At 40.1% G+C, this 484,069-nt stretch overlaps 22 protein-coding genes, 1 long non-coding RNA gene and 2 other non-coding genes across 30 annotated transcripts; 10 read left to right on the top strand and 15 right to left on the bottom strand.

The window, feature by feature from the left end:
* Nucleotides 1–20,777: 20,777 nt before the first annotated feature.
* On the bottom strand, nt 20,778–60,463 carry LOC135082419 (cholesterol transporter ABCA5-like). Its single transcript, XM_063977214.1, has 37 exons — nt 60,370–60,463; nt 59,994–60,202; nt 59,190–59,291; nt 58,516–58,695; nt 57,109–57,281; nt 55,135–55,369; nt 53,590–53,816; nt 52,988–53,066; nt 52,531–52,638; nt 51,426–51,569; nt 50,483–50,633; nt 47,030–47,171; nt 46,309–46,539; nt 45,735–45,849; nt 44,940–45,089; nt 44,297–44,464; nt 43,626–43,701; nt 43,068–43,244; nt 42,066–42,238; nt 41,047–41,142; nt 39,365–39,521; nt 38,120–38,474; nt 35,175–35,361; nt 34,628–34,744; nt 34,015–34,234; nt 33,412–33,499; nt 32,640–32,808; nt 31,087–31,239; nt 28,684–28,899; nt 27,212–27,372; nt 26,468–26,675; nt 25,189–25,280; nt 25,028–25,115; nt 24,434–24,515; nt 22,290–22,416; nt 21,520–21,686; nt 20,778–20,996 (listed from the first exon to the last, which is right to left on the bottom strand). Exons 1-37 carry the CDS (start codon nt 60,461–60,463, stop codon nt 20,881–20,883), a joined length of 5,733 nt encoding a protein of 1,910 aa, XP_063833284.1. The 3' UTR covers nt 20,778–20,880.
* A 39,123-nt stretch (nt 60,464–99,586) lies between these two features.
* Nucleotides 99,587–105,952, bottom strand: LOC135082049 (collagenase-like). Its single transcript, XM_063976800.1, has 8 exons — nt 105,886–105,952; nt 105,064–105,106; nt 104,268–104,424; nt 103,520–103,689; nt 102,470–102,571; nt 101,402–101,547; nt 100,415–100,523; nt 99,587–99,903 (listed from the first exon to the last, which is right to left on the bottom strand). Exons 1-8 carry the CDS (start codon nt 105,928–105,930, stop codon nt 99,647–99,649), a joined length of 1,029 nt encoding a protein of 342 aa, XP_063832870.1. The 5' UTR covers nt 105,931–105,952; the 3' UTR covers nt 99,587–99,646.
* A 3,787-nt stretch (nt 105,953–109,739) lies between these two features.
* Nucleotides 109,740–114,192, bottom strand: LOC135082047 (mucin-2-like). Its single transcript, XM_063976799.1, has 3 exons — nt 114,092–114,192; nt 113,179–113,218; nt 109,740–112,118 (listed from the first exon to the last, which is right to left on the bottom strand). The coding sequence occupies exons 1-3, from the start codon at nt 114,137–114,139 to the stop codon at nt 110,143–110,145; spliced, it is 2,064 nt and encodes a 687-aa protein (XP_063832869.1). The 5' UTR covers nt 114,140–114,192; the 3' UTR covers nt 109,740–110,142.
* Nucleotides 114,193–120,362: 6,170 nt separating this feature from the next.
* LOC135082046 (leucine-rich repeat-containing protein 47-like) lies at nt 120,363–128,955 on the bottom strand. Its single transcript, XM_063976798.1, has 6 exons — nt 128,190–128,955; nt 127,507–127,941; nt 126,958–127,117; nt 126,347–126,449; nt 125,040–125,195; nt 120,363–123,833 (listed from the first exon to the last, which is right to left on the bottom strand). Exons 1-6 carry the CDS (start codon nt 128,809–128,811, stop codon nt 123,723–123,725), a joined length of 1,587 nt encoding a protein of 528 aa, XP_063832868.1. The 5' UTR covers nt 128,812–128,955; the 3' UTR covers nt 120,363–123,722.
* Nucleotides 128,956–129,117: 162 nt separating this feature from the next.
* LOC135082066 (DNA repair and recombination protein RAD54-like) lies at nt 129,118–131,653 on the top strand. Its single transcript, XM_063976818.1, has one exon. It carries the CDS (start codon nt 129,226–129,228, stop codon nt 131,524–131,526), a length of 2,301 nt encoding a protein of 766 aa, XP_063832888.1. The 5' UTR covers nt 129,118–129,225; the 3' UTR covers nt 131,527–131,653.
* A 3-nt stretch (nt 131,654–131,656) lies between these two features.
* On the bottom strand, nt 131,657–146,144 carry LOC135082418 (protein adenylyltransferase SelO-like). Its single transcript, XM_063977213.1, has 9 exons — nt 145,928–146,144; nt 144,828–145,003; nt 144,429–144,528; nt 141,792–141,952; nt 140,971–141,092; nt 140,182–140,311; nt 138,911–139,031; nt 135,962–136,074; nt 131,657–135,302 (listed from the first exon to the last, which is right to left on the bottom strand). The coding sequence occupies exons 1-9, from the start codon at nt 146,142–146,144 to the stop codon at nt 135,180–135,182; spliced, it is 1,263 nt and encodes a 420-aa protein (XP_063833283.1). The 3' UTR covers nt 131,657–135,179.
* A 1,429-nt stretch (nt 146,145–147,573) lies between these two features.
* LOC135081996 (protein adenylyltransferase SelO-like) lies at nt 147,574–149,119 on the bottom strand. The gene is made up of 3 exons (XM_063976747.1): nt 148,774–149,119; nt 148,314–148,477; nt 147,574–147,709 (listed from the first exon to the last, which is right to left on the bottom strand). Exons 1-3 carry the CDS (start codon nt 148,987–148,989, stop codon nt 147,589–147,591), a joined length of 501 nt encoding a protein of 166 aa, XP_063832817.1. The 5' UTR covers nt 148,990–149,119; the 3' UTR covers nt 147,574–147,588.
* A 1,783-nt stretch (nt 149,120–150,902) lies between these two features.
* LOC135082566 (protein adenylyltransferase SelO-like) lies at nt 150,903–155,265 on the bottom strand. Of its 2 annotated transcripts, none has more exons than XM_063977366.1 (12): nt 155,105–155,265; nt 154,832–154,995; nt 154,506–154,586; nt 154,262–154,425; nt 153,650–153,822; nt 153,365–153,464; nt 153,132–153,292; nt 152,929–153,050; nt 152,718–152,847; nt 152,029–152,170; nt 151,361–151,494; nt 150,903–151,056 (listed from the first exon to the last, which is right to left on the bottom strand). In XM_063977366.1, the coding sequence occupies exons 1-12, from the start codon at nt 155,246–155,248 to the stop codon at nt 150,934–150,936; spliced, it is 1,638 nt and encodes a 545-aa protein (XP_063833436.1). In that variant the 5' UTR covers nt 155,249–155,265; the 3' UTR covers nt 150,903–150,933. The 2 variants fall into 2 exon arrangements, with proteins under 2 accessions (XP_063833436.1, XP_063833437.1); XM_063977367.1 differs by having other exon boundaries at nt 152,044–152,170.
* Nucleotides 155,266–155,649: 384 nt separating this feature from the next.
* On the top strand, nt 155,650–207,944 carry LOC135082082 (bolA-like protein 2). The gene is made up of 3 exons (XM_063976843.1): nt 155,650–155,913; nt 205,404–205,498; nt 207,819–207,944. Exons 1-3 carry the CDS (start codon nt 155,851–155,853, stop codon nt 207,910–207,912), a joined length of 252 nt encoding a protein of 83 aa, XP_063832913.1. The 5' UTR covers nt 155,650–155,850; the 3' UTR covers nt 207,913–207,944.
* LOC135082070 (dolichyl pyrophosphate Man9GlcNAc2 alpha-1,3-glucosyltransferase) lies at nt 155,922–157,708 on the top strand. The gene has a single exon (XM_063976824.1). It carries the CDS (start codon nt 156,025–156,027, stop codon nt 157,621–157,623), a length of 1,599 nt encoding a protein of 532 aa, XP_063832894.1. The 5' UTR covers nt 155,922–156,024; the 3' UTR covers nt 157,624–157,708.
* A 32-nt stretch (nt 207,945–207,976) lies between the features above and the next one.
* Nucleotides 207,977–224,613, top strand: LOC135082071 (mevalonate kinase). Its single transcript, XM_063976825.1, has 6 exons — nt 207,977–208,117; nt 211,332–211,863; nt 218,433–218,662; nt 219,925–219,990; nt 220,567–220,694; nt 221,129–224,613. Exons 1-6 carry the CDS (start codon nt 207,977–207,979, stop codon nt 221,259–221,261), a joined length of 1,230 nt encoding a protein of 409 aa, XP_063832895.1. The 3' UTR covers nt 221,262–224,613.
* An 8,196-nt stretch (nt 224,614–232,809) lies between these two features.
* LOC135082083 (two pore channel protein 1-like) lies at nt 232,810–276,642 on the bottom strand. The gene is made up of 18 exons (XM_063976845.1): nt 276,527–276,642; nt 259,197–259,336; nt 258,634–258,798; nt 257,576–257,701; nt 257,085–257,265; nt 256,587–256,719; nt 255,758–255,857; nt 254,876–255,056; nt 253,814–254,026; nt 252,653–252,772; nt 251,152–251,320; nt 250,312–250,482; nt 249,425–249,620; nt 239,158–239,263; nt 238,687–238,793; nt 236,316–236,424; nt 235,722–235,833; nt 232,810–234,477 (listed from the first exon to the last, which is right to left on the bottom strand). Exons 1-17 carry the CDS (start codon nt 276,627–276,629, stop codon nt 235,724–235,726), a joined length of 2,430 nt encoding a protein of 809 aa, XP_063832915.1. The 5' UTR covers nt 276,630–276,642; the 3' UTR covers nt 232,810–234,477; nt 235,722–235,723.
* On the top strand, nt 245,970–248,225 carry LOC135082086 (uncharacterized). The gene is made up of 2 exons (XR_010259336.1): nt 245,970–246,239; nt 247,475–248,225. It is a non-coding gene; the product is annotated as an uncharacterized LOC135082086 (long non-coding RNA).
* A 361-nt stretch (nt 276,643–277,003) lies between the features above and the next one.
* LOC135081960 (THAP domain-containing protein 5-like) lies at nt 277,004–281,276 on the bottom strand. Its single transcript, XM_063976708.1, has 6 exons — nt 280,535–281,276; nt 280,056–280,300; nt 279,781–279,834; nt 279,220–279,372; nt 278,662–278,748; nt 277,004–278,542 (listed from the first exon to the last, which is right to left on the bottom strand). Exons 1-6 carry the CDS (start codon nt 280,633–280,635, stop codon nt 278,469–278,471), a joined length of 714 nt encoding a protein of 237 aa, XP_063832778.1. The 5' UTR covers nt 280,636–281,276; the 3' UTR covers nt 277,004–278,468.
* Nucleotides 281,277–282,319: 1,043 nt separating this feature from the next.
* On the top strand, nt 282,320–287,883 carry LOC135082035 (large ribosomal subunit protein eL6). Its single transcript, XM_063976785.1, has 6 exons — nt 282,320–282,423; nt 282,811–282,964; nt 283,952–284,103; nt 285,140–285,311; nt 286,850–287,035; nt 287,697–287,883. The coding sequence occupies exons 2-6, from the start codon at nt 282,818–282,820 to the stop codon at nt 287,856–287,858; spliced, it is 819 nt and encodes a 272-aa protein (XP_063832855.1). The 5' UTR covers nt 282,320–282,423; nt 282,811–282,817; the 3' UTR covers nt 287,859–287,883.
* A 459-nt stretch (nt 287,884–288,342) lies between these two features.
* LOC135082417 (SANT and BTB domain regulator of class switch recombination) lies at nt 288,343–299,630 on the bottom strand. Its single transcript, XM_063977212.1, has 17 exons — nt 298,985–299,630; nt 298,816–298,907; nt 298,534–298,681; nt 298,365–298,455; nt 297,880–298,039; nt 297,246–297,359; nt 296,399–296,505; nt 295,829–295,993; nt 295,350–295,451; nt 294,686–294,827; nt 293,830–293,961; nt 293,191–293,338; nt 292,436–292,567; nt 291,225–291,379; nt 289,917–290,068; nt 289,257–289,414; nt 288,343–288,607 (listed from the first exon to the last, which is right to left on the bottom strand). Exons 1-17 carry the CDS (start codon nt 299,391–299,393, stop codon nt 288,501–288,503), a joined length of 2,514 nt encoding a protein of 837 aa, XP_063833282.1. The 5' UTR covers nt 299,394–299,630; the 3' UTR covers nt 288,343–288,500.
* On the bottom strand, nt 298,073–298,144 carry Trnae-cuc (transfer RNA glutamic acid (anticodon CUC)). The gene has a single exon. It is a non-coding gene; the product is annotated as a tRNA-Glu (tRNA).
* A 229-nt stretch (nt 299,631–299,859) lies between the features above and the next one.
* On the top strand, nt 299,860–313,249 carry LOC135082034 (TBC1 domain family member 22B). Its single transcript, XM_063976784.1, has 5 exons — nt 299,860–300,516; nt 302,612–302,830; nt 305,251–305,517; nt 306,827–307,088; nt 307,667–313,249. Exons 1-5 carry the CDS (start codon nt 299,950–299,952, stop codon nt 307,807–307,809), a joined length of 1,458 nt encoding a protein of 485 aa, XP_063832854.1. The 5' UTR covers nt 299,860–299,949; the 3' UTR covers nt 307,810–313,249.
* Nucleotides 313,250–328,682: 15,433 nt separating this feature from the next.
* Nucleotides 328,683–336,191, top strand: LOC135082548 (uncharacterized). Its single transcript, XM_063977348.1, has 2 exons — nt 328,683–328,827; nt 334,432–336,191. Exons 1-2 carry the CDS (start codon nt 328,811–328,813, stop codon nt 334,961–334,963), a joined length of 549 nt encoding a protein of 182 aa, XP_063833418.1. The 5' UTR covers nt 328,683–328,810; the 3' UTR covers nt 334,964–336,191.
* Nucleotides 336,192–343,309: 7,118 nt separating this feature from the next.
* On the bottom strand, nt 343,310–355,191 carry LOC135082416 (uncharacterized). The gene is made up of 11 exons (XM_063977211.1): nt 355,109–355,191; nt 353,411–354,472; nt 351,610–351,784; nt 350,480–350,855; nt 349,012–349,055; nt 347,974–348,100; nt 346,080–346,316; nt 345,866–345,982; nt 345,652–345,768; nt 345,438–345,554; nt 343,310–345,340 (listed from the first exon to the last, which is right to left on the bottom strand). The coding sequence occupies exons 2-11, from the start codon at nt 353,580–353,582 to the stop codon at nt 343,355–343,357; spliced, it is 3,468 nt and encodes a 1,155-aa protein (XP_063833281.1). The 5' UTR covers nt 353,583–354,472; nt 355,109–355,191; the 3' UTR covers nt 343,310–343,354.
* LOC135082415 (neurofilament heavy polypeptide-like) lies at nt 354,310–369,174 on the bottom strand. The gene is made up of 12 exons (XM_063977209.1): nt 368,894–369,174; nt 366,983–367,119; nt 360,665–360,755; nt 359,935–360,092; nt 358,301–358,463; nt 355,994–356,146; nt 355,813–355,953; nt 355,632–355,772; nt 355,429–355,533; nt 355,109–355,249; nt 354,951–355,049; nt 354,310–354,472 (listed from the first exon to the last, which is right to left on the bottom strand). Exons 1-12 carry the CDS (start codon nt 368,926–368,928, stop codon nt 354,310–354,312), a joined length of 1,527 nt encoding a protein of 508 aa, XP_063833279.1. The 5' UTR covers nt 368,929–369,174.
* Nucleotides 369,175–373,636: 4,462 nt separating this feature from the next.
* On the bottom strand, nt 373,637–388,909 carry LOC135082017 (arginine/serine-rich coiled-coil protein 2). Of its 5 annotated transcripts, none has more exons than XM_063976760.1 (11): nt 388,688–388,909; nt 388,206–388,277; nt 385,777–385,867; nt 385,024–385,261; nt 383,752–383,895; nt 382,157–382,234; nt 377,984–378,070; nt 377,637–377,728; nt 376,564–376,700; nt 375,432–375,579; nt 373,637–374,990 (listed from the first exon to the last, which is right to left on the bottom strand). In XM_063976760.1, the coding sequence occupies exons 1-11, from the start codon at nt 388,754–388,756 to the stop codon at nt 374,836–374,838; spliced, it is 1,311 nt and encodes a 436-aa protein (XP_063832830.1). In that variant the 5' UTR covers nt 388,757–388,909; the 3' UTR covers nt 373,637–374,835. The 5 variants fall into 5 exon arrangements, with proteins under 5 accessions (XP_063832830.1, XP_063832833.1, XP_063832832.1 ...); XM_063976763.1 differs by having other exon boundaries at nt 375,432–375,573; XM_063976762.1 differs by having other exon boundaries at nt 377,637–377,725.
* Nucleotides 388,910–389,325: 416 nt separating this feature from the next.
* On the top strand, nt 389,326–473,305 carry LOC135082414 (protein strawberry notch homolog 1-like). Its single transcript, XM_063977208.1, has 32 exons — nt 389,326–389,501; nt 392,829–392,931; nt 396,422–396,535; nt 397,302–397,403; nt 402,001–402,167; nt 403,622–403,700; nt 414,329–414,538; nt 416,562–416,737; nt 417,375–417,539; nt 418,146–418,387; nt 426,134–426,287; nt 427,111–427,245; nt 427,965–428,110; nt 432,914–433,062; nt 434,150–434,326; nt 437,158–437,355; nt 437,548–437,697; nt 437,890–438,039; nt 438,232–438,381; nt 438,574–438,723; nt 438,916–439,065; nt 439,816–439,976; nt 445,227–445,417; nt 461,711–461,787; nt 462,071–462,259; nt 464,304–464,476; nt 464,881–464,992; nt 465,835–465,977; nt 467,625–467,803; nt 469,815–469,989; nt 470,753–471,308; nt 472,146–473,305. The coding sequence occupies exons 1-32, from the start codon at nt 389,499–389,501 to the stop codon at nt 472,247–472,249; spliced, it is 5,130 nt and encodes a 1,709-aa protein (XP_063833278.1). The 5' UTR covers nt 389,326–389,498; the 3' UTR covers nt 472,250–473,305.
* Trnat-ggu (transfer RNA threonine (anticodon GGU)) lies at nt 427,348–427,420 on the bottom strand. Its single transcript has one exon. It is a non-coding gene; the product is annotated as a tRNA-Thr (tRNA).
* A 3,497-nt stretch (nt 473,306–476,802) lies between the features above and the next one.
* Nucleotides 476,803–482,387, top strand: LOC135082016 (uncharacterized). Its single transcript, XM_063976759.1, has 3 exons — nt 476,803–476,956; nt 477,511–477,636; nt 480,107–482,387. Exons 1-3 carry the CDS (start codon nt 476,915–476,917, stop codon nt 480,260–480,262), a joined length of 324 nt encoding a protein of 107 aa, XP_063832829.1. The 5' UTR covers nt 476,803–476,914; the 3' UTR covers nt 480,263–482,387.
* Nucleotides 482,388–484,069: the final 1,682 nt, after the last annotated feature.

Genomic DNA, 484,069 nt, shown 5'->3' with positions numbered 1-484,069 from the left:
GCTTGGGGTAAAAAATAGTCACACCGTTGATGGACATTGGTAATGCGAAGTGTCCTTAATTTAACCATTAAGTGATAAGCAATAAACATACTGAGTAATAAAATTATTTTAGGTAATTTATGGACACAAATATTTGACCGCCTTTATGCAACCGCTAGTGTAAAGGATTAGCCACACTGCATGCGGTCACGACAAAGTGAACATCCCGCATCATGTATCAACAACATTGTCTCTACACATTTTGTATTGATGCGATCTGACTGTGCGCGCACGATCAAAGAACGAAAACCGTACCGCTGTCGCGCTGACAGATTGTCAAGCCCAGAAGGCCTAAAATGCGCGCCGTAATAACTTTTATCGACGTCAAAATGTTGTATGGAGAAAATCGATAAAATGGCGTGATAACCGCTTATCGCGGCGCGCATCTTAAGCCTACTGACCGATGTTTGTTCATACATGATGCGTGCTGCGTTCACTTTGACCTGACCGCAGACGGCAGATCGCATCCATTGTGGCAAATCCTTCAATGTGTATAGTCGTCAGCACATCAGTCTACAATTTTGTTGCAAAATCGCACCTATCGCAATTATATTAAGGTGCTGTTTGGCTTGATGTGCTGTCGTCTGTATTTTATAGATAAGAGTATTGTACTCCTCCAGGATTTTACTAAATTATAGATATTATAGATCAATCTCGTCATATGTGCATTATTTTAAAGGAACACTAAACTTAGAAATATTAGATTAGAAAATTAGAAGCTTTATCTAGAGTCTAGAGGCTGTGATCTAATAATTCCACTGAAATTTTAATTTGTATTGTCCTCTAGTAGACATGAGCGCTTTTAGATAATGTGACATTCGCTATAGACTTCGCTTCGATAAAGTCGGAAGCACAAATCTTCTGTTTGGTGAATGAAATGGCGACTGAACCGAAATCGAAATCGAATCTGACATTGTCTATAAGCACTGTCGATAATGTACTTCGCCCTGGAGCGAGCGAAGCTACAATTTTAGCGTCAAAAAGTAGTCGTAGCCAGAAAATTATTTAGACAAAATGTATTGTCTACACTCTACGCTGCGCTTGATGACGTGTGAGCGATTGTCGCAAGTGGCGAAGGCTAATGTCATTCCCATTATAGATTGTTTTACGAAATCGATTCGTTAACTAATGTTATATTATTGTCTATTCCCTCTGGTTATGTTGTTTAGTATTATAGAAATAGTGTAGTTTTTAAAGTGCCATGAAACTACCCGCCAATATGAAATTTATAAACGACAGAGACAGCAAGAGGTCTTGTCCTTGTTACACTTGTAATAATTTCAGTGACCTCAAATAAATTATTTATTTATTATTGTTAAATCTTTATAATGTTACCCGAAAATAAATAATGATAATAAATAAAAGGAGAGTTTTATTTTAAGTTTGTTTCCCTATGTCTATTAATTATTTTTTTACATTTTCATTTACCTAATCTTATGTTTTGCCAGTAGGTATCTAAAAATATCTTTTCAATTTAAACATAATTAAATAAAATAAATACAAAAGAATATAAAAATTCTTACAAAATATTCGAAACAAAAGATGAGTTAGGTCCTTTAATGATATTTTATTTATTATCGTAATCTGTGAATCACTTATCAAAAAAGATTCCTATCTCTTCATTTACAATGGCGTTTAATTACTCTAAAAATACCTAATTGGCGTTGTGAATCCGAATGAAGGAAAGGGAATGAACAACACAATGAAATTGAAAGGCTCTTAATGACAAGCTGCAACAAATCCGTAATTTGAGTAATTGTTTTAGCGGTAGGTAAACAACCTGGCTCAAAATTACGGTCAAGGTTTAGAGTATATGACAGGTAGGTTCAGTAGGTTCGTCTAGATCTCCTCTAGAGATGAAAGGTGAGTCTTATCACAATAGCAGTAGCACAGTAACCGCTGCATTCGCCGAATTCTCGACATAATATACTGGCCCGAGAAAATCTCCAACGTAAGCTATTAGAACGCTGCCACGAAATTCCGATCGACCAGCAGATCAAGCGCCGCAAGTGGAACTGATCGGCAACACTCTCCGAAGGGATCCCGATCACATCCCCAAGCAGGCTCTGAATTGGAACCCCTAACGCAAACGTGGTCGCCCCAAGCAAACTTGGCGGCGCACTGTGGCATACGAGGCGAAGAAGATCGTCAAGAACAGTATGTAGCTAACAGCTCACTCACGGGATTTACTTATCTTTCCCGGGTTTGGTATAATTGCTCTACATTCTGGCTGTATCATAGTGGGGGTGGCGGAACGAGAGGTGAGAATTAATCCCGCTAGTGTTCATTCATCGAGAATCCATTGGCATTGGCTAGCCCCTGTGGCTATGTGCTGTTTGTTTTATTTCATCATCATCATCATTTCAGCCATAGGACGTCCACTGCTAAATATAGGCCTCCCCCGATGATTTCCTTAGCGGCCTGCTAGCTTTGTTATCTTGTTTTATTTCCCTTTGTCAAATGAAAAGTTCCTACGTTTAAACCTAAGGCCTCCCACAACGATTTACACGAGTGGTCCTGCGCTACCCGCATCCAGGTGCTTACCGCAACCTTCACTAGATTCCGGTTTCCATTCCGTGTTTGTTACATTTCTGCCTCAACTGTTACCTTTTCTAGTCATAGAGCTATTGGGTGACTAGGTAGGTAGGTAGGTATAGCGGGTAGGGGATGATTAGGTGGGTAGACTCACTGTGGTGCAGATCTGTTATGTTAGGTATATGAACACTTCGTTCATGCAATCACGACTCGAATGATACGGATTTTACTGGATATTGAATTTATTGATAAATAAATTCAAAATGAATGAATAACATTTCAAAGTAAATAAACTGGAACGCTATGTTTAGTTGTAGGCCTGAGGAAATAGTGTAGGTGGTAGTGCCTACCTAACTATTAACACTTGTTTTTAACTGAACTTGATTTTAATTCGGAAGGCATTTTGTTGTACGACTTTGATAAATTAAGATTAATTATTGGGGAAATGTAAAATGTTCATTTTGTCGACCTTCAAGTTACTTCCATCTTTCACGTGACACTTTTGACAAAATATTTAAAAACGCGTTATCACACTTTGATTACCGTATTTACCGTTACAAATTGACTTCTGTGATATGTAAAACGACCTTTACTTAGGCTGAGTTGCACCACCTAACTTTGACCGTAACTATAACGTAGTACCTACTTATTATTATTCTGTGCTATAACGACAACCGGCATTTTTTGTATGGAATTTGACAGATTTTTGACGTTTGTCAAAGTTAAAGTAAGATGGTGCAACTCAGCCTTAGTCTAAAATTAAAAAAGCAAGTATCTATACCGTGAAGTAGTAACTGCCCCCCTAGACAAAACGCACTTTTTGATCGAATCGAAAATCGAATCCGTCAAAACTCCATACAAAAAAGGGACTTTTCGACCACTTTTCGACTGGTTTGCGATTATAATTTGCACTTTGTCTAGACCCACTGAAGTAGGTAAATGGTAATTTTGGCAAAGACAAATTGGCCGCAAAATGAGGTAACACCTGCGTAATACTAGTGGATTAGAAATTACAATGGAGCGTAAAAATAGGCGTAAAATATTTCAATATTTGCTGGGCAGCTGGAAATTTACCCCACAGGACTTACTAACCTTTTCTTGGGATTTGCCATTTTTATGTGACGCCTTCGCCCTCTGATCAATTTTCAACTTTAGGTTTGCCATTCATCTCTTTCTTTACATTTATTTTCTATCGCCTCATGACGCTCTTGGGATAGTACCGCGATGACTTACAGTTTGGGAAGCTTTATTTGCCACTCCTGCTTTATTAGGTACAGATTAGAGAGCCCTTTGGCGCCTATAAGTGACAGTCGGAATGTATTTAATATGCATTCGTATTACTGAAGATTATTGTGAAATGTTAACGACATTTTAATGGAAGAATGTTTTTAAATCGGAGTAGTTATGTCTGTGCTAATCCGTGGTTTAATTTGACTCGGCATTTATCTTGATCGCTTTATTAATGACGATTTGTTTAAATAAATCCATCACAATCATGTGACAAAAATAGTCAAGTGAAAGAATCATAGTCCTCCAAACTCTACATGGTCCTAAGGGCTCATCCCTTACAAGTACCGGTAGAGACAGATCACCCGCTCTAGATTGTGAGAAAGAGACGGGACTATTCCCACCTCTCGTTCCCACCACTGCAACTCCTGTATAGCCAGGCTCTACAGCTTGACCGCTATAAAAACTTAACCAATGAAGGTCAAGCTTGTCCCGGGGGATAGTCAGACTGTCATTGGACCCGCAACGAAATTAATCAGAAGAACATAGGAGGAGTTCGAAATTAAGGTTCGACTTCTCTCCATTGCAAAGTGGGTGACAGGTAACAAATAAAGGTTTCAAACCTTTGTGATTGTCAGAAAGAGAGATTGACCAACATGAATGTAATTTCGAAGATTACGTAGAGTTGGACTCTCTCGAATACTCTCGACTCTCGTTAGATTCTGGATTCGATTTCCAGTAGGATGGAAATATTTTTTAATTTAATTTTATGTAAATACGCGTAAATCTACCATTTATTTATTCAAATTTATAATTATTATTTTATTAGTTGTGCTTAATTTGTGTTAGAAGCGGGTTCACATATTAAAATGTCAATTTATAAAATAACAAATAAGGATATTAAAATCCGGTTCACATAGTTACCGGTTTAAAGTGGCACAGGCCGGGATAGAACTTGCGGCCCCACTGTTTTTACTACTAACCATTTACCTACGCTCTTACCTGCGAGTTCTTAGTGCTTCTTATTAGTATTTACACAAAATTTAGTTCATAGTGTGTGTTGTGAATGAGATGCCTGCCTGCGTCATATATTTTTTTAATTTATTTATTATCTGATAAATCTAATACATAATGTTTAAATGTAAACCAACTGTCTTTTGTCTGGATTTTGTTCCTAGCGATAAAACCGCAAAAACGTAAAATTTTGTGCTATTTATTTGTTAGTTTTTTATGATGTGTGGACATTTTAATAATTCTAGAATGAGGCAGACAAGTAAAGCATTAAAAGTAGTACCTATTGTTAAGGTGACTGCAATTTCTGCATTAGTAGTATTCTTTTTAGGGGGTAGACAATGGGGTAGCCGGTAGACGAACTAAAATTCAAATTAGGTGAGAATTGATTACACAGATCGGTTAATTAACCCTCAGAAAAGAGGTAGGTATTATTTTTCACAGATTCCTACTTAATTTGAAACTCTATTGACTTTTAACTTTAGCTAATTCATCAGCAGCGAGCTTTACATCGGAAATCGGAATAAAGTAATGCAATTATACAGACAAGATACAATTTAATACAAAGAAAACGAATAATTTTGTATTTAATACTAAGAAAATGAATAATTTTATAAATTAACAACTTACGTTACGACACTTATTTCCTTTTTCTTTCACTGCACAAATCAACACTATTGTGTAAAAACTTTACGTATAAAATGCACGAAGTTGCAAAAAAATTAACTTTAAAAACCGATGACACTACAATTCGGACCGTTAAAGTAGTAGCTAGTTGCGTTCCGAAAACTGCCAAAACAGTTATTTTATAACGTCAAAAATTTAATAGGTTTCTCGTAGTAAATTCCGATCGACGCGGAAACTGCGTCTGTTCTGCGCGTGCGCCGCGGTACAATGCCCGAGTTCCGAACCGGCCGCGTCTATGTTGAGAACGCAGTCGCAAAGCCACTGAGATATCGTGATTAATTATGGCATGCTTAATTTTATCTACATTTAAAGGTGTCTAGGAATAAATTAATTTTGGTGCTAGTCACTTTGTGGTAATTTTCTGTTACACTGAATAAACTAGATTTTCCGCGACTTTGTCTTTAATATGGCACATTTACTTTAAACTAACTACATAAGTAGCTGTCAAGTAAATAAATTCATTGTAAATTATATACTTATTTTAGTTAGAAGATAGAGGGACAGACTCTTTATTTGCACACCACAAAAAACTAACAAATAAAAGGAGTAGTTCGTAACCTCAGATCATCTTTCTATGATCTGAGTTCGTAACAGTAATTTAGGCGGTCTTGAACTTATCCCTAGGAAGCGATCTCTTCCAGACAACACGGGGAGAGCACAGTTAATATTAAGTTCCTAGTCTCTATGAGTTAAGTTTCTGTCATAATAAAAGTAGATTTTTCCGCTACTTTAAGATAGTTAATGCATATACATGGTGTTAGGTAAATGGGTATATGAGCCGACACTAGACCATGTTAACATATGCATAAATGGTATGGTGAAGTCAGAAAATTGATATCATCATTTTAATTATTTTAATTTTCATACAAATCTGATTTTATTAATTTTATTCTATATGAAAATTAAAAAATTAAAATGATGATATCAAATTTCTGACTTCACCATACCATTTATATGCATATGTTTACATGGGCTAGTGTCGGCTCATATACCCATTTACCTAACACCCTGTATATTAGCTGACAACTTAATATTAGATATTTCTAGTCCCTGCAAGTTTCTATTAAAACAGTTTCATAAAAAGTACGTAAATTGAATGGTGTTAATACCCCATTATGCTTTTCTAAGTGCCGTTGCAGTAACCAGCGATCAGCAAACTATAGGTAGGTCAAATATTTAACCTGCAGTTAAAATAGAACTAGCGCTGCAGCTTGGTTCTAAGCGTTGCACAACTGACATTTCTCTATTATCTTTGAACTAAATATAGTTAATCTTACTGGTTAACTAGTTTCTAAGAGCGGGTTTGCGCGTAGTTATGTATGTAGGTACATTTATGTTTGTACTAGCGGCCGCCCGCGACTTCGTACGCGTGGATCCCGTTATACCCCCTTAGGGGTGGAGTTTCGTAAAATCCTTTCTTAGCGGATGCCTACGTCATAACATCTACCTGCATGCCAAATTTCAGCCCGATCCGTCCAGTGGTTTGGGCTGTGCGTGATTGATCACTATGTCAGTCAGTCAATCAGTCACCTTTGAGTTATATATATTTAGATGTATGTACGTACATTTATGTATGTATGTAAGTATGCCAAGAGGAGATAATGTAGAGCCAAGCTTCTAACTTTACGCGCCCTATTCACAAACGATGCTTGCGAAGTGAAGCAACAAATCGAACGCACAGCGTTGAATAGAGCTCTGTGATTGGTTCTTGTGTCACCCTGTGCGTCCACGCGCACTGTGAGACCTCATAGTAACGTTTGTGAATACTTAGGGGCGTAACGCTTCAAACCTTACTTCAAAAACTCTACACCTTTCAAAATATTATAGCTTGGCTAGTAAAAGTCTTCCTATTTTTTATAATGTTATTGTATTAGAAATCCCGTTTTTGTTATAGTATACTACGTCTTGATTCTTAACGGTTAATCAATTTTAATTTATACAAATACATTCAAAAACATTTAAAATACAGGTGCAATTTTACGATTCATATTCAAATAAACTTTGCATAATAAAGTATAGAGAATTTGGCATTTGAATTAATTTGAAATACCTTATGAATGCCAAATGTTTTTATCAGTTTGGAATAGCTATAGTCCATTGGTTCCCAAAGTGAGGGGCGCGCGGGCCATCTGTGTACTTAAGTATAAAAAACCGCTGAGAGAATGCATTCCAGACTACTCGATACGACCAATACCTAAATAAACTTGACTGTAGGGGATTTTTTATGGTCGAAAAGGGGCGTGTCTCAAATAAGTAGGGAACCAATGCTATATAAGTAGTCAAACTAGTTAAGCTAGTACAATAATGCGGATATTTTTTTTTATCCACAACGAGGAAGCTCTTGGCCTGTATCACACCTGATGGTAAGTGACGATCAGGCCGAAGGTGGAAGCGAGCTTCACCCGGAATCCTCAACCACGGAGGACAACATAACAATTAGAAGAACATAGGAGTCCGAAGTTAAGGTTCGACTTCCCTCCAGTGCAAAGCAGATGACAGCCTAGGTGACAAAACAAAATCAAAATTATCTTTATTTGTATAGGTATAGACTAATTAAATTAGTACTTCATCATCATCATTTCAGCCATAGGACGTCCACTGCTGAACATAGGCCTCCCCCAATGCTTTTTTCATGTTGATCGATTGGTAGCGGCCTGCGTCCAGCGCTTCTCTGCTACCTTTACGATGTCATCAGTTCACCTTGTGGGTGAACGTCTCATGCTGCGTTTTCCGGTACTCGGCCTCCATTCCAGAACCTTGCTGCCCCATTTATTAGTACTTACAAATCGTCAAATGCTCTTAAGGAGCCTAAACATGTCTCATTCTTTTTTTGCCCTACCAAAGGTTAGGTAACCTCTTGTAAATTAAGGTTATCCTTCTGCGGTAGATACTAAATGACCTGATGGCTGAAGATGTTAGGTGATGCCTAGTAAGCCCTTAATTGCTTTAAAAAGTGCCTACAAACTTTTTCATCAGACATTTCTACTTCTACTCTACTTAAAGCGAGGCAAAGAAAATTATCATGTAAAATGGTCAAGTTTAACTTTTAATATGTACCTACTTATGTTTATGTTTTTAAAGTCATTGCCAGGTCAAGAACCTAAACAAGTCCAGCCTAGTCAGGCTATTTTTAGACTGGACGTAAATTGATCTATCCTAGTCAAGTTCAAGTTATTTACTACTTTATGGAATGGTAGGTTATTATAGGCCATTGTAGAGCTTAAAATTTATATTCTCTTAAGGAGGTATTTACTCGTATTTGAATTAGTGAAAAAATAGTAGCTTTCTTCTTAATAACTTGTCAATTAAGTACCTTTACTGTTTTAAATTATAGGTACCCACCTAGTTGAAGAAGTTCTAGATATTAGCACGTTACTACCTTGTTTAATATGCCACGCAATTTTGTATACCCATTCTTATAAGATACATCATACAAGAATGCGTGGTAAATTCAGTGAACTGCTCCTGAATCAAATGTACCTACTACTGCTTTTTCTATTTATTTATATTAACCGGCAGACAGTGGTGACTGAGTTTGTTGCGCGGCGCTTCTTCTCAGCACTTGCCAAATGTTGGTCTCGAAGCGCTGGTAGGGTAAAAAGATTATGAGACATGTAGAGGCTCCTTAAGAGCAAAATGACGATTTGTAAGAACTATTTATTAGTCTAAACAAATAAAGAAATTTTGACTTTGACTTTGACTTTGAAGAATTTAGTGAATAAATTAAACAGGGCTCAAGGGGGGATATCCCATTCCACGGAAAAAGTATAAAAAGTGTGCCAATTATTAACATTTGTTGAAACTCATTTTATCATGCAACAACTTATTAAATTCTAAAAAGTTTACACTTGAATATAAATATAGGCACCTACCTAAAGTACGTGTTTAATCTCGTGGTAGAGTCAACAATCTATAATATTCAGTTTATTGCGTAGGCATGTTGAAATATGACAATTAAATTACCTAAAAAGCCTTGATTTTTGGGCCAAGGTGTCACATGTTATCAATCGAATTAACTATAGCAAGCAATTTTAATTTCGGCAAAATTAAGAACAAATTAAGTAAGTACACCTTCATTTGTCAGACATTAAGAAACTATTGTTTGTATTTTTATTTCGTTAAGGTTCGTCCACCACACGTTTTTCTGTACAGGGCGAGACTGTTTTTTTTCTTAAACCAGAGCCCTGAGCATCAATAACTATCGTTCTCGTATGGTAATCGTTTTTGTTGAAAGAAAAATTAAAAATGCTGATACAGTTGTGGAATACGATCAGTAATCAGTATGTTACGAGAGTTATTCGTGCTCAGGGTACAGAGCAACGCATCGTGTGGCCGCATCCTAAAGATCAGTTTATCTGTGGTAGCAGTAACAGCTGATGCAAGTCAAAACATAATTAGTGACGTCACGATAGGAGAAAAACATAGTTATCAGTGAGTACACACACCTTGACTAATTTACGTCTTAGATAATAATAATGTTTCCAGGCTGCTGGTTTAATTATCTTTAAAAGACTAGTAGTTTAGGCTAGAACAGGCATACTTAGTGGAGGTCACGTACCGTAAAACGCAGCATGGGACGTCAACTCATAAGGACGACGACCTCATGAGGGTAGCAGGAGGGCGCTGGAAGCGGGCGGCTATCAACTGGGCGATGTAGAAATCATTAAGGGCTTGCGGGAGGCTTATGTTCAGCAGTGGACGTCCTAAGCTGTAGCTGAAATGATGATAGTAAGACACGGGTCTTAGCGCGACGTTTATTAATAAGTTACATTATGTACGAGTATAGTTCCAAAATACTGAACTGTCCTACGCATGACATTGACAGTGGGGCGCCACCGTCAATACCGGATCGCTGGTTCCGATTTTTGCCATGTTGGAAACCATATAGTTGAACGATGGTAGCGCCCCCCCGTCATTGAGTTTGGTGGGACAGTTCAGCGTGGGTCATCTATACCTATTACCAACTCACGGCTTGACGTTTCGGCTGCGATGCTGCAGCCGTGGTCACAAGCAGACTGGCGGCTCGCGGCGTCGTCCGTTAAGACCCGTGTCTTACTATTTTCCAGCCAGACTTCTCAGGTGCGGTTTCCATCAAAGTGGAGAATAAAATAAAGGGGATGTTTGAATAACCAATCACCGAACCGAAGCTGAATGGAGATGTGGACATATAACAAAATCTGATTGGTTATTAAAACACACATCTCTTCTTCTCTCCGTTTTGATGGAAACCTGAAATGTTTAGCTCTTTTCAGGACCTTCTATAACCTACTAGGGGCACTTTTAAGGATCACGGGGGACCCTTATCATCTGGAAAAAGTTATTTTGAGCAGACGGGGGCCCTCTCGATCGCGGGGCCCTGGGCACGTGCCCAAAGTGCCCAGTGGGAAAGAGGGACCTGGCTCTTTTCATCATCATCATCATTTCAGCCATAGGACGTCCACTGCTGAACATAGGCCTCCCCTAATGCTTTCCACGTTGATCGATTGGTAGCGGCCTGCATCCAGCGCTTCCCTGCTGCCTTTACGATGTCGTCTGTCCACTTTGTAGGTGGACGTCCCACGCTGCGTTTTCCGGTACGCGGCCTCCATTCCAGAACCTTGCTGCCCCATCGGCCGTCAGTTCTGCGTACTATATGCACTGCCCATTGCCACTTCAGCTTGCTAATCCGCCTGGCTCTTTTACGTCATGTTATCTTTACCTCACCGCTCTACACTACAGCACTATGCCACTAATAATGCCTCTAATAGTCACCAGATAGCCATCAAATCCTCTTCAGAGTTCAATGATTCACGCGAAGACTCTAACAATCATATTTTCATTCACAAAATAGGTTTTCCCACAGATTTGTTAGCATTCCACCGATTGCTTGCTCAATTGCATGATAAGGAATGTGCGCGTGCGCAATTATTATAAGTTATAACACTGCAGTAGGCTGGATGTTTTAAATATTTAATTTTAAATCGCTTCTTTCTCACTTTATGTCGTGTCCATACTTTGGATAATTGACTGGTAAAGGTGACTGATTTTCTTCCGCCATCTCCATTTTCTTCCGCCATCTCTTCGCACCAGCCCATACGTTGTCCCGCAGCTTAGCTTGCCCTACCACCACTTCCCAAATATAGCTTGCCAAGCTATATTTGGGACGTACGTACGTACAACTTGGAATGGGCCTAAGTACTGAATAAATGATTTGATTTGATATGAGTGATCTTTCATCATTATCAACACATCACCGTCAGGTAATTTAAAAGTAATAAAAAAGTCGTGTTATTATTTATACATCTCACTGCTTCGGGACAATACAATACATAAGTGGGTCAGGAGAAGAAGCAGCGCAGGAAACTATCAGCGCTTTTTTCAGGTTTTTTTTACAATAGTTTTTATAATTAATATGACGTGTTACCTTTTTTGGATGATGTGCTGGTCCTTTGAAGCAGATGAAAGCACCACGAACGATCACAAAATACACTCGTGCACATAAATGACACATTTTTAACACACATAATACTTTAAGTATAATATTATGTAAATTAATGTGAGAATGGGCGCAGTTGCATGCCCTGTGGTCACGGGTGAACTGAAATAAATGAGGGTGTTTATTGACAGAAAAATCTACCTACCCTCATTCTGTCTTATATTTTTGCCTCCTCCCGCCGTATTGTCAATGCATGAACCCGTGGGTAGTAGTTAGTAGTGGTGAACTGTCAAGACTGACAGCTGTCACGCTAGGCAAGCTCCTTTTCCGCCTTCTATTTGACAGTGGCTTAACTTTGGCTTCTGTTTAAGTATTTAACATCTTTAGAATCAACATCCGTAAGTTAGTTAAAACATGACAAGATAAAAAGAAAATTAATCTTGATTGACGTTTTTTTCAATGCAATACCTAAGTTTTGTGTATTTTAAAGTGAAATGACCTCTCCAAGGGTACGGAGGTCGAGTATATTTTTGGTCAACTATTAATATTTGTCGTGTATTGAAATGTTCTATACCCTTGATCGACTTCCGTTTTGACAGGTAGTAAAGTGACATTGGTGTAGTTCCGGTAAATAAGCATGTATGTTGAACCTGTTACAATAATTCTACGTGCCAATGTAAGAATTTCTTAATAACTAATACAGTTTAAGTAAAAAAGTGTATTTTTAATAGTCCACGACAATACTACCACAAGTTAAACACTAACGCAGTTGTAAAAGGCGCAATTTTACAATAGTAAGTGTGTTAATGTAGGTACTTAAGAGAGATTAAAAATGTACTTGCTTTGTTATTTGACAATGTAAATTTTTTTTGAAATGATCAGTTTAATATTATGTCGATAGAATTTCACCAGATTTCACCCTAAAATTCATGGTTCCGGAGTTTGGTTCACGCAAAATTTTTGATAATTTGAAGGGATAGTTCACAAAAACACATTTCTTGTGTCGGATGATTTAATCTGTACTAAATTAATTGACTAAAAATTTAACTAACAAATCAAAGGACCGGCCCGTGGCAGTATCTATGTAAATAAATATATAAACCATCTTTATGTATAAGTATTTTTATTTCCGCATCTTCAGGCGACGGCACACGCTACATATTACATCTTAAATCGTTGTAATAGATGTTATTTTGCAATGAAAATGTGTAGTGTAATGTGCTGTCGCCTGTACAATTAATTTAATATGACAATTGAAGCAAAGCAAAAGCATTTACAGTCTGCTTAACGATTTGTATGCGAAAATAAAAACACAGATTCACGTTGTCTCTGGATGTCTTCCTATCAATAGCTACTTCAGTTAAAAGTTAAAGTTATTTAAATAAGTTTTCATGCCAATCTGTAGTTATGAATCAAAGGAAATATAGAGATTACTATATTTTGGTACTTAGAGCTCATTTTTGAACGAATCTTTGCGTGGTAAGTGAAAAAATACATTCTGCATTACGTCAGTCGCTTAAATGGATCAAAATTTTAGCCTTTGGCGAGCTACTGATAGTAAGATCCCCAGGTATACCAACGCCATACAAAAAATATCTCATACAAATTAAGCGTAAACACTGAAGTCTTACGATACTTACAAAATTGACAGTACAAAATCCATTACTTTTCTAGACATTCGCTAAACCCACGGATATGACAAAATTATAGTTTACTTATTGTAATACATGTCAACGGTTACAAAATATTGTTGAATACTTATTTCAGAAGTGAGTAGGTATTTATACAGAGCGGATATCACCTCCAAACTACATTGAATACTGAAGAATTTCAAAACTATTTCAGAACAAGGAAGAAAGAAGAAAATAAACTAATTTTTGATGAGTTATGAACTTAATACTTTGTAATATTTAAACTATGATTTAGAAAAAAAAAACACTTATCTCAATAAGTTCTTGTCACAGATTTGAACAAAATTATATGAAAGTAAGTATTATTTAAGGCCGGTAGATCTATTCTCATAAATAAAACACTGGATACTCATCTTTCACATTATATTGCCTTATTTTGGATACAATTAATCACTTAGCACAAAAAGCGCGCGGAGTCGTCTCCGCGCGTCCCTCTATTCTCACGTTTGATGCTAGCGTGACATTGACGTATCGTCAATGTCACTATGACAGCATCTCATTGGCCACAACGATACCGTTATTTTAACGTTTTAGATTTTTCATAATTAACAGTATGTATGATGTATGTCTTCAAAATCTAAAAAATAACTAATTTAGTCAACTTTTAAAGTAATAAATTATAGCATAAATTACATATTAAACCATAAGTAAAAGTTCTTAAAAATTAAAATACTTTTTTTAACAACTAACGATTTTGTCTTTTAAAATTTGTTTTTTTATTACTCAATTAGATACGTAATTTATTTTTATACATGTTTTTAACAGAATAAAAGTGGTTACTACGCGTCAGAAATGTTATCCACTCTGTATAATTTTCACATCAAATAAATAGTGGAATTAGAGAGAATGATCTGCGCAAGACGGTATCTCGACACAAACATTTGCATAGACGGTAGCACACTTTGTAAGGAGGCATCCATAATTATAAAATAACATTTACAAGTTTGTAAATCACTATCATGATCATAATTTAGTGATGACCTCATAAGGGTTATATTTCACTGGGACACCATGGCGGCGCAACCAGTCGCCGCTACCAACAAAATGTATACAGCTCTATAGAGAGTTACTCACTTGGTGTCCGTTTGGTTGCGCAAAGCTGTATACATTTTGTTGGTAGCGGCGACTGGTTGCGCCGCCATGGTGTCCCGGTGAAATATAGCCCTAGAGGAAGCAGAAAAGGCGCTGAATGCAGACCGCTGCCAACCAGTCATCATGGATTCATGGAAGTCATTGGGGGAGGCCTATTTTTTTTTATTTTTATTTTTTTATGCATAACAAGGCAGTTTACCTATATTCAGCAGTGGACGTCCTACGGTTGAAATGATGATGAATGATGAATTTAGCCTCCACAGCAGGACTAACCTCTCTAATTTACTAGAGGAGGATTTGGCTTACACGTCCACACTGGTCAGACGGGTTGGGGAGGCCTGACGTTCGAATATTTGTCCCTCCTCTACGACATCCATGGGAAGAGTGGGGGAGGTACTGTTCTACTCTGCTAGAACCACACGACTTGTCTATTTTAACTCAGAGTTTATTAATTTAGATAGAGAGCGGTAGATTGGCGCAAAAAGTTACTCTCCTCTGACTCTACCATTCTTTTTTTGAATTATGCGTTACTTTGATTGTGCTTTGATTAGCATAGCTTAGATTAGTGGATTTGTTTGTATTTAGCCCTTAAATTGGCACTCATTGAACCCTTGCTTCAAAAATGGTCAAATTTGGGATTTAGGTATTGTTTTGATAGATTAAGAAAAAAATATTTACTTTTTGAAAAAAAATCAATTAGTATAGAAGTTATGACATGTCACTCAAAACGGACATTGCCAATTATTTAGCATTACAACCATGTCACTTAGGGCGGACATTGCCAGTTTAGAAAAACAAACGTAAAACAACTTTTCTTAATAACAATACAGGAATCCCCGATAATCAGCCTCTGGCTAATCCAGCGCCTTCTGCAATCCATCCGGATTATTTACTGTTGATTTTACATACATTTATCAAAAATACCCAGACATATAAAAAGAGAAACTGACTGCCTGATATATCAACATAAATCCCAAACCGGTGGGTATAAAAACACAAAGTTTGGCATGTAGGTTCCTTGTTAGGGTCTAAGGGTGTTATCAGAAAGGATTTTTCCAAAATTACCCCCTAAGGGGGTGAAATGGGGGTCCAAAGTTTGTAGGGCGAAACAAAATTAGTAACACTATTTAATTCGAAACTTCACAGGAGTACTCCTATCGATAAATGGATAAACACGTGTTTCAGGTTATTTCAGAATTCAACCCCTAAAAGGGGGAAATGGGGTAAAAATGTCTAAAAATCAACATGAGTATTTATTACTGATACATGGCATTGTCCGTTTTAAGTGACATAACATTTGTAAACTTGAAATGAATGAAAAAAAATCAATATTTTTTTACAGTTTTGGCAATAATCGTCAGTTTTATTCGTAAATATTCTAAAAACAATCAATAAAGTACAATAACAAGTGTAATACCCACAGTATTGCCACATTTATCAACAGCGAAAACTTAAACTTGCTGTTGCAGTTTTTCAACTGTCTTGATTTTTAAAATTCGCGGCTTTTTATTGAACTACAGCCCCGTGGTTCACATAAAATATTATGCTTTTTATAGAATATCCCTTGAAAGTCGATAAATTGCTTTAATTTAGATTCTGTAGGCAATTATTTGACATGTCCTTTAAAACGGACAAAAACCATTTAAGGGTTAGGTACAGGATGATCTACTAAGATTGTCAAGTAAGGATGTCATATTTAGAATAACCTTGTTAGGTTTCAGTTTTAAACTAATCAACAAGTCGATAACACTCATTCTTTTCATCAATAGATTGTGAAATTCGCAAAAAAATAGAGATTTTCCCAATATGATTTAGTTATAAATAGTGGGTTTTTATTCTTAGTATTAAGATTTGGTAGAAGAATCTGTACTTCAGTAAATGGGTTAGTAATGAATTTAGCACGATTTGAGCTGTACAAAGTAACAAAAATGAAAATATGTCGAAACAAAGAAATATAGTCAAGGTTATTCGTGCATATTTCATTTCCTGAATTCGTGATGTTAATATTTAACGCGATTTGTTAAGAACTGCTGAAGATTTTATTTCATGATCTCAGGTAGAAGAAAGTTTAGAGCCCTTTAACTTCTTTTAGATATTTATTTTTCAAGTTCTATTATGACCTAGATAGACAAGGTTGGAAAAAATTATGTTCTTTATTTACAGGGCTAACATTTAAATGCAATTGTATTTCTGTAGGTAATGCAAGTACGTTAAAATGTTGTACATTACAGTTGTAATATGAATAGAGCCTTAGTTCTTTTGACAACATTTTATTTTGCTATATTTTCTTTGGAATAACATGATAGGCTAATTGAAATTAACTAAAAGATAAGTTAATTTGAACATTTAGTTAACATAATAGGTATGTTTTGTAGTAATTACAATAGTGGTTCGATATATTTCTTTATTATTAGACTTTTTTGTGATTCCGGGTTGTAAGGCCACAAAATAAGAAACATTTCCATATCAATGACATAAAATTAAGCAGAAAGATAGTATTGACGTCAAATGATGAACATAGAAACAGTGGATTATTAAAAAAATAATAAGTTATTCGTTATTTTGAGTCGAGACACTGGTCATGCGATGATCAAAGAATAATAAAACAACAGACCCCCCAGACCTTATAAGTGATAGGATATTTTACCTACTTAACATAATGATAATTTTTATAATTGCTTCAGTTTAAACTGCTGCCATCTATAGGTAAGGCGTTGTCAACTGTCATTTTGTGTCACTTAAATTTAAATAATGATGGTTTATTGTTCTTTTTGACACCCGACACTGTGTCAACTGAATCGCGTGGAACGGGGCGTTGAAGGCATAATGTGATTTTCGTATTTGTGTAATAGTATAAAATAATCATCATCATCGCCAGGTATTTAGAGTCCGTTGCAGGAGCACGACCCTCTCTAATATACTGAGTGTTCCGACGCTAATTCTATTATTATTTTGCTAATTATTGAGCATCTTTATGCAAATAAACAGTTATAGAAAATGTTTTAGGCTAACGTTTTGAATTTTCGCAGACTCATCATAGATTAAAGAAAGAAACAGATGTGAAAGTTAAATCATGAGGTTATAAATGAAAGACATTATGCCTAAAACACTCGGTTTTGACAATGGATCATAGACAAATTAGTCTATCCTTAAATTAAGACTACGATTTAGACAAATCTCAACAATGTCGCGGTATTTTACACATAGTTAGTTATTCGCTTTAAAATATACAACAGATATGAACGTGTAAAATTTCTAAAATTAAATTAATTATGAGAATGGACTTTCAGATGTGTGTTTTGAGTTGAAAGTATATTCAATTGTTAGTTTTATCAAGGAATGTATTTTAAGATACTTTTTCTAAACAAGGCGAGATTCAAAGAAACGAAATTAATTATTGTGTTAATAACACTACCTATTTGTTTGAAATAAATAATATAAACCCTTCATTAGAGTCTAATTTCAGTTATCAAACATATTTTACCCCAACCCGATCATAGAATAATGAATACTATGTCGTACAGAAGAATCACACCTTTCTCCTTAACTTTCAATCCTCATTTCGGTTAAAATACATTTTCTCCCAAGAAGCAAGTTGCAATTTAGCTTAGCAAGAATTATTTAATCAGTTTGCGAATTAAAATCACCATAGCCTGCTCACACAAGCGATAGTGAGCTGTATGACACCTTGCGAAAACCTATTTTACTACGACCGCCATGTTGTCTGAGACACTTTTGACAGGTCCTTGTCAACACCTGGAAGTCCTGCCCCATAAAAGGTACATAACTGACTAGCTAGTTCAATCACAAATTCGCTAAAACAAATCTTAAATTATAATTATACTTATTTGCAAAGATGTCTGGTGCAGTTACTTTCAACTCGAATATTAATAAAAACAATAAAAATATAAAATTACAGCTTAAAATAGAAAATATTACAAATAAAATGTTCGTCATTAGCCTTCATGACTAGTTGTATTCTTAGACTAGTTATAATAAAAAGCGACTAGTTACTAGTATAAGCATTTTCTAGTTGAAACTGACTGCACTGAGCTGAAGCACCGTTAGACCGAATGCGTTAACTTAATTTTAATTACATTTACTCTGCGTTTGTGGAGGATTAAAAAAAAAATAGGACGTTAAAAAATAATACAAATCGATTACTTACCTATCTTTTGTCATACACAGCATAATATTATCAGAGGGCCGAGTGTGAGTTTACATCAAATGTCCTCAAGTCACTAGTGAGCGCGTTAAAAAATATCCGTCATACATTTAATATAATTTTTTTACGGGCTCACTTGTGACGATGTTTGATGTAAACTCACACTAAGCCCTCAGAATAACTATAACATATTACCAAGAAGTAGCTTGTTATTGGAATTATAAGGTTTTAGTATTTACCCTGAAAATACAAAAAAAATAACACTAATTTTCTCCGTAATATTGAAGATAAAGGTGACTACTTCTACGTTTTTTATCACGTTTGACTTATTTTTAAGACTGTTTGAGCATAATAAACTCAGTAATCCTTTATTTTCGTATAATAAAACTAGTATTGAGGTTATCTGAAAAAGTTAATTATGTTTTTTCTATCAGGACTTCTGATTAACTGGAAAAAATTTTTTCACCGTGAAGTGAAAACTTTACATATTGGCGAAAGTGTAAAGAAAATTGAGACGTTCTTTTTTTATTAAACTACTTTGAAAATATCTAATTCCATGCTTCAAACGCAGAGTAAACACACCAGATCTCCGAAACGTGTACAAAATCGGCTATTTATATGACTAAACAATAAAAAAACACACTGTCCACACGACCTAGCGCTACGACACCTACATAATATTCTCTCTTGTCGGAACCTTACAAAAAAGCTTACAAAAACTCAACGAAATAAACTACATATACATATAATATATCAGAAGCGATTCATTTATTTTACAAGTATTTTTTTGAAAGCACAAATTGTATAAAACGAATTTGTTTGACTCGGCGATTGGAGTCCATTTTAATACTTATAAATACTAACATTTAAGCCGCCATTTTGACGACAATTTTAGGTTAAATAACAATTAATAACTATTATCCTTCTAGATATGTTAATTGGTATTGCATAAAGCCACATAGTTTATTACTTCAAAGGCAATTGAAGAGACTTTACACATCTCATGGTTACAATCTAAAACATCGATTATTAGTTTCTCTATTTCGTTTATAGAACTTTAACACTATAAAATATGTCTTTTATTCTTAAATTATTAATATTGCTCACGAGAGAGGTAAGATATAAGTTTCCTATAAGCATTCTATCCAGGCGAAGTACGAAATTAAAATATGTATATTTCACAACAAGTTTGGTATGCATCCGCCGAGCCAGACATTTCGTTCGACTTACCACGTTGAGGGTAGGTGAACTCTGGGTCTCGTAGTCATTACTTAACCTAAAGCACGTTATTCTCATAGACTACTAAAGCCCGGTCTGTGAGCACGAAGAATTTTGTCCAATGACCCCAAGCTACCCATCCTTATCGCTCGCGCGTAATTATATTGCTCGCGACTATGCGACGGGCACCCTCAGTGAGTGTGCGAGCGCGACAGCAACATAATTACGCGCGAGCGATAAGGATGGGTAGTTTGGGGTCATTGGACAAAATTCTACGTGCTCACAGACCAGACTACTACACAGTTGTACCTGCAATAGACGGACTTATTACATTTTAACTCCTAAACAGAACAAAAAAATCAAAATTTTAATACCGAATAGTTTGACTTTGGTATGGACGGCTTGAACCGTTTAGTCCGGACCGTAACGCCATGCCGAATAACGCCTAATCGATAAAATTGTTTATCGATGCTACAATTCATCAATAAGTAACGTTTTTCGGGTTGGGTTTTCAAAGTTAGGTTTTCAAGTTAGGTTTTCGAGAGTTAGGTTATGTTAGGTTATCGAGTTAGGTTAGGTTTTCGAGTTAGGTTTCGGCATAACGTTATACAGTCTTTAGTCCGTGCTATAGCAACACAAACGTCTTAATAGCGTAGTCCAACAATTTTTAACCAAGCATGTTCCCATGCTGTTTCTTAGTCAAAAAGCAAAGCCTTAACAACGTTTGATAAAAAACATTGACTACCGCACTTGACAATGCCCAGGGTTGACCTATCTTCATCAACAGCTTACATCTAGTGTTAATGCTCTTGGTCCGAAGACTCGACGTTTTGTTCGGTTTGCGCGAACTTGAGGAATACCTGCTCTAGCGTTGTCTGGCTGAAGCTGTACTCTACTATGTTCAGCTTCTCTTTAGCTGTGAATAAAAAGAATTAATAATAAAAACACTTTTTCAGCACCACGTTGGGCGCCAATTTTTTACTTGGCGCCCAACGTGGTAATGTTTTAGTTATCAAAGAAACTCAGATTCTCAGTAATTAACATTAAAAAATACTTAAAACGCAACATTGTTTTCTCTAAATTAGTAACTCACAATTTGAAAATAGTTAAATTATTTTTTACAAGATGTAAAAATGATAATTCAAGGCAACGGTTTTGAAGCACTTTGCCTATGTTTTTCTAAATGAGTTATCTAATAACTCTAACTAAAACTTAAGGTCATATTAAATTGTAAGGTCAACAAAAGTGGCGCCCAACGTGTCAAGCAAACTTGGCGGCGTACTGTAGCAGACGAGGCGAAGAAAATCGGCAAGACCTGGAGCGAGATCAAACGCGAAGCTCTAACCGATCGCGATGGAGGTGTGAACTGTTGTGGACGCTCTCTGCCTTATCTAGGGGACATAGAACCTTAAGTTAAGTAAGTCAACGTGTAAACTCACCATCCTCGATCTGCTGGAAACACCTGGCGAGGCTGGAGACCGAGGACTGAGGGACCGAGAAGACCAGCCGCTCGGCGAAGTTCTCCTCCAGGATCGCCGATGGGAAGATCTGGCTCACTAACGCTATAGCTGCCTCTGCACTGAGCCCTCCGCCGCTTGACTCGGTCCTAATTCAACAAAGAGATTGATGAGACTTTTTTCCACATAAAATTGCTTATGCACGGAACTCCAGGGACATAAACCAGTATCACGACTGCGCACACCTATATTAATCTGCTACAGTCATCAAGATGTATTGTTTTAGTTACTTTCGAACAATTTTGAATATCTTTGAAAACATTGGCGCCCAACATGGGAGTCCCCATATTAAAAGATTCGTGTGGGTATTTTAACAACTTTAAGCCCCTAAACATACAAAATGTGAAGGTATTTAAATGCGTCACAAAACACTTCTTCTTTTGCCTCGCCTTATCCCGTTTCCCAATCATACGCCTCCATTTATTTCTATTTCGAACGTCTTCTTTATGGAGTCTCAATACTTTCACGAGCTTTTGGGCATTCGTTATCCAGGTGGTACAAAAACACTGTTTTGCAAATTTGGTATTCATACAGAGATTAAAAATCGCACTCAATGATCCACTCTACGAGTGTACAAGAAAGGCTGCAATGCGGGAGGAATGGTGACTGATTGTGAAGCTTGGCGCCATACCAGGTGTGACGACCACGACCACTCTGCCAAAAGTGTGGCGACGAAGAAGAAATATTGATACCTGTGGTGCTGTTGCCTCGCCGGGGGCGGAGTGCCGGCCACGAGCGGCGTGTGTATGCTGACGTCCACCGCCTCGGCCTCCGCCTCCGCCTCTGTCTCGGGGCACACCGATCCGCCGCCGGAGCCCCCTGACAAAGGAATACATACTCGTAAATAAAGGCTAGCCTGTCTTGGGGAAAACCAAACTGACCCGCCACCGGTAGTTAATAATAAGTTAATATTGAAGGGAAAAAAAAAAGAAAAAAAATATTAAACGAATAAAAAAAAAAATTAAATAAAATTAAAAAAAAAATACATATACATATAACACTAAAAACAAAAAAAAAATATAAAAAACAAAAATGTATAAAAAAAACATTGTATACAGGGTGTTAGGTAAATGGGTATATGAGCCGGCACTAGCCCATGTTAACATGGTCATATAAATGGTATGGTGAAGTCAGAAAATTGATATTTTCATTTTAATTATTTTAATTTTCATACAAATCGGATTTTATAAAATTTATTTTGTATGAAAATTTAAAAAATCAAATTATGATATCAAATTTCTGACTTCACCATACCATTTATATGACCATGTTAACATGGGCTAGTGTCGGCTCATATACCCATTTACCTAACACCCTGTATAACTATCATCATCATCATCATCATTTTTGTAAATATTATTGACTCACGTATTTTTACAGTTTGCTCGTACAAAATAGCGAGAAACTATTCCACTCTCTCTCAAAAAAAAAAAAAAAACTATTTAAGAAAGTCAACATCTACATTTATCTCTAATTATCTGGTAATAAACTACCAGACTAAAAAAAAAAAAGACCCGCCACCGGAGCCCCTTGATCGGACAAATCAGAGAACGAAATCAATGTCTTGGCAGCTATTGGGTCACGATGATACTGAGTGGGTGACATTTTTTATCAACAATTTTATTTGTAGATATTGTATCTTTTTTATCGACAAATTAAGTATTTTCATTCGGTCAACCAGGGACTAATGCTGGATTTCTATATTCAATCCGAATCCAAATTATACGGATTTGGATTGTCAACTGTCAAATTTTAATATGTTTTTGGCCAAAATAACTGCGGTTTTTGATGTTTTTACATTTTTATATTGTTTATAAGACTATTTAAACAATATTAAAATGTACATGCATCGAAAATTTTGGAAATATAATCTAAAACTGAATTCAATTTGACAGTTGTAATCCGGATTTGGACAAGGATTGAATATGGGAATCGGGCGTAAGTAGGTATGTTAGGCCACAGTGTTCAATCCATTTCCGCTTTTGTTCTCGCTCTCATCAAATGTTCTTTGCGATTGAACGATATGATATGACCGGCAATGGTTAGTTAACGCTGTGGCCGATAGTACATCATCAATAGTATAATGAGGTACACATGGTTGACATCTGGTTCGTTGTTCATTAGGTAAATATCTGTGTCACTAGCAATGTTATTTTATCTTTGCTAAGTGAAGTAGTGATAAAATAACGTGCATAGTTGACAAAAGAATTTATGTTATTACAATCTTATTTACAAAAAAAAAAGTATTTAAGTATGTTTATATCCGTTGTCTAGTACCCATAGTACAAGCTTTGCTTAGTTTGGGACTAGAAGCGTAGTGTAAAATGTCCAAGGATATTTATTATTATTATTATTTATTAATTTCAATAGGATAATAGTGCGATATTTAACATAATAAAGAAATAACAATGAAATTATGGCCCGGTTTCCACCAAGACGGAGCGGAGCAGGGAAGTGTTGTGAATAACCAATCAGATTTTAGAAACCATATAGTTGAACGATGGTAGCGCCCCCCTGTCATTGAGTTTGGTGGTACAGTTCAGCGTGGGACATCTATTAGATCGCCATCGCCGATGCGACCACGGCGCGATCATAGGGAAATGACAGTCATAGTGAACTGTCATGGGTCGCGCAACCTGTCATTGGCCTTTAATCGCGCCGGCGATGGCGATCTGCACGCGTTAGTGTGGTTGAAGCTTCACACATCCCTCTCCTCTCCGCTCCGTTTTGGTGGAAATAGCTAGCCAGCTTGACCGCACATCTCCTCTCATCTCCGCTCTGCTCTGCCTTGGTGGAAACCGGGCCTAAAATTGTATTATAAGTAAGTTATTCTTACCCTCATCAGCTTCCCCTAACGAGGGAGAATTCTCTGTCGACCGGAGCGGCGACGGAGACATCGATAGCTCGGGCTCCATCATCTGTACAAATAATTTCATTATTTTAATAATTATTATCACAGTATCTTTACTACGATATACGATAAAGAGTAAGAAGTAAAGAAGAGTGTATTATAAATGTAACAAAATTCCGAATAAGGTCATAGCACACTTATCAACCCGGAAAGGGCTCAACACTGTATCGCCTTTCACTTTGCTGTTAACCGCGAGGCGAGGCGTTTACGTTACGGTGCGGATAAACGTGTGCTGAGTTTCATACAAAGAATATTGAACGCCTCGAGTGATACGGTTACGATCCGTTTCCGGGTTGATAAGTGTGCTTCGTCCTTAACAAGATATTTGCGTGTAGAAAAAAAAAATAGTAGTAAACATTTTTTTGAAATAAATTTTTGGTTCAAGAAGTATTCATGATCATCATCATCATCATTTCAGCCATAGGACGTCTACTGCTGAACATAGGCCTCCCTCAATGATTTCCACAATGGTGTGTTATCAGAGTTAGTGTTAGGATTTATAATTTACAAATGTCATACCACTTTCTGATTACTCTGCCCGATCTTCATTTCTAACGTGTAGCCAGCGCCATACAAATTCTTCAAGTGTTGTGTCGAACCAATACATCTAAAAACCAAAAACCCAATTTAGGATTTTCCTAGTAATTATCATTAAATAAGTGTTTGGAAGGGTTCCTTACCTAAGACCACCTTTAACCATAATCCCAACTCTAGAACATAAAGCATCAGCCTCTTCCATGGAATGTGTCGTCAGAATAGCACCTTTCTTACCCTGAAAGAAGAAAATTAGGTAAATGATGAGTGACGAATGTTAAATTCGAACTTTGGCTGTAGGTTGTGGGTAGTAGTGTGCATATTCTTTTCAGAGCGCCGGGAGTCCCACACACCAACCCTATCACCCGGCAGTGGTGACGGTACGCAAAGCAATTCCTCCACGACAAAAAAAAGCCTGGGAGCTAGCTAGGGATGGTGTGCCACAGGTTGTCGAGCGACTGCTCTATGACCACAGCATAATATAATGTCTATGCTGTGGTCCTAAGGTGCACATTAGCATGCTGCCCGGTTCCACGCCTGTGGTGGCTCATGGAGCCGCTGCCAAGCCACTGTCTTCTCTATACTGTGAGCACTACTGCGAGAGTCAATGCTCGTCGAGCTTTGCCGACCGATTGTCACCTTAAAGGCTGGCAACGCACCTGTAACGCCCCTGGGACTGCGGTTGTCTATGGGCGACGTTAATTCCTTACCATCAGGTGATCCGTTTGTTCGTTTGCCTCCTGTCACATAAAAAAAACCTTTGTTCTGTGGGTGCAAAGTATTGCTAAGGTACCTGGAAGCTGGCCAGGATGGTGTCCCACAGGAACCGGTTGCTGCGTAAGTCTATGCCTCTGGAGGCTCTTTGAGGGACTGCCAAGCAACTGCCACCTCGATGCTGTGGGCGCTAAGGTTTACATTCGCTTGCTGCATCCATGCCAGTCGAAGCGTTGCCAAGCCAGTTTCGTCTCTATTTTGTAGGAGCTAAGGTATCTGGAAGCTGTCCAGGATGGTGTCCCACAGGAACCGCTTGCTGCGCGGGTCCATATCCATTGAAGGCTCATGGAGCGACTGCCAAGCGACTGTTACCTCTTTGCTGTGGGCGCAAAGGTGCTAATTTCCTTGCTGAGTGGGCTCAGGCCAGCCCTGTCGCGCTGACAAGCGACTGCCACCTCTATGGTCTAGATATTATAGTGCAGATTTGCTTGTACTTTACCTGGAAGCTGGCCAGGATGGTGTCCCACAGGAACCGCTTGCTGCGCGGGTCCATGCCGGTGGATACTGTCGAGCGACTGCTGAGCGACTATCGCTTCTATGCTTTAGGCGATAAGGTGCACATTATTTTGCTGCATGGGTCCAAGTAGGGCGAAGGCTCGTCTAACGACTGATGAGCAACTATCACCTCTATACCCTGGGCAGTAGGGTTACCTGGAAGCTGGCCAGGATGGTGTCCCACAGGAACCGCTTGCTGCGCGGGTCCATGCCTGTGGACGGCTCGTCGAGCAGCACGACGCGCGGCGTGCCCACCATGGCGAGCGCGAACGACAGCTTGCGGCGCGTGCCGCCCGAGCATTCGTCCGCGTTCTTGCTCGCGTGCTCCATTATTTGCAAGCCGTTTAGGTACGCGTCCACTATCCTGCAATTGGATTTGTTTTAGTTGACAATGACTAAATTCCGCAATTTTTTTAAGTAGCTTATATCAAGTTAATCACCTGCACTGTTTTTTGTGCTTTACTAGGTAGCACTGTTTCGTCGTACAAAGGGTGGTCATATTACAATACAGTCGTTTCAATCTATCATAGCCTGTCTACTTTACTTACAATACGTTTTTCATAGAGCTGAAATTATCGAAGAACTAAATTGCATCAAGAAAACTTTGTCGTGGAATTTTGTAAGACTGTAATCTATCATATTGGATAGGGTCGTGTTCCTGCAGTGTATGAAATGACAGTGATAAAAAAACGAATTGTGGGAATTTGTAGGTACTTCTTCCTGGCTGGGCATGGCATGGCTTACCTGGCTTACCTCGGATAGCGGCGTAACGCTCCATGTGCTCGCGGATGGTGACGTTCTTCCAAAGCGCGTCGTGCTGTTGACAGTAGCCTAACATCTAGGACGTAGATGCCTCTAGGCTACCGATATCAGATCTGGGTATGGCATGGCATGGCTTACCTGGGCGTGTCGCTCTTGCTGACGCCTCGGATAGCGGCGTAGCACTCGATGTGCTCGCGAATGGTGACGTTCTTCCACAGCGCGTCGTGCTGCGGACAGTAGCCTAGCATCTGGAACGTCGACGCCTGCGGGCTGTCGATGCTCTCGCCGCCTAGCATCACCTGCAAGGAGACAATCGTATTTAAAGCGAGCCAAATGAAGAGGGAAGACGCATCTTAAATAGAGAGGTACAAAGTCAGACATGTGTCTGTCATCGTAGCGATCAAACTGATAGCACCCATTTTTTCTTTGGGAGTTAAAATAAGCTGGGCCTAAGCCCACAAGATGTAGAATATATTTAATATCGCCCCCCAATAGATACTGCACTACCTAATAGATGCAGCATTTCATGACAAACTATAAAATAGCGGCGATATTCACAATAGTACGATACCAGTCTCAGTAATACTAAAAGACGTAGTACACTAATTGAGAATGTTACTAGGTATGCAAAATCACTTGAAACCTATGTTACAGTTAAGCTTTTACATTTACAAATACATTAGTTTTTATTTCATTCAAAAATACCCAGTAGTTATGATTTTATAGGCATTCAAAGTTCGCTTAAATATTGAGTCCCGCCGACGGTCACGTGACCCCGTGTGACGTACATTCACAGCGTCCGCTCACTAGAAAACGGATATAAACATACTTAAATAATTTTTTTTTGTAAATACAAACTTATTATACATATTAACACCCAGACCCATCACAGAAATTAAAATTGAACCAAACCCAAACTTGATGCGATTGTATCGTTTTATTGCGAATTACCTTCCAGCTCCATCATTAGACCCCGATTACTATATAGAATTAAAATACTCATCAATACAAAACGAACGAGCCCAAACTCGATGCATTTAAGTCGTTTTATTATAGAGTTCCTATGGCCACCTTCCAGCTCCATCATCAGATCAGCTCCATGTCATCATAATATTGCATGGTCATCCAAATCACATGTGTTTGCGAAATTTCAGCTTAATCGGTTGCCTGGAAGTGGGTCTTAATTCAGTTTGCAAGATTCCACCCATACAAATATGAGCCAGTCGTTGTAATATGACGTCACGCGCATAAAATGGCGGGCCGGCCGCCGCCCGCACTTTTAAAATTCAATATCTTGGAAACTAATTAACGTATCGAAATAATTCTTTCACGTGTATTTTTTATTTTTAACAGAGAATACAGAAAGCTAAAAAACAAAATTAGTGAACATTCTTCATCAACCCGGAAAGAGATCGTAACCGTATCAACTTGAGGTGGTCAATATTTTTTATAAGAAACTCCATACTGCAACGCACACCTCGCCCGCGCAAAAGGCGATGACAGCTCGCATAAAGCGATAAGGTAACTTTCGGAGTTGATAAGTCTGTTATGACCTTAAGACTCCATTGAATTATCAATTAGAATACCCACTCAACAAAAACAAAACTCACAGTGCCGCAAGTGGGCCGCTCCTCAGCCGTGATGATCTTCATAGTGGTGGTCTTCCCCGCGCCGTTGTGTCCCAGCAGGCCGAAGACTTCGCCCCCGTGTACAGCCAGACTCAAGCGAGCCAGGCCTGCCCGCCGAGCCCTGGCGCGAGGCTCATCGCCACCGCCACCGCAGCAGCTGGTGCCCGTGCCGCGGACTTTGTACTCTTTGCGCAGATTCTACGGAATAACAAACGTGTTTACTAAATAATTTGTAGCTTAAAATATGCAATAAAACGCCTTATGGCTTCACTAACACCCCTATACTATGTTTACTTAGAATTTAATTAGTTGAAGATTGTGGGAAACATTTTCCTGTATTAACTTATCTAGACGATATCATCATGCGTTTACATGCACTATAAGCTATTTCGTTTATTGTCGATTTATGGATTTTTTCACATAATAGTATAACCAAAACGTTTATTTTGCTGACACAGTCAACATCACAGTATCATCAGTCATAAGATAATAATATAATAAGGTCATTATAATAAGGTCAAAAGAAGGCCATCGGCAAAATTATCCAGGAGGTGTTGCAGTAGCAAAAAGATCCCCATCTCAGCTTGTGTCGTGTCATCGTGTGCTACTATTTATCTAGACCAGGGTTTCCCAATTTTTTTTGCCAAGGAACCCTAATTTATTATACTTTTCCTAGCGGAACCCCCGTACTACTCCGCCCGCACGCCCTGCCCCTCCCTTGTGCGTAAACAAGTCGGTGCGCGCGAACAACGTCGGTCACGAAACGTGGGATAATATTTTTTACGGAACCCTTGCGGCCTATCCACGGAACCCCAGGGTTCCGCGGACCACCTTTCGGGAACCGCTGATCTAGACGACATTCATAATAATGAGAGTCTGAAATTTTCTATGATTTATTATAGTCAACTCACATGCACAACAAGCACCGGCGCGTTGGCGCTAGGCTGCTGCATGACGGCGGCCACGCGCCGGCGCTCGCGGCGCACTACTGCTGCGTTTGTTTATCTATAGTGTGGTCCGTGAGCACGTAGAATTTTGTCCAATGACCCCAAGCTACCCATCCTTATCGCTCGCGCGTAATTATGTTGCTATCGCGCTCGCACACTCACTGCGGGCGCCCGTCGCACAGTCGCGACAGCAATATAATTACGCGCGAGCGATAAGGATGGGTAGCTAGGGGTTATTGGACCAAATTCTACGTGTTCACGGACCGGGCTTTAGACGACATCACTATCCACTCACATGCACAACAAGCACGGGCGCGTTGGCGCTCGGCTGCTGAATGACGGCGGCCACGCGCCGGCGCTCGCGGCGCACTACTGCTGCGTTTGTTTATCTAGACGACATCGCTATCCACTCACATGCACAACAAGGACCGGCGCGTTGGCGCTCGGCTGCTGCATGACGGCAGCCGCCCGTGTCTGTCTCCAGGTCCCCCGGGCTCTCGCTACTGCTGCGTTTGTTTATCTAGACGACATCACTATCCACTCACATGCACAACAAGCTGGGCTGCTGCATGACGGCGGCCACGCGCCGGCGCTCGCGGCGCACTACTGCTGCGTTTGTTTGTTTATCTAGACCCGGGTTTTCCATTTTTTTTTTGCCAAGGAACCCTAATTGATTATACTTTTCCTAGCGGAACCCCCGTACTACTCCGCCCGCACGCCCTATCCCTCCCTTGTGCGTAAACAAGTCGGTGCGAAGGAACATCGTCGGTCACGAAACGTGGGATAATATTTTTTACGGAACCCTTGCGGCCTTTCCGAGGAAACCCTGGGGTTCCGCGGAAAGGCCGGACCACCATTCGGGAACCGCTGATCTAGACGACATCGCTATCCACTCACATGCACAACAAGCACCGGCGCGTTGGCGGTGGGCTGCACTGCTGCATGACCCAATTGTTTAAATAGTTTGTTGCATAAATATGAATTCAACGATATCCCTTTTGGCTTCACCAATACCCCTTCATCAGTTTACAATCAAATACATAAATACAAAGGACTTGGTAAAATCAGTGATCATTTAATTTATCTAGACGACATCGCTATCCACTCACATGCACAACAAGCACGGGCGCGTTGGCACTCGGCTGCTGCATGACGGCGGCCACGCGCCGGCGCTCGCGGCGCACTACTGCTGCGTTTGTTTATCTATAGTCTGGTCCGTGAGCACGTAGAATTTTGTCCAATGACCCCAAGCTACTCATCCTTATCGCTCGCGCGTAATTATGTTGCTATCGCGTTCGCACACTCACTGCAGGCGCCCGTCGCACAGTCGCGACAGCAATATAATTACGCGCGAGCGATAAGGATGGGTAGCTAGGGGTCATTGGACAAAATTCTACGTGCTCACGGACCGGGCTTTAGACGGCATCACGCCACTCACATGCACAACAAGGACCGGCGCGTTGGCGGTGGGCTGCTGCATGACGGCGGCCACGCGCCGGCGCTCGCGGCGCACGTCCTCGTCCTCGCCCGCCTCGCAGCCGCCCATGTCTGTTTCCAGGTCTACCGGGCTCTCGCTGCTGCTGCGTTTGCGCTGAGGACAACAGTTAGGCCCTTTTCACACGTCCCGGTTGCCGGCTAACCGGCGCCGGGTATCCGGTGGTGAAGTGTATGGGCATGGCACGTAGCTTTCACATGTTCCGGCGTAATTAATCCGGCATGCCCATACACTTCACCACCGGGTACCCGGCGCCGGTTAGCCAGCAACCGGAACATGTGAAAAGGGCCTTACAGTTAACAGTTTAGTCTTATTCTTACTGTGTTCTGGCAGATAAAAAGCATTATATCAATTAACTAGTTTATCAATAGGGATTTTCCTGGGTATAAAATCAAGAGTCTGAATTAATCCGACGGTTCACTTATCAAAAAATATTCGACACGTATTTTTCACTTTTTCAAACTAATGACAATTAAAAGAGATAAAGCACGTCAAAGTTTTAAAAAGAGGCCGGTGACGTTAAGGGATGCTTAAAAGTATAGCACTTTGTGACGTCACGCGGAACTTCAATGCATTATAACTTCGTAATTACTGGTTTGATCGACAAATAGAAATAATAAGTGTGACTAAAACTTATGTTTTAGGCAACTAGCCTATTACTAGTTACTATTTTTTTTATTTTTTCGTTGAAATTCTCACTTTATTGGCAACACTACTGTCTAGCTCAACGTGAAACATAATTGTAACATCCAAAAAGGAAATCTTTATAAAATGTAAATGAGTCTTCTGTTGCCATTCTTCTTCTATCAGTACCGGATAGCTTACCTTACACAGCCTGCCTCCTGACTTCCACCGGTCAGCAGCCAGCAGTACAGCACCGCTGACCGGTATGTGGAACAGCATGGCTGCTATCAGCACCCACACTTCACCCGAGAAGTAGCTGACCACAACGTGGTACACAGCAAAGATTCCTACTGTTTTTTTATGCAGGACAAGACATTCGACTGCAATCGTACCTGGTGTTAAGTAAGATGCAGTCTAGGATGGTAGGTACATATCTGCCCTGTAAGTTTTTATTCACTCTCGCCTTGAAAAGGCCCGGATTATAGTGTTCAGGAGAGACAGCAGCAGGCAGCGAATTCCAGTCCCTAGCTCATCATCATCATCTCAGCCATAGGACGTCCACTGCTGAACATAGGCCTCCCCCAATGCTTTCCATGTTGCCCGGTTGGTAGCGGCCTGCGTCCAGCGCCTTCCTGCTACCTTAAGATGTCGTCGGCCCACCTTGTGGGTGGACGTCCCACGCTGCGTTTTCCGGTACGCGGCCTCCACTCCAGAACCTTGCTGCCCCATTGGCCGTCAGCTCTGCGTACTATGTGCCCTGCCCATTGCCACTTCAGCTTGCTAATCCGTTGGGCTATGTCAGCGACTTTAGTTCGTTTACGGAGTCAGTCCCTAGCTGTTCGCATTATAAAAGACTGTTACTTGACACGTACCTTACACAGCCTGCCGCCTGACTTCCACCGGTCAGCCGCTAGCAGCACAGCACCGCTGACCGGTACGTGGAACAGCATGGCTGCTATCAGCACCCACACTTCTGCTGTGAAGTAGCTGGACAGCGCTGGCGTGGTACATAACCCACGTAGGTTGCACGTCAGGTATACTCTAGGGGTAGTTAATAATTTTAGAATAGTAAAATAGAAAGAATACCTAGTAGTCTTCATCTGAATATAATTATGTAGATCAGGTCCTGACTCAGTTAAGCTTTAAACCTACAATTTCATTGCGGGCCATTGGATCCGCAGTTAAACTGTCATAGTGTCATTGGACAGTTTAACTTTCTCCCGCAACAAACTTTATAAACTTCACTGGTTGGGTTTTTATTGGCGGTGAAGCTGAAGATCCTGGCTATACAGAAGTTGCAGTGTTGGGAAAGAGAGGTGGGATTAGTGCCGTTTAAAGATTAAATTGTAAAATTTTGTAAAAAGCTTTAAGGATACAATGAATCAATAGTTAAGAATCTTTTTATAGTCTAGGTAGATCATTCAGAGACGAAGGTTTACTTGTTAATGGTCTTTATGTTTATTTACAACCAAATAATATCATTAGTGTTGTGGTTCAGCAATATAATGCCAATGGTGTTGATTTGATCACACATTTTAATGCACTGGATTTTTATTTAATATCACTATTTTGAGGTAGATAGAATAAGATGGAATACTCTATTAGAAGAATAATAATTTTCCAAATAAGATAAAATACACTTACCTATCAACGTAATAGATGATTGCATAAGGTATGTACATAACATCCAAGAAACTAAACACTAAATGAAGATAGAACGCTATATCGCTACCTGTAACAAGAGTAAAAGTCATTAAAACATAAATGTCTTTTTATTGGTATTCATGAGACAGTAACATTTACTAGTCCTTAAATAACTGACTATAAATCGTTCGAACGAAGACGCGCCCCACCACTCTTCCTTTAATGTTAGAGTGTTATCGGTACACGCTAAATTATCCATGAGTGCACACGCACACTACAATAATGCCGCTTGGATTGCTCGGATCAAAATACCCGCACCCCCGCTTCCCTCGACCAAACATTAGTGGGGCGCTCTTCGTGGGTGGAACAATCTAAAGCCTGGTCCGTGAGCACGTAGAATTTTGTCCAATGACCCCAAGCTACCCATCCTTATCGCTCGCGCGGAATTATATTGCTGTCGCGACTGTGCGACGGGCGCCCGCAGTGAGTGTGCGAGCGCGACAGCAACATAATTACGCCCGAGCGATAAGTATGGGTAGCTTGGGGTCATTGGACAAAATTCTACGTGCTCACGGACCAGGCTTTAAAACCTAACAAACTTACCCCATTTAAAAGTATCCATAACAGCGACCAGTATAAACGGTATGACGCCGACCCACGTGGTAATGTTCGGCATGATGCTCTGAGCGGAGTCCATCTTGTCGAACACGTACGAGAGACATGTGTTGAACAAGATGGCCGACGGGCTGTAGAGAATAAGTAGGAAGCACAGCATCATGATGGCGGAGCCGTTGGTTAGGCTCGGGATGTCGTTGAGGATCACCTGGTTGAAGGAAAGATAATGTGAACTAACCACGATTAGTGGAAATTTTATTGCATGCGAAATTGTAGGTACAAATGGTAGACATGATGCCAGTAGGCATTCTTTGCCAGCTTTTCGTTTCATGTGCCATTAGCAGTAGACACTGTCTTATTTAGCTTTACAATAGGTAACTAATTAATAATAGAGCAAACACATTAATATGATCTAAAAGGGTCATGAATATTAAATTTTGGCTAAAGTCCATACTCAATAATAGTTTTGACTGTAAAAATCAGTCAAAAGTGGTCTTAACTATGAGCATCGGTCAATACCACTTTCGCTTGATTTTCGCATTTTAAAGTGGTTTTGACTGGATATGAGTTTTGAGTTAATTTTGCATGTATGTGAACTTACTAGAACTAGTACTCCTGCGCTTGTGATGATCATGATAAAGATCAGGATCGTGAAGTAAGTGAGAAAGTACATGCTCATCGATAGCCCGTTCACCCGCAACTGATTCTTGGCTTTTATCTGAAAAGAAAGTAGATTTTTATACATTGTCTTCACATAGGTACTATTACTTTTCCTATGAGATAGACATTGTCTAGATCTTTTTCAGTCAAATGTTGGTCCACTGTTGAACGCTTTCCCCCAAAAGAGCGCTACAAAGCACACTCCTGCTTTTTTCATCCAGCTGCAGCCAGTTATCTTCGTCAGTCCAATGGTTGAGCGACAATAGAAAAATAGTTGAATCTGATTATCGATTCGAGAATTTAGCAAGAACGCTAGTTTCACTCCTGTGTACTGCATAATGTGGTGAACGCACTCCTAACAAAGCGGTATATTAAGTTTAGCTGGAAGGATTAACGGGAAAATCAGCAATATAAAACGCTTTGGGCAGTTTGGGAGTAACGAAAACGAAACAAAAGAGTTATCCTAAAGGATAGTCTACTGAACTCACCTCCCTATCATAAACGATATCCACAGCCAACGTAACCGGCACCAGAGCGAAGATCATGCCCATAAAGATGGCGCACACCACGTTGCCCACGTTGAACTCTTCCTGCTGTTCCGTCTGTTGGAACGGGTGGGCCAGCACCTCGATCGGCTTGAAGCTTTCGAGGAGACCTGAGGCGGACATTAAAACCCTGGAAATGGGGCATAGAGATTAGGTGGTGGTTTTCTTCAAAGACTATGCTAAATGACAGTACTTAAGGGAATAAACAATAATTTTATAATAATAAATTAACTTAAAATTACTTAAAAACTAAAATTTAAAAATTACTAATGCAGTACTTAAGTAAGTACGAGTATGTAAAATTTGAGTTTTTGAAAAAAGGACGTTTTTTTTTATGTGACAGGAGGCAAACGAGCAGACGGATCACCTGATGGTAAGTGATTACCGTCGCCCATAGACACCCGCAGACCCAGGGGCGTTACAGGTGCGTTGCCGGCCTTTAAGGTAAAGATACGCTCTCCTCTTGAAAGCTTGCAGGTCGTATCCGGGTCATTCTACGATAGGGTAGGTGACAAGAAAAAAAAAGTAAAATCCACTTTTTTTATTATTTATGGTATCAACAATATTTGTCTAACATAAAGAATCTTATAAAAAATAACGACAGAGATCAAACTTAATTATTAAATTTTAAAATGAACAATTTTAAAATAATGAGATAGACAGAAGTGACCTTAAAGTCGACAAATGTGACACTTTGTGTTGTAGGTCTTAAGAATTATAAAAATTAAAACAAAATCAACTCGTAATATATAGCAATTAACGTTAAAAACTAGTTCTCAGTCTCAAATAATTCAAGGTAATCAAAAGTTTAAAATTAAAAAAATAAGAAAAAATGTCGTCAGAAAATAAATCATTTCTGTCGACGAATCAAAACATAGCCTCATCACTAGACGATGACATTAAACGAATGCGCTTTTGTTTTTCCGAATTAGGAAGATTGTCAAATTCTTCAAACTGAGTCTCAGAAATGTTTTATATAAATAAAAAAAAATGTTGCATGCAATACTTTATGCATGGCAATATTAACAAAGCGATCACAACAAATGCGTTTCGTTCTACCGATTTTGTAATAAAATTTATAAAAATGTAATAATATAGCACAAAAGAAATCACAAACTACTGTTTTTTATTTTGGCATCACTAATGTTTCATGTTATAAAAAGTAATTGCATTTGCAATTGCTCATTACTAACAATCATAATAATATTATTATTGAATAATTTTCAGAGGAGAACGAAACGTTCTTGATAGAATTGGCCAAATATCGAGCCCGAAAGCCGTAATAATATGCATAACTGACAGAAAAAAGTTAAATAATCATGTTTTTGTCTGATAGCGCTATTTTAAAATTCTTTAATAATTTAGACGGAAACACGGATAATGGTAACTGCCATGATGTAACAGACAGATACCTACATATCACGCACACAATAAAACACCCTTCTGTTTGAGTCAGGAATTGAAAACCATAATAAAAGCATCAATATATCATTTCTGTCGACAAAACTATAGACAAGTGTGACATAGACAGAAATGACAATTTCAAGTAATTTGTAAATTGTGGCTTTAATTTTGAGGTCAGATTGTAAATAATCTGGGCACAGTAAATAATCCCACATTTGAACAAGGGCATGTGATAAAAACATCTCTAATAAGTAACATATTTTAATTATATGTCTTTTAGAAGTGACATTTCAACTTTGAGATGATGTAGAACCACTCTTAAAATATAATTTACTGGTGCAATACTCTCTTTGCAGAAAAAAATGTCTCTGTACAATAACAAGTGGGTTGAGGTGTTGTCATAAAATATAAATTAATGTTCCCACCATTAAATTTTCTTCATCTTTTGGTAGAAACTTCAACAGTCGACAGGTGTGTCAAAAATCTTATAACAGTTGTAGAATCGTCGGTAATTTCTTATTTTCAGATCGAAATTTATTGATATTTAATAGATATAGTCTTGAGTATGTCTGATTTCCTAATCACGACTTATTACCCGATTTTAATGAACGGGTTTTTTTTTGCAGGTATGCAAACATGAAAAGCCGTGTTCATAACAGTCGACAGAGCGTGATATGTCACATACTGTCGGCAGAAAAAATTTAATAAAACAAATGTCTTTTATGTTTTTTCACATATTTTTTGAAGCTACTAAGTACACTTTTGCTTATAGAAGTTCATAACTAAACGAAGACAAATTATTTTACAAGTAATTTCACCTGAACAAAAAAACGGCCTCTTCGTAGAATGACCCATCCGTTCCGGAAACACCGCAGACGAAAGTCCATTCCACAGTTTGGTTGTAGCACACTTATTCAACCCGGAAAGGGATCGTAACCGTATCAACTTGAGGCGGTCAGTATTCTTTGTATGAAACTCCATACTGCGGTGAAGTTCACCGCTCCGTAACGTAAACGCCTCGCCTCGCAGTTAACAGCACGCGAAAGGCGATGACAGCTTGCGAAAGACGATACGGTTTTGATCCCTTTCCGAGTTGATAAATCTGCTATGACCTTAACAGGGCTTTTAGGATGGCTACAATAATTAGCTACCAAGTACCATTATTTTAAAAGTCATTGAATTATTCAGATTGTTCTCAATGAGGGCTATCGTTTTAGCGCTCACCAGTTAGCGCCACTGTAGAGTAAGGTCCTGTCACTTGCTAGTAGCGAAGACAGTGGCGCCAACTGGTGAGCGCTAAAGTGGTGAGGACTATCGTATTTGCACTCATCAAGATGGCGCCACTGTAGAGTAAGGTCCTGTCAATCGCCAGGGGTGCCAACTGTTAAGTATAAAAACGATAGCCCTCATTGGGACACAATAGGCACAATACAACCACAAAATACCAATCTAGTTCTACGGAGTTATGTATCAGAATCACTTACCTATAAATACTATTGTCCAACAAATTGATAATGATAGGCAGACTGTGCGTATACGTGCTATTGTAGTAGGCCATTGCTTTCCCAAAACCTGGCACCAAGCTTCCTTTCAGATTGAATGCTCCAAAGTTCTCCATATCTAGAAGACTCGAGAAATTTCCATCAAAGTCGATGATCGGATGAGCTCCAAGCATTTCGAGGGAATCCCTCAAGTCGGATACTTCTTTGAAGTCGTTCGTTTCACTGAATATTGCAATTGGGGTCTTGTTGAAATAGGCGTTGGGATCCAATTTGAGCGGCTGCATCCGAAAAAATACAATCTGTCTTGACTTCATGTAGAGACCGAGAGCGCAGGATACTGGAATAAAAAGAATAGGTAAATAAATAATTTATACTTTTTATGATCTTTGAAAACAGTGTCTACGACAAAGACGATTTGGTTATTTACATAATAACCACTCTTTTTAAGGTCAACTGACCAATAACTACAATAAATTTATTATAGCCAGCCAACAGCACTATCAATAGTCTATTTTCAACCGACTTAAAAAAAGGAGGAGGTTCTCAATTCGACCCGTATGTTTTTTTTCTATGTTTGTTACGCGATAACTCCGCCAATTATGAACCGATTTGAACAAATCTTTTTTCGGCGTATAGGTAATACCTCAAGGGTGGTCCCATTTAAATTTAATAATAGAAAAAACAACCCCCAAGGGTGGAAAATTGGGGATGAACTTTTTTATACGCAATATCTCCGCCGATTATAAATCAATTTGAACGATTCATTTTTTGTTGAATAGGTATTATCAAAAGGGTGGTTTCATGCGAATTTGAAGAAAATATTTCACCCCCAAGGGTGGAAAATTGGGGATGAACTTTTTTATACGCAATATCTCCGCCGATTATGAACCAATTTGAACGATTATTTTTTTTGTTGAATAGGTATTATCAAAAGGGTGGTTTCATGCGAATTTGAAAAAAATATTTCTCCCCCCAGGGTAGAACTTTTTTTTTTTAATTTTTAGTCTTTTTTTGTGTTCACGCATTTGAAGTCGGTTTTATTTTTTTTTTAAAGTTAATTATATTAGTCTATGATGGTTTAAAAATTGTTGGCGCCCAACGTGGTGTCGGCATAGAAGGGTGCTTAGCAGACAGTGCCAACAATATAATTATTTAAGTAATTAGTTTTAGGCGTAAACAAAATATTGGCGCCCAACGTGGTGTTATTCAACAAAATATTAAACTTACTTATAGGCATGAAGATCATAACATACAGCTTGTAGGGGTCCCGTATCATCCGGACGGTCCTGATGTAGACCAGCGCACAGAATGTTCGCCAACATGACGGATTTGTTTTGACCAGTTCTCCTAGAGCGTCCACTGATACTGGCGCTTCGGGGGTCACCTGAGGAAATAAAGATTTTGGTTTTATCTTTTTCGAATTATATTACATTTTATGTATTTCGATCTTCATAAGCAGTCAATAAGAGCGGAGGTTGCGTGATTTTTTCTGATACTTTTTGAGTAAAACGCAAGAACGCTTAAATCACCCCACATCATTTACACACTTGCGGTGTAGTAATTAATATACATAGTTTAGCAAAGAAGCCGACTGAGGCCAACGACCGCTGACACGTGCCGAGAGCCGGCGATCCCTGCCGCCCGCTCTCCTCGCCCCGTATCGACCGGGAGCAGCGCGGGAGCGCAACAACAACACGTCCCAGCCGTTCAATGTGCCCAAACGTATTGCAGCGTGTGTTGTGTGTACGCGAGTTATTACAATTTTAATATATTATAATCTGAGGATGCAATTATAGTGACCTACCTATATCTTGACGTGCTCCACCCCACATGTATAGCAAGCGAAGTCGTCTTCTGCTCCTGGATAAGGGGCTCCAAGGGTTTCTAATGGAATTCTAGAATTCAAAGATGATGACGAACCTGAGTAGTGGAGTGAATTGCATGACTGGCCCGTGACGTAAGCAGCGGCGTGGCCGTTCTGCTTCTGGATAAAGGGAATTCTAGAATCTGAGGGTTCAACGATGATGACGAACCTGTACCTTGACATGGTCCACCCCATGTGAGGTGGCCGTCTGCTCCTTATAGTTCAGTTCCTGGATAAAGGGCTCCCCTAAGACTTCTAATGGAATTCTAGAATCTGAGGGTTCAACGATGATGACGAACCTGTATGTTGTGGAATGCAACACATGACTAGCGAGCGAAGTCGTCTTCTGATCCTGGATAAAGGGCTACTCCAAAGATTTCTAATGGAATTCTAAAATCTGAGGATTCAAAGATGATGACGAACCTGAGTAGTAAAGTGAATTGCGTGATTGGCAAGTGACGTAACCAGCGGCGAGGCCTTTTGCTTCTGGATAAAGGGAATTCTATAATCTGAGGGTTTAACGATGATGACGAACCTGTATCTTGACATGGTCCACCCCATGTGAGGTGGCCTTCTGCTCCTTGTCGTTCAGTTCCTGGATAAAGGGCTCCCCCTAGGATTTCTAATGGAAATCTAGAATCTGAGGTTTCAACGATGATGACGAACCTGTACCTTGACGTGCTCCACTCCATGTGTAGTGGAATGCAACACATGTATAGCAAGCGACGTCGTCTTCTGCTCCTGGATAAAGGGCTCCCCACAAGGGTTTCTAATGGAATTCTAGAATCTGAGGATTCAAAGAAGATATAACGAACCTGAGTAGTGGAGTGAATTGCATGACTGGCACGTGACATAAGCAGCGGCGTGACCTTCTGCTTCTGGATAAAGGGAATTCTAGAATCTGAGGGTTCAACGATGATGACGAACCTGAGTAGTAAAGTGAATTGCGTGACTGGCAAGTGACGTAAGCAGCGGCGTGGCCTTCTGCTTCTGGATAAAGGGAATTCTAGAATCTGAGGGTTCAACGATGATGACCAACCTGTACCTTGACGTGCTCCACCCCATGCGTTGTGGAATGCAGAGCATGGGAAGCCGGTGGTGTGGGCAGTGACGTCGTTTTCTGTTCCTTGTCGTTCAGCTCCTGGAAAATATTCTGTGTTCACGGAAGACCACAAGCTGAACGTTAGAACTGTGCAGGTTATTGTACATGAAGGTATTAAAGGTGCTATGATATGGGTAAATATTTAATCAATAAATTAATATGGATAAATATTAGTAATTGTTAATGCTTATTAAATTGGGAAGCAAATATTAGCCATTGTGAAAAATACTTATGGAAAATGGCAGCGGCTAATGTAAGCAATTTGAGTATAAATTGAGACCATTATTATTTCCAATACTTTTAATTTTGGCAGAGCAATTCCACTACGTGACATCTTCATAAATTTCATTAAGTAAGTTCTTCTTCTTCTTTGGTTTATGGCGATGAACCATTAGTAAGTTAATTCTATTAGCAAGTTTGCCAGATTTGATTGAAATATTATCAGTTCATGTGACATTTCTCTATTCTTCAAAATACTTTTGACTGTAACACTCAGTGGAACTGCTCAGTAGGTAGAACCTTAAAATCAGATGCTATATCAAGCTTACACCTGTATTCACAAACATTAGAGGTGTCAAAGTGCGCGTGAACGCACAGGGTCCCAAAAATTTCATAGACGATACTTGAGTGGCAGAGTGATGTTGCTGCTTCACTTAAGCAAGCGCGGTTTGTGAATACAGGTGTTATGCCCGTTTTCACCATCACTCCCTAATTTTTAAGTGACCCCTATGGTAACACATAATAGGATTTTTTTTCCATAGGGGCACTCAAAAATTAGACATTGATGGTGACAATGGGCATAATGCCCGTTTTCACCAACAATGCCTAATTTTTGAACACATAACAGGAATTTTGTTTTCATAGAGGTAACTTAAAAATTGGGGATTGATGGTGAAAACAGGCATTAATCTCTTACTGAGTGATACTTCATCGATCATTCTTGCATTATAAAAGACCCTCACCTGATAGCTCAAGGTCTTGCTCTGCAGAGACAGACTCCTGGAGAGCGCCCGCGCTCTCACCAGCTTCACTGAAGACACGCCTTCCACCGTTTCTGTTTCTTCTGCGTTCTCTCCTTCTAGACTTAGGAATACTTCTTCCAGGGTTGTCATTGAAACGCCGTAGCTGGTTATACCTTTAATAATAATAACACAATAGCATTAAATCATCATCAACAGCCCTTTACAATCCACTGCTGGAGGGTTATAAATATATAAATATAAATACCTGAAGCATAATTTTTAGGCAATGAGATCTAATGTTACTTTTTACTTCCAAATTCTTTAAAGATGACCCACACTAAACTGTCCCACCCGTTACATTGACAGGGGGCGCTACCATCGTTTTTCCAACATAAATCGGAACGGGTGGCGCCCCGCTACAATGTAACGGGTGGGACAGTTCAATGTGTTGGGTCTATATTTTTGTAAAACTGTCAAGGGTCTACATATGCCACTTCTGAAGGGCTACTAGAAATGCTGTTTACGTAGTTTCGGCTTTATCTGTCACCGTTTCTCATGCTGGCATCTCGCTTTGCGTGAGAGGGATAGCAAATTCGAAACTACGGATAAAGGTTTTTCAGAGTAACCCCGCTGGTGTTCCAAATTTTGTCTTAAAATTTTAAAGAGAAGTCTATTGCCCGTATTCACAAACATTACTATGAGGTCTCACAGTGGGCGTGGACTCACAGGGTGACACACGAACCAATCGCAGAGCTCTATTCAACGCTGTGCTTTCGATTTGCAGCTTCACTTAAGCAAGCATCGTTTGTGGATACGGGCGCAAAAGATAGTGAATTATTTGGAGGACAGGTAAGTGGTAACTTTACATCCTAAATAGCATTAAAAACTTTCTTATATTACAGAAACTTGCCTTAGTAAAAATGCGTGATTCAGATGAATTATTAAGAGATCCATCAGTTTAACCAGCAACTAACTAGTAAAAGGAAATCATAAATCACTCACCAAGCCGATTAGTCTTCTCCTTAATCTCATGCTCAATAGCATGGAACAATGGAGGGAACAGGTGTACAGCGTAATGTGGCAGAATGTAAGACAACTCCCGCCCATGCCTTCTAGCTTTTTCTGCTCGGGGCACGTGACCTCGCACCAGGCGAGTGATTTGGTGCTCTCTACATGCACCTGGACAATAAACAATGATAAAATGTTAAATAAATGGATAGTTAAATTTTGGCGCCCAACGTGGTGCAGAATAATGTCTATTATAAACAGAAAGTGTGTGATATATTTAGGAAATTGCTGATGATATTAAATCAGAAAACTACATAAATAAACAAATAGTTTCTTTTATTACATTACAGAAAGTTGGCACCCAACATGGTGGAAAATGGGATTTTTATTCTATTTATCTAAGACTATAACAGATCTAGAATAAAATTATCAACTTGATGGTCGTTTTGTTCTAGTTAGTTTGCTCTATTGCAAAAACACTTATACTGAAAATATTTATTGGCGCCCAACATGTAGCGAATTTGATATTAGGTAAAAGGAAGTAGCTCTTACCGTCTAATACTAGCGTTAAATGGTATCCAATGCCAAACTTATTCTTCAAAAATAGCGATGTGCCCGCACACCGCACCTGAAAAAGAAAGATTATCATAGGTACAGTTTTAATAACACTATCTTTAAACACTATACAAAATGACATGCTTATTAAAATTCAAAGCTGGTCTCGATAATTCTTAGTTTTGTCTGAGATGTTTGACATCTAGACATTTCTCAGCACATTTTGAATAAGGTCTATATAATATTCTAGCTCCAAGATATCATCCATCTACAGCACAAACTGCAGGATCCATAATTTTCCAGTTCAAAGGCAGCCATTGAATAAGGTTAGTCCAATAAATAAAAGGTGATGCCTACTGATAATCTCTTCATTCTTATCGTCACCATCATCTTCATTAGACTCCACTGCAGGAAGACGACCCTCTCCAATCATAAATAAATAATAAATAAATATCCTTGGACATTTAACACTGCGCTTCTAGTCCCAAACTAAGCAAAGCTTGTACTATGGGTACTAGACAACGGATATAAACATACTTAAAAATACTTTTTTTTTGTAAATACATACTTATTATACATAGAAAACACCCAGTCCAATACAAACAAATATGTTCATGAACACAAATGTTTGTACTGTGGCCAAAGAGTAACATTCGATAGTTCCTTACCCTTCCCTTACTGATGACTGCCTTCCGATCCCCCAGTATATCGGCTTCGTCCATAAAGTGCGTGGTCAGAAGCAGCACTTTTCCTCTCTTTGCTCGCTGCAGGATGCGCCACGTCTGTCTTCTGGATACTGGGTCTACTCCTGCCGTTGGTTCGTCCAGGATTATTATCTGGAAGAAAATGTGTCAGGTATAAAATCGCCAAGATAAGAAAATTAATGAGGGTCAGATGACACACGAATCGTTATAGTTAGCATTGGAAGGAATTTTAAACTTCCTTCTGATGTTGAGGAATCATGTACCTACCAATTCCTCAACATCAGATTGTATGGGTCGAAAGTTGATAGTTCGATTTTTATCATATCGAACACGTTGTGCCGGTAATTCAGTTGTGCGATACTTTATTCCATCGATGCTTTATTTGTACGTACGTATCACCAGTTCAAAATTATTACCATGTAGCATTTGATGTAATAAGTAACTCTCTATGACAACTTTAGCAATCTAGTCATTTAACTTCAAAAGAGTGAGAAAGAATGGCATCACTTCATGAACATAAATTAAACCGATGCTACATGGTGACGTCTACCTACATACTTATGGATTTTCAATATTGAAAGATTTTAGTGAAGATAGTAATTTATACCTTTGGGTCCCCAATGAAAGCGATGGCTATACTAAGCTTCCTCTTCTGTCCGCCGGAGAGATGCTTGGCGAACACTCCTGCCTGGTCCAGCAGGCCGACGTCAGATAGTGCCTTGTGGATTTCATCTGGACGCCTTTTTCTTGGGATTCCCTATAATTTGAAAGGTCTTGAAACTCATCTTTTTTTAAATGTAAGACATGGTATTTGACCGCAATCGCGCCCTGGTGTTAAGTGAGATGCAGTCTAAGATGGTACATATCTGTCCTGTAAGTGCCTATTCACTATCGCCTTGAAAAGGCCCGGATTATAGTGTTCCAGTCCCTAACTGTTCGCATTATAAAAGAGTTATCAAGACGCTAAGTGCGAACTGGTGGAATGTCGACAATGTAGGGATGGTACGCTAACCTGCGTCTGGTTCCCCGGTGATGGAATTAGATCTTATGCTAAAAAGAGATTTTTCACTTGACAAAATTGTTCGCTTGTTAGGTTATTGCTCCAACTGGTGCTAAATACGGAAACCTGTTGAAATCATGAAGAAGATCCTATACTGTAAGTCTTTGGTTTGACGATCTGGTGAAGGTCGCTGGAAGAAGCTGGATGCGTAGAGCGCAAGACCGGTCGTTATGGATATCCTTGGGGAAGGCCTTTTTCCAGCAGTGGTCCTTTGGCTGAAACGAACGAATGGAGTCTTTTCTTCTCATATCATCTCTTGTGATCTTGTCTCTAATACTAAGTACGTTAAGAAGTACAATATTAAAGAAAGATGAGAGAACGAGAGGAAAACTTCTTACTAACTTTGACTGCTGAGAAGAATTGGAGGTGTTCCTTGACTGACAGTAGGTCGAAGAGAACGTCCTGCTGCGGGCACACGCCTATCATCTGCCGGATCTCGTGCATGTCGTTTGGATCCCTAAAATAATACAAATATTCTTCTAAATCACACTTCATATACAGGGTTTCAATAAAGGAAGAATCAAAAAAGGTGATGTCAAGTTTGAAAAGTTCATGAGTTGCTTTAGAGGAAATAGAAGATGCGATGCAGTCACAAAAAGAAAACGTATACAACAAATGGAGTGAAGTTTAAAGTTTTTATGCTCGGAAGAAACTGTGACGAGCAATGGACTTCATTATTGCACTAGACCCAAAAAATTAAAAACATCAAAATCTCCAAGGTTTGGGCTTGTCGTTTTCATGGTGAGATTGTTTGAGGAATATTGTTTTTCGGCGCCCTTTTAGTCACATCATTGGCTTTGCTATTTACTGTCTACAGCAACGTTCATCTGGCTCTTCCCTCCACTGGTAATCCAGAACTACCATTCCCCTCCATAATCCGGCTGAAACATTACAAATATCCAAATTCTCAACTCACCTAACATCCAGCCCATAAACATACGCCGTCCCATTAGTGGGTGCCGTCAGTCCAGTCAGGATATTGAACAGCGTGGACTTGCCCGCGCCGTTGTGACCCAGCACAGCCGTGATCTGTCCCTCATAGATGCTCAGGTCGATGCCATCTATGGCCTTGATCTCTGGTCTTCGGCAGTGCCGGAAGCTTTTCTGGAGACCCACTATCCGGATGGCTTCTTTGTCTTGGAGTTCCCTGTAAGAGATGGTGTAACTTGGAAGTTCTAAAGGGTACTGGAAATTAAGGCTAATAAGGCCAATGTTTTCACACTGAATAGTCTAGTTTATCTAGCATTGTTAAGTAGGTGAGCAGGCTGTTTTGCGGTGCGTTTTGTCAAGACATGTGTTGCTATACAGCATCACTTTTTCTTTCAACCTTTTGGAGTTCATAAGAATGATAGCGGCTAATGAAACGGAAAGTTAAGATCCCGAAAGAATAGATTCTAGCGATATGTTTGGAAACACAGCATGCATCGAACTGATTTTAAAGGGAATCAGAATTAGGTGAAGATTGTGTTCTTCATAAATCCCATTTCTTCCGATGCCCGACTTTCTAGGTCGGTTGTATAATATCTCTGTGCTCTCGCACAGTAACAGAATTCTTCAGTCTGAACTTTTTGGAGTCCTCAAATTAAATCTTTTCTTCTTGGATCTGGAAAAATCTCGCTAGAGGATGTCTAGCTTACCTGGGCACTGGTTCGATATCCTTGTTGTGAGCCGTATCGCCGTTGGAGTGGAAGTGGACGGCGGAGACGCGGCCGCGCCGGCTGCCCATCCAGTATGACGGCATCAGGCAGAACCACGGCTTCTGCTTGATGCCGTACTCGCCTGCGGATGGTAAGATTTTAGCCTACTAGACAAAGTAGCTTAGCTTATTCCGCTGTACATATAAATTAAGACTAGAACAGTGGTAGTAGGTTCTGACCCTTTTTCCAAAACTTTATCCAGCGGCAAAAGAATTGTCTGCCTCAAGGAAAGTTGTACGTTTTTCTTAAAGGTAACGTTGTATTTGCCAAAAAACATAGACATTTGATGATGGCGGAGAAAAAGTGAGCGCGTGAGCACCTTCGATTTCGCATGATATCCACACTGGGGCCAGTGATGACTCCTCCCTAAAACGGATCAAATAGATCAATCACTGGAGATGACAACATCGAGCCAGTATACAAAGAGGTTTTCCCATGTCACGCCCATTCTTTCCAAGTCCAGGACTAGAGCCTTGAATCACTTACTTGCGATGACGGCATCCAGCCAGGTTCATGATGAGATTACCCTCGAGGACTAAAGGCCCGCATCCAAGACTAGAGTCCTAGGATGTGTCTAGTTAATAACTGCTTCCTATGACGATCACTCACTCGGGATGACGGCGTCCAACCAGTAGGCGAAGAGGCCGTAGAGCACCGTGTCCACCGCCATCATGATGAGGCTGCCGCCGAAGGGCACGCCGGGTCCGCTCCACAGGTTGTCCCACGTCACGCCCACGCCGGCCATGTCCAGGACTAGAGCCCAGGAAGAGTCTACACTAGAGCCAGATGCTGGATCACTCACTGGAGATGACAGCATTGAGCCCGTAAGGAAGTTTTCCCACGACCCGCCCACTCTATGCTCACACTTTACAATAGAGCCAGTAGATCCCTATGATGATCGATCACTCACCCGGGATGACATCGTTGAGCCCGTACGCGAAGAGATTGTCCTACGTCACGCTCACTCCGTCCAAGTCCAGAACTAGAGTCCAGGAGGTGTTTACTCTAGAGTATGATCCTGCACGTCACGCCCACGCCAGCCATGTCCAGGACTAGAGCCCAGGAGGTACCTATACTAGGGACAGTAACGGGACTAATCCCACCAGTACAGCTCCTGTATAGCCAGGATCTACGGCTTGGCCTCCAATGAAACCCAACCAATGAAAGATGAGTACTCCCAGGGGATAACTAGTCTTGTTATGTCCAGTACCAGAGCCCAAGAGGTGTCTACACTAGAGCCAGTAAAGGCTCCTCTCCATATGATGATCACTCACTCGAGATCGCGGCATCCAGCCAGTAACAAAGAAGCTGTCACGCCTGCTATGTCCAGGACCAGAGCCCAGAAGGTGTCTAGACTACATTTACTAATGACTGCTTCCTATGACGCTAGGTCACTCACTCGGGATGACGGCATCTACGGCATCCAGCCAGTAGGCGACGAGGACCGTGTCCACCGCCATCATGATGAGGCTGCCGCCGAAGGGCACGCCGGGCCCGCTCCACAGGTTGTCCCACGTCTTATTATATCCAGGACTAGTGTCCAAGGGTGACTACACTAGACTGCACTCCCTGTGATGCTAGATCCCTCACTCGGAATGACAGATTCCAGCTAGTATGCAAAGAGGCTTTCGCACGTCCTGCTATGTCCAGGACTAGAGCCCAGGAAGAGTCTACACTAGAGCCAGATGCTGGATCAGTCACTGGAGATGACAGCATTGAGCCCGTAAGGAGGTTGTCCCACGTCACGCCCACTCCATACTCACACTTTACGATAGAGCCAGTACAGACTCCTCTCCCTATGATGATCGATCACTCACCCGGGATGACATCGTTGACCGTACGCGAAGAAGTTGTCCTACGTCACGCTTACTCTGTCCAAGTCCAGAACTAGAGTCCAGGTGGTGTTTACTCTAGAGTATGATGCTGGATCACTCACTCGGGATGACGGCATCCAACCAGTAGGCGAAGAGGCCGTAGAGCACCGTGTCCACCGCCATCATGATGAGGCTGCCGCCGAAGGGCACGCCGGGCCCGCTCCACAGGTTGTCCCACGTCACGCCCACGCTGGCCATGTCCAGGACTAGAGCCCAGGAGGTACCAACACTAGGGACAGTAACGGGACTAATCTCACCAGGACAGCTTCTGTATAGCCAGGTTCTACAGCTTGGCCTCCAATGATATCCAGCCAGTGAAGGTTGAGTAGTCCCGGGGGATAGCTAACTATCTTGGTACCTGCAACGAAGGACACTCTGGGCCCACTCCCACTTAACTCAATATCCAGGAGTAGAGTCCAGGAGGTGTCTACACTAGAGACAGTAATGACTCCTACCCATGATACTGGATCACTCACTGGAGACGCTAGCATCGAGACAGTATGCGAAGAGGTTGTTCCACGTCACTCCCATGTCCGCCATATCCAGAACTATAGCCTAAGAAGTGTCTAGACTAGAGCCAGTAAAGACTCCTCTCCCTATGATGATCACTCACTTGGAATGACGGCGTCCAGCCAATAGGCGAAGAGGCCGTAGAGCACCGTGTCCACCGCCATCATGATGAGGCTGCCGCCGAAGGGCACGCCGGGCCCGCTCCACAGGTTGTCCCACGTCACGCCCACGCCGGCCATGTCCAGGACTAGAGCCCCAGGTGTCTACACTAGGGCCAGTATGACTCCTCCCTAGAATGCTGGATCACTCACTGGAGATGACAGTATTCAGCCCGTAAGGAGGTTTTCCCACGACTCGCCCTCTCCATCCAAGTCCAGAACTAGAACCCCAGGTGTCTAGACTAGAGGCAGTAATAACTTCCTATGATGCTCAAAGACTCACTAGGGATGACGGCGTCGAGCCAGTACGTGAAGAGGTTGTCCCACGTCACGCCTACTCTATGCTCACACTTTACAATAGAGCCAGTAGATCCCTATGATGATCGATCACTCACCCGGGATGACATCGTTGAGCCCGTACGCGAAGAGATTGTCCTACGTCACGCTCACTCCGTCCAAGTCCAGAACTAGAGTCCAGGAGGTGTTTACTCTAGAGTATGATCCTGCACGTCACGCCCACGCCAGCCATGTCCAGGACTAGAGCCCAGGAGGTCCTACACTAGGGACAGTAACGGGACTAATCCCACCAGTACAGCCTCCAATGAAACCCAACCAATGAAAGATGAGTACTCCCAGGGGATAACTAGTCTTGTTATGTCCAGTACCAGAGCCCAAGAGGTGTCTACACTAGAGCCAGTAAAGACTCTCCCTATGATGATCACTCACTCGAGATCGCGGCATCCAGCCAGTAACTTAAAAGCTGTCACGCCTGCTATCTCCAGGACCAGAGCCCAGAAAGTGTCTAGACTACATTTTCTAATGACTGCTTCCTATGACGCTAGGTCACTCACTAGGGATGACGGCGTCCAGCCAGTACGCAAATAGGCCGTAGAGCACCGTGTCGACCGCCATCATGATGAGGCTGCCGCCGAAGGGCACGCCGGGCCCGCTCCACAGGTTGTCCCACGTCACGCCCACGCCTGCCATGTCCAGGACCAGAGCCTGGAACAACACATTAATCAAATTACCCAGAATGAAAAAAAAAAAAATTGTCTGGAGTGGACTGATTAAATACATATTAGGTACTTGCACATCGTCAATATTGCTCTTAAAAAGCCTTTAGGGTCACCAGAGCTGGCTTTAATATTATGATGCAGGGTGTGCGTGCAGTGACTTGAACTCATCTCAATCGACCTCATCAAAGTGCAGCTACTTTAAACAAAGAGTTGATCGATCATGTCTAGAACTGGACGTTAGATAAAAGGACTTGAACAAATTCAAATTAGTTATTAATATTCAGAAGGGAGACCATTCTATGTTTTTTATTCGCATATTTCTTCCTTAGTCGTCTCGGAAGAGTAAAGGTGTTTCTATTCTACTCTGATGGAACTACATGGGACAGATATACCTACTATATTTATTTTATGTAATCTTATGTATTTATTATCAAAAATGTGATTTTTTTGCACCGCCTTACTCTTTCTGCATGACCCGTGGTTGACTGGCAGAGAATGCCATCCGGCATTAAGTCCGCCACAGTGCATTGTTAGTTTGTGTGCTGAAGTTTAAATAAATAAATATAAAATATACAGACATCAGGCCTCCCTAACTCTGATCACCGTGAAGAGTGTAGGTCAAGTCATCCATTTGCCTCTAGTAAATTAGAGAGGGTCGTGCTCCTGCAGTGGAGTCCAAATGACCTAATTAAGATGATAACGACGATGAATATGAAAGTGATGTTGAGGACGAAAATAAGAAGATGATGATGATAATGACGATGAAGATAAACCTTACCTTATCCATAGCCAGCGCGTAACAGCTGGAGCTGATGAGGGAGACGAACCAGAAGGCGAGCGAGTCGGCGTTGGACACGAACACCTGGATGAAGTAGAGCCCGCTCATCAGGTTCACGGCGAAGCTGCCCAGGATACCGGCCGTCTGGAGGTCAAGTAGTTAAATAAACACGTGTTTACGACTATAGGTCCAGCGCTTAAGAGCGTTTTCACATTTAGGCGATTTAGCAGCGCGACAAACGCGCGACCGACGCGCGACCGACGCGCTGCCGAATATTTCATACTATGTGACAGCGGATGCATGCCTTCACATTATAAAAACGCCGCTGACGCGCTGCAGTCGCGCTACTAACGCCCTAATTTGAAAGCGCTCCTCTGAGTCAGTGCATGAGGTTTGCAAGTGGTACGGGAGGGTATTTTTGTGACTTAACGTCACAAACGTCAGCGAGACTTCAGGTCTCCTTCAGCCCCCCTAGACAAAACGCACTTTTTGATCGAATGGAAATCGAAACCGTCAAAACTCCATACAAAAAAGGGGCTTTTCGACCACTTTTCGACTGGTTTGCGATTATAATTTGCACTTTGTCTAGACCCATAGATTTGTATGCTCTGTCACGTCATAATATGTCAATGTCACCCCTCCTATGCCTGCGCTCCCATACTTACCTCGGGAATTGACTCACAATTTTATGAGAGCTTTGTAAATATTCATAATTTGTTGAAAGTTTGTTAGAAGGTTACATTTTTCCAACTTCCTTTTGAGGTAAAGCGAATAGTTAATTAAAAAAAGTAAAATACACCTAATTTAAAAAAAAGCAAACTAAGGTTTATTGAAAGGTTTGGTATGTAGCCAATTAATTCATAACCGTTTTACGATATATTAAAAATTGAGTACGTACCAAGTTGTAGGACTTCATTTGTCCAAAAAACGTTGTAATTTAAGAATTTTTATAACAATGTATTATCACCACAGTTCTTCGTCCTACAAAATTTATCTTACATGGGACTATTCGGTCAAGTTTGTCCCGGGAAAGTCGTATCGTATCTTACAGCTAAAAACTTAAGCTAATAAAAGTATCTTAATTAAGTAAAAGTAAGTTACTCACTCTAGCTCGGTCGAAAAACGGTGTCAACATAAACGCGAAGGTGATGATGGTGAACCCAAAAAGCAACATCAGCAGGAAAATGAGGATGTACGAAGAATGCTGGAACACCTGCAAAATATATTCAAATTATTTGCATAGACCACTCATTAAGAGAAACCTTGAATACATCGTAATAATTAATTATTTAACAACATGGAACTCGTGTAAGAAAGGAAAGGTCGAAATAAAATAGCATCGCAAAATTTGTTTTTTAAAAGATTAATTTTACCGGCCAGTCACAAAATGCAGTCAAACTTTTTTCAGTAACTATCGCAAATACCTAACTTCTCGAAAAAAACTCGTAAACTAACCTGAAAAGAGGTTCCATGTTTAATATTTCTGAATACTTTTTTAAAAACATGGAACCTCTTTTCTCATTTTTCCTCTGTGTAATAGAACTTTTTGAAAGAATTCATACCTTCAAAGTAAAAAGCAGGACAGTACTGACGATGGAGAGTATTGTTACAAACACAGCGTAGATCAGGAACCAAGCACCCCTGAAAAAAAATCGCAAGTGAATAACTGCCCACTTTTTTTTTTTGTGAAAGCGTTTCAATTGCAAGGAAAACATCAATGATAGACAAAGGCCCCATGGACTTCACTATGAGTGTGATCCTGTGCTGTCTGCACAAAAGTCCTTCCCATCGCCGGTCGACTGAGTTGGAGACCTTGGTGAATTTAATAACGTGTGATAACTTGGATTTTATTTTAGGCCTTCTTAAACACGGAAACTTTTTTTTACGTAAAAAAAGGAGAGGTGTAACATTGATCTCTACCATAACTTCCTTAATAATGCCCCATAATCGTACCTATCTATTAGTTCAATCATCAACCATAAAATCACAACACAATCTGAAAAGAGCAAAGACTATTGGCGAAAATACACTGCGCGAAATTGATCGAGACGTATAGTGTAAACACGCACTTCGGTTAGTTTAACCGTGCGTCGCCCATACTTCGGTGTGCAGGCTGACGCTTCGTCTCGCATAGTGTACTTGCGCCATATCTAAACCCACTCACCAGTAAACCGAGTCCTTCAGCCCCATGATCCTCATCCCCTCCCTGATCTTCTTCTCTTTCTCGCCCACCACAAACATCAGCAGATACGTGATGAATTGCGACAGCGTCATGACCATGTACATCGGCATGATGACGCGGAAGATGACCAGCCAGTCGCCAGTGTGCTGACGTTTCGGGAACTGGCGGAGGTCCACGCGTGGGGGTGGGATTGAGGAGTCTGTGTCTGTCTGGAAGTGGAAGAAGATGAGTTGTACTTCACTTTTATTACTGTGAAATGAAACGATTGAGTATTGCATCAGAGCGCTTTCACATTTAGGTGACTTTAGCAGCGTGACAAACGCGCAACAGACGCGCTGTGGATAATTTCTTACTATATGACAGCGGATGCCTGCCTTCACATTATAAAAACGCCGCTGCCGCACTGCTGTCGCGCTTCTCACGCCCTAATGTGAAAGCGCTCTTATCGTACAGCCCAGTCAATTTACGTTGTGGACTACCCGCAGTTTATTTGTACACTAAAACATTACCCTCCTTTTTGGGTAGTCGGGTAAAAAGTAGATATGTTAATCTACTGTGGTAGTGAAGGCTTTGTCCGGAATCCCACAGTTCCTTCCCACTTAAGGCGAATGATGGAGCACCGGGGTCTTTTAGTGGATATGCCTTGTCCTTCTGACTTGGTGAGCCCCACATAACCTACCCTGTCCCCGTAGGGTAGGTATGCAATTCAATGCATTTTTCCCCGAAAAAAAAAAAAGAAAAAAAAGGGTGTCAGCTAAGTACGTGAGTGTCCATTTATTTCATCCAAGCTTTTTGCTGCTTTTAGGTCAGGCATGTTTATCATTCATTAACCAAAGTACATGTAAACTGACAGGCGGATATCAATTACCAGAGTACCTAGATAAATAAGATATTGTTGCTAAACTAGCCGACAAAATGATAAAAAGCTTTTTAGCCTAAAATGCTAACGGTAATCCGATTCACCACTAAGTATTTTATGCCTGGTTGAGTTCCAATATTTAGTTCAACAATCAAAAGCATGCAGATATTCTTGAGTCATCAGCTTTAACAATCAACTGCCGGGCATATTTAGACATGCCCTAATGCGCGCCATTTGAACCTGTCTTCGGATTTTGCGTCCAGTTTTTAGGTAGGTACTAGTGACTCAACCTAACTGGAGGGCGCCCTTCACTACACCAGAGTAGTGTCTCATTGCCATTTCCAAATTATCTTCCGCAGGTCTCCATGTTTCTGGACAAAACCAAAACAAAATCCCAGTTTTTTTTTAAAGGGACGCGCGCTGGTAGCTTGAAGATCTTTTCCAGCTTCACCGGGCAGAGTGGCGAGTACAGAAGGTACTCTAGCCGTTTGGCGATCGTCGATGCGCGTACCGACGAGGCCGAGTGTGGGCTTCGCTGCGAAGCCCAGGCTCGTCCGCGTCGGTCGTCGCAGACAGACGTTCGCGAACGGGCCGTAAACGAAGTTCGCGATCGGGCCGTAAATATAAAATAAAAAGAGCTTTGCAAGTGTCCACGATTTGTAACTAACCTTGATCTTAACATAATCAATCAGCGTCTGCAGCGCGAGGAACCCTGAGTAGTAATACTCGAGCACAGGACACGTGTCCTCCCTGTGCTCCGAGAGAGGGATGAGCTGCCCCCCTCGAGACCAGTCGGAGGACCAGTCCTTGGCGCCGGACCGCTCTCGGCATTTCGCAGGGGAGGTGTAGAGGGTGCGGGTTGACGGCGTCCCAGCGTGGGACGGGTTGGTGCGGATGGTGTATCTGTGAAGAAAAAACATACCAAATAGAATACTTTTTAATTCAAATTCTTTATTAGAAATTAGACCCTTTTCAGGGAACTTTCTACGAGTTCGTTCGTTCGAGTCCGAAATACGTCCACTGCTGGACAAAGGCCTCCCCCAAGGATTTCCACAAAGATCGGTCCTGCGCCGCTCGCATCCAGGCACCTCTCGCGATCTTCACCAGATCGTCGGTCAACCTAGTGGGAGGCCTGCCCACGACGAGTTCGAGTTTCTACGAGTACCACTACAATTTCGCTCCTGGCGCGATGGCGTCGAGAAGTGGCGGAAGAACCTGACTCACCTCTGTCAAAATTAAAATCAAAATCAAAATTATTTATTTGCATAAAACATGGTACATTTCAGTTATTATCTTGCTACGAGAACAACATGTTTCATCGACATAGCGATATGCAAACATTTAGTCGTCATGCAGTTTTAATATTAAATTATTAGTAGTCATTATTAATATTACATGATCTACCTCCAATAGAATTTAAATGTCAAAAATATTTATTACAATGCAATTACAATATCAATTAAAACAATTAGGTAATTCAGGTAAGGATTAAAATTTAGGATGTCAGCCTTATAAGGTAAGGTTTGTAGGTAAATAAGTTTTACCTAGGTAAGAAAGTAATTGATCGTTATTATTTTGTCATCGACCATGTTGATTTGTCATAGAACTTAACATAAATCGGTCTGCAAAACTTATAAAACAGTATTTGTAAGTTTCTTAACAAAGACTTTCTTTGAAAACAAGAAGATTGTTGAAAACTTCAGAAGTTTTAAACTTCTGAGGCATGGCCTTTATTATTTACCAGCAGAGCTGACAATGCTGCTCATTTGACTAAACTTGGGCTCTCCTATTCACGTTTTAGTGCCATCCAAAGTTCTAACCTTACATAATCTAGTACCTAAGTAGGTTAGTATTCGGTCCAGTTTTCAACAATCAGTTCATTGTTTAAATGGCACGGATCGAACCCTGAACTTTTCTTGGCCTTCCACGAATAATAGCCATGAGGACAATATCCCACTTATTCGGGTGCCCTTGTCCCAACATGAATGGCCTTTCTAAATTTAGATATACATTAATACGCATCTCGAAAGAGCCGTCATTGGATGAGGTCGCCACTTCCTCCTTAATTTTGTTTTCTTGGCTGTTGAGCTGCAGTGTTAATTGTTTTGTTGACTTGATACAAGTCCTTAGGTCCCCTTGTCTTATTTTTAGAAGCATTTGTGATTGGCGGAAGACTAATGGTCACAGGTTCTTTGGAAATATCCAAAATATTATAAAAATTACTGAACTATCGTAACTTTGTGTTAGATTTTATTAAACGTAACTTACAGGTGCGATCTCTCTCGCCTCCATTATAAATTGTCTACAAGGACAAAGCTGAATTATGTTGGCGGCGTTCTCATATTGTATGCCCTTAATGTGCGAGGGATTTGCCGCGATGATCGGCTACGAAAGCCATTTTCGGGCGTACCAGCGTCGCCGAGACAGTTAGGAGTCGAAGTCGTCGCTATGGCCGAAATTGGTGGGATAAATCATCACAAAGACAACTAAATAATTGAATTAACATTATTGTAATGGTAAAATGCCCTCTAGGTTCCCACTACGGAGTAAACTTGAAAGTTGACAACACATCAGACTGTAATTTTTGCAAGATCCACATACGAATCTGTAGTGTATTATTTATTATGGAGACTATTTCTTACCTCAGAGGCTCTTCAAATGATCGAGGGTCGGTATGGAAGATGACAGCGATGGGGAAGTGCTTCGCATTGTTGTGGTATGCGTCGTTCAGCTCCGTCGTGTTGTTGTACTTGATCCAGTTAATCATGTGCTGCTCGGATTCCAGGAGTACCGCGTTTATGTCGTCGAGGAAACCCTGGGAATTAGGCGAGGAGTTAGATAATGGAATTAGTAAAACTTTTCTACTGTAGGCTCTAGGTTGTAAACTTTGGAGAACTTAAGGCTTAGAATCTTGCACAGCATCAAATTGCCAACCTACGCAGTTGGCTACCTGAAAATTGGAGCTTTTCTTAAGAAACCTGATATAAGAATCTGGGTGTATTATGTAGGTATTTACTGAATAAAGATGCTCTATCATAGCTATGTCATCATAATCTAATCTAGGTTTATAACAGATGAGATTCGGTTAGTTAAATACCGTCTCAATTTCAAATAAATAAACAAATATTCGGAAGGAATCAATCATAGCCAGTGGCCAAGTCATTCTTCAAACAAGTAATTTAGGTAACAATATAATAATTAACTTTTTTAAAAAAATAAAACCGACTTCAAATGCGTGAACACAAAAAAAAACTAAAAATTAAAAATATTGCGTATAAAAAAGTTCATCCCCAATTTTCCACCCTTGGGGGTGAAATATTTTCTTCAAATTCGCATGAAACCACCCTTTTGATAATACCTATTCAACAAAAAAATAATCGTTCAAATTGATTTATAATCGGCGGAGATATTGCGTATAAAAAAGTTCATCCCCAATTTTCCACCCTTGGGAGTTGTTTTTTCTATTATTAAATTTAAATGGGACCACCCTTGAGGTATTACCTATACGCCGAAAAAAGATTTGTTCAAATCGGTTCGTAATTGGCGGAGTTATCGCGTAACAAACATAGAAAAAAAAAAAAAAAAAAAACATACGGGTCGAATTGAGAACCTCCTCCTTTTTTTGAAGTCGGTTGAAAAGCGCTCATCCTTCACAGGTCACTCAACATGAAAGGAGAGGGCCTTATCATATTTGGAATCGGTTGGACGTTTCTTCTTCATTCAAGGTTAATTATGGTCGACTCAAGAGAATTTAATTTTAATTGTACCTGTTTCATGAGAGATTGAGTGAGAAAGCTACATAGACTAAAACGCCATAGTCCAAACCGACCAGGGCATTGTCATCTGATCTCATTCTTATGGTACTTGCTTCCTCTGCGAGAGCTGTTGGAGATTGTATAGAGAAAGCTACGTTTACACTAAAAAAAACATCTGGCAAGTCCAGAATCGGCAGCGACACCATTGGGCATTGTCACCTCTGATGATACTTGCTTCCTTCATTCAAGATTCAAGTTAGAAAGTTACATAAATGAAAAAACCACAGTCCATACCATAGTCCCATTGTCGTTGTACCAGTCAGCGACCACGGCCACCGAGTGGTTCTCCGGGAAGGCGTCGTGGTGGATGCGCAGCAGGCGGCCCGGCTTGCGCACCTCGGGGAAGTTAGGGTTCGGCACCAGCATCTTCAGGAAGATCAGCACCCCCAGGGAATAGAGCGGGACTAGCACCTCCTGGTGACAGAAAAGGTTAAGGTTATTAGCTGATGGTACCATTAGGTGATTTTTGTGCTCGTTTGCCTCCTGTCCCTTATAAAAAAACGAACTTCATGAACATTCTTCGCTATTACATTGATTATTCAGGACAGCCTATGGTCGGCTGACCCTGTAAGAAGAGTAGAAGAGCATCACGCTAGTCACTAACTTAAGACATCAGGTAAGAGACAGAAAACGCTGGCGTCTTCCTCGTGCCTTAGTTTTTGTGGAGTAAATTCCTGACGATCCTTTTCACAGACCCTAGTTTTACCTTACCGCAGTGTTATAAGACAGCGCGTCACTGACGCTACTGCGACTTGCCGCATACTGGCAAGTAGGCCGCAAGAAAGGGATGCCATTGGTTTGATCGCGCATCTGTCTGACACAGTAAAAAGGCAGCGGTTCGGACGCGGTCTCGGCTCAGTCTCTTGCCTCTGTCACGGCTGCCACCCTTAGAGACTTCTCAAACTCACCGCGAGCGTCTTCCTGGTGTCCCGCTTCTTCAGCAGCAGGTTCCTGACGGCGGTGGCCCAGAGTTGCGGCCAGAAGCGCGCGGGTGGCCGCGTGCCAGACTGCTACCTATCGCCAGGCAGTCCGCTGAGCACGACGTCTTAAGAGACACAGATCACGCCTCGTTCTCAAGGTAGTTAAATCACAACTCACCCCTGCAAACTGTAGGATAACGCGACGTCGCGTCGCGCCACAAGCACAAAAGCAAGGGACGCCATTGGTTTGATCGCGCATGTCAATGAATTAGGACACCAGTTAAAGGCAGCAGTTTGCAGTAAAGGTCGCTGCCTCCATTTTCCAGTCTTAGTTTCTTGTCTCTGTCACAGCACGCGAATTGCCGCCTTTAGAGACTCCTATTACTCACCGCAAGCGTCATCCTGGTGCCCTGCTTCTTCTTTCAAAGACCCAGGCTTGGTCTTAAGAGTCTTCTGTGAGTCATAACTTACTCCAAGCGTCATCCTCAAATCCCGCTTCTTCTTTCACAAACCCAGGGTTGGCTTTAAGTGACTCTTCTAAGCCGACTGCAAGCTTCCTACTCGTCTCTCGCTTCTTCTTCTACAGACCCAGCCTTGATCTTAAGAGACTCCTCCTCGCCAACACTTACCGCGAGCGTCTTTCTGGTGTACTGTTCCTCCATTGACATATCCAGGTGATCCTAAGAGACTCCTCCTCACCTGAACTCAAGCAAGCGTCTTCCTTGTATCCTCTAGCTCCCTTTTTCCGAGCTCAAGCTTAATCTTAAGAGACTCCTCCTCATCAAAACTCACCGCGAGCGTCTTCCTGGTGTCCCGCTTCTTCAGCAGCAGGTTCCTGACGACGGTGGCCCAGAGCTGCGGCCAGAAGCGCGCGGGCGGCCGCGTGCCCATCGCGCTGCGCAGCCTGCTACCTATCGCCAGGCAGTCCGCCGAGCATGACGTTTTAAGAGACACAGATCGCGTCTCGTTCTCATGAGAGTTATATGAATCACAACTCACTCCTGCAAACTGTTTTAGGAGAAAACGACGTCGCGTCGTGCCACAAGCACACAAGCAAGGGACGGTTAAGGACCAGTTAAAGGCATCAGTTCGCTGCCTCCATTTTCCAGTCTATTTCTTGTCTCTGTCACAGCGCGAACCGCCGCCTTTAGAGACTCCTATGACTCACCACAAGCGTCTTCCTCGTTTCCCACTTCTTTCAAAGACTCAGGCGTGGTCTTAAGAGACTCTTCTAGGTCACCACTTACCGACAGCGTTTTCATCGTGTCCCGCTTCTTCTTTCAAATACCCACGCTTGGTCTTAAGAGTCTTCTCTGCTTCTTACCACAAGCGTCATCCTCAAGTCCCGCTTCTTCTTTCACAAACCCAGGCTTGGCTTTATGAGAGTCTTCTAAGCCACGACCGACTGCAAGCTTCCTCCTCGTCTCTCGCTTCTTCTTCTACAGACCCAGCCTTGATCTTAAGAGACTCCTCCTCGCCAACACTTACCGCGAGCGTCTTTCTGGTGTACTGTTCCTCCATTGACATATCCAGGTGATCCTAAGAGACTCCTCCTCGCCTGAACTCAAGCAAGCGTCTTCCTCGTGTCTCGCTCCGTCAAGATACTCCTCTGAGTCAAGACTTACCGCAGTTTTCTCGTCTCTCGCTTCTTCTTCTACAGACCCAGGCTTGATCTTAAAAGAGACTTTTCTTTGTCAGGACTTACCTCAAGCGTCTTCATCGTGTCTCGCTCCGTCTTTGACAGACCAGGCTTGATCCTAAGCGACTCTGCCTCATCAACACTCACCGCCAGCGTCTTCCTGGTGTCCCGCTTCTTCAGCAGCAGGTTCCTGACGACGGTGGCCCAGAGCTGCGGCCAGAAGCGCGCGGGCGGCCGCGTACCCATCGCGCCGCGCAGCCTGCTACCTATCGCTAAACAGTCCGCCGAGCACGACTTCTCCGGACATTTTCTGGAAAGAGAGAGGATTTATAAGTACCAGACAATCTTTGTCTACTATCCGTTCGCGATAAGTTTGCCGCTGGCGATATGACGTCACTCGAAGGAATGCGTCTATAACTATAGCAAACTATATTGAAAGTATTTTTTATAAATTAGCATTGATAAAAATTGTGCATTTGCGTAAAATAAGACACTCAATTGCGTTTAATCACTAACTAATTGCGATTAATCGCGGTTGAGGGAGGTGACGCGCATTCCACAGACCGGCAAACTTAGCGCGAACGGGTAGTATGTAAATATTTTAGATAGAACTCTCCATAACAGTGTTTCTTAACCTGTGGTCTGAAGACCCCTGGGGGTCCGCGATCATACAGGGTGTCCCAAAAATAGGCACGTCACACTGACACTGGAGGTAGCTGAGTCTAAGACGCATCGAACAAGCTTAATATGTCTATAGAAAAGTCTTATAAGTTTTAAGATATGACCAATTTTTTTTATTCATGTACCTACATATAAAAGTTTGATGAGTTTTGAAATATGACTCATATTAGTTATTTTTAAAAATGGACTTAATATACTTGTTAAATGCGTCTTAAGCTCATTTACCTCTGGTGTAAAACGGTCCGCAGATTTATCTATGGACCATTTAACAATCGTAATTAAATGCCACCTAAAGTCTCGTAATCAAAATTATTGCTGATGTTTTATTAAGGGGGTTCTTAAAAATGTACTTGATTTCCTAAGGGGTCCGTGGACAAAAAAGGTTAAGAAACGCTGTAAATACGCTTCTTCTCACTACTCAATGAAGACTGCGGTATGAAACTCTATAGAAGAATTTTATCAATTTGTTTGAGTTGAAATTAACGAACCGATCCATAATTCGACTTAAAATACCTAGTTTTCTAAACTTAATGGTTTAATAAATTGTTAATGAACTTAATGGGCTGTTTGTAATTTATCGTTTTGTAACGGATGCTGAAAAAAAATAAATCAATAAACAAAGGATATTGTGGATTTTTCGAAAACAACATCCGATATTAAAAATATTGGGATAAAATGCACGCACTTAACATTTAATTGTTGCAATTTATGTTATAATTAACCCCGAATATAATAATATGTAGGTATCATACGAGTACCTTACCTGTTTTCACCATCAATCCCTATTTTTTAAGTGACCGCTATCAAAACAAAATTCCTGTTATGTGTTTACCATATGGGTCACTTAAAAAATAGGGATTGGTGGTGAAAATGGGCATAATACAATAAATCTTCTATATACTAAATCGAATTGTTCCAATGAATGTGGGCAAAAATAAATATTTTTAAATTCAACTTTCAGAATTATGGATACCAAAGGCATATCAATTGGGTCCCTTTGCCCCTATAGGTACCTACGGACGGATCCCTAAAAAGACGAACGAACCGAAACAATCACGAAATTGAATCTGTCACGTATCGAACCTTTCCTATTTCTGCCCGACAAAAGAAAACCACAAAAATATCGACAGAAAATTACCCTCAAAACTTCATGGTCAAACTGCAGTGGATGGCAATCATTGGCGTAACAAAACTTTGCAGCTGGCATGACGTCATCCCCGTAAATAGGTGGGACATAAATTATGGGTTTCCCCATATTGATTGGAGCCACCCTAAGTGACAACGTGACGGGCCCCCTCGGTGCCTTGGCCATTCGATATATGCAGTACCCTACAGGGCTACCTGCCAAAGATTTGGACCAAGGATTTCATTAGTTGGGCCAATAAATCACCACTAAACCCATTGACATACTTTTTCAGAGCCGATTCCAATAAAAGCCATGATCAAATTATTTTTTATAATACTTTTTGTGTTTTCTAATGCAGAATCTCCCATTTTTTTGTGAAACACAAAGGAATTACGTCACTATTTGGCCAACTAAATTGACTATCAATTTCAAAGCAAGTTTATAATTGAGCTTTATGTGCTAAAACTCCATTAAAACCAGACTAGAATACTTAAATTCTTTGAGGTGCGCCTTGAATTGGTTACGTTTTAGTTGCCATTAGTGAGACCTACGTTTTTTCTCTCTTGGTAGTTTTTGCTTGTTCAAAATTGAATAAGTACCTATACATTACCTGTACCTGTAAAAGTGCTTTTTAAAAGCCTATTTGCAAAAATAAATGAGTTTTATAAGTTTTATTTATACCTTTACTACAACCAACATGCACAGAGATATAAAAGGTCGTGACAGGACAACCCTATAGCTACCCTACCGCGCCACTTCCGGTCCAAATTACACGCTGCACCCAAAGAGGGCGCCACTGCTAGGGGATACTATATTTGAATAATTGATTTGTAAAAAACGCACCTGATTTACATTGAAGCCCAAAGTGAGACGCATTTGAAATCGTTGCAAGTTACAACGTTTGTTTAGGTCTCTATGACCTCCATTTCGACAAAGCATATTTGACACTATAGCATCTTTTTAGTTTTAATAGTTGCTATTTTAAGGGCATATTTCCGAAATAATGTTTCTAGGAGAAAGTAACCTTAAATCTATACGTATTCTTAATGCAAATGCCAAATGGGAGTGGATAAACGGCCGCCTTAATGCAAAATTTACCTACACGATCACGAGACTATTCCCACGTCTCGTTCCCACCGCTGCAACTCCTGTAGAGTTTGACCGCCAATAAAAACCCTACCAGTAAAGGTCAAGTTTGTCCCGGGGGAACCTTAAACTGTCATATCTACCTAGGAATTAACATAATTATGAAACTTCATAATGATACATAATAATAGGTAGGGTTACATATAAATCCAAACGGCTGGACCGCGGGCAATACAACAATTTAGTATTTTGCGAGATTTATACTTACGAGTATGCTGAAGTAATCCCTCTGTAAAACTAATAATGATGTTCGTAGTTCTATAAAACTGCGCATCATGTCACTCAGCGTCAGTCACTCGCAGGGACGTGACCGGCGTGATAACCGCAATATTATAATGTACATAATTAATCCAGAATTAATTACTTTTGCCCAATTAGGGCGCAACGCTTTCGGTCTTACGGAGAAAATGAATGTCACTTCTTATTATCTTGTATTGCCAGATAAGTAATGCTGAATGGCGGCGGAAGAATGGAAGAAAAACATTGAAATATAATGTATTTATTGTAGTGTGTGCAAGCCTCCCACTAGGTGTACCAACGATCTGGTGAATGTCGCGGAAGGTGTCTGGATGCGGGCGGCGCAGGACCGGTCTTTGTGGAAATCCTTGGGGGAGGCCTTTGTCCAGCAGTGGACATCATTCGGCTGAAACGAACGAACGATAATATAATTTATTTAGCTTTTGAATTTGAACGTGTATTGAGTCAAAGGACTTATTACTTAGGCTGGGTTGCACCATCTTACTTTAACTTAAACAAACTTCAAATATCTGTCAAACTCTCTAATCTCTGAAGAATCGATGAAAAACCAATAAAAGTGGGTTGAGTTGAGTTTTCTGATGATTTCTTGTGTCTCTAGGTACATTAGATATTGACCTTGGGAAACGTGGCTGTTTTGTCGCAAAAATCTTGAACAAGGAGAAACTAGGAAACCCATCTATTTCTCAATCTATTACTTTACAGATACCTAATAGTTTAGGTATTGAAAACGTATTTTCGATCATAGGACGTGAGCTGTAGATTTTTTAAGAAAGATTTCTGTGACAAACCGAAACCGTGAAGAATATTTAAAATAATTTCCCTAGAAAACTAGAACATGCGACACGATGTTCGCAGTAGCACAGTGTCATCTGCCTAATTTAAGATCGCTTGCACCAGCTGCGGAAGCCATTAGGTCTACGCATAAAGGATAAATTATTCTGCATAGGATTCGCGCCAAAACCGACGCCATGTTTTGTAGGGATAAGACTATCGATATTTAGATGGTAAACTTTATTTATTTAAAATACTTAAGAACATAAATAAAATAAACAATATTAATAACTACTTAACTAAATAAACTAAAGCTAAATAAAATAAATGGTACACAAAGTACAAATAAGAATCCTTAATCTTACTTCCTTGACCCCACAATTCCTTGTTCCACAATGTTTTAAACTATATTTATATGATTTAGGATCTAAAAACAATGTCTGATTTGCACTAGTTCCTTTTAAGGGCTAACAGGCTTTATCAGTAGGTACCATAAAAGTATTTCAATCTTTTACAAAACAAATGAACCAAAAGATGATTATATCATGAGCATTCTTTTTCAACCGACTTCTTTTGAATTATAATCCGCATCGACTGTTTTGTACCTAACGTTTGGATGGATTGAAGCGATCGCGAAATGTAATATTGTCAAAGTTTTTAAAACAGTAGCTTTATCGATACTTGCCGTCGAAACTATATCGATATGCGTTGACCGTGACCGCGCGGTCGCCGCCGTGTCTGCACCATAGCACAACCATAGGGATATTCTAGGCCATAGACAAATCTTCTAGGATATGTTTTGCATTCAAAGAAAAGTTTAAGGAAATCTATGTTAATACATAGAACCAGAACAGAATGAAAAAAACCGAATATTGTATTTCCAAATACTTATGTCTTCTGCTTCCACAAAAAACATTCAAAGAAGCTCTTTTTACTACCCTTTTTACATTTTAATACTTAATGTAAACAAAAGCCAGAAGTAAACCCGAATACAAAGCCTCTCCCCAATAATTTATTAGCATTTCATTAAATTACTGCTGAACAAAGACAACAGGAAACCATAGACGTTCCGCCATCATTAGCAAAATGGCGGAACTGTCAGAAAAGGGCGGGAAGGGGCGCGGCGCCGCACGCGTAGACAATTTGTTTTTATTATTATTTATGATCAATAAATTCTGTGACAAGCTTTAGTGGTAAAAGAAAATAATAAGTTATAGGTAGCTGGTGTAATAAGTTACACAAAAAATCGGAAACTACTGAGAGGGTCGAGTATGAGTGAGCGCATTAAAAAAATGTATGAAAATTTTAGTTTCCGCTAGGGGCGCTGTACAATCCGTCATTGTCATTTTTTACGCGCTCCTCACTAGTGACGACGTTTGATGTTAACTCACACTCAGCCCTCTGTACAACAGTCTCTATGTTAATAAAAAATACATACATTCAAACATATAACCTCCTCCTTTTTTGAAGTCGGTTAAAAATAAGCTGGCATGTTAAAGTCCTATTACGCATATATTTTTAATTTTCTCAGAAAAAAGTATAGTACCTAATTAGTTCTGTGTGAGTCATTTTACTAAGGTGTAGACTTATTTACCTAAGCTTGGCTCTACATGAGACCTGATAATTTTTTCACAGTGCGAGGCATACGGTTCGTCTTGGTAGGCGAGAAGTATAATATGTTTCAAATCAAATCAAATATTTTATTTAGTACTTGGGCAGGGCATATAGTACGCAGAACTGACGGCCGATGGGGCAGCAGGGTTCTGGAGTGGAGGCCGCGTACCGGAAAACGGAGCGTGGGACACGTGCACAAGGTGGAACGACGACATCGTAAAAGTAGCAGGACGCGCTGTACGCTGGCCGCTACCAACCGGGCAATATGGAAAGCATTGGGGGTGGCCTATGTTCAGCAATGGACACCCTATGACTGAGATGATGATGATGATGATGTTTCAGTACTTAGGCTCTTTCCAGGGCGCTGATAAACGTCCCAAATATAGCTTGCCCTACCACCACTTCGGGACAACATATGGGCACATATGGGCTGCTGAGGAGAACTTTTTTTTATGCATAACAAGGCAGGTATTTGACCACAGTCGCACCTGATGTTAAGTGGGATGCAGTCTATGATGGTACATATCTGCCCTGTAAGTGCCTATTCACTCTCCAAAAGGCCCGGATTATAGTCTTCGGGAAAGACAGCAGCAGGCAACGAATTCAAGTGGCGGAAGAAACTCAGTCACCTTTGTCAGCTTTGAAAATAACAGTAACTACGTATACATATTTATCATGTACAATGTTATGAGGAAGAATATTAAATATAAGCCACTCCTATCTAAATGATGTCGATCTATTTAGGATCCGTTATTTATAGCGATGACAATATTAATTGTCATTCCACTGCATCTTGTTACGTCATCTTTGTTTAAATAATTAACTTGACAGCATTTCCTAGTACTATTTATTGATTGCAATGGTTTAGAAATAGCATCATACAATTGGTATCAGTGTTGGAAAAAAACATCGATTAAATTATTTTAAAGCATCACTTTTTAATGTCATGTTTCTAGATCATTGTATTTTAACATTCGTTACACACTGGCACCGTCTCATCTTCCGCAAACCTCGTCTGGGGCTGGTACTGCCGCTGCATCAGCGGAATCCCTCAAGCGACGCAAATATGTAGGTCTTAGTAGTACCTACATGTTTGAGCCATTTGGGGTCGAGACGCTAGGTCCGTGGGGACCAAGTGCTCATCGCCTGTACAGGGAATTAGCCAAGCGGCTGATTGACTGTACAGGTGATAGAAGAGCTGGCGCATTTCTTGGCCAACGAATCAGTTTGGCCATTCAGCGTGGAAATGCAGCCAGCATTCTGGGCACCATGTCACGTTGTTTGGACAGCGATTTGGGACATATTTTTTATTTGTAAATATTTGTAAATATTTAGTCTATGTAGGTTAATTATTTGTATTATTCTTAATCTCTTAATTCTATACTTTTCTGACTGAGTAATAATTTTAGTCTAATTAGTTACAGAGTTATATTGGGGTAAAGTAATTAACATAGGTAAGTAACAACTCAACATTATAAAAAATCCCCTCCCCGTTACTGTCTCAGTATGTTTTATATTTATTTCAATGAACTTTGACGCCGGATTCACAAACATTATATGAGATCTCATAGTGCGCATGAACGCACAGGGTGACATATGAACCAACCACAGAACTATTTAACGCTGTGCGTTCGATTTTCAGCTTCACTTATGCAAGCATCGTTGGTGAATATCAATGATCGAACGTCTAGATAAATGCATGTAAAACAATAAAAAGCTTAGTACGAGCTCTGTGAACAAAATAATGGCGCCCAATTACGTTCTTCCCTGACAAAGCTTTCGCAAACTAAGCTCAAAGCACAACTTTAAAGCTTTATGCAAATCGCAGCCTTTTGAAGTCACGGCGAACTAAGTTGTAGTGACGCGCACGGATATTTCCGATAACTAGTTTTGTGAACTTCCTAAAACCTATTCAAAGATTTTGAGACTCTCAAAATGTGCATAGATAAGGCAAAAGTTTATTAGGAAATGATAACTTATTAATTTATATAAGTACTTAACCTATTTTTTTACGAAAAATTTCAAATTCTTTACGAGTATGTAAGCCCTTTTCAGGACACGTACACGTCTGAAATATATCTTGCCTCATCATTACTCTGGACTGGGCTGGTGCTGAAAAGAAGTGTCAGAAAAAACTCCTGTGTACTACTGTATACCATGTCCCGTCGGTCGATAGCTATAAATCGCTACTTTTTGCTCCGGTTGGCGGCTTAAATTGTATTTATCGATAACATTGTACCGATGAAAGAACACCCCTACAGCTGAGAGCCCTGACGTACTAGGCGTGGGTCGATACCGCGCCTGATAACGTTGTCAACCGATCGAATTTCGGTCTGGGTTGAAGACCTTCAAGGAAAGGTAGATCTACGATAACAAACGACTTATTAAACGTTGAATCACAGAATAATAATTCAAGTGTGGTCATGTATGTAGGCTTTTATAAAAGACTAAATTTTGGTCAATCCACAAAGGTTTTGTGGTTTAGTTTGTGAATAAATGATTCTCTCAAAAAGCCTTGTCGAGTTTTGATAATATGAAGACAACAGATTCAAAGTTGCAATAATATGAACTTTAATAATAATGTGCTTACATAGATTACACGTTTCAGGATTGCAGCTATATTATTTTCTTCCTAACATAATCAATGTAATAAAGTTGTAAAAAAAGAAAACCATAAAGGAAAAGAAGAAGATGTAGAAAAAAAGGAAAACATCTCTCGCGATTTTATCGTTGCTGCCATGCTTCGTACAACAATTATTTTTTTATTAATCATACGAATATTTAATACATGTTAGTCAACCATATACCCCATGACGAAGCCTTCAAAATCACCACAAAATTCTTGGTAAAGTCTACAGGAGCGAAGGTACGGCCTTGACTTTCGGCGTCCTTACGCTCTGCACGCTAGGCGCCAAGTGCCAAGTCTAAGGACATTGTCTTTATTAAATCGATACATTGCTACGTTGCCACAACTAATAATTAAACTAATCAGAATTTTGATATTGCACTAACTTATATTACTGGCACTGGCAATGTCATAATTACAAATACGACGTTGTTAATATTACTCAATTATTCCCCAATAATTATTTCCAATAACAATTTAATCAAATGAGCTTTCCCATGACAAATAATGGAATTGGTTTCTCATCATCATTATCATCATCATCATTATCAAAATAAAAATCTAGGTTTATATGACTAAAAGAATTTAATTTCTCATGTAGGTTATGTGAAAATTCGTTTTGCTTTTAGTACGACACAAAGTCAGTGCTTAGTGCTGGATTTTATCGAAGGACAGTAAGACTGTAACAGACCGACATGTAAGGTATAGTCGACGGCACTTCGGGCTATCCATTTTTATTTCAAAATTGCCTGTATTACAATTACATAAGAGGCTATAGGCTGTTGTCGTCTGTAACTATCTAAAATATAAAACACATAAATCTACTCGAACGTAGTAAATCTTTTGTAAGTAGGTACTATATGTAGGACGTGATACGATAAGCTTCCTAAACCCATACGGCTTCGGCAGGTGTTAGTTCACCTTTGATAGACTAGCCTAAATATAGGCACTAATCGTAAGCCAATTATTTTAAAGCTATTAAAAATGGCGGCGCTTCAGACAAAATACCGCTTTAGTACCAATAAACGGCAATTATTGCACATTAAAGTTGAAATAGTTATACTAAAATTCTAGGAAAATTGGGTTTTTCATGATTGAACTTATTTCTTTTTAAACACACATGCAATTAACAGTATAAGAATAAAGTTCATAACGATTAATTCGATTATGATTTATTATCAACTAGCTTTCCGCCCGCGGCTTCGCCCGCGTGGAATTTTGTCTGTCACAGAAAAACTTTATCGCGCGCGTCCCTGTTTCAAAAACCGGGATAAAAACTATCCTATGTTCTTTCCCGGGACTCAAACTATCTCTATGCCAAATTTCATCAAAATCGGTTGCGAGGTTTAAGCGGGAAAGCGTAACAGACAGACAGACAGACAGACAGACAGACAGACAGAGTTACTTTCGCATTTATAATATTAGTTGGGATTAAAATGAGGTTAAATATAAATAAACAAAGATTATTGACCCAAAACGTAACATTGACTTAATCATAACATGCGTATTGGACTCGTGTATTCCGTACCGCTTTTTCAGTCATCATCATCAGTCCGATTGTGCTAAAAATTACATAATTTTTTGAAAAAAAAACTGACTCTAGGTCATCGTTATAAATGTATTTTTTGATTCCCTTGTAAGTCTTTCTTTCTCGAACACTACAATCTGGGCTTTTTCAAGGCGAGAGTGAATAAGGCACTTACAGGGCAGATATGTACCATCTTAGACTCCATCTCACTTAATATCAGGTACGATTGCGGACTGCGACCAAATACCTGCCTTACTCTGCATAAAAAACATAACAAAGGTATACCAATCATCAAAATTATAGCAACCCTAGTAGATATAGCAATAAACGGTCTGACATGTCTCAACCGGTCGGTTCAACGACACATTCCTTTAATCAATCTATTAATAGCCTATACCTAGAACCCATCTAGATCTTTAATCACATTCAGTCTACACCGAGAAGGTTAATAACACCGACTAATTGCGGCCTCAGTCCATTAGCCAGGCAAACAAGTGCGTTGATTAGTTACCGAACTGTGCCGGCAGAGGGCGCGGGCAGGGCTGACAACAAACAAAAACAACAAGACAATTTACAGCAAAAAATATAGGGGGTTATGTTGAAAAGCTATGTTGGGACGGAGTGCTCTTTGACTTTTGGTTAAGAGAATATAATTTTGTCTGTTTGGCCCAAAGCAAAGGTGACTGAAATTGGACGAGAATGCCATAATGGCATTAATTTCACCTTTTGTACCTTATTTTCATGTGCACAATAAAGTTTATGTGTAAACAAATAGAAATAAATTTTATAATCAATCTTACATTCCATAAGATAAAATATAATAGTACTCAACCTCCTTTTTACACAAAAACTCAAGAGATTTGAATTTTCGTAGCGTGACAGTTTCACAGAACACTACGAGACCATAGATTACGCTACAACTGGACTACGATACAAACCGTAGTAGACTACGCTACGAAACGTAGACTACGCTACGACCGTAGACTACGCTACGACCGTAAATCACGCTAGGACTAGACTACGCTACCACCGTAGATCAGGCTACGACTACGCTACGAACCGTAGATCACGCTACGATTAGACTACGCTACGACCGTAGATCACACTACGACTAGACTACGCTACCACCGCGGCACCGTAAATCACGCTACGACTACCTACACTACGCTACGAACCGTAGACTACGCTACGACTAGACTACGATACGACTACACTGTGCTACGAACCGTTGACTACATAATACTACGACTGTAGAAGCTCCAAGCTACGATTTACTACACGATGCACTACTGCTACGATCGGAAGCTACCTGTATTTCGTAGTCTTCATCCTTTCTACAACAAATTCCTTAGCAAATAACGACAACACCTTTTTTTAGCGTTATTTTACAGACAAAAGTAATAATCTTTTGTCTTACACCGCACTAACAATCTTAATTTTTGTATCTTTTATTGTCTCTCACATATTTTACTGCCTACACCTCTTCTTTAATTACTTTTCACAATATTCCTGAAATGTATAGCGCAAGGCACACATCAATGCCAACTACAAAACAAACCAAAACGACTGAAAGCCCAAACAAAGGCTTACATTTCTCCAATAATTGTATACAATTAGTCCTTCTATTCTCGAATAGCTCAAGCTCTTGTGACGTCAATCCGCACGGTAAGCGTCCCCGGCCTGCATTAGGCCTGGCTTCCACCAATGCGGAGCAGAGCGGAGCGGAGAAGTGTTTTAAATAACCAATCACATTGAATTATTTCCACTTTTTCTCACTTAACGTTAAGAAAGAGCGGGGCCTCCTAACTCAGGTATTATACAAGGAGACCCCAGCCACTTGAAACATAATGTAAACTTTAAAGATACTGAATAAATATTTTTTTCATTTTTCACTTCTTATACCTTCATTTTTCCTCCTCTACGCGCCGCGCCGCTGCCGCTGTCAAATTCTATAGAAAAATTCGTTCGCCCAACACTTCTCCGCTCCGCTCCGCCTTGTCTACCATAGCGGAGACGAGACGAGAAGAGAGGAGAGGGGCAGCGAAGCTGGCCGGTTATTTCCACCAAAGTGGAGCGCAGAGGAAACGAGATGAGAGGAGAGGAGAAGTGAGTTGTGCGTATCTGTCAGCTGTCAGTCTATTGGGGTCTACGAACCCTATGACGCGAGAAAGCGGCGAGAGACGCCCGCTCAGCTCAAAATAATCCGCCCGTCACCTCCGCTCCGCTCCGCTTGACCACCGCGCGCCACCACGGTTGTTAAATTCTATACAAAAATGAGTCCATCTAACACATCACTCGATCCAAATCCACTAAAGCTGAGCGGTGAGTTGATGTGGAAATAACGAAATCTGATTGGTTATTCAAACACATCTCTCGTCTCCGCTCCACTACGCATTGGTGGAAACCACTCCGCTCTACACCTCACCGCCTTTGTTAAATTCTATAGCAATATTTGACGATATGACACTTCTCCGCCCTGCACCGTTCCGCTCCGGCTTCGTGAAAACCGGGCCTTAATCCTAAATAGCCTCTTTTGTGACCGTATTCCAAAAATTAGTCGGCCATTGTGTTCTGAGCGTATACATTTGATGGCGACTATAAAGGAATTATTTATTGCAAATTATGCGCGAGGTTCACGTTACATTCCTCTGGCATTCCGTGCCAAAATGGAAACTAGGCTAGGGTGCCGGGTTTCCTCGTACCTACTTAAAGTAAGTAGGTACGTAGCTTTAGACGTAGTATAGCCTGACCAGGAACATAAAAACCCTGGCATAGAGGCGCATCAATTGCATTTGATAGTGCAACACTGAGTACAGTCGTACCTGTGTTAAATTAATAGACTAACTTTATGTATCAGGATTCATGATTACGGGCTAATTTAATATTTTCATAAATTAACGAAAACATATTATTACAGGTAACCTGGTTTAAATAAATTAAATGAAACCATCAATCGAGCTAGTAGGATTTATTTTATTATTCATCAATAATCAAATTCAGAACTTGAATATTCAACTGCAATGTCTGCTCATGAACGCTTCAAACTCGGTACTTCTTTCCCAATTCCATAAAATTCAACACTTAGAAAGTGACAAAAAACATTAAAATAGGTAGTTGAAACAAACCACAGCTAATTTTCATAGTGGACTGTACTATACGATAAACATGTCAGTCAATTTGACAACCTTTGTTGGAAACATTATTCAATGAAAATATTGTCCGAACCCTTGGTATTTCTCTTCGACAAATACTTTAACACATTGTGAACCACTATTCTTTCACGACTATAAAAAGATTTTAGCAATTTCATGCACAAAATCAATTGCGCACATTTAAAATAAAGTTTGTTTACACTTTGACAGCAATAGACTGACATGCAAGGTGACATGTCAATGAAGTTTTTAGTTATTGTTGCCATTAAAAGAAATTAGTACCATTAGATTTCCGCAACATGGCGAGGGTTTTTATGTTCCTGGTCAGGCTATACATTATAACTCAATGCTTTAGAAGATGGTTCATATGTGGCTCTTGTTGAAGTTTCAATCAAGTGACAACTTAAATTGTTTACTGTCAATTAGTCAGTTTGATATTGTGTGTATAAGTTTGTGGAATAGCACGTTTCCAATATTATTAAATGTCATACACTTTTTATTAAAACTGGCACTGGCAAGATGACATTTATAGCCTGACTGGCCCCCCTACACAAAACGCAAATTTTGATCGAATCGAAAATCGAATCCGTCAAAACTCCATACAAAAAAGGGGCTTTTCGACCACTTTTCGACTGGTTTGCGATTATAATTTACACTTTGTCTAGACCCACAGGAACATAAAAACCCTGGCACAGAGGCGCGTCAATTGCATTTGATAGTGCAACACTGAGTACAGTCGTACCTGAGTTAAATTAATAGGCTAACTTTATGTATCAGGATTCAGGATTACGGGCTAATTTGATATTTTCATAAATTAACGAAAAAATATTATTATAAGTAACCTGGTTTAAATAAATTAAATGAAACCATCAATCGAGCTAGTAGGATTTATTTTATTATTCATCAATAATCAAATTCAGAACTTGAATATTCAACTGCAATGTCTGCTCATGAACGCTTCAAACTCGGTACTTCTTTCCTAATTCCATAAAATTCAACACTTAGAAAGTGAAAAAAACCTTTAAAATAGGTAGTTGAAACAAACCACAGCTAATTTTCATAGTGGACTGTAATATACGATAAACATGTCAGTCAATTTGATAACCTTTGTCGAAAACATTATTCAATGAAAATATTGTCCGAACCCTTAGTATTTCTCTTCGACAAATACTTTAACACATTGTGAACCACTTTTCTTTCACGACTATAAAAAGATTTTAGCAATTTAATTCACAAAACCAATTGCGCACATTTAAAATAAAGCTTGTTTACACTTTGACAGCAATAGACTGACATGCAAGATGACATATCAATGAAGTTTTCAGTTACTGTTGCCATTAAAAGAAATTAGTACCATTAGTTTTCCGCAACATGGCGAGGGTTTTTATGTTCCTGGTCGGGCTATACTTATCTAACTCCCAACAAAAAATTGCCAATTTTTTGTAACGGAGAATTTGATCTCTTGAAACCAATATCTCGAGAAATGTCTTACAGATGTTACGACCCGTAATTGACACCGAATACGTCGCCCGAAGGAAAAATACTCGTATAATAAGCATTCGATACTGCCACTTCGCTTGCATTAATTTAATAATGTCTTTGCTTGCACCAACGCTTGACAAAAAATGATTTGATTTGATTTACAACTTTGTGAGTTAGAAAAGTACTGGTGAAGGTCGCGGTAATAACCTGGATACGGGCAGCGCAACGCCGGTCGCTGTGGAAATACTTTATCTGGCAGTGGACGTCATTTGGCTGACGAAGAAAGAACTGTAGATCCTGGCTACACAGGAGTTGCAGTGGTGGGAACGAGAGGTGGGAATAGTCCCGTTTGACGAACGAACAAAGGTTGAAAAAGGCTTTAAATAAGACAATGCAGACAACAAATTGATAATGGGAAGACTGCGATCGATTAGAGAGGTCAAATCTGTCTAAATGGTATTCCTAATTTAATGTCTGGACTCTTTCTGATTGCTTTTAAGGGACAAAAAATGTCTAAGTCAATATAAGTAACAATGTCAAAGAATAGTTAATTGTCTTCCAAAAAGTCCCAATTTCCCCTGGTTGTAAATGGTAGTAGTTAATTGAACGTAATATGAGTGGTGGCAACCCTATGTAAGTATAAAGGTAGGGCGGGCTCCCTCGCCCATCCGTAAGTTGTGCATTAAGTTCCCTGTGAAAGTGTTCAGTATAGGTACAGTCAATACAGTACGTCTTATAGGTACAGTCAATACAGTATAGGTACAGTATCAATAGCACAGCAGACTGCACTCTTTGTCGAGAAATAAATACATTTTTAGCAATAAAATAATGTAGGTTGACAGTAACCTATCTGCCTAGCTTTTGCCTACGGCTATACCCGCGTTCTGAACTTGTTTCATCAAATTCTGTCCAATAATAACATCCATCCATCCTCCCATACTTTGACATTTAGTTTCACATTTATTTTTTTCACGTTACGAGTTACGGTTTAGATTAATATTCTGTTTGAAATATGTTCCTAACAACTTATTTTGTGAACCATAAATAAATGAATTAGTAAAAGTAGGATAGACTAAAGCCTGGTCCGTGAGCACGTAGAATTTTGTCCAATGACCCCAAGCTACCCATCCTTATCGCGATGAGGATGGGTAGCTTGGGGTCATTGGACAAAATTCTACGTGCTCACGGACCAGGCTTTAGTAAGAAGATAGTAGGAAGTGGGACATACACCGCACGCCCATGCTTGGCCTATTCATCATCGAGCGCCCCCAATAACCTTTGCGTTAACCAGTGAGACAGCAAAAGCTTGCCACTGAGCTTTTGAGATAAGCTGCTTGCGGATGCAAATCAGTCACGTACCCCGCATAGGGTTAGTAGAGTAAGCTCTATTATACTCGTACGTATCTAATAGATCGTTCTTCTCGCTCGTTTTTATAAGGAGATGAGAGGATGTTAAAAATTAGGATGGTGGTGGTGACAAAAACACGGCTACGCTGCTGTATGGTTTAAAGACGAAATGATGTTGGTTGAATTTCAAAATTGGTCATTAATTCAAGATATTCGTCATCAGTTTTTTGTACTTAAACAAATAAGTAATACACGTATAAATGTAGCATCTTCTATAATGTATTTTTCGAGCAGTTCTCCTGCTGGAAAAGTTCACCCACATTGTAAATGGTAGTCTTATCTTATTTAATGTACAGTTTAGTACTAGGTACAAAGTTTTATTCAATTTAGACTATGATACACAGGGGTATGTTCGTAAATGAGCTACATACATTTAATTCCGCTCTAAATAGAAAAAAAATCTTTGTTTTTTTTCCAATAATTGAGCAACGATCTGGAGATGGTCGCGGTAAGCTTAGGCACCTGAATGCAGGCAGTGCAGGACCGATCGTTGTGGAAATCCTTAAAGGCCTCTGTTCAGTGGGATCTTTTGGCTTTAATAATGATGTTTTTGTAATATATTTAACCTGATTCCAAGTGAATACCAGTTGTTTGCTAGTTATTCCACGCCTCCGCAGCGTCGCGAGACACACCGGCGTCGGGCCGACCGCTGGCGGCGGGCCAGCGTGGGCACACGCGGGTTAAGGACGACCGACGGATTTAAGGACGTACCACACTTATAAACCCGAAAAGGTATCGTAACGTATCAACTCGAGGCGGTCAGTATTCTTTGTATGGCTGGTTTTAGTGTCACGCGGACCGTCCATCTGTATAAACTTCTAGGGAGCGTTTTAGAGTAATGCGGTCCGAAAGAACCGCTCCGCTCCCTAGCAGTTCATACAAATCGGCTGTACGGAGCGATCCGCACTGACAGTCCGCGTGACACTAAAACCAGCCTATGAAACTCCACACTGCAACGCACACTTATCCGCACCGTAACATAAACGCCTCGCCTCGCAGTTGACAGCGCGCGAAGGCGATGACAGCTCAGGAAAGGTGATACAGTGTTGATCCCTTTCCGAGTTGATAAGTCTGCTATGAGCTTGCAACGGGGCGTCTTAGCTAGCTCAGTCTGACACCCCGCTGTTTAGTACTAAGTCCCAGTTCGCCTTCTGCGATGAGGGATGTGTACCTATCCAGGATGCCTACAGGGATATTTGACCAAGGAAACGCACAATCAATAACACAATGGCACTTTATAATCTAGGTTCCACAATAGTTTACTTATTCTAGTTTCACTGACTCTAAATCGCTATCGTTTAATAATGAGCAAGTTTACAAGTACTTTACAAGTTATATCACAATTTACTAATTACAACAAGAGGAATAACGACGCGCCCGGTTCGCGTCCCGTTAGCTAGCTTTCGTATCCGCGAGAGGGGCGGCGCCCTGTGCGAGGTTTATCGAGTGTTAGTCTGGATACTTATAACTAGGGGGGTAGGATGTGGTCCGATTAGCTCGAGCCAGAGACCGAAGCCTCAATAGTGAGCGCGACCACTGGGGAAAGGCGTTGGACCTACGGGGCGAGGGGGCGTGAAGTTCAGGAAGGGTGGCAGCAGGATTGCTACCGCAGGTTCGGGATGAGTATCTCATGCACTACTCGGTAAGGACGAGAACCGGTTGGCTATCAACGATAGAACGTCTCGACACGACGCTTTATGGCAAGCCGCGGATTAATGACGAGGTATCGGATCAAGCCAAAGTCGAACAGTTAGGGTTAGTAAGGAACAATGTGGATAGCTATTCGCTAGGGACTCTTTGCAATGCAGCCGAGGGAACGATAGACGCGCGCGCGAACGTCTGGCTATTACAATGGCTCCCGAGCGAATGCTAGGCGCCCGCGGTCGCCGCCGTCTCTTATATTAGCTCGGTCCGTGCGGCGTGCGGCCGCGCAGCCGTAGGGTTGTCAAAATCTCTGCGCTCGGTGCTAGGGCTGTCGATGCGTCGCGGGGCGCGTCACATCCTCCCTTGTTTTGGAGATTTTTACCTGGAAAAATCACAAGTCTGGTACATAAAGGTTCTTCAAGAACAACTAAAATTCATGTCAATAATAAGTTATTTTTGGGTAACTTCATAACGAGTAAAAATTAAAATATAAAACATGACTGAACTTGTGCTTGATCATTAGCCCAATAATAACTCCTTATTTAAAACATGACGGGACATTTATGTACTTATAATAATATTAGCTAACTTGGTCTTGAAACAATGTTATTAAGATACCCTTAATTTTTTTTTTGCTTACAATGAACTAATTAAACGCTAATTTTAGCTAACTTAGTTTTGAAACAATGTTATTAAGATACCCTTAATTTTTTTTGCCTACAATGAACTAATTAAATGCTAATTTTAGCTAACTTAGTTTTGAAACAATGTTATTGAGATACCTTTAATTTTATTTTGCTTACAATGAACTAATTAAACGTTAATTTTAGTTAACTTAGTTTTGAAACAATGTTTTTAAGATACCTGTAATTTTTTTTTTTTGTTTGCAATGAACTAATTAAACGCTAATTTTAGTTAACTTAGTTTTGAAACAATGTTATTAAGATACCTTATACCTTTTGTTTACAATTTACCAATGAACTAATTAAACGAGTCTGTTGTTTACTTTGTTATTACGAGTATTCGATTATTACTTAAAATATTTATTTAATACAATAATAGTATGCATGGCACTTGTTATTATTATTTCTAGTTTACTAGTTTAATTATTTAAATTACCATACTCAGAATAGGCATCTGGTTAATGTTAATAATCTTTACAATTATTAAAAGTTATATAAGACAATGGCAGTTAAGGGGTTAAGTTTTAATTACAATATTACTTCTTAATGTAAATGGAATGCAGCCTGGCGCGGCGCGCAAACATTAGGCAGGTAAAATCTAGTTATGAGTCATCTAGTAAGCGAGTTCTGTTGATCGCCCGTGGCGTATAGAAAAAATGCGTTTCACTGATAATATGCAAATGAGTTCGCTCGGTGAATCGTTCTTACAATGTTTGTTTACTACGAGTATTTAAAAGTTATCGAGAAACTGGTGTGGTAGTACTATTGACGCGTAGCAAACCGGTTTGTTATTTATGTGAGTTTAGGTTGTGAGTTACGAGTAATTAATAATGAGGTTTGCGTCAATAGTTATTTAACGAGATTAAATAGAACAATTGAACGATTCAAATTATACAGGGTTATTATCTAATGATAATTAATACTTATAGTTTATGTGATATTTAACGAGATTAAATTCAAGAACTGAATGATCTAGATTATACAGGGTTGCTATGTAATGTTAATTGATACTTTTACGTTATTGACTTGTTTTTAATATTGATGAATTTACTTTAACGAGAACTGACTAGACAATTACTAAGTATTTTGTATCTATCTATTAGAAACCTGACTTAGGTATAAAGTTAAGCTACGAGTAAAAGTTACTGGCCTTGTTCAGCTGGATCTGGATTTGGCGGTGCTCGCCTCGTCATGCCGCGCCTCTTCTTTCTCCCCGGCCGCCTCCTGGTCTGGTCCTCAGCTCGGGTCGGCTCCTCTCCAGGGCCGGACTCGCGCCAGTCCAGGTCTTGTGGGTAGTCGACGGTGTCGACATCGAGGATTTCGGTCCAGTCTGTGGACCGGTTTGATGATTTGGGTAGTGGTCTACTCGGGTCTGTAGACACTGCGCCCCAGGGTTTGCGTGCGTTGCTAACTTGGCAGGTTTTGCAGTTCTTGACGTACGTTGACACATCTCTGTACATACCGGGCCAATAATATCTCTGTGATATTTTGTTCAGTGTTTTTGCTGTTCCCAGATGGCCTGCGGTTGATGTATCGTGGTTTTCTTTCAGGATCTGGTCTTTTTCATTATTGTTTATGCATAATTTCCAGTCTGGTGATGTTTCTGTTCTTAGTCCGTATGCGTGATTTATTATTTTCCTGTATAATCTCCTGTTTGACATTTTATAATCTTTGTTTCCGTTTTTCTGTAGTTCATGAATTTTCTTTTGGATCCAGTCTTTTTTTATTTCTTGTGTTAAGCGTGTTACGTGTTTATTTATTACTTCTTGATTTTTAGGGTTCCGTGAATAGTCTTTTTTCTTGATTGGTTTTTCGTGTGCGAGTTTGATCTTGTGTTTTTTCTTACTTGTCGGTGTTTCGGCCATTTCGTATGTAGGTACGATGTTGGCTTCTGTGTTTTTTCTTGACGTTGTTCCCACTTGTTCCCCTTGCTTGGTGCTATCTTTGGGCCATTTTATTTTGGCTCCTATTTTATCCAATATGTCCATGCCAATCAGTATGCTCGTGATTTGTGGATGATATAACACTTGGTGGTTTATTGTTTTTCCCTTTATATTTATTTCCAAGTCTAGTGCTTCTTTTATTCGAGTTGTGTGCCCATCTGTCATGCTAGCTGTTATGCTTACTGTTTTCGGTTTCAGGTTTCTTTTTACGAATTTCTTGTACACTTGCTCGTTGATGTATGATCTTGTGGCGCCGGTGTCTACGAGTGCTTGATGTTTTTCGCCTAGTATCGATATATCTACGAAGGGACGGTTGTCTTTAATTTGCGGACTTGTGTTTATTGTCATGGACTGTGTGTACTCACTTGTTTTCTTACAACACTGTTTACTCATTTTGCCGATCTTGCCACAACCGTTACAAAATAGTATTTTCTTACTTCTGCAATCTTTCATCGGGTGTCCTTGTTTTCCACAGCTCCAGCAGCAAGTATTTGTGTTGTAATTGTGTATGTATGATGCTGTCTCCTTATGTCCTTGATTTGTGCTTGTTTCGTGGTAGTTATTTCGTGGTTCTCGTTCTGTGAAGCTAGTTTGACGTTCTGCTGTGACATTTTCATAGTCGTTTGCCAGTTGAATTAATTTGCTTATCGAGTCGACTTCTGATCTCTTGATATAGTACTTGTATTTTGCGTTCATGTTTTCGTAGATTCTATTTATTTCTTCTTCCTTTGACATTTTCGCGTATCTGCGCATGAGTGTTTGTATTTCAATGAGGTAGTCTGTGAATTTTTGGCGGTGATGTTGCCTATAATTCACTATTTTAGCTAACAGGTCACTGTCACGGCTCAGAAATGTCAATGTGAAGAGTTCTATGAATTCGTTCCATGTAGTGAACGAGTTTTTATTATTTCTATACCACAGTACGGCCTTTCCTTTCAGGAATCTGGGGAGCACTTTGAGCACTTTATCTGGCTTGACCTCGCCCGATGACATGAGTTCGTCCAGTTGCTCTAGGAACTCCACTGGGTCGTTGTATGTGTCAAAACTTAGGTTCCATCTGGCCGTTATGCTTTCAGTCTGATCTACGGTGTACGACATGTTTGGTTCTTGCTGCATCTCTGTGTCTTCAAAATCGGTTTCTGACTCACTGTTAGACTGTTCTTCGGAGGATTTACTGGCGGACTGGACTGGTTGATGGGACTGCTTGGTTCTGAGTACTTCTGTGAGGTTCTGTCTCAGTTCTTGTACGGTTCTGTTCTCCGTTTTTATGTTTCTTCTTTTGCACTCGTTCTCAAGTTCTGTCTTCTTGAGTTTGTATATCCAAGATGTCGGTTCTGACATGTGTGATTATCAATTTGGTGCGAAGTTTTGCTTTCCTTGTGGTCTTTCGCTTCTCTAGCGATCTGGTGGTCCCTGTAGGTTCCGTGGGTTATTTAGTTGGGCGCCATTGCAACGGGGCGTCTTAGCTAGCTCAGTCTGACACCCCGCTGTTTAGTACTAAGTCCCAGTTCGCCTTCTGCGATGAGGGATGTGTACCTATCCAGGATGCCTACAGGGATATTTGACCAAGGAAACGCACAATCAATAACACAATGGCACTTTATAATCTAGGTTCCACAATAGTTTACTTATTCTAGTTTCACTGACTCTAAATCGCTATCGTTTAATAATGAGCAAGTTTACAAGTACTTTACAAGTTATATCACAATTTACTAATTACAACAAGAGGAATAACGACGCGCCCGGTTCGCGTCCCGTTAGCTAGCTTTCGTATCCGCGAGAGGGGCGGCGCCCTGTGCGAGGTTTATCGAGTGTTAGTCTGGATACTTATAACTAGGGGGGTAGGATGTGGTCCGATTAGCTCGAGCCAGAGACCGAAGCCTCAATAGTGAGCGCGACCACTGGGGAAAGGCGTTGGACCTACGGGGCGAGGGGGCGTGAAGTTCAGGAAGGGTGGCAGCAGGATTGCTACCGCAGGTTCGGGATGAGTATCTCATGCACTACTCGGTAAGGACGAGAACCGGTTGGCTATCAACGATAGAACGTCTCGACACGACGCTTTATGGCAAGCCGCGGATTAATGACGAGGTATCGGATCAAGCCAAAGTCGAACAGTTAGGGTTAGTAAGGAACAATGTGGATAGCTATTCGCTAGGGACTCTTTGCAATGCAGCCGAGGGAACGATAGACGCGCGCGCGAACGTCTGGCTATTACAATGGCTCCCGAGCGAATGCTAGGCCAGGGTTGCCAACTCTACGTATTTTTACGTAGATCTACGTATTTTAAGCCTTCCTTGCAAACCTACGAACTTTAGTCCCAGAATCTACGTATTTTCTATCAAATTTGCAAAATAGGCTGAATGGGCATCGTTTCCTTTACTTTCGCGAAAAAGTTCATACTCGTTAGTTAGTACTAACATAAGAAACAGGCTTCACACTGATACGCTCACAGGATTACTTTACACGAAAAGTGGTTTAAAAAAGAACCGCGAGTCTTCGCAGGAACACATTATGCATTTTAACAAATATTATGTATAAATTTAATTTGTCTGAAAACATTTCTGAAAATGATACACAATATAAGTGTACTTTACTACTTTTAGGGTAATATAAATTGTCGTTTTATTACTTTTACCTACCCCTACTCTCTTCATTTCACTCAGAAAAAAAAGTACGTAGATCTACGTATTTTCTATATGGAAATTGTACCATTTCTACGTAATTTTCTAATCTGACCTACGACTTTTTCAAAATCCGAGTTGGCAACACTGTGCTAGGCGCCCGCGGTCGCCGCCGTCTCTTATATTAGCTCGGTCCGTGCGGCGTGCGGCCGCGCAGCCGTAGGGTTGTCAAAATCTCTGCGCTCGGTGCTAGGGCTGTCGATGCGTCGCGGGGCGCGTCACAAGCTTTAGGGTCCCGTACACGTGGAGGTAGGAATTTCTTGTATTTGTATAGAGAAGAGTTTTGCAAACGAAACTAATGGTAGATTTGCCAAGAAAATCTAATTACAACTAATACGCTGACGCGCGTCAGATGTACATAATTACATTTTGTGTAGAAAATTTTTGATACTTATGAAACGATGTCTAGGCAAAATCTAGGTAATTTTGACCATTTCTCAGGTTCGATTCCCAGGGGATGTAAGTGTCGTTTATAAACATTATAAACGTAAGTAAAAAGAGTTTAACACGCTCACTGCGTTATGAGGTCTAAAAAGCCACATGCAGAACTTATCGCAGGTGCGGCAGTCATAATCGCGTTCTCTCACTCTGTGCGGGGGGCGACTATTTTAACATTTCTATGAGTACAACAGAGACAAATATATCAAATTGCTTCTCTTACGAAGCCTAGCATAATGACGTAGACAATATTGTATGAGGTCGATTAGGTCCCATACGCACTGAATAGAAATTAATCACGTTCAGTGCGCCGTGAGGTCTGAACTGCCTCAAAAATTGCAGGCCTCATAACCGCACAAGGTGAGGCGCGGGCGCCGCGCATTTAGAGTAGTGATGTGATAAGTTTCGATACGGACGCACGCTGTTAGCCGGTGACACATTAATACTGACTTTTTAACTAAAAATGGCATTTGTATACACTTAACGCACGTATTTATTTCAGGTATTCCTAGTGGCAGATAATAATAGTAATAATAATAAATATTTTTGGACATTTTACAATGCGCTTCTAGTCCCAAACTAAGCAAAGCTTGTACTATGGCTACTAGACAACGGATATAAACATACTTAAATACTTTTTTTTTGTAAATACATACATATTATTATACATAGAAAACACCCAGTCCAATACAAACAAATATGTTCATGCACACAAATACTGTCCGGGAATCGAACTCGCAACCTCCGGAATAGTAAGTCCGTTTCGAACCACTACACCAAACGGCCGACAATGATGTGCTGAACATTCGCTTAAAAAAGGTGGTCAACGAAAGCGCTGCGTAGGTTGCTACGACAGATTAAGACTAACACTAAATAGCACTCAGGCTGCAAAAAAAAAACTAAATTTTTTTTAACTTTTTGTGTTCTGTGTGACAAATCCTACTGTTTGCCCTGTTTTAATGAAAAACACTTTAATTAAAAACAAATATTATAATTTTATGGTAACTGAAATTTTGTTTTATTCCCATCCCTAGTCGAGACACAAATTGGACTTTCTTTCAGTGCGAAATGAGGCAGAAAAGATGTCATATATATTTTTTTAATTTATTCAATACCAAAATGTCATAACTGCGGGCGAAGCTAGTTTAAGGTTCAACATCTATTTAAGTTTATAATAGAAAAGTTTCAAGCCAATATTGTCTTTTCTGAGCTATATTTAAAGTATTTTTAGAAACAATATTTTGTGAGGCAGAAAAGGTCTCATACGCACTGTAAAGAAGTTCAATATTGACTCGAAAAGACCTCATACGCACTGGCTGAAAGTCTACGAAAAATGGTTTCGCAGTGAGCGTGTTAAAAAACTATAGTCTAAAGTAGACAAGAATTCTTCTATACTTTAGAAAGTAGTCATAATAACTTTTGTGAACACACGTTCTACTATCCAAAGCAAGATACAACAGAATTCATTGAATTATTAAACGTACAAGGACTAAATTCAAAAATCTAGCCTAATATCATTCGGTGAATTCGATTCCAACCTTAGGCAGTTCGATTTTTCAAGATACCTAATTTAGCCTAATATTATGTACGAAATACGTATAGTTCTTGTATATAATTATTATGTACAGTCGCCAGCATCTCATATTTTACATTTTGTTGCAAACTCGCAGCTATTCTAATTACATAAGGTTCTACCTATTGACCCAAATAAAATACACGACAACGCAAAGTGCGGGCGAAACATGGCGCACCATAAATTGTCTACGTTGTCCCGCTAAATAAATGGCATGGAAAATGTATGAAGGAAGTGCAACGACAGTACTCATATATTAAACTTTAGATAAATTTTCAATGAATAAATCTTGACATCACGTGTAAAGTAACGTTATGGCAACGTGTAATGACACGTGTACACGCTTCGCTCAAATAAAGTTATAAAATGTCCTATTGAAAAAGCTGCTGTTTGGTATAAAATTATGTCACATCGCGGGCGTATGTTTGCTACTTAAAATATGTAACTTCAAATTACGTTAGCAAAATGTGCACGTAAAATACAATTTATTTCATTAAAATATGAGCGTTAGTCGAATAAACTTGCGTTCTTGTAGCACATTTATTCCTCTCTCTCGCTCGTAATCGCAAGCAATCTCTCTTTTCAACAAAGCTTATCTAAACCTTACCTAGGAGTTACATAATCAAGTTAGATTTATAAAATAAAAATGCGCATAATAATATGTCACTTTAAAAGTTCTCAGTTATTTTTTTTTCTTGGGAATGACCATTATGTCATTGCTGTAGTTCGAAGTTTTGCCATGCCAAGGGCGAATTGGAAAACAACGCGAGGTGTGGCCGCAGCCTTAATCGATCTGACAGCTGTAACTCTAGTCATTTGCATTTTGTGTTGTACCCAATATTTCGCTCCCAAATCTTTTGTTACGCGAGCTTTGAATGAAAAACAAGAAGGATTTTTTTATCCCAGACCTAATACAAAAGAAGAAAAAGAAGATGGAAATGGACACTGACTTATTTATTTGGATTTTTGCATGTTGCGAAGGCTTCGTCCTTCGTAGCAATATTCGTAGTCTTCGTAGCGTACCTGTTTCGTAGCAAGGCAGTATTTATTTTTGGCATTATGGATGATCCCTAAATATTGTTTTAGATGTTTTCTTACCGATTGCTTTGTAACCATACTTCAGTAGAATATATGATCAATAGCATATCTGACTATATATTTTTATTGCAAAACAGGCACTAAATAAGTACAATTACACAAAATACTACAGTGTAAGCTTGATAAGCCTTGGCAGTGTTTAAACACTGTAGCATTTAAGCTTAAGCTTGATAAGCCTTGGACTGTGTAAAGGTGATATCACGCTGCATTGATGATACGACGCCGGATTACAGTAAAGTAACTTGAGAATTTGAAAATACCACCAGCATTACCTGTAAGATTTCTATTCATTCACAAGAATAGCACCAAGCTTCTTGTTGAATGTCAGTCAAATGTAGCCAAGTCTAGACGAGACAGCCTGCGAGACAGTCTAGTTTGTAGGCTCGTAAAGTATAAGATATTCTATTTTATGAGGGTCACCTTTGCGCAAAGATGTACAAAAACATCTGCTTTAAGAAATAAACTAAAGTTTTAGGGCCTACTAATATATTAACTGCTTAAAAATATGTTTTATTAAGTAATATCGTCACATGTTAGAAACTTACAGCCTATAGCCTACAGCCTATACGAGATTAGGATGGCTCTCAAACAGCTAAAGAACAACAAGGCACCGGGTGATGACGGAATAACATCGGAGCTTCTGAATGCGGGTGGAACACCGATACTGAAAGTCCTTCAGAGACTCTTTAACTCCGTCCTACTCCAGGGAACTACGCCAGAGGCATGGAACAGAAGCGTGGTGGTGCTCTTCTTCAAGAAAGGTGATAAGACCTTGCTGAAGAATTACAGACCCATCTCGCTTCTGAGTCATGTCTACAAACTGTTTTCGAGAGTCATCACGAACCGTCTCGCGCGTAGGTTCGATGACTTCCAGCCTCCCGAACAAGCCGGATTCCGAAAAGGTTATAGTACCATAGACCACATCCATACGCTGCGGCAGGTTATACAGAAGACTGAGGAGTATAACTTGCCACTATGCTTGGCGTTCGTGGACTATGAGAAGGCCTTCGATTCGATTGAGACTTGGGCAGTGTTACAATCTCTCCAGCGGTGCCGTATTGACTATCGGTATATCGAGGTGCTGAAGTGCTTGTACAAAAACGCCACCATGTCGGTCCGAGTACAGGAGCAGAGCACGGGGGCGATTCCACTGCAGCGAGGCGTTAGGCAGGGAGATGTTATATCTCCGAAACTGTTCACCGCTGCATTGGACGACGCTTTCAAACTCCTGGAATGGAAAGGATTCGGCATAAACATTAATGGCGAGTACATCACTCACCTTCGGTTTGCCGACGATATTGTAGTCATGGCAGAATCGTTGGAAGATCTTGGCACAATGCTCGAAGACCTTAATCGAGTTTCCCAACAGGTAGGCCTGAGGATGAACATGGACAAAACGAAGCTTATGTCGAATGTCCATGTTACGCCCTACCCAGTTTCAGTTGGGAGCTCAATTCTCGAGATTGTCGACAAGTATGTCTACCTCGGACAAACGATCCAGCTAGGTAGGTCCAATTTCGAGAAGGAGGTCAATCGTCGAATCCAACTCGGCTGGGCAGCGTTCGGGAAACTACGCAACATCTTTTCGTCCAAAATACCTCAATGCCTGAAGACTAGAGTGTATAACCAATGTGTGTTACCAGTGATAACTTATGGCTCGGAAACGTGGCCTCTCACTATAGGCCTTATACAGAAGCTCAAAGTTGCACAGCGTGCTATGGAGAGGGCTATGCTTGGTGTTTCTTTGCGAGATCGAATCAGAGGTGGAATTGTGTAAAGCAATCGTTATCATTTGACAGTTCATAACGTACGATTATTCTGTCAAACGCTTTGTTTAACTGACTTTATCGTACGTTATGAACTGTCAAATGAATACGATTGCTTTACACAATTCCACCTCAGAAATGAGGAGATCCGTAAACGAACCAAAGTCGCTGACATAGCCCGACGGATTAGCAAGCTGAAGTGGCAATGGGCAGGGCACATAGTACGCAGAACTGACGGCCGATGGGGCAGAAAGGTTCTGGAATGGAGGCCGCGTACCGGAAAACGCAGAGTGGGACGTCCACCTACAAGGTGGACCGACGACATCGTAAAGGTAGCAGGGAAGCGCTGGACGCAGACCGCTGCCAATCGATCAACATGGAAAGCATTGGGGGAGGCCTATGTTCAGCAGTGGACGTCCTATGGCTGAAATGATGATGATGATGAATGATGTTAGAAACTTAATAGACCTAATTAGGTTCTTGCTTATTTCAACTTTTAACTAATTAAGTTTCTGCCAGAGACTTTGCAAGGTCTTCTTTTACGACGATAAAAACGGTTTAGAAAGAAAGAAAAAGAAAATATATTTATTTGACACATTAAAAACAGCAAATCACAGAACTTAACAGTATTGTATAAATTAATTTGAAAATGTTTACCAGTTTGGACGTAAGTAAACGAAAAGAAGCTGATTTACTTTCGCGTTTACAATAACAAAATGATTCAGATATCATCACTTTTGCTAAATCTAGAAATCCTTTCTTTGTCATTGACTCTTTCCTTCCTTTGCAAATAAAAAGAGACAAGGAGTAAATAAAAATATTCAACTTTGTGTCTACACTCATTTTGGCATCAGAAACGTTTGTTTGTTACAACCGATAGTACCTACCTAGTCATGCAAATCAAAAGAGATCGTGTATTTTTGCGTGACAGCAGTCATCCAGTCATACATTTTCAAGAAATATTGAATGATTTCAAAATGACTGTGAGATATGTGAATGATATCTTCACACTTATTCATAGGGTTTCAGGAAATAACTTCTGAATGATGAATCTTTTTAAATAATTGTGAGTTATGTGAATGATATCTCCACGCTTTTTTTTACATTTTTCCTGTTATTCATCTGTCTTAGAAATATCAGCGCTGTGACCTTTTAATGGTTTTCGTTAGTTAATTTTTTTTCAATTTTTGTTCCCTGTGGTAAATTAATGTATACCTAACTTGATATCTTCCGTCACTTAAAATTCTATTCTTATCAACCGGATATAGTTCCGTAGCAAGCTATTAAATACACTCGACATCAAATAAATCGCACCTCCCGCGACAAGCATTTTCAAACGTATGCTTCCCCACTTCCCACCAATATTGGCACCATTTGAAAGCCTAGTTCTAACCTTCATTTCATAAAAGGAAAAGTTTTTACCCCAAAAATGTGTCTTTAGAAGGATCCAGAGTCACTTCTTCAAAAAATAGGTAGTTACGCTAGAGCCAACTTTTATGGCTATAAAACTGTTAAGTTGGGATTAATCGCTATCCATCTGTTAAGGAGGACACGTGAGATCATTATTTGGTTTTATAACCATAAAAATTGGTCTAATTGATCCCATAGGTGGGCCCAAAGTGAGGTATTTTTTCAAGTCACATTTATGGTATATGTTAATCATTTATTAAGAAATTAAATGTGTTTTTCTTTAAGGGTATTTATTGGGCTTTCAAATAACACCAATATTGTTGGGGCACCATGATTGTGTCAGAAGAAAAGCGTTAAAGTTCGCGTCGCGGAAGGTGCGGTTTATTTGATGTTGAGTATATTTGTTGCGTATTTAAATTACTTAAAAAGCACTAAGCAAAGAGATTTTTCCCTTTAATAATATTAAGCTTTCATTTAATCTAGTGTTTCATAATGATAATTAAGCTCTACAATTATATTACCTAACTTTCAAAACATTATAGCCATATCTTATTAAAACAATACGAAACTACCCCAATTATAAGTTTCCAGTTTTGGGCGTCTTGTTTCATTACATCAGAGCGCCAAGGAGTCTAAACTGGATTGAAGAACGGACTAATATCTCCCATTGGGGCAATTAAGTTTAAATACAAACATAGAATATGTTAATCGAATGGGAAACTAACATTTCTTAGTTGGTCAAAACAGCCAATTCTTGGAACATCTTCATCATCATTTCAGTCAGCCACAGAACGTCTACTGCTGAAGATAAGTCTTGTCAATGATCTCCAGATTGACCGGTTGGCAGCGGCATTCATTCTTGTATGATACAATGCATGTTTACTGTGACATTATGCGTATGTATCAGGTGTTCCTGATAATAGAGTCGAAAGAAACAAATTGAGTGAAAAATTACATATAGTAAACCCTGTTTCAACTCACGAGTTCATGGGTTGTCACCACCGTATTAGTTATTCATGCCAAAGGAAGGAATGACAATAATAATAATATCAATGTCATTATGACTGGTCCACTTCAGTTTCAGTGTCAGATAACATTTTAGTTACCAAACCTATCTGCAAGTCTTATGCCTATAGTCAGAGGAAGACGTGTTGCACAGTCATAGGTGGAAGAAACAAAAATACTGTCAACCTACGCTACAGTCTTAATAAAGATCGTCGTCATAATGGTCACAGTACGCTGCGCACGCGTCGCATCATCTCATCAGCTGTTACTACAGTGTCTGGCGTGGGGCCAGCTGTGTGGTGACGTCACACGCTACGATTCACACGTCACCGCTGTTCGTAAGCCGTACATAGACCAAACATATTTTCTAGACTTGGTATTTTAGAACTGGCGACTTATTTATTTATTTCAGTGACTGTATTGTCACTCTGTCTTGCAAAAATCATGGATAAGGAGATTGCAGCTAGTTGTCAATCGTTGCATGCTCACGCTACGTGCATATCCACGGTCTTGACACGAAAAAGCGATTAGCGTCTGGCTAGCATGGGAGTGTGGCCAAATCCCCCATTAGCCTTTGATAAATTAAAGAGGGTCCTTCTCCTGTACTACTCATAGAACTAATTTTATTTTTGCAAGTAGGCTTTTAAAAAGCACTTTTACACGTCCCAGTATTAATCCTACCACTGCTTTGGAACAATAAATGGGCCAGTGCTGAGAAGAAGCAGCACAAGAAACTCAGTCACTACTAGTAAAGACTACTTAAATGAGACCTAGTGATGGTAATAACATACATACATTTTATAAAATAAAATAAATTAAAAAGAGAGTCTTTATCCTGCAGTGGAGACTAAATGACCTAACAATGGTGATAACATACGAATTTATTATTATGTACAATAACTTTGTGCACTTAGCCCAATTATTAACCCAATTTGTAATGCAAAGAAATTTTTCGCCACTTGCTTTTGGCTTCGTGAGTCATGCAACTGGGGCAAAACGTCGATTTAATAATAAATTAAGTGTGCTCATGTCGGTTTACCTTTTCTAGGTATAACCTGAAGCCACACGGTGTATTTTAGCTTTAAACTATATAAGGTACCCGTAGTTTTCTTACTGACCACATACATAGCTGGGCATTAACTCGTTAATCCGTTAATCGTTAATTAACGAAGTTAACATTTCTATTAACGGATTAACTTTTAAGTTAACTTAAAAAAATGTTAACGGACTCGTTAACTTCCGTTAAATTATCCTAAGTCCGTTAATCGTTAATCCAGTACCTACTATTTACCAAAAAAATACAGCAGGCACGCTGAAAAACGCTAGAAAAACGCGTTCTGACAAGTACGTTCGGGCATCCAGAATTCCAGAACCCAAAACAAGTTTTTGTAACCAGATCACTAACGACACTTGTTAGTATGTGTGGGACAACTCTTGCAACTGAATTTAAGACCAGTTTTCCTGAACCGATTGAGCTGAAATTTGGTATACTTATGTAAGTACGATGACAATGCAATGTTATGGTACCATTGAGCTGGTCTGATGATGGAGTCATGAGGTGGCCATAGGAACTCCTAAATGAAACGGCGGCATCGCATCGAATTTGGGTTCGTTGGATTTGTCTTTTCGAGCACTTTAGTACTAGATGATGTCCAGGGTCCTGATGATGGAGTCAGGAGGTGGCCATAGGAATTCCTAAACGAAACGGTGGAAACTTATCGAGTTTCGGTTTGCTGGATTTGTCTTTTCGAGCACTTTGGTGCTAAATTGTATTGTAATTGAACCAAGGCTCTGAGATTGAGATACTTATCTACTACTAAAAAGTGAATAAAATTAAATAATTAAAAAACTTTTTTAAAAACAAGCTTTTATTCTGAAATGCAGTTGTACTTAAAACGAAAAAAATAATTGTACTTATGCAAGGTTCAAATAATTTCGAAAGCTTGTAGCGCAAACATAAAAGAGGAACAAATTTCATGCGCAATACAAGCTTTCGAAATTATTTGAACCTTGCATACAATTATTTTTTTCGTTTTATCATCACGTGTTAACGGATTAACGATTAACGTTAACTTGCGTTAAATCTTGCGAAATGTAACGTTTTAACGTTTAACGAAGTTAATTTTTTTATTAACGGTTTAACGATTAACGAAGTTAACTATTTGATTAACGGTGCCCAGCTATGACCACATATTATCCTGGGCAGCACGGGAGCGGTGCCTTACAACCACTGCCATACAAACCGTCTCACCTGATGGAAGGTTACGTGGTTTAAGAAGAAGCATGCTTGCTCAGTAAATATCTATTCAGTTGAGTCTTAAATGCAGTTTAAATAGATGACGACAGCAATGGGAAGGAGATTTCCTTGATTTTACAACGCAGAAGAAAATCTTACAAATATTTTTCCGTCGACGTTTCACGCCAAAACCGATGTTACAATTTCAGTGACTTACTTAGGTAATGGAAATAGAGAAAGGCATATGGTATGAAAAGTAGTTTGGCGTAACAATAATTTTACATTATAAGGTGATGAATTACACATTGAGCTACTTAATTATCTGTGACAGACCTAAACCCACATACATGAAGTCAATTTATAAGCTAGGTATCTAAATATATTAACTCAAAGGTGACTGACTGACTAACATAGTGATCTATCAACGCACAGTCCAAACAACTGGACGGATCAGGCTGAAATTTGGCATGCAGGTAGACGTTATGACGTAGGCATCCGCTAAGAATGGATTTTACGAAACTCCACTCCTAAGTGGGTAAAACGGGATCCACGCGTACGAAGTCGCGGGCGGCCGCTAGTATAACACTAAAGGTGTTTTAATATCAAGGTTAGCTATAATTACCTGTATATGGTTTCAAAGACAAGACGCAATTTAAAATAATATTATGTAAAACCTCTAGACAATAAATATTCAACAAAATCTCAAAAGGCGGGAATTGCCGGAGCTTTCAAAGCTGCGAATGTCAATTAGAAGCTCATCCCAGGTTTAGCATAAACATTACGTAGGCAATTAGGTGGACAGGCCCTGCCTAGGGATGGCAAGGGCAAAAAATAGAGTACTCTTTTGAAAAAAAGAAAGAAAGAAACAATTATTGCTATGGACATCACATAAAGGACAAAAAAGGTAAATAAAAAAAAGACAGAGAACACAAAACATAACAATGGAAGAGAATGTGAACTGAGCAGTGCCACCCTGTCGGACCGCGATGCCCGATCGCAATGGGACCCCACTCAGCATATGCCGTGGCCCACGGTGGGGGAGGCCACGACGCTGGTTTTCAGTGTGCCCCACGCCGAGTGGGAGTCACGGACACTAACCTATACCTTTTCATAAATAATTCCTAGAATTAACTCATAAAACGTTAAAAACTGTGTTACCTTTGTTTTTCTGCGATACCTACCGATTTTCATTTAATTTAAAATCAAGAATTAGTCTTTCAAGTGACGTCAAACGTGGGTTCTTACATATCCAAAGAAATTCATGTTTAATCGTAAAACTGCTCTATTAACAGACACTAGAGTAACTTCGCATGTCATTAGTTTGTTTATTTAAAATCTTCATACACACACACACAAAAACGGTACAAAAAGGCAATTCTCTACCAGCTAACCTTAGTTTAAACATGTTTGCTTGATAATTAATGAATGTAATTAGATTTAGAGTGACGTTATTTACGTGAATAAGTCTTATTTACTTCTCGTACCTAAATTATTATATAAAATGTAAATCAACCGTGTAATATCTCTATTTTATTATCTTTTACGAGACATTAACGACATAAAACATTAAACTCCCATTTCCTTGCCAAATTATTTTAATTATTAACCAGTGATAAATGTATTGATATCATCAAATCACCTAACGTTTAAATAACTGTGTAAATTAAATTTTAATTTAATATCGTTAAACCTACATGATTTTTATACGCATAAAGCGACGGATTAACATATACAAAGTACTTTTTATAAACTATCAAGATTCATTAATTCCTCTAAAATTCTGTAGAGCGATAGAAATCTATGACGTCACATATTAAAAAACATAGTTGACACTTTGACATTTAGGCTGGAATGCACCATCTTACTTTAACTTTAACAAACATCAAAAGTCTGTCAAACTCTATACAAAAAACACCGGTTATGGTTATAATAACTGTAAAGTAAGATGGTGCAACCCAGCCATAAATAATTTTATGTTTTACAAATAACCAATTAAAATATACCTACCTTCTTAAAATATCACAAAATTCTAATTACATAGTCAATAAAAACAGTGCGTGCTTAATTAGACGCATTTGCGTAACTAGCTTTCTCTTTGTCTATCCTTCGAATATGCAATAGATGTAGAAGTTAGGTATTAAAATAAGTGGTTATCCGGTACAATATGATGCAATTCAGCGCTTCAATAATATTGCAAGCGATTCTCAATCTTGGTTCCGTTTATTTACAATACAGAGTCGAAAATTACTAATAACAGTCTCATACTGGTGTTCTAGAAGTTTCTAGCAGTAAATGTAGCTTAGGATTTCAGAAGTTGTGACTTGTGACCCAGATATTGAACGTAGTGACCCGACAATACTACAGGGTGATGTTCCCTCGCCACAGTCACAGTACCAAATTTTTTTTATAAATATTCAAAAGAGGCAACGACGTCACGGGAGCTAAGTGACTGGCTGGGTGATAGGACCTTTTCAAAATCGGAACGCATTTTTAGGTTGATTCATAGATTTTTCCAGCCGGCCAGAAGTTTTTCTTTAAAATATTTTTACAACAATTTAACTTCATTCCTGAAGCTTCTTTTGTTATTATTAGAAGCATTTTTGACGATTAATTAATTTTTTCGTTGCTCGTATGGATTTTTGTCACCAAAAAGGTTAATAAATATCGGAACTCTTTCTTTGTAGCCATCGCCGAAACAAAAAACAATTCAACATTTTGAAATAAGAACACTGTTGCGGCTGATTTATTTTTTACCAACCAGGGTGTAACGTAAAATTCGTTGCCAAAAAGGCTAAAATACTAACGTTAGCTGTTCTGTGCTGGCCGGCGAATCGCGTCCATCCCGACATCTCACCACCCCATCGGGTACACTCATGCAACACCACTGTAGCTCACTGCACACGAAAAAAACCCGAAAACGGACACTATGCACTATAACATTTTAGTTGCAACACAAATATTTACAAAGAACAGTGTACGGAAGCGGTATGTAGGTATATTCCGGGTATTTCAAGATGCGAGGCGCGCTCTCGGAGCGATCGCCATGTTGGTTTGGGGGGCGATTCGCGCGCGCGCCAAATATGACACGGTGTTGCCAGGAAAATGTTTTTACCCTTTGGCTTGGTAAAATTTAGGGTGGGTTTTTAAATCTGTGTAATTTTTTTACAATTTTTAAAGAAAAATATTCTGAATATTAAAAGTAGTAGTACAAGTAAACTGCCGCCTAGTTGTATCGCATAGGCAGACTACTACATCAGACGTTGCGGGCGCGATCCCCTACAATCTAGCATTTTGTGTGCATGAATTTATTTTTTAGCCTGTTTTTAAAATGTAACTTTTTATCTTTTGTTAACTGGCACTCATATTAAGTTTTGCGTAGTTTGGGATAGGATTTTGAGCACAAAATGTCGAAGAATATTTATTTATCTGTAATTCCTTTAATAATCGATTAGTCATTTAAAAGCAACTGAGAGAACTGTGCATTTTCATGCGATACTGTTGATTTTCATAAATGAATAAATATTAAAGTATAATGTAAAAAAATAAGAATGTTAAAATAACTAATATTACTACAAGAATATGAGACTCTACCTACTTAATATTATTTTATGAAACGCAAAACGAAGATGATTTTTTCTTATTGCACTACATTTCTAAGACCGCCCGTAAGTACCGTAGCACATTTACCTATGTTAAAACTATTTCTACTAACCTATCCCACTCACAAAATATTACCCCAAAAACAAAATAAATGGTAATCCAATCCGCCACCTGGCCACCCCACAACGCATGCGCGGTTTCCCGCCACTGCAATACGACGTCGTATAAAACATGCGCCTATTTTTATTTCTTTGCGCCTTTGAGTGACGTCTATTACGTCTCTTGGTAAATAACTACAAATTCGACCTATTTGGACGCACTTTTTGCTTTGTCTGTCTGTCTCTGTGTACTGGGACTTATAATTTAGGTACTAGTGCTACTAGGGGATGTTTTAAGGTATTGTCTTCAAATCTTCTTAGCACTGGCCTATTTATTGTCCTGAAGCAGTGGTAGGGTTAATATTGGGACGTGTAAAAGTGCTTTTTATAAGCCTATTTGCAAAAATAAATGAGTTTTATGAGTTTTTTTTTAAATAAAAGATAAGTGGTGTAATCTACATTTAGTCCAGTCAATGAATGCCTTAACGACGGTGTAGAGAGAAATCCCTGGAACACAATTTCTGACCTCGGGACTTTATTTAGACTAGTTATGAGGTGAACATAGTAAAAGTCCCCGCCCTTAGCCCTTGAGCCGGCGGGGAGAGGGGGGTTTAAAGGTACCACTTTTCGGTTTTCCGCTTAATCCTCGAAAACTATGCGTCCTAGTGACATGGCTACTATGAACCAAAAAAAGCTTATTCAATTTGCTACAGGTGAGATAGTCAAGTTTTTCTATATCTTGTATAGTTTTCGCGGCATCTGCTCTAGAAGGTCTATAATATTGGAAATTTTAATTTTGTCTTACATGTTCCCATCAGGAGAAAATCGACTAAATAAACATTAAGCAAACATTATAGACATGCAGGAGCATGTTAAGCCTAGTTCCAGGGAGGGGACTGCATCGTGCGTATATTTAGACGAACTAATTGGAGCCACTTTTGACTCCTCATCACTCAAAAATCACTGTGCATTAACACTTCAAATTAGGCTCATGTGTTGAGACTTGCAAGATAAACATCAGCTTCAAATTTCATAAATATACCTCAAACGGTTATTTAGGTATTGACGTTCAAAAATCGACATTTAGGACACTAAATCTATCTATCACCTGTGAAATGTTAAAATTTACTGGTTTTTTATTTGTTCCTTTGTATTTACACAACTACCTATCTGGATGCCAAATTTGAACCTTCAAGGTCATCTGAAAGTGGTTAGAATTTGGGCTTATAGGTCAGCCATGTAGATTTTTAGACGTCAATACCTAAAGAACCGTTTGAGGTATATTTATAAAATTTGAAGCTGATGTTTATCTTGCAAGTCTCAATATATGAGCCAAATTTGAAGTGTTAATGCACAGTACTTTTTGAGTGATGAGGAGTCAAAAGTGGCTCCAATTGGTTCGTCTAAATATACGCACGGTGCAGTCCACTCCCTGAAACTAGGCTTAACATGCTCCCGCATGTCTAGAATATTAGCTAAATGTTGATTTAGTCGATTTTCTCCTGATGGAAACATGTAAGACAAAAATAAAATTTCCAATGTTACAGACCTTCTAGAGCAGATGCCGCGAAAACTATACAAGATATAGAAAAACTTGACTATCTCACCTGTAGCAAATTGAATAAGCTTTTTTTGGTTCATAGTAGTCATGTCACTAGGACGCATAGTTTTCGAGGATTAAGCGAAAAACCGAAAAGTGGTACCTTTAAAGCCCCCTCTCCCCGCCGGCTCAAGGGCTAAGGGCGGGGACTTTTGCTATGTTCACCTCCTAACTAGTCTAAATAAAGTCCGGAAGTCAAAAATTGTGTTCCACGGATTTCCATCTATAATGCTTTATTGACTGGACTAATTACAAAAGCCAGTTGTGTTTTAATTATTTGCTGTTATGGATAAAAGTTATTAGGTTGATCGTCAGTTAATTAATTGTGACGTGTCAATCTGTAGTTAGCTTGACATTTTAATTGATTTTGTGTAAAAATGATGATTTAAAAAATGGCTTATATTAATTAAATCATTTTCCATGTTTTGTTTATAAACTAATATGTTTAGCACTTAAATAAGGTTGCATTATTTAAGCAAAATTAATAAAACAATTTTATGACTTCACATAACATCTTTAACCTTCTCGAGTCGAAATCGAAAAGTTGTCTATAGCCACCTGGCCCTAAGACCTCTAAATCCGGCCCTGGGCCAAAAATAAACCCAAATAATCTTATCATTAAATAAAAATGACGTCCAGGATGGATTAACAGCTCTGCCTAATATTTGATAGCGATTGCAGTTATCAATTAATCGTCTTATTTCACAAACGGGGTTATTTACAAGATTAACTTGATTAATTAAAATTCATGCGTAAATTCTAATCATTAGCTTATTAACAGGTTAGCTAGAAATTTCGAAGACGTATTTCTCTCTTGAATATAAAATTCAAACTTCTTGACCCGATAGACTTCAGTTGTCCAGCAGTGGACGTCATTTGGCTGAAACAAACGATCGAACGAAACTGCCCCCTTAGACAAAACGCACTTTTTGATCGAATCGAAAATCGAATCCGTCAAAACTCCATACAAAAAAGGGACTTTTCGACCACTTTTCGACTGGTTTGCGATTATAATTTGCACTTTGTCTAGACCCACTGATATTTCCATAATGTCAATTTGAACAGTGTTCAACGCGCGTTTAACTTTTTGTATTTAGCCCTACATTTCATATAGGAAGGTGAATAGGAGGTAAATCAATCTTTCAATAAACTTATAAAGAATCCTAATAGAAATGAGAAATGTTGTTAACAGTTTATTCATGAAAATTAATCGAAATTAAAATCCTTACAAAAACTTTCTCTACTTGTCTTCCTCGCTCGTGCTCTCCGAGCTTCCATTAGAGCTTTCGCTGGAGCTTTCGCTGGAGCTTTCGCTGGAGCTTTCGTTGGAGTTTTCGTTGGAGCTTTCGTTGGAGTCTTCGTTGGAGCTTTCGGTAGAGTTTTCGTTGGAGCCTTCGCTGGAGCCTTCACCGCTGCCAGCCTCTTCGGGGTCCCAGTCGAAGTTGATGCCGGTCAGCTGGTAGTACCAGTCGTGGTAGTAACCGGCGCGAATGAAACCTGGGAAGGGTTTCTTAGTTTGTTATAACGTCATTACCAAGAGGCTCAGATTAATAAAGCCCAAGGGGTAATCGAATTGATGTGAAATTACGATATTAAACACAATAGGTAGACATCTACGAGTAATTATATTGATGCAAAAAACTGTAATGCAAGTCAATGTTAAGACTCAAGATTTTGTAGTTCAAAAATAAATTTTGTTTTTAAATGGCAAAAAAATGTGGTACGAATATGAAATAAATAGTGTAATAAATAGATTTACATAAATTTTAAAATGTTACAAGTCACGTCCTGGTATTCACGATAATCTAATCTCTCTCCCTTTTGCTGAACTATGTTCATATATATGTATTCATAAGTAGGTAAGTATCATACAATTGAACTTGGTTCCCATTTTATGTTTTGGTGGGATTTATGACTAGCAGAAGCGCAATAGGGACTTTAATTCTGTGTCAGACCGAAATTTAAACACGAGCAAAAGGTAGTGAGTAGCAGTCGAGTCATAACTTACCAGCCGGAAAGTCAGTGTGGCAGCCAGTAGCGGAGACGAAGGAGGTGACACCTACAACTGACAGCTGGCCGTCCACATCAACCACCGTCAGGGGACCGCCGCTGTCACCCTGCGCACACGCAAGTGGTGATAAAACAACAATATACCTACTTAGGCTGGGTTGCACCATCTTACTTTAAATATAACAAACATCTGTCAAACTTGATACAACAAGCACCAGCTGTCGTTATAGATACGGTTAAAGTTAGGTGGTGCAACTCAGCCTTAATAATTATAATGAAGATGGACCTAAGATACGGGACTGTTTCCACATCTCTGTGTAGCCAGGATCTACTGCTTGACCGCTAATAAAACCCAACCGATGAAGGTCAAGTTTGTCCCGAGGGAAAGCTAAACTGTCATTGGACCCGTAACGAAATTAATTAAAAGAATAAAGGAAGGGGTTGAAGTTAAAGGTCAACTTTTCTCCAGTGTAAAGCGGATAACAGGTAAGATAGCCAGTTCCTCTGTGATTGAGGATTTCGGATGAAGCTTGCTGCACTCTTAGCCTGATTATCACTTTCCATCAGGTGAATCCAGGCCAAGAACTTCTCTTCTTCTTCTTGTCGTGTCGACAACAAACCTACACAGCATCAGCCCAAAACTCCGCTACAAGAGTGGCGTTCTCAGTAGCCTTCTCTGATGTGGGTAAAAATACATCATTCCACATACTCTTGAATTTACTTGAGGCAAATGGAGGATTTAGCGTCGCATCGGCAACGTTTGGGAGGCCATTTGGGGCAGAATTGGTATAATTCTACTCCTATCTTAGATGTATAATATCAAAACATTATTAAATAGTGTACTATATTATGAGCAACTATATTTCATAGGTACTTATAATGAACGTTAAGATTATAAAAATTAAATTATTTTAAAGAGTTCGCGACCTAATGATGTCAGTCTTTATTGCTATACAAAATATGTTACAACGGGTTGGTGAGGTACCTGGCAAGTGGATTGGCTGGACACGTTATACGCGCTGGCGCAAATGGTAGAGTCTTGGATGATGGTGCTGAAGCCGTAGCGCACGCGACAGTAGGAGTTCTCCACGCCTAGCAGGTACACCCAGTTGAGGTTCTCGGGAGACGTGGCTGCAGGTTACAGGGAAAGAATTACAAAAGGCACCGTTCATAAAGTACTAAAAAGAGGAAGGCGTTGAATAACTTAAAAGCCACGCTGGTTCGAATCTCACCGCCACTCAACTTTTGTAGTGAGCTCACTCGTAACACAAGTATATTTAGCCTACATTTTAAAATAAACAACAAAAAATAAAACATTCGATATTTTTACACAAAGAAAAATACAAATAAATAATCAACGCCAATTTATTTTGCTACACAAATTGTTTATCTCAAAGCTTCGTTTGGCATTATCATTTTTTTACGACTGCCTTGCTCTGCATAAAAAAACTTACCGTTACTGATAGATTCGCGGGAATGTAATTAAAGTTACAGATTTTATCTTTGCGGACATCTACAGCTGAATTACAGAGCGAAGTGAAGTGCAGCACTAAAAAGAGCAGCTAACGCTGTCTAAAGCCTGGTCCGTGAGCACGTAGAATTTTGTCCAATGACCCCAAGCTACCCATCTTTATCGCTCGCGCGTAATTAATTATGTTGCTGTTGCGCTCGCACACTCACTGCGGGCGCCCGTCACACAGTCGCGACAGCAATATAATTACAGTACCTATATAATAATCTACTGTGATAATTACGCGCGAGCGATAAGGATGGGTAGCTTGGGGTCATTGGACAAAATTCTATGTGCTCACGGACCAGGCTTTAGTGGTCAAGCTACAGCCATATTGTTTTTACAGATTTCGTTGGTTTGCTAATTGGTTGGTTAGTACGGGCACATTACCAATGAGTTACTGTACGGGTTTTGTTTATGTGCGCTGTCCCCATTTCGCTGCGGACTAAATACAAGGCACAACTGTATGGTGTGGTCAAGCTATGGGTGCAGCTGTTGGTGTGGTCAAGCTGTATGTACCTGGTATCTTAAACAGTCACTCACCTTGAGTCCAGAGCAGCCCCCAGCCACTGGCAGTCAACTGCACGCGGTCGTAGCTCTTGTCCTTGTCGGCTGAGCGCTGGATCCTCACGGGCTTGATGAGGTCTGCGGAAGATAGTCAAGGTTATATCCAATAGCATAAATAAAACAGTTACAAGTATGTAACCACATAATTCATTGCTTCACGTGATTACATATACATAAGCCCTAGCAGTACTCGTAGTGAGTAGGAGAGGTAGACCATCATCGGCTGCTGATTATTACAGATACAGATTTTTAATTTTATTTGCATCACCATAATTTTTCTCTATAAGGCCTATAGTGAGGAAAATGCAACGTGGAACGTCCACCCAAGGTTGAGCGACCCTTTTACATTACCTACTAACCGTTCAATATGGAAAGCAGTGGACGTCCTGTGACTGAAATGGTCTATAACACACCTATAATGACCATATTGTTAAATAAAGTAAATAAGGCTTAAAGCTAAACAGATCATTATTTATTTAAGACTGACGGGCACATCAAATAGAAGAGAGAAGGATCTACTAATAAATTGGTCAAGTCCAAAGGTAAAATTGGGGGGGAGGCCGGGGAATGGTCTTGGTGGTAATTGCTGACGTAGTGAGGTCAGCATTGCCTACAAAATGCCAAGAAACCATCTGCTGTGTTAAGTAGTGAAACACCGATGTAGCAGAACCCCGGCCAGTCCGCGTCATCCACGTCCTCGTCGTCCACCCTGGGACCTGCTGCAGCCACGCTCTGCGTGCCCACTACCTAGACTTGCAGCTGAGCTGAGGATGCAGGGCGAAAGGCGAGTATTCTGCGCCTGAAAACAGAATCCCATCACTAGGGAGGATACCCGGAAAAAACCATCCAGAAGCTCTGAGGTGGCAGCCCCACCACTGGACTAGGGTACAGCAGGTTAATCACCCACTTGCCCGAAAATACTCGATTAACGAAACGAACACATCAGAAAACCGGACCGATCTTGGGACATAGGACCATAAGTCAAGTCAAGTCAAAGGTGAAATTGAATGATGTTGATGTTCTCACCAGTATACTCGACAGGCCTCCTCAGCTTGATGACGCCGATGTCATTGGGCTGCACCACACCGGGGAAGGCCTCGTTGTAGCTGGGATGGTTGTAGTACTCCGTGGACTCCTGGATGAGAGCCGGGCGAGTCAGGTTGACGGTGCCGAAGCGGAGGACCAGGGAGACGCGGCTGGAGGTATACAGAAAGATGTCATTGCGAACGAGTGTAAGCCTAACTGGTTCAGGTCTCATTCCAACGCTATGACAATAATACTACTTCGTTCTGAGTCCAATTTTCAGTAGGGAGACACAGCGTAAAACTCATAGCAGACTGCACTCAGGAGGATTTAATGAATGCTGCTGACAACGCCACTCTTGTAGCGGAGTTTTGGGCTAACACTGTGTACGTTTGTTGTCGACACGATAAGAAGAAGAAGATAGCAGACTTATCAACTCGGAAAGGGATCAACAACGTACGTATCGCCTTCCGGGAGCTATCATCGCCTTTCGCGAGCTGTCATCCCCTTTCGCGAGCTGTCATCGCCTTTCGCGCGCTGTCAATTGCGAGGCGAGCCGTTTATGTTCGGTGCGGTTAAGTATCAAAACCAGTGTGCTTCAAATTCGCACCATTGAAGCCATTAGACAGAATAATAATAAGTATGCTTTGCAGTATGGAGTTTCATACAAAGAACTGACTGCCTCGAGTTGATACGGTTACGATCCCTTTCCGGGTTGATAAATGTGCGACGTTTTTTCAAGCCCACTTACGCAGCAGTGCAGTGAGCAGCAGTCAGCGCCCACTCGTGGTGGATGAGGGAGGCTCCGCACGAGGATACACCCCCACCGGGGTTCACCATCCTCAGGGAGATCTGGTGAGGGATCTGGCCCTCTTGTGCCTCCCATCCTGAGACGATGCGGGCAGCGCCTGGAGGGAAAAGCAATAGTTTATTTATTTTTCTACACATTCGATCGATCGATATCGCCGGCGCTATCAAAGGCCAATGACAAGTCGAGCGACCAATGACAGTTCACGCGACCTGTCGTTTCCCTATGATCGCACCGTGATCGCGCCGGCGATGGCGATCTGCACGCGTTGGTGTGGTTGAAGCATTACACTATCATTACAGGTGAGACCTAATGCGATAGCACAACTTTAAGTTTTAACCGCTTCTGTGGTTTAGTGGTCCCATTATGCTTCCAGATGTTCTGGGTTCGATTCCCAGAGGGTGCAAATTTTCCTGCTCGGTTTGGATGGTGGTAACGCTTATTCTGTCTAAGAGCTCTTAAGTCTGGCTATATTGCATATTAGCCACCACCATCTTACTTTTAAATAAGTCTGTCGCCACAACAATAAAACTGAAAATATTGGAGACAAGACAGCCAGTTTCTCTACTCAGTTGAAGATTAAGAGTGAAGCTCGCTTCCGCCTTTCAGACTGATCATCGTTTTTTAAGTCAATCATATTATGAGATGCAGGCCAAGAGCTCTTTCATCGTGGATGTCTTTTGGGTATTAAGTTTTAACCAGGATTTTATGAATAAGATGATACATTCTTAAAACTTACCTCGTGCAACCTCAGGGAAGGTCAGCTCATCTCCGGCAAATGCCTGCAAAGTACAAAAAAACAATAGAAGGTAGACCAATAACTACTTATAGCAGGCATTAAAGTAGGTATATACCCTACAAATGTTGCTTGTTCTACCCGCCAATTAGATTTTGTCTCGTTTGTGAACTCCCAATTTAAATCGTCAAATGATTTCTTATCTACGAATGTAATTCATAAAATTATTAATCTACACAGCACGTGATTTTATTTAGATAACGTAGTTTATAATTTGATGATTAGGTAAGTGTATTTATGAAACTTCGTATTCAATTCTATTAAAGGTAGAGTCAATTCTGGGAACATTCCACACTGGAGTTTCAGTTACATTCCATAATTATTGGAGTGTTGGTTACATTCCATACTGGAGTGTTGGTTACATTCCACACTGGAGTTCATACACTTTATTTCTTTCCGTTAATAATCTACGGCAACGCTCTCCTTGAACCACCCCAAGAATATTTATGACATAGGTATTCCGAAATCGCAAAATAACATTTGTCACAGATATAGGATAGGCATTCTTACAAAAAATGCAGCACGAAGTAACTCTATCATGAATGTTACTTTGTCTAAGGCTGAGTTGCACTACTTAACTTAACCGTAACTTTAACAATAACCGGTGTTCTTTGTACGGTTTTCGACAGATTTTTGACATTTGTTAAAGCTAAAGTAAAATGGTGCAACCCAATCTAAGCGTTCAATTAGATGTAACTTTAACGAATCGAAATCTTTTAACGAGTGTTACATTATCCTACAGGCACAAGTTTTAAAATAAATTACCGGAGCTCCAGCCACTGCCAACACTAACACAATATATCCCCACATGGTGACGAAAGCAAGCTGTAAATGGATGCCCTGCTCGCTTTTATACTGGTGATAATTGTAATTAAACTGATTAACTGATAACGCAAAGGATTATCCTAATTTTCACTGGCACAAAATACCAATACTTACCTACCTAAGTACGTAGATGCGGCGTTCAAGGCCTGCGTAAAAAATAATTTGGAATTTTGTGATAAAATTATGTTTATTAGTTGAGGAACCGTTTTCTACCGGTCCGGCGTCAACGGTTCGAATGGAAATCGAATCATGCGCGCTCTTGAGCACGTAAATTAGTTGGGTTTTTATTGGCGGTCAAGCTGTAGATCCTGGCTACACAGGAGTTGAGTTGAACAAACATCAGGTCTGAAAAATTTAGGAAGTATAGGCGAAATCCTCCATTTGGTTCTGTAAAATTGTAGTTGTATTCCTGCAGTGGAGAGTAAATGACCTGATGAATGATGATGATAATAATGAAAGTTCTTTTTCTTTAGTTACTATTTCCAAAGGTAGTTCTTTTTTGAGTCATTTTATTTATTTATTTGAACACCAACAAGGTTACATTTTTGTATATATATCATTTTTTGCCATGAAAATAATAGGTAACAAGCTGTAGGCACTAAGTAAATAAATGTAAGCTAAATATAGCTTTAAGCAGACAGCTGTGAAGATCCGCAAAACTTATTATTATGCATGACGAGGATAAATAAATCTAATCAAGCAACGATAAACTCTGTAAAAACCAGTGGACTATCTGTTTGTACCGATAATAACTTGGCCTAAAGTTGTGACAAATGTCTTAAGTAGGAAGCAATCGCTCATAACCTTAAGCCCGCCACACACGGATATCTTGAAGCAGCTAATATTAATAGCTTCAAGCTGCGACTGCATAGCAAACTACAGTATTCTACGTACACACAAACACGGAACCGCTTGAGCAGTTGTGTCAGCACAGAAATTTCGTCATGTGGTCAAGTAGTCACCAGGAATACAATGACTACTCGAGCTGGCGACTACTTTAGGGTAGTTATAGCGCTCCTTTATTGGTTGGGTTTTATGGCGGTCAAGCTGTAGATCCTGGCTACACAGCAGTTACAGTGGTGGGAACGAGAGGTGGGAATAATCCCGTTTTGGCGCAGTTACCTCCGCCCGCGCTCTTCATTCGAAGTCGCGCGCGCCAACTGCTCCAGCAGTTATTTATCAATGGCAGCTTCAAGCTGTTAACTATGACTACCGACTGCAAGAGCGGTCCGTGGATGGCGAGCATAAGCCCGTGTCAACGACCAAGCCATAACGCAACGTTTTCCATTGCTTGCCACTGGTCGGAAACCAAAAATGGAGTAGTACAAGATAGAGACAAAATGGAAATACAGCCCAGTATGAGTTGGGTAAGGTTCGTAGTTTGCAAAGCTTTTGGATTTATGGGTGCCAGCCGACGGGACCCTATTACTCAGACTATGATCCATCCATTCGTCTGTCTCTATTTTTGAAACCGTACTTTAGTAGCTGGAGGACTATGACAACATTTAATAAAAGTAAAAAAAGTGAATATTGTTATTGACATTTTGTCCAGCACATAATTATCCAAACGCCACCTAGTTAAATAATGTATTGTTCTTCATTCTTCTTAGAAAATAAAAATGCATATTTTTTCCTTGCGCAATGTAAGTACCTACTTAACTACATATTTAGGAAATGCAGCCAGAATAATCTCCTAATCAGCTCGTCCAGGATTGAACTACGCCTAGTATTTTAACTTAAAGGACAGTGCCAATCCATGTATGGAAGTTGGACCAAGTGCTGCCCAGAATGAAACCATAGTGCATTTTGTTCCTCAGGCCAATACTAATTTGTAAACCTAAGCGCACTGAAATCTATCCCTGGAGTTAAGAGAAAAAAAGAGTTTTGTTTTGAATTATTTACATACAAAACATCATCGATGTACACGTACTACGCATAAGATTTCGCGTTTGTGGCATTAAATAACACTCGATATGTTGAACTTAACCATACTGCATCCGTACACCTTACTTTAGTACGACTTCGACATTCTTTATAAGCGATCAAGCGCTGTTGCAGTAGTTTGGTTACTTGACAGAAATTAATTATTTCCAAAATGGAGCAAGAAGTTTTAGCTTAAAATAACTTTAATAATCGATTGTAATACACCAATAAATTGAGTTTTTGCAAGGATGGAGAACTAAAACTTCTTGCTTCATTTTGGAAATAATGAATTTCTGTCAACTTACCAAACAATTAAATCAGCTCTAGATCGTTTATAAAGAATGTCTAAATCGCATTAAAGTAACGTGTACGGATGCAGTATGGTTAAGTTCAATATAGCGAGTGTTATTTAATGCCATAATCGCGAAATCTTACGCGTAGTACGTATACATCGATGATATTTTGTATGTAAATAATTCAAAACAAAACTCTTTTTATCTCTCAACTCCAGGGACAGATTTCACTGCGCTTCGGTTTACACAATAGTATAGGCCTGAGGAACAAAATGCACTATGGGTTGATTCTGGGCAACACTTGGTCCAGACCCTGGCACTGTCCTTTCGACACCGATCTTACTTTTTTGGAAATCGTCCATAGCCGTCGCTTTTTCTGGTAAATAAATGGAAAAACGTCCAATTAGGCGATTGAACTGAACACATTTGTTATCAATAATACCTATCTGACGTCAAATAATCACATTATCGTGGGATATTTGATAATGAAATTGATAAATCAAATCAGTAGCGTGTTAGATGTAACCGGTTGTGACGCTACATAACGTTGTTTAAGATTTTATTTTGTTTTTATTCTTTCTTGGCTCATTCTAAACGAATTTTAAAAAAAAGACAAGATACGATTCTCTACCTATTATTAAGATTACGACGATTTGACACAAAAATTTGATCTCCTTCTTCTTGTGGGGACAAGTCAGGTCCCCACACCTTTTTTGTCCACGGAGTTACTAGTCGATGTATGGGTTTTTTTTTTTGCCAGTGGTCCGTTCAATCGATCCATCGATTTATAGGGTCAGCTTGTCTATCTATCTTCTATCTATATGTATAAATAAAAATGAATTGATGTTCGTTAGTCTGATTAAGAGTAGGCGCACACCGTTGATTTTTCGTCGGCCGATAAGTAGTTTAGTAGGGCTGCTGATCAGTATGGTCATGTATGGGAGTGCGCACACTACGCCGATTCGATTTGGCCGATTCTTCATACAAATTAAAATCGGGCACAACTATCGGCCAACTAAAAATCAACGGTGTGCGCCTACTCTAAAACTCGAGAACAGCTAGGCCGATTGAGCTGATTTTGGTTTTAAAATGTTTGTCGTAGTCCAGGGTAGGTCTAAACGGTGAGCAAATACGCGCGCGATATTGTTTTTCTGTGACAGACAAAATTACACGCGGGCGAAGCCGCGGGCGGAAAGCTAGTTTTAAATATAATTTTGTGATAAATATTATTGGCAGGTAACTAATAGCTCATAAGATAGGCCCCCTTAATTAATGTTTATTGTCTTTGCATATCTTTTTCATAAAGGTTACTAAACCTTTGTTTGTCACCTGTCATCCGCTTTGCAACGGAGGGAAGTCGAACCTTAACTTCGAACTCCTCCTATGTTCTTCTGATTAATTTCGTTGCGGGTCCAATGACAGTTTAACTTTCACCCGGGACAAACTTGACCTTCACTGGTTGGGTTTTTATTGGCGGTCAAGCTGTAGATCCTGTATACACAGGAGTTGGGTGGGAAAGAGAGGTGGGGATAGTCCCGTAGTTTTAAATAGACGAGAAAAACATCTGTTTGTATTGCATTTTTATTCATAACAATGAAAAGATGATTTCTAATATGAACAATGCTAGATGGTGCACTCTTACACAAGCATTAAGTCTTACAAGTCTATAAATCCTTGAAGAAATACATACTAAGAGTAGACTAGTAGTAGTGTAGAGTAAGTATAACACTAAATTGTTCCTTAATATACGTATTTTATATCTTCACTCTTGTTTGTACCAATGCCAATGTGAGCGAGAAACATTGGGTGTAACAACAATTTTATTTATTTATGAATAGAACGGTAGTATGGTAGTACAAATTACACTATTCAAATAAGACGTAAGAAAGTTGTAGTTATAGTTAAGCTGTATTTATCCCATCTCGCATAATGATATCTATTTTTAATGATTATGTAACATGGTGAAGTTAGATCGTCTTGATCATTGGCGTAGTTCCAAAATAATTTTAATTGTCTTCCACACTGGAGTGTTGGTTTCATTTAACACTGGAGTTTGTGTGACATTCCACACTGGGGTGTTAGTGACATTCCACACTGGGGTGTTAGTGACATTCCACACTGGGGTTTCAGTTACATTCCACACTGGGGTGTTGGTGACATTCCATACCGGGGTGTTGGTGACATTCCATACCGGCGTGTTTGTGACATTCCATATTGGTGTTTCTGTTACATTCCAAACTGGGGTGTTGGTTACATTCCACACTGGGGTGTTAGTGACGTTCCATACTGGTGTTTCAGTTACATTCCAAACTGGGGTGTTGGTGACATTCCACACTGGGGTGTTGGTGACATTCCATACCGGTGTGTTGGTGACGTTCCATACTGGTGTTTCAGTTACATTCCATACTGGGGTGTTGGTGACATTCCATACTGGTGTTTCAGTTACATTCCAAACTGGGGTGTTGGTGACATTCCATACCGGTGTGTTGGTGACGTTCCATACTGGAGATTCAGTGACATTCCACACTGGGGTGTTGGTGACATTCCATACCGGTGTATTGGTGACATTCCATACTGGTGTTTCAGTTACATTCCAAACTGGAGTGTTGGTGACATTCCACACTGGGGTGTTAGTTACATTCCATACCGGTGTGTTGGTGACGTTCCATACTGGTGTTTCAGTTACATTCCATACCGGTGTGTTGGTGACGTTCCATACTGGTGTTTCAGTTACATTCCACACTGGGGTGTTAGTGACATTCCATATTGGTGTTTCTGTTACATTCCAAACTGGGGTGTTGGTGACATTCCATATCGGTGTGTTGGTGACGTTCCATACTGGTGTTTCAGTTACATTCCAAACTGGGGTGTTGGTTACATTCCACACTGGGGTGTTAGTGACGTTCCATACTGGTGTTTCAGTTACATTCCACACTGGGGTGTTAGTGACATTCCATACTGGTGTTTCAGTTACATTCCAAACTGGGGTGTTGGTGACATTCCATATCGGTGTGTTGGTGACGTTCCACACTGGGGATTCAGTTACATTCCAAACTGGAGTGTTGGTTACATTCCACACTGGGGTGTTTGTTACATTCCACACTGGGGTTTGTGTGACATTCCAGACTGGGGTGTTGGTGACATTCCATACCGGTGTGTTGGTGACGTTCCATACTGGGGATTCAGTTACATTCCATACTGGGGTGTTAGTGACATTCCATACCGGTGTGTTGGTGACGTTCCATACTGGTGTTTCAGTTACATTCCAAACTGGGGTGTTGGTTACATTCCACACTGGGGTGTTAGTGACGTTCCATACTGGTGTTTCAGTTACATTCCAAACTGGGGTGTTGGTGACATTCCACACTGGGGTGTTGGTGACATTCCATACCGGTGTGTTGGTGACGTTCCATACTGGTGTTTCAGTTACATTCCACACTGGGGTGTTGGTGACATTCCATACTGGTGTTTCAGTTACATTCCAAAATGGGGTGTTGGTGACATTCCATACCGGTGTGTTGGTGACGTTCCATACTGGAGATTCAGTGACATTCCACACTGGGGTGTTGGTGACATTCCATACCGGTGTGTTGGTGACATTCCATACTGGTGTTTCAGTTACATTCCACACTGGGGTGTTGGTGACATTCCACACTGGGGTGTTGGTGACATTCCACACTGGGGTGTTGGTGACGTTCCATACTGGTGTTTCAGTTACATTCCACACTGGGGTGTTGGTGACATTCCATACTGGTGTTTCAGTTACATTCCAAACTGGAGTGTTGGTTACATTCCACACTGGGGTTTGTGTGACATTCCAGACTGTGGTATTCCAAGTAGGCACGGGGGTTGTGGTAGTCGCGTTCCATTCTGGAGTATTAGTTGCATTCCAGGACCCGGTGACATTCCTGACAGCATTATCCTTGGTGTCCCATTTTGACCCGACGTGGTTAAGTGCTGGAATATACAAAATTATTATTTTGATTTTGAAACATAGGTATCGTTTCAGTTCCTTTATGCAAGAATAGAATAGAATAGAATGTAAGACTGGGGTGTTGCGGCGCTTCTTCTCAGCACTTGCCAAATGTTGGTCTCGAAGCGCTGGTAGGGTAAAAAGATTATGAGACATGTAGAGGCTCCTTAAGAGCAAAATGACGATTTGTAAGAACTGTTTATTAGTCTAAACAAATAAAGAAATTTTGACTTTGACTTTGAATTTATTTATTGCTTTTTCTGTGTACAGTTTGCAGTTGTTGTTTGGGCATAAAATTCGTTACAACAGATTGCTCATACTGAGCATGCAATATGTATTAAATTGTACGGACGACGCCACATCAAGATAACATTATTTCGACGTAGTACTGGTGACTGCAAGAAATTATTGAATCGAATGTTTTTTTCCCGCTCCTCGTGGTAATTTAAATATACGTGTTACGAGGGGGTTCACCATAATAGTCCAGCGGCGTCGGGGTTCGAACCCGCGTACCTCTGGAATGAGGGTTATCGCTCACCAGTTAGCGCCACTGTAGAGTAAGGTCCTGTCACTTGCTAGTAGCGAAGACAGTGGCACCAACTGGTGAGCGCTAAAGTGATAGGAAGACTATCGCATTTGCACTCATCAAGATGGCGCTACTGTAGAGTAAGGTCCTGTCAATCGCCAGGGGTGCCAACTGTTAAGTATAAAAACGATAGCCCTCATTGACACCGACACTATTGGGCTAGACTAACTTTAATATGTTAGGTATTATATTATAGGTGTCGGCCGTTTGGTGTAGTGGTTGCCGAGAGGTCCCGGGTTCGATTCCCGGCCGGGCAGAAATTGAAATGATGAATTTTAATTTCTGTGATGGGTCTGGGTGTTACTATGTAGGTATAATATGTATGTATTTACAAAAAAAAAGTATTTAAGTATGTTTATATCCGTTGTCTAGTGCCCATAGTACAAGCTTTGCTTAGTTTGGGACTAGAAGCGTAGTGTAAAATATTTATTTATTTATAGGTTTTAAAAAAACCTTACCTTTGTCTATCTTGGACAATATGCTCACGTCAGCCAAAACCTGGAATTCAAATGAAGGTTCACATAACAATGCACTTTAAATTAAATATACCTTCTCAAGTATATTTATAAAACTACTTTCGAGCAATAGATTGTTATTTCTTGTTATCTGATTTGTTAACTGTAACTCGTACGATTATTTTATGATTAAACAGGTAATTTCCCTGAACTAACTGGAGTTGTCTAGATTTAGAATAGCAGGAAAATAAACACTTGAAGAGCAGTGAGTTTTCTTTTATTTTAAATGTATTATGATTATTAAAAAAACATTTATTTTAAAATGCACTTTTACTCTATTTCGACACAAATATGCGGGCCAGTGCTGAGAAGGAGTAGTGCTAGTGCTTTTTCAGTATTAATAGGTGCCTATTAAAATTATCATGACATTATCTCATACATAAGAAATATTGCTGTAATATTTAGATAAGGAATTTTTTAAAGTTGCGGCACCTTTCAGTTTGTACTAGTAAATTAAATTACCTAGTTCATTTCACATCTGTTGTAATTTCAATGGGAATTGCTAAATATTAATTACAGGGAAATACTTTTCTGGCCACAAAATAATAATGTCTTTTCAATACCTTCCCCAACGTTTCAAGTGCAATTTCAAATTTTCATTTGTATCGTGGTAATTGATAAATTTACGTCACGATTTGTATGAAAAAATACCTATTCAACTTTCCTATCACTTAGAACAAACTTTTTTAAGTTCCTATTTTTGATACTTCAGGAGAAATATAACATTTTTTACTGTCACGTTTCGTTACTTTAGTGAAACTTAGGATCAAGTTTCACTATTATAAATATATCTACTTAAACTATAAGTAGGACAAAGGGACCAACAATTAAAATAGTATTAAGAAGTAATATTTACCGCTGTCACAGCCAGGAGCAAGCAAACTAAAGTGGTTGTTCCCCCCATTATGGTGTTTGCGACAAGTGGTGTAATGAATGGACAACCAAACGGTTTATATATTGAAAGGAGACAGCTATACAGTGATAGTGGAGATTACAATTACGGATTATATTATCAATTAATAAGTAGTTAATATAACGGCGCCAATGTAGATGGGTTCTGGACATAGAGCTTAAAAATGGTTTAAAATAAAATGTAATATCTTCCACCCTTCCCAGCACCAGTCGATGTGTTCGCCCGAAATAATATTTGGGACGTGTCGAAGTGCCCTGAAATTAAAATTATTTATTATTACAATACTTTGAATTTATTTATATTAACCGGCAGACAGTGGTGAACTGGTGACTGAGTTTGTTGCGGCGCTTCTTCTCAGCACTTGCCAAATGTTGGTCTCGAAGCGCTGGTAGGGTAAAAAGATTATGAGACATGTAGAGGCTCCTTAAGGCCGGGTAGCAGAGAAAATGGCGAAAATGAGGTTTTCATTTTTCATTTTTGAGGTATACTAAACAGTAAAATTAAAGGCTAAGATTTTTATTGGGCATAGTTGAGGATATTTTCTAGGGCTATTAACGGATGGAAACACGATTTGATGAAGTTGACTCGATAGAATATATTCCCAAAGTTACCTCTATTCGTTTTCTATTTATGGATTTATTTTTAAAATAAGCGATTTGAGATTCTAAATCTTTTACTAAACTTAAGTTCAGAAATAACTTGAGGGCTTTTAACGGATGAAATTTTTATATTGCGTCTTATTTAGTTACTATGTTAAAAAATGTGGAAAAAATCGTCCATGACGGCTTGGACAATCTCAATCAGTCGCGCGGTGGCGCTTACGGAGGACGGACGCGTGTCAGTTTTTTGGCCGTGACAGTTCGCGATTTGTCAATATTTTTGACAATGATGACTTTGATGAGTCACAGTATAATAATATCAGTGTTACTGGAAAAGCTTAAATTTTTGATAATTAAGAATTATCAATTTTGTCTACCTATTGAAATTTAAATCGTTCGCATCCTTTTAAACGAAGACTCTACTCATGATACATAGTACATTCCTCAAATATGAGACAAAACCAATGAGTTAAAATTACATTTTAATAGTACCTACATACAATCGTCTTACACTCTTTAGAAGAGCACACTGACACAAATAAATAATAAAAAATACTATCTAAGGTCTGTAGCTAAAGGTCTAAGCTGCAAGATGGAAGAATCTTCTACCCAAAAAGATGGCAGATGCAGCAGATGTCAACGGATTTAAAACTGGTGTTGATGTGACTCCTTGTAGACTTGAGTGTCTAGAGCGTCCCTTCCTCCACCATGCGTAAGAATTTTCACAAAAATACTGTCTAAGGTCTGTAGCTAAAGGTCTACGCTGCAAGATGGAAGAATCTTCTACCCAAAAAGATGGCAGATGCAGCAGATGTCAACGGATTTAAAACTGGTGTTGATGTGACTCCTTGTAGACTTGAGTGTCTAGAGCGTCCCTTCCTCCACCATGCGTAAGAATGTTTCAAAAATACTGTCTAAGGTCTGTAGCTAAAGGTCTAAGCTGCAAGATAAAAGAATCTTCTAGCCAATAACTTTAAAACTATAATTTGAACGAATTTTGCTATTAGTGGACAAAAGACAATGCCGGAAATTGGCGTCTTTTTTTTTTCGCGCGGCCACCGACCAAACCATGTTTTTTGGATACAAAATAGTGTAATAAACCAAACTTACTATGACATGTATGTATACCTCTAAACTCAGTCTGAACTGAGTTACGAGCATTAGAAGTTTGATGATTTACATACTAGATTTGCTTTTTGCGCGCAAGTTTTGTAAGAAATTGCAACAAAATAGTGACATTGTATGTGTAAACAAACAATACCATCCATTAAAGGCTCCAGACATCAGTGTGGAGTAGAATCAGCGCAATAAGAAAATATCGCAATATTTTGTTGCAATTTCTTACAAAACTTGCGCGCAAAAAGCAAATCTTAGTATGTAAATCATCAAACTTCTAATGCTCGTAACTCAGTTCAGACTGAGTTTAAAGGTATACATGTCATAGTAAGTTTGGTTTATTACACTATTTTGTAATCAAAAAACAGAGTTTGGTCGATGGCCGCGCGAAAAAAACAAGACGCCACCTTCCATACAAAATCTGGCATTGCCATTTCTGCTCACGATGGACTAATTATCTGCTATACTCTCGACTCTCTAAAGCACAACATTTATAAAAATTTTGCTGCGGTAATGCACTCCAGGTAACAGTGTGTGATGCTCATTGCTCATAGTGATTTTCGATACAGAGCCCCGTACATACGTTATACATAAATTATGGAAAGAAAACACCCAGACCAATACAAACAAATATGTATGCAATTTTAGTATGATATTTTTATTTATTAATAAACAAAAAGACTGAACAAAATTGATGCGTGTACTGATTAATGTAATTAACCACATGCAAATCTTTGTGAATTGCAACAACTATAATTTATTATCCAAGCTCTAAATAATCGCTACTACGAGTAACTGATCATAAAATGTTTTTCCAATCGCTCAAGCTCCCGAGGATCTACCGATAGGTCGGGTGACGTAATCTTGAAATTATTTTAGCTGGCGCGGAACTTCCGGAAGGTCGGGTGACGCCACGCCTCTTTGAACCGTGTTTACTTTGGCAGTTATATTGTATATTTATTCGATTCTAAAATATATTCCCAAAAATTTTGAAAGTTGTTTTAATTTGTATCACTTGGATATGATTTGTATTAGAAAGTGCTGTGAGTGTGACGCTTGAACGGAAGGAAGTCAACCTAACCTAACCAACTGCGTATTATTTTCTAAACTGCGTATTTCTATACTGTGTAGCCGCGAGAGCTCTTTGGCGCGCTGTCTTCGGCGAAGTATTGCGCGCGCAGATTTTGACAGCGCGAAATACCTACTTTAGCAGAAATACCAAGCCTTAAGTGCAAAATATTTGACGATTTGTAAGTAGGTACTATTTATTAGCGTATACAAATGAAGACATTTTGACTTTTGACTTTGAAAAATTTGAGATCGAGAATCTCATTTAAAAGATAGGTAGGTAGGTACTTACAATACTGAAAAGTCACTCGGCACCATGAAGCAAACTGAAGTGGCAGAAGACATGGTCGCTCACCTGCTAAAAGGAACGACTCGAAGATTGTAGGGCTTTCGTTTTGATGTCGAGTGCTGTATTTAGATGAAATGATGATGACGTCGTTTACAATCAGAATTTTTTTTGTTGCTAAAGCACCCAATGCCCACCGCTTCTGTAAAAACTCAGTTATACATACAAATATAGCTTACAGACAACAATTTTGATCAATCGTAGTTTAGGCCGGCAGGATTCAGCCACACGATGATTGAAACAGTGCTGTAAGATATCATGAAAACATAAACCGGCAGACAGTGATGACTGAGTTTGTTGCGGCGCTTCTTCTCAGCACTTGCCAAATGTTTGTCTCGAAGCGCTGGTAGGGCAAAAAAAGAATGAGACATGTATAGGCTGCTTATAAGCATTTGACGATTTGTAAGTACTAATTTAATTAGTCTACACAAATAAAGATAATTTTGATTTTTACTTGCGGTTGGCGTTCCAATTTCCAGCGGGCCCCTAATTTACTAATTAAAAATCAAGATAAAAAAAGCGTACAATAATGGTGACATCAAACACACAGATCAATATCTCATCGTTATTGTTTATTAAACAGCTGAGCTATGAATGAAATCACCAGGATGTATAACGGCAATAACGACGTGTTCGGAATTACCTAGATAAGAGCTGGGGAGGAGCCAGGAGGGACATAAACCCCCACTTTTAGGAGGTGGGAGGCTCTTCAGTATTACTTGGGATTATTGCAATGTTGTCTGAGGAAAAGGGCGAAATATTTAACCCATTCATTGCCGCCGATACTAATATTTTTGTGGTGCTTTTGCTCAAAAGTTGGGGGTGAATTCGCGTCCAAAATATTGATGTAGTAGGTATAAGGGACAGGTTGCCAAAATTTTTATTTATGACTAGCGGCCGCCCGCGACTTCGTACGCGTGGATCCCGTTTTACCCCCTTCATCTATCTTACGCGGTTTAGATTTTTTCATACAAATGTTTTTTCCCGCTAACTCCCGTTCCCGTTGGAATTTCGCAATATCCTGTTGTAACTAAGCTTTAAGTTTACTAAGGGACCTGCATGCCAAATTTTAAGCGTCTAACTTAAGCGGTTTAGATTTTTCATACAAAAGGATTTTCCCGGTAATTCCTGTTCCTGTGGGAATTTCGGGAATAATTCCTTTCACGTCTACGGTACCTAAGCTACGTCCCTTAAAAATTTCAAGTGCCTACGTTTAGCCGTTTAGGCTGTGCGTGGGTATGTCAGTGAGTCAGTCATACAAAAGGAATTTCCCGCTAATTCCAGTTCCCGTGGGAATTTTGCAATATCCTGTTGTAACTAAGCTTTAAGTTTACTAAGGTACCTGCATGCCAAATTTTAAGCGTCTAACTTACGCGGTTTAGATTTTTTCATACAAATGTTTTTTCCCGCTAACTCCCGTTCCCGTGAGAATTTTGCTATATCCTGTTGTAACTAAGCTTTAAATTTACTAAGGTACCTGCATGCCAAATTTTAAGCGTCTATCTTACGTGGCTTAGATTTTTTCATACAAATATTTTTTCTCGCTAATTCCCGTTCCTGTAGGAATTTTGCAATATCCTGTTATAACTAAGCTTTAAGTTTACTAAGGTACCTGCTTGCCAAATTTCAAGCGTCTAACTTAAGCGGTTTAGATTTTTCATACAAAAGGATTTTCCCGCTAATGCCCGTTCCCATGGGAATTCCTAAGTATCCTATAACCTGCCCAGGAGTATGAAGAATAATTGTACCAAGTTTCGTTAAAATCCGTAGAGTAGTTTTTGTTTCTATAAGGAACATACAGACAGACAGACAGACAGACAGACAGACAGACAGACAGACAAAAATTTTACTGATTGCATTTTTGGCATCAGTATCGATCACTAATCACCCCCTGATAGTTATTTTGAAAATATATTTCATGTACAGAATTGACCTCTCTACAGATTTATTATAAGTATAGATTTACTGATTTCAAAGTTCAGTTGAAAATCTGAACACGTTTTTTGCTGTCTCCAAAAATATTTGAGAATTCAGCCACAAAAAACGTATGAAGGAAAGATTGAAAGACAGAATTTAATTTATTTCTATAGGATCATGATAGGATTATTCTACTGCAAAGGATTCTTAAGTTTTGGAAGTCATTGGGGGAGGCCTATGTTCAGCAGTGGATTTTCATGGATTTATTGGACTGGGGAACTTGGATAGAATGGTGTAGATAAGGGTGGTGGTAGCAAAGGGTGTGGAACTGTGGTCACAACATACGTAGCATTGACTTTCACACACGGCCTTATCTCACAACTACATTGAAAATCTGCAATGTTGTGAAATAAGCGAGGTTAGATAATTGATAAAAATTAATCCATAAAGCGGAATCATAGTAGTCAAATAATTAATGAATGGTGACGGCATCCCGTCCAAAATCATTGATAAATCTATATCACGATAAGATATTAAATATTAGATCATACAATTAAAATGTAACCATTGTTTTCATCGTGGAAGATAAAATAGTACGCGACAGACGTCGTTTTGGTTTATATTGTTGTGAAATTAAAAAATGTAGGTAAGTATTGAATTTTACAATATTGTTATAAGCTGTAAATACCCTTAAGTTCTTGGGTATCTTACCAGCATTAGGTAGTCATGCCAGTTAAGTTGTTTTTTGTCCAATCAATTTGTTTACCAAATTTTTCTCATATGCATTTACACATTACATCAAATCATTTGTTTTACACAATTTCATGTATTGAAATGTAATATTGGTATCATAAAAGACAATTTTATCAAGAATTAACAAGAAGTTGCAGCCAGCATTCTGGGCACCATGTCGCGTTGTTTGGACAGCGATTTGGGACATATTTTTTATTTTTAAATATTTAGTCTAGGTTCATTACGAGTATTTGTATTACGAGTATGTAATTATATCATTGTTATGTAAAAAAAAACAAGATGTTTAAACAAGTAAAAGTTGATATTCTACACTTCCTTTTACTAGTAATATTAAAATTAGTCTTAGTTTTTACTTAAACTTGTTTTATACGAAACCATTATATTCTAAAGTGGACATAGAATAAAACAAAAGAAATTGTGTATCACAAAATACTTTAATCAAAAACAAGCAACAAAAACTTCCTCTTACAAATAAAAATGATAATTTTATTGATGTGTCACATCATGGTGCTTGCATCACAGAGTACAATTTCAAAGTAAAAAGCTTACAAAATACACGATACGTTTTGGTACACTGGTGATTGTGAGCTTTAAGCTCAAAGAATTTTATTTTAATTAGAAATATTCGTTCGCGATAACGACCAGGTGGACCGACGACCTCATAAAGGTAGCAGGAAGGCGCTGGATGCAGGCCGCTACCAACCGGTCATTATGGAAATCATTGGGTAAGGCCTATGTAAGTACTGGACGTCCTGTGGCTGAAATGATGATGATGGATGATTCGTCCGCGGTAGAAATGGCACACGTTTGATTAAGGGACTGATGACAGGCTAGATGACAAAATTTAAATCTTTTGTCCGTCAGACAGATGGTAAAAGTGTCCCATATTTTTAACCCTCGCTGTACGAGGTGGGGTGTGACACACCCCAGTCCTTTAAAAATAGCCACAATTTTAAAAATTTGCAAGTGCTGAATTTGAAATTCTCAGTAGCTGGAATTATGACACTGCTGCTTCGATCAGCGTTGCAAAATCAGTCCAGCGGTGACTACCAACTGAGTTACGTGCCTTTAAAGTGCGTGTGGGTGTCACACACCCCACCTGGTACGGGACGTTGTTAAAAAGTTAAAAAAAAAATCTAACAGTTTTGGTGTAATTTATATATTTTTAGCTTTGTCAATTGAATAAAATTCAATACAAATATTATTTTTCGTGATTTTTACGGTATCTGAAATTTTCAAGCACTTTTAGTCAAATGAGATGACTTTTAGTGCGAATCTGGAAGTTTAGTACTGAGATCCGAAGATGTATGTGAACATACACTTATGGGCTACAATTTATACTTTGTGATACAATTTAGGGGCTACTGAAATGGAATAACATATTTTATAAATAAATAAAATTGTTACACTCCCATTTTATGCATTGAGCATACTCAATTTCTTTCATCAGAATTGTGGTAAATTGAAAACCGATGATCAAAACAAATTTATACCCTTCCAGTTTTTAATTTACTTTTAAATTATAAGTAAATACTTGTACTTTGTTAAATAAAAACGGTTGTCATAATTAAAGGCACTAATTAAAAATTATACATAGGAAACTGATTCCTAAATTACAAGAACAATGGAAATGGTGTCTTTTTGTTTTTTTATGATAAAAATGTTATAATACATATTTTCAGCTCAGAGCATTTCTTAAACCTAATTAGCATACGTAAATAATCAATATTAAATATTAAATTCCACCTAAAAAAATGTTGAATGAAAATTTTATCACTTTGTATATTGGGGTGTGTCATACCCCACCTGGTACGGGACGTAACTTTTAGTCACCTCGTACACGGAGGGTTAATTAACTGTCGTCAGGAGGGCTAAATAGAATTTCTATTCCATTACCGAGGCATCACCCGATTGTGAAAAATTGCGCAAAAAAAATTGTATCAGCGAAAACTATGAATTGACGTATTGAATGTTTGTTATTTTCTTACAAAATAATTTGCAAACTACCGCGAACGTGTTAATTTGTAACCTATTTGAAGTGGTTTATTCTAAATATAATTTAAGGCACACAAAAGACAATATAAAGTAAGTTTTAAAAGTAATTCCTGAATTCCTTTATTGAATAAAGGTCGGAATGTCACTTCTGAACTAAATGGCTTGGCCAAGATAGAACCCAATGGCGCAGTTACACCACGGCTTTGGTATGCGATATAGCGCTTCGTCTCGGTAATTTTCCGCAGTGTACTTGCGCCATAAGGTTTAAAGTTAAATAAAAAAGACTTTCCCAAACTTAAACTGTGATTTGTTGATTCATTTTTTTGGCATGACATCCTGTATCATTTGAAGATTTCTTTATTTTCCAGAACATTATAAATATACTAGAAAGTAATAAACTAATACTCAAACGTCATGTGCAACCGATATGAAAGTACGTATAAATAAGGCATTATGTTAACGAGTTTTATAAAAAGTTGTTATTTTTAATGAAATTCACAAGACGGGGCCGGTTTTGGCAACGTTAAAGGACATATTTTACACTGGTATTAAGGTGTATTCACATTGACTGGCAGCGTGCGTGGGGCGTTTGCGCTACTTATAAAGTAAAGATGATTTTCAAATACCCACTTCATAGTTCGTCCAACGCTACATGGCTATATGGATATTCCTTTACTGGGGCGTTACCAATGGCCCGAAATTTTATACACTAGCTAAACATTGAATACAATAGTAATGAAGTTTTACTCCAGAGTATCAAACGAATGGTTATTAATTTATACATAAATGATTTCTTTTAATCTCTGAACCGCGTATGTTCCGAGTTTACCATACGAATTTTGTCAGCGTATACAATTTCGCGAACTTATTTTTCCATACCCAAATTGTTAGTACACAGAATCCATTTCAGCATACCTTTAAATACTGAGTTGAGGCAGTTAGTTGGCCTTACTGCTACCTAGACAAAGTAAGACTCATGACAAACATTTCCATCACTAGTTGGCGCCACTGTAAAGTCCTGTCAATCGCTAGTGGCTAAGACAGTGGCGCCAACTACTGGTGAGCGTTGAAGCGATAGGACTATCGCATTTCGTCGTTTAAGTTCTATCACCGCGTAAGTAATTTTTAGCAACTTTTCAGGATTGGACGAAACGACGCGTCTTTCGATTCTCTAGCGGATGGCATCAACATGCCAAAACCGCCAAAAATTACTTACGTGGTGATAAAACTTAAGCGACGATTTGCATCCACCAGGATGGCGCTACTGTAGAATAAAGTTAGCCAGTCGCCAGTAATACCAACTGTTTATAAACGATAAATCTTATTAAATCTGTGGAATCAGGAGGGTCAATCCGAAAAACGTTATCCAAAGTTTCGAATGTCGCCATCCCTCTCACGTAAAGCGAAATACCAACATGAGCGACGGTGACAGATAGACGGAACTACGTAAATAGCATTTCACACCCGTATTCACAAACAATGCTTGCTGAAGTGAAGCAGCAACGCTATGGGAAGTCGAACGCACAGCGTTGAAAGAACTCTGTGATTGGTTCGAGTGTGTCAATCGGCCACTCAAGTCTATGAATAGGTTTTGGGACCCTGTGCGTCCACGTGCACTGTGAAAAATTTAAGTAATGTTTGTGTTAGAGTAAGCTTGCTGTCAATGAATTTTACTTTGTCCAGGGGACTGACTTATTACATCGCTGGTGCTTGGTCGTTTTTTTAAACAAGATCACGTCGCAAGAGACTGGACTAAAGTAATAGTAGGTAATGGTAATGATTACTTCTTTGGCAGCCGATAGACCTTCACGTCGGTGGAGTCCTCGAAGCCGCAGTCTGTGCGGGAGGGGTAGACGCTCTTCAGGTTGCCTTCTAGGTCCACTATCTTGACCTGTAAGAGAAAATAGTTTTAAACATTTGCATGGGTTTTTGAGTCTTATTTTATTGGAGGAAAGATCAAATTATGATGGTATAGTTTTTAGACATTGTACAACTATATTTTCCCCAGATTTGAACTACCTACTACATGCTAACTGTTTTTGCTTTTAAATCGACTGGCATAACACCAGCTAAGACTAAGAGCCTTCGTGATCACAGTAAGTAAGCTTTCCATAGGATAAACAAATCAAAGCCTTAACTTTAGTGTAGTTTCTGCAGACTTTTTGTCGGCCGATGGTTAGCTGTTAGTCAGTATGAATATGTATGGAAGTGCGCACATTACACCGATTTGGTATCAGCTGATTCTTGATATAATTTGGAAACCGACCAAACTATCGACCGGCTTAAAGTTTGTAGTCCACCCCACTAAGATAGCCCGTTTTAGTTGATGGAGAAGCCACGATAGCCGAACGGTGAAGGGGTCGGACTGGCCGACTCGTGATCCAGGGAACGCGGGTTCGGTCCCCGCTGCCGCTCGACTATTGTGGTGAGCTCACTCGAGATCGTGATACAAGCATATTTAGCTTAGCGCGAGGGGCTGACGGGACTATTAGCACTAATAATCTTTTTTTTTAATAAAAAAAACTGCTGCCTTCAGGAACAGTTTGCAAGAACTTGCTGTCACTGCTATTACCATGGCCTTGCTAGCTGGCGGAGAATGCTGCGCTAAGGTCGCCTCACCTGCTGCACAGTGAGCGTGTGGTAGCCGGACTCCTGGCTGTCCAGCGAGCCGTGTGCTGTCACTGCTACCAGCATGGCCTAGCTAGCTGGCGGAGAATGCTGCAGTAAGGTTGCCTCTCACCTGCTGTACAGTGAGCGTGTGGTAGCCGGACTCCTGGCTGTCCAGCGAGCCCTGTGCTGTCACTGCTACCAGCATGGCCTTGCTAGCTGGCGGAGAATGCTGCGCTAAGGTTGCCTCACCTGCTGGACAGTGAGCGTGTGGTAGCCGGACTCCTGGCTGTCCAGCGAGCCGTGTGCTGTCACTTCTACCAGCATGGCCTCGCTAGCTGGCGGAGAATGCTGCGCTAAGGTCGCCTCACCTGCTGCACAGTGAGCGTGTGATAACCGGACTCCTGGCTGTCCAGCGAGCCGTGTGCTGTCACTGCTACCAGCATGGCCTCGCTAGCTGGCGGAGAATGCTGCGCTAAGGTTGCCTCACCTGCTGCACAGTGAGCGTGTGGTAGCCGGACTCCTGGCTGTCTCCTATCCCCAGCAGCAAAGCTTCTTGTAGAAACTTGTTGAGGACGCTGCGGCACGCGCCCAGCGAGCCATGTGCTGTCACTTCTACTAGCATAGCCTTGCTTTCGTGCGACATCTGTGGGTTAACAATAAATACATATTTTAGCTCACATTTCATATGTCGCCTGCGTCTTGGTCATGCGTGCACCCCTGTCCACCTTGCGAAAATGCGCATTAAAGATAGCTCCATCTGCGAGTGCGGCCTGGATAAAGGAACAACCAACCACATCTTTTTTAACTGTCCCAAAATTGGATCCTCACTGTTCGATTTTCTCCCTAAAACTTTCCCCCGTCCCTCTAACATTAAATGCGTACTTAACACCAATAACTCCCCTATTTTAAATTCCCTTGTTAAATTCATCAATGTTAACAAAATTAATTTTAACTACTTTAATTTTAGGTACTTTTAACTTGTCTTGGCCTTGCGAAATTCAATCCAAATCTCCCGTGACTTTCTTTTATTTATTTTTTGTGTCACAAATAGCCTCTCCCAACAGTCCCAACCCTTTCCCTTATCCCAATCCATGCTGTACAAAATTTTTGTGTTTTGTTTGTTTTGTGATGTCTTTTTGTGATTGTGTGTGATGTCTTTTTTGTTTTAGGTACGATAAGTCCGCTTAGTTTTGCAGTTGAATTATTATCTATTTTTTTTTTATTCATAACATTGTGTAAAAGCTGCGCACGTGACATTGGCGGAACAGTGTGCCCCCAGTGGCGAAAAAACACAAGTCCATCGCCATCAACAAATGAAGAAGAAGAAGGCACATAACTCGTAGAGATGATAGCTGTTGGGGCAGATAACTTCTCGAGTGGCGAACTGGTAACCACAGGCCGAAAGACGTAGCGTGGGCAGGCCCTTCCTAGGTGAACCAACGATCTGGTGAAGGTCGCTGGAAGAACCTGAATGCGTGCACCGCAGGACCGGCCGTTATGGAAATCCTTGGGAGAGGCCTTTGTCCAGCAGAGCAGAGCTTAGTCCAGCAGTTGTCTTCCGTTTCGTTCGCATGTTTGTTATTATCGCGGCGCGAACCGTCGCTTTAAGCAATACACATATTTTTATTACTTTCAAATGATGTCGTGCCCTGAGTGCCCAAGCAACTGCACTCAGGAGGATTTGATGAGCGCTACTGACAACGCCACTCTTGTGGCGGAGTTTTGGGCTGACACTGTCTAGGTTTGTAGTCGACACGAAAAGAAGAAGTTTCAAATTGTTAATTTTCATTTTACCTTGGTAACTTCAGAGTTGGTGATTGGCGGGAAGCTGATGACGCGGCCGCTTGCATCCTCCAGACAGGGGTACTTGGGCTTGCCTTCCAGGAGGTACAAGTACCTGGACAATAAACGTATTACATTACACTCCGCCATTTTGAAAGCTAAATTGCCAACTAAGCGACAGCGCACACTGAGCAACGATCGCGGCGACTAGACGCCGCTAGATAAGGGTCGACTCACACAGTGCTGCGAATTGCAGATTGTAAAATCAAAATTATCTTTATTTGTGGAGACTAATTAAATTAGTACATACTTACAAATCGTCAAATGCTCTTAAGGATACATGTCTCATTCTTTTTTTGCCCTACCAGTGCTTCAAGACAAACATTTGGCAAGTGCTGAGAAGAAGACTGAAGCTGAAGCGCCCATTTACAGACAACAGCAGATAAAAGTACACCATCATTATCCAAAAAAACAAGGCATATAGAAAAAAAAGGAAAGACTCTTTTTAAAAGCCTACTTGCAGACAATAAATAACTTTTTATGTTGCCTTCACAAGGTGACTATCAATGCCTACACAATATTTTATGTTCAACCTATATTATTTTTGTTTTAATCATACTTACTTGTGGATCCCAGAGTACACATTTCTCTTCTTCTCCTTCCTTAGGGCGTCGGCCTCAGCCGTAAGCTGTTGGAACAGCTGCTCCCCGGTGTAGGGCTTCAGCCGGGACAGCGGAGTCAGGGATAAAGCGGAGGGTGCTTTGGCAGTGTACAGTAGATCTCCTGTAGACAATTAAGTATTTGTCTCATTTCTAACCCCCTTACAGTTACACAGGTTTGGAACAATGGTTAAAAATGACATAGTTATCCATAGTAAATGTCACTTTAAACAAGTATTCAATACATTGTAATTTTTATGTAAAGGAGTCAATACGTAAAGTATTTTTTTGTACTTATAGTGTATGTTAAAAGATTTTGTCGATTGTTGTGAACAATGCAACAATGCAGTTGTAATCTAAAAGTGAAATTAAATAATTTTGAAATTAAATAATGTGAGTTTAATTTTGAATTACCCGCATAGAAATCAAGTAACTTGTATCTACAAAAGGGAGACTGTTTTTTTAATTGTCTGTCTAAAAAAATACTGTACACTTTGTGGTAAAGTAACATACCTGGAGCAATTTTGTTCAGGTCATGAGTAGCAATGGTGGCCACGTTTCTCTTATCACAGATTGTGTCATGAAGCTTCGTTTGCATTTGAATGAACTTCTTAAACGATGCCTCCGTGAAGTGCAAATCGTTAACGATACAGCACACAATATATGGACGGACACCGCTAACTTCAGATTCAACAATCTTAACTTTGAGAGTGTCGTCTTCAACGTGTAAGATTTTCATCGAATGGCATAGATCGCAGACGTTGTCGTCCGGTGGAGGTTCGTCCTGCTTTTTGGCTTTCTTGCCTTTGCCCTTGCCCTGTGCTGGCTGAGATTGGTCCAGTTTGGGGCAGTGGTCGCGGATGTAATCCAGGACTTGCTTGGTGCGGCATTGGTCGACTAGTTTCATCAGTCTTTTGTCGGATAGCTTGTTTCCTTTTAGATTTAGTTCTGAAAACGTATCAAATTCTCATTAGAATCCAATTGGAAAAAAAATGCAATTCATGTATATAAAGGCAAGTGCCAAGTATGGTATAATCACATTGGTTAGAAGATGCAAACACATACAATATTATGAAATCAATAAAGTCATGTATATTGCACAACAATTACAATATCAAGATAAAAAAGCTATGTAAATACAAATCTTTCAATACATGTGTTAGGTTATAAATAAATTGATTTCAAATTCATTTTACCTTTCAATTTAGACATGGTAGCTACTTCTCCAGGAATAACCTTGAGTTGATTTTCTCCGATATCAAAATTCTTCAGAGATGGCAGATTACGAGCCACATAGCTTGGCAGACTCTCAATAGCATTGCTTTTGAGTTTCAAATCCGTGAGGTGGGGCAAGTTAGCGTTCTCTATATCCAAGAAAGCAGTCAGTTTGTTGTTGGATATGTCCACCATAATCAAATTGGGAAAATCCCCTAATTTAGGCATACTATCGATCTGATTCGAACTAAAATTTATACTTGTCAACTCTTTCATCTTATTCAACGACTCAGGAATGCTCGTAATCTGGTTTCTTGACAAATCTAGCACTTTTAACTTCGACAGCGAGGTTATGTTTTCATTGAAAACCGCTAACTGGTTTCCGAATAAAAGTAATGACTGCAAGTTTGTAAGCAGCTTTATTTCATCAGGAATCGATGACAAGCACGTATCGCTGATGTTCAGCAGGTTCAAGCTCGTCAATAGAAACAAATTCTTGTCCAAACCACCTTCAGAAATCCGTTTGGAGACGTTGGAGCCCGCCAATTTGATTTCATGTCTGTTTTCCGACTTTGCTGTCGATACCTCCGGCCACGCACTCATTTTGATCAATAATCATACAAAGCACTTGAAAATGTAAATAAATTGCGACGCTAGCATGAGTAAACGTTAAAAACTTTACAGCCAGCCACGATGGATCCAAAAAAGAAACAAGAAAAATGTAGCAAAAGCAAAATCTGTCAACTTATTTTTTAAAACCGGTTGCCACAGATTACTAACTACAATACTTTTACTAATCGTATAGTATCGTATGGTATCGTATCGTCAAACAGTACTTTTGATACGGACGGAATACCGGTAAACAAAGCAAGTTTCGACATGTCAAAATTGTCAAAAATAGCTGTCAATTCAATGTCAGTTAGCGAGTGGTTTTGTTTGTTTGGTCCATTTTGTGCCGAAGATTTTTGAATTGTAAATAAACTTTAGACCTTTATGTTGTGATCGTAATCTTTTAAAATGAGGCGCAGCCTTGCGCCGAGCCAGACTGGCTCAGGGGACCACGTCTTCAAAAGTCCTTTGCTGAATTCGGCTAAACGCAAAAGGCGGGAATGCACAAAAATCCCACTTACGCAGAAAACTGCTTCTCAATCTATGTCTACTTCGGAGCACGAAAATTTGATCAAGCAGATCCTGAGTAAGCCTTTCAAGGTACCCATTCCAAACTACGTCTCTTCGTACTGTAGCAAAAGTCTTGGTTTAAAACGCAGTCAAGTGCGACGTGCCCTTCATGATCCCGACGAGCCTAATGCGCTGGTTTTGTTCCGGCCGCCGTATATTCCTGAACACGAAAAGATGAAAATGAACCCTAAGGACATTCAAGTAGCTGTTGTCGTCGACCCCGTCCTTGGAAACATACTAAGACCCCATCAGAGGGAAGGGGTAACATTTATGTACAACTGTGTTACCGGGAAACAGATTGAGAACGCTTATGGGTGCATCATGGCTGATGAAATGGGTTTGGGCAAGACATTACAGTGCATAACTTTGCTGTGGACATTATTGAGGCAAGGGCCAGAGTGCAAGCCAACAATATGCAAAGCAATTATTGTTTGCCCAAGCAGTCTGGTCAAGAACTGGTACAATGAGATCCACAAATGGCTGGGACAGAGGATCAATGCCTTGCCCATGGATGGTGGGTCAAAAGCAGAGATAACACTGAAATTGCAACAATTTATGAACACATACTCAGCCACAAGAGTGGCCACACCAGTTTTGATAATCTCATATGAAACTTTCAGGATATACTCAAACATATTGCACTCATCTGAAGTTGGTTTGGTCCTCTGTGATGAGGGCCACAGATTGAAGAACAGTGAGAATCAAACATACCAAGCTCTAATGGGTTTGAAGGCCAAACGGAGAATCCTAATTTCAGGAACTCCAATTCAGAATGATTTGACTGAGTACTTCAGTCTGGTACACTTTGTCAATGAAGGCATACTTGGCACTGCCCAAGAATTCAAAAAGAGGTATGAAAACCCTATCCTGAAGGGTCAAGATGCTTTGGCAAGTGAACAAGAGAGAGAAAGAGCCCAAGAATGCCTTCAAACTCTCACTGGCATTGTCAATAAATGCATGATTCGAAGGACAAGCAGCTTGCTCACAAAATACTTGCCGGTCAAGTTTGAACAGGTCATTTGCGTCAAAATGACTCCACTTCAGACACAACTGTACAAGAATTTCATCAATTCAGATGCTATTCGTAACAAATTTACTGGCACTGGAGACAAAAACACACTCAGTGCTCTATCCAGTATAACAACTTTGAAGAAACTTTGCAACCACCCTGATTTGGTTTACGATAAAATCGTAGAACGGTCTGAAGGATTTGAGAAGGCACTGGACTTGCTACCTAGTCACTATGACATCAAAGATGTTAAGCCTGAATATTCTGGAAAACTGATGATCCTGGACTGCATACTGGCTAACCTGAAAACTAACACGGATGACAAGATAGTTCTGGTCTCTAACTACACTCAAACGCTGGACTTGTTTGAGAAACTGTGCAGGAAACGTTGTTACCAATATGTGAGGCTAGATGGTTCCATGACTATTAAAAAGCGAGCCAAAGTTGTAGAGAGCTTCAATAATAAAGATTCTAAAGAATGGATATTCATGCTGAGTTCCAAGGCTGGTGGATGTGGTCTGAATCTCATTGGGGCGAATCGCCTCATCATGTTTGACCCTGACTGGAACCCGGCAAATGACGACCAAGCCATGGCGAGAGTCTGGCGCGACGGCCAAAAGAAACCGTGCTACATCTACCGGTTACTGGCAACAGGAACTATTGAAGAAAAGATCTTCCAGAGGCAAGCACACAAGAAAGCACTCAGCGACACAGTGGTAGACCAAAACGAAGAGTCTTTGCGACATTTCACATCGGATGACTTGAAAGACCTTTTCCGGTTGGAGGAAAACACTCTTTCAGACACACACAGCAAATTCAAATGTCGCAGATGCGTGAATAATATACAAGTTACGCTTCCGCCTGCAAATTCTGATTGCACTTCGGACTTGTCGAATTGGTACCACTGTGCCGACAAGAAAAGCTTAGCAGACTTGGTTTTGAAGCAATGCTGGGATTTGGCCAAAACAATATCATTTGTTTTTCACCATCGTTCAGCAGAGACTGAGGCTGCAACCGAAGAAAGCCCGGAAGAAGACAAAGAGAATGTTCAAGTGAAGAAAAAACGCAAGATTGAAATCGATGAGGACTACTCAGAACCAGATGATAGTGCTGATGAAGATTATGAATAACTATACTTATTTTATATTGTGTTAAGAGAGAAATTAAGTTCAATTTTTATTGTAAATATTTAACTGAAACATTGTGGTAAAATGTAAATGATTATTGTTTTTGTTTGTAAATAAAAAACAGATTATTACACAATATAAATATTATATTTTCTTAAACAACGTTTTGTGCTTAAAATTAAGGTAACAAAATGCTTGAAGCTAAAAACTATCCTAATTCATTTCATGAAAATCTGCTATTGTCAAAGAATATTTTTTTATTCAATTTAACACCGAATATAATCAGCAAAATCGTAGGGTAAACCGTATAGCTATTGCCCACTTAAAGATTTCAAACACATTGAGATGAAAAATTAAAGAAAGTATTTTAATTATCGACCATTTATGACTTTTTTCTTATAAGTCAATAAACTGTTAAACAGAATATTAACAGTTTTTAGTTAAAACTTACGTTACTTAGAAAATATGGAAATAAATTTAAAATCCTCCAAAAAGTACAGTCATTGCCCATTACGTACACTAATTGCCCACATCTAAGCACAGTAATTGCCCAGTATCTTAAAACAAAATAATCAATTTTAAAATGACAAAATAGGCTTTAAATAAACAAAACAAAACATTAAACTTAAATTCTAGTAGTACAGTCTTCAAAATTTCAAAATAAATTGCGTTTGGCCTTATTAACATATTATCAAATATTTCTTGAGCTAATGTTGATGAGTCAGAATCGGTAGAGACAGAATCATCTACTTCAAAACATAGATGACGCAAAAATTTGAATTTTATATGTATTTATTTTTTATCTTCTTTGATATCAGTTCAAGTGGTTGCTCAGAATGTTCAATTAGCTGTTGGTTATTCTTCCCTAAAGTTGTATCTATTTCCTTACAATTAACATTTTCACTAGTATATTTAACCTAGGATTTTCATTTTTTGTATTTGCGTTTGAATTTTTATCAATTTTTTCAAGCCAAACCATATTTTTCAGCAATTTATCTTGTAGATAAATTGTTGGTTATATCTGGTACAGCTTCAATCGCTTTGTGCAAATTTTCTATGCTATATTGAACTTTTGGAGTCTTTGGCACACTGAAAATGAAACATTAAAAGCCATTTCAATATTTATGCCTGTAAATTGCAAAACAAGTCTAGCAATGAGCAACTTAAACACTGATACTGCATGGTGGCAACACTCTAATAATAATTGCCTTGGGCAATAACTATACATTAACATATGGCAATAACTGAAATGATGGTGGGCAATAACTAAAAATATACAGATTTACGTGCAGTGATTACCCACCGTTAAAATTACCGTTACAAATCAAATTTTATCAATTATTTTCATTGATTATGGAGAAAACACTTATAATTTCATCATGACTATACAACATTAGTTGAATATTAAATAACTTGCAAAAAAAAATTAACCTCTAAGCAAGTAATTCCTTAGTAAAATTGTTAAAGTCTTTACCTGTTTGAGTAACATTTTCACCCGTCTTGACAAAATCCGCCATAACTGTTTTTTTTTAGTGTTTCCTATTGTAAATTTTAAATCTACTGTACATTGATCTCGGAGCCATCTACTCAGTAAATTCAAATCTAACTAGAGTGATTCAAAGTCAGCACCTGACAATATTATTCTTAAAGCGGGCAATCACTATAGGTGTACCAGAATCTCATGGCAAATGGGGAAAATAAACTTTGTTGAGTGCAATACTGGGGAAATTGGATTAAACGATCTTGATACTTTTTATTTTTTTATTTATGACTTTAATATTAATGAACATGAAGTACGAATGGCTACCTATATATTTTATATCTTATCTGTATACTTATAACTTATCACTTCATTCAGAACTAGAAAACGATTCTAAGAACTCCACTTGCATTTCTTGTTCTTCAATAGATGATCAAGTTAAAGAGGTTTATTATACAGGGTGGAAAATGCCACCTGGAGGGAAAGTACTCTTAATACTGCAGATAGAAAATTTTACTGAAAGAAAACATTCCTTAATTTTTGAAAAAAAAAAAGAGAACTGCATTCAAAGATTTTCGATTTTTTTTCGAAAATTCACTACTAACTATACCATACAATTTTATGTAACATTATCAAAATAATTTAAGATTTCATGGTTTTCCTTTCATTTGATTTATCAAGTTTGTTAGAGAGATTTCATCCTTATACTTAACCCGATCGATGTAATAAAAATACAGGATGTAATTCCACCCTGTATAATATAAATCGCTCTTTCAGCATTTCAATTACTCAAACTAGCTTGATGAAATCTTTTTCAATTTTCTTTACATGCTCATAACTTTTTCACTATTCCTCTGCACCAATGTATGAAAATAAAACACCTGAAAACCCCGATAAAGCAGCTATTAGGTAAGAATAATTTAAAAATAAACATAACCCACCCTCCTTCTGACGCAGTTAGGTAATAAACTAAATGTATCAAAACATTTCACTCCAACTTACTGTCAACTCAACGACGCGCTTTAAAATCAAAGATTGAGTTTGAATTATGCCCTATTTTACAATACACATTGAAAACAATATAATTTGCTTGAGCTTTTTCGACTTTTTCACAAAAATAACAAATAGGCATGAAGGGATTACAAAATTTCTGCAGCGGCTGACAGATGTCTTGATTTACTTTGACAGGTGACAGTAAAGCCATAGACAATGGCCATATGAAAAACACACTTTTCCAATATTTTTGTTTGCCATGAGATTCTGGTACACCTTTACCAGTGGGCAATCACTCTCTGGTTTACCCTATATGTCTCGAGAAGTTAAACTCCTTAATCATGAGACATTAAGAACGCAAGTAGTTATCTATAAACTATGGAATGACTAGTAAATATGGTAAACTGTGTTAAGGAGAACCTGAAATAGTTTGTTATGTTCGTCACCATAAAAATATTAACTCCGTCAGTTACATAGTTAAATTCAATCTAACCTAACCTAACCATTTACAGTATATCTCGGATATTATGTATTTACAAATACTAAAGCCCGGTCTGTGAGCATGTAGAATTTTGTCCAATGACCCCAAGCTACCCATCCTTATCGCGCGTAATTATATTGCTGTCGCGACTGTGCGACGCGCGCCCGCAGTGAGTGTGCGAGCGCGACAGCAACATAATTACGCGCGAGCAATAAGGATAGGTTGCTTGGGGTCATTGGACAAAATTCTACGTGCTCTCAGACCAGACAGAACCTGATTTCCGAAATTGATTGAATTTGAATAAAAATCTGACGGGATTCACAATTTTACGGGGACAGCATAGGTCTATCAAGTAACCAAGTCAATGCCTGAGGAATAGGAGCGGGAGGGGTTGATTTATAATATGTACATATGACGTGACAGAGCATACAAGTCTGAAGCACAACTGTAGGCTTATGATGTGCGCCGTGATAAGTTTTTATCGCGCCATTTTATCGATTCGCTATAAGCCCATGCATTAGTCTTCTAAAATCATCGATAAAATTTTGTCACGGCGCACATCCTAGACCGGCTGAAGTCTCGCTGACGTCTAGCATCATAAAAACAGCCGTGCCGCTCTCATACCTCAGGCATCGACTCTGTAGACCTACAATTCAATACAATCTAATGTTTTGTACTCGATAGAAGCTTAAGCTAATTATTTTAGCTGGAGCAGTTAATTTTCAGGCCGTAGGACCAGGTGGGTGGTAGCGAGGAGTAGCCACGGTTGTCCGCTTCCTCGTTCTCTTCATACGGGTTCTCGAAGATCTTCAGTAGGAACCGCACCTGGGAAACAAGTTACACTTGTGTTATTCCGCAGTTTACTTACAGATGACGGCAAAGTAAATACTGGCATTTTTCTTATACATGGTAATAGGGGCGATTTTGCATTGCATAAATGTACCCAATAGAACGAGACGGCATGTTGTAGATGAATATAGCGGTTCTAGCACAGACCAACTGCACTAACTTTATTGCGTTGTAGAATCCCACACTCTGTTTAAATGTATTTCCCGAGTGATCCTTCTGTTATGTGACCATTAGTACTGATTACGAAATGGACTTTGGACCGTATGTATTGAGAATAAGGATCAAAATCGAATGCAATAATATTGAAATTTAAATTTAGTCGGACAGTTGATCAGTGTGGGCATGTATAGGAGTGCGCACACTACGCCGATTCGATTTTGCCGATTCTTCATACAATTTAAAAAAAAAAACATACGGGTCGAATTGAGAACCTCCTCCTTTTTTGAAGTCGGTTGAAAATCGGGCACAACTATCGGTCAACTAAAAATCAACGGTGTGCGCCTACTCTAAGGATACCTTCTCAAAGACATTCTTCAGTGTCAGCGATGGCCCGAGATTTTGAACTGCATGTCTTCAGCATAAGGTTCAAAACACAGAATCAAACTAAAATATTTATGTGATAGTTAAAGGTTTACCTTCTCAAAGTCGTTCTTCTCGGCATCAGCGATGGCTTCTTGCAACATCCAGTTGCGCGGCACGTACGCCGGGTTGACGGCTAACATGCGCTTACGGCGGACCTCTTCGGCCACTAAAATCATAATTTATTCATTAATATACAAATCTCAGACGTACCTATTCTATTCTATTGGAAATATCTATACAGGGTGTTTGGCGGAAGATTAGACAAACTTTGTGGGTGTATAGGTAAGGTCATTTTAAGAATACAAGTTCGCCCATTTGACCCTATAACTATAAGGTCATTTTAACTATAACCATAGCTGGGCACCGTTAATCAAATAGTTAACTTCGTTAATCGTTAAACCGTTAATAAAAAAATTAACTTCGTTAAACGTTAAAACGTTACATTTAGCATGATTTAACGCAAGTTAACGTTAATCGTTAATCCGTTAACACATTATAATAAAACGAAAAAAATAATTGTATGCAAGGTTCAAATAATTTCGAAAGCTTGTATCGCGCATGGAATTTATCGTTTGTTAGTCGTATACCTCGAAATCAAAAAATCCTTGTAGCTTTTCACCTATTCGCATTTCGCCGCGATATCAAAATTTCTGAATAGATTTTTATTCTTGTAGTATAATTTTTGATCGCTAATTACAATTGTCTAAAAAATTCATAGTAGATTTACTTTCCTGCCTGTGTCGGCTTAATAAATGGGCTATTGATAATACATGCTACATCAAAATTTGCTACTATTGTAAAAATCTGTTAAAAATATATGCTAGTAACAAAATATACTTACTATAGCCCGACCAGTGGGTCTAGACAAAGTGCAAATTATAATCGCAAACCAGTCGAAAAGTGGTCGAAAAGCCCCTTTTTTGTATGGAGTTTTGACGGATTCGATTTTCGATTCGATCAAAAAGTGCGTTTTGTCTAGGAACATAAAAACCCTCGCCATGTTGCGGAAAACTAATGGTACTAATTTCTTTTAATGGCAACAGTAACTGAAAACTTCATTAACATGTCACCTTGCAAGTCAGTCTATTGCTGTCAAAGTGTAAACAAACTTTATTTTAAATGTGTGCATTAAATTGCTAAAATATTTTTATAGTCGTGAAAGAAAAGTGGTTCACAATGTGTTAAAGTATTTGTCGAAGAGAAATACTAAGGGTTCGGACAATATTTTCATTGAATAATGTTTCCGACAAAGGTTGTCAAATTGACTGACATGTTTATCGTATAGTACAGTCCACTATGAAAATTAGCTGTGGTTTGTTTCAACTACCTATTTTAAAGTTTTTTGTCACTTTCTAAGTGTTGAATTTTATGGAATTGGGAAGAAGTACCGAGTTTGAAGCGTTCATGACCAGACATTGCAATTCAATATTCAAGTTCTGAATTTGATTATTGATGAATAATAAAATAAATCCTACCAGCTCGATTGATGGTTTCATTTAATTTATTTAAACCAGGTTACCTATAATAATATTGTTTCGTTAATTTATGAAAATATCAAATTAGCCCGTAATCCTGAATCCTGATTATTCCTGATACACAAAGTTAGCCTATTAATTTAACACAGGTACGACTGTACTCAGTGTTGCACTATCAAATGCAATTGACGCGCCTCTATGCCAGGGTTTTTATGTTCCTGGTCAGGCTATACCGATATTACACGCTACAACAAAAAACGCTATCACGGTGAAATGCGAATAGGTTAAAAGCTACAAGGATTTTTTGATTTCGAGGTATACGACTAACAAACGGAATTTATTCCTCTTTTTAGCCAGACAGTTTTGACAGTTCCAACTCCTTGCCAGACAGTTTTTTTAGGATAGCTGCCAAAGCCACGATGACCCAAACTTCATAATCCACCAACATTCTAACCTATATTGGTCTGCAGGTCTCCAGCTTCCTCATTGGCCCTAGAGCAATTCCAAGTATACCATAAATAAAAGCCTAATAAAGTCATCAAACGTCTCAGTCATTAATTTAGAGCCACTAGAACTTCATAACTATGAGTTGTTTTTTGTGTGTAAGCTGAGGACACGTGTCCCCAGCTGACACATCTGTATCTTCGTAAATATTTAAGCTACATCAATGTTTTATATCTCAAAAATTAAAGTCGAATAAAAACGTCACACATCATTTTACCGAAGTCAGCTTGTGTGTGTGCTTGACTCTTGAGACACGCTAAATTAAACCATATTGTTAATGACATTGAGCATACATTTTTTAAATACCTTCGCAAAGTAAACCTTCTGTACGTAGTACTAATTATTGTTCTGTGATATAAGCTTGTAAATAAATAAATAAAATAGCATTTTTTATATCGTTTCTTTCTGGTTACAAAAACTGTTGTTTTGGGTTCTGGAAGTTCTGGAAGCCCGAACGTACTTGTCAGAACGCGTTTTTCTAGTGTTTTTCAGCGTGCCTGCTGTATCTTTTTGGTAAATAGTACGTACTGGATTAACGATTAACGGACTTAGGATAATTTAACGGAAGTTAACGAGTCCGTTAACATTTTTTAAAGTTAACTTAAAAGTTAATCCGTTAATAGAAATGTTAACTTCGTTAATTAACGATTAACGGATTAACGAGTTAATGCCCAGCTATGACTATAACTTGTATTCTTAAAATGACCTTACCTATACACCCACGAAGCTTGTCTAACCTTCCGCCAAACACCCTGTACACCCAAATAGTACATAGATTTAATATCGAATGTATCAATTTATGAGTATTTTGAGCCTCTTTTTACTTAAAATCGATTTAGATACTGTGTGTTGTGTTACGAGTGAGTTAACCACAATCGAGTTGACCAGTCGGACTCCTTCACCGTTTAGCTATCGTGGTTTAAAAAATACGCAGCTTCGCCAGAGTTACGGAGAAAAAGAAAGGGTGCAATTAAATTCAGAAAGGCTACAAGTTGGAATGTCACAAAATATGTAAGTACTTGCCATTCTCAAGCTTCACCCGTGCTTTGTATTTCTCCACCCACGCCGGCCACGGTTTGGCTTCGGACAGCTTATTTAGAGACCAGTGGGGTGATGACGTGTTGACCAGATCGCTAGGGTCCACCTACAAAACATTTGTAGTTTAGATAACAAAGACTATAGTGGGAACTATATTCCCACTGCCATATTCAGTGTTAATACTCAGGCCTGTTCATCTCCGCGAGTTTGGATATTTAATCGACAGGACACTCACGAGCGAGCATTGACGCACGCACGTGTATTCTTCACTCATTTGCATTGTAAAGACAATAAACTATGTATGATGGAAAGTATATCAATACATTACACAGATTTGGTATCGGCCGATTCTTCATACTGAAAATCGAACCAACTATCGGCCAACTTCTTCTTCTTGTCGTGTCGACAACAAACCTACACAGCGTCAGCCCAAAATTCCGCCACAAGAATGGCGTCGTCGTAGCCTTCATTAAATTTTTCTTGTTGCGCGTGCAGTTGTTTGGGCACGTAGGGCACGACATCATGTGCTTCGTCGACTGGGGAACAAAACCACACTTGCACTCCAAGTTCAAGCCAAACCAGGCCTGTTCATCTCCGCGAGTTTACATCGAAAACAAAACACGCACGATGACCCACCCACCTACAGGATACTATTCCACAAGGCCTCACATACGAGCGAACATTGACTCACGCACGCGTATTCTTTGTGTATGACGGAAGAAAATAAAGAAAATGGTGTACTAAATACTGTGCAGTATTTAACTGCCTAAATAATAATAAAAACACAGAATGTACTTTTTAAGGTTGCCTCAAGACACTGAGAGGTAAACAAGTAGTTAATATTATTCATGATAATTCATGCTAAATCATGTATTTCCTCCGCCATTTTCCGCAGTTTGGCACCTCACGTCACATCATTTTACCGAAGTCAGCCCTATAGCTTCGGCGCAGTGCCGATCACTGACGTTTGTCAACAAAATGGTGCTTGACTCATGAGACAGGCTAAATTCACCATATTGTTAATGACATTGAGCATACATTTTTTTAAATACCTTCGCGAAGTAAAACTTCTGTACGTAGTACTTATTATTATTCTGTGGCCAAACCAAGAATCCCCACCTGAACAGATTGTCCTTACTACGGCCGATCGGCCAACTAAAAGTCGGTGGTCTGCGACTAGGCTTAGTTGATCCCTTTCCGGGTTAATAAGTCTGCTATGACTCCTAACCTGATGATTATGATGATGATGAGCCTACCTTAGCCAGCTGCCGGAAGGTGGCCGTGTAGTCAGCCGTGGCTGTCTGCATGACCTCAAGCAGATCCTGCACGAGGATGTCGTCTCCCTCTTTGACTTCTTCGAGGCCCAACTTGTGGATGAATGTTTCTCTGTTGCGAAAGAAAATATGCTAAGTTTAGGCTGGATGTTTTATTTAGACTAATGCTCAAAGAAAACTAATTGGCCGACTGAATGCCTTATAGCAGCGGTCGGCAACCTTTTGGCAGGCTTGCCACAAGTTGGCAAAATAAAGTAAAAGCGGGCAGCTCTTGTGATACTAACCCTAGAGGCGCGGTTACATTAATTAATGCATGTATTTTAATACATATTTATACTTTATTTACAAAACATTCACGGGCCAAAACCGACTGCTGCCTTACAGCATTCTCTACCAGTCAACCACGAGATGAGTCAATGGCGGCTTGAGTTTAAATTACAATAAAAATGACTAGAATATTCATCAATTTCTTTTGTATAATAATTCTCCTGCCAATATCTTGTGGGAGTGTGACCTTCGAAAATATGGACGTTTTATATCATCAATTTTTATACAAAGGAGGAGCTAAAAGCGATCTTTGCTCAGCAATGGACCACAGCAGGTGTACCTAAGGTTGTCAAACTTACAAAACCTGATAAAATGTAATAATGTACGAACTTATTTAAGCAGCTAGGAAACTCTTTAATTGGCTTAGATTTAATGCTCATCAAACTAACATGAATATTGTAAAACAGCTGTTGAGTTTCTGAATAAATAAATAAATAAACTTACAAAACCTTTCGCTTGATGTAATCCTCCAGAGTCCCCCTGATGTCCTTAAACTTTTCTTTCTGCTCGTCAGTCAGCAGGGGTTCAACGCACTCTGCGAATTTCTCCAGGTTCCACAGCATTATCTGAAAACGATTGTTCGATCATTGTTTAGAAATACTTGTACTTGACATGAAGGTAGTGGAAAGGTGTGGGATTTTTGTCACGTCAAGTGAACGACACTTCGGAAACGCTGTATCTACGGAAGAATGTACGATAGAGGCTAGAATCGCCCGTCTTACGTTTATGTCTTATTTGTTTATCACAAATTCCTTGCTGCTATACTTGCAAACAATAGGGATGTTTCCTGGGTCAAAAGCAAGAGTTTTAATTAGTCCGTCAGTTAACTTATCAAAAAATACTCTACACGTATTTTTCACTTTTTCAAACTAATGAAAATTTAAAGAGATAAAGCGCGCCAAAGTTCATAAGAAGAGGCCCGTGACGTCAATGCGTGCATAAAAGTGCCGCACGTTGTGACGTCGTGCGGAACTTCAACGCACCATAACTATGTAATTATTTGTTAGATTGACAAATAAAAATATATGTGTCCAATATTTTTTGATATTAAACATGACGGAGTAAAAAATTTTTTTTAGGAAACTAGCCTATTAGTTCTTATGATCGCTCGGAACAAATAGTGATTCGCTTCCACCTTGATCTTGATCATCACTTTCAGAGATGCAGGCCAAGAACTTCCTCGTTGTGTATCAAAACTAAATCAACATTGCGAATTCGGCTTGAGAAATCTCAAATAAATTCAGGAGTTAGTCCGGCAGACTTACCTCAGGTTGGTTCTTGTAACAGTATCGCCCCAAATCATCTGTAGTATTAGGAATCATCCGCGGGTAGTAGTAGTCCATGAATCCGTAGGGCCCGTAGTCCAGAGTAAGCCCGAGCAAGCTCACGTTATCTGTGTTCAACACGCCGTGAGCGAAGCCGAAGCCTGAAACCGAAAATAATAATCCCATTTACAATATTTTACAGATCGTTTACATCGTTTCATCCACGAAGACGCGCCCCACCATTCTTCCGCGAATGTTTGAGTGTTATCGGTACACGCTAAAGTATCCATGAGATCACACGCACAAATAATGACGCTCGGATTGCTCGGATCAAACTCCCCGCACCCCGCGCGACCAAGACCAAAAATTGGGGGGGGTGCGTCTTTGTGGATGAAACGATCTATACAAGCTTTAAAACTTGCAATGTTGATCAATGGCAATGCCAGATTTTGTATGGAAGGTGGCGTCTTTTATTTTTCGCGCGGCCATCGACCAAACTTTGTTTTTTGATTACAAAATAGTGTAATAAACCAAACTTACTATGGCATGTATACCTCTAAACTCAGTCTGAACTGAGTTACGAGCATTAGAAGTTTAATGATTTTCATACTAGATTTGCTTTTTGCGCGCAAGTTTTGTAAGAAATTGCAACAAAATATTGCGCTATTTTTTTATTGCGCTGATTCTGCTGCATACTGATGTCTGGAGCCTTTAAAGGATGGTATTGTTTGTTTACACATACAATGTCATTATTTTGTTGCAATTTCTTACAAAACTTGCGCGCAAACAGCAAATCTAGTATGAAAATCATCAAACTTCTGATGCTCGTAACTCAGTTCAGACTGAGTTCAGAGGTATACATGTCATAGTAAGTTTGGTTTATATTACACTATTTTGTAATAAAAAAAACAAGGTTTGATCGATGGCCGCGCGAAAAAAAAAGACGCCAATTTCCGGCATTGTCTTTTTAGGCCCGGTTTCCACCAAGAAACGGAGCGGAAAAGTGTCGAGCGGACAATTTTTCTATAGAATTTGACAGCGGCGCGGCGCGGAGTGGTACTGTGCAGAGCGGAGAGATCCGCTTCGCCTTTGTGGAAACTAGGCCTTAGACTGGGTTGCAGCATCTTACTTTAACTATAAAAACGTTTAGGTATGTCAAACTCCATACAGTACCGGTAATGGTTACAGTTACGGTTAAAGCAAGCTGACAACCGATTGAGCCGAATAGTACAAGCTTAGCTTAGTTTGGGAATAAATGGCGCGGTGTAAAATGTCCAAGGTTATTCATTTATAAGGATACTAGCTGACCCGGCGAACTTTGTTCCGCCTTAATGGCAATAAATAAGCAGACTTTTTTTAAATTTCGAACGGGATAAAAAGTATCCTATGTCCTTCTCCTGGCTCTAAACTACCTCCCTGACAATTTTCAGCTAAATCGGTTCAGCCGTTCTTGAGTTATAAGTGGAGTAACTAACACGACTTTCTTTTATATACAGTGTGAGTCACGTTAAAGTGTACATATGAAAATAAATAAAACTAGACCTGTTTTTATCGACAAAAAAGAGGTCAAAAATTTTTTGAGATTTTTTTTAAATTTTTTATAGAATTTTTTTTCTTCCAATTACTTAATGTAAAGAAAACGTAATAACTTTTAAACTAAGCGGTATATCCTAATAAAATAAAAACAGTAATAATGCTAAATAACAGGCGATACTAAAAAAATACATAAAATACACAAAAAAGGCCAAAAAATAATAAAAAATTATACTTTTTGAAAAAAATCTGCTTAAAAATTCGTGTTTTTTTGGTTATTTGATAAATTTCTCCAAAAAATGCCCCTATAACTGGTGGTTTTTATTACTTTGTATTATTCTCTATCGTATTACCTTCGTAAAACCAAAAATCGCATGTCTCTATCCCCATCACAACGTTTGCAATGATCGTTTGAACTAAGCCTCTCCGGGCGCGCCATTCAACGCTTCGTTAACAACAAAACTGAAAATGGCTCTAGATTTGTAATTTTGATAAAGACAAGTTAGATTTCAAATAAAAACAAAAGATTTCGAAGTAAAATAAGCATTTTAGTTAAAATTAAAATTGTCTCTACCTGTAGCGGAGAATAATGTTGTGGCAGGCCTTTGTTCAAACGATCATAGCAAATGTTGTGATAGGGATAGAGACATGCGATTTTTAGTTTTACAAAGATAATACGATAGAAAATAATACAAAGTAATAAAAACCACCAGTTATAGGGGCATTTTTTAGAGAAATTTATCAAATAACCAAAAAAACACGAATTTTTAAGCAGATTTTTTTCAAAAATTATCATTTTTTATTATTTGTTGGCCTTTCTTGTGTATTTTATGTATTTTTTTAGTATTGCCTGTTATTTAGCATTATTATTGTTTTTATTTTATCAGGATATACCGCTTAGTTTAAAAGTTATTACGTTTTCTTTACAATAAGTAATTGGAAGAAAAAAAATTCTATAAAAAATTTAAAAAAAATCTCAAAAAATTTTTGACCTCTTTTTTGTCGATAAAAATAGGTCTAGTTTCATCTATTTTCATATGTACACTTTAACGTGACTCACACTGTATATAGATTATATACAACTTGTCAGACTTGCGTACTAACCTTGCCACTTGGCCACCAAGTCCAAGTTCCTGTGCGCCACTTCAGTAAACCACTTCAAGTACTTGTCTTCATCGGTGGAGTCTATTTCGGGGAAGTAATGCTGGAAGTGACAAAAGTTTAATTTTATTTATTTATTTAGGGATAGTACACAACACAATTAACTATACACATAGCATGTAGAAGGTACCAGGCGGGGGCCACACGGGCCACGATGGCCGCGCGTGGCCTGTGAGACCTCGCTCCTGCAAGTACCTGTATGACGTGGTCCACGAGTCTCGTCATAAGCTGCGGCTCGCGTCTCTTGAGCAGGATCTCCAGAGAGCCAATCCTGTACCAGGCGGGGGCCACACGGGCCACGATGGCCGCGTGTGGCCTGTGAGGCCTCGCTCCTGCAAGTACCTGTATGACGTGGTCCACGAGTCTCGTCATCAGCTGCGGCTCGCGCCTCTTGAGCAGGATCTCCAGCGATCCAATTCTGTACCAAGCGGGAGCCACACGGGCCACGATGGCTGCGCGTTCCTGCCGCGCATGGCCCATGTAGGACTTGTCGCGCCAGACCTTGTGGTCGTCGCTCACTGTGGAATAAAAATATTTTAAGGTCGATTGGTTGGCCTACAAGCCTGTAGCGGCCAGGACAAGCAGCTCGTTAATTGAGCTGGTCTAGAAAATAACCCCTTCGGCCGTATATGATACCAGAGTTTGGTAACCAGTAACCTCTGATCACGCAGAATGGCCTATTCAGTAACTATTTCAACACAATTTTTACACTGAACAGCTTAGAAGTCTAAAAGAAAAAGTATAGAAGTTACAGTTATAGACACTACCATCTTCTTCATAGAGAAGCGAAGCACCGCGCGACCGGCCCCGAAGCGAGAGTATGGGGTCTTACAGACCCCTGCAGTAGTCTACAGTCTTACCCACAAGCGCCGCAGCCCTGGTGGTTGATATACCAAGGTGATGGCACGCTTCCAGAGCTATCATCTCCCTGATGAAGAAGCGGAGCACCGCGCGGCCGTCACCGAAGCGAGAGTACGGGGTCTCACAGACCCCTTGAAGTCTTGAAGCCTTACCTACAAGCGCCGCAGCCCTGGTGGTTTGTATGCCAAGGCGATGGCACGCTTCCAGAGCTATCATCTCACTGATGGATGAGCGGAGCACCGCGCGGCCCTCACCGAAGCGAGAGTACGGGGTCTCACAGACCCCTTGAAGTCTTTATTTATTTATTTAATTAGGACAACCAACAAGACAGACACAAATTCAAGCAAAGGGGTTTACATACATAATTTTGTCTTAGGACTAGGTGCTATCTTAATTACAGGCTGCCACGGCATGCCTTGAAGCCTTACCTACAAGCGCCGCGGCCCTGGTAGTTGGTATGCCAAGGTGATGGCACGCTTCCGAAGCTATCCTCTCCCTGATGGATGAGCGGAGCACCGCGCGACCGTCCCCGAAGCGAGAGTATGTGGTCTCATAGACCCCTTGAAGTCTTGAAGCCTTACCTACAAGCGCCGCAGCCCTAGTAGTTGGTATACCAAGGTGATGGCACGCTTCCGAAGCTATCATCTCCCTGATGGAGGAGCGGAGCACCGCGCGACCGTCCCCGAAGCGTGAGTATGTGGTCTCATAGACCCCTTGAAGTCTTGAAGCCTTACCTACAAGCGCCGCAGCCCTGGTGGTTGGTATGCCAAGGTGATGGCACGCTTCCGAAGCTATCATCTCCCTGATGGATGAGCGGAGCACCGCGCGACCGTCCCCGAAGCGAGAGTACGGGGTCTCACAGACCCCTTGAAGTCTTGAAGCCTTACCTACAAGCGCCGCAGCACTACTACCAAGGTGATGGCACGCTTCCGAAGCTATCATCTCCCTGATGGATGAGCGGAGCACCGCGCGACCATCCCCGAAGCGAGAGTACGGGGTCTCACAGACCCCTTGAAGTCTTGAAGCCTTACCTACAAGCGCCGCAGCACTACTACCAAGGTGATGGCACGCTTCCGAAGCTATCATCTCCCTAATGGATGAGCGGAGCACCGCGCGGCCCTCACCGAAGCGAGAGTACGGGGTCTCACAGACCTCTTGAAGTCTTGAAGCCTTACCTACAAGCGCCGCAGCCCTAGTAGTTGGTATGCCAAGGTGATGGCACGCTTCCGAAGCTATCATCTCCCTGATGGATGAGCGGAGCACCGCGCGACCATCCCCGAAGCGAGAGTATGTGGTCTCACAGACCCCTTGAAGTCTTGAAGCCTTACCTACAAGCGCTGCAGCCCTGGTAGTTGGTATGCCAAGGTGATGGCACGCTTCCAGAGCTATCATCTCCCTGATGAAGAAGCGGAGCACCGCGCGGCCCTCACCGAAGCGAGCGGGGTCTCACAGACCCCTTGAAGTCTTGAAGCCTTACCTACAAGCGCCGCGGCCCTGGTGGTTGGTATGCCAAGGTGATGGCACGCTTCCGAAGCTATCATCTCCCTGATGGAGGAGCGGAGCACCGCGCGACCGTCGCCGAAGCGAGAGTACGAAGTCTCACAGACCCCTTGAAGTCTTGAAGCCTTACCTACAAGCGCCGCAGCCCTAGTAGTTGGTATACCAAGGTGATGGCACGCTTCCAGAGCTATCATCTCCCTGATGAAGAAGCGGAGCACCGCGCGGCCCTCACCGAAGCGAGCGGGGTCTCACAGACCCCTTGAAGTCTTGAAGCCTTACCTACAAGCGCCGCGGCCCTGGTGGTTGGTATACCGAGGTGATGGCAGGCTTCCGAAGCTATCATCTCCCTGATGGATGAGCGGAGCACCGCGCGACCGTCCCCGAAGCGAGAGTACGGGGTCTCACCCGACCCCTTAAGCTGGGGTTGCCAGGACTCGCCCTTGCTGTGAAAAGATTGGAAGACAACTTTTAGGCATTTTACAGAGTGTTCTGGTAGTTTTAGTGTAGGCGCACAATAGGCGACACGCGACAGCGACTAGATGGTTTTTAAGAAAGTGTCTAACCATATTATTATTTTGTCGGCCGTTTGGTGTAGTGGTTCGAAACAGACTACTATTCCGGAGGTAGCGGGTTCGATTTCCGCACAGTACAAACATTTGTGTGCATGAACATATTTGTTTGTATTGGACTGGGTGTTTTTTATGTATAATATATGTATGTATTTACAAAAATGTATTATTATTTATTTCTTTAGAATCACAAAACTACCATGTAATACTTGCCGGTTGACGTACTCCCCAAGAATGTGTGCTCTTCCATCCCCGAGCTGATCGGCCCAGAAGCCAAACTGGTGACCTCCATATCTGGATAAAGAATTGAGAGATTATATTCAGGTTTTTGAAATTATATTTATCAATTTAATGTGAAAGTTTATTGAACATTTAAAATAATCAAAAATGTTTATGATATGAATTCTGAAAGTGAAGTATAAGCGCTCCTGCACACGACGCCGCCACCGCGCTGCCGCCGCGCCGCCGCCGCGCCGCCGCCACGCCCCTATAATGATCATACGCACCGAGTAAAGCCCGCCGCCGCGTCGCCACCGCGCCATCAAAGCATAATTTCGCCGGCGGCGCGGCGGCGGGCTTCACGCGGCGCGTATAAACAGTGCAAAGGCGCGGCGGCGGCGTCGTGTGCAGGAGCGCTCATGGGTTTTAGTCCTACCTTCCTTAGGTAGTTGATTTCTTCAAGTGAAACATAATATCATACATCATTCGCTTTGCATAATAAAGCTGGTATAGGTCAGCTGGTAGAGAATGACTTATGGCATTAAGCTCGCCTTTTTGTTACGGAACATTGTTATGTATGTGCAATAAAGTTTTTAAATAAATAAATAAAAAAAATCATTTTTTCACCTAATTGCAAGTCGCAAATTTTGCAAAAAATACTTAAGTTATTAATAGTCACCTGTGACAGACAGTCAGTCCTCCATCAGGCAGATACCTTCCAGCAATGAAGTCGATGAACTCCTCCGTCTCTGAGCAGGCCGGGTCCAGATCGAGGATGTTGGTGAGACAGTCCTCCGACGCACACACTAAGTGAAGCTTCCCTGTTAAAGGTTCGGTGGGCACCTGCATACAAGTTGGCTGTTATTGTTTTGTAATTTGTTAGGTAGTGTTGTTTTCTGTCTAAAATCCTTTTTATTTACATTTTCATTGCTGTATTCTGTGCGTCAATTTAGCTACAACATTCATAATTTAATCATAATAGTTGAGCTGTAAATACCAATTTGTTCATTACTTCAGAACTCATTAGTTCTAGACTCTCTACTGGTAAGATTCACCTTAAATCACACACTGATTGTATGGAAAAAAGATGAGGAAAAAGAGTCTTGAAAATTTATTACCTACAAAAATTTACAACATACCTTGGAAAAGACTGCATTTTTCACAGCCACAGGCTCATTGTAGACTGGATTTTCGTCTATCGGCAGTTCGGCATACACGGGAGATTCTTTAAACCTGAATTCCTTAAAATTCATCAGCTTCTGATGATTGAGAATTGGGAAATTACTCCCCACCATTATGGGTATGTGTGGATGCTCAGCTAGTAAGACAGCGGCTAAGCAAAACGACCGATTCATGAGGAGCTTAGATTTATCAATTATGAATCAAATTAATTGTGCGTCAGTCGGTGAGTCAGCATTTATTTTTGTAAACAAAATACTTAGCAAAGAACAACCAACCAACCAACACAAAATGACAAAAACATCAATAGAAGAATGACAGATGTGGATTGAGATAATAAATAGGGATGTCCGATCCAAACCCGAACCGATTCTTATGTGGATTGATATAGTGGAATATACGATACGATACGATCCACTCGATATTTGAATCGATCATTAGCATTCGTTTCTGGTGGATCGATTCACATGCACGGAAGACCTGCGCCTAAAAATTTTCAAGTGCAAAGCGACTAGACGAAGAACGAAAATCAGAGCCCCGATTACGGTAATTTTTAACATCAACAATCCAGACACGCTTCTCGATTCTGCGATACGATTGGTCGTTCAACAGCGTACGTCAGCTGTTTTGACCAATCGTATCGCAGAATCAGAAACGCGTCTGGATTGTAGACGTTAAAAGTTACCGTAATCGGGGCTCAGTGGGTCAAGACAAAGTGCACATTATAAACCAAACTGTGACGTAAACGAAGCGCTACTGGACCTTTAAGTAAAAGCTGGCAGAATGCTAATTTTACTCAAACGCAAGTCAAACGTTTCAGGAACATTTGCTGTGTTTAGTAATTTTAGTTTAAAAAATTAGGTATTCGGACTTTTAATTTTTTTTTATGAAAAGTGCATAATCCTTTATTTGCGCGTGAACTTACCGATACCGAATTGCTCATCAGCTGGAATGAAAATGGAGCATGACTGGAGTGTAGACTGGAGATGAAACGAAAATGAATCGGAAACATTAGAAATTAGCGCAATCGAGGCCCTGATTTACAATCGGACCATTGCCATCCCTGAATATTCAATATTTACAAGGTACCCGACTCGAACATCCCTAGAACTATTAGAACAAGACGTTGTTTGTTGATGTGATTGCTGTCACCTGTGGCTGTCACTTGCTGTCACTGTCTCATTGACAGTATTTGATCCAGTTCCGGTCCGAATAAAGCGCGGGCAGTTTGAGAAGCAAATGCCAAAGAATACAGAATGGAGTGGTATACTAATTAATATAACGGAGTTATAGCCTGACCAGGAACATAAAAACCCTGGCATAGAGGCGCGTCAATTGCATTTGATAGTGCAACACTGGGTACAGTCGTACCTGTATTAAATTAATAGGCTAACTTTATGTATCAGGATTCAGGATTATGGGCTAATTTAATATTTTCATAAATTAACAAAAAAATATTATATTATAGGTAAACTGGTTTAAATAAATTAAATGAAACCATCAATCGAGCAAGTAGGATTTTATTATTATTCATCAATAATCAAATTCTGAACTTGAATATTCAACTACAATGTCTGCTCATGAACGCTTCAAACTCGGTACTTCTTTCCCAATTCCATAAAATTCAACACTTACAAAGTGACAAAAAACTTTAAAATAGGTAGTTGAAACAAACCACAGCTAATTTTCATAGTTGACTGTACTATACGATAAACATGTCAGTCAATTTGACAACCTTTGTCGGAAACATTATTCAATGAAAATATTGTCCGAACCCTTAGTATTTCTCTTCGACAAATACTTTAACACATTGTAAACCACTTTTCTTTCACGACTATAAAAAGATTTTAGCAATTTAATTCACAAAACAATTGCGCACATTTAAAATAAAGTTTGTTTACACTTTGACAACAATAGACTGACATGCAAGGTGACATGTCAATGAAGTTTTCAGTTACTGTTGCCATTAAAAGAAATTAGTACCATTAATTTTCCGCAACATGGCGAGGGTTTTTATGTTCCTGGTCAGGCTATAAATCCATTTATTTAATACATGACATTACTCGCATTGCAATGAAACACGAAAAAATAAATAGCTAAAGCATTTATTATAGTTAAAATTAGGTTGAACAACTAATTTTTAAGGCGTACGCCCACTGGGGTGGTTGCGCAGAGAAACCACGCCTCTCAGCTTCTGGTTGCACTTCATAAGGGCGACGTAGAACATCGAGAAGAAAACGAACCTAAAAAGAATAAAGAATTTAAGAAACTGTAACCTTGGCACAAAAATGAACTAAATGACTGACATAGCCCGATGGATTAACAAGCTGAAGTGGCAATGGGCAGGGCACATAGTACGCTCACGGCTGATAGAGCAGCAAGGTTCTGGAGTGGAGCTCACGTACCGGAAACCCACAAGGTGGACCGGCGACCTCATAAAAGTAGCAGGAAGGCGATGGATGCAGGCCAGTATGGAAATCATTGGTGGAGGCCTATGTTCAGCAATGGGCGTCCTGTGGCTGAAATGATGATGATGATGGCACAAACTTTTTGATAGTCATCTCTTTCGGCGTCGACGATAGCTTCCTGAAGTAGCCAGTTCCGGGGAATGTATACCGGATTCACGCTCAGCATTCGGCGGCGACGTTCGTCTTCAAACAGGCCTGCTGAACTTGCGTCCACTAAGCGACAAAAGGCATAAATAATTTTTACTCTTAAAAACTGCAAGAAGACTAAAATAGCAACAGAAGCGAACTTAAAACATTTGCAATTACAACTCGGTCAAGTTAACTGCGCACCTGGCTGCCATGACGACACCATGATAATTTTCGGGGTACCATGTTAGCACCCGGTAGATAAAACGATATAGTGACGTCAAAATCGACAAAACGCCGCGATAGCAGTTTATTACGGTGCGCATCTTAGCCCAGTGCCAGTACCCCGATTACGCTAATTTTTACGATTGGTTGCGATACGATTGGTCAAAACAGTTGACGTCAGCTGTTTTGACCAATCGTATCACAGAATCGAAGAAGCGCATCTATATTGGAGACGTTAAAAATTAGCGTAATCGGGACCCTGCTGGTATCCATGGACGGGGTGAACGCGGGGAGGTGAAAGCATGAGTGCGAGGGAGAATCACATTCCAGCCAGGTACGCAGCTAACTTGATCGGGTAGTACCGAAATCCGTAGCCGTTTAGAAATATCTTCTTACATAATTTGAAATTACCGGCTTCTTTATCCAACCTCTCGCGGTACTGGTCCAGCCAGCAGCCCCACGACGCGTGCGAGGACAGTCGCTTCAGAGACCACTTCTCGTCAAGCTTCACTTCGCTCACCATTTCACAGGGTTCCAACTGACAATCATATAAAAAGTATTATTATTTATGACTATGTTACGGTCAAAGTGATAAATGTGAAAATTATGAATAATCGCCGGTTATTATGAATAATTACCACATGATTTGGTAAATGTGATTAATATGAGGTCATTTATGTGTGTGTAAAACTAAATAGGCGGCTTAGGCTTATTATGTTATAGGCGTCATGGAAAAGTAATATTATGCAAAATACATTCCAAACTCATTATGCCAAATTATATTAATATATGATATCAAAACGTTCAAAAGTTTGGCTGTACACGAGCACGTACACAAGATGTTATTCTCTTTTATGAAATTTGTTAGTACTAAGGTTGAATTATTAAATAATCAGATAATCACTGTTAAATGTGATTAATTTATCACTTTTACCGCGACTGTCGGTAATTATTCATAATAACCGGTTATTATTAATAATTTTCAATTTATCACATTAACCGTAACAACTATATTAAAAAAAAAAGACACGGAAAACATTGGGGAGGCCTATGACAATAATCTTAGACAAGACTTAGGTAAGTACTTCAGCAAGCTGTCTGAACGTGCAAGTGAAATCAGCTCCAGTCTGCTGCATCATGTCCAGAAGCTTCTCCACTAGCTGCTCATCGCCCCAACGCTCTTCCTTCAAGCCGATCTTCATCAAGAAAGTCTCTCTAAAATGGGAAAAACTTATGTAGATAATATTGTCATCATGGATTCAGACGATGCCAGTCAATTTATAGTCCAGAGCTTACAAGATCTTATTCTTGCAATAGGTATCCAAAGTCTTCAGGATGTGCGACATGTGGACTTGTTGAGATGATGTCAGGAGGGGTTTCAAAGCGTTTGCTAGCTGCCCGATATTCCAAACCACCACCTAAATAAACAGCATTAAAATCTTAATGAGTTTGAATTTAGGAACAGTTCCTGGTTATGTCGCAGAAGTACAGAAACTTACGTCAGGTTGTTTGGCCAAAGCATACCGCCCTTCTCCATCGGAACAGTTGGCCACAAAGCCTCCGTCGTACGAGTCTACAAACCCAAATGGTCCATAATCCAAAGTAAGCCCTAGAAGGCTCATGTTATCCGTATTCAAAAGACCGTGGGTGAAGCCGAAACCTGAAAACAGCATAATCTTACGTATTTCTAAACTTTCAGAAGGTGATCAAGGAATTTGATGATAATAGATACCTTGCCATTTTGCCACAAGGTCTAAAGTTCGATGAGCTATTTCAGAAAACAATCTGATGAAGCGATTCTCATCAGTCAAGTGGATATCAGGGAAGTACTCCTGAAATGAAACAACCAATCGTTCATCTGCTCTTCTAAGCTAACCCACTTGAACACATCTTACAACCCGGTCGAGTTAACTGCGCACCTGGCAGTCGTGACGTCACATCGACGCTCTGGTACGCTCGCATTCCAGCGAGGTGCGCAGTTAGAGTTTGATCGGGTTGTAAAAATCATGCATCTCACTTTGATGATGAAATCCGAGAGTTGTCTCAACACGGCAACTTCCCCAGTTTTAGACAGTATCTCCAGGGACCCGAAGCGGAACCATGACGGTGATAAGCGGAGAAGAACAGCAGCTCTTTCTCTTCGAGGGTTGCCGGTGTAGAAAACGTCTCTGACTACCGTCTCGTCGCTCACTGGAAAACCGCAGTTTTTAGTTAAACTTACTTAACAAAAGTTATAGTCATACTTACAGCTTCATTACGGTTTATAGTAGCCGTCGAACATTTAACCGCCCTTGACTTAATTTACCAATAATATTATGTTCAACCGAGTTACGTGAAATGGCGCAATATTATCAACATGGCAGTCGGTTCACAACATGTCAAGGTCAAAATATTTGTATCATTCTGTTACACAATACATTAAAAAACTGTTGAATAAAAAAGTTAACGAGATGTTTATGTACTACAACCCGTTCGAGTTAACTGCGCACCCGGCGGCCGTGACGTCACATCGACGCTCTGGTAGAATACGGATGGGGCGAACGCAGGATGGTGTGCGGGTAAATGGGAGTGAGAGTCGCATTCCAGCGAGGTGCGCAGTAAGCTTCAACTGATCGTGTTGTAGTCTAACCAACAAGTCCAGCAGCCCTAGTGGTGGGTATCCCCAGAAAGTGGCAGGCTTCAGCTGCTATCATGGCTCTGACCATAGAGCGGAGCACAGCGCGGCCATCGTGCACCCTCGCGTAGGGAGTCTGCCCTGACCCTTTGAGCTGGATCTGCCATCTGTCGCCATGTCTACGTACAAATTGCTTCAATAAGTAGGTAAATACTTGGGAGCAAGAAGCGGTAGAAAATTCATAAAGATACTGAATTACCTGTTCACATACTCTCCAAGAATATGAGCTCTACCATCACCAAGTTGACCTACCCACAAGCCATACTGGTGACCACCATACCTGAAACCACACTCGAAAAAACTTAGTACAACCTTTTCCTGAAGGTAATGTCTGATGGGCTGTAGACTGCAACCGCAGGCGACACTGCGGCTAGCGGCTGCGGTTGACCGCATTTCTTAGACTTTAATAGAAACAGTGGTGGCTCGCAGTTTGCGGTCTGCAGTCCATCTTGGACTTGTACTTATGTATAAGTAAGGGATAATCAGGTACAATTCTGCTGTTCTTAGAATGTGGAGAAAGTTTACCGATGTGCCACAGGCAGAGCTCCATAGGGCAGCTTGCGGCCAGCTATGAATTCAGCAAACTCCTCGCGAGTCGTTATTTCGGGATCCATGTCCAGGATAGAGTTGAGAGCATCTTCCGAGTAACACACTAAACGAATATTCCTCTCCAAGGGACGAGGAGTCACCTAAATAAAAGAGTAACATAGTAGGTAGTGTAGAGCTGAGTGAATGCTTGGTTTCTATGTGCGTGAGGATGATGCAGCATCAGCTAAGTACTTAGGTGATGAGGTTTACCTCGGAAAACACAACATTCTTGATGTTTGACTTGATTTGATCATGATTCTCATCAATGGGCAGCAAAATGTATTTCGGGTACTGACTGAACCTCCATTCTGTTAGATTTCTCTTCAGAGTGGTTGCTTCCCCTTCCATTTTCATGTTTCCTATCGGTAAGAAAATGAAAATTTTTTGAAAATCTGAAACATCCGGGTTTTTAAAATAGAGTCAAGTCAGTGAGTGACAAAGTGAGTGACGTTCAAGTGACGTGTGTGAGGTGAGACAATGTGTGAGACTTGTTTTAAACTAACAAAACGTCTTTTTATCTTTGTGATTTCCACGCTATAAAAAATTAAGAATTAAATGTACGTTTTTTGTCCAAATACCTATTATTCAATATTTTTATTTTTTGTGAAAATAGAAGCGACTATGGCGTGAGTTGGGCGTGAGTTTATGTAACCCGGTCAAGGTCACGATAACCCTGCCTCAGAAAAATTGCTTTGAAATTGTATTGAATTTCGCCCGAATAGATATCTCTTAATTTGGTCGGATAATACATGGAGGAACGCATCCGACTTGAAGTTCTTCAGGATTGCGGCCGCAAGTCAAGTTCACTTTCGAGAGTGGTCCACTTTCTCATTTTCTCACTTTCGAAAAAAACCAAGTTCCCAACGTGAAGAGGAACTAGTTTTCGGAAATCGGAGTGTGTGGTGCAGTAGTTTTGTGGACTGTGCACGTGTATGAATGGATTTTAATTGACGAATATGGTGTATACGGAAGGATATCTCAAAGAAAAGCTGATCAAGGATTTGGACGCCGTTCACGTCGTAAGTATCTGTCAAAATTTTGTATTGACCACCGCATGCCGCGTCATAATAAATTCATTTTGTGAATGAACACAAGTGAAAATCGTAATTTAGTGTGTTCGTACTGGCGTAATGACACGACGAGCGGACCCGGATAGGTTCAATGTCACAAAAGATGCGCTGCTGGCCGGTGTTTTCTTCGCCCTACTTGTGCGTTGGTGTGTCGCCGCGTACCCCTATTCTGGGTACAAGAAACCCCCGATGTACGGGGACTATGAAGCGCAGAGACATTGGCAGGAGATCACGGTACATACTCCTGTCATACAATGGTACCACAACACGACGCAGAACGACCTTGAGTACTGGGGTCTAGACTACCCCCCTTTGACGGCATACCACAGCTTCCTGATGGGTCTCGTCGCGGACTGGTGGGACCCCGAATCCGTGCGCCTTTTCGCATCGAGAGGTTATGAAAGTGAATCCCACAAAATGTTCATGAGATGGACAGTTTTCCTCAGTGATATGTACTTTTTCGTGACCGCTGTGCTCTGTTTATGTATTGACTTGGAACGTGTGAGGTTCAGAGACGCTCATATACCTGTGTTCAAGAGGACTGACCTGTCTACTGTACTAATGTTATTGTACCCAGGCATGATACTGATAGACCACGGACATTTTCAGTACAACTGTGTGTCGCTTGGCCTGTTTCTGTGGGCTACTTTCTTTATTGTTGCCATTGAGAATGATGTTTTAGCAACTATGATTTTCTGTCTTGCCCTAAACTATAAACAAATGGAATTGTATCATGCTCTGCCATTTTTTGTTTATTTACTCAGAAAATGTTTTATTGGAATGCCTCCTAAGGGCAAATTAGCTCATTTTCTTTGTAATTTCAACAAATTAGCTATAGCTGTATTTACAACTTTTGTAATTGTCTGGTATCCCCTTTCTGGTTCGTGGCAAAATATTCTCCAAGTCTTGCACAGACTATTTCCATTGAAACGAGGAGTGTTTGAGGATAAGGTCTCAAACGTGTGGTGCTTTGTTAATGTATTTATAAAATTAAAGACGTTTTATACCAATGAGACTATGGCACAGATGTGCCTTTCGATGACAGCAGTGGCATCGCTTCCTTCTTGCGCTGACATGTTTTTCAGAATAAACAGAAAGAAGTTTGTTTTATGCCTTATCAATGTTTCGTTAGCATTTTTCCTATTTTCGTTTCAAGTTCATGAAAAGTCTATATTGTTAGTTGCCATTCCGGTTGCATTGCACCTACCTGATGACCCATTCATGAGTTTTTGGTTCTTGCTAGTCTCTAATTTCAGTATGCTGCCATTGTTGATCAAAGATGGCTTGATAATTCCTTTTGTTGGGCTTAATGTTATTTACATTAGTTTCTTTACTATCTGCCTGAGGCTAGCTCGGCTGAACGCTGGGGTTTTCTCCTTCATGAATGCCAGTTTGGTGTACCAGACAATTTCCCAGAAAAGGGAGAGCTCAGTTTTTATGAAGCTCCTTAGCACTGCCTTCTTCTTTTCTCTCCTGGGTATGTTCTGGCTGACCATTGGCTCAGTCTGTGTTGAGCCGCCACCACAATACCCAGACCTGTTCCCATTGTTAGTTTCTATGTACTCATGCTGCCATTATGTTATGTTTTTCATATATTTCAACTACCAACAAATATCGATACCATTTTTTTTGCCAAAGCCTAAAGTAAAATTGAACTAGTCTGTACGAACAAAGTAGAATTTGCATTTTAGATTGTAACATTTCTACATTCCTAATAAATTGTATTTTTAGATTTTAAACCAAATTGTTTTCTTTAACCACTGAATGAGAAGAAAAATCAGGATAAATGGTAGGTATAGGTGTAAACCTCAGGAATGTGCATTACAGGAATATTAGTAGGTAACAAAATTAAATTAGTCATTCATAAACTAAAATATACATATTGTTGTGGGATAGAAACTGGGTTAGTAATGCTGTAGTAGGTAATTATTGTTTATAGTAAATTATATTTTTAGAACTTTACTCATAAACAATGTAGTGGGTATTTGAAACTTTAAATTTTAGTGGGCTTTCTCTGTTTGAGAGTTTAAAAAACTTATTCCAAGGAGTTAAGCTAGGCTGCTTTTAAGCTCTTCAATAGTTTCAAAACTGATACTGAAACTACAATAGGTATGACATTTATTTTCAATATTTTGAGATTCTATACGTTATGTAAGAGACAACAGAATCGTCAGCATAACGATAAAGTCGCTTATCAGTCATCTAAAAACTGTTTCCTTCACCTTTTGTAACCAGATAAAGATATGTCAGTATGCTGCACACGTCAGTACGACTATTTTCTGTACAATAGGTAGGTACAGTCAGCGTCAAATATTTCGTAACACCCGAAGTGGACAATAAGAGTAGGCGCACACCGTTGATTTTTAGTTGGTCGATAGTTGTGCCCGATTTTAAATTGTATTGTATGAAGAATCGGCTAAATCGAATCGGCGTAGTGTGCGCACTCCCATACATGCCCATACTGATCAACTGCCCGACTAAACTATCGGCCGACGAAATATTAACGGTGTGCGCCTACTCTAAGTTGACAAAACAACCGTAACAAAGATGTGTTGCGAACTTTATGGCCACTTTAGGTGTCACGAACTATTTGACGCTGACTGTACAGTCGACAGCACATCAGACTATACATTTTATTGCAAAGTAGCACTTATTACAACTACGTAAGATCCCGCAGTGTTTTAAGGATTCGCCACACTGGATGCGGTCTGCGGTCAGGTCAAAGTGAACGCAGCCTGCAATCTCTTTGATGCGATCTGAAAGTGCGGGTCCAAGCAAAGTACGTGTAAAGTAACAGGTGCGGGCTGTGTTCATTTGACTTGACCGTAGACAGCAGAGAGCAGTGTGACAAATGCTTTCAAGTCAGCACACAGAGGCGGGAAGGCGATCCGATAGCGATCCAGCGCGAAGCAGTGAATGCGAATCGCGCTGGGAGGCGTCCACTTTCTATTTGATTTTACTACAAACTACAAAAAAATATCGTCCCGGACTCCCGGATTGCGACCTCTTTCCCGCGTTTCCCGCCTCTGTGTGCGCTGACCTTTAGACGTGCGACTGTACATTGTAGCCATCAGAAAACAAACTGATTGGGAGTAGAGCACTCGAACTCGTGCTGTGCGGGACACGTGAACGTGCGCAGGAGTCGCGTGATAGTCTAGAGATGATGCAAACTTATTATTGCAATAAGATCGAGTGAAGGACCGTAAGATACTTTTATTGAACAGTAAACATCGTAAAATAACGTACATGCAGGCCATTTTAAGGGTTCCCAGCTTCCCAGCCCCACCAATGCAACTCCTGTGTTGCTAGGATTTACAGTTTAACGTAGTGTAACTGCCAATAATCCATCTAGTAAGAGTTATATCCCAGGGTAGAGCGATTTGTGTAATAAACGTAATAAATTGCCCTTCTGACCCACCGCACTACCAAACCACACTACCAGTAGTGTCGTGGGGAATATTTTTTCCCTTCTACACTACCAAGCCAGTAGTGTCGTGGGTAATTTTTAAGGGCCATACATCTTCATTCCCATCGACACTACTACCATAACTAAATGTACAATTTGTAAAAAAATTACAAATTTTGAAAGCCCTTTTAGGTAATATTTTTTTTTTCAGTAAATTCCGTCAAACTGCAAATTTGTACCGAGGTTAGGGTTGCATATAAACATAATTTATTACAAAACAATCCAAAATTTTACAAATTTTACATTTAGTTATGGTAGTAGTGTCGATGGGAATTATTTTATTATTTATTTAATTTAATTACAAGGTTAGGCTTATAATCTAACATTTCTTATATCACTAAACATAAAAATGTTTGTTGTGACATTGCACATTCATCGCAATAGCTTATAAGTACCTATAAAAATTAATATTATAGGAAGGCGGTAGGTATCAATAAATTTGCCAGCTGGAGGTGAGTCGCACGACGCGATACTACGTCGACTCGGGTCGAGCGTTCCGCTAGTTATTTTTTTGCAACGTACCTACAGGGTGTCTTCATGTTTATGTAATACAAGTTGTACTTGTTCCAAAGAAATATATTTTATTTTTATTTTATTTTAGTTAGTAAACTAGTATGACTCTGTGTAAGATGTGTAATAAGTGCATAGTTTGGTCAGAGGAAAGTTTTGTTATAGTTTTAGTAATTTATATTAAGGTAGTTAAGGGTAAGTTTTATCATTGTGTTATGTTATTTGTAATTCAATTAATATTTATAGATTAGGTAGATTAATGGAGTTACAGAGAGTTGGAGAATGAAGATGTGTTACCCACGACACTACTGGCTTGGTAGTTCCCCACACTACTGGTAGTGTGGTGGGTCAGAAGGGATAAATTGTATAGAAATACGCATGAAAGAGGTCACAACGATCTGCAGGGCACTCTTGAGTAAGTGAGTGAGCAGCACATGTTATTTCAGTCTGAAAAATGCTAACAAGATACAGAATGACTAAGGAAAATTGATAATGTACCTACGAATATATCCGGCTTCCCTTCGGCATAATATCTTGATAGGCGCACTTTAACCAAAAATACCTAAAATGGTAGATAAGTTTAGAGATAATCTGGTAGATGGTGATCGAGATATAAGCTGTATCCGCGTACCTTGATACCATACAACTTACGCATTACCTGTACAAACGTGGAAATGGAATATCCAATCAGCAGCACTTTTAAATATCTTTAGTAAATTTTCTAGCATGCTGACATCATCGAAATAAATTAAGTATTACACGTCATGTCTTTGGAATAATATTACGAGTATCTAGATTACATTGGCATGGCTCAAAAGTTAATCTGTCTTTAACTATGCTCACGTGACATTAGGTACCAAACGAGGATACACATCGCCATAAGAGTGAAAAAGAAGTGGATAGACAGAAATCTAAAAAGGGAAAATAGCAAGTCAAAGGTGCGTCCCTGCGATGTGGAAGTCATTGGGGGAGGCTTATGTTCAGCAGTGGACGTCCTGTGGCTGAAATGATGATGATGATGAAGTCAATCGTCGCTTTTGCCTTGCCATGCCGTGTTTAGCTTGATGTCCCAAAAAGGTTCTTGTTTTGAACTTGTATTACATTTTGAATTTTTATAATACAGGGCTTGCTTCATGCTTCATTTCGCAAAACAGTACTTGTTAAATTAAAACAGGTGATGTACACGTATTAATTAGTTTTTAATAAGTACCAAAATCAATTAACATCCTCAAGTTCCAAATAAATCAGTAAGGTTTGACAATCGTAGTCGACGGTTTCACCGGTTGCATAATTTCACGCATGACTTCGCGGCGCGTGCGCACTGCATGCGTAGGAAGATGCATAGAGGGGCGTGGCTAGTTACTAAGGAGGGGAAGGGGAGGGTTTTGATAGGAGAGGTTAGAATAAACCAGGGCCGTCTCGCCCGTCTCCGACTGATGATGACGGATGACAATATAGAGGTTTAATGCCGTTTTCACCATTAATCCCTAATTTTTAAGTGACCCCTCATAAAAGGAATTTTGTTTTCATAGGGGTCACTTAAAATTAGGGATTGATGGTGAAAACGGGAATAGGAAAACTGTAATGGAGGATACTCGAACCTTCGTACTCCTGTGTTCTGATTAATTTCGTTGCGGGCCCAATGACAGTTTAACTTTTCCTCACGATAAACTGGACCTTCACTGGTTGGGTTTTTATTGGCGGTCAAGCTGTAGATCCTGGCTACACAGGAGTTGCAGCGTTGGGAATAGTCCCTGCTATAGCTGGTCCACTGGAAATCCTGTTAAATGAGAGACCTAAAATGGACAAGCTTAGTGCAAAAAGGTTCTATCAGACAGGTCTATTCCAACTTTCCAACCTCTCGTTTTCACTGCTACGGCTACTGTATAGGATCAACTCAACAATACCAATAAAATCCAACTAGTGTAGGCCAGGTTTGCTCCGGGAAAAAGTTATACCGAACCGGGGGTGGGTAATGGGTTACGTGAGTCTTGCAGTGACTAGGCCCACTTAGGTTGGTCCACGGGCCAAGTCGCTGGTTTGAATTTTAAATAGTTTATCTTCCAGTGACTGGGCCCACCTCTAAGATTCTAGAGTAGATTTTTGTTGATTTGGTGTTTAAATTATTAATAAAACATTGAAGGTGGCCAGTCACTGGAAGAAAAACTATTTAAAAATGCAGCGACTTGGCCCGTGGACCAAGCTAAAAGTGGGCCAAGTCACTGGAAGACTCGATTACGTCAGTTCAGTATCATTCAGAGAAAGGGGAAACAAACATAATTATGATAGTACTAGCTTTCCGCCCGCGGCTTCGCCCGCGTGGAATTTTGTCTGTCACAGAAAAACTTTATCGCGCGCGTCCCTGTTTCAAAAACCGGGATAAAAACTATCCTATGTTCTTTCCCGGGACTCAAACTATCTCTATGCCAAATTTCATCAAAATCGGTTGCGAGGTTTAAGCGGGAAAGCGTAACAGACAGACAGACAGACAGACAGACAGACAGACAGAGTTACTTTCACATTTATAATATTAGTTGGGATTAGTTGGGATATTTGGGCAACTTGAAACTAATCCATGTTGAAAGTTACAATAGCTGAAATGAGTAACATTTTTTTTTACAAAAAAGCAATTAATTAAGCATTTATTATCGCAATTTGCAGGTAGAAAACCTAATTAAGTGTTTCTTATCTCTAGTTGAATATTCAAGACGTGATGAGTTTTCATTAATTTATTTTATTGATATTTCACGACTTCGTTTTTTATTTTTCTTTGTTAATAAAATTGTAACGGTTGAAAAGTCATAAAATTATCTGCATTATAGTAGTTATTGTATTCAAAAGTATTGTTTTAAACTCTATCAGTCATAGAATAGATAGGGAACCAGTCGAAGTAAGTTACTTTCATATTTAACATTTTTGTCATAATTTCTGATAATTATAATGTGTTACAGTCAAAACTCATAATCTGTCAAAACCACTTGACTGCAAAAATCAGTCAAAAGTGGTTTTAACTGATGCTCCTGGTCAATATCACTTTTGACTGCAACAAAATCTTCAATAGTGGTTTCGCCTGATTTGAAATTTTACCAATCAGTAAAAAATTCGTGGTTTTGACCGATTATGAGTTTTGACTGTAACATATTCATTGACTCCCATTACCAAAGACACTAGGTTAATTAAGGGAAATTGCTAATGATACTGATCTCCAAAATACGTAATCAAAGTAATTTTAACGATTCGAATGGGAAGTCTATTTGTCTGTAATTATTTAATAAGGGTTTGGCAAGCATGTGATGTGCGTAGGTAATTATTAAACCAGCAGGTACTTCAAGTTCGAATTAACGAATAAATGATGAAACAGAACGTAAAAATAAACTAAAAATCATTCTTAGTCTGGGTTGCACCATCTTACTTTAACTTAACAAACGTCAAGAGTGTCAAACTCCATACAAAATGCACCGGTTATCGTTATAGTTAAGGTTAAAGTAAGGTGCTGCAACTCAGCCTTAAAAAAATATAAGTTAGCTTACAGTCATATGCAATGCGATAAAAATAAAGAGATTGTTAACTCTAGTGACAATGACTGAACGATACAAAGAGAAAAGAATTGTAGACTACAATTTTGCAACTGTTGGCTCTAGGCACCTAACCTCTGAAAAATTAAAATGCAATTTACAAGTTGTTTTTGCTGGTAGAGAGGCGCTTCTTTAGCGTGATAATATGTTGGAAGTTTTACGGTTCCGTAGGCACTTTTTCGTAATGATGTTATTTTCTACAAATGCCAGGGCAAAAAGGCCTTATAAGCCCTTATAACGGGACTATTCCCACCTCTCGTTCCCACCGCTGCAACTCCTGTGTAGCCAGAATCTACATCTTGACCGCCAATAAAAACCCAACCAGTGAAGGTCAAGTCCCATGTAATAAATAAAAAGGTCTTCTGAAAGTTAATGATCATCATCTAATTCGCAAAACCCGGATTTCGCAATACTTAGTTTCAACTGAATGAATTAGTCAAACCACGTGAGTTTTTGGCACCAGTGATGCGTGTGACGCTTTTTCGTTGTTTTTTGAAATCGCCTAATATTTGGAGTCCATCCAGGTCCAGCATCATTATACGGCTCTCACTGACTTTGACCTAGGTCATTAAGAGTCAGATAAATACGGATCATTCTTAGATTTTTCATTGATAACCTATGATAACATCGATGATGGTTTTCCTTGTAGCAAAATGGATGTAGGTTTTATTTGAGACTAGCTTTCCGCCCGCGGCTTCGCCCGCGTGGAATTTTGTCTGTCACAGAAAAACTTTATCGCGCGCGTCCCTGTTTCAAAAACCGGGATAAAAACTATCCTATGTTCTTTCCCGGGACTCAAACTATCTCTATGCCAAATTTCATCAAAATCGGTTGCGAGGTTTAAGAGCCATTTCACAAAAATATTCCGCGCGAATTTAGGTAAAAGCTGTCAACGCAACGTCAAAAGAGTAAAAAGAACGCTGAAATGGACAAAAAAATCTTGAGCCGTGACCGTATTAAGACTTGATTTAAGTTATTAATTTTAAGGTAGAATGAGGTATTCAAACTTGATAAATTAATTTAAATTTTTAATAGAGTTTATTAAGTCTTTTATATTTCGATTCATAATGAAACACGAATAGGTATAATATGTAAAATATATATTAAGTACAAAATAAAGACAGTCACATAGTGAAAAAAAAATCTGCCCCCTTACAGCTCCATCATCGGACCCTGGATACGAAGTATTCGTCAAGGCGAATCACACAAGCCCAAACTCCATAGGGTTCTATTGTTTTGTTACGGAGGTGGCCATTGCATCTCCTCCAGATCCATTATCAGACAGAGCTAAGAAATAAATAAATAAATATTATTATAAGTAAACAAATAACTAAAATAATTCATCTTACTTCTTACTAGTCTTACTAATATTATTAATACGAAAGTTTGTGTGGATGTCTGGATGTTTGTTAACTTTCACGCAAAAACTACTGAACAGATTTTGATGAAACTTTACAGTACAGTACAGCAGTACTAGGCAGTCTGTGTTCAACTATCACTTGGGTCGGACGTTCCTATCGCAAGACCTTTGGTTCACTCAGTTCGGATACGACTCTAGTGCTGTGTGTAATTATTTTCGTGAATACACTGAGTTTATTAATTTCTACGATAGTCCAGTCATTATAGTAAGTTCACCTCGGAATTCGAGATTCCCAGCTGTAATTCTGTAAATAGTTGTATATTGACACCCTAAAAGTCTCAAAACCTACATAATATGGTAGGGTGTAAGCAACTATTAAATTTCAACGGTCACAAAAATCGTTTTTTTGCGCTTTTTTTGGAAATATCTCATTTCCTATGGGTTTTTTTGGGGTGATTAATGATCGATACTGATGCCAAAAATGCAATCAGTAAAATTTTTGTCTGTCTGTCTGTCCGTCTGTATGTTCCTTATAGAAACAAAAACTACTAGACGGATTTTAACGAAACTTGGTACAATTATTCTTCATACTCCTGGGCAGGTTATAGTATACTTAGGAATTTCCACGGGAACAGGAATTAGCGGGAAAATCCTTTTGTATGAAAAATCTAAACCGCTTAAGTTGACCTGAAGTGATGCAGTGACCGCGCGCTCTCCGCCCTCTATCTCGAAAACGGTTCACCGTATAAAAATATTTTTTAAACAAAATTTGTAGAGAATTTTGTATTCTACAATATTGATAATAAATACAAATAGCAAAAAACCCATAGGAAATGAGATATTTCTAAAAAAAGTGCAAAAAACCGATTTTTGTGACCGTTGAAATTTAATAGTTGCTTACACCCTACCATATGTAGGTTTTGAGACAACTTTTAGGGTGTCAATATACAACTATTTACAGACTTACAGCTGGGTATCTCGAATTCCGAGATTCTTACCTAATATCAGCTTAAATGACTGGACTACGAGTGGATTTCATTTTGCCTGAGACCTACGCCATGAACCCTGAACCAGAAGACCCTGTCGCCAGCGACAGCGACACTCATCCATCCCTAGCGTCGACCGGAATAACAATGTATAGGCTATAATTTATGACGATCTGTGACAAACTAAATTTCAAGCGGGTGAAGCCGCGGCAATACTACATATTTCATACTAGCTTTTTGCCCGCGACTTCTTCTGCGATGAAGTGGAAAATGGTTCTAATAGAATTAAAATATTCTAAGAAAATTAATTTTGTTAAGTGATTATATTTTTTGATATAAAATCTACAAATTATTATGTTTAAATATTTGAATACTTTCAAAATTATGAGATCTTACTAAAATAAAATTAAAACACTACACCTGCCGCAGATTTCTTTGTAAACAATGTTTTTTTGTTTTTCCTTCAGGTGCTAAAATCACCAGGCTATTGTGTGCGCATACTCTGGAGTATTCCACATACAACTGGTCGTCGGAGAAGCATAGATTTCCATTAAGTCTACTCCCGCTACCATATGGAACTCCGCTAAAACTCGTGAGGGCGCCAACACTTGCTTTTGTATCGAAAATCAGTATGAGCAGCTGCGCACGCGGTTGCCCGTTGCAGGCTTTATGCAACCACACTATTTTAAACCGTGGTCCCTAAGCATGAGATGGGAAACTGCACTCTCTTGAATTCTCTTGAATTTGATGGTGTTAGGGGAATCCTAGGAATGAATACAGACTTTCCAATGGAATCTCCTCTTCAATATTGCGAAATTGCGAGTTGCAATGCAATGCTACGTTTTCACTTGTTATTTTATTGTAATCTGACCTTGATTTTTCAAACACGTGTCAAAATAAAAAAAAAAAAATAAAAAGTACTAAGGAATATTTCATTGATATCAACTTAGAAACAAGCACAGAGCACAGAAACTAAAGGGAAATGTGACAAGGGACAAATTGGAACATATTGCTTGTGAAAGCAATGATGACAGTAGCGACTTCATTATGTAAACAGTGTATATTGCTTGCATAGTACTAAAGATTATTCGCACGTTGAATACTGATACCGCAGTGGATAATGAGCACATAATTTGATTTCTTTGTGTGTGTGAATTTCTAATACGACACTGAGTTTCGAACTCAGCGCATTACTTAGCATTTCTCTATATTTCTATGGAACCAAGTTGTCTCCAAAATAACATTCCACACCTTTTTAACCTAGTCAGGTAATAATTTTAATAAAATACGAAGCACGTCATCTATCAATAGGATATATGTATATTTTAGAAGTTAATAAATTATGCATAAAATATAAACACTTTAGAAGTTTAGTTAAATCGTAGAATTTCTGAAAAACAAGTACTAAAATCGTACTGAAAAAAAAGTATTAATATGTTATCTAATTTATTCATTAAACGTCGAATTTTATCAAAGATTTTGGACTTAAGTTTTTGAAAATATTTTATAGCCTACATAGAAAAAAATTTGGATTCTAAATCGTGAAAGAATTTTTTTTCGGAGCCTATTGCCTCCAAACAAACAATTAAATCTTTCCTCTTTTATTAGTATAGATTTAACAACAAAGCTTCCCTCTCGAAACAAAACGCTTCTTTTTCTTCTTCACGAAACAAGACTCAAAGCGGATAAATAAATAAACAAATCTTTGGGCAATTTTACAGCGCCATCTAGTCCAAAAGTAAGCAACCAATATGCTTGTGTTAAGGGTGCTAGCATAATGGATATACTTTTTTATAATTTATTTATTAAATTAAATACATGGTACCTACATATTATACATAGTTACACCCAGATCCGTCAAAGAAATTAAAATTCATCATTTCAATTTCTGCTCGGCCGGCCAACTCGAAACAGCCTCTCGGCATAGTATCAAATGTATTTGGTCGCCGTACAAATCACCGCTTTACGACACGAACGCACGTAAACGTCACGGCGGGAAAAATGACACAGGTCCTGCCTTGACGGGCGCTCGCGCCATACTAATCGATGTCGGCTTGCGCATTGTAATTTATACTGATATTCACATCAATATTTTGACAAAGTGGTTACTAATATTTAAACAATAACTGTAGAAATCAATTCTACAATGAATATTCTTTATTTTGGGATACTTTTATTGCAGTTATTGCTGTGTTTTTAAACCAAAAACCACGATCAAAATGTGACGTTAATCTTCAAATTTGCCAAATTATTTTTAGATTTTACTCAATAATAGTAATTAAATTCAAGAATCTATTTCATTAATGGACTACAAGAATATATGTCCGATGATTACTATATATTTTTAAGCTTATTATATGAGCATAAATAATAGATACAGGACTTTGAAAATGAGTCTGCGGCAATTTTTCCGTAAAATGGTTGTGGGAGATGGGGCACTGTGAATTAAGCAAAAGAGTTTTAGTAAATCCGTTTCATTAATGGTCAACACTAAGGATTGACCTATCTTTCGCAGTTATTAAATAATCTCTGGGTGTTGCTTAAGATAGTAATTCATGCTTTCAAAATCTTAGAAATTCGCACGAAAATGTAAAATGGCTCTTAAGCGGGAAAGCGTAACAGACAGACAGACAGACAGAGTTACTTTCGCATTTATAATATTAGTTGGGATTGGGATTAATTTTATAGCACTGAATGTTTTCTCAGTACCTACTAGTAATGCTCAGGTCCAAAGTTCGTTTTCCAGCTGTAATACTTACAGGGATTAGAATTTAAATTATGTAAATAATGAACTGGAATCAATGTTTTTAGGTGCTTCAAACTCTCAGATTCCTACAGCCGGGCAGCCTTCAGTATGACGTATGAAGGAAGATATACATATACTACTGAAACCTATCACCTAGTTATTCAGTAGGTAACGGAAGATAATATTCCGTTTTCCTGTTCCTTAAAACAAAGGAGCTTTCCTAGAACATAGACACAGTATGCAGATGTAGCAAACTAAACAATGTAGTGCCATTTCGGGTCATTGCGTCATAGATACTAAGAAATATCGCCAGTTTCAGTGACAGGGGTTTTTCCAAGCGTTAAGATCTGGTTACTCATAATAATAAAGACGTCACGGGTACACATGGCCTATTCAACAAAAATAGGACTAGAGATGATCAAGCATCGATAAAATTATTATCGATGGTAGATGTCTCTGCTATGAAATAACACTCTTATTTATCTTATCTATCAACATCTTATTATTACAATAATATTAGTGATTTGCGGGTGGCCGTTCATTCGGCTCTCATTTCTTTATTTTTCATCCCAAAATTGTTGAAGGATAATGATTAAAGTTCACAGTAAGTAATGTAAACTCACGTATAATTTTGATTAAATTGAGATTTAACAAGCAAACTAAGTCGAAGGCGTCCAAAGTCCATTAGTATTTTCTACGTTAAAGCCATTTATATGTCAACCTTATTATTTTTAATAAAATTATTATTCATTAATCTAATTAAAATAAACAGCCTGTACCCATCACACAAGCTAAAATGTTAACCCAAACAAATTTTAAACTGTATCTCTTCGTCTGAAGATAAACTTATTTGCATCACCAATGACTTTGAACACAGCTTGAGGCTTGAGTTTTCCTGTAACAGAATTGGATTTATTGATCCCGTTCCTGAAACTTTATGAGATCGGTTTTCCCGATTGATTCAAATGATCAGGTCTGATTCAGGACTCAAATTGGCTAGGCCATTAATTTGTACAATTAGATGGGTTTCCATTCTTATTTTCAGTACTGAGTCACATAACACGTATGATTTCACAATCAGTAACGAGTATTACAAACAAGACTGGAATCTATGTTCTGTATTAATTACTTTACTTAACCTAACATAAAGCAAAAAATCCTAATAAAACAAGTTTCTTGGATTCTTCAACCCCTTTTCGTTTCAGCCAAATGACGCCCACCGCTGGACAAAGGCCTCCCCCACCCAAGGCTTTCCACTATGAACGGTCCTGCGCTGCCTGCATCCAGGCTCTTCCCGCGACCTTTACCAGTTCGTCGGTCCACCTAGTAGTAGGCATGCCCATTGCCCAGGCCACCCCTTTTACTTGAATTTTATTCCATTTTAGCGTGAAATGCTCATCCTGTCAAAATCTCATGAGATGCCTGACAATGACGGACAGCTTACATATTTACCTTCAAAAATGGTCCTGTTGGCATCTTTTGACATGGAATAGGTAATCAAGTTAAGATTCTATTTAAAATTGACTAAAGTAATTAAAATAACAATTAGAATCCAAGATTGCTTTAGTTGTTCAGTTCTAATTTATATAGTATTGTTTGCAAGTAATAAAAATAAATATAATTTTATCTTACAACTTATTGCACGTGTCGTTAATTATCACGTTAAGAACACGACAAATCAATTATGAAAATTAATAATTTGTTATTTCTAATTAAAATGTTGTCTAGAAAATACTAGCTACTATTTTTTGCTGCTGCAGATGCTGACGGGAACAAAATCACTATAAGTACTAGGCAAGGTATCTTCTTATTCGTTTCGCCTTTGGCAGAGCGGTCGTGGTCACGTTGATGCGTTGTTCACAATCGGTTGTTGAGGCGGATACAACACTCCGCACGATCTCCCGCCATCTCTCTGTTGGCAGACTGTCTGGTGCAGTCACAAACGCCGTCTCCCACTGCCAAGGAAAAGTCGAAGAAACCCTCGTGGCAAGTCACCTATGCGCTGGACCGACCAAGGCAAGGTACATAGTATAGATCTAGGCAATAGCTCAAAATTTAAACTAAGATTCAATGCCACTCAGTGGCCTCTAACTCTACAAGACCAAAACTTAGTTGACTTATGCCCGTTTTCACCATCAATCCCAAATTTTTAAGTGACGCCTAAGAAAAAAATCCTGTTATATGTGTCACATTCAGTTAAAAATTAGGGATTGATGACCAATTTGAAAGTAGCCTACAAGTCTCACAGCGGCGCTGCCATACAAAAATATTCTATCAATGATGTCACCCCCAAACGAACGCGAAACCATCCATCAGACAGTCATCGTGCTGTCAAAGGACCAAAATTCCTTGTAGTTTTCCAACGCGCAGCCATTTAGGCGTCGTCGTCACGCATGCGCGCCGTGCATTCGAAATTAAACCATTGTTGCAAGAACTGGAACAATAGGACGAGTCGGATTTATTCTAAGTATCGGCACATTTAGGCTAATGACAATCGGCTGTTATCGTTCGAGGAAGCCTTAAGTATGTGTTGGAAATTATTTAACAGTTAAGTCAGTTTTTGGGCTTTTACTGTCCGTACTACATTGAGATCTGTAGGCCTAGGATTAGCTTTTATCGAATTTACCTGATAAGCCCATACGTTTGTCGTCTAAAATCGTCGATAAGATTTTATCACGGAGCGCATCTTAGCCGAGCTGGCAGGGTCTTCTATGATGAATTGTCCGAAATTCAACAGTTCCTCCTTCCCACTTATGACGAATGACGGAGTACCGGGGTCTTTTTAGTGGGTATGCCTTGTCCTTCTGACTTGGTGTCCTGTTCCAATTGCAATTTAATGCATTTTTTCCCAGACAAAAAAGTCATCTATGATGATTGTTCTCATCACAATAATATTACCCAAATGCCGCTGATATCGTAATCCAGTTGGTTTCTTTACTTACATAAAAATACATCACAACTGCCTCCTTTAAAATGACGCAGTAAAACTAAGAGATTGGTGTTATGGTCGCATTAAAGTCGTCAATTAACCTTGGCAAAATTACTATGCAGGTAGTGGCTAATATTTCATAATACGACGCGAATATCTCAAGACTGACCGGAACAATCTAAATTACATATTCTAATTATTGAAAATATCAATGAATCTAACTGGCAGAAGTTAATAAATGAATGGACATGGCGCACGATTTTTGTTGAAGATGCCAAAATAAACTACAAAAAATTAGAATGAATACTGTATTTTTACTTTTTTGATATCTTTAAAAATGACTGAAATATTCAAGCTCAAAGTGCGCTCTTCCGCTAGGAGCGATTTTCCGCGCGGATTTTGAAAATGTGACGTAGTAACATGAAAAGCTGCATGTAAGATATTATCTGTGTACAATGGTTAGAATGGTTAGTAGGGGAGCCGAAGCGGGGATTTCGGGACTTACTAAAGAGTGGCAGACTAACATACAAGGAAATACTTTGTACCTGGTTGAGTACCTCTAAGTATGAATTTTTGATATAAAACGGCATTAGTTCTTATGCCTCTCACCCAAAAAATACCTCAATTAAGCCCAAATTTGAGACCGCAGCCAATGATGACGATGGAAACTATCCTAGATGGAGGACACATGAAATTGAACTTCTGCTTCTTCATTGATAAAGATCATTTACCATAACCTTATCATTTTGTATTCCATTTTCAAGTCTTTTTTTTTTGGAAAACGTGGGATTTTTTAAATCTCAGGTATTTTGAACGCACATCTGAACGATGTCTGGTTTTAATTTCTTCAGTTCCTAGATGGAGGACACATGAAATTGAACTTCTGCTTCTTCATTGATAAAGATCATTTACCATAACCTTATCATTTTGTATTCCATTTTCAAGTCTTTTTTTTTTGGAAAACGTGGGATTTTTTAAATCTCAGGTATTTTGAACGCACATCTGAACGATGTCTGGTTTTAATTTCTTCAGTTACTCCGTGACCATGGCGCTTGCAACAGTGCCGAAATATTGGAAACTCAAAACTAAGGTACATGGTAGCAATCCCATCAGTAATAATAATAGGAAAATGTCTTGAAAAATAAGTAAATCGTATATTACTTTATGTAACTAATTTTATTATGTATCGTACATATAACTATATATATAATATACATATAACGTACATAAACGATTCCAAGGATTCCACTTTTCTTCAATATGATCAAGATAAAGAGGTATTTATTATAAATTGCTCTTCCAGCATTTCAATTATTCTATCTTACCTGATGAAATCTTTTTCAATTTTATTTACATGGTCATAACATTTTCACCATTCCTCTGCACCAATTTGTGAGGTACACCTGAAACCCCCGATAAAGCAGCTATTATAAGAATAATATTAAAAAAACCCTCCTTCTGACGCAGTTAGGTAATAAACTAAATGTATCAAATTTCACTCCAACTTATTGTCAACTCAACGACGCGCTTTAAAATCAAAGATTGACTTTGAATTATGCCTTATTTTACAATACACATTGAAAACAATATGACTTGCTTGAGCTTTTTTGACTTTTTCACAAAAATAACAAATAGGCATGAAGAGATTACAAAATTTCTGCAGCGACTGACAGTTCACTTGATTTACTTTGACAGGTGACAATAAAGCCATAGACATTTGCCATTATGAAAGACACACTTTTCCAATATTTTTGTTTGCCATGAGATTCTGGTACACCTATACCTATCATTTAATGAAAAGATAAACTAATTTTTTTTAGCACAACGAAAATTATCTGCTTTGGCGCGTAGCAATGCAACGTGACAACTGCAGTTCGGACTTCTTTATGCGTCCACTACACATACAATAAAATTCGAACTATAGCACATTTTTTCTTTTTAATTCTAATTCAGTAAAAAATTTTTTTGAAACCTTCATTCAAAATTCAAAAGTTATTATCATATGGCAGAACTTACGACCAGACTATGTACATTGAATAAAATATTTTTCTTTTTATCATCAAGCTTAGCAGCCTAATAAGTTACTATGACACTCGAGTTAATTCACATTCAGCACCATAGCCTCCCCTTCTACAAGGCCCTCTACAAATGGCAAAACGTCACTTAACCCTTTTAGCACCAGTTCTTTTGTTTTTGAGAAGATGTACCCAAATTTTTATATCAATTAAATTATAGTCCAGTCGTTTGGTACAAATTAACGTGGTTACCTGGAAAGTGTTCCGGGAGTTTTGAAAATTGGTGATTAAAATAGATTTCGCTATGCTCTCTGTTAGTCTGTTAGTTAAGTGTGATTGCCGCGCTCGTTGCGAAATTGGAAAAATGCTGCCTTAGAGAAGATTTTTGATAGTTACATTCTTTCCTATTTCGTCGTTACAGCCAAATGACGTCCACTGCTGGACAAAGGCGAGAGGCCTTTGGGTTTTCCATAGGTTTTTCATAATGAACAGTCCTGCGCTGCCCGCATTCAGGTTCTTCCCGCGACCTTTACCAGATCGTCGGTCCACCTAGTAGGAGGCCTGCCCACGCTACGTCTTCCAGCCCGTGCCGTGGTCGCCACTCAAGAAATTTTCTGCCCCAATGGCCATCGTCTCTACGAGCTATGTGTCCTGCCCACTGCCACTTGATTTTAGCAATTCTGCGTGCTACACTCGACATCAAATAAATCGCACCTCCCGCGACAAGCATTTTCAAACGTATGCAACCCCACTTCCCACCAATATTGGCACCATTTAAAAGCCTATTTCTAACCTTCATTTCATTAAAGGAAAGGTTTTTGCCCCAAAAATGTGTCTTTAGAAGGATCCAGAGTCACTTCTTCAAAAAATAGGTAGTTACGCTAAAGTCAACTTTTATGGCTATAAAACTGTTAAGTTGTGATTAATCGCTATCCATCTGTTAAAAAGGACACGTGAGATCATTATTTGGTTTTATAACCATAAAAATTGGTCTAATTGATCCCATAGGTGGGCCCAAAGTGAGGTATTTTTTCAAGTCACATTTATGGTATAATATGTTAATCATTTATTAAGAAATTAAATGTGTTTTTCTTTAAGGAAATTTATTGGGCTTTCAAATAACACCAATATTGTTGGGGCACTATGATTGTATCAGAAGAAAATCGTTAAAGTTCGCGTCGCGGAAGGTGCGGTTTATTTGATGTTGAGTATATGTCGGTCACTTTGGTTCTCCTGCGGATCTCCTCATTTCTGATTCGATCACGCAGGGAAACCCCGAGCATAGCCCGCTCCATCCACCATCCGCGAAATTTAGTGTCACAGATCGGCATAAATTATAGCCTATTTATGTTAATCTGGGTTACAAACAATAATATTGTACCTACAGTTTCAACAAAATCCGTTGAGTACTTTTTGCGTGAAGAGTAACAAACCTGAGACACAGGAATCTTCCTAGTTCAGGTATCAACCCACCAACATTCTTACTTTTTGTTTTTCCTGGTTGTTTGTTATCATAATATTATATGTTATGTAGGTGAGAAATAAACATTACTTTACTTTATTTTAAACTTCCAGACATCCAAACTTTCGCATTTATAATATTAGTAGGATACAATTATGTAATGTAGAAACAAACAAGACAAAAAAAAATGTATACTTCAGCAACGCGAATTTTTTTATACTTCAGCATATTTAGGACACCCGGCAGCGTGTCCTACCATGATCAAAGAAAAAAGAACTCGCAATTTAGCAGGTACATTAAACGAGGTCACAAAATTCGGAAAGAACATAGCGAAATCTATTTATTCACCAATTTTCAAAAATTCCGGAAAACTTTCCAAGTAAAATTAAAAAATAACTGGACTATTTACTCGTTATTGAGCACAGAGACACAAACTTGGTTATTTTTCCAGAAAATTTATATTTAAGTGCATAAATGTAAAAATGGCTTCATAGTGCACAAAATTGGCAATAGGTGGCATAATAATGATTACTTTTTAAGCGCCTAGTTTGAAATGTGATTGAATGATGACAACTAACAACAGTTGTCAGTTAGGTAAAATTTTATTTTAGTTGGAAAAAGACAAAAAGTGGTAAATGGGTTAACGTGCGGGGGCTGCAAAATCATGTTGTGACGTCACGCGCGAATATTGGAAATTTTTGAAAATTTTAAAAAGTCCGTAAACTTCTCGAGGCTCTATCTTCGGTAATACTGGATAGATTGAGGTGAAATAAAAACTAGTGTAATGTGTGTGATCTAAACTTTAAATTAAGTCATAATTTAACTTAATATTACAACTTATGCGTGTTGTCCATTATCGGTGTTATATTTGCTTATAATCGAAATTGAATTGTAAATCGAAATCCAACAGCCGGCAGGAAAGTTCTCGAGTGGCGACCACGGGCAGGAAGACGTCGCTTGGGCAGGCCTCCTACTAGGTGGACCGACGATCTGGTAAAGGTCGCGGGAAGAGCCTGGATGCGGGCAGCGCAGGACCGTTCATTGTGGAAAACCTTGGGGGAGGCCTTTGTCCAGCAGTGGACTTCATTTGGCTGAAACGAACGAATCGAAATCCCGTCACGGGATGATCCTGGTGCGTCCAGCACAGTACCAGTTGTAGTGGTAATCGTTACAAGTAGTAGGTACAATACAGGTAAAATGTATGACGTTTGTTTTGTGCGAGGGTGACACTGACACTAGAACATTAAGGCTGGGTGGGTTGCACCATCTTACTTTAACTTTGACAAACGTAAAAAATCTGTCAAACTCCATACAAAACACACCGGTTATGGTCATAGTTACTGTTAAAGTTAGGTGGTGCAACTCAGCCTAAATAGAGCGGCTCGTTGTTTTGTTACAAAGTAAATGCTCTAAAAGTCTACTAGTGACTAGACTAGACTCTAGTCTATACTCACCTTAACGAGTTTGACAGATTGTATGACTTTGAGGTTCGTTATTTGAAATTACTGTACCGTCTTTTGTTTAGTACAAACTAGCTGACCCGGCGAACTTTGTTCCGCCTTAATGGCAATAAATAAGCAGACTTTTTTTTTATTTCGAACGGGATAAAAAGTATCCTATGTCCTTCTCCTGGCTCTAAACTACCTCCCTGACAATTTTCAGCTAAATCGGTTCAGCCGTTCTTGAGTTATAAGTGGAGTAACTAACACGACTTTCTTTTATATATGTCGCAGGCAAATTGTATGATTCCGCATTTTACAAACGGCGTCGTCAGTTCACAAACGCTCGCTGCTCTATGAAATGCCGAAGGCAAAATGTAAATTGCCTGGGCACTTTATAATATGCCAAAACATTTGATAGCCAATTCAATTGCTGTTTACAAAATGCCGCGGCAAATTGAAGTATTTAGTTCTTTTTCTTACCACGCGAGGCGCTGCTAATCAAAACAAGAAAAATGGCGTCGAGTCGTGGTGTTGTGATACAGAAAACAGTGCAAATTCTACGTATTCAAAGGACTTTTCACAAAAAAAGACATTTATTATACTTAGTGAATTAAAAATATTTTACGATTCACAAATAGGAGCAGTGAAAAAGCTATGGAAAAATGAAATAGTTTTTGAGGTTATCCGGTACGTAAAAAACGCTAAGGTGACAATGGAATCTGGTGCTCGGACTGGTGGAGGACTGCTGCGGAATATTATTGGTTTAAAAATATATTGTGTTGTCTTCTAGACTTCTTCTAGGTAGGTATAATTAAAATGTAAGACTTAATTAAAGGACTGACTATCGAAACTTATTTTATGTCATAGTTTTATGTACCTACCTATAGGTACGTCAATAGTTTAAATTAGTTTAGTGTTGTTTTTATTACGAAAATATTTTAATTACTTTAGGAGTAGCTAGTATTTTAGGTTTGTCTTACCTGAATAGATACCTACCTGATTTCTGAAATTAAGTCTGATTTGTCCAACATGTGTTTTATGATGGTCACCCTATTGCAACAATCATAGTCGAAATTTTATCAATTGAACGAGTCGCCAATTTGCCTTCGGCATTTCATAGAACAGCGAGCGTTTGTAAACTGACGACGCCGTTTGTAAAATGCGGAATCATACAATTTGCCTGCGACATATACAACGTGTCCCAAAATTCAAAGATATGCTGGCGCCGCAGGGTGGACATAGTCATGACTACTTTAGGAAAAATAAGAAAAAAAATCTATCTCAATTATTTTTTAAGTTACACAATAAATTATGAAATTCGTCGAAAATTGACACCCCTTATGATATTTTACATTACAACGACCACAATTTTTCAAAAACTTCTGTTTTTTTGTTTGTATCGGCAACTTAAGTAGTGCTGCTGTCCACCCCAATTCTTAAAACCCTCAGAATCCTTGCAGTTTTTACACAAAAGTTTATCAAAATATGATATTTCCTTAAAATTTTGAACGTTTTTTACTTTCACTCCACTTTGACTCGTCGTTTTGTAAAAAAATAGTATGAACACTACTGCGGCAAGTTTTTTATAAAGTTGACGCAACTATCCAAGATTACAAAATGGTATAATACTCTAAGAAAACTAGTCGCAAAAAAGATATGCGTACCATTTTTACAAGCACTTCGCTTGTTAGTTAGTATGGGATAAATGTTGCAATTAAATTTAAAACCAGTTCTCCTCAACCAATTGAGCTGGGTATACTTAAATATGTAAGTACGATGACATTGCAATATTATGGTATCATTGAGCTGGATGGAGTCTGGAGGTGGCCATAGGAACTTCTAAACGAAACGGCGGAATCGCATCTAGTTTGGGTTCGTTGGATATCTTTTCGAGCACTTTAGTGCTAGATGATGTCCAGGGTCCTGATGATGAAGTCAAGAGGTGGCCAGGAGCTGGCCAAAGGAACTCCTAATCGAAATGGCGGAAGATTATCGAGTTTGGGTTCGTTGGATTTGACTTCCCGAGCACTTGGACCATGAGATTGAGAAACAACTAAAAAGTGTAAAATAAAGTTATAATAAAAAAAAAACTTTTTTAAAAACAAGCATTAATGCGAAATTTTACGAAAGAATTTAACGATAAAAATAATTGTATGCAAGGTTCAAATAATTTCGAAAGTTTGTAGCGCAAACAGAAAAAAAGAGGAATAAATTTCATGCGCGATTATAACTTTATTTTAAACTTTTTAGTTGTTTCTCAATCTCATGGCCCAAGTGCCCGAGAAGACAAATCCAACGAACCCAAACTCGATAAGCTTCCACTATTTCGTTTAGGAGTTCCTATGGCCAGCTCCTGGCCACCTCTTGACTTCATCATCAGGACCCTGGACATCAACTAGCACTAAAGTGCTCGAAAAGATATCCAACGAACCCAAACTAGATGCGATTCCGCCGTTTCGTTAAGAAGTTCCTATGGTCACCTCCAGACTCCATCCAGCTCAATGATACCATAATATTGCAATGTCATCGTACTTACATAAGTATACCAAATTTCAGCTCAATTGGTTGAGGAGAACTGGTTTTAAATTTAGTTGCAAGATTTATCCCATACTACTAACAAGCGAAGTGCTTGTAAAAATGGTACACATATCTTTTTTGCGACTAGTTTTCTTAGAGTATTATACCATTTTGGAATCTTGAATAGTTGCGTCAACTTTATAATGAACTTGCCGCAGTAGTGTTCATACTGTTTTTTTACAAAACGACGAGTCAAAGTGGAGTGAAAGTAAAAATCGTTCAAAATTTTAAGGAAATATCATATTTTGATTAACTTTTGTGTAAAAACTGCAAGGATTCTGGGGGTTTTAAGAATTGGAGTGGACAGCAGCACTACTTAAGTTGCCAATACAAACAAAAAAACAGAAGTATTTGAAAAATTGTGGTCGTGGTAATGTAAAATATCATAAGGGGTGTCAATTTTCGACGAATTTCATAATTTATTGTGTAACTTAAAAAATAATTGAGATAGATTTTTTTTCTTATTTTTCCTAAAGTAGTCATAACTATGTCCATCCTGCGGCGCCGGCATATCCTTGAATTTTGGGACACGTTGTATATAGATTGTATTTCCGTTACAACTCTGATTAGATGCGCCTGCACCGATTACCATGGAGACGATGACCTTGAGGGTTGGGAAACCAGATTTTGCACAATAACTTGACCTTGGAGAAGTGTTTCTATGTGTAATTATGTTTTTTTACTTCTGCAAAGTTTCAAAAGTCACTTATCTTTAGTATTAAAAATAATTCTAATAGTTTTGTTACGTTTTCATACCAAAATTGTTAAACCTATTTTGATTAAGCACTTATGAGGACAGATTGGACTTAGGAAGACATAGATAGTCTGACTTTTATAGATAAGAACTTTGGATGTAGAGACTTAGAAATTCCAAGTTTTTGAATGGAACTGGATTTTTTTACTGAAAGTTTCTTTTTTTTGGACACGACTGTGTTTTTAAAGCCACACAACTAATTTATGCTTTGCAATGTAGTCAAAGTTGTAATTTACGTACTACATGCACCTAATGGAATTACTCATGACCATTTTGGCGCCATTTAATTATATCTTATTAAAAATAAACAAAACAGCTGTTGCATTTCGGGTTGCCGTCGAAGTCGACCAATAAATAAACAACTTTTGCATGCCACTCGCAACTTTCTTATTGGCTTGGAAAATAAACCAACCGACCTCGGTTCTTCCAGTCGGCCATATTTGGAAATGTCTGAATCATGGTAAACTACCAAAAGGTCTCAGGTTCAGAACTTTACTTGAGAGAGGAGAGGAGTTATTTTGATATTAAGGACGGTCTGTCATTTAAAAATCTTTAATGATTCGCAGTGGCGGCGTAGCATGGGTTGGGACCCGGGGCGACCTCCCCTTCCCCTCATAAGTCCATAAGTATACACATAATATAGCGGAGGCTAAGGCACCCCAGAATGCTTTGGTGCCCCCAGGATTTTTGGGTAACCAATTTGAAGTTGAAAGATGTCAGTACTAAGTATGAAAACAATCGCAAGTATCGTATCAATCTATACTTCTATACTGTCTATCTATACAATTTTTTTTTATCCACTCTGTATGTCTGTCTTGCTTTCACGCCTAAACCGCTCAACCGATTTTGATTAAATTTGGCATAGAGATAACTTGAGTCCCGGGAAAGGACATAGGATAGTCTTTTTGGATCAGGGGCGCGCGCGATAACGTTTTTCTGTGACAGACAAAATTCCAGCGAAGCCGCGGGCGGAAAGCTAGTAGGTACAAAATGTTTATAGACCGACAAAGTTGTCATACATGACGCATCCGGTGTGGCAAATCCTTAAATATTAAAATATAAAAAAAGAAACTGCTTTCTGCGAATTGGAGTTAGACTAAACGCGTGTGTTGACGAACTCTGACCCTAAAAGTTAAACTAGTGTTTGCAATACCTATTCGAAACAATAGAGCACACTTTTTTTAAAAAAGCAATACACGTAGATTGCGCTCAATGGGGGCGGTTTTCCACCAAAGTGAAGGCTAGACGAGTGACACAGCGGGCAGGTTATTTCCACCAAAATGGGGCGAAGATGCGGAGAAGACTCTTTCCCGTTCCACTGCTCTCCTGTGAAATGTGAAAGCGCTTTCTGAAAGCCTTTTTATTAATTATTTTTTATTTTATTGGGCTAAACAGTGACAAAAGAAACCTTTAACTATCTCGTCTCCTCTCGCCTCGTATCCGCGTTGGTGGAAAACAAGCTTTAATACATTGCCGACAATATTGACGGCAGATTGACGTGCAAAGTGCAAGTGTCTTGACATTCGTTACCGTACAAGTGGCAACACCGTCGCAAGGACGCCGACGAGTGTTGCCGCTAATAAACTGGCTTGAATGAAAATGCGTTGCACTTGAGATGTTATTGTTGAAAATATACGTCTCCCGTGACTTTGTCCGTTTTGTACCAATATTAGCAACATGTGTTGTTATTCCACACCTGAACAAACCTGATATGAAATGAAATACACTCGACGTCAAATAAATCGCACCTCCCGCTACAAGCATTTTCAAACGTATGCATCCCCACTTCCCACCAATATTGGTACCATTTAAAAGCCTAGTTCTAACCTTCATTTCATTAAAGGAAAGGTTTTTACCCCAAAAATGTGTCCTTAGAAGAATCCAGAGTCACTTCTTCAAAAAATAGGTAGTTACGCTAGAGCCAACTTTTATGGCTATAAAACTGTTAAGTTGGGTTTAATTGCTATCCATCTGTTAAAGAGGACACGTGAAATCATTATTTGGTTTTATAACCATAAAAATTGGCCTAATTGATCCCATAGGTGGGCCCAAAGTGAGGTATTTTTTCAAGTCACATTTATGGTATATGTTAATCATTTATTAAGAAATTAAATGTGTTTTTCTTTAAGGATATTTATTGGCCTTTCAAATAACACCAATATTGTTGGGGTACCATGATTGTGTCAGAAGAAAATCGTTAAAGTTCGCGTCGCGGAAGGTGCGGTTTATTTGATGTTGAGTATAGTTTATTCAGTACATAGGCTCTTTCCAGGGCACTTATACACGTCCCAAATATAGCTTGCCCTACCACCACTTCGGGACAACAAGGGCTGGTGCTGAGAAGAAGTGGCTGAAAAAACTCAGTCACCTTTGTCAGCCTCTGATTGTGAGAGGGGATGAATTCTTTACGTGTATCATCAGCCAAACCATAGTAAACACCAGTAAAGACCTTTCGGTTTTATTCAACACATCCATCGCTATTAGAAGGTATCACATAATTATCATGTTATAGAATGCTGTTTGTTTTCCTAACAACAAAATAAAAAATACTATTAAAATTAACCACAGAATAAGTACTAAACGGACCTATAAAACGAACGCGCTATGGGAATCTGCATTGACAAACCAGCAAACCTTGAAAACATAAATTTTATAATAACTATTACTCAACATTCTTAGAACATTTCAAATAATATTGGCGTTATTGTAAATAGCGTAACCACACACCGAGTCATGATTTTTAACATTAGTGAATACAAATGACTAATTGATTTCTTAACCAACAGGCCGCTTCTTGTTCTAGCACGTGCTAATACCAACCACAATGTTCTCACGGTAGATGATTTTTATTTATTTACTAGCGGCCGCCCGCGACTTCGTACGCGTGGATCCCGTTTTACCTCCTTAAGGGTTGAATTTTGCAAAATCCCGTCTTAGTGAGCACCTACGTTCTAAGAGGAACCCCCCCATGCAAAATTTGAGACTCCACTTGTAGTTTCTGAGATTTCGTGGTGAGTGACCCAAGTAGCAACAGATTATCTTCATAAGGCATTGAAGATATCTTGAAGACTAATAGCCTAATTCCAGCCGTTGTCTTGGCCAAGACAATAGTCGCACTCAAGAAATCTTGAAGTTATGCCCCAAGACAATGGTAAGCAAAAAAGGGCACAATCCTTTGGAGATCACTGAGACAGAGTTAAGACAACGCTTAAGGCAGACTTAAACCCTAATTAAGAGTGTAGTTTTAAGAATTTCTAAACTAGTACTATAATATATCTTATAGTATGACTGTAGACAAGGAAATAGAGTTGAAGATATCTTGAATACTTATTTAAGACTGATAATTATTTTTACAGCTAAGGTTTATTTAACTTCATGTAGAACTATGTAAGACACTTTTTATTAAAGAGGAACTTAATTTAGAAAACAATGTGATCTTTAACACTATATCAACTTTAGATAAAGGTTAATGAAAATGGCGATGAAATTATTTTAATAACTAATTTATATTATGTCTAGAAAAGACCTAAAATGTCATTTTTGCATTAGAAATATAAAACGCAGTGTGGTTTCTCGTGTAAAATCAATGGATAATGTTATAAAACAAGAGGGCCTTGAAAAAAACCTAATAAGATCAATAAAATATTACGAAATTGTATTGTATAAAGAAAACTTTGAGGTTATAAAATAATATTTTATTTTATGCAAACGTTCTTAGACATTTATACAACTAGAAAAAGTGTAACAAAGACGTACTTTAATTTAAATGTCCTCTTGTTATGATATTATTGGTTAATTTCTGATTAATTTTTTGTTACACATAGCTCATAATGGCGGTAATTCTAATTTGTCTAAATGTAGCAAGAATACAGAAGATTTTGAATTTGTAAGTTTAGTGAAGAAAGAGTTGAGTCAAGTTGTACTTTACATAGTATTAGTTTAGAAACATTAGATTTAACTTACACTTAAAATTCACTTGATGAAGCGTTACTTAAGTGCATGTGGTATCAAGTAGATCTTTAGTTTTATTTAGTTAAAACTAGATAGTTTTCATTCTGTAATAGTCTTGCTAAATTATTGGTGCTGCTATACATTAGAGAACAATTCATTTACTAACTTATTTATTAATTACATGATTTTTCCCTCGACTTTGTCCGTGTGGAAGTCGAAAATGGTTGTAATAGGACTAATTGGTTTTTACGTTTCTAGTTTTGTTATAATAACATAAAGGGGAAAGTTCGGTATATTATACTGGCGGATAAATTGCACCACCCTCATATTTCGTAAAGTATTCTTTGAACTCTGTAATTGCAACACAACAATTCATTGAATATCAGCCATATGATTTTTGCCGTGTTAATGAACACATGACGTATTTTATTGTGAAAAGTTTTTATTTAATTGTTTTTATGGAACTTTTAACAATTTGTTATTGTGTGTAAATTTAACACACAGTGTTTCTAATAATTTATATAAATTATTAGAAACATTTTTTGGTAATTATTATTATATTAAGATTTTTTTAAAGTACCTACTGTCACCTAGTTAGTTAAATTGTATAATATCATGTTGTACCCAACTTTACCATACAATTTAGAAAATATTTTAGACAATATTCTACAATATTTTAATCATATTTTGAGTTGAGAGATAATAGCATAATTTAGTTCGCGAGCGACCGCACGCATTTTGTATCAAAAATTAATACAGTAAGCTGCGCATGCAGTTGGCCGCGGCGGGCGTGCATTACTTTGAATTAATAGGCGTGATCCTGTTTTATCGAAATCGTCCCGTTAAGTGTATTTTTTCTCAAAATGTAATAATTCTAGTAAAAAAGTAATTAACTTAATCTTCAGAAAACTATTTCTAGGACAATGGTCTTTAAAAAGTCCTAAGTAAATCTACGAATACTTTATTTACTTTTCAACACTTAAATAATACTTCATCTATACTATTTAGTATTAAGTGAGCATACAAAAAATCTTAATTTAGTAAAATAAGTTTTTTTTTAACTTAAGCTAAGAATAACTTAAGACCAAATTATCTAAAGAATACCTAACTTGGTTTTGGGTATTCTTAATTTGCTTAAGTAGCGCTCGATGAAGAATATAAAGTCTTAAAGAAAAAAATCTCTATTCTAAGTTTATTTGGTTTTAGCTTAAGTGTAAATTTAGATAGAGTTAAGACAAGTAAGATTTTGCCCTTAATACCAATTGCTACTTGGGTGAGTCAGTCAATGAGTGACCTTTCGCTTTTATAGATATAGATTTATTTTTCCTTTCTTTCTAAAACTTCTGTCATACACAAGGTGTTACTGTAGAATTACAAACGTGTGTGTAGTATTATTTATGACTAAATGTAGCAGTGTGCGGTTTTATTACGGGGATGACTGTCAAAAAAGGTAGTTAACACCATGAGTCAATTACAATGAGCTGTCGAAATACAATTCTGTGTTTCTGAGTTACGCTACTTCTCAGCATCAGCCGATATGTTGTCCTTTCTTAAAGGTTATTAAATGAAACCTTTGTTTGTCACCTGTCATCCGCTTTGTAGGATGGAAGTCGAACCTTAATTTCGAACTCCTATGTTCTTCTGATAAATTTCGTTGCGGGTTCAATGACAGTTTAACTTAAAGGCCGGCAAGGCACCTGTAACGCCCCTGGGTCTGCGGGTGTCTATGGGCGACGGTAATCACTTACCATCAGGTGATCCGTCTGCTCGTTTGCCTCATGTCACATAAAAAAAAAAAACTTTCCCCCGGGACAAACTTGACCTTCACTGGTTGGGTTTTTATGGCGGTCAAGCTGTAGATCCTGGCTACACAGGAGTTGCAGCGGTGGAAACGAGAGGTGGGAATAGTCTCGTATGTTGTCCCGAAGTGGTGTTATACTTGCAGGGCAAGCTATATTTGGGAATTTATGTATTTGGCATACATACTAATGTAGGGCCTTTAACCTTAGGTCAAATGACTTGAATTTATAATCACCAAATTATTATCATAATCAGCCGATTAATATAAAATATGTAGAAATGTACGCACCATGTTACCAAAATAAATAAAATCAACTATCATAATTATTAGCAAGACACCTCTAGCACGAAAAACTTTTAACGTATTCGAAACGCCATCAAAAGATTTAGTATGGAAACAGCGCTCCTTGTGAACGTGACGTAAAGTGAACTTAGTATGACAAATGGTAGCACGAAACTTATTTTGACAATTGAGATTGTCACGTTACCGTTGAATACGAAGGCTGTGGGCTGAGTGTGAGTTTAAAAAATGTATGAAAATTTTAGTTTTTGAACGTTTCCCGCTTGGGGCGCTGTACAATCCGTCATACATTTAATGTCATTTTTTGACGCACTAGTGAGCGCGTTTGATGAAAACTCACACTCAGCCCTCTGGTATGGAATTTTGTGGAATACGCAAACGTTTCGAAGACGCAAGTTTTTCGTGCTAGAGCTACTGTGCTGTTGAAATTACAAACCGGATATCTGAGCATCTCGTGTATTTCAAGTTTAAAAATATACGAATTCTTTGTTAATTATTCTAAAATAGATTCTTCTATGGGATTTCTTGATGGTATGCCCACCTGCGGTGGTATTGTGTAATTTTTAAATCACTTTGTCACTAACCGGCCAAGTATTCATAATTTAAACTGTGATACTCGTAACTGATAATTATGCTGATAGTTTATTCCACTACAGAGCTAGCATACTTACTTTTATAATCTTTCTACAGTTAAATAAATTTTGTTATTAATACAATTCCAATTAGTGTAATATTTTTAAGCCAGCTGAGCATTAAAAAAAAACTACATCAATTTGAGAACCTCTTTTGAAGTTTGTTAAAAAGTAGTTTTGGCATTGAGCGCTCGCGCATGATGTTTGTTGATGGAGTTGCGAAAACAGATACTTCAACTGATGTTAACAATGAAATACCTTTGCTAATTTGATTTTGTAACTTTAACAGTTAATTTTTGGGAAAGGTTTTTCGAAAAACCTTGCGTTTGGTAGCACCTTTGATGTCTTGGTTTACTCCGATTATTAGTCAGTGTTTTTTTATGCATAACAAGGCAGGTATTTGACCGCAATCGCACCTGATGTTAAGTGAGATGCAGTCTAGGATGGTACATATCTGCCTATTCACTCTCGCCTTCTTCTTCTTTTCGTGTCGACAACAAACCTACACAGTGTCAGCCTAAAACTCCGCCACAAGAGTGGCGTTATCAGTAGCACTCATAAAATCCTCCTGAGTGGAGTTGCTTGGGCACTCAGGGCATGACATCAGGTGCTTCATCGACTGGGGAACAAAACCGCACCTGCACTCCATGTTTAAGCCATCCAAGAATCCCCACCTGACCAGATAGTCCTACTCTCTCTTTAAAAACTTTTTAACTCGCGCCTTAAAAAGGCCCAGATTATAGTCTTCGGGAAAGACAGTTAGTTGGTTGTTTGTAGTATATATCATTTTTAAAGGAATCTTTCTTTATAGATTTGTTCGTCATTTGTCATTCACTCTAGGCAAACTGAACTGAATAATGGAGGAAAAAGTAAGGCTTCCTGCCTTACTCCATATTTTAATTGCGGTTTGTAACAATGTTTTGATTTCCTCTACTAACCATTATGCAACCATTGAGTTATGATTGTTTAAATATCTTGAATTCACAAGTGTAAAACACGCATACAGGCACCAAATTTTGCTTTAGTGTATTGTTGGCTAAAAAAATGTCTCTCTTAGATTTTGTACTCGTAGAAAGGTCGTCAATATGACCTCTGTAAAAACATAAAACACGTGTTTCTTCAGAAGTCATGTGAATCAGTTTTTGGAGAACCAGCAATGTGCTCCGTCCTCTGCGATAGCAACTTACGATCAAATGGCACTCATGTTTCTTAGGCCGAGTTGCAACATCTAACTTTAACCGTTACTACAACGATAACCGGTGTATTTTGTATGGAGTTTGACAGATTTTTGATGTTTGTTAAAATAAGATGGTGCAACCCAGCCTTAAAGACACAATTATGATAAAAAACAAACTAATTAATTAGGATGTAGGTGTAGCAAAGCATCAGGAAATGTGTCTAGCCAAATACATAAATTCGACACGCTCTATCTATTCTATATCTGTTGATATATTTATAGTTTTATATTGCAAAAATTATGCCGTATTGACGACTGTTGAAGGTTTTTCCGTAACAACTAGAATGATTTACATGAGGATGTTTGATTTTTGTATGTAAACGACCGAGCGACAAGCGTACACTTTGGAATGGGCGTAGACTGGGGCATAACAATTGTAGGTGAAGTAGGTTCAAACTAAACTATGCCTTAACTAAAAGAAAACCGGGTTACTCCTAAATTTCATCAATAGGATTCCAGGACGAAGCACACTTATCAACCCGGAAACGGATCGTAACCGTATCAACTCGAGGCGGTCAGTATTCTTTGTATGAAACTCCGTACTGCAACGCACACTTATCCGCATCGTAACGATACTTGCAGTCCTAGACCAATCTATGAATCCATTCTTTCAAGAAAAAGGAACCCGCTTTGCCTCCCTGTGTCTTTTTTTATCCCCAATGGGGAAGCTCTTAGCCTGTATCTCACCTGATGGTAAGTGATGATCAGGCCGAAGGTGGAAGCGAGCTTCACCCGGAATCCTCAACCACAGAGGAACTGGCTATCTTACCTCTAACTGCCGGAACACAATTTAACTATGAACTAGATCCAGCTCATATACACATAGTCGTAGCTGCGCTGGTGAAATAAACTGCACTGAATTTATGATAACATCAATACCAGTATACCTTGTCTCGCTAGGTGAATAAATAGTATTAGAAGACCCCACTGTCTTCAATTCTATTGTGCTAGAAGTCATGTAACCAGCTAGACCGCATTGTCTCATTTTCCTTTTATATTAATACCAAATTAATATCACATCTGCTGACCAGTTGTTCCGGATTTTTCCAGATATTTTTGGCATCATCGGATTCAAGATCCGCCTAAAATAATATTTTTTGTTGAACTTTGACCATAATATTGAAATTATTGGCAGAAAACATGGAAAGCATTGGGGGAGGCCTTGGTTTTTACAGCGCTTCTTCTCAGCACTTGCCTTTGCGTTTCGAAGTCCCATTGTAGGGCAAAAAATCAAACGCTTATGTTATCATAACAGACATTGGAAAAAATGACATAATAAGTCCAGCTTAAGAAAAATAAACCGTTTAGATCAGACTGTTGATCGTGCATGAGACGGATACAAAATTCTTTTTTATTATTCACAAATTAAGGAAAATATGGTAAGAAGTGGTGCTAAAATTGAAACGTTACTTGCTATTCCACTGAAGGGACGATGCCGTCATTCTGCAACGCCTTCTGCATTGTAATGCACCACTTGCATAGATAGGTAGGAGTCCACATAAACAGATGTTTTATTTAAGTACGGATGGTTATGCATTTTTGTTGTAAATTGTAACAATATTTTAGAAGCCACAGTTTCGCTTTATGTGTCGCTGTCTCTACTTGACGCGACTTACAATGCAAATTGGTTACCTAAAATATTCATCTAACATAACTTTTGAGCATTTACTAACTAAAGTATTCATATAAAATAAAATGAATGTCTTTGTTGCCATTATATGCGTTTTTCAGTCAAAATATTGTCTGGTTTTTCCCACATTCGATTCTCAGTCTCCTATAATTTATGGCAATGCGTTTATGATGTCACAAAGTGTCTTAGGGGTCATCCATAAAGTACGTCACACGTAAAGAGGGGGGGAGGGGGTTGACAAAGTGTGACATGGTGTGACAAGGGGTGGGAGGGGTCCTAAGTTTCGTGACATCACATTTCAATTGTTTCAAATGTTTGATGTAATGTTGATTTCATAAAAAGAAAAATACTTAATTTAAATGGAAATAAAACTAATTTCGGAACTGCTGTTAATTTAATAATTTTTCGATGTGAAATTGCAAAACATGTTACGTCACACTAGGGAGGGGGGGGTCTCAGAAATGTGACCACCTGTGACAAGGACGGAGGGGGGGTCAAAAAATCATGAAATTCGTGTGACGTACTTTATGGATGGCCCCTTATTGTTCATACTTTAAACCTTTTAAATATCTATTTGAGTTTAAATATTTCCAGCTATGTTTCTCAACCCAGTGATTGAGTTAACTTTTGTCACCTCCACATTATTTGCTTAACTGTTGCTTGAATGTTTGTTTCTTAGTTAAATAATGTGTATAAAAGGCCATAATTATATTCCAACAATCGTTTAAGCCGAAAGACGTCCACTGCTGGACAAAGGCCTCCTCCGAAACGAACGAACGAACGAATCGTTTAAGCTAGCAACTTGAGAGATTCCCATTAAGATAAGAAATTTTGAGTATTTGGTGAGTCTGAGAAAAGTTAATTAGTATTATCAGTAACATAGTCAAATTCTGTTGAACAATTTATTAAATCTTTAGATACTTATCTCCTTTGTTCTACACTGGTACGTGTCTCTGGTTGCTTACGTATTCGACAGTGTGGTAGTTCAGTGTAATCAGTGTTTAATGTTTATTAAAATTCTTTATTACTAATTTGCCTTTCCTTTCCCAGTTCCACATTTAGCAGAAAATTACTCAAGTTTTTGTCACTATTTTAAAACAATGCTTTATTCGGTCTCTTATAATTCGGGCCTAGAAGTGAAAAGTGAAAATCCAAGTCTTTAATGTAGTTAAATTTATGGGACGTGAAAATAATAATATCTCTAAACAAGATGGCTGTCCCGTACCTCACTGTTGTCAAGTGTGTTGGGAAACTAGACAAGAAGGACGCAGCCGCAATCGTTTCGACAGACCATGTTGACATGTCTACATTAGTGCTTGGGATGAAATAGAACAATGGTTTTGGATATTTCCTCTGGCTTGATTGCGAGATTGTTTCCGTAGAGTTAATGTTGATCACTGGATCTCTAGGAATGATCAACCTAATTCAAAACTTCGCGATACTAGCAGAAATTAAGTTATAACAGACAACATTTAGGCTAATGGTGTGTGCTAATAAACATTTATAAGTCTTCCGTTCCCAATGAAAAGATGCTACTGACACAATATCATCAATGACCCCACCACGTAGATTCAAAAATACAAATAAAAATATCTTCAGCATACATTTCTAAGTAAAAAAGTTGTTGCACCGCTGATCTTGACAGTTCAAAGAGAGCGAAACAGCATGCCATTGGATTACAGATAAGATAGCCGTGAAACTTTCGGTAACTGGCTTAAAATATTTCAAGGATCGAAAATGTAAAGTCTGTCTTTTTAACTAATGTAGGTTATCAGTTCTTATCACTTTATATTGTTTTAGAATCTCTACGTAGATAGAGCTGCTTCAGTTATGTAGAGTTTTATCTTTTCAACCAAAATCATTGCCAATGTCTGCTATTATATCTACGACTCTACCCCTAATAAGTCCAATGAAACAGAGTAATGCAGTTGAATAAATGAAATGCTATTTGTGCATCGTGATTGCTATTCTTGCGCTACAAATGTGACGTTGAGAGGAAAATCGGAATCCATCAATATTTACATCAAGCATGCTTGCATTAGTAACTTTCCTGGACCGCCACTTTTAGATCTTCATCATTTACTCGAGCGGCAATGCATTTCTTCGAAAGCCATTGTAATTGTAATAAAGCGATGACTAATGAAGTGACATAGGCCAAATTTCTTCTACGACGTCGCGTCGTCGTGATGATGTAAGTACACGTAAAACAACAATGAACATAGCCATCTTCCGTTTGTATTTCCAAAGCGAATGTCCGCGTCGGAGTCAGTTGGCGCGCTTGCCCTCGTCCGAGCCAGCCGCCATTTCGATCGCGCCACAGATAATAAATATCTCGCGGATATATTCAAACTTTTTGAAACAAAAAAGTTTTTGCTAATAAAAACGTGTTTAACTCAGTGACTGTGTGTGCAGTGTACGGTTTTGTTTTTATTAGTACAAACATTTTCAACTCCATATCAGGTTAGTTTTTGCACTTTTAGTTTTTACTGCTAATGTTTTTGTGATAACAATGCATTCACACATTGTTCTTGAAATGAAATAGAAATTGTTATCTTTCTTGGGATTGTGTTTGATATTTTTCTTAGATACTTAATGTAGGCACATTTTTATCACAGATCAATCATCTTTCAATTATTATTCAACTCTACTAATACAATACAACTTTCAGTTTCATTTGACCCCAGACCGTATTATGGTTTTCGCGTACAAACTTTCTTTCACTTTCTCTCAAATTTTTCATCGTCCCAAATTGTATAACCATGAGTTCGCTATCATACCTGATAGATATGTAGGTCGTAGTAACCGTTAGGGGGCGTCCATAAATTACGTGAGACAATTTTGGCCATTTTTCAACCCCCCCACCCCCCTTGGTGAGATTTGGTGAGATTTTGCCTGACCCCCTCCCCCACCCCCCTAATCTCACGTGATATTTAATAAAATGCCTATTTTGCAATATCTATGCTTCGATTCTATTAGATTTATATGAAAAAATCAGTAACCCAGTGTCGTCGTGCCACGCGCAGTGCAGGGTTCCGTAGCTTCCCGTCGTTTAGTAAGACAAGCAATTGCTTCAACCTAGGACCAGTTTTTTGATTCATAGTTAAAATAACTAATTGTTAAATTTTGCTACTAATGGTTAAATATTAATAAAATGTAAACTAATAGTTAAAAAATGTACTAAAAGTAAAGTTAAACTTTGTTATAAAAACATTTTTTTCTGTTATTTAACCACCTGTCATTTGACATCTGTCAAATTTGACTATTGGTTACTTTAACTACGAATACATCATATTTTCATACGTATGTAATGTCATTTTTTAGGGTTCCGTAGTCCTGACAAGGAACCCTTATAGTTTCGATATGTCTGTCTGTCTGTCCGAGGTTTCGCTTGGGAACTATTGGCACTGGGGAGCTGTAATTTTGTGAAGGTATGTATTTGTGATATATTAATCACGCCGACAAAACGGTAAAATAAAATTTTGAAAAAAATTTATTCTAGGGAGCTCCCCTGCATGTAAAATGGGGATAAACTTTTTCAAGGAAAACTATAACGGTTAAAAAAGATACATTACTTAGTTTAAAAGTAATAGTCATTTGACTCATGTATTATAAATTTCTTAACCAGTAAAAAATCCTTAGAAGAAAATATGAAAAGTGACTATAAATGAAGTAATGGCTTGCTTCTGAAATATATTGTGGTAACGACAGACAACTACGGGACCCTACACTGCGCGTGACACGACACGCACTTGGCCAATTTTTTACGCAATAGCGATGCCGATGACGTTTTTTTTTTAATTTCGACATTTATTCTGCATCTTTAGTGTTCACAAATGCAGATGGAGGCATTTTTAGTTTAATTTGATTTGACGGTTTAGAATAAATTGTCATTTCATCATAAAAAAAATCATTTTTTTTACTTCAATAACCCAGTTTTCTGGCAATTTTACTCTATTTCTTGCGGGAAAAATTACGTGATATTTTCCGAGACCCCCCCTCTCCCCCACGTGAGATTTAGTGAGGTTTTCGTTGACCCCCTCCCCCCCCTAAAAGTCTCACGTAATTTATGGACGCCCCCTTACAATAGTATAAAAACTTGAATCGGCAGACTTGTTTCTAAAATAGGCATGTGCGGTTGTAGTACTCGCTTGAGTTACGTAGTACGGCTCAATGAGTGCTTCTGAAAGGACATTGTCAGAAACCGCCTAAAAAACCGCCCAAAAACATTAACCCATCATAATTATTTTCTATTTTTTTTAATACATTAAGCACCCTTTCATTCTAATGGACACTTAAGCATTGAAAAATTAAATAAATAAGTCTTTTAACGTTTATTCTATAATACTATTACAACTTCCGGACGTTTTGGTGCGTGGCATGGTCTAAAACCTATCAAGTTCCATAATTTTTGCCGATAAAATCTGTACGAGGCATTACCGTACTTTATTGCTGGGAGTCCATGTATAGTGATGTTCCTGCGGCCATCATAGACAATAAAATATCGATTTTGAAAATAAAATAAATCGATTAAACTGCTTTGAAGACTAGATTTGCGTTAAAAGCTAAAAAGATATTGACAGTTTGACACTATTACAAGAAGATATCTAAAGTGTCCAACTGGTCGAAGGTCGTAAATAAAATAAAAATAATTAGGACCATAAACTGATATTCATGGTATCATAACTGTAAAAGTGTCAGAATCCGATGTTGAATCCAATGCCAGTTGAAGTGTGAGAAACATATATATTTTTTTTTTATGTGACAGGAGGCAAATGAGCAGACGGATCACCTGATATCAACCTAGTATAGTTGCCAGTCTCTCATAATCTATGCCAATGAGGGTTTTCGCGATTGAAAAATCCGCCAGATGGCAATACGTAGACGTGAGGTCCAAATGCTGCATGATTGGTTATTTTTGACATGACATTGACAGATATCCACCAATCATGCAGCATTTGGACCTCGCGTCTACGTATTGCCATCTCGCGGATTTTTCAATCGCGAAAACCCTCATTCATAGCACATGTATAATAATAGACCAAATGAACTTTTATAGATTGTGAAAGAGAAGATAAAGATTTTATTATTTTATTAAAATCTTGCCACGAGGTAGTTTTTCAGTAGAAACCAGGATTGGATAATCGCTACAGGCAAGTATCAGAACATTTTATAAATATTTTTAATCGATTATATCCATGTGAATCGTTTTAATAAATTGTCATTTTACTTTTTCAATTAAAACTTTTTCAATCCCTAGTCTTGTCAAACTGTCATAATGTCAACAAATTATAAATGTCACGTCAGTTGACTCAATTTCAGTCTTCTGTGCGTTTATTGTATTTTTATTTCAATGAAATAGTGCTAAAGGGTTAGTACTAAAACTGAAAGCCTTTTTTCAGAAAGAAAACCAATGTGGTGCCCTTATTATTCATGCTGTTTGAAAGTTACAAGTCAGTGATACAGAGTTGCCGACATTATAACTCCGTAGTGATACCATACCAAAGAAGAAGTTTTCCTAAACACTTGTGTTGTTTTTATATGTGATCGAATAAAAAGGATTAATTCTACTGCTCAAATGGAATAACTTATCCCAAGAGACCGAATATAAAAAAAACCTCTCCATAGAAATTATCACCATCACGAGGATGTGAATTTTTTTGAGAATTTGATATTGGTCCTGTAAGAAAAGTAGTTGTATTTCAGTAGTAGAATCAACCCTTCTTGTTTCATCAGCAAGAGTAACTATAAAAACGCCCTGTAGGTAGGTATTATTAAGCTGAAGAGTTTGTTTAGTGTCAAAGACTGTCACACAGTGTAACTTAAATTGGCATATTATGATAATGAACATAAAAACTTAAATAAATATTTATGTTAATATTTTTTCTATTTATTTATTTTCCCAAAGCTTCACAGTGACAGCTGAAACAGCAATACTGTTAACAAAACAGTAAAACTAAACTTGGAACAAACTGTTACAAATATGAGGGGTTTAATATTTTACAAATTAAAATAAAACCGCATGTTGCTTTACTTTCTCGTATAGGTAATAAATGTAATTAATGGCTAGATTATTAATGTTACTTTGTTACCCTCAATAGTGAGGAAATCTTATAAAATGGTAACCCTGATTTTTATTGTCATTCAAGTGCTCTTTCTTCGCATAGGCTTCTGTGATTTGGCCAAGGGCCACACACATTGCGATAACATTATGCGACATTGATTTGACAGCAGCGGAGTGAAGTCTTGCGACTATGCAAAATGATACCCTGTAATCGTAGCGCATACAGACATAGACGGGGCGGGGCACATAGCTCGTAGAGCTGATGGCCGCTGGGGCAGGAAAGTTCTTGAGTGGCGACCACGATCCGAAAGACGTAGCGTGGGCAGGCCTCCCACTAGGTGGACCGACGATCTGGTGAAGGTCGCGGGAGGTGCCTGTATGCGAGCGGTGCAGGATCGGTCTTCGTGGAAATCCTTGGGGGAGGCCTTTGTCCAGCAGTGGACGTCTTTTCGGCTGAAACGAACGAACGAACGATACGTATTACCACTATTTACCAGACATTACTATTTATTGCATACTCGCCGGATTACACGTAGGAGCACGCGCGTAACAGCTTCGGCCTTGCATTATTATAAGATCTTGTTCCGCCCTTTTACGAACTTCCTCCGTGAGGATATCCCCGCCGAATTCTATGATGAACCTATCAAAAGTCATATTCTGCAATGTCAACCCACCACAAGGTGGACCGACGACCTGATAAAGGTAGCGGGAAGGCGCTGGATGCAGGCCGCTACCAACCGTGCGATGTGGAAGTCATTGGGGGAGGCCTATGTTCAGTAGTGGACGTCCTGTGGCTGAAATGATGATGATGATGAAGAAATGAATGAAAATGACAAATCTTCGAACGTGTATAATACCGTGCCAAAGTAATCATATAATTTTGGCACCTTAATAACTATTGCCGTTTTTGTTGTAAAGATCATGCAGCGCTACTTGCGGATATTATTGGAAAGAAAACTATGTGGGCTCTAGATCTGAAGCCGCTTTAACGAACACGAAGTGCTCATACAATGCGGCGTATTTTCTTCCAGTCTTTAGTCAGGACTTTAGTCGAATTAAAACCCCGGTTGAACGTGATATAGCCGCACTAGAATACGATGCTTTTTTGCATAATCGCAAGACTTCGTTCCGGTGTCGACCGAATGTTATCATGATGTATGTGGCCCAGGGGTTACCGTAGCCGCTAAGGTTTGAAACTTCTTGCTTAAAATATTGTAGTCTTTGGCATAGACTACGATGGTAGTCATGGAGATAGGAGTTTGTTATCTCGTGTCAGATGTAAATGGTGAAAAGAAAACTCATGATTCGTGGTATTTTTTATGTAATATGTAGGTATTTTATAAAAGTGGAACCCCGAGTGATCTCCAAAACCCATTCTATTATTATATACGATTCGGCTTCGATATCTATAATACAATAGGAGTTTATTTCATGTGTCAGATGACAAGGGTGGAAACAACCTACGATTCATGTTGTTTATTTACGTGCAATATGTGGGCATATTGTAAAAGTGGAATGCCGAGTTGTATTTCTAAAACTTGTTCTATTATTTTATACTATTTGGCTGCGACTCGGCGTGACGACAATACAAAACATTTTTCGCGAATCGGTGTTCATACATTCACACAATACATTAGACGCCATGTTGTCATAAACGACATATTATAAAATCGCTGTGATTTAATATTCTTAATCATTAATTTTATGGCAAGTGTCCATCAGGAATCATTGTTCTTACACACAGAATCGTATTATTTCGCTTTCGGGTAGTAATATGTCAAAATTGTTGGTTCTTTAGGCGAACAATGTATGGAGAACGAACATTGTCCTTTCTAAAAGAGACACCTGATTAATTTTGGGTAATTAAGGTTATGTTAAGTATTAATTTATTGACTAGCTGATCCGGCAGACTTCATACAGCCTATGTCCATTCATCAGAAATAATGGTAAAAGAATTTTTAAAATCAATCCGGTAGTTTCGGAGCCTATTCAATACAAACAAAATTAAACAAATCTATCTTCTTAATAAAATTTGTGTAAGTAGGTAAAAGTACACCAACAGAAAAACAAAGACATTAGCAGCATACATTAACAGGGTTTTAGGTGCATTATCTTAATTTGTCTCTATTTTCGAAAACATAGTTCGCCTAGTACCTATTTCTTTTGTTTATGTTTATCTAGGTAAACCGTTGCAGGGAATACCTAATAATGAAGCAGATTGTGGTATTTTATCAATTATGTTATTATTACATACTAGATGTGGAGACACGAACTACATATTTTAGTTCTGATCATCTCAATCTTTACCAAATCCACCACTGTTTCAATGTTTACCAATAATACCAATAGAGCAAAATATTCGAAGAACCTTATCAAGGGGGCGACTTCAGTCCACTGCTGGATCTTTCTCAAAACTAAAAATAGTTGTCGTCGAGTCGATAACTCATGTCTAAAATAGTTTTCATTATCGATGTATGGAAAAGGGCATCTTGTCTTACGATAAAAAACTACCAAAAAGATTTCGGAACTTCTTTGGAAATTAATCCCTTGGCTTTTATGTTGCCACTTTAAAAAAAAATCGTGTAAGAAGGTCTTATGTCGAAGAAAAACATGAAGTACCTACGACCTTTTTGGAAATTAACCCTGACCTTTCTACGTTAAAAAACTACCAAAAAGATTTAGGAAGTATGGAAATTAATCCTTTGGCTTTTTTGATGCCATTTTCAAAAAGCGTGGAAGGTCTTGTCCTACGTTAACAGACGAAGAAAAACATGAAGTGCGACCTTTTTGAAAATTAATCCTGACCTTTTTAATGTCATTATCAAAAGATAATGTCGCTGCAAGTCTTTTAAGGCAAAATCGTGTTTCGGAACACGGAAAGAAGTTACTTGAAAGGATCCTATCTGTGTGCCCTTTGTAGTATTTCAATGCCGTTAAAATAAAGTTAAAAGGAAGTGCAATACTTAAACGGAATTTGTAATTAAAGTAAAATCAAGAATCCTTCCGTAGGCTGAGTAGCTGCTTGGATTAAAACAAGTTTAGTATTGTAATAAAGACTGCGTATTTTTTTTAGTGCCACAGTTGGATTACGTATTTTATTGCATGGGTATAAAAATACATACAGTCGAACATAGAGCCTCCTCCTTTTTTGAAGTCGGTTGAACTTGGAAAAACCCAGAATAGGCTAGATGACAAAATTTCAATTATTTGCCCGTCAGACAGATAATTAGAAAACATTAGACTCATATTTTTTATTTTCTTTCATTATTAAATAATAACATCGAGTTGAAATGGCGCGTTACGTCACGCATGCGACATTTCAACTCAATATAATACTGTAATTATTCGATTATGAAAAAAAATATATAGGTATGTATCCAATTTTTTTTATTATCTGTCTGACGGACTAAAGAGAATTTCAATTTCATTACCCAGTCATCATCCCTATTGTCTCAGATGGGAATTGAATCTTCAACCATTCTTACAGACTGCTTTGACCACAGAGCCTTTTGTATGATAGGTTGAATGATTTACATAATAATTTATTTTAGCCCTTGAGTATTGGAAATAGCGGTTCACCTTGCGTGCGCGTGCGTCGCCTTGGATGCGTTTGGTAGTAAATCTTCTGTAGTTCACTGACTTGTACAACCTTCGAATTATAATGTACAACTCTGAAAGTCATGAAACGTTGTACCATAAAAGCTGATTTTTATGTAGTATTTGGGCAATGATGAGAAGTTGTTTCCTCATTAGCCAGTCAATTTTGCCAGTTCCAACTTCTTGCCTGACAAACTTTTGAGGGTAATTTTTCTAATTTTTCAGAGGGCTGCCAAAGCCACGATGACCCAAACTTCATGATGCACCAACATTCTAACCTGTGCAACTATATTGGGTTTGGGACAAACTTTCAGCTCTTATAAAATGACGTAGGACTGGCGTTCACTAGCTCTTAGGCTGGGTTGCACCATCTTACGTCAAAAATCTGTTAAACTCCATACAAAAAGCACCGGTTATCGTCATAGTTACGGTTAAAGTTAGGTGGTACAACTCAGCCTTAGTCTAGTAGAGTCATAGGTATTTGTCTAATTTTAACTTGGACTTGGACCATTGACTATCCCGCTAAGAACAGGTAAACACTTACTTATCTTTGTTTCGGAGCCTCTTATCAGTTCTTCCCATATTTGTTTGTCTCGAAGCACTACAACACTGGGAAGGTTCAAAAGATAAGAGCGTAGCGTAAAAGTCCCCTTACATTTTTTGACGGGCAAAAATACCATGTGTTATTTCTATGTGGGCTGATTTTACGATCCTCAGATATCTTTTAACTGAATAATAAATCTTTCCAAAATAAGAGGCTGACCTCACACTTTACATTCAGTAGCAATCTCAGGATAAATAATACTTAAAATCTTGGTTCTTCAATCCATTAGTGCAATTATAATTCAGTGAATTAAGTCTGTGTGAACAAGATTAAATTAAAATTTTCTGATTGCATCCGATTTATTTGTAATTAATTACAATTTCGACAGCACAAACAAATAAAATAATTAATCTAATGTTATTTACTTAATTAAACGTGCTGTTAACAACAAAATTGAATGCGCGTACGCACAAACAAATTACTGTACAAGTTTGTTAACTATGTAACGTGTTTCGGATTCGGAATTAATTGAACTAAAGTTATTATTAAAATGGAAACGCCAAATTGTGTCCGGTGAACTGACGATCGATTTCTTTGCGTCACGGGATGCTTGTTTTGTTGCTGAACCATTACGTCATGGTAATGAAATATAGGTTCTCATTAGTGATATGACGTCAGTAAAAAATATAATTATTTTTATTTTGTTGCCCATTGGAATCCCACGGGAGCCAAATATTAGTGAGGCAACACGAACATCATACTTGAACTATGGGCGTTTTCGAAATATTTGGACATACTGAAAACTATGTAGTGTCGTGGTCATCATTCATTACTGTAGGTCTGTCTCTCTCAGGTCAGCTAGAAACGATGCTGTGATGCTGAGTGTTGTCTTATTCCTTAACTTATTGTCCTTTCTTTTCTTCTTTTCGTCCTTTTTGGTGATGATTTATCATTCTTTTAGCATAATAATACATGGTTTATTAATTATTATTTATCAGTACATCCGTTACTAAGTCATCATTCATTGTTAAGTCTATTAGTTTGATTTCCGGAACTACTCACACCTCTCATTCCCTGTGACTCCTGTGTTGCCAGGCTGTACAGCTCATATATGCAAAACTTATAATACACTAGCTGTTGCCCGCGGCTTCATCCGCGTGAAATTCAGTTAGTCACAGATCGTCGTAAATTATAGCCTATATTATTATGTTAGGGGTGGCCAACTTGATTAGACATAAGATCTACTGTTTACTAACGAAACCCTGGGTTATCTACCACTTACATACTTCTTGAAATCTTAAATGAAACAGCATAGTTTAGTACACAATCATGTAGTATTTATTTTTTGCCTTGCCACGATCGACTGGACTAATAGTCGCGATCGACCGGTTGGCCACCTCTGCTCCCAAGTAACATTTTACTCCATTTAAGAGTTCACATTTAGTTCCAATGTGTACTTAAAGCATTAGTACAGTTCACTCGTGATGTATAAGCTGTATTATTGCAATTAATTACACCTATACCTGTTTAAGGGACTTATAGGAGTGTAGACTAGTGTAGAGTTATACTTTTATACGATTGTTGGTGTTATAATACTCTAACAACTATCCTTTAGTCAGCCATCTGACTAAGAGCATTATAGGAGGGTAGAGATACGGCAACCGCTGTTTAACGGCCTACTTGTACGATGTTATAGAGCTAGCATTTTAATAGAACACACGTGGTCATTTATAAAGCCAAAGGCTGTTATGTTTACTTGTTTTAGACTGTTATACAGCTAGTAGCTGTAGTAGGACTTGTTTGTGATAATTAAAATAACCTTTTTTTACTATCTGTACAAAAGTGTTTCAATGGTTCGCATGTACACTGTAGGCTGTTAAAAGGACTATATGTGTTGTCCATTAACATGAATAGCAGTTTATTTGTCCACAAGTACTACTCTTATTTGCTTTAAGCTGAACACGAATGTGAATGTGATATTCTATTACACATTTCCCCAAGCCTGTTTTTAGTTGTTCATGGTGGTTCTGTACATGATGCAGAGGAAAATATTATGCCTGAACCTGAAATTTCCCTTCAAAATATACCAGATATCAGAGTGTGATGATTGCAGTTCTTGTGATAGTGAATACCATTTTGATTTGGACAATTATTTAACCTTTCGCAAAAAAAAATAAGAACATGGGCTATTGAAAATCGTATTCCTCATTCCGCTTTGAATAAATTATCAAGCATAATAAACGAATTTAAACCGGGAACACTACCGTCTGATGCTTTAGGTATTCATACTTGACTATTAGTACCTGGGCTAGGCGATTTAACGGACATTAATAATTTTTATTGCGGATCTCTAAAATTTCAGTATTTGAAAGAATTAAAGATACACAATTGACCTGAACTAGGTACATCTTAAAGCTGTACATAAGTTCACATTAGAATAAATTTATAGACATTAGCGCTGTAGTGGTACAAATGTGGAACTTCATATAGATAACAGCATTCTAACAGAACACATGTGAACCTAATATACGCTCACCGCATTAAATTGGAGTTATAACAGTTCACATAGCCGTATTTCATTTCCACCATTTTGTTCTACATAACCTAAAATATTTACCAAATAAATCTCCAAAATTAATGCAGATTTATCACAAAATTCGCAGATAGAGCGATTGAGTTTTGGTTTCATGTTATAATTAATTACCGTAATATAATTATAATGCCAATCCAATATCAAAAACTGAAAATTGTAGATTTCCTCTCAGCCAGTTTTAAATATTTTAAAATGAATATCGCGTTTTTACAGAGGCGCGTAAATATTTTAGCTGTAAATATGTATACATTTCACGATAAAGTTGCATTCCCAATGGCATTAACATTATTAAGTATTTAAAACCCGTGTTATTATTTGCATAAAAGATTATCCGCCCGAGTTGTTTCCCTCTTGGCACTCACGTACAAATACCAAATTAATATTAAAATGTGGAAATAATTTAAGACACACGTGAACTTTAGGTAGCATTGGAGTACTTTTGTCGGACTTTATAACTTTGAAAGCTGTGCATTTAGCCACTTGTTACTCTTTATTGTCCTCACGTACGTTGTATGGTTCACACTGCGTCCCATATAGTGCCGTAAGTCAGCCTTAAGTACGATGTTACTACTTAAACTGCTATTATAATGCTATTATACTGCTAATGTACAGCCATAGTGAACTTAAAGCTGTCTAATTTGTGCCCAAACTGGTTCTATAAAAGCATTATAGCAAGCTATACAGCTCGTATACAGCTGACATACACAGCTTGTGGAGTACATGTGAACGACTATTGAACTCTTAAATGGAGTAAAATGTTACTTGGGCTATATGATATTCTGGGATATAAACAATAATACTGTAAAGTTTCATCAAAATCCGTTCAGTAGTTTTTGCGTGAAAGAGTAACAAACATCCGGACATCCAAACTTTCGCCTTTATAATATTAGTAGGATCTCTAAACGACATCTAACAAGATTACTCATGTTACGGCACAATTCACAATGGCCGACTCGATATCTGGAGCGGCAGACAATCGTCCATGACTTTGATCGATTGTGCCCGAATTGGATCGAATTGACAACAATGGATAGGGCTGGCTCCTTCTTCCAAGAGACCTTCGAACTCCTCCTATGTTCTTCCAGAGTAAATACAAATGAGTAGGTCATCTTCATAGAAACGCACCGAGCGCGGTTTGTATGTGAGCGCGCCAATACGTATGCGGCGCGCACGCACACACTGACAAAATTTAGCGTGGATTAGCGATGAGTTGCCCCGAATTTTGTCAGTGTGTGCGTGCGCGCGGCATACGTTTCGTTAAAAACAAAATACTTGATAGATGTGAAGTGTGTTTGAAATTATTAGAATCGCTACAGGAATTAGAAAAACTGTTGTTTTAAAATCAGGTGAATCATTATATTTAATGAAACTCTTTTTAAAAGGAAATTGAAGTCGGTTATAAATAAAATAGTTTAATTAAACAGGCGTGTGCCAACCCTGAGTTGTAGCCGCGCGACCGCTCTCATGGATGCGCGCGCGCCGATCTGGGTCGCGCCCGCGATATGCGATTTTACCCAATTACGGGGGTGATTTTATTAACCGACTGCAAAAAGGAGGAGGTTCTCAATTTTGTTGTATTTTTATGCAGACGATAGCACTTCGAGCTATTGTAGCATCTTACGTCGATGATGTAATTTTGTTGCAATAAAAATGTAATGTAATGTGCTGTTGACTGTACATTTTTTATATTTGTTACCTTAAAACTCCGTTATTTTTATTAAACATATCAAAAGAATAAATAATCAACTTATTACGACGTTTTTAATATACCTAATTAATATTGAATATTTTTGGTACGTTGCTATTAAAAGAAATTAATGTTTAACATAGCTATGAACATTTTGGTGACAAATAAAAACAATAAGGCTGGGTTGCACCATCTTACTTAAGCTTTGACAAACGTCAAAAATCTGTCAAACTCCATACAAAAAACACCGGTTAACGTTTAAAGTTTCGGTCAAAGTTAGTTGGTGCAACTCAGCCTAAGTAAAGTGATTCATTGAGCAGTTATGTTAATAGTCAAGTGTTTTACTTGCTATTGTTGCTAAGTTGTATTATGTAGATATGATATCGCACTTATTTACAACCAAATAAGATGCCACAATATAAAGTTTAACGAGCCGTACATACAGCAATGTAGATCGATCATAATATTAACAGTGGCATATACTCGTAATTTTTGGTAGAGTATCCATAGAATTGGACCAAATAACATAAATTGGCCAATGAGATTCAAAGATTGATCCAAAATCACGGCTGAGTGAGTAATCTCTAAATTAGAAATTAACTCTACCGCGCATGTTGAAAAGAGCGAGAAATGCCAGAACCAAATGTACCGAAAATTTTGCATCCAACTTGCGTGGGTACGTACTTGAATCAGAATCTATGGTACGTACTTGAAGATGTTACAAACAAGTTAAAAGAGTGCACTTGGTTTCTACGTTTGCTTCAATACATGCAAAATGATCCTTCATTGGTTTCTTGCTCCACAATTTGACGCTGCGTGCGCGTGCGCCGGTGTGCAAGCGTGCGTGACTATAGTTTGGCCCATTGAAACATGTGGTACGTATTACCGGGCTAGTTAGTACTCATGAAAGACTGTTAAACCGCCAAAGATTTCAGCCAGTAGACCCCTAGACAAGAGGCAAAACGTGACAATTGCGAAATCGAAGCGAAATAACTTTATACAGAAAAACGCCGGAGCGCTTGGATTTGCCACTTGTCTAGACTCTAGGGGGGCTGGAATGGCCCTTACTGATTTTATAAACTGTCAAATGTATCTTAACCGTGCCAGTTTTAATATTTTTATTATGCCCTTGCATGTCTCGATCATATAAAGATCTCCACAGGAACATCGTGATTTGTGATTGATTGATGATTAAACTTTTCCATAAAGTTAACTCGTTGATCCTGTGCAGCGGGTCATGCTGATTCAAGCTTATGAATTCACCAATGACAAACATGAAGGTTCTGGTATGTTACAAATAACCCAGTAAAATTGCACCAATTTCAAGTACATAATTAACTTTACAAGTGTTTGATTATTTCCTCAGAAATAGATTCATTTTTGTCATTGGTGAATTTACCCTATCATAAGCTTGAATCAGCATGACCGGCTGCTCGTTGGTGTGGTTGAAGCTTTAGTTTTTCTTCTATACTTTACATTATTTTATAAATAGCCTGTATACCAAACTTATGGTCATAATCTCTTAAAGAAAAGCAGTTCTCTTAGAAGATTGGTGTCTCAATTTGGTCATTTCTTTGTCCACAGGAGGTGACAGATGAGAGCGACGGGTGTGGCGCCAAGTTCTCAGTGCTCGTTGTGTCAGACAAGTTCCAGGGGAAGCCGCTTCTTGCCCGACACAGGTACACCATACCCCATTTCTACAGGATGGAATTTTGTAATGCCACCTGAAGGGAAGTTACTGTAGATAGAAAATTTTAGTGAATGAAAAATTTTTAATCAAATAAGTAAAACATTCCTTTATTATTTTTAAAGAAAGAGAACCCACCCTTCTGTGGTGGCATTACAAAATTCCACCCTGTATGTACCCTTCAATGTCGCACACATAGCTGGAAACCGGGATAGGTTAGTTACTTTAGGTAGGCTTTTCTCGTTTACTCGTAGCTTGTTTATTCCCATTTGCCCCCTTCAGAGTCGCCTCCACTGGGGGCTACTGGGAATTAATTTATTTTAAAAAACCAACTAATAACATACATTTACATACATATTTTGTCTTAGGACTAGGTGCTATCTTAATTTAAAAAATAATTATGAGACGTCATCGCGACATTCTTTCAAATAATGACGCTAACGTGTCGGCGTCTTCGGCGTCAATGTGTAGAATCCTACCTTCTCCACGTCGCGTGCTAGTACACACGTCACTCGTACGTCAAACGTCAGTGTGACATTTCTGTGTTTAGTTCTAATCAATAAATTAACATTTGATTTGTCACTTTCTCCGATTCTCATTAATACCTAATTCCTATTCGTCCACGAACTCAATTAACTGACTCAACTATGCCTTAATACGAATAAAATATCGTGTGTCATCATCATCCACATCATCATCATCATCATCATCATGAGGGCATTTAGTCTCCATTGGAACACATGTTCAAAACATCAGATGTACTTTCTGAGGACGTACTTTCTTTCTGCATATTTTCTTACTTTTAAGAGTGAAATTAATTCAATTGAATCTCATTATCTAGAGAATTTTAACTAATTTAAGCCTATTTATTAGATTTATAATTTTCAAATTAGTTTGAGATGCGACTCTAAACGCTAAAAATTTAATAACTATTTATTATAGTTTCCTTCTTTTGTCTGGGTATCTTTATCAATTATGACAATAATGTCTTTTGTACTGCGTTTAGAGCCTATGAGCTACTAGGCACGTACGCGTAGACCTCTACATCTTTGTCTTGAGATATATTGAATAATCTAGTTTTACGACGAAGTCTTTAATTACTGGTTTACGGCTTATATCATTTTAAGGACATTGAAAATATCATTATAGAAATTACAGATATTACGTAAAAATAGCTGATCAGATTTTGACCAAATCTGTACTGTAGGCCTAGGATGCGCGCTGCGATAAGCGGTTATCACGCCATTTTATAGATTTTGTCCATAATTTTTGACGTCGATAAAGTAGGTATATCTGATGATGACGTAAGACATCAAAAAAATCTACCGTTTTCTTTGATTGTATGTAAAACTTTGCAGTGCATGTTTTATTCATGTTCCTCTTATGCATACGTCTATGAGAAAATTGCAAAAAACGACCCCATAAATTAATAAATTGTCAACAGGCTCATTTAAATAGTCTTTTGGGATCATCTCAACATAAAAGGTAATATTTACATCACTATTGAGCGAAGATTTTATCTGTTTAGGGTAAACCTATTGTATTTGTTACCGATATAGGCGCGAGCGCAGGATTGCGCACTTTGATCATCTTGAGTAGAGTTACTTAAGATTTTAAAACAACCTTACATTATCCCTATTACAAACACGGTTAGCTTTTATTTTTATTTGCATTCGCCGTAATATTTGTCTCGGGTCTGACGCAGAATGTGCACTTCGCTAAATGCGCACTTTTCCATACAAATATAGAAACAAACTCTTCAGCCCTTACATTTGTATAAAAAAGTACGCATTTTGCGAAGTGCCAATTCTGCGTCGGACCCAATGTCTCAAAGTGTTGACATTGCTCAGAATATAGAGAAAATAATATAAGGACTCCTTGCCTTTTTACTTTTTTACGTCCTATAAGTTCTCAAATGCCGAAATTAATTTCTTTCCACGTGATCAGACTTGGTAAATCTTAAACAAAATTTAAACGTTATATTCTTTTGTTTTTATTTCAATTCATTACAAACTGTTAAAGTGAATGAAGTCGTAAGTACAGTCAATGTACGACATCACATAAGCTCAAACGCTGACGCCTTGAGGACTTGTAATAGGTTCTATTTTCTAAGAAAAAATGTATAATTGTCTGATATTTTGACGATTGTATGCAAATCGTAATTTTCCACATAAACGTTCGAACCAAAAAGAGCATACAGCCAAAAATCGCGTATGTCGAACCGATTACACGGAACAGACTCGCGCTTGACGGTTCCATTTCCATACGTTACCATAACAATGCCATGGAGTAATATAAATATTCTCTTCCAGACTGGTGAACTCAGTGCTTCAGGAAGAACTGAAAACCATCCACGCGTTCACACAGAAAACCCTGACGGTCGAGCAATGGAAGTCGCAGTCGTAAAATTGTAGAAACCATTATAAAATGATATAGTATCTCCGTAGTTTTTCTTCAATCCTATACCAAAATGTTCAACGGGATGGATAATTTGTATACCGTGAGTGTGTCGGCGCCGGGGAAGGTGATCCTGCATGGGGAGCATGCCGTGGTCTATGGGAAGACAGCCATAGCCGTTAGTTTGGGCATGAGGAGTTCCATCGTGATCAAGGTAAGGTTTTTCATTTATTTGCTAACACAGGACACTCACTCTTAACAATGGTGGGATGGGAAGGCTTTGGTGGTACTCTAATGTATTATTTTTTTTCGTGTTACTGTTTTCTTTTTTGGAATAAGACACAAAAATAACTTTTTGATGTTATACAAATATGGGACACACCCTACCATACCCTTTTCTTTCTATACATACCTGTTTTCTGTGGGCAAAATCTTTAAAAAGGTTTGGGTTTTAATGTAATTATTTTTTGTATAGAATATTAATTTGATTCTTGAACTCTCTCCCTACACTGACAAGTATACTTATTCTCGTAAAAGAATTTTATTTAGGAAAGGAAAATAACAGTTTAATTTAAAGAATTGACTTCATATGAAAGTAAATAAAACGTATGACGTACTGATGACGGCACATTACCGTAAACATTGCATCTTATGTAAGTTGTACAATAGGTAAGTAATAGATTAGGTACTCTGGTATTATTTACAAAAAATATAGTCCGAGGTGCTGTCGACTATACTACATGTACACGATAAGTAATTGCTGTTGTATTTGGGCAAATATTACTAGTAGAACCACTCATTGACAAATCGTACGAGCGCCTAATGGGTTAGGGCGTTTACAGTCGGGCTGGAAAGAAGAAGAATAGAATAAAATCTTTATTTAAGCAAGAAAGATTTACAAAAGTTGCACATTTTCAGTTGTGTCTATAGAAAACTTCAAACTGACTGCACAACCGTCTTGGAGTCTGTGTGGAGTTCTTTCTGGACATAGCAGGTTAGCTGCACAGTTTTAATTGGTGCAACTGCAGTCTACTTTGTCCAGCAGTGGACATCATTTGGCTGAAACGAATGAATTGCAGTGAAGTATACTGTCTTTAGAACTACTCTGGGGTAGAGCGAGAGGAGCGGTCGCTCAAAACGCAGGAGAGAGATAGAATATAGAAGCCCTAAATTTTTAACATTGAGGTTCCGAAAGAAAATTCTTGATTTCATCACGTTCAGATTCAATTCAGTTAATAAGTACTTAAGCCCTTTCCAGGGCACTTGTACACGTCCCAAATATAGCTTGCCATTCCATCACTTCGGGACTACATATGGGCTAGTGGTGCTGAGAAGTGGCGGAAGAAACTCGGTCACCTTTGTCAGCCTCTTTTGGCTAAGGGCTTGGGGCTCAAAGTTGGTTTGGTCGTTAATGCATAGAACGGCATTCAATCTGCATTTTCGCGGCTGTCGTTTGTAAGAAGCCTTAGTAGACTAGCAAACGCAACGCTTGCTTGTGCAGTGCGTGTGCGCCGGTGAGCGTGACATTATCGGAAATGCATTTGCACTCGTCGTAAGCCAACATTCATATTGATGTTGGAGGTTTTGCTGCTTGGGCTATTTAAATATGTATTGAACCTTTTACCACTATTCCAAATATTTAAAATCCCAATTATTAAGTAGCAACAAGATACTGGCAGCGTCGAAGCACCATAATCTTATTTATCATCGAAGTGGAAAAAAAACCGAGCAAGTGGTGGCAAATGGCACTAAGTTTTCCCAGTGGCCACCACAGCACTGCACTACTTAGTTCCATAATTAAAATGTTGTTTACAATATATCAAGCAAATTTTTAATTTGGTTAGTCATCGATATAGGTTCGTGTTTAGAGATGGTTAGTGGGTAAAAACCCATTTCACCCGATTGGGTTAAAACTGGGTGATTTGGGTAAAAACCCGGTTTTTACCCATTATCACCCATTCTGGTGGGTGAAAACAAAAATAGCGTTTTTTTAAAGTGAGAAGTTCTAAATCGGTTCAACGATTCTTGAAATAACACCATTTTATAAAATAATTGGTCACATCATCATAACGTGATCAATTTTACGATTTGGCCACGATATAAATGCATATTAGTGTTAAATTTGACTTATTACTTATTAATCAATAAACTTAAATAAGAAAAATTCAATAAAAATAAAGAAAAGATACCAATTGAAATAATTATAAAATTATTTGTTTTCACCCGGTGTAAACACCCACGGGTGGAATGAAACGGGTTTTTGTTGGGTTTTTACCCTCATGTGGGTTTTTACCCGTTTGGAAACCCATCTCTAGATACGCGATATCCAATTACAATAGCAGGTACAAGCCAAGCTCTGTTGTTTGGGTGTAATTAAATTGGTGTGGCTATTGCAACCATTTATTTATACACAGTCAAATAATATTTAACTGGGCCCTCCATATTATGTAACTTTCTTAACAGGAAAATCATCGTGTGACAAAACAAAGTTTTTATGGCTTTTAACTATCAGTTAACAATGAAACAATACCTAACACATTGCACTCAAACTGGATATGTACTTAAATTATACAGGGTGTTAGGTAAATGGGTATATGAGCCGACACTAGCCCATGTTAACATGGGCATATAAATGGTATGGTGAAGTCAGAAAATTGATATCTTCATTTTAATTATTTTAATTTCCATACAAATCGGAATTTATAAAATTTATTTTGTATGAAAATTAAAAAAAATAAAATTATGATATCAAATTTCTGACTTCACCATACCATTTATATGCCCATGTTAACATGGGCTAGTGTCGGCTCATATACCCATTTACCTAACACCCTGTATAAGTCACTGTTTAACATGCCAGCACGCCATGCACAGGCTTGCATTTTAAAACGTCGGGCCTATAATAGATCGTCTGTCAAACCAAAATCCGCACTGTGAATGTAAAGTTGTTGGGCATTATTTACAACACTCACACTTTCATCATTTCAATTTAAATAATAGGTAGGTATATTACTGAAGAACATTGTTCTTAAGTATTCGATGTTTAAAATGCCATATTTTTTAAACGATGCCTACACAACACTTATAAGAAACTAATTACAAATTTAAAGTAATATTGTTTACAAGATTACAAAAAAAGTGTATATTTGCATTTGCATGACTCTTTTAACTACCGTAGGTACCTTTTATTTTCTGAACGGATTTTCATTGTTAACTTATTTCTAGAATAATGTATCCAATTTTTACTAAAGATTTCTCCACATTTTCTAAAAATTTAACTGCTGAGAATTCATCCACATTCCTTAAAAATCATTACGAAAATTAAAAAAACAATGGGGGCTTTTGGGAACGAATTTCCCAAAATCCCCACCCAAAAATTCCTTTACCGTTTTTTCCATAAAAAATACTAATTTGCAATAAATTTTCAGGAGATCAACACAGTGAAGGACCCCGCCGTGTACATCCACATGCCAAGCGTGGACCTCCAAGAGGTGATCCCACTAGCCCCCACCGTGAAGGCTCTCTTCTGCCCGCGTCTCCTCCCAGGCATCACTGGGAAGTTCTCTTGGCGGCTACCAGACAAACTCGACCATGACCTCCACTTAAAAAGAGTCGAAGAATTCCTCCACATCATCAAGCCTAACTTCGACACCCTTCCGAGCAACCAAAAGAACTCCTTACGAAGCTTTTTATACATGTTTTCTGGAATATTCGGAAGCACGAACATGCCCGTGAAGTCCATGGACATTTCCATGGGCTCTGAGCTGACAATTGGTGCAGGAACTGGTAGTTCGGCGTCCTTTGCTGTCTGCCTGGCGGGTGCCCTCATACAGCTCCTCAAACTGAAGAGTTCCACCAACTACGACGCGTTCTATGATGAGGACTTCACGATGACTGAGAAGGAGACCATTTCGGAGTGGGCTTATAACTGTGAGAAGATCATGCATGAGACGCCTTCTGGTGAGTTTCCTTTATTTGTTATCGTAGTTTTAGAGTAGGCGCACACCGTTGATTTTTAGTTGGCCGATATTAGTTGTGCCCTATTTTAATTTGTATGAAGAATCGGCCAAATCGAATCGGCGTAGTGTGCGCACTCCCATACATGCCCATACTGATCAACTGCCCGACTAAACTATCGGCCGACGAAAAATCAACGGTGTGCGCCTACTCTTAACGTTACACTCGTATTCACAAACGATGCTTGCTTAAGTGAAGCAGCAAGGCCATGCGAAGTGAACGCACGGCGTTGAATAGAGCTCTGTGGTTGGTTCGTGTGTGTCACTCCGCCACTCAAGTATTGTCTATGAATAGGTTTGTGGGACCCTGTGCGTCCACGCGCCCTGTGAGACCTCATAGTAATGTTTGTGAATACGCCTGTATACCTAGACTACTTGATAAGTAGGTAGAAGTTGTCTAATCTAATCGGGACTATTCCCACCTCTCGTTTCCACCGCTGCAACTCCTGTGTAGCCGGGATCTACAGCTTGACCGCCAATAAAAACCCAACCAGTGAGGGTCAAGTTTGTCCCGGGGAAAGTTAAAAATCTTACAGAATGTATTTCTGTAAGATTTTCCGAACATTCTAAAATGTAATTAAGACAGATAGGCATAGCTGATAAGGGTTTCGTGTATTTCAATGGCAGATCAAGCTGTACACCGTGGCACCTTATGTACTTGAAATAAATGCGAATTTCCTTCAAAAATTTAGTCTGTACATATTTACAGTGCTATGTTTTTTTGCTTTAAGCAAACATTTGCCATATTTGTCGTAAAGTGCTAACAGGCCAATGCCAATAATGTATCGTATGCCGAATATATTAACTTGTTAGTTAAAATATTAGTTCAATGTCTATAATGTTTACAAGAGCTTTTAAAAATGAACTTCATACATATTTCGTTTTCTCAGCACTGGCCCATTTATTGCCCCAAAGCACAGCCCAAAGCAGTGGTAGGGTCAATACTTACTGGAACATGTAAAAGTGCTTTTTAAAAGCCTGCATTCAAAAATAAAATGAGTTTTCATGCCAGTATTTTATCATAATAATGTTGTATGTGATGGTAGCACACCCTGACATAATTATCCTCTTATGTAACAACCATTAAATTAATTGAGTTTGCGACTTCATGACGTCATAGTCCCCATACTATATCTATGGGAGAGTAGATAGTCCCATGTACCTAATACAGGCGTAGGTATTAACCCCCTTTAACCCCCCAAGTCCCGTCGCGAACTGAAACAATACAAATCTTTAACTGTGTGAAAAAATGCACTTAGTAGGTGTAGGTATATGCATCATTGTGTTGTGTACAGTATGTAAACAGTTATAAAGAAGTTTTTATGCTGCTTTTTAATTTCTTGTGACAAAGATCAATAACATTTTAAAACTTCTCTAAAATGACGAAATTCTGATTGAAACTCTACATTTGGTAGCGGATTCGAATCCCTCGGGTAGGGAATGTTACTATGTAATATCTTTTAATATTACCTTACCTTTAATATTAGAAAGTATAATATACTATAATGTCTTTTAATATTACCTACTACAACGAAACCACGTGAAACGTGCGACGTCCACCTACAAAGTGGACCGACGACCTAATAAAGGAAGGCGCTGGATGCAAGCCGCTACCAACCGGGCGATGTTGAAATCATTGGGGGAGGCCTATGTTCAGCACTGGCTGAAATGATGATGATGATGAGACCAGAAACTATGATGTATGTAGTTTCTAAAATGTAATTATGTATTTATTAAGCACATAACCAATACATAAATAATTTACGCATACGAATTCGAACGGGCATTGAAGCCGCGGCGCAGCCTTGACACGAATGCAGCAGAGGTCAATTTCATTTACTCGGCGGTTGTATACAAAATAATGACATGCTGTCTGTCTGTGCCGTCAAAGACAGCGGTTCTCAATCTTTGTTAGGGTCATTTCCCACTGGTCCCAAATGTTCACACGGCAAATCAAACGGATCGGTTTCTTGCGGGACACTGCAAACGTCATGTTCGTGTGAAGGTTAATATTATAACATGTATTTATTACTAAAGGGAATCCAGCAAAAAACTGGATGTCTCAATGGGGTCAAGCCCATGGGCCCTTTCCTGCGGCAGTCCAGTAATGTAGCATCCCACGGCGCGGTGTTCACTTGGCAAATCAAAACGGATAGGTTTTTTTGCGGGAGGCTGATACTCGATAATGTCAATCATGTCTAGAAAGTGCCTATTCACCCTTGCCTTAGGCTGGGTTGCACCATCTTACTTTAGCTTCAACAAACGTCAAATATCTGTCAAACTCCATACAAAAAGTTACGGTTAAAGTAAGTTCAAATTCAAAACGTTTATTGCATGCCACATTACGATTTATAGTGGTGTTACAAAATAGAAGTTGGTGCTTCTCAGCCTTAGTGTATTTTTTTTTCTCTATAGCGAATTAAAATAAGGTAAATAATATTAGCTACACTTTTAGCACTACTATGCGTATTTTAGACAGAAATAATAATCTAAATAAATAAAGATGAGGCTCTAACTAACTAAATGCAAAAGATGACCTTCGCTGCACCAATTTGGCAATATTTGTAAATCTGTCTATAATGAGAAATGTTCATATGAAAGAAAAATTGAATAATCATCAGGAAAAACAATAAAAACTTTTTCCTATTCAACAACTCATCGGCAGAACTGTGTCATCTATGTAATTAAGTATGAATTAATACATATTTGTTGATGTAGGAAACCTTATAAAACGACTATTTTAAGTTATCTTGCAATTGACAAAGTGAAAGGTTCCGAATTTAAAGGAGAAATATTATTTTAGTTGAGACAATAAATAAATGTTAACACTAATATCCCAGGCATTTGTGACTGGTGAATTTTTTAAAAATATTTTTTTCCTAGTGCTTATAATCATATTTTTGTCGGTTTCTTTTTTTGTTAACAATTTTACTGTTTATGTTTTGGATAATAAAAGTTGTGACACTTGCATCAATAAATTTTAAAAAAATCAGAGAAATAAAAAAATTTTGTAAAAGTAACTCAAAAACGTACAAATGTAAACTTTATAGGATTCGTTCTATTATTATTTAGCCTACATCTATATTCCTAATATACTCATATACGAGCAGTATTGGCATGTAATACTCTATAATAAAACTCGTAAATATTATTGTGTTTACTAATGAGGCACTTGCACGCACTTTGTCGGCATTTTGTTATTTCGAATATATAAGTTTTAATTACATAATCCAATAATTAATTGTTTTCTGTACTTGAATATGCTTTATTAGTATTACTACACTCTACGTGACATAATAACCTGAGCCTCTAAAAAAATATCTGAATCGATTATAAATAATGGTCGATGATAATAAATATTTTATGTAAATGATCATTTTAAATAATCTTTATATAATTAATATATACTGATTTTTTTTCATTAGATCTTGGATAGTTATTTAAAATGTATACAGACAGACTGGCACAATTATTTCGTATTTTAAATGCCTAAGTATAATTTTTGTTAATTGCTATTATATTTCAATTTGATTGTTTATGATGACTTAAGACTCATTACCAAACTTGTAGGTTTCCATCCCTAAATTCTTACCGATTGCTAACACATGTATCGATTAAAAGGTATTAGGTCCAGTCATTGGCCAGTAATAGGTTTACACTACTTACAGTTAGTTGTAGTGTTGTTTTTATCGATAACACTAAACCTGTCGATATATTAATTATAGCCTGACCAGGAACATAAAAACCCTGGCATAGAGGCGCTTCAATTGCATTTGATAGTGCAACACTGAGTACAGTCGTACATGTGTTAAATTAATAGGCTAAATTTATGTATCAGGATTCAGGATTACGGGCTAATTTGATATTTTTATAAATTAACGAAAAATATTATTAAAGGTAACCTGGTTTAAATAAATTAAATGAAACCATCAATCGAGCTAGTAGGATTTATTGTATTATTCATCAATAATCAAATTCAGAACTTGAATATTCAACTGCAATGTCTGCTCATGAACGCTTCAAACTCGGTACTTCTTTCCCAATTCCATAAAATTCAAAACTTAGAAAGTGACAAAAAACTTTAAAATAGGTAGTTGAAACAGACTACAGCTAATTTTCATAGTGGACTGTACTATACGATAAACATGTCAGTCAATTTGACAACCTTTGTCGGAAACATTATTCAATGAAAATATTGTCCGAACCCTTAATATTTCTCTTCGACAAATACATTAACACATCGTGAACCACTTTTCTTTCACGACTATAAAAATATTTTAGCAATTTAATTCACAAAATCAATTGCAAACATTTAAAATAAAGTTTGTTTACACTTTGACAACAATAGACTGACATGCAAGGTGACATGTAAATGAAGTTTTCAGTTACTGTTGCCATTAAAAGAAATTAGTACCATTAGTTTTCCGCAACATGGCGAGGGTTTTTATGTTCCTGGTCAGGCTATAATAGCAGTAATGCATGATAGTCGGCAATACCATTAACGTGTTATAGCTGTTTTATTTTATAATAATTGAATAGTAAAATAAAAAAGTCGAATACTTTCTTTAATAAATAGTTACTTAATTGAGTTTGCAAAGTCATGTCCGAGATTCCTGTTCCTATTCGAAATCAATGCGAGAATTGTGTTTTGATTGTCCATAAAAATATGAATTGGAGGTACAAAAGTTCCACAGGGCAGGTCCCACACGTTGCTCCCAATGTTGGTCCCAACGTCCTTCTTCCAATGTGTGGATGTAAAAAATATCTTGTCCCAACGTTGGTGCCAACTACCAATACTACGAGTATTTTCTAGATCCACACGTAGGACAAGTGGTGTTTTGGGACCAACGTAACCAACGCAACGTTGGAACCAAACGTGTGGAATGCTCATGAAACGAATAGGTGATACAAACAAACACAAATAATATCAGCATGGAGAAGCAATTATATCGACATGTTACCAATTTTCAAGGTCTCAAAATATCGACACTCGCGCAGCACTATTAACGATAACCAACCGGTGACATAACGCCATGGGTTATGCAACGTAACATTGAACCAGTCGTAACCGAAACACGTAGGCTTTGCTAAGCATTGTTTGTTGAACTACGTAATGTGCTAGCAAATATTTTTATGGCGCAGCCCTTGCCCGTGGTTCCGCATGCGTAGGTTTTGAACGTGTTATGTTTGTCCATCTCTAACAAATGTAATCGTATAGTCACTAAGGCTGAAGGTACGAGTGAACAGGCATCTTCTGGGGGCGTAGTGTGAGTTTACGTCAAAGGCATTCGATGTCGACTGCGTAAAAAAGTGACATTCAGTGTATAGTTCCAAAATACTGAACTGTCCTATGCATGACATTGACAGAGGGGCGCCACCGTCAATACCGGATCGCTGGTTCAGATTTTTTCCATGTTTGAAACCATATTAGTTGAACGATGGTAGCGCCCCCCTGTCATTGAGTTTGGTGGGACAGTTCAGCGTGGGTCGTCTATATGACGCGATGACGGATTGTACAGCGCCCCTATCGGAAACTTTCAAGAACTAAAATCTTCATATATTTTTTTAACGCGCTTACTAGTGAGGAGTTTTGATGTAAACTCACACTCAGCTCTCAGGCGGCTTAGTGTGAGTTTCATCCGTCATACATTTAATGTCGTTTTTTTACGCGCTCACTAGTGAGGACTTTTAATGTAAACTCACACTCAGCTCTCTGGGGGCTTAGTGTGAGTTTCATCCGTCATACATTTAATGTCGTTTTTTTACGCGCTCACTAGTGAGGACTTTTAATGTAAACTCACACTCAGCTCTCAGGGGGCTTAGTGTGAGTTTCATCCGTCATACATTTAATGTCATTTTTTACGCGCTCACTAGTGACGACGTTTGATGTAAACTCACACTAAGCCCTATGGACATTGGTAAAATTATTAAGAGCAAGTAAACTAGGTAAATAGTAAACGGACTGCTAATTCTAAAACTGCGTGAACTGGCCCTGTTAGTGAATTTCAATATCTGACTTTTTGTCAGATCATTATGGATGGTCTTTTAACCAAAAATTGATAAATTCTGAAACTGGTTCAAGGTTTACCGTTGGACGCTCGACCTTTTGCTCCAGCAAGAGACACTTGAAAGTCTTGACATGTGGTTTCGCAGAAAAATAATGTGTCAAGTCCAAGTTTCAACAATAATGCTTCAACCACACCAACGCGTGCAGATCGCCATCGCCGACGCGATCAAGGCGCGATCAAAGGCCAATGACAGATCGCGTGAACTGTCATAGGTCGCGCGACCTGTCATTGGCCTTTGATCGCGCCGGCGATGGTGATATGCAGGCGTTGGTGTGGATGAAGCTTAACTACGCCATGACAGCTCATAATCGGTAGTGCCCTCAAAAAGTTACTAAACATAAGACAAAAGTAGAAGTAGGCATTGAATTCGGCGTTTGTCGGAATATTTTATGTGTAATAAGTTTGAAACAAATAAGAGGCTCATAATAATCACCTTGAATTCCAGGGATCGACAACGCAATATGCACCTTCGGCTCCCTCGTCTCCTTCAAGAAGGGCACCAAGCCCAGGGCCATCGACGCGCGGCTCAACCTTCGGATACTGCTCGTGGACACCAGGGTGACCCGGGAGACGCGTACCCTGGTCATGAAGGTCGCTTCAGTCCGCCAGAGGAACATGGCCGCGGTTGATCACATCCTGGAGGCGTGTGACCACGTCGCTAACACTGCCACACAGGTAGAAATCTTCTTCTGTCTTTTTCGATATGTAAGGGTCTGTTTTCTAAGTTCTTAGGCTCCTGTCCTAGGTCCTCAACGCAGTAGAAGGTTATGCAGCAAACGTAGGAAACTTCTTCGATGGGAAAGGATCAGTGGGCTGAGTGTGAGTGAGCGCGTTTAAAAAAAGGTATGAAAATTTTAGTTTTTGAACGTTTCCCGCTAGGGGCGCTGTACAAGCCGTCATACATTTAATGTAATTTTTTGACGTAAACTCACCTCAGTTATCTTAGTTCTTGGGCTCTTTTCTTAGATCCTGAGTTAGAACAGTAGATTATGCTGCAATAGGAACTTGTCCATACTGTCCTGGACACCCGGGTGACCCGGGAGACGCGCACCCTGGTGATGACATCCCTAACACTGCTACACAGCACTGGTAGGCATCTTGTTCTCTTCTCCCAAGAGTTGGAGATGGTTCTCTATGTTCTTGCGCTCTTTTCTTAGGTCCTGAAGTTCTGAGTTATTCAGCAAAGGGGAATCATGTCCGCGTCTCTAACACAGCGGCGTAGGTAGAAATCTTCTTACACCTTCTCCCGAGTTGGGGACGAGGGCTCGAAAAGTGCTCACCTTCCTTTCTTAGGTTCTGAGCTAGTATCCTAGGAGATGAGTTTCATAATTCATACATGACTATAGGCGGACACAAAGAGCACTTATTTTTAATTAATTTAATAACCTATACATTAAGTTATTACTTACTACGAGTATATTAAAATCATGCAACATCAGAATACAATAAATTGAACTTCTAATTATTAATATTAATTCATAAAAAGAAAAGTGTTCGTTGTGTTGTAATTAATTAGGTTAATTATTTCATCCTAATACAATTTACTACTTATTTAAAATAGGTATACTTATTCATTATGTTAATATCCTTTTTTTAAATTCCTATTATGTATAATAATAAAAATACTAGATTCTATCAAGCTCATTAAAGCTTGATTTATGATAAAACTAGCGGCCGCCCGCGACTTCGTACGCGTGGATCCCGTTTTACCCCCTTAGGGGTGGAGTTTCGTAAAATCCTTTCTTAGCGGATGCCTACGTCATAACATCTACCTGCATGCCAAATTTCAGCCCGATCCGTCCAGTGGTTTGGGCTGTGCGTTGATAGATCACTATGTTAGTCAGTCACTTTTGAGTTATTGTATATTTAAAAATATTTGTGCAATGATTCAAATAAGATGAACATTTCTCTTGACTAATATCTCCTGTTTGTTTCAGGTTTTGGTTAAACTCACTAGTGGCAAATGCGAGATAGACTCGGAGGCTGAATACCAACATTTAGCAGTAAGTTGTATTTACTTTTTGTTAAAGTTTCATTTTAACTTGAAAAGTCTGGGAAGTCCTATCTTCCCCCGACAAGCTTCCTCGTAAAGGGGGAATATGGGAAATTTGTGTCATCTTCCTCCGATTGTGACTGGAGAAGATGGGAAGAAAATGTTGCATAGAAGACAACTGGCAACCTTAAAAAGTGCCTAAGCACAGAAATGTAAAACAATCATAACTCGAAAACTATCAAAAATCGCGGAACATACATGGGGGTGATTCGGATATCCCTAGTGATGCTCTACCTTTGATAGAAAGAACGAAAGAAAGAAACATTTATTGCCATGGACATCACAGAAGACAAAAGATGTAAATAATAGAAAAAAAAGCAAATAAGACATAGGTGACATAAAACATACAATGAAAGTGAAAGTAAACTGAGCAGTGCCACCCTGTCGCACAGCGATGACCATCGCAATGGGACCCCACTCAGCATATGCCTTTGGGCTTCGGCTTGACACTACTTTTTGGGACACCCTGTATAGCACACGATCGCTTGTTTACAATCAGTCCCAATTCACGATGATATGTTTCCAGGAGCTCTGGGACATGAACCACTGGTTGCTGGGCGCGCTGGGCGTGTCGCACCCCGCGCTCGAGACCATCCGGGCGGCGGCGCGCGCGCGCGGCCTCGCCTGCAAGCTCACCGGCGCTGGCGGCGGCGGGTAAGATAAGACTATATTTACTTAGAAGTAACAATGCGTGAAAGTTTACAGGACTTCTTCTTAATTACGCAAGCCACAATATAATCTTCAAAAGCAAAAATCCGAAAAGCAGCGTAGGACATCCACCTACAAGGTGCATCGACGACCTTATAAAGGTAGCAGGGAGGCGCTGGATGCAAGCCGCTACCAACCGGTCATTATAAAAATCATTGAAGGAGGCCTATGTTCAGCAGTGGACGTTCTATGGCTGAAATGATGATGATATAATATTATCGACAATGTATGCCCTTATTGTCTCAAAACTGCGGGGGGTGAATGCATGCTACGAACGTGCATTTAGAAGTGCCCGCCCGCAAGTTTTAGCGTAAGTCCTTAATTTAATAATTCTCTGGCGCATATTTTATGCATTAATATTTCTTTTCTTTTCATTCCAGCTACGCAATGGTGCTTATCCCACCGTCCACTCCTCGTACCACCGTGGACTCGCTCTCAGGGCAGCTGCTAGAACTCGGCTTCCGCGTCACCGAGACACGTCTAGGCGGCGCCGGCGTCTCGCTAGAGATGTGACCCGCGCCCCCACACAAACGCCTGAAGGACTCCTAGCGGGGACGGATGGGAATTCACCCGGGGGCAAATGAAACTCTACGGGGAATTTAATAAAAAATTATGGAACATATGGGACTCTAAAACCTAGAGCGTTAAGATTTAGTGGTGTACTGAATCGTGCTTTACCAAAGACAGCTATAGATAATTATGCTGTTAAAAATTCTGGGAAGATATTTCTGAGTATCTCTGAAATAAACTAAACCAATGAGCGTTACGCCAAAAAGCTCGCGGTACAAAGGATGTCACGGAAACACTGCACCCTGTTTTAATGGTGTATGTGTATTAAAATGGGATATGTCTTGAAAGTTGTATGAATATCCAATGGATGTGAAAAAAAATACTGAAAATGAATGCAATGTCCACCTGAATTCGGACATTAAGACTGAGAGTGAAAGTGTCAATGTGTTATAAAGTTATAAATATTTGTGATAAAAACCGTTCTGTTTTGGAACTCGTTAAGTTGGTGAAGGTGAAAATTTTAAGTGAAAAAAGTGTTTCAAAGTACATAACTGGACTGGTGTTCGAAATGAAATCGTATTACAATTTATTGTTCATAGTAAAATGTTTATATTTAATTTAATACTTTCCAACATTTGTGTGTAAATGAAGCTTTCTTTTTAAAAGCTGTATAAGTGTTGTTGACAAATCCCGATTTGTTTTGTATGACACAAAGTTGTGTAGCAAATACATAATTATGTATGTATAGGTGTTGAAGCTCTATCATTGTTAAATGTTATTATAATTATGTAGTATTAATTATTGCCATGTGACTGTACAGTCAGGTACAAAATTATGTTATTTGAATCAGACATTTTATTAGTATCCTATTTTTTGGATACGAATACATCTTTTTGCACCTGACTGTACGACAAAAACCACTGTTTGCTTTCGAATTGAGCTAAATGTTTGGCTTTGCTATTGTCCCCACGGGTATAAATATTGACCAGGGGAATATGGGAATTCCCATAATCCCCCTACTTTTACAATTCTTAAGTATTTATGTATGTGAACGTGTTTTATTTGAAAACGGCTCTAAATAAATTGATTCTAATAAATTGCTACATTGAGCCTTGAATAAAGTATTAAATTATGAAATTGTATCAACATTTTGTTTTTAAGAAAGGACAGAAATCCTATTTGAGTGAAGTAGAGATTTGCGTATTAATTTTTAAAACTCGTTGCAGAGAAACGGGGAAAATCGGGCACGGTGACTAACACACAGTATAATTCGCTTTATTATCTCTCTCTGCCTCGCTGCCTCACTCCGTATCAATGGTCAGGCAAATCCTCCTATGACGTTCGTTTCATCCGAAAAACGTCCACTGCTGGACAAAGGATGACTTACTTCCACCCTAACTTTATTCTATTGATAAACGTCTAGCTAAATATAATTTTATGTACGTTAGTTATAATTTTAGAGAGTACATATGCGATTGTTTTTTGTTTATATTATTTATTTATTAGTATAATGTTTCTTTCGGTTCAAAATGGCGTCGATTTTATGAGTGTTTTTTGATTTTCTATTACATTGATAAAATATTGTTGATACCGTTGCTCTTTATAAAGTTATTAACGAATTGTGTATATTGAAGATGAAATAATCATGTTTATAATCTTCTTGACTTCGAAATCGTGAAAACTCAGTATGCCTGGCACATATTTATACAATTTACCAAAAATTGAAGCCCTTTTGAACCATCTATACATACGGGTCGTAATGAAATGCTTGTATGAATAACTGATGAAGTGCGAACTCCAAATAGTGAATAAAAAGACGTGCTATCCTTGTCTAACTGATAGTGTGCGAAGGGGATCATTCCACGCGTTGAGAATGAGAATTGAGAAATGTTTTAGAATTTAAGTAAGTTCGAATCTTGGTTCTACTCGTACTTTGATATGATATTCATCAAACCTCGTATTTAATGTTGAACTAAATGATTTGGTTTTTAATTGTATTTTCAATAGAAGATCATTATTGTGTACAATTTTATTTGCATGTATTATACTTTTTAATGCAAACATTGCTAAAAAGGTTTTTCTTCATATCTATATATATAAAAATGAAACCCGTTTCGCGTTGTCACGGCATCACGTGTGAACGGCTGAACCGATTTCGATAATTCTTTTTTTTAAATGTTTGTGGAAGTCCAAGGATGGTTCTTACGGAAAAAAATATTAAGAAAATCTCTACGCTAAGGCGGTACGAAGTTCGCCGGGTCAGCTAGTTATTTTATAAATTCAATGGATTTTTTAATAAAATGTGTTCATTTTGAGCATTTATCTTATCGAAATCAATAAATATTTATTGTAGTGTTATTTAAACACTGCATATTAAATGGATTTCAATAAGCAATCGGTAAAAATAGCGTTTTACAGCAAAAATATAAACAGAAAGTGAGAAAGTGGATTCATGCCAATATTTATTAACTACAAATAAAAATCCAGACTTTTAACAAACAAATTAATTATACTTATTTCAATCAATTTATTCAATTTTTAATTTATGTAGACCATTTTGCATTATTAATAAATATAAAATTAACTTGTGCGGACTGTAGTACAAGTAAATGATCTGTTTGATCTTGTATTTCCCTGTTTAATTCTATCGTTAGTTGTTAAAACCATTCCAAATGCCCTGCATGCGATTGTAATTCCATAGCCTTTATTATGAAACGACGAATACAAATCTACACAGTATACGCAAATGTAGTTGAAACGGAAGGATCACTCCTCAAATACATTTAAAGAAATGTTACTCTGCGTTATAAAATGCAAATATGTTAGCTAGTGCTAATATCCTGCCGATATTCATTCAAATGTGGTGATAAACATCGAACTCATAAAATATTTTTGTGTGAAGATAAAATAAGAAAATTCCCATATTCCCCCCTTCGGGTGTAGATGAGAAATGACCACAAATCAATATTACACTGAGCTTAAGTTTGAATCTAATTTTTAGTGTCGTTTTATAATACGGGCCTATAAGTAACCGCGGTATCGAATATTAAAAGTACCTCTGCAGGACAACTCCCTTATTCTGATTCTCGGATATGTCCATCTCTCTCGCTCAAACGAGATACTGACATGTGCGACTGCGACAGAGAACAGCGATTTAGCGGGTTGTACAATTTGTTGTGTAAAAACGAAACTGATTTTAAACGCCTAGCTCTAAGTAGATAATTGAGTTTATATGTATTTATGCAATTTCCGCGCTCAAAACTAGGATAATGGGTGCTAATCGATTGTAGAATTTGTTAAATTATGAAAGACTACTTGAGGTAACAATAAAACTGAATAAATGTTCTATTTTGAATGTAACTTGTTTCCTTTGGAAGATAACCACTGCTCCCAACCTTCGATGTTATAGTCTGGTCTGCGAGCACGTAGAATTTTGTCCAATGACCCCAAGCTACCCATCCTTATCGCTCGCGCGTAATTATGTTGCTGTCGCGCTCGCACACTCACTGCGGGCGCCCGTCGCACAGTCGCGACAGCAACATAATTACGCGCGAGCGATAAGGATGGGTAGCTTGGGGTCATTGGACAAAATTCTACGTGCTCACGGACCAGACTATAGCTAAAGAGACTGACTGAATTTGAAAGCGTTTTAGTCGTGCCCGCGATGTAACACATTTTTTATACTGAACCGTTTTTCTAGTAACATACTTAATTAAAATCCTTTGACTGAATACTTCTGTAATCAAAACCCAATTAATATAAATAATGAAGAATATAATGAGTGGAGTAGGTAATGATAACAAATAAAAGCAAGTTCTTAATAAAAAGTGCATTTATTACACAAATAAGTTATTATAATAACACGTTATTATTTTACTAACTTGCGTATCAACAACGTGACCGAGTGAAAATAAATTATTATAAAATGTCAAATCAAAAATTAATACTGTTTAATACGATTAATCGTTACTACATTAAATAATTTGATTTAAATAAAATATTTCTACACAACCATGGAAGACAACACAAAATAAAGCATTTTCTTAAAGTTTTAAACTTGATAAAATGGAAAATATACTAACGTTAATAAATGAAAATTGCAAAATTATTACATTTTTAACAAGTTGGAAAATGAAATATTAATTACAGCTATTAATTAGGGTACAAGTTAACATCATAATAAAAAAAATTAAATGTGTAACACAGTATTGCGTTTAATAACAATGATTAACTCATTTCACAAACTCGAATGTATAAATTCTCTTACTTTTTACCTATAAATATTAAAACTTAAAATAGTCTCTAAAAAGCCGCACGCAAAATAAGCTGCCAAATAAATTGATATAAAATCTAAATAATTTATTTTAATATTAATTCTTATTTATTATGAATACTTTTGGATCACGGAACTATAGACAAATTGAATCACATCTATGCCTAGTCTATAATGGAGGCAGAAACCTCAATTTATTTTACCCTAGTGTCCTTTTATATCTATCCAATTTTACATACCTACAAGCGTAAGCACCATCGAATACCTAAATGATTGAGAAATGTAAAATTTACTTCATAAATGAATGGTTTTCTAAATGAAATTGGAGCATATGCATTTTCATTTATTTATATCTAAGATTCGTTTTTATTTAAGTGGCTATGAGAGGCAGACTTGAGCTGAATAGCGCCACCTATGGATTTTAATTTATATGTTTTAAATAAAGTAGGTAAACCAATTAAGGACAATATTAAATGCCTAATTCTAACATATATTTGTTTTCTTTTTGACTACGAACGACTACTCGTGCGACTGCGTACCTCGCTGGAATGCGACTCTTCCTTCCACTTACCCGCACAGCTGGCGTTCGCCCGTACCAGAGCGTCGATGTGACGTCACAGTCAGGTGCGCAGTTTACTCGATCGCGTTGTAACATAAATGGGTACCTAGCCTACATACTTCGCAGAAGTGGCCTATTAAAGCCTGGTCTGTGAGCACGTAGAATTTTGTCCAATGACCCCAAGCTACCCATCCTTATCGCTCGCGCGTAATTATGTTGCTGTCGCACTCGCACACTCACTGCGGGCGCCCGTCGCACAGTCGCGACAGCAATATAATTACGCGCGAGCGATAAGGTTGGGTAGCTTGGGGTCATTGGACAAAATTCTACGTGCTCGCGGACCAAGCTTTAGATGAAACTTAAAATCCGATGATGGCGCTAGTAACTTAGCTCTTGTCAGCCTCTTTTTCAAACAATGACAGTGACGGTAGATTAACATTTCTATCGTAATGACAAAAAGGTCTTATGAAAACTCAAAAGCTTTACAAAACCTCTAAAAATATCAAAAAATCATTATCATGGAGAAACAATTTTTTCAAAAATAAAAGGGATGATTAATTTTTGAGTCGCACATTACATAACATTCTAAATGGTCCATGAACTATCACATTGACTACTTTATTTCCTAGGGATAAACTTAAAAAGAACGATATAGTTAATGACAAAATTAAAATATATTTGCCGTAAAATTCGAATATCTAACTTCACAAAAGAAGTCAATTAACCGTGGCGCTAGTGTAATTTTTAAAATCTGTCTATTTTTATTTCACACATAATTATTTTAATATTGACGAGACTTCATGAAATATACTACATTCAGATTTGTTTCATAAGCTACATAGTTTAAATATCTTATGGTATTAATATCGGTACCTGTTTTTGATCTAATATACCTCTAAACATAATAAAACATACATAATATTTATAACTCATGACGTAATGACGTCTAGTTACGTGACATGACCAATCAGACACTTGTCACCCCTCCCACTACCGTTTAGTACAATCACTGGCATCAAATAAATTTGAACCTTAGACTAAAGACAGAAAGTTCAAGAACCATTGGAGGTGGTGAGTTTCATTGAACTATGTATTGGTCAGTGTTGTTCAGTCCACCAAAACAATTTGTTTTATTATTTTTGTTCTTAGTGATAATCTCATAATCACCTTCTTATTCGAAAAATGTCTTATCACTACAAGCTTTTCTATAAGCGATTTAGAATATTAGTTGCACATTATTGTAATTCAATAGACATAATATTTACTGGGAAAGTAGGTTTACATACATTCAGATGTTAAATTATATTAAGAGTCTCTTACACATTATAATAATCAAATCTGTTTCGAGGAAACTACCTATTTGTGGAGCAGTATTTTTTGATTAGTTTTTCTCTTTTTTTTTCTTCTGTTAAGCTAAATATTATATCATATTTTATTTCACGTTTTGTTATGAACATTTCGTTTCATATTTATTTTAAAATCTACTAATCGGTCATAAGCCGCATTAGAGAATTAATTATTTTGATAATGAATAATACAAAATAATGAATGGTATATTCTTCATCTAAAAACCCTTTGGTCTTAGATTAATAAAACCTAGATAGATAGTCAGTGCACGAAAGGTGAGGCAGTTTTTAGGGAGCCGGCACGGCTTACCCGTAAACGTCACATGAACTGTCAAAGTGAAAAATTGGTAAGGGTAAATCCGCGAAACAGTAAAAAACATATGTTCCGATCGATAAAAAAAAAACTGTTGTAGTTCTGGTAAATTAAACTTCTGAATAACGATTCATACAAGTTTCCACATAAGGCGCCATGATCCATATTGATTAAATACTTCAAGTTATTTCGATAATCAAGAAAACACGCACTAAACGTCATTACCATCACAGTAAAAATACTGACCTTTGCCGTTGTCTTTTAATTTTTTTTACTTTACCTATACACAGACCAGATTTTGATTATAAATTTAAAATGTACATATTTACCGTGACAAAATAACAAAATTATATTGAAATCGTATTAGCCAATAAAATGGAATCATGAATTGAAATATTGTCACGAGAAATCGTCATAGCCATCGCGGCAGCATCAAAGGTTCTTTAATGTGGCCGCGACGCGACTTATCCCCGCTTGTGTCCGCGCGTCCCACTCTTCAATTCGTTGCTCGTAACAGAACAGAATGCACGTAAAATTTACGCAGCTCCGAGACTTTTTAAACTCCGAAAACGAGAGACACTCGCAGTTTGTCATCGGCTCGCGTCATTCCCATTTTGTGCGATTTGGTAAGTTTTATATATCGATATTTTTCAAATAATTAGCACTTTGTAGCATGTGATTACAATAAAAAAATGGCGATATTGAGGTGTCCCAATAGTGGTGACAATTATTTTTATATAATTTTAAAATCGTTTTCGTCATTACCATTAACATCATTACCATATCATTTAGGCTTATGGTGATGACACTTTGTATATGGTAATGATGACTATGAATGGTTTCCTAAAAGAACAATGGGACAAAACGTCCCCAGAACTGTAGCACTTTAATACCTACCTTATAATATGATAGTACCTACATGATAATACTATAATTTTATTATAATATGACAGCTCAAGTGTGACATGCATGTCTCAGAAAAAAGTTATATCTAAAATAAGAATCCATAAGCAACCCTGAAAAATTACATACAAAATCACTTTTGACCGACTTCAATGGGTATCACGACAGCTTGACCCCGGGACAATTCGACTCCTGTGACAACTCGACCCCTGCGACAACTCAAACCCTGCGACAACTTGATTTTTTTCAACACTCAACACTTTTGACTTACTTCAAATGGTTTCACGACTGCTGGACCATACGACAGCTGAACCCTACGACCACTCGAACCCTCCGACAACTTGACCCCTGCGACAACTCGATTAAATTACTTTTGACCTACTTCAAACGGTATCACGACTGCTTGAGCGTTAAGAAAACTCGACCTGGACACCTCGATCCTTGCGACAAGTCGATCTCTATTACAACTCGACCCCTGTGACAAGTCGAACACTGCGACACGTCAACCCCTGCGACTACTCTGAGCATTTATTCTAGATTCTGTTCAGGCATTGATTGATGGAGCTAAATGGTTTACAATAAGTATCATAGTTGTCATCGGGGTCGAACTGTCGTAGGTTCCCTACGACAGTTCGACAACTGGACCCCTGTGACAACTCGACCCCTGCGATAACAAGATTAAATTAATTTTAACCTACTTTAAACGAAGCTCGACCCTACAAAAACTTGACCCGGACAACTCGACCCCTACGACAAGTCCAAAATATTCAACTATGATACTTATTGTAAACCATTTAGCTCCATCAATCAATGCCTGAACTGTATCTACAATAAATGCTCAGAGTAGTCGCAGGGGTTGACGTGTCACAGTGTTCGACTTGTCACAGGGTCACAAGTACAAGTTGTCGTAGGGTTAAGCAGTCGTAGGGTCCAGCCACTAGCGGCGTAAGGGGGGGGCGGTCCGCCCCGGGTGCCACTCATCAGGGGGTGACAAAAGTCACGCAGATTAGTACTCACTGGCGCTAGTATAACGAGGATATGCCATGATTGGGGGGGGGGGGGGGGGGTGTTGCGATTAGTATCATATAGCTCATTCGAACTAACACCTTTCATTCATTCAATCGGTAACCCAAAAGAGGGGGTGCACCAGACCATTTTGGGGTGTCTTACCTCCCCACTATATGTATACCCAACTTACTTACATTAAGGACTTATGACGGGGGATGCTGAGCTGTGCTATGCCCCGGGTGCCAACCCATGCTACGCCGCCACTGTCCAGCAGTCGTGAAACCATTATTTTGAAGTAAGTTAAAAGTGTTGAGTGTTGAAAAAAATCAAGTTGTCGCAGGGTTTGAGTTGTAGCAGGGGTCGAGTTGTCACAGGGGTCGAATTGTCCCGGGGTCAAGCTGTCGTGCCCTTTGAAGTTGGTCAAAAGTGATTTTGTATGTATTTTTTCAGGGTTGCTTATGAATTTTTATTTTTGATATAACTTTTCTGAGACATGTCACACTTGAGCTGTCATATAATAAAATTATAGTATTCAATTCAATTTATTCATTTAAAGATAACAATGATCCACATGGTTAGTAAATGGGTGCCTTATACAACTATGTTAGTAATTTACTTATTATAACATACCACTGGGATTCCATAAGGAAATGTCGGATAATAGGAGAGTCGTACCTCTCCGCCACGGTCTTCAGGATACTGTTGGGGCTCGCCCGTATCCTACTGAGCAACGAGGCAGTCTTCTTGCATAGGACAGCAAAGAAGCCGTCAGTATGCGACTGAGCAAACATTTCCGAAGCACTGCAGAAGCGAGGCAAGCCCAACAGCACCCTGAAACCGTTGTTATATTGGACCCGAAGGACGCTAAGCGATTTCTGCGAGTACGTGGTCCACAGGTTTCCCGTGTATGGACTCTGACAGTATGCTTTAAACAGAGTGATCTTGACATGGTCATTACATCGGGCAAACCTGCGAGCCAACATATTACACCTTACTGCCAGCGCCCTTCGTTCCCTCTCGATATCAACATGATCTTTAAGGTCATCAGTAACGTAGTGTCCGAGATATTTAAATTTAGTGACTCTGTTTAACTTTACCCCATTCAGCAAGAGGTCGGGTACCACGTTTGGACATTTACTGGCGGCCTTAAATACCATGTATTCGCTCTTCTTCACATTATACAAATAAGCCATGGCATTTAGCATACGCTTCACACACACCCACCATCTTTCTGAGAGCCCCCATTGTTGGCGCCAGCAGTACCATAAATCATCAGCGTAGCTTATGTTGTTGATACAAACACCATCTACCCAGCATCCGATACGCATACTGCTAAGGGCAACAATGAGGTCATTTACGTATAGGTTGAAAAGCCTGGGAGACGTCAGCCCACCCTGTCTCACCCCGCACTGCAACCCATACTCCTCAGAAAAAACGTTAGCCCATCTTACGCTGTTAATCTGGTTAGCATACTAATAATGGAATATTTGTGATACTTCTGACGGGACGCCCTGCCTCCTCATCTTATCCCAAAGGATGTCATAAGACACAAGATCGAACGCCTTGGAGAGGTCGAGGAAGCATGCGTAAATGGAAAGTCCCCTGATCCGTGTAGTACCTGACAGTGTGCTTAAGACTAAGGATGGCGCTCTCGGTCGACAGTCCAGGCTTAAACCCGAATTGAGCATTATGTGATTTTAAATATTTATCTAGTAGAGAGTCAAGCACACTGTCAAGGACCTTTGCCGTGATTGTAGCTAGAGAGATCGGTCGGGTATTAGCATGGTCTATCATACAAGGTAGGTATTAAAGTGCTACAGTTCTGGGGACGTTTTGTCCCATTGTTCTTTAAGCTTTGTTTTTAAATGAAAAGGTTTTTTATTAGTTTACGAAAAGACGTTTTTTTATTCATTTCTTGTATGTTGACTATTGTGTAAGTCTAAGTAAGAGTACCTAGGCATATTTTTCAATCAAAATCCTCATTGGTGTAAATATATATTTTTTCTGATTCTGAATAATATTAGGAACGTAAAAAAAATTTAACTAATGTCCGTATTGTTCCAAATTCAATAAATTCATTAAAATATTGAATACATTTATTTTTATTTCCAACCCATTCTTTAATAGGTACGTGCTTAGCTAGGAAAATAACATAGATAAAATTGGTGTTTAGCTAAACAATTAAATTTTAGTTTTTAAGTAATTTTAATTTAATGTATTACTATAAAATTATATTTCGTCATCACCATTAACATAAGATCATTACCATTTTAATAAAATCATTACCATTAGGAAAACGTCATTACCATTTTGTGAAAAAATATTTGGACGCTTGTTACTTCTAAAATCACGATTGAATCTAAGGGCCTCACACTGATCTAAAAAGCTTATTGCTTAACCTTTCAGTTTAAGCTAGTTTGCACGCATCCCTGTTAAGTTTTTCAAAAAACGTAAAATAAATCCCGCGGAATAAAATCGGCGGATCTACCCGTAAACACGTCTGACGAATTTTAATTAATTAAAACGGTTTGTGCTGTGAAAGGGTGTCTAAAATACATCAGAAAAACAAAAGAAAGTGACCAGTGTTACATTTCATAAGCATGGACCTATAAAAAAAGTCGGACGGATTCTCATCAACAAAATACTGTGACATTAGGATATACCAGCTCGCCTGTACGTACAGGCCGGCACGCACACATACATACCCTGATACACCACTTCGAGTGCAAACTTCACACAGTTGACACATTTACGCGGCGAAAAAAAAACACAAATACGACATGTCTTGCGTGGTGAAATTGTGTAAAAACCGTTCTGATCGAACGAACAAAAATCTAGGAATCACATTTCACAGGTAAACTTATAATCTAATCACTTATTTCCCCGATTTTATAAACATTAAAATATTAAAATCAAACGTCAATCACTCGACAAATTAATACGTCAAAGGCCAGTGTTCTCAGTTATTTACGTGGGAAAATTACCCGAAAAGTGGGAAATCTATAATTTTAAGACTTTTTAGGTGTTTATTACGCATACTATTGAAATAAATGTGTTTTAATGGGATATATTTTCGTAGGCAGATTTGATCCTTCCCAAGGGCGTGGAACTGCGAAATTCAAATTTTCTTATATTTTTGCAAGTCCGTGTCAGGTTGTATGTTAAAATCTATCAGAGATAATAATATTGATGATACATAAGATTATGATTACGTAGGTACACAAGATTGATAATTTGTAACTGCGTGAATCGTACCTGACACTGACTTGCAAACAAAGTAAGAAAATTTGAAAATTTCGCGTCTACCTCAACGTATTCATCTTTCATCCTTTTCAAATGGCACGATATAATTCCGTCTACATTTCCAAGTAACATATCTGCCCATCTATGTTTTTCTTAAGATAAATGGGTAAAATGTTTTACTAACATGGTATCCCTAAATTCACTCACACAATAGACAAACGCCAAAATTTTGCGTCACAGTTTTGTTGTAGCGCGAGTTCCGTCCGCCTTTTTTTATAGGTCCATGTTCATAAGTAAGTACTACGATTCGACGCGTATTTTGCTTGAATTTGGCTTTCAAAAATTAAATACGGGAATGATACCAGTAACAAGAAAATTTATTTCCCAATTGTTCGCCGTACAAATACACTTCCTTTTTTATGAAATCGAGACTTTTAAGTCGATTTATCTTATTGTTATTAGGTAGGTACTTTGAATTCAATAAATAAGTAAGTACATGATGCGTTTTGTTTTTGTTAATTATAAAATTATTAAAAACGTATTAAAAATTTCCCTACTTTCGGGAAAATCGCCTTCACTGTCTACACTCCCCAACAAAATTGACACTAATGACATAAGATTTTTGCCTCACTCTTGACGAAGCGTTTGTATCAGTTTGTATGAAGACTATCCATCTAGGTTTTATTAATCTAAGCCTTTGGTACACAACAACCAAGACTTAAATAACATAACGCTTAACTCACTAATAAAGGTTAAATAAATATTAAAAATAATAATTTAATATTTTACACGCAATTGGTCAAACATTGATTTCATATCACAGGTGTTGGTATTTCGCATTATTCTTCATACATTCATGCACTCTTCATATTGTTTTTATTAAGAATTTACAAGATTTAAGTTATTTTAACTGTATTAAATATTTGCAGGTCAATTAGAAATTGTTACGAGTTAATTTCAACTTTTTTAGTGTACTTTTTTGCAATATGGCTGCTATGTCATTCATGAAACTTACATCTAAAATCCACATTTCCAGTCAGAGGGTCTAACACAGTTAATAAACTAACGATCATTGGTATACATCCAGATTTAAGTTAGTCCTAAACAAAACAAAAATCCAATCAGTAATTTCAAGTCCAACAAAGATTCGGACAAGAACTCCCAAAAATAATAGACTGAGCTAGTGAACGGCGTTGTTGTGTAAAGTTGTTTCCACATCAGCCAGATACATTTAACAGTTCCAACTCCTTGCCAGACAGTTTTTTTAAGATAGCTGCCAAAGCCACGATGACCCAAACTTCATGATTCACCAACTGGGAGCATACGCTGACAAACTCAGCTTTTATAAAATGACGTAGGTCTGGCGTTCACCAGCTCTTAGTCTATAAACCTCTACTGGCCCTAAAGACCTTGACACATTCGTACAGAATGACACTTGTACAGTTCTGTGTCGATTCGATTATCGACTAAAGAAGTTGCGCAGGCGCGCGCACAGAGCTAGCGCGCGGAGTCACAGCGCCTCCAAAGTGTCCCATATGAGGAGCGCCCGCTGCCGCAGCGCCGCTAGTATCCACCTAGATTGAAACTTGGTTTAATATCGATAAACATCGACAATATAATCATCATCAACTTATTTAGTCACCACTGCAAGACTCATCCTGTCTATAAATTACTTTACCAGAAGCAAATGGAAGATTTGGCCTGCAAATGTTGATGATATCTACTTAAGTACTTAACTATTAAAAAGTTCTAGATTAATCGACTGAAATGACTGATTGCTTGAATTGTGTGGACCAAATTCTCCATTTTCCTCTGGTAAATTAGAGGCCTGCAGTGGAGACGAATTAAATGACTTCATAATAATGAATGATTAATGGATTAATAAACTGATAAACTGATACTACCAGCATCCGGGATTTTCAAAGTTTATTTAATTACTGCAGTGGAGTAGTCAGTAGAGACTAAATGACCTAATAAACCTAGTGAATAATGTTGGGTTCCAACACTACGTTCGTTCGGTCTTGTGGCCGTCTGTACAAACAGACCAGAGCCCCGATTACGGTAACTTTTAACGTCAACAATCCAGACACGCTTCTCGATTCTGCGATACCATTGGTCATTCAACAGCGTACGTCAGCTGTTTTGACCAATCGTATCGCAGAATCAGAAACGCGTCTGGATTGTAGACGTTATAAAAGTTACCGTAATCGGGGCTCAGAGCCCCGATTACGGTAATTTTTAACGTCCTACAATCCAGACACGCTTCTCGATTCTGCGATACGATTGGTCGTTCAACAGCGTACGTCAGCTGTTTTGACCAATCGTATCGCAGAATCAGAAGCGCGTCTGGATTGGAAACGTTAAAAGTTACCGTAATCGGGGCACAGAGTAAATACAAATGAGTAGGTCATCTTCATAGAAACGCACCGAGCGCGGTTTGTATGTGAGCGCGCCAATACGTATGCGGCGCGCACGCACACACTGACAAAATTCGGGGCAACTCACCGCTAATCCACGCTAAATTTTGTCAGTGTGTGCGTGCGCGCCGCATACGTATTGGCGCGCTCACATACAAACCGCGCTCGGGCGTTTCTATGAAGATGACCTACTCATTTGTATTTACTCTGGTCTGTATTTGCGAGCCATCGCGCCTGTAGCAGCTTTGACTCCAGCCTTGCCGGATGTGGTTTCCATTTGTGCTGTATTTAATTTAAACTGTGCAGACCTGGCAATAAAGTGAATTTACGCAACACAGCCTTTCAATCATCATCAAGTCCGCTGCCCTACAAATAATATTTATTCCATTATATCCTCCTACCTCTACAACTGGTACCCGCCGCGGACGGCGACGCGCTGTTCGTTGCCCGCGCCCACCAGCGGCGGCGCCAGCGGGTCCTCGCTCGACGTCAGCGTCGTGGACGGCGGCACCCCTGGCCATAGACAAGGTAAAGGTTTTTTGTTTTGGCGGGAAAGTGAAGGTTATGCTTTTGGCGGGAAAGAGAAACGTCACTTTGACAGTCATGTTCCATTTTTAAAAAACGGTAGTTGGTACTTCACGAAGACGCGCCCCACCAATTTATGGTCGAGGGTAGCGCGGGGTGCGGGGATTTTGAGATGTGTTTGGCAGTTTCTAGTGTTTAGTCGAATATTAAATGTGAAAATTGTTCATTCAGTATAATCAAATGTTAACGAATGTGCATGTGTGTAAACAGAAGAACCAAACAACATAACTTCAAGTTATATCAAGAAGTCCGCGGGAAATCAAGGTAGAGTGCCTCTTCCTTTTACGAAGACCACATCTTACAAAGACTTCTTTAAGTACTCTATGACTTGGGTAAGGAAAAACACTTTTTAGTCATTATAATAACGGTAAAAACGGGCGATAAATAGTAAGATATATCTCGCCACTTACCCTCATTTTCGTCCTCCTCGGCGAGCCACTTCTGTATGTCGGCCTGGTACATCCTCCGCTGCAGGACCTCTTTCGTCCGCGGCCGCGACCCGATAAACGTTACCTCCGACTGGACAAAACATATTATTTATTAAAGGTACGTCTTGCACTCACGTCATATCCGACTCTTGCCCCGACACCTGCTGCAGTATAGGTAATGTTGAGGTGGATACAGATGATCTGCTCAAACTATTAAAGTCCTTAGATTTAACCAAAGGTGCAGGACCTGATGAAATACCACCCATCTTTATAGTAAAATTAGCTAAAAGTATGGTTGTACCGATTTCTATATTATTTAAGCGTTCATTGCTTGAAGGTATTGTTCCGAACATCTGGAAATCTGCTTTCATTACTCCTATCCACAAAAAGGGCAATAGAGGCGATGTTAAAAACTATCGACCCATATCGAAACTATGCATTTTCTCGAAGGTTTTTGAGCGAGTTGTATACCAGCAACTTTACTCCTCTCTAGCGCCGTCATTTATACCACAACAACATGGTTTTCTTAAACGTCGATCCACAGTTTCGAACCTTCTGCTATCCAACGATTTCATAACGTCATCTATGGACTCTGGTGGCCAGGTCGATGCTATCTTTACGGACTACAGTAAGGCTTTCGATCGAATTGATCACGTGATGCTTCTACAGAAACTGCAGTTGGCCGGCGTTCACGGTAACCTACTTAGATGGTTCGAGTCATATATTGAGAATAGGTCTCAGATAGTTGTTTTGAACGGGTACAAATCTAAATGGATGTCTGTCCCATCCGGTGTGCCCCAGGGTTCACTTCTTGGCCCCCTCTTATTTATTATATTTGTGAACGATATAGGTAAGTGTTTCCAAAACTCTGAATTTCTATTATTCGCGGACGACATGAAAATACTTAAAAAAATTGTCAATTTAAATGATTCGATGTTACTACAACATGATTTAGTTCGTTTTCAAAACTACTGCATTCATAACAAGCTGGATCTGAATGTATCCAAGTGCCAAGCTATTACTTTTACTCGAAAAGCTAATCCAACCAAATTTAATTACACTTTTAATAACCATAGTCTAGCTCATGTCGACCATATAAGGGACCTGGGAGTGATCCATGACTCGAAACTGCTGTTCGATGGTCATGTGGATTATATAGTTAAGAAGGCCTCAAAGGCTCTTGGTTTTATTATGAGATCATGTGCACGCTTTTCCAATCTAAAACCTATAAAATTTTTATACTGTTCCTACGTTCGTAGCATCCTCGAGTATGCGTCTCAGGTCTGGAATCCCCAGTACAAAGTATACTGTAACCGAATTGAGTCCATCCAAAGAAGGTTTTTAAGATACTTGCAGTTCAAATCTAAGAAGCGCGATGTAGACTATTATGTGCGCTGCAGGAGGCACCACTTTATTCCTCTTGAGTTGCGTAGGACGGCTGCGGATATCACTTACTTAATGAACATATGTAACGGCCGTGTTGATAATTCCCAACTTTTAAGTAATGTCCGCCTACGAGTCCCCAACAAACAGAATCGAAAGCGCCCCTGCTTGCACCTGCCGTTGACTCGCACGAACTACCGTCGGAACTCGTTCTTCTGTAGGGTGGCAAATAGGTTCAATGAGATAGTTAGCGCTCACCCGCATGTAGACCTATTTTGTACCAACCCTACTGCTGTAAGAAAACTGATTGCAGGTGATTTCACGCGTCAGACTCGTCGACCTGACATATAGTCAAATTTCTTCGAACTTCTTTCTATCCATTTTTTTTTTTCTCTTTGCTTCTACGTATAATTAAAATTTGTTAAATTTTATACCCCTTGGTTATATAGAGGTGAAAACTATAGGCTTTGACCAACTACACTGTATCTATGCAATTTATATATTTGTAAGCTGTTTGTTTTCTGAATAAAATAAAATAAATAAATAAATAAAGGTAGGTAATTTCCACGTCCAAGTGGCTTGGTAATATAGCCATGTAAAAATAATCATCTACTTTGCTGGATGATGCAAATTATGGAGGGGTCTATTACTTCGTTTCAGCCGAATGACGTCCACTGCTGGACAAAGGCCTCCTCCAAGGTTTTCCACAATTAACGGTCCTGTGCTGCCCGCATCCAGGCTCTTCACGCGACCTTCACCAGATCGTCGGTCCATCTAGTAGGAGGCCTGCCCACGCTACGTCTTCCGCATCTACAAGTCGTCAGAATTGTAATTTCGAAATGCCTTCACCGGACGTTTTCTTTTATGAAGTTACCTCGCTTCGTGAAGAGATTTCTAAATTAAATTACAACTGTTATATATTGCCACTTGTCTAGGGGGGCTGTATATACGAGAGAGTTTGAAGCCTCACCCCAGGCGGTAAGTACGGCCTCAGCTCTTCAGCCAAGTCTCCGCTGGCACCCAGTCTTTGCGCCTCCTCCCAGCTCGTGTGCACCTCCTCGTGGAGTAACTTCTCCTCTGGAATTAATTTCAACAGTATTAAGATTAACATATCCGGTTAATCAATAAAGGTAACGATTTATATATTAACTTTTCAAAATTGTTCACGGACTTTTATGTCAGACCGACACCGTGCCGCCGCAAAATACACGCTCTGACTTGAAGTAGTTGGTCATTGGTCTCTACTGCAAAGACTGCAGGAGTCGACCTTCTCTTTACCAGAGCCAATGAAGGATTAAATTTGGCCTACACTACCTACATGTATGAGGCCTGTTGTGAAGTAAAATATTTCCCCCTAAATTGACATTTGGTATGACTGTCTTTCTCGATAAGGCCCTAAATTTTGTTATCGGCTCCCAGATAAAGGAGTGATGGTACTCACCGTCCCTCTTGGTAGTACTGCGCTTGTACTGGATGCGGAAGCGGAAAGCCTCCAGCACGCTCGCCACCACGATCGTCAGCACCACCATCGTGAACAGGTAGAACACCTGCAACATAACACATACACAGTCAGAAAGTTATTGCGAAGATTCCACCTACACCCACTTTTTTTTCGTCATGAAATTGCATCAGTGGGTATGCCCAGGGTAACCAGTGGGTTATGTGAGGCTCTCTGAAACCTGACGGTGTCCTCCCAAAGTCTTTGGGACGGAACTGCGAGTTATTGTCCGAGCTAGGCGGCCTAGACATTCTTTTGCGGCTTTCCACCTACACCCACTTAGTTGTACTCTCGTAGAGCTGATGGCCGTTGGGGCAGAAAAGTTCTCGAGTGGCAACCACGGGCCTGAAGATGTGGTGTAAGCAGGCCTTCCACTAGGTGGACCGACGATCTAGTGAAGAACGCGGGAAGAACCTTGATTCTAGCAGCGCAGAATCGTTTGTTATGGAAATCCTTGGGGAGACTTTTGTCCAGCAGTGGACGTCATTTGGCTGAAACGAACGAACGAACCAAGCATTTGGCCACCCTCATCTAAGTGAAATACCCACTCCTAACACAAGCATTACTTATTAATCTAAACGGGAATATTCTTTTAAAAAAAATACAACAATTTTTTCCTATAATGTTCTAAACTTGGCTTTGAACAACCTTTTTAAAGGCTCGTACTGTAGCATCCTGTCTCATCATCATTTGTTCAAGTGTCTCTTTTACCAGAGACAAATTGAGAAATAGAGCAGACATGTCACTGACCATAAAATAGATCCTGCTGAACTGGCCAGCGATGGTAGCGTAAGCATTCATGAGTATGAACCAGTTGTTGACCACCGTCAGCTCGAAGAGAGTCACGCCGCTCGTGACGATGTTCTCGAAGTTGTTCAGGTAGTAGTACCCGAGTTCGTTATTTTTCAAAAAGCGCCTCTTTCTTTCCAGACGGCGCCCCCTAAGACTATCGGCCGGGGCTCGCGCCCTGTTTTGCCCCACCCTAGATTCGTGCCTGGCCACCAACTCCAGTGGAGACGGAATGGCTTTATGACGATGAAAAATTTCAAATCGGTCGGCATGCTAAGGTGGACACAACTAGGCCATTCTGGGGTGATACGACCCACTCTGGTCCATTGAAGTAATATTACTACGTATAGAACAGACATCGCGAACAAAATATGTGCAGTGCGGGGTGCGGGGCGGGAATTTGACGGACAGCTGTCAGTCAAATCCATGACTATCAAGTTTCATAATTTATGGCGATAAAATCTGCACCAGAAAATGTCGTACTTCATTGCTAGGATTGCGCGAATAGTGACGTTCCTGCGGTCGCCTCATCATAGACATTTTGAATCGATTGTGAAAATAAACAAATCGATTAAATTGTGTTATTTATAATTTTCATGGTGCTCAATAGCAAAAATGTTCAGCTACTTACATTATTTTCTTTTATTATATTGTGCGTTTCCTGTAATGTAATCTAAGCGCCCCTCCCTTAGACTAATATTTAGCCCTCCTAGACAAGTGACAAAACGTGGCAGTTGAAACGAAATCACTTCGCTCTGCCGTTTTTTGGTGTTAGTTACTTCACTCTGTGATGCGATTTTAAAATTACAACTGGCGATTCCGAATTCACAACTGAGGGGATTGTGGCTAATCGTGTTACTTGTGCTACAAGTGCGTATGGGCTTCATACTGATGCTTAAGCCTTTAATAATTTTTCTTCCCGATTAAAATCTAATGTAATCGATAATCGCCTTGAGAATCGTTGACTGGTATTTTCTAATTCGATAAAAAAATGACCCATCTCTAGTTTAAAACTGTCATCCAACAGCGCACGAAATATTATGAGTTATAGATAATGATACCATTACAGAGGCGACACTTCGTTTACGTTTAGTTTCTGCCTATTGAATTGGATACTGTAAGGAATCATCGTCATCATCATTTTAGCTACTGGACGTCCACTTCTGAACAAAGGCCTCCTCCAATGATTTTCACGTCGCCCAGTTGATAGTGGCCTGCACACAGCGTCTTCCTGCTATCTTTAGTCAGTCCATCTTGATATTTTAGAAAAATTCCCACTCGTCACGGTAGTGACAAAGCTAGGGATGACCCACGCCTCCACTCCGGAACCTTTCTGACGTTCAGTTATTTTATTGTCACTATTGATAACTATTGAGCTCCTCAGCGGTTGAGTACTCGTATAATAGCTGTACCTCAATTCTATACAAAGTGAGGTAGAAGTTACGGGACTATTCCCACCTCTCCTTTCCACCACTACATCTCCTGTGTAGCTAGCACCTAGATTAGTTGATTTAAAGCCAAGGTATTATATCAGTTTTTAGGTAATGACTTAGTGCATCTAAAAATAGAAAAAAGGTAAGTTCACTTTCTAATTTTTTTTGTAACATTGAAAAATCCTATATTACTATTATGGAAGCAATAAACATATTGAGTATTGAAATATAAAAAGAAGCATCATTTTTTTTTAACGTTCAAGTTCGTTCGTTCGTTCGTTCGTCATCAATCCATCCGGACTCAGAAATAAAAAAATTAAAATAGCTGTAATTTTTAAATAGTAGGGATAAAATGTTTTATCAGTAGATTTGTCGATAAAATTGATCATATTACTGCGCCCTAACGGGTCGGACACTGGTGACCAGACACACTGTATAATTATTATAATTTTAGCCTATCTCGTGAGCTAGGTGTCAATAATTAGGATGATTTACTAACTAACCAGTCGCATACGAACAACAGCAGTGAGATTCGAACAAGTTTGATCCATGATGCCGCACGACTATTGTGTGAGCCCACTCGTAACCCAAGCTTATTTAGCTTAACACGAGGGGCTGGACGGGACTATTAGTAATTTTTGCAATACAAATTGATAATAAAATAATCGTTAAAAAAATATTTTTATTGCTTTATTTAACCTTCCTTTCGTATAGTAATTTATGAGTCAGTGTCAAGTCTGCGATTTTTAATCTTTGAAATTTTCTTAAAATGGCTGCCGCCGCGGTGACGCCTTTTAATTGACAAATTAAAATTAAATTAGTGTTTTAAAGTGCATAAATGTACAACATAATGGTAAAAAGTCATTCCTTGATTTTTACTTAATATGTTTCTGGAGTTATTTGAACAGTATTTTCGTGTATAGGATGGTATATTTTCAAAAAACAAAACTGCACCCAAGCGTGTTGTCACAGCAACCGCTGGGCACATACTAATTGAAGATCGGTCCACGGACCTGTTTTTTTTTTTTTTTTTTTTTATTATGGCTATGCTATGCCTCTTGCCAGTGTCGAGTTAAAAACGGGGAAACGGGAATTAAAAGGAAAAATGCCTACTTTCGGAATTTGGAAAGGAATTAATGATCAGGAAAATGAGGAATATACAGGAGATATTTATACAGTGTGAGTCACGTTAAAGTGTACATATGAAAATAGATGAAACTAGACCTATTTTGTACGACAAAAAAGAGGTCAAAAAATTATTGAGATTTTTTTTAAATTTTTTATAGATTTTTTTTTCTTCCAATTACTTATTGTAAAGAAAACGTAATAACTTTTAAACTAAGCGGAATATCCTGATAAAATAAAAACAGTAATAATGCTAAATAACAGGCAATACTAAAAAAATACACAAAATACACAAAAAAGGCCAACAAATAATAAAAAATGATACTTTTTGAAAAAAATCTGCTTAAAAATTCGTGTTTTTTTGGTCATTTGTTAAATTTCTCAAAAAAATGCCCCTATAACCGGTGGTTTTTATTACTTTGTATTATTCTCTATCGTATTACCTTCGTAAAACCAAAAATCGCATGTCTCTATCCCTATCACAACGTTTGCAATGATCGTTTGAACTAAGCCTCTCCGGGCGCGCCATTCAACGCTTCGTTAACAACAAAACTGAAAATGGCTCTAGATTTGTAATTTTGATAAAGACAAGTTAGATTTCAAATAAAAACAAAAGATTTCGAAGTAAAATAAACATTTTAGTTAAAATTAAAATTGTCTCTACCTGTAGCGGAGAATAATGTTGTGGCAGGCCTTTGTTCAAACGATCATAGCAAATGTTGTGATAGGGATAGAGGCATGCGATTTTTGGTTTTACGAAGGTAATACGATAGAGAATAATACAAAGTAATAAAAACCACCGGTTATAGGGGCATTTTTTTGAGAAATTTAACAAATGACCAAAAAAACACGAATTTTTAAGCAGATTTTTTTCAAAAAGTATCATTTTTTATTATTTGTTGGCATTTTCTGGGTATTTTATGTATTTTTTTAGTATCGCCTGTTATTTAGCATTATTACTGTTTTTATTTTATCAGGATATACCTCTTAGTTTAAAAGTTATTACGTTTTCTTTACGAGAAGTAATTGGAAGAAAAAAAAATCTATAAAAAATTAAAAAAAAATCTCAAAAAATTTTTGACCTCTTTTTTGTCGATAAAAACAGGTCTAGTTTCATCTATTTTCATATGTACACTTTAACGTGACTCACACTGTATAATATACATACGTTTATACAAAAATCAAAGCTTTATATTATTTACAGTTATAAACTTGGCTATACAATTATATACAACAGGATCTTTATGGAAAAGGAGAGACATTATAGAAGACGGGAAAGGAATGTGTAAGGAAGAGAGTTCCCGAAGGAAAGCAGAGCGGTCAAAACTAGGACAGGAGAAGAAAATATGGTTGATAGTGCCTGAATCGGTGCCACACTCACAAGAATCATCATTAATGATATGGAGTCTTGCGAGGTGAGAGGGTGTACACGTGTGACCCAACCTCATGCGTATGATAGATGAAGAAACTCTCTTATCAAATTTCAACTTGAAAAACCAAGGCTTTGTAGGTATTTGTGGCTGAAGAAGTGAAAAAAGAAAGCCTTTTGATTTGCAACTAATTTCCCAATCCGATTGCCAGGAAGAGTTTAAAGAAAGTTTGGGCAATGCTAGGAGATCATGACAATAACTCTGATAGGGAAACAAATCTCCACAGGAGACCGCCTCATTGGCAAGACGATCTGCAATTTCGTTACCTCTTATCCCACAGTGACTAGGAATCCAGGCGAAACAAACATTCAGGCCAAGTGAAATACATTCATAAAATAACTTTCTAATGTCATATATTACAGGGTACTGGTTTCTGGATTTAAAAGGAAATTGATTTAAAGCTTGAAGTGCGCTCATGGAATCCGTAAAAATGACAACATTTTTAAGTCTATATAATTTTGCATATTCTATTGCTCTGAAAAGGCCAAAGCATTCCCCCGTAAAGACGGAGGATTCTGGAGGTAATTTGACTTTTTGGACAATTTTATACTGCGAGTGGAAAACCCCGACTCCAGTAATTTCTGTGCAAGAATGTTTAGATGCGTCTGTATATATGTGATGAAAACCATTATAATCTGTGTCTAAAATTTCATTAAATTTGGATACAATGTTTAGATCTTGCTTATCAATTGGGAGAAAACAAATATTTATAGGGACTAAGAGAGATTCAATACTGCAATGAAACAATGGTAAGTGTTTTGAACGGAATATGGGAGAGGACAGAGACATTAATTTATTGTAGCTGTGCAAAAGACAAGGAATAGTTTTATGTTTCCAATAGTCTGAAATGGGAACTTTTTCTGATAAGCAGTGAAGTTTTGGGAAAAGTTGATGATTTGAGAAATTGAATGTACGAAAGAGGAATTTATCACACAGAAACTGCCGTCTAAATTTGAGAGGAGGATCACAACATTCAACTTGAAGCGCATTTACTGGACTACTTTTCATGGCACCTGTTACAATTCTGAGAGCTTTTGACTGTATCAGATCTAATTTTTTAAAAGCAGATTTATTGCCTGGCTCGAGAAGAAACATGCCGTAGTCCAGAACACTTCTGATGAGAGCATTGTATATAAGCTTCATTGAAAAAGGATGAGCTCCCCACCAAACTCCAGATAAACATCTGAGAATATTTATTCTTTTTTCACACTTTTCTGCAATATACTCGCAGTGTTGATTTCCAGTCAGTTTTGAGTCTAGAATTACTCCCAGAAATTTGTGATGAGGTTTTACAGGAATCAAATCATTATCATAAGAAATTTGGACAGGAGGTGGATTTCTCAATCTTGAAAAAATTACTGTGGCACTTTTATTAGCAGATAAGTTTAATCCATTATTATCAAGCCAGGATTTTAAATTAGATAGTGAAGAAGTAAGAGCTGACGCAGCAACTTCTATTTTCTTATCAATATTATAAAACAGCAAGTCATCAGCATATTGTAAAACTTTTGTATTATTATTGGAAATTGATGATGCCAAATCGTGAGTGTAAGCGTTATATAACAAAGGGCTAAGAACAGAGCCTTGTGGAAGTCCTTTCCAACAAGTGCGACTAAACGTGGAGCCATCCTGTGAAAGTTCTAGACACCTTTCATATAAGATGTTAATGATAAAGTTACTAAGCATTGTGGGAACTTTTAAGGCGTAGAGTTTTTTAAGCAATATTGGGATTATCACGTTATCATAAGCGGAATTTATATCTAAAAAAGTTGCAACAACTGACTGGTTATCAGAGAATGCAAGCCTAATATCGGTGATAAATAAACTAATATTGTCCATAGTACTTTTTCCCTTTCTGAATCCAAACTGGTTAACAGCCAGTAAATCATTACTCTCAAAAAACCATTCAAGCCGATTCTTTACCAGATGTTCAGCTAATTTCAATAATACTGAGGACAGAACTATTGGACGGTATGAAGATGGGTCAGATGGGGACTTATTTGGTTTAAGAACTGGCAACACTTTTTGGGACTTCCATGACAGAGGGACACTATTACCTGTCAACGCAATAGAATTGATAATTTGTAAATAATAGGAGAGAACATGATCATTTAAATTATGAAAGAAGGAGTACGGAATACCATCTACACCTGGAGACGAATCAGTTACATTTTGGATGATTCCCTTGAGTTCAAACAGTGTAAATGGCTGTTCAATAACAGACACAGCGACTGGCGATGGAGTTATAGTTAGTTTTTCAGGGACCCATGGAGGAGCCAGTTTATCAACAAATGGACAAGCAATTTCTAACGGGTTAAATGGGTGGGAAGAATCTGTCATTGCAGATTTAAATCGACGAATGTTTTGCCATACTATCGAAGATGGCGTTTCAGGGGAAATTGATAAGCAAAACTTTCTCCAGCTCTCAAACTTTTTCTTTTTAAAAAGTTCTCGAGTTTCTTCAATAACTTTACCCAATTCTGAATAATTTTCATTTGTCATATTTGCTTTATAGTTGCGCTCAGCAGCCTTTCTTTTTTTGATGGCCTCTGTACAGTCACTGTCCCACCATGGTTGTGGGGGAAGCTTACGATTAGGTACTTTTAACGGAAAAGCTCTGTTCGCAGATTCAACTAATATATTGGTAAAGGACAAGGCACAAGTGGATTCATTTCCTGAAGAGACAATTGGGAGAGACGATAGATAGTTCTCAACACCTTCTTTAAAAGTATTCCAAGCATTACTAGTTTTGTCTGGTAATCTGTGTTTAAGTAATGGAACATACTTAGATGTTATAGGACTATTAAATGGAAAAGTAATTAATATGGGGAAGTGGTCACTGCCATATGATGAGGGTAGAGTTTGCCAAGATAACAGAGAGGCTAGGCTAGGGGAACATATTGACAAATCAACAGCACTTTGACTTTGGCCTGGACTGGTAAAACGGGTAGGAGATCCTGTATTTAATGTACATAAGTTATGAGTGTCAATTATATCTAATAACATTTCCCCATAGTTATTTGAAATAGAACTGCCCCATGCACGATGATGACAGTTAAAATCTCCTAAGATGATCAGAGGTTTAGGGAGTGTTGAGATTAATTGATCAATTTCACTTAAGATAGAAGAAGAGGGGTGAGGTATGTACATAGACACTAAACAAAAATTATAAATATTTATTGCTATAATAGAAAATTCGTTACTATGATTAGGGATTGGAATTGGACTAAAAGAGACAGATTTGTTGATAAATATGGCTACTCCACCATATCCATCAATTCTGTCTTCCCTGATAGAATTATAACCATTAACTTTAAATTTTTGATTGGGTTTAAGCCAAGTTTCTGCCAGAGCAAAAACAAAAGGCTCAATCTTATTAATCATATGAAAAAAGTCACTCTTTTTGCTGATGATACTCCGGCAGTTCCATTGCATTGCCTTCGCAGCCATTTTGCAGGAATCTAATTAGACTTTCAATTAAAGGGGCAACGTTGGACGGTGATTTGAGATTACACTGAGAAAAAACATTAATCAAAGTCATTATAAGGCTAGATAAATTTGTTGTTGAGTCTTCTTTAGGTTGGTTATTGATAGCACATCCATCCCTTGGGGAAGGGAAAGAGTAGTCACGGATTAAATTATTATGGGCTACCTTATCATAGCCTTTTGAATGTGAAGGAGAGGGACGGGGTGGAAGGAAGACAGTCTTTTTGTAAGAACTTGAGGTTGACTTTGAGGAACCAGAATTAGTATTATAGTAAGGCATATTTTTAATAGGTGTACTTTGTTTTACAGGACTAGAGGACAGAGCGTCTGCGTAGGACTTGGAGACTGGAGGGTGGAGCTTGGATGCCTCTGCATACGAGATGGAATTTTCAGCCATATAAGCCTTGATTTTCTTTTGGCGGACAAATTCTGGGCATGACTTACTAGTTGCATAGTGGAAACCAGAACAAAGACAGCAGGAGGCTTGGTCTTCATGGATGGAGCAAGAATCACCAATGTGGGCTTGCCCACATTTAAAACAGCGGGGCTGGGACCTACATTGGGCCTTAGTATGACCAAATCGGCAACAATTAAAACATTGAATTGTAGGGAAAATGTACAATTCCACTGACAAAGCATTATAGCATACAAAAACTCGTTTAGGTAAAGATTGTCCGTCAAATGTTACTACGACTGATTGGGAGGGTTTCCAAGAAACTGTACCATTAATATAAGACTTAAAATTCAATCTACGAACTTTTATTATTTTGCCACCACCTAATGGAACTGTCATGTTTTCTACGACTTCCTCAGGGGACCATTCTGCTGGAACTCCTCGAACTAGTCCCATCCTAGTAACGTTAAATGTGGGGATAAAAGCCTTATAATCATTGGAGTCCAGTTTAGGATGACTCATAAATGAATTAGCTTGAGAGAAATCTGAAAATGAGACTGAACATTTGTTTCGTCCAATTTTCTTTACACTTCCATCAATAATGTTGTGAAAGTTATGTCTCTTTAGAAAGTTCCCAAAAGTCACCGGATGCAAATAAACGCTGTCACTGGGAGAAGATTGATTGCGTTGGACATGGACAATGTATGGAGCCGTATCAGAGTCATTGTAGAATTTCCGTCCAATAGTGGCGGGAGCAGAGCCCGAATTTGGCAAATCCTGGTCAATTGGAGTGGGAGTAGGAGGATCTACTGAAGGAGTTTTATCATCAGCGTTACTCGTACGACCATCAACCTTTTTCTTTTCCTGTCCATGAAGTTTTCTTTTCTTGTGGCTACGTTTGAGAGCGGGGGGAGCAGTAAATGAATTTTCGGAATCTGTATCATTAGTTACCGTCACATAAAACCCTACTGAAGGAGAAGAGTGTCCAGGTGAGCTGATAGGCTCATCAAAAACAGGGGGAACTGATCCCCCTGGGTCAGGAGGATCGTTCATGGTGAGAGACGAAAATGAAAAAAAACTTACCGAATATCAGCTCAAATAACACTATCTACACAAAATATACGTACACAATAATAAATATTTACACTAACACTACTTTCCTGATCACAATTACGCGAAAATTTATAAATAAAATCGGAAAGTTAAAAAAGACACCCGCCAAGTTTAACGTTTCCCGCGCTTTTTCCACGGACCTGTTTGCGTGCCAGAAACAATCTCGTTGACATGTCTTCTCTAGTACGTAGTACATTATAACTCAATGCTCTGGTCACGGTTATTTAGTAGAGCGCTTTCTCATTAGGGCGTTAGAAGCGCGACAGCAGCGTTTTTATAATGTGAAGGCAGGCATCCGCTGTCACATAGTATGAAATTATCGGCAGCGCGTCAGTCGCGCGTTTGTCGCGCTGCTAAATTCGTTATTCGTTACTTCTGACTTGACAATCAAAGAGTAATCTTACAAAGCTTGAGAAATAGAGCTTAAAAATGTTACTGACCATAAAATAGATCCTGCTGAACTGGCCAGCGACGGTGGCGTAAGCATTCATGAGTATGAACCAGTTGTTGACCACGGTCAGCTCGAAGAGAGTCACGCCGCTCGTGACGATGTTGTCGAAGTTGTTTAGGTAGTAGTACCCCAGCGCTGTGGAACCGTTCGCCGAGAACTTGTAGAAGTCTTCCACGGTTGTGTTCCTGTGAGACATAAGATTGTTTTTTCTAGATGAAACAGAAATACACTTGTTCTAAGCACCATATTGCTATGTTTGATCAATAGAAGCATTATAGTTTTCTGTATTCCTTTGAAATATTGAGGTTTAACTAATGTGTTTATTGCCGTGCAAAATGTAAATACTAGGTCTAGCGCTTAAGTGTGGATTCGACCAAACAAGAGTATTTATATTATTCTCAGAATAAATCGTCAGTTAATCGACATTTTGACATGTTTCCCATACTGAAACTGTCAATGTGCCAGTACTAGTAGTTATTGAGGCCAGTGCCTGAGAAGAGAGCGGCACGGGAGGGTGTTTTAGTAACGTCAAACGTCAGCGAGACTTCAGATCTTCAGTGGGTCTAGACAAAGTGCAAATTATAATCGCAAACCAGTCGAAAAGTGGTCGAAAAGCCCCTTTTTTGTATGGAGTTTTGACTGATTCGATTTTCGATTCGATCAAAAAGTGCGTTTTGTCTAGGGGGGCAGATTTATATGATCTGTCACTTTATAATATTTACTACTTAATTTTTAACACCCTACCTATGTTCCATGTATAAATCTGGCTCTCTACCTCCCTCTCTCTCTCTCTCTCTCTCCCTCCCTCGCTCTCTCTCTCCTCCCCTCTCTCTCCCTCCCCCCCTCTCTCTTTCCCTTTCTCTTGTGAGTACTCACGCGCAGCAGTTCCGCAGGTTGTACTGCGAGAACAGCTCCATGCCGATGATGGCGAAGAAGTAGTACACCACCAGCATCACGCAGCCAGCAGACGACATCAGCGGCGACAGCAGTACCAGAGTACCGAACACGTCGCGGTAGCGTTTCTTCAGCTTGTACAGGCGCATCAGTCTGAGGAATATGTTATTTTATTTAAAGATTCTCCAATTCGAGGGGTGTTCAAAAAGTAATGATGGCATATTTCTAGCCATCACAAAAACTTTAAATGGGTAGGTAGCTTAATTCTTCACAAGAATCTGGTAAAATCATTTAAGTTCACCATTCCGTTTAAGAATTAGATTCACTTGAACACGATCAGTCGAAAAGTCCTTGTCCTTTCTGTGCCCATACACAACCCTGAAGTTGCGGTGGCAGAAAAAATAGCGTTTTAAAATGCCCAAAAACCCATACTCAATCTTTAGATCTGACTCTCAGCTACATTAATAACTCTTTTTTCGATTGAAAAAGTAGTTCAGGGACCTGATATTTGAGGAAATTGTCGAGGCGGTGTCCTTTTTATAGGCCTTTTTGGAGAGTCAAGAAAATCATCCGACTGGTCGTGTTCAGGTGAAAATTCTTAAACGGAATGGTGAACTTCAATGATTTTTCACCAGGGTCTAGTGAAGAATTAAGCGACGTACTCAAATTTTTTCAGATTTTTATGATGGCTAGAAATACCCAAGACTCATTACTTTTCGAACAATCCCCGCAGTAAGTAAGTACCCCCGCTACACTACTCGCGAAGTTGGTCGAAGTTAATCGAAGTAAAGTAAGATTAGGTTAAAGACCTGTTTCACTCACCTAAGCGGCCTGAATATGACCACGATGAAGAGTCCAGGCGCTACAGTCAGCATAACAGCGCCCACCAGTGCTAGCAGCGTCACACTAAGGTCGAAGACGTTCCAGCCGCTTTCCAGGTACGCAGTCAGTCCTGATGCTGCCATCCGTAGCCCTGCCTCCACCAGGAACACTGGAGAACACAAAGTAATCATCATCAGATCATTTAGTCTCCACTACAAGAGCACCTTTTACATATTATGGCCACGAGGAGAATCCTCTATAAAAAGAAGAGGGGATTGGGAGTCCCTTCGAAGCCGGAGTAGCTCGCTCGAGAGCTAGCCGAATCCTGAGACGAAGCTATGGACGAATGTCCAAGTTAGGATAATAACTCGCGGCTCCGTTTCTTTGGGCTTCGGTGGAAACCGTTGGGTTTTGGTGGTTAGGCACTAGGCACCACCCTCCGGCATTTAGTGGGCAGGTCGTGGCGGGGAGAGCTCCACACAACCCACCGGTCGTCCCCATTGGCGAGTACCCACTCGCATCTCCGATGCGCAAAGTATTTCCCGACGTTTTAAAAAATATTTTGTTCCTTATTCGCTTCTTACGTCACCACGAGATGAGTGGAAGTGAACCTACTACACTCAACATCAAATAAATCGCACCTCCCGCAACAAGCACTTTCAAACGTATGCATCCCCACTTCCCAGCAATATTGGCACCATTTAAAAGCCTAGTTCTAAGCTTCATTTCATTAAAGGAAAGGTTTTTACCCCAAAAATGTGTCTTTAAAAGTATCCAGAGTCACTTCTTCAAAAAATAGGCTATTACGCTTGAGCCAACTTTTATGGCTATACAACTGTTAAGTTGGGATTAATCGGTATCCATCTGGCAGTGCCGTAACTAGGGCGGTGCCAGCGGTGCCCAGGCACAGGGCGCAGACCCTGGAGGGGCGCAGAAATGACCAGACCAAGCATTTTTCAAGGGCGCAGTTTTGAAAGCTCGCACCGGGCGCATAAAAGGCTAGTTACGGCACTGCCATCTGGTACAATGTATTTTGCTTTTTAAGTTGATTGTACTTATTGTTTAATTTTTTGGTACCAAATAAATGTTTTTTTCTTTCTTTCTTTCTTTCAAAGAGGACACGTGTGATCATTATTTGGTTTTATAACCATAAAATTTGGTCTAATTGATCCCAGAGGTGAGCCCAAAGTGAGGTCTCTTTTCAAGTCACATTTATGGTATATGATAATCATTTATTTAGAAATTAAATGTGTTTTTCTTTAAGGATATTTATTGGGCTTTCAAATAACACCAATATTATTGGGGCACCATGATTGTGTCAGAAGAAAATCTTTAAAGTTCGCGTCGCGGAAGGTGCGGTTTATTTGATGTTGAGTGTATTTGCTCTACCAAAAGTGAAAACCATACACATGGCTAAGGACGGCGCTTTATTATATGATGTTATACTGAAAAAGCTAGCTAATAAGCAACATGTTTGATAATAATACAGAATAAATCTTACGTGACAAGAACAGCCATGTGTCCCATGAGGCACAGAGTAGCCTCGCGCTGTCCTGCAGGTTGCCGGCCGCTTCACACACCCGCAACACCATGGACACGCCGTTGCCGATGATTAGGGCGTCTGCAACGACATAAAGCAGTTTGTTTTATAGCCTGTTGATAGTTTCTTTTGTCACTTTAGAAGCTTCGCAGCTACCGTTACACCTAAACAACTAACTTTAGTGTTTTTAATTCGCTTTTTTCATCCAGCTGCTACATATTAACCATCTTCCTGAGCCTCCACCTGACCGCCGAACCACCTGGTTTGGCCGAACCGACCCTACACCTACAGGATTCGTGTAACTGTAATAACTGGCTGATAAAGGTGACCGATTTTCTGACTTTCTTCCGCCACTTCATCTTAGCTTCAGCCGACATGTTTTACGTTGTCCCGAAGTGGTGGTTGGGGCGTTAATAAGTAAGTACCGTAAAAGAGCTCTTTCAAATACCTAATACATCAGCTTCCAGGAGCACACCGCCTGTCCTTACATACAGGGTTACTTTATTGAATTAAATGAACTCACAGATCAAATATTCGAAGTAGGGCCATCTAACAGCAGCGGCGGCGGCGCGGCCGGCGCGCTCGAGCGGCGACGTGGCATACCAGCGCAGCGCGAACACTTCGTACAGGGTTATTATAGAATCAATGCTATTAACTCACCGTTCCGAGCCAATGTTTCCATACTCCAGGAGCTCGGCATCACGCAGCGTATGTCGCGCATATTGCAACACTTTGGACATGTCATAAGGCGGGATGACAACTCCATGAGTGACTGGTCGTTCAGAGAAAAGTTGAAGGAACCCGATCGCGTGGCAGGTCACCTATGCGCTGCACGGATCAAGGGAAATCCGCAGTAGGAAACCACAGTCTGCCAACAAGGAGAGATAGCGGGAGATCGTGCGGAGAGCTTTATCTGCCTCTACAACCAACGTGGACGCCTCAACGTGACCATAACCGCTCTGCCAAGAACGAAACGACTAAGAAGAATATACTTACAGATCAGGTATTCGAAGTAGGGCTGTCTAACTCGAGCGGCGAGGCGTTGTAGAGGTAACTTGGTACTATTACTTATTCTGTGGGATAGGTTTATTCTATGTATTTGAATCAAAGCATAAAACTCACAGATCAAGTATTCAAAGTACGGCCATCTAACAGCGGCGGCGGCGGCGCGTCCGGCGGGCTCGAGCGGCGACGTGGCGTACCACGGCGCGCGCGCCGCCTGCCCGCGCCAGCGCAGCGCGAACACTTCGTACAAGTTGGCGAACTCTGCTCGCGAGAGCCCGCCGGTGCCGGACTGGTTGAGCTGCTTGAACATCAGGTACACGTCCAACCCGGCTGTGGAAAGGATAACTGGTGAGCTCGCTTCTTCAGACACATTCCTATTTATAGTACAAATAGAGGAAATGGGGTAGTTAATACCAACAATCAATTACTGAGAATTCCACTATGAAGGCTTGGCGAAGGCAGGACTATAATGGGACTATTCCCACCTCTTGTTCCCACCGCTGCAACTCCTGTGTAGCGGTGGGAACGAGAGCTACAGCTTGACTGCCAATAAAAACCCAACCGGTGAAGGTCTAATTTGTTTCGGGGGAAAGTTAAACTGTCATTGGATCCGCTACGAAATTAATCAGAAGAACATAGAAGGCAGGACTATTCCTTTTGTGCAACTCCTATGTTGCACTGCGTCACTCTTCTGCCTGCAGCTACCACTACTGGCGCCTGTACTAATAGTGGAGCCACTACTGGCGCCTGTACTCACAGTGGAGCCACTACTGGCGCCGGTACTCACAGTAGTGCGGCGCATAGTGCCTCATGAGGCCGGCGAAGTGTCGCAGGCGCACGGCGAGCGGCGCGGCGCCGGTGCCTCGTACACTTGGCGCCGGTACTCACAGTAGTGCGGCGCATAGTGCCTCATGAGGCCGGCGAAGTGTCGCAGGCGCACGGCGAGCGGCGCGGCGCCGGTGCCTCGTACACTTGGCGCCGGTACTCACAGTAGTGCGGCGCATAGTGCCTCATGAGGCCGGCGAAGTGTCGCAGGCGCACGGCGAGCGGCGCGGCCCCGGTGTCTCGTACACTTGGCGCCTGTACTCACAGTGGAGCCACTACTGGCGCCGGTACTCAAGTGGAGCCGCTACTGACGCCTGTACTCACAGTGGAGCCACTACTGGCGCCGGTACTCACAGTAGTGCGGCGCATAGTGCCTCATGAGGCCGGCGAAGTGTCGCAGGCGCACGGCGAGCGGCGCGCGGCGAGACACCAGCAGGCGGAAGGCGTGGCGAGCGGCGCGGCGCCGGTGCAGGAGCAACGCGCGGCACTTCTCGCGTTCGATGCGCGTGAACGTCTCGTAAACCACCGCCAACATCTGCAAAGCAGACAATGAGGGCTATCGTTTTAGCGCTCACCAGTTAGCGCCACTGTAGAGTAAGGTCCTGTCACTTGCTAGTAGCGAAGACAGTGGCACCAACTGGTGAGCGCGAAAGTGGTAGGAGGACTATCGCATTTGCACTCATCAAGATGGCGCCACTGTAGAGTAAGGTCCTGTCAATCGCCAGGGGTGCCAACTGTTAAGTATAAAAACGATAGCCCTCATTAGAGCCTTATGTGCTTGAGAATCTTGAGATAAGAGTTAAAAGCAATGAAAATATTGGTAACTTCGCGCGCATTGATAGTCAGATTTCGAAAATAAAACACATTCGGCCAGCATCTGTGGCCATGCAACACGCCGCACTTAATGTAAGTCCAGCATTCCTGATATTGATAAATTGTCTGAAGGAGTTTCATTCATCTATACTAATTATTATAAAGCTGAAGAGTTTGTTTGTTTGTTTACTTGAACGCGCTAATCTCCGGAACTAAACTTGTCCGATTTGAAAAATTATTTCAGTATTAAATAGCTCATTTATCGAGGAAGGCTATAGGCTATACAACATCACGTTACGATCAACAGGAGCAGAGCAACAATGAAAAATGTTGCGAAAACGGGTTTTCACGCGCACGAAGTCGCGGGCACAGCTAGTACAAAATATAAACGTTAATAATAATTGATCTCCTAGAAATACTCACCAAATTCATAAGAACATAGAGGACTGTGATAATATACAAGATGAAGAACAAAGCGTACCACTTCGACTTAGCATACGAAGGCATCATCACATCTGGGAAACTGCAAGTAAAGACCACCATTATTACAGCATCTGATATGATCTGATAATACAAATATTTTTTTTTTTAAATTGGACAGCGCGGCTGAACCATTTAAGAACCTAGTAAGGGACACTTTTGCAGATTTTCGTTTTTTGTCATAAATCACCTTAGAATTAAGGTCTCCACAGGATGTGAAGACAGAAATCGCTCTATTACACTTAACACCGGAGAAACGCGTTGCTAAAAACCTAGTAAGTCCAATTCAAATCTGCAAAAACCATTATCAAAACCTAGCAAGTTACAATGACCATTTAAAACCTAGTAAGTGCATGGACTTACTAGGTTTCAAAATGGTCAATGTGACTTACTAGAGGTAAAATGCTACTGTAATTTAAATATTATTTCGAGTTCTGTTGGCTGACACTCGATAACCATTTCAAAATCTGGGGACTACATGAGTACTGATTCATATTCGATTTTGATTTTGATTTTTACGAGGTACTTTTGTCAAAAAAATAATTTTTAGTGTTAGTAAAGAGCATAAAACTTGCAATTTTTAACTAAATATATTCTTTTATTCCATAAAGTATACTTTAGTAACTAATCTTTAATATAAACATCGGAAGTTATCCAAATCTTTAAGCATCTTGGCAGGGCAAATGAAAATGCGTTTTTTCGCTCTCCTGTAAAATTTGCTCCGCTGCACTTACTAGGTTCTTAAATGGTTCAGCCGAGCGTCTGCACTTACTTGGCAGTAGTCAGCAAGACGAACATACTGACAAATGAATCACTAATGGTTTTGAAGTGTCCATTATCTACGTGCTCCGAAAATAAATAATAGCCCAGCAACGAATACGTCGCCACGAAGAACATCAATAAACCTGAAAAAGAGTAATATAAGGTTTTTACATTATTACACAAACAGAAAAAAATACAATGAACTTGATCTAACTAAAGCCTACTTACTGTCAAGTCTCGTCTATTCGTACATGACGTTAGGTATCATGCCAAATGCAACGCAAGGATCATGAATTCATACAATTTACATATCGAATGGCTTGATAAATGCCCAAAAGTAGGACGTGTGGTGTAATTTATATTAACATAAAAAACGTCACTTTTTAGAATCCTTAATGTACTTTGATGACATATTCATATTCATCAGTGATAGAGTGAAACATTATTCTAGTTTTTGAATTCTTTACCGCAACAGCTTTCTTTATTTAATTAGCAACGATCGAATTACCTAACATATCAATAATAGGCGGCAACGACTGCAATATCTGCCGTATAAACCGTCTAACGCCGCCGCAGTGCCGTGTGTCCACGAGGAAGATGGGGCGAAGCGCTCGCGTCACTCGGAAGTGGGACGACTGCCGACACACCACCACCACTGCTTCTAGCACCATGATGAAGAGAGTTATGCCCTGGAAGAAACATTTACTTGGTAATAATCAAGCAGTCGATAACAAACCAAAGCTAAAACGTTGAAAGAAAAAAATAAATAAACACGAATTAAAGGACTCTCTCACCACGAAACTCATATTTATTAGGATTTAACTATCGTTTGAGTCTTAAAAAAATAGTTCGAATCTGTGTACCTATCGACTTCTTGGCGACGAGTACGACACAGGACTTGAAGCAGTGGGATCGAGAGTTGGTAATAATGTCATACGTACTTTTAAATAGCTCTTTACTGTTCATATAAGTCTAAAGTTAAGATAATTTTACACATACCTTAATCATAGTTCTTTTATGTTTGAGTATCGTGCTCCACCCTATCCACTTGAGTTTCAGGTGCAGCTCGATGCCTATCACGGAGAGTGCTAGCAGCTCTATCGTGCCGTGTGCCCATACTGGAAGCTGGAATGTAAAAGCAGTAAAAAATAACCAACTAGGCTAGACCAAAAAAAGAACAATTTAGTCACAAGATTTACATATTTTAGCTCATCTTACTTCGAAAAGTGGACAAAATTCAACTAGATCGTCATGTTAAGCATCTGTGCGTAATTATCAATTACTTTTTTCTCTGTATTTTAGGGCGCGCTCATCCGTATTGCAATTGAATGCTGTTATAAAAAAAATATTCAAATACCTAATTAATGCTCATTATCAATATCCTTGCCTCTATCAGTATCTTGGTCAATCTATTAGCTAATAATTGCAGTAGTTGCGCATACGCTGGCCGAAATACTTGATCGATTGTCTGAAATAACCAGCTATTAGGTAAGTAGGTATCTGCTTGAAATTTAATTGATAGCGCGTTATTTAAAAAGGATACCTACTGCAATAACATCCGCTCATATTGAACCTAATAGGTACGAGTATTTGGGAAATAAACTAGCACTTTATTTTGATTCTGCACAAGTTCGCCTGGCGTTTTCAATTGTGTTTATAATTAATTAGTCCTGCCAAATGTCGTCATTAAAATTTGACTAATTCAACAATATGACTACGAAGAATATTGAGCATCTGTATTTTTTTATAGTCAGCTCACTCTTTTTTCTTGGAATTAGGATATGCACCAAATTCACCAACTAAAGAGCGTAGCATACTTATCAAGATCAACCCGGAAAATGAGCGAGGCTAAGTTCGCGAAAGGTGTGAACCCTTTCAGAGTTGATAAGTCTGGTCTCAGGTCGCTATGACGGGAAAACGGAGGTTCACCCTGAATGAACGTAGCTGTACCTATTCTAGAACTAGAACTGGTTAAGTTTGTTCTGCGATGGTTCGCGGACAGTTCCTAAGAGCTCCGCATCGTCGTATGTTCTAAAACTTGTTCAGTTAGTTCTCACCCCGAAGGCATGCACGGCGGGGACCTCAGTGAAGGCCAGCAGGATGAGTATCAGCGAAGCCATGAGGTCCAGCCCGTGGTACCAGGGGTTGTGGACGCGAAGGTACGCCGGCAGCTCTTCAGGGCTCGACGGGTGGGAGTCGAATTTTTCATTGTTTTGACCTTCCTGGAAGGAAAGAGGTTTTATTAAGTTTTGTAGTTTTAATAGCTTGCTAATTATTTGGTGACGGTCGTTGTCAAATCATTTAGTATCAAAACAGAGGCGACTTGCTTAAACATGATGACTGCAGGCTTCAATCACCCTGGTCACAAACCCAGTGTCAGACATCACGATAGACGTCTGTCATGCCTTAATCGGTCCGTTTAAGTAAAGATTTGTGGCGATTCTTGTCCAGGAGTGGACGGCCTACTGAACTGAAATGGAAAGGTCCTTCCTAAAAATTTGCGTCGTGGCACAAATACACACGTAATTTCACATCACGGCTTATGCTGAGTCGGGGAGCTTTTTCGCACAATTTTCTTTAGCCAGTAAACTGTTTATTTACGATTCTAAATGATTCTCACCTCCAGATAGATGGCTGCTTCATGGTAGTTCATCTCCCAGTGCTCGTCTTCTGACATGTGCAGGCCGGTGTGCAGCGACGACCGGCTGCCCATGTCGAGGGCGCCCGCGTCGCCGGCGCCATCTGTGCCCGTCCGAGTGTCTGCGACAAGCATAGACAATGAGGAAGTGACGTAAGCAGTCAAATGAGCACTTGGTATCGTGAACCAAAACATTTTGAAAAACGGTTATGGTTTATTATGAGACTGCCCCAAAGGGCAGGCAACTTAAGGGTTAAGGTGAAAGAGTTTACTACACTAACAAAATTTAATTTTATAATATGTACCTAAGTAAGTAGGTAGGGAAATAAGTTCGCTTTTGTATTTACGTTATTTAATAAAAATATTCCAAGACAACTAACTACTTACCTACTTTAGAAAATACTTAAAACACTGAAATCGGTATAATTATATTTTTCAATGTTTTGCTAATTAATTTTAATTAGCATTGAAAAAAAATATAGATTTAGGGTTGCGTTTTGTTTTGATAGCTCATAAAAAGTATGTCAATTGACTAATGATGTCGACATTGCCAGCTACCCTATTTTGGAGACTTGTTTGCGGGAAAGCCATTTTTATCGGTTTTGTTCTTGAACGTGCGTAAGTGGTGTAGCGTAGTTTTATCAGGAATTCCGCATGCGTGAACTCTTCAGTAAGTACCTAAATAAATGCTATTTTTTTATAGAAACAAGCTATCATCATACATACATATTTTAATATCTAATATTATAATAAATCATTCCATTGAATTCAGTATTATGCGGGTACTTTAACTGTGTGTTTAATGTATTGCAGCCTTCACCAATGCATAAAATTAATTTCAATAACAATCTCATAACTAGGTTTATTACAATAACAATGATAATTAATGCTATTCTAGAGAAACCAATAATAAATACCTGGGGTCTTTTCCATAATAATGACGTCCTTTTCCCCCATTATAATAAAAAAAACAACCACTTTACACTTACATAGCACTCTAACACTCTACTTATTGGATTTTTTCCAATATTTATTACTTCAATTACGTAAATAAACAATCTAAAACAGTCTGCTTGATTAGACTTTCAAAAATATGCGATATGAATCAAAAAATAAATATCAGTAGAGAACACGTTATTTAGTAGGTATCTTAGAGCAAAACGACAGCACTTTTCTACACGCAGAGCTACTAAACTATCTATAGCACAAAGCCACTTTTCAGTTCGGTAAAGTAAAATCTAAAATTAGATGAAAAAGAAAACTATTTTTATTTATCATTGGAACACTACACGAAATAGACGACACAGATTTTTTAATTAATAACGTGTGTTCACCAAATGAAATAATACCAAGTCAGAAACACTGAAAAAATTCTGATATAGCTGTGATCGAGTTTCATAAACCTTAATTTTTTCAAGATTTTTTAACACTGTTAAGGTTGACAGTTAATTTGAACAATAAACACTATCCGAATTTTAGGCACATATTTTTTTCTTTGTTTGCAAATTAAGATTAAAGATTTCACAATAAGCCGAACATGTGCGCATTCCGAGTGGTTCTGCTAAACTAAACAGTAACAACTGTTAACCGTTACGGTTAATGAGTTGATATTTACTAGAGTATTGACCGGATTAAGTGAGAACACGCGGTTATAATGACAAAAGTATATGATGTCGTGGTGTTGTCGAAGGTCTAAAGTGGCCAAAAAGGTCAAAAACTTGCCAATACGATAAGATTGTTAAAGTTTAAATCTAAGAACTGAAAAATTCAGGTCGTAAAGAAAACCCTTAATCCCGAAAGTGCTTAGATGCTAGTCTAGTGCTCAGAATTAAAAAAATATTTAATTTTAAAATTATATTCATCCTATTAAACTGTCGACTCAGTCAACTGTTTCAATTGACATGTTGACACTATCCACAAAGTCGCCGCCCATTTGTTTGGTTGGTAAACACAGTCATGTGTGTAAAACACAAATTGCCCGTTTGAAACAAATTAAAAAAGTGCTAGACCTACATATTTTTAGATACAACAGTCTGAATTTACTTTAAAAATAGACTCAATTAAATTAGTTTTCGCGTGATTATATCAGTATCTAAATGAAAATTGCTCTAAAGCTTTACGTAGGTGCTGATAGGCGGTATTAAACTTTTGAAAATAATAAATACGAATATCATCTATTATTTTAAAATAAAAGGGCATATCTTTGCTCATCTGATTCTTCATCTAGCATTTCTTCACATGTCTAATTCGGTTAATTGCCCGCATCGTACGAGCTCGTAATCGTAACAATACGCGTTCATAAAGCGTCGGCCTCAAATCGCGGAATACATAAATTAAGCTTGAAGGAAATGATACATTATGTATTAACGCCTCGATGGATCAGTGAGTTTATTGTGAAGGACATAAATTATTTACAAGAATTACGAGTATAAGTAAGTAGGTACTTTATTTCACTAATTAATTTTGGAGAACTCAAGTTAGTTTACCTACGCTGCACACGTTTTGCAGATTAGTTTTTTTTTACATTATCTGGTAGGACAAAGCATGTGTATGTTTATGTGATTAATATACATAGACTAATAGCTGAGGTAGTTAGTGAATAGAAAACCCATCGACTAAACTAATAGCACAGTAGATAAGTAACAGTCAATACAGACAGCATGACATGGGCTTCTTTAGTAAGCCTGCGCAGATGCGTGCCAAAGAAAAAATATAATAACTTACACATGCGAGATAACTTAATATAAAACGAATCTTTATTAAGTTAAACTATATAAATGAACTAAGTAAGGGTAGTTAAGTACTAAACCAGCTCATAATCAGTTTTTTAAAGCGACAAACTAAAATAACAAGTCAACATGCATTGCTAATCTCTGATAATTTACGGGGAAAGGGTCTTTGGAGCCATTGGAGGTAATAAATAAGTATGGTACATTCGCCAAAACTCTGTTTAATTTTAAATTCAGTGTGATAGTTTTCACATCACTTGGGTAGGTATTAGGTAAATAAACAACATTATAAAGAAACATACCCAAAAATTTAGTCACTGTCGAACAAACTCTCTCTGGAAAGACCCTCTTCACTCTATGCAGTGCAGCATCAAGAAATTCTCGAGTAGCACTCATCTTGGCTTGTATGACACTGATAGTAAAAAAACGCGAGATACCGCGACAATTTACACGAAATATGGGACAAGATAATTAAGAAAAGGTAGAGATAGCAAAACAAAGACTGCCATAAGAAATTATCCATAATATTATAGGTAGCTCTGCTTTAGCTGATATTTTAGAGCGATGATCACATATTCTACAGTAACAGAAAATAATTCATGCTGCCATTTTATAAATAAATACGAACTAAGTAGAAATCCTTTAAAAAAATGCGATGGCCCGTACTCTCCAAGCTAAGCTAGCTAAGTAACAGAATTTGCTAATGACCAAAATCAAAATTTTCTTTATTTGTTTAGACTAATTAAATTAGTTCTTGCAAATCGTCAAATGCTCTTAAGGAGCCTATACCTACATGTCTCATTATTTTTTTGCCCTACCAGCGCTTCGAGACAAACATTTGGCAAGTGCTGAGAAGAAGCGCCGCAACAAACTCAGTCACCACTGTCTGCCGGTTTAAAAATATAAAAAAGTAGGAAGTTACAATACATTCAGAAGCAAGTTACTTACCACCACCTTTGATTACAAAGTTAATTGCAATTAAAATATTTCTTAAAACACAATAGAAATAAAATACGGCCTTCTTGAATGTAGAGACAATTATTTATTTTATAAATAAATAATAAATAAATAAATTCTTTATTGACTAACTTATTGACAGTTTTTAACAATAGGCTAATATTAAACTATAATAGGTAAAAGTACATACGTGCCTGAACTAAGAATTATAATTCCTGTATCTCAGGCAAAAAATTTATATTTTTAATTTTATTTTAACGAGGTTTTTCCTGACCGTACTAATCCTTATCATAATCAAAACAGTGGGGTATGTGAGACGAAAACATTTTTGTGGCAAAGTCGCCTCTATTACAACAACATAAGACATGTGCATTGGAGCTTGATGTGCCGCGTATGTTCTGCCTACTTATCACTACGTAAACATTTGGATTGCATTCGCTACCATCCCCGTGGATGCTAATTTAACTGTGACAAGATGTTCGTTACACAATATTGATTAATGATAAGGCAACATTGAACATAAAGCATTTTTTATTTACCTTTTAAACTTATTTATTCCTAAGCTGTCTGGATAAGATCGCTTCATAGAGATAAGAGACAAGAAGACGTGTAGGTATTGTGTATTTCTTTCTTTTCTAATTTTGTGTGGTGTAAAGTAGGTATGTTATCTTTTTATCACGGAGAAAATATAGGATATTAAAAATGCGAAGAACACAGGGCGGATGAAGTCCTTGAAAAATACTATAATGAACAACCTAAATCTTGTATAGAACACATCTAGATGTAAGTGCTATGGTATCACTCTCAGCTGTAAACCAAATTGACTCAACAAAGAATCGAACCAGCGGCGTTCAAGGCGACCCACCGTCACTACTCCATGGGGCAGTCGCGGCCATAAATGCGTGATGTAATGTGTCTCAGATAACCCATTTACAGCGAAAAGTAGGTCAAAAGGGGTTTGTACACTAATCTACACTTGCGAGCAAAAGTATGGAATCACTTACATGAAGTTGTTTCCACGCGATCTTGTGTACTAACCAATTTGTTAGTAACAAAAAAAGTAGCACCATTTTAAAGATTAAACTTTTAACTTTAAATTGATACCAAATTCATTTAAATCACACCAGCATTTAAAAAGATATCCCGGCTGATGTGAAGAAGTAAGGAAAAAGACATGTATCAACTGTTTGATACGTCGCGAGTTGCGGCCTATTTACCCCCCATAAAAGCAAGTGTTTTCGGATTTTTGCTTTCACATGTTGATCCATACACATCTCCGCTTCTTTTGACACTTTACCTGGGATTCTACATCTTCAGAAGCAGCACAAATCGTTGCACTATTGCAAGAAGGGTTCAGCCAGCGGGCTGTCGCACGTCAGCTCCACATAAGCCAGTCCTGGGTTTCGAAAGTTTTAAGACGCTTTTGGGAGACTGGTGGCTTTATCCCGAGACCAAGTTCTGAACATTGCCGGTGCACATCGCAGAGGGAAAACCGTTTTTTCATGTCAACTTCTCTACGAAATCGTCATTTGACTGGTATCGACGTCCAGCAAGAGCTCAGAAATGTTTGTAGGATAGCTGTTAGCAAGTGGACAGTTCGTCTAAGATATAAACAATAGAATTTGACTCCAAAAAGGCCTGCCACAGGCTTGAAACTGACGGCAGGTCACCGATAAGCACGCTTTCAATTTGCTCCTACACATCTCGATGGGAAGTCGAGCAAGCCACCCTAATAAGCCAATGTTTTAGCGAACCAGCACTGCACAAATGGCTCCCCAGGCCGTCTATAGACCCGACCTCTTCGACTGCTGCACTGCAAAAACAGTCTGCATTCATCGGAAAACAAAACTCGCCTCCATTACTCGCCTTCCGAGTGCGAGCTAATTGAAAGCGTGCTTGTCGGTGACCTGCCGTCAGTTTCCAGCCTGTGGCAGGCCTTTTTGGAGTCAAATTTTATTGCTCATATCTTAGACGAACTGACCACTCGCTAACAGCTATCCTACGAACATTTCTGAGCTCTTGCTGGACGTCGATGCCAGTCAAATGACGATTTCATAGAGAGGTTGACATGAAAAAACGGTCATCCCTCTGCGATGTGCACCGGCGCTGTTCAGAACATGGTCTCGGGATAAAGCCACCAGTCTCCCGAAAGCGTCTTAAAACTTTCGAAACCCAGGACTGGCTTATGTGGAGCTGACGTGCGACAGCCCGCTGGCTGAGCCCTTCTTGCAACAGTGCAACGATTTGTGCTGCTTCTGTAGGTGTAGAATCCCAGGTAAAGTGTCAAAAGAAGCCGAGATGTGTATGGATCAACGTGTGAACGCAAAAATCCGAAAACACGTGCTTTTATAGGGGGTAAATAGGCCGCAAATCGCGACGTATCAAACAGTTGGTACATGTCTTTTTTCTTACTTCTTCACATCAGCCGGGATATCTTTTTAAATACTGGTGTGATTTAAATGAATTTGGTATCACTTTAAAGTTAAAAGTTTAATCTTTAAAATGGTGCTACTTTTTTTGTTACTAACAAATTCGTTAGTACACAAGATCGCGTGGAAACAACTTCATGTAAGTGATTCCATACTTTTGCTCGCGAGTGTAGTAAGTGGGTATTTCGCCGAAACAGTAAATTTTCTGTGTCCAGGCAGGCGAACACATGTTTTTTTATATCTATCTGTATAAAACTATTTTTATGGGAAAGTTCATCAAAAGTTTTATTTGTTTTTGCTATTACAATAGTAGAAACTACAAATAATACCGTAGAAAAACTTAATCAAAAGTCGTTTTTCTAATTTCCTTGTTATGTCCATTACTGTTGTTTGCCAAAATGAAGGCACATTATAAAAAAATGAAGCGTAATTTAATTCTAATAGCACTCTCTTTACATTTGAGAAACGTTTGGCTATCTGAAAATAAAAACTTTCAATGTCAAATACTTATAGGAAGAAAATAAAGTGAAGTTGAGTTCTTGTCCAGGTCAAAAGTATAATTTCCCTGGGTCTTCTTTTCGACCATTGTAGTAACGAAACGAAAAAACTTAGAATGTAACGCACTGCACCGTTACACTCGGCCATTACGTCCCAAGAGGCCATCAAGGCAGGATAGTACATCGTTGATCAGTTTCGCGACAAATCGCGTAAGTAGGTCCCTCCTTGGGTTTTTGTTTACTAAAAAGTCAATTTCTTTGGGCGGTTTTTTGCAGCTAAACAATGGATTAATTTAATGTTTATTTACACAAATGTAGTGTCTGTAGGGGTTAACCCATGATTTAAATAGTAAATGGATAGGGTAAATAGGTTTTTGTTTGTGGTGTCTTTTAGGCATAAATCTAATTTCTTTGGCCCTAATTTCCTTGTTTTCCGTGGCTTAAAATGGCCTAGGAAATTATAAAAGACCATTTTTAATTCGGCGCAAAGTCAAATTTTTAGTATTTTTTTATTGGAATAAGTTTAAAATTTACATTTTAAGAAATGGGTATCAGAATAGATATAGCACAACTTTTTTTAACTCTTAACTCAATCTACTGCATTTATCTTCCTTAGTTGTGTAAAAACGTTATAATGATATAATATTAATTTGTGTGTTTGCTTACGAAGGTACACTAAAATGGGTCGAATTAAAAAAAAGCAAACCACAGAAGAAAACTTAGAGAAAACAATATTTATAATAATTTCCTTGGCTACCAAAATTTTATGACCTCATAACTTTGTTTCTAGAACGAATTATGACACCCCTTTTAGATACATTGGCTTAGTTTTTGCTTCTTAATGCAATGGAAAAATAAAAATAGTTAAAAACAAAAATAAAATTGGTGCCAAGGAAATTAGGCAAAATCGACCATTTTTGGCGAAATACCCAATTATTTGGCCGACTTTTACAAACAGACAAAAATTTTGACTCTGGCTTGGTACTTAGCTGTATTTGAAGGGGATTATATTTAGCCTCTAAGTTACTTTTGTATCAATGTTATGAATGATAGTTTTCAGGACAAATGCCTTGAGAACTGACTTTTCCGATCCATAACTGAGCGTCCGTGTTATTCTGTGACTAACCTACCTTTGTTCGGTATAGGACAGATTCTGGGATTGGACAGATTCGTGGATTCGGCAGATACTGGATTGGACGGATTCGTGGATTCGGCAGATTCTGTGATTCGACGGATTAGCTATACGGCAGAAGTACAGGTGTAAATAAAAAATAAAATAAAACCTACTTTTAGCCAAAGAACAATATGCATTTATTACTTTGTTTTTATAAATAAAAAATTATCTTGCACAACCGTTTTTACCCGACTACGGCAAAGCAAAAAAAGGAGGGTTATGATTTTGACAGGCTATGTATGTAGGTATGTATGTTCATTATTGTTCATCTGTTCCCTCGTAACTTCTAAACTACTTATCAGAATTCGACAAATGACATATCATCAGAAGCGTCTTAATTGTCCGCTGGTTATAGGCTATATGGGGTTTCACAAAATCTAATGTGGCGCCCTCTAGCGGACAAAACATACAGAGTAAAAAAATAAAGTTAAGATAAATATGCCGTGTTTGGTATCATTTGAAAGCGCTTTACTTGTACATATTACTAGCATTTGCTTGTGACTTTACCTGTATTCATGGGCTGATTGCATATAATTCACATCAAAGGCGTAGTCACACGTTACACATACATACCTACCGTAGCACTTTGACAACGTGTGACGGCGGCTTTCCAAACATGAAAATTACTATGCAACTACATTAGCAACTTTGTTCAGTTCAGTATTCTGAAAATCTTGTTTAATACTTTTTCAGCGTCATTTTTTGTCGTAGTTGGGTTTTATAAACAATCAAATACACTTATTTCATTCTTCAGTGCTGCGTTAACAATCCCCCCCTCCCCTCTAAAAACTAAACCGTTAGCTTGAAAAATCTGTAAAAATTCACAATAATAGTAGTTTTTAAGAACTTTCAAGGAAAACTATAACGTTTAAGATAGATTAGTTAGTTTAAGAGTAAAAGTCGTTTAACTCATGTATTATAAAATGTCATACCTTATAACAAATCCTTAGAAGAAAATATGAAAAGTTACTTTTGGATGAAGTAATTGCTTGCTTTTCAAATATATCCGTACCGCGCGGGAATAACTTGACATCTCGACCTGCACTTTTTTTTTTTTATTAGCTTAAGCGCTTCCTCTACCTTATACCCTACTGGTATAAAAAACTCAACTCGAAATACCCAAAAATACTTGAAATACAGCTCTTGTTCATAAGTAAATATCTCTAATTTAGGCAATAAATATTTGACATAACGATATATCGAATCAATATTATTCTTACAAACATTTATATTTCGATTTATCAATGTATGTCAGAATATGTATTTATTAATATCTCGACTTATACATTTATGGATTTTCGTTTTTAATTTGACAAAAACAGTTATCAAGTTATGATCCCCTCTAAGTACTAAACACATCCATGATATGTGCAGTTGTCTTGTTATGCACGCAGTCAAGAGTTTGGATATTTGGAGTTATCCAGCTATTACCTTCGTATAATCATATTTTTATATGTGTCATTAGCAGTTGTTAAAATATAACATTGTCAGGATTTCGAGCGTCTTTAAATATTTTTTACTTACCAACCCCTAAAAATATTTTTTTTAATATATTTAAGCGTTAATTATTACTTTTATTTCTATTTTCAATAGTTTAAAACTAAATTAACGTTTAAATAGCAAGTTGAAAGAAGAAGGATAAGTTTAGTCAATAGGTAGGTACTATCTACTAATGTTTTTTCATAACAGACTAATATTTCGTTTGACAACAGAATTTAAGTAAAAAATCTAATAATAAACTTTTAGGTCAATTTTAAGTTCCGGATAATTTTATTTTTATAGTCTATTTGACTTCAATGACATTATTTAGGAATAATGATGAGGTAAAAGTAAGTAGGGTCGATACGCCAGATCTCGTCCATTTAGTGAGTTGGTAGATTTGAGGAATAAAAATAATGTACAATTTTTCGTAATCATTTTGAAAGAAAGAAAGAAAGAAAAAATATTTATTTGGTACTAAAATAATGATACACATTGACATTAAAAAGTGAAATAATACAATTGTTGTACCAAATTGGTCTCTGCTCAGTATGAGGCCATAACGTACTCGGGAGCACGTTACGGCCACTGGTATTCTGCAGAAACCATGAGAGAGGGGCACTTGGCCCACAGCGAATGTTACAACTCACAACATATTAAAATAAAGAAAGGAGAATAAGTAGGTGGGTACATTATTTGTGCTATTTTGCGCTATGGAGCATCTTATAATGAATATAATGTATAGTAATAATAATAAATATGAGAGAAAAGATTGTTGTCATTATGCTCCCTTTAGTTTTTATAAGTATAGTATTATTAAACTTGCTCTAAACCATTAGAAGTTTTAATATTATCTTTGTAATATTAATAAAATATAGAAAAAATGCATTCAAAATCACTAATAAATTAATAACAGCATGGAAATAAAAAATATAAATAAAATCTTACTAATTGGTATTCAAAATATTTTGGTATCACACTTAATAATTATAAACATACATATATTTTGATTTATTTCATTTTTTGAAATTTCAATAGTATGGCTCAATTTGCAATATGGTATCCTCTCTAGGCACAGTTTGCTTTTTAATATTATTTACAACGTCTGTATTTAGAAAATAGTCGTGATAATGTGGACGCAAATTGGCTATCACAAGGGTAAGCTACATTAAGAGCGTGTATTAGCGTCCAGGAAAAGGCCTAAGTACTGAAAAAAATCTTTGTGTTCGATACGTCATGTAAATAACGTTTTACATGATATAAAACATGCATTGTTTTGTATATTTTAATATCTTAGACCCAGTTAGATCAGACCGCGATCACTTCTGACGCAAAGTGGAAATTGCATTGTAGTAAATTCGCATCCACGTTATTTTAAGTGTCATTTAATAAAGTACAATCACCGATATCATTATCCGTATTGTATGGTTCATGGTTAAGGCTAATAGACTGCGGTAAATCCCAAACTAGACCTAAATATATTAAAAACTTACCTTGAAACGCGCACCTGCTCATGTGGGATTTATTTTTGGCAAAAACGGTAGCATGCTATAAGATTTTTTTAATGTGGGTTTACGTGGCATACATTCAGGGAATCATAGCAATAGCTTTCGTTCTAGAGTGATCCGTTATTTGGACGTGAACTGGACGGTGGACGCGAAAGGACGTGTCGACCTTACGCAAAAATGTATCCAGCTAATTTTAATTATTTTAAGCTTAATGGTAAGCTTAAAATAATCAAAATTAATTGTGCTTGTTATGAAGCATGGCTTTTGTTCTTTTATTTGTCTTTTTTTAAATTTTAAGTAAACGTACAATTACCTGATCAAAAGCGATCATAATCTGCGATTATATTTGATTTTTCTAATAAATTTGCTACTATTTCATTGCAAAAGTGATAAAAATATGTTCTATTTTTATGTTTTGTTTTTTTACTTAAACTTCATTCAAAATAATTAACTTAAATCCAATTTTTACACCTTAAATATTTGTTTTTCTTTGGTGAATAACTTGACAAGTCGTCGGTACACAACTTGACAAGTCTTTTTTTTAATAGATTAAGAAGATAATTTAATCAAATTCTTACGCCAATCGAAAGATATGCATCAAATTAGCTTATTTCAATCATAAAAATATCAATTATCATTAATTCCGATTTACCAGGGAACTCTAAACTTTAAAATCGCTCCCCTGAAAAGTACGCAAAAATGACATGTCAAGTTATTCCCGCGCGGTACGGATATTGTGGTAACGACGGACAACTACGGAACCCTATACTGCGCGTGTCACGACACGCACTTGGCCAATTTTTACTTTACTTAATCTTTTTGAGCACGACTGTTCATTTTCTGTCGTATAGCTAATCCGTCGAATCACATAATCTGCCGAATCCACGAATCCGTCCAATCCAGTATCTGCCGAATCCACGAATCTGTCCAATCCCAGAATCTGTCCTATACCGAACAAAGGTTTAGTTTAGTTAGACTCTACGAATACACTAATTAAATCAATGAGAGTTTTCGCGATTGAAAAATCCGTCAGATGGCAATACGTAGACGCGAGGTCCAAATGCTGCATGATTGGTTATTTTTGACGTAACATTGACAGATATGTCAAAATCCACCAATCACGCAGCATTTGGACCTCGCGTCTACGTTTTGCCATCTGGCGGATTTTTCAATCGCGAAAACCCTCATAACAAGGAAACCTACAATTGCAAATAGGACAATTATTTCTAGGATTTCAGGCTAGGGCTAAGAAGATTTCTCCTCCTAATTTCTTTTGATTAATTTAGTTACAAGTTCATTAACAAAATTACTTTCCCTCAGACTAAGTTACTTCAATCTTCTGATCTTGAGCGGTACTGAAACTTGTTGAACGACGAAATGATAAGGTAATGAGCCCTGTAAGTACCTAGTCCTAGTACTTTACTAAGACGATTTCCACTTAGAACAACAATGTCACCCCTTTATAAAAGGTTTAAGAGATGCCATACCTACACAAACACAACACACTAAACAGTTTACGCTGTTACGTGCCCACAGATTAGGTAATAGTTACCCTAGTCATGTTACATCACTACCACCCCTCAGTGAAATGGCAAGACAGTTCACACCAGAGATGTTAAGGATATGAAGTTTCGGTTATGGATACGGTTACGGATATTAGATAGGATAATATACCGGTTTCGGTTACGGATTCATTGCGGATTATCGGAAAGTTTCGGACAATAATTTCGGTTACGACTTACGACAAATACGAAATTAGCAATAGAGCTGCGCGACCCACATCCATATAGCCACTTTATGTACTACCTATGTACCTAGGTACCTATGATAAAGGTAAAACACGCGGGGATGTCAGGTAGTGCCAGGGGATGCCAGACAAGTAACAAAAAATATTAAGATTTAGACTTCGCATTTATCCGAAACTTTTAAATCGGTTACGGTTACGGATATCCATAACATCCCTGTTAAATTCACACCCCGTGCCTTCATGACGTCACCAAATTACAACCTTACGTCAGAACGATCTAAAAGGCAATTCTAAAATAGAGATTGACTATCGAGACATGTAACGTTGAATAAGTAATAGGTCAGGCAACCCGTATAAATGGTTCAGACACGTCTGCTCCGTAAATTGATTTAGTTGTACGATCTAAGATCTAAGTAGGTATCTTGCGAAGTCATAGTAAGATGATTAGAAAATCTTTTTTGTTCATTTAATTCATTAACAGCTTCGTGTCAGTCCATCGCGCATCTTACGATTACAAAAAGTTCTAAAATGTACCTACTTACTACTTTGTACAGTCCTTCATTAGATCGTAAAGGGTTGAACGGGTCCATAACTGATATTAATATTTACCTGTTTGCAATTTTGTATGCAAATAGAGTAAACTCTATCAGCTAGATGGGTAAACTCTTGTTCATTGTTAAAACAAATATTTTCTCTAACTTTAGATAGATTGCAGGTCCTACAAAAATTAAAAATATGGTCAGTTAGTTTCCGTAACGTACATGGAGTGTGGTGAAATATCGGAAACTCATTAAATGTTAGAAGAACGTTCTATAAACGAACTTCAATGTAATTAAAATGTCCAATTAATATAATTCATACTACGCATTAAGTATTCTGTTTCCGTAAGCCGTTGATTTCAATCTCAACAATTTACTTCTGATTATTTTAAAAATCATACCTGCCGTAAAAGTTACGAATTAGAAGGTAACTACTTACCTACTCAATTTATTATGCTAGTATAATTAATTTATTATGATTCACGGTTCGTTTATAGCTATTCATTCATATTTAGAGATAATTTATGTAGTACATCTACGGTTAATCGTAAGATTCGTAAGGACTGCACTAATTAAGATAATCTAACCAGACCAGCCTGACCTTGTACGCCGTGCAATTCATTGCACATAATCATCACTGAACTTTCGGTTCCATTTTGAACTTTATATTCATACCCATTGAGTTTTTGTACGTTGAAAGATTTTTTAGACAATCGTTAAGCCCAAAACCAATTTTCAACTTTATGCTCAATATTTTACGGTCCACGCATGAATGAATAGGTACTCGTAATGTCGTAATTTTATTGTTGCCAATAAAATTACAGAAAATTACACAATCCTAGCTTCGTACATACTTCGTACGTATTTTTACAGTAGTAAAAATCTGTACGAAGCTAGGATTGTGTAATTTTCTGGTATATATGTATACAGGGTGGAAACGATAAGTGATCTCACTCGATTATTTCTAAACTATACAAGATATCAATAAACTAGTTACTGATCCTGAAAGTGCTTTATGAGCTCTATCAAACGGTACTAATAATAGGTTACGGAATAAACTTGATCTATCCGAAAATTCAATGTTTCCAGCTTCCATACATTTAGTAAAGTCACATTATTTTAAAAACTACACATGATATCGTAAAACTGATTTTTGATTCTAAAGGTGCTTTACAAGCTTTATTCAATGGTATCAATAATAGGTTACAGAATAAACTGGATCTATCCAAAAATTCAATGTTTCCTTCTTCCATACATTTAGTACTACCACAGTCATGACACTCATCTCTTGACAATATTATAGCAAGTAAAGCCTAAAATTAATGTTTTCCATGAATAATTTTAAATAAGAATACAATTCACGAGTTTATTTTAGGAGTTATTAAATAAAAAAAAATTACACTTCTAATATTGTGTGTCTGCCATACATTTAGTATGGAAGCTGGAAACATTGAATTTTCAGATAGATCCCGTTTATTCTGTAACCTATCATGGGTACCGTTTAAAAGGGCTCGTGAAGCACTTTCAGGATCAGTAACCAGTTTTTCAATATCTTGTATAGTTTAGAAATAATCGAGTGAGATCACTTAACGTTTCCACCCTGTATATGATACAAATAAAAGTATCTAATAAGTATATTAGATACTTTTATTTGTATCATATCAACTTTCTGTCTTGACCTTGAGGTTTCAAAGTTAAGCGGTTCTCAAAATGGTGAATGGTGAGTCGCATGAGCCGTACGAGTAGGCGTGGTGGTTAACGTTTCGCGATAAACGAGGTCCCACGTTCTATCCCTCTTATATCTGATCCATAAGCTGAGACTTTGTACTGGACAGACTGGACTGATATTTAAAGTGGTACCAACCGATTTCCTACCTCCCAGAACTGGTAGTAACCACTATCCATTACTATGAGCTCCACTTAGGTAGTGTTATACCAATTACCACGCCTATCATTCACAAATCCTGCCGGAAGTTATGATCTGATTCAACTCACATGATTTCACCTTGTACCATTGTTCTTTTAGCGAGTAAAACACCTTGTCCGACATATACACGATTTTTGACATTTTACACAATTTTAATCACTCCCAAAGGTTATTTGAAAGTAACAGAAAATACAAAACATTCTTGACTTCACTCTAACATGACTAACTTTAGATTTCATGAATCAATGGAGATGATAATAGATTGAGACCATTCAGATGTCCGCAACATTTAAGAACGCTTTAATTAATTAAATACGCGTTAATGCACAATGATCGTCATGTCTCGATGTTGCGGAATTAACAGCTGTGCACTGGTAGGCAATGCCAAATGACATAAATCCGCCAATTTAGCGGTTGCTTTCGTTGCGTTTCGGACATCTCTAAGACCAGCCCAGGCAACAGATTGTTTTGGATCAGGATCCCATAAAATTACTTTCCTAAATTGTCTTAGTAGGTAACTGACTGACCATGAACCGAACCTGAAACGTTGCGTATAAGGCGATTCATCCGCCCACCACTGCGACATCTAGAGAACAAGGTCATTTTGACCTTTCACAATTTACTTTTGTCATGATTTCGTAAATAATATAGGTATTTCCGCTTTTGAAATAAGGCATTGATGCGTCGCTACAGCTTTCTATTGTGATTTACAAATTCTGTGTTTGATAACATAAAATAAAATAATAAAATAAACTGAGGAACTTCCTTATTTATATGAATGCTACTGCAACTGACCTAATTTAAAAAAAAATTAAAATAAGTATTAATGTACTTAATTTTTTTCTAATAAACTTTAAATTTATTTAATAAACACAATAAAATTGTTGCCAAACCCTGCCTGATAAGACCTGCCATGCTTATTGATAAATGATAAGGAAGAAATAGATACTGTAGGTACAGACATGCTCTCTCAGGCGTGTTTGTGAAGAAAGATAGTGACTAACTTTACCTATTTAAATTTTCTTTGTGTTAGGACATATCATTGGTTAGGACTGTATCTAATTATCAGACAAGATTTACTTTAAGGATATGTAAATTAGTACAGTTCTTGCGATTTTATTCAGTCTGAGCATATCTTTTCTTCTAGTATTTACCTACTAATCCAATATTTTAGCATAGTCAAAAAAATATTATAAGGGAGGAACCCTCAATTAGCAAATAAGTTTAATTTAGAGCTATTATAAATTTGTGTTGGCAGGTAAAAAAGATGACATCATTATCTTCTGTATGACATACTGCATGGATACCTACTTGAAAATCCTAAAGACAAATGTGTGAAATTACTCATCTTTTTATTGTTGAGTAGGTACTTACAGGCAGGTGTATACAGGGTGTTAGGTAAATGGGTATATGAGCCGACACTAGCCCATGTTAACATGGTCATATAAATGGTATGGTGAAGTCAGAAAATTGATATCTTCATTTTAATTATTACCCATTTACCTAACACCCTGTATATGCTAAGCTGGACTTAAGTTCTGTGGGTATGTAAATAAAGATTCTTGATTTAAAAGTTGTTATAACTTGGTCACAGAGGCATTTTTTTATTATTATTTTTAAGGCTGTTCTTTTTTTTTTCAAATTAAAAACCTTTTTATTTAAGCTCTTGGTGTCCTATGACATATATTTACTACCATAAAACACAGGAAAGCTAAGTAATTAAGTCATGAACATAGAACATTCTACATCCATTGTAATCACTGATATTGAAAGAAAATAAATTACTCATACACTGGAAAAGAGGAAAAATTACATCAAAAGCGGTTTCTAAACAATTGCACTACATTTAAATCGCAATAATGGTTACTGCAATTGTTTCAACACAGGTTTAGAATACAATTTGGAATACTCAAATTGAAGCTTATTTTACAGCAATTAATAATGCCTTAAATTACTATTAGTGTGCAACTATCGTAAGCATGCCGATCTAGCTCATGCAAAGGTAAGAGTTCACTACAAAAGCCTTTAACATTACGGTGTTGAGCCGCGGAGAAAATCGGGGTCGTTCAGCATAACTGTTTTGTTTATTATTATGGGTAGGTTAGCGAATCACTACCTATGACTCACGCTATGCGTCATTTGCACAATTAAGGCATTAGAAGACGTCTATATCGATTTATAAGAGCATTGATCATGAGTTAATGTAAGACAGGTGATAAATTAAAACAAAATGTTAAATGAATTACGAAATGTATTGTTAATACAACAAAAGCGTACATATACTTGGCTGCTACAGTGCATAGAATAATCATAGCTTCTCGTTTACTTGTCACGTTTGAGCCGTAATTGTTGACGCTGGTAGATGTAAATTCGTCACTAAACCTTTTATAACCGTCGGACGGCGAAGACGGGCTCCTCAGAGAAGCCATTTTTCAGCACTGATTTTTTTTGGCACTGACATTGACAGTTTAACTCAAAGAGCATAAAAGAGTAGAGACGGCACTCCATAGATATTTTTTGAGCTCACGCACACATATGCATTTCAGAGAACGACCCGCAAATCTTTACCAACCGCACAAACTACAGGCGGAGCTACCAACATAATGCCTTATTTTCTGACAGTATTAGTGACGTTCGTAATAACTTATCGATTATCGATACTTTGCTAGGGTTGTAATTGCATATCGATATCTAGTATAGGAACCTTCAATATTTTAATGATTACTATTTTTATTTTATACTATGTGTAAGTAAAACGAAGTTTTGTAACGTAAATTATTTATTTCGAAATAAAATAGGTATATTACAATAAGTATTGAACATGACATAGCAGTTGTAGGCATGAGGAATTATTGAAAATTATAACAAAGTACAGAAATGATAATTTTGTAAACTTTTATTTTCACAACTTTTTCTAAGAAAAAATAGGATTTTTATTTATAAACATCTTTAATTTTCTTATCAGCTGATCGAACCTCAGCCCTAAGATTACTTTTCAATGCTTTGTTGCTGTGCTTTTTTACTTTTGTCAGCAAAATTGTTTTCACTTTTTATGAGGCTGTCATTAATGATTTTACAACTTTTTCTTAGAAAAAGGTAACTTAATATTTTAAACATCTTATCATAAATTTATTTATTATGTTGTTGACATTTAAACCAACTAAAATTACAATTTGTACTCAACATTAAGAAAATGAATTTTCCAACATTTTCCATATATATCTGGTCGGCAATATGGTCATGATAAAATTGTTTAGCTTCATTTACGGTGGTACATAATTGAATTGTTGGATAAACGAGACTTTTTTTATCATGCCACCATTCGCGAAGAGATATATATGCATACAAATCATTGTCAACAGGAGTTTTCACGCTCAAACACTCTTCACAAATTAAACAAGAACTGTTCTGTAATAGTTTGGCAGCTAAATACCCGCTTACATATACTACTGGTTGGTTTTCAAGGCTACACAAATTTTCAATGGGCTGTTCTAAGTTTTCAGGGTCCGGGATAGACAACACAGGATAAAATTCAGTGTCTGTGGAATCTTGAACATTAATTTTTATTTCTGTTGTTTTTAAATTAGTTTTTAAAATGTCTTTATATTCCAGCATATGTTTATTGTTGTCTGCTTCACAATTAGCACTTCTGCTATGAGGCACTTTCAGCCCAGTAACCATGCTTGTTTTAAGCGCTGCAGTAAAGTGCGTGATAGTGGGATTTCTATTGGTTACACTGTGTTGCCTAATGATTCCAAATAAGTTTTCCAGAGAGTCTTGGTTAAACTGTCTAAGGTTCATATATTTAAACCCTTCATTCTTTAACTTTTCCCAAATATCGTTTAAGGATTTGATAGATATTTGATATCCCTTTACGCATTTAACATTTTTTAGTATCGTGTTTTCTGCTGTTATAAATTTTATGGTTTTTAACTTATCAGTATAAAAGGTCCAAGACTCAATGTGATTACTTGATGTGGAAACATTTTCCCGGATCCCTTTCTTTACGTCATTTAAAGATGATGGACCATTTGTACAATCAAATAGTTTATCTAACTGTTCAATCACAAATGCTGTATCATTGCAATCAGAAACTTCTTTCCATGCCATCATTTTTAAAATAGCTGCCACGGTATTACTCAGAGCATGCGCAGCATACTTCACCCTCATCTTAGTTTTGAATGTTGGATTTACAATGGTACTATTCAGTTTTTTAATATTTAAAAAATTTCTGTTGTGTTCTTCTGCAACTACCTTCGCTATATTCCTTATTGTTTTTTTTTTGCATTTTGTAACTGTCGCCAAAGCCTCTTCTCTTTAATTGTAAATGTTGATGAAGTGTCTGTAATAAAAACATTTCCATTAGTAAAAAAAAACAACATTAAAGCAAATTGAATTGAATATTGGTTTATTAATCAGCAATTTTACTTAGTTTTTTAAATTAGGTATGTTTTATCTTACCTTTCATTTCAATGTTTTTCTTAGGTCTTTTATAACTGTGGACTAATATTTCTGCCTGTGCATCTTGATGGCAAATGTTTTTATCATCTGAAATATTATAAATATGCAAATTAGTTTAAAATTTATTTTGTTGTTTTATGAAACATATTATTTCCAAATCAATCAATCATTATCAAGTTTTAAAAAAATGCAAAGACAGGATAATGATAGCTCTTCTCATAAAATATGAAGCGTGGGCCCACCTTCAATAACAATGACATAATATTAAATTAAAGGCATTTAGAGGTTTTAATGTTCTGCATTCTGGATGCGGTCTGCGGGTATGTCAAGACAATCTGTAAGTGGTCGTGATAAGGCAATCAGTCACGTGTGCTTTGCGTTCTTTGTTCGTATCCGCACGGTCAAATCGCATTAATATAAAATGTACAGAAACCTAGAATGTTGTACATATAAGTTCATTTTGACCTGACTGCAGACTGCAGAACGCATCCAGGGTGGCATTCTTTAGTTTGAGGGAAGGCATATTTTAGAAGGTAAATAATTAGTTTGTACACTTACCATGAGTAATGGGTTTATAGGTCATATGTTCTGGTGCATTGGAAGTAGAAGGAAGAGGTTCAAAAGTTGTTTTCGCAGAAATACCAGAATCTGGTATATCCACAGCTCCCAAACATGTTGAATTTAGTTGTTTGGTTGTAGTTGTAAGGGGAACTGAAAGCAGATAATGAAATGTGAATTGGGTAATAAAATGTCATGTTCTTACCCAACTTTAGGGTACAATCAGTCTAGTACATGTCTTGCTCACATTAAAAATTACTAGCTTATAAATATTATTAAACTAGCTGACCTGGCTAATTAATGTAGATTGCCTAAAATTTTTCAAATTGGTCCGGTACTTTTTTTGAAGAATTTGTATTACACAAATTACTAAAGTCCCTCTAACTCAACACACATTCTAAGCTAAATTGTGTTACGAGTGGGTTTACTACAATATTCAAGCTGTGGGGTTCTAACCCGCACTTTAGGCTATCTTGGCTCGAGTTACGGAGCCGATCAAATACAAACAAACAATTAAATATTTCCTTTTTATATTATTAGTATAATTTTAGATAAACATACCTCGTTCAACTGGATTTGACTTCTTTGGAATGTAATATGAATGATCATAAAGAACTGTAACAAAGTATAGATATAATTAATAATTGAAATTATATATTATTTATTGATAAGCATACAACACATGTTTGTGGTTACAAAGAAAGAACCTTGTTAAATTACATTCGGTTGGTTTGTTTTGGAAACCAAAGAAAATTAATTAAGACATCTAAATAATTCAGAAAAATTGATAGATAGTAAATTAAATTTAAAAAAAATAATTGAAGTCATCATCATACCTGTCTTGAGGTTTTCTTTATTGGAGTCTTTTACATGAAGAGGAAACTCTGTCAAAACTTCATCTGGCAAGATGGGATTGCTCAATTCCAGTGTTGGAATAGCTGAGTTCTTCAGCCGAGTTCCTTTGGCATTGAAGGATTCAGGAGTGAAGTGCCCACCACAAACAAACTTCAGTTGGTGTAACTTTTCAATAGGTACATATGCTAAGTCTTCTAAGCCAGCATTTTTAACCCACATTCGACAACTGAAATAAGAAATACCTATTAGAAAAGAAAAAGAATAACAAACTGAAATTTATTCATCAACTAATTTCTTTTAGTATTGTTATGCAATTCATTTGCAGAGTACGAAACAAAATACTGAAATTAAAAATTGGTTATGGTTATTTACTGTATGATTAAAAATATTAATCCCAGCCTTTAAGTTTACACAATCAGTAAAATTATCTTGTAATAAATGAGTGTTATTAGAAACTCACCGGTCAGAATCCAGAGGAAACCTACTCAAAAGTAAGGGTGATCCACCACGACTTCGCCTCTTATTACAAATAACGCACTTCTTGTTGTTTCTACTCTCCATTATCAGTAGAAGCCTAAAATGAAATAGGTATTAATTAAACAAAGCCTATAATTTCTCTCCAACCAGTGTCAATGCCCTGGTTCATGCATTTACCAGTTTTGAAAGTACATTTACATTTTCATCACATAGGGTTGTTTTTAATGAAAAATAGATTTGTAATAGATGTAATATTTCAAGTAAGTAGATAACATACCCATTAAACAGAAAAGTAAATAAGAGTTTAAACTTCTGTAGAAGTTGAAACACAGTTTATTTAAAAGAGTCTCTATCTCACAAAAAACATAACACTGAACAGCAAACTTTATCACGCCCGATACGGAGGAACTTAATCAACTCAACGTAAACGACAGAAAAGTTTATTTACAGTAATATTGCACCAAATCTGAGAAAATAACTTCACACGAATCAATTCGCCGGTTAAAAACTCAAACTCAATTGACAGACATTTTTTTTCATTTGTCAAACTAACAATACTACCAACATAAGGACACTAACAATTATTTTTAGTATGGTGGTATTGATCCGCGGGTTCCCCTGCTATAGTAAAATCAATCCAAAATGCACTTTATTGCTTAAGGGATAAGGTTGTATATCAATTGCTACATATAGAGACTAGTTTTTGTATGAGAAGTGTCTACCCACTGGTTTAACTTTACTGGCAGATGACCATGAAGCTAAAGATAAAAATGGAGGGCAGAGTTGGAACAAAAACTTGAGTCAAATACCTACTTATATCTATCTCGCTCTCTGCGGCCCTACCTCTCTTTTTAGTGTGAACTGTAGTATTGCTATCTTCTGATTTAAATCTCCTTGTAAATTCTTCGAAATAGCCAATTCACTAACCAAATCAGAAGTTAAACAAATAAATAATTAATATTTGAAACTAAGATTACCTAGTTAAATAAAAAATCACAAAATTGTCGGCCATTTAGGCTTAATGTGTTGGCGAATCAGGGAATTACAATCCCAATTCCTGGGTAATCGGTACCATGTGGCAACATCGGCCCAATCCGGCCCATCATGGCGGTTGTTTACTATTTTGTTTATTAAGCAGTTAATTTCGTTTGAGATTGTTTACAGGAAATAATCATTGTTTTATCACAAGAATTGGTGCAAAATTTTGTAGTGCGTGGTTGCGGTAGTACGTGGTGTCCTGGAAGTGACATAAGATTCCACGCGTAAGTGTTTATTTCGTGATTTCCGACATTGGATCATTGTAAACATTTTTCACATTTTTTACAGTAATTTCTTCCTAAAACGTTTTACCAGTAATTACACTTATCATTTTTAATGATACCTATGTCAAGAAATAAAGATTTTACATTGGTTTCATTGAATTTGAGCAATTTTATATTTTTTGTTTATTTAGAAAGAGCGAGTCTGCCCACAGAGAGCGAGATAGTGATACTTAGTTTGTGCTTCAAGTAGGTATTCGGAGTGTGGCCTCCATTTTTGTCTGTAGCTTCATGCAGATGACATACGGTTTTGATCTCGTTCTCAATTACGAAATTCCTATAATTTGAAGTACCATAGACAGAACTATATTATCAATAAAATATTTATAAAAAATCTAAAAACAATAGTTTTTTGTATACATATTTTGTATCTCATTCTCAAATAAAAGTTGCTGCAGTTTTTCCATGACTAATCAATAATTGATACAATACAAGTGACATGTACGGATTGAGCTCAGCATTGAGCTCAAGATTCAGCAAGAGCAACACTATTTAACCATAGACAACTTGTCAACTCTGTGAAAAATTCTTTTTTCTTGATCCCGGTTAGAGTGTGAGTTGATGTTGTTTTTAATCAAAATAAATCCAATGTAATACGCTTGAAATAAACGGATTTGTGTAAATTAATGTAAGGATCAGGTGCTCCATTTTCCCTAAAAGATATTTCGTTTTATATTTCTGATGAACCACTCGGAAAATATAAGTTTTGAAAGTTTGACGTTTGGTTGGTTCAGTGATTGTGATTCTTGTGAATACTGTGATTCTAACTAAATAGTACACGTGCCACTGGCTAGTTACTAGTGTTAAATCATTCCAGTGCATAATAATTCCGGACGTCTTTACTAAAATCTCCAAAAGAGCATCTGTCATATTCTAACCTAACCTCGAAGTCAGGTGGCAAGTGATTCGTGTTATTGAAGGTTGTGTTTGGTTTGCGCAGATAAACTATGGCTCCACCACAGCCGAAGGCGGCGGCCAAGCCCGCTGCGGCGCCCGCGGGCGGAGTCAAGAAGGCTAAAGTGAGCAGGCCTAGAAATTATGACCTGGGCAATGGAGTAGTTCGCTTCTCCAAGTCGAAGATGTTCCACAAGAAGGTAAGTCATCATGCAGAACCATACACGTCCTATTCTTCGATTAATTCACTTAATAAAGTGTCTATTGAGGTCAAGTTCAGTTTGATTCTTCATTGTTTTTTTTGAAAGTTTTACCTCAAAGTTAAAGTCAAAATTTCTTTATTTGTTTAGACTAGTAAATAGTTCTTACAAATCGTCATATGCTCTTAAGGAGCCTCTACATGTCTCATAATCTTTTTACCCTACCTCATGGATAAACAACCTCTAAATTTATTAGCTGGTGGTTACTACCTCCACTGATAACAATTTCATTAAAGAGTTGACATTTTAGGAAGTAGAGCTACATAATTCCAGGTTGAATGACTAAAGTGATAGTTTAGGAATAGTTTGCATTAATCTTTACATTCTGAATTTGTTACTTTACCATACATTTCCTGGTTTCATGGATTGTAAATAGAAATTAAGGTTGAATCTGAGATGCATATTTCAAATAACATGTAAATATAACTTACATGCCTGCTCCAAACTACCATATTTTGGTGAATTAGAATTCACCATTACCATGTCCAATTACTACAATGCTATGCTTATTTTCAAGTGACTTTTAGCATCATCATCATTTCAGCCATAGGACGTCCACTGCTGAACATAGGCCTCCCCCAATGCTTTCCATGTTGTTCGATTGGTAGCGGCTTGTGTCCAGTTCTTCCCTGCTATGACTTGTAGCATGCAAAAGTTTTCTTAATTAAACTAGGTAGTCAACATACACAACTTTTTATTAGTGATGTGTCTTATGAATGAATCACCAATACTTTTCAATAAACACCAATATTGTTTAATTTGACCTGAGGTGGTGGGAGCCTGATGACCTGTAATACAGGTATACTAAATACCTAGCATAGGCATCAGACTCACACAAGAATGAACATCAAACGTATCTTATACATTCACTATGTAATTCTGTTCGATTTTTTGTGTGAGTAAATAAATAAAGATTTATTATTTCAGGCCAAGTACAAGTTCGTCGGCAAGAAGAACCCCAAGGCTGAGAAACCCAAGAAGCCCACCGTTGCGGTGAAGCAGATTGGCGGAGAGAAGAACGGAGGGACACGCACAGTGCTCCTGGGCCGCAGGAGGTCTTTCTACCCCACACAGGACAAGTGAGTAACAAAATAGTTAATGAACAAAATCAGTAGCATTAAAGTTTCCTGCTTGTGGTATCCTAAATTTGTCAAGTGCTGATTGATGTAAACTTTGGTAGTTTTCAAACAATAAATATGTACTAGTTCTTATAGGCAAGCAATCTGTTTTATGAATGGTATGTTAGTTATTTAGCCACAGATGGTATGGAAACTCATGACTATGAAAAACCAGAGGTCAAGCTGTACTTAAAACTATGAAAGCATTAAGATTTATGTTCAGTAATCAGCAATTTTAGATGATCCTGGCTTGGCCATATATCATTGGCCATGGTCCTTTATGCATATTTTATTTTTCTTCTAAATATATTAGGTATATTTCAAGAAGTTGTGCCTGAAAATATTGATCCTTTGATCATTTATATCTATTTTATTTTCTACTAGACATGTATGAGTATATCCTGCAAGTATTGCCTGTGCCCTTGCTTGTGTAAAAGTGGATCATTTTAGGGGATGAATTCTGGAAAATACACAAAGTGTGGATTGCTTAGGGAATCAAGTATGTAGTCTTAGTCTGGCACTGTCAGTAATAAAGGCCTAATTATGGTAAAGCTACAGAAGGGTATCTGTTTAAAAAGTGCTGACTATACAATATTGGAATAGATTATCAAACTCAGAATAAGTAGGTTACATTTACTGCTATACTTAACTACTTACTTACTACGCATTATTTTTACATTGACCTACTCTTAAAATAAATAATTATTACAATTGAAATAGTTTCTGTGTGTAAACAAATAATACGATCGCGAGTCACATAACTAAATATTCCTAAGAGTGTAATTGCACATCTTTGGACTGCGTTAAGTAACTAGATTAATAACTAGGCAACTCTACTTCTTTGGGATCCGCACCAGGCTGGAGAATAATAACTCAACATCAACAATCTAGTGACTTTTAGTTAATCAGAGCAATCGAGTTGCACTTAGTCTTGATCGGGCCATTGTGCGCGATCTTCCTACTACTGACTCAATAACTTAACCCTTCAAATCTCCAGGATCCGCACCAGGCCGCACCACAAGACTTTCCGCAAGCACGCGCGCCACATCCGGCCCAACCTGACCCCCGGGACAGTCTGCGTGCTGCTGGCCGGCCGCCACGCCGGCAAGCGTGTCGTGCTGCTGGGAGCCCTGCCCAGTGGCCTGCTGCTCGTCACCGGGCCCTTCGCGGTGAGTGCCTGCTGTGTGGCCCCTAGTGACCTACTGGGACAGTCTGCGTGCTGCTGGCCGGCCGCCACGCCGGCAAGCGCGTCGTGCTGCTGGGAGCCCTGCCCAGTGGCCTGCTGCTCGTCACCGGGCCCTTCGCGGTGAGTGCCTGCTGTGTGGCCCCTAGTGACCTGCTGTGTGGCCCCTAGTGCTGCTGTGTGGCCCCTAGTGACCTACTGGGACAGTCTGCGTGCTGCTGGCCGGCCGCCACGCCGGCAAGCGCGTCGTGCTGCTGGGAGCCCTGCCCAGTGGCCTGCTGCTCGTCACCGGGCCCTTCGCGGTGAGTGCCTGCTGTGTGGCCCCTAGTGACCTGCTGTGTGGCCCCTAGTGCTGCTGTGTGGCCCCTAGTGACCTACTGGGACAGTCTGCGTGCTGCTGGCCGGCCGCCACGCCGGCAAGCGCGTCGTGCTGCTGGGAGCCCTGCCCAGTGGCCTGCTGCTCGTCACCGGGCCCTTCGCGGTGAGTGCCTGCTGTGTGGCCCCTAGTGACCTGCTGTGTGGCCCCTAGTGCTGCTGTGTGGCCCCTAGTGACCTACTGGGACAGTCTGCGTGCTGCTGGCCGGCCGCCACGCCGGCAAGCGCGTCGTGCTGCTGGGAGCCCTGCCCAGTGGCCTGCTGCTCGTCACCGGGCCCTTCGCGGTAAGAGCCTAGATATACACAAATTTAGAAATCTCACTGCTGCTAAACTGGACATATGGGTATCTGCTCGTTATGAGACTCTTAGCGGTGAATGAGAAGCTAGATTACCTCTCAACTAGTCTAGACAAACTTGCTGTGCCATGCTGCTAAACATGTCAATTAAAAAACTAACTTCGATCTCTAAACTTCGCGTGGAGAAGAACGCGTTACATATCTACTCTGCAAGGACTAGGTAAGTTATTTGGATCTCACCAAGTCACTACAAACACCAATGCTTCGTCATTTGCCATAAGTGGGGAGACAACTGTGACTAGACAAAACCTTCACTACCACCACCAGTTAATCATGGTGATTGTACAGCTACATAGTGGGCATTATAAGTCAAGACTGGGTGGTGACGTGAGCAGATAATGAGCTCTTCCACGACGGGAACGCTAACGAGACGAGACAATTATCACACTGCATCGCGCTCCGTTGCGTAGCGCGGAGTTACGTATCGTGTGGACCTAATACGCAGTACAATGCTGCTCCATACGAGACTCCGATTTAGGCCTGCTTCTTCGCACGTTAAGGCTGGTTTTAGTGTCACGCGGACCGTCCGGTGCGGACCCGCTCCGCACGGCCAATCTGTATGAACTTCTAGGGAGCGTTTTAGAGTAATGCGGTCCGGAGGAACCGCTCCTCTCCCTAGCAGTTCATACAGATCGGCTGTGCGGAGCGATCCGCACTGACAGTCCGCGTGAAACTAACTGGTCGCCTGCGTGTATTAATCGCCTAAGCTTTCTCACAAATGTGGCCAACAGTGGTCGATATGCCAAATTATTAATTTTCGTGTTATTAAACGGTCTTTTATCTCCTCCTTAGTTCAACTCGTGCCCGCTCAGGCGCATTCCCCAGCGCTACGTCATCGGCACGTCCACCAAGCTGGACCTCGGCGCCTTCAAGCTGCCGGCGCATCTCGACGACGCCTACTTCAAGAAGAACAAGCGGAGCACCAAGCGCAGCGTCAAGCGTAAACAGGGAGAAGACATCTTCGCCACCAAGAAAGAGGTACGTTTTCTATTTGAGTTTGTAATCTATTAAGTTTAGTAGTTAGTAGGACCTAAAGTAATGAATGCGCTAATAACTCCATACAAAAAAAACGCCGGAGTGAAGCTATTTCGACTGTCCCTGTTGAATTGCATCTGTCACATTTTGTAACCTACAGGGAAATGATACGAAACGCTATTTACGTATAGTTCCAAAATACTGAACTGTCCTATCCATGACATTGACAGTGGGGCGCCACCGTCAATACCGGATCGCTGCTTCCGATTTTTGCCATGTTAGAAACCATATAGTTGAACGATGGTAGCGCCCCCCTGTCATTGAGTTTGGTGGGTCATCTATAGTTTAGGTATATCTGTCACCGTCGCTCATGCTGCCATCTCGCTTTGCATGAGAGATGGCAACATTTTAAACTTCGGGAAACGTTTTCGAAGTAACCCCGTTATCTAGGTGTTCTCCAAAATCTTAAAGATTCTATTTCGATGGATATTCACTTCAATAGCCAAGTGTGTTGAGTGGTACTCATTAAATTATTGGGATAGATGTTGAGGCTGGCTTCAGAATAAAAAAACAATATCACATTGTTTTGTACGCATAATTCATAGCGAGGGCTCACGGAGTTGTTTCGTTTTTCTGTAACTAACTATCCCAACATCCGTTCCAGAAATACGTTCCATCAGAGCAGCGCAAGAACGACCAGAAGCTGGTGGACGAGGCGGTGATCAAGGCGGTGGGCGCGCGTGCCGACAAGAAGGTGTTGCGTGGCTACCTACGCGCCGCCTTCGGGCTGCGCTCCAGCCAGTACCCGCACAGACTGCGCTTCTAGGCTAAGAACAATAAATAACGTGTAACGACTGAGCGCCTTTTATTTTTATAGCTAGATATCCTTGACTTAATATTATTATGAGGCGTTGACCTCGCCAGTTGGCGCCTCTGTTAAGTTAGATAATGCAGACTTAGCTTTACATTATGAGGTACATACCCCAGCAAAATTTTCATAAAAGTTGTGCTTTAGAGTGTTTAGAGTCGAGAGTATAGCAGATGTGAAAGCTTTAATTTTAGCGCGCACCAATTTGGCGCCACTGTAGAGTAAGGTCATTAACTTGCTAGTGGCGTAGTGCTTTGAAAATTTTCATAAAAGTCGTGCTTTAGAGTGTTTAGAGTCGAGAGTATAGCAGATGTGAAAGCTTTAATTTTAGCGCGCACCAATTTGGCGCCACTGTAGAGTAAGGTCATTAACTTGCTAGTGGCGTAGTGCTTTGCAACAATTTTTCTATGGTTATAAATAAAAGAACCATGAATATTACACACTACATTTAATTTACAAAAAAACAACGTTACTATACAAAACAACTTGCATACATTTGTACAAATAGTACCTTGCATTGTGATTACTAATCTTGCGGGTAGGTAAAAAGTGAGAGCATGCTTGCGAAAGTTTCGACTAATTGTAGGGTAGGTAAAGTTTTCATTTGTATTTGTTAGCCGGTTGGCGCGGCCGCGCGGAGACCGCGTTGCGAGGTCGTTGGCCGTGGCGCTCGCGCCATTCTGCCTCCAATTTCGCGTATACGCCACCTGAATAATCATCAAAACATGAGAACAAAAATGCAACTGTCTGCTGACTGACGGGAGTACAATGGACGACGATAGTGCAACCAAAGGAACGTTGAACAGAGCGCAACCAAACGTTGACGAGAGCGCAACTGTCCGCTGACGAGAGTGCAACTGTCAGCTGACGATAGAGGAACTGTCAGTTCACTTTAGCGCAACTGCCAACCGACTATAGCGCAACTGTCGACTGACTATAGTGCAACTGTCGGCTGACGATAGAGCAACCGTCAGCTTATGAGAGGCCAACCATCCTCTAACGAGAGTGCAACTGTCGACTGACAATAGCGCAACTGACAGCTGATGATAGTGCACCTGTCGGCTGACGATAGTGCCACTTTGTCGGCTGACGATAGTGCAACTGTCGGCTTCTATAGTCTGGTCCGGGAGCACGTAGAATTTTGTCCAATGACCCCAAGCTACCCATCCTTATCGCTCGCGCGTAACTATATTGCTGTCGCGACTGTGCGACGGGCGCCTGCAGTGAGTGTGCGAGCGCGACAGCAACATAATTACGCGCGAGCGATAAGGATGGGTATCTTGGGGTCATTGGACAAAATTCTACCAGGATACTATAGGACCAGACAATACTCCTGTGATAGCTACAACCACACACCTGCCGGTGCTTTAGCCTTGCTGGGTGTAAGCGCTGCACGGCGAGCGAGTGCTGCCCGCATCTGCCGCGCCGCACGCTCCTCGAAGCGACGCTGCTGGTCCTGGTTGCTGCGCGCCGACAGCGACGCCACCCACACGCGGCCCACCACGCGGACTCTTCTGGGGACACATGGGGTCTTAGGACTTTTAGGGATAGTCGTGCGGATGTCAATTGTAAGTAAATTAGTATTAACGATATCCGAAATATTAATCATGCCGGATGAGCTGAACGTCTCTGTTATTCAACCTACAAATCCTACAAGTTCAAGCGAAGCATCACGTCTTAGAGAGCACCAATATTTTTTTAGAAATCTTTATTTTTGTTTTGAAACCGAGGCGAGTTAAAAGTTTGTAACACCACCTATTTAAAGGTAAACTTAAAGAAAGATGCCTTGGGTCACAAATGTGAACTGAGGGGCGACCGGTACTGTAGCGTTGCCAGCTCGGTAACGGTTTTAAGTTCTGAAAAATCGGCGGTGTTTTCAACTCTCCTTCTTCTGTTTCAAAATTTCTCGGTTTCTCTACTACCTACTTTTCTTAACTATTTATCTTACTTATCTTAGCGTGTTTGGTCGGCACAAATAAATTAGGAAAAGGCACATAAGAAGAAGAAGTATCTCACTTGTTCGTGGGGTGGCTATGCGGTCGCTGATGCGGTGCGACGCGTCGCGGCGCGTCTTCGTCACTGCGGGCGCTGCACGAGCTCTGCTCGCTGGCGTCCGACTCGCTGGACTGCTCCTCGCTGGCGTCGCCCGCCTCGCAGACGGCGCCTTTCTTCGTAACCAAGCAGTGTCAGACGTAGGTAGATCAAGCAGTGTTAGAGAGCTGCCACACTGGCAGATTGCAAACGTTTTCAAAGCGTAGCGGCGACGCTGCGTGGCGGAAACGTTGCGCATCCGCGGCGTCTTCGCCGCGTCGCCGCTCCGCTTTGAAACCGCTTGCAATCCGCCAGTGTGGCAAGGCCCTTAGACGCGCCAATTGAGAGTCACTCAATACTCAATACTCAATATGTTTATTGCTTCCATAATACATAGTAGGTAATATAGGCCACATGGCCAGTTTGTGGCATAAGGCTGGTATGGTTTCAACACAGACCACATTGTGTGGTCTGTAGGTTTCAAGCAGTGTCAGACGTAAGGTATAGTGGTACCAGAAGTCTGGATAGCAAGATTAGCAAGACAGTTGGTAGTCACGCGGCTAGTTTGTGGCGATTTCCAACAAAGCGGAGATTTATTTCTACACCTCTCCGCTCAGTTTTTGTGGAAACTGGGCCTAAGTACCAAAGTAACTAGGCAGTGACGCAGATTAAACGCTTTGGAGAGTCAAGTAGGTACACGGCAAAAGTTCGTGGTTTAGTGATAATTATTGGAAGTTGGAACTTTTGTCGTAAAAATTAATAAAATGAAGCATGTTCAAAAACATTATGGACTCTACCGACTACATAATACTGTGCTATTAAAGTTTCCTAGATGCGTGTACTACTGGGTTCGTAGGTCTTCGTTGTCTAACCAACAATTAATGGAAAAAAAGCAAAGTTATTTTATAGCAGTGTAACACTACCAACTAGAAGCGTAATTACCACTAACATTAATATTTTCAAGAACCCTCCATCTGTAACTACTACCCACAGGTAAGTACATTTTCTCTATAAATACCTACACACGGTAAGTTACATCGACCATTTCTGAGGCTAATGGTGCGAGAAAGAGTAGTTAGGTGCACTCCACACAGTGCATTTACCTACCAAAAAGTTTAGGATTGATTGCATGCAAGTTATCATTGATTTCTTTATCAAGCTTTAAATTACGTGAAAGAAGCCAAAAGTATTAATATTTCATTAAGGAATGTTTCATGTTTAATAAGTATCATGTTAATCATCAATAAGACTGGCAACTTCGGCGTTGGTCCTCCGAGCCGGATTCCCGCTTACCTTCGGTCGCGGGGATTCCTCCTTAGCCTCCTTGGGCTTGAAGGTCTTGGAGTCTTTGGCCTCGGTGGTGGCGCTGGAGCAGTTGCAGGCCAGGGAATGGGCCTGGGAGGGCGCGCGGGCCGCCCCAAGCGTGGGGGAGCCTGGTCTCGCGCAAGCTGTAGGAGATTTAGGTTAGGGAGGGGATGGTAGGGGCTTGTGACGTATTTGTGTTATTTTGTTGTGTGTATGAATGATGATGTTAATTATGTAGGCAAAGAAGATTTTATTTGAAGATATTATGTAACTTTTTCATAATAATAAGTGTAGTTTAGGTTTGGTAATTAAAATGGGGATATGGAAACACTAGGTACACCAATATTTTTATCTACAGATCTGACATTGATTTAGCATAGAACAGTAAGCAGTTAATTATTGCTGACAAGATTTTGCAGGACTCCATAGAGTCGGAACTTGGAATTAAATGCTCATAATAATTGTTCTCTGCAGAATACCTATAAATTGTAGTGTGTGGGTGGACTCTAATCAGCAATCAAAGAGCGTGTCCACACGATGCCTTAAACGGACATTTCAGAAGCTACCTTTTCAATAGATTCCGTTACAAATAAAAGCATCGTGTGGCATAATAATAATATCTGCATCGCATTTGAGCGGGGTAGTAGTGTATTTACAGTTTTTGGGGTAAATCTAATCGTTGCTCTTTTGCAAGAAGCTGGATTCACAGGGCCACTACATGTGGTCTTGGGGAGCGTATTTACAGCCCTTGATTCTAAAAGCGGTGGCGGGGATTTGAGAGCACTTTATTTTTGTTAACTACTTAAAAAGTAACGTATTCGGGGAAAAGAAGAGGCATCGTAAAAAACATAACCCTAACTCTGGCGCGGTCGGGTCAAAAGGGAACAACTCGATTTTTCAAATTTTCAAGATTAGCATTAAAAAGGAACAACCTTCTCATTGTTTTAAATACAAGATAATTGACTACTAAATATTTATTTATTTATTTTATATGATTATAAATACAAATTATCAAAGTGACCCCCTCTGAAAATTTGTTTTTCTTTAAAACGCAAGTTCAACATAAAATTCTGTCTTGTCTCTGAAATTTCTGCTCAAATCAACTTTATAAGATCGAAAGAGAAGACAAGATCATAAAAACGTGGTTTCTTTTTATCTTTTGAATCCCAAGTCCCCGCCACCGCCGCTACGTTGCTCACGGTTGAACTTGTTGTTGCTGGTGTAAAGCTTGCCGAGCAGCCCGAGCGGCGCGCGCGGCGGCGCCAGCTGGATGCCCTCCCACCAGAACACCTCCTTGCACTGCAGGCGACCGCCGGCCTCCTCGCCCGGCTCTGCGGAACGATGCGGGGTGTATTTTGTCCACATTTGTTGATGAGGAAGCATTTTGATTCTGGATGCAGGCAGCGCAAAACCAGTGTTTGTGAAAATCCTTGAGAGGCCTTTGTCTAATCGAGCTAACTGCGCACTTTACTGGAATGCGACTCCCCTTCCACTTACCCGTACTCCTCCCAGGCCCAGCCGGGCTAGGATGCGCGCCGTGATATACTTTATCGACGTCAAAATGTATGGGCAAAATCGATAAAATGGCGTTATAGCCTACAAGTTGTAACAGTAGACGTCTTTCGGTTGAAACGATCTTGTTGATTACAAAAGACTTGGATTGAATGTTCTGTTCAACGTTTACTGGCTCAGAATTTACTGCAGTAGTCTACCTAGGTAACCTAAGGTTAATTTGCTTGTGTCGGGCGATGACGTCATCATTGAAAAATCAGCTGTGGGCCAATATTATGACTTTCTGTAGATTTCCATTGCCCTTTCCATTTCCATTGTTTGGAATACCTTACTGGCACCTCTGAATAATCTTTTCAGCTAATATCTTAATTTACACAGGTCACGATGATGATTCCTTCAAACTAGCTTGGGTGTACCCTGCAAGAGACTCCCACCCCCTTACCCCTACCGACGAGCCTGGTGAGCCGCTCGGGGAACATGAGCTGCGGCGGGCGCATGGCGATGATGTCGCGGAACTTGCCGTAGATCTCCATCACCACCGCGTCGGTGGCCAGCCGCTCGTCCGGCGCGTGCTCGCGAAACTGGCAGCCCTGGGAAGAAGACATTGATTTTAAAATTAAAATTTGAGAAATTGATGGTTGGTTGGTGCCCATTACCTAAACTATACGCATGTCATAGCACTGCCTTATAATCAGCGCCACTTTCTTCTATTTTAGCCCAATAGTTGTTACATTGCGTAGAAAAACATCTTAGGTGTAGACTAAAAGTAGCTGTCCTGGGCAGCTGAGGCTCTTTGCTTGCACCAGGTCCAGAAACTAAATAACATTAATTACTACTAAAAACTTTCTTCTGTGCCTTGGCGGCTACTGGCTACTCTTCAGCTCGCTTTTAATGATTTCTAGCGAGTGAGCGTCGCGTCCTAATTAATGACACCCTGTGCGTCACGCTTAAGAACTTTTCATTTCGAGAAGTTAGGACTTCACCAGTCTGGGAAAAATTATGACCTAAAGTTGCAGTTACTGCAAGTGCAAGCACCACTCCATCTGCCGAGGACGTGAGTGTATACAGGGAAGGGACTCACAGTGTTCCTGGTGACGGTCTCGAAGCGGTAGGCGCGCTCGCCGCAGCACGGGTAGCGGCCGGTGGGCAGCGGCGCGCGGCCCTCCAGCGCGAACATGTGCGGGCCCTGCTCGTGGTGCGAGCACCACTCCATCTGAGGATACGAGATACTCAGTATGGGATACGCCAGTATAGGATAAAGCAGGCAAGCCTCTTTTTGGAAGCTTGTGTATACCTACCCAATGCAGGATATAGCAAACGAGCGTCTTTTAGAAAAATTGCACGCAACAATCAATCAAACTCCATCAAAAAACGCGAGGAAATAAAACGCAAATCGTCACCGTTATTGAAGCTCTAGAAATTAAAAGGCCAGAAGAACTACTAAAGCCTGGTCCGTGAGCACGTAGAATCCCGTCCAATGACCCCAAGCTGCCCATCCTTGTCGCTCGCACGTAATTATGTTGCTATCGCGCTCGCACACTCACTGCGGGCGAGCGTCGCACAGTCGCGACAGCAATATAATTACGCGCGAGCGATAAGGATGGGTAGCTTGGGGTCATTGGACGGGATTCTACGTGCTTACGGACCAGGCTTTAGCTGAAAAGTTAGATCCACAGAATGCTCCACATTGACAAAACCTAACATTTCTACAACCCGGTCAAGTTAACTGCGCACCATGCGACCGTGACGTCAAATCGACGCTCTTATACGGACACGGCGAACGCGGGGAGGTGTACGGGTAAGTAGAAAAGACTCGCATTTGAAGAAGTTTTGGAATTGGAGCCCTGTTTATTCTAAGTAGAGAGAGAGAGAGACAGTGCAAATATTATGAGACTTTAGTTATACTATTTAATCTTGTCAAAATAACACTTGCTGACCTGGTAAGCCGGGAAGAAGCTGTCGCACAGCTGGCAGCGCAGGAAGTGGCAGTCGGCCCACAGGCGCCAGTACACGCGGCGCCACGAGCGCAGCTCGCCGTACAGCCACGTGATGTACTCGTTCAGGCTCCACGTCGGGTCTCTGACACAAAATTCACGTCATAAAGGCTACGGTCTCCTATTAAACGCTATACGCGGCGTACGTCAGTGTCAAACGTTCCTATCGACGCCGTATGCCGACGTCTGAGAGAGACCACAACAGTTCATTTCTATAGTAAGCATTGTGACCAACACTGTAATACGGCCTACGGGAAGTCGAACCTTAAATTTGAACTCCTTCTATGTTCTTCTGATTAATTTCGTTGCGGGTCCAATAACAGTTTAACTTTCCCCCGGGACAAACTTGACCTTCATTGGTTGGGTTTTTATGGCGGTCAAGCTGTAGATCCTGGCTACACAGGGAGTTGCAGTGGTGGGAACGAGAGGTGGGAATAGTCCCGTGTATGGAATTTTAATGATTACATAATATCCAAAAAAACTCTTCGAATAGTCCCGTGTATACGGCCTACGGCGTTTATAGGAGACTACAGCGCGTATGCCTTTTTGATCTGGTGAATATAAGTGGCCGCCACAATATGAACCTTACTTATTATGGTATACTGACTTGGTGTGAGTGGAGATGACGTTCCCACGCCGGTCGATCCTCATGCTAGAGGGCTGGCACGGGACTTGCTCCGCAATGTGGCGCCCTAGCAGTTTGTTGCATCTGTCAACCATTAGGTTAGTAAACTTGAATGCTAAGCTTGAGTCCTTGGCAGAAATTCGATATCCAAGATAACCAGAAATGTCTGTCATGACGCAGTAAAACAAAGCCAATGATTGAGTAGGTACGTATGCTGGTGACTAATACTGCCGCATTTGGTTATTAATTTCACGTAGAAGAATGCACTAATGTTTTTGCCATATCCTAGGGCAGGGATGTCATGGATATCTGTAACCGTAACCGAAACTTTCGGATATCCGAAATGAAAAAATATCCGTAACAGTAACCGAAACCGGTATAATATTATTCCAATATCCGTAACCGTATCCATATCTAACCGAAACTACACATCCATAACATCCATAGCCTAGGGCACTTACTTGCTGCACTTGAACAGCGTGGCCAGTGTAGCGTAGTGACCACGTAACGTTTCCGGCACGGGCTCGGCCAGCGACAGGATGAGCTTGCAGTACAGCCGCGACTGGATCTTGTCCTTGCGGTCGCGCACGCATTCCAGCTCTGCGTTCGTGTACATCGCTGCTAGTCTGGAAGAAGGAATGGTTTACAGTTGGCAAACTAAATACCATCTATGGTCAAGTCAACTTTTTGGTTACTTCACACAAAAATATTATGTAAGTATGGTTAAAGTTCTCGGCTGTTCGCCGTCGAATTTGCCTTACTACGGCTGACTAACATGAGTCAGAATGGGACATCAAACAGGAATCGACCGGTTCTTATTAGTTTACATTAGTTTGTTTTGGTCAACCTTGCAACATTTTAAAATCACTATAATTACACAAAAGTAATATTTTGTGTTGCACCTAAGATAAACCAAACGATTGATTCATCCATTCCTATATTATAGCTGGCTGCTTCCATATCTTCTGGACCTACTATTTACTTATACATTTAGCACAATATACACTATTGATGATATTCCCACTTATTACCTGGTCAGCAAAGCGTCGCTGAGGCACGCGAGGTTGGTGGAAGTCTTGACGATGTCGTTGAGGTGCGCGTGGCAGTAGATCAAGCAGTCATGCAGCAGTGGCTCCATCTGCAACACAAACATGGAGGATTTTTTGTAGACTCAAAATTTTGAATTTTTGAGTTGACATAATGTTCATTCAAAAGTACGCAATGTGGGTAGTGTCAAATGATGCTCCAAATAATTTGGAGTAAATTATTGTTACTGGTATTTGGACCAAATACCAGTAACAATAATTTACTTACCGAATAAATAAAATTACTTATGCCCGTTTTCATCACAAATCCCTAATTTTTAAGTGACCCCTATGTAACACATAACAGGAATTTTGTTTTCATATGGATCACGTTTAAAAATTAGGGTTTGATGGTGAGAACGGGCATTAGCCGAACTAGGTTGGTAAAAGAAATTTAATGTAAGGAATGGAAATAGCTTTCTAGCGATAAAGGCGCTTTTTAAAAGCCTAATTTGCAGAAAATACATCACTTTTATCTGACACGTGTAACTAAATCCGTCAACGAATAATTAAGGCGATTATCACACTGCGCCGCGCTCCGCCGCGGTACGCGGGACGACAGATTTAATCATTGTATGCTAGTACCTCAGTTTGTATAGAAAACACGCGCGGCACAACACACTGAAAACGCGTCTGCGCGCGGGATTTTTTATATGAAATCACGCGCTCCGCGGCGGAGCGCGGCGCAGTGTGATAATCGTCTAAGATTCTTCGTTTAGATTTATATGACAAAATTGGGGAATGATGATCATGATGATGATCACATAGCTAATTATAAAACTCTACTTCGTACCTGCAAGAAGGAGGCCGAGACGAGTATGGGGACCACGTTGTGAGGGTCGAGCAGTGGCCAGTCCGCCACCAGGATCGTGTCGCGCTTCACCCAGCGCATCAGCCAGTCGAAGATCTGCAGCAAATAAATACGCCTTATGTACACTGTTCTATGTGCATGTACCTAAGTTTGAATTAAAAATAAATAAATAAATAATTTATTTACGAACAGCGACGATGAGCAGCCAATGCTTAAGGAAGAAAGAAAGAATTGAGAACCTCCTCCTTTCTTAAGTTGGTTATAAAGTCTTACTTCTTCTTTCTGCAGTTCATGAAATAAGTAGGTATTTCATTTCTATTCAAAATTTTATCCGCATTATCGCTCATCCGCTATACCAGCTATACCTACCGATCTACGTAAAAATGATCTACGTATAGTTATAGGTACCACCTACTTTTGCCTGTTTAGTTTGCCTGTGACTTGGCCCTTAATACATTTTGGTTATCATGGAAAAATGACGTAGTTATGCCTATAATCACTCAGACAGAAATAATGCAGAATTCCACTGATGAAGGAATTTTAAAATCATTTTTATAGGTCCAAAAATTACTTCCAACAAACTAAGAAAAATAAACAGAAATGTAAACAGTCTTACCTGAATGTCGCAATGTACAGAAATATCCATGTCTTCAAGTCGCTGACCGGCCGTGACGTCAGCAAAATACCCCATCTTAGAAACCAATAGCTTCTGTGGGCACCTGAAGTCTTTCTTCAGGCCTTTCACTTCATCGCATACGTGGATTTCTACATCGCCACTGAAAAATAAAATAAAAAATGCAAAAAGTATTTTCCGATACCGGGAATCGAACCCGAGCCTCCTGGGTGAGAGCCAGGTATCCTAGCCACTAGACCATATCGGATATTAGTAATGGATTCGAAATACACAAACATAATATTCGTAACACGTTACAAAATTTCGTGCTCAATGACATTGTATTATTATTATGAATTTTAAAATAAATTACTAGGTAATCTTTCCAATCAAAACCGCAAAGTTTAGTTCCAATAAAATTATTGTAAATGTAACGTGTAAATGAAAACCTATAAAAACGCCATCTATCGACTGACAACAGTACTCACTCTTGTTTTTGGTTGCCTCTGTCTTGAGCTGCGATCACCGACGACTTGCGTCTTCCCAATCTATCTCTAGATTCCTTTTCATTTACGAAACCTTAAAAAAAACAAGATTTTATAAACACAAAGTAACTTCGACTTTATTTTCAGTACACAAAGTAAGAAATATACTTGCCTCCAAAACTAGCAGGCTTTTTGATCTCAGCTACTGGACCAGACGGCACCTTTTTGATTATAGGCGTGTAGACGCTCGTTGTTTTTGATGGTTTCTTATATCCAACCAGGTAGGGAAGAATAGAATCCAGAATACCTTCATTTATTACCTGAAACATGTCACGAAAAATATTAAATTGCAAAGACAGTAGCGACATCTAGTTTGGTTATCAGTAATCTTAACAAAATCGTGGTGTTCGAATGATTTTGATAAAAAGCGATAACTAACATGCTGTAAACTTACATCATTTAATTTGCAATTCAAATTAGCTTCAGTCCAAACCCCAAGCATTTCCACTCGAGCTTCTGGGGGTAGAGATCGACGACGACCCTTACCTGCGAAAGAGAGACACTAGATGGCAGCACTTACAGTAAAAAAATATTTTTATGGCAAAGTAAATATAATATTTTACCTTCAATTTCACTGCAACTTGAGCGCTTTTCAATGCGCTCGATTTCATTATTTTTCTTCTCTATCGCCGTGTCACTCTTACTAGTGATAGGCTTTTGCTGAGTGAACGCAGTTTGGTACAGAAGATCCCTCTCCTGCTGTTCTATTACATGATTGATAACAGTTAATTTCGTCAACTCTTCCCAATTTATCTTCGAACCTTCGTCTTCGTCGCCTTCTAAATGCTCGTACACTTGATATGCCGTTTTCATGAAGTCAAAGAAGTCTTTGACCGTAATAATTTCTGCGGGTAGGTTGGTTTTTGAGTTCTTCCTAGAAGATGGCTCCGATCGCGTTGGACTCTTTCTTTTGCCATCTCCTTTTTGCATGAACATTGAAGCTGAATCTGTTTCTTGATTTGGACTTGCCATTTTAGATTGTTTCCGAAGTAAACGTATCGTCAAGAGTGATACGAAATATTGATCTAACAAAGCTTGTAGTTAAGAATTTGAAATGATTGATTTAATGATTTTCAGTGAATCACATATTTGAAAATTAAGCTATGCTACTAAATAACGGACTTTAATTGATTACGAAACTTAAATGTAGGTAAATGAAAGAAATAATTACAAAATTGATTCAAGTGCCTGAATGACATTGTATTGCTGATTGACTGATGTCATTCAAATTAAAAAAACTATAATGAGGTATAAAAAAGGATTAAATCAACAAGGTTTATTTTATTTAATGATTAAAAACCTTTTTTCTAATTGAGCTCAAAATAAAATGTAATTGAAAACTTACTGATATTTTTAATGCTACGCCTATTCTCTCGACATTTTTTATCGGTGGTGTTATGTGGCAACATTTATCATCTGTGAACAGCTGTCTGTTTTGTCTATTGTCAAGTGATATGTCATATCAACATTTTCACTTTATTTTGTTGTTCAACAAAGTTATTTAAAATGTTTCTTGATATAGTTTATTATGGAAAGCTACCAACCCGAATATGACAAGAGTAGCGTATTGTCAGACACATTCTGGAGGACACCGCAGCGCGCGTACCCGGGTAGACCCCGTCAGAAAGTTGGTCAAAGCGAGGTTATGTCTGGGTCATCGTATCAGCAATTCCAGGCGTCCGTGAACGACGCCTGGGACCTCGGGGACGACGACATCATCTCCGGCATCGCAGAGACTAAAATTTCGAAAGCCATATCGCAAACCGCCGCTTTAAACGTGATAAATTCTCATAGGAATAGTAGTAAGATCGTAAACAAAGGTGACGTAAAGGCTGAGACTGATAGTGTGAAATCGCCGTCGGAGACGGTTAGTGTGCGTAAAAATGAGACGAAGAAGGTGTTGGGTGGTCCAGGGGGTAGTTCTGGGCCGATGCGGCACTACCCCGGGCGGCCGCGGCCCGTGCGGCTGTCGGCACTTGCTTCTCGGGAAGAAAACAACGAGTTGAAGCTGGAGAGGTTTCAACAAGTCCATGAGAGTGCTGTGGTGGACCTGAACGAGCTCAAACATCTGAGCTGGTCTGGAATTCCAGTCAAGGTGAGTTGTAACTGCCCAGTAACAGGATATAGTATACATGCTATGACTCAATTGCATTGATTACCATTAATTGCTTTGACTGGTGCAATCTGAGAATGTTCACAAATTGTTTTATGGTTTGTGAATCAATTTCCAAGAGCTTTATTAATTAATTAAAAACATAATAAGTCTGGCAACAAAACTATTATTTTTCTAAATAAATAACAAAAATTTGCTCAAAACCAATATCTTTGTAATATGTAATAATAAACTGACATTGTCTGTGATTTACTCTTGTGTAACTATTTAAAACTTATGAAATTATTTATCTACATTGCAAAATTATTAAGTTTTTTGCCTATTATTTACCAAGCAATAATTCATGTTCAATAACAACATTTATTACTTGCAAATTTTAACTAATTATCCACTAATGCTTTTACAAATATTTGTTTAGTTCTTTGTACAGATAATAAATTGATTAATTTATAGATTGACAGCCGTAACTAATTGGTTTGAAGCTGATATAAATTTAAAATAAGTGTTAAACAAAAACAACAAATTGGATAAATCTGCTCTATATTATTTCTGGAATGTGAAAATCTTTAGCTACAAAACAACACCTCAATATTATCTTAACAAAACAAAGAAATTAAGTGTAAAAACTTATCAAGAAATGTTTGCAGATAGATAACTGACTAACAATCCATTTATTTTGTTCCTAATTATGATCTACTAGCTTTTGCCCGCGGCTTCTCCCGGGTGAAATATAATGCCACAGATTGGCATAAATTATAGCCTATATGTTAATCTGGGTTAAAAATAATAATACTGTAAAGTTTCAACAAAATCCGTTCAGTAGTTTTTGTGTGAAAGAGTAACAAACATCCACACAAACTTTCACCTTTATAATATTAGTAGGATTTAAATATTATTCAAATTGGAAATAGGTTAGAGATAGTTTGAGTCCCTTGAAAGGACATAGGATAGTTTTTTAAACAGGGATGCATGCAATTAAGTTTTCTGCGACAGACAAAATTTCATAAATGGGTGGAGCCGCAGGCAAAAGCTAGTATTATACTAATCCAGAGCTGAGAGATACACATTTCTATAAAATTATATTTATTGTCTTTTATATGTATTATGTAATACAAAACATCAATTAGAAAATGGCTTAGAATAATACTCATTTGTTTTCCATAATTTATGTTAAGTCATGGTTTATAATGAGTGTCATTAGTATGTATGTTGAATGTTCTAAATGATCAAACTTTAATTAATTAAGTCTTTGTTATCCAAATAAACTGCCAAACAATGGATTATAAATATCTTAATGATGAGTGGAAAGGAATGGCAATGAGTGGCAATGCACTTTTTTTCTTTGGCCCAAGGCCAAAATTTGTCATCTTCTATAGTCTGGTCCGGGAGCACGTAGAATTTTGTCCAATGACCCCAAGCTACCCATCCTTATCGCTCGCGCGTAATTATGTTGCTGTCGCGCTCGCACACTCACTGCGGCCGCCCGTCGCACAGTCGCAACAGCAATATAATTACGCGCGAGCGATAAGGATGGGCAGCTAGGGGTCATTGGACGAAATTCTACGTGCTCCCGGACCAGACTATACTAAAAGTTGAAGTTTGTACAGTTTTTAATTTCTTGTAATAAAAGATGGCACATACAGCATCATCTTATTATCTTTAAAATGTATTTCTTTCAATATTTTTATTTTTTTTTACTTTGTAGTTGGTACAGTCAGCATCAAATGCTTAACAAAAATGTAGTTTGTTCCATTCATGAAGACGCGCCCCACCAATTTTTGGTCTCGGTCGCGCGGGGTGCGGGGAGTTTGATCCGATCAATCCGAGCGTCATTATTGTAGTGTGTGTGCACTCATGGATGATTTAGCGTGTACCGATAACACTCAAACATTCGCGGAAGAATGGTGGGGCGCGTCTTCGTGGATGAAACGATTTATACTGTTGTTGTCTTCTTTAGACGTTAACGTCGGCGTTCAAACGCGACAGGAACGTTTGACGCTGACTTCGTACGCCGCGTACAACGTTAAGTAGGATACCGTAGCCTAACGATAATATTTTTGTGTGTAATGTTGTCCAGGCTCGCGCCATAACCTGGCGTCTGCTCGCCGGCTACCTGCCAGCGAACTCGGAACGTCGTGCGGAGACGCTCCAGCGCAAACGCGCCGACTACAAACATCTGGTGCGCCAGTACTACGATGCGAGCGAGGAAAGGGACGACGACACCTACCGCCAGATACATATTGATATACCACGGATGAGTCCGCTCGTGGCGCTGTTCCAGCAGCCCACTGTACAGGTACAGTCCTCAGGCCACTATTTGTCCCACACTAGATGAGCAGTCCCACGCTAGACGAGCTGTCCCGCACTAGAAGCAGCACAATATCTAGCTAGACGACACTAGCGCCAGATATCACCTCATCATCAAACGCGCCGACTACAAACATCTGGTGCGCCAGTACTACGATGCGAGCGAGGAAAGAGACGACGACACCTACCGCCAGATACATATTGATATTCCACGGATGAGTCCGCTCGTGGCGCTGTTTCAGCAGCCCACCGTACAGGTAAAGTCAAATCAAATCAAAAATAAATGTAGGCCTTTTCCGGGGAATATTGCTTGGGCTACCACCACTTCGGGACAACATAATGGGCTTGTGGTGCGCCAGTACTACGATGCGAGCGAGGAAAGAGACGACGACACCTACCGCCAGATACATATTGATATACCACGGATGAGTCCGCTCGTGGCGCTGTTCCAGCAGCCCACTGTACAGGTACAGTCCTCAGGCCACTATTTGTCCCACACTAGATGAGCAGTCCCACGCTAGACGAGCTGTCCCGCACTAGAAGCAGCACAATATCTAGCTAGACGACACTAGCGCCAGATATCACCTCACCATCAAGCGCGCCGACTACAAACATCTGGTGCGCCAGTACTACGATGCGAGCGAGGAAAGAGACGACGACACCTACCGCCAGATACATATTGATATACCACGGATGAGTCCGCTCGTGGCGCTGTTTCAACAGCCCACTGTTCAGGTAAAGTCAAATCAAATCAAAAATAAATGTAGGCCTTTTCCGGGGAATATTGCTTGGGCTACCACCACTTCGGGACAACATACGGGCTGGTGGTGCGCCAGTATTACGATGCGAGCGAAGAAAGAGACGACGACACCTACCGCCAGATACATATTGATATACCACGGATGAGTCCGCTCGTGGCGCTGTTCCAGCAGCCCACTGTACAGGTACAGTCCTCAGGCCACTATTTGTCCCACACTAGATGAGCAGTCCCACGCTAGACGAGCTGTCCCGCACTAGAAGCAGCACAATATCTAGCTAGACGACACTAGCGCCAGATATCACCTCATCATCAAGCGCGCCGACTACAAACATCTGGTGCGCCAGTACTACGATGCGAGCGAGGAGCGGGACGACGACACCTACCGCCAGATACATATTGATATACCGCGGATGAGTCCGCTCGTGGCGCTGTTCCAGCAGCCCACTGTACAGGTACAGTCCTCAGGCCACTATTTGTCCCACACTAGATGAGCAGTCCCACGCTAGACGAGCTGTCCCGCACTAGAAGCAGCACAATATCTAGCTAGACGACACTAGCGCCAGATATCACCTCATCATCAAGCGCGCCGACTACAAACATCTGGTGCGCCAGTACTACGATGCGAGCGAGGAGCGGGATGACGACACCTACCGCCAGATACATATTGATATACCACGGATGAGTCCGCTCGTGGCGCTGTTCCAGCAGCCCACTGTACAGGTACAGTTCTCAGGCCACTATTTGTCCCACACTAGATGAGCAGTCCCACGCTAGACGAGCTGTCCCGCACTAGAAGCAGCACAATATCTAGCTAGACGACACTAGCGCCAGATATCACCTCACCATCAAGCGCGCCGACTACAAACATCTGGTGCGCCAGTACTACGATGCGAGCGAGGAGCGGGACGACGACACCTACCGCCAGATACATATTGATATACCGCGAATGAGTCCACTCGTGGCGCTGTTTCAGCAGCCCACCGTACAGGTAGTCAAATCAAATCAAAAATAAATGTAGTCCTTTTCCAGGGCAGTCGTCACGTCCCAAATATAGCTTGCGCTACCACTTCGGGACGATATATGGGCTGGTGCGCCAGTACTACGATGCGAGCGAACAAAGAGACAACGACACCTACCGCCAGATACCGTGGATCTGTATTGTGTAACTTTTTGGCGCGTTGGACTTTCTGTGAGCCTTCAAGCAGATTATAAATAAATAAATAAAATGTCGCCGCTCGTGGCGCTCTTTCAGCAGCCCACTGTGCAGGTACAGTAAAATAAAATCGAAATCTTTGTAAACAGCAGTTAATTTGAGCCTCGATGGACTGACGAGCCAAGATCAACGGGGTTTAAAACGCAATTTGTAACTGACCGACGCAAGTGGTCAGGCTTCATTCGCAAATGGCCACTCAGATAAATAAATCAGATTATCGTACGGTTTTTTCGTAAGGACTCCATAATGTTTATGATACCTTGTGTAACTGTACTGGTGGTGGGCGATTCCTGAACTGTTGATAAGTACCTAATGCAGGAAAATCTGTACCTACCGTAGTATGCAACGTCTTACATCTGGCCTTATTATAACCGACATGATAGAAGAGGTGCCTTCATCAAAAAAGAAACTGTATTTAGTGAACATCTCTCTGCAGGTGATGTTCGAAAGGATCCTATACATCTGGGCGATCAGGCACCCCGCCTCAGGCTACGTGCAAGGCATCAACGACCTGGTGACGCCGTTCTTCATGGTGTTCCTGCAAGAGGCGGTCCCGGGCGAGGAGTTGGACAACTACCCTCTGGACAAGCTGTCGGAGCAGCAGAGAGACATCATCGAGGCGGATTCCTTCTGGTGCTTGTCCAAATTCCTGGACAGTATACAGGATAATTACATTTTCGCGCAGCTGGGGATACAGTATAAGGTATGAAAACTCATAAAACTAATTTATTTTTGCAAATAGACTTTTAAAAAGCACTTTTACACGTCCCAGTATTAACCCTACCACAGCTTCGGGACAAGAAATGGGCCAGTGCTGAGAAGAAGCAGCGCAAGAAACTCGGTCACTATTGTCAGCCTCTGTTTTATTTATTTACCAGCGACCCTGCCCTGGCTTCGCACGGGTGCTAAGTATACATTAAACCTTCCTCTTGAATCATTCTATTTAAAAAAACGCATCAAAATCCGTTGCGTAGTTTTAAAGATCTAAGCATACATATGGACAGACAGCGGGAAGCGACTGTTTTATACTATGAAGTGATTCTCTGATTTATTTTTGATTAAAATAAATAATAAATCTTTGGACAATTTCACACAGCGCCAGCTAGCCCCAAAGTAAGCAACTTAATGCTTGTGTTATGGGTGCTAGCTTAACGGATATACTACTTTTATACTTTTTTTTTTAAATACATAAATATTATACATAGTCACACCCAGACCCGTCACAGAAATTAAAATTCATCATTTCAATTTCATCATTTTAAAATTATTCCTATTGATACAAAGTATTGCCACCTTATCAAGCTTAATCTGCCAATGCACTTATCTAATTGGCTTGTTATTTTGTTAATAAAGATAAAATTAATATTTTTGCTTTGAGTAAAATATTCCTAGTTGGCGAATTAAAGTTTTAACTATGAACAAAGCATTTATTCTTGAGTTCATGTTGTTGTTTCTAATGATAAAGTTACTGAGATAAAGCACACTTGGAATGTTTTACACAAAAACTTTACCTAATTATCTCTCAACTGGTCTTGAGTGACTCATTTACAATGGCTAGAACTTAAATTGTGTGCTTAGGCCACTTTGTTATTGCTCCGTTTGTGACGGAGCCAGGGGAATACTAATCTACATACTTGAAACGTGTAGTTCTTACTCGTTCATTCTTATAAGACTGAACGTTTTCTAAAGAAACAGATTTATTTATAAAAAAGTCGGTTTGTTCGAAGTACAAGCTTTGCTTAATTTGCGACTTAATTGCATTGTCTAAAAAACGCCCTAAGAATTTTATTTGTTAAAAACACTAGATTAAACCGCCTCAATAGTATAAAGAAACTGCATAATAACATACCAGGTGCGTTTTTTTTTATGGTCAAATAAATACCTGCCTTGTTATCATAAAAAAATATGGTAACCCAAAAGACTCAATCAACCGCAATTCTCCCACGTGTTTGTAAAAAAACTGTCAATCAAAACAGCATTCTCAATTAATTTCTATTTTTCTTCTACCCCAGGTGAACCAGCTAAAAGAACTGATCAGACGCATCGACCAACCACTTCACGAGCATTTACAGAGCCACGGAGTTGACTACCTTCAGTTTTCCTTCCGCTGGATGAACAACCTGCTCACCAGGGAGATCCCTCTGGCCTGTACTATACGCCTATGGGACACATACCTGGCAGAGTCGGATGACTTCGCCATATTCCAGCTGTATGTCTGCGCAGCGTTTCTGCTGCATTGGAGGGAGAGGCTTATGCTGGAAAAGGATTTTCAAGGTGGGTACGATACTATAACCACTCGTTCCACTTGATGCGACTTCTGTGTAGCCAGGATCTACAGCTTGACCGCCAAAAAAGCTCAACCAGTGAAGATCAAGTTCGTCCCGGGGGTTTCAAGGTAGGTTAAATTTTACTAGTGACTTTAAACTGAAGACCTCGTTCCCCTGGAGGAATAACCTACTCACCAGAGAGATTGCCCTGGTCTGAACTATACCTGGCATTGGCAAAAATCTCATAAAAATACGTGCAGTTTATTATTAAAATATCCAATCTTCCAGTTTTTCATTCCGTACTAATATTATCTTGCTTGACAATTACGAACTTAAATAAAGGTAATTGACTTTTTGTAATGATTATTTTTGGCACTAACATTTTAAAAATACTTATTTAATTTTTAGCGTTAAGAGTTGCGTCTCAAAATATGTAATTTAAAAATTATAAATAATTTGAAAAAATCGAACTACCTAAGGCGTAAGGGTTCGATTCCCGCGAATTTTTCAAGTTATTTATAATTTTCAAATTTTAACACGTAGTTTCTAAGTCTGTAAAATAACCCGCCACTTATTCCATTCCAGGCCTAATGATCCTTCTCCAGAACGTGCCGACGCAGAACTGGTCGGACTCGAACATCAGCGTTCTGGTGGCGGAGGCCTACAAGCTCAAGTTCGCCTTCGCCGACGCGCCCAACCACCTCGCCCAAGCCCGCGCCGACCGGTGACCGGCGCCCGGCACTAGCAGAGTAAATACAAATGAGTAGGTCATCTTCATAGAAACGCACGGGCGCGGTTTGTATGTGAGCGCGCCAACACGTATGCGGCGCGCACGCACACACTGACAAAATTCGGCGCAACCACTACTGGCTCCCCGCTAATCCCTGCTCTCGGTGCGTTTCTATGAAGATGACCTACTCATTTGTATTTACTCTGGTATTAGGGCGCTTGCGGAGCGGTGGCGAGAGCGCGTAATGTAAAATCAAGGCGAAGGCGCCCTGTAGGCCTAAGATGCGTGCCGTGATAAGCTTTTCTCGCGCCATTTTATCGACTTTACGCGATAGGGGTAAAAAGTCAAACGTTTGTCGTCAATGATCAAATATCGATAAAATTTTATCACGGCGCGCATCCTAACCCAGCTGAATTAAAGGCAAAGGCGCCCGCTTTAACTTTAACTTCGACCAACCTTTCTTGCGCCCGTATTCACAAACAAGACTGAGGTCTCAGTGCGCGTGGACGCACAGAGTTACACACGAACCAATCAATGCTCTATTCAACGCTGTGCGTTCGATTTGCTGCTTCACTTAAGCAAGTGTCGTTTGTGAATACGGGCGTTACTGTCCCGACGCGCCCAACCACCTCGCCCAAGCCCGCGCCGACCGGTGACCGGCGCCCGGCACTAGGGCGCCGGCGGAGCGGGAGCGGGAAATGTAATACAGTCGAACCGATGCAAAGGCGCCCGAAAACGATATTAGGGCGCCTACGCAATTAAAGCCCGGTCTGTGAGCACGTAGAATTTTGTCCAATGACCCCAAGCTACCCATCCTTATTGCTCGCGCGTAATTATATTGCTGTCACGACTGTGCGACGCGTCCGCAGTGAGTGTGCGAGCGCAAAAGCAACACAATGACCCCACATTGGACAAAATTCTACGTGCTCGCAGACCAGACTATACAGTGGGAGCGTGTAATGTAAAACTATGTCAAACTAATGCAAAGGCGCCCGCTCGATAAAATGGCGTGATAAGCTTTTATCGCGCCATTTTACCGATTTTACGCGATAGTCCCGTACGTTTGTCGTCTAAAATGATCGATAAAATTTTATCACGGCGCGCATCCTAGCCCAGCTGAATCTAATTTCGACTTGAACCGAGGATGGTTTTAGGGCGCCTGGACGGGGTCTTAAGGCGCCAAGCATCGGGAGCGGGAACGCGTAATGTAATACTGCGCTCAAATCAAGGCTAAGGCGCCCGCTTAAACTGAACTTCGACAAACCTTTCTTAATGTACCGACGCGCCCAACCACCTCGCCCAAGCCCGCGCCGACCGGTGACCGGCGCCCGGCACTAGGGCGCCTGCGGAGCGGGAGCGCGTAATGTAATACTACAGGCAAATCAATGAGAAAGTGCCCACTCCACGCATACCTAATTTGTCATTTAACGCCCATTTCGACAAACCTTTTTTGTACAATTAACGCCCGCGCCGACCGGTGACCGGCGCCCGCACTAGGGCGCCTGTGGAGCGGGAGCGCGTCATGTAATACTACAGTCGAACCAATGCAAAGGAGCCCGAAAACGGTCTTAGGGCGCCTACGCAACTAAAGCCCGGTCTGTGAGCACGTAGAATTTTGTCCAATGACCCCAAGCTACCCATCCTTATCGCTCGCGCGTAATTATATTGCTGTCCCGACTGTGCGACTGGCGCCCGCAGTGAGTGTGCGAGTGGGAGCGTGTAATGTAAAAATATGTCAAACTAATGCAAAAGCGTCCGCTCCATACGCGCTGTGACAAGCTTTTATCGCGCAATTTTATCGATTTTACGCGATAGATCCATACATTTGTCTTCTAAAATGATCGATAAAATTTTATCACGGCGCACATCCTAACCCAGCTGAATCTAATTTCGACTTGAACCGAGGATGGTTTTAGGGCGCCTGGACGGGGTCTTAAGGCGCCAAGCATCGGGAGCGGGAACGCGTAATGTAATACTGCGCTCAAATCAAGGCTAAGGCGCCCGCTTAAACTGAACTTCGACAAACCTTTCTTAATGTACCGACGCGCCCAACCACCTCGCCCAAGCCCGCGCCGACCGGTGACCGGCGCCCGGCACTAGCAGAGTAAATACAAATGAGTAGGTCATCTTCATAGAAACGCACGGGCGCGGTTTGTATGTGAGCGCGCCAACACGTATGCGGCGCGCACGCACACACTGACAAAATTCGGCGCAACCACGACTGATCTCCGCTCTCGGTGCGTTTCTATGAAGATGACCTACTCATTTGTATTTACTCTGGTACTAGGGCGCCTGTGGAGCGGTGGCGAGAGCGTGTAATGTAAAATCAAGGCGAAGACGCTCTGTAGGCCTAAGATGCGCGCCGTGATAAGCTTTTATCGCGCCATTTTATCGATTTCACGCGATAGGCCCGTGCGTTTGTCGTCTAAAATGATGGTCTTAGGCCTTGTTCAGACTACGCAGTTTCTGGGTTGTCCTCATTGGTAAGGCCTGAAACGGTAACCGCGCGATTATCGCTGTGTCTGAACCAGGCCTTAGGGCGCCTATCCATCTATCGCAGGAAAGCGTGATATAAAACTACGGCGAGTGTGTTTTGGATTCATTAAGCATCATGCAATTTACTTAGATACAATGTACATTACAAGCGACCGCTCCCGGTTTGTAAGCGCCTTTACATTTCACTCAACTTTGTACCGGAACGCTCTGTGGTAACTGTTTCTTATAAGAAACAACTAAATCTTCCTACAAAATGAGAATATGACCACTGAATTTTTGGGCGTTAGTTACTCTTAATTTTTGGCTTACAATAAAACAATTATTTTGTAAGAATGGTTGTTAACTAATTGATTTGTATGATAATGGAAGATTTTTGTATAAATAACAGAAGAAAAATCAGTTTAGTACGTTAATTTCGATTAAAAACGAAGTGACCAATATTGCTTTGTCACTTTTAAATTAAAAATTTCGTCTCTTTTCAATCAGTAAAGATAAAAAGAGAGGTTTTAAGTTAGTTAAAAGAATGGTTCAATGTAATTGTACCGCTATATGTATAATGCAACGTTAAAATACAAAAAAATTACTCCAATCACTAAATTGTACTAATTTTATTTACTGATATTATTATTAATAAGGTATATTCACAATGCCGCGTGGCGTAATAGTGGTATAGATCGTTTCATCCACGAAGACGCGCCCCACCAATTTTTGGTCTCGGTCGCGCGGGGTGCGGGGAGTTTGATCCGAGCAATCCGAGCGGCATTATTGTAGTGTGCGTGTGCACTCATGGATGATTTAGCGTGCACCGATAACACTCAAACATTACCGGAAAAATGGTGGGGCGCGTCTTCGTGGATAAAACGATCTATAATGTGAACCTACCTCTTTTGTTTAGTGATAACTCGGAGAATTATTTTTAAGCATTTTGGGCTATTTTACGAAAATGTGAGCGTTGAATTTTAGTTATTATTTCATATAAATTAATTTAGAAATGGTCAAACGTGTAATCAAAATGTTCGAAGCTTAGAAAAATAATATATTGTAATCTGACAGGGTAGTTATGGAAGTACTAATTGAGAGAAGTGTTCATAAATTGTTTAAAAGGTTAATGCTTGTCATGTTTGGTTATTTCAAATAATACTGAATTCACTTTTCAATTGATAGTAACATTTGTAATAAACATATTTTCGAAAGCCTTCATGGACCATGTTAGTTACGTCCAAAAAAGGACGTATCACACTTTGAGCACCCACCCAAATAGCACCTGCACGAATAGCACCTGGCCTATTCCACTGAAAGCACCTATCGATATATGGAATATTTTTTTATATCGTTAGCTGCTCTAAGTGGAATAAGCCAGGTGCTATTTCGGCGGGTGCTTAATCATAATCATAATATCTTTATTGCTTCATGTGGTGCTTAAAGTGGAATACGTCCAAAAACGACGCGAGGTTGGCGAATTTAGAGTTGAAATTGTCACGAATGTTAGTTTTTTTAGTGCTATTGAGATATGCCAATATGCATCCGACTCATTATTTTGCCCGTTAAAGCTGAAGCTAATGTGAACCCACACAGTCGGCGTCAAATAGTTCATAACAGCCGATGTGGCCAATAATATGACAACACAACCTTATTCCAATCGTAACAAAGACGGGTTGCGAACTTATTGAGCACTTTGGCGATTATCATACTGCACCGCGCTCCGCCGCGGTCCGCGTGGCGACATACAACGAATCCCGCGCGCAAACGCGTTGTCAGTGTGTTGTGCCGCGCGTGTTTTCTATACAAACTGAAGTACTTGCATATAAATAAATAAATAAATTAATAAATATCTTTGGACAATCTCACACAGCGCCATCTAGCCCCAAAGTAAGCAATTAATATGCTTGTGTTATGGGTGCTAGCTTAAATTAATAATATAATGATAATATAATATAATGATTAAATCTGTCGTCCCGCGTACCGCGGCGGAGCGCGGTGCAGTGTGATAATGACCTTTGGGTGTCAGCAACTATTTGACCCTGACTGTGTGCTCATAAGCCAATGCCAGCAGATTTGAATATTTAAATGTGTCATAAAAAGCCATACTTACATAATTATGGATCTAAAAACGTTGGCTAACGTATGAATGAACTGTCAGAACTCTCCATAGATTTTATACGGCAATAGAAACATGGCGTCACTTCGCTAACTTTATATTGTTACTATTTATTTCAAAGTCACTAAAAATCAAACCCTAAAAGTGATAAAAGTTACAAGCGTGTTGAACACTAGTAATAGCCCTTAGGCTGGGTTGCACCATCTTATTTTAACTTTAACAAACGTCAAAAGTCTGTCAAACACCATACGAAAAACACCGGTTTTGGTCAGAAGATCGGTAGTGTTCAATATGCGCGTAACTTTTTATTAGTAAGGGGCTAATATAATATTCAGTTATTTCAAGATTATTAGTGTTTAGCGCTACAATACAATGTTTTAGAAGGGAAGTTGTGCCTTGGAACTACCCTACAATGCAGATTTCTTCTGAACCTGTAATATATGGACCTGTACAGACATATCCGAGGCGTCATTGTAGTAATGCACTTGACCTAAGTCTATCTGCAAAATCATTTCGATATATTCGCCTCGCTCACTCACAAGTAAATTGAAGCGCGTGTGAGAGGAACGGAGGATCGAAATCGTTTTGCAAAGTAGACCACTTGGTCACATTTTGTATGGAAAGTTTAAATATAAATAATATATAATATTCAGCATGTAAAGGCCTAATATTAAGCGAGTTGAATTAAGTTGGTTTAGTTTAGGACGGCTGCGTCTGTCCGTCGTGTAAAAAGAAATACGTCCTTTGATTTTTTTGTGTTTTTGTGACCATTCTTTATGTATTATTTGATTTTATTAATATGTTACTTTACTAGATGATTATAGCATATTATTATACATTTCAACATGTGTTTTATTAACCTGACACCACCACCACCATACTATACTATACTACATTTTCTGTATAAACAATGAAAACTAAGTCCTAAATCATGAAACTTGCTTGATAACCCATTTGGATCTCCATTCTTGAATTGGCAGCGAAGCCTACAGCCACACTCATAATCTTGATACACGTCAATACTCAATACGTTTATTGCTTCCATATAGTAACATAGGTGTTACAATGTGTTAATACAGATAATTATGGACCCAGAACTAGACGGAGCCACCCAAATTATGGTATCCTCGTTTCCCTTTAAAAACAACCATAAATTACTGAAATTAAATCTAAACGAAGTGGTATGAGATATCAGTATCTCATTTAGTTTTTCTCATCTACTACGCTTCTTTGCCTCTAGTCCTTGGGGATATCATGTAGTAAAATAACCTTCCAACTTTTAGTTTCCATGCCGGGCAACATTGACCTCCGCACTGCGCAGGGCCGGCCCGCGTGACCTTGACCTCGGGGCGCTGACATTGACAGCCCGGTGACCTCGAAATCGCTCAAAACAACATTGATTTTGACGAGGAATCGGTACATCTAGTCCGCCAGCCCCGATTGAGCTTGGCACGGCAGTAAAATAGTGTAAACTTGTCTAAATGACCGGGTATTTTGATAATAGTGTACATTTTTGTGAGGATCGATTTAGATGACACATATCCTAGCGACTAGCGGCCTTGATCGGAAGGGGTAAGTGAAGTAACTATTTTGTAATCAGACGCCTAGCTAAAAATTATAGCAAAGTTTACGATCTGTGTTTTATTATTGTTTCAGGAACTTGTGTAATTAATTTATCTCTTTTGTTTTGTAAAAAATAATAATAGCTTTATCCACATAGACATGCGAATAGAAGTATTTATAAAACATTTGCTCGAGCAGGTACTTATGTATTACAATTATAATACTTACCTACCAGATACCGACTAACTATACTACTGTTACATTATGTGGCACATTTTTTTTTACTAAGCATTCGTTCATATTTTATTTTCGTTTGTTCCCGTTGAGTCACACCATCGTTTCAACATTGCTTTATCGAGCAACTTAGGTATAACATGCTGATTTCGATATAGGACCCATAGTTACGGTAGGTACCTAATATGTACTTTGACAATAGAGGTGTTTCGAGTAGGTACCATCCACCACGTCGTCTTGGCATGACAAGTATGTATCCCTCTATAGGTACTACCCTGGATGGATGCTACTCATCGGGATAGATGATACCTACTTGATCTGTCACATCTACCATTAAGCGACGTGGTCGATGGATGAAGGTTTTATTTTTTCAAACTACCACGTAAACTTATTGGCAGAAATGGTCGATGGTACGGGATACCTCTACCTGCCTGCTTACTCGGATTTTTAGAGTTCCATCCAACAACATCCATTGTATTACATGCCTATCGTTTCAACTAAAAGCATTTTCCTCATAACAAAGATACTCGTATGATAGCGGGCAGTAGGTATCCTCCAGGAAAACTAAATGTGTCCATGGCGCAATGTACACGTGCAACCATAAGTTTTGTGGTTTTCCTTAGGGAGCCTGTTGTGTTATCTTAATGGAATTATTAATACGCGCAATAGGATATTTATGATGATATTTAATTATGAGGGATAATAGGTATTCCTAATTTTGTAAACACCAACGGGCATATATGAGTGAAGTAATCCCTTTTAGTATTATTTTGTTACTCCTAAACTAAGCAAAATCACTGAAAATATACCCTGTACCTATATCATACCAAAAATTTTGTAGGTACACATGACAGCACATCAGGCTACCCATTTTCGCTCTTGTTACTGCACAAGAACCCACAGTGGTTATGTTGACGTGCCATCGTCTGTACCTACGAGTATTTGACTGAAAATTACAGAGTTTCAGAATGAAGTTAGTAAGCTTAATTCCCAGGTACCGCTGGGAAGACTAAGTCGCTAAAGACCTGCGCGATCTCTACCTTGATAACTGGCGAGAGGTGTCGTAGAACAGACTGAAATGGAGACTCTTGCTCTTATTGTTTACTCCTGCGGCGCCCTGGACGACGGCGACGGATCACAGGAGAGTCAGCCGAGGCATCTCGCTCCCTCTCAGCCGCTTCCTTCTGCAAGATGACTGTCTCGCAGAATTTCCATCTTGAACCGCGTGCCACACCTCGTATTCGGTGGAAATAGTCCCCGAAGCAGCCGTGCGTGGCCCGTAAACACTTGAGTCGCCCGGTACGTCAGGCGACCGTGCCAGCGACCAGCAGTGCATCGGTCGGGCCAAGCGTCGCCTCCAGGCCACCATGGCTACCTGCATATGGGTAGCTCTCTCATTATTGGAGGCCAAGCAAGACTCACTTTGGGTCACTGCGCCAGCTCAGTTAAGCCCAATATTCTGCGATGGGGAATTGGGGAGACGACCAAAACGTAAGGTGATAAATATTTTGAAAACACCGAGGCTGACAATGACGCCATATCGAAAACATTTTTAATAGGAATACGCAATATCGTTCCCGTCTTCCTGCTGCATTTCCTGCGAGCGCGATAACGCCTGTAAGCTAGTGATGTGATTATTCGCGGGATAGGGAATGAGCTGAAGTGCCCCCGGGAAATACAATCTGCCAGATAATTCGTTTCTTGAAACTTTTATACCTACTCAAACCCAGATCGTTAACCAGAAAATATAAAGACGAATTAGTTCAAATCACTCATTTTTCACGTGCAAACAGAGTGCCTGATATCTTGGGAGATACTTACCCCCTTATTAAATTGTCATTTATGACAGGATTAAATACAAATTTACTTCGCCCCGGCTTGTTTTTTGAAAGTATTCTTGAAAGTTTTTTGATTCTACTTCGCGAAATTAGATGTCATTAAGGTAAGGGGCGCTGGATGCGGGCAGCGCAGGACCAGTCGTTATGGAAATCCTTGGGGGAGGCCTTTGTCCAGCTGTGGACGTCATTTGGCTGAAACGAGCGAAGGTAAGGGGGCTGTTCTGATGTTAAATGTTGAATAAAGTTAGTTATTCTCATTAATTCATCTACCATTACCACTGTTGATGGATATATGAAGCACGAAATGTGTTACTGGAGCTGTAGGTAGGTTATACGTGGAAATATACGAGTAAGTCAATAAACTACACAAATCGTGGGCAAATTAATTAAAAAATATTTTTTAGATGCCCATTCCACGGAAATAAACATTTAGCCACAAAGACGCACAGTGCAGCGCAATCAGTTTCCAAAGTCCACAAATCCCGTGTTCCGCGAATCCCCGCACATCACTACCGCAAAGCTGTAGTGCTGTACAATATTAATTACATTTCATTGTGCTGGTTAAAAACGGGTGTTATGGTCAGTGTTTAATTAGGAATGTATATTAACCGCGGCTTTCCTTGTAGATAAACGGTTACAGTATTTAACGGTAACCAGCACCGAAATTAATAACAGTCGGCCGGACCAGCCATGGGGTGAGTGCTCTAGATAAAATATTTAATTAGAAGTTATTAGAAAGTTTTGTTTAATCCTATACCAATGGGTGGTAACACCGTTAACCGTTAGTTCCAATTCAAAACTTCTCCAACAATTAAGTAAGAAAAATAAAAAAATAATTTTTCGTTTGATATCCATAAATAATTGTATACCGACTTGACAATTAAGTGGCGTCATAAGTTTAATAAAATTGTTATTAATTACTAATAAGATTACATTAATAACGGTCTAATAAGTGGACTCGATATATTAAACTTTAAGCTTAAAGTTGGGCAAGTTAAGAAACATTTTATTTTGGAGATTACGAAAGATCTATAAAATTAAATAGTGATTAAAATTCAATGTAAGCAGAAGTTTTTGCCAAACTACTCCTAGTTTATTACACTCTACAGGGTGGAATTTTGTAATACCACCTGGAGGGAAAGTACTCTTATTAATGTAGATATAAAATTACTCAAAGAAAACATTTCTTTATTTTTGAAAAGAAATATAATTGCATTCAAAGATTTCCAAAAATCTGCATGCCACACTAAAATTTGTTAAAAATTACATCCTGTATTTTTATTGCATCGATCGTTAGGGTTAAGTTTATGGATGAAATCTCTCTAAGAAACTTGATAAATTAAATGAAAGAAAAACCATGAAATCTTAAATTATTTTAATTATTTACAAAAAATTGTATGGTATGGTAGTGAATTTTCGAAAAAATTTCAAAAATCACTGAATGGAGTTCTCTTTGTTTTAAAAAATAAAGGAATGTTTTCTTTGAATAAAATTTTCTATCTACAATATTAAGAGTAGGTACTTTCCCTCCAGGTGGCATTACAAAATTCCAACCTGTATATTCAAAATTAAAATTCTTTAGTTTAGTAAATATGTAGGACCTTTCAGGGCACGATCCTCGTCCTACTCGTCCAAATTTAACTTACTTAGGTTATTATTAAGCTGTTTACTTATATGTATTCGCGAGCTCAATCTAAGTCACAAGAGAGAAGAGACAGTGAAAATTAAGAAGAAGAAAGAAGATAAAAAATAAAATAAAACTCATGTCGGTTGCGGCTCATCGTATGGCAGTTTGCTGTGTGTCTTGCCAGCTGCCTAGCGAAGGGCAACAAATGACAGAGTTGATCTACAGTCTAGAAGAAAGAAGTTCCAGAAGAAAAGCAAGAGAGAACCAGTCTAGAAGAAAGGACTTCCAGAAGAATGGCAAGAGAGAACACGCTCACGATGATTCTGAATTAATTTCTGTGTTATGTGTTGTTCAGATTGTTCTGTTTTATTTAAATACTTTGTGACTAACAATAATATTATTTCTGTTGTTTTTTCTGCGTGTATATTTTTCAGGAGTTTTTTTATACAGGGTGGAATTTTGTAATGCCACCTGGAGGAAAAGTTTGTAGATAGATGTAATTTTATTCAAAGAAAACATTCCTTTATTTTTGAAAAGAAAGAGTATAAGTACTTAATATTATTTGTACCGTTTTATAGGTTGTCACGAACTAATAATGTACGACCTATGTTATGCAGTTAAGAGAAATTAACCTGTCGTTAAAATTAGCTATGAGCAAATAAGTAAGCCGTAATTTTAATGAAACTCTGTCCGTCAAGTTTTATTATGGTCAACTCCACGGACTCGTCTGCCAACTAAGATGAATAGCAATTCAACCAGTATGGACTCAGGGTCACCACACTATCGTCTATCAATTTTTTCCAGAAATACTGGACTGTAATCCAGTTAGTGAATCCATTCGGATTTTGGGCTTAGAAGGGGGATTTTTTTGTGTGGTTGAGGATTACGGGTAAAGCTCGCTTACACCTTTAGACTGATCAATTATCAGTGAGACTAGCAGCCGCCCTTTAGGGGTTAAATTTTGCAAAATCCCGTCTTAGTGAGTACCTACGTTCTAAAAGAAACCCCCATGCAAAATTTGAGACTCCTAGCACTTGTAGGTAGTTTCTGAGATTTCGTTATGAGTGAGTCAGTCAGTGAAACCTACCTAAGTTCTTTTTTAAAAAGTAGATACTTTTTATCAGGAATGTCCATAATTCAGTAGGCAGCCCTAAGGTACGCGTGAACTTTACAAGGACGCTACTCGCTAACTGCGCTGTATACATAATAAAGTACATAATATGTGGTTTACATAAAAAATAACGATAACAATGTCACACGAACCAACGATCATTTCGTCAAAAGTTTATCGCAAAATAAACAATGCAGAGTTAGGTACATACAGAACCATAACCTTACTCCCTTTTGTAGTCGGTTAAATAGATAAAGGTAGAGTTAGTGAGATCTTTAGTAATTTGGTGAAACGTTAAATACCTTAATTCCTAAGAATATTTAAATTAATATAGCTTATAATAAGTACAACATGGTTCAAGATCATCGAAAAGTTGCCTAATTCTCCAGATAGATTAGTGTATTTTATGTTACGTAGCATCTATTTAAATGGATATAAAAATCACTATTTTATTTGCTTCATTCAATAGTTCTCATAGTGGAAAAGGGCAATGAATTAATCGTACCCTTATTAGGTTCTTACTTATCGGCCAAAACCTTTTTTTTACTCGTAACGTAGCGTGCGGCTCAAACTACTCAATTTATTTATTTATTGTTTTCGAACATGCGAAATTATCGAACACATCCGATAAAGAAATTCATTCCAGACCAGACAAAAGGATGAGCAAAAGTTGAAATAATAGTGTAAAATGAAGACTCCTTGCCAGTGGCCATTAAACGCGGCCTTGCAGAACAAAAAGTTATTTTATGAGTGCATGCCCTTGCAAGAATACATTTCCGATAAATGGGCAGTATTGCAAAAAACATAAGTAAACTCACATCCTAATTATAGGCAAGATGGAGCTTACGAAATGAAATAAAGAGTCAACATTCAACATCCGATTGTAAAGCTTTGGTTACACTGGCGAATACAGTAGTTAAAGTAATTAGTTATTAAAACTGAATAAATGATTTGATTTGAAAATAGAGGCTTTAAAAAGCGCTTTTACACGTTCCAGTACCTACTTTTAACCCTACACTTACCTAAATAAGATTTTATTTAGAAAATATTAGAAGCCTGATTTCTTTCCAGGATATCAGTGCGGAAAATGAAGGTTAATTTCAAATTTCGATTTATATCTCGAGGAGATTAATATACTAATGCTAAAAAGTAATCGTTCACTCATGTTTCTACTAATGAAAGCCTAGGTCATTAAAAACTCTGACTGCCTGGTCAAAAGGGAAAAGTTCTGCAAAATATGGCTCTATTTGTCCGCTGGATAGTCGCCATCACAAAGGCTCAAAGAAGGCTACTGAGTCCACCATGGTCCAGTGTACTCGCGACGCCTCTAACCGTCAGAAATGGAAGCACATCGCCAGGAGAGCTACCCTCGGAGATGACATCACCCCACCAGGTACCTCGTCAGCGCAACCAAGACCACTCTGACAAGAGTGGCCGACTAAGAAGAAGAACATTTGTCCATTAGTGTATCCACGGCCTAAGACCACAATCTGAGAATTTATTCAAAGATTATAGACGATTAGCGCGTACACAGGACCAGCCCCCCTAGACAAAACGCACTTTTTGATCGAATCGAAAATCGAATCCGTCAAAACTCCATACAAAAAAGGGGCTTTTCGACCACTTTTCGATTGGTTTGCGATTATAATTTGCACTTTGTCTAGACCAACAGTTTTCATCATTACCGCCACAGATTAGCGCAGAGGATGGTTATCTCACCTGTCAAATAAGTTCCGATTAAAATAGTCTCCATTAGCACATAGTTAAAGCCTATCAACAACACGTGGCTTATTTTTAGACGATACTAAGTAGCTATTAGCTTAGCGTTGTATAGGATACCCGACTACGGCAAAGCAAAAGGAGGGTTATGATTTTGACAGGCTATGTATGTATGTATGTTCATCTGTTCCCTCGTAACTTCTAAACTACTTATCAGAATTCGACAAATGACATATCATTAGAAGCATCTTAATTGTCCGCTGGTTATAGGCTATATGGGGTTTCACAAAATCAATATGTACAGTCAGCGTCAAATATTACGTGACACCGAAAGTAGTCAATGCATGGAAAGCATGTTCAGCAGTGGACGTCCTATGGCTGAGATGATGATGATGATGATGATGATGATGATGATGATGATAATGATGATGATGATGAAAGCAGTCAAAAAGTATGCAACACGTCTTTTACAGAATAAGGATGCGTTGTCAACTTTTTTGGCTACTTTGGGTGTCTGTCTACTATTTGACGCTGGCTGTACCTACCTAGAACACTAAAATATCGTTTGGTACATTATTATTTTTAAAATCTTGGGACAAAACTTAAAAGGAAGCTTAAAAACTTCAGTGTCCTCAGAATAGACTCATAAGTAGATTGTTGTAACTTTGTGACCGACAGGGATCTTGATCAAAATATTTTTTGTAAGACCTTGTTCACACTGTGAAATGCAACAAATGATTGAGCATTGATTGATTTATTCTTGTTGAGTCTCATTCTTGTTGTTTACAGTTAATGATTTCTAATTGCATATTGTTTGCAAATTGCAATACAGATCAGGTAGGGAGCATATTATGTAACGTGTGAAACGGCTGCTAATGTGGTCAAACCGTTAGATATTTTGGCAAGGTCTAGCCTAGGACACAGAATTAATAGCCTAGTATGGTTGATTCTAGCGCAGCTCGCTGGCTGACTTCCAGGCTTGAGGTCAGTGCCAAGGGATAACAGTTCTTTCTAAACCTTAATACTTTAACAATCGATTATAAAAAATAGCTTAATGGTGTGGTCGAACTGCCCGACTCGGGAACCCACTTGTAACACCAACATAACATGTATGTATTACTAGCTGTGCCCGCGACATCGTACGTGTGAAAACCCGTTTTCGCAACATTTTTCATTTTTGCTCTGCACCTACATATTACTCGTAGCGTGATGGTATATAGCCTATAGCCTTCCTCGATAAATGGGCTATCTAACACTGAAAGAATTTTTCAAATCGGACCGGTAGTTCCTGAGATTAGCGCGTTCAAGTAAACAAACAAACAAACTCTTCAGCTTTATAATATTAGTAAGTATAGATTGAGCTTATCACGAAGGGTTATCAGGACTATTCTTTTAAAAAATCCGACTCTAATATTATTATTCAAGTGTGTAATAATACTTTACATGTCATTTTTTCCAATTATTTAATAACTAAAATACTGGACCGATTTTGATAAAATTTAACTGGGTCCAACCTGGAGTTTTGGAAGTATAACAAAGAATTATATTTTCAAATCGGTTAGATAAAATGAATGTTGTAGCTTAGTTAGGTTTTGCGTTATCCAGTAAACACAACTATTAAATTGCTAACGTCATCTTAACTCGTTATGTTCTATTGTTAATTAAGTGCCTAATTACTTGATTAATTAAGAACTTAAATAATTTACAGTGTCATATGAAAAACTGTAGTAAAAAAAATAACTTGATTTGCCGTCGGCGTTGCCTGTAAACGGCCTTCTGATTCTTGCAGCCAGTTTTAATAATTGATGTTTTTATTGGAATATGTTATTATTTCTAGAAATGCCAAAATTTAACTATGTTATGCATATACAGGGTGTTAGGTAAATGGGTATATGAGCCGACACTAGCCCATGTTAACATGGTCATATAAATGGTATGGTTAAGTCAGAAAATTGATATCACCATTTTAATTATTTTATTTTTCATACAAATCGGATTTTATAAAATTAATTTTATATGAAAATTAAAAAAAATAAAATGATGATATCAAATTTCTGACTTCACCATACCACTTATATGACCATGTTAACATCGGCTAGTGTCGGCTCATATACCCATTTACCTAACACCCTGTATAAATTAATAGGTAGGGTTAACTATATTAAAGCATATTTATTATGTTAGGAATCTAGATGATATTATAATCCATAAAGTTAATCGTAGTTATCACTTTTATTTGATTAAATTACCGATTAGTGTCTGAAATATTGTTTCTAAATCATAACACATACTTAAATTATATGATTAATTAAAAACTTGATTCACAAAGTACGCAATCAGGTAGATGATTGGTATGGTGACTCACATAGTTCAAATGAAGCGTACCTATTTATTTTTATAACATTGCGTTAAACGGTTAGTAATTGTGATGACATTACTATGTAAGTAACTGTAATTGTAGGAACATTGTAACTATCTATTGCAACAGTCGACGTAAATTCCACTTTAGGCATCCGCTCTGACAAGTATAGATACACCTTTATTCGCGTTCGTCACTTTGCCTCCAACGTCTACGGGACTATTCCCACCTCTCGTTTCCACCGCTGCAACTCCTGTGTAGCCAGGATCTACAGCTTGACCGCCAATAAAAACCCAACCAGTGAAGGTCAAGTTCTAGCCAGCGTGGGGAGTGTAGTTCAAACCCTCCATTTGTCTCTGGTATATTGGAAAGAGTCGTGCTCCTGCAGTGGACACTGGATACTACATGACCTGATGATGATGATGACCCACTTTGATCGTAATACTAGATTATGTAGTTTATGTAAACAACAACGAACAAAGAGGCGGCATAAGGAAATAAATCGGAACTATTCCCACCGCTGCTCCTGATCTACAGCTTGACCGTCAGTGAAGGAAATACATAAGAAAATAGAGCAGATACTAGATCCTCCCCTCTTCTATGCCGGCTAAGAACATCTACTATACTAATCGAGGTTGCGAATTTGCGATATAAAACCGGTAGCTGTTATGATTTTGTACATAATATACAGGATGTCTCTAAATTAGCACGTCACACTATGGATCGAAATTGAGATTTATGGACATAGCGAATTTTTTCACAATTTCTATTTGAAAAAAATACCTATCGATAGGTTACGTTATTCTGATGAATAAATGCTGCACAAGCTTTTCTCTAAAACCAATAGTTTGGCTGGAAAAAAATATTTTCCTTTTTCGTTGTATGGAATGAAACATAAAGTGGTCAATTTCTACTAAGCCTTGACAGATCTTGCTTTGAAACTACTTGAGCCTTGTTCTATAGCTTGTTGACTATAATCCTACACTATCAGCGCGCGCCCAAAGTTGCCCGTTCACAAGTTATGAGGTTCTGAAAAATTAAAAAAAAGTAAGTAAAAGTGACTTTTTTTTTGGTATATCTTTAAAGATTTAACGAAAATATAAAGATTCTATACGTTAGTAATGTAAATTAACCTTAAATTACTGATAAAAACACATTTTAATAAAATTAATAGTAATAAAACAAGCGATTTTTTTTTCACAATTTCTGTTTAAAAAAAATACCTATCGATAGGGTATGTTATTCTGATGAATAAATATCATTAAACGTTTTTCTCTAAAACCAATAGTTTGGCTGGAAAAAATATTTTCCATTTTTGTTGTATGGAATGAAACAAAGTGGTCGATTTCGACTAAGCCTTGACAGATTTTGCTTTGAAACTACTTGAGCCTTGTTTTATGGCTTGTTGACTATAATCCTACACTATTAGCACACGCCTAAATTTGCCCGTTCAGAAGTTATGAGGTTCCAAAAATTAAAAAAAAAAGTAAATAAAAGTGTCTTTTTTTGGGTATATCTTTAAAGATTCAACTAAAACATGAAAATTCTATACTTTGGTAACGTAATTAACCTTTCTCTTGTCATCTTGTCTTAAGAAAAGACAATTTTACTTACTTTAATTTTCATTTTTCGGAACCTCATAACTTCTGAACAGGCAACTTTGGGCGCGCGCTGTTAGTGTAGGATTATATTTAACAAGCCATAAAACAAGGCTCAAGTAAAGTAAGTAAAATTGACTTTTCTTAAGACAAGATGACAAGAGAAAGGTTAATTACGTTACCAAAGTATAGAATTTTCATGTTTTAGTTGAATCTTTAAAGATATACCCAAAAAAAGACACTTTTATTTACTTTTTTTTTTAATTTTTGGAACCTCATAACTTCTGAACGGGCAAATTTGGGCGCGTGCTAATAGTGTAGGATTATAGTCAACAAGCCATAAAACAAGGCTCAAGTAGTTTCAAAGCAAAATCTGTCAAGGCTTAGTCGAAATCGACCACTTTATGTTTCATTCCATACAACAAAAATGGAAAATATTTTTTTCCAGCCAAACTATTGGTTTTAGAGAAAAACGTTTAATGATATTTATTCATCAGAATAACATACCCTATCGATAGGTATTTTTTTTAAACAGAAATTGTAAAAAAAAATCGCTTGTTTTATTACTATTAATTTTATTAAAATGTGTTTTTATCAGTAATTTAAGGTTAATTTACATTACCAACGTATAGAATCTTTATATTTTCGTTAAATCTTTAAAGATATTCCAAAAAAAGTCACTTTTACTTACTTTTTTTTAATTTTTCAGAACCTCATAACTTGTGAACGGGCAACTTTGGGCGCGCGCTGATAGTGTAGGATTATAGTCAACAAGCCATAGAACAAGGCTCAAGTAGTTTCAAAGCAAGATCTGTCAATGCTTAGTAGAAATCGACCACTTTATGTTTCATTCCATACAACGAAAATGGAAAATATTTTTTTCCAGCCAACCTATTGGTTTTAGAGAAAAACTTGTGCAGCATTTATTCATCAGAATAACTTAACCTATCGATAGGTATTTTTTTCAAATAGAAATTGTGAAAAAAATCGCTATGTCCATAAATCTCAATTTCTTCGATCCATAGTGCGTCACATTGACACCGAAGGTAGATGAGCCTAAGACGTACCTATCGATCTAGCCTAATAAATCTATAGATAAAGTTTCATGACTTTCGAGATATGATCAGTTTTAGTCATTTTTCAAAATTGATATTATTAGACTTGATCAATGCGTCTTACTTAGGCCCATTTCTTCTCTCTCTTTCAGACCTCTGGTCTGTGTGACGTGCTAATTTTGAGACACCCTGTATGTTAGGGATTTTTTTGAGATTTCAGAGCTTATTTTTACACAGTACCTATTTACTGTTTACTCAAGTCTTGTTGTTGATGTGAACTGAGTGTTTCATCATCTTCATTAGTTTAGGTATAGTCATGTACTAAAATAAATGTGAAATATTTTAATTGTTGATGCATCGCACTCGACTATTATTATATTGTAACATCGTTTATTTCTGAAATGCGTGGTATTTAATTAATTTATGACATTTATTTCCTCATACAGGCTACGTGAACCAAACAAACAGTTAGATGCCTACTTACAGTTTATTGAAAATGACCGACTACCTACTTAATTAGGACAAAAATAACTACGCTGTTTGAGACAACTTTTTCCCTATAACCAGTTTTTTATGTTTGATTCCTAAGTGGATACAATAGCCTATGTGTAGTATGTACAACCACAGAATAATGCCCGTTTTCACCATCAATTCCTAATTTTTAAGTGACCCCTATGAAAACAAAATGCCTGTTATGTGTTACCATAGGGGTCACTTAAAAATTAGGGATTGATGGTGAAAACAGGAATAATAATTAGAGATGAAACGGATAGTTGTTTGGCCGGATACCTGATACCGGATATCCGGAAAGCTGCTAGGCCGGATAGCCGGATATCCGGCGGCCGGATTAAAACTCATTAAAAACTCATTAAAACTCATTTATTTCTGTAAATAGGCTTAAAAAAAAGCACTTTTACACGTCCCAATATTAACCCTACCACTGCTTCAGGACAATAAATGGGCCAGTGCTGAGAAGAAGCAGCGCAAGAAACTCAGTCACTATTGTCAGCCTCTTTTTCAAAGGTTTACATGCTTTAAAATGTACAAAGTTATAAATATTTATGCGAGCTAGGCAGTAACGTATCCCAAACATTTTTATCTTTATCTTTAGGATAGTTGGCCAATTGTCTCGTTGCATGTCGTGACGAGTTTAGCGCCGCACAGGTGCTTCGAAAACGATCAGTGGGTCCATTAGTAGACTAGACTAGTCACACTTTTCGAAAATCGAATCCGTCCGAATAGAATGTCAGATATTGCCACTTGTCATCAATTCGGGCGATTTCGGTTACGATCGTGATTGTGTGATTGAATAGCGAAAATTAAATTAGTTTACTTGCTGCGTAATCTGACTGAACTGCATCATGTCATCAGATCATCAGTGAAAAAAAGATCGCCTATTTTATTTAGCAGTATTTATGTATTCATCATTAGAGTGAATAGCCCAGAAAAAGAAATTAGTTTTTTGAAAGGCTTAATATGGCTTTTTTGTAACTTTTTGGACTTTAAATAAAAGCCGTCATTATTATAAGCCATTTTATTGACATTTACCTCAAAGATTAATGCATTTCATTTTATTAGTAGGAAATTGTCGTAGTTTTTTAATATCCGGTATCCGGCCGGATAGTAAATTTAGGCCGGATATCCGGCCTACCGGATAGTTACCGGATATCCGTTTCATCTCTAATAATAATAACGTATTGCTGTGGTATTGAGTTAAGTACCGAGGCGCCCCACCCGATTGAGACATGTCACCCCACGCCAGGGTTATACGTGGTTATACGTAAAAAATGAACACTTCCGCCCGTCAATCTATCAAGACCTTAGGAACGCGTGAAGGTATCAAGCTAAAATTTATACCAATACTCAGGTCTACTGCCCCTTGGAGCTGTGAAGAAATCATACTTCTAAGCCAACTCAATCAAAAGATATAGATATATATTTATGCCGCAAAATTTCAACAAATTTTCAAGATTCGCAAAGGAATCAAAACCTACAGGGTACTTCCCGTGAACTCAGAATTATGAAATTTGGTACGAAACAACGTCTTATATAGCCTGACCAGGAACATAAAAACCCTGGCATAGAGGCGCGTCAATTGCATTTGATAGTGCAACACTGAGTACAGTCGTACCTGTGTTAAATTAATAGGCTCACTTTATGTATCAGGATTCAGGATTACGGGCTAATTTGATATTTTCATAAATTAACGAAAAAATATTATTATAGGTAACCTGATTTAAATAAATTAAATAAAACCATCAATCGAGCTAGTAGATTTATTTTATTATTCATCAATAATCAAATTCAGAACTTGAATATTCAACTGCAATGTCTGCTCATGAACGCTTCAAACTCGGTACTTCTTTCCCAATCCCATAAAATTCAACACTTAGAAAGTGACAAAATTTTTAAAATAGGTAGTTGAAACAAACCACAGCTAATTTTCATAGTGGACTGTACTATACGATAAACATGTCAGTCAATTTGACAACCTTTGTCGGAAACATTATTCAATGAAAATATTGTCCGAACCCTTAGTAGGATTTCTCTTCGAAAAATACTTTAACACATTGTGAACCACTTTTCTTTCACGACTATAAAAATATTTTAGCAATTTAATTCATAAAACCAATTGCGCACATTTAAAATAAAGTTTGTTTACACTTTGACAGCAATAGACTGACATGCAAGGTGACATGTCAATGAAGTTTTCAGTTACTGTTGCCATTAAAAGAAATTAGTACCATTAGTTTTCCGCAACATGGCGAGGGTTTTTATGTTCCTGGTCAGGCTATAATACAGATAAATATTGGAAAATCTTAAATTGTAAATTAAAATGGAAATTCTTAACAAATACTCGGTCTATACCTTTAAAAAAAAATCTAAGTTACAGGTTTATACGGAACCCTCGGTGCGCGAGTCCGACTCATACTTGGCCGGTTTATTTTTCTGAATTACCCCAGAATCAAACCTGGGAACACCACTGCTGATTCCTGCCATGAACGTGTTTAACGATCAATACAAACCTTGAACATTATCGAATAATTAACAAATTAACTGTACATCAGGTTCCGAGTTCCGAACGACTGCTTCTGTGAACATTGGTGAAAAAACATGTAAATGAAAGCCCCACCAGCTATTTGACACGACACGCCCGCCGAGTAAGACTGCAGTCGAACGTTGCGTATCGAGAAAAAAGCCGGTATCCACCTTCTGCGTACAAAAATCCGATACAGTGTTGTTTTGTCTCAGATATAAAGGCCGACGCGTACTATACAAGGCTTGTCTGCACCCTAGAGTCATGGAGAGCGTATACCGGTTAGTACTTAGGGTTCAAGTTCAGTGTCAGTGACGAGTTTTGATGTTTCAAGTTCGTATTGTGGCGGTTACAGTTTTTTAAGTTTGTGAGATTACAGTAGATTTATGACTAGGTCAAGGTGTAAAGAAGAGTGCCTAATTTCTTGCAACATTTTCACAAGACTGCTGAAAAGTGAAAAAATGTTTTGCGTGAGTGAAAATTACAAATAGAGATACAGGGTGTAGTAAGGTAGAGTTAGGCATAAACTTAACAGTGAACTCATACTTCCCCTAACTCATAAGCCTTTTTCCTGGAAAGACAGGAAATATGGTTGTTTGGTTTTTTTTTTATCGAAATTCAATAGGATTTTACTTCAGTCTGAATTTTAACTTTTAAAAACTTTTTGAGTCTTTTTTTTAACTAATGGGCTATAAATTAAATACTCACATAGAGTCGGTGGCGATTCGCTATCGGTTCGTTATCGTGTCATCTCAATTGCTCATTAACATGTCTCTATTGTATTGAGATTTTTATTTTCAACAAGTTGTTTAGTCATTTATTGTAGTTGACCTAAAAACAAGGTTTGATATTAACTGAAAATTTGTTGCAATATTAAAAGCGCTATGTTCCGCTGTGACATACCTACATCCTTTGGCTAAAATGTTGATGATGATGAAGCTATAATGTCTCTATTTTCCCCTAATCGAACGAATACTTAATGTGAGGAATCAAAATTCTGACACGTGCCACAAATTCATAAGTTCAATTCATTCATAAGGTCATTAGTCGCCAATGCTATTGTTTACTAACACCCTATATTGGTCGAGGCGAATGCTCTAATAAATAAGTGCGACATACTATAAGAAATTAGAATCGTAATAATTTTAAAACACACACTTTATGCTATTTTGCATTTACGATCTTTTATGTATTGATGAAAATCTAAGCGACAGAGCACGAGTATATTTATTGACAGGAAGACATTATAATTTCTGAGATGAACTGTATTATTTTAGTAAGTTAGTATATACAATTTGTACAATTATTTGTAAATATGGTACAATTTTCCTGCTTTTTTAGGAAAAAGTTTTTATTATTGGGTCGTTTGACTTCTAAAAATGTAGACTACGGTTTTGGTTAGTTAGAACACTTTATTATAGCTCACATTAAAAAACTTAATGATATTAAACAATAGGTTATTAACTACAATTATCGCAACACGTAGAAAGTTTATCATTAGTTTAAACCCCGGAATATAATAAACTGAAATTTCTTCCTTTTACCAAGCCTATATTTGAATATGCATATTTTTTATGCAAGAAGTACATGTACAGTTAATATTCATGCATGCAGCTCTGCAAGGCGTTTGCATAAGCGCGCGAAAAAAATACACCAGTTTGGTAAAAACAAAAAACAATCGCGCGCAGTGTCATCGTAAACTCTTAAATTATGCAATAAATATTATAATTTGCAATTGTTCTCTATTCCGGTCTACATTTTTTGTACCGTATTAAAGCAGATTTATGAATCATAACTTAATGAATTAGACGCGTGCTTGTAGCGTCCAGATTTAATATGATAATTACCGCAATAATTTTTAAGATACCTATTACGTATGTTACAAGTAGGTACCTACTGCGCTAACTAATTTCGATGGTATTGCCGATTCCTCAGTACCTAAGTGTAGATTGCATAATAAACGTGCACATTTTTAATAACCAATGTGACTTTATGCTTCCAAATTCGTGCGGACAGCACTACTTAATTTCCAAAGTCGGTGGACAGCACCAGCACCCGCACTTACTACACAAGTATAAATATGTATTTAATTTACTGAAAGGGGTTAACAAGGATATTAAACTAATTTATAAGCGCCAAATTAAAAAAAGGCTTCTGTGCGTTTGCGTGCGTACAGACGGTACTGTGCGCAATTATAATTTTATTACAATCGGAACCCGGAACGCTGTCGCCCGATAGAAATAATGAAGTTGCAAGTATCTATCATCTTAATTGCAAGTAATTTGCGAGTTAGGGCTCGTACACATTAACATGATGCGACATCGCATCGTGGGAATCTACGAAGAGTGTACTTCTTAAAATTACTCATATCCTAACTGAAAGAAATAGATGTACCTATCCAGTACCTACCTTCTGTGTATCTCTATTTTCTTTAATCGTCTTTTTGATATCAGCATGAGGAGAACATGTCTAATGCGGTTAATATTTCGAGATTAATTTAATTTTTTGTTATAATTTCATTTTCTTATACTTATGGGAGTTTGTCTTGTTGGTCGTCCTAATAAATAAATAAATTAACTGGGACTAGCCACGCGACCAAATGTGATGTCACTCGCTCGTCTTAGATTCCCACGATACGACGTCGCATCGTGATACGAAGTCGCATCGTGCCACAATGCTTTGTCACATGGTGTTGATGTGTACGAGCCCTAACTCCGTTCCTCGGCCTGTGTGTCGACTTTTAGTATTGTTAATAGACAATGCCCAATTTTTTCCAGTAATGTAGCGTTTTGCCAACGCTCGGTGAACTTAGCGGCATTGTAGTTAGACAGATCAATGTCGTAATAAGCGGTTACATGGGTATGAATTGTTTAGATTGATAGATACAGATTACTTAAAATTGTGTTTGTTATTTTGTTGATAAAGATTCCGCGAACATAAAAACCACTGAATTTGAACCAATTAATGAAGAATTCAGTGTAGGAAGTTTTATAGCTCTCTGATTTCACACAACTCTAGCCGTTTTATTAATAAAGTAGCTCTTTTATATGGCAACCAAACTCCGAGAAGATTTATTTCTGCCAATATCGATGGAAAAATGTGATATATTATTACATAACTTGTGTAATAGAACTTAGGAGTTTTAATTCTATTATTTTTCATAGATTGTAGAGACAAGGATTCCCATAAAAGCATGAGGTATCATGATACCTTTTTAGTTGCCTAAATTTTCCAAGATCTTTATTTTTTTGTCAACAGAAAAACCATTATTTAACTAACCGTTAACAACTGCTACGAATTGTCGGAAAAGCGATTACACATCGTCGGTTAATGTAATGTTAATACACCATCGGGTCAGGGCCTGTCAATATTTACATGGGTTATGTAAGCTGTAGGTGACGAGTAGTGAACTAGTGACTACTGGCACGCACACCCCTGAGAAGTATGGTTGTCATAGTTTGACCAAGAACTAGGTAATGCAATTTCTAGATTCCCTACTTCTGAAATTCCACACATTTTTAACCGACTTTTCGACACGTACTTAAGGTTGGATTCGACCAAACAAGAGTAAATATTAATCTCAGAATAAACATTGAAGTAATATTTATAACTCAATGAGAATAAATCGTCAGTTTTGACATATTTCCCATACTGAAACTTTCAATGTGCCAGTTATACCAGGAGTTATTCTCGGATAAAAGTTTGGTCTAATCGGGCCTAAGTAGTATGAATTTGTACAAGCATGTTTCCCTCTGCGAAGCTACGATTATGTACATATATTTGATATAGTATGATAGTGAATTTTTATCAATACCCCACCTATTTATATTTACTTCAGCTAAGGAATCAGATAAGATTTCAGATGAAAATCGGTTCAGAAGACCTTAATTTTTGTTGCGAAATCACACCCACAAGGTTCCATCGTAACAAGGGTGCCCTAGTTGCTGTAGGTGTAGGTAAGGTGCCGACAAATATTCCACCATCAGACCTTAGTTCCCCTGCGTATTTCACAACGCCCGGGAAACTATTTGTAGGCCTATATCAATATTTATACAGACCCTATCAATAGTAATGAAGCAAATTAATTAAAGATACAAGTTTATTGAATAAATTAATAGGTCAAAGGCTTTGGGATACACACGCAAATTAAAATTAGTAGCAATAGCAAATACGATCTTATTTCTTTGATTTAAAATTTGTTTTTGATTACCTGCCTTAAGTGTATAAACAGACCGATTTTTTTGAATTCTAGAAAATATATAAAACAACCAAATAAGCGAACCTGCTTTATTAATTAGTATGAGTAATCATTATAAATAGGTACATACAGTAAAAGCTTATAAATTAGATGTGAATTTTGGAATATTTGTTTCTACTAGTTGACCATCAAAGGTTATCAACATTAGGCTGAGTTTCCACTAAAACTATGCTATGTACCTAGCTATGTGGTACGCGAAAAAAAATCGGGAAGTAACAGTACCTACATTTTTCTAAGTTGCTCAAAAAAGTTAAAAATATTAGAAAAAATCCATCGACTGAAAATCCATCGTTTTTGGAAATAGGGCTATACTAGTTTTTGCCCACGACTTCGTCGCCCTCGTAAAATTCAGTTTGTAACGAACATACATAAAATACATCCTTACAAGTTACAAACTTTCGCATTTATAATATTAGTAGGATTATGCCCGTTTTCACCATCAATCCCTTTTTTTATGAGTGACCCCTGTGGTAACACATAACAGGAATTTTGTTTTCATAGGTGTCACTTAAAAATTAGGGATTGATGGTGAAAACGGGCATTAATCTAAGGAAAAAAACATATTAATGAAGTCCCAATGCGTAGTTACACGTGTGTAAATTTTATCGCATGCCTACATTATTAACAATTGAGGTATTTGGGAAAACCCAGATTAATTACTACACAAAAAACCGGTCAAGTGCGAGTCGGACGCGCGCGCCGAGGGTTCCATACAAGCTGTAACAATATAATTATTGTTTTCATATATCGGAAAGGGATCCGATCGCCTTTCGTGCGCTGTGAACTGCGAGGCGAGGCGTTTACGTTACGGTGCGGATAAGTGTGCGTTGCAGTATGGAGTTTCATACAAAGAATACTGACCGCCTCGAGTTGATACGGTTACGATCCCTTTCCGGGTTGATAAGTGTGCTACGTCCTTTAGTCGCTTTACCAACTGCAAATACCTCTATGGCAAATACGTTATCGCAAATCATTCTTTTTTTGGTGAAAAAACAAATGAATGATTTTGTATTTACTTTACTCAACTTCAACACGCAAGGAAAAATTATAATTAATATCCAGGCAGCAATAACTGCCTACTTAGTGACAGAATTATGTACACTCGTATATTTGTTCAATCAAAATTAGGTGACGGATATTTGTTATTTATTAATAGTTTAGGGGGTAATTTATTACAGGAAATATTTTCCGTGGGTAATACAAAAGTAGCCAACATAGTTAAATAATAAGTAGGTAGGTACCTCACATAATGTTGATAAAAGTGCTTTAAAAGGTAGGGGAAAATAAATCAGGACCAATCCTGGATAATAAAAAAGGTCATAAATGTAGACATTAGGAAATATCTACTTCCTAGTAGTTCCTAAGTATAAAACGTTGATATAGAGAAAATGTTAATCTATTCAAAATAAGTTTCAAGGTTTTTTATGATCCTGTAATAACTAAGTGGTCCCTTAATTAAAATATGAAGCGACGTTTTAAAGGGATACGAATTATATTCCTATTCGAAATCGCTCACATGGCTTACGAATCTCTTAACTATTAGTGCATATTCTTCTTAAAAACGCAGCCTCTACTCTTCTACAGTTGTTCATACAGGGATTATATTTTGCCTTTTCCACCTTTTCAGACTACTTATCGCACTATCTATCTACCTGGTGGCTGTGTCATCAGCGCCGCAAGACAGCGCTGTCACTGACGCCTTACCCCCACCAGAAGACACCCACCCTCGTCTGGCCAGAGAACCAGAGAGCCTACCAGTCACTATTGGTAGAGAATCACTGGACAGTCCGGTCACCATCGGCGCCATCAATGTAGATAATGAAGCCACCACCCAGTACCCAACCTCATTTGACAACCAAAGACAAAGAGAAGAGTATCCAACCGAGACGACAGCCGCCACAGATAACACAGAAGTGGAAACCACAGAGCTCATTCAGGTGAAGCCTAAAGCAAAATTTCCCTCGCCTCGGTACATCTCTAAGTTGAGCTATTTTAAAAAATCTGAGGAGATCGAGGGGTCTCCATTGAACAATTTCCTGGAGAGGACAGGCAAGAGGAAGTTCAGGTCCAGATGCAGGTGTGAAAAGATCTGGAACTGTCCCAAGCTGCAGATCACGGTGCCCCGGTGTCCGGACGAATATTTCTTATGTTGTTTCTAGTTGTTAAGATATGACGTTAGGATTTTCAATTGATGTCGCCATTTGGACTGATAAGTCAGTTATTGTATTTCTGTGTTGAATGAGTCTTGGAGTTAAACTAATAAGCTGTTGAAGTCAAATAGGATTCGTTTTTAAGTAAACGAAAAACAGACAGATTACCAATAACTATCTAAAGTTTTCATATCCAATACGATGAATACAATGAATGGACTTATTAATATAAAATGCTGAAAATAAGCAATCCTCATTATTGTGAGGTCAACTTGTAGTTCACAAATCCTTATCTAGAATACTTAGATAAGAGATTTGTTAATTAATTTTGGGTATATTTTTTATTTATGTAATTATTTCATAAGTACACAAATTGAGATCGCCGATGAATAACTTCGTAACTGCGCTTACAATATTGTTCTTCGAGAGGCTTTTTACCTTCAAACTTGTTAAAGGTCTACTAAGATATTCAAATAGGTTTGTTTTCAAACTAGAAACAAGTCAAACAAAATTCGGAATCCGGTACTTAAATAACTTATAATTAGCACTAAGTAAATAATGTTCAACAATATTTAAGCACGTTTCGGATTTTATCTGCGACGTTTGACGACATTCCATAATTTAATTTCCTTCTTTAGCTTCGTTTATAATGTTCTTGGTTATAACTAGTGATGAAAAATAACTCGCCAGTTTCAATTTTAAATGTAAAAATTAGAAGATGCCTTGTAAGAAATCCTTGCATGTATTTTAGTATTTTTGAATGGTAAAGTAAGTTGTTTCTGAATCTATCACACACAATATCACATTCTACTCGTATATGAGCATACTTTTTCTATGATATACATAGAACCGTCCCACCGATGAAATCTTTCGCCATTTTGAATTTGATTCGGTATCTACTTCATAAACAATGTTCTTATTTATTATGTAATCGAAGATAAATATATCCTTGGACATTTACACTGCGCCTCTAGTCCCAAACTAAGCAAAGCTTGTACTATGGGCACTAGACAACGGATATAAACATACTTAAATACTTTTTTTTTTGTAAAATACATACATATTATACACCCAGATAATATTGTGGATTAATTACATTGTCATTGACACTATATTCACGCAATATTCCTGATATTTTACTGCGTTGGCGAGCAAAGTACCTATTTAATTCATATGATAACCATCCGTCCAACATGTATAATTATGATAATGTAAATAAATATTTATTTAAAACGAACTGTTGAACATTGTGTAATTATTTACCTGTTACTTTTCCCCGTTTATTTTGAGCGAATAACCACGATGCTTGCCTACATTATTATTTGTATTCAAAGAGCATACACATATTGTATTTTCCATTAGGGGAATAAGCGCTGGACGCAGGCCGCAACCAACCGGGCAACATGGAAAGCATTGGGGGAGGCCTATGTTCAGCAGTGGACGTCCTATGGTTGAGATGATAATTATGATGACACCTATTGTAATTGTTTGCGAGCCAGTGCCCTCAATAGTTATACATTAAAAATATTTTGAGGAAATGCTTGTAGCTTGTACTATGACAACTATAACTGTATTTAACTAAACATGGCTGGCAATGCTTGTTTTCATCGTAATTACAAGTAAGCGTCCCGGCAGACTAGACTTTTAGTCGGCCGATAGTTCGGTTGGGCTGTTAAGAATGAACATGTATGGAAGTGCGCACATTACGCCGATTTGACATCGGCCGATTCCTTATACAAATTCAAAGCCGACCCAACTACCGGACGACGAAAAGTCTGTAGTCTTCGGGGTGTTTAAGGCTAGGCGCAGACCACCCGACTTTTAGTCGGCCGATAGTTGGGTCGGGCCATTAATCAGTATGAAGATGTATGAAAGTGCGCACATTGGGTGTCCACGGAAGACCAGCGTAGTGGCATTATCTGCCGAGATGCTACGACACCATGCTGAGTGGATACCTTTTCAGTATCATTGTAATTATCTACTCATTAAATAATTTTAAGTATTGTTGTAAGTGTATTGTCGATGATACTGAATAAACATTTTTTCTTCCTTTCTTTCACATCACATCAATCGGTTCTTCATACAAATTAGAATCGGGCCCAACTATCGGCCGACTAAAGGTCTGTAATCTGCGAGTCTGTAATCTGTTACAAGAGGCTAATCCCACCACCAAGCTAGACGACCGTCTGTACATCTCGTATCTTCTAAAATAAAAACAAAATTAATTGATTACGACATTTTATTAAATTGGCACATAGAAACATCGAAATTAGTTTATCACAAAATAGAACATCAATAATAACACGACGGCAGTCATTTTACGCGAATATAAATAACATTTGAAATAATACTACCTACATCTTACTGTACGATAAAATGTTTTATAATTAAGAAGTAAAATGTATTCCGTCTTCGATATGTTTACATAATTTTCCGATTCATTTTGAATTTATCTCTCTCTTCGTAAGAGAAAAATAGACTAGTAATATTGTAAAAGGAACATTTTTATCATTTCACAATCATTTTATCGTACTGCAAGAAACTACGATAGAAAGACTCCAAACTAGACCCACTAAACTAACTAATAACAATTTTACAATAGTTTTAATATAATAAACAATATGTAACTAAATCTAATGGCATCGCACATTATCTCAACTTAGCATCGTTATTGACAATTTTAATTTTTCCTTCTTGTGATGTATTTAATAACAGAAGGACGTTATATCAATACCATTCACAAATATTTCTACACAATATTGGTTGGTATATTTAGGAAGCGATATTACCCTGAATATCGTTTCTAATTTTAGTAAAATATATTAGACCGACAGACAAATATGTAAATATTTGTTTTTAAGAGTAATTTAGTGCCTTCTACATTAATTTCATACCTAGATAGACAATTATTTTTGTCTTATAAATTCGATAATTTCCTAATCACACATACCTACTCAACAATTATTTCCTGTATAATTTAATTTTTACAGCTGCCACGCTTACGTTTTGTTAAAAAATCTTATTAATTTTACACATAACTTAATCATAACGATGCTATTTTGAGACACTGTGCGCTTAACAATAACTACATAGTGTCAAACACCAAGTATACTCAATCATTCGTGTCAAGTTCACGTGCACTTACCATAAATACCATACCTCCTTACGTTCCCTTACCATAAAATTATAATACAAGAAGTTTAAATATGTAGTTATACTATTCCTATGTCTGCTGTTTGTGTAAATAGACGATTAATATTGACTAGTCCCAATATGAATATACATAAAAGATAAAAGACTATTTATATGTGCGTATTGGAATACTTTAGATATCATGATTTCACATAGCTGTTGTCATTGACCTCACTTCTTTAGGAGAGGACTCTCTTTTTCAATACTTCTTTCTACTTTTATTAACTACTATATAAAATACATATACCGTACTGTAAAATCCCTATATCTTAAATTTAAATATATCTCTTCCCAGTTAATATGTATCGACTTGACACTTTTTTGGGAAGCGATATTGGGAATACTCTAAATATGAAGATAATAATATAGACTATATTAGATCTGAATATGGATATTGATCAATAAAAGGAAATATAGATTAATGTGATGTTTGTGTCTACCTGCATTATACATAAATTTTCATTTGAAACTTATTTACTAACTTTCTACCCATTTATGTTCACAAAGTCATTTTTTGCTAGGTACCATGAGAGCAACGTCACAGAATTCTAACCTTCTCTGTCTGTGATCTGGGACGCTGCCGCGAGTGACCGAGACAAACATAGCCAAGATAGAATTCGATTTTTGAGTATATACCTTATTCTAATCATATCGGAATAATCGTTTATATTTTTAAAACATAAATTCCCTGATTACCTACGAATATAATTGTAATGATTAATGATATTTTAAATACGCCTATATTTTAATTACATTTATATTTGAGCATTTTATGCACTCATATTTTGATAGAAAAATCTAGCCTAATTTTAAACGATTTGGAAATAAAATCAATCAAAATATTATAAATAAGCTATAGATAGTGCAAAAAATAATACGACGATCAATAAAGTACTTATCATCTAAATATAACATTTACAATAATCATTGGTAGGTAGCCCTCTATAGGAACTAATAAATTAGTTATACTATCAACGTTTAACATCGACAAATTAAAAGCCTAAAACATTTATGGGTATTTCCCAACTCATAGTTCATTGATTAAAATATTGATAAAATCACGCGGCTTGGTCCGAGTCAATGAAAAATGCATTTTATAAGCACAGCATTAAGACTTAATTTGCTGAATGCTACATGGACACTTGCATTTTCAACGTATGCGCACGCCTGTAATCAATTTTTTCTTCGGGCGTTTAGGAAATAACTTTTGATATTAAAATATATGCTATGTATGTAGTTTAGCTAAGTGCAATGTCTTTACATATTTTTTCGAATGCACATAGAAAATGCTTTGGTTCAATATTTCTGTTTACAGTCACGATAAAACTGGACTGATTTTATTTATAACGTTTTATTACATACTGCGGATCTACATATTATATTTAAGGAGCCGCCAATATGGCCACATAAAATGGGTATTATATGATGATCTTATTAAGCCGAAAAGTCTAAGCCATTTTATGAAAACCATTTCGAAACATGTCTCTCTCACTCACCGTGGAATGCTAGGATGAGAGAGAAGAACAAAAGGTATTTTTTGGCAATGTGAGTGCTTTGAATCGATTTGTAAGCTCACTTGCAAAATTTTACGTAAATAAATTAAGAAATTGAGCCCAAATAAGAAATATCTTTGAGTCACTATAAAATGCATGAATCACCACACCAACGTACGATTATCTATCCTGATTTTAAATGATAAATTTCATAGATGACGTTAATTTTAGCTATACAGTAGTATTGTCAAAGATATAAGAGTTTAGTACGTACCTAATTTCGTATATAGTTTCCAAAAGATCAGTTCTAAAATGCACACAAAAACTGCCTACATCACATGTGTGTTTCAGGTTCGTATACCTACGTTATTATAATACTACCAGTAAATACACAATCTTTGGTCAGAAATAGGGTAGTCAACCTCTGAAGTGTAGCGAATTTTCACAAACTTGTCTTTAGTCTACGGCCCTGGCACAATCGCAGACAACAGAGCAGTCGCCATTATGGTTTATATTCATGATAAATGTGACAACCCTCGCTTTGAATATGAAACCATAGATAATAGAAAGTATTGTTTCTATTGAGAGTTGAGTCCACCAACACAAGCAAAGATTTGTCTGTCGTCTTGGGTAGTCGAACTGACAAGTGCTTTCTGTCTCGCTTGGAGACATTTAACGAAAGCGTGGTAGCTAGTGTGTTCCATTCTGGGAGTGGGTAGTCAATGCGAAAAAACGTTCAACGGTTGGAATGTGCAGGTGTCAAAATGTCCATACGGACCGGTTGTTAGTGTGGCAGAAAGTATGAACGTCAAAAAGTCCCAGTGCCAAAATGTACATTGTTACCATGGTTACAATGGTTTAGTGACAAATGGTACACATCACAAAATACAAGTACAACAAAAGGTGTGATAGATAAAATGATCAACTGATATATTGTGCTCATGAATAAATTAATAAAATTAAATGTCAAAATGTTCAATGTTCTTGTAGTCTAGTCAATAAAGTTTTTTTGGACATTTTTACCTTGATGCATTTAAACACGTGTTCACGTTAGCTATAATACAATAAGACGCTTGTTCAAATAAACCCGAAGACATTTTAACTTCAGATCATTTTAACCATTGCTCATTTCGACGTTCATACTTTTTGCCACACTAACAGCCGGTCCGTATGGACATTTTGACACCTGCACATTCCAACCGTTGAGCGTTTTTTCGCATTGACTACCCAGTCCCAGAATGGTGTGTTCGATATTTGAACTTGAATGTGTTGTTTCTGTATTAAAATTACATCAGTGTGAGTATGTTCGCCTCAACATTCATCGAGCAGCCTATGCAATCGCAAGTTGATAAAAGTGATCGGTGACAACCCTAGCTTTGAATATGAGACCATAGAGAATAGAGTATTTAATTATAGGTCAAGCACTTAACTCAATGTCTGAGGTATGTGAGCGGCGCGGGAGGGTGTTTTCGAAACGTCAAACGTCAGCGAGACTTTAAATATGTATGCTCTCACTCTGTCATGTCATAATATGTCAATGTCACCCCTTAACTGCCGCTACCATACTTCAGGTACTGACTGACCTAGTTTTAGTAAAGCCTGCGTGAGAGCCTCGCGCGTAATTAATTATGTTGCTGTCGCGCTCGCACACTCACTGCGGGCGCGCGTCGCACAGTCGCGACAGCAATATAATTACGCGCGAGCGATAAGGATGGGTAGCTTGAGGTCATTGGACAAAATTCTACGTGCTCACGGACCAGGCTTTAGTAAACTACAGAATAGATTAAAAACTACGTACGCAGTCAGTGGTCGTAGAGAGCAGAGTAGTAGAAGACCGTCGGTGTAGAGTAGTGGTGGTCTGTAGTGGTAGTCTACGTTCGAAGCGGGTTCAATCCGGGTACAGGAGGGGACCCTCTCGCTGGCATCGTTCCTGTAAAAGATAACGTTTATTTTACTTTGCTAATTTAATGTGGGCTGAAGGCAGAAAATTACCCGAGTGGCGACCACGGGTTGGAAGACGTAGTGTGGGGACCTGCCCACTAGGTGGACTGATGATTTGGCGAAGGTCACGAGAGTACGTGCATAGGACCGGTTGCTTGAAGAAGACCTTTATCCAGCAATTAGAGAAGTCACTGAGAGCAGCTTTCTGGTATAGTGTTTTGGTATAATTTCTTCACTGAACTGACATAATACTCGCTAAATTGATCTGGCACTTGTTGGATTAACCTGACGTTTACTGAATCTGATGCTCACCGAGCTGAAAAATTCTCGCTGTACTGACCTGGTACTCACTAATCAGACCTGGTGTTCACTGGACTGCCCTGTTGCCTACTGAACTGCCCTATTACTCACTGAATTGTCCTGTTGCTCACTGAACTGCCCTGTTGCTCACTGAATTGACCTGTTACTCAATGAATTGTCCTGTTGCTCACTGAACTGCCCTGTTGCTCACTGAATTGACTTGTTACTCACTGAATTGTCCTGTTGCTCACTGAACTGCCCTGCTGCCTACTGAATTTGCCCTGTTGCCTGCTGAACTGCCCTGTTGCCTACTGAACTGCCCTGTTACTCACTGAACTGCCCTGTTACTCACTGAATTACCATGTTGTTCACTGAATTGCCTTGTTACACACGGAACTGCCCTGTTGCCTACAGAATTTGCCCTGTTGCCTACTGAACTGCCTTGTTGCTCACTGAATTGCCCTGTTACTCACTGAACTGCCCTGCTGCCTACTGAATTTGCCCTGTTGTCTACTGAACTGCCCTGTTGTCTACTGAATTGACCTGTTACTCACTGAATTGCCCTGTTGCTCACTGAACTGCCCTGTTACTGAACTGCCCTGTTGCCTACTGAACTGCCCTGTTGCTTCCTTAACTGCCATGTTGGTCAATTAACTGCTGTTACTTCCTTATCTGCCTTGTTGCTCACTAGGTGGCGGTGTGGGTTACCCTGTCTCTCACTGCATTGTCCAGTCTCGCTGCATGGCCCTGTGCCACTGACCTGGTGCTCGCTGATGAGGTACACGGGCAGCGACTCGGTGCAGCACTCGCACGGGATGACGTCAGGTCGTCGGGTGCTGTCTCGCTGCATGGCCCTGTGCCACTGACCTGGTGCTCGCTGATGAGGTACACGGGCAGCGACTCGGTGCAGCACTCGCACGGGATGACGTCAGGTCGTCGGGTGCTGTCTCGCTGCATGGCCCTGTGCCACTGACCTGGTGCTCGCTGATGAGGTACACGGGCAGCGACTCGGTGCAGCACTCGCACGGGATGACGTCAGGTCGTCGGGTGCTGTCTCGCTGCATGGCCCTGTGCCACTGACCTGGTGCTCGCTGATGAGGTACACGGGCAGCGACTCGGTGCAGCACTCGCACGGGATGACGTCAGGTCGTCGGGTGCTGTCTCGCTGCATGGCCCTGTGCCACTGACCTGGTGCTCGCTGATGAGGTACACGGGCAGCGACTCGGCGCAGAACTCGCACGGGATGACGTCAGGTCGTCGGGTGCTGTCTCGCTGCATGGCCCTGTGCCACTGACCTGGTGCTCGCTGATGAGGTACACGGGCAGCGACTCGGTGCAGCACTCGCACGGGATGACGTCAGGTCGTCGGGTGCTGTCTCGCTGCATGGCCCTGTGCCACTGACCTGGTGCTCGCTGATGAGGTATATATATACTCCCAAGCCGCTTTCGGCTACGGTAACTGCGACAAAATTCCTTTAGTCCGCAATAAGAGGGCTACGCTGGGCTGCCCTATCATGTGCCCTCACATGGCTACAGTAGCCAATCTTGTTGGTAAACGTGCGCGAACAATGTCGACACGTTAGGACACCGTTGATGTAGTTGTAGGTGATAGCCGCTGCTGGTCTGGCTTTAAGAGCATCGCGCTTCGAGTCAAGATCAGATTTCCGCTGCTCTTCGAAGTCGTTAACTTTTTTCCGCACCAGGCGCCTCCACTCCAGACGGTGGCTAGCAGTTTTTTCCCACTTTAGAGGGTCGATGTCGCAACGCTTCATATGTCTTTTCTGAACATCCTTATAACGTAAGAACTGGCCGCCTTGTTTCCGCTTGCCGTCCTGGAGTTCAGAAAAGAAAATTCGTTTCGCGACCCTCTCGTCCGCCATACGCCAGACGTGACCGCACCAACGAAGCTGCCGACGCATCAGGTACGCCTCAATGCCGCAGACATTCGCCCGTCGAAGTACCTGAGTGTTTCTTACACGATCTGACCATTTGATATTCAAAATGTCTCGCAAGCATTTGAGGTGAAACCTGTCTAGCGTACGGATATGCTTTCGGTACAAAACCCAGGTCTCCGAAGAGTACAGAAGGTTTGGGAGTACTACAGCCATATATACTGAAATTTTAGTAGAGAGCTTCAGATCATGTGAACGCAGCACCTTAGACCGAAGTTTTCCGAACGCAACCGCCGCAGAACTGATGCGGTGGTTTATTTCGCCTTCTATGTCGCACTTGGATGTAATAGTGCTGCCTAAGTACTTGAACTTCTCCACCTGTTTCAGCACGCAGTTGTCAATGCTAATTTTTAGCGGCTCTGCATCGCCAGTGAAGTCCATTGCCATAACTTCGGTTTTTGAAATACTAATGTTGAGACCATAACGACAACAGACTTCATGGAGGTTCGTAATTAAGAGCTGAAGTTCTTCAGGAGAGTTGGCAACAAAACACAGATCGTCTGCGTACATAATCTCCGTAATAACCGCATGGGAGACCCTAGTGCGAGCTTTAAGTCTAGCAAGATTGAATATTCCACCATCTGTTCGGAAACGTATCTTGATGCCAGAAGAATTTTGCTCTAAAACTTCACCGACTGCCATTGCAAAATAGAGCGCAAACAATGTCGGGGCTAACACACACCCTTGTTTGACTCCGCAAGTCACTGTAAATGACTCTGACTCATCTCCGTTATATGTTACACAACAGGTCATGTCATCGTGCAACAGTCGAATCAAACGGACAAATTTATCTGAACATCCTAGTTTTGTCAGTACGGTCCATAAGGCTTCTCGCGGCACACAGTCAAAGGCTTTTTCCAAGTCAACGAAGCACAAATAAAGTGACTGACCTTGTTCGCGACTTTTTTCCTGTAGTTGGCGGATGGAAAATATAGCCTCGCAAGTACCCCTGTCTGGACGAAACCCGAACTGGGTCTCTGGCAACAACTTCTCCGAAATGGGTAACAGTCGGTTGAGAAGTACTCTGGCGAATATCTTCCCAGGAACAGAGAGCAGCGATATACCCCTATAGGAATTGCATTCAGAACGGTCCCCTTTGTTCTTATAGAGTGTCTGTATGCGAGACATTTTGAACTCAGGTGGTACTTTTTCTTCGTCCCAAAAGCGCTGAAATAATTGCCAGATTATATGATGTAGCTGCTCTCCTCCGTACTTAAGCAGTTCCCCAGCAATGTTATCATTGCCGACTGCCTTCTTTTTCTTTTGTTCTTTGATGGATTTTTTTACTTCGTCCAGTGACAGCGGTTCCTCAAGGCTGATATCTACCGGCAGATGGGGAATAGATCTAATGTGGTCGAGATCTGCTCCGCGATCAACATTGAGTAAATCATTAAAGTGCTCTGCCCAACGCTTGAGTATGTCCTGCTTAGCAGAGAATTTTTGAGTGCCGTCTCGTGATTTCAATGGCACACTACTTCGCATGGCCCTGTGCCACTGACCTGGTGCTCGCTGATGAGGTACACGGGCAGCGACTCGGTGCAGAACTCGCACGGGATGACGTCAGGTCGTCGGGTGCTGTCTTGCTGCATGGCCCTGTGCCACTGACCTGGTGCTCGCTGATGAGGTACACGGGCAGCGACTCGGTGCAGCACTCGCACGGGATGACGTCAGGTCGTCGGGTGCTGTCTCGCTGCATGGCCCCGTCCCACTGACCTGGTGCTCGCTGATGAGGTACACGGGCAGCGACTCGGTGCAGAACTCGCACGGGATGACGTCAGGTCGTCGGGTGCTGTCTCGCTGCATGGCCCCGTCCCACTGACCTGGTGCTCGCTGATGAGGTACACGGGCAGCGACTCGGTGCAGAACTCGCACGGGATGACGTCAGGTCGTCGGGTGCTGTCTCGCTGCATGGCCCTGTGCCACTGACCTGGTGCTCGCTGATGAGGTACACGGGCAGCGACTCGGTGCAGCACTCGCACGGGATGACGTCAGGTCGTCGGGTGCTGTCTCGCTGCATGGCCCCGTCCCACTGACCTGGTGCTCGCTGATGAGGTACACGGGCAGCGACTCGGTGCAGAACTCGCACGGGATGACGTCAGGTCGTCGGGTGCTGTCTCGCTGCATGGCCCCGTCCCACTGACCTGGTGCTCGCTGATGAGGTACACGGGCAGCGACTCGGTGCAGCACTCGCACGGGATGACGTCAGGTCGTCGGGTGCTGTCTCGCTGCATGGCCCCGTCCCACTGACCTGGTGCTCGCTGATGAGGTACACGGGCAGCGACTCGGTGCAGAACTCGCACGGGATGACGGGTAAGTCGTCGGGATGCGGCGGCAGGGAGGCGGGTGGCTCGCGACGAGGGTTGCGCTCACGCAGCGGCTCACGTGGCTCGCGGGGTGAGCGGGGTGAGCGCGGTGAGCGCGGTGAGCGGGCGTCGCGTCCTTGTGAGCGGGGTTTGAGCTGAGCTAAGTCTGGGCGGCAGCCCGTCTGCAAAAAGCAAGAACAAGAGTTGAGATGATCAACACAAGCATACATCTGTTTATTAATAATAATAATAATAATATAAGCCTTTATTACTAGATTACAAGGTATTTTTACAACTCAACATCTGTTTATTAGAATATTTTAATTATTTGAAGGATAAAAGATAATGAGACATGTAAACCTGGTTTTATTTTAATTAGTTTTGACGTTCTTAAGTGCCACTGGTTTGATAAAATAATAATATACTGGTTAAAATTGAATAAGTATTGTTTGATTTTGTAAAATGGTTTAAAAGAAGTTTGCTGTAAGTCATCAACAATTTGATCTTATAATTTCACTGCAATCAAATGCCCTATTCAAATATTACATCAGTGTATTGTTCACCTTTAACTTACGTTGTGCGACCTATACTAAATTAAGTTTAGCCCAGTTTAGGGATAAATAATTATAGCTTCTTCTTTGTCCGAGCCATTTCCCATAACTACTCGAGGTCGGTTATCCTCGTTCTGCAGCAACAGGACAATCTGTCCTAGATTGTCGAAACATTTATTTGGGTCCAAGTCCTTGGCCACGGTGGACTACCAGGTGGCCAGTCTGTAGGCGTCCTCTCCCTTTCCTGTTATTTGGCAGTGCTAAGGCCGACGTGTGACCCAAGACCGAGCCGCCTGGAGACGCATGATTATGGAGGGCCAACCCCAAATAAAATGGGAATGGGCTAGGCAAAAAAGAAGCCGCGCGCAGAACTCGCAGGGCAGGCGGACCGGCTGCTCGTTGTTTACATGCTCTCCGTGAGCACGTAGAATTTTGTCCAATGACCCCAAGCTACCCATCCTTATCGCTCGCGCGTAATTATATTGCTGTTGCGACTGTGCGACGGGCGCCCGCAGTGAGTGTGCGAGCGCAACAGCGAAACGGACTTAATCTACAGGGTGGAAACGATAAGTGATCTCATTCGATTATTTCTAAACTATACAAGATATCGAGAAACAGGTTACTGATCCTGAAAGTGCTTCACGAGCTCTAACCACGGTACTAATATTAGGTTACAGAATTAACTGGATCTATCCGAAAATTTAATGTTTTCAGCCTCCATACTAAATGTATGCCAGCCAAACAATAATAGAAGTATTTTTTTTTTATTAAATAATAAACACTTAAAATGAACTCGTAAATTGCATTCTTATTTAAAATTATTCTTGGAAAACATTGGTTTTAGGCTTTACTTGCTATAATATTAACAAGACATGAGTGCCATGACTGTGGCTGTACTAAATGTATGGAAGCTGGAAACATTGAATTTTCGAATGGATCCAGTTTATTTTGTAACCTATTATTGGTACCGTTGGATAGAGCTCGTGAAGCACTTTCAGGATCAGTAACCAATTTTTGAATATCTTGTATAGTTTTTAATATTATGTGATTTTACTAAATGTATGGAAGCTGGAAAAATTGAATTTTCGGATAGATCCAGTTTATTCTGTAACCTATTATTGGTACCGTTTAAAAGAGCTTGTGAAGCACTTTCAGAATCAGTAATAAGTTTTTCGATATCTTGTATAGTTTAGAAATAATCGAGTGAGATCACTTAACGTTTCCACCTGTATAGTCTAATAAGTTCAGGACTAGATGGCGCTGCACACCGCCAATCACATCCACGCACCTGATGCACGACCAAGTCTTCGAGCGGTACAGGACGCGCGCAGAACTCGCAGGGCAGGCGGACCGCCTCCTCGTTGGAGTTCGAGTTCGAGTCCGCGCTCGAGGAAGACGAGTGCCGCCGGTTGTTCCTGCGACAACGCGAATGGGTTAAGGAATTATTCCCACCGCTGCAAATCTTATGTAGGCAAAATCTACAGCTTGACCGCCAATTATAACTAGTGATGCAACGAAGAAATAATAATTACGAATACGAATACCTACTTTTTTGGTCACACACATGTGTGTCTCCGAATACTATAGCCACAACAACGACATGACAGGAAACCCCCAGTCAGTATGTAACAAAGTAGTAAGCAAGTTCTCTTCCGGAATTTGACAGTCAATAGCAGGTCGATTGTACAAGTATTCTTTTGTTTTGTGATTAGTTACAAAGTAAACTGATACAATACAAAAAAAATGCCATTTGTACATTTTAATTACTAAAACATTAACCATGATAAAAAGAGTTAAATTTATGAGTATTTCATGACTATGTAGAGATATTCGTATTCGTATTCGCCGAATAGTAGATTTACTATTCGTATTCGTAAAAGTAGTATTCGTTGCATCACTAATCAAAACATAACCAGTGACGGTCAAGTTTGCCCTGGAGGAAAGAAACTGTCATTGGACCCGCAACGAAATTAATCGATGCGATTGTGGTCAAATACCTGCCTTGTTGTTATGCATAAAAAAATCAGAGGAACATAGGACAAGTTCGCAGCTGTTGAACTAACGCGAATGGCTTAACTAACTTTTGGTAATTGATAATTTTATTCCGACGCAGTTGTCATACAATAATATACCGTGTGTGGTCTTGCAAACGCACGGCAAACGTCCAGCACGAAACATCTAAATTGAAAGCTACATCTATAGGCCAAATTGTATGTTTGGATCTTTTGTATCTGAATTATCTGATCTTTTGTACCAATGTTTGGCGCGGCATCAAGCAATAAAAAGAACAATGAAAACATTTGCACTATCGATGAAAAAAACTTACAATTCTTCTTCATTCCAAACATTGGCATTGTAAGGAGCAGTGACCTGAAACGAAAAAACAGAAAATGTTCTTGAAGAATCTATATACAGGGTGTTAGGTAAATGGGTATATGAGCCGACACTAGCCCATGTTAACATGGCCATATAAATGGTATGGTGAAGTCAGAAAATTGATATCTTCATTTTAATTATTTTAATTTTCATACAAATCGGATTTTATAAAATGTATTTTATATGAAAATTAAAAAAATTATAATGATGATATCAAATTTCTGACTTCACCATACCATTTATATGCCCATGTTAACATGGGCTAGTGTCCATTAGAGCTGTCAAAACGCGATTCACCCACGGATTTCCTATGAAAATAGTACCAATGACGTCACAAATTCGCCCACCCGATTGACTGCTCGATGATTTCAAAACAACTAAAAATAAAGTTTTACTTTTCATTGAGAACTAAAAAGAGTTTGAGACTTGAATGAAATTTATTTTGTTTTGGAAACATTCTGGGGCTAACAAAAGTATAGATTATGCCAGATGGTTTATACATTATTGTAATATTATGTAACTAATGCCTGTCTATCCAATATAGCTTGATTAGAATGACAGCTGCCATCAAAAGTAACGACATAACTTTGTAGTAGCGATCAATGAGAGCTAAATATTGGCGGACAAGAAATAATTCACGTCTGACCTACAAACAATATTTTCGACGACAGTGCTTCCAATAAAAATTTTAATTTCGTGTAAATGCAGCGTTAAATTACTCCAATAAGTAGTAATTCGAAATTATAAAAATCAAGCTAGAGTATTAACGACGTCTCTACAAGGTTATCTCGAGTTACAAAAATGTTAGTGTTGGGACATATCGACAAATGTCATATTAAATTAAAACTAATTTTTTAACATATTTAACAAAAAATTTTTCTAACTAATTTTTTTACATATTTAAGTCAAGTTATACGTTTTTCTAAATGTTCACTATTAAAATCCAAAAAACATTTCATTCTTAAATAATCAAACATCGGAAATCAATCACCGGTAATTTTTTGGGTATTCATAGCACCGTTGCTCTAGAAGAGATGCCCACCGCCCTCTAGCGAGAGGAAAACACCACTGAAGAACACTGATGATAATACACCCTTGACATGAATTTTAAATTTTACTGTCTTTAAATTTAAATCATAATTGTCATTTTTATGAATAAAGATATGAAGAAAAATTGGGTGCATTTTTTATATCATTTTTTTCGAAAACTTATCGATACATCTATGTGAACCGTACGAAACATACCCAGCACTAGTCACATTCGTTTGACAGCCGTCATTCTAATCAAGCTATATTGGATAGACTAAATTGACGTTGCAATGCCCAAGCAGGGTTCATGTTTAGCTTTAAGACACCTACAATTTAACAACCAATGTACTACATGATGCAATGAATAAATAAATTATGAGAAAAAATACCTCATTGAGCCCTCGTCGCAGCGCCATAAGGGAAAACTTGATTTCGTTGAAACGGTCGCCTACCCTCGCATCATTCTCATTGTTTCCCAAGTCCCCGTTGTTTCGAGAGCTCCGGTCCCCATTGCTTCGCAAGTTTCGGTCCCCATTGCTTCGCATGCTACGGTCCCCGTTGCTTCGGGTGCTTCGGTCCCCGTTGCTACCCGAGCTCCGGTCCCCGTTGCTTCCGGAGCTTCGGTCCCCGTTGCTTCCCCAGCTTCGGTCCCCGCTGCCTCTGAGCCTGGCTGGTGGTCGCGGTTGCCAGTGGTTGCCTTCCGCTATCAAGTCTGGAGCCGCCGCCGGTGGTTCGGGTATCGGTTCAAGATTGAGCGATGAGACCCTGGATTAAAGAGATAAGTAGAATATTTATTGTGAAGGAACCAGCTTTTAATTATGTAACAAGGGCTACCCTGTTTAATTAAAAAAATAAAACAAGTACCCCCTTATTAATGAAAAGTTACGCACTAAAGCCCGGTCTGTGAGCACGTAGAATTTTGTCCAATGACCCCAAGCTACCCATCCTTATCGCTCGCGCGTAATTATATTGCTGTCGCGACTGTGCGAATGGCACCCGCAGTGAGTGTGCGAGCGCGATAGCGACATAATTACCCGCGAGCGATAAGGATGGGTAGCTTGGGGTCATTGGACAAAATTCTACGTGCTCACAGACCAGACTATAGTTGAACTCATAGACACTTAATCTCACACATATAGGGCGCGGGGCGTAGGGTCCTCATACCGGCGGCGGGGCGTCCACACTACCAGAGTAAATACAAATGAGTAGGTCATCTTCATAGAAACGCACCGAGCGCGGTTTGTATGTGAGCGCGCCAATACGTATGCGTCGCGCACGTACACACTGACAAAATTCAGCGCACCTCACCGCTAATCCACGCTAAATTTTGTCAGTGTGTGCGTGCGCGCCGCATACGTATAGGCAGAGTAAATACAAATGAGTAGGTCATCTTCATAGAAACGCCCGAGCGCGCCAATACGTATGCGGCGCGCTCACATACAAACCGCGCTCGGTGCGTTTCTATAAAGATGACCTACTCATTTGTATTTACTCTGACACTAGACAGTCGAGTACTGACCTCTGCAGGAACTCGTCGGCGCTCATAGGCGTCATGTTGCTGAAATTGTGGTCCCGCGGGCACAATGAGGGATAAGGGCGTTGGCGGGGCTCCTGCGAGCTCATGCCGGCGGCCAGGGCATCCATCCTGCGGAGCCGCTCCAGCTTGGCGGCCGGGCTTAGGACTGGAGGGAGACCTGGAATGGAGACGTTGATTGGAATCTCGATAGTAGTACAATACCCGGCGATAAATATTGCACATCGAACTTTAGAAAGAGACAATCGGCTAATTTCGGTTTCGTAGAGCGTTATCACTGTCGCACTTGAACGACGACTGACAATGACGTTTTGTCAAAGTGTAAACAAACTATAATTTAAATGTGTGCAATTGATTTTGTGAATTAAATTGCTAAAAACTTTTTATAGTCGTGAAAGAAAAGTGGTTCACAATGTGTTAAAGTATTTGTCACAGAGAAATACTAAAGGTTCGGACAATATTTTCATTGAATAATGTTTTGTCAATGACGTTTTGTCAATCGTATAGGTAGTGTGCGACAGAGATAACGCTCTACGAGCCGAAATTAATCGAATCTCTTTCCAAAGGTCGATGTACAATATTTAATGCCGGGTACTGTAACACTAGTATCTATGTAAATAAAGAGGATTGTAAAACAAAATCAAGAATTATTCTTGCCTTGAAATCAATAAAAAGGGCAGGGACTTAGTCGAGTCTAGTTTCTCAAAAAGTTGGTCATCATATTCTTTCATGAAACTTGTAGTAAAGGTACAATACCGTCAGACGCAGCGAGTTTGATCCGGCAATCCGAGCGTCATTATTGTAGTGTGCGTGTGCACTCTTGGTTGATTTAGCGTGTACCGATAACACTCAAACATTCGCGGAAGAATGGTGGGGCGCGACCGAGTGGATGGCTCTATACCTTGCGCAACGTTGATAGCGCTGAATGGCGTTGTAGCAGGGTAGGTACCTGCCATGTAGCACGTAACGTAGCATGTAACGTAACCAACCTTCAAGTGAGTACGGCTCGTCCACGGTCATCGCGTATCTGGCTGCGAGCTCCTGGATCCTACTGCGAGCCGCCTTTGTGCTCGCAGTGATACCGCCAGTCGGCGGGTCGCTGCGATCTCCCTGCGAACCACGCGCGAGCAGCGAGCAGCGGGCTTGTGCCTATGTACTCACTTGATACAGTATCTGATACATTACATGCTACACGGCTAAAGTCTGGTCCGTGAGCACGTAGAATTTTGTCCAATGACCCCAAGCTACCCATCCTTATCGCTCGCGCGTAATTATGTTGCTGTCGCGCTCGCACAGTCACTGCGGGCGCCCGTCGCACAGTCGCGACAGCAATATAATTACGCGCGAGCGATAAGGATGGGTAGCTTGGGGTCATTGGACAAAATTCTACGTGCTCCCGGACCAGACTATAGATGAGTATGACGGCGCTCTACTCGCGGCGCGCGCGCTCCTCGTCCTGCTGGTGTAGTAGGCGCGGTCGCGGCCGCTTGTATCGGCGCCGCTTGTATCCGGCGCCGCTTGTGTCCGGCGCCGCTTGTATCCGGCGCCGCTTGTACCCGGCGCCGCTTGTGTCCGGCGCCGCTTGTATCCGGCGCCGCTTGTACCCGGCGCCGCTTGTACCCGGCGCCGCTTGTGTCCGGCGCCGCTTGTGCCCGGCGCCGCTTGTGTCCGGCGCCGCTTGTGTCCGGCGCCGCTTGTGTCCGGCGCCGCTTGTGTCCGGCGCCGCTTGTGTCCGGCGCCGCTTGTGTCCGGCGCCGCTTGTGTCCGGCGCCGCATCAGGCCTCACCTTGCGCCGCGTTGACGGCGCTCTGCTCGCGGCGCGCGCGCTCCTCGTCCTGCTGGCGCCGCATGGCGCTGTAGTAGGCGCGGTCGCGGCGCGGCTCCGGCGCCGCTTGTACCCGGCGCCGCTTGTGTCCGGCGCCGCTTGTGTCCGGCGCCGCTTGTACCCGGCGCCGCATCAGGCCTCACCTTGCGCCGCGTTGACGGCGCTCTGCTCGCGGCGCGCGCGCTCCTCGTCCTGCTGGCGCCGCATGGCGCTGTAGTAGGCGCGGTCGCGGCGCGGCTCCGGCGCCGCTTGTACCCGGCGCCGCTTGTGTCCGGCGCCGCTTGTGTCCGGCGCCGCTTGTACCCGGCGCCGCATCAGGCCTCACCTTGCGCCGCGTTGACGGCGCTCTGCTCGCGGCGCGCGCGCTCCTCGTCCTGCTGGCGCCGCATGGCGCTGTAGTAGGCGCGGTCGCGGCGCGGCTCCGGCGCCGCTTGTACCCGGCGCCGCTTGTGTCCGGCGCCGCTTGTGTCCGGCGCCGCTTGTACCCGGCGCCGCATCAGGCCTCACCTTGCGCCGCGTTGACGGCGCTCTGCTCGCGGCGCGCGCGCTCCTCGTCCTGCTGGCGCCGCATGGCGCTGTAGTAGGCGCGGTCGCGGCGCGGCTCCGGCGCCGCTTGTACCCGGCGCCGCTTGTGTCCGGCGCCGCTTGTGTCCGGCGCCGCTTGTACCCGGCGCCGCATCAGGCCTCACCTTGCGCCGCGTTGACGGCGCTCTGCTCGCGGCGCGCGCGCTCCTCGTCCTGCTGGCGCCGCATGGCGCTGTAGTAGGCGCGGTCGCGGCGCGGCTCCGGCGCCGCTTGTACCCGGCGCCGCTTGTGTCCGGCGCCGCTTGTGTCCGGCGCCGCTTGTACCCGGCGCCGCATCAGGCCTCACCTTGCGCCGCGTTGACGGCGCTCTGCTCGCGGCGCGCGCGCTCCTCGTCCTGCTGGCGCCGCATGGCGCTGTAGTAGGCGCGGTCGCGGCGCGGCTCCGGCGCCGGCGGTTGCGGCGCCTGACGCTTCTTCACGGCGCCCCGGGACATGCCCCTGTGGATACAAAACATGGCTTGAAGGGCGTATTCACAAAAGAATGAGTGTTGCTAATGCATAATCTCATTCGATTCTACTGAAAGATGTCCCCAGCACAAGGGTTTCCACAGCGACGATTAGTTCTGCGCTGCCCGCAGATACTTTCCGCAACCTTCACCAAAATATCGGTCCACTGAGTAAGAAGTCTCAGCCAAACCAAGGCGTTTAGCCTGTGTCCGCAATGGTGTGCAAGATAACGATCAAATATCATGTACAACTTGTGCAACGTGTTCATCATAGACGCGTCCTTTGATTGGCTGCGGCGGCCGGTGGAAAGTCTGCACGCAGCGGTGGCGATCAGATTGCGCTATCAGGGGCGCAGGCTGAACGCTTTGGTTTGGCTCAAGCTTAAGTTTTTCGGTCCGTGGTTACCGCTCAAGAACTTTTCTGCTCCAACAGCCTTAGATATGAATAAACGAAAGTCAAGGTTACTCACAGCTTCTTCTTGACCTTCTCAGCATCAGACACATTGGTGTTGATCTGTGGCTGGGCGTTGGTCCTCTTGAGCGGCAGCTTCTGAGCCTCAGGCTCCAAGCTACACCCATATGAGGCCTGCTATTGAAGGAACACATCTTATTAGCTCTTAATACTCACAGCTCCTTCTTGACCTTCTCAGCGTCAGACACGTTGGTGTTGATCTGCGGCTGGTCGTTGGTCCTCTTGAGCGGCAGCCTCGCATTAGGCGCCCGAGACCCGCCCTTTACGGGCCCCAAGCTAGACCCCGTACGGGGCCGGCTATTGAAGGAACATATCTTGGCTACTCATAGGTCCTTTTTGACCTTCTCAGCGTCAGATGCATTGGTGTTGATCTGCGGCTAGTCGGCTGCTACGAGGTCTGAACTGGACCCCGTATGGGGCCTGATATTAGATAAGCTCCTCTAATATCAGGCCCTTATTAACTGTGGGCTACTCACAGCTTCCTCTTGACCTTCTCAGCGTCAGACACGTAGGTGTTGATCTGCGGCTGGTCGTTGGTCCTCTTGAGCGGCAGCCTCGCGTCGGGGGACGGGACCCGCCCGCTACGGGCCCCAAGCTAGACCCCGTACGGGCTCCAAGCTAGACCCCGTACGGGGCCGGCTATTGGAGGAACATATCTTATTAACTGTGGGCTACTCACAGCTCCTTCTTGACCTTCTCAGCGTCAGACACGTTGGTGTTGATCTGCGGCTGGTCGTTGGTCCTCTTGAGCGGCAGCCTCGCGTCGGGGGCCCGCGACCCGCCCGCTACGGGCCCCAAGCTAGACCCCGTACGGGGCCGGCTATTGGAGGAACATATCTTATTAACTATGGGCTACTCACAGCTCCTTTTTGACCTTCTCAGCGTCAGACACGTTGGTGTTGATCTGCGGCTGGTCGTTGGTCCTCTTGAGCGGCAGCCTCGCGTCGGGGGCACGCGACCCGCCCGCTACGGGCCCCAAGCTAGACCCCGTACGGGCCCGGCTATTGGAGGAACATATCTTATTAACTATGGGCTACTCACAGCTCCTTCTTGACCTTCTCAGCGTCAGACACGTTGGTGTTGATCTGCGGCTGGTCGTTGGTCCTCTTGAGCGGCAGCCTCGCGTCGGGGGCACGCGACCCGCCCGCTATGGGCTCCGAACTGGTACTGGTACTGGTCCCTGGGCGGGGCCGGCTGTTGGAGGAACATGATATTTGACTTTATTTTTATACAATCGAAAGACCTAAGAGGCACCTGTGAACCTTTTAGACAAGCTTAGCTGATCTAACATGCTTAGGGATCATGCGAATCTTATTTCTAGAGAAATGGGGATTGGTGGGTATGATCTTGAAGCAATCTAAGCTTTTGCTTCTGATTAAACGATATAGGATCGCAACAATATCAATATCAAGTAAGCAAACCCTCTGAACTCCGTCAAAGAACAAATTTTAGCTAAAACAGTAGTATTGCTATATGGTAACGCATATTTTGATGGGAGACAATAGGGGTCTGCTTTTTCTTCGAACTTGCAGATAGTAACAACTAATCTATCACGGGATTAGAGACTGGAATAAACTGACACTCCTAGTTGTAAGTGTTCTTCAAAGCATCCAATCGTTTTTACGAAATAATCTAGTAACTGTCTGGCAATTGGAACATAGCTAACACTATTAACTGGCATTACCTGTTCTCCGTCCTAGGCCGCTCCTGCGTCACGTTGATGTTCTTCAGTACCCCGTTGGAGCCATTTGAGGCTGAACTAGTGGATGCCGCATTGGTGGCTGTCGAACTCAGCCTCGGAACATGAGGCAGCTTGGTTGACTAGGGCCGGGCACTGGGTCTGACATTGTTGACTTACCTGTTCTCCGTCCTAGGCCGCTCCTGCGTCACGTTGATATTCTTGAGGACCCCATTGGTGCCATTAGAGGCTGAACTAGTGGAGGCCGCGTTGGTGGCTGTTGGACTCAGCCTCGGGACGTGAGGCAGCTTGGCCGGCTCGGCAGGGACCATAAAGTTATTATACCTAGCGGAATAGAGCAATAAAAACTAAGCGAGCGAGATGTCACTAGCAGCAACACTGTGTGATAAAAAGAATCAAACAAAACCATTTTTTGCAACCACTGACACACCAATGTGTCACCAGTGTGTCATCCAAAATCAGTTTCGTTTGACAGCTTGTGGTAGTTGCTCTATTCCGAAGGAATAATAACTTTATGGTAATGACGGGCACTGGGTCTGGAATTGTTGAACTTACCTGTTCTCCGTCCTAGGCCGCTCCTGCGTCACGTTGATGTTCTTGAGGACGCCATTGGTGCCGCTAGCAGCCGCGCTGGTGGAGGCCCCATTAGTAGCCGCCGGGGGGCTCAGCCTCGGTAGGGATGGCATTGGGCCTGGAATTGTTGAACTTACCTATTCTCCGTCCTAGGCCGCTCTTGAGTCACGTTGATGTTCTTGAGGACTCCATTGGTGCCGCTAGCAGCCGCGCTGGTGGAGGCGCCATTAATAGCCGCCGGAGGGCTCAGCCTCGGGACGCGGGGCAGCTTGGCCGGCTCCGCAGGGACCGGCACTGGGCCTGGGATTGTTGAACTTACCTATTCTCCGTCCTAGGCCTCTCTTGAGTCACGTTGATGTTCTTGAGGACTCCATTGGTGCCGTTAGCAGCCGCGCTAGTTGAGGCTCTGTTGGTGGCCGGCGCGCTCAGCCTCGGAACGCGGGGCAGCTTGGCCGACTCGGCAGGGACCATAAAGTTATTATACCTAGCGGAATAGGGCAATAAAATCTAAGCGAGCGAGATGTCACTAGCAGCAACACTGTGTGATAAAAAGAGTCAAACAAAACCATTTTTTGCAACCACTGACACACCAATGTGTCACCAGTGTGTCATCCAAAATCGGTTTCGTTTTACAACTTGTGGTTGTTGCTCAATTCCGAAGGAATAATAACTTTATGATAGGGACAGGCACTGGGTCTGGAATTGTTGATCTTACCTGTTCTCCGTCCTAGGCCTCTCTCGAGTCACGTTGATGTTCTTGAGGACTCCATTGGTGCCGCTAGCAGCTGCGCTGGTGGAGGCGCCATTAGTAGCCGCCGGTGGGCTCAGCCTCGGGACGCGGGGCAGCTTGGCCGGCTCGGCAGGGACGGACACTGGGTCTGACATTGTTGAACTTACCTATTCTCCGTCCTAGGCCTCTCTTGAGTCACGTTGATGTTCTTGAGGACACCGTTGGTCCCATTAGCGGCTGAACTGGTGGAGGCTCCGTTAGTGGCTGGAGGGCTCAGCCTCGGGACAAGGGGCAGCTTGGCCGATTCCGCAGGGACGGTCACTGGGTCTGAAAGTATTGAACTTACCTGTTCTCCGTCCTAGGCCGCTCTTGAGTCACATTGAAGTTCTTGAGGACTCCATTGGTGCCGCTAGCAGCCGCGCTGGTGGAGGCGCCATTAGTAGCCGCCGGCGGGCTCAGCCTAGGAACGCGGGGCAGCTTGGTCGACTCTGCAGGGACGGGCACTGGGTCTGGAATTATATTGCAATGCTGTAACTAAGGCTGTGGCTTCCTATAAACGCCGTAGGCCGTGTCACAATGCTTACTATAAAAATGTAGTGTTGTAGTCTCCTTTAAGAACTTGACGTCGGCGTTTAGACGCGATAGGAAGATTTGACGCTGACGTCGTATGTCGCGTATAGCGTTTAGTAGGATAAGAAGGTTAAATAGCTTTTGTCTACGGCTTCGCTCGCTAAGCTTTGGACCCACATTTCATCCCCCTAGGGGGGTGAATCATAGATCAATAGCAACGGTTGCCTTTATGATACACTCAAACACCGAAAACGCTCATTGAGCGCGAATACAGCTCACGTCACGACGCGACGTGTAGGGGACACATTCGGCAATGCAGAAATGAAATGACCAATTTGAGCATTACTTGGCATGATTATTACCACGTAGGACGTTGTAATTACAGTCAGCAGGGTTGCAAAAGGGAAGGATTCCGTCGCTTGTAATCCTACAACCCAGTCAGACCCCATCCTACCGTCGTCGAGGCGCAGGAAACCGTGGTTGGAGTCGCGGTGCAGCTGGCGGTACTTGAGCATGACACTCGCGGGTGAGGGTAGTCAGGCCCCGCACGGTGAGGGTAGTCAGGCCCCGGCTTACCGTCGTCGAGGCGCAGGAAGCCGTGGTTGGAATCGCGGTGCAGCTGGCGGTACTTGAGCATGACCCACTCGCGGGTGAGGGTAGTCAGGCCCCGCACGGTGAGGGTAGTCAGGCCCCGCACGGTGAGGGTAGTCAGGCCCCGGCTTACCGTCGTCGAGGCGCAGGAAGCCGTGGTTGGAGTCACGGTGCAGCTGGCGGTACTTGAGCATGACACTCGCGGGTGAGGGTAGTCAGGCCCCGCACGGTGAGGGTAGTCAGGCCCCGGCTTACCGTCGTCGAGGCGCAGGAAGCCGTGGTTGGAGTCGCGGTGCAGCTGGCGGTACTTGAGCATGACACTCGCGGGTGAGGGTAGTCAGGCCCCGCACGGTGAGGGTAGTCAGGCCCCGGCTTACCGTCGTCGAGGCGCAGGAAGCCGTGGTTGGAATCGCGGTGCAGCTGGCGGTACTTGAGCATGACCCACTCGCGGGTGAGGGTAGTCAGGCCCCGCACGGTGAGGGTAGTCAGGCCCCAGCTTACCGTCGTCGAGGCGCAGGAAGCCGTGGTTGGAGTCGCGGTGCAGCTGGCGGTACTTGAGCATGACACTCGCGGGTGAGGGTAGTCAGGCCCCGGCTTACCGTCGTCGAGGCGCAGGAAGCCGTGGTTGGAGTCGCGGTGCAGCTGGCGGTACTTGAGCATGACACTCGCGGGTGAGGGTAGTCAGGCCCCGGCTTACCGTCGTCGAGGCGCAGGAAGCCGTGGTTGGAGTCGCGGTGCAGCTGGCGGTACTTGAGCATGACACTCGCGGGTGAGGGTAGTCAGGCCCCGCACGGTGAGGGTAGTCAGGCCCCGGCTTACCGTCGTCGAGGCGCAGGAAGCCGTGGTTGGAGTCACGGTGCAGCTGCCGGTACTTGATCATGACCCACTCGCGGCAGTCGGGGCATTGCTCGGTGCGAGCTCCGCAGTAGCCCTCGTGCGCTGGTAATTCCCGCCGGGGCAGCTCTAGCTCGCAAAATCTAGAAGAAAGTAAACAGACATGTCTATCGACCGTAGCAATAGTTGATAGCAAAACCTAAAAAGAAACAATACATATTATGTCTACCGTAAACCTACACTGAGTGCTTTATTCCTGTGATGCGGATTTCGATACGCGTACGGATCTGGTCTGTAAAATCTTGCGTGTAAAATCACGCTGCTGGTTGCACGCAGGACAAAGATTTTGGATTGTGTGCCCGCAGCCAATCCGCGTTCCGCGTGCGTGTAGCCCGCGTAATAGAAAAACGATATACGAAATAATGAAATGAGAACCAGCGGGCTACTCCGAAACACCGTTTACGTAGTCTATCCGTTTCGGGTCTATCTGTTACCGTCGCTCGCGCTGGCATATCGCTTTGCGTAAGAGGGATAGCAACATTCGAAAGTTCGGATAACGTTTTTCGGAGTAACCCCGCAGATCCGGACGCGTGCCGAATTCCGCATCCGAAAAAGGCACTGAAGACACACTTCTTTTAAAAAAAATTCGCTTCTTAAATTCTAGCCCTGAAAAGTGAGCAGATTTTCAATAGCTAACCTCGAATTACGTCCTCACCTGCAAGACTTGATGGTGTGCGCACAGGAATCCCTGATGTGGTCCTCCAGGTCTGTTCCGCAGACGCTTTCGCCACACTTCTTGCAGGGCACTGCCGACAATAGTTTAAGTTAGCACCTGGAAATTAAACACCTCAAAACTAGATGACTGAGTTTCTTCCACTATTTCTACTCATCACCAATAGACCCGTAGCGTGTATACAGCAGGGGGACCGTGTGGGCCCTGCCCACCTCTGAATGGTCTAGTGCCCACCTTACAATCAGTGGCGTAGCTAGGTAACCAAGGGCCCTGGGGCAAATAAAAAAAATGGGCCCCACTGCAATCTAAACTGGTTAGGTTTTATCAAGTTTATTGACATTTAAGCTTACTTACTCCTAATACTTTCGAATTTCTCTCTATTTATTTTAAAAATGGGAGAAATTTTCACGGTTCAGTTCAATTGAGATTTTCTGGTAAGGATTCGGGTACCACCTGAGCTTGGTGGCCCCGGGGCACTGCCCCACCTTACTCAATACTCAATCGTTTATTGCATAACCACATTTTTTTTATTTTTTTTTGTTTTATGGTTTAATCATGCGATCAGTCCTCAAAAACTATAAGCAGATGGGGTGGATTCTTTTCGTCATAACCACATTAGCATTCACATTAGGTCTTACAATTTAGGCAGTTATACAATGTGGACCCAGTTAGGGCACAGCAACTTTAGGAAGGAGACAGAACGACGATCTTAATAGTTTCAAAAGAAATTAATGTACACATTGAGTTTGGTGGAAATGTCATTATTAAATGTTTCGATAATTATAAAATAAAGATAGAATTAATGAATTATTAAAATGGAAAAATATTGTTAAAATGTCATGCTACCTTTTTTAGCTACTAATGGGCATTTGTCACCTTGCCCCTTAGTAGCTACGCCCCTGCCTAGAATGGTCTGGTGGACACCAGGATGTTGGGCTACTGATTCTAAGATGATAGTTGATAGTACTCACTCATGAGCTACCCCTGAGGTACGATGCCCATTGACCGGCGCGCGGAGGAGCGCGTCGGAGCGCACTTACACGGCCGTAAAGAAAATAGAGAGTTTTACCAAAAAATAAAACTTACCTATTATTTTTTATTCAATATCCGGAATCCATCATTGAGTTAGCACCTGTTTTTCTTACCTAAAGTCAGCGTTTTCGGTTCCTTTCCGATAGTGGCGCCCTCTGTAGTGTCGGTTTGGTACTACTTACTGGGCGCGCGAGCACCAGGTTGAGACTCGTCATTATGGCACTCATGATGCACAAGGTAGACCTTACCTGGATTCCGGATATTGAATAAAAAATAATAGGTAAGTTTTATTTTTTGGTAAAACTCTCTATTATTTGTTTAGTATCAATATCCGGAATCCATCATTGAGTGATGTGTTTGTTATCACCTGGTGCCAATAACAAAGTTATTGACGCTATAAATGTGTAAGAATAGAATGAGATTAGTTGTAGTTAATAAACTTTTATTTTATACTATTTTGATTTTCATAAATCAAAAAACAATAATAGAACACAACATAAAAAAAAATATTACTCATTGACTGCCTCAAAATAATTCGATAAAGATACTGATTCGATAGCACTTGGATTTTGATTAATTAACTCTCTTTGATAATAATTTTGGAATGTATGTACAGTTTTCCAATTACCCGTAGCAAGGATTTTATCTATAGGAAAATTTTCTAACCAATTTAAAGAGGCTACTGCCGAACGTACCGAACCGGGAGTAGCTTCAATATTTGCATCTTTTAACAGAGATTTTACCCAGCCACCGATTATTGTTCTAGTAGCTGGCTTAGTCTCACCCCGGGTTGTTATAAACAAGTTATTTATATTTTGCCTACGATTTAAAGACAACTCCAATAATTTTCTAATCCAAAAAATAACATTTAGATTTTTATCAGGATGTTTTCTGAGCCTCCAGCCTGACTGGCGGTGATTTGAATTGTCAGTTTTGGACCCAAAAGCTGGCCACATAACAATACTATTTTGTTCATCAATTAAACTGTCGCTATCGATGCGTAATAGGGTAAGGTCGTGAACTCTTCGACCAGAGGCTAGTAATAATAAGGTAGCAGTGTGTTTAGAAACTTGGTAAAGATTGTTTTCGTCTGGGTTATATGTACATAAATACTGCAATAACGATTTAGGATTCCAAATAGGTGGCTTTTGAGGTTTAGTACGAGCCACTGATATTGCCTTCAACATATGTTTTATGAAGAAATTTGAAGAAAGATCTACGTTAGAATTTAAATGAGTAAAAGTCGCAATTACAGATTTATGCACTAATATAGTTTTATAAGCTAGACCTACGTCACAATGTAAATATGCAAGGTAACGAGCAACTTGATCTGCATTAGAGTATCTAAAATCTATGGAATTTGAACTGCACCACTTCTTCCATCTTGCCCATGCTGGTTTATAAGTGTTAAGCGTAGAAGCCCGCCAGCCTGACATCAGTAGATTTTGTTCTTGATCAGTCCACTCTGTCAACATGTCTTTCCACCCGAAATCAACCATGCTTCTAAGTGTAGATCTTGAATCTTCGGCGGGTGCATTCCTGTTCGCGTGTCTATTAGGGCTCGAGCTAGGTCTGGAATTCGATAAGCCGGCCGTAGAGCTCGAGAGTGTACATCGACTTGCCAAAATACTTTGTTCCATTTCGGTGCGATTAGAATGTACTTCCCGCTGGCTTGATTTAGATGACTTAGAACTCTCGGAATCAGATTCGGGGGCGGAAAGAGCCATGCGAGATTGTAATGCCACTGGTGACAGAACGCGTTGTGATGTTGTGCTTGGTGATCGTGCACATCCATCGAGACGTATCTCGGTATCACATGAGCCGTCTTTGACGCAAACAGATCTATCTCTGGTACGCCCCACATTTGAAATATTTTTTCCGTCGCTGATGCAGTGAGATGCCACTCGGGACAAGCTTTCTGGCGTGCGAGAGCATCCACCTCTACGTTGAATCTTCCGGGAAAGTACTGAGCATGAAGATGCACGTTTAGTTTGTCCAAAAGTGCTAGAAGTTGGCGAATTTGTTCTAGAAGTTTCTTTGATTTCGTGCCGCCTTCTTTGTTGATGTACGACATTACTGTTCGGTTGTCTGTCTGAAGAAGAATTTGCGTGTTTTGCAGGTGATGTTGTTCGTGCTGAATTGCTGCGTATACGGCGAACATTTCTTTTCTGTTTGCATGCCATGACATTTGCGGTTTTGTCCATGTACCCGTAATGAAGTGGTCGTTGATCTGAGCACCCCAACCGATGTCGGACGCGTCTGTCGTCAATAGATGGGTCACAGCGCTCATATGTATCGGCATGGTTGCTCCAATCGCATTGTGCCACCACTCTATCTCTGCTTGAACTGGCTGCGGAATGCTCACTCGTCGGTGAGGATGAGCCTTTGACAACTGACGACTGTAGCATTGTAGCGTTCTGCAGTGAAGACGCCCTCTTTTGGTTACGAAAGTGGCAAAGTTTAGTCTCCCCATTAGCGTTTGATACTGTTTTAGGGACCACTTGCCTGTTTTGAGCTGTTCGTGAAGTGCTTTGCGAAGCGATAGGCACTTCGACTCCGACAGGGACTTTGCGTTGCGTTTTGTGTCCCATGTTATGCCGAGAAACTCGAGGCATTGAGTCGGAGTCAGAACAGACTTTTCGTAATTTACTTTCCAGCCCAGCAATTGCATGATATGTATCGTTGTTGCAATGTTGTCGTGTAATTTCTGTTGCGATTGGTTTGCCAACAGAAAATCGTCTAAGTACACTACACACCTGATGCCGTGACGTAGCTCGGCGACCCAATTGGTTACGGTAGCGAACGTTCTTGGGGCCGATGCTAGTCCGAACGGCAAACACGTCATCTGAAGCAGTTGGTGGCGATTCAGATCGTGATGATAATTTAGTCTCAGGAAGGGCCGATGTTGTGGCGCAATGGGAATGTGGAAGTACGCCTGGCTCAGGTCTATTTTCGCCATCCAATCTTGGGGGTGTAAAAAAGTTGGTACACGAAAATGGCTGAATAATTGGAATGGTTTTGTTACAACGAATTTGTTCAACTGTTTTAAGTTGAAGATCGGGCGATGGCTGCCGTCTGGCTTGGGTACCAGGAAAAAGGTTGAAAGATAGCTGGGACTTTGTTCTGCCGGTTCGAGAATTTCTGATTCTAACATATTTTGTATCTGGATAGTCATATCGTGCGAAGTTTTGGTTCTTTACTTCTGCATTGCAATGGAATTTGGAAATATTAGTGGTGGTTTTAGAATGAACGGAATGCGTACCCCATTTAGTAATTTGCATATTTGCTCTGGTGCCCCCAAGTTGCTCCAGACAGTTTGAAATTGTTTTAGACAGCCGCCTTGAAATACCCGATAGTCATTCGCGACGTTTATTTTTATAGGAAGTGTGAGATCGCGACTTTTTACCCTTCTGCCTATTGTTTTCCTGCTTATCTTGGCGTTTTCGATTTGGTTGCCGAGGTGCGTGTTTTTTCGAGGAATTAGTTCGACGAAAAGTAGCGTCATCTGTTTGTTTACTTGTTGATGGCTTCTGATTCTGATAGAAATTATCCTTTGATTGCACTCGAGCTGTCGGTTGCAGTGAAGTAAACAATTTATCCGCCCCTCCAATTTTTTGGAGGTAGTTTTGAACTAACTCATCATTAAATAATGTTTCCTCACTGGGTGGAATCTTGTACAAAACATCTCTATGATAATCCTCTGGTATTTGACGCAGCAATGTATCTCTTCTCGAAGTAATGAAATCTGCACGCCTACCGCATACTATTTGTAATATATCATCGGTTACTTTACTGTACGACGAGTCTTTCGAAAAGGATGATTCTATTTTATCGAACAATGTATTAGGAGTCAATGTCTCCTTGCACTCATTGGCCCAATCAACTACCGCTTGTAACGTCTTATGCAATTCTTCTTTTTGTAAAAGCAACGCGTGCGTCAACCCGGCAAAAGAGCGTTCGTACAAATATGAACGAGGATCTTCACGTAACATAGCCGACTCAAACCGTTTTAGAGAATCGTTAACGCTTAACTCCACAAAGCCGGGGGTGGCCAGATATTTTTTCTGAGTATCCGCGAATCGAACTGCATACCAATCATCACTCGCGAATCGTTGCAAATCCCTCAATTTTTTAACGTATTTTTCGTTTGCACGTGCATAAAGCGGATCCTTAACCATAGTACACGGTTCAGACAGGTTAAGTTTTGTATTTTGGGATGCACTCTCGCAAGGTCGGCGTAAGTTAAGGTCCAAATTTGAATCAACAGCCGCCGATTGATGATCGTCTTTTTTAGCATTCAAAACGTCGGTACTTTTAGAAATCATATTTGTTAAAAAAGCAACTTGTTGTGATAAGAATTCAAAATGTGCATAACTCACAGTTTGGTCTTCTTTCCTTGCCTTTGCTCTCCTCGGGTACTCGCTGCTGCCGCTGGATAAGTCGCTGCTGTCTGAACTCCGTGATGGCGACCGATCACGTTTCCGCGATCGAGTACTTTCTTCATCGGCATTCACTCCCGTTGGAGAAGAGTTCTCCATATTTTCGGAAAGGAACTTATAATTTGCAAAAATATAGTAGGTAATTTAACTAATTTGAAAAATGTTTTTTGCAAGTGAAACTAAACTGACTTGTGAACGGCGCAAAAAACAACGCTATAATGACGAGTCTCAACTCTCAACCTGGTGCTCGCGCGCCCAGTAAGTAGTACCAAACCGACACTACAGAGGGCGCCACTATCGGAAAGGAACCGAAAACGCTGACTTTAGGTAAGAAAAACAGGTGCTAACTCAATGATGGATTCCGGATATTGATACTAAACAAATAATAGTATTTTATTAACAGTTCTTAGAGTTGTAGTTGCTTTACAACTGATTAACTGACATTTCAATCCGGATGAACATGAATGACAGAAATGTCACTTAATCAGTTGTAAGAAATTACGACTCTAAGAACTGTTAATAAAATACTATTTTCTTTACGGCCGTGTAAGTGCGCTTCGACGCGCGCCGGTCAATGAGCATCGTACCTAACAGTATCATGACATGTCAGGGGTCAGGCCTCCCCAGAATAATGACGATACAGAAGTGGTAGTAGGGTAGGGCATGTTATATTTGGGATAACCTTATTGAATCATAAGAAACTGGAAACCATTACAAACTGATCTTAATGAAGAATCTCTCTCTTGCTAGTTCAATATGTACAAATGCCCTGGAAAAGGCCTAAGTACTGAAATTTGATTTGAATTGAATTGAAAACACATTCCCTTACACAATTTGTGCATTTTCTCATGATGCTGCTGCAGCTCTGCTTGCGGCACCGGCTCCTTGCACACCGGGCAGATCTTGATGTTACGCGCACAGTGAACCGTGTGGATGGTGTAGTTCACTGCTGGGATCTCGCGCTTGCTGCAAGAGAGCATGTGTCAAGCATGGCAATAACAAATTGAAGATTATGTCGCATAGGCCAAAACCAGGTCCAAATGTTGGTCCTGGCTGTAAACGGTGCTTAGATTTAAATTGTATAATGCAGAAGTGGCCAACTGGTCGATCGCGAATATTAGTCCAGACGATCGTGGCAAGGCAAAAAATACTACATGATTGTGTACTAAACTATGCTGTTTTATTTAAGACTAGCGGCCGCCCGCGACTTCGTACGCGTGGATCCCGTTTTACCCCCTTCATCTATCTTACGCGGTTTAGATTTTTTCATACAAATGTTTTTTCCCGCTAACTCCCGTTCCCGTGAGAATTATGCTATATCCTGTTGTAACTAAGCTTTAAATTTACTAAGGTACCTGCATGCCAAATTTTAAGCGTCTATCTTACGTGGCTTAGATTTTTTCATACAAATATTTTTTCTCGCTAATTCCCGTTCCCGTAGGAATTTTGCAATATCCTGTTATAACTAAGCTTTAAGTTTACTAAGGTACCTGCTTGCCAAATTTCAAGCGTCTAACTTAAGCGGTTTAGATTTTTCATACAAAAGGATTTTCCCGCTAATGCCCATTCCCGTGGGAATTCCTAAGTATCCTATAACCTGCCCAGGAGTATGAAGAATAATTGTACCAAGTTTCGTTAAAATCCGTCCAGTAGTTTTTGTTTCTATAAGGAACATACAGACAGACAGACAGACAGACAGACAGACAAAAATTTTACTGATTGCATTTTTGGCATCAGTATCGTTCACTAATCACCCCCTGATAGTTATTTTGAAAATATATTTCATGTACAGAATTGACCTCTCTACAGATTTATTATAAGTATAGATAGATTTCAAGAAGTATGTAAGTGATAAATCGCCCAGGGTTTCATTAGTAAACAGTAGATCTTATGTCTAGTCAAGTTGGCCACCCCTGGTATAATGATTTTGTGTCAAAAGTATTGTTATTGGCTTTTTCTCTGTAGCTGTGCCTTACGAATAGATAAATAAATTAGGATAGCACAAAATTTGCATATTGTAGACTTATCTTTATAGAAATTTAAATAATCAGATAAAAAAATATTAAATCATAGGAAGTGTTTTGTGTAATAAGGCATACTTGCTTAATTTATCAATCAATGACTATTGTAATTGGATCCAATCTAAAAGACAAGATAATTTCAATTTGTTTACATCCTTGAAAGTTAATAGATTTTCTACTTTTCATACTGATAAAAATTGGGAAAGTAAATTATAACCATGGCATATTTATATTAAAATAATATAATATAATAAGTAGGTACATGAGTGGCTCATAATTTTTTTTATTTTTGATAAGGTATTGCTTTAAAATTCAAGTTCTTAATGAAAAGTTGAAAATGTAACAACAGCTTTTGATTAATTTATAATTAAATAGTCTAGAGTAGACACTGTGTGCCAATCTTGTGCCGTGTCGTTGAGCAATAGGCGCTACGTGAAATTATCATGTTGAATACAAGGCGAATGAAGTAGACATAGCAACAATTTTCATAACAAAATCAAGTGTAGATTGAGCCAGATTGCAAAACTGAAACTCGGCCTTTCCAAGTGATATCGAATTTTTCAAACAATCGGCCACGAGAGGTAAACAACCGCTCAACAAACTACAACAGCTGTAACTCAAATGCTCTACATTATCTAAAAATAAACTACTAACGTGTGCCGATAAAAATAGGAATTTATTGACACAACATTACAAGACAATTCGCACACGAAACTTACCAATTTGTGCAAGTCTTCGTCTCGGATTCATCCATTTTTCACTGAGAACTTTAACTATCTGCTTTCAATGAAATATTGTAACTTTAGACAAGCACTGTGCGTAAGGCCCGAAGTTTCCGCTTTATCTGAGAACGAACGCCATTTCGCGTTACGATAGAACACACAAAGCACGCACTGTCTACCCTCTAATCAATATTTTATTGATCGTTTATCATTTTTACTCGGTACCCAGCATTAATTTAATTTTTGTTATCACAAAACAATGTTTCGGTGAATCCCGCAAAACTTTTTTCAGATTTTAGTGATGTGCCTGACAGCTGTTACTTGGAATGAAGTAACGATAACGTTGCAGATATACCGTTATGCAATAAACGCTGATAAGTAACTGCCAGTCAGCGTGAGTTAATGGTCATGGTCATCAAAACTCGTCACCAGTTTTTGGGTGGTTTCCCAACAAAATTTCATCCAGACCTGGCTGGAAACTAATCTTGAGACTTTTCTGGGGTGGGCACTAGACCACACACTAGACAATTCTAGGGTGAGCAGCTCGTCAGAGTAAATATATTCTTTGGTGAGCAGTGAGCATAGCAAAAGACTCCTTAATATTATATCCCTACCGGTAGCTATAAGTGGAAAAAAGTCCTAGTATCCCTACCAGTGGGGATATGTCGGTAATGTGGAATAGGGGCCATTCTGGGCACAGAGGTGGGCACAGCAGCAATATCGAGACTGCAGCTTCCTAAAATTTTATGTATCGTTTTATAATACGGGAAGTTGTAAAATAAAAACATGAAAGATATTTAATTATTTTATTATCATAGCTATCTTATAACTATAAAACCAATACATTCATTGAATGACTACATATTCCTTCAAACTAACAACTAGTCCTTCAATGACTATGATTGTATTTTTCTTTATAAATAATATAGCATTAACAAGTTAATATATCACACAGTAGCCTTTAACACTAATTTCTAACACGATTTGTGTCGAACGACGTGGTTAACCCAGATACTCCTGAAACTTTTTATCCTTGTCAATTTTTATAAATTTTTAGTATGTTTCTAAATAGAGGTCAAGTATCCACAGAAAAATTTTAGAAAAATTCTTGGTCAACTGGAAAAGCCGGAAAATGGGTGGTGTTTTAACACCTGGTCGGAGAATGGACTACTACTACGTGAAAAAATTATACTATGATTTTGTTAGGTTTAAGAGTTAAAAACGAGTTGTAAGTTATACACATTTATTTAAAAAATACCAAAATCTTATTCAGAGGAGGTAGGAGGATGGTGGAGACATAAATCATAACCCAGGATACTTTAGTACGTGGCGCATTTTTTACACCAAATTGTTTTTTTCTTGCAAATTTTACATGTCAGTTGCATGTAGTACTCGTAAGTAGAGTAGTACGAGTATGTACTCGTCTACGGGTCTACCGGGTCTACGGAGCTTACATCCCTATGCATGTACATAGGGATGTAAGCTCCGTAGACCCTGGTTGTGGCGCCATTCTTCATAAATATTGTTTGGCACAAACTTTAACAGAAGGTACTTGCACTATATTGCATTGTTGTAATAATTGTGATTGCGGTAGGTACTTTCATGGCAGAAGAACTAGCTGCATTGGAGGCATCATTAGATTCATTTCGTCTTACTTTAAAAAATTCAGAAAGCGGGATGTTATCCTCTTTGTCTGAAGAAGACTTGTCGTACTGTACTTCTGCCTCGGCTCTAAGTTGAGAACCTGGTAATTCACGAAAAATAGCAATAGAAAACTTACACGCTGTAACTATAGTTAGATAAACGGAAGCAGGCTAACCTGGAAGATTTTGTAAGGTAACGTGGTCTTCTTCACCAGAATCTTCATCTGTTGCTTCTGCATTAGCATTTTCTGGTGGTAAAATTGCTATGTAATTCGGTATCTGATCATTGTCGTCAATGTTTTCTAATATTTCCACTATTTCGTGAAGTCTCAGCGGTCTTTTATATCGTGGCCTAAACTTTTAATGAATATACAAATTAGACGTCGATTATGCGACCAGGTGTTAAAACACCGATCGTAATTTTGTCATAAAAAGTCTCAAAAATGTAAAGCTTTTCAAAAACATAAGTTTATAGTTTTGTAGCTAATAGTAGTACCTAAAATAATAACTAGTATAATCTGAGGTATTACTAGCAAGTTTATGAAATATCTTAGCTTTTATATGACGTTTTTGCACAAAACTAAATAACAGAATTCAAAATAGTAAAATACTAACAAAATAAAGCAAATATGCGATATCGAACATACTCAATTACAGCTTGATTCGTAATGAAGAGAAAATACAAGGAACAGTAAATAAATTCTCGATATTTTTATAATTTATCTGAGGATATTCCGAACTACTTTTTAGCGGTGTTATAACACCTGCGGGTCTAGTCAAAACGCACTTTAAAATCGCAAACCCATCGCAAACCAGTCGCAAACAAATAAACAAATCGCAAAAGAGGTCGATAACAAAAAAGGCTTAGTCAAACGGCAAAAAATCGAATCGCAAAGCCCTACCTATCGATAATCGAAAGACTGGTTTGAAATTTCCCATACAAAGGCTTAGCCAACATGCATTTAAGACTCAATCAAAATCGAATCGAATCGCAACACCCGCCATTTTCATTGCGATTACTAAAACCCCGGTGATAAGCTTGGATTCGATCGAAAACCAATAGGGTGAGTTGCACCACCTAACTTTAAACGTAACTATGACGTTAACCGGTGTTTTTTGTATGGAGTTGGACAGATTTTAGACGTTTGTCAAAGTTAAACTAAGATGGTGCAACCCACCCTAAGGCTGTTTTGACAAATCCGTATCGCGATGTCGTTTTGACAGCTAGTTTGACAGCGAAGCATAGACGTAAACAGAGAGCAGAAAGAAGGAAGAAACTAATTTAAAAAAAAAAAAGCTAGAAAAAGTAAAAACAATCGCAAAGTCATAGACATTTTTTAACTTTTATTCGATTTTGAATGAACTTTTATATCGCCGCGTCGTTGGTGGTTCAATGTGCATTTTGGCTGCCATTTTCCGATCGAATCGAATCACTGGTGACGCGGCGACTGACATTAGTGAAAACTTCACATTGGTTTGCGATGGCATTTTGACTAGACCCACTGGTAGGAGTAAGTGGGTTAACATAATATAACCTCAATATTACACACTGTACATGGTCATACACACATATGTAGGACATAGGTTTAGCTAGTGCTTAGGCAGCTAACTAAAGGGTCATAAGTGGACAATAATTTCTATTCATAACCTAGCATTCTTACAAGTTAAAGTTAAGCGTTATTTATATGAGATTGGGTTGCACAAGCCTCTTAAAAATGAGGAACATCATATTTACAAAAAAAAAAGGAACTAGGAATTACACCATTAATATTCATAGAGCAGACAAAAAAGTCTTGTCTCTGATGAACAAAAATATGAGTACATTTAGAGATGGGTTTGTAGCCAGCTAGTTTGGATAATAACTGATTATTATCTATTAATAGCCATTATTAGCCATCCATTGGCTAGTAACCCTGCTATTAATAGTTTCTTACGTTTTTTCTTCCACCTTTAAAATCAAATCAATATTAAAATCAAATATTACTCAAAGAAACAAAAAAGAACTAAAAAACATCAATGTAATTTATATAAACGACATTGTAGTTAAAAAAGAATCTAAATATTATATAAAAGGAGAAACTGACTGACTTAGTGACAGATCAACGCACAGCCTAAACGGTTAAACGTAGGCACTTGAAATTTGGAAGGGACGTAGCTTAAATACCGTAGAGGTGCACTAAGAAAGGAATTACCAAAATTCCCAAGGGAACGGGAATTAGCGGGAAAATCCTTTTGTATGAAAAATCTAAACCGCTTAAGTTAGACGCTTGAAATTTGGCATGTAGGTACATTAGTAAACTTAAAGCTTAGTTACAACAAGGAATTCCCGAAATTCCCACGGGAACGGGAGTTAGCGGGAAAAAACATTTGTATGAATAAATCTAAACCGCGTAAGATAGATGAAGGGGGTAAAACGGGATCCACGCGTACGAAGTCGCGGGCGGCCGCTAGTGCTTAATAACAGGCGATACTAAAAAAATACGTAAAATACCCAGAAAATGTCAATAAATAATAAAAACTCAGATATTTTTTGACTTTTTTTATCGATAAAAATAGGTTTAGTAGTTCCGCCTATTTTCATATATTTTATGCACTTTCTCAAGACTCATACTGTACTAGCGGCCGCCCGCGACTTCGTACGCGTGGATCCCGTTTTACCCCCTTCATCTATCTTACGCGGTTTAGATTTTTTCATACAAATGTTTTTTCCCGCTAACTCCCGTTCCGTGGGAATTTTGCAATATCCTGTTGTAACTAAGCTTTAAGTTTACTAAGGTACCTGCATGCCAAATTTCAAGCGTCTAACTTAGGCGGTTTAGATTTTTCATACAAAAGGATTTTCCCGATAATTCCCGTTCCCGTGGGAATTTTGGGAATTCCTTGTTGAAACTAAGCTTTCAGTTTACTAAGGTACCTACATGCCAAATTTCAAGCGTCTATCTTACGCGGTTTAGATTTTTTCATATATTTTTTTTTATCCGCTGATTCCCGTTCCCGTTGGAATTTTGCAATATTCTGTTGTAATTAAGCTTTAAGTTTACTAAGGTACCTGCATGCCACATTTCAAGCGTCTAACTTAAGCGGTTTAGATTTTTATACCAAAGGATTTTCCCGCTAATTCCCATTCCCGCAGGAATTTCGGGAATTCCTTTCTTAGTGCACCTCTACGGTACCTAAGCTACGTCCCTTCCAAATTTCAAGTGCATATGTTTAGCCGTTTAGGCTGTGCGTTGATATGTCACTAAGTCAGTCAGTTTCTCCTTTTATATATTTAGACTAGCGGCCGCCCGCGATTTCGTACGCGTGGATCCCGTTTTAGCCCCTACATCTATCTTAAGCGGTTTAGATTTTTTCATACAAATGTTTTTTCCCGCTAACTCCCGTTCCCGTGGGAATTTTGCAAAATCCTCTTGTAACTAAGCTTTGAGTTTACTAAGGTACCTGCATGCCAAATTTCAAGCGTCTATCTTACGTGGTTTAGATTTTTTTATACAAGTGTTTTTTCCCGCTAACTCCCGTTCCCATGGGAATTTTGCAATATCCTCTTGTAACTTAGCTTTGACTTTACTAAGGTACCTGCATGCCAAATTTCAAGCGTCTATCTTACGTGGTTTAGATTTTTTCATACAAATGTTTTTTTCCCGCTAACTCCCGTTTCCGTGGGAATTTTGCAATATCCTCTTGTAACTAAGCTTTAAGTTTACTAAGGTACCTGCATACCAAATTTCAAGCGTCTAACTTAAGCGGTTTAGATTTTTCATACAAAAGGATTTTCCAGCTAATTCCCGTGCCCGTTGGAATTTCGGGTATTCCTTTCTTAATGCACCTCTACGGTACCTAAGCAACGTCCCTTCCAAATTTCAAGTGCTAAATTTGTAAACTATGAAGGGATATGTTTAATCATTAGTATAACATTAATAGCAGGGTTACCATCTGAAATCGGCTATTATTGGCTATTAATGGCTAATAACTGCTTTTAATCCGTTACTAGCCAATTGCTATTAATCGGATTATTAGCACTTACCCATCTCTAAGTACATTGTACTTTAGTTGATAGTATAAATTCCAGGTCTTAAAAATATCTTAGGGCGACTAAGGGCCTACGCTAAACTTGCGTGGGTGCACGGAGCAAGTGCCCGTGGCCCATGCGAGGTTTAGCGAAGGCCATAAGACAATTTTAAGAGACCAGTGACCCTTTTAACTATGATTTGATAGTTCACTCTTTATAAATATAAATAGTTTTTTTTTCTAATATTTAGAACACAACTGTCTTGTCCGTCACACATTCGCAGTTCGCTAGTATTGGGACCGCGAGAAGCCGAGGCCCACGCCTCGCATGGTGTGCGTAGTGGCTCGGGCGACCTCGTACTGAGCTTGCATGGCTTGGAACAGCTCCTCTTGTTTCTTGATGGGGTCCGCTGATGGAGGTGGCTTCTCTGCTTTGACTGCCTCTGTGAATGGAAAAAAATAAATAAATAACGAAATATTTAAAAAATGCCTACCCTAGTTGGACCGAACCGCCACGGAAACCGGTTGGTCGCCGCACATCACTAACAATTCAAATACAAATATTTATTTGATCTATCAAAGATGGCGTCTTGTCTTTCTTGCTCCATCCACAAGACAGCTCATGCGTTTCACAACTTACCGAAACTACATTATGTAAACCAAAACAAGTCAGTTTTTAGAATCAATCCATACAAAAAGTTACTGTTATAGCGTCAGAATCTTTCAGATACGAGAGCATTTTTATAGATTTATGTTATGCCCTAGACAAGCGGTACAATGTGCGAGTTGAAATGTCGAAAGATAGTTGAAAGGCCTTTTTTTGTAAGCAGTTACAATGGATTCGATCAAAGTGTCACTTATCTACCTACAAGTAGACTACTCACCGGGGTCGCGTATGCCCATAAGCCGCATAAACTTGGAGGCCTGGCGCCCGTCGCTGTCCTGGGCGAAGCGCGCGCCCGTCCACTGGCCCGCCGGCGCCGCCGCCTCGGCCTTCGCTTTGGCGCCCCATAACAGCTTGCGCTTCTGCACCTGCGGACAAACAAGTCCATCGTCAACGGGGCACTTTGCGATGTAGAAAAGCATAAAGCAGGGCAAGCAAGCGTATCAGATACTGTATCAAGTTAGTACATAGGCTGTTGCTCGCGCGTGGTTTGCATTTGTTATACGAGAAATTGACAACCCTGCTGACGTAAAATCCGGATCAAACTTAAAAATGCTGTGGTTTCTAGATTCCATGGAATAGGGATGTTTCCTGGGTCAAAAAGCAAGAGTTTTAATTAGTCCGTCAGTTAACTTATCAAAAAATACTCTACACGTATTTTTCACTTTTTCAAACTAATGAAAATTTAAAGAGATAAAACGCGCCAAAGTTCATAAGAAGAGGCCCGTGACGTCAATCCTTGCATAAAAGTGCCGCACGTTGTGACGTCGTGCGGAACTTCAACGCACCATAACTATGTAATTATTTGTTAGATTGACAAATAAAAATATATATGTCCAATATTTTTAGGAAACTAGCCTATTGGGACGTAATGTTTTTGTCTCATGTTCGGGAAGTAAAGATAATAATTTCAGTATAAATAACTTTTCCCAACACGGCGGAATTTTTGAGAAAAAAAAATTAAATCTAAAAAACAGGTATATATTTGGATCTGAGAAATCTACGAGATTCTTTTAAGCTTTCAAATATGTAGAATAAGATACTCCATCTATGTACTAACATTGTAATTGGTTAACATGCTTAGTTTAACAGAAAACAGTTTTTTAAATATTTCCGGATTGAAAATTGTCAATTTTCAAGAATTTATTTTGTAAAAACTAGACATGCTAGCTAAATGAGAATTTCGTAGCTATCATTTAAATCGCCTTTACTAACCGCTTTTTGAATAAAAAGGCCATGTCCAAAAAATGGCCTTCATAAAACACTGTGCCGGGGAGAGATGGGGCGCGTCTTCGAGGATAAAACGATCTATAACTGTGATTACACCCTTCACAATAGCCTTATCCACTGACCTGGTCGAGGATCTTGGAGGTGTTGGCGGCGCCCGGGTTGTAGTAGGAGGGCAGCGAGGAGGCCGGCGCGTCGCCCGCGGCCGCTCGTAGCTGCTGCGCCGTCGCCATCGACCCGTCCGGCGTCTTGATCTGGAGCCCTAGGGAGGACAGAGACTTATTGATGCGTGATTGGTGAAAAACAAGTATAGTCTAAAACAGGGGTCTCCTAACTACGGCCCGCCACCGATCCGGCCCGCGACAGCTTAAGACCCAAATATGCCACCTGAGGGCCTAGTGTGAGTTTATATCAAACGCGCTCACTAGTGAGCGCGTCAAAAAATGACATTACATTTAATGTCATTTTTTGACGTCATGCATTTGTGACGGATTGTACAGCGCCCCTAGCGGGAAACGTTCAAAAACTAAAATTTTCATACATTTTACTCGCACTCAGCCCACTGTTAGTGGGTAGCTGCAACAGAAAATACCTAGAACAGTAGTATCACTACTCGACTCTCGATGTCGTTACGTGTCACAATACACAATCAATAGTGATTGAAATGTTTGCATAGGTGGGCAAACATACCGAAAGAATTATTATGGCTCCAAGGCTTCAAAGTTTGGAGACCCCTGGTCTAAAAAAATAATTTCTAGAAGCGCAGTCGCAGCGTCACTATCGTAACAAACGCGACATGCGTTGCGCTTCTAGAAATTGTAAGGAAACTAGTAGCCCCGCCCTAGTGGCGCCATTGCAGGCAGTGCTTCCTCACGCCTCTAATTTGAAGGCGCCCTTGGAGCCTTGCCACACTGGCGGATTACAAGCGGTTTCAACGCGGAGCGGTGGCGCGGCGCGGTACACGCCACGGTTTTTTTGCAAGCATTTTGTCAACCGCGGCGTGCCGGCTGCGCCGCCGCTCCACTTGCAATCCGCTAGTGTGGCAAGGCTCTAAGGGCGCCTTCAAATTAGATTTATTATTTATTGGCACACGGTGGTACGACGAAGCTCTAGTAAAGGGATGGCGAAAAAACGACACACAATATTATTATTTTCTTTTGTAGACACATGCATTTGATAATTAATAAAATTAACTTACCCATTTTTTCCATAACTTCTAATTTCTTGTTGACTTTGTACGATGACGGGCGGTAATCGCCAGACGGCGGGGAACCTCGCCTCTCCCCACTGCTAAAAATAAATTAATAGACTGTATTACATACAATAACAATTACTTTCATGGCTACCATGGCATGATTGATATTAGGGCAGTGATCTTCGTATTAAACAACCATGCTCTATGCTGGATAATGGTTTGGTAAATTGTCCCAAAGATTAACGTAACCTGGGACTATTTCAATACATCTTAAAGGTTTGTGATGATGCAAAATTCATTGTCATGAGAAGAGAACTTATTTCTCTTAGAGAAGTCTACAAATGCATTACCTGGAGGTAGATGGTGGCGGAAAGGCGGCGCCCCGGGAGCGCTCTCTAGACCGGGACCGCTCGCGTCTGTCAGGATGCCTGTGGGACCTGGGAACAAGATAAAGTCTGTGTAATCTTTTAAAAAATAGTTCCGTTAACCCTACAATGCTTGCGTGTTCACCACAATAGTCCAGCAGGGGTGGGTTTCGAACCCGCGTTCCTCGGATCTCGAGGTCAGTCGGACCCATTAATTTTATTGGAATATAGTCGCTCACAATTTTTACTTGTTTCCCACCATATAAGAAAGAAATCAATTATTGTTCTTTTTTCTTGTATTTCAAATTGAAATAATATGTAGTTGTGGCATATAGAAATAAATACTCACCATAAGATGAATAGGAATGCGTACGGAACAAATAAACACACAATAAATTATCTTGCATTAGAAAATAATTAGTGTTAGAAAGTAGTTTGAACACCAAATAAACTATAGACTCTATAGAATGTATTGTCTATGTGGATTATAAAATAAAAGACACTCGATCTTCGGCTTTCACAGAAATACGTTATTTTATTTCAATTATTCCCATTATAATAGGTTATGGGCCCAGTAAACCCAAAAAGTTATCAATAAGTGCATTAATCTGGAATAGGCGCGTATTTATTTACAAGAAGCAAGAACTGAAACATCAAAAATGTCTTCAAACGCATTCCTAACCAGTGTGCCTAAGCTACTGGGTCGCCAGAATTACCATGAATGGGCGTTTGCAGCGGAAAATTTGCTGGTCTTGGAGGGCATGTCTGACTGCATCAAGCAAGAATGTTCAGAAGCCAGGGCAACAGAAGACAGAAAAGCAATGGCCAAGCTGATCCTAACAATAGATCCGTCATTATACGTCCACATCAAAGAAGCTAAAAGCACCAAAGATCTGTGGCAGAGAGTAAGAAACATGTTTGATGATTCTGGATTCTCAAGACGAATAACATTACTCAGGAATTTGATATCAATTCGCCTTGACAGCTGCGAATCAATGACGAGTTATGTTACACAAATCATCGAAACGGCCCAGAAGTTGTCGGGAACAGGTTTCTCCGTAAATGACGAGTGGATCGGGAGTTTATTGTTAGCTGGTTTGCCTGAAAAGTATTTCCCCATGATTATGGCAATCGAGCATTCGGGAATCGCCATTACCAGTGACGTAGTGAAAACGAAGCTCATAGATTTGGCAGGAAATGACTGCGAGGCGGGAAGCGCATTCTTGAGTAGAGGGCAGCACAGTCGTCATAGTTTGAAAGTTGGTAGCACTGGCAAGTTCGACAACTCCAACCAACTTCATGGCGGTGCGTATGGCGGAAATGGAAAGTCTATGCCCGACTCATCAAATGTCAAATCGGACAAGTCAAGTGTCAAGTGTTATCGTTGTAAACAGTTTGGACATTACAAATCTCAATGTAAACAACAGAGTAATCAGCCTCAGATAAAGAAAACAAACGCTTTTTCGGCAGTTTTCTTGAGTGGAAATTACAACAAACAGGACTTCTATTTGGATAGCGGTGCGAGTACACATATGACTCCAAATATAAACATGATACAGAATGCATCTTTTACTACAAGCATTAAGGAGATTATAGCGGCAAATCAGAATGCTATGCCAGTTTTATGCTCTGGGGATGTCGATATCATGACCGTTACTCCGGATTCCCTTTATGAAGTGACGCTGAAAGATGTGTTGTGTGTATAGCCTGACCAGGAACATAAAAACCCTCGCCATGTTGCGGAAAATTAATGGTACTAATTTCTTTTAATGGCAACAGTAACTGAAAACTTCATTGACATGTCACCTTGCATGTCAGTCTATTGTTGTCAAAGTGTAAACAAACTTTATTTTAAATGTGCGCAATTGATTTTGTGAATTAAATTGCTAAAATCTTTTTATAGTCGTGAAAGAAAAGTGGTTTACAATGTGTTAAAGTATTTGTCGAAGAAAAATACTAAGGGTTCGGACAATATTTTCATTGACTAATGTTTCCGACAAAGGTTGTCAAATTGACTGACATGTTTATCGTATAGTACAGTCAACTATGAAAATTAGCTGTGGTTTGTTTCAACTACCTATTTTAAAGTTTTTTGTCACTTTGTAAGTGTTGAATTTTATGGAATTGGGAAAGAAGTACCGAGTTTGAAGCGTTCATGAGCAGACATTGTAGTTAAATATTCAAGTTCAGAATTTGATTATTGATGAATAATACTTAATTAATAAAATCCTACTTGCTCGATTGATGGTTTCATTTAATTTATTTAAACCAGTTTACCTATAATATAATATTTTTTTGTTAATTTATGAAAATATTAAATTAGCCCATAATCCTGAATCCTGATACATAAAGTTAGCCTATTAATTTAATACAGGTACGACTGTACCCAGTGTTGCACTATCAAATGCAATTGACGCGCCTCTATGCCAGGGTTTTTATGTTCCTGGTCAGGCTATACCTAACCTTACCACAAACCTAATTTCCATCAGTCAGCTTATCAAGAATGGGAATAAAGTCGATTTTAAGGAGAATTGTTGCTATGTTTACAACAGACAGAACACTTTAGTGGCTGTAGCAAATCTGATAGATGGTGTCTACAAGATGGTCATAGAAAAGAAACAGTGTTTGTTTACATCAAGCTCTTCAGCAGCAAGCAGTGAAATGTGGCACAGGAGACTTGGACATCTGAATATGAATGACCTGAACAAGATGAAAGATGGAGCAGTGACAGGAATATCGTGCACTGATAACTCCGTGATCAACAAAAACTCGTGTACCGTGTGCTGTGAAGGAAAGCAGTCACGCTCACCATTTGGCCATGTGGGAACGAGGAGCAGCGAGCCATTGGAAGTTATCCACGCTGATGTCTGTGGCCCCATGGAGGTTACTTCAATTGGTGGAGCAAGGTATTTTCTTATATTTGTTGATGATTTTACTCGAATGGTGTTTGTCTATTTCCTCAAAGAAAAAAGAGAAGTTTTCAAGTACTTCAGGGAATATAAGGAATTGGTAGAGAACCAACAATGTAGAAAAATCAAAGTATTCAGAACTGATAATGGGTTAGAGTTTTGTAGCAATGAATTTGAGAATTTCCTAAAAAAGAGTGGCATAATACATCAAAAGACCAATCCATACACTCCCGAACAAAATGGTTTGAGTGAACGAACTAATAGAACAATTGTAGAGAGAGCCCGTTGTTTATTATTTGATGCAGGATTAGATAAGAAGTTCTGGGCAGAGGCAACAAACACCGCTGTCTATCTTAAGAATAGATCTGTAGCATCAGGACTAAATAATAAAACTCCTTATGAGCTCTGGACAAACAGGAAACCAGATTTAGCCCATATTAGAATATTTGGAAGTCATGTTATGGTTCACATACCAAAAGAGAAACGACTAAAGTGGGATAGTAAGTCAAGAAAGCACATATTAGTCGGCTTCTCAGATAGTGTAAAGGGATACAGAGTTTATGACCCCATCAAAAGATATATTACAATTAGTAGAGATGTTATTGTACATGAGAATGCAAAAGGAAACTGTACATCAGATTCTAATGTAACAGTTTCAGTTGGGGATATTGTCCAATCAGAGGTTCCAAGCAGTAGCAATAACATTGATGAAGAAAAGTTGGATGTCATTGTGAGCCCTGTAGATTTCACTGAAAATGAGTCGCATGATGACACAGTAGGACCTTCAGAGTCTAATGCTTTGACTGATTTGGATTCAACTTTGCATCAATCTCAAACATCTGAAGAGGTGAAGGAAACAATGTTACCAGAACCAGCAATTCCAGTAATACCCAAACGAGTGAGAAGGCCACCAGAACGGTATGGGTATATTGGGTATACCAACTAATGCAATGCCAGCTGATGTTCTGACTTAAGCGTTATGTTCCGTAAACTTGTTTTTGTAATTATCGTTTATTTGCTGTAGTTGGGGTGTTAGAAAGTAGTTTGAACACCAAATAAACTATAGACTCTATAGAATGTATTGTCTATGTGGATTATAAAATAAAAGACACTCGATCTTCGGCTTTCACAGAAATACGTTATTTTATTTCAATTATTCCCATTATAATAATTAGTTTTCATCCTATTGCAGATAACAAGATTCAATTATAACAAGTACTATAGTAAATAGGGGATTAAGTGAACTTACCGCGACTCCTCGGAGCGGCGGCCGTGCCTGTCTCTGTCTCGCTCGCGGTCCCTGTCGCGGCGGTCGCGGTCAACGAACCTAGAGACAAGTTACACATTACAATAAGTTAAATTGTTGGCCTTGTGGTTCTGGCAGAATACGTTTCAGTGACAACCGGGTCGCAAAATGTCCACTTCTCGAAATGACAACTTCGCTAAAAGACAACTTCTCATATTGTCTATTTCTCACAATGACAAATTCGCATTTGGTCAACTTCGCATAATGACAACTCTAGAAGAACTAGAACTCTAGAAATAATGAATATAAAATATCAACAAGTAGTTGACATTATGCGAAGTTGACCAAATACGAATTTGTCATTGTGAGAAATAGACATTATGAGAAGTTGTATTTTTAAGAAGTTGTCATTCCGAGAAGTGGACATTTTGCGACCCGGTTGTCATTTTGAGAAGTTGTCATTCCGAGCTGAAACGGCAGAATAGAATAGAATCACAACCATTTCTGTGGATGTCGTAAAAAGCGACAAGAAACGAACATCAACTCCCACAGTCCCACCTCGTCTTGTTTTGCCTCAATTCATTTACCATCGTATACCTAAGGTAGACACGTCGTATTTGAAGTTCTAACTTTGGGATAGGTAGATCCCTCAGCCTGAGAATAGATTGCCAGCTTTAGTGACAGTAAGGTCTCAGAAGCAAACAGTAGAGGGACAGAGAAGGAAGTTTCCAGGGCTTATAACTCTTATGATCCAAATCAAGTGGCAGTGGGCGGGGCACATAGCTCGTAGAGCTGATGGCCGCTGAGGCAGGAAAGATCTTGAGTGGTGACCACGAGCCGGAAGACGTAGCGTGGGCAGGCCTCCCACTAGGTCAGTGGTTCTTAACCGGTGGTCCGTGGACCACTGGTGGTCCCTGGAGGCATTCCAAGTGGTCCACGAAGACATCGTAATAAACAAGTGACGTGACGTGTTGAGTCGAGCCAACGCAACGCCGTCGAGTAAAAAAAAAAAGTGGTCCTTGACGAGACACAAATTTGGTAAAATCGTCTCTCGTGACTTATAAAGGTTAAGAACCACTGCACTAGGTGGACCGACGATCTGGTGAAGGTCGCGGGAGGTGCCTGGACGCGAGCGGCGCAGGACCGGTCTTTATGGAAATCCTTGGGGAAGGCCGATGGAGGGGGATGCTTTGTCCAGCAGTGAACGTCTTTCGGCTAAAACGAACGAACTTTAACCTTTTTTTTCCGGGGAAAAATGCATTGCATACCTACCCCACGGGGACAGGGTAGGTTATGTGGGGCTCACCAAGTCAGAAGGACAAGGCATACCCACTAAAAGACCCCGGTGCTGCGTCATTCGCCTTAAACGAACTCTAACCTAACCATTCTGAGAGTGGGTAGTCAATGCGAAAAATCGCTCACGGTTGGAACATTCCAAATCCAATTCGTTCATACTTTTTGCCACACTAACAGCCGGTCCGTATGGACATTTTGACACCTGCACATTCCAACCGTTGAGCGATTTTTCGCATTGACTACCCACTCCCAGAATAAACCTAACCTAACCGTAAAATAAATGAAAAGTCGCGGGATCTCACCTGGGCGAGGCTGCGTCCCTCGCGTCGTGGGGCCGGCGCTCCGCCGGCGGTGGCTCGCCGCCGAAGGGCCGCAGCTCCATCAGCGCCGGCGGCCGCTCGCCTAACAACCCGCGCCGCCCACTGCGAGGGCCGTTCTTGTCGCATCTACACAATATGAGCGTTTGAGACTTGTGAACACATTCGTAAACTAGCACACATTAAAAAGTTGTCGCTAATTTTGAACACATCAGGGTAAACATTGTGACACACATTAGAGCTCTTACACACGAGCAGCACATTGACGACAGCAAAGGCGACCGCAGTCGCCGTCATTTGTCGGCAGCTAGCCGTCGACGTGCCCGCAGCAAGCTGTCGACACGTCGACGTCTGCCGTCGACGAACGTCGACGAGTCGACAGCTTGCTGCGACGACCGTGTCGGCGTACGTCTTTGTACAGGAGCCAGCCAGTTGAAAATGGATTTCATTGAAGAAACACTGTTGTTGCATTTACTCCGTCGTTGTCGACGAAAGAGAAAGAACCGGTCATTGTGGGTTTAAGAAATGTTGTTGAATAGAGAACGAGACTACACACACCGACGCCCATGCTCTATTTTTTAATGTTTTTTTATGGTAGCCTTCTAAATTCGAGTTCCATATTATTTCATTGTTTTTGACAGCACTAATTTTTTAGCAATTCCGAATCAATTTGTTCGGAACTCATTAGGTGTGCGTGTAAGCTCCTGGACTACTGACAGTTGACCTTCAAAATGGCGGAGGCGGCTAGCTGTCGCCACCTGCCGGCGGCAGCCGCGAACGCGTCGACAGCACGTCGGCAGCATGTCGACAGCTAGCCGTCGCCTTCTGACGTCGACTGCAGTTACATGCGTCGACAGCAAAATGCTGTTCGTGTGTAAGAACCCTTAGCTACAAGTTACAGTCTTTGATTCAATACATCAATGTATATTATGATTGGTCTTGAATTAGATATTGGACATAAACGTAGGGCTCAATTCACACATTGGACCCAAAAATATAATTTTGAGCTAATGCCACAGCTGCACAGTTTCGCTGTATGATTTCAATTGTCAAATTGAATTTCAATGCGGATGGACATTATCGATCCTTTTTCTATGTATAATCATCAAGATACTATTTTGCAGACATAAACCCCCTCATTACAAAAAAGTTAAACCCGGGACGAACTCTAATTTAAAATGACGATTCCATACTAAATAAATATCAATAGTCTGATGTTCCATCAACTGTGGATCAAGATATAAAACCAAATCATACCTCTCTTTACGCGGCGAGCGTCTCTCACGCTCCTTGTCTTTACGCGACTCGCTCCGCTCCTTGCGGTCAGGCCTGCGGTCGCGGTCGGGCCTGCGGTCACGACTGTCAGCCTGAGGAGACAAATCGCACCTGTCGGGCCGCTCGTCCCGGCGGTCGGGGCGCCCGTCCCGCCGCGGCGACTCGCGGCGGCGGCGGTCGCTTTCGCGGTCACGGTTGCGGTCGCGGTCGCGGCTGTCATCTGGGGGGAAGAGCTTATTATTTGAAAAAAAAAATCTTGATATGTGGGCGTTGAACGCTACGTTTGCCGAAACATAGAATTAAAATCTGTATACATAAGGCAATATGTTACTGCCTGATCTATGAACACACAGCTCAAACTATTGAGCGTATTGCGCTGTAATTCTGCACATAGATAGTTATTATGACGTAAGCATCTGCTAAAGGATTCTTCAATGATGATAATGACGATTCATCCGACCGATTTTGGTCATGGCGATCTTTTAGAGTTCATTAATATAGGGGATAAAACAGAAAAAAGAAAATATAAAACTGCTTTTTAAAAGCCTTTTTGCAGAAAAATTACTTAAATGCTATTTGACCGACTGTTGACTTTGGGTTTCTCAGCCATAGGACGTCCACTGCTGAACATAGGCCTCCCCCAATGCTTTTCATGTTGCCCGGTTGGTAGTGGCCTGCGTCCAGCGCCTTCCGCCTGCAAGTCCTGCAGCAAGCACACCTTACATCGTCACTAACCTGAGCCGCGCCTGTCGTCCCGGGCCTGCGAGTGGCGTTCGGGCGCGGGCTCCGCCGGCGGCAGCTCGGGCTCCGACTCCGCCTGCGAGTCCTGCGAAAACACGCTCACCTTACTCAGGGCCCACCGTCATGTACAGTCAGTGCTCAGCGACAAATGGTTCGTGTCACCCAAAGTGGTCAAAACTTGACAACACGACCTTAGGCTGGTTTTAGGCCTCAGCCTCGAACTTAGCGGGCAGCGGCGCGGGAGCGGCGGCGGGGCGGGAGCGGCAGGATCTTATGCGTAAAATCAAATAGACCGGTTCTCGAAAACAGCGGCGCGGCAGCGGCGCCGGAGCGGGCAACGAGCGGGCAGCGGCGAGGGAGCGGGCAACGAACTCCTTCTTTTGCCCACAATAAATCGAGCGTAAGGAATAAATTTGAATCGAAATAAAATTGTCGCCGTTGTTGAGACATTTCGTTCGCGAATAAAAACAAATATCTCGACAACACAACCCCGAACACAACACTTCGCCGCTAAAGCGCCGCGCGAGCTGCCCGCTGGTTTCGAGAACGGGTCTGCGTTGCCCGCCCCGCTCCCGCGCCGCCGCCGCCGCCGCCCCGCTGCCCGCTAAGTTCGAGGCTGAGGCCTTAGTGTCACGCGGACCGTCCGGTGCGGACCCGCTCCGCACGGTAAATCTGTATGAACTTCTACGAAGCGTTTTAGAGTAATGCGGTCCGGAGGAACCGCTCCGCTCCCTAGCAGTTCATACAGACAGATCGACTGTGCGGAGCGATCCGCACTGACAGTCCGCGTGACACTAAAACCAACCTTATTCCTATTGTAACAAAGACGTGTTGCGAACTTATTGGCTACTTCGGGTGTCATGAAATATTTGACGCTGACTGTACGGCTAGGGTTCACGCCACGATATCTTAGACACATCGCAGACTAAAGACTTTTATGCCCGTTTTCACCATCAATCCCTAATTTTTAAGTGACCCCTATGGTAACATAACAGGAATTTTGTTTTCATAGGGGTCACATAAAAATTAGGGATTGATGGTGACAACGGGCATTAGTCGGCCGATAGTTGGGTCGGCTTCCAATTTGTATGAGAAATCTATCGACTATCGATACCAAATCGGTGTAAAGTGCGCACTTCCGATCAAGCTATCGGCCGACAAAAATTCTGTAGTCTGCGGGCAGTCTTATCGAGACATTTTATCGATTCTAGGTGATAAGCCCATAGATTTGTCATATAAAATCGATAAAATATCATAAGATTTCATTGTGGCATGTTTCCTAGTCTGGCAGAGAATTTTGTGGACAAGCGATCAGCCATTCAACATAAACTATCAGCGGAAAGTATAACTTTTACCAATAAGTAAATAGAAATGACTTGTGATGTTGCTATGAAATCATATCCAGATCATTGTATTTAGGCCAGGATTTTGTGGACGTTGGCTAAAGACCCTTTATATTTTAAGGCCTTACAATAGAAAAAGCCTAGCTTTATTCCAATTCACAAGCAACTTGGTTGCTTGTATTAGGAACTCTTGTTTTTGTAAATGCAAGAAATATTGGTAATTGATCCTTGCACACCTGCCAAGCTGAGAAATATGTTTGTTCTGATAATTTAATATACTAACTTGGATCCTAAATACTAAAAATATGATTGCAAGAAGGAAATTATGGAAATCGAAAGAAAGAAGCAGAAAATAATATTCATAAGTCAAATATTTATAGAATTACACAATACAGTAGACCTTTCCTTTTGCAGACCTGTTTTCTATCAATTAGTAAAGCAATTAAATTACTAACTTGGAAATTCCAAGTAATAAAATACTAAATGAGGTAAGATTCTTTTGCCACATAACCTCAAAATGAAATACAAACCAATTTCCGCTTTTTCTTTCTTCGTTTACTTTCTTAAAACCTACCACCACCTACAAACTTGCTGCTATTAAATGATATTTAGTTATTTGAAAACAAATTAACTATTACACATTAACACCATATCCAAAATAAATGAAGCTAATTAATTTTTTACTCCTGTTATCATAGAACAGAATTAAAACGTATCCAATCATAAGTCTGCCTGAGTAATAGCTATGTACTCACATGTGCGCGCTGCTATGCTAGCGTAGCTGCGGTCGAGCGGTCGTCTCGGCGGAGCCTCAGCGAACTCGAGGGGGGTATTTGACTTTTGTTTTGTGTCAAGTTACAAATGGGTAACATATAAAATAATAAAAGTGTTAATATCATCGTTGAAGACAATTCAACAAGTTATTTTAACTGATTCAGATTTCTTTAATTTATTTAATCTTTAATTTTACGTTGATAGTAAAATGAGAATTAGAGCAATAGACAGAACAGATGCAATGCTAAATACTTGGGTCTGTGTTTCTACTTCTACGTAAGGAGAGAGGGGTTGAGTGGTAGTTACCTCGCTCATGTCCATGTTGACGTCGTCATAGTTGGTGTCGTCATCGCGGCGGCGCCCCGCGCTCCCCGCGACCTACAATATCAGTCTATTGTCAAGCAGAGAAAACCGATTAATATCCATTGCTTGAATAAGAGATGAGAACTGGTGTGTTAATGAGTGTCCTAGTTATTAGATTAGAATATACTAATTTCAACATTATTAACATGCCTCCGAAAATGTCTAGAAGTACATAAAAATAGTTTATTAATTTCCAACGAATTCTATCCCACAGTAAACAGTACAACTACAAATATTTACAACAGATGGTGAAGCCAGGAATACCTACCTACTTTAAAATAAATTTAACAGAATATTTTCAATTTAAAGGCTACGTAATGGTACGAAATTTTATCAGCAGCTGTATCGCAGTATACAAGTTATAGGTTTGCTGCTGTGATGGTGAAAATTTTCAAAATAATTGAAAAATACTCAAGGACACTTACCGAAGAATGGCGACCTCCGCGTTCATTTTCATTTTCATCATCACTGCCATAGCCAACTAGGGAATCCATCGCAAATAAGTATTTTTAGGTAATACAATTAGAAAATTAATTCAACGTGGATGATAAAATTAAATTATTTCAAATCGTAATCCGCAAATTCTCAATCCGTTCAACCAACACGAAAAGTAGACAATATGGCGGCATAAAAAAACATTATCCTTGTCTATGGTTGTCATTTTTTGGCCCAAGTCTTTTTAGCCAATAGTGAAACAAGAAAAACAAAGAATATCCAATGAATTTACAACCTTGTCTTCTTCGCTATAAAATTGAAAGTTGTATTTCATTTAAATCTTTTTTTTTTATCTCAACATGTTCGGATACATCCGTGTGTTAGATTGACTTGCATTGTAGGAAGGGTGTCGATAAAACTTTTGGACGCAAGTTCAAAAGTATAGTTATTGCTTGATCAATTTAGTTCTCTAAGTTTAAAACTATGCAAAACATTTTTCCTTTCTTTCAAAATTATACGAATAATTTGGCTTTATTTATAACTTATCGATTAAGAATGATGTCTCTAGTGTAGTCTAGTAGTGTGTATCCGACTAAATTCTTTTCTCTTTGAAAATTTTTAATATGGCGGACGCATTGACCGCCGTGCGGACGTCTGGATTTTTTGTCATTACGAAATAAGAATTTCGAGTAATATTTATTGTGCTTGTGAACAAATTTGTGAAGTAAAACTAGTGTGAGCTATTTCTCATCACCCACCACATTTGCAAAGTGATCCCAAAACGCTGAATCAGCTATAAAAATGGTAATGATAGTTTTTTGTTTTGATACTTTTTTACGAACTTTACTTTGTTGGAAAATGTGTTTTCTGCCTAGAAAAACCATTTCCCGAAATTATTTTTGATACTGAGTGTAGCTTAGAGTACATTTTTTCAGAATTTTTATAAAAGTGTCCATTTTTCGCGTTTTTTTTCTTTGTTTTCAAGTTTTCTAACCAAAAAAAAAGTGTCATAAGGTGGTGTCGATCTCACATGTGATATTTTTCCTATGTTTTAGCCTAAATCTATCAGTTTCTTGGTCCTATTAAGAGTTAATTATGCAAGTTGGGTGTGGCTGTATTGATTTTCTCGGAAGGTTCTAGACATAGTGTTAGAATACGTCTTGAATATCTGCACTTTACCTATGTTGAGCACATTGATCTAATGCGGTACTGGAGGGTTTGGCAGGGTGTTTGCATATCCTAGGGGTTCCCAGTAGGCTTGGGAGAAAGATACAATATTCTTAAGACGATAATAACAGGGAAACTGCGAAATGATTGGCAAATTAGACTGAAATAAAATGGACATTTGAAGACATTACTCAACATTCAGCATGACTTATCAAAGAGTGGTGCAGTGCCTATAAATTGCAGCATAAAAGACTGTTATCAGTTATATAAGTTTAACTGCAATTGCTTATGTTTGATGGAAACAAGCAGTAAAACCCAATAGCTTGGTGTAACAACACTGCAGTGTTAATGTAAATAATTCTAGTATCTAGCAACATGATTTTGACTGTTGCAATCATAAGCATTGTATTGCAACATAATGTCATTAGGAACTGCTATTTAATAATTACCATCATTAAAATATTGGCTGAATAAAATACCACTCTTGGTACAGTCAACATAATTATTATTGAAATAACTTCCAGTTTAACAACTATGGTGATATTAATGAATTCTATTTGAGTAGGTATCTACTGTATGTAATGTGCTTATGTACACTGTACAAGTGATCAATCACCAATTACTAAACCATCATTGGTTTTGAATTTGATGTAAAATTATAAATCATTTTATCTCTGATTGTGGCATATTTAGGAGTTTCCCAGCCACCAATCCATGGCATTTAAATCTTGTTTACTGTCATGGTATTAAATTAATTGACCCATATTGTAGTCCATTAGGATTGTATTGACGAATGTCATTGGAGAATCATTATTATCAAGCGTAATTTTAGGTTATGTATATGGATTGGGCTATTTTATGATCATTTTATTAAGTCAGCATTTGATTTGATTGACTAGTATTTGGCATAATACCATTTCGACAAACATAATGATTTAATTCAGCACTTAAGCTGAAATCAAAATAAATATTGTGATTTGATTTTCTTGTTAAAGATAAAACTAGAATAATACAATAAAAAGCAAAAACGTAGGAGTCATTTACATTAGTCATCATCTTATTTCTTGTTTATTGTGATACAGTAAGTAAACAACTTCTACTGGTTGGGTACTCAAATACATAATTTACTTTTCATTTTTGATTTTTCCTACAACAAGCAAGTCTTTTTCAGGTCTTGATGTTAAACTTTTGCTCATTCTCTGCATCATAACAAACCATAGTAAAATAATTATTAGCTCATTGTCATTTTCTTGCACAACAAAATGACTAGACAATTTAGTTTAATTGTCAAAACAAAACATTGCTGATACAGCAGTATGAGCTACATAATATTGAAAAAGCCTAAAAATATTAGTTGTATGCAAAATAGTAAATGTAGACAATAATTGGAATTGTGTAACTATTCCTAGATATGCAATTTGTGTCTTGTTTATGTTTTCAAGAATATGATTTCAAGTGTCTCAAAAAGTACCACGTGAAATACACATGGTATTATTTGGTGAAATACAGTGCCTCGAAAAATACCATGTGATATACACATGGTATTATTTGAGAAAAGTAATTCTGTAAATGTATCGCAGATGTGTCTTCGTACTATCAACATAGAGATTTTATTGTTGACAAATATTTTTCATAGTTGGATCAGCCAGAATTAACCATGAAGTGAGTCCCAGTGGAGATTCTGCTCTCATCGCCTATAATCACAGAACAAATCTGTTCATAGTCATCTGATTGATTGCATGATAGAATAGAAAAAAAAAGACCAATGTAGCAAGAACCGACCAATGTAGCAAGGACCAAGTGGTATCCAAAAATTAAGCTAAAGGGGATAGGAGAAGCAAACTGCTTAGAACCCTCATTGCGATAACCTGACTCATCGTTCGTTAGTTTCTGCCAAATGACGTCCACTGCTGGACAAAATGCCTCCTCCAAGGATTTCCATAACAACCAGTCCTGCGCTGCCTGCAACCAGATTCTTCCCTGCTTTAACCCTTAACTGGTATCGTAAACTGGACATACGTAACTGGTATCGTGGGGGCCGCGCGGCCCCCATACTATATTTACTTCCAGCAAGCATGTTTTACCCATATACTTGAATAAATGTTCATAAATAGTTTATATCAGGCTAGTTCTACGTAATCATTTAGTTTTTATTTTATATTAACCTTCTTACGTATGTACTACAAGAGATTACATAATAGTAAGAACTTTTTACGTAATATTTTTTTAACGTTACAAATATCCATGAAACCCATCGTTTCGAAATATATAACCAAAAATATTATTATTTTAATTAATCCATAATATGTGAACTTCATAATAAATAAAGTTTTATAGTAATGTTTTATAAAAAATAATTAGCATTTCATAAAAATAAAAATGTAAATTTTATGATGGATTATGAGACCAATTGTATTTATTTTATCATAGCAGCTGGATTAACCAGGTCCTACAACATCTTCATCTTCACTCTATGTAGAAATAACTTGAGAATCAGAATCAATTTCCTCATTATCGACCGAAAAATGGTTACTAGGTCTTCACAATGACCTATAATTTTTTATCACTATATCCTTCGTCTGGCATGCTAATTTGGAATCAAAAACTTCGTTCTTAGGTATCTTCTATTGTTTAATCACTTATAAGTCATGGCATCTTGAATGAATACCGAAAAAACAAAAAACATATAAAAATTACCACGAAAAAAAACTAACGTAACTGGTATTGTGGGGGCCGCGCGGACCCCAACACGTGCATAACTTCGTCCTAGTGAATGATGCAGTGCTGAAACACCTGCACCAGACGCAAGTAGTGCCGTTATGAGAATACCAAAAATATTGGCTGCCCATGATGCGTAGCTTCTTAGAAATCAAAGAAAACGTCATGCGTGGGGGCCGCGCGGCCCCCACGATACCAGTTAAGGGTTAATAAATACATAGCTAAAATGTTTTGTTTCCTTGGCAGTCTAAACGCGCTCGCTTCGGTGAGGATGAGGACAATCCGCCCACGCCTTCTGACGACTCTGACTTCGATGATGATGAGGATCCAGACAATTTGGAAGTTCCAGGTAAGATAAATGTTCTTTAGACAAATCTATACTGCTTATTACTATTGTACACAAACTTGTAATAGACTGAGGTCTATTTTACAAACCATAATCAGAATCTATGACTGCTATTGACTCAAGTTTTGAGGGCAAACTTGAGTCAATAGCAGTCATAGATTCTTTCCTAAGATTGGTCTAAATATTTTGAAATGCAACTATTGTGTGCTTGAAATTGAATTCAAAATCTGAGATCTCCAAAGCTTCTGTGAGATAAATACTTACAAAAATTGACAATTCAATAAAATACCAATTAAAATTGATGCTATATCAATCAAACTTGGTAAAATTAACAAGGTTAAACTCTAAATAAATACAATAGTTATTTAATTTTTAGCTTTAAGAGGTGCATCTCAAACTAATTTGAAAATTATAAATAACTTGAAAAAATCGAACTGCCTAAGGTGGGTTCAATTCCCGCCTTAGTTCGATTTTTTCAAGTTATTTATAATTTTCAAATACAACAGTTTATAGTTATCATACAATAGTCAAAGTAGCTTCTTAAAATAATTATGTTCTCTAGTTATATGATATGATAGTGCACCCTGTGGTTTCCAATACACGTGACAGACGTCATCTGTAAAATTGCACTGATATTTTTAGCTACAAAAAGTATCAAGGAGAATCAGACCTTCAGAAATGCTTGTTTACAATTCTTTTAAGATAAGGGAGTCATTTTGAAAATAACATTATTAGTTAACTAGCTTTTGCCCGCGGCTTCACCCGCGTGTAATTTACTTTGTCACAGATCGTCGTAAATTATAGCCTATATGTTATTCTGGGTTATAAACAATAATACTGTAAATTTTCATCAAAATCCGTCAGTAGTTTTTGCGTGAAAGAGTTACAAACATCCAGACATCCAAACTTTCGCATTTATAATATTAGTAGGATTAATCCTTTTGTCACACACATTGCCCCTTCATTCAAAACTGGATTAGTATCACCAGTGTTTATTTTTCTCTAATTATTATTTACAATAATTAGTGATAAACAATAGGTCTATAGCAAGAAGATTCTGTTGGTCAAAAGGGATGTATATTTTTGGTTGAACTTTCCTACTTTCATTAATTTGTAACTATACATTCTGCCTTTGTATTTTTATTTATTACGGTATGTTACCAACAACATGAAACATTATATTATTTTCCTTCTTCCATTTTACTATCTTTTTCGTTTCGTGTGCTAATTTCGAAAAATCCCAGAAAGTCTGTATCGCTCTTCACGCTCATAACTTTACTTGCTATTATTATTGACCAAAAAAGTAACTAAAAAAAATATCAATTAACAGATCCCTTACTTAAGATATAATTGCTTCTCCATATAGACCTTTATCCCCTATTAAACTCACTTTAATATGTCCATTGTCCGTGTTACCATGTCTTTCTTTACGTCCTGTCTTTAAGATTCATCAACATTGGTCCAGCAACTAGTTTTCTTTCACATTTATACTAAGGCTGAGTTGCACCACCTAATTTTGACCGTAACTTTGACGATAACCGGTGCTTTTTGTATGGATTTTGACAGATTTTTGACGTTTGTCAAAGTTAAAGTAAGATGGTGCAACCCAGCCTAATTATGGATTAAGAAACGTTTTATTCCTTTCTTGCCCATTCTTTTGACAGTATTCAGGTAACATCATCTGGTTCACAAAAGGGGCTTGATGTTATTCAAAAATGACCCCTGTCTGAACAACTATGTAATATGCTAATCTGTCCTGCTGTCCTTGTGGGTTTGCAAAGGAAAAGTGGCCTATCTTACCGGGAATACTGTCGTTTTTAGACAGGCTTCCTGAAACGCAATTGCTGCAGATATTATCCATTCAACGTATGTACTTTTGCCTGCATATCGATACGATCTAAGGCCCCTCGCCCACGGCGATTTTGTAGCGATTCTGTCGCATGTTCGCATCGATGCAGTCGCAATGCGGTCCCTAGCTTTGTGTCCTCGCCTACATAAACACGATTCAGTCCCGCGGGATACAAAAGCGATACTGTTGCGCTTCTGTCGCGATGCAAACGCAATTCAGTAACGGCACAAAAGTACCTGGGAGTTGCCACCCTCTCTCCCTGTGCTCCCCGATGTCGATCGACACGGTCGCGCGTTTGCATCGATACAGTCGCGATGTTTTAGCGTGTTCCCCAGTCCATAAAGCACATGATGTCGTGCCCTGAGAGCCCAAACAACTGCACTCGGGAAGGTTTAATTAATGCTACTGACAACGCCACCCTTGTAGCAGAGTTTTGGGCTGACACTGTATTGGTTTGTTCTTGACACGACAAGAAGCGCGTTGGCATCACTACTGTAGCGCGTTGCAAATGCGACTTAGTAGCAATTTGTTAACACCGTCGTTGTTGTTAATAAAAGTCGCCGTGGGCGAGAGGCCTAAGTATTTGCAAGTTGACATCAGTGTCACGTTGTCCCGTGAATATTTTTTGTAGGATATTTGCAACATGTAATATTTCACGCAATGGAATATTGTAATTTTTGTTACGTACTTACTTGAAATTCAGACGTATATTGATAGAATCACGTGTATCACATTGCACTCGGAATAAAATGCATACCAAAAGTATATGGTTTAATATTCCATGCAAATAATATTATAATTCTTGTTATTGACTTGAAATTGAAACAACCTTGCAGTAGTCTGTCGAAAGTCGAAAGATTTTGTATTATCTTCGTTTATCTGGATAGGCTGTCACGGCTGGTAATCGATCAGTGTATTGTTTCGCGGTTTGATGCGGAATGGGCATTGGTGTAAGCATTTAACCCTGTGTACACTCGGCCCACAATATACAAGGCTGCCTATAAGTAGAGTCAGAAGTTCGAATGGCATCGCCCCTATCACATAAAGGTGTACGATGTCTATTGGGTCTATAGAAACGTGTTCTGCACTGTTCACTAAACTCCAAACGTCCTATTTGAACCTTAGTGAACAGTACTTATGGCCATAAGTAAAGTTATACAGAAGCTTCAGTGCAGAAGTTGCATAAATGTTTCATCTTTGGTTAGTTACGCTAAGATTAGAGAAGGAAACAACCTGATTTATCAATTTTTAATAAGATATTAGCATTTTTTAAAGGAACATTTTCTTAAGCTAGAAATGCTTTTGTTAACGAATCGGTTCACCACAATGGAGCGGCGGAGGAGTTCGAACTTCGAACCCGCGTTCCTCGGATCTTACTTCGGCACCATTGGGCTGTTGTCGCTTATAGCTATAAATAATGCCCTCTATAAACAATTCTATCGATCAGTAGGCCTAGGATGCTCGCCGCGATAAGCGTTTATCGCGCCATTTATCGATTTTACGCGATAAGCCCATACGTTTGTCGTCTAAAATCGTCGATAAGATTTTATCACGGCGCGTCCTAGCCCGGCAGGTTTTCTATATGAAGTTATAGGGTCAGCTATGTCATGATGAAGTATTAATCTCACCATTTCTGTGGTCCAGGCGGCGGCAAGACCCTGGCAGCGGCAGCCCGCATGGGGCAGACGGGCGCCAAGGTTAAGGGAACCCCGGCCCCCGTGCAGGTCACCGTCAAACCCACCACTAATCCGTTGGCTGGTAAGTATCATCCTTTACTGTAGAAACTCTTTTTTTGGACATAGTCAGGCAAACTAACGAGAGTATAATCTCTCGATCCCAGCACTTACTATAAACCTGTGGACATTGGCACATTCCACTTCTTATTGCCATCACTGCAACTCCTGTATAGCCAGGATTTACAGCTTGGCTGCCAATGAAACCAAACTTATGAAGGTCGAGTAGTCTCAGGAGATAGCTGACTGTCTTAGAATCTGTTCAACCTGCAACGAGGTTTTATTAACTTTTGATTAGGTACCTAAAGCGTAATGGTGGGTTCGAGTCCCAGTCATGTCTGGATATTTTGTCTGATTTAAGTCGATTCCTGATAAGATTAATTAGCTGAAAGTATAAGGAATGCAGCACCGACGTTCTGATGAAGGTCGCGAGAAACGCTTGGAGTAATCTGGATACGGGCAGCGCAAGAATGATCTTTTTAAAAATCCTTAGAGAGGTTTTTGTCTAGCAGCGTATATTATTTGGTTAAAATGATTGAAGAATATTGTTTTTATTCTTGTATGGCAAATAATGCACATTTAACACCCCCTGTAAAATTTTAATTAATTAGAAAATTTCGACGGGTTCATCCAGTGTCCAAGTAAGCAGTCGCCCGGCAAGCGAAAGGTCGTGGCCCTCGTGGGTTCGATTTTCACCTAAGGCAGTTCGTTCGTTTTAAAAATATATCGACAGGCGACTCCTAACGCCAGAAAAATAATAAAAACTAATTAGAATATGTTTGGTCTAACAGCGGCGTCAGGACTAGCGTTCGGACAAGCGGCCAACGTCAAGCCTATCAAGATATCCGCCAGCCAGATCACCAAGCCTCTCAACATGGGAATGGGGCGCGGCAGTAAGTCTCACACCTACGTACCTGTAAATAAAGTTGAGATTGCTATAGCCGAATATTAAAATTAAAATTTAGGTTCTCTCGTCCGTTGGCGACTGTGAATACCATTTTCAGAATTGAAAATATTGTCCTCTGCTCCTCGGTACACAAGGCTAACGAAATCTTCGATATCCGATGATTGTGGTCATTAGACATAATACAAATGCATAGAGGCTCGTATACAGGCAAACCGTTTGGTAACGAAGTCTTGCGTAGCCTTAAGTACGAAGGGCCTAATAATAGTGAATAACGGTCAAAATATAAGGCGAGCTTTAAATAAGAAGAAAAACCCGTTGGTATTTTGGCGGCCCTACGCCATTTGTTCAGTCGTGCTCGTGCATATTTATATGTAGAATAGAAACATTTCGACAAATAATAAACGTGTCATGTAAGTATTTCCAACATGACAAGCGTTGAAGAGATGTGTGTAAAATAACAGGTCTGGTTCAAACACGCTCGATAAACTCGCGTTTCTGGGTGGTTGTCATTGGCGAGACTGAGGCGGTAACCGTGCGGTTCCGGTTTTATGCAAATACCTGCCATGTTCTGTATAAAAAAAAAATACGAGATCTGCCAAGCCCCAGCAACCGCGCGATTATCGCTGTGTCTGAACCAGGCCCCCTGGCATAATGAGGGCTATCGTTTTTATACATAACAGTTGGCACCCCTGGCGATTGACAGGACCTTACTCTACAGTGGCGCCATCTTGATGAGTGCAAATACGATAGTCCTCCTACCACTTTAGCGCTCACAAGTTGGCGCCACTGTCTTCGCTACTAGCAAGTGACAGGACCTTACTCTACAGTGGCGCTAACTGGTGAGCGCTAAAACGATAGCCCTCATTCCGCCGTTTGTACATTTTGAAAGATTAAATAAACAAAAGCACCAACAAACCAGCACTGAAGTGTTCTCGCATTGTAGCGGCGGCCGCGCCGGCGCCCGCGCCCGCTTTCGCGGCGGGCTCCTCCGCCTACAGCGCCGCCTCGCTGCTCGCACAGAGTGAGTACGCTGCACGCGTAGCTCCGTCTCAACGAACTTTAAGTGCCTTTTCACACGTTCCGGTTGCCGGCTATCCGGCGCCGGGTACCCGGTCGTGAATGTATGGGCATGCCGGATTAATTACGCCGGAACATGTGAAAGCTACGTACCATGCCCATACACTTCACCACCGGGTACCCGGCTCCGGATAGACGGCAACCGCAACGTGTGAAAAGGCGCTAAGGCTAAGAACTCACGGCGCATTTTCACCCGCGCCCGCGGCTGTTGTGGAATTGCGGTTTTATTTCAAAACTCACGGGAGCTGTTATTTGCGCGGTTATTCTAAGAACTCACCGCGTGCTAAGTCACTGGTACAAATGGTCGCCTGCCGGTCGGGCGATTTTCGCGCGGGCGAAAACCGCCGAGCGGGACCCGATTACAACCGCGCCCGCTGCGGGCGAAAACCGCGTCGTGAGTTTGTGCATTAGTTTTTACAGAAGCTGCGGGCCCGCAACCGCCGCGGGTGCGGGTGAAAATCGCGCCATGAGTTCTTAGCCTAAGAGCGCTTTTACATTTAGCAGCGCGACAGACGCGCTACCGAAAATTTCATACTGTGTGACAGCGGATGCATGCCTTCACATTATAAAAACGCCGCTGCCGCGCTGTAGTCGCGCTACTAACGCCCTAATGTGAAAGCGCTCTAAGACTCGACTCTATCTCGAGCGTAGCAAGACTTTTGATTGGTTGAAAATAAACCAATGAGGGCTGCCGTATTTGCTCTCACCAGTAGGCGTCATTGTAGCTACTAATGAGTGACGAGACAAGTCACTCATTGTGTCGCCAACTTGTGAGCACTCAAGCGGTAGGAGGACTCTCGCATTTGCACTCACTAGGGTGGCGCCTCTGCAGAGTAAGGTTTCCTCACTGCAGTGGTGCCAACTTTTTTTAAGTATAAAAACTATAGCCCTCATTACACAGGCCATCTTGGCTGAGATGGAGTCGAGTTTTGAGCGTTGTTTTGTATTAGGCATTTAGTCATTTGACGACTCTACGGCTCGTATTTAGAAATTGCGCAGCATGTTACCATCCAGAACGCTGCGTTTCGGGCGCCCTAAAGGCTGACTTATTACAGAATTTATAAAAGCAAGATATATTTAATTGATTTACGTGTCCTGGTGGGAAACTTAATACCGTTCATCTTTTTAGTTTAGAGATCGCAAGTTTAACTGAGCCTACACAGAAGCGTTTAGCCCAAATAATCTAAGCGGCAGCAAGATAAGCTAGACTGTATTTGGCCCACCTAATGACTCACCCTTGTTTCCACGAACTGCATCACGTTGTAGCCTCAGCCGCTATATTATAAATTGTAATTTAAATTACAATTTCCAACTGGCATACAATGTATTATGGAAATAAATAAGAGCCACATCACACATGCTCGATGCATGCTTACCGAAAGGCACAGTAACAGCTTTTTAGAAGCTGAATGCAGTGACCACACATTCCATACCGCACACTTAAAACGCCAAACGTGGCGATTGTGTCGCTTTTCGGCAGCAACAGTCGCTAAAACGAGCGGTTCCGATACCGTGTCCGAAAGCATGAAGTCGCGAAATCATGATGCTGCATCGACAGTCGCTAAAACGCGCGATTCTGATGCTAAAAGTGGCACGTTTGGAGTGCCCCTGAACTCTGATGTTCGAAGTTGTTGTAGCGAGCCGTCAAATGACTATAATCAGAGATATTTTGGTAGAACATAATGGTTTTTTGATTTGATAAATTATGTTATTTTAATAATATGGTCGTAGTTTTGGAGCACTTTGTTTTGTGGTCGTAGTATTTAGCATTGAATACTGTTTGTCTTGTGGGATGTTGATGTATTTACAGTAGATTTAGGCTTACTCAACTGTTATGTTTTATTTATTATTTTTGACATAATTACTTTTTAATTTCTTACTAATGAGCTATTTTGATTCTCTTTATTGTATCCTATTATTTGACTTCAAATGTTACTGATATGATTTTTTTCTTGTTCTTTAGTACTTTATAGAATCTTATTATAAATTCTGTTTTAACCTTCACCGTAACATTGTCATGTAAATATCTTTATGAAAGTTAGATACCGATCTGTATCCTGTTGTGTATGCATTTTGAACAATAGTTATTTTCCTTTTTTATCAGTTTTTCATGTTATTTGGTTGTTTTCTGAAGAATGGTAGACTTGGAGCATAAATGTTTGAAGTATTAAGCTTTCGGTGTATTTGCTGCGTTATAAAATATTTTTCCTACATCTGTATACTAAACTAAAGGGCTTCTCATTTGCGGTTTTCTTTTTCTATCTATTAACTGACTGATATATGAACAGTATAAAAGTATTCCTTGTATAGAAAGTAAAGTAAAAGTACGGAATCAAGCAGCGATTTGCAGTTTAAAAGTTAAAATAAAAATCTTTAAAAAATATCATTGCATTTCGGTCAGTAAGTAGTCGGTGTGATACTCGCTTTGGTTAAGTTAATCCGGTTAAAAATATAGCTGAGAGACATAAAAATCTGAATTCAAATAAACTCGCATTTGAGGAGCCATTTATTGTATTCAAAGTATAATTCATAAATGCAATTCTTGAAAGCAGTTCGCTCTAAATCGCCTGTTATTAAATTCTCTAAAAACAAAATGTATGGCCTCCGACAGAGTTGTACAGTTAATAGGATATCAGACTGCATTTTTGTTGCAATAATACATCTATTACAAGTACATAAGATACAGTGTTTGGCTTGATGTGCTGTCGTTCGTAAGCTTAGTAAGCTTCTGACATGCGTAATAATAATATTGCGTAGATGCGCTCTATTGCGTCTTTTAGACGCATTTTTTTCATTATTTAATCAATTCTTATGTAATTAATTACATTAGAAAGCCAATTATAGAGCATTCTTATCTTTACAGCAATCGATCCTAATGGATTTCACCATTTTCTGCTCTACCTTAACATGAGAGAGCGAGACAGATAGCGCTGATAGGGCGTTCAACGAAATGCTTTCAAGAATTGACCTTATCAAGTTAACGACCGTATTCACAAACATTACCATGAGATCTCAAAGTGCGCGTAGACGCACAGGGTGACACACGAACCAATCACAGAACTATTCAACGCTGTGCGTTCGATTTGCTGCTTCACTCAAGCAAGCATCGTTTGTGAATACGGGTGTAAGTCTTCTGAACGAACAACATTTTCACAGTAGTATAATATGGGCAACAATGTTTTGGTACAACTTGTCAAAACATCAGCATTTTCCCTATCCAACCTAGATTGCCGTTATACTGACACAATATTGCTGTTATATTGGCGAAAAATGTTGCTTGTTCTCCCCTTTAAATGTCTTAAGCGTCACTGTCCACAGTGGCGTGGCGTACTAGACGCGTACGCGGCATTGGACGCCTACAAAGAAATGTAACTCTGTCGACGGACCAGCAGCGTCGCGTAAGCGAAATTGTATACAGGCGTACCAAGCGTACAAAGACGCGTACACATTTAGTACGCTACGCTGCCGTGAACAGTGATGTTAAATTCAATATCTCTCGTTCCCAGTGGAAATGGTGGGCACTATGCCCGGCATGAACTCGTACCTGCTACAAAACCTGAACCAGATACTGGCGTCCGGCATGGGAGGGCCTCTAGCGGGCATGCTTGGGCAGTTTGCGCAGCTACCGCCCTGGGGACAACCCAAGGCCGCTGGCATGTGGCAGCCTGACAAGGTAAGTTGAACTCTGGGGCTTGGCTGTTAAGATTAATTTTCGTAACTGCAGCACAACATGTCGCACCTTCGGTAGAACAAGGGCACAATTGCACTTTTTGCAATTTTACAGGAGAGCTATTTTAAGATTTTTATTGGATTTAATATGGTCTAGCTCTGATAATATTCCTGTAAAGTGGTCCACCTTTGCATGACATAAACTATATACTATATACTTTTTACGCGCATTGCTTGCAAGAATAAAAAGCTTTTAGTTTTTTTTATATTAATTTTCTTTTCAAGGAGGGGATTCATTTATGCCCTTGTTCCACCAATATCTAAATTATTTTGTAGTTATGACCAATTTGAGCTTTAATTTAGGATGATGTTAGAATAAAAATAAGCAGTGTTTTTGCATAAATAATGTATTTTTTTATTAATTTAAAAGTAACTTCACACAAAAAAAGTGAATAAAACTTAGAGATAACATGACTTTTTAGTATCTATCTATAAAAAAGCGAAAGGTCACTGATTGACTCACTCATCACAAAATGTCAGAAACTATAACAGATACAAACTTTAAATTTGGCAGGTAGGTTCCTTATAGGGTGTAGACATCCGCTAAGAAAGGATTTTACGAAACTCCAACCCTGAGGGGGTTAGACGGGGTACACGCGTACGAAGTCGTGGGCGGCCGTTAGTTCTTTAATTAGTCTTCACTCTTTTGTAACTACTGTTCCAAAACAAATTTACTTAGCAAAACTCTGGAAATATGCTCGTAATTACTTATAAAATAATAGAATTTTAATAAAAATAACATAAACTTAACAAAGAAATAGTCTCTTTCTGTTTTATTCAGTACCTACACTGTTTTTAATTATAACTTAATTCTTTCATATTGGAGTTTTAGTTAAATTGTTAAATTTCTAAGCAAATTTTTTGGAATTGCACTCGACTTTAAGACCAAAGAATAAAAAAAATTGGACGGACAAGGGCATAACTGTCTGAACGACTTTTTCCCTCCAATTTTTGAATTACTTACTAGGCATAAGAGTGATAGATGTGGCCTTGTCACTCCAGAAACCAAAAACATTAAAGGGCATATTTACCATTGCGGCGTTAGCGCTCCAAATGACAAGTACTTCATTCCCCGCTGACGGCTGAACCAATGAGACTTGGTCGCGTCAGAACAGTAAAATAAAAGCGCCAATAAGACAAAGCCGCTTTTTGCCCCTGGCAGTTTTTTGAAGGAATTAAACGGGTGTCTTTGTCTCTACAGTTGAAAACACGTTTTTAAAGTATTTCTGCATACTTAACTCATTTTTGCAATTTTTGACAATTGTGCCCTTGTTCTACCGAAGGTGCGATGTGTTTTGAAACATATCTTTGGAGAAACAAGGTGTCTGACAAGGGACAAAAATTTTGGTAAATTAGAAAATTAGAGATAATATTTCTATTTATTTTGTTTTTTTTTAGATGCCCGGAGACGAAGAAGAAGTCGATGATGAAGAGATGGGAGTCGCTGAAACATACGCAGATTATATGCCTCCAAAATGTAAGATACTCGTCTATTACATAAGTCAGAGTAAACAAATTGAAAATTAATTACTTTTGTCTAGTTCCAAATTTCTTGGCTTTTATCGTCTTCGGTTAGTGTCCGTGACTTCCACTCGGCATGGGGCCCACTGAAAACCAGGGTCGTGGCCTTCCCCACCGTTGGCCACGGAATATGCTGAGTGCAGGCATCGCTGTTGCGACAGGATAGCACTGCTCAGTTCACTTTTTATTTCCTTGTAATATTTATTTATTTATTTATTTATTTATTTATTTATTTATTTATAGGTACAACAACAGAATACAATCTCAAACATTTTTATAGAATAACATTAGTTTTTTTGCATTCAAATTGAATTCCTATAAATGTTGCACAAAACGTTTACATAGAATAGATACAATTAAAAGAAAGGGGTATCGATGCAGAGATATTACAATTTAATCATCATTATGCACCTACCCACATCAATGCTAGGCTACAAAGTTAGGCTGTTTATAACCTTATGATATGAATATAAACTTTGATGAAATATATCCAAGCTTTTTACGTTTTTATTATAAATTCTGCACATCCGAAACAGAGGATCATTGAATGTTACATTATTAGTACAGTTATGTATATAGAACAGTTGTAATGTTCTTCTACTACCACTAATTTTAAAAGACAGATGGCTTAACAGATCCGCCGCATCCCACCGATTATTTAAGATTTTGTATAGTATTGATAGATCCTGAACCGAACGCCGGAACTGCAGTGTGCTTAAGCCAAAATACTCAAGCCTTGTTTCATACGTAGGTAACTTACGCCTCATTCCTAGCCTGGAGCTCAAATATCGCAAGAAGCGCCTTTGGACAGCCTCCAATCTATCAATGTGGTTATTGTATTGGGGACACCAAATAATAGAATTATACTCCAAAACACTTCTCACAAGGGCAAAATACAACAATAACACACTAGCTGACCCTCGAAAATGCCTTGTAGTCCTGAGTATGAAACCAATGGTCTTATTTACTTTTTCAATGATGCTATCATAATGGAATGAGTATCTCAATTTCGTATCCAACCATACGCCGAGATCTTTAACTAACCTTTGACGACTCAGTAAAACATTGTTGATAGTGTATAAATATTGAATGGGAAATTTCTTTTTTGTAAAAGTAATAAAACAACACTTTGAGACGTTCAAAGACATACCATTAATTAGACACCAACTGTGTATCCTATTAATATCCTCCTGTAAGAACATAGCGTCTTCTATACGTGCTATTTCATGATATATTTTAATATCGTCAGCATATGCAATACATTTACACGCAACGAACATTATGAACAAAAGTGGCCCCAAATTGGAGCCCTGTGGTATTCCCGATGCAGATTCATATGGAACTGAGTCAAAGCCATGTACCGCCACCAGTTGAGTTCTTCGAGAAAGGTAAGAAATTAGCCATCGAAGGAGTACCCCATGAATTCCAAGGTGGAGTGCCTTACAAATCAAAATGGAGTGGTCCACCCTATCGAAGGCCTTGGCAAAGTCAATGTAAACGGAATCCACTTGCAAATGCCCATCAAAAGCCATATTGAGATCATGGATGTAAGTTAATAGATTTGTGGTAGTTGATCGCCCACTGACAAAGCCATGCTGTTTGCAACTAATAATAGGTTTTAAATGAAAATATAAATGTTTATAAATTAAACTTTCAAATATTTTTGCAAAATAGCTAATTATACTAATTGGCCTGTAGTTTGATACATCCATTCTGTTTCCTGACTTGTGTATTGGTACAATTTTAGCAATTTTCCAGAGTTCCGGAAAAATACCTGTAGCTAGACTTATATTATATATTAGACATAGAGGCTTCGACAACGTCTTTCCACATTTTTTAACAAATATAGGCGGTACTCCATCTGGGCCTGCCCCTTTCGTGATGTCCACAGAATCAAGGGCCTCCATAACATCATGTTCCGCTATAATAATAGAGGAGATGCTTCTATTTGATTCTGGAAAATTAGGTACATATGATTTTGTAGAAGGCTTGCTATAAACAGAAGAGAAGTGCGTAGCAAAAAGATTAGCAATATCAATACCATTATCCGCATGTTTGAAATTATAGTACATTTTATTTGGTAAGACATTTGTAGTTTTTTTTGATTTAATAAATCTCCAAAAAGCTTTAATATCGGATTTGATACTTTCCTCTACATTATTTATGTATGTTTTATAACACTTCTCTAATTCACTTTTGGCCCGAGATCTGAGAATGGAGAAAGTGTCAAAGTCACGAGGATTATTGTACATTTTAAATTTATTATGATACTTATTTTTTTCCTTTAATATTTTGATTAATGGACGGGAAAACCACGACGGCCATGTGTTATTAAAAGTTGATACAGGTGTGTGCTTTTCAATTACTTCCCACAAATTATTATAAAACATCTGCAAGAAACTGTCACAATCCAAGTCGGTGTACTGATCCCAGTCAATCTCGCTTAACTCGGCATTACATGCAAAATAATTTGTTTTATGAAATCTATATTTTTGAACAACATTTTGTTTCAAAATATGCTGTTTACTGTAATTTAAAAGTATTTCTAGGGGCGGGTGGTATACATCAACGCGACTAAACGGTTGAGCCTCAGTAATAACACAGGGATTCCGCGAATCGTTTAATACTAGGTCCAAAATTTTGTTTTGTGAATTTACAATTAAGTTAGACTGAGTCAAGTCCAATCTTGCAATGAATTCACGCAATGCGCATACCTTAGCATTAGTTGAAGTTTCAGTACGTTTCTGACAAAACCAGTTTATTTCAGGGAGATTGAAATCTCCAATAGGCTAGTTGCCTAAAAAAATTTTTTTAGTCCGTAATGTTTAATATCAAAAAATATTGGACACATATAATTTTATTTGTCAATCTAACAAATAATTACATAGTTATGGTGCGTTGAAGTTGCGCACGACGTCACAACGTGCGGCATTTTTAAGCAAGCGTTGACGTCACGGGCCTCTTCTTATGAACTTTGGGGCGCTATATCTCTTTAAATTTTCATTAGTTTGAAAAAGTGAAAAATACGTGTAAAGTATTTTTTGATAAGTTAACTGACGGACTAATTAAAACTCTTGCTTTTTGACCCAGGCAACATCCCCATTATTAGTAGGTGTTCAGAGGATGTCTGAACATTGCCTTCGATAAGATCAAGCAGATCTCTAAACTGTTCCGATTGTATATAGGATGGGATATAGATTGTACATATAGTAAGAGTGATATATTTTAGTTTCACACTTACCCACACATTCTCAAGGAACGTGACCGGGAGCACCTTTTCATTACATACCAGACTCCTTTTTAACGCTATAAGTACTCCACCACCGTGCGACTTATTATATTTTTTCATGAATTCAGTAGATCTATCGAACGGTGATGTTTCATTTTTACGCATTAATATTCGCCCACCACGCACCCATACAAATTTGTAGGATAACTCTTTGGCCCTTGCTCGAGCCGCGGCGTGCAGCGCTTTATTGGATGGTGACAGATGCTCCGATACGTAGATGGGTGCAGTAGGTCCATCAAAACCCAACAGGGACGTTCCAAGTTTGTTTTTAGGATTTGACTTGTTGTATCGTGTAACAGCTGAGTAAAACTCGTCACGACAGCGAGTACTTCTTAGTTGAACCACTATCGCTCGCGGAGTCTTACTTTCTTTATTTCTGTGTGCAACCCTCGTACAGTTCAATATATCCGTGTCATTCAATTTCAATGATATTGCAGAAGAAATTTTGTTCACAATAGCAACAACATTTTCTTTTTTATGTTCGGGGACTCCTTGAATCTCTAGATTGTTGTTTCTCATATACTGTTCAAGTTGGTCGATCCGCTCTGACATAACCGAGACGGTTGTACGAAGTTGTTCACATTCAGCTTTCATATTTTTGTGTTCAGTCATTATATTGTTTGTGGATTTCAATAAGTCATCGTATTGATTGCTGATGTATTGTACTGAGTTTTGCAACTCCAATAATTTGTCATTGATTGGAGCGAGTTCCGAACGAATCGCGGCTCTTATCTCGCTTCTTATCAGTCTGGTAAGGTCCTGGTCAGAACACACATTCTTATTTTGGCCACTCCTTAATGTTACGTTGTCCTTTGGCGAATCCTCCGTCACGTGATCAGGGGAGCTATCTTGGGTGGGATTAGAACGCACTGGTGTCTCTGTAGTATCACTCTTTGGCTTCTTGCTCATACATTCAGGGCAGGTCCATGTTTGCTTACGTTCACCTCCAGCACCGTAAAAGCTGTAAAAGCGTCTTTCACTGACACCAGTGCATGGAAGATCATAAACCTTAGAGCACTTTGAGCATTTAAGGTATTGTTTGCCTTTCACTGTATTAAAGCAACCTGCACAGATCACCTGTTTTGAAGCCATTTTAATATTATAATCAATATTTCAAAAATATAGTAGTGATGAAACAAATGTAGTACAGCAACAAAGTCTCGCGCTCAAATATTCTGGGCGGTAAACAACACCGAGCACGTCAATAAATGCTCCCGCACGGTTTAGTAGCCGGCGAGCTGTCGGACTCGTGAGTTCGCGAGAATAACGTCTTAAGAGCGTTTACGTCTAGCGTGGCATGTCAAGTTTAGGTAATTTCGATGCTATTTTTATTCACACTAAAATAATTATGACTGTGTGCGTGTTCTCACGCTCTATAGTCAAACCAAAATACTTTGATCCACCATCGTAAAAGTGTGCCAGGCTGTCAAGTGACAGCTCAAGGAAACTATAAAATCTTCAAATCTTCCAACATCGACTCCATAATTATAAATAATGGTATACATTAGTCCTAATCAATAATAAGTACGTGAATTATTTATCAAATAGTAAATTATCAAAGGTTTTTTACTATTTTGAGAATATTTTATACAGCCTATGTTCAGCAGAAAAAAAATTGAATTTTTATGGTGAGAGATTTTTTCAAATCGGTTCTATTCAAAACAAATTTTTCCTGTTTACTATTCTTTTTTTATCCGGAAAATGCATAACATTTCATACCCACCAGCTGCGGGGGCAGCTAGTGGGTTATGTGGGGTTCTTCCTACCAGAAGGTGGGTAGCCCCTACACCCACTAAAAACCTGACTGTTTCTGCCATGATCCATATGAATGATATGAGGGAACGCGGGACATCGCCATTGGCTGTTGCCTGTAGCATTCGTCCTTAGCCGCCACCAGACACCTCCATATCTAGCGAGCGAGCCCTGTTAGGAAGGGACAGTTGGAGACCATAAGCTGTCCTCTTGCGCCCAGGGTGTTGGCGGCGGATAATCGGAGTGTCGGCTGAGGCCTCTCGCTCCCCCTTTCCACTGCTTCTTTCTGTGAAAGAACACTTTCACAGAAAGTAAGCACACTATACCATAAGATTATTTGTCTCATCATATATTTTATACTAATGTAGATGTCGCAGTCAAATTGTATAATCCGCCGTTTTACATTACAGCTAGGCATTTTGCATTACAGCTCTGTTTTGTAATACGGCGGATTAACGTTTAGCCGGATTGAATACGGCTGAATGAAAATCCGCCGGAATGTATTCGGCGCCAAACGTTCTTCAATACGGCTAGCCGTAATGTAAAACAGCGTGTCATTACCCGCCGCTTTGACAGTTTTTAGTTCCTATTTTCAATACCGTGGCGCTGCCGGACAAAGTGACTATGGATTCTGGTGTTCGGCGGAATCCTACACAATATTATTAGTGTAAAAATATGAAATCATGGCTGTAGCCGGTGAAGATAATTTTATCTTAAAGAAAAATAACCCAGAAAAAATGACAAACTTTATTGTTTTGAGTTACCTGTTCCCTTTGACCATTTTTAATGTCTAAAAAAGACTAAAGCCAAATATCTAATTCATTCTTAAAATGTTTAAAAAAGTCTAATTGTTTTGAGTTACTTTTTTTTAGATGGCTATCCCTTGTGATTTATAAATAAGTAAAAACAAAACTGAAGCCAAATATACAGTGTGAGTCACGTTAAAGTGTACATATGAAAATAGATGAAACTAGACCTATTTTTATCGACAAAAAAGAGGTCAAAATTTTTTTGAGATTTTTTTTTAATTTTTTATAGAATTTTTTTTCTTCCAATTACTTATTGTAAAGAAAACGTAATAACTTTTAAACTAAGCGGTATATCCTGATAAAATAAAAACAGAAATAATGCTAAATATCAGGCGATACTAAAAAAATACATAAAATACACAAAAAAGGCCAACAAATAATAAAAAATGATACTTTTTGAAAAAAATCTGCTTTTAAATTCGTGTTTTTTTGTTTATTTGATAAATTTCTCCAAAAAATGCCCCTATAACCGGTGGTTTTTATTACTTTGTATTATTCTCTATCGTATTACCTTCGTAAAACCAAAAATCGCATGGGTCTATCCCTATCACAACGTTTGCAATGATCGTTTGAACTAAGCCTCTCCGGGCGCGCCATTCAACGCTTCGTTAACAACGAAACTGAAAATGGCTCTAGATTTGTAATTTTGATAAAGACAAGTTAGATTTCATATAAAAACAAAAAAAATCGAAGTAAAATAAGCATCTTAGTTAAAATTAAAATTGTCTCTACCTGTAGTGGAGAATAATGTTGTGGCAGGCCTTTGTTCAAACGATCATAGCAAATGTTGTGATAGGGATAGAGACATGCGATTTTTGGTTTTACAAAGATAATACAATAGAGAATAATACAAAGTAATAAAAACCACCTGTTATAGGGGCATTATTTGGAGAAATTTATTAAATAACCAAAAAAACACGAATTTAAAATCAGTTTTTTTTTCAAAAAGTATCATTTTTTATTATTTGTTGGCCTTTTTGTGTATTTTATGTATTTTTTTAGTATCGCCTGTTATTTAGCATTATTACTGTTTTTATTTTATCAGGATATACCGCTTAGTTTAAAAGTTATTACGTTTTATTTACAATAAGTAATTGGAAGAAAAAAAAATCTATAAAAAAATAAAAAAAAATCTCAAAAAATATTTGACCTCTTTTTTGTCGATAAAAATAGGTCTAGTTTCATCTATTTTCATATGTACACTTTAACGTGACTCACACTGTATTATTTAGTATACAGTAACGAAGGTAATAATTCTTAAAATCTGTCTTATTAAAATTTATTTTCATTAAACATTGTTTTATTTTGTAAGTATGGTCAGGTCACCCTACAATCTATAGTAGTACGATGCGGCTAAACGTGGGCCGCTGTATTGAAGAACGTATCGCAATGACAATCCGCCTAAACGTTGAACCGCCGTATTACAAAACAGAGCTGTAATGTAAAATGCCTAGTGGTAATGTAAAACGGCGGATTATACAATCCGACTGCGACATAGATATTGTTTCCGAAAGCGAGCGGGTTCATTCCGTACCTGTACGCTTCATGCGTTCTCTAGCAAAAGCTGAAAATCAGTGTTCTGCCCTTTTGAGGGTAGTGTTTATACTGAGCTCTTTGCTTTTTGCATCGCTGCGGCACACATCACTCTGACGCAGGGAACTATTTGAAACGCTAGACATCTTTATCTTATGTTGTTTTGTCACTTTTGTTATGTTGCAACTGTTGAAATTATTACTAACCTGTGTAACAAAATAACAGTGGTGTCACCTAGTGTGTTTCTTGACTAAATAACTTTATTTCGATATTGAATTGAATTTCAATAGCAACTATACTTATATTATGTGTGTTAAAAGCATTAAAAAAGTGTGTTACTACAAATAAACAATTTATCTATCTATCTCACGCCTCTTCCCGATTGGTAGGGAGAGGTCATTTCCAACCGCCGCTCGTTCGCTTAGGCTGGGCACTGTTGGAGAGTGTCAGTCTGCTGCGGTGACTCACGTGCCAAGACTGCAGTGTTAACTGACAACCATCTACAGGCTCTCGGCCTATACGGTGGAGGAATGGCCCGAAGTACCCATGGCCCGGTAGAACCTGAATCGCCCTTTGTGTGGGGCGATCATGCCGTCGCACCCACTCCTCTAATACAGGCAGAACTGCCTCTATGGTGCGACGTAATATTTGGCTGACGGCCAGGCGTACCCTTCAGCACTCTAGGGCCTAGATCCTCAAGCCTCTACCTTTTGGTTTCCACCTCTCGTGGTGCACGTACACGTACATTTCCCCTTAGGACCTATGGTCACCTCGCAACTGGCGTCTATTCCCGGTTGTCGACACTAGCTTTGTCCCCACTGAGGATAAATGGCATAAATAATATCGATTGTCACCAGTGGTGACACATACTTTCCCAGTTGTAGCTACAGGCTTTCTCACAACTTATGACAAATTAGAAAAATACATCCCAATTATGACTAGTGGGGACGTACACAAATATTGACGCAAATGTCATCGTGTATGACATACGTAAAGTAAAAGTCAAGTAAGACCAGATGAATACAAATATTATTAATTTTATTTTGAACTAGCGGCCGCCCGCGACTTCGTACGCGTGAACCTCGTTTTACTCCTTAGTTCGTAAAATCTGTTGTTTGATATCATGTTGATAGATGGCGTTTCACGGCTTCCCCCGCATGAATATTTACGAACGTCAAAAACAGTAGTTTGTCCAGCGCTGTAGATTTTAACCAATGACGATAGATTGCGCTTTTTAGACACGTCTTATTTATTTATTGAAATTTATTTGTCACATATCGTCATAAATTATAGCCTATAATTATGTTAATCTGGTTTATAAACTATAATACTGTAAAGTTTCAACAAAATCCGTTCAGTAGTTTTTGAGTGAAAGAGTAACAAACATCCAGACATCCAAACTTTCGCATTTATAATATTAGTAGGATTTTTATACGTCGCCACTAATGACAATATTTTTTTTCCCATTTATCCTCAGTAGGGACATAGTCAGAGTCAGTGTCCACAACCGGGAATAGACGGACTGCGGATACTATGCGGTATCCACTAATTACCTCAGCCTGTGCCTCAGTGATATCATGCGTTGCGCTTTTTTGAACAGTAGGATGCTCCACGACTACACAGCACTGTGCCATACTCGAGCCCCATATAGGACCATATAACGCGCGACGCAAAAGTATAGTCAGTGACTCAGTGCGGCCGGGCCTCCGAGATTAGGCATCAACCGACTTAGTGCGCCGGCGGTAGCCAAAAGCTTAGAGGTGAGACGATTCAAGTGGCCGTCAAATGACCACTGTCCAACTAACTACAATCCGAGGTACCTACCGTAAAGATTTTCCGACTGTAATATGTTGTGTATGTTCCCCCTACAACTAGGTGGGAACCTGCTGGCAAAGCATTCCTATTAATTATTCTGTAACCACCTATTTATGGCAAATAAATTATTAGTATTATTCCTCTTTATAATATTAGTATACATACATAACTTGCTGTTCCAAATTTTCGTCATTCGTTTTCGTTTGATCGCTAAAAATAACTTAATTTTATTTTTCATTACGTCTGAAATAGAATTTGTAGTAAAAATAGACTGTAATGAAAAATAACAATAAAATATTTTAATTACCACGTGATCGCAAAATCTACCACCAAGATTTTGTGGATACACTATAAAAGTCCAGCTACCTGTCAAAGATCAACGTACGCGTGACACATGTCAGCAGAGCACCGAGCGACGTGACCTCACTCTGGAACGCCTCGAGGCGGACTGAATTTGAACGATTCGAGCGCGGCGTTTTATAGTACTTTTCAAATACTCATAGAAAAAAAATTACAATGAATTATTTTAAATTTCAAAGTAAATATTTTAGATAAGATATTCTTCTATTATATTAAGCTATTTTTGTGTTGAATAAAGGAAGAATATTGGTGAAAAAATCACTTTGATTTTTCGGTATTTCACGTTCTTTTAATTTGCGATTTCTTATTGTAAAATGCTTAAATCTAAAAATTTTCTCAGATAACTATTTGCCCAAGGATCTATGCTATAGGATGTAAATGTTTGTTAAATCGTTTTTACAGTATTTTTATACAAATTTCAGCTTGTAAACTGACGCTAAAGTGGAAATTTACAAAACCTGTGTGGACTTATCTTGATAGAATTCTTAAATACTAAACTAATCGCAATATTTTCTCAATTAACTATTTAGACGACGAAATTGCCTAACTATTTATGCCTATAACATATTTGTAGTATTACTGGTTAATGATTGTAACGAGTTGAAAAAGTTCTGTTTTTGCGCCAAACGGCGTAAACGCTCTTAAGCGCCGTGCGACCTGAGGCGCTTACGCGTTACGTTAAGTTGGTTTGCACTGCACTTTAACTATCTTGATTTGCACGGTTATTTGTTAATATTTGTCCTAATAATATCGTATTTACACTTCACCAAAAGTTATTTGTACATAAAACTGTTTATTTACAGTCATATTCATATGATAGATGTAAAATTTGCACTTGAAAACAATTCTAGACCACAGTTTAATCAAATAATTTCGGGAGCGCACTCGTAAGCAGCCTGCGTGAACCGAGTACCCGCGGTGTGCTATTTCTGTCTTTTTTTCTGTATACGTTCTCCGTCCTTAACTAAGCGATGTTCATCGTAATAAATGTTTCTTTCTTTATTTCTTGTGTGTTCTATCTTGCAGTAAAACTCGGCCGCAAGCACCCCGACCCAGTCGTCGAGACGGCATCGCTTTCGTCTGTGGAGCCTGTGGACGTGACGTACAAGCTCAGCCTGCCGGACGAGACCATCCGCAACGGGCTGCTGTCGGCGCTGCAGCTGGAGGCCGTGGTCTACGCCTCGCAGGCGCACGAGCACAAGCTGCCCGACGGCTCCCGGGCCGGGTTCCTTATCGGTGAGGGTTGCAGATGTCACTGGCCTGATGTGTACGCGGAGCAGACGAGACAGCCTCCCCTCTCTAGCTGAGACAGCCGCTCACACTAGGTGAGAGAGCCTCCCTCACTAGGTGAGACAGCCTCCCTCTAGTCGAGACAGCCTCCCTCTAGCTGAGAGAGCCTCCCTCTAGTCGAGACGGCCTCCCTCCTCCGTGGAGCCTGTGGACGTGACGTACAAGCTCAGCCTGCCGGACGAGACCATCCGCAACGGGCTGCTGTCGGCGCTGCAGCTGGAGGCCGTGGTCTACGCCTCGCAGGCGCACGAGCACAAGCTGCCCGACGGCTCCCGGGCCGGGTTCCTTATCGGTGAGGGTTGCAGATGCCACAGGAATGATGTGTACGCGGAGTAGACGAGACAGCCTCCCCTCTCTAGCTGAGACAGCCGCTCTCACTAGGTGAGAGAGCCTCCCTCACTAGTCGAGACAGCCTCCCTCTAGTCCAGACAGCCTCCCCCTCTAGCCGAGACAGCCTCCCTCTAGCTGAAAGAGCCTCCCTCTAGTCGAGACAGCCTCCTTCTCTAGTCGAGACAGCCTCCCTCTGTAGCTGAGACAGCCTCTCTCTAGTTGAGACAGCCTCCCTCTCTAGCTGAGACATCCTCCCTCTCTAGCTGAGACAGCCTCCCTCTCTAGCTGAGACAGCCTCCCTCTCTAGCTGAGACAGCCTCCCTCTCTAGCTGAGACAGCCTCCCTCTAGTCGAGACGGCGTCCCTCCTCCGTGGAGCCTGTGGACGTGACGTACAAGCTCAGCCTGCCGGACGAGACCATCCGCAACGGGCTGCTGTCGGCGCTGCAGCTGGAGGCCGTGGTCTACGCCTCGCAGGCGCACGAGCACAAGCTGCCCGACGGCTCCCGGGCCGGGTTCTTTATCGGTGAGGGTTGCTGATGTCACTGGCCTGATGTGTACGCGGAGTAATCGAGACAGCCTCCCCTTTTAGTCGTGACAGCCTCCCTCTAGTTGTGACAGCCTCCCTCTGTAGTTTAGACAGCCTACCATTAGTTGAGACAGCCTCCCTCCAGTCGAGACAGCCTCCCTCCAGTGGAGACAGCCTCCCTCCAGTCAAGACAGCCTCCCTCCAGTCGAGACAGCCTCCCTCCAGTCGAGACAGCCTCCCTCCAGTCGAGACAGCCTCCCTCTAGTCGAGACAGCCTCCCTCTAGTCGAGACGGCGTCCCTCCTCCGTGGAGCCTGTGGACGTGACGTACAAGCTCAGCCTGCCGGACGAGACCATCCGCAACGGGCTGCTGTCGGCGCTGCAGCTGGAGGCCGTGGTCTACGCCTCGCAGGCGCACGAGCACAAGCTGCCCGACGGCTCCCGGGCCGGCTTCCTTATCGGTGAGGGTTGCTGATGCCACAGGAATGATGTGTACACGGAGTAGTTGAGACAGTCTCCCTCTAGTCGAGAGAGCCTCCCTTTCTAGTTGAGACAGCCTCCCTATAGCTGAGTCAGCCTCCCTCTCCCATGGAGCCGGTGGATTTGAGGCTAAACCACAATAATTAAACTAAGATGTAATGCTTTCTTTCAAGGGGTTTTGTGCTTAGGGACCGAGGTCCAATCGTTTACCATCTCGGTTTTCTATAATTTGTTAGGGCAGAGAACTCGTTATAATACGCTGCAGATTTGTAGGCGCGGTGGCGTATATCATGTGTGTGTGTATCGTATGTGTCAGCGCCATCTGTTGGAAAATGACTATCACCAGTTTGTAGTGGCGCACCGATAAGACGTCGTCACATCACTCCTCCTGAAGAACCGGAGGTGGATGTCGTCAGGATGAGCGCAGTCTGTGCGTATGAGCTAACAAGTGCCAGTATGCTTATGTCTGCGATGAGTCGAAACGAGCAGGTGCGGTGCTCTAAATCCACGGTGAGACGAGATAGTGAGCGGGGCTGTCTTTGATGGTCGGGGTTGGAGCTTAAGGACGGAAGCTGTACCAGAGACGTTTTTTTTAGTTTAGTATCATTTGTTCAACAATAATGTTGCCCACAGGCGACGGTGCCGGCGTGGGCAAAGGTCGCACGATCGCGGGCATCATCTTCGAGAACTACCTGAAGGGCCGCAAGCGCGCCATCTGGGTCTCAGTGTCCAACGACCTGAAGTACGACGCGGAGAGGGATCTGAGGGACATCGGCGCGGGAAAGATTGAGGTCCATCCGTTGAACAAGGTATAATAGACATTTTGGACACCAAATCATCATCATTTCAGCCATAGGACGTCCACTGTTGAACATAGGCCTCCCCCAACGATTTCCACAATGGCCGGTTGGTGGCGGCCTGCATTCAGCGCCTTCCTGCTACCTTTATGAGGTCGTCGGTCTTTCCGGTACGTGGCCTCCAGTCCGTGGACGTGGACAGTAAATAGTAGTTATATGTCATACTCGTCTTCAGCTAAGCTATGATTGTATCAAGTGCATTTCTCTTTCCATTGATTTCATAGGGCTAAGGGAGAAATATGAGACCATCAAGCCTCCCCAACCCTTCTGGCCAGAGTGGGAAGTAAAGGCTAAATCTTCTCTTGTTTCTAATAAATCAGAGAGGGTTATCCTCTTGCACTATAGACTAAATAACTTGATAATAATGATTGCAGATATTTTTCTTATTCGTCCTACAAAAGATAGGCTCAAACTTGGGGATTTTAAAAAACATAAAAATCGTATCCGAAGTGGTGATACTTTTACTAAAGTATTTTTTTATAGATGGTCATCTATCAGTCTATTATGTCCTTAAGTTTGGCACGCCCTTTTTGGGACATCCTGTGTACCACAGAGTTTATCTGTACTAAACAGTCGTTCTCTCCCGCAGTTCAAATACGCCAAGATCTCATCAGCGGTCAACGGCAACGTCAAGAAAGGCGTGGTCTTCTGCACATACTCGGCGCTCATCGGCGAGACGCAGTCCACAAGCAACAAGTATAGGACGCGACTCAAGCAGCTGTTACAGTGGTGCGGCGAGGACTTCGACGGACTTGTATCCTTTTACACGACAATTTACTTGAATTTGAACTTTGTGACAATGGGATAAGGTTCAAATTCTAAAGGGGACTAGAAATTGTTCGCAACTAATTCCATAGTTTATTTGATTTCACATAAATAGTCATTCAGTCAATTGAATTTAAAGATGCACTGTAAAATAACGTACTTTAGTGACATCAGTCGTTGATATAATTTTTTAATGTTGTGACTTGTATAAATCAGAGTAGCATATAAAGATTACTTTATACTAAAGCCTGGTCCGTGAGCACGTAGAATTTTGTCCAATGACCCCAAGCTACCCATGTCATTGGACGAAATTCTACGTGCTCACGGACCAGGCTTTAGTTGCGGGGCAACTTTTTATGTTAAAATAACGATATATCTAAAACTCGTGGGCTAAAGAGTACCTAAATTAAGAAAATTCGTTTATATTACGTTTCATAAATATGGTCCTTTGAGCCGGATAACACACATTGTTGTCAGTTTAAATATTTGAAAGTTATGGATATCAATTTGTTCCAATTTTTAGTACTTTCTGACTGTAGTTTTTCTGTTATGCCAATATTTCGTCTATCAGTAAAACCTTAACCGCGCGTGTCAGATCGTATTCGACGAGTGCCACAAGGCCAAGAACCTCTGCCCGGTGGGCTCGGGCAAGGCCACGAAGACAGGGCTGACGGCGCTGGAGCTGCAGACGCGGCTGCCGGGCGCGCGCGTGGTGTACGCGTCCGCCACCGGCGCCTCGGAGCCGCGCAACATGGCCTACATGGTGCGCCTGGGCATCTGGGGCGAGGGCACGCCCTTCCCCACCTTCATGGACTTCATCAACGCTGTCGAGAAGAGGTAGGCACATTGCTATAGTTATTTCAGCCATTCGAAGCAGTTTGGTCCTTCGAGCCGGATAACACATCAATTACAGTACGTCTACAGTACAGTACGTCAGTAAATACAATCTGACACGCGCGGCGTGTCAGATTGTATTCGACGAGTGCCACACAAGGCCAGGTCACATCGCACTGGTGGTCATGGGAAAACACCCACATTGTGAATTTCGTGTAATCTACTGGTAATCTTGATATTTATGGACCTTCGAGCCGGATAACACGATGACACTCGACGCGAAGCGCGATGACTTGACGCGAAGCGTCATGACTTGAAGGACCGTCCATCTTCCGCCATTCACTATAAATACGTTGGCGGCGTGCTTAGATGCCCTCAATGTACGAGGGGGTTAGCCGCGGTAAGCCATCTTCGGGCACACCAGCGCCGCCAAGACAGCTAGGAGTCAGAATGGCCGCCATGGCCAAAATCTGTCGGATGTATCATCATCATCAACACGATGGGTGCCGCAAGGCCAAGACCCATGCCCGGTGGGGTCCGGCAAGGCCACGAAGACAGGGCTGACGGCGCTGGAGCTGCAGACGCGGCTGCCGGGCGCGCGCGTGGTGTACGCGTCCGCCACCGGCGCCTCGGAGCCGCGCAACATGGCCTACATGGTGCGCCTGGGCATCTGGGGCGAGGGCACGCCCTTCCCCACCTTCATGGACTTCATCAACGCCGTCGAGAAGAGGTGGGCGCATTGTTGTAGTTATTTCAGCCATTCGAAGCAGTTTGGTCCTTCGAGCCGGATAACACATCAAACCTTAACAGCGCGTGTCAGATCGTATTCGACAAGTGCCACAAGGCCCAAGATCTCTACCCGAAACACCGACATTTTTTTTTATCCACAACGAGTAAGCTCTTTGCCTGTATCTCACCTGATTATGAATTTCGTGTAATCTACTGGCGCCTCGGAGCCGCGCAACATGGCCTACATGGTGCGCCTGGGCATCTGGGGCGAGGGCACGCCCTTCCCCACCTTCATGGACTTCATCAACGCCGTGGAGAAGAGGTGGGCACATTGTTGTAGTTATTTCAGACATTCGAAGCAGTTTGGTCCTTCGAGCCGGATAACACATCAATTACAGTCAAACCTTAACCGCGCGTGTCAGATCGTATTTGACGAGTGCCACAAGAATCTGCCCGGGAAACACCGACATTGTGAATTTCGTGTAATCTACTGGCAACTTGGAGCCGCGCAACATGACCTACATGGTGCGCCTGGGCATCTGGGGCGAGGGCACGCCCTTCCCCACCTTCATGGACTTCATCAACGCCGTCGAGAAGAGGTGGGCGCATTGTTGTAGTTATTTCAGGCATTCAAAGCAGTTTGGTCCTTCGAGCCGGATAGCATCAATTACAGTACCGCGCGTGTCAGATTGTAATCGACGAGTGCCACAAGGCCAGATCACGTCGCACTGGTGGTCATGGAAAACACCCATATTATGAATTTCGTGTAATCTACTGGTATCCTTGATATTTATGGACCTTCGAGCCGGATAACCCGACGGATTAGCAAGCTGAAGTAGCAATGGGTAAGGCACTTAATACGCAGAACTCACGGCCGATGGGGCAGCAAGGTTCTAGAATGGAGGCCGCGTACCGGAAAACGCAGTGTGGGCGCGTCCACCCACAAGGTGGACCGACGACATCATAAAGGTAGCAGGGAAGCGCTGGACGCAGGCCGCTACCAATCGATCAACGTGGAAAGCATTGGGGGAGGCCTATGTTCAGCAATGGACGTCCTATGGCTGAAATGATGATGATGAGCCGGATCACACGATGAGTGCCATAAGGCCAAGAACCTCTGCCCCGTGGGCTCGGGCAAGGCCACGAAGACAGGGCTGACGGCGCTGGAGCTGCAGACGCGGCTGCCGGGCGCGCGCGTGGTGTACGCGTCCGCCACCGGCGCCTCGGAGCCGCGCAACATGGCCTACATGGTGCGCCTGGGCATCTGGGGCGAGGGCACGCCCTTCCCCACCTTCATGGACTTCATCAACGCCGTGGAGAAGAGGTGGGCACGTTGTTAGTTATTTCAGCCATTCAAAGCAGTTTGGTCCTTCGAGCCGGATAACACGAGTGCCACAAAGCCAAGACCCGTGCCCGGTGGAGAAAAAGTGTGTACATCATTTCAGCCATTAAAAACTACAAATAGATCAAAAAAGCTCACCGAGTGAAAAAACAGATTCTAACGCACTGAGGATCACGGGAAAACTCCCACATTGTGAATTTCGTGTAATCTACTGGTGACCTTGATATTTATGGACCTTCGAGCCGGATAACACAATGACACTCGACGTGAAGCGCGATGACTTGAAGGCCCGTCTATCTTCCGCCATTCACTATAAATACGTTGGCGGCGTGCTCAGATGCCCTCAATCGGCTACGTAAGCCATCTTCAGGCACACCAGCGCCGCCAAGACAGCTAGGAGTCGGAGTGGCTACCATGGCCGTAATCGGTCGGATGGATCATCAACACGATGAGTGCCACATAGCCAAGAATCTCTGCCCGGTGGGGTCGGGCAAGGCCACGAAGACAGGGCTGACGGCGCTGGAGCTGCAGACGCGGCTGCCGGGCGCGCGCGTGGTGTACGCGTCCGCCACCGGCGCCTCGGAGCCGCGCAACATGGCCTACATGGTGCGCCTGGGCATCTGGGGCGAGGGCACGCCCTTCCCCACCTTCATGGACTTCATCAACGCCGTGGAGAAGAGGTGGGCGCATTGTTGTAGTTGTTTCAGCCATTCGAAGCAGTTTGGTCCTTCGAGCCGGATAGCATCAATTACAGTACCGCGCGTGTCAGATTGTAATCGACGAGTGCCACAAGGCCAGATCACGTCGCACTGGTGGTCATGGAAAACACCCATATTATGAATTTCGTGTAATCTACTGGTATCCTTGATATTTATGGACCTTCGAGCCGGATAACCCGACGGATTAGCAAGCTGAAGTAGCAATGGGTAAGGCACTTAATACGCAGAACTCACGGCCGATGGGGCAGCAAGGTTCTAGAATGGAGGCCGCGTACCGGAAAACGCAGTGTGGGCGCGTCCACCCACAAGGTGGACCGACGACATCATAAAGGTAGCAGGGAAGCGCTGGACGCAGGCCGCTACCAATCGATCAACGTGGAAAGCATTGGGGGAGGCCTATGTTCAGCAATGGACGTCCTATGGCTGAAATGATGATGATGAGCCGGATCACACGATGAGTGCCATAAGGCCAAGAACCTCTGCCCCGTGGGCTCGGGCAAGGCCACGAAGACAGGGCTGACGGCGCTGGAGCTGCAGACGCGGCTGCCGGGCGCGCGCGTGGTGTACGCGTCCGCCACCGGCGCCTCGGAGCCGCGCAACATGGCCTACATGGTGCGCCTGGGCATCTGGGGCGAGGGCACGCCCTTCCCCACCTTCATGGACTTCATCAACGCCGTGGAGAAGAGGTGGGCACGTTGTTGTAGTTGTTTCAGCCATTCGAAGCAGTTTGGTCCTTCGAGCCGGATAACAACAATTACAGTAAAACCTTAACCGCGCGTGTCAGATCGTATTCGACGAGTGCCACAAGACCAAGAATCTGCCCGGGAAACACCGACATTGTGAATTACGTGTAATCTACTGGCAACTTGGAGCCGCGCAACATGGCCTACATGGTGCGCCTGGGCATCTGGGGCGAGGGCACGCCCTTCCCCACCTTCATGGACTTCATCAACGCCGTGGAGAAGAGGTAGCCACATTGTTGTAGTTATTTCAGCCATTCGAAGCAGTTTGGTCCTTCGAGCCGGATAACACATCAATTACAGTCAAACCTTAACCGCGCGTGTCAGATCGTATTCGACAAGTGCCACAAGACCCAAGAATCTCTACCCGAAACACCGACATTTTTTTTTATCCACAACGAGTAAGCTCTTTGCCTGTATCTCACCTGATTGTGAATTTCGTCTAATCTACTGGCAACTCGGAGCCGCGCAACATGGCCTACATGGTGCGCCTGGGCATCTGGGGCGAGGGCACGCCCTTCCCCACCTTCATGGACTTCATCAACGCCGTGGAGAAGAGGTGGGCACGTTGTTGTAGTTGTTTCAGCCATTCGAAGCAGTTTGGTCCTTCGAGCCGGATAACACATCAATTACAGTCAAACCTTAACCGCGCGTGTCAGATCGTATTCGACGAGTGCCACAAGGCCAAGAATCTACCCATGAAACACCGACATTGTGAATTTCGTGTAATCTACTGGCAACTTGGAGCCGCGCAACATGGCCTACATGGTGCGCCTGGGCATCTGGGGCGAGGGCACGCCCTTCCCCACCTTCATGGACTTCATCAACGCCGTGGAGAAGAGGTGGGCACGTTGTTGTAGTTATTCCAGCCATTCGAAGCAGTTTGGTCCTTCGAGCCGGATAACATCAATTACAGTACCGCGCGTGTCAGATTGTATTCGACGAGTGCCACAAGGCCAGATTACATCGCACTGGTGGTCATGGAAAACACCCATATTATGAAATTCGTGTAATCTACTGGTAACCTTGATATTTATGGTCCTTCGAGCCGGATAACACATCAATTACAGTCAAACCTTAACCGCGCGTCTCAGATCGTATTCGACGAGTGCCACAAGGCCAAGAATCTCTACCCGGGAAACACCGACATTGTGAATTACGTGTAATCTACTGGCAACTCGGAGCCGCGCAACATGGCCTACATGGTGCGCCTGGGCATCTGGGGCGAGGGCACGCCCTTCCCCACCTTCATGGACTTCATCAACGCCGTGGAGAAGAGGTAGGCACATTTTTAACGTTATTTCAGCCATTCAAAGCAGTTTGGTCCTTCGAGCCGGATAACGCATCAAACCTTAACAGCGCGTGTCAGATCGTATTCGACAAGTGCCACAAGGCCCAAGAATCTCTACCCGAAACACCGACATTTTTTTTTATACCCATATTATGAATTTTGCGTAATCTACTGGTATCCTTGATATTTATGGACCTTCGAGCCGGATAATCCGACGGATTAGCAAACTGAAGTAGTAATGGGTAAGGCACATAATACGCAGAACTCACGGCCGATGGGGCAGCAAGGTTCTAGAATGGAGGCCGCGTACCGGAAAACGCAGTGTGGGCGCGTCCACCTACAAGGTGGACCGACGACATCATAAAGGTAGCAGGGAAGCGCTGGACGCAGGCCGTTACCAATCGATCAACATGGAAAGCGTTGAGGGAGGCCTATGTTCAGCAATGGACGTCCTATGGCTGAAATGATGATGATGATGAGCCGGATCACACGATGAGTGCCATAAGACCAGGACCGGCGCCCGGTGGGGTCCGGCAAGGCCACGAAGACAGGGCTGACGGCGCTGGAGCTGCAGACGCGGCTGCCGGGCGCGCGCGTGGTGTACGCGTCCGCCACCGGCGCCTCGGAGCCGCGCAACATGGCCTACATGGTGCGCCTGGGCATCTGGGGCGAGGGCACGCCCTTCCCCACCTTCATGGACTTCATCAACGCCGTGGAGAAGAGGTGGGCACGTTGTTGTAGTTATTTCAGGCATTCGAAGCAGTTTGGTCCTTCGAGCCGGATAACACATCAATTACAGGTAAAGCCTTAACCGTGCGTGTCAGATCGTATTTGACGAGTGCCACAAGACCAAGAATCTGCCCGGGAAACACCGACATTGTGAATTTCGTGTAATCTACTGGCAACTTGGAGCCGCGCAACATGGCCTACATGGTGCGCCTGGGCATCTGGGGCGAGGGCACGCCCTTCCCCACCTTCATGGACTTCATCAACGCCGTGGAGAAGAGGTGGGCACGTTGTTGTAGTTGTTTCAGACATTCGAAGCAGTTTGGTCCTTCGAGCCGGATAACATCAATTACAGTCAAACCTTAACCGCGCGTCTCAGATCGTATTCGACGAGTGCCACAAGGCCAAGAATCTGCCCGGGAAACACCGACATTGTGAATTACGTGTAATCTACTGGCGCCTCGGAGCCGCGCAACATGGCCTACATGGTGCGCCTGGGCATCTGGGGCGAGGGCACGCCCTTCCCCACCTTCATGGACTTCATCAACGCCGTGGAGAAGAGGTGGGAACATTGTTGTAGTTGTTTCAGCCATTCGAAGCAGTTTGGTCCTTCGAGCCGGATAGTGTGATGAGTGACACAAAGCCAAGACCCGTGCCCGGTGGGCTCGGGCAAGGTGGCCTGGGCATCTGGGGCGAGGGCACGCCCTTCCCCACCTTCATGGACTTCATCAACGCGGTCGAGAAGAGGTAGGCACATTGTTGTAGTTGCTTCAGGCATTTAAAGCAGTTTGGTCCTTCGAGCCGGATAACACGAGTGCCACAAAGCCAAGACCCGTGCCCGGTGGAGAAGAGGTGTGTACATCATTTCAGACATTAAAGACTACAAAAATACCAAAAAGCTCATCGAGTCTAAAAACCGATCACATCGCACTGGTGGTCATGGGAAAACACCCACATCATGAATTTCGTGTAATCTACTGGTAACCTTAATATTTATGGTCCTTCGAGCCGGATAACACATCAATTACAGTAAAACCTAAACCATGCGTGTCAGATCGTATTTGACGAGTGCCACAAGACCAAGAATCTGCCCGGGAAACACTGACATTGTGAATTACTTGTAATCTACTGGCAACTTGGAGCCGCGCAACATGGCGTACATGGTGCGCCTGGGCATCTGGGGCGAGGGCACGCCCTTCCCCACCTTCATGGACTTCATCAACGCCGTGGAGAAGAGGTGGGCACGTTGTTGTAGTTATTTCAGGCATTCGAAGCAGTTTGGTCCTTCGAGCCGGATAATACAATGAGTGCCACAAAGCCAAGACCCGTGCCCGGTGTAGAAGAACATCATTTCAGGCATTAAAAGACCAAGAAAGCTCATTGATTGGAAAAACAGATCACATCGCACTGGTGGTCATAGGAAAACACCCATATTGTGAATTTCGTGTGATGGTACTGGTAAACTTGATATTTATGGACCTTCGAGCCGGATAACACGATAAGTGCCACAAAACCAAGACCCGTGCCCGGTGGGCTCGGGCAAGGTGGCCTGGGCATCTGGGGCGAGGGCACGCCCTTTCCCACCTTTATGGATTTCATCAACGCCGTGGAGAAGAGGTGTGTGCATTCATCATCAATATTTCAGCAACAAGACGTCCACTGCTGAACATAAGCGGAGGCCAATAATCTCCACATCATCCGGTTGGTAGCGGCCTGCATCCAGCGCCTTCTAGCTACCTTTACGAGGTCCACCTTGTGTACCACTTTGTTATCGTTATTTCAGACATTCAAAACTGTTTGGTCCTTCGAGCCGGATAGCATGACGAGTGCCACAAGGCAAGAATCTGTTGTGAGGTCACAAATAAAATGTAGACAGTTATATGGAAGGTACCTCATCTGGTGTTTAGATTCGTGATCAAGTTGCAAGCAAGCAAGTTACTAGTAGCAACCGAAAATCTTGTTATTCAAGATACCAAAATGCCAATTGGCGCAACCGGTGGCGCCACCATGGTGTCCTATTGAGATAGGGCCCTTATTAAAAAGATTTGTTAACGAGATAGGACCCTTATTAAAAATATGTTTAAGTGTAAGTAGATACAGTACCTGCCTACAAAATAATTTATGCTATCGCATTAGATTATTGACCTGTAAAGATAGTTTAAGTTGGTGAAAATAAATAAATAAATAAATGTTTGTCCACAGGGGCGTGGGCGCCATGGAGATCGTAGCCATGGACATGAAACTCCGGGGCATGTACATCGCGCGCCAGCTGTCCTTCCACGGCGTCACCTTCAAGATCGAGGAGGTGCCGCTGTCGGAGTCCTTCAAGGACACCTACGACAAGTCTGTCGCGCTGGTGAGTGCTGTCTCTACTGTCGGCCTCGTGGCCATGACCATGACCATACATTGCAATTACAACCGTAGTGTTAAAACGATAAGGAACATTACTGTTCGTCACCTAAAGTTCATAGTAGACTCATCAACTCTGAAAGGGATCAATACTGTATCGCTTTTCGCGAGCTATCATCGCCTTTCGTGCGCTGTCAAATGCCAGGCTATGCGTTTACGTTACGGTGCGGACAAGTGTGCGTTGTATTATGGAGTTTCATACATACAATACTGACTGCCTCGAGTTGATACGGTTACGATCCCTTTTGTTGCGCTTCTAAGTCGCCTAAATGTGAAAGCGCTCTAATAATGTCAACCATTTTGGCTCATTTATCAACCAGATAAATGTGCGACGACCTTAAATGTCAATTGGCATACCGTCCCGATAATGTGCGCAGTTCCTAACCATCTTCCAGTTTTTCCAAAATGGTTGACATTATTAGAGCGCTTTCACATTTAGGCGACTTAGAAGCGCAACAAAAATGCGACAGACGCGCTGCCGATAATTTCATACCATGTGACAGGGGATGCATGCCTTCACATTATAAAAACGCCGCTGCCGCGCTGCTGTCGTGCTTCTGACGCCACTGTAGAGTAAGGTCCTGTCACTTGCTAGTAGCGAAGACAGTGGCACCAACTGGTGAGCGCTAAAGTGGTAGGAGGACTATCGCATTTGCACTCATCAAGATGGCGCCACTGTAGAGTAAGGTCCTGTCAATCGCCAGGGGTGCCAACTGTTAAGTATAAAAACGATAGCGCTCATTGTTGACTAACAAAATGTTTTCCCGCAGTGGGTGGAAGCGATGCAGCGGTTCACAGAGGCGGCGGAACTGATCGACGCAGAATCCCGCATGAAGAAGACCATGTGGGGACAGTTCTGGTCCTCGCACCAGCGCTTCTTCAAGTACCTGTGTATTGCTGCTAAGGTGCGTACTCTCTCATTCAGTTGTCAAGAATTTAGATTGAAAATGATATGTTTTAAACTTGATTTGTAGTTGTAAATTTTAAGTAACTTGAAAAAATCGAACTGCCTAAGGCGGGAATCGAACCCACGACCTTTCGCTTACCGGGCGACTGCTCTTCCATCTGAGCAACTTAGACACTAGATGAACCGAACAAGTTTTTCACCGACCGATCAACCGAAATTTTCAAGTGTAATACGCTGTTACGGCCAGTGTTTCGTTTCATTCGTAGTTAATAAAAATTCAGTTTCATGTCTGATCGATACAGAGCTCCTCGTGAGAGTGTCCAAATTCTGCCCTGAAGTTTCTTCTGCAGTGTCGCAAACCATCAACTTTAACGAATATGTAGGCTTGTGTTCGCGACACCCATGGATCGACCCATGGTACTCTTTGTATGGCCAGTTAAGGCCAAGCTGTAGATATGGCGTTGCTAGTAGTAATAGTACTGCATGGCCACACCCTAGCTAAGGCGTCTCGACGCCCAGTTTAAGAACTGAACTTTTCCCTGGTACCAAACATGGGTCAGACTGGTTAACCTGTGAATCCTGGATTTGCAGCTATAGAAATAGCATTCGCTTGCACCAAGGAGTCTCGCTCGATAGAGTTTGGGAATCTCTGGCTTATTATTTATCTATTTTATAATTGAAAGACCAGGGTCTACATTTGTATGTTGCTTGTCGTAGGTCAACCACGCAGTAGTGACGGCGCGTGAAGCGGTCAAGTGCGGCAAATGCGTGGTCATCGGTCTACAAAGCACGGGCGAGGCGCGCACCCTGGACCAGCTCGAGCGCGACGACGGCGAGCTCACGGACTTCGTGTCCACCGCCAAGTGAGTAGCGTCACTGTGACGTCACTCCCTGCTGTACCGCGCGGTGGTGACGTCATCGGTCTGCAGAGCACGGGCGAGGCGCGCACCCTGGACCAGCTCGAGCGCGACGACGGCGAGCTCACGGACTTCGTGTCCACCGCCAAGTGAGTAGCGTCACTGTGACGTCACTCCCTGCTGTACCGCGCGGTGGTGACGTGCAGCAAGTGTGACGTCATCGGTCTGCAGAGCACGGGCGAGGCGCGCACCCTGGACCAGCTCGAGCGCGACGACGGCGAGCTCACGGACTTCGTGTCCACCGCCAAGTGAGTAGCGTCACTGTGACGTCACTCCCTGCTGTACCGCGCGGTGGTGACGTCATCGGTCTGCAGAGCACGGGCGAGGCGCGCACCCTGGACCAGCTCGAGCGCGACGACGGCGAGCTCACGGACTTCGTGTCCACCGCCAAGTGAGTAGCGTCACTGTGACGTCACTCCCTGCTGTACCGCGCGGTGGTGACGTCATCGGTCTGCAGAGCACGGGCGAGGCGCGCACCCTGGACCAGCTCGAGCGCGACGACGGCGAGCTCACGGACTTCGTGTCCACCGCCAAGTGAGTAGCGTCACTGTGACGTCACTCCCTGCTGTACCGCGCGGTGGTGACGTCATCGGTCTGCAGAGCACGGGCGAGGCGCGCACCCTGGACCAGCTCGAGCGCGACGACGGCGAGCTCACGGACTTCGTGTCCACCGCCAAGTGAGTAGCGTCACTGTGACGTCACTCCCTGCTGTACCGCGCGGTGGTGACGTCATCGGTCTGCAGAGCACGGGCGAGGCGCGCACCCTGGACCAGCTCGAGCGCGACGACGGCGAGCTCACGGACTTCGTGTCCACCGCCAAGTGAGTAGCGTCACTGTGACGTCACTCCCTGCTGTACCGCGCGGTGGTGACGTCATCGGGCTGCAGAGCACGGGCGAGGCGCGCACCCTGGACCAGCTCGAGCGCGACGACGGCGAGCTCACGGACTTCGTGTCCACCGCCAAGTGAGTAGCGTCACTGTGACGTCACTCCCTGCTGTACCGCGCGGTGGTGACGTCATCGGGCTGCAGAGCACGGGCGAGGCGCGCACCCTGGACCAGCTCGAGCGCGACGACGGCGAGCTCACGGACTTCGTGTCCACCGCCAAGTGAGTAGCGTCACTGTGACGTCACTCCCTGCTGTACCGCGCGGTGGTGACGTGCAGCAAGTGTGACGTCATCGGGCTGCAGAGCACGGGCTAAGTGAGTCTAGTTGACAGCTCAAACCTTGTTGAAAATGTCATACTGTTTTGACAGGTATAGGTCGCGCAACAAAAGTTGAGACCATCAGCACGAGCAAAGATTTGTATCTGCGTTGACGTCTTGCGTAGTCGCACTGACAAATGTTTTCTGTCTCTCTTTCAGACATTTATTAAGAGCAAGGCAAATAGTGTATTCGATATTTGAACTTTAATGTAAAGTGTGTTGTTTGTGTTCTGTATTCAAATATTACATCAGTGTGAGTACGTGTTTGCCTCAACTTTCTCTGAGCGACCTAGTATAATTTTTTACGAAAAAATTGCACAATAGATGACGTCTCTATTTTGCTAACTCCAATATGTAAAAATATCCAATAAATAAAAAGTTTTTTTATCAACATCTAAACAGGTAGGATATTATTTACAGTTGATTGAATACTAACTGAAATTTTAATACCACTTATAAAAGTGGTGCTTTGGAATTATTGGTTAATTTTGTAATATTAAAAGACATGAAATTTTTGTAATACACTTTATTATAAAAATACAAAAAATCAACTACAGTCCTCATTCCCATTCATTGCGATGTTCATATTTCGCAAATTGACCCTCTCGACAGGGCGGATTTTGGCCAGCTCCTTTGCCAATCGCACCATAGTTTCCATGTTACTTTTATTCGGGTTTGCTTTGAAAAACTTGTTCAATCTCCGAAATTCGTTGTTCAAACCCTTCATAGCTTCTTCATACTTCGTTTTCAAATCCATTTTACTGGTGCATTGAACCTCTTTATTATTTTCAATTGAAAAACTGATATCCTCACACTTTTCTTCAGTTAAATCGTCCAAAGGATCATTTCTCTCGCAGTTTTCATTTTTTATTTCCAAGTAGTAATAATCATCATCGTTCTCTGACTTTGGTGAACTTGCCGAGTATTTATCTACTTCGTCATCAATTCCACCTGCAGCGTCATCTGCGTAATCGTCATTTTTAATGTCATCGATGTCCATATCTTCCGCCTCTTCAGTACACTCAGGCTTTATAATTTTCTCCTCGCATTCTGCGCCTGCAATATCAGTCAGCAAACACTTCTCCTCGTCAGTCAGTTCAGCAATTCTTATCAGATCTGTATCTACCACGTTGATCACAGCACACAGGTGCTCGCAGAAACGACCTTTCTTTCCCACACCGCAGTCGCAACACCAGGTGTCTATTCTAAACTTTATAAACTTCCTAGTTTTGCTACCACTTTCCAATTTGAACTCGTTTGGATCTATCCTTTTTAGAGTGGAATCGAAATTCAAAACCTCTTTCGTCTTTACGAGGAATCTTGTATAGGTTGATATTATATCAGAGCTTCTCGCGTGAGCGTGTAGATTACGACTGATCTGACCGTCGACGATATTGCAGAGAACGTCAATCATCGCGTATGCATTGAACGATTTACATTTCTGATGTATGAACTCTCCCATAATACGTGTGGAAGCTTCCACAAGATTCCTGCTCACATGATCTTCTCCGTGAAGCCAGTGCCCGCGTCTTTGCCACAAATCATCGACAAAATCGCTTATCACTAAAGACGATTTAATATAATCATCCTCCTTAAGTTTTTCGTAGTTGATTTCAGCTTCAGCCAAACTTCTCGACCCCCTAATAAAGTTGCTAAACAACTCCATCAAGCTGTGACGTTTTTTGGAATCTATTTTGTTGTCATCGCTGCAAATCCTCCGCCAAATATTGCTGCAGACCGACCAATGAGACGATAATATAATACTCTTTGGAAATATGGATGTTGCGGCGTCTCTTATTGCTTGAGAGTCTTTAATAGTCAGTAATTTTGGCTCGAATTGACAGTTAAAGTGGTCTTCGATTAGTAGTTTTGTTGTCAAAAATGCTTGACTGTAGTTAGCTTCATCCTGCTCTGTGTGTAGCACGCAAGCAATAGGTAAAGCACCCGCATTGCTAACGGCGTAAAGGAAAGTCACCACAAGTTCGTTAGATATAAATATACTATCCATCAGGATGTGCTCAAGATTCATCGTCAAAATAACGCGTCTCATAGTCGCAGTGACCACAGTAACCACATTCGGGTTCTCATAGTTTAAAAAACCGCCATCTCGTTCTAAAGTAGCCTTTTTTGCACTCATGATCTCATCGAAAGTCTTATTACTTTCTCCTGATTTTTTAATTTTTGCGTGTAAATAGTGAATGTGGCGTATGGTAGGGTTAATATTTGCGTTCATTAAATACTCAGGGTGGTCACCGTAGCGATGTATAACCGCCAACTCGTGGTACAATTTGGCCATGACCGGCGAGTAACCATTATCAAAATAATTGTAAAACAACTCGTCGGTTTCCGGTGTGCTCTTCAACCTACTGAATGCCTCTTGCGTTCTCAATTTGTGCGAGTGCGTAAAGTCGATAGAAATTGTCATGTTCAAACCCTCCTTCAAAAGAGGATCGTTCTTGATCGTGTTCCGATTGGTGATCTTCACTTTGAAGTCTATTTTGGCTCTGCATCCTTGGTTTCTCGCGTCGTCTGAACACTCTTTCTTCTTATTGAACGCCGACCGGTGACAACAAAACACTTTTCTGAACAACAGTCTTTTTAGCCTCGGATAGCTGTTTCGAACTATCCATGTTGTTGCTGTGAATTTCGCGAACTTCGCGATCCATTCGGCCGCGTACTTGTTGTATTCGTTTGTAGACGTCACGCCGTTGGTCTTGCACTTCAGTTGCAAGGCGAATTTATCGGGCGAGACAAATTGGTAGTTCACTAACACCGCATTTTCTGATATCTCCTCCAAATATTGCTTCAGTTCTCTTTTCGAAAACATCGTTGAACGTCACTATCAAACAATAACACTGATACATAAATCGTAACTCTAAATCGTGAAATGTATGCGTCTTTATGTAACCTAAATCGTACGTGGCGTGAGTGAATCGATGCTAGCGCGTGACGCATGGGTCTGGGGCCGCGTACCTTTTGCCGGGGTGAGCGACCGCCGAGCGGCTGGCGCGCGGTACGCTTCGCTCGGGCGTTACGAAGCGCGCGGCCGGATGCGCGCCAAAATTCAAAAGATGGCGGGCTAAGATGGCGCGACTTTTGAAAGTTTTCGTTTATCAAAGTTGGTGTGTTTTACGTAATTTATGTATTGTAGTATCTGTAATGTTATGAATGAGATACATTTCCATTGTATTTAAATAATGCGGTATAAAATTGTGATTTTAACGATTTTAGTACTGTTGCATGTAATTAATATGTGATCACTTTGTAATTATTTTAATTAAAGCCATTTCTTTTGAATTTTGCTTCCTTCTGGCTTTAATTTGTTTATGAATAGAAAAGAATAGGGAAATTAGTAATTACCATAAATTAATAATTTGTGTACACAGCGTCTTCACAACAAAATATTTTTTTTACGGTTATAGTTTTTTTATATTTTTTGATTACCCATCAAATTTTAAAATGTTCGGCCATTATTCTTACTTAGACGAAAACCTTTTTCCATACGCTATAGATTATACCAAATCTTATTGGAACTGTTAATTCCAGGGGCGTATTCCAGACACTAGTGGAGAAGCACTTCCCCGCTCCAGACAGGGACCGCATCAGTCGTTTGTTGGGGCTCGAGCCGCCGCCGCGCGCTAAGCCGCAGGTCAACGGGACCTCGCACGAAGCAGACAACGCTTCCAAGAGGAAATGTGAGTGTTACTATACGTTAGTAGATTAGTAGAGAAGGAGAAAAGTGTGGGTGCACGGAGCGAGTGGTCACCTATTCATCATTACATTATCATTTCAGCCATAAGACGTCCACTGCTAAACATAGTATTTATGAGGTCGTCGGTCCACCTTGTGCCCACCTGTTAATGCAGGGAAATGCCCTCGCCCGCCACCCGCCGTGCGTGTGGAAACCATAACACGCATGTGAGAACTCGCGTGGGTTTTTAGCAAAGGCTCTAAGGCACGGTTTCTACCAAAGCGGTGCAGAGAAATGTTTTGAACAAGAACAACCAATCAGATGTCATACAAATTGAATGAAATTGACAGAATGGAATCTCATTGGTTATTTATAGGGATAGTGCATGGCACAATATTAGTATAGGCAGGCCTGTTCATCTCCGCGAGTTTACATCGAAAACAAAACACGCACGATGGCCCCCTACAGGATTACTATTCGACAAGGCCTCACATACGAGCGAACATTGACTCACGCACGCGTATTCTTGTGTATGATGGAAAAAAATAAAGAAAATGGTGTACTAAATACTGTGCAGTATTTAAGTGCCTAAATAATTATAAGAACACAGAATGTACTTTTTTAACTTGCCTCAAGACATTGCGAGGTAAATAAGTAGTAATATTTATTCATGATAATTCATGCTAAATCATGTATTTTCTCCGCCATTTTCCGCAGTTTGGCACCTCACGTCACATCATTTTACCGAAGTCAGCCCTATAGCTTCGGCGCAGTGCCGATCACTGACGTTTGTCAACAAAATGGTGCTTGACTCTTGAGACAGGCTAAATTACACCATATTGTTTATGACATTGAGCATAATTTTTTTTAAATACCTTCGCGAAGTAAAACTTCTGTACGTAGTACTTATTATTATTCTGTGGTATAGGTTACAATATTTTTTTGTAAGATTTTAAAACATTTCTCCGCTCCGCTCCGCCTTGGTTGAAACTGGGCCTTAGGCGCGCGCTTCGGGCTAATCTTCTGACAAGTTTAGCCGTTTTTGTTTTGAATTTATGTATTGTTTTTAAATGATGACGTTCATTTGACAGTGACAGCTCGTCAGCAAGTGAACGCGGCCAACAAGCGCGCGCGGCCCGCGTCGGACGACGACGAGTGGCTGCGCGGCTCCGACGACGAGCTGGAGCCCGACTCCGACGACGCGCGCCGCTCCGACTCCGACCAGAGCGACTCCAACCCCTTCCGCTGCGGCAGCGACAGCGACGACGGTACGTATACTATGAAGTCCGGTCGCCGAGCAGAAACTATTTCGTGCAATGACCCCAAGCTACCCAAACCCATCCTTATCGCTCGCGCGTAATTATATTGCTGTTGCGACTGTGCAACGAGCGGCCGCAGTGAGTGTGCGAGCGCGACCGGACTTTAGATAGTGCCATCCAGGAAAACGCGTCCCACCAATTTTTATCGAGGGAAGCGCGGGGTGCGGTCCGAGCGTCAGTCGCGAAATTATTCGAAACGAATCCAAATCAGAAATGTTAGATTTATTGCTGAACTAAACGCTTGTCCAACTTTTATAGGAGGATTCATTACGTCACAGTCTTGAGACTATTCGCTGGGTGCGAAGTACTAGGTGGGGGTAACATAATCTATCGCAGCGCTCATGGTGGTCAAAAGTAGAAATAATGTAAGCTCTGCCATCAGATGTATCTGTCAACGGCAAAGCGATTCTACATAATACATTTTTATATCATTAATTAATCGCATGAAAAGGGTCCTACTGGGAACTTAAATAAAAGAGTGGACTGTATTTCGATAGGGCTGGTTTAATAGCCGTTTACAATTTGGAAATAACTAGACTATACAACGTGGTAGTACAAAAATGAGTCACAGTACAGTCTAATTTTTTAGAAATCAGCAGAAATGTCATCAAAAATGGCCAACTGACATAAAAATATTTTTAGTCTGTGAACTAGTGATGCGACAAAACCTCTCGTTAATCGCGAAGTGAAATTATTGTAGTACTTGCGTATCATCGCCGGGTGATCGTCAAAATACTAAAAATATGCAACAAAGTCGCAACATTGAATGTGAACTGATTATGAAATTTTCGAGAACAGGAAACAAACTGTATGCACAGATGTAATCAAAAAACACACTGGACAGTAAAACAATCAATGATATCCGTAAAGTTTTTAAACTTCAAATAGTTGGAAAAAGTTCTGTTTGACAGTGTTGTTACTAGTGACATCTCGCTCGCTCAGTTCTTTGTTGCTCTATTCCGCTAGGGAGGTAATTTTAGATGCTATCAATGAGGGTTTTCGCGATTGAAAAATCCGCCAGATGGCAATACGTAGACGCGAGGTCCAAATGCTGCATGATTGGTTATTTTTGACATGACATTGACAGATATGTCAAGATCCACCAATCACGCAGCATTTGGACCCCGCGTCTACGTATTGCCATCTGGCGGATTTTTCAATCGCGAAAACCCTCATTGAAAGAAGATTTTTATTTTCTTTTATTTACTTGTTTAGGAAAATAAGCAATGGAACAATACGTAAGCATAATTGCATAAAAAAGTAAAATAATTTCATTTAAATAAAACCGACTAAAAATTAAACTGACTCCGAAAAAGTATACACTAAAAGTAATTTTACGTTATCTCCAATATTGTCGAAGTTATCGCTGGAAAACTAAATAAAGTATCGTATATTTTTTATTTAAAATTAATCAGTAATCGGAATAAGTGAATACTTAAAATAATATCGATTAAATTTACAGATTATTGTCTATGACTCACATGTTACAGCACTGATGTGTCAGAGACAAGTCATAGACAATATGGAGATAACACATGATTTTAAATGTCAAGTCAATTTGACAAATCTCACAAATTTTCATCGTCCACGTATTTTGCTAAAATAATTTGTTTCAAAGATTGATTTCAAACTTGTATAAACGTGAAAATAAAGTTGGTTTCATGGGCTTGTGAAATAATGTGTATGATATTATGAACACGTAAGTGATTATGGTGTAATTGTGTATGAAAGTGTTTGTTTACATCTCTGCTGGATTCTAAAAAATCAAGGTATAGTTGTTGTGCACAGATGTTTGCCTTATGATGAGAGCGTGAATTATTGAACTCTGCCCTTGTTTTGTTCTGAATTCTTCTACATCTCGGACTTGTCCAGCCAATACCAACAACTTTCCTTTAAATACGGTTTGTGGTTGGAATTTGATATTGTAAAACTCACAAACCCGGTCTTCAAAACAATACTCATTTCGATCTGAAAACGATATTTAATTTATTACTAGCGATACAGGAACATTTAAATATATTTACTGTTATATAATGAAACCGTTAAAGTAGCTTTTTCTTTTTGTTTTACTGTAAAACTACAACTATAAATGAAGTAAACAAACCCTGACACAATCAAAATTAAACACATTTTTTGGACTTACCTCATTTGATTTGAATGACCAAAATGATTTCAAAACCTTTTTTCCACCCAAATCGTGGTATCACAACAATTTATTAGTTGAAAATATTTGTTATTTTTTCATTTCGATATTTTTTCACAAATATACGACCTAAATGTCAATGTGACAGAGCCCTCAAAGTTGTGGACGCTAGTTGGCGCTGTAATCGTGCACAGAGCCAATAGACCATAAACAATCATTCTTAAGTTATAAACAGTGTAACTGATCCACGTTGATTTTGTTATTTATTCTACAATAGGCTAGTTTCCTAAAAAAAATTTTTTAGTCCGTCATGTTTAATATCAAAAAATATTGGACACATATATTTTTATTTATCAATCTAACAAATAATTACATAGTTATGGTGCGTTGAAGTTCCGCACGACGTCACAACGTGCGGCACTTTTATGCACGCATTGACGTCACGGGCCTCTTCTTATGAACTTTGGCGCGCTTTATCTCTTTAAATTTTCATTAGTTTGGAAAAAGTGAAAAATACGTGTAGAGTATTTTTTGATAAGTTAACTGACGGACTAATTAAAACTCTTGCTTTTTGACCCAGGAAACATCCCTATTACACGCTTTTTATGCGTTTACTCTAAAATACACATCATTACAGAACCATGGCTCTGCCGCAAGAAGAAAGTGTCCAAGAAGAAGAAGGCGCCTCCCAAGAAGAAAGCTTCCTCCACGCAGGATAAGATAGAGACCATGCTGGAGCGTAAGAGCACGACTGCTCCCAGCACAGTGACGGTGGCCGCGCCTGGTGGACGCACGCTCACCGGCACGCCTGTGGGCACCAACGGGCTCTACTTGGGTAAGCATCATCATTGATAAGGGTCCAAGAAGAAGGCTTCCTCCACGCAGGACAAGATAGAGACGATGCTGGAGCGTAAGAGCACGACTGCTCCCAGCACAGTGACGGTGGCCGCGCCTGGTGGACGCACGCTCACCGGCACGCCTGTGGGCACCAACGGGCTCTACTTGGGTAAGCATCATCATTGATAAGGGTCCAAGAAGAAGGCTTCCTCCACGCAGGACAAGATAGAGACGATGCTGGAGCGTAAGAGCACGACTGCTCCCAGCACAGTGACGGTGGCCGCGCCTGCTGGACGCACGCTCACCGGCACGCCTGTGGGCACCAACGGGCTCTACTTGGGTAAGCATCATCATTGATAAGGGTCCAAGAAGAAGGCTTCCTCCACGCAGGACAAGATAGAGACGATGCTGGAGCGTAAGAGCACGACTGCTCCCAGCACAGTGACGGTGGCCGCGCCTGGTGGACGCACGCTCACCGGCACGCCTGTGGGCACCAACGGGCTCTACTTGGGTAAGCATCATCATTGATAAGGGTCCAAGAAGAAGGCTTCCTCCACGCAGGACAAGATAGAGACGATGCTGGAGCGTAAGAGCACGACTGCTCCCAGCACAGTGACGGTGGCCGCGCCTGGTGGACGCACGCTCACCGGCACGCCTGTGGGCACCAACGGGCTCTACTTGGGTAAGCACCATCATTGATAAGGGTCCAAGAAGAAGGCTTCCTCCACGCAGGACAAGATACAGACCATGCTGGAGCGTAAGAGCACGACTGCTCCCAGCACAGTGACGGTGGCCGCGCCTGGTGGACGCACGCTCACCGGCACGCCTGTGGGCACCAACGGGCTCTACTTGGGTAAGCATCATCATTGAAAAGGGTCCAAGAAGAAGGCTTCCTCCACGCAGGACAAGATAGAGACGATGCTGGAGCGTAAGAGCACGACTGCTCCCAGCACAGTGACGGTGGCCGCGCCTGGTGGACGCACGCTCACCGGCACGCCTGTGGGCACCAACGGGCTCTACTTGGGTAAGCATCATCATTGATAAGGGTCCAAGAAGAAGGCTTCCTCCACGCAGGACAAGATAGAGACCATGCTGGAGCGTAAGAGCACGACTGCTCCCAGCACAGTGACGGTGGCCGCGCCTGGTGGACGCACGCTCACCGGCACGCCTGTGGGCACCAACGGGCTCTACTTGGGTAAGCATCATCATTGAAAAGGTACAAAGAAGAAGGCTTCCTCCACGCAGGACAAGGTAGAGACCATGCTGGAGCGTAAGAGCACGACTGCTCCCAGCACAGTGCCGGTGGCCGCGCCTGGTGGACGCACGCTCACCGGCACGCCTGTGGGCACCAACGGGCTCTACTTGGGTAAGCATCATCATTGATAAGGGTCCAAGAAGAAGGCTTCCTCCACGCAGGACAAGATAGAGACCATGCTGGAGCGTAAGAGCACGACTGCTCCCAGCACAGTGACGGTGGCCGCGCCTGGTGGACGCACGCTCACCGGCACGCCTGTGGGCACCAACGGGCTCTACTTGGGTAAGCATCATCATTGAAAAGGTACAAAGAAGAAGGCTTCCTCCACGCAGGACAAGGTAGAGACCATGCTGGAGCGTAAGAGCACGACTGCTCCCAGCACAGTGCCGGTGGCCGCGCCTGGTGGACGCACGCTCACCGGCACGCCTGTGGGCACCAACGGGCTCTACTTGGGTAAGCATTATCATCATCAGATCATTTAGTCAGTCTCTGAGGCATTTTGTCACATGCAAAATCCGTATACATCTGTTATATCAATAATCACGAGATTATTTAGTCTCCACTGTATGAGCTAGAAAGGGAGAGGAGAAACATATTTGTCTTCTAATTGCCTCATTCGGAAATTGGGGTTTTATTCTGTAGTGCCGGAACCACACGGCATTATGTAATTCAGTTTTTTATTATTTTGAAACATCGTCTAGTGTTGAGAAACAGGGGAAAAAACTCGGTCACCTTTGACAGCTTTTTTTATTTCAGAGTCAGAGATTTTGTACCTTCCACTGACGACTTTAGTTTCTAGATGCTTACATTGAACACTAAGGCCCAGAACAGACGGTGAAACGCAACTGCAACGAAACTGCAACTTTCTGATGATTCTTATGAATGAAACTGAAACTGGAAGTTTCAAACTGGTCGCGTGAGTGTGGTCTCTCAACGGACGCTATGGCATAAATTTAGATGCAACTCAAAAGTAACTAGCAGTTGCAGTTTCGTTGCAGTTGCGTTTCACCGTCTGTTCTGGGCCTTATTTGAAACGTTTGTCAAGTTGAAGCATTGAAGCAACTGGACATAAAAAGTGTTTTCGTCCGCGCAGGGATTGGCTGATTTCATGTTGATAATATGAAAATAAATATTCACTGGTGGCTTGTAGACACAAAAGTGTACGTTTGCGCAGCCTCTAATACTCGATATTTCGTTCCCTAGGCCCGGCCCGCAGTCAGCCACCGCCGCGTTCGGCCATCGAGCGCGCCTGCAGCATGAAGGAGGAGCTACTGGCCGCCATCGAGCGCCTGGGCCGCCGCCTGCCGCCCAACACGCTGGACCAGCTCGTCGACGAGCTGGGCGGCACCGACAACGTGGCCGAGGTAACTACACCCGCAGCATGAAGCAGGAGCTACTGGCCGCCATCGAGCGCCTGGGCCGCCGCCTGCCGCCCAACACGCTGGACCAGCTCGTCGACGAGCTGGGCGGCACCGACAACGTGGCCGAGGTAACGGGATATGTAAACCTTATATCAAGAAGACGCGCCCTACCATTCTTCCGCTAATGTTTAAGTGTATTCGGTAAACGCTAGATCTGCGATGATCTACGCTGCAGTGTCAACATCTATAGGAGGAGAACCAAGTAACCAATAACCTGCAGGATATTCAAATCGATGGGGCAGCCACACTGAACGCGTTAAAGTGTCAATGGGTGGTATACAAAGTTGGCGACCATGAAGCGGAAGACGTAGTCTGCTTAAGAGCCATTTTACATTTTCGTGCGAATTTCTAAGATTTTGGAAGCATGAATTACTATCTTAAGCAACACCCAGATATTATTGAATAACTGCGAAAGATAGGTCAATCCTTAGTGTTGACCATTAATGAAACGGATTTCCTAAAACTCTTTTGCTTAATTCTCAGTGCCCCATCTCCCACAACCATTTTACGGAAAAATTGCCGCAGACTCAATTTCAAAGTCCTGTATCTATTATTTATGCTCATATAATAAGCTTAAAAATATATAGTAATCATCGGACATATATTCTTGTTGTCCATTAATGAAATGGATTCTTGAATTTCACTACCATTATTGAGTAAAATTTAAAAATAATTTGGCAAATTTGAAGATTAACGTCACATTTTGATCGTGGTTTTTGGTTTAAAAACACAGCAATAACTGCAATAAAAGTATCCCAAAATAAAGAATATGCATTGTAGAATAGATTTCTACAGTTATTGTTTAAATATTAGTAACCACTTTGTCAAAATATTGATGTGAATATCAGTATAAATTACAATACGCAAGCCGACATCGATTAGTATGGCGCGAGCGCCCGTCAAGGCAGGACCTGTGTCACTTTTCCCGCCATGACGTTTACGTGCGTTCGTGTCGTCAAACGGTGATTTATACGGCGACCAAATACATTTGATACTATGCCGAGAGGTCCCTGTTTCAAGTCGGCCGTTTGGTGTAGTGGTTCGAAACGGACTAATATGCCGAGAGGTCCCGGGTTCGATTCCCGGCCGAGCAGAAACTGAAAGGATGAATTTTTTTGACGGGTCTGGGTGTAACTATGCTATGTGTATTATGTATGTATTTATTTTAATAAATAAATTATAAAAAAAAAAGTGGTATATAGCCTGACCAGGAACATAAAAACCCTGGCATAGTGGCGCGTCAATTGCATTTGATAGTGCAACACTGAGTACAGTCGTACCTGTGTTAAATTAATAGGCTAACTTTATGTATCAGGATTCAGGATTACGGGCTAATTTGATATTTTCATAAATTAACGAAAAAATATTATTATAGGTAACCTGATTTAAATAAATTAAATGAAACCATCAATCGAGCTAGTAGAATTTATTTTATTATTCATCAATAATCAAATTCAGAACTTGAATATTCAACTGCAATGTCTGCTCATGAACGCTTCAAACTCGGTACTTCTTTCCCAATCCCATAAAATTCAACACTTAGAAGTGACAAAAATTTTTAAAATAGGTAGTTGAAACAAACCACAGCTAATTTTCATAGTGGACTGTACTATACGATAAACATGGTCAGTCAATTTGACAACCTTTGTCGGAAACATTATTCAATGAAAATATTGTCCAAACCCTTAGTATTTCTCTTCGACAAATACTTTAACACATTGTGAACCACTTTTCTTTCACGACTATAAAAATATTTTAGCAATTTAATTCATAAAACCAATTGCGCACATTTAAAATAAACTTTGTTTACACTTTGACAGCAATAGACTGACATGCAAGGTGACATGTCAATGAAGTTTTCAGTTACTGTTGCCATTAAAAGAAATTAGTACCATTAGTTTTCCGCAACATGGCGAGGGTTTTTATGTTCCTGGTCAGGCTATACTTATCTGTTACGGTTAATGTGATAAATTGAAAATTATGAATAATCGCTGGTTATTATGAATAATTACCGACAGGCGAGGTAAAAGTGATAAATTAATCACATTTATCAGTGATTATTTTATCATGTAATCTTAATACTAACAAATATCATAAAAGAGAACACCGGCTCGTGTACAGCGCTCATGTACAGCCTCACATTTTGAACATTTTGATATCATTTATTAATATAATTTGGCATAGTGAGTTTGGACTGTTTTTTGCGTAACGTTACTTTCCCATAATGCCTATAAAACATTGTTTTGATTTAAAGTGAAAAATAAGTTAAGGAGCGGCGGGGGTGGCCCTTGGGCCACCCCTAAGCCGCCTATTTAGATTCATACACACATAAATGATATCATATTAATCACATTTACCAAATCATGAGGTAATTATATTTATAATAACCGGCGATTATTCATAATTTTCACATTTATCATATTTACCGTAACATTTATATTTTAAGCATAATTAATTTATTAACTTCTAAAATATAATTTTGTATCCTATTAATACACTGGTCATCATAAAAATCGACCCACCCGCGACAAGCACTTTCAAACGTATGCATCCCTACTTCCCACCAATATTACTATACTATATTACTATTTAAAAGCCTAGTTCTAAACTTCATTTCATTAAAGGAAAGGATTTAACCCCAAAAATGTGTCTGTAGAAGAATCCAGAGTAACTTCTTCAAAAAAATAGGTAGTTACGCTAGAGCCAACTTTTTATGGCTATAAAACTGTTAAGTTAGGATTAATCGCTATCCATCTGCTAAAGAGGACACGTGAGATCATTATTTGGTTTTATAACCATAAAAATTGGTCTAATTGATCCCAGAGGTGAGCCCAAAGTGAGGTCTTTTTTCAAGTTTTTCAAGTCACATTTATTGTATATGTTAATCGTTTATTAGGAAATTAAATGTGTTTTTCTTTAAGAAAGGATATTTATTGGGCTTTCAAATAACACCAATATACGAGTTTTCCTGTAAAACGTAGGTGGGCCGATTTTTGTGATGACCAGTGTAGATGAAGTGCTTCGTATTTTAATAAAATTATTACCTGACTAGGTTAAAAAGGTGTAGAATGTTATTTTGGAGATAACTTGCTTCCATAGAGAGAGATGCTAAGTAATACGCCGAGTTCGAAACTCAGTGTCGCATTAGAAATTCACACACACAAAGAAATCAAAATATGTGCTCATTATCCACTCTGGTATTAGTATTTAACGTTCGAATAATCTTTAGTACTATGCAAGCAATGTAAACTGTTTACATTATGACGTCGCTGCTGACATTGCTTTCACAAGCAATAATTGTTCTGTTTTTGGGCATATTGTTGCGACACCGGCTCAAGGCTCAAGGGGGCGGCTCTTGTCACATCTCCCTTTAGTTTCTGTGATCTGTGCTTGCTTCGAAATTGATGTCAATTAAATATTCCTTAGAGCTTTTGATTTAAATTATTTTTTTATTTTGACACGTGTTTGAAAAATCAAGGTCAGATTGCAAGAAAACGTAACATTGCAACTCGCAATGTCTCAATATTGATGAGGAGATTCCATTGTAAAGTCTGTATTCGTTTCTAGGATTCCCCTAATACCATCAAATTAAAGAGAATTCAAGAGAGTGCAGTTTCCCGTCTCATGCTTAGGGGCCACGGTTTAAAATAGCGTGGTTGCATAGAGCCTACAACGGGCAACCACGTGCGCTGCTCATACTAATTGTCGATACAAAAGCAAGTATTGGCGCCCTCACGAGTTTTAGCGGAGTGCCATATGGTAGCGGGAGTAGACTTAAGGGAAATCTATGCTTCTCCGACGGCCAGTTGTATGTAGCATGCTCCAGAGTATGCGCACAATTCTGGTCAACGCTAGGGATGGATAAGTGTCGCTGTCGCTGGCGACAGGGTCTTCTAGTTCAGGGTTCATGGCGTAGGTCTCAGGCAAAATGAAATCCACTCGTAGAAATTAATAAACTCAGTGTATTCACGAGAATATATAATATAGAATATGAATAATTACACACAGCACTAGAGTCGTATCGGAACTGAGTGAACCAACGGTTTTGCGATAGGAACGTCCGACCCGAGTGATAGTTGAACACAGACTGCCTAGTACTGCTGTGCTGTACTGTAAAGTTTCATCAAAATCTGTTCCGTAGTTTTTGCGTGAAAGAGTAACAAACATCCAGACATCCATTCAAACTTTCGTATTTATAATATTAGTAAGACTAGTAAGAAGTAAGATAGTTAGATGAAATATTTTAGTTATTTGTTTAATAATAATAATAATTATTTATTTATTTATTTCTTAGCTCTGACTGATAATGGATCTGGACCGTAACAAAACAATAGAACCCCATGGAGTTTGGGCTTGTGTGATTCGCCTTGACGAATACTTCGTCCCTAAATGATATCCAGGGTCCGATGATAGAGCTGTAAGAGGGCATTTTTTTTTCACTATGTGACTGTCTTTATTTTGTACTTAATATATATTTTACATATTATACCTAGGTATTCGTGTTTCATTATTATTAATCGAAATATAAAAATTTTTGAAAGATTACTTAAACTCTATTAAAATTTTAAATTAATTTATCAAGTTTTAATACCTTATTCTACCTTAATATTAATAACTTATATCAAGTCTTAATACGGTCTCGGCTCAAGATTTTTTTGTCCATTTCGGCGTTCTTTTTACTCTTTTTACGTTGCGTTGACAGTTTGTACCTAAATTCGCGCGGAACTTTTTTGTGAAATGGCTCTTAAGTCCGATCGCCGAGCAGATAGAATTTCGTACACTGACCCCAAGCTACCCATCCTTATTGCTCGCACGTAATTATATTGCTGTCGCGCTCGCACACTTACTGTACGACGGGCTAAGGTATATCTGGATATTTTTGTCGTTGAGGAAATCCTTAGGGTAGATTTCAGCAGTGCTGTCGATCTACAGGTTCAACGAGTATGTAAACTTTGTTCTATCAAGGAACCAGTCGTTAAATTCCAGCTGTTAAATACCTCAAGTCATTAAATTGATATCAAACTATCAGGTCCCTGTCTATTATAGCTCTATTCTTAAAAAACTATCAAGCATCCTCTTTTAAAAAATAAGCCCCTCAATACGAAACGACATTCAAATTCACTAGTGCATGTCATAATACAATTTATAGTGGTGTTACAATAGATAGATCTTAAAAATATCTTCTACCCCCAGATGACAGGTCGCAAAGGCCGCGTGGTGCAGACGGAAGACGGACAGATCCTCTACGAGAGCCGCTCGGAAGCGGACGTGCCGCTCGAGACCTTGAACTTGACGGAGAAGCAGCGCTTCATGGACGGAGAGAAGGACGTGGCCATTATCTCAGAAGCCGCTTCCAGCGGTATTTCGCTGCAGAGTGATAGACGGTGAGAATACCATAATTACTAATAATACTAGGAATTGCAATAGACTAGTCCTTGAGTTCATCCCAAAAAGTACTCGTATCCAAAAAAACTGTTTCATGTGTGTCCAAATCTATAATAAGCTTCCTCAAGATATTTGTTAGCGACGCGATTAGCAAAAATCTTTATAGTGTTAGTTAGTTAAACTCTTTGTTTTAGAATTAACCTTTATGGTGTTAGCCCTAGATTTAAAAATAAAATATGTTTTGTTGACTTGTAAGCTGTCAAGGGGTCATGGAACTTTCGTCTTGGTTTTTATGTTGAACAAATACAGTCCTTTTGAAGAAACGGCTTTTCATTTATGAACTGCAAGACTTCCACCGCCAACATTGGTCCATCGAGTCGGATCTAAATGTTCCGCACGCCGCCGCGGTGTACGTCTACGACAATGGTCAAAACTCGCAGTGCACGAAATAATGAATGCCCCAACAATGGTACTAACATCGGTGAGCAGGGCGACGAACAAGGGAAAGAGAATGTGATCGAACCTGGAACAAGCGGGGTCAAAGAGGAAAATGTAAAACCCAGCACGTTACAAAAGTCTTCGGTAAAGTCGTCGCACAAATCAAAATCAAAGATGGCGTCGTCCGCGATAAAAGCTCAACAGAAGAAATTGGAATTGGAAGCGGCAAAGGAAATGGCTCGCATACAAATGGAATTGGTCCAGAAAAAGCTGGAAGCTGATTTGGCTGCTGTGGAGGAACAGTACAGTTCATGTTCATCAAGATGTGACGAAAGCGACAGTAGATACGATGGTAGCAACGTGAATGAATGGATGGAGCGCAGCCAGCGTGAATTAGAGAGACAGAAAGCTAACAACAATGGAAATAACGAAGGCTATCTGTTTCCACCGCCGCCAGTTACTGACGGCACTGAAGGGCCCATTCAGCAGTTGACAAGCGCGCTGAAGGCATTGGTTGCCACATCTGCACCCACAAGGAGTCACGACACTAATCTACTGAGCCGTTTGAGCACCCCCGGGGAGCTGCCTCTGTTCTCTGGTGACTATATGGAATGGCTATCCTTCAAGAACGCATATGAAGAGTCCACAGCAGTATGCAACTTCAGCGACAGAGAGAACTTGTGGCGTTTAAGGAAATGTCTGCGGGGTCCTGCGAAAGAAGCAGTCACGGCCTTGTTGATCAGCACCACGTCGCCTGCAATAGTGATGTCCACCCTAGAGTTGCAATTTGGAAATCCAGATTTGATAGTAACAAGAATATTGCAAGATGTCAAGAAACTTTCACCGTTGCCACAAGAATATCATAGAGACATAGTATCATTTTCTATCAAAGTGAAGAACTTTGTTGTTTCCGTGCAAGAACTAAAGCGTGAAGAATATCTACATGGAATAGAAGTGGTAAACTTGATATTGGCTAAACTACCAACTGTATTGCTGTCAAAGTGGGTGGACTATAGTTACCCACTCATATCTGAGAGAAAGAAACCTAGGCTCACTATATTATCAGACTTTCTAAATACTGAAGCTGTCAAAACATCTACATGCAGTGCAAACTTAATGAACATTCGGTGTGACTACAAACGAAAACTTTATGGTGATCAAGGCTGTGAACGCACGCAGACTGTTTTGGTGCAGAGTGACAACGAACGTAGTGACACATGTCGTTTTTGTCGGGGATCTAAGCACGATCTAACAGACTGTAGAAAATTCAAAAAATCACTACGCAAAGATCGCTGGTTTTTTTGTGAGGCGTTCCGGTTTGTGCTATAAATGCCTAATCTCGCGACACGAAAGGCAAACTTGCCCCGCTGCAGTGTGTGACGTAGCCGGCTGCGGGCAACCGCACCACCGCCTGCTGCACTACACCCCGAGCGCGCGCCCGCACGACGCGGCGCCCGCGCGAGCCGGGGGCGACGCGCCACCGGCCGCAGAGACTGAAACCAGTGCCCAAAGTGAAGCAGTTCAGTTGCGCGCGGTGCGGCGTAGCGAGCGCTCGTACTGTGATCGGTCCGCAATCTTGCGCTGCGTTTTTTGTGCGACTACCCACCTTTTTTAATAAATGTACTAGAAATGGATGAAGTGAACTTGATTAATGAGCAATGTGTTGGAAGTGAAATAGATGAAGATAACTTAGAGAAAAGCGATTCATTAAGTGAGATACAAGCAGTTCCCCAGGAATTTGAATGGGATAATGTTGGCATGGATATTTTATCACAGGACAACCGTCCGGATAAAAGAGGTAGAAATGATAGTGATGAGAATGAAGACGGTTTCATAACTGTAACAAGGAAGAAAGCTAAGCGCATAGCGCGAAGTAATTCATTGATTTTGCCTGTTGGAAATGCTGGGACCCAAGAAACAATAAATTTGAATGAAAATGATGATGTATTTGAAATATGTATGAGTTCAAAGGATTTACTACCAAAACAGATGGCCATGGCAAAGCTTTTGCAATCAAAAAAAATCTCAAACATAGTAAGAATTAAATATAAAAATCCATATAAAGTTCTTATTCGCTTTGGTACAAAAGAAAATGCAGAAAAATTACTACATTGTGAGGAAATTGCTAATTTGGGCTATAAATGTCAATTCACAGATGAAGTAACTTTATCATATGGGATCGTCAAACAAGTAGAAACTGAAGTAAATGAAGCAGAATTACAACAAATATTTCAGTGTGACTTCGAGATTATAGCGGCAAAAAGATTAAAAAGATTATCCAATGATGGTAAATGGATAGAGAGTGAGACTGTAAGATTATGCTTTAAAAGCTCCGCTTTACCCCCGTTTGTTTACGCACACGGGTGTCGTTTTAAGGTGGAACCATACACTTTTCCAGTTACTCAGTGTTCGGGCTGCTGGAAATTCGGTCATCTTATACGAGCCTGCCCAACTAAAAAGATTATTTGTCCTAAATGTGGTGATTTCCATGTCAATTGTGAGGCTATCAACTTCCGATGCGTAAACTGTAAGGGCGAACATACATCCTTTGACAAAAGATGTCCTATATTCCTAAAAGAAAAGGAAATAAGGTCTATAATGTGTAAAGAGAACTGCACTTATAAAAAGGCGCTTTGGACTTATCATTCAAGAAAAGAAGATAAAGACCGGAATCCTACACAATATATTCAAAATCAACCTATTGAGCATCAGCATCACTTTGAAACTTCATATAGAGATATTTTAGTAACAAGAGCCACAGAACACAGACACAGAATAAGTAATAGTACAGGTACAGAAGGATTACTCCGCAAGACGATTTAAATAAATGCGAGTCTTGCTACGACGCGATACAGTGGAATTCAGCTCGCACAGCACTAAGTACCTACAATTTTATTCACCTACAAGTTTTGTCTCTTTCTATCGCGTGCCTCTGAACTCTTCTTACGCTGTTAGGGTTGCTGTCTAGTAGTGTCTAGTAAAAAAATAATTAATCTACTTATTTGTAATGAGGTACGTATGTAGGTAAGTACGCATTGATTATGGAAAACCTTGGGAGAGGCCTTTTGTCCAGCAGTGGACGTCATTTTTGGCTGAAACGAACGAACGCATTCTGAGCAGTAGTCATGGTAGGTTAGGTTCCTATACTATCCTAAGAATTATTGATTACCTTCATGGCCAACATACCTTTCAACATCTTTGGGAAGCGAAAAAAAAGATAAATCCGGTAGATTTCTTTTCGAATTTAAACACCCGAACGCCGCACAATAATATTTCTTTCTCTCTTATGTCCATTTTTAAATAATACTTCGATCATAGAATTAGTACTACAACGCACGCCAGCGTCCTGACGGGCGCGCGCGTGACACTCGACTGTTATAATACCCGCCGGCGGGGCGCTTCGCTGTAGGTAATTATCGGATGTACCGCGCGGAGTGAGCCAGGCCTGACACAGAGAAGAATCTCAATCAATAGAGGAGAGTTCACAAGAAGATCACACAAACAATGGGAATATTTACAAAAAGAAGATGGAAAAACTAAATAAAGAAAAGAAAAAGACACCTAAGAATAGTAAAAGACAGGATATTTTACTTGAGGAAGATCTACAAACTTCAGAGTGACTCAATTTATATCGAAGAAAAGTCTAGAGAAAAACCATTTTCACTGAAAAGGATGTTATACAGAGCTAGAGACATTATTTTATCGGATTCAGCGCTAGAAGAGAAATTTAAACAAGTGGTTAAAATGATTTATGAAGAAATTAAAATCTATACAGTGTGTCCGGGCATGTAGTGATCAAGCTTTAAGGGCGTAATCTATGGACAATTTTATCGATGAAAATACTTCAATTTTGGGACTTGACCCATTTCTCGCAAAATTACGAGGATTTAAGTTTTTAATTTTTAGTTTTCACCTCTTCCTTCAAAAACAAGTGAAAACGTGGGTAGCTTAACATTAATAAGTAAATATTTTATATCATGCGATAGCCAATAAAATTATCTATTAGTAGAAGTAGAAAACGAACACAAGTTTCATACATTTTAAGGGAGTAAGAATTGATTTAATTAGAAAAAAACATGACTTTTTTCACTTCTTTTTCAGTTATTTTCCAACACAAGAAAAACCAGGTCCTTAAGGCATGTTTTATTTGCATGGTATTATTAGTATTTGAGCTATTCTACAAAACGAATGTAAATTTATTAGTCTACGTCTATTAGTTTCGACGTAATTGTTGAACAAAGATACTCCTTCCCAGCGGTTTCCATAGCGCACGCGACATGCGAAAATGCACTGCCTGAAAGAATCACACAACCTATTCCGATTACTATGGAAACCGCTGGGAAGGGGTATCTTTGTTCAACAATTACGTCGAAACTAATAGACGTAGACTAATAAATTTACATTGGTTTTGTAGAATAGCTCAAATACTAATAATACCATGCAAATAAAACATACCTTAACGACCTGGTTTTTGTTGTGTTGGAAAATAACTGAAAAAGAAGTGAAAAAAGTCATGTTTTTTTCTAATTAAATTCATTCTTACTCCCTTAAAATGTATGAAACTTGTATCTGTTTTCTACTTCTGCTAATAGATAATTTTATTGGCTATCGCATGATACAAAATTTTTGCTCATTAGTGTTAAGCTACCCACGCTATCACTTGTTTTTGAAGGAAGAGTAGAAAACTTAAAATTCAAAACTTAAATCCTTGTAATTTTGCGGGAAATGGGTCAAGCCCTAAATTTGAAGTATTTTCATCGATAAAATTGTCCATAGATTACGCCCTTAAAGTTTGATCACTACATGCCCGGACACACTGTATAATGGGGTTGGTGTGTAGCGGTGATGTCCTAAATAAATTACATTCTTTATTTGTAAATGGAGAATAGAATTCAACGCGTTTTTGGAGTCAACTTAGTTCAATGGAACTCTCAAAGTATTCGTCCAAAGTCAATTGAATTCGAATCACTTCTAACTCAGGAAAAAATACACATCGCAGTATTGAGTGAAACTTGGTTGGATGAAGAAACATCATTTTGTTTTAGAGATTACAATATTTATAGACGGGATAGATGGGATTCTTACGGGGGAGTTGCAATCCTAACACACAGGTCCATCAAAACCCAGGTATGTAATACACATAACAATAATCCTGGAATAGAAATGATTGAAATAATCATCTTAAATTGTCCAAGTTTACATAAAGTCATATCGGTGTATTGTCCATCGTCAATTTCTACAACCTTTTCAGATTGGGATAGCTTATTTTCTAATCAACCACGCAAAACTATAATTGCAGGAGACTTCAACGGTCATAATTCATTATGGTCAAATAGAAATGATACAAGGGGTGGTTATATAGCTGACTCCTCATTTGACAATGGTTTCATATGTTTAAATAATGGTAGTTCTACACGAATTAAATCAGTTAATGGAGTTTTACAGCAAAGTTCACCCGACATTACATTTGTGTCATCGGATATAGCAATACAATTCAAATGGAATGTTACAAATGAGTGCTTAGGAAGTGATCACCTTATCATTAAGTTTAATTTAAATTATATGGATAGCTTGAATTTTGCAGAGAGACGCAATTTTAAGCTTGCTGATTGGAATGGGTATAAACTTTCAGTAATTAATTCATTTTCACAGGATAATCGCACTTTCTGCAATATACAGGAGAAATATAACTTTTTTACAGAACAAATAAACTTAGCAGCTCAACAAAACATACCTATGATTAAAACCTGCAATAATCCTCAAAGTAAATTTAAACCTAAACCTTACTGGAGTCAACAACTATCCAAATTCGTTGCAGAACGTAGATTGGCTTTAAAACAATTTCGGCGAAATCCCACCCCCCAAAATCTGGCACTCTTGAAAATTAAAATAACTGAAACTCAACGTGAAATCAGAAAAGCCAAATCGAGTAGTTGGAGGCAATTTTGTGACGGCATTGACGAATCTATTTCAGCTTCAGACTTATGGAAACGAATGCGATGGATCAAAAATATTAAGAACCCAAAATTTTTTGTAACTGATCAAGAAAAAGAAAAACTTTTGTGTATGCTGGCCCCAGACTATGTTCCAAATTCAATGCCTATTTTCCATTCGACCAACGATACTCTAGAGATCCCTTTAACTATGAATGAACTTGAAGTGGCACTAAACAATAAGAAAAAAGACACAGCACCCGGAGATGATGAGATTACCTATTCGATGATTTCAAACCTTCCTTCAATAGCCAGAGTATTTTTATTAGATATTTATAATAACATTTTAGTTTCAGGTAAAGTCCCTACGCAATGGCGTAGCATTAAAGTTGTACCCATCCCTAAATCAGGAAATGTATCTGGCTCAACAGTCAAACTAAGGCCCATATCTTTGATTCCGTGTCTCTGTAAAATTTTTCACTATTTACTAGGCAGAAGACTGGAATGGTTCATAGAAAGTAGAAACATATTAGCGCCTGAATCGACAGGCTTTCGAAAGTCCCAGTCTTGTTTAGACAGCCTAACGCGGCTAATAACGCAGATACAGATAGGCTTAACAAAAAACATTCCCGTGATAGCTTGTTTTTTGGATATTGAAAACGCGTACAACAATGTGCTTGTAGAAAGAGCCGTCACTATTCTCGATGAACTTAAGGTTGGAAAAAAGATATGTAGATACCTTTGGAATTTTCTTTCTGAAAGACATTTAAAAATATCCGATGACCTAGACATACATAAAAGTATCACTAGATGGACTCATATAGGATTGGCCCAAGGGGATCCCATCTCTCCCTTATTATTTAATTTAGTTACATATAAAGTGTGCTGGACTGTAAGACAAGTGTGTATAGCTCAGTATGCGGATGATTTTGTTTTATATATAGGTTGTAACAATATAAGTGACAGTTTTTCACTGCTACAAAATTCAATTGATATTATGATTAATTTACTTGAACAGTTGGGATTACAACTGTCTCCTACTAAATCTAAATATTGCATGTTCAGTCGTGGATATAGAACTCAACGACATACTCTTTCAATCTCTAACTATCAATTGGAATCTGTACCAAATATTAAATATCTAGGTTTTTGGCTTGATGCAGCTCTGCGGTGGAAAAAACACATAAATGAATCATTCGAAAAAGCAAACAAATGTTTAAATATATTTAAAATTTTAGCTGGGTCCGGATGGGGCGTGCATCCAAAACACCTCCGTCGTTTATATATCTCTCTAGTACGTAGTCGACTGGATTACGGCTGTTTCTTATACGATAATAGTGCCGATAGTAATCTATCTAAATTAGAAAAGCTCCAAAATAAAGCTTTACGAGTTATAGGAGGTTTTATTAGAACCACTCCAATACACGTGATGGAAAGTGAACTCTGTCTCCTTCCACTAAGTTTAAGAAGAAAGTCCTTGGGTTATAAATATTGTTTAAGAACTTTGTCATGGACTGACAATAAAACAATTGATTTATTACAACAACTTAGTCTCCTAAGTACTAATAATTATTGGAATCGAAAGAAACACCCTTTGTTGCAAATAATATTTGAAGAAATTAAACAAGAAAATATCTATAGCACACCTCATCTGGAAGCCTTCAATTTACCTATCTGGAGTTCTAAAATTGATGTAAACAATATTGTTACTGAATTAGATTGTCTAAGTATTGCCAAATCCAAAGTGAACAGTTATGTATTAAAGGCGGAAATTTTAAAAGAAATTAATGATAAATACTTTGATTGGTGGAAATTGTACACAGATGGTTCTAAGAACAATAATGCCGTAGGCGCGTCTTTTTTTGATCCGCAACTTAAAAATAATGGTATTTTCAAAATTAACCAAAACATCAACATTATGACTGGAGAACTAGTGGCCATTAATGAAGCACTTTCTTATACGAGAAATTTACCTTACAACAAAATTGTAATCCTATCAGACAGTAAAAGTGCTCTCCAGCATGTAGCACGCTGCACCTCTGGGTACAGAGGAGTTGCGTTAGCTTATGCTGTTTTACAACAACTGTTTTATTATCAAAATAGTAGCAAAAAAGTTGTTTTACAGTGGATCCCAGCCCATATAGGTATTGTGGGAAACGAGGAGGCTGACCGTTTAGCGAAATTGGCACTTTGCGAAGGTACTATTAAAGATATAAAACCAAGTAGTTCAGAAGTTTTCAATAAATATAAGAAGGTTATTCGTAATATGTGGAAAGAGCATTTTAATCAAAGGTCTTGTGAAAAAGGAATATGGTACAAAACGCTACAGTCAGAACCTCCTCGGGTGCCCTGGTTTGCCAATACTTGTTTTGATAGATTACATACAATAACTGCTCATAGGCTTCGATCTGGCCACATTCCACTTAATAAATTTAAATATCTGATGAAAGTTACAGACACCCCGAACTGTGAAATATGCGGTGTAATAGATGATGTGTTTCACTTGTTGATGGAGTGTGACCGGAATCGGCACCTTAGAGACACTGTGTATAGTATTCTCAATGTTAACAAACACGATGTTGGTTTATTGTCTAACTTCCTAGCAGAGCCGTCATCAGAGGCAGCCAGAGTAGTGATAACCTTTGCTATTTCTAGTCTTAAGTTGATTTAGATACTAAGTTTTTTGTTATGATGGAGCTGACATGTTCGACTGTATCGATCTAAGCTCCTAAATAAAAAAAAAAAGAAAAAAAAAAAAAAAAAAAAAAGTGAAGCAGTTACTCATATTAACACAAACAACTGCTCCGTGTTACTGAAAGTGGTTCCTGTGAACATTCATGGACCTAATGGTGTGTTTAAAGCGTGTGCTCTACTCGATGACGGCTCCACTGTCTCAATTATGAGTTCTGCTCTTGCGGAGCTCGCAGGTATACGCGGCCGTAAGCAATCCATGCGAGTGCGCGGTGCGTGGGACAATACCGAGCTAGTGTGTGAGACAGAACTACTGGACTTGACATTATCTAATAAACATGGCGAGAAATTCGATCTTCAAGTGCGTAGCGTGGACGAGCTTAATTTACCGAAACAAGACTTAAGCATAGTACATTGTGGAAATTATGGTCACTTACTTGAACTCGAAAGTGAATTGTGTTGCGCCTCCCTAAAACCAGAGGTGTTAATCGGTCAGGACAATTATCATCTACTCGTACCTTTGGACGTGGTCACAGGGGGCCCCGCCGAGCCGTGTGCTACCCGCACGCCGCTGGGGTGGTGCGTGCACGGCCGCGTGCCGCGCGCGCTCTCGGCGCGCGCTCCGCACGCCACGCTCTTCATCACCGACGCCGCCGTGCACACCGATGACAACAGTCTCCGCGATCTTCACGACGACGTTCACAACTTCTTCTCCATCGAGTCTATGGGAGTCTCCGCTGCTAAACCCCGCCAGAATGCAGAAGATCTACGCGCCTGGAACCGTTTGGAAGAGACCGCCACACTTATCGACGGCAGATGGCACGTCGGGCTACCCTGGAAAGACAAAGATTGTGTGCTAACTGATTCACTGCCGTTAGCTATGGCTCGACTCAAGCATGTGGAATTGAAGATGAGGAGAAGTAGAGAATACGCCGAGAGGTACCACGAGCGCCTGCAACACCTGCTACAAAACGACTATGCAAAAGAGCTTGAAACTGATAAAACTTCAAGCAAGACATGGTACTTACCTCATTTTGGCGTTGACAACCCAAACAAAAAGAAATTACGTTTGGTGTATGATGCTGCTGCTAAGACCGGTGGTTTGTCCCTCAACGACTATCTTCTTAAAGGGCCTGATCTGTTAATGTCACTATTTGGAATAATGTTGCGGTTCCGTGAGAATAAGATAGCCGTAACAGCTGACATCAAAGACATGTTTTTGCGTGTGAAAATTCGCCCTGAAGATCAAGATGCACTGAGATTTATTTATAGAGGAGACCCCACTAAAGCTTTTAGCCCAGAGATGTTAAAAGAGCCACTAAAAACATTTGTCATGACGTCGTTAATTTTTGGCGCTAACTGTTCGCCGTTCATCGCACAATATGTAAAAAACAAGAACGCGGATCGCTTCGAGTCTACTATACCAGCCGCAGTCAAGGCGATACATACTCAGCACTACATGGACGATTATGTTGACAGCGTACCTGATGATCAAACAGCTGTTCAACTGGCGAGAGATATTATGTACATTCATCTGCAAGGAGGCTTCGAGTTGTGCGGCTGGAATAGCAACAGCAAGATCTTGCTGGACAGCGTGCCAACACAATCCCTTGGGAACACAGCAGTAAGGTTCAAATCGGGTCAGCAAACTGATGGTGATCGAACGCTTGGGCTTTTGTGGCACACTGAAGATGACACACTACGATTTGATGTATCGTTCAAGAAGATACCGGAGAACATTCTAAATGGAGAAAAAAAGGTGCCAACTAAAAGAGAGATGCTACGAGTAGTTATGACTATTTTCGACGTGTATGGTTTTTTATCTCCGGTGACACTTAATGGAAAATTAATTCTACAAGAGACATGGCAATTAAAGATCAGCTGGGATGATCCTGTCAGTGATGACATATTCACGAAGTGGCTCAAATGGATTGAATTATTGAAGACATTACATGACGTAAAATTCCCTCGGTATTATTTAGCTGCTTCTATGCCTACGTCGTTTACCACGCCTGAGAGCACGAGTTATAAAGACCTACAGTTGCATGTGTTCTGCGACGCGTCTTCGCAAGCATTTTGTGCTGTAGCATACTGGAGATGGATAGATGACGATTCAAATGTTTACGTTGCATTTATAGCAAGCAAATGCCGGGTGGCGGGAAATAAGGCAACGACAATACCCAGATTAGAGCTGCAAGCGGCTGTTTTAGCGACCAGATTGGCTGATTCAATCACTAAAGAACACAGAATGAGTGCCGAACGGCGGGTGTTTTGGAGTGACTCCACGACGGTACTACATTGGATTAGAAACGACGCTCGTGACTACATTACTTACGTTGCAAATCGCTTGGGGGAGATAGATGAGCTCACACATGCTAGCGAGTGGCGTTACGTACCTACCAAGTTGAATGTCGCCGACATAGCTACCAGGGAAAACTACGATATTTCGGCTCTGCAAGGTGAATGGTTTAATGGGCCTACCTTTTTGCACAAAGACGTTGATGAGTGGCCACTAGATGTCGTTAACCTGGAAAATGAAAATAACAAATTAGAAATTATTACTGTCATACAAACGGAAGAAAACTTACCTGTGCCGGAACCTACTAGATTTTCTTCGTGGTTACGTCTGGTCAGATCAACAGTACGAGTACTTACCTTTATTGACAGTTTGATGATGACCTTAAAAGATAAATATAAAGACAGAGGTTATACTTACAGAACGGATGATGATGACATTATGGAAAGAGCAGAGTGTTTACTTCTTCGCTACTCGCAGAATCAGTCATTCAGCAGAGAGATTAGTTCACTTCAAGCCTGTAAAACAATACCCACCACTAGTAAAATACTTAACCTGTCGCCTTACCTCGATGAACACGGAGTCCTGCGCGCTGCTGGCCGCATCGACGCTGCTACCGACGTGCTACCTGAAATGAAAAGACCGATTATTTTGGATGGGCAAAATTATGTCGCTCGTTTGATCGTCAGACATTACCATATCAAAGCGGCTCACGGCAACCAAGAAATGGTGGTCAACGAACTGAAGCAAAAATTTCATATAATCAGAGTACGACCAACAGTTAAGAATGTAGTGAAGAAATGCATGTTATGTAGAATGAGGAAATGTAAACCAGAAATACCAAGAATCGGTGACTTACCTTATGCTAGAATGGCACATAACCATCGTCCCTTCAGCTTCTGCGGTCTTGATCTGTTCGGTCCGATGGAGGTCACGGTTGGAAGACGTCACGAACGAAGATATGGAGTTCTATTTCTTGTCTCACTGTAAGGGCGGTACACATAGAGACAGTGCCCACACTATCTACCGACTCTTTGATCATGGCGCTCCGACGGATGTCCGCGAGGCGAGGATGGCCCCGACATCTTTTCTCAGACAATGGTACAAATTTAAGAGGAGCTGACACCGAGCTTAAAAAGTCGATACTTGACATGGATAAGAAGGCACTGACCGATGAGGCTTCTAACTATGGAACTAAGTGGACCTTCATCCCTCCAGTCAGCCCCCACTGGGGTGGGGCTTGGGAACGCCTCATCCGGAGCGTGAAAACCTCGCTACATGTAATACTCAAGGAGAGAGCTCCCCGCGAAGAGACTTTGAGCACGCTTTTAGCAGAGGTTGAGAACATTGTAAATAGTAGACCGCTGACTCATGTTTCTGTAGAACCAGGCAGCATGGAAACACTGACGCCTAACCATTTTTTAATAGGTTCATCCTCCAACATGCCACAGATTGGCGCATTTGATAATTCCGATTTATTTCTAAGGAAACAATGGCGTATCTCACAACGGCTAGCAGATATGTTTTGGAGTAGATGGTTGAAAGAAGTACTTCCCGACTTGTTGCCACGAAACAAATGGAACCAGGAACAGAAACCCCTGCAAGTGGGAGATCTGGTGCTGATAGTGGAAACAAATGGGCCCAGAAATATATGGCCAAAGGGCCTAATTGAGGAGGTCTGTCCAGGCAGAGATGGCAGAGTCCGGGTAGTCAAAATAAGGACAGTATCCGGGGTCCTTACACGTTCTGCTAATCGCGTCGCTCGCATTCCTCTGAGCAGAGAGTGCTGCTAGCTGCACTGGGGTGGGGTGTGTTAGCGACGCGATTAGCAAAAATCTTTATAGTGTTAGTTAGTTAAACTCTTTGTTTTAGAATTAACCTTTATGGTGTTAGCCCTAGATTTAAAAATAAAATATGTTTTGTTGACTTGTAAGCTGTCAAGGGGTCATGGAACTTTCGTCTTGGTTTTTATGTTGAACAAATACAGTCCTTTTGAAGAAACGGCTTTTCATTTATGAACTGCAAGACTTCCACCGCCAACAATATTAAAGAACTGTCCTTTAATCAGTTTAAGACCACATTGCAAAAGTGGCTTGTCGCGCGATTATTCTACTCTCTCCAAGAATTTTTAAGGTATAGGGAATAATCAGCAAAAAGTTATACATATAAGTAATATTAATATTTCTACGATATATTTGCATGCTATTGTTGATGGTTGGATAGGTGATCATATTTTGTTATTTTCGACCTTCTGTTCACCCTATTCAAAGACAAATAAATATTTCTATTCTGTTCTAACTCAGCTTGCTAATTTTATCGCCTGTATGTAACAAGAGGATTTTACAGCGTTACTTGTAAATTCGTACTATTTTTTTTATCTACAATGAGGAAACTCTTGGTAAAAATTGTGTAAAATGTTTCAGTGTTTTTCTTTAAAGATATCTATACAGGGTGTTAGGTAAATGGGTATATGAGCCGAGACCAGCCCATGTTAACATAGTCATATAAATACTATAGTGGTGTCATAAAGTCTGGGAAAGGTACCATTATTGAGTAATCAGCTGATTCAGTTTTTGTCGCCAAATTGCGTCGTGACACCCCTGAAAATTAATAGTACGACAAACTAGCGTAGATAAAACAAATGACAGAATTCATTATAATTTTCTGCCTAAAAGTTTGTCTCTGAGAGGCAAAAACCTTAAGCAATCCCCCAGGAAAATCAGTCCATCTAAAAAGATTTAGCACAAGTCAAATACTCCCTTACCTTATTTGATTCGATTTGGATTTTGGATAAGTAAAAGTAAACAAAGTGGTCAAGAATTATTTTACTTCATTGACTGTAACTTACTTATTCAAATAAACTGAATAATCAGGACCGTTCATTGTGGACGTCATTCGGCTGAAATGTATGAAGGAACGAATCATTAAACTTGATAACTTTGATTAAGGAAAATGAGAAATTGTAGGTAATCATCTAAATTTTATCATCGTAAATCACGATATTGTGTACTAAAAATACCTTAACTAAAAATAAGACACCATTGAAAAAAAACCTTAGGCATTAAAGAAATGTGCCCAACGCACTGTTTAATCTTTGAAGGTCAACGAAAGGTCTTACAATGGGACCGGCACGTGTAGTGCGAGTGAGACGCAAGACGTATCGCACGGCGGCTTTCACTTGCAAGAAAGAGTCGGAAGATCATCGCGGCGCAGGAGTAAGGATGTGTAAGGAGGTGACATTGAAGGCTAAAAATCGATTAAGATTTTTCACGTGTTCAATAATAAATCTTTGAATGATTTTTTTTCTACAAATAATAAATTTAGGTGCCATTAATTGTGGTTGGGGTTAAGTTTTCATTTCATGATTGACTAATGAAGGTCGAGTCGTCTGAGGTCAAAGTGTCGTAATTACAGTGCCGTAATTACAATCCAGTTGGTCAGTACAGTAGTCTTGCCGATTGTCTATCAATAGCCTATCGAAAGGCCACCCAATCACTCATACTATCGTTAATAAAATATCATATTTTCTAAGAAAAATAACAGCGTTTATCGCAAATTTAAATTTAGCTAAAACATTTCCAAAAGCATGGCAGATTACGGTTTTCTTAATTTACCAAATAAAGTGTTGTTTTTTTTTTCAATGTCTTCTATCAATGCAATGGTATCGTTAAACTAATTTAGACCCATCGATAGTATGAGCGATTTCAGGTAGGTAGGATCTATCAATTAATCGATAATTGATTTTAAGACATTCCTATTGATTACTCAGATGGTTTTCAAACAATTTGATATTTTAATCGATTTTTTGTAATATCAATATCGATTACCGATTTTATGGAAAAAATAATGACCCCGCACTAGTTGCACCGCGCATGCGCCATCGCGCCATGCGGCCATGTTTATTTGTTTACATTATTTTGTCAGTAAATAATTTGCGTTCGTTGCGATGTTTTGTTGTTGACGTTCTGGATAATTAGATATTCAAATAGCTAAGTAATACAGTGAAATTATGGTGATGTGTGTTGAGTGGTGTTGGTGCAATAGGACTTTGTTTGTGTCTTCTTTAGTGTGATGAACGATTTATGTCCGGGAGACCTTCCGTTCCAAGATGCCTTGTATCTTAATGTTTTCGCGGGTGGGTGAATCGACACCACCATACCACCGAAGGGAGACGCGGAGATCCCGTTCTTGAAAATAGGATTTCAGTACAAGAACCTACCCGGCCACTTGAAAGCGTGGGAAGGTGAATAAGTGAGTGGATAGATGTGATAGATGTGTTGCGATTCGTTTTGTGAATTAGAGTGAAGTGTTACCCCCTGAATACCTTGGATTGCTTGCAGAGTCAATAAAAAGAGGTAAGTGAAGAATTGGTTCAAAAGTAATAATAAAAGTGCCGACTCGCGTCAAAATTTGTGAATGAAATACCGTTTGACCACGTTTGACCTAGGAGGGAGTTGCGCGATCGTAGGGCTGTCCAAAAATTAAAATAATAATAATTTATTTAGTTTTGTATGGGAAAATATTTTTTATTAAATATTACGATATCCACTTTCTGAGACCACTATAGTATTTATATGAGTATGTTAACATGGGCTAGTCTCGGCTCATATACCCATTTACCTAACACCCTGTATATATAAAAGAAAGTCGTGTTAGTTACTCCACTTATAACTCAAGAACGGCTGAACCGATTTAGCTGAAAATTGTCAGGGAGGTAGTTTAGAGCCAGGAGAAGGACATAGGATACTTTTTATCCCGTTCGAAATTAAAAAAAAAAGTCTGCTTATTTATTGCCATTAAGGCGGAACAAAGTTCGCCGGGTCAGCTAGTTTTAGATATAAACTATTACACTATTTAAATTACTTTTTGAGATAATGCTGTAGTTTAAATCATGTCCTGTGGCTCGATTATAATTTGAGATATTTTGTTTGCAGTGCAAGAAACCAAAGGCGGAGAGTACACATCACATTAGAGTTACCCTGGTCAGCTGACAGAGCTATACAGCAGTTCGGTAAGTGGCATTTAAGATATCAATCTTCTAATTACTAATTATATTTCATAGTATTTGAAACAGTTAAGGGTGTATTTTCATTGGTCGTTAGTGCCCCCATACAGAATGCGGAAGGTTTTTCAACAGGGCTCGCACGGGAGGAACCGTTTTCATTTATCCGCATGCGGGCCTTCCCCGCATTGAGCTAACGACCGACTTCTCTACCAATGAACAAATTTAGTCCTTCGAGCCGGATTTTTTAAGTGCGACCTTTGAATTAACACACAATTATGTCCTCTCCCAGGTCGTACTCACCGGTCGAACCAGGTCAACGCGCCGGAGTACATATTCCTGATCTCCGACCTGGCCGGCGAGCGGCGCTTCGCCTGCACCGTGGCCAAGCGCCTCGAGTCGCTCGGCGCGCTCACGCACGGCGACCGCCGCGCCACCGAGACCAGGGACCTCAGCCAGTTCAACATCGACAATAAATACGGTGAGTGATGCGACAACTCAACCCTTGCGACAAATCAATACCTACGACAGTCAACCCCCTTTTTTAACGTCGGGAAATGCTTTGCGCATACCCACTGGTCCATAATGTCCATACCAATTTGTGTTACCAGTGATGACTTATGGTTCGGAAACGTGGCCAGTAGCTTAAAGTTGCACAGCGTGCTATGGAGAGGGCTATGCTCGGTGTTTCTTTACGAGATCGAATCAGAAATGAGGAGATCCGTAAACGAACTAAAGTCGCTGACATAGCCGGACGGATTAGCAAGCTGAAGTGGCAATGGGCAGGGCACATAGAACGCAGAACTGACGGCCGATGGGGCAGCAAGGTTCTGGAGTGGAGGCCGCGTACCGGAAAACGCGGCGTGGGACGTCCACCCACAAGGTGGACCGACGACATCATAAATGTAGTAGGAAAGCGCTGGATGCAGGCCGCTACCAAACGGGCAACATGGAAAGCATTGGGGGAGGCCTATGGTCGATGGCGACGACCAGTGGACTATGTGACTGGCTAACACATGGCGGGAGCGCTTCCCTGCACCGTGGCCAAGCGCCTCGAGTCGCTCGGCGCGCTCACGCACGGCGACCGCCGCGCCACCGAGACCAGGGACCTCAGCCAGTTCAACATCGACAATAAGTATGGTAAGTGATACGATGATTAACCCCGGGACAACTGGACTTGGACAACTCGACCCCATCACAAGTCAACGCTACGACAATCAGCCCCCTTTTTTCCGTCAGGAAATGCTTTGCGCATATTCACTGGTCGATGGGGGACGGCAGATGGGAGTCGCTCGCTAAAGGCGGGGCCTACCGACTAAAACTCGACGGTGTTCACCGGAGCCCAATGAAACGGAGCCGCGAGTTATGGAGCATGCTGGCTAAAAAAGCTTATCTTCTGTTCATTTATTTTTTGTGGCTTGATATCCTTCCACACTGACGCCGGCCGCGGCGTCGTCGTTTCAGCCAAATGACGTCCACTGCTGGACAAAGGCCTCCCCCAAAGTTTTCCATAATGAACGGTCCTGCGCTGCCCGCATCCAGGATCTTCCCGCGACCTTCACCAGATCGTCGGTCCACCTAGTAGGAGGCCTGCCCGCGCTACGTGTTCCAGCCCGTGGTCGCCACTCGAGATCTTTTCTGCCCCAACGGCCATCAGCTCTACGAGCTATGTGCCCCGCCCACTGCCACTTGATTTAAGCAATTATGCGAGCTATGTCGGTCGCGGCGTACTAACATAAATTTCGTTTCGATACGCCTGGATATCATGCAAGCGGCGCAGGACCGGTCTTTGTGGAAATCCTTGGGGGAGGCCTTTGTCCAGCCGTGGACGTTGTACGAGCACGATCGTACATCCTGCTGCACCGTCAGCATCGACCGCCGGGCGACCCATGAACCCTCAGCGTGCACCGTCGGCACTCTACACCGACGGCACACTAGCAAATACGTTTCAATGTGTACAAACAATAACTTTTGTATAAATAGCAATAGTTAATACCAATAAATCAGATATCAACCGTCCGTCGTTGTGTCTCATTTCCCCCCGCTGCGGCCAAGACACCCTTAGCCGTCGCTATGATCAGTCCGGTGAGTCTGCCGGGCTGGCAGCGGGTCCCCGCCGCCTACCTGCCGTCCTAACGCTGCTGCCCTGGGCGACCTGGGAGCAGCTTCCTTCCTATCAAAACCTTATTATGTCTAAGTATATATTGTTAGGCAGGGCTAGGGCTCTAGGGACTTAGTGTCTTAGGGAATAGGGACTCTAGGCTCACTAGGGAGTTAGTTCCCTTCCTGACCGCATATCCCGGGCACGGGAGCGGTGCCTTACAACCACTGCCTCCCGCCCGTACAGACGTCTTTCGGCTGAAACGAACGAACGCCTGGATAGCAGCCTATTCTTTCACTTTCCAGATCTTCGTAGTAACCTTTGAGGGAGGGTTTGTCCAGCAGTATCTGTATTTTTGCCGAAAAAGCATAACACACCGCACCAGTTATAAAACACATTCTAATAATGTTATTTTCTCCTACAGGTCGCACAGCGCTAGAAGCAGTGATGAAAGCGATCATGAAGTACGAGACGCCGCTCGTGCCGCCGCCGCGCGACTACCGCGGCGACTTCTTCCAGGACGTGGCGTCGGCGCTGGTCGGCGTCGGGCTCATCGTCAACAGCGAGGCCGCGCCCGGCGTGCTGCAGCTCGACAAGGTAGTATAAGTATAAGTAACTTGCAGCTAAAGTCCGGTCGCCGAGCAGATAGAGTTTCGTACAATGACCCCAAACGCTCGCACACTCATCGTGTGACGGGCGGCCGCAGTGTGCGAGCGCGACAGCAATATAATTACGCGCGAGCTATAAAGATGGGTGGCTTGGGGTCATTGTACTAAATTCTATCTTCTCGGCGACCGGACTTTAGATAAGGCAAACCTGATCTAACTGGCAGCTGGATATGATAAACCCGAGTTAACTGGTAGCTGGATAAGGTAAACCCGATCTAGCATACAAGTAGTTCACAAGTAATTTGGTAGTAGGCCAAATTACTTGTGAACTACTTGTATGCTTATATTGCTAACTTATCAGAGAACATTATTGAATGTAATGATTTGTTTCAGGACTACAACAACATGTCGAAGTTCCTGAACAGGATACTGGGAATGCCGGTGGACCTGCAGAACAGGCTGTTCAAATATTTCACGGATACGCTCACCACGGTTATGGAGCAAGGTTTGACAATTTTGTCTTATATCTTTGTTCTTGCTGTGTTTTAATGCCTTTATAATTTGATACGTTTTCCTAGATATTACATGATTCAAAATGGTAGCATTATTCATTGACCGTGCTAGTGGTGCCCTCTGCACTAAGTGTTTAAGAGCTTACGCTAAAACTTGCGCGGGCGTAAGCAGTATAAGCAGCGCAGTGTGGCGCGAACGCGGAAGACGGCTGCAGAACACAGACTCGCTTCCGATGTCTAAAGCGGGTTCCTCCGAAAAACGTTTATTTATTTATTTATTGAGACATACCAACAACATTATCCGAAGTTTCTAATGTTGCCATCCCTCACACGCAAAACGAGATGGCAGCATGAGCGGACGGTGACAGATAAATCCGAAACTACGTAAACAGCATTAATTTCTTAGTAGCCCTGCTGCTCCGTACATCCTCAAGAGTTATAGCGAAGGCTCTAAAATGACTGTTTTGTTCAGCAACTTTATAGCTGAACGTCTAGCGCTAACTGAGTCAGTGCCTGAGGCATGGGAACGATACGTTACGTGTTTTTGTGATGTCAAACGTCAGCGTGACTTCAGATGCTTTATACTTGTATGCACGTTTTGCACGTCATATGTTATTATGTCACCCCTTCCGTGCCGCTTTCATACATTAGTTACTGACTGCGTTAGACTTGGGGCCTTACCACACTGGTGGATTGCAAGCGGAGCGGCGTACGGCGCCGTGCCGCTGCTACGCTCAGAAAACGTTTGCAAACCGCCAGTGCTGCAGTGTGGGAAGGCCCTTATAGTGACGCCTTCTGCCCTGAGAGTTACCTAACATTTCCAACAATTTCACAGCCAAGCGCAACGGTCGCTTCGACCTGGGCATCCTGGACCTCGGCAGCGCGGGCGAGAGCGTGCGCCGCGCGCGCTGCGTGCGCTTCCTGCGCCGCCACGCCACCGGCCAGGCGCCCGTCGAGCTCCACACCGTGCACTCCGAGGTAACACACCAGCCACCTGCAGCTGGCTCCTGGACCGCTTCCTGCGCCGCCACGCCACCGGCCAGGCGCCCGTCGAGCTCCACACCGTGCACTCCGAGGTAACACACCAGCCACCTGCAGCTGGCTCCTGGACCGCTTCCTGCGCCGCCACGCCACCGGCCAGGCGCCCGTCGAGCTCCACACCGTGCACTCCGAGGTAACACACCAGCCACCTGCAGCTGGCTCCTGGACCGCTTCCTGCGCCGCCACGCCACCGGCCAGGCGCCCGTCGAGCTCCACACCGTGCACTCCGAGGTAACACACCAGCCACCTGCAGCTGGCTCCTGGACCGCTTCCTGCGCCGCCACGCCACCGGCCAGGCGCCCGTCGAGCTCCACACCGTGCACTCCGAGGTAACACACCAGCCACCTGCAGCTGGCTCCTGGACCGCTTCCTGCGCCGCCACGCCACCGGCCAGGCGCCCGTCGAGCTCCACACCGTGCACTCCGAGGTAACACACCAGCCACCTGCAGCTGGCTCCTGGACCGCTTCCTGCGCCGCCACGCCACCGGCCAGGCGCCCGTCGAGCTCCACACCGTGCACTCCGAGGTAACACACCAGCCACCTGCAGCTGGCTCCTGGACCGCTTCCTGCGCCGCCACGCCACCGGCCAGGCGCCCGTCGAGCTCCACACCGTGCACTCCGAGGTAACACACCAGCCACCTGCAGCTGGCTCCTGGACCGCTTCCTGCGCCGCCACGCCACCGGCCAGGCGCCCGTCGAGCTCCACACCGTGCACTCCGAGGTAACACACCAGCCACCTGCAGCTGGCTCCTGGACCGCTTCCTGCGCCGCCACGCCACCGGCCAGGCGCCCGTCGAGCTCCACACCGTGCACTCCGAGGTAACACACCAGCCACCTGCAGCTGGCTCCTGGACCGCTTCCTGCGCCGCCACGCCACCGGCCAGGCGCCCGTCGAGCTCCACACCGTGCACTCCGAGGTAACACACCAGCCACCTGCAGCTGGCTCCTGGACCGCTTCCTGCGCCGCCACGCCACCGGCCAGGCGCCCGTCGAGCTCCACACCGTGCACTCCGAGGTAACACACCAGCCACCTGCAGCTGGCTCCTGGACCGCTTCCTGCGCCGCCACGCCACCGGCCAGGCGCCCGTCGAGCTCCACACCGTGCACTCCGAGGTAACACACCAGCCACCTGCAGCTGGCTCCTGGACCGCGGCAGATAGCGAGATAAATACTCCTCACAATAAAGCATCACAACAATCAGCCTACGGAATACCTTACGTCACAACAAAAGGATCAAATCAAATCTTATATTCAGTACTTAGGCTCATCCAGGGCGCTTATACACGTCCCAAATGTAGCTTGCCCTACCACCACTTCGAGACAACAATACCACATTTAAAAAAATACGAGTCTTCTTAATAGGGCCATTCTAACTCGCTATAGGCAAATAGAAGATTAGATCCGCATTTCCCACCCTGGTCAAAGGGACAGGGGAGACTTGCCGTTTACATATTATTATAGTTGCATTTTGCACTGAATGTTTTCCTAACAAAATAAAATAAATCGATTTTACGTTAGCCACGGAAAGTCTGTGATTTTCAATGTTTTCAACAGTCAATTTATATTCTGTAATAATGTTCGCAGCGCGGCATGGACTGGACAGAGGCCCTGGAGAAGTGGTCGGAAGCGGGCAGCCCCAAGGAAGGCTTCTACTTATCACAGCACGCGCGGAACAACAAGCACACGTGCGTGCTGTGCCTGGCCGCGCCCTCGCACAAGAAGGAGAAGCTCAGCAAGCGCGAGCTCATGTTCCACATATACAGGTCAGGCCTCTCATCATCATCATTTAGTATTATCTTACAATTCCATGACATTATATGTTTGACATTATATTTTTATCTTAATTATTATTATTATCTTTTGACATGCATGAATATTTTTTTTTTTATTGACTTGATTAAATTCTAGGTATGTATGGAAAGCTTCGAATCTCAAAGTGTTAATTACTTGTTTTATTTAATTATTCCGATTGTTCTGTTTATTTATTTACCTTCTGACATTGCTATACCCTATAGACAGGGTTCATATGTTATCTGTCAAACTTATGTAGCACCTTTATAACTATACATATGATAAGCAATAAAGTATTGAGTATCATCATCTCAGCCATAGGACGCCCATTGCTGAACATAGGCCTCCCCCAATGCTTTCTATGTTGATCGATTGGTAGCGGCCTGCGTCCAGCGCCTTCCTGTAACTTTTATAATGTCGTCGGTCCACCTCGTGGGTGGACGTCCCACGCCGCGTTTTCCTCGGAATATAATACAACTAGCGGTCGCCCGCGAGTTTTTACTCGTGGACCCCGTTTTACTCTTTTAGGGGTGGAGTTTCGTTCGTAGCGGATGTCTACACCGTATAAGGAACCTACTTGCCAAATTTCAAGCCTGCACGTGTTATAGTTTCTGAGAGAAATACACTTCATAACAGACCTTATATCGTGTGGGTTGAAGTAACTGAGGTCAGGACTAAAGCGGGCGCATTCACGCGTGTCTGTATCGAAAAATAGAGCAGCACAGTGTGGCGCGAACGCATGAGATGGTTTTCCACATGCGTGGTGGGGGTGGGCGTACTTCGTTAGCTGCGTCATTCTAGCGGTGTAACCAGGCCTGTTCATCTCCGCGAGTTTACATCGAAAACAAAACACGCACGATGGCCCACCTACAGGATCCTATTCGACAAGGCCTCACATACGAGCGAACATTGACTCACGCACGCGTATTCGTGTGTATGATGGAAGAAAATAAAGAAAATGGTGTACTAAATACTGTGCAGTATTTAACTGCCTAAATAATAATAAAAACACAGAATTTACTTTTTTAAGTTGCCTCAAAAGACTGAGAGCTAAATAAGTAGTTAATATTATTCATGATAATTCATGCTAAATCACGTATTTCCTCCGCCATTTTCCGCAGTTTGGCACCTCACGTCACATCATTTTGCCGAAGTCAGCCCTATAGCTTCGGCGCAGTGCCGATCACTGACGTTTGTCAACAAAATGGTGCTTGGCATTGAGCATACATTTTTTTAAATACTTTCGCGAAGTAAAACTTCTGTACGTAGTACTTATTCTGTGCTATGAGCCTCCTCTACTATAGTGGAGGGTTTTGCCGTAATCCCCACGCTTGGCAGGCGGGTGGGAGACATCAAACAGAAAACGGACAGCAGCGCTCTCTGAAAAACATCAATCTTTTAAACTGCAATCTCCAACCCGCCTGCCAAGCGTGGGAGTCTCTTACGGGAATAATAGAACTAGCTGCCCGCGACTTCATATTCGTGGACCCCGTTTTACCACTCCGGGATGGATGGAGTTTCGTAAAATTCTTAGCGGATGTCTACATCCTATAAGGAACCTACCCGCTAAATTTCAAGCCTGCAGATGTTATAGTTTCTGAGAGAAATACACTTCATAACATCACATTCACAACAGACCTTATGTCGTGTTGGTTGGAGCAACTGAGGTTAGAGCTAACTCTACGACTCGGGCGGGCGCATTCATTCTGTATCAAAAAATAAAGTGAGCAGCGCAGTGTGGCGCGAACGCATAAGACGGATTTCCACATGCGTGGTGGGGAGTGGGCGTACTTTGCGAGATCCGACATTCTAGGGGTGTAACTAACAGGCGATCGCACGCAGCGTGTGACCGCTGCGGAACAAAAACTCGCGTCGAACTTCCGGAACAGGGCCACTCCGTGCCCGCGCACGTTTAAACGTAGACTCTTATACTTAATGGATCGCTCTTCTGACATAACTTAACGTGATTATCTTTCGTTCCAGGCCAAACACAGGGTTGCAGCTGCGGCAAGAGTCGCTGGCTGAGATCGAGAAGAAGTACAAGAAGGTTGAAAGCGAGGAGGCCGAGAGCTCGTGGCGCGCGCAGTACGCCGCGTCGCTGCGCGTCTGCAGCCACGCCTACTGGCGCGGCGTGTGCCGCAACGCCGCCGACTGCGAGGCGAGTACACTGGCGACACTAAAGCCTGGTCCGTGAGCACGTAGAATTTTGTCCAATGACCCCAAGCTACCCATCCTTATCGCTCGTTCGTAATTATGTTGCTATCGCGCTCGCACACACACTGCGGGTGCCAGTCGCACAGTCGCGACAGCAATATAATTACGCGCGAGCGATAAGGATGGGTAGCTTGGGGTCATTGGACAAAATTCTACGTGCTCACGGACCGGGCTTTAGTAGCGCACTCATCATCCAGTCATAGGACGTCCACTGCTGGACAGGAGCTCGTAGCGCGCAGTACGCCGCGTCGCTGCGCGTCTGCAGCCACGCCTACTGGCGCGGCGTGTGCCGCAACGCCGCCGACTGCGAGGCGAGTACACTGGCGACACTTGTAGCAAACTCATTATCATCTCAGCCTAAGGACATCCTCTGCGTCCAAGCTGGCCGAACTTCGTGAAAAGCCTCGACATGTGGACGAACCTCGTGACGCATGCTTCCTCTGGCGCAAGTTGCATGAAGTCTGAGTTTACCTCGCAAGTAGTACTCGGTCTGTCTAGACGGCTATGTGGCGACAAAGCTAACTCGCTCACGCGCTACCATTCAAATTTAGTTTGGTTGCCACCGCTCGCGAGTAGAAAGTAGCTCGAAAACTGCTCGCGAGCAAAAAAAGGTTCGAACACTGCTCGCGAGCAAAAAAAGCTCGAACACTGCTCGCGAGCCGTGCTCGGCCAGTTTGGAAGTGACTAATGGAGTGTTATATCCACAGGTGGGGCTCCGGCAGCGCACGTACCACGTGCTGGCGGGCTCGGTGCTGGCGGTGTGGGCGCGCGTCGAGAGCGTGCTGGCCGCGCGCAGCCAGCTCAACAAGATGCAGGTCGTGCGCATCAAGACCGCGCAGGGACTCAAGATCGTGGGTGAGTGTCCCAGCAGTGGGCCCACACAGCTGGCCGCGCGCAGCCAGCTCAACAAGATGCAGGTCGTGCGCATCAAGACCGCGCAGGGACTCAAGATCGTGGGTGAGTGTCCCAGCAGTGGGCCCACACAGCTGGCCGCGCGCAGCCAGCTCAACAAGATGCAGGTCGTGCGCATCAAGACCGCGCAGGGACTCAAGATCGTGGGTGAGTGTCCCAGCAGTGGGCCCACACAGCTGGCCGCGCGCAGCCAGCTCAACAAGATGCAGGTCGTGCGCATCAAGACCGCGCAGGGACTCAAGATCGTGGGTGAGTGTCCCAGCAGTGGGCCCACACAGCTGGCCGCGCGCAGCCAGCTCAACAAGATGCAGGTCGTGCGCATCAAGACCGCGCAGGGACTCAAGATCGTGGGTGAGTGTCCCAGCAGTGGGCCCACACAGCTGGCGGCGTGGGAGCAAGCAACGATAGATGGCAGTGATCAACTTATACAGGGCACGGATCTGGAGCGCTTATCTTGAAGACACTTTATTTATTAAGGCCAGCCGAAGATCTGACGCACTGCACATCTTCTTAAAAAACGTAGTAAAAAACCCCGCGCATCCTAGCGATGTTCTGCGTTTTAACACAAAAAAGATACGTATGCTGGACGTCCGCGCGCAAATGTCGCTTCACGCAGCGGAGGCCCTTAGTATCCGCATACTACAAACTTTTTGTCAGGCATGAAAGTACGCGTATTACACCGATTTGGTATTGACCGACTCCTCATAATAAGAAGGCAAGCAAACTATCGGCCAGTAAAAAGTCCTTAGTCTTCGAGATCTCGCAATATCCGTGCTAGGGACTATACCAGTGTTTAACCTAATGTGATTTCCTCTATACTCCTACTATACTCGGCGCAAAGACTCGTGGCATGCGGTGTAATAATAAAACTGTTGGCATATCACGTTTTCTTTCGCACTCACACTGGTTATGGGTGACGTCACACAGAGGCAGGCATTGCGTTATTTATAATATGTAATAGTTAATAAAATATAGGCTAGTGTGTATCCCTGTTTCAAAAATTGCTCCGCCTGCCATGAGTCTTTGTGCCAAGTATAGACAAACTACACTACATTGTAATATTTTCCTCAAGTTATTGATTGATTAGTATCAACAACTCATTCCAAGCAAGCGAAAAACAACTTTCCGAGAAGCATCAGATCTTCGTTATGGAATTTTGAAATCAAACTCAATCATGTTTTCCGCCAGGTACACTCATCCCAAAGAACTGCGTGGAGCCGTTGAAAGAAGCTCTCTCCTCCGACGCGGTCTCCGTCACCGAGCAGAAGTTCGAGACGGACGCGCTGAAGTGAACCTTCCGGCGTCCGCACTAAGCACACTTTGGCGCGGCCCGCTCAGTTCCTTTCGTTCGCACCAGTATAAGCTGACCTCGGTCGAGCCGGGCTAGGGTATTAGTTTAAGTTTTCGGCCGCCATCTTTGAAGGAATTGAGGTAAGAGACGGTTATTTCAAACTGTTATACGACCAGCTAATCGCTGGATGATGTACATTTTTTTTTAAACTTGGCTTCATGCCTTTTAGTCCAGTCTACTAAAATCTCTCGTTGCTTCTCGATCTTAAAACAATCCAATAAGCTTCAAATTCGCTTCAAACTTGGTGGCAACTATATTCCCACTACCCACTGGGTAAGCCGGCTCCCTGATTCAGCCCAAAGAGTTTGAGCCAGTATTCGGTGTAGAATGAGGCAGTTGACGGCAGTCAATTAGGCACGACTGATAAGGATAGAGGTGAAGCGGAGATAGAATAGTTTTGTACTTGATGGCTCACGCGTGTGTAGGCCGGCCGCTGCTTTGAGCGTTTTCCCGCCGCGTTTATTTACTTAGAACGTTTGTTAACATAACAGAATGTTCTTATAATGCGATTAACTTCGCTGGTTCCTGCCCAAAGCAGCGGACGGCCTATTAGAACTGGTCAGATATATAATTATACAGTTTTTCACTCTCCAAATACTGTAAGATGTTACAGAAAGTTTTATATTATTATATGTAATTCAAAAAATATATCTACGTAGAGTAGAGACGAAATCCTATTAGCCTATATCTGCATGCGTAGAATAAGGTAAACTAAATCTGTTTGTCTGTAAATATTTTGGCTATCCTACACGTAAGGAATTTATAACACATAACAGGGATAAGTTAAGGTTAAAGCTGTATTTACAATGCTACGGGGCAATGTGAATATATCTTTAGTGCGTTGACAGTGATTCGCACGGGATATGGCGGTCTATAGATTTGTTTTGGGTAGCAGAAAAAAAGAAAACATGAATAACTCAAGTTTTCTTGATAAAAAATTAAATACGATATTTATTTAGTCGGAAGACCTCAATAGAAATATTGAATGCCTTATTTATTTGGCTTAGTCACAACAGCAGAAAAAGTTTAGATCACCAATAAATGAAAATACTCCTTATTGTGAGGTGCCAAAATGCTATTTTTCCAATGTCTTCTGACTGAGTGATTTATCGGACTTCGATGGGCCCGTTTCATTGTCTACGGTCTTGTATTCTCTATTGCCAGAAACAACAACATCGCGCTTAGGTTTGAGGACTATCCATAGACATCGTGCTTGGTAGATACGCTCTAGATAGCCGTAAAATAATAATGATAACATAATTCATTCATTTTCAGGTTGTTTATTTAAAAAAATTGTTATATCGTATAAATTACGATGGCGATTTAAAAAATATTTCACTAGCTTTCATGTAACTGCGGTGGTCCGCAGCACGCGCTTTGCATAAAGTACAAATTTCATATTTATTATTACTCATTTGATTTATTACCCATTTTGCTATGCTGCCAATTTTGCCAAAGACGGTGTCTATCCAGTCCTGCTGTAAGTTTTAAAGTGATCTTGTATGCACACGTGCATAAGTTTTATTTTAAATTGTATTCAGTCAATGAAACAAGTTCTCCTGTTGATTTCACACGCTGTCTCTGTCTGAACACTTAAATATGATAGTGTGAACCATGTATGTTAATTTTAAGGTTAGTTAGACAGGTTCAGGATTGGCACTATTATCGATGGGGACTAACACTATTGTCTATGATTAGACAAATTTTATAGGTTAGCTGTGGATTAGTTTCGTCTCTAATTAGACACCAAAATTATTAACAAATTATAGACAGTTGTATTCTTTATGGCGTGTAGGTTTTATTCTATGCCTTCGGCGTTCCATAAAGCTTCAGCCAAACCAACGCGCAGTGATCGCCATCGCCGACGCGATCTGCACGCGTTGGTTTGGCTGAAGCTGAAATGCAGGGATACCACTAAAATAAAATATGTGGCATTATGAAAATTTAGAAAAGTAAAAAAATATTGAGATGTCCTGTCAAGCCGGAGGAAAGACTGCGCCCGTCGACGATATGTCTGTATATGGTGACGAATAGATATTATATTCTAGGTTAAGTGCCAAAGGTAACTTTGAAAACAAAAAAATATATTTGTATGATGTTAGTCGTAATCGTTGTGAGGTCGCACCGTCGACAGAAGTAATTGCTACCAACTACAAATGTTGTCTTTGGTCAACCACAGACAAATAACAGTCATGCGGTCAGTGGTTACTTGTGTCGGCTGATATGTGACGACCCCATTATTTATAAATATGTTTTTAGTAGGAAAACCATTATGATGTGATGTTCTTTCTATTGGTAGTTAGTCCCCTCGCCAGCGGCCCTAGCCGCCTTCGACTATGACTTGATTTATATTTATAAATGCACTATTTTTAATATTTTTTCGTTCGAATGACCAACTATCTACTGGACATTTAAATCAGAAAAAATGTTTTTAATTTTAATTGTATTAGCTTTTAGGCATACATTCTAAAATTTAGAAATTATTGTTGATATTATTTCATCAAGATTGAAGCTTCACATGACTACAAATATTGATTTTTACTTTTAAATAGTTATCTCGATGATTTATTAACGTTTTTTTAATGAAGTTGCTGTTCGCGTTTGTTAGGATGTTGTATACGAATTAATTGAATTTTAATTTTTGTACAAATATCTAGTATTTTAATTTAATAATCAAATGTTATAGTGGAATTATTTCTCATTATTATTTTAGTTTACCCCCGAAATTGTATCGTAGCGACTAGGTATTTGATGTTGATTGTATTATGTGTTTAGGTATGTATGACTGTACTCGTCTCACACTTCATACATGTGCAATATTGATGGCTTTCCTGGCCCACCTGTTTTCCAAAATGCTTTCAGGCTGTGCTGATTGAAAACGTCGTATGTGACTGTAGTATTATATGCAGAAACACTACCTAGTCTATTTGCCAATGGTTTTATATTCTAAATTACAAAAATACACATACAGCGTTCTGAGTTCCCACGGCCACGTTTCTTTAAATTGTAGAGTTAGTAAAAATAGCTTTTATTATTTGTGAATATTTAGTTGATTGCTTGGAGCCCGCTCAGTACGGCGCGAGACAGTAGCGGGCCTCTACGTGGTATCACACCTATCTCACTTGTTCTCGTCTTACTTTAGTGTATAAATAAAGACAGAAAATAAATGTATATAATTATAATACTCTCTTTTATTTATCCTCTCAATACATATTTAATCCACCAAGGGCGAATAATCCCTTAGTCATAATGGGAAGTCCATATAAAATTTTTTAGAAATCAGCAGAAATGTCATCAAACATGGCCAACTGACATAAAAATATTTTTTGTCTGTGAACTAGTGATGCGACAAAACCTCTCGTTAATCGCGAAGTGAAATTATTGTAATACATACTTGCGTATCATCGCCGGGTGATCGTCAAAATACTAAAAATATGCAACAAAGTCGCAACATTGAATGTGAACTGATTATGAAATTTTCGAGAACAGGAAACAAACTCTATGCACAGATGTAATCAAAAAACAAACTGGACAGTAAAACAATCAATGATATCCGTAAAGTTATTAAACTTCAAATAGTTCCAAAAAGTTCTGCTTTACAGTGTTGCTACTAGTGACATCTCGCTCGCTCAGTTCTTTGTTGCTCTATTCCGCTAGGGAGGTAATTTAAGATGCTATCAATAAGGGTTTTCGCGATTGAAAAATCCGCCAGATGGCAATACGTAGACGCGAGGTCCAAATGCTGCATGATTGGCTATTTTTGACATGACATTGACAGATATGTCAAAATCCACCAATCACGCAGCATTTGGAACTGACTCCGAAAAAGTGTACACTAAAAGTAGAAGAATAATTTTACGTTATCTCCAATATTGTCGAAGTTATCGCTGGAAAACTAAACAAAGTATCGTATATTGTATGCCCATGCGGCGGAACACAGCTGATCTATCATACTTTAATGACCTGACTTATGTACCTGTGATTTCACAATAAACACAATTTGAATTTGAATTTATATTTTTTATTTAAAATTAATCAGTAATCGGAATAAGTGAATACTTAAAATAATATCGATTAAATTTACAGATTATAGTCTATGACTCACAGGTTACAGCACTGATGTGTCAGAGACAAGTCATAGACAATATGGAGATAACACATGGTTTTAAACGTCAAGTCAATTTGACAAGTCTCACAAATTTTCATCGTCCACGTATTTTGCTAAAATAATTTGTTTCAAAGATTGATTTCAAACTTGTATAAACGTGAAAATAAAGTTGGTTTCATGGGCTTGTTAAATAATGTGTATGATATTATGAACACGTAAGTGATTATGGTGTAATTGTGTATGAAAGTGTTTGTTTACATCTCTGCTGGATTCTAAAAAATCAAGGTATATTTTTGTCATAATGGCAACTGTCATTCATTTCCCAGTCAAAGCTGTATAATATTTTTGTCTTAGCCTGTCAGTCAAGTCACAGATTATTTAAAAAAACGTAATGTCAAATTATTTTATTTCGTGATTTCGGGAATGGTGGTTTTGGTCCAGCGACTCGCTGTTTTATTTTAAAATTCTAACTAAAAGTGTCCAAATTATCTAGTAAGAATGACTGAAAAAGAGATGACTATGGAAGATTTCGAGGAGACGGTAAGTGGATAGTTTGGTTTTCGCTTAATTATATTTTGTGACCCTAAAAACGATTGGGTTTCTAAGTAGGTCAGTCAGCCGCTTGGTTTAAATAATAAAATATCGTGTTGTGTTGCACTCCGGGACTGTGTAACCGCTCTGTAGGCTGGTATATGCCAGCTGCGAGGGGCCAGGGGCTTTCAATTAGTAACAATACCACGAAGGCTCAGAGGTGCTTCATTATGAGACGGGTGTATTTTAGGGCGGCGATTGTTTGCTCATGAATGAAAACATTTATGAATCATCGGAAATACAAGTCTAAACATAAGTGTCACTCCCATTCCTGATCTTTTTACATTGATCTGAGTAATGTGATCAAACTTTTTTAAAAGATACCTACAGTTTGACAAGAAATAATTAAAGTTATCATCATAGCAACAATTTAATAACTTAGTCATGAATGACACTCAACAAAGTACATATTAATGCTATCTTCCTTCCTCTACCACTGTACTATAAACTTAACTTCCTCTTGTTAACCAAGACACTAAAATAAAAATGGCTACAAAAACCAGGTGAAGCGAACAGACGAGCAGCTAGACCTTATGGAGTGGAAGATGGACAACGTGGAGAAGGAGCTGGTGGAGCCTGTGGACGTGCAGGACGCCTGCGTCATGAACCTACTCAAGTCCGTCTCCGAGGTAAATATCCACACACAATAATATTAGCTATCAAAATTCTTCCCGTCGACATCAGTTCTTTGTATCCAAATTATCAATATGGCTAGTAATATCACCGGAAACTATTTCCAAGTTAATTTTGAGCCATCATATTAAAATATAATAATTTTAAACCTCTTAATTGGCTTCTCAAAAGTTTGTAACATCATAAATTACGAAAAATAATTAAGTTAATGTTCTGAATTCACTGATAAGATCAATAGCATACATTAAATTCTTTAACACAGTTGATAACACCTGACTCTCATACTTATAACATGTGATGTGTGTGTTGACAAACAAATGATGTCATGCACATGCCATTCAGTGTGATAATAACAAATGTGCCTCCTGATAACAGACTAATGTGAACATCTAAGTGAACATTCCATTCTGTGTAATGTTGACTAACAACCAAATTCAACTACATGAATAAGTGCTAATTTTGCAATTGCCAGATAATTCAGTGCCATTTTATTGATATAACATGTACCACAGACTTTTGCTAGTACCCTCCTACCCAAGTTATTGTAATTTAATCAATCAATCTGGCCACTGTGCCTCAAAAGTGGTAAATTATTGTAAATCTAATTAATAGAATAAATATTGTCTGCCCATTGTAAAATGTGCTTAGTAACAAAAACTGCATTTCCTCTCAAATACTTTTGTGTATGATATTTACTTACCTATTTTCTGTTATAACCACTATTATACAAGTAATTTATATTATGAAAAGATAAATGAATTGGTATTTGATTTGTAAAAAAATAAGAAATGTTTGTTTTTCAGCCGGTTGCAATTTGTGTTGATGGAAGGTCAGAGAAATATTAGTGTACCGTGTCATGTGACTTGTGGTCTGACATTGTGCAGTATTTAATTACACATTTAGAGATATCCTCATGTGCAGTTTTAAAGATATTAATGTGATTAAAATTTGCGATTAATATCGCTTTCTGAAAAAAAGCGTCATGTGTGATGCCTCCCCAACCCAGGCCAGTGTGGGGAGTGTACGCCAAATCCTCCATTTGCCTCTCGTATTAGAGAGGGTCGTGCTCCTGCAATGGAGATTAAATGATGTTTTTTGCCAGGAAGCGATGTAGTCTTACGTTTTCACTTTGCAGTCCGCGTTTCGCAACTACAGTTGAAATGGCTGTTAAAACTTGTAGACTGTACAATGTCAGACCGCAACTATCATGCTTGTGAGTATTAGCAGCGGGGGCTTGCGATACGGCAAGAGCCCAGCCTTCAGGACGGCTCGCTTCGCGCCGGCTGGCGGCGACTCATTCGCTAGCCATATACTTCATGAGAGCTGACACCGAGACCATCCTCAAGGAAACTATTTGATTAGCATATACCCTGCTTAGTTAGGGACCGCCCACAGTAGCGTCTTTCGAGCGTCAGCGCGTCGCGTTAAGGTTCAGCCAAACCAACGCGTGCAGCCGGCTTTCGATGGCGATGGCGATCAGACTTCAACGCATTGATCGCCATCGGGCACGCGGACTGATCGCGTTGGTTTGGCCGAACCTTGTTGAGTTGGCGTCGCGACGTCGACGCTGCGCGAGCGTTGGCAAGACCGCAACGATATTAATGCGAAAGAAAGAAGCTAATGTAGAGGGTCCCTTAGACAGACGTTGCCAAAGATCCTAGTGAATGACGAAAGAAATAATATAATTTGCTTCCTTGAGAATGGTTGGAAACAAACTCATACAATTTTATATCTTTATGTGTGTACTATACTGCTTCCTTTGCGTTACTACTTCAAATACTAAACAACTATCATTTATTTACCTATACAGTTATTTTCCTCATGTCTCACACAGATACTTCCAAATATGGGGCAACCATATTCATTTCATATAGATTTTTGTCAGCCAGAATAAAACGGAATGCCTCCGGAGTCTGAAGACTAAATTGACGTTATAGTGGTAGTAAAATAGTTATAAAGCGAACAAAGGCTATTTTTATGCGCAATTTAGTCTGAAGGCTTCTGTTCTGACGGCGGACGCCAGGAGCTCAATTCCAGTCGGCCATAAAGGCGGTTGTTGATAAGTCGTAACTTTTATTCGTACTTAAAAGTCTCCGAGTTTAATGTGAACTTTACGGTCTAAATTCGGACTGAAAGGTATTCTTTTTGTTATGGTGAACAAAGCTCTAAAAGCGGCCATATAATGGTTTGACCCGACTGACCTACTGCTAGTCTGGATAAGTTAATTTTCCACCTGGACGGACAGCCGAACTAGGTCGCTATTTATCAACGAGAGAACGTCAATTGAAACGATAGCTCCATTTGACTTTAAATATTCATGAAAGCCATATACGTTTTTGACGAATGTCTGGTCTAATTTAATTTAGTTAGTCAAAGTAACTTTAATCTTTTTTCCGCAACATGGCCGACTGAATTTGACCTGACGGCGCCATACCCTCGCAAACCCTGAGCAAGCTCCCCTTATAGGTGCGCTCAGACTACATGCAGCTACGTCGCGAGCTGGTGGAGGTACAGGCGTTACAACGAGAGCTCTCCACTCGGCTGCGAGCACAACTGAGACTGGTACATGGCAAGTTCGCGAGACTGCGTCAACGCCTGGCCGCAGCACCACCGCAACGCTGAACGCCTCAATGGTACGCCTCTCATGTCTACTACTTCGATTTAGTATGTACTTTGATCAGCAAATGTTTGGTGGTGGGACTATCGTGAATTAATTGACAGACAGCGCCATCTGTTAGTTGGAAAAGAAACTACATTCTAATCAACTTGTTGTTCTTAATGCTGCAAGTCCCGTGTAGCAAGATTCTACAGCTTATCAGGCAAAAAATGTCAACAAGTGAAGGCCAAGATTTTCTTAGAGGAAAATTAAACTCGGAACGACTTATCAGAAAAAAGAGGAGTTTGAAGTTAAGTTTTTTTCAACAGCAAATAAGAATGCAACTCCGTTTCAATGATAGCTCAATCGTGAAGTAATTATATCTACTGACAGCGCTACCTCTTAGTCGGAAAAAAAACCATGTAATTAATATACACTCGAGAGAAAAACAATTGAAGCGTGTATCGCATGTAATAATATTCGTAAACGCTGTTTGCGAATATCAATATTGTTTGAAACGGATTGATTGTTATGTCCCATCCCATTGACTTCAATTATTTCAATGATTCTCAAACTAAATGTTTACAATTTATCTTGCAATGTGTTTGCAAACATGAGTAAAATAAGGCGTGAGAGGCAGCCAAAGATGTCTTATGTCCTAACACTAGAGACCATACAAAATTATTCAATCCACCCTAGTGCCCCAAATAGTATAATGTAGGGTATAGGAGGATTAAATATCTATGTACGATGTGCCAACTAATTATAATATTATGACTTACTGCGCACTAAGCACTCGATCACTAAAGTTATTCGTATAATATGAGATCTCAATTTATAGTACGTTTAAAATTCAAGAGTTTAGCAATTAGTTTTGGATTAAATACTATCATTGTTCATTACATCATCATTAACAACTCTTGGATTTTCTAAACGATAACTTTTATAAAATATAGTTTATTTGAAAGTCTTTCGTAAAAACTGTTTAAAAATGTAATTGTCAAAAGTTGTTTTAAATATCAAAAAATATTTTATCGAAAGTAACTAAGTCAATGTAATTAATTTACTCAATTTATATTAATATACTTAATTATTGTTACGGTTTAACAAACGTAATTTAGATTTATTTTGTAACGTTAGTAATTTGAGTATGGTCGTTAGTTATGTTTGATATAGCTGTTGACCACTATCATTAATGTACGTCTCGAATATACTTATGTAACGTAATTAGATCTCTATCACCTAATACAGGGTGTTAGGAAAATATAAATCAAGGGCTAGATAGTGTTCCAAGTAATTAACTGTTTTTGTCCTGAATTGCTCTCGTGACGCCTGACCCATGCATTCATCAGTGTCCCAACAACAAGAGAAGTTTAGGCAATAGCAAAAAACACAATAAAAACAAGCTGTTCAATATTATCTTTTCCTAACACCCTGTATAGATAAGAGAATAACAGATTTCCAGTCAAGCTTTACGATTTTGATGATCGTGGTTGAAGTTTGATGCAAGTTGGTGCTAAATGTTGGTGAGGATGTATGAAACATTACTTATAACTGCTGGTTTATTGTTATATTGAAAAAAATCGAAAACTGTTGATAAAGACTAAAAAAATTAATCTTTGTGGCAAATAGAGATAGTCGATATAGGTGCTGAAAAGATTGATTGAAAAGATATTTAAATAAAAAAGAAAAACAGAAGCGAACCCACTCTTGGATTCTACACCCAGTAACAGTTGTGAAAGAATCAGTATCGTATCGACCGTTTTTAGCTAAGTAGTTGCGGACAAAGGACATAATAATTTATTTATATAATATTACTAGCTGTGCCCGCGACTTCGTACGCGTGAAAACCCGTTATCGCAACATTTTTAATTTTTCCTCTGCACCTATTACTCGTAGCGTGATGGTATATAGCCTATAGCCTTCCGCAATAAATAGGCTATCTAAAACTGAAAGAATTTTTCAAATCGGACCGGTAGTTCCCGAGATTAGCGCGTTCAAGTAAACAAACAAACAAACTCTTCAGCTTTATAATATTAGTATAGATTTATAGCGAAGCGGTCTCGAAACTGGATCTCTCGCGAATAAAACTTTGTCTAGAATCCAATAGTTTAATATATGGGATCAGTCACAAAATAAGTGCCACAGTCTGTCTACAAACAAAGAAGTCGATTCTGTTTCGATACATCGTGAATCGAATTTAGTCGAGTGCTAAACAAATAAAGATAATAACGAATGTTTGTAGTGTTTTCTAACGAGCATGGCTTATTAGTTTAGTAAGTATTTGTTTTATAGAGTACACATGGGCGTAGTAATGTTTTATATAACGTGTTGAGAATCGGTAAACGAAATCGAACGCTTCTGATTCAACTGTTAACACGTTGAATGCCACAAATGTTCAAACAGTTTTCTATCTAGCTAGTTTCTCGTCAGGTTAACGTTGAAACAACAGCAAGCAAGTTAAAATTATTAATCTCAAGACAATGCAAAAAGCTTAAAATATTATGCAAAAAAGCTTGTTGTAAAAGCTATATTCTTATTAATATGACAAACTTATTGTAGTAAGTAAAGACGATAACAAATCTATAGTCAGGCAATATTCAATTTAATTTGATTTGAATCTTCATTTAAATTTAAAATCATGGACTACGCCCCTGTTAGAATTTGTTTCGCTTCAGTAGTGTTCAAACGATGCATTTATTTTTACATTTAAAGTTATTTAGAGTAGGGTAAGACCATAGCGATGTAGCGTAGTTATTCTAATAAAAGCACATATCACGCACCTGCATGTCTTAGGTACATTGCCGCGAGTGAAGCACCAGGGTATTCATATACCTTAATTGATAGAATGGTCTTCTAAAAGCCTTGTACATTTCTAAATCTCATGTTTCTGATTGCAGCATTGTCTTTTTAAGCAGTTTAATGCAAGGCTGGACAGCTGAGTGTACCTTTAGTCCTCTATGAGGAGCTCAATGTTATTAAAAGTGTCAAAAGACATTAGAAGACCATTCTCACAGTTAAAATATTGGAACTGGAAGCGTCGACCACACAACTCACAAACGATTTACGTAATAAGGCCCAGTATCCACCATACAGAGCGAAGCGGAGAAATGTTTTGAATAACCAATCAGATTTCATTCTGTCAATTTCATTCAATTTCAATTCATTGGTTATTCACAACGTTTTTCTGTTCGCTGCGACTTGATGGAATCTGGGCCTAAAGAGGTCACGGGGCAGAACGTCATAAAGGGGTGAAAACGAAACTCATTTTGAGTTTTCGTTTCTCACTGTATCGCTAACCGAAAGACTGCTATGCGATAAGGGCTGTGTGGTCCACGGGTCTACACAGAACGTAGACCTGCATAGTATAGGAAAAACTGACTAAGTAGTTAATGGCTGTGACTTACATTACTCGAATACCTGGATTTGGTATTTATTTTTCAAAACCAAGCGTCGAAAGAGTTTATTGAATGTCAACGTTCTGTAATAGACCAACTTTGCGCTACTGGCAAACAAATCATTTCAATTACTTATAAAACAAAGCAATATTAAAATTACCTATAAAATTAAAACTTTCCTAATATATTTCCCAATGACAAGTTTCCATTAGTGTAAAGAATTCACTCACGGCAATAACCATTTATAATTTTTACTCTTTTTAGTCAAAATTCATAGTAGGTAAGGAAAATACATGTCTGAAACTATGTCTAAGTCGTAAAGTCTAAATTTAACGCGTATACCTGATTTATAGACTAGGCTAGCGTTAGTCCCAATAACGTTTTTGATATAATTTACATCGGGTTTTCTAGTACTTGACTTGTACCTGATAATTT

This window comes from Ostrinia nubilalis, chromosome 21 (genome assembly GCF_963855985.1).
Source record: "Ostrinia nubilalis chromosome 21, ilOstNubi1.1, whole genome shotgun sequence".
In the NCBI taxonomy this organism is placed as follows: domain Eukaryota; kingdom Metazoa; phylum Arthropoda; class Insecta; order Lepidoptera; family Crambidae; genus Ostrinia; species Ostrinia nubilalis.
This window is presented reverse-complemented; position numbering and strand designations above follow the sequence as displayed.

What these genes read in the sequence shown, in the direction of transcription:
- LOC135082419 (XM_063977214.1), bottom strand. Translation starts at nt 60,463, where the DNA reads ATGAAAACGCTGTCGGTAAGTGGTGACCTAGAAGAGTCTCTTAAGACC. An exon ending in GCTGGACGCCGTCATCCCTA is followed by an intron (nt 47,172 to 50,482) that starts GTGAGTGACCTA and finishes TACCATCCGCAG; the next exon opens with GCGAGTACGGCATCAAGCAG. An exon ending in CTTTCATTGGGGACCCAAAG is followed by an intron (nt 44,465 to 44,939) that starts GTATAAATTACT and finishes ATTTTCTTCCAG; the next exon opens with ATAATAATCCTGGACGAACC.
- LOC135082049 (XM_063976800.1), bottom strand. Translation starts at nt 105,930, where the DNA reads ATGTGGGGATATATTGTGTTAGTGTTGGCAGTGGCTGGAGCTCCG. An exon ending in GCTGCTCACTGCACTGCTGC is followed by an intron (nt 103,690 to 104,267) that starts GTAAGTGGGCTT and finishes GTATACCTCCAG; the next exon opens with CCGCGTCTCCCTGGTCCTCC. An exon ending in CCAGCCAATCCACTTGCCAG is followed by an intron (nt 100,524 to 101,401) that starts GTACCTCACCAA and finishes GCGTGTGCGCAG; the next exon opens with GGTGACAGCGGCGGTCCCCT.
- LOC135082047 (XM_063976799.1), bottom strand. Translation starts at nt 114,139, where the DNA reads ATGGGGGGAACAACCACTTTAGTTTGCTTGCTCCTGGCTGTGACAGCG. An exon ending in TGCTCCTGGCTGTGACAGCG is followed by an intron (nt 113,219 to 114,091) that starts GTAAATATTACT and finishes TTTGAATTCCAG; the next exon opens with GTTTTGGCTGACGTGAGCAT. An exon ending in ATTGTCCAAGATAGACAAAG is followed by an intron (nt 112,119 to 113,178) that starts GTAAGGTTTTTT and finishes TGTATATTCCAG; the next exon opens with CACTTAACCACGTCGGGTCA.
- LOC135082046 (XM_063976798.1), bottom strand. Translation starts at nt 128,811, where the DNA reads ATGAGTGCGTGGCCGGAGGTATCGACAGCAAAGTCGGAAAACAGACAT. An exon ending in TACCATGTCTAAATTGAAAG is followed by an intron (nt 127,942 to 128,189) that starts GTAAAATGAATT and finishes ATACGTTTTCAG; the next exon opens with AACTAAATCTAAAAGGAAAC. An exon ending in ACACGCTCACTGTGCAGCAG is followed by an intron (nt 123,834 to 125,039) that starts GTGAGGCAACCT and finishes TTTCTCTTACAG; the next exon opens with GTCAAGATAGTGGACCTAGA.
- LOC135082066 (XM_063976818.1), top strand. Translation starts at nt 129,226, where the DNA reads ATGAGGCGCAGCCTTGCGCCGAGCCAGACTGGCTCAGGGGACCACGTC.
- LOC135082418 (XM_063977213.1), bottom strand. Translation starts at nt 146,144, where the DNA reads ATGATAGCTTCGGAAGCGTGCCATCACCTTGGCATACCAACCACCAGG. An exon ending in CCTTCCGGCAGCTGGCTAAG is followed by an intron (nt 139,032 to 140,181) that starts GTAGGCTCATCA and finishes AATGTTTTGTAG; the next exon opens with GTGGACCCTAGCGATCTGGT. An exon ending in ACGGGTGAAGCTTGAGAATG is followed by an intron (nt 136,075 to 138,910) that starts GCAAGTACTTAC and finishes TTATGATTTTAG; the next exon opens with TGGCCGAAGAGGTCCGCCGT.
- LOC135081996 (XM_063976747.1), bottom strand. Translation starts at nt 148,989, where the DNA reads ATGAATCGGTCGTTTTGCTTAGCCGCTGTCTTACTAGCTGAGCATCCA. An exon ending in AAAATGCAGTCTTTTCCAAG is followed by an intron (nt 148,478 to 148,773) that starts GTATGTTGTAAA and finishes ACTTGTATGCAG; the next exon opens with GTGCCCACCGAACCTTTAAC. An exon ending in GGACTGACTGTCTGTCACAG is followed by an intron (nt 147,710 to 148,313) that starts GTGACTATTAAT and finishes TTCTTTATCCAG; the next exon opens with ATATGGAGGTCACCAGTTTG.
- LOC135082566 (XM_063977366.1), bottom strand. Translation starts at nt 155,248, where the DNA reads ATGAAAATGGAAGGGGAAGCAACCACTCTGAAGAGAAATCTAACAGAA. An exon ending in TAGGGCTGCTGGACTTGTTG is followed by an intron (nt 153,823 to 154,261) that starts GTTAGACTACAA and finishes GCGGTTTTCCAG; the next exon opens with TGAGCGACGAGACGGTAGTC. An exon ending in CTTTGGCCAAACAACCTGAC is followed by an intron (nt 153,051 to 153,131) that starts GTAAGTTTCTGT and finishes CTGTTTATTTAG; the next exon opens with GTGGTGGTTTGGAATATCGG.
- LOC135082082 (XM_063976843.1), top strand. Translation starts at nt 155,851, where the DNA reads ATGGTGTATACGGAAGGATATCTCAAAGAAAAGCTGATCAAGGATTTG. An exon ending in ATTTGGACGCCGTTCACGTC is followed by an intron (nt 155,914 to 205,403) that starts GTAAGTATCTGT and finishes CTTTGTCCACAG; the next exon opens with GAGGTGACAGATGAGAGCGA. An exon ending in CCGCTTCTTGCCCGACACAG is followed by an intron (nt 205,499 to 207,818) that starts GTACACCATACC and finishes ATTCTCTTCCAG; the next exon opens with ACTGGTGAACTCAGTGCTTC.
- LOC135082070 (XM_063976824.1), top strand. Translation starts at nt 156,025, where the DNA reads ATGACACGACGAGCGGACCCGGATAGGTTCAATGTCACAAAAGATGCG.
- LOC135082071 (XM_063976825.1), top strand. Translation starts at nt 207,977, where the DNA reads ATGTTCAACGGGATGGATAATTTGTATACCGTGAGTGTGTCGGCGCCG. An exon ending in CTGAATACCAACATTTAGCA is followed by an intron (nt 219,991 to 220,566) that starts GTAAGTTGTATT and finishes ATATGTTTCCAG; the next exon opens with GAGCTCTGGGACATGAACCA. An exon ending in ACCGGCGCTGGCGGCGGCGG is followed by an intron (nt 220,695 to 221,128) that starts GTAAGATAAGAC and finishes TTTTCATTCCAG; the next exon opens with CTACGCAATGGTGCTTATCC.
- LOC135082083 (XM_063976845.1), bottom strand. Translation starts at nt 276,629, where the DNA reads ATGGCTTCTCTGAGGAGCCCGTCTTCGCCGTCCGACGGTTATAAAAGG. An exon ending in ATAAAAGAACTATGATTAAG is followed by an intron (nt 257,266 to 257,575) that starts GTATGTGTAAAA and finishes TGTTTCTTCCAG; the next exon opens with GGCATAACTCTCTTCATCAT. An exon ending in CGAGGAGGACGAAAATGAGG is followed by an intron (nt 235,834 to 236,315) that starts GTAAGTGGCGAG and finishes GTCTATGGCCAG; the next exon opens with GGGTGCCGCCGTCCACGACG.
- LOC135081960 (XM_063976708.1), bottom strand. Translation starts at nt 280,635, where the DNA reads ATGGAGAGTAGAAACAACAAGAAGTGCGTTATTTGTAATAAGAGGCGA. An exon ending in CTATAAACCCATTACTCATG is followed by an intron (nt 278,749 to 279,219) that starts GTAAGTGTACAA and finishes ATAATATTTCAG; the next exon opens with ATGATAAAAACATTTGCCAT. An exon ending in GAAAAACATTGAAATGAAAG is followed by an intron (nt 278,543 to 278,661) that starts GTAAGATAAAAC and finishes TTTTTATTACAG; the next exon opens with ACACTTCATCAACATTTACA.
- LOC135082035 (XM_063976785.1), top strand. Translation starts at nt 282,818, where the DNA reads ATGGCTCCACCACAGCCGAAGGCGGCGGCCAAGCCCGCTGCGGCGCCC. An exon ending in TTCTACCCCACACAGGACAA is followed by an intron (nt 284,104 to 285,139) that starts GTGAGTAACAAA and finishes TCAAATCTCCAG; the next exon opens with GATCCGCACCAGGCCGCACC. An exon ending in TCGTCACCGGGCCCTTCGCG is followed by an intron (nt 285,312 to 286,849) that starts GTGAGTGCCTGC and finishes TCTCCTCCTTAG; the next exon opens with TTCAACTCGTGCCCGCTCAG.
- LOC135082417 (XM_063977212.1), bottom strand. Translation starts at nt 299,393, where the DNA reads ATGGCAAGTCCAAATCAAGAAACAGATTCAGCTTCAATGTTCATGCAA. An exon ending in CTGTACATTGCGACATTCAG is followed by an intron (nt 297,360 to 297,879) that starts GTAAGACTGTTT and finishes TATTTGCTGCAG; the next exon opens with ATCTTCGACTGGCTGATGCG. An exon ending in TCTCGGCCTCCTTCTTGCAG is followed by an intron (nt 296,506 to 297,245) that starts GTACGAAGTAGA and finishes TTTGTGTTGCAG; the next exon opens with ATGGAGCCACTGCTGCATGA.
- LOC135082034 (XM_063976784.1), top strand. Translation starts at nt 299,950, where the DNA reads ATGGAAAGCTACCAACCCGAATATGACAAGAGTAGCGTATTGTCAGAC. An exon ending in TCCAGCAGCCCACTGTACAG is followed by an intron (nt 302,831 to 305,250) that starts GTACAGTCCTCA and finishes ATCTCTCTGCAG; the next exon opens with GTGATGTTCGAAAGGATCCT. An exon ending in GCTGGAAAAGGATTTTCAAG is followed by an intron (nt 307,089 to 307,666) that starts GTGGGTACGATA and finishes ATTCCATTCCAG; the next exon opens with GCCTAATGATCCTTCTCCAG.
- LOC135082416 (XM_063977211.1), bottom strand. Translation starts at nt 353,582, where the DNA reads ATGCGGCGCCGGGTACAAGCGGCGCCGGACACAAGCGGCGCCGGACAC. An exon ending in AAGACTTGGTCGTGCATCAG is followed by an intron (nt 346,317 to 347,973) that starts GTGCGTGGATGT and finishes TGCTTTTTGCAG; the next exon opens with ACGGGCTGCCGCCCAGACTT. An exon ending in ACCTCATCAGCGAGCACCAG is followed by an intron (nt 345,983 to 346,079) that starts GTCAGTGGGACG and finishes GTACCTCATCAG; the next exon opens with CGAGCACCAGGTCAGTGGGA.
- LOC135082415 (XM_063977209.1), bottom strand. Translation starts at nt 368,928, where the DNA reads ATGGATGAATCCGAGACGAAGACTTGCACAAATTG. An exon ending in CGGCCTAGGACGGAGAACAG is followed by an intron (nt 356,147 to 358,300) that starts GTAAGTTCAATA and finishes TTCCTCCAACAG; the next exon opens with CCGGCCCCGCCCAGGGACCA. An exon ending in GAGAAGGTCAAGAAGAAGCT is followed by an intron (nt 354,473 to 354,950) that starts GTGAGTAACCTT and finishes TTGTATCCACAG; the next exon opens with GGGCATGTCCCGGGGCGCCG.
- LOC135082017 (XM_063976760.1), bottom strand. Translation starts at nt 388,756, where the DNA reads ATGGATTCCCTAGTTGGCTATGGCAGTGATGATGAAAATGAAAATGAA. An exon ending in TCAACATGGACATGAGCGAG is followed by an intron (nt 385,868 to 388,205) that starts GTAACTACCACT and finishes GTGTTTTCGCAG; the next exon opens with GACTCGCAGGCGGAGTCGGA. An exon ending in CGCCGCTCCGAGGAGTCGCG is followed by an intron (nt 378,071 to 382,156) that starts GTAAGTTCACTT and finishes TCTTGTTCCCAG; the next exon opens with GTCCCACAGGCATCCTGACA.
- LOC135082414 (XM_063977208.1), top strand. An exon ending in CATGGGAATGGGGCGCGGCA is followed by an intron (nt 397,404 to 402,000) that starts GTAAGTCTCACA and finishes TCTCGTTCCCAG; the next exon opens with TGGAAATGGTGGGCACTATG. An exon ending in ATCAACGCTGTCGAGAAGAG is followed by an intron (nt 418,388 to 426,133) that starts GTAGGCACATTG and finishes GTTTGTCCACAG; the next exon opens with GGGCGTGGGCGCCATGGAGA.
- LOC135082016 (XM_063976759.1), top strand. Translation starts at nt 476,915, where the DNA reads ATGACTGAAAAAGAGATGACTATGGAAGATTTCGAGGAGACG. An exon ending in TGGAAGATTTCGAGGAGACG is followed by an intron (nt 476,957 to 477,510) that starts GTAAGTGGATAG and finishes TACAAAAACCAG; the next exon opens with GTGAAGCGAACAGACGAGCA. An exon ending in TACTCAAGTCCGTCTCCGAG is followed by an intron (nt 477,637 to 480,106) that starts GTAAATATCCAC and finishes CTCCCCTTATAG; the next exon opens with GTGCGCTCAGACTACATGCA.